Source organism: Diaporthe citri, assembly GCF_014595645.1.
Source record: "Diaporthe citri strain NFHF-8-4 chromosome Unknown scaffold_1, whole genome shotgun sequence".
Taxonomy (NCBI): Eukaryota; Fungi; Ascomycota; class Sordariomycetes; order Diaporthales; family Diaporthaceae; genus Diaporthe; species Diaporthe citri.
Window position 1 is genome coordinate 8,560,875 of NW_025064846.1, and position 445,990 is coordinate 9,006,864.

General features: G+C 53.4%; 131 protein-coding genes and 1 non-coding gene across 132 annotated transcripts; 59 read left to right on the plus strand and 73 right to left on the minus strand.

Annotated features, from left to right (window-relative positions):
• Window positions 1-2,923: 2,923 nt before the first annotated feature.
• INS49_002204 (uncharacterized protein) lies at window positions 2,924-3,172 on the plus strand (the record flags this gene model as incomplete). Its single annotated transcript, XM_043163018.1, has 2 exons — window positions 2,924-3,010; window positions 3,077-3,172. 2 exons carry the CDS (start codon window positions 2,924-2,926, stop codon window positions 3,170-3,172), a joined length of 183 nt encoding a protein of 60 aa, XP_043031524.1.
• Window positions 3,173-4,512: 1,340 nt separating this feature from the next.
• On the minus strand, window positions 4,513-5,619 carry INS49_002205 (uncharacterized protein; the record flags this gene model as incomplete). The annotated part of the gene is made up of 2 exons (XM_043163019.1): window positions 4,513-4,563; window positions 4,765-5,619. The coding sequence occupies 2 exons, from the start codon at window positions 5,617-5,619 to the stop codon at window positions 4,513-4,515; spliced, it is 906 nt and encodes a 301-aa protein (XP_043031525.1).
• Window positions 5,620-6,159: 540 nt separating this feature from the next.
• On the minus strand, window positions 6,160-8,542 carry INS49_002206 (uncharacterized protein; the record flags this gene model as incomplete). Its single annotated transcript, XM_043163020.1, has 3 exons — window positions 6,160-7,702; window positions 7,758-8,076; window positions 8,134-8,542. 3 exons carry the CDS (start codon window positions 8,540-8,542, stop codon window positions 6,160-6,162), a joined length of 2,271 nt encoding a protein of 756 aa, XP_043031526.1.
• A 1,456-nt stretch (window positions 8,543-9,998) lies between these two features.
• On the plus strand, window positions 9,999-11,932 carry INS49_002207 (uncharacterized protein; the record flags this gene model as incomplete). The annotated part of the gene is made up of 2 exons (XM_043163021.1): window positions 9,999-11,754; window positions 11,814-11,932. The coding sequence occupies 2 exons, from the start codon at window positions 9,999-10,001 to the stop codon at window positions 11,930-11,932; spliced, it is 1,875 nt and encodes a 624-aa protein (XP_043031527.1).
• A 1,114-nt stretch (window positions 11,933-13,046) lies between these two features.
• INS49_002208 (uncharacterized protein) lies at window positions 13,047-13,677 on the plus strand (the record flags this gene model as incomplete). The annotated part of the gene is made up of 3 exons (XM_043163022.1): window positions 13,047-13,226; window positions 13,293-13,482; window positions 13,574-13,677. The coding sequence occupies 3 exons, from the start codon at window positions 13,047-13,049 to the stop codon at window positions 13,675-13,677; spliced, it is 474 nt and encodes a 157-aa protein (XP_043031528.1).
• A 1,132-nt stretch (window positions 13,678-14,809) lies between these two features.
• On the minus strand, window positions 14,810-15,418 carry INS49_002209 (uncharacterized protein; the record flags this gene model as incomplete). Its single annotated transcript, XM_043163023.1, has 1 exon — window positions 14,810-15,418. One exon carries the CDS (start codon window positions 15,416-15,418, stop codon window positions 14,810-14,812), a length of 609 nt encoding a protein of 202 aa, XP_043031529.1.
• An 8,571-nt stretch (window positions 15,419-23,989) lies between these two features.
• INS49_002210 (uncharacterized protein) lies at window positions 23,990-26,335 on the minus strand (the record flags this gene model as incomplete). Its single annotated transcript, XM_043163024.1, has 2 exons — window positions 23,990-23,995; window positions 26,126-26,335. The coding sequence occupies 2 exons, from the start codon at window positions 26,333-26,335 to the stop codon at window positions 23,990-23,992; spliced, it is 216 nt and encodes a 71-aa protein (XP_043031530.1).
• A 626-nt stretch (window positions 26,336-26,961) lies between these two features.
• Window positions 26,962-27,488, plus strand: INS49_002211 (uncharacterized protein; the record flags this gene model as incomplete). The annotated part of the gene is made up of 2 exons (XM_043163025.1): window positions 26,962-27,298; window positions 27,358-27,488. The coding sequence occupies 2 exons, from the start codon at window positions 26,962-26,964 to the stop codon at window positions 27,486-27,488; spliced, it is 468 nt and encodes a 155-aa protein (XP_043031531.1).
• Window positions 27,489-28,569: 1,081 nt separating this feature from the next.
• INS49_002212 (uncharacterized protein) lies at window positions 28,570-30,624 on the plus strand (the record flags this gene model as incomplete). Its single annotated transcript, XM_043163026.1, has 3 exons — window positions 28,570-28,689; window positions 29,396-30,483; window positions 30,540-30,624. 3 exons carry the CDS (start codon window positions 28,570-28,572, stop codon window positions 30,622-30,624), a joined length of 1,293 nt encoding a protein of 430 aa, XP_043031532.1.
• A 5,549-nt stretch (window positions 30,625-36,173) lies between these two features.
• On the minus strand, window positions 36,174-36,545 carry INS49_002213 (uncharacterized protein; the record flags this gene model as incomplete). The annotated part of the gene is made up of 1 exon (XM_043163027.1): window positions 36,174-36,545. One exon carries the CDS (start codon window positions 36,543-36,545, stop codon window positions 36,174-36,176), a length of 372 nt encoding a protein of 123 aa, XP_043031533.1.
• Window positions 36,546-43,981: 7,436 nt separating this feature from the next.
• INS49_002214 (uncharacterized protein) lies at window positions 43,982-44,967 on the plus strand (the record flags this gene model as incomplete). The annotated part of the gene is made up of 2 exons (XM_043163028.1): window positions 43,982-44,493; window positions 44,703-44,967. 2 exons carry the CDS (start codon window positions 43,982-43,984, stop codon window positions 44,965-44,967), a joined length of 777 nt encoding a protein of 258 aa, XP_043031534.1.
• A 3,945-nt stretch (window positions 44,968-48,912) lies between these two features.
• INS49_002215 (uncharacterized protein) lies at window positions 48,913-49,812 on the minus strand (the record flags this gene model as incomplete). The annotated part of the gene is made up of 3 exons (XM_043163029.1): window positions 48,913-49,180; window positions 49,307-49,391; window positions 49,530-49,812. 3 exons carry the CDS (start codon window positions 49,810-49,812, stop codon window positions 48,913-48,915), a joined length of 636 nt encoding a protein of 211 aa, XP_043031535.1.
• A 538-nt stretch (window positions 49,813-50,350) lies between these two features.
• INS49_002216 (uncharacterized protein) lies at window positions 50,351-54,241 on the minus strand (the record flags this gene model as incomplete). Its single annotated transcript, XM_043163030.1, has 1 exon — window positions 50,351-54,241. The coding sequence occupies one exon, from the start codon at window positions 54,239-54,241 to the stop codon at window positions 50,351-50,353; it is 3,891 nt and encodes a 1,296-aa protein (XP_043031536.1).
• A 553-nt stretch (window positions 54,242-54,794) lies between these two features.
• Window positions 54,795-55,176, plus strand: INS49_002217 (uncharacterized protein; the record flags this gene model as incomplete). The annotated part of the gene is made up of 2 exons (XM_043163031.1): window positions 54,795-54,905; window positions 54,970-55,176. 2 exons carry the CDS (start codon window positions 54,795-54,797, stop codon window positions 55,174-55,176), a joined length of 318 nt encoding a protein of 105 aa, XP_043031537.1.
• Window positions 55,177-56,190: 1,014 nt separating this feature from the next.
• Window positions 56,191-57,447, minus strand: INS49_002218 (uncharacterized protein; the record flags this gene model as incomplete). Its single annotated transcript, XM_043163032.1, has 4 exons — window positions 56,191-57,009; window positions 57,065-57,198; window positions 57,272-57,332; window positions 57,391-57,447. The coding sequence occupies 4 exons, from the start codon at window positions 57,445-57,447 to the stop codon at window positions 56,191-56,193; spliced, it is 1,071 nt and encodes a 356-aa protein (XP_043031538.1).
• A 1,942-nt stretch (window positions 57,448-59,389) lies between these two features.
• Window positions 59,390-64,144, plus strand: INS49_002219 (uncharacterized protein; the record flags this gene model as incomplete). The annotated part of the gene is made up of 4 exons (XM_043163033.1): window positions 59,390-62,826; window positions 63,139-63,916; window positions 64,002-64,083; window positions 64,137-64,144. The coding sequence occupies 4 exons, from the start codon at window positions 59,390-59,392 to the stop codon at window positions 64,142-64,144; spliced, it is 4,305 nt and encodes a 1,434-aa protein (XP_043031539.1).
• A 1,047-nt stretch (window positions 64,145-65,191) lies between these two features.
• Window positions 65,192-66,901, minus strand: INS49_002220 (uncharacterized protein; the record flags this gene model as incomplete). Its single annotated transcript, XM_043163034.1, has 3 exons — window positions 65,192-65,221; window positions 65,281-65,433; window positions 65,492-66,901. 3 exons carry the CDS (start codon window positions 66,899-66,901, stop codon window positions 65,192-65,194), a joined length of 1,593 nt encoding a protein of 530 aa, XP_043031540.1.
• A 3,532-nt stretch (window positions 66,902-70,433) lies between these two features.
• On the minus strand, window positions 70,434-74,069 carry INS49_002221 (uncharacterized protein; the record flags this gene model as incomplete). Its single annotated transcript, XM_043163035.1, has 1 exon — window positions 70,434-74,069. The coding sequence occupies one exon, from the start codon at window positions 74,067-74,069 to the stop codon at window positions 70,434-70,436; it is 3,636 nt and encodes a 1,211-aa protein (XP_043031541.1).
• Window positions 74,070-74,701: 632 nt separating this feature from the next.
• INS49_002222 (uncharacterized protein) lies at window positions 74,702-75,856 on the minus strand (the record flags this gene model as incomplete). The annotated part of the gene is made up of 1 exon (XM_043163036.1): window positions 74,702-75,856. One exon carries the CDS (start codon window positions 75,854-75,856, stop codon window positions 74,702-74,704), a length of 1,155 nt encoding a protein of 384 aa, XP_043031542.1.
• Window positions 75,857-81,453: 5,597 nt separating this feature from the next.
• Window positions 81,454-82,920, plus strand: INS49_002223 (uncharacterized protein; the record flags this gene model as incomplete). The annotated part of the gene is made up of 1 exon (XM_043163037.1): window positions 81,454-82,920. The coding sequence occupies one exon, from the start codon at window positions 81,454-81,456 to the stop codon at window positions 82,918-82,920; it is 1,467 nt and encodes a 488-aa protein (XP_043031543.1).
• Window positions 82,921-83,059: 139 nt separating this feature from the next.
• On the minus strand, window positions 83,060-83,971 carry INS49_002224 (uncharacterized protein; the record flags this gene model as incomplete). The annotated part of the gene is made up of 3 exons (XM_043163038.1): window positions 83,060-83,446; window positions 83,536-83,772; window positions 83,945-83,971. 3 exons carry the CDS (start codon window positions 83,969-83,971, stop codon window positions 83,060-83,062), a joined length of 651 nt encoding a protein of 216 aa, XP_043031544.1.
• Window positions 83,972-84,240: 269 nt separating this feature from the next.
• On the plus strand, window positions 84,241-86,597 carry INS49_002225 (uncharacterized protein; the record flags this gene model as incomplete). The annotated part of the gene is made up of 2 exons (XM_043163039.1): window positions 84,241-84,559; window positions 84,643-86,597. The coding sequence occupies 2 exons, from the start codon at window positions 84,241-84,243 to the stop codon at window positions 86,595-86,597; spliced, it is 2,274 nt and encodes a 757-aa protein (XP_043031545.1).
• A 669-nt stretch (window positions 86,598-87,266) lies between these two features.
• Window positions 87,267-88,169, minus strand: INS49_002226 (uncharacterized protein; the record flags this gene model as incomplete). Its single annotated transcript, XM_043163040.1, has 2 exons — window positions 87,267-87,945; window positions 88,015-88,169. The coding sequence occupies 2 exons, from the start codon at window positions 88,167-88,169 to the stop codon at window positions 87,267-87,269; spliced, it is 834 nt and encodes a 277-aa protein (XP_043031546.1).
• An 854-nt stretch (window positions 88,170-89,023) lies between these two features.
• On the minus strand, window positions 89,024-89,821 carry INS49_002227 (uncharacterized protein; the record flags this gene model as incomplete). The annotated part of the gene is made up of 4 exons (XM_043163041.1): window positions 89,024-89,131; window positions 89,327-89,517; window positions 89,609-89,674; window positions 89,743-89,821. 4 exons carry the CDS (start codon window positions 89,819-89,821, stop codon window positions 89,024-89,026), a joined length of 444 nt encoding a protein of 147 aa, XP_043031547.1.
• Window positions 89,822-90,809: 988 nt separating this feature from the next.
• INS49_002228 (uncharacterized protein) lies at window positions 90,810-91,418 on the plus strand (the record flags this gene model as incomplete). The annotated part of the gene is made up of 1 exon (XM_043163042.1): window positions 90,810-91,418. The coding sequence occupies one exon, from the start codon at window positions 90,810-90,812 to the stop codon at window positions 91,416-91,418; it is 609 nt and encodes a 202-aa protein (XP_043031548.1).
• A 392-nt stretch (window positions 91,419-91,810) lies between these two features.
• INS49_002229 (uncharacterized protein) lies at window positions 91,811-92,908 on the minus strand (the record flags this gene model as incomplete). The annotated part of the gene is made up of 1 exon (XM_043163043.1): window positions 91,811-92,908. One exon carries the CDS (start codon window positions 92,906-92,908, stop codon window positions 91,811-91,813), a length of 1,098 nt encoding a protein of 365 aa, XP_043031549.1.
• A 1,088-nt stretch (window positions 92,909-93,996) lies between these two features.
• INS49_002230 (uncharacterized protein) lies at window positions 93,997-95,969 on the minus strand (the record flags this gene model as incomplete). The annotated part of the gene is made up of 7 exons (XM_043163044.1): window positions 93,997-94,001; window positions 94,062-94,184; window positions 94,269-94,370; window positions 94,434-94,732; window positions 94,789-94,913; window positions 94,977-95,515; window positions 95,573-95,969. The coding sequence occupies 7 exons, from the start codon at window positions 95,967-95,969 to the stop codon at window positions 93,997-93,999; spliced, it is 1,590 nt and encodes a 529-aa protein (XP_043031550.1).
• Window positions 95,970-97,023: 1,054 nt separating this feature from the next.
• INS49_002231 (uncharacterized protein) lies at window positions 97,024-105,050 on the minus strand (the record flags this gene model as incomplete). Its single annotated transcript, XM_043163045.1, has 3 exons — window positions 97,024-97,377; window positions 97,458-98,416; window positions 98,858-105,050. The coding sequence occupies 3 exons, from the start codon at window positions 105,048-105,050 to the stop codon at window positions 97,024-97,026; spliced, it is 7,506 nt and encodes a 2,501-aa protein (XP_043031551.1).
• A 1,138-nt stretch (window positions 105,051-106,188) lies between these two features.
• INS49_002232 (uncharacterized protein) lies at window positions 106,189-108,864 on the plus strand (the record flags this gene model as incomplete). Its single annotated transcript, XM_043163046.1, has 1 exon — window positions 106,189-108,864. The coding sequence occupies one exon, from the start codon at window positions 106,189-106,191 to the stop codon at window positions 108,862-108,864; it is 2,676 nt and encodes an 891-aa protein (XP_043031552.1).
• A 1,085-nt stretch (window positions 108,865-109,949) lies between these two features.
• On the plus strand, window positions 109,950-111,882 carry INS49_002233 (uncharacterized protein; the record flags this gene model as incomplete). Its single annotated transcript, XM_043163047.1, has 3 exons — window positions 109,950-110,172; window positions 110,260-110,827; window positions 110,874-111,882. The coding sequence occupies 3 exons, from the start codon at window positions 109,950-109,952 to the stop codon at window positions 111,880-111,882; spliced, it is 1,800 nt and encodes a 599-aa protein (XP_043031553.1).
• A 677-nt stretch (window positions 111,883-112,559) lies between these two features.
• Window positions 112,560-113,449, minus strand: INS49_002234 (uncharacterized protein; the record flags this gene model as incomplete). The annotated part of the gene is made up of 3 exons (XM_043163048.1): window positions 112,560-113,048; window positions 113,119-113,190; window positions 113,255-113,449. 3 exons carry the CDS (start codon window positions 113,447-113,449, stop codon window positions 112,560-112,562), a joined length of 756 nt encoding a protein of 251 aa, XP_043031554.1.
• Window positions 113,450-115,642: 2,193 nt separating this feature from the next.
• INS49_002235 (uncharacterized protein) lies at window positions 115,643-119,154 on the plus strand (the record flags this gene model as incomplete). Its single annotated transcript, XM_043163049.1, has 3 exons — window positions 115,643-116,525; window positions 116,583-118,646; window positions 119,123-119,154. 3 exons carry the CDS (start codon window positions 115,643-115,645, stop codon window positions 119,152-119,154), a joined length of 2,979 nt encoding a protein of 992 aa, XP_043031555.1.
• Window positions 119,155-119,373: 219 nt separating this feature from the next.
• On the minus strand, window positions 119,374-122,031 carry INS49_002236 (uncharacterized protein; the record flags this gene model as incomplete). The annotated part of the gene is made up of 2 exons (XM_043163050.1): window positions 119,374-119,564; window positions 119,628-122,031. The coding sequence occupies 2 exons, from the start codon at window positions 122,029-122,031 to the stop codon at window positions 119,374-119,376; spliced, it is 2,595 nt and encodes an 864-aa protein (XP_043031556.1).
• Window positions 122,032-122,979: 948 nt separating this feature from the next.
• On the plus strand, window positions 122,980-123,913 carry INS49_002237 (uncharacterized protein; the record flags this gene model as incomplete). Its single annotated transcript, XM_043163051.1, has 2 exons — window positions 122,980-123,641; window positions 123,730-123,913. The coding sequence occupies 2 exons, from the start codon at window positions 122,980-122,982 to the stop codon at window positions 123,911-123,913; spliced, it is 846 nt and encodes a 281-aa protein (XP_043031557.1).
• Window positions 123,914-125,423: 1,510 nt separating this feature from the next.
• On the minus strand, window positions 125,424-127,920 carry INS49_002238 (uncharacterized protein; the record flags this gene model as incomplete). Its single annotated transcript, XM_043163052.1, has 2 exons — window positions 125,424-127,351; window positions 127,407-127,920. 2 exons carry the CDS (start codon window positions 127,918-127,920, stop codon window positions 125,424-125,426), a joined length of 2,442 nt encoding a protein of 813 aa, XP_043031558.1.
• A 4,174-nt stretch (window positions 127,921-132,094) lies between these two features.
• INS49_002239 (uncharacterized protein) lies at window positions 132,095-135,734 on the plus strand (the record flags this gene model as incomplete). Its single annotated transcript, XM_043163053.1, has 3 exons — window positions 132,095-132,363; window positions 132,456-132,649; window positions 132,736-135,734. The coding sequence occupies 3 exons, from the start codon at window positions 132,095-132,097 to the stop codon at window positions 135,732-135,734; spliced, it is 3,462 nt and encodes a 1,153-aa protein (XP_043031559.1).
• A 568-nt stretch (window positions 135,735-136,302) lies between these two features.
• INS49_002240 (uncharacterized protein) lies at window positions 136,303-136,925 on the plus strand (the record flags this gene model as incomplete). Its single annotated transcript, XM_043163054.1, has 2 exons — window positions 136,303-136,468; window positions 136,573-136,925. The coding sequence occupies 2 exons, from the start codon at window positions 136,303-136,305 to the stop codon at window positions 136,923-136,925; spliced, it is 519 nt and encodes a 172-aa protein (XP_043031560.1).
• Window positions 136,926-137,362: 437 nt separating this feature from the next.
• On the minus strand, window positions 137,363-138,608 carry INS49_002241 (uncharacterized protein; the record flags this gene model as incomplete). Its single annotated transcript, XM_043163055.1, has 3 exons — window positions 137,363-137,787; window positions 137,857-138,512; window positions 138,583-138,608. 3 exons carry the CDS (start codon window positions 138,606-138,608, stop codon window positions 137,363-137,365), a joined length of 1,107 nt encoding a protein of 368 aa, XP_043031561.1.
• Window positions 138,609-140,246: 1,638 nt separating this feature from the next.
• INS49_002242 (uncharacterized protein) lies at window positions 140,247-142,203 on the plus strand (the record flags this gene model as incomplete). Its single annotated transcript, XM_043163056.1, has 4 exons — window positions 140,247-140,322; window positions 140,412-140,999; window positions 141,158-141,841; window positions 141,914-142,203. 4 exons carry the CDS (start codon window positions 140,247-140,249, stop codon window positions 142,201-142,203), a joined length of 1,638 nt encoding a protein of 545 aa, XP_043031562.1.
• A 980-nt stretch (window positions 142,204-143,183) lies between these two features.
• INS49_002243 (uncharacterized protein) lies at window positions 143,184-145,396 on the minus strand (the record flags this gene model as incomplete). The annotated part of the gene is made up of 5 exons (XM_043163057.1): window positions 143,184-143,620; window positions 143,693-144,191; window positions 144,254-144,345; window positions 144,427-145,090; window positions 145,145-145,396. 5 exons carry the CDS (start codon window positions 145,394-145,396, stop codon window positions 143,184-143,186), a joined length of 1,944 nt encoding a protein of 647 aa, XP_043031563.1.
• A 1,371-nt stretch (window positions 145,397-146,767) lies between these two features.
• On the minus strand, window positions 146,768-147,250 carry INS49_002244 (uncharacterized protein; the record flags this gene model as incomplete). The annotated part of the gene is made up of 1 exon (XM_043163058.1): window positions 146,768-147,250. One exon carries the CDS (start codon window positions 147,248-147,250, stop codon window positions 146,768-146,770), a length of 483 nt encoding a protein of 160 aa, XP_043031564.1.
• Window positions 147,251-148,261: 1,011 nt separating this feature from the next.
• Window positions 148,262-149,332, minus strand: INS49_002245 (uncharacterized protein; the record flags this gene model as incomplete). The annotated part of the gene is made up of 1 exon (XM_043163059.1): window positions 148,262-149,332. The coding sequence occupies one exon, from the start codon at window positions 149,330-149,332 to the stop codon at window positions 148,262-148,264; it is 1,071 nt and encodes a 356-aa protein (XP_043031565.1).
• Window positions 149,333-150,967: 1,635 nt separating this feature from the next.
• On the plus strand, window positions 150,968-152,865 carry INS49_002246 (uncharacterized protein; the record flags this gene model as incomplete). The annotated part of the gene is made up of 3 exons (XM_043163060.1): window positions 150,968-151,199; window positions 151,252-151,691; window positions 151,750-152,865. The coding sequence occupies 3 exons, from the start codon at window positions 150,968-150,970 to the stop codon at window positions 152,863-152,865; spliced, it is 1,788 nt and encodes a 595-aa protein (XP_043031566.1).
• Window positions 152,866-153,144: 279 nt separating this feature from the next.
• Window positions 153,145-154,028, minus strand: INS49_002247 (uncharacterized protein; the record flags this gene model as incomplete). Its single annotated transcript, XM_043163061.1, has 2 exons — window positions 153,145-153,873; window positions 153,933-154,028. 2 exons carry the CDS (start codon window positions 154,026-154,028, stop codon window positions 153,145-153,147), a joined length of 825 nt encoding a protein of 274 aa, XP_043031567.1.
• A 2,066-nt stretch (window positions 154,029-156,094) lies between these two features.
• Window positions 156,095-157,825, plus strand: INS49_002248 (uncharacterized protein; the record flags this gene model as incomplete). Its single annotated transcript, XM_043163062.1, has 1 exon — window positions 156,095-157,825. The coding sequence occupies one exon, from the start codon at window positions 156,095-156,097 to the stop codon at window positions 157,823-157,825; it is 1,731 nt and encodes a 576-aa protein (XP_043031568.1).
• Window positions 157,826-158,722: 897 nt separating this feature from the next.
• Window positions 158,723-159,858, minus strand: INS49_002249 (uncharacterized protein; the record flags this gene model as incomplete). Its single annotated transcript, XM_043163063.1, has 5 exons — window positions 158,723-158,761; window positions 158,833-158,893; window positions 159,161-159,238; window positions 159,332-159,530; window positions 159,753-159,858. 5 exons carry the CDS (start codon window positions 159,856-159,858, stop codon window positions 158,723-158,725), a joined length of 483 nt encoding a protein of 160 aa, XP_043031569.1.
• Window positions 159,859-160,457: 599 nt separating this feature from the next.
• Window positions 160,458-161,380, plus strand: INS49_002250 (uncharacterized protein; the record flags this gene model as incomplete). The annotated part of the gene is made up of 3 exons (XM_043163064.1): window positions 160,458-160,655; window positions 160,726-161,046; window positions 161,090-161,380. The coding sequence occupies 3 exons, from the start codon at window positions 160,458-160,460 to the stop codon at window positions 161,378-161,380; spliced, it is 810 nt and encodes a 269-aa protein (XP_043031570.1).
• Window positions 161,381-162,150: 770 nt separating this feature from the next.
• Window positions 162,151-163,706, minus strand: INS49_002251 (uncharacterized protein; the record flags this gene model as incomplete). Its single annotated transcript, XM_043163065.1, has 3 exons — window positions 162,151-163,032; window positions 163,083-163,595; window positions 163,668-163,706. The coding sequence occupies 3 exons, from the start codon at window positions 163,704-163,706 to the stop codon at window positions 162,151-162,153; spliced, it is 1,434 nt and encodes a 477-aa protein (XP_043031571.1).
• A 718-nt stretch (window positions 163,707-164,424) lies between these two features.
• INS49_002252 (uncharacterized protein) lies at window positions 164,425-166,173 on the plus strand (the record flags this gene model as incomplete). Its single annotated transcript, XM_043163066.1, has 1 exon — window positions 164,425-166,173. One exon carries the CDS (start codon window positions 164,425-164,427, stop codon window positions 166,171-166,173), a length of 1,749 nt encoding a protein of 582 aa, XP_043031572.1.
• Window positions 166,174-168,395: 2,222 nt separating this feature from the next.
• INS49_002253 (uncharacterized protein) lies at window positions 168,396-169,253 on the plus strand (the record flags this gene model as incomplete). Its single annotated transcript, XM_043163067.1, has 1 exon — window positions 168,396-169,253. One exon carries the CDS (start codon window positions 168,396-168,398, stop codon window positions 169,251-169,253), a length of 858 nt encoding a protein of 285 aa, XP_043031573.1.
• A 773-nt stretch (window positions 169,254-170,026) lies between these two features.
• On the minus strand, window positions 170,027-173,037 carry INS49_002254 (uncharacterized protein; the record flags this gene model as incomplete). The annotated part of the gene is made up of 5 exons (XM_043163068.1): window positions 170,027-170,347; window positions 170,453-171,344; window positions 171,418-172,607; window positions 172,708-172,794; window positions 173,017-173,037. 5 exons carry the CDS (start codon window positions 173,035-173,037, stop codon window positions 170,027-170,029), a joined length of 2,511 nt encoding a protein of 836 aa, XP_043031574.1.
• A 2,692-nt stretch (window positions 173,038-175,729) lies between these two features.
• Window positions 175,730-177,447, minus strand: INS49_002255 (uncharacterized protein; the record flags this gene model as incomplete). The annotated part of the gene is made up of 3 exons (XM_043163069.1): window positions 175,730-176,182; window positions 176,234-176,623; window positions 177,274-177,447. The coding sequence occupies 3 exons, from the start codon at window positions 177,445-177,447 to the stop codon at window positions 175,730-175,732; spliced, it is 1,017 nt and encodes a 338-aa protein (XP_043031575.1).
• Window positions 177,448-181,469: 4,022 nt separating this feature from the next.
• Window positions 181,470-184,435, minus strand: INS49_002256 (uncharacterized protein; the record flags this gene model as incomplete). Its single annotated transcript, XM_043163070.1, has 5 exons — window positions 181,470-183,511; window positions 183,564-183,851; window positions 183,914-184,074; window positions 184,128-184,236; window positions 184,309-184,435. The coding sequence occupies 5 exons, from the start codon at window positions 184,433-184,435 to the stop codon at window positions 181,470-181,472; spliced, it is 2,727 nt and encodes a 908-aa protein (XP_043031576.1).
• Window positions 184,436-186,711: 2,276 nt separating this feature from the next.
• INS49_002257 (uncharacterized protein) lies at window positions 186,712-188,712 on the minus strand (the record flags this gene model as incomplete). The annotated part of the gene is made up of 4 exons (XM_043163071.1): window positions 186,712-187,803; window positions 187,930-188,120; window positions 188,201-188,334; window positions 188,414-188,712. The coding sequence occupies 4 exons, from the start codon at window positions 188,710-188,712 to the stop codon at window positions 186,712-186,714; spliced, it is 1,716 nt and encodes a 571-aa protein (XP_043031577.1).
• A 1,435-nt stretch (window positions 188,713-190,147) lies between these two features.
• On the plus strand, window positions 190,148-191,842 carry INS49_002258 (uncharacterized protein; the record flags this gene model as incomplete). Its single annotated transcript, XM_043163072.1, has 3 exons — window positions 190,148-191,271; window positions 191,371-191,560; window positions 191,645-191,842. The coding sequence occupies 3 exons, from the start codon at window positions 190,148-190,150 to the stop codon at window positions 191,840-191,842; spliced, it is 1,512 nt and encodes a 503-aa protein (XP_043031578.1).
• Window positions 191,843-192,555: 713 nt separating this feature from the next.
• INS49_002259 (uncharacterized protein) lies at window positions 192,556-195,002 on the minus strand (the record flags this gene model as incomplete). The annotated part of the gene is made up of 3 exons (XM_043163073.1): window positions 192,556-194,197; window positions 194,622-194,649; window positions 194,990-195,002. 3 exons carry the CDS (start codon window positions 195,000-195,002, stop codon window positions 192,556-192,558), a joined length of 1,683 nt encoding a protein of 560 aa, XP_043031579.1.
• A 5,218-nt stretch (window positions 195,003-200,220) lies between these two features.
• On the plus strand, window positions 200,221-201,907 carry INS49_002260 (uncharacterized protein; the record flags this gene model as incomplete). The annotated part of the gene is made up of 3 exons (XM_043163074.1): window positions 200,221-200,416; window positions 200,482-201,539; window positions 201,644-201,907. 3 exons carry the CDS (start codon window positions 200,221-200,223, stop codon window positions 201,905-201,907), a joined length of 1,518 nt encoding a protein of 505 aa, XP_043031580.1.
• Window positions 201,908-202,989: 1,082 nt separating this feature from the next.
• INS49_002261 (uncharacterized protein) lies at window positions 202,990-204,200 on the minus strand (the record flags this gene model as incomplete). Its single annotated transcript, XM_043163075.1, has 4 exons — window positions 202,990-203,298; window positions 203,359-203,578; window positions 203,644-203,982; window positions 204,061-204,200. 4 exons carry the CDS (start codon window positions 204,198-204,200, stop codon window positions 202,990-202,992), a joined length of 1,008 nt encoding a protein of 335 aa, XP_043031581.1.
• A 1,924-nt stretch (window positions 204,201-206,124) lies between these two features.
• INS49_002262 (uncharacterized protein) lies at window positions 206,125-207,993 on the minus strand (the record flags this gene model as incomplete). The annotated part of the gene is made up of 1 exon (XM_043163076.1): window positions 206,125-207,993. The coding sequence occupies one exon, from the start codon at window positions 207,991-207,993 to the stop codon at window positions 206,125-206,127; it is 1,869 nt and encodes a 622-aa protein (XP_043031582.1).
• Window positions 207,994-208,823: 830 nt separating this feature from the next.
• INS49_002263 (uncharacterized protein) lies at window positions 208,824-209,328 on the plus strand (the record flags this gene model as incomplete). The annotated part of the gene is made up of 2 exons (XM_043163077.1): window positions 208,824-208,993; window positions 209,058-209,328. 2 exons carry the CDS (start codon window positions 208,824-208,826, stop codon window positions 209,326-209,328), a joined length of 441 nt encoding a protein of 146 aa, XP_043031583.1.
• Window positions 209,329-210,916: 1,588 nt separating this feature from the next.
• Window positions 210,917-211,872, plus strand: INS49_002264 (uncharacterized protein; the record flags this gene model as incomplete). Its single annotated transcript, XM_043163078.1, has 2 exons — window positions 210,917-210,926; window positions 210,989-211,872. The coding sequence occupies 2 exons, from the start codon at window positions 210,917-210,919 to the stop codon at window positions 211,870-211,872; spliced, it is 894 nt and encodes a 297-aa protein (XP_043031584.1).
• A 2,666-nt stretch (window positions 211,873-214,538) lies between these two features.
• On the plus strand, window positions 214,539-215,634 carry INS49_002265 (uncharacterized protein; the record flags this gene model as incomplete). The annotated part of the gene is made up of 3 exons (XM_043163079.1): window positions 214,539-214,892; window positions 214,975-215,458; window positions 215,546-215,634. 3 exons carry the CDS (start codon window positions 214,539-214,541, stop codon window positions 215,632-215,634), a joined length of 927 nt encoding a protein of 308 aa, XP_043031585.1.
• Window positions 215,635-217,338: 1,704 nt separating this feature from the next.
• Window positions 217,339-217,710, minus strand: INS49_002266 (uncharacterized protein; the record flags this gene model as incomplete). Its single annotated transcript, XM_043163080.1, has 1 exon — window positions 217,339-217,710. The coding sequence occupies one exon, from the start codon at window positions 217,708-217,710 to the stop codon at window positions 217,339-217,341; it is 372 nt and encodes a 123-aa protein (XP_043031586.1).
• A 1,685-nt stretch (window positions 217,711-219,395) lies between these two features.
• Window positions 219,396-220,844, plus strand: INS49_002267 (uncharacterized protein; the record flags this gene model as incomplete). The annotated part of the gene is made up of 1 exon (XM_043163081.1): window positions 219,396-220,844. The coding sequence occupies one exon, from the start codon at window positions 219,396-219,398 to the stop codon at window positions 220,842-220,844; it is 1,449 nt and encodes a 482-aa protein (XP_043031587.1).
• Window positions 220,845-221,871: 1,027 nt separating this feature from the next.
• INS49_002268 (uncharacterized protein) lies at window positions 221,872-223,129 on the plus strand (the record flags this gene model as incomplete). Its single annotated transcript, XM_043163082.1, has 5 exons — window positions 221,872-222,047; window positions 222,230-222,262; window positions 222,343-222,388; window positions 222,544-222,627; window positions 222,893-223,129. 5 exons carry the CDS (start codon window positions 221,872-221,874, stop codon window positions 223,127-223,129), a joined length of 576 nt encoding a protein of 191 aa, XP_043031588.1.
• Window positions 223,130-223,585: 456 nt separating this feature from the next.
• INS49_002269 (uncharacterized protein) lies at window positions 223,586-225,033 on the minus strand (the record flags this gene model as incomplete). The annotated part of the gene is made up of 4 exons (XM_043163083.1): window positions 223,586-223,830; window positions 223,896-224,383; window positions 224,448-224,914; window positions 224,977-225,033. 4 exons carry the CDS (start codon window positions 225,031-225,033, stop codon window positions 223,586-223,588), a joined length of 1,257 nt encoding a protein of 418 aa, XP_043031589.1.
• A 2,572-nt stretch (window positions 225,034-227,605) lies between these two features.
• On the plus strand, window positions 227,606-228,815 carry INS49_002270 (uncharacterized protein; the record flags this gene model as incomplete). The annotated part of the gene is made up of 3 exons (XM_043163084.1): window positions 227,606-227,726; window positions 227,805-228,290; window positions 228,370-228,815. 3 exons carry the CDS (start codon window positions 227,606-227,608, stop codon window positions 228,813-228,815), a joined length of 1,053 nt encoding a protein of 350 aa, XP_043031590.1.
• A 295-nt stretch (window positions 228,816-229,110) lies between these two features.
• Window positions 229,111-230,176, minus strand: INS49_002271 (uncharacterized protein; the record flags this gene model as incomplete). Its single annotated transcript, XM_043163085.1, has 2 exons — window positions 229,111-229,546; window positions 229,620-230,176. 2 exons carry the CDS (start codon window positions 230,174-230,176, stop codon window positions 229,111-229,113), a joined length of 993 nt encoding a protein of 330 aa, XP_043031591.1.
• A 1,135-nt stretch (window positions 230,177-231,311) lies between these two features.
• On the plus strand, window positions 231,312-231,731 carry INS49_002272 (uncharacterized protein; the record flags this gene model as incomplete). The annotated part of the gene is made up of 2 exons (XM_043163086.1): window positions 231,312-231,455; window positions 231,513-231,731. 2 exons carry the CDS (start codon window positions 231,312-231,314, stop codon window positions 231,729-231,731), a joined length of 363 nt encoding a protein of 120 aa, XP_043031592.1.
• Window positions 231,732-232,911: 1,180 nt separating this feature from the next.
• INS49_002273 (uncharacterized protein) lies at window positions 232,912-235,032 on the plus strand (the record flags this gene model as incomplete). Its single annotated transcript, XM_043163087.1, has 2 exons — window positions 232,912-234,343; window positions 234,527-235,032. 2 exons carry the CDS (start codon window positions 232,912-232,914, stop codon window positions 235,030-235,032), a joined length of 1,938 nt encoding a protein of 645 aa, XP_043031593.1.
• Window positions 235,033-235,596: 564 nt separating this feature from the next.
• Window positions 235,597-236,712, minus strand: INS49_002274 (uncharacterized protein; the record flags this gene model as incomplete). The annotated part of the gene is made up of 2 exons (XM_043163088.1): window positions 235,597-236,431; window positions 236,504-236,712. 2 exons carry the CDS (start codon window positions 236,710-236,712, stop codon window positions 235,597-235,599), a joined length of 1,044 nt encoding a protein of 347 aa, XP_043031594.1.
• A 1,153-nt stretch (window positions 236,713-237,865) lies between these two features.
• On the minus strand, window positions 237,866-239,817 carry INS49_002275 (uncharacterized protein; the record flags this gene model as incomplete). Its single annotated transcript, XM_043163089.1, has 4 exons — window positions 237,866-237,989; window positions 238,049-238,627; window positions 238,689-239,023; window positions 239,149-239,817. The coding sequence occupies 4 exons, from the start codon at window positions 239,815-239,817 to the stop codon at window positions 237,866-237,868; spliced, it is 1,707 nt and encodes a 568-aa protein (XP_043031595.1).
• A 2,928-nt stretch (window positions 239,818-242,745) lies between these two features.
• Window positions 242,746-243,746, minus strand: INS49_002276 (uncharacterized protein; the record flags this gene model as incomplete). Its single annotated transcript, XM_043163090.1, has 2 exons — window positions 242,746-243,024; window positions 243,138-243,746. 2 exons carry the CDS (start codon window positions 243,744-243,746, stop codon window positions 242,746-242,748), a joined length of 888 nt encoding a protein of 295 aa, XP_043031596.1.
• An 880-nt stretch (window positions 243,747-244,626) lies between these two features.
• INS49_002277 (uncharacterized protein) lies at window positions 244,627-245,817 on the minus strand (the record flags this gene model as incomplete). Its single annotated transcript, XM_043163091.1, has 3 exons — window positions 244,627-245,043; window positions 245,127-245,682; window positions 245,795-245,817. The coding sequence occupies 3 exons, from the start codon at window positions 245,815-245,817 to the stop codon at window positions 244,627-244,629; spliced, it is 996 nt and encodes a 331-aa protein (XP_043031597.1).
• Window positions 245,818-247,895: 2,078 nt separating this feature from the next.
• Window positions 247,896-250,381, minus strand: INS49_002278 (uncharacterized protein; the record flags this gene model as incomplete). Its single annotated transcript, XM_043163092.1, has 5 exons — window positions 247,896-248,004; window positions 248,068-249,256; window positions 249,317-249,391; window positions 249,464-249,672; window positions 250,350-250,381. The coding sequence occupies 5 exons, from the start codon at window positions 250,379-250,381 to the stop codon at window positions 247,896-247,898; spliced, it is 1,614 nt and encodes a 537-aa protein (XP_043031598.1).
• Window positions 250,382-250,745: 364 nt separating this feature from the next.
• Window positions 250,746-252,151, minus strand: INS49_002279 (uncharacterized protein; the record flags this gene model as incomplete). Its single annotated transcript, XM_043163093.1, has 2 exons — window positions 250,746-251,896; window positions 251,956-252,151. 2 exons carry the CDS (start codon window positions 252,149-252,151, stop codon window positions 250,746-250,748), a joined length of 1,347 nt encoding a protein of 448 aa, XP_043031599.1.
• Window positions 252,152-253,468: 1,317 nt separating this feature from the next.
• INS49_002280 (uncharacterized protein) lies at window positions 253,469-255,090 on the plus strand (the record flags this gene model as incomplete). The annotated part of the gene is made up of 3 exons (XM_043163094.1): window positions 253,469-253,852; window positions 253,911-253,963; window positions 254,040-255,090. The coding sequence occupies 3 exons, from the start codon at window positions 253,469-253,471 to the stop codon at window positions 255,088-255,090; spliced, it is 1,488 nt and encodes a 495-aa protein (XP_043031600.1).
• Window positions 255,091-258,848: 3,758 nt separating this feature from the next.
• On the plus strand, window positions 258,849-262,307 carry INS49_002281 (uncharacterized protein; the record flags this gene model as incomplete). The annotated part of the gene is made up of 6 exons (XM_043163095.1): window positions 258,849-259,029; window positions 259,182-259,324; window positions 259,375-259,468; window positions 259,530-259,758; window positions 259,811-262,134; window positions 262,204-262,307. The coding sequence occupies 6 exons, from the start codon at window positions 258,849-258,851 to the stop codon at window positions 262,305-262,307; spliced, it is 3,075 nt and encodes a 1,024-aa protein (XP_043031601.1).
• Window positions 262,308-264,229: 1,922 nt separating this feature from the next.
• On the minus strand, window positions 264,230-267,735 carry INS49_002282 (uncharacterized protein; the record flags this gene model as incomplete). The annotated part of the gene is made up of 2 exons (XM_043163096.1): window positions 264,230-267,671; window positions 267,731-267,735. 2 exons carry the CDS (start codon window positions 267,733-267,735, stop codon window positions 264,230-264,232), a joined length of 3,447 nt encoding a protein of 1,148 aa, XP_043031602.1.
• A 2,552-nt stretch (window positions 267,736-270,287) lies between these two features.
• INS49_002283 (uncharacterized protein) lies at window positions 270,288-271,318 on the plus strand (the record flags this gene model as incomplete). The annotated part of the gene is made up of 2 exons (XM_043163097.1): window positions 270,288-270,320; window positions 270,374-271,318. 2 exons carry the CDS (start codon window positions 270,288-270,290, stop codon window positions 271,316-271,318), a joined length of 978 nt encoding a protein of 325 aa, XP_043031603.1.
• Window positions 271,319-272,035: 717 nt separating this feature from the next.
• Window positions 272,036-273,288, minus strand: INS49_002284 (uncharacterized protein; the record flags this gene model as incomplete). Its single annotated transcript, XM_043163098.1, has 3 exons — window positions 272,036-272,272; window positions 272,330-273,032; window positions 273,125-273,288. 3 exons carry the CDS (start codon window positions 273,286-273,288, stop codon window positions 272,036-272,038), a joined length of 1,104 nt encoding a protein of 367 aa, XP_043031604.1.
• Window positions 273,289-274,598: 1,310 nt separating this feature from the next.
• INS49_002285 (uncharacterized protein) lies at window positions 274,599-275,217 on the plus strand (the record flags this gene model as incomplete). Its single annotated transcript, XM_043163099.1, has 3 exons — window positions 274,599-274,679; window positions 274,780-274,854; window positions 275,005-275,217. 3 exons carry the CDS (start codon window positions 274,599-274,601, stop codon window positions 275,215-275,217), a joined length of 369 nt encoding a protein of 122 aa, XP_043031605.1.
• Window positions 275,218-275,780: 563 nt separating this feature from the next.
• On the minus strand, window positions 275,781-276,513 carry INS49_002286 (uncharacterized protein; the record flags this gene model as incomplete). The annotated part of the gene is made up of 3 exons (XM_043163100.1): window positions 275,781-275,883; window positions 276,004-276,336; window positions 276,440-276,513. 3 exons carry the CDS (start codon window positions 276,511-276,513, stop codon window positions 275,781-275,783), a joined length of 510 nt encoding a protein of 169 aa, XP_043031606.1.
• A 920-nt stretch (window positions 276,514-277,433) lies between these two features.
• On the plus strand, window positions 277,434-279,145 carry INS49_002287 (uncharacterized protein; the record flags this gene model as incomplete). The annotated part of the gene is made up of 2 exons (XM_043163101.1): window positions 277,434-277,519; window positions 277,606-279,145. 2 exons carry the CDS (start codon window positions 277,434-277,436, stop codon window positions 279,143-279,145), a joined length of 1,626 nt encoding a protein of 541 aa, XP_043031607.1.
• Window positions 279,146-279,485: 340 nt separating this feature from the next.
• On the minus strand, window positions 279,486-280,142 carry INS49_002288 (uncharacterized protein; the record flags this gene model as incomplete). Its single annotated transcript, XM_043163102.1, has 1 exon — window positions 279,486-280,142. One exon carries the CDS (start codon window positions 280,140-280,142, stop codon window positions 279,486-279,488), a length of 657 nt encoding a protein of 218 aa, XP_043031608.1.
• Window positions 280,143-282,042: 1,900 nt separating this feature from the next.
• On the plus strand, window positions 282,043-283,127 carry INS49_002289 (uncharacterized protein; the record flags this gene model as incomplete). Its single annotated transcript, XM_043163103.1, has 4 exons — window positions 282,043-282,052; window positions 282,106-282,447; window positions 282,518-283,036; window positions 283,093-283,127. The coding sequence occupies 4 exons, from the start codon at window positions 282,043-282,045 to the stop codon at window positions 283,125-283,127; spliced, it is 906 nt and encodes a 301-aa protein (XP_043031609.1).
• Window positions 283,128-283,829: 702 nt separating this feature from the next.
• INS49_002290 (uncharacterized protein) lies at window positions 283,830-284,579 on the plus strand (the record flags this gene model as incomplete). The annotated part of the gene is made up of 4 exons (XM_043163104.1): window positions 283,830-283,901; window positions 283,978-284,156; window positions 284,230-284,359; window positions 284,433-284,579. 4 exons carry the CDS (start codon window positions 283,830-283,832, stop codon window positions 284,577-284,579), a joined length of 528 nt encoding a protein of 175 aa, XP_043031610.1.
• Window positions 284,580-284,771: 192 nt separating this feature from the next.
• INS49_002291 (uncharacterized protein) lies at window positions 284,772-288,745 on the minus strand (the record flags this gene model as incomplete). The annotated part of the gene is made up of 4 exons (XM_043163105.1): window positions 284,772-285,883; window positions 285,942-286,735; window positions 286,788-288,465; window positions 288,535-288,745. 4 exons carry the CDS (start codon window positions 288,743-288,745, stop codon window positions 284,772-284,774), a joined length of 3,795 nt encoding a protein of 1,264 aa, XP_043031611.1.
• A 1,552-nt stretch (window positions 288,746-290,297) lies between these two features.
• Window positions 290,298-291,141, minus strand: INS49_002292 (uncharacterized protein; the record flags this gene model as incomplete). The annotated part of the gene is made up of 4 exons (XM_043163106.1): window positions 290,298-290,332; window positions 290,386-290,481; window positions 290,767-291,001; window positions 291,139-291,141. The coding sequence occupies 4 exons, from the start codon at window positions 291,139-291,141 to the stop codon at window positions 290,298-290,300; spliced, it is 369 nt and encodes a 122-aa protein (XP_043031612.1).
• A 1,800-nt stretch (window positions 291,142-292,941) lies between these two features.
• On the minus strand, window positions 292,942-294,522 carry INS49_002293 (uncharacterized protein; the record flags this gene model as incomplete). Its single annotated transcript, XM_043163107.1, has 3 exons — window positions 292,942-293,253; window positions 293,316-293,465; window positions 293,515-294,522. 3 exons carry the CDS (start codon window positions 294,520-294,522, stop codon window positions 292,942-292,944), a joined length of 1,470 nt encoding a protein of 489 aa, XP_043031613.1.
• Window positions 294,523-294,806: 284 nt separating this feature from the next.
• Window positions 294,807-295,160, plus strand: INS49_002294 (uncharacterized protein; the record flags this gene model as incomplete). The annotated part of the gene is made up of 2 exons (XM_043163108.1): window positions 294,807-295,011; window positions 295,075-295,160. The coding sequence occupies 2 exons, from the start codon at window positions 294,807-294,809 to the stop codon at window positions 295,158-295,160; spliced, it is 291 nt and encodes a 96-aa protein (XP_043031614.1).
• Window positions 295,161-298,199: 3,039 nt separating this feature from the next.
• Window positions 298,200-300,745, plus strand: INS49_002295 (uncharacterized protein; the record flags this gene model as incomplete). Its single annotated transcript, XM_043163109.1, has 2 exons — window positions 298,200-300,339; window positions 300,417-300,745. 2 exons carry the CDS (start codon window positions 298,200-298,202, stop codon window positions 300,743-300,745), a joined length of 2,469 nt encoding a protein of 822 aa, XP_043031615.1.
• A 217-nt stretch (window positions 300,746-300,962) lies between these two features.
• On the minus strand, window positions 300,963-301,595 carry INS49_002296 (uncharacterized protein; the record flags this gene model as incomplete). The annotated part of the gene is made up of 1 exon (XM_043163110.1): window positions 300,963-301,595. One exon carries the CDS (start codon window positions 301,593-301,595, stop codon window positions 300,963-300,965), a length of 633 nt encoding a protein of 210 aa, XP_043031616.1.
• Window positions 301,596-302,299: 704 nt separating this feature from the next.
• INS49_002297 (uncharacterized protein) lies at window positions 302,300-303,899 on the minus strand (the record flags this gene model as incomplete). The annotated part of the gene is made up of 4 exons (XM_043163111.1): window positions 302,300-302,690; window positions 302,748-303,433; window positions 303,489-303,566; window positions 303,630-303,899. The coding sequence occupies 4 exons, from the start codon at window positions 303,897-303,899 to the stop codon at window positions 302,300-302,302; spliced, it is 1,425 nt and encodes a 474-aa protein (XP_043031617.1).
• Window positions 303,900-304,747: 848 nt separating this feature from the next.
• On the plus strand, window positions 304,748-307,549 carry INS49_002298 (uncharacterized protein; the record flags this gene model as incomplete). The annotated part of the gene is made up of 3 exons (XM_043163112.1): window positions 304,748-305,972; window positions 306,035-306,627; window positions 306,695-307,549. 3 exons carry the CDS (start codon window positions 304,748-304,750, stop codon window positions 307,547-307,549), a joined length of 2,673 nt encoding a protein of 890 aa, XP_043031618.1.
• A 448-nt stretch (window positions 307,550-307,997) lies between these two features.
• INS49_002299 (uncharacterized protein) lies at window positions 307,998-309,053 on the minus strand (the record flags this gene model as incomplete). The annotated part of the gene is made up of 3 exons (XM_043163113.1): window positions 307,998-308,279; window positions 308,341-308,740; window positions 308,803-309,053. The coding sequence occupies 3 exons, from the start codon at window positions 309,051-309,053 to the stop codon at window positions 307,998-308,000; spliced, it is 933 nt and encodes a 310-aa protein (XP_043031619.1).
• Window positions 309,054-310,794: 1,741 nt separating this feature from the next.
• INS49_002300 (uncharacterized protein) lies at window positions 310,795-312,606 on the minus strand (the record flags this gene model as incomplete). The annotated part of the gene is made up of 1 exon (XM_043163114.1): window positions 310,795-312,606. One exon carries the CDS (start codon window positions 312,604-312,606, stop codon window positions 310,795-310,797), a length of 1,812 nt encoding a protein of 603 aa, XP_043031620.1.
• Window positions 312,607-313,123: 517 nt separating this feature from the next.
• INS49_002301 (uncharacterized protein) lies at window positions 313,124-314,541 on the minus strand (the record flags this gene model as incomplete). The annotated part of the gene is made up of 6 exons (XM_043163115.1): window positions 313,124-313,371; window positions 313,500-313,953; window positions 314,012-314,136; window positions 314,196-314,387; window positions 314,454-314,467; window positions 314,522-314,541. The coding sequence occupies 6 exons, from the start codon at window positions 314,539-314,541 to the stop codon at window positions 313,124-313,126; spliced, it is 1,053 nt and encodes a 350-aa protein (XP_043031621.1).
• Window positions 314,542-316,077: 1,536 nt separating this feature from the next.
• Window positions 316,078-317,823, plus strand: INS49_002302 (uncharacterized protein; the record flags this gene model as incomplete). Its single annotated transcript, XM_043163116.1, has 3 exons — window positions 316,078-316,468; window positions 316,706-316,794; window positions 316,942-317,823. The coding sequence occupies 3 exons, from the start codon at window positions 316,078-316,080 to the stop codon at window positions 317,821-317,823; spliced, it is 1,362 nt and encodes a 453-aa protein (XP_043031622.1).
• Window positions 317,824-319,697: 1,874 nt separating this feature from the next.
• Window positions 319,698-321,923, plus strand: INS49_002303 (uncharacterized protein; the record flags this gene model as incomplete). The annotated part of the gene is made up of 6 exons (XM_043163117.1): window positions 319,698-319,929; window positions 319,996-320,078; window positions 320,228-320,647; window positions 320,837-321,199; window positions 321,257-321,605; window positions 321,700-321,923. The coding sequence occupies 6 exons, from the start codon at window positions 319,698-319,700 to the stop codon at window positions 321,921-321,923; spliced, it is 1,671 nt and encodes a 556-aa protein (XP_043031623.1).
• A 479-nt stretch (window positions 321,924-322,402) lies between these two features.
• Window positions 322,403-323,989, minus strand: INS49_002304 (uncharacterized protein; the record flags this gene model as incomplete). The annotated part of the gene is made up of 3 exons (XM_043163118.1): window positions 322,403-322,538; window positions 322,592-323,720; window positions 323,794-323,989. The coding sequence occupies 3 exons, from the start codon at window positions 323,987-323,989 to the stop codon at window positions 322,403-322,405; spliced, it is 1,461 nt and encodes a 486-aa protein (XP_043031624.1).
• A 1,089-nt stretch (window positions 323,990-325,078) lies between these two features.
• Window positions 325,079-327,791, plus strand: INS49_002305 (uncharacterized protein; the record flags this gene model as incomplete). Its single annotated transcript, XM_043163119.1, has 3 exons — window positions 325,079-326,072; window positions 326,132-327,464; window positions 327,542-327,791. 3 exons carry the CDS (start codon window positions 325,079-325,081, stop codon window positions 327,789-327,791), a joined length of 2,577 nt encoding a protein of 858 aa, XP_043031625.1.
• A 545-nt stretch (window positions 327,792-328,336) lies between these two features.
• Window positions 328,337-328,780, minus strand: INS49_002306 (uncharacterized protein; the record flags this gene model as incomplete). Its single annotated transcript, XM_043163120.1, has 2 exons — window positions 328,337-328,526; window positions 328,635-328,780. 2 exons carry the CDS (start codon window positions 328,778-328,780, stop codon window positions 328,337-328,339), a joined length of 336 nt encoding a protein of 111 aa, XP_043031626.1.
• Window positions 328,781-328,814: 34 nt separating this feature from the next.
• INS49_002307 (uncharacterized protein) lies at window positions 328,815-330,092 on the minus strand (the record flags this gene model as incomplete). The annotated part of the gene is made up of 2 exons (XM_043163121.1): window positions 328,815-329,780; window positions 329,838-330,092. The coding sequence occupies 2 exons, from the start codon at window positions 330,090-330,092 to the stop codon at window positions 328,815-328,817; spliced, it is 1,221 nt and encodes a 406-aa protein (XP_043031627.1).
• An 888-nt stretch (window positions 330,093-330,980) lies between these two features.
• Window positions 330,981-332,082, plus strand: INS49_002308 (uncharacterized protein; the record flags this gene model as incomplete). The annotated part of the gene is made up of 2 exons (XM_043163122.1): window positions 330,981-331,422; window positions 331,478-332,082. 2 exons carry the CDS (start codon window positions 330,981-330,983, stop codon window positions 332,080-332,082), a joined length of 1,047 nt encoding a protein of 348 aa, XP_043031628.1.
• A 288-nt stretch (window positions 332,083-332,370) lies between these two features.
• INS49_002309 lies at window positions 332,371-332,441 on the plus strand. Its single transcript has one exon. It is a non-coding gene; the product is annotated as a tRNA-Gly (tRNA).
• An 8,196-nt stretch (window positions 332,442-340,637) lies between these two features.
• Window positions 340,638-342,103, plus strand: INS49_002310 (uncharacterized protein; the record flags this gene model as incomplete). Its single annotated transcript, XM_043163123.1, has 2 exons — window positions 340,638-341,161; window positions 341,224-342,103. The coding sequence occupies 2 exons, from the start codon at window positions 340,638-340,640 to the stop codon at window positions 342,101-342,103; spliced, it is 1,404 nt and encodes a 467-aa protein (XP_043031629.1).
• A 3,161-nt stretch (window positions 342,104-345,264) lies between these two features.
• Window positions 345,265-346,547, plus strand: INS49_002311 (uncharacterized protein; the record flags this gene model as incomplete). The annotated part of the gene is made up of 3 exons (XM_043163124.1): window positions 345,265-345,366; window positions 345,425-345,896; window positions 345,973-346,547. The coding sequence occupies 3 exons, from the start codon at window positions 345,265-345,267 to the stop codon at window positions 346,545-346,547; spliced, it is 1,149 nt and encodes a 382-aa protein (XP_043031630.1).
• Window positions 346,548-354,971: 8,424 nt separating this feature from the next.
• INS49_002312 (uncharacterized protein) lies at window positions 354,972-356,284 on the minus strand (the record flags this gene model as incomplete). Its single annotated transcript, XM_043163125.1, has 2 exons — window positions 354,972-356,000; window positions 356,075-356,284. The coding sequence occupies 2 exons, from the start codon at window positions 356,282-356,284 to the stop codon at window positions 354,972-354,974; spliced, it is 1,239 nt and encodes a 412-aa protein (XP_043031631.1).
• A 6,939-nt stretch (window positions 356,285-363,223) lies between these two features.
• INS49_002313 (uncharacterized protein) lies at window positions 363,224-363,671 on the plus strand (the record flags this gene model as incomplete). The annotated part of the gene is made up of 3 exons (XM_043163126.1): window positions 363,224-363,291; window positions 363,344-363,586; window positions 363,662-363,671. 3 exons carry the CDS (start codon window positions 363,224-363,226, stop codon window positions 363,669-363,671), a joined length of 321 nt encoding a protein of 106 aa, XP_043031632.1.
• Window positions 363,672-372,762: 9,091 nt separating this feature from the next.
• INS49_002314 (uncharacterized protein) lies at window positions 372,763-374,697 on the minus strand (the record flags this gene model as incomplete). Its single annotated transcript, XM_043163127.1, has 1 exon — window positions 372,763-374,697. One exon carries the CDS (start codon window positions 374,695-374,697, stop codon window positions 372,763-372,765), a length of 1,935 nt encoding a protein of 644 aa, XP_043031633.1.
• Window positions 374,698-375,452: 755 nt separating this feature from the next.
• Window positions 375,453-380,514, plus strand: INS49_002315 (uncharacterized protein; the record flags this gene model as incomplete). Its single annotated transcript, XM_043163128.1, has 5 exons — window positions 375,453-375,779; window positions 375,905-376,453; window positions 377,228-379,170; window positions 379,256-379,776; window positions 379,967-380,514. 5 exons carry the CDS (start codon window positions 375,453-375,455, stop codon window positions 380,512-380,514), a joined length of 3,888 nt encoding a protein of 1,295 aa, XP_043031634.1.
• Window positions 380,515-381,827: 1,313 nt separating this feature from the next.
• Window positions 381,828-383,574, plus strand: INS49_002316 (uncharacterized protein; the record flags this gene model as incomplete). The annotated part of the gene is made up of 3 exons (XM_043163129.1): window positions 381,828-382,344; window positions 382,444-382,955; window positions 383,059-383,574. The coding sequence occupies 3 exons, from the start codon at window positions 381,828-381,830 to the stop codon at window positions 383,572-383,574; spliced, it is 1,545 nt and encodes a 514-aa protein (XP_043031635.1).
• A 559-nt stretch (window positions 383,575-384,133) lies between these two features.
• INS49_002317 (uncharacterized protein) lies at window positions 384,134-385,042 on the minus strand (the record flags this gene model as incomplete). The annotated part of the gene is made up of 3 exons (XM_043163130.1): window positions 384,134-384,625; window positions 384,690-384,748; window positions 384,814-385,042. The coding sequence occupies 3 exons, from the start codon at window positions 385,040-385,042 to the stop codon at window positions 384,134-384,136; spliced, it is 780 nt and encodes a 259-aa protein (XP_043031636.1).
• An 822-nt stretch (window positions 385,043-385,864) lies between these two features.
• INS49_002318 (uncharacterized protein) lies at window positions 385,865-387,229 on the plus strand (the record flags this gene model as incomplete). Its single annotated transcript, XM_043163131.1, has 3 exons — window positions 385,865-386,072; window positions 386,178-387,097; window positions 387,167-387,229. The coding sequence occupies 3 exons, from the start codon at window positions 385,865-385,867 to the stop codon at window positions 387,227-387,229; spliced, it is 1,191 nt and encodes a 396-aa protein (XP_043031637.1).
• Window positions 387,230-388,605: 1,376 nt separating this feature from the next.
• INS49_002319 (uncharacterized protein) lies at window positions 388,606-390,549 on the plus strand (the record flags this gene model as incomplete). Its single annotated transcript, XM_043163132.1, has 3 exons — window positions 388,606-389,135; window positions 389,291-390,065; window positions 390,133-390,549. 3 exons carry the CDS (start codon window positions 388,606-388,608, stop codon window positions 390,547-390,549), a joined length of 1,722 nt encoding a protein of 573 aa, XP_043031638.1.
• Window positions 390,550-390,967: 418 nt separating this feature from the next.
• INS49_002320 (uncharacterized protein) lies at window positions 390,968-392,539 on the minus strand (the record flags this gene model as incomplete). Its single annotated transcript, XM_043163133.1, has 6 exons — window positions 390,968-391,553; window positions 391,618-391,837; window positions 391,911-392,016; window positions 392,080-392,138; window positions 392,191-392,356; window positions 392,381-392,539. 6 exons carry the CDS (start codon window positions 392,537-392,539, stop codon window positions 390,968-390,970), a joined length of 1,296 nt encoding a protein of 431 aa, XP_043031639.1.
• A 2,096-nt stretch (window positions 392,540-394,635) lies between these two features.
• On the minus strand, window positions 394,636-395,208 carry INS49_002321 (uncharacterized protein; the record flags this gene model as incomplete). Its single annotated transcript, XM_043163134.1, has 2 exons — window positions 394,636-394,895; window positions 394,983-395,208. The coding sequence occupies 2 exons, from the start codon at window positions 395,206-395,208 to the stop codon at window positions 394,636-394,638; spliced, it is 486 nt and encodes a 161-aa protein (XP_043031640.1).
• A 3,142-nt stretch (window positions 395,209-398,350) lies between these two features.
• INS49_002322 (uncharacterized protein) lies at window positions 398,351-400,119 on the minus strand (the record flags this gene model as incomplete). Its single annotated transcript, XM_043163135.1, has 5 exons — window positions 398,351-399,203; window positions 399,276-399,649; window positions 399,718-399,785; window positions 399,839-399,875; window positions 399,937-400,119. The coding sequence occupies 5 exons, from the start codon at window positions 400,117-400,119 to the stop codon at window positions 398,351-398,353; spliced, it is 1,515 nt and encodes a 504-aa protein (XP_043031641.1).
• Window positions 400,120-406,188: 6,069 nt separating this feature from the next.
• INS49_002323 (uncharacterized protein) lies at window positions 406,189-406,811 on the plus strand (the record flags this gene model as incomplete). Its single annotated transcript, XM_043163136.1, has 2 exons — window positions 406,189-406,206; window positions 406,266-406,811. 2 exons carry the CDS (start codon window positions 406,189-406,191, stop codon window positions 406,809-406,811), a joined length of 564 nt encoding a protein of 187 aa, XP_043031642.1.
• A 26-nt stretch (window positions 406,812-406,837) lies between these two features.
• On the plus strand, window positions 406,838-407,338 carry INS49_002324 (uncharacterized protein; the record flags this gene model as incomplete). The annotated part of the gene is made up of 1 exon (XM_043163137.1): window positions 406,838-407,338. The coding sequence occupies one exon, from the start codon at window positions 406,838-406,840 to the stop codon at window positions 407,336-407,338; it is 501 nt and encodes a 166-aa protein (XP_043031643.1).
• A 7,933-nt stretch (window positions 407,339-415,271) lies between these two features.
• On the minus strand, window positions 415,272-416,986 carry INS49_002325 (uncharacterized protein; the record flags this gene model as incomplete). Its single annotated transcript, XM_043163138.1, has 5 exons — window positions 415,272-415,677; window positions 415,890-416,072; window positions 416,134-416,499; window positions 416,573-416,696; window positions 416,749-416,986. The coding sequence occupies 5 exons, from the start codon at window positions 416,984-416,986 to the stop codon at window positions 415,272-415,274; spliced, it is 1,317 nt and encodes a 438-aa protein (XP_043031644.1).
• A 953-nt stretch (window positions 416,987-417,939) lies between these two features.
• On the plus strand, window positions 417,940-418,684 carry INS49_002326 (uncharacterized protein; the record flags this gene model as incomplete). The annotated part of the gene is made up of 3 exons (XM_043163139.1): window positions 417,940-418,123; window positions 418,217-418,317; window positions 418,376-418,684. 3 exons carry the CDS (start codon window positions 417,940-417,942, stop codon window positions 418,682-418,684), a joined length of 594 nt encoding a protein of 197 aa, XP_043031645.1.
• A 1,011-nt stretch (window positions 418,685-419,695) lies between these two features.
• On the minus strand, window positions 419,696-420,626 carry INS49_002327 (uncharacterized protein; the record flags this gene model as incomplete). Its single annotated transcript, XM_043163140.1, has 2 exons — window positions 419,696-419,993; window positions 420,046-420,626. The coding sequence occupies 2 exons, from the start codon at window positions 420,624-420,626 to the stop codon at window positions 419,696-419,698; spliced, it is 879 nt and encodes a 292-aa protein (XP_043031646.1).
• Window positions 420,627-422,765: 2,139 nt separating this feature from the next.
• On the minus strand, window positions 422,766-424,618 carry INS49_002328 (uncharacterized protein; the record flags this gene model as incomplete). Its single annotated transcript, XM_043163141.1, has 6 exons — window positions 422,766-422,809; window positions 422,947-423,183; window positions 423,256-423,444; window positions 423,529-423,988; window positions 424,075-424,179; window positions 424,238-424,618. 6 exons carry the CDS (start codon window positions 424,616-424,618, stop codon window positions 422,766-422,768), a joined length of 1,416 nt encoding a protein of 471 aa, XP_043031647.1.
• A 569-nt stretch (window positions 424,619-425,187) lies between these two features.
• Window positions 425,188-426,835, minus strand: INS49_002329 (uncharacterized protein; the record flags this gene model as incomplete). The annotated part of the gene is made up of 2 exons (XM_043163142.1): window positions 425,188-425,873; window positions 426,103-426,835. 2 exons carry the CDS (start codon window positions 426,833-426,835, stop codon window positions 425,188-425,190), a joined length of 1,419 nt encoding a protein of 472 aa, XP_043031648.1.
• Window positions 426,836-427,511: 676 nt separating this feature from the next.
• Window positions 427,512-429,313, minus strand: INS49_002330 (uncharacterized protein; the record flags this gene model as incomplete). Its single annotated transcript, XM_043163143.1, has 9 exons — window positions 427,512-428,198; window positions 428,278-428,306; window positions 428,365-428,516; window positions 428,578-428,665; window positions 428,726-428,764; window positions 428,831-428,912; window positions 428,975-429,016; window positions 429,079-429,247; window positions 429,309-429,313. 9 exons carry the CDS (start codon window positions 429,311-429,313, stop codon window positions 427,512-427,514), a joined length of 1,293 nt encoding a protein of 430 aa, XP_043031649.1.
• An 899-nt stretch (window positions 429,314-430,212) lies between these two features.
• INS49_002331 (uncharacterized protein) lies at window positions 430,213-430,462 on the minus strand (the record flags this gene model as incomplete). The annotated part of the gene is made up of 3 exons (XM_043163144.1): window positions 430,213-430,217; window positions 430,262-430,379; window positions 430,433-430,462. The coding sequence occupies 3 exons, from the start codon at window positions 430,460-430,462 to the stop codon at window positions 430,213-430,215; spliced, it is 153 nt and encodes a 50-aa protein (XP_043031650.1).
• A 5,009-nt stretch (window positions 430,463-435,471) lies between these two features.
• INS49_002332 (uncharacterized protein) lies at window positions 435,472-437,030 on the minus strand (the record flags this gene model as incomplete). Its single annotated transcript, XM_043163145.1, has 7 exons — window positions 435,472-435,640; window positions 435,706-435,828; window positions 435,887-436,017; window positions 436,075-436,377; window positions 436,441-436,471; window positions 436,524-436,962; window positions 437,021-437,030. 7 exons carry the CDS (start codon window positions 437,028-437,030, stop codon window positions 435,472-435,474), a joined length of 1,206 nt encoding a protein of 401 aa, XP_043031651.1.
• A 1,722-nt stretch (window positions 437,031-438,752) lies between these two features.
• On the minus strand, window positions 438,753-440,144 carry INS49_002333 (uncharacterized protein; the record flags this gene model as incomplete). The annotated part of the gene is made up of 1 exon (XM_043163146.1): window positions 438,753-440,144. The coding sequence occupies one exon, from the start codon at window positions 440,142-440,144 to the stop codon at window positions 438,753-438,755; it is 1,392 nt and encodes a 463-aa protein (XP_043031652.1).
• Window positions 440,145-440,520: 376 nt separating this feature from the next.
• INS49_002334 (uncharacterized protein) lies at window positions 440,521-441,817 on the minus strand (the record flags this gene model as incomplete). The annotated part of the gene is made up of 4 exons (XM_043163147.1): window positions 440,521-440,882; window positions 440,946-441,016; window positions 441,092-441,576; window positions 441,647-441,817. The coding sequence occupies 4 exons, from the start codon at window positions 441,815-441,817 to the stop codon at window positions 440,521-440,523; spliced, it is 1,089 nt and encodes a 362-aa protein (XP_043031653.1).
• A 1,806-nt stretch (window positions 441,818-443,623) lies between these two features.
• On the plus strand, window positions 443,624-444,695 carry INS49_002335 (uncharacterized protein; the record flags this gene model as incomplete). The annotated part of the gene is made up of 3 exons (XM_043163148.1): window positions 443,624-443,681; window positions 443,753-444,142; window positions 444,286-444,695. The coding sequence occupies 3 exons, from the start codon at window positions 443,624-443,626 to the stop codon at window positions 444,693-444,695; spliced, it is 858 nt and encodes a 285-aa protein (XP_043031654.1).
• Window positions 444,696-445,990: the final 1,295 nt, after the last annotated feature.

Consider the following 445,990-nt stretch of genomic DNA (forward strand, 5'->3'; position numbering starts at 1 on the left):
GCGCAATAAGTTTTTATTAATTTATATAAATATTAGCTTAGTTTAGCTATAAAAGTTTTTAATAAATGCCTTATATGCCTTATTATTTAATATATATGCCATAGCTTAAATTTAGCTTTAAATATAGGTATTTAAATATTGTTTATTATTAAGAGATCTTAAGGGATTTATTTATATTAAGAGATTAAGTATTTTAATAATGCTTTTAGGTATAAAAGTATAGTTTATTATAGTTAATATTAATGGATTATTTTAGCTAGTAGTATTGCTTATTGTATTTATTATTTTATTATTTTAATAAAGTGATAATAGGGGTATGTTTAATTTAGGAAAGAAAGTAATAAGAAGGGGAAATAGATAATGTTAAGGGAAAATAAAGAAATTAAGGGTTATTTTTATAACTTGGCCGTTAAGAGGTAAATTAATTCCTTTCTTTATATTTATTTATATAATAGGATATAAGTAAATATATTATTAATAAAAATAGATATTAATTTAGTTCTTTTAATTATGGCTATTAAATTTAAAAGTTATTATTAAGATTATTTAAGGTGTGATGGATGTGCATATATTAAGGGTAGGGGAGTTTGCTATAATTTCTTATTATAATAATTACTTCTTTATATATTGGGTATTATTATTATTATAAATTGCGCTATGTAGATTTGCAATGTTAATAATGCTAATTAATATAATTAGAAGGTTATTTCTTTAGGCCTTGTTAATTTATAATTACCCTTGCAATTATTAATTAATATTGGTTGAATTATGTATTGCAATATAATGTTTGGTTGGTATAGTAATTAATTGTTATTAACTATGGAAGGAAGGAAGGTAAAAGGCTTAATTATGCTAGCTATTTTATATGCAGCGCTAGGGCTGCTACCTGCCGGGCATTTTAATGGGCTAAAGCTGCCTAGTCCTAAACAGTCCTCTATACAAACAACACCCATTATTCCCACATATATATAATTATAATAAATATATAATAATTAAATATAAGCTTTATATTTAATAATATTATTTTCTTTAAGTAAAAAATAATAAAATTATAATTTCTTTATATAAAACTTATATAAAGAGATTTTAAAAGCTTAATTTTATTAATATAAGCATATATAATTAATAAACATACTTTAAAATTAAGTAAATTATAATATATTTAATATTTTATAAATAAAAGAAAAACTTTACTTAATTTAATTAATAAGATATTTTATAAAGTATGTAAAAAGAAAATCGTTAATATTACTATATAAAATACTAGTATTCCTTAACATCTTAAATTCTTTAAGTTTAAAAATCTTTTTAAAATATTATGCTTAAAACAGAATTTTAAGTTTATTTTCCTTTAAATATATAAGTAAAATGGTATAAAAAATATTAAGATTAAGATTTCTAGACTTTTTTAGATTTAATAAGAGGGGGTTGTAAAGTGGGTGTTTGTGTGGGAAAGGCGGCCGGGAAGGGGGGGGGGGCGGCCGGAATCGGGGCCGGGGACGTTAAAATCCCCCGAGCAATTGTCCTCGTAGTTTGAATTTGAACAACTAAATTGTGCAAGTCAGACTGGACACCTAGGTATTTGCCACTGCACCAGGCAGGAAACAAGTGCTCGAAGCTCGTAACATGGCCATGACAGAGGACGGGATGGCAGACAAAAACTGCAATTGACTATTCTCCATTTCTGGCTCAATGAGAGCCTTTTGACAAAGAGCGAATATACGAGGACAAGGGTGAAGACCTTGGTCGAATGACTGGCCTGTGCCGTATTGACCAGCGGGCGTGAGTCACTATAGCCTCACTTTTGCCAGTTGTGCACTTATGTGGCACCAAAGCAGAGAAGTGTTGTGTGATACCAGATCATCTGACCGGCGTATTGAAAGAAAGTTGGGTGCTTGTAAGCTTCGGCTTAGTTGTGAGCAGGCATCGCCGCGAGGCCCCGGCAGCACCGGGTTACGAGCTGACGATGGATGGTAGCCAGAAATAGGTCAGACCAAGGGGCGACGGATCACAAGTGCACTCTGGCTCGGGCTGCGCAAGTGCAAGTGTGGCGCAAACAAGCCACGCCAGATGGTGCCGCCGTCGACTGAGTGGACAGGCCACTGTGTGCGAAACACAGGATAAACATTTGAAAGGGTGCGGCGATTGCACCATGTAACCCGTGCAGACGGGTGGGACCCCACTTCCGGCAAGGTCAACCGAGGAGGGTGGACCCGCTGGACGGCCAAGCTTTCTGCTGGCCCCGGGTGGGCGTGCTGGCATTCCAGTCTGTTGCCCGGCAGATCCTGGCTGGTGCGGTGTCGAGTAGATTGGGCGGGTCTTTACTCCCATAGCATCCTGCGCGGGCTCGCTTATTATCGCTGCTGATCCTACCAACGGAGGCGAGCCCACCGTTGTGTTTTGCCTACAGTAACCATACAAGCTGCTAGACATGCATGTTGGACTACCCAGACTACCCAGACAACGTACTGGGTATTTTTCCGTCAGCCTGTTGATCTCTTTTTCCATATGGGCTCCGGTGGGTTCCATTATGTGATGGCCCCCCCCCCCTCGCCTCTCCGTCCCCATCTCGGTCTCAGTCATCATCGCCCTGCAGGTGAGGTGAGCCCTCGCCTCTGGTGGCCCCCCCGTTTCCCTGACTGCCAGCGTTATCCAGCGATGACTGCATGTATATCTGTTTGTGCTCCCCCATCCCATCCGTCGTTTATCTACTTTGGGCCGTCTGTCTCTCTTTTCCGTCGGCGCCTGCGCTACCTCGCCCACTGTGTAGAAGCAACGCTACTGCCCCCACGCCGTCCTCCCACCAGCCCACCTACCTACCTTTTATTCGTTTGAGGCTTTCGTGCCGACTGGAAACTGCAGGTCACCTCTTCGACCTGCTTTTCTCCCTCCCAGACCATACAGCACATCCTCTCCAGCCAGAATGCAGCTCAGAATCACAATATCAGCGGTTCTTGCCGCCGTCCTCCTCGGCAGCATGGCCTCGGCCAGTCCCGTCCCCTGCCCGGACGTCAGTACTACCCCTCGGTCTACTCTTCCATCGCATGCCAACATATTGCTAACATACGGACCACAGTCAAAGCGAGACCAGATCCTGATGGGCACCCTCGAGCCCGAGGCATGCTGCTCCTACGGCATCTGCAAAGGCGACGTCGTCGTCCAGGGCGGATGAGCGGCCGTCTATCGACATTGCACACAAATCCACTTCTCCTCGGGAGGCCGCAGTTCCTCTCGCGCGGCTTTTCCCCCTCTATTTTTTCTTTTCCTCTTCTTTTGGTTGGAACGGATTCACCGACAGGCAGCACGATCCCCACGAGCAAGATTGCGACGTTGCCGGGGGAATTGACGGGGGCAGAGCGATCCTAATCTCCAGCACGACATGCATTTTCACGGCGTTACCCGCGCAATTGGTGGCCGATCGTCCCTTTTGTGGGCCGGCCCAACGACTTGCCTTTCTTTCTACTCTATCACGATGACATCCATCAAACCCATTCACGGCGCAACGGCGGTAAACGTTTCTTCACACCCCTCGGCCCACCCTTTTTTGCGGCACTTACAATAGACATGATTGTATTCGACAATGCTTTCCAGAGACTCGGCATGAATTTCTTCTACATTTCTCAGGTCAACACGGCGTCCACTGGCATGCGACCACCCGGTGGGAAGAGCGGGGCCGAGGAGGGCAATTCATTCATGAAGGAGCTGCACACGATCCGGCAGGATGGGACGCACTGTGGGGCGGGCGAGGGTGTCTGGTGCGAGCCCAAACAAGACTTTGGCTGGAATGAACAAGCATGCTTCTGGTGCGGCTAAAATGTCGCCGAGGGGCCTGGCAGCCTGGGAAGGATCCGAACGACATTTCACATGGCAGAGCCAGCGGCCGGCTGCATTATCGCGCATTAGATACCAAAATATCGCCGAATGAGAAGGCCCGGTCAAATTCACCAGTCCCCATCGCTGCCATCACCTTCCAGACCCAGAGTCCATTCCAATGACACGATCTCTTGTGGCCTTTGGGCAGACCTGACTTGTGGCAAGCACTTGGTTTTTCGGGGCTGACTTTAAGCACCGCCAGCGCTCCCAAGCTCATGTCACCAGTCCGTTATCTATTTGCTCATCGGAGTTCTTACACGGGTCAAATGCAGGGTTCACACTCATCAGCACGCAACCAACTGTACGCAGAAATTTGATTCCATTTTTGGGCCTATTAACCCTTGGCGGATGGCCTCAGTGTCCTATCGTGAGACGAGCCGCATGCAGCCACGTCTAGGCAAGTTGCCCGGGGGGGGGGGGGTTTACGATCCTCTCTAGAGCCGTGTCTCGTATTCCTCATGCCCCGTCTCGTGTCACCATGAGCATCCTCGCGATTCTGTCAGCCCTCAGAATCCCCATTCACTTTAGTGCTCCTGCAACAGCGCCCATACGTGTTTCTAAAGTCGTTTAAAATTCCGTCGCATGTGAAGTCTTTAACAAGCCCAACGCCATCCCGCTCTGTACCGCTTGCTGTTCTCATCATTCCGATTCCGTGAATGTCTTCGAGTCTATGACAAAACCGTAATTGTTCTTGTAAACATCATCAGCTAAGGTGATCGATCATAAGACAGACGGTGTGTCAGACGTGGCGTCCCCGCCCGGCCTGAACGAGTGGCTCAACGTTGCATAGGTGGATGCCTCAGGTTCAAGGGCAAGGCGGAAAAGAGGGAAAGAGCAGTACAATCAATCTGAATGCGCCAAGACAGAACGTTGAAGTAAAGGATTACTCACCGCGACATTCGCCAAACAAACCTCGGCCGCGCCCTCCGTCCTGGTCGCGCAGGCGTCCTCGACCAGGACACAGTCCCAGCCAGCATTATAAGCATCCGTCAGCGTCCCCAGCACGCACTGGTCCGTGTTGACACCCGCGAACAGGAGCGTCTTCTTCCCGCTCTCCCTCAGGTACCCCCACAGCGGCTGCCCCTCAGACCACAGCCCGCTCATGCGGTTCTTGGCGCACCGGACGTCGTCCACCTCGTCGACGGCCCTCTTGAGCGGCTCGTAGAGCTCGGCGTTCCACTCCCCGGCGACGAGGCACCGGCCCTTGCCGCCGCCCAGGTCCACGCCCAGCCCCGCCGAGTCCTTCTCCCCGGCGACGACGGCCCGCGCGAACCCGCGCGCCACCCCGGCCGGCATCGCCGCGAGGTCCGCATCCGTGAGACCCCAGTTCAGCCACGCCACCTGGACCCCGGCCCCGCGGCAGCGCTCGATGACGCGCAGCAGGGGCCCCACGGCCGCGAGACCCTCCGGGTGCGAGCGGCAGGAAGGGTGCAGGAAGTAATTCTGCATGTCAATAACAACAAGGACCGCCGACGCCGGCGCGACCAGGATGGACGTGTCGGGCGGCCCGCGCGTGGTGCGTATCTTGACCGCGGCCGGCGGCGCGGGGCCGCCAGCAGCCCCGCGCGTGAGGTCGTATGTCCGGCTCTGCCTGTCATAGGTCCACTGGTCACCTGGGGGCCCGAATGCGATGGGCGGCGCGTCCGTCTTCGGCTCCATCACTCTGGCGCACGCGGCCCGCAGGTCTTCCTCCTCCGTGAGGTCTGGCGTGAGGGGCGGCGAGAAGACGCTCAGTGGGAGGCTCATTTGGTTTCAGCACTTTTCCCCCGCCTCGGGGCCTGCTTGCGCTCGAGGCTTTGTCGGCAGGTCGTGCAAATATTGCGCTCTTGTGGTCGAAGACTCGAGGCCCACCGAAAAACCGTCACACCAAAGGCATCGAGGCAGGAGATAAGCTGACGCAGGATGCGGGGACCCGAATGGTGGCGCCGTTGGTTCGATGCTCGGCACCGTCGCACCCGGTGGCCGGTTCCCGTATAGGCAAGGATGGATTCTGATTATGCGTTGCCGTGCAATGCATGCCAGAACCGGGGGTTGTGACTCGTCAATCATCTCTATTGATTCATGGCGTCTCGCTCATTTTTGCTCCAACACTCGGAGTCTGTGGTCAAAAACCAAAACAGTAAGGTAGAAGTCTCCGCCCAGACGCCTTGCCATGATCGCCGTAGAAAACTCACACTGATAACAACCCTCTTTGCGCCAACTCCAAGTATGTATGTGTGTCTTTCAATCGCCTCTGGCCCTCAAAACATGGATGAGCCCAGAACGTCTCCTCCGCGTGACAAATGACTAGTTCATGTCCATACCATCGTCGTCGTCTGGTTCCTCGGCCTCCAGCGACTGTGTCACGTTGCTAGAGATGCTTTCTTTCCTCCTCTCCATGTATGAGCCACCGCCTTCGAACATGTCGAGCTCCTCTCCGCCGATCACACGGCCCTCCGTGTCGATTTCTTGCGAGAGCTCTACAATCGCGGTTCGAGGAAGTCGCAGGAAACCCGTGGTGCGTACTATGCGACCCCAATGTGTCAAGCAGAACCCTGCTGCCCGCTTGCGCAGCCACTCCTCGTCTGCAAGGCCCGCGCAGTACCATATTATACAAGCATGGTCGACGTCTAGTTCACGACTGAGCCGGTTGACGCAGAGAAGACGTAAGTGCGGGATGTTGTAGATGTTGGACATCACCAGCAGCCCGGCAATGTCCGCGAGATCTCTACTGGGCCCGTCAACGCCCTCGTCCTCGGGTGCAGCATCGATGCGATCTGTATATAGGTAGTAAAGAAAGGCCTTCACCACTGTGTACGGCTCGGGAATGTGCATCTTTTTGTTGTGAAATTCGGCCATGTGTGAGTCCCACAGGCGTGCAAAGTGCGGCCAGCGAAGATATAGAATGAGACGATGCACGTGGATAGGTGGTGATGTCGGTGAATCCGGCGATAGCCACGTCTGGTCACCGTCGGCCACGTCAGTCGCCCGGATCAAGGCAGAGCCTAGCAAGTCTTCTTCGTTTGGGTCACCAGAAAGGGCTGTGACGATGAAATCCGCGCCACTCCCTGCCTCTGGGGGTTTGTTGAACGCTTTTGCGAGGTCTGCGCCCAGACCCTTGGAGGGTGTGTCCACGCGACGGGTCCTTCCCATGGGTTCTGCAAGTTCGGTCCGCGGCTGTGGCGTCAGGTTGTTGCCGAGAAAGCCGTATCTGCGCAGGTCAATCTCCATGATATCACTCAGCTGCTCCTCAAAACCGTTCGCAGCAACGTCGAGGGCAGAAGCGTCGGTGGGGCAACCCAACAGCCACGCTTTGGTGCCATCTTCGTTCATTGTGCAATAATGCCACCTGAATCCAGACTTGAAGACTTCTCGGCCTTCCGCAACTTTTTGCCACCGAAGCTCTCCCAGTTCAAGGGCGTACAACGCGCATTCCTTGGAAGTGATTGTCGCAGCTGGTGTCACGAAATCAAGCAAATTCCCAGACGAGTAGACGTGGAAGTGGATGCCGGGTCCTTGTGAAGGTACGTTCGGGCCGGATATGAACTTGTGGGAATGTATCAGGCCAGGTGCCATGGGTGCGTAAGTCTTGATCTGGAAAGACGGAGTGTTGACCTGCTGCGTCCGAGAGTTGGCTGCGTAACCAGATGCACCGACGATCGGGGACTGGCCCATCGTATATGGTGGCCTGGGAGAGCTTTCGCCACGGCTGCCCAGCCCCGGCCGCTCGTAAGTTCCAAACTGAGGCGCACTCTCGAATGCGGGACTGCCTTTCAGGTCAAGCCACCACAAATCACTGACTTTGTCCATATCTTCGCTCAGACCACCGAATACCCAAATTCTGTCGCCCCTACGATATGTCAGTACCAATGTTCTCAGAATGATCGACTAGGTATCGAACTAACCAGATATAAGCCGAGTGATCGAAACGACCGACGAAACGCCAGGCGCGGGACCAAGTAAAGGTTTTGAGGTCAATGTAGCAGATGTCGTCCAACACATAGTTGTCATGACCCGTGATTCCTCCGATTATAAAAAGTTTGTCTTCGTGTAGCAAGGCGGAGTGACGTGCGCGGCCTTTCGGGATGGGGCCAGTCACCTGGGGTTGTGTCCAGTGAGCGGTCTTGAGGTCGAAAATGATGAGATCGGAAAGGTAGGTTCTGTGCTCGTTCTCGCCGCCGAACACAAGAAGTTTGTCGCCTTGATACAAGCTTGCGGTATGGCCTAGACTGCAAGTCAGAAAGGAGGTGGTGGTGAGCGGCCTCCAGCAATTGTACGTACCCATGCGCACCCCCGGGATGTCTCCGTAGTTATCCACCAGACTCCATTGATGGCTGACGATGTCAAGCCGAAGAACGTGGTTGTAGACTTCGTCAGTGTACTGGTCGAACCCGCCAAAGGCGTAGATCTGGTTGTTCCCACAGTACGTCACAGAGGCATTGACGAGACATGCAGGACGCTGGCCCAGAGTGCGCGTCACCTTGGGCCTGTATCCGTCCGACGCGGCTTTCTTCATTGGAGAGCTGGGCATGATGTAGGTGTTGTTGCCCGACGAGCCAGTGGGTGGGGTGCGACTCGTAGTGAAGGGCACGAGGGATGTGGACGGGCCTGCTGCTGTTAATGCAGACGACGATGCCGCTGGTGGTTGACCGCCCCCAAAGAGAGGCTGCGGAGTGGAGGGATCCGACATCGTGTAGGAGTGCGATGGGATGGGGTGTGCTGGAAAAGTTTGACTGTTCACAGTGACAGCATCTCGAACGATGCAAACTGCTACCAGGGCGGATGCCAAGTCAGTCACAGGCGGTGGTCTGGCTGTATTCTTCTCTCGCCACCGCTCGTCGAGTTGTTCGCGTCCGTGCTCAAGGGTCGGCGAGGCTGAGAATTGGTCGTCCGTCACATGGAACAGCAAGCGCGAGCGAGCCTAGGCGTGTGGGCGTATACGTGGAAATGACAAGATAGAGAGCAATGCAGACTGCTAGTACTCTATTAATGCGCGATCGCAGATGGGATGGGGCAGCGACGGTTGCGATGGAGTGTTCCCCCTGATGTGACGGAAAGAGCCGACTTGGGCTGAGACCTTGGAAATCCGTGCCTGGGTAACGCCAGAGCAGGGCAGGGGTTCCGCATCGGGCGAAGTCAGCGCGGCTGGACCCTCCAGCCGCGAGGACCCCTGCCCGTCCGTTTGCACCGGGTGATCCTCACGCCCTGTAAGCCATGCCCTGTCCCTGATGTACCTCAAAGTCGTCGCCGTATCAACGGCCTGGCAAGTGATTTTAGCGCGCCCCTCAGACACTGCGGTCTGTTTATGTTCATCTTTCCCCTGGAAGTCTGACGACAGACTATTTGTATTCTTCATGTTCCTCCACTAAATCGGAACGACGATGATTTTTCCTTATGGGACAAGAGACGGAGTATTCTGTAGACAATTATAGATGTTTTCACTACCTAGGTATACAAGGCTTCCGACAGTGACGAGTCAATCTTCTGCAAACCAGCGTTGTGTCAGAACTTTCCATTTCGTGCCAAAGGTCTTAGCGTCGGGGCGTGGCCACGTCAAGCCATCAAGGTTGGAAATCATCAAGGTCGAAAGCCAACAATAGCCACCCGTCTTTCCAATCCAGTTTGACACCGTCAAGAACTACGTCAAAGTGCCTCGCAAAGTGACTCAGGCCTTCGAGTTGCACCAGAATGGGCAGATGCTATTTTGAGCTTAGCCAGAGAGTCGCTTTCAATAGCCCCGCATCTACTCCAAGTGACCCTCAAGCGCGTTGATTGAACTTGCACGGTGCGCAATGTAATCTGTGCGGGGAAGGTAGCCTGGGAAACCAATCTCCAAAGGTTCAGAGCCCCAAAGGTCCAGGCCCCCTAAAGTACAAGGCCCTCAAGGTTCGTTGCCGTGCCAGCACTCAGACCTACCCCACATCTTGTTTACTTTTTAAGACCTGGGCTCCCATCTATGAGACTGAGATCCCAGTTTCCTCCTCTAGACCATCTTCACGTACACGCACACATACACACATCTCTCTATTTCTCACCACCTCTCTCGACCTCTCTCTCAAATTCATCGCTGCTGCATACCGAGAATAAAAGCAGTTGCTACTGCAACGCACACCATCACAGCAGTTGCCACTGCATCTTCAGTCAAAATGGCTACTCCTTCAGTATCAACTCCTCTCAAGTCCCACACGGGGCTCTTCTCCTCCCGCACCGCCGGCGGTCGCATGCCCCTCACTCCGTCGCCTCGGTCACGCTCTACAACTACAACGGTGGCCGTCAACCTGAAGTCATCACCTTTCACACCAGAGCGCACAAGCCAGACCGACGCTCAGCGAGCGTCCCACAAGTCAGTCTACGGAGGAAACCTGTCGGCACATCTCGCTCGGTCGAGTGCCAAGTCAAGACCTTCTCAGCAGAACTCGCCCAAGTCCAACATTGCTCGCTCTACTGCCACCCCCAAGAAGGCACTCGAGCTTGGAGTGTCTGACTTTACCTTGACTGGAACGGGCAAGCACAACCAGTGCAAGTCCCCTGCCGGCGCCAAATCCAAGTCGACCTCCGCCAAGTCGACCTCCTCCAAGTCGACCTCGTCCAAATCGACGACATCCAAATCAAGGACCAAGGCGGTTCCTACCCACGCCGCCGATCGCTTCATCCCCAACCGTGGTGCCAGCTCAGCTGTCGCTAACGCCGGCTCTGGGAAGCTCGACGGGCCCTCCAAGAAGAAGAAGGTCACCATCGGCTCTGGCTCATCTGACATCCTGTCCGCGGCTGCTGACGACGCCATCGCTGCCCTTGAGAGCTTGAGCATGGACCAAGAGGCGGACACGTCTTCCGAAGACGTCTCGCGTCCATCTCCCAACACCGTGGCGTACCAGGACTCCCTCGCGAACGCTTGTGGTGTTAGCATGAACACACGCATCCTCGAGTTCAAGCCTGCTCCACCCGAGTCATCAAAGCCCATCGACCTCCGCAAACAGTACAACCGGCCCATCAAGCCAGCCAGCGCCAGCTCTGCCCAGTTCCGGCGTCGAATCGCCACAGGTCCCGACCGGGTCTTGGATGCACCTGGCCTCATTGACGATTACTACCTCAACCTCCTCGACTGGAGTTCCGGAAACCAGGTCGCCATTGGCCTCGAGCGAAACGTCTACATCTGGTCCGCCGACGAGGGTGCTGTGAGCTGTCTGCTCGAGACGAGCCCTGACACTTACATCAGCAGCGTCAAGTGGTCCGGCGATGGTGCCTACGTCGGCGTTGGCCTTGGTACTGGCGAGATCCAGATCTGGGATGTCGCTGAGGGTGCCAAAGTCCGCAGCATGTTTGGCCACGACACTCGCGTTGGCGTCATGGGTTGGGACAAGCATTTGCTTTCCTCTGGTGCACGAAGTGGTCTGGTCTTCAACCACGACGTCCGTATCGCCGAGCACAAGGTCGCCGAACTCGTCTCTCACACCTCAGAGGTTTGTGGGTTGGAGTGGCGCTCTGATGGACAACAACTTGCTACCGGCGGCAATGACAATCTCGTTTCCATCTGGGATGCTCGTTCCCTGTCCGTGCCCAAATTCACCAAGACCAACCACAAGGCTGCTGTCAAGGCTCTTTCTTGGTGCCCCTGGAACACGAACCTGCTCGCCACCGGAGGTGGTTCCTACGACCGTCACATCCACTTCTGGAACACGACCTCTGGAGCTCGGGTGAACAGCATAGATACGGGGTCCCAAGTCACCAGCCTGCGCTGGAGCCCTCACCACCGCGAGATTGTCAGCTCGAGCGGCTTCCCCGATAACTCCCTGACCATCTGGAGCTACCCGACCCTTGTGCGAAATATCGACATCCCTGCTCACGAGAGCCGAGTGCTGCACAGCTGCCTCAGCCCTGACGGACAATCGCTGGCAACCGCAGGTAAGCTTCACCTGATACCTTTTTCAACCGTCTAACAATACTAACATACTATTTTGCAGCCGCGGATGAGAGCTTGAAGTTCTGGAAGCTTTTCGAGAAGAAGCCTGGTGCGACTGGACTCGCAGGTGCTGGCTCCTCCAGCAAGGCCGCCATGGTCAAGCATATGACGATTCGTTGAAATATCGCAGCAAGGTAAGCTTCACCTTACACCTTTCTCAAGTGTCTGACCATACTAACAAGTTTTCAAGCCGCAGATTAGCGCTTAAAAGTCTGTAAATTTTTTTTTTTTTTTTTTCTTGAGAAGAAGCCTGGTGCGACTGGACTTGCCGGTGCTGGCTCCTTCAGCAAGGCGCCATGGTTAAGTAATGACGATATGTTGAAATACAGGGCAGCGGTGTTCACGGCGTTTGTTTAGTCCTTTGAAGTGTAGTGTAGGTTCATAGATATGAATACATCTCTGTTCCCACAGCGTATCTCATGCGAAGTCATCCCACAAGAGGTTATCCTGTAGCAAGTCGCCCCTCCCGGTAACTGGCCCCTTCTTGCCCTCGACTTCAAGGCTGTCAACAGTACGGAGTGACTCTTCCGACGAGTCCTTGCTGCACACCTTTGATTATAGAGCACGACAATAGGCGCCACCGCTCAGGTTTCACAAACGCTCACTGCTGTGCATCTCTAACATGCTGGTCAGCTCTTGGAATCATGGATACACATCGAGTGCTACCAGCAGGCGATTGCTAAGCGCACCAAGCCCAAGAGTCTTGGCAGCGTTCGGAGCGCGCTCCACCTCGGGCTTTCGCCCTTGAGGCCATGCTGCCGGGATGCGTCAGCCCGCTCGCCCGCACAGCGACTTTAGTAACAATGCACCTAGGTGTCAGGGGCATCCACAGCCTCAGCTGGGCTCCCGCGCGCTTGAGCCTTGTCTGGACTTTGTACGACTGCCTCCGAGCACACCCTCTTGTGGGGAAGCCTGGCCGTGCGGCTTAGTGATGCTCGCGCGAGTAGCTTCGACGACAACGACGACTGCTCCTGCTAGTGCCCTACGAGAGTGTTCGCGTCAGGATGCTGGCGCCAGCCATGCGGGGAGTAGGTGTTGATGTGTATAAGTAGGCCGGTCTGTCTCTGGAATGAAGGTTATTGGAGTTCTTGTTCATCAGACATCATCATCATCATCTACTAAACCTGAATATAAACATTCAACCTCATATCTCACCAGCTCGCAATTGTGCAATCACCAATATACTGCGTTCTTCCCAAGACACCTACCTAGTTCACCATCAAGATCATTCGCAATGGCCTCCAAGAAGATCATAACCGTCTTTGGCGCCACTGGCAAGCAGGGTGGCTCTATCGTCCGCACATTTCTGAAGGATCCCAAGCTGAAGAATGCCTGGGCCGTCCGTGGAGTCTCCCGGAGTGTGGAAGGCGAAGGGGCTAAGAAGCTGGCCGCTCAGGGGGTCGAGGTTGTCGCTGTAAGTCCACACTTTGACGAACGCCTCCTGTCAGCCAACATTGATGGCTAACATGTATGTGTACAGGCCGACATCAATGGTAAGCCGTCCCTGGTCAAGGCGATGACGGGGGCCGCGGCCGTGTTCACAATGACCAACTACTGGGAGAAGATGGACATGGAGCTCGAAATCCAGCAGGGCAAGAACCTTGCCGACGCTGCCAAGGAGGCCGGAGTCAACCACTACATCTGGAGCTCCTTGCTCAACGTCACTAAGCGTAAGTCCCGTCCCATGCCACGCCTTGCCCACGGCCACCGGCTTCGCTGAGGGAAGGAAACCTGCTCACACACCCCCCCCCCCCCCCACAGTGACCAACGGCAAGCTGCCACACGTGTACCACTCCGACAGCAAGGCGCAGGTCGAGGACTTCGTCCGCGAGAATGAGATATCTAATTGGTGGTTGAATAGCTAAGCACATGTAGCAGGTGTAAGTAACATCTTTGTCTCTGGCAATATCCGGTCCCTCACCCTTCTCTGATTAGCAACACTGGTCGTCCATCTTCCAAAAAACATTCGACGCCCCCCGCCCCTTCTCTGGCAAGCAACGCTACTCGTTGATCTTCACAGTTTTCGACGGATGACCTCTCCCCCCGACAATGCTCGCTGCCAGTGCCCATCCTGTTGTGGCGCACCCAGACTAGCTCTTCTTGGCCCTGGGCTTCTTCAACTTCGGCTCAGCACCTTCGATCCCATGCTCGCCGGGTTGTCCTTGAACGCCGTCCAAAGTAAAAGACGGTAGGTCATTCTCCTCACCGAGAGCCACAAAGGAGGGTCCCTGAGTCTTCCGCCTCTTGGCATTGCCGCCCGGCCCGAGCACCTCGGTCTCGAGAACATACGTCTCCATGCGACCCTCCCGATCGGCTAGTTCCTAAGCATCCTTGGCGTCCATCTTGTATGCGGATATTAAATGGATTATTATGTGAGCTTTGGATTTGAATAGTGTCTTGCTGATGCATATAGGCATGACGCACTCCTGCGTGAGCCACCGGGTCTTCTTGGTAGGAAGGGGTAGGTATGGCAGGCATGCTTCCGCTGTTAAGAGGCTGTGTTTTACCTTTTAGGTGGTAAACCAGAGTTGGCCGGGAGATGAAGTCCTTTGTTTTGGGGCAGCCGGGGAAGAGACATTTTGAGGGCCAGCGACCGCTGTGCACATTCGTCCTGTGCGTTTTAAACGCACTATCGCTTTAATAGATGACTCCGTCGTCGCAGTCCTTGCATGCCTTGGGGGTCTAACCATGCGCGTGTAAGATGTGTTTCCTAAGACTCTTATTGCCTCCAGAAGTCTCAAAGGTACATCCGGGGTGGGTGCATTTCAGGATATCCGCACCAGGCTGCGCGACCTCCTTGCTCCTCGCCTCAACAAGTAATACGTTGCAGGACCACTCGTGCTGCTGGATCAGGGCGAGTTTAATGGCATTATAGTTGCAGCCCTTGGTGCGCCGATAGTTAAAGACATAAGGCGTAGGGTTGTCATGGGAGTTCCCCCTCGTTAAGTGGTGGCCGATCGACTCCTCAAAGGATACGTGCTCTTCGGAGAATAACCTCTATTTACTGGCAAATAAGGTGTTGTTCACGACATTGTGCCTTGCGTAGCTGTTGATCCACTCCGCGGGGTTGTTGGACGCCGTCCAAACGGGCGGCAGGCTCTCACTGTTACCCTGCTGCTGAGGCTGCTCCTCTTCCTGGCCGAGTAGCACGCGGGCGGCCTCCTCCACGTTGCCTTGGATGGCAGCATCCGAAGCCACGCCTCGGAGGGCCCCCTGGAGGTCCTCAACCCCATCACCCTCTTCCGTCCCCCCGTGCTCCTGGTCGACGGCGGCCGTACCTGCTGCTTCCGGGGCACTGGGAAGAATGACAGCCTGCAGGGCGTCGACGTCTGCCTTAGCCACCTCAAGGGATGCCAGGGTCTCTTCGTCCAGAAGGATTGGGTTGATGTTCGACAGAAAGACGAGATCCTTACTGGTAGTTACCCCCTCGCCATAAGTCGAAGTGGTGGTAGCAGTAGTAGCAGTAACACGACCACTCGCGTGTAAGCCTGACGATGGCGCAGCAGTGAAGGAGGCCGCTTCTTGGTCAACCTCAACAAGGTCGTCACGTCCGACGTGTGACTTGTTCGTCGGACGGGTGGTGGTGGTCTTCTTTAGCAGCGGCATGTCTTTCGCCTGTGCGTAGGGTGGCGGCCGTGGTGGAGGAGCTGGTGCAGGGTAGGAGATTGCTGCTCCTGCTGCTGCATTAGACGCCGTCTAACGCAGAGCTGGCTCCGCTGCCGCTAAGGTGGCTAGGACTTCACGACGCTTGCAGCGGACGCTGTCCCGAATGCTCCTCCCCGTGGCGCCTTTCAAAGAGGTAACGTCCTAGCTGGGTTTATGCTTATCAGCGTATGCTTGCATTTCTTTGGCTAATATACGCTTTTAAACCACCTCTTAATAAGCATTCTTATTAAGGGCAAATTTTAATTTTTAATAATAGGAAACCCCTTTGCTTTTAGCCTTATTATTATAAAGGTCTTAAGTTATATTATTAATATAACTCTTTATAACCTTTAATTATATATAATATCCTTAATATTTAACAATATACTTAAAACCTTTTTTCTTAAATAAATATAATTTTATAAAGCATTAAAATATAATAAATGCTTATAAACCTTAAATAATATCCTTAAAATAAGCTTTATTTATTTTATAATATTATATATTTAATAACGTCAAGCACTAACGAGCAAGCCACCCTAGCGAGCAAGCCACTTTTCCACAAACCGCTTTAGTTTAACTTCTCGATGCATTTTCTCGCGTCATATCTTATAATAAATAAAACAAAAGAAAGCGATATTTAATTCATTATTTAAGCTATTAAATTTAACTTAAAATTAAGCATTTAATGCGTGGCAAAGAAATATAATATCCCTTGCTTAACCCTTACTTATAAAATAGCTAGCTAAATTGCATAATGCAATACCCATCTTAATAATAAGAAATTAATAAAAATAAAAAAGGAGGTGCTTATTTAATATATACTTAATTAGGATTCGCAAGGATATTTATTTATTTTTAAGGATGTTAAAGATATAGCGAATTCCTTGCTTTGCAATTATAGCGGCGGCGCTATTGGCATTAATTAAATAAAAAGACTTATCTTATTAAAATTATGTTTTAAAATATGCATTAATTATATATATAATTATTAAAGGGCCTTATGTAAAGATCTTAATGTAATAAATGCATGGTTTAACCTTGTATTTAATATATATAAGAAATATGGGATCCTTAATTATAATACTTATAACTTTAATAAGTTAGGCTTTATAATAAGTATTAAATTACTTAAAATAATAATTATATATTTTAATTAGCAAGGATAAGCAAAATAAATATAGCTTGGGAATTGATAATAAGCAATAGCTATTAAATTAATTAATGGGGATAAGTAATGTAAATTGCTATTTTTAATTATTAAGGCTAAGATATACCTTGCAAGTTAATATATTAAGGGCGGCCTTTTAAATAATTAAATAATTAAAATAAGCTTAAATGGATAGATAAGTAATAAAATTGCCATGAAATGGATTTAATATTTTAAAAAATATATTACATTATATATAAAGGGCATTTATTAGCTATTAATCCTTAATAAATATAAGAGCTATTATTTTATGGATTTTAAGCAATATTATAAGGTAAAGAATATTATCACTTTTTATATACCTTTTCATTCATTTTATTTACTTTAGCCATTAAATATTAGGTATTTTAATTTATTAAAGAAGGCATATAATATAAAAATTACTTAGTTTAGCAAGGCTTAAATTACTTATATTAATAAGATAGAATTCTTTCTTGCTTTTTATGCTATATATAATAGGGTTTTTAAGCCGGAAAGTATTAAAGGAGGTTTTTAAGGGGTAGGTTTAATACCTTATAATTAAAAAGCTATATTTTCCAAGCTGGATATTAAGATTTAAATATTAATAGCAATATTAAGCTTCTTATTTTTACTTGCATTTTGAGTTTCTTAAACGTTATATAACTTAATGTAAGTAGTTTCTTAATTAACTTTAATTAAGAATTAAATCTTTTGTTATTAGGGAAGCTCCTTAATATTAATTTTATTTACTATTAACTAATTATTAAAGGATATATAGTTATTAGCCTATATAGTATTCCTATTAATGCAAGAGAATAAAACTCTTTAAAAGGTAAATGCAGTACTTTTTAAGCATTAAAGGGCTAAAAAAATATATATATAGGATAAAGGAGCACTTAGTATATAAGAGGTAAGGGAGATAATTAATGAAAAGGAAAAGGGGAAGCGGCTAGTTAATGAAATAAGCGATAGCGCTAAGGAGTTGGTTCGCGGTAAATTAATAAAAAGATAATATAGCAATTATAATAAGATTGGATATAATATATAAACTTATGAGAAAGATATAGAATTGTTTGTAGATTTTGATTTTAATTAAATTTAATTAATTTTTTTTTATTGTGGTATTGTAATTTAGGTTATTATGCTATTGGTGCAGAAAAGTGGCTTGCTTGCTAAGGTGGCTTGTTCATTGGTGCTTGACGTTAAAGCTTAAAAATAATATTTAATATATAATAATTAAGCTTTATTAATATAAAAATAATTAAAATAAAATATTTAAAATATTTTTATTTAATATAAAGGTTAAATTAAGCTATAATATAAATTAAAACTTTTTTAATATAATATTATAAATTAAATTATTATAAAATATATAAATTAAAAATTTAAGGGTTAAAAGTATTTAATAATTAAATAATTATTTATATCTTTATAACTTTTTATATAATTAAATATAATAATAACTTATAAGTTTTAAAATTAAAATTAACTTTTATTAATTCTTACTTTTAAATAAAGCTTTAAATACTTATATTATATATATTTAATGCCGGTATATCTTTTAACTCAATGTTATAAGCTAGCCTTGAGTTATTTACTATAAGGTGTTTAAATAGGGTTTATATTTAAAGTGCAAAGGAAAAGGTTTGCTCCCTATTTATACTTACGCTAAAGCCTATTCTTATAAAGCTAAAGCCCATTAATTAATTATAATAAGCAAAGCTTAAACCATAATATATCTTTCTTCTTTAAGTCCTTATAGCAAGCCTTAAAGGGTAGCTATATAATAAAAAATAAAGAATATTATAATTTAATCGCAAATTAAATATTATTTTTTACTTAATTATTTAATTATACCTTAACGCCTTTTAATTATATTAAAGGCTTAGCTTATTATTTATAATTAATATGCCTTAGCCCTTATAATTTAATATATTAATTAAAGTAAATTAATAAAAAATAATTATTTAAGCATAAATTAACGGCTAAATTAATAGCATTTTTATAATCCTTTAATATAAGCTTTTTATATAAGCTTTCTTACTTAAAACCTTAGGATTGCAAATTTATTATATAATTTATAATTAATTAACGCTTAATTATAAGTAATTTACTTTATTAATAAATTTTTTTTAAATTTTAAGCATTTTTATAGCGTTAAATTAGCTAGCATGCAGCTAATTTACTTTAAGCTTAAGTTAGCACTAAGCCGGCTATCACGGTAATAGGCAGGCAGGTTTAAGTAAGTGGATGTTAAGCAGGCGGTAGATAGTTTATTTAATTATATATAAGCTTTATCCTTAATAAGCATAAGCTTTATTAATAAGATGTAGCTTAAAGAGCTATGAAATAGGATTTAGGATAGGTTATAAAGTTTTATTTAAGCTAGCGCTTATATAATTAAGCCCTAACCCCTTTAAGTTAAGCGGCGGTCCGCGGCAAACCGCTTTTAAGAAGCTAAGGCTATAATAATACCCCCTTCTTTAAAACCAAACTCTTAAGAGGTTAATTTAAGGGCTAGGCTTATATAAGTATTTTTTATGGAAATTACGCATAACTTCCTAAGCATTTTTTAAGTATAAAGCAAGCATCTCTTTAGGTTCGTTATATTTAGTTTACTTAATTATATACTTTAAGCAAGGGCGGCCTTGGCCACGGCAATCCTAATAGGAATCTAAAACCTTCTTAACTTCCTATTTTTATAATCCATTTACTTTAATAAATGGTAAAGGTTTATTTCTTTAAGCGGGTAGCGGATTATTAACAATAGGTTGTAATAAATTAATATAAAAAATAAGGTAAATTTTTATTAACTTAAGCAGGGTTAGGCAATAAATTTAAGAGCTTATAACCTTTTTAATTTGGAATAAATTATAGTTCTTTTAATTTAACTTCTTAATAGGGCATAAAGTCTTAATATTGCAGGCATTAAGCTAAACTTTTTAGCTAACCCTATATTAACAGGCAGGACGGCGTTTTTAATTAGCTTGTTCTTTATAGCAAGCTTAAGTAGCGAGCATTTCGCTCCTTATATGCTTAATAATCTTTTATATTTAGGTTGCAAACTTTTTAATATTGCAAGCGGTAGGTTTTTTAGCAAATAAGATAGGCTTAAATCTTAATTAAGAATGAAATCCATAGTTTTTAAAGAATGGGGTAATAATAGTGGTTTTAAAGATAATATTGTTTAATATGAATTTAGTTAGCGGCAGTTAGTTAAATTAATTATCTTAAAGATAAGCTATATATAAGCATAAGTATTATTTTAAGATAACATTTATTTATTTAGTTTATTTATTAGTTTTAAGATAATAGGCGGTAAATAATATAGCAAAGATCTTTAGGCAATAAATAAGGTATTTTTAAAATTTAAATATAAATTAAGGTTCTTAATTAAATATAATTATTATGGGCAAGCTATATAACTTTTAGGCATATTTAATAAATAAATAGGCGGCTTTTTTAAAGTTATAAGTTCCCTTATAAGGGATGAAATGCCTTATCTTTATAAGGCAATTAATAATAATTATAATAGCATTATAGCCTTAGCTAATAAGTAGGTATATAATAAAGTTTATTAAGACGTTTCTTTAAGCATGTTTAAGCATGGATAGCGGTTTAAGCAGGTTTTAATGGCCCTCTTTATTTAGCTTTGCTTAGCGATATTAATGGTAGTTTGTAATTTATCGCTATATAAAGCATAGCATTTAAGGCTAATAATATTCTTAGTTTAGGATTTCATAGGTTTTTATAAACTTAGGGTAGCTAATAATTAAAAAAGCATGGCAGGCATTTAAGAGTTTAGCTTTTAATTTAGGCAAATTAAGTATATATAAGCGGTTTTTATAGTATAAATAGCTATTTTAATTTTTATATTTAGCTAAGGTTAGCGTTAAGTAGTGCAAGGAGCTTTCCTTTAAAGCCTTTAGGGCAAAGCAAAGAATTAAGTCTTTAAAATAGCCTTTTTTAAATAGCGCGGATATCTTTTTATTTTAAAGCAAGCGGGTAAGTTTAATATGGCAATAAGTAGTAGCTAGAAAATAAATAGTTTTTCTTGTTAATAAGGCGGTTATAGCTTAGTTTGTAGTGGATTAATTAAGCGATAATATAGGGTTTAGGTTCTTTTTTTTTAGCATTATTTAGCTTTAATGCTATAATTTCTTATTCCCCTTTTAAGGGAAATCTTTTAATCTTTTAATTAATGCATTTAGCTTAATACTTTATTTACTTAATTAATAAATAATTTAAAAGTTAAACCAAGATAAGAATTTAGCTTAGCGGGCTTAATGGCAGTTAAGTAGCTTTATTATTATAAAGTACTTTAAGTTTTTATAATTTATAATAACCTTAATAAGGGATGGGGCCCCCTTTAGCTTAAATCGCCATTTTTTAAAGTAATAAATAATAATTAATAGTTTTTATTATAAATCTTATAATTATATTTAATTACTAAGTGCTTTTTAAAGAAAAAGGTAATAAGTTGCAAGATTTTATTATCTTTATATTAAGATAGTACTTTAATAAAGATAAAGTTAAATGCATTAGTTTTTAAGATAATATTCTTTTTTTAATTAAAATAAGTTAATATAAAGGCTTTAATAAAGGCTATCTTTAAAGCATTAAAAGCTTCTTTATAAGAGGAATTAAAGTTAAATTATACTTCTTTCTTTATTAAGCGGATTAATAATGATATTATCTTTAAGAAGTTGTAAATAAAGCGCCGGTAAAAGTTATTAAACCTTATAAAGGCTTGCATATTAATTAAATAAGTTGGGGGTTTTTAATTAATAATAATCTTAACCTTCTTTAGGTTTATTTAAATGCTATAAGCGCTTATAATTAAGCTTAAGAAGGTTATTTTTTCCATAAAGAATTTGCATTTCTTTAGTTTAATATATAGCTTGGCCTTTTATAAGGTAATTAAAACTAATTGCAAGTATTCTTTATGTTTTAATTAAGTGCGGCTATAAATTAAGATATTATTAAGATAAGCAATATAAAATATATTTAAATATAGCCTTAGGATATTATTAATAAACCTTTAAAAGGTTAATAATGCTTTAGTAAATTTAAATGGCATTATTAAAGTTTTAAATAGTTTAAAATGGGTATAAAAAGCAATTAAGTATTTTCCTTTTTATGCATTTATAGGTTATTAAAGGCGGTAATGATATTAATCTTTAAGAAATACTTTATTCCCTTTAAATTATTTAGGAATTCTTTAATTAAGGGCAGTAAATATTAATCTTTAATAATAACATTATTTAAAGCGCGGTAATTTATATAAAACCAAAAGCCTCCTTTAGGCTTAAATATAAACAAGATAAATAATATAATATGGAAAGAATTAAAGCGAATGAAATCTTTTTATAGGTTTTTATTTAGCCATTTCCTTAAGGTAGTAAGTTTATTATAAGATATAGCATATAATAAGCTAAATAGGGGCGTTTTCCTATTTATAAGTTAAATATAATAATTATAAGGGCGGTATGGGGGTAGCTTTTTAACCTTTTTAAATAAAAAGATATTTAAAAATTCTTAGAGTTTATTAAGCAGTATTTTAAATAGGTTTAGATCCTTTTGGCAGGCGGCATTAAACTTAGTCTTAAATATTTTATTAATTTACTTTAAAATTATTAAAAATAGGCAGTAATTATCTTTTTAGGCATAGGTAATAATTACCTTTAAGGTAATTTAATAAGGCTTGTATTTTTAAAGGATATTAAGGTAAGATAAGGGATGATAGGAACGGCTAGTTTTTAAGACATTTTATAGGGCCTTTATCTTAAAGAGCTTCCTAGGTAAGTTGCAGTTCTTTTAGTAATATTCGCTATTAAATATAATTATATAGGCAGCAAAGCAAATAGTTAAGTTATATTATTTTAGCTATAATAATTTCAATATAATAAGATAATAAGCTAATTATATAGCGAATATTATTATATTCTTTTAATGGTAATTATTAATTTAGCAAGGTAGGCAGGTATAATAAGATATAATTTCCTTTAAGCTATGCTTATTAATTACTTTTAAGTTAAATGATTTCTTTAAGGGCAGTAAAGGAATTCCTTAAGCTTAGGCTTATTCTTTATTAATAAAAGCCTTTCCTTTAGCTTTAATATTAATTAAGGCATAAATTAATATTTCCTTTCCTTTTAATATTAAGTATATAGGTAGTATAAGCATATTTAAGCGCTAATTTTACTTATTTTTAATACTTAATTTAGTAATAATAGCAGCAGCAAAGATTTAAAGGCAGCGCTTAATAAGAGCTTAAGGGCGATTTATTTTAAACTTACGCTATTTATTAAGCTTTAAGCAAGGGAATTGCTTTATTTATAAATAAGGAAGCAAGGCATAATATAGGTAGGCGAATAAGGAGGTAAGGATAATATTAAGGAAGCAGGATAAAAGCTATATAGGCAGGGCTGGTAAGTATTTAGCTAGGAATAATAGGCTATAAAGTAATTAAAAAAGCCATAGCAATAATATTTATAATGCTCCTTATGATTATTATTATAGCGCTAAGCACTTAAGTTTATAGGATTTTTAATTAAGGTTAATTATATAAATATCTTTAGGGTAAAGGTAATAATAAGTTTGGTAATAATAGCATAAGTTTTTTAAAAGGTTAGCGTTAAGCTAAAGAATAGTTTATAACGGGAAACTTATTGCAAATATTAATAATATTAATTATTTAAGGATTGTAAATAATAAGCATATTCTTTAAACTTATTTAAATTAACGGAGCTATATAGCAATATATTTTGCAATTTATAAAAGATTTCTTAAAATAATAATAAAGTTAAGGTAATATTAAGCATTTTTCCTTTTAAGGCAAGGCGCTAAAACTTAGTAAAATAAATATTAAAGTTTTATTTTTATTGCTTTAGCTAGTATAAGCGGTTTTAAGAGTTTTAAATATAATTTAGGTCCTTAAAAGCTTCTTTTAAATATTTTAATATAGTTAGGTAATTAATAAATTATAAAACCCTATATAAGGTTTTTAATAATATTAGTTTATATGCTTTTCCTTTAAATCTTTTAGTAATATAAGTTAAGTAAGTAAAGGCAGTAAGGAATTAATTAGCATTAATGTTTATTTTTTTATATATTTATTATATAAAATAGCAAAGGTTATTATAATTATTATTAAATTTATTAGGATTAAGGAGTTGCTTAAAAAGGATAGTAAAGGCGGAAGATTAGGTCTTAATAATAAAAGTTAAAGCTATAATATTACCTATTAAAGGTTTAGCTAGGTTAAAAGAATTAAAAATTAGGGCGGCGGTAATAAGTATAGTTAGCTAAGTAAGTTTAATAGCTTATTGCTCCTTAACTCTTGCTTTTATAAAATCTTATTAAGCCTTATTTAGTTAGCTTTATTAATAGCAAATCATTGCATTATGGTTTGCTATTTATGCTTAAAGGTGTTATATCTTGGCATATAAGGAGGTAATTTTATTCTCTTAATTAAGAGCATAATTGCTTAAATTGCATAAGTATAATAGCTATATATTAAGTTAATTAGCAATATGCCTTGCTAATTCTTTTAGTAAGTTGGTACTTAATGAGGGTATAGGCTAGGACGGCATTATTAATGCTTAAGGGGGGAAGAGCTATGTAGTGTTATGATAGTAGGCAGGCAAGTTTAGGCAAATGAATATTAAGCAGGCGGCAAATAGTTTATTTAGCTATATATAAGCTTTATCCTTAATAGGCATAAGCTTTATTAATAAGATATAGCTTAAAGAGCTATAAAATAGGATTTAGGATAGGTTATAAAGTTTTATTTAAGCTAGTGCTTACGTAATTAGGCCCCAACCCCTTTGGGTTGGGCGGCGGTCCGCGGCGAATCGCTTTTAAGAAGCTAGGGCTGTGACACCGGCATTGCTTTTAAGCCTTACCTTATAGAAAAAAATTTTATGCCCCCTTAAATAAACTCCTTCCCTTTATTAGCCTTAATTAATAAAAGCTATATCCTTATTTTTTCGCAGTAATTAAAGTAATTATGCTTATAATAATTAAGTTAGCTATATATAAAATACTTAACTTTACTTATTAAGATTGCTATAATATTAATATTTATTGCTTTGCTATTTTAAGGTTAAGTATTATCCTTCCTTGTTATAATATTAAAAACGCCTTTATATTACTATAAAGCAAAGCAAAAGGCCTTAAATATATTTAACCACTTTTTATAATTAAGTTAAGCTCTTATTATAAAAATTAAGTTATTAATTATTAATAATATTTTACATTTATTTAGCTAACTTTAAGTTTTTATTATATAAGCTAATTAATTAAATTAAGCAAGAAATTTTATTATCCCCTTTTTATAGCGTTATTATAATGTAATTAAGCTAAGCTTAGTATGCCTTTATTTAAAAGGGTTTTTAAGCGTAAGGCAAACCTTTTTTAAGAAGCTTTCTAGCTACCCCTTAAATATTTTTATAAAATTAATATAAGGTAAAAATTAATTATAAAAAGTTTTTAATTAATTAAATATATAAAAAAATTAAGCCCCTTTAGCGTTAATTACCTCTTTATTTATTGCAAACTTAGCCCTTATCTTTATTAATTAATTTGCTAAGTATTTTTAAGATAAAAGTTCCTTTAAATAAGGAAGGGTTTAGTAAGCTGCCGTTATTCTTTTTAAGTTTTGCTATATTAGATTTTATATAATTATATTATAAATTTATAATATAAGAGGACTTTAAATATATATTATGGGTTAACCTTAGGTTATTTGCCGTAAGGTATTTAAATAGGGTTTATATTTAAAGTATAAAGGAGAAGATTTGCTTTTCATTTGCATCCGCGCTAAAGCCTATTCTTATAAGGCTAAAGCCCACTAACTAATCACAATGAGCAAAGCCTAAACCGTAACACCCAAGCAATATTATTACTTTTAAAACTTAAAAATGCAATAAAGATAATAAATAAATATTTTAAGATAATTATATAAAAGTTTTAAGCATTATTTTAAATATAATGCTTTAAAAAGACTTAAATTATCCGGGAAAGGGAAATAAAACTAATTTATATTTGCTTAAATTACCGCTCTTTTATTAACTGCTTATTATAAACAGCTTATATTGTAAAGGCTTTAAACCGTTCTTTATTATGGCGAGTAATGTTAAAGCCGTCCTTTTTAAATTACTGGAATTTGCCGTATTGGAATAGTAGCCTGTAGGCGTTTTGGATAAGGTCTAAATTTGGTGTGGGCTTGTTTGGGACTCCTGGTTGTATCTTGCTTATCGTAGCTGTTAGGTACGGCGGCAATTACTACTGAACGGGCTTTCAGGGGGGGGGGGGCGAGGGCAAAGAGGGGGCTAGCAGAGTTGCGGACTTTTGGGGAGGGAAGGTTGGGTTGGGGGGGGGGCAGGGTACTTACTTATGATAGAGTCCAGGAAACGGATCATGTCTGCCCTAATAAAGGGCGCATCCATGGATTAATGGAGGATGTGTTCCTGGAAGGTGTTGAAGCGGTTAACCCAGAGAGCCTGGAATTTTTGGGTGCTGGGGGCGGCTGCTTGAAACTGGAGCTGCTTGATGGTCTTCTTGGACGAGATGCGGTCCTGCCTGGTATTTGCAATCATCTTGTTAATGGAAGCCTGGCCAGGTCTGCGATAGCCAGCAGCAGCAGGTATTGGGTTGTCATCGAACTCCAGGTCGGACGAGTTGAAGTCTTGGACGGCGTCCATCCTGCCGGTTCTGAAGCAATGATGTGCTTCTGGCTCATCAAGGGGGATCTTCTTGCACAACGTGACCACAGGAGGATGGTGGAGAGAGGAGGATGAAACGAGGATGGAGGAAAGGTGAAGAAGTAGAGGAGGATAGATCTGGAAAAAGCAGATCGAGGGAGGGAGGAAGGCGTAGGGGTTGTAATGGCAGAACTGAGGCAGTAGCCAGCGAGCAATGTCATGCTGCTATCACCACCTCCTCCCGTTGTTCCTTCCTCGTTCATAAAGCATAGCATAACCAGCCCCCTTAGTGACTTAGTGACTCGCTAAATAGGAAGTTACCCATACCAGGAAGCCTAGCCACCCAGAAGCTCTCCCAAACCTCCTTCCTTCCTCCCTTCCTCTCCTCCTTTAGCATCATCACCACCACAAATGATGGGTGAGGCTCCGTGGTGATTACTCGCTGCAGGTTGGCCTCCTTATCCTATGTGGAGTAAGGGGATGGTGATTGATGATGGGTCGCGGGTGACGCTTCGCTGTGATCACTCGCTGCGCTCGCTTAGAGAATGGCTGTGGGTGGTGACGCTTCGCTTCGCTTCGCTGTGGTTGATCGCGCTCCGCGCTTAGAGATTGGTGGGTGACCCGGCATGAAGAATGTTGTCGCGGTAATAATCCCGGCGACCTACTTCATGCCAGGCTTCTTTGTGGCCAACCTGCCCGGCGGCATGATGCGACAGCTGCCGCCCAACAACGACTGGACGCTGGCGCTCCCCGTGCCCGAGGACGCCCCCTTCCCCGTGTTCGACGCGGCCGAGGACACGGGCAAGTGGGACAAGGCGATCGTGCTGAAGCGCGACGAGCTGCTGGGCGAGCGGGTGTACGCTGCGACGGCGTACCTGACGCCCGCGGAGATCGTTGCCGGGTTCAAGAAGGCGTTCCCCGAGGCCGGCGCGACGGCGACCTTCTTAGCACGTCGCACGAGCAGTTCGTCGGGGCGCTCACCGGGACCGGGATGCCCGAGTTCGCGGCGGTGGAGTTGCTAGAGAACATGAGGTTGATGGCTGAGGGCGGATACTTTGGTGGGAAGGAGCTTTCGCTGGATATCCTTGAGGACAAGCCGACCACCTGGGAGGAGCATCTGAAGAGCAACCCAGCTACCAAGGACCTGAAGTAGGCAGATGAGGGGCAGTTCCTATCTTTCGTCAGAATCGCTGTTGGACATTCTTTCTGGCCCACCAGGCCTGCTTGACTTTTCCCATAATTAGTAATAATGAAGAGAGAGGTTGCCAGTGCCTGTCATGTTTGCAATGTACCGAGGTGGACATTAATGGTGTGAATACAGTCTAGCTTATTTAGGGAGCCCCAAACCCCACAGGAGACTTGTATGTCTCTAGATGCATTGACTTCATTGCGTGCCTGAGGAGGTAAGTCAAAGCAGATGAATGACCTGGTCAAAGCAGTCTGAGGTGAGTTCTGCAACAGAGGTTTGGAAGGGCAGAAAGGCTGTGGCGACAAAACAGCCAGGTTTTTAGCGCCTACCAGTTGCGGCTGGTGCTGAGACGGCAAAACGGCCAGGGGTTGGCAGAGGGAGAGGTGAGGGACTGGCGGCGCCCAGCTTAGCTAAGCGGGCAAAGTACTTAGTCGCCCTTCCCAAATAAAAGCGAAACTTGGGCCATTACAACTCCTGCTGTCAAGACCGACTCAAGCGTCAGCCAGCGACCAGCTTGCGACCAAAAGCCCCATCTGGAACAGGATACCATCGAGCAGGGGAAGCATTCCACTGTAGACGCTGGATTTGGTGGATTGCATACCGGCACCGAGGCTCTGAGGCTCTGAGGCCGCAAGGGGCGTCTTGGTGATCGATCGCTTAGGGAACCGAGGGCCTACTCTCTAACTGCCTTTCGCTTTCTCACCTGAGCCCGCTGCTACTTCTGCTGCAACTGCTGCCGCCGCGGCCACAGCAAAGCGTCACGCACCCTACGCCCATCGCTCTCGCTTTTGCCTGCTTTGCGCATCTGTTACGCCTGTCGCATCCCCTACATTTTACTCGCCTCATTCGCGCGACCCAAACCACCAGCTGAGTCACGCAGACAGTAAACAACTGCAGTGCACGGCGACATCTACGGACAGGGCATCTGCAGCGAAGTAGGAGGCTCAAAGGGGCTGCCAAACTGCCAAACTGAGCAGGAACTACGCATCGTCGCAGCCAGCACATCCCTTCCTGACGGCAACCTTCACCCAGGCAGACAGACAAAATGTCGAACGCTTCGGTTGGCAACATCTACCACCAGATCATCAATGAGGTGATCGAGGCGTCGCGGGTCGACTTTGAGGACCAGGGCGTTGGTGAGGAGGTCCTGGAGGAGCTGCGAAAGGTGTGTTCTTCCTTCCCTGTTTCTTCCCTACGTACGTCAAACACATACACAAACACAAACACACATACACAAACCATCAGGTTGCCGCTGCCGTCTCCATCTCATCGGCTCGTATGAGACCACTGCTTTCTTCCATCTCCCCAGAGCATCATGCATTCCGTGCATCGAAGTCGGTGTCGGGCTTGGATTGCGCCGGTCTTGCCTCCTCCCTTGCAGGCCCTTGCAGGGCGCTGTTGGCTGGCCGTCCTGGCTGCCTGGGCTGGTTGTTCGCACCGGCGCTGCAGGCAGTGGCCGGTGGCGCGGATTGCGGGTCAGAGAGCGAAGAAGGGCGGGCGGCTGGGAGTCAGGTCTGACAGGAGGGTGACCGGGTGCTATTTGGGTCTTTTAAGCTCAACCCCTGCCCGCAAGATTGCATTTGCCACCCCAGTCAACCTTCCCCTCCATTTTGATTGGAGCCAACTTTGTCCACCTTCACGTGCACCCAAGCATGACACGCGACGAGGATAAGGCAGCCTGGCACTGCCTCCCCCCTACCCTACTTGGTCAGCCCAGTGGCTGTCATCAACCGCCTGTCTTGATCGAGAGCTTCGTCCCATGTTACACTAGCCTATTCTGCCTGCTGGGCCACTGCGTCGCTGCTATGATGCTCCAGCGGCTGCAGGTTTTCCTGCGTGCCCAGAAGATGCTGACGCCTTCGGTCTCTTAGGGATGGCAGGTGAAGCTATCCAAACTCCAGGTCGCCGCCTTTCCTTGGGACCCTCCCCCACCACCTCCAGTTCAAGCTCCGGCCCAGGCTCAAGCTCAACAGCCTGTTTCTGCGCCTCAGCCTGCCGCTGGTGTCCCGGCTGCGTCCGCTCAACAGATGGGCACACCGAGCTACACTTCGGCAACGCTCAGCCCTCAGCCTGCGCCCAACGCCCAGCCCCAGGCCATGCCCAATGGTCTTCCCGGGCCATCACAGGTTGCCGGTGGGTATCCCGGCCGGACTGAGTCCGTGAAGCCCGAGCCTGTCGTCAAGCAGGAGCCAGGACTCGCCAACACAGGCATACAGCAGGCCCCGAACCAGGTAAACACGTATGGTAATGCCTCTAACAATGTTGCGGCTCAGCGCGCCGCTGCACAGTTGCAGAACACCTATGGGGCTCGGGCTGCCGCTAGCATCAACGCAATCCAGGGCTTTGGTCAGGGTGGTCAGCCACAGAATTCCCAGGGTCAATCCCGTCCTGGCGCGGCTGCACAGCCCAACCAGGGCCAGCGTCTCCCACAACAGCAGGCACAGTATAGCCACCAGATGGCCAACCAGCTTGCTATGCAGCAGCAGCAGCAACAGCGCGGAGCCCAACCGCCGCCGCCTCGGCCCGGACAGCAGAACAACGGCTTCCCGCAGTCTCAGGTCGATGGCACGGCGGATGATTACGAGGGTGTCTTGATGCGGAAGGATCAGAACGGGGAAACTTCCGAGGTGGGTCGTGTTGAGATCGACCGCATGCTTCATGACCAGATCGCTACTCGAGCCAAGCAGATGGAGGGCGGTGGTCTCATGCTGCCTCTGAAAGAGGCTACCAAGCACAAGTCGATCGGCAAGAAGACTGCTTCCAGTGGTCCATCAGGGTTCGACGGAGGATTCGATGGTGTCGATGACGAAATTAAGAGGGAAGAGGTCGATGAAGACGCCATCAATTCCGACCTCGACGACCCTGACGAGGTGGACATCGCGGATGACGACGACGAGGAGAACATGGGACATATCATGCTATGCATGTATGACAAGGTCCAGCGAGTCAAGAACAAGTGGTGCGTCACTCCCCGGGTACGCTTTGTGTGACAATAAATTACTGATCCCGGAGCAGGAAGTGTACGATGAAGGATGGCGTCCTCAACGTCAACGGCAAGGACTACGTCTTCCACAAGGCAACTGGCGAGTATGAATGGTAAACTGTGCGACGGTTTGATGAGCTTCCAAACAAGATTCGAAGCGTTCACAAGACGGGCGTTATGGCTTGGTATCCGTGCTCAAGGCGAGACCTGCGCCACGATCAACGGCCGACTTTCCTTAGTGACTAGGCCTACCAGATGGACGGGTGTCTCGTCTGTATTCATTGTGCCATGAGCAACTTGCCCAAAACTGGCATAGAGACGATGGCAAGGGACGAGATGAAACCACGAGAGAAGTTGGAGAGAAATGGAGGGTACTCCTCTGCATCCTTGTGGTGCCACATTCGAGATATCATTCGGCGTTCGGAGGGGACTAGCCCAGCTGCATTTTCTTTTACTTATCCTGCTGATGGGCGGCGCGGGGCGCATTACAGGAAACACAATGGGTTGGTTGTCTGACACATCAAGATAGGCAGGTTACTATGCAGCAGCCACTATGAAAGCCCCAATACTGCCTTCCAAAGAATACACTGGATTCATGCATGCTCAGAGACAGTCAGCAAGATTGAAAGCTAATTTCAGGTTCTGGTCAGGCCCCCAAGTCTGGGCTGCATTGATATTCCAAACACCAAGTTCACTGCCCTGCTTAAGCACTGCTGCCCGTGCTCAAATTAAAAACCGTGGCACAAATTTGTACTCGAAGACTTTGACCACCTGGTGCCTGGAGAATTTGTAGTCATCGTGTGGAGGAGACGTGCTGAACTGCTCTAACGCACCTACAGGGAAGCCCCACCGTTAGAACGATATGGATGACACTCTGCGTCTAGACCTGTGCAAAGCTGAATACATAATTAAAAAGGACCTTGAGGCACAAAGTTGATGAGCCGAATACGTCTATGTGGTCGAAGAGGGACACATTTCGAGTACTGGATCCAGGTCTGGGCCTGGCCACACACCTTGAGGGGGGCTGGGTGGAAGCGGCCTGCGAAGATGAGGTCCGTAGACAATACTACTCGATATTTATATTTTGGAACCTTTTGCTTCGAGAGTTACACATGTATCCTCGCCCTCCTCTGAGTGGCGGAGGTCACTCGAAATCAACCCGTGTGGACTGGACAGAGACTGGTTTCCGAAAACCCAGATTGAGTCCGGCACAAGTCATGTACTCAATCACCTATATTGTGGATGCAAACATATCAATCTGACTCCTACCTTCCCTTGTGGCACCTGAGAATTCCTACACGCATCGAAAAAAAACGTTGTTGCGGTGGGGGAAGGGGGTATCCTGGGATCCTGGAAGACCATCGAAGAGGACGCACCTACAAGACCGGGAGGACGGGTGCACAGCTTCGAAACTTTCCACCATGGCCTCGAGGAGGGCATCTATGGAGATGGCAAGCCCCCCGGAATCTTGTGTAACCAACACAAATAGTGCTTGAATCCCGGGACGGGAGCTCGTGTAACGTGCCCATGCGCTGTGCTGTGCCGCACACTAGCTAGACATCAATGGCACGCATTTACTGTGGACCACCCAAATCAATGGAAGTAGATACAATTCATCCGTTCTCGGCTAAAGAAGATGTGAGTTCCATTGCATGTATTTCTCATTCCTACCTGTCTCTTTGTGGGTTAGAGACTGGAGCATTGATACGACCATGTCTGGACTGGGCAGGCCTGCAGGCTGCACCAATCTGATGACTTTTCTGCCACTTGGTAGATCAAACTTTATCCATGGAGTAGTTTTACCAGAGTATTGTATTTGGGATTGGGTCCGGTTTGAATCGTGCATATCCGAATACGAGGTGTTCGCCATGTGATCCATACTTCAAGAAGGTAGAAAGTGGTCGACCCAGGAGGGATCTGAGGGCCTCACAGATCTTTGACTGAAGTCAGAGAAGACTCCATGCGTATTTAATCAGTGGTGAATGTCTGCCAAAGTCTCAAATCCGGGGATTGGATGAGACTCCTGGGTATTGGCTCTCGCCGGCTCAGGACGTATCAGGATACGTCGAGTCAAAGTACCTGCAGAGACATGTCTCACTTACATGAGTCTTTGTATTTGGTTGAAACTTGGTGAGGCAAAAGATGAGATTTCTGCGCCGTCGTCATAATGCCGACATGTCGTTGGAGCAATGAAGAGGCCAGGCAGAGCGCTGTCCAGAGGCCAAGGAGACAACGACGCCAAATTGTAGGCCAAGCTCATGACAGGCCACCACGCCAGCAGACATGGCAAGAGTACGATCCCTGAGTATTCCTTGCAATATAATCCCATTTCCCTAGCCTGAGAGCTTCCGTGAGTGCTGTAGCGAAGGATTGGGCGATGCTGGTGTGCCTTGCAAGGCCAGGGCCGAGCTTCTGGGCCAACAAAGTATATCCAATGGTTCCCTTTTGAAAGCATTTTAAAGTGAACTGGGCCATGCGATCTCGACCTTGATACTTGAGGGTTGACAGTGGGCAACGAAGATGTCAAATATCTGCTGATTACATGCCAGACAAGGCACATCGTTGTCCCGACACAGCTGACACGAGATGGACGGTCCGGCCATGCGGCTGTGATGATTCCAGCAAAGCAAGGAGGCTCCCTCCGGTGGGAGAAGATGCCACCGCACCCTTTTGTGATTACCGCTGTGCCTGCGAATACAGGAGATGTCCACCGGGCCGGAGACAGGAAGAAGGCGGATTCGAAAACCGAGAGAATATTGTCAGCTTGGTTGGTCAACGTCACAGTCAGGTAGCCCCGGCTTCAAGTTCTCAAAGAGCAGCGGCAGTCGTCAGAGGGAAGACCCGTGCGTTTCCGATCTGACGAGTGCCCTGTCTGAGACTCTCCTCCATCATGAAAAGGCTAGGTAGTGACTCTCAAGCTGAGGATCGCTGGGGACTTGGATTATTTCAAGCCGTCTTCATTCAATGACAATGGTTCCAGGGGCGTAGATCGGTCGGTTGTTTCATTGACAGTCAACAACAGATCCCAAGAGAACGGTGGATGATCCGACCAAGCACGAAGCCTCAACTTGTCGACGTGTCATACCCTTTGGACCTCGTTTGAGGCAGGGCCTATACCCATGTGAATGGGTCCTCTCTCTGGTCGGCGCCCGGATAGACAGGTCTTGCTCTTGCCGACGGCCATTCCAACACCGACGGGGCATTGATGGTGGTCCAAACGCAAAAGATCATCAACATGCTCTGTGTCCACTCACCCGGTCCGCAACAAAGCTGGGCAAGCCAGGGTCGGCTGCCCGGTTTAAGCCCGTCTGCGCAGGCCTGGCAGGGGTACAGTAACACGCATGGGCCAGATCGGGGCCAGCAAGCGCCATGGCTCGATCGACCAGGCCGATGGAGGCCGCAAGGGCAGATTAGGTAGAGGGGAATGTTGCATTGCATCCACTTTGCATTGAGCTCACCGATTGCTCCTCGAGCGGCGCGCCCAGGAGGGCATGTACTCTGGGTTCTCTAGTGCATCATCACGGGTGGATGAGCCTGCCTCACATGAGCAGCAGCTAAAACTCACACCGACCAGGTAGGGCCGTAGACTACCTAGTGTGCGGGCCCGCCTGCCGGGGAGCTGCTCCCGCTAGAGCAAGTACGAGCTGATAGGAAGTTGTACCGGTACATCTGGGGCCACTGCGCCCAGTGAAATCGTATTGAGCCGTGGCCGGCTCCAGGTTATCTAACACTGCAGTGTGGACCTTCTATTTGCGCGCACGACTCCTGAGCACAGGACGGCCGCGAACCACCCTCGAGGCTCACTTGTCTGTCACCCTGCCAACCCAAGCCGACGATGACAACAAAGCCAGCCGATGGGGCAAAACCAGAGAAGTATTGACGGTGGTTCCCACGCCGAGGTGCACCTATGACCAGCGGTGACCGGGCCAAAGCAAGCCTCCACGAAATCGACACTCCCACGATGCCCTCGCCTCAGTCATCGAGGCGAGTCGCGCGGTCCGGCCCCGAGATCTCGCCAGAAATCCATTAGATCTGAGACCCGCCTCTCGAAGCATGCATGTGTCTCGAGCAAGAGGGCACACCAGGTTATTTCTGAAGACCTCCCAGAAGAACAAGAGCCTGCGAGATGATCTTCTCTGCAAACCGAAACTGCACACTCTCCATTCATCGGTGCCTCTTTCATACGTCATCGGAAACAGTCAAGAGTGTTACGGACAATCACACGACTGTGAAGTATACTTTCTCCGCTAAACTACCTAGGTATTGGATGTCCACGCACACTGTATTCAGACTTGCTTACCGTCTCTATTAGCCATGTTTGGACTTCGACAATCTTGATCTCACTCTATGTTCCAACAATGTAACCCATCATCGAAATACAACACTACCTCCAAAAGGTGGCACCCCCGTGACTGCAAGGCTACCTCGGCTGTTGGCACAAGAGAAAGACGTATAACATTACCAGAATGTGGGTCCACATGAATGAGTCCAGGAACAATGGGCTGATGGATGTCCATGGGTCTACCGAGAGTCTGGGTCGTGCTTTGCCTCAAAGGATATCCAAGACATCAGGGGGGCCAATCCTCTAAGACACCCAGGAACGACTCGTGAGTCAAGCCGGATGCGGATCGGTCATTCGAAAAGCTACCAAATATGGTACACACTCTCAAGGTGGCAAGGGATAGGAAAGCCACACGCAAGGAGGAGAAACGGTGGTCATCTCCAAGGGACAGCGGCCCAGCAGAGAGGGACCGCATGAAGTCGTGTGAGCTGTGCCGTCCGCCAACTTGCGCACTAGGGAATGACTTGAGGTATTCTTGTGGAGTGGGAAAGGGCCGATACGGCGATCGCTCCTAGACACTTCTTTGACAACCAACAGATTTAGATTCAGGGACGAGGATGAAGTGCGCCATCCGAAGCCATCCGAAGCCAGGTGTTTCGATTCCCACGCCCTGTCGTTGGAGTGCAAAAGGACATGGCATTAGCCCGCTCCATGGAGTCGGAAAGCAGCCCTTGTGTAACGTGAGAAGGTGCGCCTCCCCCCTCCACCTTCCTTTCTACACCTCCTTTCCACACCCTCCCGGCGGTCACCGGCGCCACGGACACGGTAGGCGGAACCCGGGACTTTTACCCGTGGGCACGGGGCGTCAGGGTTCTTTCGCGCCCCTTGTTCGCTCTTCGGCCCCCCTTGTCACCCGCTCACGCCGGGTCCCAGGAGATAGGCGAGGCGGTGCTTCTTGAGATCAGGGTGTTGTGCGCAGTGCCGCCCCCTGGCGGTTCGTCTGCGGCGCGGCGCCGCGATCACACCCACTTTTCTCGCCCCGGCACGCGCTGGCGGGATTTTCCTCTCATGTGTCGCTGTTGCAGTGGGCCGATGGGGCCTATTAATAAGAGGCACGGGAGTTGGGCCCCGGCGTTCGCGGCCAACGCTGGAGCTATGATCACCGAGACTGGTGCTGTTGGTGATCCCACCTCGCGTGATCGCACCGGATCTGGGCCTTTCCCCGGCGGGAAGCAGCTAGTAACCAACAGCAGTGCGGGTATATACCGTGTTCTTGGTAAGTAGAAAAACGAGGCTGGTTGGGTCTGTTGGTTGGGGCTTGGGGAAAATTAACCTCGCCGGTGCGTCCTTAAGCTCGTCTCTTCGTATCGTCTCTCAACAGTGCTCATTTGAAAATGGCCGTGCCCCAGTGACGAGTGTAGATGAGATCTGATAGCGAGGTCTGCACCATATGGATTGTGCCGGACATGTATCCGACCGTAGCTTTGAGGACTTGCAGGGGCCACTTTTCTTTTTTTGCAGCAGGGGTCTCATGACTATGATCTGCGACAAGATTTAGATATATCCCACCTGCCGCTATCTCCGCAACGAGCAAGCACGTTGGTGATGAAACGACAGGCTCCTGCAGCCAGGTCGTTGGAGATGAAACGAGCTGTATGTCTGCATTCATGCTGGCAATTCGGTAGCGCAGGATGGTTCGCAAGAATGGCTCCAATATTCCTTTTCCATATCGACCGGCGACGTCGGCAAAGACCATCGTGCTCAAGTACTCGGAAGCTGAATCATGGTTGCATCTTCCCATGTCTTCTTGACAGAGGTCAACAGATTCTTTCGATCGCAGGTGATCTACTTCCAGCCTGGGCTTGCCTCGGGATGGCCGAACCCGAATTGTCGAGGCTTGTGAGATGACGAGGCCGTCTAAATACAGCTGAGTTCACATAACTAAGCAATGCGCCACATGGACAGTGGGGATTTCATGTTGGCCTCCAGGGGTCAGATTGTGTCCCAATAACCATCGGCGTAGGCCTCAGCCCTGTCCGGTCAACCCGGTCGCCCCCGGTCGCTTGCCCGCGTGCGTAAGGGACGGGCCCGACAGCTTGGATGGGATTCACAGTGCTGTGGAAGATTGGATTTGCGCCCGTCACAGCGGAGTCGAACGCCGCGCCGGCTTGGCGCCCCGGTGCTGGTAGCGGCTGATGTTGCCAAATGAGGCAATTGGGGGTGGAGGTATGATGACCAACCGCGTGTTGTTGCAAGCTATCGGCTCGCGCTAGACTTAGCACCACCCAAAATACTGGCTGTTCTGCCTGTCATTTCGCATGAGCGCCTTGTCCGATGGAACTTTCAGGTCTTGGATTATGCTGGCCGTACTGGCCTTGCACACTGACCAGGATCACAAGGGTCACAGGCTGGATTGTGCTAGGTCTTTGAGATAGATCCTGACCTGCTGGACCAGGAGCAGACCTCGAGCCCCATGCCACCGCTAACGCCGTAAATCAGGCTGATTACCTGTTTTGCGACGCTGAGGATAGCTGTCGCGGTTGGGATGGGAGGTTGATGAGCTGAATGGGTACAGCCAAGAAATGACTGACCAAAGTCACAGCCACCATCTCATGGAAACATGATCATTGGTGCGTAGTTTTGGTCAATGGGCTTTCGAATGGCAGCAAACTTGCCCAACAGACCGAATCCTTCGGCACAGTCTAAAGCAAAAGGCTAACCCAAGTCAGAGGTCAGTATTTGTTGACTATGTTTGGCCCATTCAAAATTAGCCAGGAAAACGGCTGCAAGGGTCTCAGGATGTGGCGGGCCTTTCAAGGCGGACGGGCAGTTCCAACATGCCCAGTCATCGCATATGTCAGACGGAATGCAACGTACTGATGGAGAATGATGCCGTCTCCCTGTAGTCATCATATGACCAGTCCGAAAGGCGGTGTGAGCGGCGTGGTCCCGCTGCAGGGAAATAAGGCAAAATGTCTCGAACGCATTGTGATGATTGTATTCCGATCCCAACAGATTTTGCCGAGTTACATAGAGGGATGCCAATAGGATAACGTTACGATGTCGACTAGGTTAAGAAATGGTGCCCATCTAGGCACAAGCCCACCACCTGAGCCGCGAATGAAGCCGAGTCCAACGCTGAAAGTCGCGGTTGAAAAGACCATGACAAGGACGTCGGATTTGGGCGGGGTCCAACAAAGGGGCCGATTGTATAGAATTCGATAGCAGCTTTGCTACAGAGCTGGCCCAGATCCACGAGTGGGGTCCATGGAAAGGTGGAACAGATGGTGCGGGTGTTCCATGTTGCTGGGCCACCACGTCGCATTTCACCGACCCACACTGTGAAAGTGGACCGACCCAGGCACGGGCAGCGTCAAGATGAAGTCTTGACCAGATGCCGAAGGTGACACTCTCGGTCGCCGAATCTCAAATCTTCCGTTGTGTATGCGCAAGGCTAGGCTGTTCGGAGAGAGACCAGGATTGGTGACAGGAATGCTACTGTCTGACGCTGATACGCTTTACACCATGTTCAGGACACATTACCACCCTGTACGACATCTGTCCGTTCACAGAGTTCATCTGCGAATTTAGCTCCATGCAGTCGAGGTCAATGCAACGATGCTGTTGTTCACAAGCCGGCGCATTGCAGCCACTGGCAAGACTCTTGCTTGGCAGGACTGGCCTCGAATCGGATCTGGCTCTTCCAGAGTCGTACCGCACCAAGCGCGGCGCCTGTCGGCATAACGGAGAACTCCTTTGGCGGAACCCATTGCAGTGGCTGGGAGACGACCCCTCTTCACCGACTGATATTGGAGGATGGACTGCCGCGGAGGGGTGATGTTCGGGGGACACAAGGAACTGGTACGTTATTCCTGATTCAGGCAAATTAGGCGCTACTTTAGCGCACTGCATGATGATACGTTCCCGTTGTGTCGGTAACCAATCTGATTCGATCTTATTTCTGGAGAGGCCCACCCACTTTCCGCGAGCCCTGGCCCTCAGGTTTACCGCCAGGTTCTGTGGGCCGTCCACTCTGTTCACTGTGTGCACGGCACAGCCAAAGCCTTCCAACAGTCGCAGAATGTTGCAGCCTGGAGGGATTCGCTCCACGTGTTGAAACTGCTGACGCGGGGCTGGGTGGGACCAAAGCATACGCGAAACATCATCATCAACCAATGTGCACTGCCCAACCAACCCTGCTGAATTGGTCTGTTGGTTTGATCTGGATCTAGGCTTTCCCGGTGATGATCAGGCCGGAATGAAGTGCAACACGGAGCCCGTCAGCATAGCCTTGCTGCACTCGCTGATAACATTGCCACCAAAATGTGGCATCGCAACGGGGAATGATGATATCTTCGCTGTACAACGTTTGCTCCATCATGCCGAGATCATCCAGCCCTGACTGAGGGATATTTTTCATCAGACGAGTGTTGTTTCTTGAGCCAAACGAAGGCGGTGGCCCAGAAGCCTTGGAAGTGGACGAATGACCGAGCGGGCGTTGCCGTGTGTGGCTACACCAAGAACGCAACAAACAGTTGCATGTCGATGTGACGACGTTACTGCGGCCATTAGAGCACAAAGGATCTGCCATGATGGTTGTTCAAAATGCAGATGTGGCAAGACCTTGGTTGCTTGCCTGTGCTTGCTCGTGCTTGCCTCATGATGTCCAGCCTGCATCTGCAATTAAGCCTGCAGGAGTGGACAGGAAAGGAAATTAACGGGACACCTGACTGGAAGCAGAGGCGGCTCCAAGAGTCAGATTCATTACGGACGGCCCGAGTTCTCAGCAGGCCTAGGAGTCTGCCCTGCCGACCGGCCTCGTGTCTGCCCACGACAGATCCTGGACGATCCTGCCCGTCCCGAATAGCATCAGGGCTAGACTAGTACGTTCGTTCCGCTGCACCGATGCGATCTGAATGCTATTGCAAGATGTCGGCCAGAACCATGGTGAGTCTTGAAGGTCCTATTGTGCCGTGTAGCCCAATCCAGCCGGCCCGAAAGGCATCTCGAGGTGAGACGGGACACTCGCTCGGAAGATCAGGTCATATGCAGGCACTATTCGCCTGACGGCTGGTCTTTGTAGCAGCCAATGCTTTGTATGCGAGTAATATAGCCAGGAATACGACTCCGAACTGGGGGCGGAACTCATCGTGGTGCATTTCCGTTAAGACAACGCGTGTGATCCAAGGTGGAGTTAGTTCCACTGAGCGCGACATCTTCAGGAAGAACCTCGATGGCGACTGGTTGGGGACTCCTAGTGTGTGCCCCGGCAGACTCAGCAGCCTTTGGACCACTCGGGAGGGTTTATGATGCATAATTCGACCCGGGAGCGTGGTTCCAACCTTCTCTCAGGCCAATCCGGTCCATTGATCCCACACCAACCCCCCAGGCGCCACTCAAATAAAGCAGCGGGTCCCTGTGCGCCAGGAGATAACGCACAAGTATCTTGAGGTAGGTGAACATCGGCCAGGTCCGTTTTTAGAACACAAAGGATGGGGATGATCGAGGAGAAGACAAGAACAATTTGTACCGCAGGGTCAGCGTGAGCACAGAAACCTGAGCTCCTGGAAAATTGTTTCTCGTGGTATCAAGTCGACTCCACGCACGGGACCATCTCGAAGGCGCCCCAAAGGAACGGTGGATGTTATCGAAGCCCACTGAATAAATATCACCTGTACTAGATGAGTCGAGACATGTGCGCGGACGAGCACAGAGCAAATGGAGGCGAGGATGTCGAATTTTGCTGGTGGCAGCTGATGTCGATCATTTCGGAGGACCCAAGACAATGGATTTTGATCCCAGTCGAGATGGGATGTCCGTCATAATTTCTCCGGCCATGTAGATAGTGCTGTCAGCAGGTGTGTGGTGAGAGATGCGACTCGCCAGGAAGCAGACTATCGGCAAAGAGGAGAAGGTGTAATGCGGTGCAGGCCATGTGATGGCGGCGCCAACTCCAGAGCTAGACTGCATGCGGTCCGGCTTTGTGCTGCATTGACAACACAACAGGTCGGACATCGAGGATGGGTGCGTGCTGCGTGGTGTGATGCGATGCGATGCGATGCGAGGGAAGGAAGGAGGGAGATTGAGATTCATAGAGACGGCACTGGTAAGGCCCCAACATCGGCTGGGTGGGTGCACGGGCCAGAAAGAGCGCCGTAGCGGTACCGCGCTTGCGCTGCGGTGCGGTGGTGGTACAAGCAAGTTCAAAGCAAGTACAGGTACAGTAGATCACCTGGCAGATACCAGGTGCCGCGGTACTCCACAGTTGACTGAAATGTTGCGGCCCTGCCGTGGCGGACAGTGGATTTGATGTCGCCCTGGCCCATCCCTGAGCGCAGATCGGAGCCGTCGGACAGGCCTGAACGACAGGGACGATCCATGTCGTCGCTTCCCATTTCGTGCAACCTGGAATGCCCCTCTCCAACCACCTGGTCTGCGAGTGTTATTATCCCATCTACACCGCAGGCAGTACTTTCAGGTAGGCACGCGGGAGGTAGGTACCTCCAAGCCTGCAGGTATCTGTGTAGGTAGGTATGCAGGACGGTGCCCGCCGTCCTGTACGCTAATATGCACCTTTCATTGTGCTGTCTGCCAACTTGTTCGCACCTGCCAGCATTGCAGTTCCCCAGGGCCATGCTCGCTCCCCACCGCCCGGCATTCATCGCTCTGAAGGCAGGTTCATATCGCCCACCCACCCATTTCGCGTCCTCAGTGTACCTGGGTACTGAGGTACTTTGGATATCTGGGCACCTTGCCAAGGTTGGTGTGGCGGAGGTCCATCAACAACGACCAACGACCAACGACCAACACCAACAACCAACACCAACACCAACACCAATACTACCAGCCCTGAAGTCAACAGCGAAGCCAGCCCTCTTGCTGCCATTGAATATCTGATGATGGCGGCAGCTTGCTGATGGTCTCTTGTGTCTCGAGGTCCCACATCCACGACACGTTCCGTGCGCTACATTCCTGAGTTCTCGGGCACGCTGATTAACCAGCCATTGGAGTAGACTTGCGTAGAATCTGTGCTTCGTGTAGACAGACGGTGGTATCGGCACCAGCACCCGCCGCATTCTATTGTCCTGTCCTCGGCCGACACACTTCAGAACCCGGACCCGTCAGCACCTTGCGGCTTTGTGCCTCGTGCCTTGTGCCCCATGCGTTGGCTCTTTGTACCGTTACGTTACCCGTACCTGTGTCTCTCCTCTCTCTCTCTACTTCTGTGTGTTGTGTGTGTGTGTGTGTGTGTGTGTGTGTGTGTGTGTGTGTGTGTGCTCTCTCGGATCCCTCCCAGCTCCACTCCCTTAGTTTCTGGCTAGTGCAGTACGTAGTCTGGTATTGCTCGTGGGCGATGGGGTCTAATGTGACGCGAACGAGATTGACATCACACCCCGGGTGCGCACACGCATGTAGGTAACAGGACAGGGGCTTGGCCACTCATTCGTTGCCCGGCAGGGGTAGCCAGTGTTCTATAAAAATTTCCCGATTCTGCTACAACCTCATCCTTGCCCTGCCCTCGCCTCTCCACCGCTCACAAACACTGGACCCGCGCTCCCAGTGATGACTTAAGTCATCCGGGTCCACCTCACCTCACCTGGCCTTCTTCTGCTTCACCTTGACCTCTTATTCCGATCTGGCCCCTTCTGCGACCTGTCCTGTCCTCGCTGCTGTCCCGTCCCTTTTAGTTCTGTCCTGTCCTGTCCCGTCCTGCCCTCACCTGACTAGGTAGTTTCTGTCCCGATCTGTTGCCACAGCCTAGCCCACATCGCCGGCCGACGCTAGGACGACGGTTGAGTACCTACTTTGGCTTGTCTCTGCGGCGCCTCGCCCCAAACTCTAAACCTTTGGCCGCTTGTAAAGCTCCATCTACGATTCACAGACGTCTTGTCCACCGGCTCTGTTGTCTCAACGACACAATTACGGGTATCCAGCACCTCCAGGCTATTAGTCGACCCCACGTCACGCGCCACTATATAACAACTGCATCGGCCAGCCGCATGTCGGTTCCTGCGCAGCCTCGCTTTGCGCACCTGACTGCGTCTTGTCGATTTTCAAACCTCATAGCATTCCCTGAACCTGCAAGGTGAGTTTCAGTCTTTTGCATTCGTTCCTTTTCGTCGTCTTCCAGTGTGCCCCGTGGTCTTGTTTCTGTTACTTGGGTCTGTTGCGGGAATCGTGGGTCGCGTCTTCCTTCGGCCTCGATGTCTATCAGAGCACCGGCTCCCGTTGCCTCTCGGCGTACATAAACCCCGGTTGCTGGCTTTACCAAGCCCCTGCGCCTCCGAGGCTGCCTCTATGCCAGCTTTAGAGGTCCTGCACGACTCTGGATATTCTGTGGGGCAAGGGTTATCGTCCCCGAGCTCTTGCGCCTCGCCCTCACCCCTCCAAGGCTTGCCGCGAGCCTCTGACGTGCCACCCATCAACAGCGGTCTCGGGACAAAGCCTTGTTTCGTGTCACCTACTTCAAGGCTGGAGTGGATCAGGCTGGGCTGCTAGGGGGCGCTGCGAAGAGGTCGTCGAGGCTCCGGAGCTCCATAGCTCTCTCCAGGGCCACAAGCTACCCTGGCTGAGTTGGGCATAGCCAAGTCTGTGCTACCGGACGCTACTGTATCTCACCAGCATGCTGTCGTTTTTATTCCCATCCGCACTGCATGTGCCTGCCCGATCTGCGCACCTTGCATACCAGCACAAGGCGCATCGAATCGAAATCGACCAGGCTCCCCCCAATCCTCACAGGGGTCCAAGTCTAAATCTGTCTCGCCCTACGCGCCCTACTGCGAGGCTTCGCCCTTCCATCTCTCATACTCGTCCACCAAAATCCCCTTGCCCTCCCGTGCGCCTCAGCGTGCTCAGCCTCGACCGTTGACCTAGAGGATCTGCATTTCCCCTTCATCCTGCAACTCAGGACACGTATGCCTAGCATGTGCCAGGCTCCCTCGAACCGTGTCCACCTCAATTTCCTACTGCCCCAATCATAGATCGTCGTGTCTCTTCACCCGTCCTTCCCACCGACAAGCACTGATGCCATTGTGGCCACCGCTACCATTTGTCTCCCGGCTTTTCAGCTGTGGGAACACGATTCGGGCCAAGGCGCTTCGCTAACGGCGTCTCAGGAACATTTACGCTCGCCAAACTCCGCATCGCCAAATTGCAGGTCCGGGGGGCGCATAGCGTCTGTCCGTGGTCGACATGGCAACTAATGGGTATACGAATGGCCTGCCACAGGAAGCAGCAACTCTTGTCGTGCCTGGGAAGGGTCACTACGTAGAGAATGGGCGTCATTATCAGTTATGGCATCGCGGCCAGTACCCCTTCCCAATCGACGAAAGCGAGCTGGACCGACTGGACGCCATGCACAAGTTCGTTCTGGTTGCCCGGGGCTACCTACTGTACAGCCCTCACATCATTTTGGACAATATACCCAATCTGAAAATATTGGATCTCGGGTGTGGCACCGGAATGTGGGCTCTCGACATCGCAAAGAAATTCTTCAACGGCAGCTCACTCGTCCACGGCGTCGACTTGTCAACGCAAATGCAGGCATCGGAGATCTTCCCAAACAACGATTTCAGAGCCATGGATATCGAGGAGCCATGGGCCTCCTTCCTTGAGGAGAGTTCCTACCATCTGATCCACGCCCGGATGCTTGCTGGAAGCATACACTTCGACTCATGGCCACGAGTCTACGGCGAGGTTTTCAGGTAGGCACCTCTCACTATAAAGGTCCAAATGACACACTGACATTTGAAAGTCACCTGGTCCCTGGCAGCGGCTGGCTAGAACAAGTCGAGGTGGACTGGTACCCTTGCAATGATGATGGGCCAGTGTCAGACCATCTCAAGTTCTGGGCCGACGAGTTGCACAGTGCAATGGACCTAATGAAACGCCCTCTGAGGGTTGACCCCCACAGAACCCAGCAAATGCTCGCGGACGCAGGATTTGTCGACATCAAGCAGGAGGTCATTCGCTTGCCTGTCAACGGAGGTTCCCTTGACCCGTTCGAGATCGACGTTGGCAGGTGGTTCAACCTGAGCCTCCACAAGAGCTTCATGGGCCTCAGCATGGCTCCTTTGTACCGGGCCAAGAACTGGAGGCCGGAAGATATTGAGCGGCTCGAGAGAGACGTCCTCGATGAGATCGCTGAGCGCAGCAACCGGGCATACTGCAAGCTGTAAGTCATGCCAGAAGTTGGAAATTCCAGCCATCAGGACCCTCAGCACCTAACCTTCGAGTAGGTATATCTGGACAGCAAGGAGACCCCCACATCACATCCCGCGATGAAGTGCTCGCAACATTCGCTGTTCAGAGAGCAAGCAATGTTCTCGTGCTTTACAGAGAGCTTCAAACAGGAACGAGTTTTGTTATTCCCCTCAATCAGCCTCCCGGATGAGAAACAGCACATGGTAGCATGTGGCTGCAGCATAGTTCCTCTCCCTGCAGGGTTCGAGGACCATGCAGGCTATGCAGGCCACCGTGGCCACCGCGGCCGCGGCCGCCAGCCACCACACCTGTAGCCTCACAGGGGTAGTGGACCGCAAGAATCAAACACACGTTCACCAATGATTTGACGCGCGGTTCTATTTGTTTACAAGACCAATGCGCGGCAATCGATTCATGCGCGGTCTTGTGGGCTTTAGACGTCAGTAAACCCCCACCGGCAATCTCCAGAACCGGAAATCTCTGTTTGTCGCGCCGCAGAATCTTACTTCGGTGTGCAGCATCAGCAGAAACAACCATCGACTGCAGCCAAACCTCGCCTGCTATGGGAAATGAATGACTCGATTTCCGGCATGGGCCTCAGCTCTCTCCCTGTCCCCGCCTTCACTTTTGTCAGAAACGAAGTCATTGGCGTTACCCTTTCCTTTTGCTAAGGCGTCTTGGCTGCCTCTTTTTGGTTGGTGGTACTCAATGCAAACAGATATGGGGGCTCACTGCGAGAAGCCTCAGATATCTGTTTTACTACTACTATAGATTGGGCACAGGCGTTTCTGCTGTTGGTACTTCAGGCATGCATTAGATGGGCTACAATGGTGCGTCACAAAGGGCAGGAGGTTTAGGACAAGGCTTTTTGATCATCAGGTCATTGTTGTTTTGATGGTCTCTATTGTTATTTCCATGATGGTCATTGCAATCGAAGCTCTGGTCTCGGCTTGGGTCACTCTCCAGGCTCCAAGATTCGAGTTTGTTGGTTCTACTTCTAAACAATCCACCATAGGAATTCTCCCGCGAGATCCCTGTTCATGGGCCTCACATCCGGCCTTGCACCGTGACAAACACGATGTTGCCCACAGGCGTGCCGTCGTGCCGCCGTCGCCCTCCCTTCTCTGACCATCCCATCACCCATCCATGCGCTGATACTGGGACAGGCTCTAGATGCTATGGAAAAGGTGTTGCCTTTTTCAGGGATGTTCCGCTTCTCGAATGGACGGTACGGATCCTGTGGTTCTCGTCAGAGCAATACAGAGGAACACGGCCCGAGTTGACCAGCTGCTCCAACTGTGACAGACTTGGGGGCACAACTGGACTCGCCTAATATAGACGCCTCACGCCATTCGGGCTGGCGATCTGGCCGGATGTTTAGGTCTATCCGGATGCCCGTCGTTGATGGAGTACTATGTGGCCGAACGAGCACCACTCATTCAAAGGCCGAACCACCAACAGCCAACAGCATAATGCGAGACATACACTCGGACGCCAAATCAGGAAGGAGTCGCCAGTTATGAGCAGGCGAGGACCTGGAATTCCGACCCAACGCTTGTTCAGATGTCCAGTTCGTTACCATTATGGGTCCTCATGATGCAGATTGATGGTGAAGGCCGAACCAGCAATCCACTCCCCATACATCAAGCACATTGTCGCGTATAGTCCACTAAGCTTCCTCCCAGAATCAATAAACCGCATGCAGCAAGGAGACCCACAGCCACGCATACGCGATGGGATTATCAGGCGCTGCCCGATCACTGTGCGACCGCCCAGCCTACCATCCTTGTTGACCTGTGTCCTCGCTCCGTTCGAGAAGCTTGCCTGGTTAGGTGGATACCACCGAGGCTGTTTTCCTCGACCAGGAAACAAGGTTCTGTGCAAGGGTAGACAGGCCTTCCTCGTCACGCATCGGCCAAGCAACATGTGTTCACGCAGATGCAGACGCAGCATGTATGCACACATGCACGCACTTGGTCAAGGAGGCATCTCAAGAGTATCGCATGAACGCATACATACAGACACTCACGTACACGCACACACATTGCGGACGACATCACGACACCGACCAACTGCATCCAGAGCGCCCATCCAGAGGAGCCCACGTATTGGCCTTCCTGCAGGTGTTCACCTCCGAGCTGGTCATATGATATCCAGCCGAGAATAGCAACGTTGATAAGTAAGAGGCAAACGCCGTCTGTGTGACATCCTGCGCCTACACCTTGCCCCTGGGGTCCGCTCCCCTCCCTCCTTCTCGGGCTGGCCCTTGCTCTCACTCTCTTTTCTTCGGCTCCTCCCCACCCGCCCTTCGACGACGACGTTCTGCCAGCACATCGCCAGGACGCACCGTGCCTAAGCGACCGTTGAATGTCACCCCAGATGCGAACCTGGTGACACTGGCTCATGAGGAACCCCTCTCGCGTTCACGAACCAGCACCTTCCAGACTGCGGGCGGCCGGGTCACTCCATCTCCACCAAGGAATCCTGACCCGGCCAGATGGGCGTGTGCGGTCCACGGATACCGGCGTCCTCCCACCTCCTTCCTGTTCCGCTAGAGACGGGGCTCTCCTCACGTCCTTCCTTCCTTCCCCCTCCTGCCTACCTGTCGTGTCTGCCTTGTGGCCTTCTCCTTCCCGGTTCATGCGATGCCATGCAGCCCAGTGGAACTCTCTTCACGCCCACCTGATTCAAGGGCCTACATGTGCTGCGTCTCCCCGCCCACTCCCAACTAGGCGGCTCAATGCCCGAGGGAGTAATCTGCCTTGCCATCAGGGCTGGATCCGGTAAGGTGCGGCGTGGTGAGTGGCTGGCTGTGCGGGTGATGTTGATGTCACCACTTTCTTCCTGCCGCTTCCTACTCTCTCTCGGGCATGTGGTGATGCCTACGGAGTATCTGGTACACGGCTGTGAGCAACCAAGTCAGTACTGATTCATTTCTTGCGTGATTATAAATCGGTACCGGTATCTGCCAACACATTACAGACGTGGCATCTGTCTATCTATCCGCTCGCCGATGTGTGTGTGCCCTTGGTGCCTAGCAACAGTGAGTGGTAGACCCATAGATCGGCCGCCCGATTCCATGGCATGGGCATCGCACCATGCGAGAGCAAAACCAACAGCCCGCTGCGATGGCACATGGAGCAGCGCACCTCGTAAAACAACCAACCGAGAGCAGCGGCGAGGCGGCGAGGATAGGCATAGACTGCTGTTGATGGACTTGGAAAACTGTGACGCCCACCCGCCGTTAAGGCCGGTTCCTCATGCGTGTTGGCAGGCTGAAGAGGGCAGAGCCGCGGCCAGGATCTGACCGATTGCAAGCCCCCGACCACACTGCAGCTTGATGTGACATTGGTGGTACATGAATACAAAAGAGAAATGTATGTTGCCTCCCCCCTGTCCACAAGAAAGATATACAAGAAGGGTAAGGTAGATACACTTGCACATCCCCCCACCCCTTCGTGAGCTTTTGCCAGAAAGAGAACAAGACGCAGCACTGCGTTCCACCGCGTCTGCAGCAAGACCCGCGTTGGGACGGGCAGAGCATGCGTGTGTCGTCAGCAAAGGGAAAGATCTGGAAGCTGTGTCAAGGCTACTTTCCTTCATCCCCGTAATGCGAACCGCCGTCTATTCCTGATTCTCTATAGCTGGTCAGGTCAACCAGGCACCCCCAATCCTTTTGCAATCGCCCAAGGAACCACCCATCTTCACACACGCACACACACAGAAATACACACACACGCACAAGCACATGACAAGGTTTGTCCAGCTGTGTCGTGCCCTGTCTTGCCACACGTCGATTACTGCAGGCCATCACCGCGAAGTACCAAGACTTCCGTACCTACTCAACACACCCCAGAGAAACATCCCCTGTCAACGTCTCCGTCATACCACTCCCCCTTTACCTATCCCGGAAAAGGCGTCTAGTGGTGGCCGTGGCCGGTCTCTCCGTGGTACCCAATCAGCTTCCAGCGGCCGATGATCTCGCCCACGGTGAAGAAACCTAGCACCTCGGCAAGCAGCACGCCACCGCCGACGATCTGCGCCCTCGAGAGGTTCCGGACCTGCTGAACGGCCGAGGCCGGGGATGGGGCGCTGGCAGCGGTGCTAGAGGCGGACCGCAGTAGGGTCTGGGGGTTCTTGACGGCGTTGACCGCGCGGTTAAAGTAGCTCTGGACGGTGGTCAGGGAACTACATGATAGGCCGTGGTTAGCAGTTGAGTACCTCGGGTTTTCCACCTGAAAATCTATATGGCTAGCCCCTCCAAGAGGAGCTTGCTCACGGGTAAATGGAGAAAACAAGTAGCAGGGAACTCACGGTGGCTGCATCTTCTGGCCCTGGAAGACCAGCTTGCTCAGCTCGAGGCCGACTCTGCTGTAGTAGACGACGAAGGGGACCTGGCCTAAAAATCACGCAAACACAACCAACAGTTAGCGCAAATTCCATGCCGCGGGCGTCCCGCCCCTATGCAATCCCACATATCTCCCGGGAGTCTCCTGGACCCCTTTACTGCCCGACCTGGGGAGGGAAGCTGACGTACGCTCAACGAAGCCGACGAATCTCCCCGTGCGGCCGCCGACCTTTCCGAGCGCGCTGGCGGCACCCTTGGCGGCGCTGGCGGCGCCGGCGAGCGCGGGCCCGGCGGCGGAGGTGACGCGCGACAGGCCCTGGGCGGCCTTGGACTGGACGTTCTGGGCCGTCTCCTTGGCGGCGTCGGCGGCCTTCTTGGCCTGTGCGGAGGCGGCGTCGGTGGTCTGGAAGCGGCGGGCGGCGAAGCGGAGGTTCTGCCTCAGGAGAGGGCGGGCGACGACGGCGGACGACATTGTGTGCGTGGTGGACGGAGGCACGCTCTTGGGGGGTCCTGGTGGTGTTGGTCCGGTCCTGGCTGTGGGTTCCGAGAGCAGGTCAATTGGCGGGAGAGAGGCGGGCCAACCTGGTGTTCGTGGTCGAAAAGAGTGTTTCGTCGTGGGGGGTGGACTGGCTGGGGAGGCGAGTCGGATTGAAGGCCGTGGCGATGGAGGTTGAGAGCGCAGCTTTTGGATTACCGGCCACCCTGCTGCAGACTTGGAATCAGGGCCGGGCGAGGTGCGTGCTGCGAAAATTCCAATGGAGCTCGGAACAGAACGGACTGCCGATCCTGGCGAATCAGAGGCGTCCAATTCGGAGCTGCAGTGGGTCCTCTGGCTACGTAAGCAGCCGATGGGTACGTACCTTCCGGCCCAGGGGGAGCCTCTTTGATACTACAGTACAGAGATGGGCTTCTTGATATTGTTGCATGCCATCCATCTATCTGCAACAGGACAGACTCCAGACCTATGGCACTTACTTCCTTACACAGATTCTATCTCGAAATGTGCTTACCTAGGTCTTTGCCTTTTTCCCTTTTCCTTTCCCCCGACCTCTACTTCGAGTGCCAGCCGTCCCACTTGTCCCTTGCCTGTCCTCGTCAACAAAGTCATCATCACGATCGTTGTCATCCTCATCGTCATCACCGTCGCTCTCCAAGACAGCCGCCGCTCGAGCCTTGCGCTTTCGAGTCTTCCCTCCATTGCTCCCCCGGGAAGCATTCTCAGTTCCAATGACTGGTGTGCCCTCACCAGAGTTGTCTGGCTCTGCTGCTCCAGCCCCACTGACATTGGCTCGCAGTCGGTTCACCGCAGCCGCCATCCTCTTACTCCCTGCTTGCCTTTGCCTAGGCGCAAAGGCCTCCTTCGCACCAACGCCTACGCTGCCCTCAAAATACCTTGTAATGTTACTCTGCGTGCCTTCCATGTCCCTGCGGTTCAGATCCTTGATGACTGGCACGAGCACCTCGTCGGTCCGCTCTGGGCTCCATCCGATCGTCGCCATCAGGAACCGCCGCAGCCCCTCCAGGTCTGGCGCCCCCCATTGGAACTGCTCCGGGTTCTTATCAACGTCCGGGTGCAAGTAGGCGTCGTAGACAGCTGGACTGGGGAAGCTCGGGGGCAAGAAGAGCTTGGTGGCCTGGCTCTTGCGGAACTTCTTCCGGAACGCCGAGTGTGCATCGGCCTCCTTAGGCCGGTTGACATTCTGCTGCACCTCTGTCCACCATTCCTTGAACCCAGTCAGACCTTCCCGTCCCGGAAACTCCGAGAGGATCTCCACGGCCGTGACAGGCCCGATTCCTGGAAGACCTTCAGTGTAGTCGGACCCGAGGAGGTGCGCTATCGAGATGAGCTGGTTGCGGGAGAGCGATAGTTCCTTTTCAAGGTCGTCACACAGGTAGCACTCGACATACTTGTTGCTGTTGAACATGTTTTTGTAGACCCTCGTGCCGCCGAACAGGAAAATGTCAGAGTCGTCGGTGACAATACCATCGACGAGTCCGAGGTGTACCAGCTCGGCGCACTGAGCCTCTGCTTCCATCGGTGCTGTTATATATGGGATGCCGAACAAGCGCAGCAGGGCCTGGCACTCGGTCACCATGATTTGAGTCACCTCGTCGGCGTCACGCCTATCTTTCTTCTGTTGGGTCCGCAATGCCCGCAGCTCCCGCTCGTAGTCCTCCTGGTTCTGGTAGGCTGGCTTGTTGTTCAGCTGACTTGCAAATCGGGCGTGCTCTTCGGCCTCCTCAGCCATCTGTGCAAGAAGCTGTTCTTCCTCAGGGTCACTGAATTCCTCGTAGTCGCCGTCTGAGAATATACCGTCATCATCTGCTATGGCTGGGTCGGCCACTGGCCCGAGTCCTTCGATTCGCTCCTGCTGAGCTATTGGTGGTGTTGGAGGCGTAACATCTTTCAAGCCGAGTTCTTCGATTTGCGGCGGGTTTTTGGCTGGTGCAGGCGCCTCATCAACTTTGAGTTGCTTCTGCGGCAATTCAACGTCCTCAAATATTGTATCTTCGAGGTCATCTTCCTGCTGCCCTTGCTTCGGAGAGGACCCTACTGCATGGCTGTGTTGCGGCAACTCAACATTCTCAAACTCCATCTCAGATGACGGAGAACGACGTGGGTCCGTCTGGTCCTCACTAACCCTGTTCTCGCCCTCGCCATTCTGACTGATGACATCTCCTGGTTTTGCCTCCGAGCTTGCTGTCGATACACCTTCAGAAGTTTCATTATTAAGCGGTGGTAATGTGATCGTGAAACCAGTATTCGTGGTTGATGTCTCATTCGCGCCCGATCTCTCGAGGGTAGCAGACTTGATTGGCGGCGCATCCACAATTTCGAAGCCGTCGTCATCGTCATCAGACGATTCAATTTGGACTACTTCATTCCGTCGCTTCATTCGGAGGCGCTGTTCTTCCTCCGCTAGTCGCTGATCCTCCTCATTCACCTCGGTCTCGATACGTCGCTGCTTCTGCATGTTCTCCCGAATATCTGATTCGTCATTCACCATCCATGGAGGCAACGGTTGCGGTGCTTTGTCTGCACTAGTGTCTTTCTCGAAACCTCCCTCGAAATTCTCGTCTTCAAGGTGACCTGTATCTTCCGAGCCTGCCGGTCGAACTTTGTTACTCGAGGTATCGTCAGGCACTTCAATTTGAAAGCCACCCTCGGATTCGAAGATGTCTTTGAGAGTTTCATCTGGTTTGGCTTTAGGCTCGGGCTTCTTTTCGAATACCGAGTTCTTCCAATTCAGTTTCTCAAACGGTAGAGGCCCGTCGAAAGGATTCTTCACATTGAGTCGCATCGGCTCCGTTGGTTTAGGTTTCACTGCGGATTTCTTCTTCCTTGCGGCCCTCAACGCTGCTTGCAGGTCTTCTTCACTGTCGCTGTCGGCACTTTGCTTTCTCTTTGGGACAGCCGCATTGGCTCGATTGTTGATGATGTGAGCGACCATGCTACCGCTCGTGGACGCGATTGGCTTCGGCACTTCCACGGCTTTTTGCTTCCAGTCAGGTATTTCCACATTTTCAAATTGCTCATCTTCCTGGATCCCTTCCGCCTCCTTGCTGGCACCATGTTGGTTTCGCAGGGACATCTCGATTGCTCGTGCGACATCTTCATCTTCATCAGCCATGAGATCGTCCTCATCGTCCTGGGCCACAAATAAGTCATTGCTGGCTTCGTTTCCGTCTCCGAATAGTGACTCCGCGTCCTGATCGTCGTCTTGCAATCGTACTCTGTGACCTCGAATCTTCGGTAGACGATTGAGTCCTTCTATTGGCACATCCTCAAAGTCTTCGTCTTCATCCTCGTCCGCGTCTGCGCCTTCGTCCTTTGCTTCAAACTTGAAGTGCAATTTGTCGACATCAATCGGCTTGTGAGCTTCCCCCAAATCTTTCTCGGTGCTGACGACACCCAGTGCCCAGCCACCGTCGGCATTCTCGTTCCTCACCAGAATATACTCTCGATTCTTGTCACCAGCAACTCGTCCGCCACCTGTGACTGTCAAGTCGCCCACCATATTCATCTCAAACATGAGCCTCTGAGTGAGACGATTACGCTCTTGGACGCGCTCAACTTGAAACCTCGAGAAATCCATGCGGTTGGGAAACATGACTCCTAGCTGTTCTTTACTCAGTCCCATTCTGAGCCGACTGCGCAATCTTGCCGCGTTAAGGATGTTGTACCGATCTGCGGGTGGCAAGCTCTTGAAAAACTCGCCATCAAAATCGATTTTACTGAAGTCGTACAAGTTGACATCCTCACCGTTGTGGAACTGTCTCGCGTAGTCCTCCAGCTCCTCGACGCTCATGATCCGAGGGTCCTCCGGCTTGCCCATCTTTTCGATGCTGGTCTCAAGTTCCGGTAGGTGGTACTGATCCTGCCGAAAGAATTTCCTCTCCTTTTTGCGTTCCTCTTCCGGCTTGAAGGCCTCGTCGGCGTAGACCATATTGCTCATGTCGGGAAGCTCCTCGCCAGGGGCAGCCCCATCCTCCGGGCTGGCATTCCTGCGCCGCTGTCTCTCCTTGCGCTTCTCCTCCTCCTCCTGTGCGATCCTCTGCATCTGCACAGCAAGCAACTTACCGGCCGTACGCACTGCATCATCGCGTCTGCCTTCCCTGCGCCTGCGCCGCCCTTGCAGAGTGGCGCGCTTCAGGGCGGGGGCTCCACCGTCGAATACGAAGATGGGCTTGATGCCGAACCACAGAAGCTTGCATATCCTCCGGAAGAATCCTACGACATGGCTGTTGCGCAGGGCGTTTCCCTCCTTGTCGCGCACGGCTTTGAGGAACTGGTAGATCCAGATAGAAGCGTCTACGGCGAGTCGCTTGCGATTGAGTGTCGCGAGGTTGGTGGGCCGGGCACAAGGCTGTACGACTGTCCAAAGACCGTTGACTCCCATGGTGTCGGGTTCTCGGGCTTCAATGGATCGGATGTGGCGAAAGGAGTTGAGGGTGATCTGCGAAAGATCGGGATGAGGTGCCTACCTGGGATGGGCTGTGCATCCTCATCACTCCCATGATAGCTGCGCGTCTCAGAACACGACTGCAGTAATATCTACCAGCCGACAGAGAGGTGAAACGAGGTACGGAAAGTTCGGTCTGACTCCTTTCAAAACGGTCAGTCTTAGCCCAAGGGAACGAGAGGCGCACCCGGGCGCGTTCAGCTTGATAAGCGGCTTATCGCCCCACTGAAATGCCGTCATCACTCGCGAAGCATCCGCCCCGTCACGGGACGGGAGCGAAACGGACAAGGAGCTCCAGTGTTGTCTGTCCACCCCGAGCTGCAGCCCTTCGACCTCGACCGCGAAGGGTCCACCTGGCTGCCGAGGACCGGCCTCGACGACTCGACAGGCTCCACCCCGGGTCACAGCAGAGATCGACAACCACCAGTTCAAGCCACAAATTATAAGGAACTGATTCGGAGCTCACACTTTGGCGGCCTCAGAAGACAAGATGGACAAGGATGAGGCGCGAGGCTTCCTCGAGTCCCTGCTCAACAAGAAGCTGCGCATTCACACGACAGACGAGCGCATGTTCTGGGGCGAATTCAAGTGCACCGACCCAGTAGGCTACGTTCCCTCGCTCTTGTCTGCCAGCGCGGCGAGGTCACCGAGCTGAGTCGTTGTAGGACCGCAACATAGTTCTAGCACACACCTACGAGTACCGCCAGCCGTCCCCAGAACAGCGAGCCAAAGCAGCAGCCGCCTCCAACGCCGACGCCACCACCATCAAGATGGAGCTTACCCACCGCTACCTCGGACTTGTCGTCGTGCCCGGAGAGCACATCGCACGTATCGAGAAGGAAGACTTCGCCAGCCAGGTGAAGAAGGAGTGAGGACCAATTCACCTGGTCAACAGAAAATAGCAATAGAGAACTTCAGTCTCTCAAATGAGTTCCGGGAGCGTGGGCCGACGATTCTCACGCGATCATGATTGCAGAGTCAGGGTGGACATCACTAAACACTCAAGCAAGAAGATAATTATTACTCGCTCTGTGTATCCATCCGAATCAGCACGATGCGCCGGTTATGGAGAAACGGGTGACGTGAACGAGACTATGTTCCGTCCCATGCGCATGCATTCAACCCATTGCCCTCTGATGAGGGGGCAGCCGTGGGATGCGCGTGGGGAAGCTACGAGGGGATGCTTTGAGCGAGCAATTGTACGGAGCAGGACCTTGGTCTTGACGCAGTTGAGGCTGTGCTTACATTCAGAACTACGCTCAGGACCCTGATTGATGGTTCTTTGGGTCTTCTAAACAGCTCCTACCGGCAGGCGAGCAGAGGCCGGTGGGGATCTCAACTCGAAACATGACAAAAGAAGTATCTGCGTCCTTGATGTGAGGGGTGAGCATCTGGCCGAAGGATGTCAGTCGAAATTGGGAAGACAGGAAGAGACTCCTTTTGGGCGGAGGAGTCGTGAGGGTTAGCTAGGACGTTCTAGGTGCTACCGGTGTCCCCAACCACCTTGCTATATCCAAGCATACGGGTGATGCGGACCGCTACTAGTTTGCCGTAATTTGCGGGCAACAAAGTAGTCATGTGCATATGTTCGCGCCTCAATTGATGCTCAGATGTCTGAAAATTTTCATTTTAGAAATTGGGTTGGACTTGCATTTGCGCTGAAAAGGTGATACGGAAGCAATTATGAAGTGAACCAAAACCACGCCCCGCCGTGATATTTCCGCCTGCAATCCCCGTGTTTTCCTAGCGCCTTCCTTCATGTATATCCCAAGTTGAAGACCACAAGTCGTCTGAGCCCCAGTCCACAACGCGTTGGCAATTAATAAGTCGCGTCATTATAAACATTACACTGTAGATCGTGGCCTGGCCGAACTCTGTCAGTCAGATTAAGCAGCAACAGCCTCCTGGGTGCGGCCACGGTGCTCCCCGTTCAAGCCGTTCTCGCTTTCCAACAGATCATCCTCTTCCTCTTCCTCCTCCTCCTCCTCCTCATCGTCATACTCGCCCTTATGCTGTCCGGCCGGCACCCACGAGTCGCGGTCATTAAGCGGGACATCCTGGGTGGACAGGTCATGGCCTTCCGATCTGGCCTTGATGTTGTTGCGGCGGCGGGTTGACAGCGTTCGGGCTCGGGTCGACAGCTTGGAGGAGACAGCAGCCTTCTGTGTGACCCAGTTGGTCAGGGCATCCTCGCAGTCCTGGATGATGGCTTTGCTGGCCTCGTATCCATCGTAGGCGGCACGGGTCTCCCCAGGCGTCACGGGCGTGTCATCGATGAGCTCGAGAAGATGCTTTCCGTACCCGGCGATGATGGCCACTTTTTCGCAGTGCTCCCGCAGGGCGTCGAACTGGTACGTGTATGCAGCCTTGATCTTCTCCCGCGTGATGTTGGACAGCTGCGCTTCGGCGACCAGGGACTCTGCTTCGGCGCGGACGAGTTCTTGCTCGAGGACGACAATTTTGGGGGAGTTGGGCTCCTTGTATTTCAGCTGCGCGATCTGATCGGTGATTTTCTGCTTGCGGTCTCTGCTCGGCTGCACCGAGGCCTCTATGTTTCGGATGCTCTTGATGGTGACGCGGTACTGGTCGTAACGGTCGACATACTGGTCCTCGAGCTCGCCAATTTCGTAGAGTAGAACGCCAAGCTTGTCTGTGACGTCCGAGACATCCTCGTCGCAAGCCTCACCCCAGATGGAGAGTTGTTGCTACGACCCACGTTAGAAGAAACCGGGATATCCAGCATGGTGGCTTGACACGTACGGCAACTTCCATGCGCTCCTTTGCGACTGTTTCCAGGCTGCGCATGACATTCTTCTCCATCTTGACCAGTTGCGACAGCTTCTTAGCTAGGTCCGGGCCGAAGGCGCCCGCCGTCTTTCCTCGGAGAGCATGGCCTATGTTGCCGGTTAACTGACACTTTCTTTTGTTGTGCGCAGCGCGATACAATCGCTGGGGGTTGGTACGTACCGAAGCCGCCACGGCCGAAGAGACGGCCTGACTTGGTGCTCGAGGTTGGTGGCGGAGGATTCTGGTGATGGGGCTGATCAGGCTACAATCCCTGGTAGTGCGACCGTCCTGGGACTCACCTGGATCTGAGACGCAGTGGGCGCCCTCGTCTGGCGCATAGAATAGGTGCGATGCATGTTGAGCGTCTCCCGTGGTATCAATAAGGGAGGAAGGTGTTGCTGGCAGAGGTCGGTGGGTGGGTCGAGGACAAGCGGTGGGTATGGATGTTGATGATTGGCGTCACGAGAAAGCTCACAGGTAGGCTTGTAAGTCCACGTGGGCCGTCCCGGAGAAGATACGATTGCGGTAGTAGCAAAGCAGGGGGTTGGACAAAATGGGGGAGACTCGGGAGTAAATAGTGGAGGTGAAAGGGACGGAGGCGAAGATCAGCCAGGAGGTCGAGGCCGAGATGGCAATGGTAATTCGTTCGCGGACAATGGCAAAGCTGAAGACCCCTGAGAGTCCGGGAGAGACGGGCGACGTCATAACCGGAGTGAGAAGCAGTGCTAAGGGATGCTAGAGGATGCTAAGGGATGGTCTTAGCTCCCTTTTGGAAATACCCCGTTCGCAGTGTGGCACTGGCAGTTCGAAACCGTGCACCACCGCCCGTTTGGGATCTGCGTCTGGTCTGTCTCTACACCTTTGGGCGAATTGGAGAGCCTGGAATGTTCCATCCAGCCAGTAAATTGTGCCAGCCAGTGCCCGGGATGATTGATGATCGTACACCGTTAGCCTATAAGCCATGTGTACCCAAACTGTTTAAACAATTTGCTTTCAAGCGGTATTCAACCTGGTTCGATTTGTGCACTACTGTCGATGCAAGACCTCGGTGGATGGGCCTCACAAATGGGCATATAGAGATAGGCCAAGATTAGAGAATATCAACATCCCAAAACATGGTAAATTCCAATTCGCTTACAAACATGATTGCACATCTCTCACAGTGCTTGTAACTCTGAATTCCAAACTTGTAGAGGAAGTTTGCCAGCAGTTGACACTATCCACATCATCCACAACTTAACTCATACCTCTGCCCCGGTACCACATTTGAGCGTAAACCAAAAATGAGAAGGGTAAAGCAAACAAGTTTATTCTCATCCGCAGAGGCACACATTGTGGCCAGTCAGCAAATAGACTCTATACAATTCCTCGCACCAAGTAAACACAGGGAAAGGAGCCGGCAGAGGTCCAGGGTTCTCGAGGCTTATTTTGCCCCAACCCTGGTGGAATTGCACCTACCCATGTACCTGCAGGTGGGCACGCTACCGGCCCCGGCCCCCCCCCCCCCTTGCCACAGTACCATCTATGAGTAGCTCCTTCCACACAGAGCCTTTGGGCTGGGCAGTTGCAGGGGCACGCGTACAGGCAACCTTGATGGTCTCCCTCATCTGCACCTGCACCTGTGTCTTACGCGACTTGACTGCTTGTGCAAGCTCAACATAGAGCAATACTCTCTTATTCTTTGATCCCATCTCTCAGACCCAACCAAGTCAAGTTCCCATTGTGGCAGCTTTGGCTTCTCTTGAATCAATCCCACACCAGGCCAGCGACGCGTTTGCAATACGAGCCGTATAATTTTCTACCCTCTCCACCACTTCCCCAGTCCTCAATCACCAGTGACAAACATCAAGCCATCATATCCTCGGTTGCGACGGAGCATTCACTAGGCCGCCGGACTGACGCCCGAACTGTTCCTGATTTGACATCCACCGGTCTAGTGAGCCCAGAGATCATCACTCATTCCTTCCAACCTGCGATATAACCCCCAACGGATCCTGGGCCACAGCCTTGGTCGTCCCTCCTGTGCCCAAAAAAGTTTGGTATCACAACTTTCAATACCATCACAGCCACCGTTGGACTCGGGAATTTTTGAACTGATATCACCCTTCTTTGAGCCTGAGACTCGGCAAAATCTGTTCACAGTCCACAACTAGGCCGAGGCTCATCATTGCAGAACCACAATCTTGGGGCTAACCAACGTTCGGCGAGCCATCCGAAACGCTTGCTGCGACTCCTACGACCATGATCAATTTCGATTGTTTCTCTAGGTATTGATTGATTCTGGCCGGAGCTGCTCCAATGGATCTCATCGACCTCACTGGTGACAGTGATGCCGACATGGCAACCAGCCATGAACCGACACAGCGGGTCGGGGCCAACACTTCACCGCCGACCAGATTCTCAGAGAGCCGTTTTCAACTACATGATTCATCGGCGGCTTTGCGTGGCCATGCCTTTCCACCGCCAACCTCGCGCTCGAGCGAGCCGTCGGCGTCTCGCTCAAGGGGCCATTTGGACACAACCCCATCCAAGCCCACGAAGCCTGAATCCTCGTCTGCGAGGGGAAGTAGGGTCAGCAAGGCTTCACCGATCCACCTTTCTCCAAACCCAGCTATCCGGCTGGCTCCTCGCAGTACCACACCGCAGCCGAGCAGAGATGCTGTGACACATGAGGTGGCCGAAATCAGCCCATCCTTCCAAACTCCTCTCAAGGACGATTGGAACGTGGACAAGATCGAGCACGCTCTTTTCGACTTGTCAAAGGAGCTTGACTGGAATCATTCTAAGCTGGTCAACTATAACTTGCGGACTGCCGCCGCACAGAAAGCCCCAGGACGACAACATGTGAGCTCTACTGCGCATCTGGCAGACCTCAAACTGTCTGCGCTGCCATATGAGACGTCACAAGAGGGCACTATGAAAGTCCATCTCAAGACACATGGTTCGAAAGATACGGCCCGCGCCAACTCTGGGAGGAAGAAGATGGCTTATGAGGTCGTCTGCATCAAGTCTGACAAGCCACGAGTCCCAGAGTACAAGTTCCATCACGTGGAGATCTCAAGGAACATATTGACCCCGAACACAATGCTGAAGTTCATTCCGCATCTGCGTGACATGAAAGACAACGAGGAGGAGCGTTATTCTAGGTGGATAAAGGAACTCGAGGCGATGGATGCCCAGTCCGGATTCAATGTGACGTCTCTTAATAGGGGCGACAAAATGAGGAAGCGACTCAGGGAAGAAATCGCCGCCGAGATCTCCCTCTACGTCGATCGGTGGACCGCAAAACTCGGCTTGGACAACTGCAACAAATCCACCCTCGTCCGCTACATGGCCACACAGCCTGAGCACAACGACAAGATGACGCCGCAACAAAAGAACAGCATCATCCACAGACTTGATGAAGTCAGCTCACCACGAGCCACCAAGACGGCGAAGATGTTCACGGAAGCCTTTAACCACTTATGGAAGCACACCGAGCTCACCCTGAAGGACGTGCTCGCCCATGACGAGACCGTGGAGGCCGTCGTCGAAAACAAAAAGCTGGTCAAGGACGAAAAGCCTGAGGCTAAATCAAAGGTGGCAGAACGGCTCTTGGAACTGGTCGAGAGCAATTTGCTCACCTACACTATCCTCGGCTGCTTGTACTGCTACTCGCACTCCTGTGAGCACGGCGAATATGATCGTGACAACCAGCGGCGCTCGCTTGGCGTTGACCTGATAGGAAGATTTGGCGGCTTGATGAGACAGAATATGGCCAAGCACCTCCGGGACCCTGAGGGCTCTGCAGACAGGTCACCCGCTCGTTGTCGAAATCACTGCTGGCAGGATTATAGGTCTGGCAATATCAACGCGGATGTGGAGCCCTGGACCGACGACGAAGTCGCACTTCTCCGAGGTCTTTATGCTGCTTCGGCGGCCAGCCCAAGCCTTTGTTCGAATTTGCCTTGCCTTGTCTCAACCTTGCTGGGACGGCCGTGTTGGGACGTATATCGGAAGCAGCTCCAGCTTGACTTGGACAAATACGAATCCCTCTACGAGCTTGCGAGTCCTGATCCTGACCCACCAAAGGTCAAACCATTGGCGTGGTACGATCGTCACCGAAAGGAACTGAAACAAGATTGGCAAGACCATCTGAATGCGCACGAGTTCACTCGCCGTGAAGTCAAGGATCCTTGCACCCACAACGGCCCCTGTGGCAAGGGTTGCCCGTGCGTTGATGCGAAACTTCTATGCGAACGCTTCTGCCGTTGCACAGCCGAAAACTGCGCCTACAAGTTTACAGGCTGCGCGTGTAAAGCCGAGGGCAAGACTTGTCTGCAGTCGAAGAAGGAGGGCAAGCCTTGTATCTGTGTTCAGCTCAACAGGGAATGCGACCCAGTCCTCTGTCAAGGGTGCGGTGCTTTCGAACGGGCAGACCCCAAGAATGCTCACGATATGGACCTGCACTCATATGGTTGCCAAAATGTGTCTCTGCAGCGTGGCCTTTCCAAGACTGTCTTGCTGGGCGAGTCTCAAATCGAGGGCTGCGGATATGGACTATTCACAGCGGAAGACATCGCTCAAGATGAGTTCGTCATTGAGTATCTTGGCGAATTGATCTCACACGACGAGGGTGTCCGTCGGGAAGCACGACGCGGCGACGTTTTCGACGACTCCAAACACAGCAGTTACTTGTTCACCCTCCTGGACTACGAGGGCATCTGGGTCGACGCGGCCATATACGGCAATCTCAGTCGCTACATCAATCATGCATCTGAGTACGACAAGGTAGGAAAGAAGCTGGTCAACATCGTGCCCCAAATCTTATTTGTGAACGGCGACTACCGCATCAAGTTCAAGGCTCAGCGCGATATCAAGGCGGGCGAGGAACTCTTTTTCAACTACGGAGAAAATTTCCCCAATCTCACCAAGAAACTTCTCGACTCCAAAGATGAAGAAAACCGACCAAAGCGCGGCGGCACTGTTAGGGGCCGAGGTGGCCGCGGCCGCGGCGGACGGGGCAGAGGGCGAGGGAGTCTCAAGATCACCACCACCGGAACCAAGAAGGCGCCTAGAGCCTCTCTAGATGAGGACGATGAGGTGTCGTCAATCGAGCCCGTCGTCCTAGACGAGCATGACAACGAAGATGATGGGGACTTCCGGCCGGGACGGTCGTACAAACCAAGGAGAGCTGGGACTGCCTTGGGAGTGCGGGGCGGCCGCAAGCGAAAGAGGCATGCCTCGAATGACTTGGATCCCGATGATCCGCCACCTGCTCGCGCCACTAGAGGCGGACGCGTTAGAGGCAGGGGTTCGCGTGGGCGTCAGCGAGGTGGCGGTCGCGGTGGAAGGCGCACCGCAACAAACGTCGAATCCACAACTACGACTGCAGCATTTGCCTTGGACGGCACAGACGAATCATCCAGTAACGGCACCGCCGCCTCTCTCATTGAAGCTGCACCTACTATGACGACGCACGCAATTCTCGGCACACCTAGTAGCCGTGCCGGGCGTGGCAAGCGTCGAAAGCACCTCGATGGTGACGATTCCGAGTCTGAGTTCAAGATTCATGTCCCTAGATCAGGAGGCAGCCAGCATAGTCCTAGTCTGAGAAGGCGCACAAGAAGAGACATTCCCGACTCGGATGACGAAATGGCGGACTTTGACCATGGAGACAGCTTCACACGTGGAGGCACCGCGGAGGGCAGTAGTCCGATAGACCGGTCGCAGCGCAAGAGGCAGAGGCCGGCTAGGTACCGCGATCTGGAGGAGTAGGACTTCACCACGAAGCAGACCCGGCGCAAACGGCAGGCGACCACCAACTCAGCGCAAGGCAGAAGAGGCGAGAAGAAAGTTGTGGAAGATGCGCAGTTGTCTGAGGATGCTGAATACACTGCTGGAAGATTTGTCGTCGCTAGAGCCAGTAAGAGCCCTGACGTCAAAATGCTCGGCCGAAATGCAACGGGATCGAACACCAGTGCTGAAGGGGGTCGTCGAAAACAGTTGGCGAAGCGCAAAGGCATCAGAAATAATCCGCGCCCCTCGGCAGAGACCCTGCTTAACAGATGTAACTTCGACGAGGGTCTGCGACGGGGCCTTCTACAGGCTGCGAACAACGATTCTCCTCTTCCAGAATGGATGCTTCGTCGCAAATCGTATGAGCGCGCAGGCGAATTCTACGTGCGTCTGAGGGCAGAGCTTGTTACCCCGGAACGACGTGATCAGGCCAAAATTAAGCGTATGCTGGAAGAACCTCATTCTTCGCAGCAGCGAGGCGCAAACCAGTATGACGGTGCCGATGACACAATGCCCGGACAGGACGTTGACCATGTCGACTGGGCTGACGCAGAGAATATCGACAAAATACCGGTCAAACAGCCTACGAAAGTAGTACAGCAGCAATTGACGGGCGATGGAGAGCATGTTCAATCCTCGACAATGCTGAACCAAAACACCAGGAGATACCGCGACGCTCTGCGCAGAGGTCTACTCAAAGCTGCGGAAAACGGCACTATCCTGAGCGGCTGGATTCAGGACCGCAGCGTCGCCAGTCTTGGCGGCTTTTGGGTCCGCTTGAAGGAGGAGCTGCTTTCCAAAGAGCGTGACCAGGCCAAGATTCAGCGCATGCTGGATGAATTGAGGGCTTCCGAGCTGCAGGGCGCAGAGGCAGCCGATGACGAGCTTCTTTCTGCCGGAGAAGGGGAGCTGGAGGAAGGGGAGGAGGAAAAGGAAGAGGGAGATGAAAGCTCAGAACAGCGGAGACAAGCTGTCAATGATGAGGCAGAAGTGGAAATGAGAGGTCAACCAGACATGGATGACGACGACAGCGATGACGACGTCTTTGTGCGTTGGCCGAGAAGGCGCCGACGGCCGTTGACTAGGCACCAAGTCGAATAGGAGCTTGAGGGAGAGAATCCCATTCAAGTAGGGCTTCGGCAAAGAACCAAGCCTCGAGGACAGTGCCTGCTCTGAAGGACGGTGGAAGCTTGAGAAGGAAGTGCCGAACATTTGTAAATCAAGATACTCATATGTCGAGCAAGGCATACATACAGTCGCCCATCAGGTTCCTAGGCTTAGTAGGACCATCCGTAATATCATCCATAGCTCAATCCAACTCGACGTATATTGTAACGTTTCTGGACATCTCAAGTCACCCAGATGATAGTGCATGGTAGACCGCCCCAGCTGTGCCAGGGACACACACTTGACCCCGAGCCGCACCAAAGGGAAAGGAAAAGGGTCTCACATCTATCATCCTCCTCATTTCGTGGTCGGTTTTGACACAAGGGTGCTCACCCAAGCATCTCGCAAATCAAGAAACTGTATTCCGAAAGAGATCCCTTTATTTCATACTTGCACATACCGTCTGAACACCGTCACATCGAATGATGCTATGGCTAAGGCACCCTCCACGATTCATGTTGGAAAGCCTCCAATTGGGTGGAGAAAAATACATGTATGCCCATACTCAGGAGAATCGTCACCCATCTTACACACATCCCGTCACATAGAGAGGTCGTACCCTGACCAAGAACGCCTGGCTCTGCAACAAGTCACGCACACAGCTTTCTTCTACCATCGCCTTCGATGCTTGTAGCCACCAAAGGCGACGCGCCCCACTTGATACACACACGTCCACGCGCCTTATTATGATGCATCCCGTCCCTGTACCACCTCGGAAGGGGTACAGTGGACGGAGAGGAGTGCGCACAGCTTGACCTGTGGACGACCAAGGCCTCGGAGCATGATCTCTTTTACAAGATATGATCCCAAATATAACCACGGCCACCTGTGGTTGTCCTCCCACCCAGGCCTGCTGCGGGGCTGCAGTCATCCCTGGGTTTACATGACGCGTTCATAGCGTCGAGTTGACCTAGAACCGCTGGCTCCCGCTATTGATCCTTCCGGTCGCTGTTGAGCCCGGCTGCCCTTTGTGTTCTCCTTATCGTTCTAGCCATGTTGCACTCGAAACGTCTGGCTCGACCCATGCGATGCGATAGTCGACTGTGTCTCCTTCTAGCCTTCTACCGGCGCAAATGGAAATTGTCTGTATGACATTTGTTGTATATAAGACCGTCGCGTCTTGTAACTTGTATGCCTTCTCGTTGACGACCGTCGCTAGACACTTTGGGGATATACATTCGCAGGCTGTGAGGTGGAGTTAGTACGAGATTGTGGCAAGCAATGGGAGAGGAGCCACGGCATACTGGACTGTTCAGCATTTGCTGTCTTTTGTTCCGGCCCTTCTTGATGTGGCTCTTCAACGCGTTGGAGTCGAGGGGCTTCAAGAGCTCGAAACTACATAACAGTTCCGAAGACACTGACATGACCGCGCCCCAATTATCGAATTCACCGCAATACTGTACAGCGTCAGTACACACACGCAGGGTAAGATCGAGTCAAGGGGATGTGACTTACATTTGGCGCACTGAACACGGTGACTAGTACCCTGTCCGTGAAAAATTCGTAGCCATCCTCGACAACCATGTGCGCACGGCAAACGAGATCGAAGTCATGCGTCGTGAGGAAATCCGTGATGACTTTCTTTCCAAAACAGTAGCTGACACCTCGTTCGTTTGCTTCCCAGTCCGCGTCCATGTCAGCCGGATCAGACCACAGCAGGTCGTTCAGTAGCCCGTAGTCGGGTACGTCGGTTGGTCGCGCGATGTTTCGGATGTCATCCATGTCCCTGAGCGCAGGCGACAATCCGCCGTGCACACAGAAGATCTTCCCTGCGACAATAGCGGCAATGGGAAGGGTGTTGAAGGTATCAATGAACGTCTTCCAAATCTTGACGTTACATCTGCGCTTGCACTCATCGTAGAACCCGTAGACGCGCGTGACGTTGGCGCACTCGTGGTTGCCGCGAAGGAGAAAGAAGTTCTCGGGGAACTTCAACTTGTAGCACAGCAGCAGGAGAATAGTCTCAAGCGACTGCTTACCTCGGTCGACGTAGTCACCTAGGAAGAGGAAATTGGAAGTCGGCGGGAATCCGCACATCTCGAACATACGGATGAGGTCCGTATACTGTCCATGAACGTCGCCGACGATTTTCACAGGGGCATCTAATTCCAGCAGGGCAGGCTGGGTCAGAAGCACTTCCCTAGCACGCTGGCAAATAGCCACGATCTCGGCATTTTTCAGGCAGACGCTCTTGGTCACTTTGCCAGCATAGCCGGCGTCCAGCAATCGCTTGATGAAATCGTCCAGGTCGATATCCTTGATCTCACTCATGGCGACAGCCTGGTCCTGGCCAGGCGACGTTCCTCCATGGATTGGGTTGACAGAGTTGTCACGCCTGACCAGTATCGACTGGCCTGGTTGTTGTGCCTCCCCATTTGGGTCCGGCACCCCAGACGGTGGCGCGTCAGACACGTGGTCAACCTCGCCCGATGCTTGTGCAGCGCTGACATCGTGCTTCCCTGACATGCCCGATCCGGACTGTATGGGGGACGGTGGAGGCTGGGTCTCGTCGATAGGAGAGGTCACACCGGTATCGATGGACGAGGGCGAGGTCGGGGACACGGCAGGATCGGAGGACCTGCTGCGAGAGAAGCGCCCACTACGGCCCGACTTGACCGACCCAGCATCGGACTTGTCGCCGCCGTCGCCATTAGATAACAGCGCGGAGTTACGCGGGCTATCGGTTTTGGCGGAGGAGCCTGGGATCTTTGACCTGAGGGTCTTGAAGGACCTCGTGGAATCCTTAGTGTCTGACTTGCTGAATGATGGGTATGACTGCAGGCCGTCCGGGCTGCGGTCGCCCGCGCCGGCAGAGCTGGTGGGCCTGGGCGTACTGGTACCGTCCTTTGATGGCTGGTTTCCCATCGCGAGTGTGGCCTTGGTCGAGTCTGGGCAGGGAGGTCAGAAAATCCGGCAGGCTAAACGGTGTGCGCGTTGGGGTATGTGGGCGAGTTGACAATGCCACGATAGCCTATCGCTGCACCCGTTTTCGCCGTTGGAAGGAGGTGTATGTGTGTGAGCCCGCGATGCGCGACGTGGTTCTAGGGAGGATGGTAGAGTCTGACGAGTACAGCCACAAGACGCGTGGCGGTGATGGGACGTCGTCGGCCCTGTATGGACTCCGTGTTTGGTGACTGGTACGAGGATCGTGGGGAGTTCGTGTCGAGGAGTGTGGATGGGGCGAGGGTGGAGAGCAAGGATCACGAGCGGGTGTCGATGCTTCGTGGGCGATGAGGTCAGGTCAGTGGACCAACAAAGGTGGAGAGCGAGGGCGGAGGTGGTCTAGACGCCGGACGGGAAAACGAGAATTGTCAGCCTTGCCTGGCAAGCGGAGTTAAGATGGAGGGCGAGTGGCAACGGCGGGGTGGATGACGACGGAGGTGAAGAGGCTGTGAATACGACCGTGTAGGCAGAGGCGTGGGCCGGAGATTCGAGCGGGAGATACGGCAGCGTGGACGGAGGTGGGCTTAGGACCGACCAGCCAGGGAGACACAGGAGGACAGCGTGCTTGACTCACCGTCCGGAACACCGAGAGCGAGCAGCAGGCGGTGGGATGTTGAGGTAATCAGGAAGGAAAGTCGGGGGCGGCTTGTTTTAGGGACGGGCCAAAGTGTTTCGTTCGTGGTACCTCTGTTTCGGTGAAGGAGCGCCTCTGGGCCCGGAGTGGATTTGGCCAGTTGACAGCCAAGAGAAGTGGCTGTAAGGGAAGGAGGGCAGGGTGGGGGAGTGGCAGGAACGATGACTGCTGCCAGGGGTGGTGGCCAGTCAGTCGTGTGTGTGTTGAGTCTGTCGTCTAGAAGCGAGTTCCAAGAGCAGCCTGGCCTTGTTGTTGTGATAGATCGGACAGCAGAGGCAGGGGGCAGAGTCAAAGAGGCGCGTTGGAGGGGCAGGGCTTTGTGGAGTCGGCGCGGAAGCTTGAGTGACGCTGGGCTGGCCGGGTCCGGGAGGTTTGTACTGGTTTTATTAAGTAACCTTGGGGAGGCGCCCTTTCGGCTTGAACCTTGTGCCTCTTCCCGCAGCGTCTGGGCCTGGTTGGTCTTGAGCAGAAGAAGGTCGAGGGTCGGTGGGCAGTGAGCGCTGTTTCAGAAGGATCGGACCGATAATCAGTCAAGGCCGCCAGTCAGTCGGTTGTGGGAGGAGTTCTGGCGATGTGAAGATGGACTGGGGCAGGCTGTTTGGACGAGAAAAGGCGGGAGGCGGGAGGCGGAATTGCACGCATGCGCGGCTTGTATGCGGGTGCAGTTGAGTGCTGCAGATTGCAGACGCAGGCGCAAGGACGGGCGAAAGAGGGACAGACAGGTGAGACCCTGGCTGCCAGGCCCGCCTGGGTCCTGGTGCAAGATGCCGTATCCAGGCGTGGTTGACTGGATAGCTGGCGACCTGGACGACCCGGCCGACCAGGAGCGGTCATGATCTGGGTTCGAATTTGAGGCTTGGCGAGCATGACTGGCGCCTTGGGATTTCTGGGCGCTCCACGACAGCGGTCCGCAAGCAATCTATCGGTCGCCCGCCAGGCCCGCCCCTCTGGCTCCGTGATGAAAATCACTCTACTCAGCTTGTCCAGCTCCCTGGGCCTGCGTCTCCGTCGCATGCCGTACTCCTCCGCCTGCGTACTCGTTCTGTATACGGCAGGGTGGTATGGCTGTACATGCGTTTGGTGGACGGGTAGGCTTCGACGTTGTCTGTGCGCGATGGTCTGCCGCTGTCTGACAGACCTGAGGATCGTCACCGCGTTGCCCATAACGAGAAGGCGGCCAAAGTCAATCTGGCCGGGCTTTTGGTTCTGGCTGGTCGTCGACGTCGAACGCAGACGCAGATTGCAGACGCGGGGTGCGGTTTGGCAGTTGCATCCCGACGCACCGATCGCACCAGCCCGTTGGTCTCTGCGCCGGCCGCCCCAACACCCTGTGCAACGCTCCTGCCCTGCGCTGTCGTCCAGGTGTTGATTCGCCAGATCTGGTGCTGGTACAGCTGCTCGTGCTCACCTTGCACAAAGTACAGAGCACAAAGCATCCATCTTGCCACACCCCACCAACAAGTCCCCATTCACTGCCCTCGTGCCCCGGGCCCAGACCCAGGCCCAGCCACATCGTCGTAACACGCCTATTCTGATCTCTAGCATGTTGGTTCGGCCAACGTCCCGCTCCAGCAGACATTGCCATTGGACTAGGTTGGGTCGCTACACGATCGACTAGGTACCTTGACTCCCTAGCTCAAGTAGTAAACGCTTAGTCTCTATCAGTTCGCGGGTGTCATTGACGAACACGCCTGCCGTGGCTCTCAGTCCGTCCCGCGCCGGGTCAGACGAGAACCTGCCAGCTCGCGAGCCACCGCAAGATGGTGCCTGGCCGAGCATGCCAGATGCGCGTCAGCACAACAGACACCCATCGTCCAAGTGATCAACCTCCCCCATCCTTCCGACGGCTATTACATGGCTTTTTGCGGGGACACCATCCACGAGAGAATGTGTGGAGAGAGGGTGAGAGACAAAGAGACAGAGACAGACACGCCTCTCGCCCGGAGGGCTCTCCGTCGGCAGGCATTCCATCCCATACCCCAGGTTTGGAAGGCCATCGTCAGGAACGGCGCCAAGCGGGCCTATCGGCCTTGGCCACATGAGAGAAGGCCTGGGGAACACCGCATAAAATAGTCCCCTGGGGAGCCGAACCTTCGCTTGTTTGACGTTTCCTGCTTGGCCCGCTAGCCCCCGCCCTGCGGTGCGGCGCACCTTTATCTTGCTTGTCCCTCGAGACAAGCAAGACAAGACGGCCAGCCACGAGACAAGCCCCGCGCGCTGACAACTTGGGCGGACGGTTTCACCCGGCTAGTATGCCCAGTCCCGCCATAGTCTAATGTTGTATATGTCATCGTGGTATATGCTATCGCTATCGCCATCTATCTGTCATGGGAGCACACGGAGAGTCATGCTCACCTCGCGGCCACGGGGTCATCCTTGCCGTAGATCGCTCAGCCGGGGAGCACACAGTACTACGTAGAGACCTCGATCGTGCGCCGGCGGGTTGGCGGGTGTTCATCTGGGGAGGGTTGCAAGGCAATTTTCTATAATGTACTTCTAGCTTTCGCCTCACCTGCAGCCAAGTCCAACGTTGAAGTCTATGTACCAAAACTTGCAGCTTTGTAGGCCCCAACTCTATGGGGACTCCGGCTCCCAGAGCCACATGCTCGAATGCATCAGCTCGCATGGGTTACAGAAGCTGGCGCATGATTCCACGTATTCCATATCTCGGCATGACGTGCAGGAACAAAAGCAGGAAAGACGTTGCCTTCGTGCAGAAACCTGGTTCGTAGTACTACGGAGTACCTTGGAAGTCACATTTCGGGACCAGGGATATCATACAGCGAGAGAGCTTGGCCTATACCGCCTTTTCAATGGCTGTTATCTCCCAATATTACTCTGCACAGTCCGTAGCTCCATGCCAACCCCGGCGACAACAACCCTCCCTTCACCAAGCTGCTCAAGGTCCCCACAGTCGGCCACGGCGCTGTAGCCGTCGCCCACCAGCAACATCCGTCCCATGGCGCCCCCGTCCCCGACCGCCGCCACCCAGGACCTGACCCTCTGGTCGTTGCTGGCGGTGCACAGCCTCACCCGGCACGAGCCCACGGGCCCGGCGGCCTCCACCCCGGCGATGCAGAGGCCTGTGATGGCGGCGGCGTGCGCGCCGCTTACCAGGGACCGCGACGTGATCCTGAAGTCCCCACCTGCCGCCCGGTCCAGGCGGACGTGCCCGATGGCGTTGTCGTCGCCGCCGGTAAACACGGCGTAGGAGGGCGGGGAGGACGTCGCATTGTGGGGGAGTGCCCTCAGGTCGATGGCCTTGATGCCGCTCTGGTGCAACCGCTGCGCCTCGACCAGCTCGTGCTCGGCCGGTGCGGATAGCCCAGGTGTCGTCGGCATAGTACCCTTCGCCTTCCAGAGGGCAAGATGCCCATCCGTAGACGCCGTCAGGACATGCAAGTTCCATCGCTCGTCGGACTCTGGTTGGACGCTGAGATGCCGGATCTGCATCAGGCAGGCGCCCGTGTACCGGCCCTGGGCCAGGAGTGTGAAGCCCTCGTCCCTGGAGTACCAATATGTCTTGAGTGTCGAGTTGGACAAGACCAGTGACAGGCAGAGGACCTCTTCACCCTTGTCCTCCGCCTCACGAACGGGGTTCATGAGCTGCACGTCGAAGCTCATTATCCGCAGGTCTCCGTCGCGCGTCTTGTCAGGGTAGACCCCCTCACATACCACCGCGATGCCATCGTATGCCGAGCGCCCAAGCCACGCGACCCGCCAGACAAAAAGCTCCTCGCCCCCGCTGCTGCTGACCAGATAGTTCCCGCCGGCCCACCGCAGGCACTGGATGCCGGCCGTGTGCCTCTCCACGACGGCGAGGCAGCTCAGGCCTGCCCCTTTCTCTGCGCCTCCGCCGCCCTGGCCGTCGCCGTGGACCCGCCATATCCGGATGTTGGTGTCCTCCCCGCCCGTCGCGAGGAACCCACCCTGCGCCGACGTCGCCGCGGCCTTGATCTCCCTCCCGTGGCCGCCCGGCTTGAGCGAGCGCTTCGTCACACCGTCTTGCGAGTAGACGCAGGTGCGCGACGCCTTTGTCCAGATGAAGGAGAGCCTCCCCGGTGAGGCCGGGTCGACGTGGTAGGTGAAGGCGCGGTGCCCGCCGCCGCACTCGACGCTGGCGAGCTCCTGCTGCGTCGTCTCGTTCCAGACGACGAACTCCCTGCTGCGGAAGCCGCAGAGGATGAGGTGTGGCTTCGAGCCCGGGTCGGCGGTCGTGGTGGTGAAGAAGCCGCTTTCGATGATGGGTCCCAGCGGCGGGATGGCCTCGTGGCGGAGGTGGAGGGGGACGGCGTCGTCAGACCCGCAGGCCTGCGTGCCCGTCTCGTAGATCCTGTAGCGGCCATCACGGGAAGTCGTCAAGAAGTAGGGACAGGGCAGGCCAGGCTTCGCAGGTAAAGGGACGATGCCGGAGACTGCGTCTTTCGAGCCAGGGCGGCTGGCGTGTGCGACTTGTCTGAAGCCTCCTCCGCTTTGATCCAGCCTATGCAGTGAGAGTGCACCGATGCGAGATCCAAATATTAGAATATCTTGGCAGGTACCGGCTGCCGTCGGTATGAAGCCCTTCTCTAGCTCTATGGAAGCTTCGTGCAGAACAACGTCTTCAGTGGCAGGATCCAACAACACTAGTCTTACTTCTGGGCTCCCCATAGTCGTCGCAATGATGGGAACCTGACCGGGCACTGCCTCGCAGAACCCAAGCCCACGAAAATCTTCCAGGGGGAGAATAAAGATTTGCGCTATTTTCCTCGGCAGTTTCACCACCGGCCGAATGATGTCGTTGCCATAGATGTAAAGCTGTCCACTGGGAGATCCGATGAGAGTCACGTCCGGGCCTGCGCTGCGGACGATCTGGTATTTCCGTAGGTCATCCCGTATTGTTTTTGGCACCGAGACTTCCTTCCAAGACACTCCAGATGCATCCATGGAGCCAGTCAGGATGCGCCCCGATGCTGTTGTCGCAACGACAGACTTTTCCGACAGCAGTCCGTACATTTGAAGTGGTTCGCTCTCTGCAAGACCGCTGTCCGCCGGTTGATGAGCGGGCGAGTCCATCTTGTCGGCCGAGTGCGTGCTCGAGAGTGTCAGGGGGTCAGTATTCAACACAGAAGAGCCTGCATCCCCTCCAGACCGTGCTAGACTCTCCTCAATGAGCTGGATTTTGCCATCGCTGCCGCCTGTGGCAAGAAGTTCTTTTCCTGGTGACGACGGCGCTGGGAAATGCAGAGCGCTCGACCAGATATGTTTTCCATCGTGATGGTGGAATGTCGCCTCGTGGGTGAGACTGGCCGTCAGAGCTGTGTTGTGTTCACTTGATGTTGTGATCCCGCTCATCCCATTAAATTCTAGCCTCCACTTCTGCGCAGTGGCGTCTTCGCCGAACGAATATAATGCCAAACTCTGCACTGTCTCTTCCGAAGAATATTTCACGCTCTGAGGTGAAACCCGCACGCTCCATATCCTCGAGACATGTCCCATGGCCACCGCCAGGGCCTTCGCGGAGTGATGATTCGCCATGGCCTCAAGCTCCGTCGAATTCTCCCCAAAGCCCGTCTCCCTCGCCTCGGTGAATGCGGGATCTGCCAGCCTCTTCTCCCGGCCCGAGCCCGCATCAAGAACATTCCACACCCGTATCGTCCGGTCGTCGCTGCAGCTCACCAGCAGCCGCGACACCTGCCTGGTCCTCGGGTCGATCACGACCTCGGGTGAAAAATCCACGCCGAAGATGGAGCCCTCGTGGCCGGTGAAGACGTGCAGGACCTCGACCGACGCCTCGCCGGGTTGGTCATCTTCGCCGCCGCCATCATCGGCAACACGGCACTTCCACACGATGATCTCCCCGAACACGGTCCCCGCTGCGACGAGGAGCTCGCCCCGGCGAGTCCACCTGACCTGCGCCGAGTACAGGATCGGCCGGGACGGGGGCGACCTCAGCCTCCCGAAGCGCCAGCCGCCGCCCGAAGGGCCTCCGGTGCGCAGCAGTGGTATGACCTCGTTGTGCGCCGTCACGACCGCGGCCAGCCCGGGGTCGCAAGGAGAAACGGCGCCGTGGTAGATCCAGTCCGGCGCCCGCAGCACATTCCGGTCTGGCACGGCGTGATGTTCTGCAGCACAGCGGCCCCCGTCGTCTTCCTCATCACGGACCAGGTCCGCGAGCATAGACGCCGGCAGGACCGTCACGAGCGGGCCTCCCCAGACGAGCACATCCCTCGACGATGCCTCGCCGGCGGGGGATGACGAGATGCCCTGGATAGGCTGCGCGGCAAAGACGCGCACCGAGGCGCGCAGCTGCTGGGTCTCGGCATCGTATGTTTTCAGGTGGGTGTCTTCGCCTGAGAGGACGTAGGCTGGTCCGCTGCTGCTGCTGCTGGCGCCCGACCACCTGGAGAATGCTAGCGCGGTGATGGGGCAGTGGACGTGTTCCCGTTGGAGACGGGGGGTAACATGGCGGTTCATGTCGAAGTGGTGGGTGGGTTAGTTTTTGAGAAAAATTGCGGGCGGGCGAGTCAAAATTCGGCGGCCCCCAAAGATTTTGGGCCGTGGCCGCGTCGAATTCAGCAAAGTGACGAGACGGACATCAGAACGCGATCATCCTGCATTTTCATTTTGCAGAACATGTTTTCATACGCTCCAACACCTATTGTCGTTCTCTGATGCTGGCTTATCCAACAACTCACTCTAGGTTTGCGAGCCGCTTGTTGGTGTGAACTCAGCGACGTCGTCTCAATTGCACGGCTACACTACATGTCACAATTTTTGGGGAAGTTCGTCTTCTTTCTAATATGTATGATTTCATTTCCTCCCGGTAGTTTAGCGGGTATCATGTCCAGTAGCACTAGCAGTCTACCTGACCCATATCGTAATATTCCTCCCTCGGCCAACCCGAGGAAATAGTCGTGTTACAGCCCAACATTGCCCCATTCACCAGGGCCCGGAACGCCTTACATGCAAGGAGAAAACCACGGATTAAGCAAAGCAAAGAGTATTTCCATCCGTCATGCTCGACGGCCAAAACGTGTTTTTGTATGTCCACGAAAGTCCAACGACCCTCACAGGTGCGAAGTTGTCAAGTCTTCAGTGGTAGTTGCTTAGGAGCGGTGCTGGTAGGGCTCGTAGGCCATATCGTTGCGACCCGTCCGTGGGTTGCCGTAGGCGGCGCCCTGGCCGAAGCCACCACCGTAGGCAGTGTTGCCATAGGTAGAGTCGTGGCCATGTCCGTAGGCGTTCTGGTGGGGCTCGCTCAGAGGCGCGTAGGCACCAGACATGGGGAGCTTCTCGGCGTCGTCGAGGTGCTTCTTGCGGCCGAAACCGCCAGACTTGCCACGGGACGAATTGTGGTCGGGGGCACAGCAGCAGATGGTGAACATCCAGAAGAAGGCGGCCGCGATGGCGAAGGCGGCTCCGATCCACACGGCGGCCAGGAACCTGGTGTTGATGGACCCGGTGACGCCGTACACCTTGGCGGTGCCCTCAACGGCACCAACCACGACGGAAGCCATGGCGGTGGCCAGGGCAGCAGCGGCACAGACTGCGACGGCAGCGAGGGCGGCGATTATGAAGGTGCAGCACGAGAAGGCACGCGAGCAGTTGGCGAAAATACCCAGGAACAGGGAGACGCCGAGGGCGATGTAGGCGATGATGAAGACGACCTCGGTCCACTTGGTGACGGTGCTGAAGGTGTTCATGGCTGTCTTGACGCTGTCAGGGATGGTGACATTCTCGCCAGAAGATCCGGCCACGGAGTCCAGCTTGGCCTGGAAGTTGGAGGTGGCGTTGGAGGCCCAGTCAAACTGTGCCTTCTCGCATGTCTTGTCGCCGGACGCAGAGATCTCGCAGTAACCCCAGAGACTGACGAGGTAGGCGTCAGCCAGGCCGAGGTCAGAAGCTGTAATGTTGGTGCCGCTGACAATGCCAGAGATTGCGGACTCAGCATCGGCAGCGGAAGTGACGCCAGCGGCGTCGGCGGCGGAGGTGGCACTCGAGATGAGGTCGGAGGAATCGCCAGAAGCACCGCCGGTGGCAGCAATGATCGAGTCGGAGAGATCACGCTGGTGGAGGCCCCTGTCGCTTAACAAGCTGGTGATAGAGGACGAGCTGATGGACAGGTCGGTGGTGTTGACCTTGAACAAGTACATGCTCTTGTCGGTAACTCCTGAGAGACCGGCGACCAGCATGGCGATCAAGCTGGCCACTGTCAGGATGAATGGCAGAGCCACGCAGAATATCCTTCCTATGTTACCCATTTTGAGAGATCCTTTTCGCTTCGGTTGTCGTTAAAAAAATCGGGTTTGGTTTATTTGGTAGTGGTAGACGTGTGGTATGACGTCGACGCTATTTGGTGGTCCGGGGGTCGAACGAGAGTCTTAAGAATGGATCACTCGAATGTGGGACCTTGGCTTGGTGATGTTTGGAAAGAAAACACCAACGACGGAATACCAAACCTATTGAGAGGTTGTCAATAAGGTTGAGAGCGAGAGTATGGGAGAGAAAAGAGCAGATGTCAGGCATAAACAGCTGGCAAAGGGGGATGATGCAGATAAATAAAGACTGGCTGCAAGGGCCTGGCGGTGTTGGCTGGGGCTGGGCACACCAAGGCTAGGCACAACAGGCCAGGCCCGGTGGGATGTGGGATGTGGGCAGCGGGCAGCAGGGGCTGGGGGTGCGCAGCCAACGGTGCCTTCAACGTCACCCCTGCCAGGTACGGGGTCTCCAAGCCTGGCTGGCCCACTTTTCTCAGCTGTGGTTGTCTGGCTTGTTGCCGCAGCAAGAAAAAGATTTGCTGCCCAGCCGAAGATCGCTTTGTGATTGTGAATTGCCAGTGGCGCAGTAGCGGAGGGGCCTGAGGGCGACGGCCGCCTCTGCTTCGCCGGTGTTGCTGCTGGCTGCTGCTACTGGCGACCGGCGTGAGGGACGAGGGACGCGCAGCTGGGGGCTCCCTGACGACAACAGACAGGCCGGCAACCGTGGTTGCTCTGTTTCCTTTGCATCTCTCGGTGACGAAAAGCTTGGCTGTCGATGCGTTGTCTGCAGGTTCTGCTCCGCATGTCTTGCTGGTGCCCGCGAGATCCCATCAGCTGGGTCATGTTTTGTGGGGTGGATGACATCGCGAATCCGGTTGAGCAACTCATCCTTCTTCACCTTCTGTTACTGCCTCGACTGCCTAGCATCGTTGGGCCTTCTACAGAGCGGCCGCTTCATCGCGTTCACATCAGACACACCTCACCATCCGCTGCGACAGGCCCGGGCCAGCGTGGCCTGCAGCTGGACAGACAGCCAAATTCATGCACGGAATGCCTGCACAGGTCCTGGACTCGTCACCATGGTTGTCTATGGCTGCACGTTGGTTGCGGGGCGTTGTCCATGTGGACGGACATAAGTTCCAGAGCGTTGGGACAAAACGTCTGCATAGTACTAAAAGCCTCACCGACCGAGCATCACAGAAGACACGACAATATGTGCAGGGCCACACAAGCCACCGACACGGTCCACTTGCTCAGCCAACCACACCACGAATCGCGAGGCTGACGCAGCACGAGCGCCGTAGGCGGAAGGCGGAGGCGGTCGTGTGAGCGAGCAAACTAAGTGCTTACCCGCCGACCAATGTCACTCTGTGCCGGCACTTTGGTCCCTTGATCGCCTTGCTGTGCTAGGCCTGCCAGCCTGGGCGGAAATCTAGTTTTTTGCCTGAAACCACTAGACACTTGGTTCTACCACACGTTGTACACCAGGCAAAGGATGAGGTCACCGCAATGCCGCTCTGCTATTGCAAGGGATAAGGGCGGGTGCGGCAGCACAGAGGGATCAGCCTTGATCGGCAGGTTAACTGGCCCCAGGCAAAAACAGGCCGTCATGAGCCACGGGCGATTGAAATACGAGCTCGTCCCTCGTCCTCCTGATGTGCAGCGATGCCAGATGACGATTTGCTTGCACGGCCGTCTCGTCCTGTCTCGTCTGTTCCTCAGCATTATTGGAATCGTCAATGTCTTATTAGTGTAGGGAGAAAACCGTGTGCAGGCCCCGCGGCGTCTGAAGGGCAGCCTCGCCTGACTCGTTTCATCAACATAAGAGGGGCACCACGCAATTCCAACCCGCCACATTACGACAGCGTCCCCATTTGATACAGGCACGAGCCGAAGGCTGTGCAGGCCTAGCAAGGCCTAGGAGGAAAAAAGCCAAGGGGAAGCTCGGACCACCCCACCCAACCCCGGGGGTGCGCCAGACCCTGGGAACATTTTAGCTCGTGGGGCCTCCCTCTCGGCACGCCTAATAATAGTACACGACCTACAGTAGCAAGTTGTCTGGTAGTCCGAATGCTTATGAAATCATAACGCCGTTGAGGCTGTGTGTGTACTCCGAGATTGATCTTGCCTCCCGAGCCATTCAGGTTGATAGCAGGCCCGATACCTCGGCCGGCCGGAGCGACGGCAAACACGGCCTGAGACTGGCCACCTGCTTCTTCGGCCCTCCAGCCGCGGTGCCGAATGTTCACATCACACCCTTTCCACCCCCTCTTCCCGGGTGCCGAGGGAACGAAACGATGCCTTGCCTCGCGTCGGCCGCATGATTTTTTGGCGAGCGACCTCGCAGCCCCGAGACAGGCTTGGCCGCGTCCCTTGGCCCCAGACACGGACTGCTCGCTTCAGGTTCAGTCTCGTCTCGACGAATCCACCCGCCCGGCACGAATCGTTTTGCTGGGTCCGCTGACTCGGGAAGCAGAGTTCGTATGACATTGTGTAATGACCTACATTTGCAGTCTAGTTCCAGATGCTCTTCCTTTTGACGGTTTGTTGCACCTGGATGTACAATCACCCCTTCCGTAGGACTAGCAGTAAATCTGGAATGAGTATGAGGTCAGAATATGACCGTGCTAAATTCACGGAGGTGTGAGTGTAATGTCTTCAGCAACAGCTGCTATGCCCTTCACAGAAAGCACATCTTTGGGAGACGTCTTGCTTTTGGCATCTTCAGCATACAATTGCGCCTTGCTGCACTCACAAGTTGCATGGAACGAAGCTGAGAGCCGTTGCAGTCGCTTTTTAACGGTACGTTCCTGTGAACCGGAGAAGGACTGGTATACAATAGTGGCTGCACCTTCTGTGCTCTGTGTGTCGAAGTGAGTCTGCCCAGTCAACTCATGCAGTTTGTTACTGCATTCGTAATTCGAGGGTAACATCGCCATCCTGCAGGTAAATAGGGCAACTCCCTAGTCTTTCCCAGGTTGCAGTAGTGACTGCTGCAGTGAGAGATGAAGAACCTCGTTCTGGACTTTTGTTGTGCGCGAACCACATGTGATCTTTCGCCGCACATCCTCCTCACCAGCACCACCGATGATGGTTGATGGGATGGTCACCTTGCCAGTCACGTCCTGCCATGCCCTCAACAATGCGAGCTGCTTTATTCAATTCAATCCCGGACCAGCGATTCTGACGGTCACAGTGCTTTTCAGGTAAGTCACATGCCGAGGTGAGCTGCTGCAACAGCCAAGCAGCTATCATTGTCGTTGTAATTAATCCATGGAAGGAATGGAAGTCCCTGGAGTTCCCGTCTGCTTTCCACGACCATCCTCACTCAGTATTTATGCTGAAACACTCAAGGAACTTCGCCGGACATGAGCACCGCTATCAGGGTACATTCGCTGCCGTTCCACGACCATGACGGAAACACGTCGATAATGGTTTTCTGGGCGCCCACCAACCAGCCTCTCCCACCACTGTACAGTTTTGTAATTTACATCACATCACCACAAAACACGTCGCCGGAGACCTTTGGCGCGGTTGAGCTCCTTCAGGCTATAAGCATGTCCTGCTATGCACCCGAAACAACTGGCTACCGGCTCGATATTTATTTTCAGTCAGGGGCATCAGTGGAGGAGTGCGAGAGGCACTACCAAGCCCAGAAGGCCGCGCGAGGGACCTTCATCCACCAGCTCAAGGAGATCCGGAATAGGGAATGCAGGCGTGAGGCAGACGACACTCGCCAAGGGAAAAAGCGGCTCCCGGGGCTCGTCCCCTCATACATACGGCCGCCGTCGTTCTGCTACCACGACATGCTCTTCATCATCAACAGCCCAACGGGCTGGCACATTCGAGCCACATCGATCCATTGCTCCTCGCCATGGCCCAGTCTGAATCCCAGAGTTGTTGGGGTTTGTACCAACAGACAGCTTACAGTGACAGTGGCTTCGGCCACATTGTGTTTTTCTTAAATCAAAAGCTTATAATACATATTAATATAAATAAAAAGAAATTAAGGTTTTAATTAAGATTATATTTATAAGATTATTACATTTTATAAAATTTATATTTATTTTTATTATATAATTAATTACTTAATTATTAATTTTACATTAACTACTTATATTAATAATTTTAATTTATAGCAATATTAAAAGCAATTTTTATTAACTTTATTTATATAATTTTTATTAACTTTATTTATATAATTATTTATTTTAAGGTTATTATTATATTCTTAATTATAAGTTATAATTATATTTAAAACTTATTATTATTAACACTAGATTGTTTTTTAATGCTAGTTGTTTAAGCGTTTATTGCTATAGAAAGGGACTGGATGCATATTGCTTAAGAAGCATATGTATATAGATTAAAATCGAGACAACTTACAGTGACAGTTGGTTGGGTCCAAATTCTAATTTTGGATTGGACCAACATGGCTCATTCACAACACTTCCCTCACAAACTGGGGGTTAATCAGATTCCGACCTTCTGAACGTGTCCAATTGGCTGCCTTCCAGTCTTGTTCTCCGCATTCTCTCCTTCTCTGCAAGCCTCTTGCACTGCTCTATTTCCTGGCCACGGTTCTGCTGTCAACATCTCCTTTGACGAGGTACGACAACCATGATTGGCGAAGACGATCAAGGAGGGGGTATGGGTATTTGCAGATGGCAGGGTTGTCGACATGTCCAACCAGTCTTTTGAGTCATCATAACAGTCAGTGCCAGTCATACCATCATATGACGATAGTTATAGACTTTTGTACTGAAGTGTTTCCTCGACTTCTCTTTTCCGGCATTTCAAGTCGTTGTGTCCCCACGGCGAAACCATTTTATGGTGTACCGGCCTGGAAACACTTGTATAATTCAATACCCTCGCAGCGTGGAATAATACCATCTCACACAACAACAGAGTCTTATTCTCGGAGAAAATATATGATGATCACAATGCGGCGCATAGCTGAATCACAGCTTTGGTCCAGGTGGAATCACATGTGCATATGGTTCCAGATCATGCCGTATTTAGCCAGCGGCCATGAGTTTGATCGACCACCTCCGTATTTGACGGAGCTTACCTGGACTCGCTTCAATGAAACAATTCACTTTCAGCTTGTACTCGACCGATCAGCTCAGAAATGGCATGCTGGCGGAATACTTCATAAGATATTCACCCTAGGGCGGCTGCTGTAGTAGCGCACGGGCCACAATGCGAAGAATGAAATAGTGGCCCGTGCGTTAGAGACGTGCTTCCTACGGCCAAGCCATCGAGGGTATGACCCTGGGCTTCAGTGAAGCCTGGACGGACCTAGCAGCCTCGTCAGGCGCGCTCTGGATCTTCGTTGATCGTTCGTCCTGGCAAATCTTCATGTTCAGAATTTAACTCGTACACTAGAGACTGACATGTGTCATGGATGACATCTCTGTCAATAGTCTAGGATTGGAATAGCCCAAACGCCCACGTTGATCCCTGGCGCTATTTTGCCATCTGGTCGGGCAAGAAAGTCAGCGAGTGCCTCGCGGACATCCAGTCTACAGCCCACGGTCACACCCACCAGATTCTGAAAGCGCACGACACATCTTGACCTTGCAGAGTCAAACTTCCCCATGTCGATCGATCTCAACTGGGAGACCCTCACTACCGGCCCCGATGGCGAAGCGCTCGCCCACAGCATTCGTGACTTCATCCACACCAAGTTCCAGTCGGTCCCGCTACCTCGCTTCATCAAGTCCGTTACAGTTCACGACTTCGAGTTCGGCACCACGCCGCCCGAGCTTGAGCTCAAGGACATCACGGACCCACTTCCCGACTTCTACGAGGAGAACCTTGCGGCGGATGACGAGGACTCCGACTCCGACGACGAGGATGACGGGCGGCATTTCGACCATGACCTCGGGTGTGAGGGCACCGGCGTCCCTGAGGAGCTCATAGCGGCCTCTGAGAAGAGACGCAGGAACGGCCAGGGGCCGAGGCTGACGGCGATACCGCCGCACATTAGCACGGCGGGCTTAGCAGGTTCGCCGTTCAGGGGCGGTCCCCTGGCGCCGTTGCAGGATCTGGGAAGCCCGTTCCTGGGCACGTCGACGCCGGGTATACCGGGCGGGACGTCAAATCTCAGCTACTTTCACTCCCATCTCATGGGCGGGCCGTCCGGGACTCAGACGCCGCTGGCTGCGGTGGCGGGGGCACATCTCGGCAACAACAGCCACCACCACCACAATCATCCTTGGACACCCGAAGCCGGTGGTACTAGCCCCCTATCAACGATATATACAGCACCGTTTGCAGAATCGATGGCCAGACAGCGATCAGTCGACGGCCGTGCATCAAGTCACAGCAGGAACCCCAGCCAGAGCTCAGGCTCAGGGGCGGACTCTCACAACACTATCAGCGGCCTGACGCCAATGCACCCAAGCAACACAGCCCTGCGAGAGAAGTCGAGCGTGTCTACCTTTGCGCCGACTTCCTCCGCGGGAACGTCGAGGCCGCCTACACGAGACAACACGAATGCATCCGCATCTATGCTCGCCGGGTCCGCAATCACAGAGGACGAGGAGCAACAGGACGACCAGGACCACAAGGACCATCGCCGGTTCCGCGAGCCGAGGACTGAGGACATCCAGGCCGTTTTCCGGATCAAGTACTCGGGCGACGTGAAGCTCTTGCTCACCGCGGACATACTGCTCGACTACCCCATGCCGAGTTTCGTAGGCATACCGCTACGGCTGAGCATCACGGGCGTGTCGTTCGACGGGGTCGGGGTCGTCGCACACATCAGGAAGAGGGTGCACTTCTGCTTCCTGAGCCCGGAGGACGCGCTAGCTGCTGTTGGGAGTGATGGGGGTGGGCAGGCTGAGGATGTGCCTGAAGGGGCTGGGCCGTCTAATACACGGCCAGGGAAGATGGGCGGTCTGCTCCAGGAGATCAGGGTGGAGAGCGAGATTGGGCAGAGGGAAGGGGGCAAGCAAAGCCTCAAGAACGTGGGCAAGGTGGAGCGCTTCGTGCTGGAACAGGTACGGCGCATATTTGAGGAGGAATTTGTCTATCCCAGTTTCTGGACGTTTCTCGTATAGCGTGGCTCACGGCCTCGAAATGAGAAATGTCACAAACAAAGCATCCCAGGGTCGCCTTCTTCCAATAACACGCACGGCTCTTGCTCATGCCCGCTCCCAGAAATGCGTCACTCCTCGTACCTGACTAACCACCTCTCTCTCATGTTAATGTAGACTTGAACCCCTGATAAGCCGAGTTGATGTCCAGCTCCAGCTCCCTCGCCTGCGCCTCGCTCAGTTCCTCGGTCGCCTTCATCTGGTTCAGCGTGATGAGCCAGTTCACAATCTTGCCCCGGTTCTCAAAGTCCCTGTCGGTCACCTTGTTCACCGACTGGATGACGTCCGTCAGAAGCGGGTGCAGCTGGTCCTTCGCCAGCAGGCCCAGCCGCAGCGCGTCCAGGAAGGTGATGAAGTCCTGCGTGGCCTCGAGGATGAGAGCGCCGCTGGTGTTGCCGCCGGCTGGAGCGGGCGCGGAGCCCGAGGACGCTGTCACGGCCGTGGACGGCATGCCGACGCGGATGCGCTCCGTTGCGCGCGGGACTTCGAGCTGTTGTCGGCTGTCAGATCTGTCTTTGGGTTTGCCCCTCCTCCTGACACTTCCATGTTCCTCAAGGCCCTAAGTAAATGTGAACTTACATCCCATTCGGCCTTGAATTCCTCCAGCCCCACGAACGCCCTTGCGACAGCTTCATCGGCCAGGATCGACTTGTACTGCTTCAGCGACCTCTCGCAGATCTCAGTATACTCTGCCTCTGGTATGGCATCTTTGAGGAATGCCTTCTCTAGCTCATCGAGAGTGATTATGATACTGAAGATCTCGGCGAGTGAGTCCTGTAGGTCTCGCTCCGCGCGAGTGTCTGCGAGTTTCACTTCCTGCGGATATGATGTTAGCGACGCTCATACTGTGGAGCTTCGGGACGACGTGCCTCATCCAGGTTTATTGTTGCCGACAATGCTGTATTTGGGACGTAGCTGTGGGGCGTAGGCGCATATGCTTGCCTTGGCATCATCTTATCGTCGACAATAGGAGGTGAGATGTAAAGACCATGTTGACGGTGAGAAAGAGCCACATGATGTGTGAGAAGGCTCATCCACCTGCTCAAGGGCTCTTAGGCTTCCACGATTGTGCCCAGGATCGGCCTCAGGGTCTCAAGCTGCGGGTTAGACCCTGGCAGGGGTGGGGGTTAGTTCCAGCCGGGGTCACTACAAGATAACGATAAGCCTGGAAATTTTCGAGAATTGAGGTCGCATTCTGCCGCTTCAGGAACTTTTCGATAGCCCCCAAACACCAGCCTGCGAACTTGCGCTTCTCCTTGCCATTGAGCACATTCGCCCGCAAAAATGGCACCCACAAAGAAGAACGCAAAGGCGACCAGGAAGTTTGAAAAGAAGCACCTCAAAGGTGTCATCGATAAGCGCAAGGAGGACTCAAAAGTCAAGAAGCGAATCCAGGCAAAGAGCAAGAAGCAGACAAAGCACTCCAAGGACGATGAATTCTTCAAGGGCCCCAAGGATGCCTCCAAGGATTCCAGCGACAAGAAGAAGCCAGGCGCCACCGTCAGCAGCATGAGCGTCGACGACTTCTTCAGCGGCGGCTTCGAGATTCTCGACAAGGGCAAGGATACCAAGAAGGCTGGCAAGCTGGGAAAGAGGAAGCGAGGTGGCAGCAAGCAGACGACTCCTCCGAAGACGGCAGCGATGCAGAAGCACCGGCATCTGCTGATGATAGCGACGCTGAGTCAGGCGAGGACAATGTTGGCATCGGCAAAGAGGACATGGACGCGTTGGCCAAGGACGACCCGGAATTCTACAAATACCTGCAGGAGAACGACCCCGAGGCACTGGAGTTTGACGAAAACGTGGACATGGCCGAGATCGACGAGCTGAGTTCCGGAGAAGAGGAAGACCGACCGAAGAAGAAGCAGAAGAAGGGCAAGAAGGCGGCCGACGAGGAGTCAGACGACGAGTTCTCGCAGCACAACGAGCTTACAAAGACGATGATTGCAAAATGGAAAGCATTAATAGAAGAGAAGAACTCCCTCCGGGCGGCGAGGCAAGTAGTCTTGGCTTTCCGAAGTGCTGCGCATCTCAACGAGGACGACGACGAAAACAAGCAAAAGTACTCCATCACAAGTCCAGAGGTCTTCCATGACATCCTCATGGTTGCTCTGAAGCAGATCCCAGACGTGTTGCAACATCACGTTCCTGTCAAGGAGACGGCAGGTGGCAAGGTGTATGTCCCAACCGACTCGAAGAAGTTCAAGACGCTCTCGATACTCGTCAAGAGCTACACGGCATCCGTCCTTCACCTGCTCGGAACCCTCTCGGATGAAGCCACCCTCAAACTCACACTCTCCGCCTTGACACCATTACTACCCTACCTCCTGTCTTTCCGCAAAGTCTTGAAAAATCTCATCAAGACTGTGGTGCACTTCTGGTCGCAGACTTCCAGCAGGGAAGCCACTAGAATCACGGCATTCTTGGTTATGAGAAGGCTGGTGGTCATCGGCGACAAGGGTATCCGCGAGGCAGTCCTCAAGGTCGCATACCAGGGCCTGATCCAGGGCAGCCGGGCGACGAACCCCAATACCATACAAGGCATCAACCTGATGAAGAACTCTGCGGCTGAGCTCTGGGGCATTGACCAGAGTATTGGGTACACAACTGCGTTCACATTCATCCGTCAACTCGCCATCCATCTGCGCAACAGCATCACTCACAACCAGAACGAGTCATACAAGGCTGTCTACAACTGGCAATATGTGCACTCGCTAGACTTTTGGTCCTGTGTGCTGGCTGAGCACTGCAGTATGCTGAAGGAGGCCGAGCATGGCAAAGAGAGCCAGTTGAAACTGCTCATCTACCCGCTCGTCCAAGTTACGCTCGGCGCCATGCGCTTGATCCCCACGGCAACCTACTTCCCCCTGCGATTCCAGCTCATCCGCTCCCTCCTGCGACTCTGTCGTGCCACGGGCACATACATCCCGCTGGCTTCAGCCCTGATCGAGGTCTTGAACTCTGCGGAGATGAAGAAGCCTCCAAAAGCCACGACCCTCAAGGCGCTGGACTTCAGCGTCCAGTACAAAGCGCCCAAGTCATACCTGCGCACTCGCGTCTACCAGGACGGTGTCGGCGAGCAGGTTGTCGAGCTTTTCTGCGAGTACTTCGCGATCTGGTCCACCAACATTGCCTTCCCTGAGTTTGCTCTGCCCGTCGTGGTCATGCTCAAGAGATGGAGCAAGGAGGCCAGGGGCAACAAGAAGGGCAACAGTGGCAACAAGAACTCCAAATTGGTGTCGCAGATCTCCCTCTTGGTGCAGAAGCTGGAGGCGAATGCCAAATTCATCGAGGAGAAACGGTCCAAGATCGACTTTGCACCCAAGAATAGGACGCAGGTGGACAAGTTCCTAAGCGGGTTTGACTGGGAGAAGACGCCGGTGGGCGCGTTTGCGGTGGGCCAGAGGAAGCAGAGAGAAGAGAAGCGGAAAATGCTCGAGGAGGCACGCAAGGAGGACGACAGGAAGAGGAAAGAGGAGGAGCAGAAGAAGATTGAGGGCAGTGATGACGATGAGGAGGCCGAGAGTGATGGAAGCGAAGGTAGTGAGGGCAGCGAGGGATCCGAAGAAGAGGAGCTTGAGGATGAGATATCAGAGGGTGAAGAGGAGACCGAGGAGGAGACCGAAGATGGGGCTGAGTGATCTCGCCGTGGGCTGGCTTTCTATCAAAACAGATTGCAGGGCGAGAGTATGTTCTAGTCAGACCGAGGCTCAGGTCTGTACAACTTTGTCGAGTTCAATACCCATACTATTTGTGTTATGGTCCAATATGCAAGGCACGAATCGTTGTACCCAAGAGGCCCAGCAGTAATGATGGGCATGGTCGCATATTCAGCCAGGATTACCGTACTGTCGCTTACCCAGAACCAATTCACATTGTCGACAGGATATTTTCGTTGCACACAAGCTCTCATCACTGTGCCACCCAACGATCATGCCGCAGACAACGGTCTGCTTCACACAAGGCTGGAAACACTGACATCACCCCGGTACTACAACCTCATCTTGTTCCACAGAATATGGCCGTCAATGCTGCTGACTCGTCCTATCTACCTAGGTGCTATACGCAGCATCAGCCTCGCCAATGTCAGACGAAAGGCGCGCTCGGCCTCGTACCGGGGGCAGTCTATAGTAAATTATTCTACAAGTTCATTATAGTTTATACTCCACAGTGTAGTAGAGTGTACCCGTGGAGAGGGCACTCTCAAAAGGAGCACCAACCACGCAAAGCCCTCACCCAGACAAGCTCCGTTCGCGAAGAGGCAGGCAAGTTGTCGGGTCGTACCTGTGCCTCCTTGCCTCACGAGCACATTAGGGAATATAGTCGGCGTCGGAGTCCGGAGAAGGGGCACCACCACGGTCCAGGGAGCCATCATCGTCGTCCTCGTCATCCTCATCGTACTCCTCCTCGTCCTCGAGGTCCTCCTCAACCCCCTGGCCCTCGCCAGACTTCGACTGGGTGCGCCTCGTACCCGTGCCCGGCTCCTGAGAGGCAGTGGCAGGAGCAGCAGCAGCAGCTTGAGCAGCCTCTCGCTGCTGCTGCGCCCTCATCTTCTCTCCCCTCTCCAGCTTCTTAAAGAGGTACGGGGAAAGGCCCTCCCTCTCCAGGTACTTCTCCTTCGTGAGGCCCTCCCTCCCCCATTTCGTGTGGGTGGCACTCCACCGAGACTTCGACATCCCAAGCTCGTTCCACGGCTTGTCCGCCACTCTCTTCGGGCGAGCTTTGTTGACAGGCCCTCCAGGTTGGGATGTGCCGGGCGCCTGGGCCGCCTGCCTCTCTGTGCCGGGACGCGTCGGTGTCGGACCCGTCTGAGGCGGGCCTGGCTGGGGCGGACGTGGAAGGATAGGCCTGTGTGAAGGCTGGCCAGCTGGGGCGCTCGAGGGCGGCACGTATTGTGAAGGAGGGACCAGGCGAAGAACCGGCTGAGAAGCTCCCGCGCGGCTGCCATGCGCGAAGGCGGGATTACTGTGGTGCGCCGCGGAGCTGCCCCTGTTTGCCGCGGAAGCCGTCCGGTATGCCGTCGGACCAAGACCTCGCTGCTCCAGCTGCGAGTCCTACTCAGCGAGCGTGGGCGGAGGCCGAAAGGTCGGTGCTCGCAATCCCCCGGCGGGGTTGCTTCCGAGCGCATGAGGCATGCCGGGGTTGTTCTGGAAGCCAGGAGGCGGAGGAGGCTGGAAGCCAGGAGGAGGGGCCAGCGGTCCACGCTGTGCCATCGCCGCAGCTGGATTCAGACCAGGCGGAAATGACGAGGGCCCGCCAGGTGCGTTAGAAACGTCCTGAAGACCAGGGGGCGGAGCGAGTATTCCACCACGCTGTCCCATCGGCCTCATTCCACGAGGCTGTCCCATCGTGCTAGATGGATTTACATTAGGCTGAGACGACGAGGAACCAACCGGTGCGTTGGAAACGTTCTGAAGACCAGGGGCCGGAGCCAGCATTCCACCACGCTGTCCCGTGGTCCTGTGTGGATTCACATCAGGCCGAGAGGAGAATGTGCCGGGTACATAGGGCACATGCCGGGGGCCAGGGGCCGGGGGGAGACCAGGCTGCGGAGCCAGTGCTCCTCCACGCCCTCCTGTCACCGCAGTTGGGCGCGTGCCGGACCGAGGTGTCGCGAATCCACTGGGCGCGTTGGAGATGCCCTGGGGGCCAGGACGCATAAATCCCTGCGGCTGAGGCTGGCGAGTAGATGGAGCATTGGTAGGATTCGGGCGCAAGAGACTGTGTCCCGTCGCCTGAGGACCACGGGTGGCAGGCGCGGCTGTGTTCTGAGGCTCGACTTTGACCTGAGGCGTATTCTGGGCTCCGCGTTGTGGCCTCGTGGTGTTTGGCTGTGCAAACCCCCTCCAGGCGGGAGTATCCGGTGGAGGGGTTTCAAACAGCCCAGGCTCAGACCTTGCATCGTTGCGAAGTCTGTCTAGCAGCTGTCCATAGCTTTGTCCCTGGCTCGGTACAGGTTGATTGTCTGGACGAGGAGCAATGGGCCGGGGAGCAATGGGTCGGGGAGTGTCTGGTGGAGGGGTTTCAAACAGCCCTGGCTCAGTCCTTGCATCGTTGCGGAGTCTGTCTAGCAACTGCCCATAGCCTTGTACCTGGCTTGGTACAGGTTGAGTGTCTGGGCGAGAGCCAGGTCCAGGTTGATTGTCTCGACGAGGAGCAACAGGACGCTGAGCATCTGGGGGAGGAGTTACGAACAGCCCTGGTTCAGTCCTTGCATCATTGCGCAGCCTGCTTAGAAGCTGCCCATAGTCTTGTGCCTGACTTGATGCAGGCTGAGGGATGGGACGTGGAGCAATTGGACGGAGAGCGCTTGAAGGAGCGCTCGCCGGTCCAGACGTCGCCGCAGTGGTAGATGTCAGCCTAGGCATACGGCTACGAGGAGGTGCAGAAGAAGGGGCCGAAGGATAAGCGGCGCGAGCTGAGGTGGCTGGGGTCCGAGGAGGACCACTAGGAGAAGCAGCAGGAGTAGCATGACGAGAATGACGAGGCCGATCAATCTCTCGTAGAGAGGTGCCTTCTCGGGGGGTGGCGAGGGATCCCTCCCCATCGTGGGATGCTCCCCTAGAGAGACTTAAGAAGGAATTATTAGCAGTGTGTTCTTACAGACCACCTATACATAGCAATTGTGGCAGGTACCGCGGGAGAAACTGACACATTAGGGTTGGTGGCCTGGTGCTGGCTGTTCTGATCCTGAGGTACGCCGCTGCCGTGTCCATCACTGGGTATTATGTCAGTATGCGTCCGGAAATTCACGTTGAAGTCTTACTATTTAGCAAATCAACTCACTTGGTAGGACCGTCGTTGGTTTGTGATGGACCACCTTGTCTCTGACCCAAGTCGGCAGAAGATGGATGAAAGCGAGCATTGTATCTGCAAAGGCCTTTTAGCAGTTGGATCGACAAGCGTTTGGTGATTCAAGGGTCTGGGATACTAAGATGTGCAATGGGGAGAGAAGAAAGAACATACCTGTTGGCATACGGACGTCGCCAGTCAGGACCACCTTGGCCCTTCTCCGGCCATATATTCCAGGGAGGGTCGTTTCCAGGAGGGCCGCTCATGCTGAATGCTGATGGTAGTTGTTTTGACAATGGGTGTTTGTGTTGTTTCGAAGGGTGTTGTGGAAGAAGGAAGCTGGCCCAGCAGGAAGGCTGGTCAGAGGGAGGGACTCGAGAAGGGAGTCGAGTGGATCCGGTCAATACAATCACGAATCTTCACTTGCATTGACGCGGGGTATGAATGGTTGGAATCCACTAATGAATTTCTGAATGGCGTCATTTGATATCGAGTTGTAAACAAATATGAATGGGCCTCTATCTACCAAAGCAGCTGTCCAAGCGTTGGTGGGTCCGTCTGCCTCCTCCAGGCAGGCTATTCCCCTTGTGAAGTGTAGACAGAAGGTCTACTTGTTAAGCTGTGTATAGACTTTTTTGCTTCATGGTAAGGGATGTATTTTCTTTCTACTTCAGTTCACATGATCAGGGTATTTCTTCTTTGTGCCAGAATCTGTTATCTGTAGTCCTTCTCAATCTGTTGTGCTTTCGTGATATACACTTATCGGTACCTTTCTGAAGTACCTGGGTAATTTGTGGTGCAGGCAGATGTGTACAGATTTGTTTCACCAAGTCTTACATGCCTGAGGTAAGGAATCCAAGCTCGGTCCTAAATTCAACCGACGGCAAGGCACAACTATTGATTCCCGACGTCCTGCCCGATGGATGTCCTGTCACAGAACCACATCACAGTCCAATACCAGGCGTCTTCTACAAGTACAAACTGCTGATCACCACAAAGTTCCAAATCTAATGCACCACAGAAAGTCAAGGAATATGGAAACCCGCAGCCTGCTAGTCCAGATGTCAGGTGCGCCTGGCTCCGGGAAAAGCACCTTGGCAAACTTGCTGGCGCAACACAGCTTCATCAACGGTGTGGTCATCAACCACGACCTGATCAAATCCTGCTTCCTCGACAACGGTATTACATTTCAGAAATCAGCCGAGCTCACGTATAACCTCCAATGGGTACTTGCCGGCGACTTGCTCAGGCAGGGACGGAACGTCATTGTGGACAGTACCTGCAACTATCAGGAGACACTCGACCAGGGCACTGCGCTTGCACGACAGCATGGTTACGATTACGCTTACATCGAATGCGTAATGTCCATAAACGACATTGGTCTGCTCGAAAAGAGACTAAGGGACAGGTTAGCCTTGAGGAGTCAGCGAACCAGCGTGAATGCTGAACCCGGGGATGTGGACGCCGCCCGCAGCAGCAGCGGTGGCAATGCACTCGCTCGCTACAAGACATGGATCGAAAGTCCTGTGCGACCAGACTCGGTCATTGCCGTTGACGCAACTGGAAGCCCTGTGGACTGCCTGAGTTCCGTGCTGAGTCAACTGGGGCTTTCGACAGAAGCACCGTCATCCAGTACCTCTATGGAAAGTCCCTCTGCAGGCTTCGCGTAGCCCTATTTCAACTACATAGGTCAGTTGGTTTCACTGAATTCCAACATAGATATGCAGCTCGCTGACGATTTGGTCCTACTGTGTGGTGGACATCTTGACTCCAGATCTAGATTCAAGTCATCTGAAAATCTGCTTCGGGAGGATAAAAATGCTTGCCCCCCCCCCCCGGCAATTCTCAGAGGTCTGTCCATCGGCGGTAACAACAAAACGCTGTCAACCGACGGAGCATATGTATTCACTACCAATATATCTGTTCCTAAGCTCCTTGTACAACAACGACACTATAATTCAACTGTGAGACAACTCAAGTGTATTGTTCCGAACTCTTCAAGGTGGATCAAGTTGGCCCATAAGCCTAATTTGAAAGCCGGAAAATCCAAGGATTCTAGAGTTCACTTGACGTCAGTGAGCGACTCCACAAGCTCCAATGTCTTGTGATCATCCAAAGCCACAGCATACCGCACAGCCATGGCTTGGACCTGTTCCTTCGGCTGCATGACATAAGGACACATGATCCATCCAACCCCTGCGAGAAAGCCTTTCCGGTACTCCTCAAGTAAGTCTTTCTGCGAGCTAGAGAAAGTTGGGCCACCGAAGGTGGCAAGCGCTTCCAGATAGTGATCCAGAATCTCCATCTCATGAGCCCTCCTATCCTCAATGGACAGCGCTCCGCCCATAAAGTACGCCACGTCGTGAAAGGCCGAGCCGATATGGATTATCTGCCAGTCGAGGAAGCGAGGCTGGTCTTGGACGAGGTACGTGTTCCCCGTGTGCGGGTCGCCGTGGACCATGCACTGGAACTTGGGGTTTCGCGATCGCCAGTGCTTCTTCAAGACAGCCGTCATGCGCTTCTGGTCCTTGAGATAGTCGTGGATACCCGATGGGCGGTCATCGGAGAGGACAACTGCCTCGTAGGTCTCCATCAGGGACAGGATGGCCTGGTCGTAATGGGCCGTCAGCCAGGGGTAGTCCTCTGCCCTGGCGTTCCACGTCCCGGCGTGCAGGGCCGCGAGCTGCTCGACGCCCGCCAACACCCGCGAGACGGGCCATGACTTGGCTGGGTCGCCGAACCGGCACCCCTGGGCGTTGAGGTCGTCCATGATGACGATCCCCTGGTCAACCCCGTTATGGCCGGCCCAGTGGGATCTGGGCAGGCTGATATGGGCGAGTTTGGGCGCGACTCGGTTGAAGAACTCGACCTCACGAAAGTAAACGTTGACGATCCAGGGATACAGGGCTTTGATCTTCGGGTCAAAGCCGCCCTTGATGCAGAGGAACTCCTTTCTGCTGGTATTGGAGGTATTGTTATCATCGTAGACAACTGTGACAAAGACTTTGCTGGCAGTCCCGTGAACGACCTTCGTCACTTCCACGGTACGCATTCGGTGCCCAAGCACATGAGTAAGCCAATTGGCGACGATATCCTCCGGCACAGCAGGAAGCATGGATTCGACAGTTTCTGCAGCTTCGTGTACAGGGTCAGAGGCCATTGTGCTGGAGGTCCTATGCTTGGACTCAACCTGATTGGGAGTTGCTGTTGATGGTTGCAAAGACTGTACATGCAATCATTAGCAGCAGATTCTTCACCAAGGCAGGCCCAGACGAACTTACCAGCTGACCGCGGACTCTATGGAAAGGCAATCCCAAATGTGGTGGGGTGTCTTGTCAAAGATCGAACGACGAAACATGTCAGCTGCTGATGTGAGACACTAGCTTCTATTGGTGGTTATCATCTCCGTAAAAGCCAAGGGCCAACACATCAAATGAGGCTAGGAGCAGTTCCTCAATCCACAGCAAAGCTTTATTGCATTCTCACGAAGCAGGTTGCAGGAGGCCGGTATCCTATGGGCCAAATTTCGGCGTAGAATAGAGCGGTGTGACCTTATGTTGTACAGCAGAATAAGTCTTGACACTCGTAACAATCTGTTTAAGCTCACCTATTATCATACCAATTCATCTCTGAAACTGAAGCCATGCCTGGGTTAACCAGTATCCTAAACCTCACTCTCTATGTTATGCCGTCTGTTGTGTGTTCGGAGATTGCCAAGCCTTTTCATTGGATGATTCCCTTCCTGGTGGATTGGTGGCAGCTATCTAACATGTCGACATGATGAATAAAGTATGCTCCACTTGCCTCTTATTTCTCACCCTATGATTCCTTTCTTTCACCCATCTAATACCTCATGAAGTCTCAATAATGGAACTTATCTTTGTATGTATTCGACATTGTGAAGAGCCTTGTCAAGTTTTTGGACAATCTCCGGAATGGCTAGTGCAAGCCAGAACAGACTATATCCCGGCGGAAAGCACCGCAAAGATAGCATTTGTAGTACCTGAGTGTATTACATAGCAGATAAGTTCAATCACGTGGACGCATGAGGACAAAGAGTCAAAATGCAACGCAAACATTGAATTCTCTCTTGCTGACTACCCAGCCCTTTCAGCTCTGGATATTCTTTGAGACCCCTTCCTCACCCACGTGAGACTGCCACGTTGAGCCGGCGGCAGCTACCAACTTGCACAGCCCAACAGCAAAGGCCCAGCCGCACGGTAAACTCTTCCCCAACATCGACCCGACTCACTCTCTCGGTGTGAATATCAGTTCAAGCTTCGGGCAAGCAACCGTGAAACCATCCACCATACCATCCACAAATGCCCCTCTCGTCTGGCCCGGAGCCAGCCCTACATTATACCGGCGCAGAATATTGCTCGTCACGCTGCGGATCTCCATATAGGCCAATTGTTTGCCAACACAGTTGTATGGACCTGTTAAAGGCATGTTAGCTACATGTAGGCACGAAAGGAAACGGTGTGGCGTAGTATTTGATTCGTAGGGTATGGAACACTTACCAATCGAGAAGGGCGAGTACACAGAAGAATTCCTAATCAGCTCAAGCTTCGAAGTCCATCGCTCGGGGATGAACTCATTAGGATGTTCGAAATTCCGCTCATCTGTTGGAACCATATTAGCTCGGGACCCCCTCGTTAACCCTCACCCACGGTTGGAACCCGTACCTCTGTGTAAAGTGTAAGTTGGAACCTGTACAATCGTGTCACCGGGAATGAACAAGTCCTCGCTGATCTCCAGGCCTTCGGGTGGCGTTATCCGCTGGCCGCCTGACGGAACGACCGGCATGATCCGTAATGCTTCGTCGATGCAGGCCTGCAGGTACTTGAGCCTCGACAAGGCGTTGGCGTCGGGCTCCGTGTTTTTCTGGAAGAAGGCGTCGAGCTCTTCCTGGAGTGCTTTCGCCACCTCGGGGCGCGTGGCCAGCTCCATGAAGAGGCATGAGAGCGCGGCAGCTACTGTGTCACTAGGGAGATGTGTTAGTTCGCACGAGCACCTGAGAATTGCCTGTGATGCACCTACCTTCCTGCGATGGTGATGGTCAGGCCATCAGCGTTGAGATTCAGCCTCTCACCCTCCGTCCGATGGGGCTTGGAGTCGTACTCGTCGATGATCCAGCTGAAAACATCAGGGGTATCCGGCGGGTTCTAATCAAGGGCGTTAGTATCGCGACGACCTCTCTCCTCCTACTTGGAAATGTGCTCACTAACCTCGATTCTCTTCTTCACCTGCTCCGCAACCCACGCCTTAAACCTCACATTCTCAGCGCCCACAAGCGGAAGGTTCCCAATGACCCGGAACGCCCACATCACGTGCCCAAACACCCCGAGCATGAACATGTAGCTGTGCAGGGTCCTCATGGCGTAGTGCACCTCGCCGCGGTCCAGCATCCCGAAGCTCTCACCCAGCGACAGGTCGCCCATGACGTCGAACGAGTAGAAGTTGAACCACAGCGAGGCGTCGAGCGGCTTTTGCTGGCCCTGGCCCTGTCCCTGTCCCACGTGGGAGTTGATGTGCGCGACGAGCTTGTCTGTGTAGTGCACAACGCGCGGCTCGTAGTTGCGTAGCGCCTTGGTGCTGAAGCCACGGTCCCAGACCTTCCGCCTCGCCGCGTGCCCGGCGGCGTCCCTGTCTGTCTGGATGGAGCTCTCCGGTGCGAGGACCTGGTACCACGGGCCCTTCAGGCACCTGGGGTTGAGGTGGACTGCGTGGAGGGCTTGTGGGTCGGCGATGGACAGCGTCGAAGGGCCTTGTTAGGTCATTGTTAGCATTACTTCTGCTCTCTGTCTTGTGATATACTGCTCACCTATCCTAACGACGTCGCCGTATTGTGCATGAAGATTGTCAAGCTCGGAATACTCCTGATGTCTCCTAAACGCCACTCCAGTGATGTAGAAGTTCGACACTCGTGCCAGGAGTGGACCAGGGAATCGGTTCAGGCGGTGGAAGCCGACCCGGTAGACGACCATGCTAAGATGCATGCCGACTAGCAAGCTCGCGACGAGGTAGCATGACCTCCAGAGTGCGGATGAGAAAGTCACCCCATGAAGGGATATCTGGCACAACGTAAGTGCCAATGGAGCTGCTGCTGCTGTGGTCAAGATCTTAAACACGTCAAGATCCCATTCCCCTTTTCTCAACGCGAGAATGTGAAGGGAGGCGCCGAGAAGGAGGAAAGTCGTGCCATCCGGTAGGTTGAACATGTTTGGCCACTGATGATTCTGTCCAGATTGAATATCTGATTCCTGTCTGGCAGTTTGTTTTCGACGGAGATTAAGAGGTTGCGGCCTTCCGATGATCTGACTTTCCTGGCTCGCAGACCCTCAGAGGGGCATCAAATAGCCCTCCCTACGCCCCCTGACCGTCGAAACTAGGTGAGGCGAGGTGAAGCGTGACAAAATCAAACAGCGTGGCCAACTTTAATACGAAAGGCACCTTTACGGGCCCGTATTAGCAATGATAAACTGGACGCTGTGCTCAGTGAGACCCCTGACGCAGTGCGACTATATCACTGCATGACATGCGCCTCGCGAGTGTGTATGCGGCCCAGAACCTGACCGAGACAAAGTAAAACGGGCGAGTGAGTGCGTTACTTACAGCTCAGACATGGCTCACTGGTTTTGGCTCCTCAGTCTCCTCTCCCCAGCAAAAAAGGGGCCCACTCCTAGTGGAATGGCTGCCAGCACGCCCGCCCAGGGTTTTAGTATACGATTGTGAATGCGGCGTGAGGATAGTTTCCGCTTTGGGCAAACCGTCCCGACGTTCACGTAGTACTGCAGAATGCAGGGGTAATTCATGGGGGCGTTCCAAACTGCCGTCTTACCAGATGAGATGTGGCCGCATGATGCAGCATGATGCTGACCGTACAAGAAGGGCGTTGGCAGGAGCAGAGATCCGGCCTAGTGCCGGTAGTCTATCGATCAGCGCGGGGTTGAGTCGACAATACGTCTGTGTTCAAGTCCGATTTGCGAGAATATCTGGTATGAATCTCGTATGCACCCGCTCAGTCACCACGACGCCTGTGCTGCCTCGCCCGTGTCCACGTGGTAGGGAAGCCAGAGGCCTCTCTCCTGTACATTGGTCACACCCTCTGCGGGAACACCCGAGTGGTATTGCTCGCTAATTATGCTCTCCTAGGTATTGTATTGCAAGGCCCTTACGCCCCAGTGCCTCGACACGCCCCCTGCCTGCCTTTCATCATCGTTCTCGTGACCCGCCCATATGCATACACTCATTACTAGCACAAGACTCCCTACCTCAAGCATCCCCTTCGAAAGCCGACCTTGGCCCTTCCAGCAACCCCCTCTCCATTGGGCCGTGGCCCGGAACACCAAAGTGGTGCCAACAGTTCGGCGCCTGCAGTATGTACCTCGCCATGGCCTCCCTAAACCTGCTCTTATACTCCTTTGGTGACGTAACCGTTGGCTTGTTCCTCCCACCACCTGCGAATCCGCGGTCCTTGATCCACGACTCGAGACGCTTGTCCCAGGTATATGTACGTATGCAGTCGATGATGCCAACGACCAGTTCCTTGCGAGACTCGTCGACTGCGATCATGAGCGAGTAGTCCATGACATTCTGTCTTGCCAGGAAGAGCGTATCGTTCCAGACCTATTGATATGTCAGTTTGATCACCATCCTCTCCCGGCCATGGGACGAGCGCAGCTCCGGGGTGCGAGGAAAAAACTTACAGAAGCCCTTAGAAGCTTCTTACTATGCTCCCTTGCGAAAAGCGGGCTCTCGTAGATGTACTCGACCATGTTCTCGTCCAACAGCACCTCGTTCTGCTCGCCAGTGGACTGTATCTTGCGGTTCCTCATAGATCCCTTGAGATCAAAGATTCGCGTTGGCGAGCGGTCATAGAACAGGTTCTCCATCACCAGCAGGTCCAGCTTGATCTCGGTGCCAGTAGCTGGGTTCTTGACAATAACTTGGAAGAAACCCAACATTTTGGCGATTACCGAAGGCAGGTCGTGAAAAAGAGCCTCTGCCATTATGTTGAAATAGGCTGGTGCGAAGCGCAGGAACGCAGAGGTCTCGATCGGCGACAGGGACTTCATCACCAGCCTGTCATCGAGGGTCTTCAGGAATACCGATTTCGTCTTTCCGCCTTTGGAGTCCCATTTAAGGCAACGCGACAGTGACTCGATGATGCGATCCGCGGCACCGCATTTTCGGCGCAGGGCGTCGAACTGCTCTGCGTAGAAGATCTTGCAGAGCATCTTTGCTGAGCCTTCCGTAAACTGATACTTCAGGTGTGTGCCCGTGGCGCGCAGCAGGCTCTTTTCTAGCTCCTCTTCACCCATGAACTCGTCACCAGGTTCTGATGGGTCGAGGGACTTCGTGTCGCTGAAAGCCTCCCCTTCGCTGTCCTTTTGCTCGCTCATCTTCCACTGCCTTTGAATGACTGCTAGCTTGGCCTTGTAATCCTCGGACCCCAAGGCAAAGGCGATGAGGGAGCTTGGCTCGTCTTCCCTCACGATCACGTCAGAATCGGTGAAAATGTGATCCGTGAAGTTCATGGGGTAATCAAGCTGGGGCCAGCCACTCGCAGAGCGTTCAGCCCAGAACGTGGTGAGCATCTTCATGAGACTGGTCTTTTGATGCTTTGGCAACTCAAGAGGTATCTCCTCGCTCGAGTCCAGCGAGTCTGCGATTTCTTGTACATCGGGCAAGATCTCCTCGAGAAGCGAGCATTTTTTTTTTTTTTTTTTTTTTTTTTTTTTTTTTTTTTTTTTTTTTTTTTTTTTTTTTTTTTTTTTTTTTTTTTTTTTTTTTTTTTTTTTTTTTTTTTTTTTTTTTTTTTTTTTTTTTTTTTTTTTTTTTTTTTTTTTTTTTTTTTTTTTTTTTTTTTTTTTTTTTTTTTTTTTTTTTTTTTTTTTTTTTCTTTTTTTTTTTTTTTTTTTTTTTTTTTTTTTTTTTTTTTTTTTTTTTTTTTTTTTTTTTTTTTTTTTTTTTTTTTTTTTTTTTTTTTTTTTTTTTTTTTTTTTTTTTTTTTTTTTTTTTTTTTTTTTTTTTTTTTTTTTTTTTTTTTTTTTTTTTTTTTTTTTTTTTTTTTTTTTTTTTTTTTTTTTTTCCTCGGCATCGCTACCGACGACGCCCTCGGCCTCGTCGTCAGACCCAGCCTGACTGGCTAATTTCTTCTCGTTGTCATGCTCAGTGCCAGTGCTGTCAGGCTGAGAAACGGGCTCGGTCGCCCCAGCCGTATCATTACCACCAACAGTCTCATCTGACGTCCTCTCCGACTCGGGCGCGGTTGTCGCGTCGTCTGGGTTGAATTCCGTCATCTTGGTATGGCTCTGTTGGCTGCCCTGCAAGTGATCATCATCCGAGGGCCCTGGCTCCAAGACAGCCTGGTCTACATCGTCGTAAACTTCTACTATCGCTTTCGCCGAAGTTCGCGGCAAGAACGCGCGAGAAGATTGGAGTTTGGCGGCTCTCTGCTTGCGATCCCGGATGCGCTCTCTCTCGAATTCACGGCTCAGCTGCTCGAAGTGTCGAGCAAGATTCGACACCTTGGTCTCCTTCCTCTTGTGAACGTACCGCGGGATCGAGGAACCTCCGGCTTTCTTAGTCTTGAGAGCCGCGAGCCCAAATCTATCCGAAAGCTTGGACTTGTCGCTCTTGGAGGACTCGGCGTTTGATATGCGCCGATTGTCCCCTCCTGTAGGCAGCTCAGCGCTCTTCGGCACGGTGACCTGAAGTGGCCTGCCAATTCCTGTCTGCGTCCTTGGGAGAACGCCTATTGGCTGAGAGATGGCACGAGTGATCGGAGGTGAGACCGTCAATCCCGCCCTACGGGATGGACCTCTCTCTGGAGCCTTCGGGACATCTTTGCCTTCTCTTCCACCATTGGCATCCGCCGCCACAGCTTCCCGTTGCTGGCGCCGTAGCTGTTCCACCTTCTCTGTGAGTGACAGCGAAGAATCGGGCCGCAAAGAAGTAGACCGCGAATGATTTCGGGAAGGTGCCTTGGAGTGCACTGGAGTCGGAATCTGAGTGACTGGTAGTACATCGGGAATGTCTAATGCTTCCGTCGACGGCAGAGAGTCCACCTTGATCTCGTCAACTTCCACCTGAGGCAACTGGGACTCTTGGACTGCTTGTTCCTGCTTGCTATCGCGGTCTCCGATCTCAGAGTTACCGTTCTGCTCGGCTGAATGGTCCTGCGTCGGTTCCTGATCCTTTGGAGGCAAAGGTTCGCTGGACGATACTGGAGCTGGATCATGAACATCTGGTTTTGGTGGCTCGATATCATCAGAATCCGCAGCCTTTTCCTCTCGCCCGCCTTCAACCTTATCCAAGAGCTCATCCGCTTTCGGCGAAGTCGCAGGCAAGTGCGGCTCGCTCTGGGTTTTTTCGTTGATTTCAATCACTGAATTCTGAGTCGTTGGCGGCGACGTCTTCTCGTCTGTGTCCGCCGAGGCAATACTGGTACCATCTGCAGAAACCGGCAGAGACTCTTTGGAGTCATTGTCAGAGAACATTTTCTTCAACTGGTTAATGGTTATCTGCCTGACGTCCTTGTCAGATAGGAAATCGGCCTCAAACTTGGCAAATGCAGAGTCCCACTCTGCAACCCTCTCGATCATTGTGCGGACAACGCGATTGAGTGGGATGACTTCGTAGTACGCCGAATTGATATATGTGGCTTGCAGTTCGCGAATCATCCTTGGCTGGTCCTCTGATGCTTTCTTAGTCAGTCTTTCGATTTCGGCCTTGCAAGTATCGGCCTTTTCGGGGAGGACGCTGTCAATCCGGATGCTCTTGAGCCTTGTTTTGACCGAGTTCATGAAGCGGTTCCACCGTTGCTCTTCCTTGGTAAAGATGTCGTTTTTCAGCCTCAGGTCGTTGTCAACTTTCCACGTCAGGCGAGTGCGTGGTACTATGATCTCAAGGAGGTCAATCGGGTCAAAGTGTACCCTCATAGACGTGTCGTGGTAGTTGAAGTAACGGATGTGTTCCTTCTGGTAGTCATGCGGGCATTCCAGATCTGGCCAACATTTGAGTCCTCGGCCCCAGAACGATAGCTCCAGGTACTTTCCGAATGAATACTTCCTCGCAGTGGGCGATAAAGAACCGAAACCCATGTCTCTCTTGCAAATCTTGCAATAGCTCCAGAGGTAGATGGGGTCATCTGGGTCTTCCCCATCTTGCAGGATCACCTCATCCTTTTTCAGCAAAGTAGGGTCGAACGGTAGAGGAGCGTTTTTCTCGATGAAGACAGTGATGTGTGCCTCATCGTGGACATAAGTACGGTGATGCTGAGCCATCTGACGGTCGCAGCCATTAGCATGGCAGATGGAGTCAGCACTTCCGCAGAGATCCTCGATGTATTGACCCAAAGTGCAATCTGGGTCCATATTGTCGGCAGGGTCATCATGGTAGAAGCCAAAGGCGATCAGTCCAGGCTCAGAGCAGGGAATTTTCGTCTCAGTGCAGATGACGGAATAAAGAACGACAATGTTCTGGTGTGAACAAGGGTCGAACAAGTCCAGAGCGCCTGCGATGAAGTTTTCCCACTGACGAGTCTGTGTCCTGTAGTTGTACAGGGCCTTGTCGTACTCAGCGTCGTGGACCGCGTGTAGGACTTCCATTATCTGTCGAGGAGCCTTCTGCCCGATTTTATGCACCATTTCTGGTTTGATGAGTTGGAACTTTTGTGGCTTGGCCTTCTCGTTCTCCCCCAGTTCCTCAACCATGTCTTGATCGCGCAGCCGCTTTAGATATACCAGCCGGCGCTCTTGCTCTCGTGCTTTGACAAGCAGATATGGCTGCGTAAATTTGACGAATGGCGAAGCAGATAGAATTTTGGTCTCATACTTCGCAACCATCTCACTGTAGAATTGTGGCGCTGGCACATCCTCAGGAATATGACTGTCGTGTGTTGAATGAGCAGAGTGCAGTGATAGCATACTTGGGGTCTTCTCAGGAGGTTGCGGTGGCATGGGATCAGGAGGCTGACTTTCCTCTGTCTTGGGGTCCGAGTCAGCTTGAGACTGCGTATTCTGTTCGCTGTCCACAGGTTGGTCGCCGTTTGTCGACAGAGTCCCCAGCACGCTTTTATTCTCAAAACTAGGCAGCGATCTGAGGCTTTGGCCAAGGCCATCTTTCGACGGTGTCGGTGCATTGTCTGGATCCGTACCCATGTACACGAAGTGGTCTCGCAGCAGCGCGGCCTCCAACTTCAAGTTGTAGACGACGTAGATCATAAACTCCGTGACGCTCTTCATTTTGTCGAGCACTTCTGTTGAGGCACCTCGAAGAGCGATGGTGCAGCCCAGTTCTTTCTTGCAGCCGGAAATAAAAATGTATGTCTTCTTCCGGCCCGGAAAGCTATTGTTCACGTAAGTCTTGACCTCAAATCCGCCGGCTTGACCGACTTGGGTAGGCAGAACCAGCATGTCCAAGGTCTCGATGATATCTGCCTTGGCACATCGCGAGACGGCTTCGATGACCGCAAGCTTGACATTGTATGCGACAGCTATACCAGCCTCCGAGAGATATTGTAGAGCAACTCCTGAGACAGACTTGTGTGCTAGCAGTACGTGAGGCCGGAGGTTAACAATGCGATTCACCACCATCCGCAGGAACTCCTTTTCCTGCTCGATGACAGGCTGCAAGCTCATGAAGTGCTGTTGCTGGTGTCTTTGGTACTCAATGGGGAAGGACACGAGTACGATGCGAGGATTGAGAATCCGCCTTGGCATGCTCTTCAAGGCAAGATTCTTGGTGAAAATGACCCCTGAGACATAGCTCGTGTCGCCGGGTTTCCCTCCTGGTATCCTTTTCAGCTTGACGTAGTGTCTGATGTCCATCAAGTCGCCGACTCGAGTGTCGGGGTCCACATCGTTTGAGCATCGAACAAGGATTGGTATCAGAGCCTTTTCCCAAGCAAGGGGGTTCTGAATACCATTGTCTTGAAGCAGCTGCCCGAAAAGCGTCTGAACATGCTGCAAGCTGGCTGCAGGTAGCTCATCGTCTTGCGTCGACTTCTTCCGAATGGTGTTGCTCCTCATGAGCGATGTTGGCTCGATGGGTGTGGTCGGGTCAAATATTGCAAGCGATTCGGTCGATGCCCCTGGGCCTTTAAATATGCCAGATCTCGGTCGAGGCGATCGAAGGTGGTGAGCTGTGTTACTTGTGGTGCTCATGTTCCTCCGCCGACCTTGCCTCCCATGATTTATTACGGTGACGCCAGCATTCCCATCATCTGGCGGTCCACGACTGGTGAAGCTCAGACCACTGATGCTCTTCTCACCTCGTGCCTTGTGCCTGCGGCCTGCGTTTAAGAATGGACCGAAATTTGACTTGTCAGGATCGAGGCTGGACGGAGTTATGTCACTGCTATTCATGGTGGCGAATATGCTCATCTGCTGCTCGTCGCCGCTTGATTCGTCAGACATGTACGGGGCAAGTTCGGGATCAATGATGTTGTCATCATGGAAAGCCGGAAGCTTAGGTTTTCTTTGCAGTTCCTCGTTGGCTGACTTGCGGAACGGCGCCGAGTCATCTTGTACTGGGGAGCCCTTCAGGCGATTCAATAGATTATGTTTTGAATGATGCCTCTTGTGGCCCGAAGATTGTGGCCTGCTCGCGGCTAAGGACCTCAGAGAGCGCGATGAGCTTGGCCGACTCAGTTGTGGAGCAGCGTCGATTTCGAGAATCGCAGAGCGCCTGTTTGCGGAATCACCTCCGGTTCTCCTCATAGCGGGGATGGCCATCATCGGAGCTGTCGCCATCCTGTTGTCATCATGATCCTCTGTCCTCTCCGATATACTCATGTTGTCGTCCATGTTCGCTTTCGCGAATGGTGCGGGCTTCAAAGGATTTGACCGAAAGATAGCAGGCAGATAGGAGTCGTTGTCCGAATCTGAACCGCTGTCATATCTGCTGTTTATAACATCCAGGCAAGTCTTGCAGACTCGCAAGTTGCCTGCAACGCCGAATCTTTGACCAGGTATAGTCGAAGTACACTTGGAGTCGAAAATGCAACCGCAGGTCCGACAGTGATGTTTTCGCCGAAAAGCCGAGAACGGCGCGCCGCACTGGAAACACTCTTTGGTCGTCTCGTCTGCCATCCAAAACTCCTTGCTGAGGACCTGCTTCCTCATCATCTCCAATCGGTTGCTGACACCACCAGGAGGCCCCTCGACAGCGGTCGTGCCTGGGATTTTGATGCCGCCGCCGTGAGACTGCTCTGGCCTTTCATTGTGACCAAAAGACTCGTGGTAAACAGACCCATGCGCTGACATGTTGATTGGGCTTGGTTCAGCGGTCCCTTCTATCGATGATGATCTGGAATGAATCTCGGCCGATGTCCTGGACCGACTTATCCGGTCTATCACGGCCGGCTTCTTAAGACTGTCTCTTGGTTGACGCGGACGGGGAATCTCAAGTCCACCAGCTGTCGAATTCGATTTGACATGGCTTAAGGAAGTATCGTCTGAGGCAGCATCGTGACTGAAAGAGCCGTCCCTCCGCTGACCCCTAGGGCTGGTGATCAAGTCTCCATGAGAGAGGTTCCTGGCATCTGATGGGTCATAGATACTCGAGCCCCTAGAGGCACTTGTGGTCTTCAGCTCAGGCATCTGGTTGATGGTCCGCCGGCCGGCCTCCTCGACACGGCTCGTGACTCCTCTCGTCACATCATTATCCTTGAAGGCGCTGACTGTTATTGGTGCCACGGCGGTCGCAGCAACCGAGGGGGCAGCACCCTTCACTATCTTGGGGAGGCTAGGTGCACTCTTTGCTGTGCTAACCGTAGCAATGGAAGATGCCTTGGACGACTGCGGTGGCTGGGAGGCGCCTTCAGCTGGCACCGGCGCATGTGAGGGTGTCGCACTTGGTGGGTGGTCTGAAAACTGGCTCGCATTGCCCTCGGCGCTGTTCAAGGACGCAAGAGATGCCTTGCCCTTCCTGGATAGACTTTCGTTGCGCTCTGTGACTTCCGGCTCTTGCAGGGCTGCCTTTCCACCCACACCAACGGCTTCTTTGAAGCGACTATAGAGCCCGCTGATACCCTGATGCACAAGGTCTCCAGGGGAGCCTTTGCCTTCTATGGGAGCGGAGGCGGGCGGCGGGGCGAAGTCGTTGAAGGTGGTTAAGACACCGGACTGGCTCGCAGAGGTATGTATCTTGTCAAGCGCCTGGGCCATCTGCTCCTTGTCTACCTGAGAAGTAGTCGAGACGGAGTTGAAAGAGTCGCGGCGAGGTTTCAGGTCGCTGAACGAAGAAGCGGTCGCGGGGGACAGAGGTGTCCTTGGAGGGTTTGTGGGATCCATATCGTCTTTTGCTCTCGCGACCAATGCAACAGTCGTCGACCTCTTGGAAAGGAGGAGCGGGTTCGGCCCACAGTGTCGAGGATGAGTGCCTCGCCAGGTGTCTTACGAAGGTCAAGGCAACCGAACGACGTGGAGGGTCGGCGAACAGATACTCATGGCTCAAGAGTCGAAGGTAAGTCGCCTTACGAGAGGCTAGATAGGTGGAGTAACTTGCTACCAGCCGCACATGCTACGTCAGTTCTAGAAGCTACATGCTTGAGCAGGTGGGAAGGCAGCGAGGGAGGAAGGCAGCTGGAAGTTATAATGGGCTCACATCAGGCCAATCACTGGGCAGGCGAGGGAGCACTGCGTGTAAGACTGCCGTTCCCGCACCTGTGCGTGATGTTTGTTTTGCGGACGAACTAGACTGGCCTGTTCACAGGTTCATGACATTTTCGTAAGCGAGCAGGCGCAGGTGCAGGGCCTCGAAGGTGACAAATGAATCCGGTCGGTATGTGAGGAGAGCGTGGGGGTGGTGGCGATGCCTGTGACACGGCCGTGTTGAGTTGGGTGAGAAGGACACAAGCGGAGGTTGCTTCTGTGTCTGACTTCCAAGGTTGCCTCATGAGGAGGGATGGAGGGCAGGTCGAGTCCAGTCAAGGTCGAGGAAGCTGTACTTGGGTGCTATCTGGGTAGGTACTCTAGTGGCCCATTGGGCTGACAGGTCGGGACGGCACCGTAAGCCTACCGCTAACATTCGCTCGCCGTTTATTCATGGTGCAACTGTAACGCGGGGCAAGGATCGGCATGAGGCTGCTGCGTCATTGGGGATTTTACTGGCAGGTATTGCTGGGCTCTCGACCTACCTGCTGGGTACGTGCGGTCCTCGAGTACTCCATGCAGTGTAAAATGCAGTACAACGCACAACCTTGCAAGCCAAGAAGCACATGACAGCGAGTGGAGGACCCGCTGGGGAAAGGCTGCAGGGGGGGCACGCATCACGGCCCTCCAGACGCGCCTCACTTTATCGAGTCGCGTTGCGTTGTCGTCCACCCCGTGTGATCGGCCAACCGTGGGTTCGGTCCTGACACGACATGCCGACGCTGCTGACGGCGGCACCCCAACGATTCGAGTGGATCGTCCACGACGCATCACAACAATGTCCACCGCCTTCCCTCAGGGTTTTGTCCAGGCAGACCGCCTGATTAGACGCCGTTATGTCCAGATCCCAAGGAAGCAGAAGGACCTGCTGGAGAGGCCTGACGCCTGGTCAGAGAACCTCAGCCATGGGCCCCGTGGCATGATCAATGTCCCTCCAGAGGTCCTCCAAGATGTCAAGGACTTCCATGCACGCAAGCATTCAAAGTTGGCACAACAACCAAACTTCTCCCGGCCCGCCTCTTCAGCTGGCTCAGTCGCACCGCCCAAGTCGAGCAGGTCGAAGCAACCGTTGTTCAGCCCCAGACTCGGCCAGGACGACCAAGCTGGCGATGATGAAGCCACGCAATTATCCTGGTCTCCCTCTCCATCTCGTTCTCCGCCAGGTGGTCGCCCGGTTCAACCTACCGAACAGCCGGGGCTGGCGTCACCGCCTAGAAATCAGCCGGCCTCCCAGTCAACTTTACTGAAGATGAAGACACCGCCTATAACCTTGGGCGTCGGTCCTCCAAGCAGCACCGCGCAGAGCGATGCATTGCCGTATGAGCCTCTCTCGATTCTGGGCGAGGAAACACACCCACCAGTCAATCGAGGTGCAAATCCAGTCGCAGCAACGCAGTCAATTCTGCCAGCGGCCACACCTCCATCTGCTCAGGGGGAAGTCATCCCAAGCACTTTCATGAATACAGGGCAAGTCGGTAGTGTGGCAGCACGCCCTTTCAACAAGCGGAGGCGTATAGAAGACGTAGAACTGTCAGACAAAGAGCATGACACAACGGTGGAAACAAGGCCGCCGCCCCAGTCCGGTTCGAAGCCACGATCCGTGGCGCCTCACAAAGACCGTGATACTTCAAGCGCCAGTGTCTCCACGCCTTCATTTCCTTCTCAGGCTGCTGTAGAGCAGCACCAGCATAGTGCTCTTCTGCAGACAGCGTCCGCGGTAGATTCCAACGAGCATAGCTCGTCTCATTATACACCAACATACGAAGGTCGGCCTCGCGGTACTTCGACACAGCAGAAAAACGTCCTTCGACAGACCGCATCCGGATCTTCCATGGCCCCGGCCCCGGCCCAGCCCCCGGCGGAACCAACTGGTTTGGACCTTGTCAAAGAATCCCAGCTCCACGTTGGAAATACCATCGGTCAACGCACGCCGTACGAGGAGTTCAAGGCGGCATACCCGGACTATGAAGAAAGCACCAGAGCCTTCATAAGGGCATGCCTAGCTGTTGAAAGGCTAGAGAGTGAACGGGCACTCCCGGAGTTTCTGTACGATGACTTTGTTCGAGTGCACTCAACAGTGTACATGGACTACTACGGAGAGGCACAGATCAGAAAATACAATGAGGTGCTCAAGGCCACGCAGTGGTATAATGAGAATGTCAAGGACATGGTCTACACCAAAAAGATCATCCGAAGAGACAATCTGTCTGAAGTCTTGAAGGCACATTCAACTGCAGTGCGTCAAATCAGGGAATCCATTCGAGCAGCAATCGAGGCTCCTCCGTCGACTGATGATGCCAATTCGAATCATGAGAGTGATGAAGACATGGCAGATGATGGCGAGCAGGTTCAAGGAGAGGAGTTGGGATCAGACGAGTCTGAGCCAGAGGATATTCCTGGAGCAAGGCTGTCGCCAGAATTCCACGTTCCCTCTCCGGGGCCAGCGGTAACCGCGAGACCCGCTATGGTTGAGAATGATGAATTGGGGGAGATAGGCGAGCCAGCTGGGCCATTACCCGCTCCTTCTCGAAAGACGCAGCATGCCGGAACAGCGGAGGAAGGTCATTTGGTTAAGTCGCCCCTAGACAACATAGCTGCACCCGAGGATTCCCACAGGTCCAGGGCTTCCCCTGAGCTCAGCTTTCACGAGCCGGAAGCAGTTCTGGACGGAGCCGCCCCTTTGAAAGAGGTCACCCAAGGGTTCGAGAGGACGCCTCCCGGCAGGAGATCCCCGAAGCCAGGCCAGAGTCGGCGCGACGCACCCACACCTGCTAATTCCACACCGAAGTCAGGAACTGGCCAGAGGAAGCTTCTGGCACCACTTCCATCTTCGACGCCATCAAGTGTCACGGGCAGTTTTAATAGGCCAGCCAAGGACAAAGCAATATCTCCCCCGACCCGAAACACGGCAAGGCAGAGCTCGCCAGCATTCAGGTCACAGGCCGAGTCTTCTGATGAAGAATCAGACTCATTTGATCCGCCCGTTGCGAAAGCAGTGATACCACCGTCGAGGGCAGCAGAAAGCGACGTGCCAGCATTCCTGACACAGGCTCAATCAGTATATGAGATACCGGGCACGCCCGACCGGCTGTCCGAAGAGCCCATGCCACCACCACCTCCGCAGTCCGTGGAAAGGACTCGTGCAGCACCCCAGCCTCGCAAGGCCCCAGGGCAGACGGGATCAACTGCGACGACAGCCACCGCTCTGAAGCCGGATGAAGCGGTTCAGAAGAAAGTGCCTGCCCGCGAGGGAGCTGCGTCCCGACTATCGATCAGCTCGAGCATGGGAGCTAGAAATAGCCCGGCACCATCGGACAGGTCCCGTGCCAGCGTGCCTTGGTTCAAGAAGCGGGTGGGCGAGACAGACGAGGAACGGAGCAAGAGGCTCAAGGAGCACATCAGGAAGAGGCTGTCGGGAAAGACGCCTCAGTCGACCCCAGCAAGCACAAAGTAGCTGATTATTGCAATGTGGTCTTGGGGCGTGTCAATGAGCTAGGATGCATGTTTACAGGCGGAATGCGATTACACTAGCGTGGAATTATGTTTTAGGAAGTGAGATACCCAAACCCCAGAAATGATGAAGCTTTTCTCCCGTAGATCTACGAAGTGCGTAATGGCTTAGCAGGCTCAGGATCTCAATATAGCAGCTGATCGATGTGAATGAATGGACATGACAGGGCGAACAAAAGCCCAACTGTTGAGGCCGTCTTATAGTTTTAGATGCCGAGGATTCGGGAAGGTTGACGCTGGGGACCACTTCTTTCGGGGTGCCCCAGTCGGCACTGCATCCCGAATCTCGCCCGGTGGCCGACACGCTCGGTGCAAAGGGCCTGTCTTTAAGTAGCGATCACGCGAGTGAGTGTCGATGATCAAATTGGCAAGTTGTCTGCATGTTCGAAGTGACTCGCATCTCGTCTCGTCTCGAGGTCTCCAGCGTGCCTGGATGCCAGTTAATGTGCTACAGCACCCCCAAATCTGGCAGTCAGGAACCGAGAGATCTACTGCAACCCCCTCGAGGCTGCAGTGTTGCAGCGGGCTCTTGCAGGCGGTGGGGGTCCGGTTGTGATCCTGCCTCGAGCCTGCCACGGGCCTGCCTGTGGGCTACGGAAGGCGGGCGGCAGCTGAGTGAGTGAGCGAGTGGTCGGTATCGGCGTCTCAAATGATAGGCCGACTGGGTGGCCGATCGGGCTGCGTAACATGGCAAACGGGCAACTCCAGCACACCAAACCCTGAACCTACCCTTGTCAGATCATCGGAGTTCCCAGACAGGAGAGGAAGCGGAGCCTGCAGTCAGTCGTGCAGTTAATTGTCTGATATATCCCCGGTCTTATCTCATCTTGACTGTCCGCCCTTTTCCACCCCTTCATGATGAGCATTGGCCCTTCACTGAGGCTGTCCGCGATCACACAGAGGCTACACAGCAGCAGTTGCTGCAGCATCTCAACATCACTCACAAGGCCACTTCGCCTGGGCCACGGGTTCCCCCAACACCGCCCGCAACGCGCCTCTGTGTATAGACTTGGCTTTGCTTTCACGAGGATGGCATCGACACTGCCTCGACTGCCCGTCTTCGAGGCCATCTCGAGCCATGACCCGAACTCGACTGTGGCCGTCCACTCGGCCTCCCAGAGGACGTTCAGGTACGGCGAGCTGCTTGGCGATGTGTGCCGGATGCGCAACCGGCTCCTCGAAGCGGCAGGCAAGGACGACATCCACGGCGAGCGCATTGCCTTCCTCGTGGAGAACAGCTACGACTATGTAGGTAAGCTTGAAGAAGAGAGGCCGAGAGAGCTGGCTGTTTATCATTGTTCATTGTCCTGCTCCAACGTTCGCTGAACATGCTCCGTAGTCACATGGCTGGCAGTCCTGGGAGCAAGGGCAATAGCCGTGCCCCTGTCGCCAGCTTTCCCAGCACCAGAGCTGCAATACGTCCTGGGCCACAGTGAGGCATTGCTACTTCTCTCTTCGGCGAAGTTCTCAACCAAAGCGGAGGAGACCCTCGGCCTGCCTCTGGTGTCGCCACCGAAGCACGTCGAGCTCCCTAAGCACCCGGGCGCGTCTCCCCATGAGTCGGTATCCCTGGAGGGCGACGACCCGGGCGAGGCTGGTATGATGCTCTATACGTCGGGCACGACGAACCGGCCCAAGGGCGTTCTCATCCCACAGTCCGTCATGACGGCCCAGGCCCGGTCGCTGCTCAAGGCTTGGGAGTACTCGCCCGCCGACCGGCTGCTGCACGTGCTCCCGCTGCACCACATTCACGGCACCATCAACGCGATCCTCACGCCTCTGTTCGCGGGCAGCAGCATCGAGTTTCTCTACCCATTCAACGCGGACGCCGTGTGGAAGCGTTTCGCGGCACCGTTCCTGCACAAGCACGAGCAGGCCGAGGCGAACGGGCCACGCCGTTACGAACGGTGTCAATGGCACCACGAACGGTGTCAATGGCCATGCTAACGGCAGTGCTATTACCAATGGCGACGGCCCTTACGCGGGGCGACCACAAGAGAAGATCACATTCTTCACCGTGGTACCGACAGTCTACTCCCGCCTGCTCGCCACCCACAAGGCGCTCCCACCCCAGATGCAGGCGGCGACCCGCGACGCCATCTCCCCGGCCAACCTGCGCCTGTGCATCTCCGGGTCCGCGGCGCTCCCCACGCCCGTCAAGCGCGCCTGGAAGGACCTGTCGCACGGAAACGTGCTCCTGGAGCGCTTTGGCATGACCGAGGTCGGCATGGCGCTGTCGTGCGGGCTGGACTTTGCCGACCGCGTCGACGGGTCCGTGGGCTGGCCGCTGCCATCGGTCGAGGCGCGCCTGGTCGACGTCGACACGGGCGAGGTGATCGCACACGGCGAGGAGGCGGACGCCGAGGGCCGCGAGCGCGCCGGCGAGATCCAGCTGCGCGGGCCCACCGTGTTCAGGGAGTACTGGCGCAATCCCGAGGCCACGGCCGCCGAGTTCGTGCCGGACAGCGCGGGCGGCACCGGCGGGAAGTGGTTCAAGACGGGCGACGTGGCGGTGCGTCGGCCGGTGCCGACGGCGGGCAAGGCGGCGGGCCGGCTGGCGAGCCAGGACTGGACGGGCTCGTCGGACATGTACTTCATCCTGGGGCGCAAGTCGGCCGACATCATCAAGTCGGGCGGCGAGAAGGTGTCGGCGCTCGAGGTGGAGCGCGAGCTGCTGTCGCTGCCCGAGGTGGCCGAGGCCGCCGTGCTGGCCGTGCCCTCGGGCAAGTGGGGCCAGAAGGTCGGCGCCGTCGTCATCCTCGACAGGGAGGCCGGGCCCGAGGGCGGCCGCTGGACGCCCATGGACATGCGCCGCGCCCTCAAGGGCCGTCTGGTCAACTACAAGATCCCCCAGGTCCTGCGTGTTGTGGACCACATCCCCCGCAACGCCATGGGCAAGATCAACAAGAAGCAGCTCGTCAAGGCCGTCTTCCAGGACGACTTCAGCGGGGATGAGTTGTAGGGCCGAGAGGGCTTGGCCTGGGATCATGTGGCTGAGGCCTGGGCGGACCAAAGGGGAATGAGGACGAGTAGAAGGAAGCTGTCGCCAGAATCTGTGACACTGAAGAATTGCTGTACTGTATATCAACCACTACGTTATAGAGGGGTCGCATCGAGGCTGGCATAGAGAAAAACACACGCATAGAAGCCTACACGAGGATCCCGACATGTCCTTCGATGATGTATCATGTGACTATCATTTCTTGCTGCTTGGCCATTTCTGAAGATTGCCTGCCTCCGGCCGCCCAAGACCCAGCACAAAGGAATAACGCAGGGTGGGCCAATGTTGAGCACCGAATCTGAAGGAGTCATGGCAGAACTCTGTTCCATTCGGGGTCTCTAAAACTAGCGAAATAATCAACGCCTCATTTCGTGATGGGCGAATGGGACCCATATCTCGTCCGGTATTCACCTGAAATGCAATGCTTTTTCTCCCAGCCCGACCTTGGCCTTCCAAAACACTTTATGCAGGGTATTTTCGGGGCTATGGCACTTTGCCCCGTGGAAGCATCTTCAGCTTCATCAGGGGCTATACCGTGTAGCAGGCAGAGCCTCCACAGTCGCACCCGCCTAGGGCCCATGGTCGAGTATGTATGCCGTAGAAATTTTGTGACGGTTTGTTGAGCATGACTGCGGGAATTAGACCGTGATCTTAGCTTTGGCCCGCGTGCTACCAGCATGTGCAGCCTCGGTGTGGCTCGAGAACTCGAGCATCTCGTTGGGGGGGAGCTTCAGGACCTCCTTGACGCGGCGGCCGATGGTCATGAGAACCTCCTTGCCCTTCTCGGGGGTCCGGCCCTTGCCGCCGGCCACGTCACCGTCGCCACGGTTGGGTATGCTCTTGCCGACGGTACGAGTCCAGACACCGATACGGTAGAAGGCCTTGCGGACATTGACGACAACGCCCATGACCTCACCATCCTCCTCGTCCTCGAGCGTGTTGCCGATGGCGGCCAGCATGACGTGCAGCCACAGCTCGTCGATGTTGACGTTGCGCTTCTCCTTGAACTGGTAGGACCACTTGCCGCCGTGCTTGTTCTGGGGGTCTTCCCACTCTGGCCGCACGCCGGCCTGGAAGAGGTGGTAGTCGGACTTGAGGGCGAGATCAGAGACCGGCGCGATGTTGTTCTGTGAGATTGGGTCAGCTCTGCCTCGGAAAGGCTGGGACAGGGATAAGAATGGTCGGATTGACGCTTACATAGATGCCCCAGAACTCCTCGACCGAGTTGAAGGTGATGACCTGCTTCAGAAGATCATTCCAGTTGTCGCCCTGTCGTTGGACCAGAGTGTCAGCGAGCTGCGATTGGCGCGGTGGGGTCGACAGCACGACAAACCTTGCCAGAAGGGGGCTTGGTGAACCAGAGGGTCCAGTCGTGTGCCAGAGGATGCTTGACGTTGAAGTTATCCTTGTCGTCAAAAACGGTGACGGGCTTGCTGGAGGACGAGGCGGCGGCGTCGGTGGAGGCGGAGGGGTCGTTGCCGCCCTCAGGCGAGACGGGTATGGTGGACAGATCGACTTGCTCAGCCATCTTGGTTTGATGCTTTAGGACGATTGTCGCGAGGGAGGTGGGAGGCTGATGCGGGATGACTGCCTGTCGCAAAGAAGATGTTGCGCGGGTGTGGGTGTGAGCGAGGCGGGATGCGGGAAAGTTCCGGTCTCTTGCAGTTGGACTTGGAAGGGGAGGTGGGAGTGGCTTTGAAGGTGCCCTCGGGGGAAGGCACGACGGTTGCGCAAAAAGTCGAGGTTAATTGTCGGTCGGTCGTGGCTGCTGCTAGAGGCGGCGGTGGTGGTGTGGTAGTGTTGTCGGTGGTGGGTAGGGTATTGATGCAGGTGGGCTGCAAAAAGTTCGCGACTACCCCAAGGCTCGGTTCAGTGTAAGAGACCACCGATTTTGCCCAACGAGCTCCAAGCTTCGGCTCTTATCAGGCTCTGCGCTACCGGATGTCTTGCCAAATCGCACGAGAGAACCGGGCAGCAGCAAGTGGTCCTTTCTACCTATAGCTTTGCGCCAGGCAAAGTGCTTTCGTCTCGTCTCGTCTCGTCTCGCTCGTCTCACCAAACGGATTTTCGGAGTTTCCACCTTTCGAAAGTCAAAAAGCTGTTTGAGGCGGGCAGAGCGATGGTCTAGTCCCAGTCCTCCTTTGCTGAGCCGTCCCGAGTCACTTATGTAATACTTCTAGGCAGGTACCCCTGTACACACAAAGGTGGATTGCCCGTGTGCGCCTGTACCTCTAGGTAGTGGCAGCTGTTTTGCACTGCAGCAATACATAATAGTTTGCTAACACAGTATCTACCTGGTAAAACATCATTATGGATTTACTACTATCAACTTACATGCTGAACTTATTCATCTAGAAATTTGAATTTCTGGAGATACAACCACATAGTAATCGATGGCTTCTGTGGACAACAACCACGTACAACAACAGTTACCATGAACATGGACCGGGCAGACCTCTCATCACTCTTCTCTGCATCTAAAAATCACCCGCAGTCCTTTACTTGCCTTTGCGGCGCAGGTTTAATAAAGCCAGAACTAGGATCGATATTCCTCTTTCTGTGTCATACAGTTCCAAGATCATGGTTTTGGTGGGGGAAGGGGTTGATTCCTGAGCTGAGTGCCTGCAGAAAGGAAGCAATGCTGCCTAACCGAGTCGGGACGCTGTCCTAGACGCGCACGCACGAGGGTGAACTGCAGCCCACAACCGCATCCGTAATTGCAGGCAGTCATCACCATCAGCACCACTTCATAGCAAGTCGATTCCTACAGCACACAGCACAGCACAGATCAGACCATACCATTTCGTCTTTCTCACATGGCCACTCAGCAGTTCTGAAGATCCCATAGTGTATTACGTTTGACTCGATTGACCCAAACGACCGTCATGTTGACCGCGTCTGCATCGTTGGAGATGCCGCGGGAGCAACACTGCAATGTTTGGTGTTCAGAAGTCGATCTAGTTGCGTACTTGCAGGAAAACTTGTCCATTTCTCATGCAAATCTCAAAGGAAGAGCTCTGGTCCTGAAGACGATCGTCTAGGAAGATTGGGTCGTTTTCATCCCCGAAGGCTCAAAAACTCCAAGTGGAGAGCACCAACGTCAGATCATCACGGACTTCTGGCTTCGCTTGCAAGGGCTATCTGCTTACCACACTGGCAGTTTCAAAGGAATCTGCTCGAGATGTCATCCTGTTTGGGGAACACAACCCCTCAGTTTTGTTCGTCCCCTCTTCGAGAAGCCCAATGCCCTAGAGTGTCCAATGATAACAGCCTGGTTGCGCCCCTGTGTTCCGCAACCAGATTATATGTTTCGTGAGCCAAGTTCCCCATTGTTCCCACTTGTCTTCTAGCACTATCTTCGTCACCTCAGGTCGTTATCCTATACACAATTGCTGTCACATCCACCGGAATTGTCATGTTGCGTCCCTTTGTTCTGTGCGAAACCGGCCACCGAACGCGCCGAAGCCTTCACCAGGCCACGAGCTTCAAGGGGACAAAGCCGAGGAAATGCCCCCCCCCCCACATGCCGTCCATTCAGAATGATAAAAGGCATTGGTCCACTTTGTCGCCGCCCTCTGAGGACGGGACACGCTACAGCCCAACGATACTCGACACTCCTTACGTCGACACGACCACTGTCGACAACTTGGAAGACAAGTAGAGAGGGCACGGAACGGCAGAGGCGACAAGAAACGTCGCAGCCTCTCAAGAATCGGTTACCATGTCCGCGACACGGACGACCACGCGTGCTGATGTGAGGCGTGATGACCCAGGTGCGCCCGGTGCGCCCGGTGCTCCTGGGGATGCTCCCACTGGGACAGCCGAGCCTGCCCCCCGGGACAAGGAGCCGTACTACAGCAAAAGGCCCAACGCTCCTCCCACGACAGAAGAAGCCGTCCCTAGTGCAGAATGGGCCAGATGGCGGCTGACCAAACAGCGGCCCGACATTGGTGACAAATTTCCCGAGTATTTCCCGGACGTGCGCAGGCAACTGTACGACAGACTCCAGGCGGAAGTTAGAGCGGCTGAGGGACGGATTCCTGACCTGCCAAGGTTCAAGAAGCGTTCTCTCGAGGAACTGAAAGAAGGAAATTACAAGCCGGCACAACTGGGGTTCGCTCCTTTGACCAACTTCTACGAAGAAGCCGACCGACAAAATGCTAGGCTTTCCCGCCGACAACGTCTCGACAGTGACCAGGAAGGAGACCGGATCCCCTCTCTGTGGTTTGAAAGAATGTCGCAGGACTTGTTTGCGCGGGTTTGGGAGTTTTGTCACGATACCTTTGGCCTTTACGCATCAATAGCCGACAGCTATTATCAGTATGACTGGACGCTCCGATGGCTGGACAAGCTGCCTAAAGAGTTTGTGGTCGTTGCATCACAGGTTGCAAGAGGCGACATGACCGTCGTGGCTCCCAAGAGTTACGATCCCAACAATTGGGAGTTCCTTTTTCTGGACCACATTTTCCGGGTGAAGCTCATGGTCGGCGTGATAGCCAAGTTGCTCGAGAAGAATGTGTTCAACTCTCTTCTGTTCGGAGCCGCCGATGTAGAAAAAACAGCCCTGGTGTCCGATGACCACGGAAGAGCCTTCCTCGATAATTGTACGTGATCTCAAACCTTGACTACTTTCTACTGATTGCTAACGGTCTGGCTTGAAGCATACCAGCGAAATCGGACCCGCTCAGAGACCGTCAGGAATTATATCCAAGCTAATCGGTCCCCCTCAGGCACAGGCCTTGAAGACCTTTGGTCCGATAATTTCTGGATCGAGGTCGATAGTGTCACAATGGGAATCCTAGACCTCCTGCTTCCCTTGATCAACCTTCTCGGCCAGGACATGCCAAATTACGCTTGGCCACCCCTGAAAAAGGTACACCAAGGGCTCCACGACATCGTCGCCGAGGCTGCCTGGTTTACCAACGGCATGCGGGCTACCAGATCGGTCTTTTGGATCCAATTCGCCCTACCGGGCGAGCTGAACGATATCACACATGAGCATGCCATTGACGACATCTGGAACCGGTCCAAGGCTAAAGCAGAGGCACACGACAACGATGTCAAGGAAGCTTGGAAGACCGAGAGGGACGCCGAAATCAGAAAGAACCACCCGAGAGAGGTCATAACTGAGGCACACCGAGCAGCCTATGCAAGAGATCATCCGGAGCCCTTTATTCGCCGCACCGCCAAGGTTCAGGTGGCCATGTGGCCCTTCATCAAGCGCTTCACCACCATAGGCGAGAGGGACGCGGGCGATGGTGCTTACAACGCGGGCGAGACCATCACGCAGATCATGAAGGCGCAGTGCGTCTATTACGACGGCGACGATTCGGACCACGCCGACATGATGGAGCGGCGGACGCTGAGCGAGCAAATCAGTAGCCGTCGCTGGGTGAAGTGGGTCACCTGGCGTGCCATCCTGCTTTATGCCGTCGTCTTCTTCCTGTTTCATTTCGTTACGTCCCCAGAAGTCCAACAAGAGCTGGAAAACAAGCCAATGGCCGTCAAGTCGTCATCGAGCGGCCAAGAGGTCTTGAAAGAGAGGACGACCACTACTATCGTAGCTGTCCCCGTCGGGACTGATATTGTCACAGAGACTGTTGTGGTGACCAAGTCCACGGTCGATGAGAACAAGCCCTCCAAGCCTTGGTTCGGATTTAGAGCCCCGTCTGTATCCAAGGTGACAGAAACAGTCACAGAGACGATTGCAAAAAAGTTCGACGGAGGAGCAGATGACAACAACAATGATGAAAATGACGAAGAGGAGTACGACAGCGACAGCGACGAGGATAGCGACAGCAGCGACGATGACAGTGAAAATGGCGGCAGTGGCTTTATATCTACGGGGGCGGGCATCGCTGCTAAAGTCATTTTGGCAAAGGATAAGGTCACTGATGGCATTGCGTCCGCAAAGGATAAGGTCACCGATGGTATTGCGTCCGTAAAGGAAAGTGTCGCCTCGGAATTTGCTTCCACGACGGATAGCGTCGCGGAGAGCCTTTCTTCCGAGAAGGACAGGATTGCCTCGATTGAGAGCTCCGTCAGGGAGAGCGTCAAGAATAGTATCGCCGACGAGAGCAGCAGAATCAGTGCTGCCAGCCAGAGCTCTGTCAATGAGAGCCGTGCCTCCGTCAGGAGCTCCATAGATGCGAGTAAGTCCTCCAGCAGGAGCTCCGTCAAGGAGAGCCGTGCCTCCAGTAGGAGCTCCGCCAGTGAGAGCAAGGCCGCCAGTAAAAGTTCTGCCAGCAAGAGCAGAGAGAGCAGAAAAAGCAGCGCCGCCGCCGAGAAAAGCGCTGAAGCTGAGAAAAGTGCTGAAGCCGAGAGAAGCGCTGCCGCCGAGAGAAGCGCCGCCAGTGAGAGCAGAATCGTCAGTGAGAGAGTCGCTGCCAGCCTTGCTGCTGAGGATGAAGCGAGACGAATCGCGGCTAGCATTGCCTCGGAAGAAGAGGAGAAGGCAAGCAGCTCGAGTAGAGCATCCAAGAGCCGAGCTTCCAGCCGGAAGACTGCATCGAAAGATTATGGAATTGACACGACCACTGTGAACACAAACGTAGAACCCCCAGTCAGCGTTGTGGACGTCACGACCAGCAAGGTCGCAGTGCCGGAAGAGAAGGACAAGGAGACCATCACCATCACGGTGCCGGCGGACAAGGTAGTCGTCACCGTAACGGGGCCGGTGACCCAGGCTGAGACAGAGGGTGTGGGCAAGAAGGTTGAATACAAAGGTATGCTGGGCCCTTGACCTCCTGACACCCAAGGTGAAAGTGCAGACTGAGACGGGCGCCCCTGTGGCCCCCGTGTCGGCGTCCTCGGGACGTTGTCGTCAGAGAATCCGATGCTAACGTAAACATTCTAGCGAACATGCTTGCAGAAAGTTGGCGTTGGGTGACCGGGCTTTTCTGGAGTCTTTGGAGATTCCTGCGCTATGTGGTGACTTGGGGCATTGGACCACACCTGTTTTGGACTTTCTTCTTTCTTATACTTGGCTACATTGCGGTGAGCCGCCTGTTGGAAGACAGAGGGAGAATTCAAATCCAGGTTGGAGGCACGGCTGCTTGAAAATCAGCGGTGACCCGTGGTTAAAGGTGAGTCTCGGTGCAGGCTTAATAGCCTTTAAATTCCGGCCCCCCCCCCCAAACACCCAAGGCCTCGGCCCTTGCGTACAGATGAATATTCCGATCTGACAAGACGACACAAACAGTATGGCAGTGGACAGTGGATGCCAGGATTTGATGATCCTACCGTCACCGAATATCCAGCGGTCTTTTGTCAGAATCGGCTCTCCGTTAGGATGCTATAAACAGGCAGGGCAGTCATGTTCTCCTGAACCAACTTAATTTTCACGTATCTACACAATCTCATTTCCATTTGCTATGTTCACAACTTGGTATTTCCATACGCAGTGCTCAAGCTATCCAAACCTTAACATTGTCTCTGATGGGAGAGCATCATCTACTTGTCCATGTGGTCAATGCGAATGCCAACTGCCCTTCTGTGAGCCTCGAGCTCCTCCACCTTGGCCAGCTGCATCACGGCCCCGCCCACGTTTCGTAGACCTTCGGCCGTCAGGTTGGCGCTGGTGATGTGCTTGATGAAGGATCCGAGGTTGACACCCGAGTACTGCTTGGCGTATCCATAGGTTGCTGCATTTCGTAACGTCAGCTGTCATCTGAATAAAGGACTAGGAACAGAGATCGTAAACTTACGTAGGGAGTGATTCACACCAGCAGAGTAGTCACCGACACTCTCGGGCGTCCACTGCCCGATGAAGACACTTCCCGCATTCATGACCAGCTCCGAGACCTTCTCGGCATCCTTGAGCTGCAGGATCAGGTGCTCTGGTGCATACTCGTTGCTGACCTCCATCGCCTGCTCGACCGTCTTGACCTGGATCGTGACCGAGTGGGCGATGGCCCCGCGCACAATCTCAACTCGCGGCAGCGCCATGGCCTGCTTGTGCAGCTCGTCCTCGATGGCCTGCAGCCCCTCTTCGCCAAGGTCCACCGCGATGAGGATGACCTGGCTGTCCACGCCGTGCTCAGCCTGGCTTAGCAGGTCGCTCGCCACGAACGCGGGGTTGGCATCCTTGTCGGCGATGACGAGGACCTCCGAAGGGCCCGCGGGCATGTCGATGCTCACGCCGGCGTTGGTGTCGTTGCTGACGTACATCTTGGCGGCAGTCACGAACTGGTTGCCCGGGCCGAGGATCTTGTCCACCTTGCTCACGCTCTCGGTGCCGTACGCCATGGCCGCAACGGCCTGGGCACCGCCGGCCAGCACGATGCTCTCGGCGCCCACCTTGTGCGCGGCGTAGACAATTTCAGGAGTGACGCTGCCGTCGGAACGCGGTGGCGAGGCGAGCACAATCTTCTTGCAGCCGGCGACCATGGCAGGGACACCGAGCATGAGAGCTGTAGATGGTAAGACAGCCGTGCCACCGGGGACGTACAGACCCACGCGCTCAATAGGCCTGGAGAATCTACTGCAGACCACCCCAGGCATGGTCTCAACGCGGAGGGGCTTCTCTTCTTGTTGCGCAGCGTGGAACTTCTTGATGTTGTCGAAGGACACGTCGATGGCCTTAATGGTCTCGGCGGGCAGCTGCATGAGGGAGTCGGGGAAAGGAGCCTTGATGACGGTGGAGGTCAAAGAGGCGGCCTTCTCGAATTTTTGAGTGTAGGATAGCAGAGCCTTGTCGCCATTCTTCTTGACGTCGTCGATGATAGGCACGACGATTTTCATGATTGAATCGGCAGACTTCTGTGATGGTCTGTTCAGCACTTGCTGGAGCTGGCCAGGTGCAAGCGAAGCAAGGTCGTGGCGCTTCATAGTGATCCTGTCTGATGATGGCACAGGGCTCGAGGTGGCAGGCGCGGTGACGGCTGCTGTAGTGGTGCCGTCGACGGGCTTGATGCCCTCCTTCTCAGCCCATTTGCCTTTCGCGTCACCTGTGCGCCTCTTGACCTTCCAGCTCTTGGCGTCAAGGCTCCTCTCGATATCCGCCAGGTTTACACCGGCAGCGACAGCCTTTGTGAGGGCAAAGTAGATGAGATCAGCAGCCTCGAAAGCAACGTCCTTTGGTGCCTTGGCATCGCACAGCTCCTCAGCCTCTTCCATGATCTTGGCCCGCAGGAGTTTCTCATCGTTGAAAAGACGCGCCGTGTATGACCCCTCCGGAGCGGACTCCTTCCTGGACCTGAGCGTCTGCTCCAGCCTTGGTATCCCCTTGAGCTCCCCGAAGCAACCAAACTGCTCAAGGTGGCAGAAACGGCCCTTCTGCCTGACGACAAACTTCAATGCGTCACTGTCGCAGTCCAGAGAGATCCCCACGAGCTCCTGCGTGTCTCCTGAGCTCGCTCCCTTGTACCAAAGACCTCGCTTCCTACTTTGGTACACGCCAGTCTGGGTTCGCAAGGCCTCTCCGACACTCTCCTCGCTGCTGTACACCAAGCCAAGAGCAATGCCAGTCTCATCCGTAACGACGGTCGGGATGAGGTTGTCTGGGCGGTCCGAGCTCCAGGTGGAGCACAGCACCTTTGACACCGACAACTTGCCGCTGGCGTCTTTGGCCGTGGTCAGACCGGTTGAAGGAAGAATGGGAGTGGCTCCCAGCTGAGCAGCGACATCGATGAAGTGTTCAAGAATCGCACCCTCGACGGGCTTGATGAAGAGGTTCTTGACCTTGGTCGACTTCGCCTTCTCCAGGAATGGGCCGATCTCACACTTGGAGTGGTCAAAGTCTGAGATGAGGAGTCCATGCTCCGTGGCCGACTCGAGTGCATTGATCTTTGTGATGGCGGGTGCCACTCTTGAGCCATGCTCGGTGTACTCTGGCAGGTTCTCTGGCTTCACGAAGACCTTTCGTGCGCCGGCATCGAGCAGGGACAGGACGTCGTCCCTGGAGTGCAGTTGAGTCACGTCCAGGAACGGCAGGAAGTCGACATTGTGCTGGCTGAGGAACGCTAGGGTCTGATCCAGGTTGTCTGGAGTGACTTCAGCAAAGACTGAGCCAAGGCAGCTGATTTCGTCCCGACTCAGACCCTCTGGCCCTGCCAGGCCTGGTAGCGCAGCGAGGCTGATAAGAAAGGGGAGGGGCAGAGTCGTCTCCATGGCGTTCTCCGAATGACGATGACTGGGACGACTGTAGTCCGGGCGGAGTCCAGAGAAAGCTAGCTGGGAGATGAACTCGAAGAGACCAGGAAAGACCAATCCAAGTCGAATTATACTGTCTTCTTTCCTACAAGTCACACCACTATCTTTGGTATGAGTCGAAGGTAGAGTCATCTAATTGGAAAAGTTCAATTCGCTAGTATCATGTACTACGTAACGACTGGAGCTCCTGCATCGGCAGACCGCGGCAAGGTACATGCACTTGGCAGGTCCCCGTCCACTGAGGAACATCAGTGCATGGGCATACCTAGACAGTCCACAGACCAGAGCGGTCGGAGAGATATCTTTCAGACACCCGGGCCTCCTACTGAGTAGATTACCTGAAATCCCGACACTTGCCGCCGTCGGAGGTCGAAGTGAGCTGTATCCATCACTTCTACCTAGGTAGGCACCTACGTAGATACCTAAGTACCTGATTGACTGCTTGCTGCCCCTCGGTGGATCTCAGCGTTTTTAAGGTTCGCACCCCTGCTGTTGCTGGGTACAAAGGTACGAGTACTTGCCTGCAACTCTCGGCGGCCAATTGTTTCGCCAGTTGCCGACTCCATCGGCGAACTAGGGAGGTGCCGGCTGGAGCTCAGGCCGGCCTTCCTCACCACGAGCTCCTTCAGCGTGCAAGCTAGTCCATCGCAATCCAACCTCTTTCAACTTGAGCCCAAAGTCATGGGTGAACGTCGCTAGTTGATATCTCTACGCTCACAACCATTTAAGAATAACACAAGGCACTGATCCACTCTTACCCCAAGAGCCTCTAGGCAACAACACTGCCTCAGGCTCTCGCCAGCCCTACATCCTTTTTCCACGTCGCCGCGGGTGCAAAGTCGCGACCCTTGCTCGTCCGCACAACCTCACGCCATCAGGTCACCGTCGCACTCGACATACTTCACGATGTCTTCGACCGCCGCGCCTCAGACAAACGGCGTGCCTTCCTCCTCGCCTGGCGGCTCCGCCTCTCAGACCGTCAACAACACCCAGTCGCAATCACAACCGTCCAACTCCCAGACACAACCAGCTACCAATGGCGTGGCCTCAAATTCGCAACCATCGCAGTCGCAATCACAGCCCCAACCATCAGCAGCAGCACAAGGCTCCCCATCAGCAGCGGCTACGGCCTCCCAACCTGCGCCACCAACCTCACCCACCGCCACCGCCCCGCGACCGCGCGACCAACGCACAATCGAGCTGCTCCTCAATGCCCAAGGTGTCACGGCCTTCGAGTCTCGCATACCCCTTCTTCTACTCGACTTCGCCTATCGACACACGGCCTCTGTGCTTAGTGACTCCATCTACCTCGCTGCCGATCCTTATACCACTCACGCCGGATCGAAGCCATCTGCTACCGCGGGCGGCACGGCTACAGTTCCAGGCAGCGGCGGGGATGCGATGGTCACCGCCAATGCGGTGAAATTGGCCATCGGTGCACGGCTGGCTTACCAGTTTCGGGGCGGCGGCGGCGCGACGGGTGGCGGCGCTATAAGCAAGGATGCTCTTGCAAGCATAGCTGCGGAGAGGAACAAGGTCGCGCTGCCGCGCGTGCCGCCCGGCGAATGGTGTGCGACTGCCAAGCGAGAAGTTCGTGCTCAGTGGCGTAGGTTGGGGGCTACGAGACGTGCTCGCGCGGAACGGCGAAGATGACAGTGGAGACGACGAGGACGACGATGATGAGGAGATGGTTGACGCCATGGAACATCAGCCAAATGATGAGGATGTCGGCGGCGACGGAGTTGAGGGTGGTACAATGGAAGACATCTTTGGTTCAGGGCAAGATGCACAGCCCGGCGAGCAGGTCGGCGAGGAGGACGTCGATATGACTGCAGAGTAGGACTCTGCACAGGACACACTCACGCCGGGCTCTACCTGGACGGCACCCGGAGCAGTGGGTTTATGGAATCGACATCACTGCTAATAGGTTCTTCCAAGCCGCGGCCGGTGCTAATCTGGGGCAATCCGCAAATATTGCTCCCCCGCTCGAGAATGGATATACGCTATGGACTGAACCTGTACAGTCGCGGACCAAGGACCATGCGTTCTTGGCGGACAATTCGACAACGATAAGCCATCATTTCTCGAGTTTTTCGGACGGGCAAATCGCACAGCTTGACGGCAGGAACTTGGGCGGCTCCAGTCACACCTCAGAAAGCAATAATGCTGGCGCCGGTCAGAGTTCTCGCACGAAATCCACTTCATCCACATCGGCCCCTAGACAAGCGAATGCCGGGAATAACCAGTGGTCGCTGTACCAAAATCCATTGGACCTCCTAGGCATTCCGCGATCAGCTATGACAACACCTGTCTCCAGTCGATCCACATCGGCAGCCGGTCGGTCGGCTCAAGCTACTCCAAACTTAGCGTCAGCGCGTGGCGCATGGCCACAACCAGCAAATGATTCATCCAACGCGCAAGGCGGTATACCTGGTAGTCACGATTTTCCTCGATCCGAATAGGGTATGTCGACCCACGGCAAGTCTTGGAATCTCGCGTGCGGCCAATATGCAGGAAACGTGTGATCCTCAAAAGTCCAGTGCGATAGAGGTGATGAAGTCAAGATCTGGCGAGATCAGCTGGTAGTATCCATGGAATTGATAACTAGAGTTCTCGAGAGCTCGGTGTCATCGTGGGCAGAACACGCGACGTGGTCACAGATGGGGTCGGCCTGACGGGTATTGTGTCGAGAATACTCCAAGGGCGCGCTTTTGGGACCCCCGATCTGCCAAAAGTGAAGATCGAGCAGTCCCGCGAGCAAAACACACGTAAAATCGGGGCAGAACTCCTAGTATCAGACCCGGAAACACCGAAAGGGAAGTGGGGGAATGGCAAGGTCTGTCGGCAAGGCCATGTGCTTGACGGGAAGAACTGGGGCCAGACCCCTAGGCTGAAGATGGGGAGTAATGGGTTGAATATTTACCGGCCGCTAAGTATCAGTGTTTACGGAACTTGGCGAGGGCCGACAACTTTTCTCCCTCTTTTCTCAGAAAGCCCGGTCTATATCAAGATTGGCGGTGCAAGTCACACAGCACCACGAGGCGAGTTTATGCAAGAGTCTGTTTACGTGGAAGCAAGCCGGTCTTTAATAGGGAGCGAAGACACAAAATGATAATTCCATGCTTCTAATGCGTATTTCTAATGCCCCTATGTATCCACTGTGAATTTCAAACCAAGACGCCTTGCTGTGCAATGATGATGGTGGATGACTCTCGGGGCCATGTCCATAGTCCCTTACAATCTCTTGAACCCGCAGCGGAAGCCCGCCAAATTAAGTATGCAATCGCCCTCACTTTTCTGCTCCCAATCGTACAGACAAGCCCCCATGCGCATCAAACAAGTTGGAGCCTTCACCTCTCAAGCTCCTTCTCCACGGAGAGATTCATCATCCCCGTGATCATCTCGGCGCTGAGATCCTCGACCGCGACCTTGGGTGACGGGGCCCTAGGCGGCGCCACCGCTTTCGGCGGCGAGAGCATTTGCGCCTCTTCCTCCGTTTGCTCTGCCTCGCCCATATCGTCTTCGTCTTCGTCGTCCTCGTCGTCGGCGTCCTCCTCTTCAAGCACTAGGCTCCCCATCATACCGCCGTCGAGCTGCTCCTCATCGTAATCGCCGCTGAACACGCTGCCCTCGCCGTCACCCTCGCCATCGCCCTCAGCATAGCCATACCCGTCATCGTATGACCCCCGCGAGATGTACGAGTCCGCGAGTCCGTCCCCTTCGACCTCCTCGTCGTCGTCCTCGGCGTACTGGCTCTCGAGGTCGGCCGGCCTCCGGCGGGCGTCCTCGTCGTCTGAGTCAGACTCGGACGCCGAGAACTCGTCCATGTCGAGCGGCTTGTCGCGCCAGTAGGCGAAGTCGGTGTACTCCTCCCCGCCGCCCTTGACGATCGTGGACACAGGCGGGAAGTAGTGGTCCACCACGTCCGTCATGGACACGTAGGACAGCTTGAGCTTGTTGAGCGACAGAAGGTCGAGTGACACCTCGGCGTTCGAGTTAATCGTGAAGATCCTCGTCCTCGGAACGTCCACCGTGCGATACGAAATTTGATCCGTAAGACGGTTGCCGAAGCCGGCGTAGAAAGGGTGGGTATCCGCGCCATACAGATTACGTATGTCGCGTAAGGTGGCCATCTTGAATACCTGCGGCTTGCGCAGGTATATTTCCCGCCTCAGCGCTGCCATTGTCCTGTCTGGGGACAAGATCGTTGGGCCCCGGGGCAGTCTGTAGCCATCCTGCACAATGCCGCCCAAATACGCGCGGGTGGTATCCGCTTGTCCAACTGAGCGTGAGGTGAGGTACATGATATTATAGCCGTTGGCTTCAATGTCCGAATAGAGCTTTGCAACCCCAGCGTGTGTCCAATCACGCCCTATCATGTTTAGCACGTGGCCCAAAGCGTCGGATTTTGTGATTGTTCCGTCGATGTCCGAGATCACCACCGGAGTGTCGTGTTTCCACAAGTAAAGAGACCCCGAGCAAGTCGCGCGATTCACCGTAAAGCTCATGGAGTTCTCGCCGGGCTTCAGATTCAAGGCATGCAGCTGATCGCTAGTCAGGCGCAGGGTCTTGGCATAGTTGATGTTTGGATCGCCCATCCCGCTACGGCCGGCCTTGCTCGAGCCGGGTGACGAAGGCGGAGTTTGCAAATCCATACCGTGGCCCACATCCGACTCAGTTCGGCGGTGGCCTGGGAACACAGCCGTCGCAGAGTCGCGGCTGCTGTCATCGCTATGGTAGCCCGGGTCAGACACCGCATCGGCGTCGAAGGTCTGGGATCGAAGTCCAGAAGCAGACTCCATTGTCTTGCGCATGGCTGCATCTTTGGCCTCCTCGCTGCTGTATATCCAGAGATTTCCGTGCTCATCGATTCCGAAAAGCGCGCCAATATCGTAGTTTCCCTCAAGCTCCTGAGACAGCACCTTCCTGGCTAGGATTTCGGCGTGGATGGCATCCTCCTCATTGTTTTTGAACCCAGTCATATCCAACATGAGATCGCCCGTCTCGGTGACATGAGTGGGCAGGTTCACAGCCTGCAGCTCTCTCGACAAGTTTATTGCGCGCTCGAGGGCCTCGCTCGGTGGCAACGGTGGGGGGCTGTGGGATCTGTCGGAGAGATCGGGAAGGTCGGTTGTTTCATTCAGATTGGACTCTTTGCGCTTATGGCGCGCGGACTCGCGCAGTATATCATCGCTGTGTGGTCGGAGCGAAGACCAGTCCCCTGAGACGGGCCTGCCACCCGAGAGTTCGGGCGATGTCATCATTGGGGAGAGTATCCCTTGAAAAATGTTAGCTTGGAGAGCATCGGGCACGATGGAGCAGTGACAACCAACCCTTTTCCCGCGGTGCTGAGCTCGAGTAGATCGGCCCAGGAAGCGGTCTGGTGAAACTCGTGGATGACAGCTTGTCAATGTCCCTTTCGGCGTCCCTTTCAGCGTCCAAGTCCTCCAAGTCCAACAGTGGCGGTTCTTGCAAAGCAGGCGGCATAGTAGCGGCCCTCCCGGGTGTTGAAGGTTCTAGCGGTGGGCTCGACGCAGGGGACACAAGAGGCGACGTCTGCAGACTCTGGGGGATGGTGTCGCTAGTCTCGAACACAAAGAAGGCCTCGCCGCCCTCGCCCAGCTTCATGGCGTAGTCCTGCTTCTTGCCATTGACCCTGAACTCGACCTTCTTCTCGTAGGGGCGCAAGAGCGAGAACTTGCCGAAGCGGACGTGGAAGGGCGAGCATGACAGAGTGCCGTCTTCCTGCTCTACCACTATCACGTCGATGGCACCGCTGAGGGTGGCTGGATTTATGGAGTTCCATGCTGTCGAGACAGAGTCCGACAGGTTGCGCACGTACTGCATGGCTGTGGGAGTGGATCGGAAGGTAGAAAGGCGTGGCTATGAGGCTGGGGATGTCGTCGTGGGTGTCCCACTGGTGATGCAGCGCGGGAAGCGTCACATGCGGTTTTTGGAGCTGGCGGACGGCGTGGAGGGTCGATGAGGAGCGTGTATGTAGGAAAAGGGGGTGTCCCCGAGCTGCACGGCGTTTGCGCAATTCTTTAGATAGGCTGATCGAGCGTTGAGGGGGGGAAATACGGGTCTGGTCGGCCACGGTGAGCCTCGGAAAGTCGAAGCGAGTGGGAACGGCTGGGAGTCTAGCGATGGGGCAAGGCTGCTTTGGGAAATGCGGCGGGTTTGGGATGTCTGCTTGTGATTCTGGCAAGCTTGTGACAGCGGTGGCGGGCGAATCAACGGATGCGAATTTGTTCTGGTTAAAACTGGGGCTGACTGCCTGTCTATTTGCGATAGGAGGACAGTCCGAGGTAGAGAGAAAGAGATAGAGTATTGCAGAGGACCGAGATACCGATAGGACGGGACAGGGCAGGCTCAGGAAGAAGAGTCAAATGCTTTGCCAAGAAAAACCGCGCAAGGGAGAGAAGAGAGAAGAATATCTGGATCTTAGTTAAAATAGCTCGGTGGCGTAGGAGGTCTTCTTCTTAATATTGCTGTATGCCATGACACAGCAACGAGGGGCCAGGCTTGAAGAGGTGCGATCAACGGGCAAAGCAAGGGTTTGCCAGGAAACTGAGAGACAAAGGCCGGGGGACACGGCAGTATGGCAGTCCTGGCCCAGAGTGGTCAAGTCATTGTTGTGTCACGAGGCTTCAGACCTCTTCGCATGGGGTCGGGGATAATAAAGCCCTCCAGCGCCCAACAAATACATGTACCTGGTGGACAGAACGGATGGACGCCCCAGCCTCAGGTCCGAAGCGAGGAGGTTGCCGTTACGTTAACTAGCCGAGCTGGGATTTCCGTCCGCTGGCCGTCTGCCCAGGCGGCGTCCCGATGTCTCACCACCTAAATGGATGCCACCAAAAGACCAGCTGACTTGACCCCTGATTCGCACTCGGGTTGGCCTTCTGCCCTGCCTGATCGTGCTGACGGGCTGGCCGTTGAGGACTGCCTACCCAGGTACCGTCTGCACAGGTCGGCCCTTATCATGAGGGTGGCCGAGGGAGTGACCGTCCGGTTGAGACGGCCGGAAACGGACCCGAACGCGATCCTGCTGCGATGTCCCATGACATCATGGCGTGGTGAAAATTCTATGGATGTATAGTACTGTATGTAATGCGTTTGACAGAAGACCCATGTACTACTGCTTTGCACGACTTCTAAAGAGACGAGCCGGCCTCCCCTCAACTGAGAGCACTGCAAAAACACCCATGGCAGCACGGTCGACGATCCTCCACAATCCGCAGTCAGCAAGTCGCCCCTTCCTTTTGTCTAGATGGTCCACAGCTTTGGGCACGAGTCGACCCGTGTGACAGTGTGACCCTGCCACCACCCTGTCCAGGCCTGCACGGCAGGGCGAATCCGGCCAACCCCGCCGCCGCCAGCCCGCTGCCCATCCCCCATCAACCCTGGAGCTTGTTGGGCACTCCGTCTTAAGTGCTGACGGTGAGGACGAAACACGTCCCAACATTCTTTCAAGTTCAACCTGTCTTCCTGTGCTCCATTCTCGGGGTCATTTAACTCACCATCAACTGCCCACGTGGACTGTCCATGTCCTGATGTGGTGCGTGTGTCGGTTGCTGGGAGCACACACGGTGAACATACTCAATTAGCTCCTCCGACCTCCTGGTCTGCACGACACTACTCTGCTAACATATGGGCCTTCTCTCGAAGACCGGAATCCACGTGCGACAGTCCAAAGACATGCTCTTCCATACTTCCTGTACACTTTGGGCATTACCAGTGATAATGCTCCATGTTTTGGGTACCATGTTTCAACTCCCGCGAGTCAGACAGCAATTGATCCCTCACACCTCCTCTCAGGACGAATGTCATGTGCTTGTTGAAATATGCTTGTGTCGATCTTCTTGTAGCAGAACACTGGGCAGCTAGCAGCGATGCCGAATACGACTTGCCAACACCTATCTATTGTAGGTCACCTTCTAATAGGATGACTACTGAGGATGGTCCTATGGAAGATGATCGATCTCTTGGAATTATAACGTAACTTCCTATTGACTCGTGTGAGGTAGACACGAGTATAATAGGATGCCGCGTCGCAGGTTCTATGTCGTGACTTTCTCTATATCGCGAGCTACTATCGACGGCCCCAGTCAATAGCCATGCCAGAGGGTTCTCGGGCTCGTTGGCTGCTGCCGTAGAGTTTCTCAAGGCACGCGTGGACAGATTTTCCTGTTAAACCAGCCCTGGCGAAGCTAGGTCTCGTCTATGCCTAATAGGGCCTCAACCTCCTTAAAGTATCGCTAAAGGCCTCGTCGACACTCGGACGTTCATCCGATGTAAGACCCTCGCCTGCCCCGGACAAAGCCGTCCCTGAAACAGTCCTCTCTATGCGTCGAAGGATTGCCAGTAGCCTTTCTGCTGAGGTCATCACTCACCGTGTCGCCGTCTGACGGCAGGATGGATAGACGAGGCTGACGCCCATCTAGGACAAACTTGCCTCAGCCCTGCCGCCGAGACCTCATAAAATTCCCAAGGCAGCCGCACCCAATCGCCCATGGCCCCTGCATGGAAATGCAATGAGCCGCGACCCCATGCGAGCGATCCTGGTAATGGTCATGTGCAATCCATTGCGCTTAATGCCATATAAAACAGCACACTGACGAGGATGAGGCTGTGTCCCTCAACCGTTCCCGGTTGAGGAAACCGGGGACATCTCAAAGTCAATGGCGGACAAAATCGCCGGTGTGCATGTTCTTTTGACCCCGCAAGGCCGTGGACGAACACTGGCATGCGGACTGGACTACTCGCAGACAGTACCGTCTAATATGAGGCGATGGAACCTCCGGACCTGGTGTGCGAACCACCGTTGCGACTAGAATGGCACTAGCACGTGTGCAAGATAAGCTTCCTGCTGGTCCGCGGCTGTTCTTGGTTGCATCTCGTCGTGACGCGGCAACTAGCGACCGAGGCATCTCAAGCCCATCGCCACGCCCGTGCCACGGTCTCGACGGGCTGGGTCGCGCGTCGCCATCGAGGGTCCTCCGGCGCCGGGCTACACGTTGTGCAACTGCACATGACCAACAGGGAGGGGGAAGGGAGCAGATCAAGCACAATGGGGGCGTGCCAGCTCAAGCACACTACTGCAACTGTCATCGCATTGTGCCGGTACGAAGGGCATGATTGGGGGCAGGTCTCCCGTTTGCAGTGTCGATCAATGTGCGGGAGAATCCACTTGTCGGCCTGAAGACCTATCCCATTGTGCCGGCGCAAATGCAAGCACGCACTCACACGCTCACGCTCACATCGCACAATAGACTAGCTTACCGTAGGCCTGCCCCTTCTGCCTGTTTTCCCGCGCTGCATGCGAGTCCATCAGTGGACTGCTGCCATGGTTACGTGGATTTATGCAAGTCTGTCATAGTCGGCCCTGGAGGTGGCATGTCTCCGGTTCGAAGTGCCGAGATGAGGCTCTCGCTTTGTTCAAGGTTATATTGAGCCGGCTGCAATTTCGCGGTTGGAAGATTCGCTCAGGGCTTAGCGTCATAGCTGATGCGCGTTAGGGTGGGAAAACGGAGGTCAGGGCAGCTGCTGGTACCTTGGACCGGCGAATGAGGAACCCCTGAACCCTCAGATCGTGGAGACGAGCTTGGCTGGCCTTCTCTTACCGACTTCTCCATACTGCTTGCTACTCTGCCTCGCCCCAAGGAGTCACCAGGCCGTCGCCATCGCATGAGAGAAAATCCCTTCTGTGTTCTGTCGCGCGGAGAGGAGACGTTGTCGCTCGCACACAGAGACTGCACCTGATCCTCGTGCATGTACCAGCTTGCTTGTTGGCCTTCCGTGGCTTGACTCGGCCGACTTGGACCTTGTGTGCACTATCCGTCCCGGCATTAACAGCATCTACCACATCGCATTTTTACTTTTTCCTGTTCTGGCCCCATGATCGGTTCTATGTTTCCCTCCTCCTCCTCCTCCGCCTCCGCCTCACCACCATCCCACCCCGATCCCGATCCGCTCCACCCTCCCTCCTCTCCTCGGCCGGCACTACTCCCACTCCGATATGTTATGGATCTCTTGGACGTCGATTCTGCCGCTACTCACCCTCATTTGTCTGCTCATCGCCTGGCTCATCGAGCGTAAGAGCGCCTTTGTGCATGTCACCGTGGCGACCTGCTGCGTCCTCATCTACGTCGCCGCCTACATTGACCAGAACGACATCTCGGTCGACAACATCTACATGAAAGCCGCCTCTCACATCGACTTCGAACATCTGGACCGCCTCTGCGAGGAGAATGCCACCATGGTGCTCTTCAGCGTCGCAGCATTATGGTACGGGCGGACCCGGCACATGCTCGTCCGCACGAGCACGCGACCGTGCTTGGACTCTTGGGGACGCTGTAGCTGACGATAGTTTCCCACAGGCTGCTTCGAAGGGCCTCCCAGACGCTGTGGAAGCCCGTTCCCGAACTGATCAACATCCTTGGCGTCGATGTCCCCGACGCCCCTGATGTCGTGCTTTCTGGCATTGGTCTCGACAAGGCGACTGTGAGCTGGGCGAGACCGCACCCCAGCAAGCCGGTGCACAAGTTCCTCATCCAGGTCAACGGCGTAGTCGGTAAGCAAATTTACGAAGGGCAACCGGCGTCGTGTTGGAGATCGAAGATCTGTGCCTAGACTCTAACACATGTGTCGCGAAAAAAGTGGGCGAGTCTCCAGCAAACCAAGAAACGGCCATCACCGTGACCGGGCTGAAGCCAAACCATTTCTACAACGTACGGGTCATCGCCGTCGGGTCCAACAGCTTTCAAGCCGGCAGCCAAGTCGTCCGCCTCCAGACCTTTGACCCTAGTGGCCGACCACGCCTAGGAAACTCCCGCCTGCCCCCGAATTTTGAACCTGAGGAGCCGCCCTCCACAACACAAGGCGAGAATGCCGACGAGAATGGCGCGCCGAGAAGTCCCTTGCCGGCGATCGAATCCGCAACAATTCCAGACGGTGGCCCGACTTTGACGAGAGAGCCAAGCACGGCTGGGGCGGTGCCGAGACGGAATACTGTTGGCAGGAGAGCATCTCCGTCAGTGAGCAGCATAGAGCAGAAACCCATACGCAAGGATAGTACCTCCGAAGCCGAAGTCAGAGAGCTTGGACAGAGATTCAGCAGCATCAAGGCTGAGATCGAGGACACCATAGCGGTCATCACGAGGGAGGAAGAAGACAGCAAGAAATTGTTGGACGAATTGGAGCAGGAGAAACAACAGAAGAAGGCCGAGCAGAAGAAGAAAGAGGAGCAGACGGAGAAGCTCAAGAAGGAGATGGGCACAACCGAACGTGCAATGCGGTCGACCGTGCAGCGGAGAACGCAGTTGGAGAAGGAGCTCAAGTCGAAACAAGCCGAGCGCTCTCGATATTACGATAACATCGCGAAGATGGAGAGACAGATCCAAGAGTGGCGCAAGGAGAAAGAAAGCTTCGAAGAGCAAAAGAAGTCCGTCGAGGAGGACGCGAAGTCAAAAATGGCAGAAGTCCGCCAATGCAACGAAAAATTGCAGGCGGAGTGTTCGCAGTTGGAAGCGGACTTGAAGTTCAAGAGAGACCAAGTGAAGCTGCTGGAGGACGACCGGAAGAAGCTACCGGGAGGCGAGGACGACGAGGAGTGGAGGCAAAACAATCTTGAGAAAAGACGTGAGTGGCAGCGGAGGGAGCGGGACTGGAACATGAAGCTCTATCAAGAGACCAAGCGGGCCAAGGAGCTCGATGATAGTCTCAATTCGATCCACGCTCAGCTTCAGCAGATCCCGCAGGCCGCTTTCGCCCTCTACAACCAGGCAAACACCCCAGGCGCCGAGTTCGATGCTTCGTCGCAGGCCCAGGCAAAACGCCGAAGCCACCACAGCAGCTCGCTCTCGAATGTGGTCATGTCGCCCGCGCCTCCCTTTGCTGCGCTGGATTCGCTCCCACAGCCACCTGGCTACAGCGGCACTCGACCTCCACCGGGCTTTGCTGCTGCGCCGTTTATCGATTTGTCTTCTATAGACATGGACGACATGGATGGGGATGAGCTCAGAGCGTTGACAGCTGGGGCGCCCCTGAGCCCCTCGGCAGCCGCTCTCCTACCCAGCAACATCTTCACAGATGATGAGCATTCCGAGGATGAGGCACCTAGCAGCCCTGTCTCTCATCGCGAACCTGCTAGTCCGTTCGGACCTGTGCAGACGGCATCACCTGAGCATGATCCTCAGTCGCCTCAATCGGCTCGCTCTGGCAGTATCTTCTCAAGCGCTCACGGGTCCCAGCAGAATTTGCCGTTTCCTTCGTTCCCGAACGACGATAACGAAAGACGTTCGATCAACTCGGGACATTTCGCGTCTCCTGCCCCAGCACCTGGACAACCTGCTACTCAACGACTGGCTTCCCTGTTCTCCTTCCAGCGAGGCAAACCCGCGCGGGCGATAGACGAGCCTCCTCAGCTGGGCAGTCTCAAGCACGGACAAAGTCAATCATTTCCCCGTCAGACAGATGAACTGGATGGGGTGCCAAACAGGCGCCGGATTAGCCTCTCAAACTGGAACGTTTTCAATCGCAACTCAGTCGGCCCGGATACCATGGACACTTACGCTCCCCCACCGGGGACGAGAGGGTTTTCAGCTAGAAATCTGTTGCCCTTCGGTTCTCGGGCGATGACCGGCGTCTTTGATCGCGACCAGAGCAGCCCGCGACCGGCCTCTATTTCTTCGTCTGAGATGCCTCGGCCCTCGACCGAAAGTGGATCCCATCTCTGGCCGCCGCCGTCAGAGCAACAAGGCTTCCCTCGTTCAAGACTCGTCTGGTCACCCGAGAACAACACGTGGTCCAGGAACCCTTCCCGGCGTCCGTCGATCGGCGGTTCTCCTTCGGCTCTCAAGACGACACTCGCGTCCGCGGACGATGAGATCCTTGACGAGCATGACCTACTGAACCCGCAGGTCTCCCCTTCACAGGTAGGGGTGATCGGAAGTCGGCCTACGAAGAAGTCTCTGAAAGCACTCAATCCCACTGTCCCGTCCTTCTCTCCCAACTTCATGGGAAGTATCTTCAGCAGCAAGGACAAGGCGAAGAGTAAGGACAGGACCAGAGAGGCCAGAGACCAAGCCAAGGGAGCCTTTGAGGATCCACCGGCCTCGTCGGGGAACGACTCCGTTGCTGAACGGTCCGACTCACGCCTATCAATGTCTGTCCGCAGTCGTGCATCTATCAGCGAGTCTCACGATTCCCTGTCGCTCGACCAATCTTTTTCGAACACACCATCGGAGCCACCGATGAGCCTCAAGGAGCTTTCGGCCAGCGCCGGGCCGGACAACGTGGTGCGCAAGCTGTTCCGTAAAGGATCGGCTATCTCATCGCGGCTCGGCGGTTCCAGGAAGGCTACCGGGCCAGGTTCAGCTGCCGGCTCGGAAAGGGAGCACCGCCCGAGCTTTGGTGGCAGCGACGTCGCCGAGAACAGCTGGCCCGGCAAAGACGGCGCTGGGGAGGATCTGCTTGGCAAGAGCTTTGATTCACTCAACTCTAGCCCGTCGATTGGCACCAACAAGTCCAAAGGCGGCAGGTGGTTCTCCATGGGCAAGAAAAAGGAGAAGGCGAGCCTGGACATCGAGAGGGAGAGGACTGCGGATGCTGAGACGCCTACTGCTGAGGAGCAGCCGGCCATGCAGCTTTCAGCTTGAGTAGTGGGCGGACTACTGAGTACCGCGGGACTGACTTTGTGGAAACAAATCCGAGTCAAGATGTTTCTGCGTATCCAGCCCACAAGACAGACCTTCGTTGTTGTCAGCGTCACAAGAATAGCAAATTAAAATTGAAATACTGCCAGCCTTGCAAAGCTTTGAATGGTGCACCCGATCATGAAACTTGTAAAACCGCTCACTTTGAAATTGTGCTCGACATGCTATGTAATGTCAAGTTAGCTGTATTACTTTCACCTTTGATCATATAAGTAGGTGTAGCTCCTGTACCATGCAGCTTCCAGACACGGCCCGATGCGGCAGAAGCGGTGAGAGCCCAGGAGGTGCCGAGCTTAAGCTCCGGGCGGCAGATTCGATTTCGGACGTCCAAATCAGTCGATCTAAGCTCAACATCAGACATCAAGCCCACCCATTGTTACCCACTTACACGACCTGTTCCCACCTCATAAAGTCGCGAAGCAGCCCTTTCTGGCCCGATACCATAAACCACCGTGTCCGAGCACCGCATTACGACCCAGCCGAACCACAACCTTGTCTGTCAATGGCCACAATGGCCGCCGAATCATCACCATCGGGCGCCGGCCCGGACTCGACGTCGACAGGGCGACTGCCGATGCCCTCGCGCAACCCACTGCCCCTATCCGCGTCGCAAGAGGCACAAGTACGAGAGATATTCTACGAGAGGATACGAGGCTACTGCGGGCCGGAGATAAAAGGTATATACAGAGAAACAATCTTGGCAACCCCTCCCCGCCAACCCCCCACGCCTCCTCCACTTGAGCAATCAGCACGGCTAGCTAACTGCTTGCCCCGCAAACAGCATTCGCGGCCTGCGCCCTGGGCCGCACGTTCTCTGTCCCCTTCGCCTGCCGCGAGCCGCACCGGGTGATGAACGCGTGCATGAAGGCGCACGCGACGCCGCAGGAGGAGGACGCGGCGCGCGAGGACTGGTTCGCGAGGAGGCAGCGCGCGCGGGAGAGGCAGGAGAAGGAGCGGCGCAAGGCGGAGCAGCAGCGCTTCATGCGCGAGTGGTGGGGGCTCGAGGAGAGCGAGCGCGAGGAGCAGCTGCGGCGGGCCGCCGAGGAGAAGCTCACGCGGGCGGAGCGCGTCGGGGGCTTCGCGTCCGGGAGCAGGAGGAGGTTCGAGGGGGAGGAAGAGCCGGGCAGGAAGTAGTGAGGCGGAGGACCTTCTGGATGGGCCGGCGGGTGACACTGAAGGGACGGACGCCCACGGCTTGGCCGTCGGAGAGGTCGGGTGTGTTGATGGACTTGCATATTTCGGCGTTTTGGGGGAAGATGGTTCCGGGCATGTCCAGCGACTTGATGACCTGGGTTGAATTGCGCTACGCTACTCTAGAGGCATCTGGATTAGACGAGCCACACAAGGTGTACATATGTACGAACGGTGGTGGAAATAGATCTGATATCCAAAAAGGGCGGAGACTGTGGCGCTGCTCAAGAACCTCAAGTGACAGTTTGCAGCTCTATTTGACGACCTGTTGGGTGCTGTAACTCAGCGTGGTATCATGAGGATCATGTGAGTTATTTCCTGTCGTATTCATAGTACATGTATTGACTTCAGAATCGCAGGGGCTGCGAGGCCGTAGATGATCATATTCGGGCCTTGGCAGGGCTGGCTTCATCGAGCAGCTTCTGAACTGTCTCCGCGACACCCCAGGACAATTCATATCCTCTGCCGCCAAGGCCATACGCATGCACAACTATCTTTCCAGGGGCAACCTCCTCACTCTCCAGCCTTGCCCCGCCCTGACGGGCTGGCCGTCGCCCTACGACATCTTTCAGGACTCGCACGGAGCCAGACTCGTCCGCAATCTTGGGGTGCGTGGCCACGAAAGCCCGCACCAGCCTTTCCCTGACCTCCAATGACGGCTCTGTGTCCCAACTGTTCGGCTCCTTGGTGCCACCTATTATGGTCCCGCCTTCGAAGTTCCGTGGTACACAGAATGTCCAGCTGCCGTCTGCATTTTGCCTGGTTACTGTCTCGTGGCAAAGGTTGGCAACGAGACATGTTTGTCCTTGTTTCCTCCGATGTCAGCTCACACCGAGGCCGCTACGGGTGGACGTAAATGGAATGGACGGCGTACCCCTGATGATATACGACTTCGGGTCATTGAATCCCATGCCTGAGGCGTTTACTACCGCCTTAACGGGTCCGCCTAGATCACGCATCTCATAGACCTCTTCGGGCCGGCTGATTTCCCTCCGGAGGATCCGGCCACCGCGGAAGACGAACCTGTTCAGCAAGAAGCTGCAGTACACCATAGGGTTGACACACCACGTGTCGTACTCGATCCCCAGGCTGATCTTGTCATCCGGCAGCTCGCTCCTCTCCAGGACGCGGAAGCCCTCGAGTTCCAGAGCCTTTGCACTTCCCTCGCCATGCTCGCGGGTCAGCGCTCGATACTCAGGCGCAGGGTTCTCCAGATACTCGACTCCCTTCATGAAGGTGATACCTGCCTCGGGGTTCGACCCCTGCAGTGACCTCATGCGGCGGAAAGTGGCTAGGGCGAGGCGGTGATCCCGCAGGTCGTTGGGCTGGGCCTGCCCGTCGACAGGGGGCGGCACCCATCGGTTGTGTGCGCCGCCCCAGGGGCTGGTGAAGTTGATCTGGGCCTTGGGATCGACGAGGGCGGATGGCGTGGGGAAGTCCCTGGCGATAATGGTGACTTCACTCGCTCCTGCCGCTGCGTGGCCGGCTTCTTGCAGCTGAATGGCGCAGCTCAGGCCGGTGACGCCGGCGCTGAGACATGGTGTGTTAGTTCTGCTGGGCTGCAAGAGGATCAGGTGGCGAGGAGTGGGGGTGTATGAACCCTATGACTACGATCTGGGAGGACATGGTATGGGACGGTCTGGTTCGGCCTGCTGGTTGTGGTGGTGGTCGCAGACACGGCCGAGACTGGGTATAAGTTTCGGTCGTACCACGCGTGGGCCGAGGCTGGTGGTGTGCAAGCAAGCGACGCTGTCTCTGAGAAGTTCACGTCTGGACGGCCGAATTTGGTGGATTCGGGATGAACGAGCTAGATTCCGATGAAGAACACCGTGCCATTGTGAGTCTACACATCAATTTTGCTCGTAACTCCTGTCACTTGTCGAGCTGGAATAGCATGATATCGAGGTCCGAAGTCGCTGATCGGAGAGCCGAGCCGGCAGCTTGGGTCAGCCTGGGTCAGCCTGGGTCAGCCTGGGGTGGAGGTGATCGGAGCCGAGGCCTGTCGGGCACAGAAACGGCTCATTCACTGCGGTTCCAACGCTTGTTGCGACCTCATGCACCTCCCTTATCGATATTCCAGCCTGCTCACAAATATCGCATCCAGTCTATCGAATTTTGCCGCATGATTTCCAATAATAGTGTCAAAAATGGCGATTCAAGGACGATAATTAAGGTCCGACTTGGACGCCTTGGCGGGGTCTGCAGCCGTGCAGAGCAAGCACGTGCTCCTGTTAATTATAGAGGATCGCAGATCGCACAGCGATGCGCACCACCGCCCGACGGTGCTTGGTTCGTGAACAGCCCGGCCGCGTGCTAGACCATGGCCCATCTAACGCCTGCCATCGTTTGTCGCGCCTAGATGCTCAGCTTGTGGATCAGCGAGGCGAGACATGCGCCTAGTCGGCCAAGTACTTTTGTGCATGCGCGAATTGGCTTCAGCCGACCGAACCATGGGAATGGGCGGCCGACATCGACTCGGGCTGCTTGGCTGAAGGGGGTTGATGTGGGAAGCAGGCTTGGGAGGCTGGGCCGTTGGGCGTCGAGCCGGACAGAAATGGCCACGATCTGCCTTCGCCGTCGCTTGGGTGCTGGGTCGGGTCAATGTCAAACAGGAGAAGAGGCCATGGCAAAGCTTACCCACGTGGGCGACCAGAGGCATCTTATAGGCGAACGCAGCCCACGTCGCCAAGGCTCGCCCAGAGCCTCGAGCAGGACACCATCCCAGAATCATATAAACCTCCTCCGTACATCTCTTGGCTTCCACGCCCAGTCCAGCCTGCTGGATCTGCCAAGTCAAAGAGATTTGCCCATCCTTCGACAATGATTCTGGTCAGACACCCAATTGAGGACACCGATGGCTGCCACGGCCGGCCTTGGCCAACGACCAAGCCTCGAGGCGGACCCTTCCGCTAGGGTGTGCCTATCCTGCCGCCGGTTTGTCGAAGCCCCTAGTGGGCAGGAGGACCCAACGGATATGGACACCAAAGTGGGCAACGACGCCCATCAGACTCGCCATCCTCGGGGGGTAATGGACGCCCATGGGATAGCATGATGGCCGGTGGGGTCCAGGCGAAACTCGGTCTTGGAGCACGTGTGCGCCCTCCCTCTCTCCCAGCGGCGGACGAGGAGCAGCATGGCAGAGGCGGTATATAATGTCTTGCCTCTCGCCCACCCTTCGACATGCGCCCATGCTCCGAGACCTGGCACACAGCGTCAACCCCAAGACAATATTTCTAGGCTTGCATCTTGTCATCAGCCGCCAAAATGCTTGACCAATATACTTACGTCTTTGTGATCGGCACGCTCTTTGCGATGCTCGATGCCTTCAACAATGGCGCAAGTAAGCTTCTTCCCACAGCTTGGCCTCCTTCTTGGCCGTTCCTCCCTCTCCCGTCTCCCGGCCTTGGGTGTGCTAACCGAGCCTGGTAGACGATGTCGCGAACGCCTGGGCAACCAGTGTGTCCTCGAGGTCTATCTCATACAGGCAGGCCATGATCTTCGGTACCGTCTTCGAGATGCTGGGAGCCATCACCGTCGGTGCCCGGACAGCCGACACCATCAAGAATGGAATTATCCCCAACGCTGCCTTCCAGGGAAATGCCGGAGTCCAGATGCTCGCCTTCACGTGCGCCCTTGCCGCTGCCTCGTCGTGGGTCATGTGGTGCACAAAACACTCTGCCCACGTCTCCTCAACATACTCCCTCATCTCGGCCGTTGCTGGTGTCGGTGTCGCAACTGTCGGTGCTTCAGAGGTCCAGTGGGGTTGGAACGACGGCAAGGGCTTGGGTGCCATCTTCGCAGGTCTCGGTATGGCCCCGGCCATCTCTGCCGGCTTTGGTGCCACCATCTTCATGCTCATCAAGTTGGTCGTGCACATGCGCAAGAACCCGGTCCCATGGGCCGTCTGGACCTCGCCCTTCTTCTTCCTCATCGCCGGTACCATCTGCACGCTCTCCATTGTCTACAAGGGCTCTCCCAACCTGGGCCTGAACAAGAAGCCCGACTGGTGTCGCCTCAGTCACCATGGGCACCGGTGGTGGGGTCGCCCTGCTGGCGGCCCTCTTCTTCGTCCCCATATGTCCACGCCAAGATCGTCAAGAGAGACGCCTCTGTCAGGTGGTGGCACTGCCTCCAGGGTCCTCTGCTCTTCCGCCGCCCTGTCGTCGCGGGGGCAGAGCGCGCCATCGTGCCCAACTACGCAGTCGTCCAAGAGGATGGGGATGATGTCGACAACACCCACACCTCCCCGGGATCCATCAGCGGTGACTCGACCCAGGCCGAGAAGCAAGCAGACCAGGAAAAGGCTGTCGTCAACTCCGAGACCAAGCAGCTCACCTACAAGGAGCTCCAGGAGCAGGGCGAGGAAAGGCTGCGCGCCAAGCTGCTCAAGAAGCGCGGGCCCCTGGGCTGGGCTATGCGCACGCTGCGCGACAACCCCATGGGAGCAGGCCAGATCTACGAGCTCCACAACATGAAGATGCTGTGCAAGCGCATCCCGGCCATGGTCACCGTCGGACTGCTCTACGGCCTGCACTACGACATCCACGCCGCGCAGTCCGGACACGCTGGCACCCCCGAGGGTGCGCGCATGGAACGCGTCTACGCCAACGCCGTGAAGTACCCCAACGAGGTCGAGCACACGTACTCGTTCGTGCAGGTTCTGACGGCCTGTACCGCCTCCTTCGCCCACGGCGCCAACGATATCGGCAACTCGGTCGGTCCCTGGGCTGTCATCTACTCGGCCTGGTCAACGGGTGAGGCCGCCGCTGCCAAGGCGCCCGTCCCGATCTGGCAGCTCGCCGTCCTGTCCGCCACCATTTCTCTCGGTCTCATCACCTACGGTTACAACATCATGAAGGGTAAGTCACTTTTCATCCGGTCAATCAACGCAACACCGTCTGGAGATCTGACAACTAACTCATCATAAACAGTCATGGGCAACAAGATCACATATCACTCCCCCAGCCGTGGCTGCTCCATGGAGATGGGCGCCGCCGTCACCGTCCTGGTCTTCTCGCAGTTCTCCCTCCCCGTGTCCACATCCATGTGCATCACCGGCGCCACCGTCGGCGTCGGCTTGTGCAACGGCACGCTGAAGGCCGTCAACTTCCAGCGTGTCGGCCTGCTCGTCATCGCCTGGATCGCCACCATCCCCATTGCCGGCACGCTGGGCGGCATCCTCATGGGTCTGTTCCTCAACGCGCCTCATTTCGGTTCCTAGGAGGACTACAAGAGATGAAAGACGGCGATTTGGATTTCATGCATATGCTTTGCTTGTTGTTTTAAACTTGGGAAATTAGGAATGGGCCGGAAAATATTTTCATATCTATATGTGCAAAGCATGCAAGCGGTTGGGCATTTTTCTTAGACTCACTAGAGGCCTTGTTGGCGACGCATACCCTTACAGTATCACACATATAAAGATATTACGCATCATTCCTCGATCAAGTCTTGATTATTGCTTCTTGACTATGTGGCTATGCTTGTTGGACCCTCCACACTTAGCGAACCGCCCATGCCCTACTTCTTCGTGGGCGTCTTGTAGTGTCGGATGTAGTCCTCGCCCTGGCCGGCGCTGCTGCCACTCGATCCGCAACCGCCGCAAGTCTTATCCAGGCGCTTCTGGCATATGTCGGCCATCACAGACACCACGCCTCCCTTGTCGGTGGTAGAGCCTCCTTGGGCGGTGCTAGAACCGCCAGTGGTGGTGTTGGAGCCACCCTGCTTGGGGACGGACGTGGGAATTTTCGTTTCTTGTGGCTTGTAGGTTTGAGTGGTAGCTGTATTTGCCTTGCAAGGCCTTTTTGTGTGTGCGGACCTTGAGGGTGGACTTCGTTGTTTGGATTTCTTGTTGATTCTCTGATTCGAACCTCTGGATGTGGGAATGAATTGTTGTTTGGGAATAGACTGGGAAACAAATACGAAGAAATCCTCAAGTTCTGGCCCTTTTATATGTCTTCGAGCAAGGAGTTTAAGTCAGGCTTAACGGGGTTTCACTTCTGGGGTACTATTCAGTCTCAGAGGCAAGTCATCTAGAACTGTGATTAAATTACATCTTAATTTCTAAACTCTGTCAGACACTTCGATGGTGGAGCGGCATCACTGAGAAACGAACACCTGAGTCTGACTCCGGTGACCTGTCCAACCTCTTCTTCACATCTTCCGCCTCTTACTCGACCGAGTTACTCCTCCCTTGGATGCCTAGTCCAGTGAAGAAGCCTCGCTGCTGCTGCTCGAGTACAAGACGTTGGGGCCATGCAGATCCCTGTTGGTATACACGGGCAAGTCGTCCTCGTCAGTGCGGTGGTTGATACACGGGGCCTCGAAGCCACCACCGTCGTCCGAATCCTCGCTCATCTCGTCAGTGTCGAAATCCAGCGCCTCGTCTGACGCACGGCGTCTGTCTTTGCCCTGCGGCGAGTCACTCTTGGGCTTGGCCGGAAGAGACCGGGCCCGGGGGTCGCCCATCTTGCAGAGCGCATACTGGCGGCTGCTCTCGTGGTTGGTGGCGATGATGAAGTACCGGGTGCCTTTGAAGTCTCGGACGAAGTGGTCTAGGTCGCCTCCACGCAGGATGGCGCATGTTCCGGGCTTGTAGGGCACCTTGATACCGAGCTCTGGCACACAAAGGTTGGCGCCTTTGAAGACAGAAACACCATCAGTCTAAGTTTCTTTGACATGAAAGGTATGCAGGACATCTCTGTTCTTACCTTGATAATCACCCGTGGAGAACAATCCGGTCAGTCCTCCACTGATGTCCTTCACGTCTCTGTGGCGCTGTGTATAGCCATTGACTCCAAAGGCGAAGAGGCTGATGAAGTCCTCCTCGTCTGTGGACACCCGTGCAAGCTCAGGCAGGTTCTGGAACATCTTGACACAGTCCTCATAGTATTCAGGATCCAGCGGCTTGGTCAGGAATCTGGTGATCTTGCTTGCCATGCCGAGGGCCGCCTTGGCGAAGTCAGGAAACACAACAGGGGGGTATTCGGCACAGGGGGTCCTCCCGAATCTGGCGTCCATAGTCCGCACGATATCCTTCCCGTGAGGATCAAGTTTGTGAGCCCAGCAGCCGTAGTGTGCAACAGCTATGACGGCGTTGGCGAGGCGATCAATAGTCACTGCGGATGGGTCTAGGTCTGGGTGCTGGCGGCGGATGAAGTTGTCGACGACGTGGCGGCAGGACTCGGGGGCGGGAAGAGGGCTGAAGAACTTCCACATGTCCAGGCACCTGATCAAGACTTCCATGGCCTCCTTTCCAAATAGAATCTCACCCCCCTTCTCAGGTTCGCGAAGACCACCTGGCGCTTCTTGTCGGTGACGACGAAGACGTCCTCCTCAACCAGGGCCCAAGCATGCTCAGCCGCTGTCTGGTCGATCAGGTAGTGGTGAACAAGTCTTTGGCCAGCCGCGAACTATTCCAGTGCGGCCGCCAGTTCTCCTTGACGGTCTCCAGGTTGTCTGCAAAAGTCCCGGTCCTCGGCGAGACCAGCTGCCTGCGACGCGTTTCGAATTTGTTCGCGCTGGACTGGCGTCTTGAGCAACCAATAGTCCTCTCTGATAGCGTCTCGGAGTCCGAGGAAGAACTTTGCACAATGATTGTTGTATTTGTTGGTGTCCTTTCGCAGCTGAATCCGCTTCTTCTTCCTCGACTCTTCGTCCAAATCCGCAGTCTGAAGCTCTTCCCGCTTCAGTCTGGTTGATTCCTTGCGCTTGTTCAGATCCTTCCAATCATCCTTTTCAACAATTGCAAGGGCCATGAGGTACTGTTGCAACTCAACGGTCATGGGTGGATCGGGAGTGTATTGCTTTGCCTCGGCGGCGGATGAATCAGCTCGCTTGGTGGCTCCGTAGGATTTCGGATCGTCAACATCAACATCTTTGGCTTGCATCAGACGGACGGCCCTTGAACCGATGCGGAAGATAACCACAGTCTCGTTGTCGTTGTCTGCAAGGACTTTGTATTCACTGTCTTCAGCGAGTGCTTTGGCGACTGCTAGAACGTCGGTGGTCGGCACCATCGCGAGAAGCTGTCGGATTGCCTTCACATCGTCCGTCTCTTGGATACTGTACTGCTGTAGTCTCTCGCAAAGGGAGGTCACGATGTCTTTCTGTTTTCTCAATGGTTAACATATGTTGTTAGCACGGATTGAGAGATAACTTACCACACGCACGTCATCCGGGTGAGAAACATTGCCAGCCCATGAGAAGTAGTAACCCCACGGGTCTCCCTGGATTCTCTTCTGCAGCTTGCCAAGGGTGATGAGACCCGTTCTCTGATGGACGTCGGGCTCGAGATCCTGCAAAGGCGAGATCTTGGCTGCTCTCTTTGTCGACTTGTTCTCCTCGCCGAGGAGATACTCCATGGTCTCCTCATCAGGCACGTGAGGGGGTGCCTCTGCCTGCAAGAACGGCATGATGGTCAAGTTACAATGAATTCTGATTGAAAGACAAGTGATGCTTGGGGTTTGTAAGGTGCAAAGGGAGAAAGAAGAAATGGTGTGTGGGGTAGTAGGGAAGCAAACAGAGGAGGCAAACTCCTGTTGACTTATTCTGCCAGGTGACCTGTCAACAACTGCAGTGGGACACTATGGGCTAGTATTTGAAGACCACGTGAATTTGTAAACTTGGGAAGACTATCAGACAGGACTGGTTCTGGGAGGGGAGGGGGTCAACGATAGTGAATGTGAGGACCCCCGGAAGCCAAATTATTCACTGACAGTATCAAGCCGGCACCCGTGTTCCCTGCCTTAGACAGTTCCAGAACCCAGCCAAAATACACGAGCACACATCTCCCTATCATTCTCTGTGCAACATATGCTCCACACTATGTCAGCTTCCTGCTCATCGCCAGTCGAATCACAGAGGAGAGTGCTTACATCCACAAGTGTAGTCTGGAGTCACATAGCCAGAGAAAGAGATATCCCCACCCAAATGGTTAAACAGTGAGCAGACCCAAGCTTCTACTAGCCAGGTTCTATTGGGCTCTTGAGCCCCCTCAGGCACTGCTATGATCTAGGCTCAAACTGAAGAATGTCTCATCTTCCTTTGTTGAACGGCTACATGCATAACTCAGAGTAACATCACTGGCTCAAAAGAAGTTAGCCTCCGAGGAAGGTGGATGCTACTACAGCCTCAAGAGTGAGACTCGGAAGTGTGTAGCCACGGGCAGCAATAACCTACCTTGACAGTGCAATAGACCATGCCATCAGCCTTCACATCCGTCTCAAGGTGTGCTGAGGAGAGTCCGCTTGAAGCAGTCTAAACAAGCACATAGTTGACATGAATGGGTGTATGGACGCTTCTTTCGAGCTCCTTGCTCCACCATCTCCATCCGACGTGGATCGTCTCGGACACGGAATGGTTCAGTGCGTGTCTATCTGTCAGTGATGCCAAGCTGCTGCCAGTTTACTTGCTATTCTGGCTTTCAGTCGAGCCTTCCGGCGCCGCTTCGGGCGCGTCTTTCAGGGCCGCCATTTGTCTGACAGTAGATGGGAAGAACTGTAGCAAGGTGCTCGTATCAACACCTGGCCAAAACAGAACATCTGGAGTCCCATATTGATTGGCTTCTGCGACTGCCATACATTCTTCGACATCAGTGCCTTTGTGTTGGCTTAGGAGCATTCGCACCACGTTCGTGTGGCCGTCCCGTGCGGCAAGCCAGGCTGGGTTGTCCTTCTCTCGCATCTTATGGGACTCACACATGGTGTTGATGTCAATATGAGACAGTGATATCTTCACCATAGCCTCATCGCCTTTCCACGAGGCTATAGCCAGTGCCGAAAGCCTCAGGCCGAAAGCCTCAGGCCTGCAGCGCAATTGCTCCTCTTGTTCACATCGATACCTCCCCGGTTCAGGAGCGACTCGACTATGCGTAGCCTGCCGAGCTTTGCGGCCATAGTCAGTGGGGTCTCCAAGGTATCTCCTGTGTCGAAATAGCCATTGATATCGATGTCGTCTCTGGCGAGTATGGCTCTGACGTGAGCTCCTCGTTTCATCGCGATCATCAGTGGATGCGGAGATTCTTTGGAGTCAATTTTAAGACTCCTACGGGCCAACAGTAATTCGACAATATCATGCTTGTTATGTTCGAGCGCGACAGCAAGTATGGAACCCTCGAAAGCGGGTGGATTGAATTTGCGGTGAATACTCCGGACCATGGCCTTGTCCTCCGCGGACGGAGTGGCTATCAGCGGCGGTGATGACAAGCCCCGTGGGGTCAAACTCGTCGTACTGGTCGATGTTGGGGAGGATATCATTGCTTGAAACATCTTGTATTGCTAGTGGGATTCATTCAGGTAGTACCATCCAAGTACCCGAGGAGGCAGGTCTTCCAAGGCGTCAAAGAAGTCGTCTAGACCCCAGAAAGGAGATGGGAGGTGCGGCAGGGTCCCGGTCCTTAAATAATAGATGGGAAATGGTGCGTTGAACAACCGTATACATGTCAGCCCCACAATCCGGTGGGATTACTGCCTCGATGTAAGCGTCGGACGAGATTCCTAATAATGCGTAGATACGGTCTCTTGGATCGCCCGCTTGACTGGAGCGAAATTTTCTAAGAAGGGTTCCTAGGTCTCGCAGCGTAAGGGCTCGGCAGAATAGCCCTTCTCGAGCCTGAGCAGCCGGATGGCGTCTCTTTCGAGGTCAAGACGAGTGTATCCGGACGAGTCCATTTCCAGTATTACACGAATCAGGCGAAGATTGTGAAATCGAGAGACAGGATACCTGATGCAGTGGCAGCATCTTCAAGGCCTTGTTGCCAGGACAGAGGGGGGTGGGTTGAGAAAGGTGGAGGTCAAGGGTTTGTGCAAGTCAGACGTACACGACCCACCTCCGGTGTGGCACTATTGGGCTGACGGGGTGCTTACTTGTAGAGACCTAAACTTTTGGAGATAGAAGAGGGTGGTAGAGGTTTAAAAAGGCAATGGAGACACTTACATTGGAAGATAGAAAACTAAAAGAGAGAATATATATAAGAGTTGAAGAAAAAGAAATCTCGGTTGGTAGAACCGGGCACTTTGAGCCAGTCGGCACACAGTAGTCTGACGAATGGCTTGGGTCGAGGTAGGAGTAACCGTCAAGGTACAAGTGAGACCAACTCCAAGAGTTCTTGTCATAGCTGTCAGCTAGACACAAGGCTATATCTACAACGGAGAGGTGTGACGAGTGTTGTCATTTTTGGCAGGATATGATGTGTTAGTACGTTTGTGACACGCAATGTGGAGGGAGGCTTGCAACAACCAGGCCGTAGTCTAGCAAATCGATGGTCTTCGAGCGCCGTTTCACACGATGCCGATGGTCTTCTCACTATCAAAATTGAAAATGTCCTCCCGCCCATACCCTCTCTGGTTCGCGACAACCAGCTTCCCCGTCGTGCCGTCGAAAAAGTCGCAGTTGTAGTGCGTATGTCCAAATGCCCAGACCTTGACCGAGGTCGACATCCAGCATGGCTCCTTCTGGAGGTCCGTGACGAAGGCGGACTGCACGCCTCGCGAGTCTTCCACATGCTCCGGGTCGTTGGCTTCCGGGGCGGCCGTCGGGCTGTAGTGGGTGAGCACAACGATGCTGCGTTGCGGCTCGTCCCTGGCGATGGTCTCGACCTCGGCGTTGAGCCAGTCAAGGTCGGCCTGGTGCGCGGCATTGTGTCTGTCGACGGACCAGTCCGCGAAGTTGGAAAAGTCAGAGACGAACAGGCTCACTGTGCTGCGCTGTTCGTCGGATATATGAGAGAAGAGCGTGCAGCCCAGGATTGTCACTTTGGACAAAAGGTCAAATCGTCTGCGGTTCAAGAAGACGAATCGGCCGAGGCTAAAGTGACCGTTTTCGTTCTGTTGTTGTTCAAGTACTTTCCTGGATGCAATTAATCTCTCGAAGGCCTCCATTCTTGCCACGGCATCCTCACATCTGCTGGGGTACGGCTCGTGGTTCCCAAGCACGTAGAAGACGACCTCGAATTGGCTCAGCTGCCGGGTCACGAAGTCGAACAGGCTGTCGTCACCAGCGATGCCGATATCACCTAGCAAGGCTGGATATTTTGCCCTCGGTTCGATTTGAAATTCGTTGTACATGGGCAGGAACTTGGGTGTCTCGAAGTGCAGATCGGACATGATCTGAAGAGCGGCAGAAGCTGGTGAGCCTAACGCATGGCTTGGCAGGCTGATGCCGACATCGTTGGAGTCACTTGGGACTTGAGCCATCATGCTGGCAGCAACATTTTGGTGCTGGATATCGAGGAGTCTGGCGATCACAGCCGCGGGCAGACCGAAAGATGCAGCACTCGGGTGTGCGCGGTCGCGGATGTGACAAGAGTACGGCAGCCGGAGAAGAGAGGTGGAGGTCGGAGGTTTGTGCATGTCACTCAGAGACACGGCCCCCGGCCCCCACCGACCAGCACCAACGGGCTGACAAGATCTTGGCCTACGGAGATCCGACCGACCTCCTGAAGACGAATGGTAAGGGGCTCGAGAAGGAAGCAATGACGGTGACCAAAATGGAGGCATACAAACCATAGCTCCTACGCGAGTACTCCTGAACTGGACACACAGCACAGCCTGCTTGCTCTCTTGCTCTGCAGATGCCACATCGTGGACCAATGACCTTCGACAAGAATGTGAGACATACAAGGCCAAGGGCACCACAGACCTTGCCTACTTTGGCATCTGAGTGCCCTGTGAGCTCGGAAAGATGGCGATCGGGTGGCATTGAGACTGATTCAGCATCCGAAAGGGGAATCTGGGGTTGCACGTGTCAATTGCAGGAAACCTGGCCGCTTTATGTCGGGCATCACCACTGTCTTTCCTCTGTCTCTTCACCTGCCAGCAGCAAGCACAGCACTTGGTCCCATGAGGGCTCCATCTGCGCTTCACTAGCCGCCCACCGCATGCGCCTGTCAGCGCCAATGCCGGCGGCGAAGAAACGGCCAAAAACGCTGGGTAAAAAGCTTCCTCACGACCGGCCTCAAATGCGGCCGCCGCCTCACACATTTAAATAAACGGGCGGCCGGCGACACCCCCCCGACGAGAGTAGTCGAGGCCGACCGTCTCCCTCGCAAGCGCTGAAGCCGCCGGCTTGGCGAGGGGCCAGAGTGTGAGCGGCCCAGATCAGAGGGATTGCTGGCGGGAAATTTCAACAAACCCAATCACGGGCGAGGCTCGACGGCAGGGAACAAAACGGACGCTGATCTCCCTTCCCCGCGCGAAACCTGCCCTCTTTGGTCGCCGGGCGTCTAACTGCAGCGTGACGGGGCCAATGATTGGACACGAACCCCTGACACCACTTACACCACCCCGGTCTTGTCCCTCTTGTTGCTATTTCGAACGACAGCGGTGTCTGCCCTTGTACCACCGGCACGCAAATCTCGTGCGAGAGGGACCTGCCTCCCGACTCCTCACCCAGTCCGCTACCTTCCTCTACGGCAACATGGACTGTGTGCTCTGCCGTTCCAGAGAGCCGCCCAGCAGGCAGGACTCGAGTCCCGTCCACAATCGCCCCCCGGACAAGGCCTGGCAATGTACCCACAGCGCTTAAAATAACCATAGATATGCTGCGGGTGAGCGGGTGCGGACGCCATGTGCTTCTCGAATGACCTTCGCCCACCGCGCAAGGATCTAGCGTGCCTCCCGGCTTCTGTCTAATCAAGAGGCTTGTTCGCTTTCGCGAGCTTGAGTTGGGCGGTTGGCTCTATGTACACTCTGTAGATCCTGATATAGTCTGCTTTTCCGCATCTGCCGGGCCACCAGTAAATCACTGTGCTCTTCCCTACCACTCCTGAGTGTTGGTTCCGTCGAATTCTAGCCTCGAAGTCTCTTTTTCAGTCTTAGGCTTTGTCTCTTCACCAGCCAACATGCGTCGGTAGTAGGTTGGGCGTCCATCATCCCACCTCCAGCTTCCCCGCCGAGCCTGGGTGCTCGCTTCGAGAAAAGGAATAGAAAGGGCAAGGCAGACTCAGAGACGGAAGATCTGCTCGAAGCAGACGCAGGACACCCAAAATGTCATCAGGACCTTCCCAGCAAGGGACATTCTCACTGTTCCCAAAGGACCGCCCACCATCCAGGACCCAGAACTCCACGCCAGGCCGGCCGTCAATAGACTCGACACCTCGAGACTCCCAATCCAGAGCAGGAAGACGCACACCGCTAGAGCGCAACATGTCCGTCCGCGACGGCAAGAAGACCTCTGCAACAGCACACACAGGCCCCTCAGTCGGCGCCTCCGAGCCCTGTAGACGCAGGCGAGAGCACAGTCGTGTGGCCCTCCGAGAGCAGACAGGCAGATCCCATAATACAACGGCCGGCCGCCGTCGTCACGGCCGAACCTCCCGCCCGGTGTGGCACTGCCTTCTCGGAGGCTCAGACCCTCGTCCGGGCCAACAGCGACCGGTCCAGGAACTCGATAGCCAAGCCGCCGCTGGACAACCGAGCGACACAGTATGGAGAGGGTTCATCTGAGGCCCCATTGCGGTCCATCTTCCCAGAATACAACCCCAACCTCCCGCTCTCCCAGCAAAACTACTATCCTCCTCAGTCAAGTCCGACCCACCCAGCAAACATCCCCGCCGGAGCCATCAGCCGCCGCCTATACTCGCCCACATCCGAGGAAAGGCCCGAGAATCCAGAGGACACCACCAGCCCCCTGCGGAGCCCCATGAGCGCCAACAGCTCCCGGACCCACCAGCAGACGGCCACCCGCAAGTGGCCGCCGCCGCGGGTGAACGTGAAGCCCTCGACGCCGGAGCCGAGCACCACCGAGCAGCTGCGGAAACTTCTGGAAGGTCGCCAACGGGTGGAAGGCGCCGGCGTCCGAGGGCCGCGTGTACACCTTCACGGTGTCGAGCGAGCGGGACACGCCCATCTACACGCTGGCGTCCAAGTCGTCGCAGCCCTTCTACCGGCTCAAGCTGGACCCGACGTCGGCGTCGGCGTACGTCTCGCTGTCGCGCTTCGACCCGAGCAAGCCGTACAAGCCGCCCGTGCCGCCCAAGGACGGCGGCTCCTCAGGCAGCCCCAGGGGCGGCAGCAGCGAGAGCGTCGGCGGCGAGCCGTCCACCAAGGGCTGGCAGGAGGTGCTGAGCACGACGCTGGAGGAGGCGGCGCGGCACCACGCGCCGCACGACGGGCTGGTGGCGCTGCTGTACCCGCTGCCCGCGGCGAAGCTGGCGGTGGACAGCCGGTACACGAACCCGGCGGCGTTCGCGACGGCGGAGCGCGAGTGCGCGCGGCTGGTGTGGGACGACGACAGCGGGAACCACTTCCTGGTGCACCCGGCGCTGGCGATGCCCTTCTGCGTGACGGTGGAGCGGAACCCGGCGTGGAGCCGCACCGAGTACACGCTCGAGCACGTCGAGAGCCCGCAGCACCTGGCGCGGCTGACGCGCGACGGCACGGGGACGGGATGGCTCGAGGTCGACACGGGCATCGCCGCCAAGATCGACGCCGTGTACCTGGTCGACGTCGCCGTCGCGGCGCTCATGCTCGTCGCGCACGCCGACGGCGAGTTCAGCCGCGTCGAGGTCTTCGACCCGCCGCCGCCGTCGCTGCGCAGCGAGAGCAGGCAGGGCCAGGGGGAGCAGGGCCAGCAGGGCGGGAGGGCCAGCCGCCTCAGCCGCATGACCCCGCGCGTCAACAGCGGGGACAAGAAGGAGAAGAAGTCCGGCAGGGCGCGCATGGAGGAGTTCGAGCTGGACCTCGAGAGCCAGACGAGCGACCTGAAGAAGCACTCCAAGAGGAGGAGCAAGGACGAGGACAAGATGCCCGGCTGCGCGAGGGCCATCATCTCGCTGCTGGGGGTCATCTTCAAGTGCCTCATCTGGTGCGCGACGGTCCTGTTCAAGGCGCTGACGGGTTGTATATCGTTGTTCGCGAGGTGTATAACTTCCGAGAAGTTGTAGGTATGTGATGGCGAACAGCGGGCAAATGTTATTATTGTATGAATTGAATGAATAAAACGAACGGGCAAGACACCGGGTAATGGTTCCGAGCGAGTCGAAGGATGCATTCAAAGGCTGGTCTTTGGGGGAGTGTTCTTCTCTGTATTTTCTTTTCATTCCCAAACATGATACCTCCCATGCAGGGCACGATGTCCGGGTATAAAGGACGGATTCTGATGGTCCTACGGGGTTGAACATCGACGGCCCTGCCTGCGGCAGCAAGAGCAGAACACTAAGATTCTACTTCTTGCGTTCCCGAACCTTGATCTTCTGGCCCTTCTTCGTGATGCTTCCCACCGTCGCCGTTTTCGCCATCCGTGCCCGCTGCAGCTCGAGCTCGTTCTCCGCGTCCGTGAGGGCCTTCAGTTTCTTCCTTGCGTTCCGCAACTTCGTACGTAGCCGCTCTGCGTTCTGTGCCCTCTTTCTTGCCTCGCGGTCTTTCTCATTGTCAGACTGCTCGGAATCGTCATCGTCCATGTCCACGTCGTCGTCGCTGTCCTCTGGATCCGGCATTTTCTCCTCTAGTTCCTCTTCTGACGCGGCAAACACGATCTTCTTCGGTTTTAATTGTGGCTTCGCTTTCCTTGGTGCAGCATCCTCGTCACTGTCAAAATCGTCTTCCTCGTCCTCGTCGCCATCGCCGTCCACGCCCGCAAACGCCCCTGCGATCACAGCCTTTTGCTCGAGGTCTCTGACCTCCTTGGCGACGACGTTCCGCACCGTCCGTAGGTAGCCGATGTCTTGGGTCTTGAGAAGTCGGACGGTGTCCACGTCCAGGGCCTTATTTCCTCTGTCGCCGGCCACGGTGCCGTCCCACTTCTTGCCCACTGCCAGCTTCCCTGAGGAGAATTTGCCCCGGGAAACCATGCCAAAGTAGAACTCATCTTCGTTTCGCTCGGCAGCCTTTTGCTTGAGGCTCTTGAGGACGGTCTGTTTCTTTTTGTGGTCTTTTGCTCGAAGGGAGTAATCCTAATCCAGTGTCAGCTTGGTCGCGGTCGACCGAGACGGGCTGTGGAAAGAAGTCGCACCTTGTGCTTTTCGAGGAGGCCGAGTTTCTCACGGCCTTTGAGCTGACCCCTCTCGCGATGCGAGCGGCGCTGTATTGAATTTCGCATGGACGACATTTTTGCGGTTTGTCGCGGTGTTGAATGGTCACTGAGGAGCAGTTATGGTCGTAAGTCCAAATCGGCTGGGGAATTGTCTGGGAAAATCTTAAGGCTGCGGCCGATAAGATAAGACCGTCGGCGCCTACAAGGTACCTAGCTAGGTACCTAGCCTAGATCCACCCACCGGCATCGATCTGGCCATGAACATCCAGGTAATAGTAGCAAGACCAATTTTCAAAGCCCAAGGCCCCATCACTGAGCTGACAGTCAGACTTTTTATGGGTGACAAGGTGCTGGACAAGTCTTTGCATTAATTAAGGTTCAATTTACTAAACGCAACAACAGGGCATGTTTGGAGAGCATCAGCCGAGAGCTATGGGACCAAACACGAGCGAAAGGTTCAGTCACCATCAAAACAGTTCCAAGGTTGTTAGGCGCCTCTGCAGGGCGACCTCGTATGTGGTAATTACGTTGATACCAGTGATTCACAGCTGGGCGGTCGGTATGTTCTTGACCTGGGGAATAGCGGATTCGTTAGCCGGGTTCGAGCAGGCCGGCCAGCCCGAGTCCACCACGGAGCCAAGCCTGAATCCGGGCCGTGACGCCCGGCAATTCATTTGACGGCGCGGCCCCTCAGAACCCCAACCTTTTACCGCCCGGTATCCCTCCTCAGCATCATCTGTCCACGTACAGGAACCCTCCCTGACTGAGTGCCCATTTCGCCATGGCCGGTTCAACAGGTGGCCACACGGTCACCAGGAGCCATCGCAGGAAGGTGGCGTACCAGGAGCACGTGTGGTTTGATCCTAATAAGTACTGCTGCCCCAGGCTGTTTGAAGCTTGCACTACACCTTGTGAAGGCTGCCGCGGGTTCGAATCCGATCCACAGATGGCGCAGGCTTGAACCAAGTTGATTATAGGGCAAGGAGGCCTTCAGTCATCATGGCTTACTGAAAATAATTTTCTTCGCGCGATGTGGTAATACATCGCCGCAGGCCGGCACCGCGGGTTCGGAGCGACTACGATATCAAAGACTGGTTCCGCTGGATCGTGAGTGCTCTGCCGTTGTGGCCCCTGTCAGCATGGCCCAGGTTATTCGAAGGCGAGAGGTCATTTCGATTCAACTCTGGCTGAGACTGCCTGTTGAGTGCGCCCGTGTCCACAGGTTTTGTATTTGGAGGGCTCTCATCCTACACCATTTGTCTATGAATCACATGTCGACCAAGTCAATCAAGTATGAACTCAAAGAGCGTGGTTGTTGATCTGTTTCGAATCACCAGTGGTAGGCGTCTGGCCTGCAGCAGGGACGGGCCAGTGAGATTGAGATTGGCTTTGGCTGCCCGGGCATGGCAATGCACCACACCCTCCCCCGGGTTGCCGATCCAGGGCGTGACCCGCTTGTCCGTTGCGACACACAATCTGACAACACACATATCGATTGTGTGTGTGTGGGCAGCCCCTTTTCCAGGCCTTCTATTTCGGGGCCCACAGGCGTCTCTCGATCTCGGTAACGAACCCCAGGCGGTTTTCTTAAATACGAAGCCGCCATGACCATGATGTCATGGCTGCTCGCTTCTCAGACTCTGCAGGGCGCGTCCTCCCGTTCTATACGAAGCCCGCCCTCTGGTTGAATCATGGCATATCGCTGCTCCCCGGCCGTGAAACCACGGTGGGCCTAGATGGCCTTTCTCCCGAAGACAAGACTGCAAGAGCCTGCAGGCTGCAACAGGGCTGCCGATCACCTTTCGTTTCCGATGTCCCGCCAGTGGGTCGAGCGCTTCTTCAGAAGCAATGAAGATCCAGCGTCCGCATGAGGTCGACAGCTATCCCTGTCTGTTTGCCAACTTTGGTAGCAGGAGCAGTTGGTGGGCAGCTGGGAGCTGGGAGTTGGGAGCTGGGACCACGGACGAGACCCATCCTGCCAGCGTATTGTCTGACAGAGGACTGGAGATGTAGGTCTTTCCTTTCTTCCCTTCCTGTTCGCTTTCTCCAGAGCACCGTGTCCATCCTTTCTTGGGACACATAGTATACGAGACTCTTTCTTGGTTCGCTTCGTTGCGGGGTCCTCGTCCCATTGCTAGACAATGGCTATCCTGAGCACCCACCGTAAGCCTCTCAGGCTGATATTGTTTGTTGTCTTCGTTTTGGCCCTCTCCTTTTTCACTCTCTCCTCTGATTACTTCGAGTCGTCAAACCTCGCTCTCTACATAAATCACCCGTACGCATATGTCCGTAGCAGTTATGACTGGGCGAGCCGCAAGCAAAGATACCCTGTCTCATCGTACGAGACCATTTCCCAGGACCCTCCCCATCAGTTGCCCAAAATACAGTTCGAATTCGAGGAGGGACAGGGCGTCCAGGAGTCCCGAAGGAAGGAGGTCAAGGACACCTTCAAGAAGTGCTGGCACAACTACAGGAAGTACGCGTGGGGATATGATGAGCTCAAGCCCATCTCCCTGATGGGAGCAAATAGCTTCTCGGGCTGGGGTGCCACGTTGGTCGATTCTCTGGACGCGTTATGGATCCTGGATATGAAGCTGGAGTTTAAGGAGGCCGTTCACCAGGTTGTCTCGATCGACTGGGATTTCCACCCGGACCACCAGATATGCAGTACCTTCGAAACTACGATCAGATATTTGGGCGGCCTCCTCGCCGCGTATGACCTCAGCAACGAAACGGTCATCCTGCAGAAGGCGACTGAGCTCGGCGAAATGCTCTACAGCGCATTCGATACCCCGAACCGCATGCCAGCCAACTCGTTCAACTTCCAGAGGGCCAAGGAGGGCCTGCTTCTCCCCTCCAACCGCGAAATTTCCGCCAACGTCGGGAGCCTGTCGATGGAATTCACTCGGCTTTCGCAGCTGACCGGAGATCCGAAATTCTTCGACGCGACCGAGCGAGTCAAGAAAGAGCTCAAGCGGACGCAGGACGGCACAAAACTGCCGGGGCTGTGGCCCACCTTCGTGGATGTTCAGAACGGCTTTCTTACCCCTGATAGCTCATTCACACTCGGGTCCATGGCCGACTCGCTTTATGAGTACCTCCCAAAGATGTATGCGCTGCTAGGCGGCCTGGACGAATCCTACATGGAGATGTATGTCAAGGCTGTGAACACGGCAAAGGCCTTCCTCCTCTTCCGGCCGATGCTGCCGGACACGGAGAGCGACGTCGACATCCTCTTCTCGGGCACCGTGCTCGCCAACGGCAGGGGGGTCATCGACCTCATGCCACAGGGCCAGCACCTGACCTGCTTCGTGGGGGGCATGTTCGCCCTCGGCGCGAAGCTGTTCGACATCCAGGAGGACCTCGAGGTCGGCGCTCAGCTGGCGCGCGGCTGCGCCTGGGCGTACCAGGCGATGCCCACGGGGGTCATGCCCGAGGAGTTTGGAATGGTCCCCTGCAAGGAGGCGAACATGGGCAAGTGCGCGTGGGACGACGAGCGGTGGCAGAAGGAGGGCAACAAGAACTTCCCCAAGGGCTTCTCCAGCGCCCACTCCCCGGGGTACTTTTTGCGGCCCGAGGCTATCGAGAGCCTCTTCTACCTGTACCGCATCACGGGCGACTCCAAGTGGCAGGATATGGCGTGGGACATGTTCCAGAGCATCAAGAAGGTCACCGAGACCAAGTATGGCTTCTCCGCCATCGAGGACGTCACGAGGGGCGGCTCGCCCAAGAAGCTCGACCAGATGGAGAGCTTCTGGCTGGCCGAGACGCTGAAGTACTTCTACCTCATCTTTTCGGAGCCCGACTTGATCAGCTTGGATGACTATGTCCTCAACACGGAGGCGCATCCGCTGCGGATACCGAAGCCATGATTGGAGAGACGGAGAGGATCTCGGGGATGATCCCCGCGTTAGCAAACATGACATCTTGCCACAGTCTATGAGAGAGCGCGACTACACATCAAGCCATGGTGTGACCGAGAGTCGTTGAGATGCGAAAGGAAAGCCTTCGCGCGGCGCATCAGCAGACAGGGTGTATTTGGTGAATTGCGATTCTCCCAACTACAGCGGCCACTTGCGACCATTTGCGTCTTGGGTTGACGGCGTATGGTATTTAATGGATCGGAGCGGTCATGACTTTTGCACACTGTATGGCGTTATTGGGCGTCAGACGGAATAGACGCACTGAATAAGGCCATAAAGGAAGCGAGTTACTACACTAGATACCGCAATTCTTTCATTATTTCAATTCCTCGAACACTCGCAGTGAACGAGCAAAGCTCTGTTCGTCTATTGTCCAGGTGCCTGCGCCAACGACAGAGAAGCAAAAGCGCTTCGTGATCGAAGTCACCGTGAGGCCGGCGAGAAGCGGTTCAGAAGAGAGATCAACGGGCTCATTTGATAGAACACTGTGGCATCGCATTCTCAAATTATAATTCTCGGCGCTGTTGCAGAACAATCGCGATCCCTGACTGGCGCAGCGATGTAGCACCTTGGGCATTTCGACGTCCCCTCAAGAAGTGCCGTCATCTCAAGACCATATGTATGTGAGATACTCAATCATGTACGGTCCACCATCTGAGGTTCATTTAAAGGGGGTTGCAATGATTTTTAGCTGTTGTTACATAGACAACAGAGACTATAGTCAATGCTATCATCCGGTGATAATCTTGGGTATCCTCACGCTCCACCAAGTCAGTATGAGAACCTGCCCATTAAATCTTGACAATCCCTCTGCATCCTCTGCAAGTAGACATGCTCGCAATGCTACTACTCCTTCCACGTGACCATACCTTTACCAATGCGTCGCTGTTCGTTTGATCCCATCCTATTGCACTTGGCCTACTCCCGTCTGCCAACTGCCATGAACCTGTCCTTACGTTTTTCTCCGTGGAGACCTTGGCCCTGCCAGGGCCTTCCAAGAGATCAACGCAGAGGGCGCTGGATGTAATTTAGTTAGTGAACCTGCGGGCTTTCTGGTTTCCGTATGCATCTCCTGTGCTCGATCCGCCGGCTTGACTGCTCGATTCACCGGCTTGACTATTCCATCCACCGGCTTGACCGCTTGATCCGCTGGGTTGACTATTCCATCCGCCGGCTTGGCTGTTTGATCCGCCAGCTTGATTATTCCATCCACCGGCTTGACTGCTCGATTCGCCGGCCTGACTGTAGTTACTCGGCCCAGCAGCCCGTGGCTCTGCCGCTCACATCCCCGGGCCGCCGGTGCCGCCGTTACGCTGCTGCAGATGTTCAAGGTTCACCTTGCTCAAATCCACATTGAGCGGGCTGCATTGCACGGGTCAGGAATCCGACGCCTCAAATAGCGGGATACGTGGGAAAGGATGGGGACAGCAATGGGCGAGTTCATTTGTCACGTACGCCTTCAGCTCGTCGGAGACAACGCCCCCTCTCGCCTCGACCTGCTCGACGAGCCGGCGGCGCTCCTGGATCTGCTCTAGTATGAACTGGACCGAGACATTCAGTACGTGACCCTCGGAGCGCCCCTGGCCCTCTAGACCGGGCACGATGGATGCCATCTTGTCGAAGCCGTCGCGGATGGCCTGACGGCGTTTTTGTTCTTTGGGGGAATGTTAGCCAGCCGCCGGTGGGGTGACGAGACCGAGACCTGAACAACTGGGTGGCGAACCGGGCTTGGAGTACATATATACATGTGTATGTACATCGGTCCTCCGAGGATCGACATGCGCCTGCGCCTGTGCGTAGGCGTATGTGTATGCCACATAAATCAAGGTATATCTGGGGGAGGGGGCAGCCTTTGGTCGGTGGGATCAACACGTACCTGAGGAAATATGGTTCTGGCGCTTCTGCTCCTCTGTCAGCCGGGGCTTCTCGTCTTGGCCGTTGGCGCCGTCGCGTGGAGGCGATGACTTGTCGGGAGAAGACATGATCGGTAAATGTGCTATATACGCGGGGCGAAGATGTGATCGCAAGATGCCGACGCCGTTCTGAGAAGTGGATGTGCTTATTATGATGAGCCTGCTTTTCTCTTGCTCAGCTCCTGCTCCCGCTCCTGCTTGTGTTACGGTTTCCTGTTGGGAAAGTACCAAGGGACCTGAGACCAATGAGACAGAGGTGCGTGACCTCTGCGCAGTGTTGGGCGAGAAGCGAGGCAAACATGTGATAGACGATGTACTGTCGCAGATCCGCAGCATCCCTGCAGCTGCATCTACGTTTCCCGACACAATCTGCATTCCCGCCAGCCCTTCCGGAACTTGTCAAGCGTTTTGCGGGGAACCTTGGACTCCAGTGATAGATCAAACCGCTGGGCGCCAGGCACCTGGGGACCACGTAGGGCCAGCAGTACCCCTGAGCTAGGTCCTAGTGGGGTCTGGCTCTTTCCCGGTAGACGTCACCTGCTGGCCCACCCGCTCAACTGCTTGATAGACCGCATAGTCCAGACGGGAGAACACATTCTGGAGACATTTGCTCGTCGCATACCGTCCTCCAGCCTAATTTCTGGAGATCGCGAAATCGCGAAATCGCCATGGCATACACATCAGTACCCTCCGACAACCCACCAGACTACATCCAGTCCGCCCGGGAACATGGCCTCCGCCTGAGGCAGAGCGCCCCGGTCAAAAAGGGGCCGCTCCCCTTCGAACTGCCCATCATCAGCCATCTCAAGGGCAAGAGAGTCATTCTCGCCTCGGCCTCGCCAAGGAGGAAAGCACTCCTGGCACAGGTAAGCCAGACCCATTGCTCCCCGGCTTGAAGCTGGAACATCCTCCGTGCTGACCAGCTCTTGCCCACAGGTCGGCCTTAAGGACCTCGAGATCCTCCCCTCCACAAAACCTGAAGACCTCTCCAAGAAAGAATACACCCCCCACGAGTACGTCTCGGCAACGGCCCGCCAAAAGTGCCTGGACGTCTACGAGTCCGCCGTCAGGACGCAGGCGGAGCTGGCCGAGTCCAAGGCCGAGACCCCCGCCGACCCGGAGCTCGTCATCGCCGCCGACACCGTCATCGTCACCAAGGACGGGCGCATCCTGGAGAAGCCGCGCAGCGAGGCCGACCACGTCCGCATGCTGCGCCACCTGCGCGACACGCGCATGCACAGGGTCCTGACCGCCGTCGTGCGTCGCCCCCAAGGCCGACGCGTCGCACCCGGGCTACGAGATCGCCGCTCACACCGAGGAGACGAGGGTCTTCTTCGCCAGCGAGAACGACGGCCTGCCCGACGACGTCATCGACTCGTACGTGCGCACCCGCGAGGGTGCCGACAAGGCCGGCGGGTACGCCGTGCAGGGGATCGGCGGCCTGGTGCTGATTGAGAAGCTCGAGGGGAGTGTGGACAATGTGGTCGGGCTGCCGGTGCGCAAGACGCTGGCACTGATGGAGAAGGCGATATTCCAGCAAGGTGAGGAAGAGGTCCAGTGGAGCGATGAGGAGGAGGAACGCGGGGAGTGAGGGAGAAGGATTAGGAAAGCGTGATAATGAAGGAGAAGCTCGTTCCAGGCAGATCGCTCAGGTCGACGCGGCGAGTCTCGATGGAGGGCTATCTGTACCATAAGGAACGCCCTCCCAGACTTTGATCCCATCTTGGATCCCACCTCGACCTGCCCTTATCTACCATTCGATTTCACCAAGACTTCTAATGATGGGGGTTGTTGGCGCAGCGGTTTCCGCGTTAGGCTTCGATTGATCTTGTGCCCTTGGAAGCACATCCCCGGCCTGGCAGTTCTGCTGCACAACCACGGGATCTCTAGGACGACAACTGGGAATTGGGACCGCCGGCTTGGAACGAGTAGGTGAAAGAGATCATAGGCCATGTGGGGTCGAGCCGCCGTACTGGTGACGGAATATCCAAAAAGACGCCATAAGAACGTGTAATGTTTTTTTTGCCGGGGGGAGGGGGGAGGCGGGCACGGGGCATTTCTGGATTGTGATCGCATAACCCATGGTCGCTTTTCAACCCAGAGCTCTTGTTCGATTCCTGTGTATGAGAGTGTTTATATCGACTTTTTCTGACATACTCGTAGGATTGCATATGAGAGTATTCAAACTCAATTGATTTCAGGCAAATAAATAGTGAAGGGATTGCCCTTCCTGGGATGAAATCTTAACATCGTGAGCAAACAAGAGGTGGGCTCATTTTCGCATTCGCCCTATCCAAGAGAGTTCCTCCAAGTACGAGAGTTTTGAGATAAGAGCAGGGTATCAAGACTTTTACATTTCTTCTACTGGTACGTATCTACCTGCAGCTTCAGGAAGCGCAGCAGTTCTATCACAGTCATAGGCACATCATCTTTCTGGTCTTTCAATGATGGTATACCCGACACGTTGGCACTTACACTCCCACTATCCACATTCTTGGGCCCAATCACGACAATCGCGCCGTAGCCCTTGGCCTTCGCCTCGCGAACCTTGAGGCCCACACTCCGCGGGCTGTCGTCCAGATCCACCGCCAGCTGTGACGGGTGGCTGACTGAGGTCGGCGCCGCCTCGCCATCGACCAACGGCTCACTGCGGCTGTTTTCCGTGCCCAGGAGAACATCCATGGTGTCCCGCGCCATAGTCACGACGGGCTCCGTGTCGTTGACGGTGATGATAGCCACCTGCCTGGGGTTAAGCCAGAACGGCCACTTGCCATTGTAGTGCTCAATCAGCAGCGCCATCAGCCTCTCCACGGAGCCAAGCACGGCTCTGTGGATCATCACGGGGCGGACTCGGCCCACGACAGCCTGCTTTGCAGGGTCGGAAGAAGTCAGGCCCCTCTGCTCCAGCTCTGGCGCGGGGGCCTCGTACTCGAGCTCGAACCGCTTGGGCAGCTGGAAGTCCAGCTGCACCGTCGCCGTCTGGTGCTCCTTTCCGTCCGAGTCCTTGAGGATGATGTCGATCTTGGGCCCGTAGAACGCCCCGTCGCCCTCGTTGAGCGTCCACGCCTGGCCCGCGTGGTCCAGCGCGCTCTTGAGCGCACCCTCGGCCTGGTCCCACTCCTCCAGGGTGCCGATGTAATGCTCCTGCGGCCGCGTCGACAGCACCAGCCTGTAGGGTCCCAGCTTGAACGTCTCGTACGTCTCGCGTACAAAGTCGAGCGTGCGCCGGATCTCGTCCTCGATCTGCGAGGGGCGGCAGAGATGTGGCCGTCGTCCTGGTGGAAGCGGCGCACGCGCGTGAGGCCGCTCAGGGCGCCCGAGACCTCGTTCCTGTGCAGCGGGGAGAAATCGGCGTAGCGGATGGGCAGGTCGCGGTAGGAGTGGCGGCGGGCGGCGAAGATGAGGCAGTGGCCGGGGCAGTTCATGGGCTTGAGGCCGTACTCGTCCTCCTCCTCGGCAGCTGCCCCATCTTCCAGGACGGAATCGGAAGGAGGATCGCGTCGAGAGGGGGATGTGCTCGTCACGGTGAACATGTCGTCGGCATAGTTCTCGAGATGGCCCGACTTCGCCCACAGGGCCTTCTTGTAGATTGTGGGGGTGATGACCTCCTGGAAGCCATACTTGACGTACTTTCGGCGGAGGAACCCGACAAGGCGATTGAAGATGCGAGCACCGGCGGGCAGGAAGATGGGACTGCCAGGGGAGTAGACCGAGGTGGTGAAGAGCTCTTGTTGCACGGCGAGGTCGCGGTGGTCAGCGGGCGGCTTGGGTAGGGGCGACTGCTTCGGGGGAGGGCAGCTCGCGCACTGCCGTCGCTGTTGACATTGTGGACGTGGTAATGGCACTCTGCGCAAGGCTGGAAGCCGCGCATGTCGAACCGATCGTAAGGACACCCTAGCGACCCGTGTGCCCAGCATGGCGTTGTCAATCCCAGGTCTGGACAGACCCTCGAAGCTCCAAATCCTCCAGGTCCTGCCGGTGCCGACTCAAGCTCGAATCCGGCTGGGTGGGTCCATAGCCCATGCAGATGGACCCCTGTCGGGCCGGCCGCAGGGACCAGCTGACCGGGGAGTGTGACATGGGCGTCCCGCCTCGCCCGACGTCATCCGGAGATAGCCTACCTGGGGAAGTACATTGCCGCCTCTCACCTCGTGCGACGTCGTGAACGGTACGAGTACACGACAACAAAGCACAAATACACCATTTCAACGCGTTCGAATGCAACCAGACATCATCGTGGATCCCTAAATACACCAGAGCAATCGGCAAGGCTGCCTGCTGGACCGTGACTCATCCACACCGACATTTGGCCGCGAACGAGCGACGCGCTGCCTCACATTATCGAGCCCCCGGTCGCGCTTGGAAGATCCGACCAGGCAGCACACCAAAACCGCGTTTCGCCACTCCCGCTACCTTGCGCATCTTTGTACTTCAACGCGACCACTATTGCTAGAATACCGTCGACCTTCAGCGAGTCGCTCGTTGTTCGCAGTTTGATAAATATCAGGTGCAGGCGCAGGCGCTGATACGAAAAGCAGTCAAGCTCAGCGCCTGCGGATATTATTTCTCAGAAAGGGAACTCGAGTTTGCTGTTCCCACGATCTAAGACCTCCCTTCACGACTGGGTCATCAAGGATGAGCAGCTCGAGGTCGAGGAGGCAGGAGATTCCTGTGGAGAGCTCATGGCGTATGGTCGAGGGTGAAAACGACAGCTTCGATGCTTCCATTGTCGCCGATGAGTACCTTGACGATGATACTCCCTTGTCGACCGGGCCATCTCAGTTATCAAATCTGTCACAGCTCTCATCGCAGTCCCGGGGAAACTGGCACATAGGGAGTTCTCAGGACGACAGCACCATTCAGGACTTTATCAGCAAAGCCGACGACGAACGTGTTATTATGAGGTCTCCGTTTCAGCCGTCAGTGCCCGTCGCAGCTAGGAGATCCCCAAGGAACCAGAACCAAAGCCACTCGCCAGATCCAGAGTTCTACATGCCAAGAGTCGACGTGGACAGCCCGCGCCGCGGATCATCAAATGGCTCGTCTCGGACTCTGGTGCCGGCCAACGCACAATCTGTACGGCAGCGTGCGGTGGCAAGGCCGGCTCGTGGGAGTCCCACGAAACGGCGGCAACAACAATATGCGCCTCAAGAGCAACCCCCAACTGTCAGCCAGCGCATGTCTGCGGATCTTCCTCACGCCCTTTACAACATCCTCGCCTGGGCTTTCGGTGTGATCGGTATGGCCTTCCGGTATGCGCAGAAACCGCTTGCTGTCGCACTCGCCATCTACTTCACTTTCGGAGGACTCATAATCGCCCAGAACATGCTCACTCAGTCAATATACACCTCGCTATCGCCAATATGTCGCATACCTGGGGCTTCTTACCTGGACCTACCTTTTTGCCCGCATGGGCCCAACATACCGCACACAGGGGATAAGGCACCCGTGGAGTTTGACGGTCTGATGGACGTCCAAGAACGCTTTGAGGAGGTTCTGGAGAAGAGCGCAAACGGTGTCTCTTTGCCAATGGAAATGAAGCGCTCCGAAGCTTCGATCCGAGATTTGCGCACCTTGGTCCGCTACAGCTCACTCCAGGGCAAAGATGAGCTAGTCCTCGAGTTCGACGGCTTCATTGACACGGCCCGGTCGGCGTCAAACGAGCTACAGAAATTCAACTCTCACGTGGGCTCCGCAGTAGACTCCGTGATTAGTATTAACCGGTGGACGAGTCGCTACCTCGATGGCCTGGTCGCAGACCAAGAAGGCCAAGGTCTGCTGAGCGACTTTACTGCCTGGGTGTTCTCGCCCTTCCAGCCGGCAACCTTCTCCGAGCGGAACCTACTCGACAAGTATGTCGAGCACACGGCTTTGGTGGGCGACAAGATCGCCGATCTGATCATCGAGGCACAGGCGGTTTTGAAGACCCTGAACCAGGCGGAGAATCACCTGGGGATCATTTACGACTTCGTCACGCGCACGCAGGAGACGGTCCAGTCCCGCAAGGATGACGTCCTCTGGACCATCTGGACGCTGGTCGGGGCCAATTACCGCCGGATCTCCAAGCTCAACTCGCAGCTCTCCCTCCTGCGCCGCGTGGACTCGCAGAGGAGCGACGCCGTCAAGCAGGTGTCGGAGCTGATCGTGGAGCTGGAGAAGATCCAGGCCGGGCTGGACGACCTGCGCGATAGGGTCGCGGAGCCCGAGGTGGCGGCAGCTTCGCCCAAGGGGCCGATGCCCCTCAGTGTGCACATCGAGACGATCGACCGCGGCGTCGAGAGGCTCGAGCACGCGAGGAGCCGGATCAGGGCGATTGAGAATGACCGAATCCACGAGGTGCTGGCCAGGGGGAAGATCGAGGAACGCCTGATAGAATCGACATGAAGATTGGGCGAAAAGAGATGTCTTCTAACGAATCTTTTTGGAAAATCCATCACTGAGACCATGAAACATAGAGCCACGGCGGTTGGAAACAGGGCGTTTGAACGGAAGGAGTCATTGTACTTTACTGGATGATATGGATTCACAGAACCAGCCTGCGTCATTGTAGCTTGCTTTCTTGACTTCTGCAGATATTGGTAGCGAATACATGATACCCCAGGCCTTACTGTGTGCCTCGTCACTGGAACCCTAGTATCACTTTTCAGACTTTGAGTTATTTGGGCATCGCATTACCCCAGACCTTCAGTGGGTACACAGTTCGGCGCACCGACTGCGCCGCTGATGCCTGTGGAAAGATGAGCTTCTCACATGCTAGGGAAAGACGTGCAAACTTTCACATGAATTCATCCCACATGTGACTTCGTTCTTCTTCAATAGTGCTTCTTGATTTCGATAGTAAATAACAAACAGAACCGGCTCTTGTGTGAATGGTTTTGATGACTTGTAATATAATGTGCAGAGCTGTTCCAGGTCATATTGGCCAGATCACAATCAAGCGCTCGAGATTTTGGGCTTCCAAAAGGGCCAACACAGTGTGATCTTGACTTTCGCTTTTGTCATTATGATAGCCTGATCGATAGACTGGTTTGGGAGCTATCGTACACCGATATATTGGCGAACTCATTGCACCTCAGGATATATGGTCTTTTCGATGAATACGGAGATTTGCACCTGCAAAACAGAGGGTACACCAGTATATCAACTCATACCATAGCCATTGCCAATCAAAGTCCATCACCTAGGCCTAAGTTGTTTACTTGCACCCAATACCCATACACCTAAGTTGAATTAGGCATATAAATTGGGTATATAAGTTGGGGGTATGAGTGTTGGGTGTATTGGTGTTAGGTATATGGGTGAGGTGGTGATGTACCGGTGTACCCTCCGTTTTTGCAGGTGCGAATCTCCGTATTCTTTTCGATTATGTGCTGCTTGTTCTCCCTAGTTTCAGATCACCGAGCGCATGTCATAATGCAATGCGAGGTGTGTGCCGCGAGATCGGATGCGCAATAATAGTGTGAAGCAGATCTGCCAAAGTTTTCACATCGGTTAAGGAGCCAATAAATGGTTGCGATTTTACCCAACTGCCTTGTCATGATTATATGGGCTTTCTCTCTCAGGAACTTGTCTGTACGGAATCAAGAAGCAAGGTAAGCATCAAGTGAGCACTAAGCGACATTCTAAATGTAAATGGTGAGAACAGTTCAGTACCTATGCAACGTCTTGACCGTGACGCTGAGCGAGCCTTTTGACGCATCTGTCCCTCACCTCGAAAGTATCAAAGACGCCGATCACTGCGGCAAAGCATTGGCCAGATATACGTACCCCCTGTCTATCCTGTGGTAGGTCCGTCGTCTCCAAAGAGCCCAATCCAAGACTTGACATGTGCCCAGTCCCACTCCGCTCAATCGCCCAGACCTCTCGGCACGTAAGCGAAGGAATGTAACGCAAGACTACTAACTCTGAGTGGACAACGTAGGATAGGAAACTTAAAACTGGCAAGTCCCCACATGTTGAATGTCTAGATGTGCGAACATGCAACATGTGGGGGACCAGAGGCTGAAATGGTCTTGACGTCGTTAGTAACGATATACTTGAAAGCGTAAGCAACGATATGCTTGAAAGCAATTGGAGCCGAGATCCCTATCCTTATCCACCTCATATGAGACCCCGAATAATATTTGTCTTACTATTCATCGTTTCATAAGGATCCGGCTGTGTAAAATATCTTGAGCTTTATTTGAGGGAGCAGACTAGTACTTGACAACATTAAAACCATCTCTTTTGGATCTAGTTTGTCTTTATTTATCGGGATGTACCGTTGATCCCTCAAAGGGGGTGTATATCAGCATTAGTTGGCACCTCCTTTTAGACAGCCTCGAGCTATTTGGACGGTACGTATCCACGACTCCGGAAAACCGGCATCGTACAGGACACAGCCCTCTTACAACACGGACCTCAGCTCGGATGTTTAAACGGCACGGATTACTTAATGCAGTGGGTCGTCAGGAATCTTTTATCATCCTGCATGTTGTCTCACCGATATCCGACGTGTGCATTCTCACCTGCTGAACATTTATCCTCTTGTTGCCTTCTTTTTCCTTCTTCGTTTCTTCACAGCGGCGACGAGGACCTCACCCAACAACACCGGCCAGTTCTCGGACATGTTCGAGGAGCTGATCCTGCCGTACATCAAGATCTGGCTCCGGGACTGGTGGCACCATCGCCAGTCTGCCGCGAAGCCGACGTCCCACCGCCGCTCGCTGTCGGCCGTCGTCGCCGACGACCCGGCCGAGGCCCCCTGCCTCCGGCGCGTGAGGGACCAGGCCGACCTGGAGCCGTACAACGTGCAGGACGACATTTCGGGGATGGCAATCCAGTTTGGACACTTGGCACTGTTCGCTCCGGCCTGGCCGCTGGTATCAGTTGGGTTTCTCATCAACGACTGGATCGAGCTGCGCTCCGACTTCCTCAAGCTGTGCACGCAGCACCAGCGTCCGCACCCGGTGCGCACCGACGGCATCGGGTCGTGGATCGACGCCCTCGACGCCCTCGACACCCTCGCGTGGCTGGGCAGCATCTCGACGGCGGCCATCGTGCACATGTTCTCGGGCGGCGGCGGCGGCAGCTTCGAGGGCAAGCCCGCCTCGTGGCTGGGCCTGCTGGCGACCATCTTCGTCAGCGAGCACATCTACATCCTGCTGCGCGTGCTGGTCCACTCGGTCCTGCAGCGCGTTGTCGGCAGCAAGCAACTGCGGCGCGAGAAGGACGAGCGCTACGCCTTCCGCAAGGGGCACCTCGACGAGCTCGAGGCCCAGAGCAGGATGCGCGACGCCCTCCTGCTCAGCGCCGGCGGCCACGTCGAGCTGCGCCGCAAGAGGAGCGATGCGCGCATGGCTGATCTGGACAAGTTCTGGGCCAAGCAGGCACTCGATGGTAAGAGCGAGGAGGTCGGCGCGGCCTTGATACGTGCTGCTCGGACCGCCGGGGACAAGGCCGACGGCGAGGTGAAGAAGGACTGAGCTGTCTGTGGCCAAGACTCGATGATACTGCGAGGGCAGGCCGCTGAGCGGGCGTAGTCCACTGGCTGCAGAAAACATCGCATGGGTATACTTGCGAGAACAGAAGCTTCTCTGGGTAATCTTCTCGTTAAACACGAAAGACCGCTATTGATCAGTCCATATCAGCTAAACGCTCAATTTGAAAATCAGCCTATGTGCTTTCCCAGATATTCCTGGAACCTTTCGCGTGTCTGTCACCTGTGAAGCAAGCGCAGGGTGGCTCGACTGGTATGAAGCCATCGCAAACGGACATGAAATATACCTTACTTCGGTGGCCTTCGTTCCAAGCAACGCGCCGAGTAGCAAGCAGCTCAGACGCCATTTGAGACTGCACGCGACGCTGGCAGCGAAGGGAACCAGCCATGTGTTTGTGGCGTGTTATTAGTGAGAATCCGAGAATGATGTATCAACCAAACCTGGGGCTTCTTTGATGGTGGCCAAAGACGGCCGAATTATTATGTATACGACCTAGTATGGCCCTACTAGATCTAATAGATCTAGCTGAGCATATAACCAATCTCTCATTCTAGTTTGCAGCGCCCTTGGCTTAGATCCAGCGCGATATTAGAAACTCTACTCCACCGGCTCCCAGATAGAAAGTCCGACCGTGCCTCATTTCTCGTCTTCAGAAAAAGAGGGCCTGCTCTTCCTTCTCTCTTTTCCTCGCAGAATCAAACACAGGAAACCGCCCGCGCGAAAAAAAAAAAAAAAAAAAAAAGGAGGGGGGACGGCAATCAGTAGACGAAATAGCCCTGAGTGAGCGGCAGTGTCTCGCTGGGTTCGGCCTCGCAGGCCTGCCCGTCCGCCTCGACTGTGTAGCTCTCCGGGTCGACGCGCATGCGCGGCATGGCGTCATTGTACCGCATGTCCTTCTTGCCGACGGACCTGCAGCCCCTGACGGGCTCGACGCGCTTGCGCAAGTTGTACGTCTGCACGACGCCGTGCTCGATGGACGCCTGCGACACGAACAGCACTGATGTCGCGGGCACCAGTGGCGCGTACATCGGCCGCGCGACGATGGGCTGGACTGTCGGGATGGAGGCGTTGGGATCGCCCTGGTTGGAATTATGTGTTAGCTTGGCTATGGCCACACACAGGGTGGAGGGCAGACAGAAGTAACATGAGAGACGGTAAATATGTGATAAAGCAAAGAGACTCACCATCATTGCCCACGACACTAACCCACTCTTAATCACCAGGTTAGGCTTCGTGCCGAACCATGCCGGATCCCAGACCAACAGATCCGCCAACTTGCCGACCTCGACACTGCCCACGAGGTGTCCCATCCCCTGCGCGAGCGCCGGGTTGATGGTGTACTTGCTGACATACCTCTTGACGCGGAAGTTGTCCGCGCCCGTCCCCTCGTCCTCGGGTAGGTGGCCACGCTGCACCTTGTTCTTGTGCGCCGTGTTCCACGTGCGCAGGATGACCTCGCCGCAGCGGCCCATAGCCTGCGAGTCGGAGGACATCATGCTGATGGCGCCGAGGTCATGCAGCACGTCCTCGGCGGCGATGGTCTCGGCGCGGATACGCGACTCGGCAAACGCCACGTCCTCGGGGATGTTCTTTGACAGGTGGTGGCACACCATCAGCATGTCCAAATGCTCGTCCAGCGTGTTCCGCGTGTACGGCCGCGTGGGGTTCGTGCTGCTGGGCAGCACATTTGGGTGCTCCACCACGCTGATGATGTCAGGCGCGTGCCCACCGCCCGCGCCCTCAGTGTGGTACGTGTGGATGGTCCGCCCTTTGAACGCGGCGATTGTGCTCTCAACGAATCCGGACTCGTTGAGGGTGTCTGTGTGTATTAGGCACTGCACGTCCAGCTCGTCACACACGCTGAGGCAGGCGTCGATGGCCGCGGGCGTGCTGCCCCAGTCCTCGTGAAGCTTGAGCCCGCATGCGCCGGCAATGATTTGTTCGCGCAGGGCTTTTGGGTCGCTGTCATTGCCCTTACCGGTGATGCCGATATTGACCGGGACGGTGTCGCATGCCTGAAGCATCTGGCGCATGTAATTAGCGCCGGGGGTGCATGTTGTCGCAGATGTGCCAGCACTGCCATCCCAGGTTAGAACGTGAGACCCCAAAATAAAGGTTCCTGCGCCGGAACGGATATTGAAAGACTGACCTTGGCCCCGTGCCACCGCCCAACATGGTCGTGATACCACTTGCAATGGCCTCGTCCGCCTGCTGCGGGCAGATGAAGTGAATATGTGTATCAATGCCACCAGCGGTGATGATCTTGCCCTCTCCAGCAACGACATCTGTGCAGCTGCCTACCACCATGCCTGGCGTCACACCTTCCATGACATCTGGGTTGCCTGCCTTGCCAATGCCCACGATCAGCCCATCCTTTACGCCAATGTCTGCCTTATATATTCCTGTCCAGTCCACGATCAGCGCGTTGGTGACAACTAGATCCAGCGTCCTCGAGTCTGGCCGTCCGGTAGCCTGTCCCATGCCTTCGCGGAGCGTCTTGCCGCCGCCAAATTTGCACTCATCACCGTAGACCGTGAAATCCTTTTCGACCTTGACCCACAAATCCGTCATGCCCAGCCTCACAAAATCCCCAGTCGTCGGTCCAAACATGGCGGCATACGCGGCTCGGCTCATCTTGAAGCCTTCAGCGCTGAGCGACGAGTCAGCGTCCGGCTGAGGGGTGTGCGCGAACCCGGCCTGCTGCAGCTTCGTCACGATCTCGTCCTTGCGGGAGGCGCTCACCACCCCCTTGGCGATGCCGTTGCCGCCCTGGATGATGCGGTTCCCCGCGATCTCGACGAGGGTCACGGTCTTGGTGTCGCCGGGTTCGAACCTGACGCTCGTACCAGCGGCAATGTCCAGGCGATACCCATAGGCCTTGCTGCGGTCAAAGTCGAGCTGCGGGTTTGTCTCGGTGAAGTGGTAGTGGCTGCCGACCTGGATAGGCCTGTCCCCCCTGCTGGTGACCCTGAGGCGCACCCTCCTGCGGCCGCTGTTGCACTCGACATGGGTCTTGAGCGGCACAACGGCGCCGGGCTGGCGCGCAGGCTCGAAGTCCTCGGTACGAGGCAGAGAGAACAGATCCGCGTTAGGGATGGGCAGGAATGAGCCGTAGAGCGCGCGAGCAAGATCGCCATCGTCACTGGAGATGGGATTGTGGACCGTCACCAGATATGTGCCTGATGGAAAGGTGCCCTCGACCTGGATCTCGTGCAGGGTGGCCAGCACGGACGGCAGGACATGGCGACGGCCCAGCATAGTCGCGCCGAGGGACATGAGGTCGGCGACACTGTGGTTGCCATCGCGGATCAGCTCCTGCAAGTTGTTGGCGATGAGGGCCTGTGGGTGGGCGTTAGCCAGTTAAGCATGTACATGTTGGTGGGCAATGAGAGGCCCGGCCCTGTGAGCAGGGAGGCCGTAGCGGATCAAGGAAGCTTACAGTGGCCTCGGAATGGTTCAGCTTGACACCTCTGGCGAGACGCCGCTGGGCGAGAGAGCCCAGCTGCGAGATTGCGAGCTTATCAAGCTGGCGATGGGGAGTGTATGGTTAGCATATCCGGGCCTGTTGGGGGAGAAAGAGCTGCGAGCCAAAATATGTGAGGGAGCATCGGAGAGGCTGCGGGTCAAAGCAAAAGCTTGACTAGGCAAGCCGAGCAGGACGCGCACCGCACATCAACGGCACGGCACTGCACTGCACAGCACTGCACGGCATCACATGGCTCCAGAGGAGATGGACAGCAGCACTCACCTCTTTTGGGGCAAGATGCATCTTGCCTGCTTTGGTGACAGTCTCGTCTTCACACACCCGTCGTCACGGAGCCAGGAGCAAGCAAGTGTCATGGAATATTCATATGGGGTCCGGTGGTATAATAAACAGCCAGGGCGGCCGGGGTCAAAAGGGAAGGGGGTGGGATCTCGGTGCAGCGTCGCGGAACGAGGTGTACGGATACGAGTGAGTAATAAAAAGAAGTCAAGCCAACGTCTCGGGAGCTGCCACTGGGCTTGTCTGGTCTGGGATGGGCTGGGCTGGGCTGAGCCGTGCCGGACTTGGGCTGGGCTGCGTGGCCCTGGGGATAAAGGCAGTAAGCAAGCAGGCGACCTTGATAGATGGAGGGGAGACCGAGATAGACAGCTCGGTGCTCGCTGGGTGCTGGTGCTGGTGCTGGTGCTCATGCTGATGGGTGGATGATGCAGTCTAGCCTCTGACCTGTCAGGCCTGTACCGCATCCTGCAGTCATTACCCCGCAATAAAGGGAGGGAGGGACACACAGACACACAGACAGATAGATTGGACACTGGACGATCGAAGCCACGAACTGTAAACAAAACTTCTTCCTCCCAAGGTTGTTTCGCTCCCCAGGGGCCCTGGACTGATAAGAAGCCCCGCCATCCTTGCCCCTCCCCCCCTCCACCACCAAAAAATCCCAACCCCATCCCGGGTCCCGCGACTCGACCCGCTGGCTGCCATGCATGGTGCCACGATGCAACGGCTATCGCCCTGATGAACAACCACGCCCTCCCTCCTCTGCTCACCCACTCCACGCGTCCGAGCCCTGACACCTGCAGCAGGTCGGATCCGGATGTGCGACTGCCTGCTCCGATGGACCTGGGTCTGCCTTAGTCCTGGAGACGAGCTGTGATACATCATCTTCTCCCCAGTCAACCCAGCGTGCGCCATCTGGCTCGTCACCGCACAATGGCGCTTTCCGATGCTCGGTGCTACTGTGCGTCGAGTAGACAAGCCGTACCGTGTTTCCGCGAGTCTTGAGATATCGACCCGGCAGCATCGGACATGAGCCAGGCATCAAACATTGATGCCGAAGGCTCCTGTCGAGCCGACACATGCTGGATCAGGGGCCTTTCTGTCCTGTGAGGTGCCGCATACCGCCGTCGTAAATAGATTAATGTCCAGGGGGACCTCCCCGACCCCGCCTAGGTAACCCGTAGATACAGGACGTGACTTTCGAGGACAGCTCCCCCAAGCTACACCAGCTGCCTCCTAGGACAGGGGCGATGACGCCCACTCGTTGGCACCGGGACAACAAGGAACCCAGCCTGCACGTAGCTCGATCGCTCGGATACGCCCCGTGCAAGTACGCAAGCAGGGACGTTAGGCGACGACGCCCTAGGTGCTGTACGATTAACATGTGGCCAATGCCAAGGGTGACACCGGGCCCCGAATCCAGGCCACTCCCGTACCACTCCGCCGGAGAGTTTGGCCCAGTACCGGGATGCCGTTGCACCCCGTACGACGGTCAGAGCCCACAACGTCCAGTGGCCTCGAGAGGAGGTGCCGCCGTCTCATCTCGTCCCATCTCTTGAGCTGCCGCTTGCGGTCGAGGCAAGGCTCGTACATGCACAGCTACCTGGGCCCGAGAGGAGGAGGTGGCTGACCTATGTGCACTGCACTATATATATATATACATATATCATATTCAATTGCTTACAAAATACTCTGTCATTTGTCCCACTATGACAATTATTGTTGCTCTGGCTTAGTAGAGCAACTCAAAGGATAGAAATAGTCTATATATGTCATATTCTGTTCTACACAAGACCATCATCTCAGATGCAGAAGCTCCTGCACTGGTGGCTGTCTTATCAGATCAGCTGCCTTGGTCCAGTCTTTACCAGTTGGCAAAAGTCTACAGCTTGCTTGGGGCAATTTGTCTCGATGCCAGTGATCACTGCACATTTAGGTATTTGGGCGCCTGGGCGTTATGCATTCTTCAAGTGTTCATGAATTGTTATCATCCTTTCATGTACCAGCCTGCCCCTAGAAAATCAGAGCCGGCAATAAATAGTTACACAATCAAAAACCATACAGCAGAGCCAGTAACGTAAACCACGCCGTTGCCCTGTCCTGACCTGTTCTGTACGCCCCTCCTGCCAAACACCACGCGCAGACCGACTCCATCCAGATGTTGTGCCCGGAACCATAAAGAAATAGGGCAACAGAGAATTCATGTCAAGGCTCTCTGTTGCAACCACACGGTTTGGATCCGCATCTTCTTCGTGGTCATGCAAAACATGCAACGCAGGCAAACTGGGACAAAACAAGAGACCTCTCCACAAGAGCCGCCAGGTATACTTCCCTTGTCTCAGTCCCACAACTGTAGGATCCCACCAGGCCCCAGATCTCCTGGAGACGAGACGAGACAGAAAAGTTGTTGTTTGTGCGCTTGCACCAGGTGGAGCCAAGCCGGTTCGGCAGGGCTTTGCACATGACCGTCACCCACAGCTGGCAAAGTGAGACAGCCCGTTGAGCTCGACAGGTGTGGCAAGATGTTTCGTACTTTTGTGTCGGGGAGAGGGGGGTTCCGGGCCGGATGTCGAAATTTCTCTCGGGACTTGGGACTGAAAAAAAAACAAGACGAGAGCCGCACCGAAAAGAAGAGGTATCATCGTTGGATTTGGAAGAGGGCCGGATCGATGGCGTGTGAATCAAGGAATGGGGCCGCCTAACCGCTCTTAGCCTTCTTGCGTCCCGATTTCTTGGGTTCATCCTTCTCAGGCTGCTCTACCGGCTTAGCAGACGCCCTCTTGCGCTTCTTGTCGGGGCTGGCCGCCGGGGTCGCCGCCGCCTGCTGAGCGGGGGTAGCCACGGTAGGCTCAGCCTCACTCTTGCGCTTGCGGGACGCCTTTGGTTTGGTTGCTTTGGTGGTACTGGCGGGCTCCTCAACGATGGGCTCCGGGGCGGGCGCGCTCTGCTGCAACTGTTCGGCAATAGCGGCCTGGTCGTTGGCATGATTGGCGTCACCACCACCGAGAGGAGGCATGGGGATGCTGAACTCCTCGGCATACTCCATCGCCTCATCGTCGGTCATGTTCTTGGCGTTCAGGTTGCCAGCCTTGTATGATGCCACCCGGGCATTGTACAGGCGCAGGTTGTACTGATAGGCCGAGTTCCAACCCTAATGCGATCTGTTAGTGACTGAGAATGACAATGAGGGGTGGATACTGACCAGTTTCTCTTGGGCAGACATGGAGCCCCACCGACGCTGTCCCTCATCCTGCACAGCACCCTTGGGGACGCTGTCACCAAGGTCGGCAGCGATGATGGGGCGGGCGGTCTGCATGTACAGGAAGTAGGGGGTCAAGGGACGCTTGGGCGCGTTGGGGTCATGCTGGCGCTTCTTGCGCTCCTTCTTCTCCTCCACGACGGGGACGGGAGCAGGTACGGGATTTGGGATACCGGTAACCTGAGGCAGCGACTGCGACGTAAACAAATCGGCAATGTCCGCAAGACCGGCATCATCCTCAAGGGGCTCCCCAATCAGCAGGTTGGTCTGGCGGAGGAAGTCCGTATTCGTAGAACGGATGAACTCCTGGATGGTAGCCAGACGATGATAAACCTGTGGTCATATTAGCATGAAGTACTGAGTGAATGTTGTGGTAGTGCCGCCATGGCGATGAGATCCGAGGAGCAAGAGGCAAACTGTTGGATGTTGCAGTTGCAGCCTCGGGGTGCGAGCTCAGTTGTAGGACAATTGGTGTGGCATCATTTCGACCAACGCGACGCGCGCCAATGACATGACGCGACGCACTCATGTAAACAATGCAGCCAGGGTGTGAGAAGGTGGAGGTGGTGGTGGATGCGGATAGATTGGCTTGTGATCACGTGAAACAGGACCGATTTCTCGAGGTGCATTGTGAATTACATGTGCATTTGGGCGATGGATTAAGGGTGGTACAAGACGGGCATTTTTGGTGTGATAGCTTGTCCGTTGGGTTTTGGGAGTTCTGTGAGAAATCCCTTTGGAACGGAACGGGCCTGGGTGGAGGGTCAAAAGCAGGCCAGGCAGGCGGTGATGGACCATGCCGGCTCGCTTGTGAAAAGGGCTGTGGTGGTCGGGTTGGGAGCCAGGCAGGTTGGTGCCGAAGCGGGTGAGAAACGGGCAGAGCCAAGTGGTGGTGAATATTGGCGATAGTAGTGGTGGCAGGCAGGCGCGCGGGCCATGGGCATGGTGCAGCGGCAGAGGAGGGTTGGGGTGCTGGCACTTACAGAGTTCCTCACTTTGATGAAGTTATCAACATCGATGACTCTGCCCTGCAGGTTGCTGCCGACCAGGTTGGGCTGCTGGGGTTGCTGCTGCGGCTGCTGGGGAGCGGCAATGGGCACGGGCTGAGGGACGGCCGGGGCCAGCTGCTTCTCCTCGACCTTCTTGGGGCGCGCCATTTTTGATGTGGTGGTTTTGGTGGTTTGGCGGTTTGGGCAGTTGATCTGGCTGCGGGCTGCAGCGGGTGGGCTGCAGAGTTGGTGGTTTGGTGGTGAATGGAAAGCGCTGGTGCTGGCGCGGTGGAGTGGTGGGCCAGGCGCAGGGTGCAGCTGGTGTGGTGGTGTCTTCGGTCTGATGCTCTAGTGATAATTGCTTCAGTACGCGGTGGGTGGAAATGCCCTGGGAAGCCTGGAGGTTTAGAGGATGAAAGAGAGAGGAGGGGGAAATGGAAGCGACAGGCCAAGGTGGGCGGGGGACGGTTTATTGGAAATTTGGGGGACCCCAGAGCTGCTGGCTGATTTGGAGCGTGTGCAGCTTTGGGACGGCGCAGGAGTCCGCCGGTGCAGGTGCAGGTGCAGGCGCAGGCGCACCGCACCATCTGCACCCACACTCGCGCCTGCACTTCTACACTGGGCATTTTCCTGTGAGCAACGGGCGACGGGCAGCCGGCCGACCAAAGTCTCTAACCTGCCCAGGTACCCGCGCCCACAGCGAAGGACAGCAGGCAAGGCCAGGCAGGGAAGGCAACGAGGTGTGGGAACTGACTGGACTCCCCAAGCAGCAGCAAGCTTCGAGCCAGCCATCAGCTCTGCTTCCTCCCCAGTCCCCTCAGGCTGCCCACGCCTGGGCACTGACTGAGGTCATCCATTCTTTTGCCCTCGCCCTCGCCCTGCCTGGCTGCCTGACCTGATTGTCCTCCCCAACCCAACCCGGTCTGTTCCCTTCCTACAGCCCACCCACCGTGGAACGATGCGCCTCTGCTGCCACCGTATTCTACTGCGCTACACTGCACTCACTGCTGTGCCCTGGGCCGGCCTGCAATGCCTACGAGAATCCGGATCAGAAAGGCCTCCTTTTCTCCCTTCTGGGTCCGGTTCCAATTCCAATGCTGCACAGGTAGAAGACCCTCCGAGTTCGGGCTTCAGCGCCGCCTGTAATCGCCCTGCACCTACACCTCCCTGCCTCTCGACCTCTGTCTCCGTTGGACCTACCAGCTCTGCCAGCAACCCGCGTACGCACCATCCCTCGAGCCAGCACTTTGCTCGATGCTGTTTCATCCAGCAATCCAGCAATCCAGCTGCTTCTGTTGCTGCATCTGCATTGCTTTCTACATGTACAATACTTACTTTGAGGATATCTCATGTTCTGACTGCCTGAGAGTAATGTTCATGAAAGTCTTCACGAAGTCACCATAGCCCCAGCGTCTTCGCAGGTGGTGCGGTGCAGTCAGTCAACGTGGACGCGGTCCTCAATGCAAACTCCGAAACGTTGCGCTCTTTCGACGCAGCGATGTGTGCAACCTGCCAGACATCATCAAATGAGGGGCTGGGGATTCACAAAGAAGCTCGAGCCAATTGTGTGGCTCAGCGCTCTGCTTGGCAGGGGTCGCTGTGGGCGCCAATCTCATAGGTGCTCTGCCCAGGCGCCGAGAGGGGAAGGGAAGAGCTGTCCAGACCAGAGACGGGGAAAGAGGGAGAGCTCCAGGCCCCCTCCCCCAGAGAGGGTGAGACGTGCAAGCACGCTCTGCTCTACTCCCCTCACAGCTCTGCTCTGCTCTGCTCTTCCCTCAGCTTACCCGCCTGCTGCCCGCACAGGCCCTCAAACCTCAGCAACCTCTTGGCGGCCACGGCGGGCACTCCAACTCCCGCATGCCTGCACCGGCCTGGGCTGCTGTGATTTTGGCTTCTGTCAGTTTCGCTGGTCTACTACACCTGCACCGCCCAGTAGATCACTCCGAGTCGTGTCCAAGCTAGCAAGCCGGCCGCCATAACGCGCTCAGCAGAGCTCTCCTGTTCGAGCCAGGCAGAGCTGCCCTAGGGAGGGTATCCGTTTATCCTTTGTAATGAAACTGCTGCACCTTCCGCCTTGCCATCGGCCTGTGCCCTGGATGACCTCAGGAGCCTTGGTAGGCGTACTCTTCCAACTCTTTATGCGAGCGAGCATCACGTTGTTAGATACAACGCGCCTGGCTGCGCAAGCTCCCAGCTTCAGTGCAAGACCTCAAAGCTGTCTTTCTTCGCGACCAATCTACATCCGTCTCCTACGTAACTAAGCTTCCGTCGAGCCCGGATATTCCAGCATGGCGATCACACATCGAGATTTGATTCCATGACATGTCGAGGACAACGCCAGCTCCCGGCCAGGCGAGACGAGACGAGACGCGCCGGGAGCCGTGGTAAGTGGGGACAGGCGATTGTATTCCCCGAGTTCAGTGTGGCCACATCCCCCAGTGTCCATCATTGATCCCAAAACATCAGCATTGTGCCACCAACAACTTACCTTGCCTCGGCCACAGCACCTAGCTGAGACCAGCATGAGCAGTCGCAAGCATTGAACTATCACCTAGCGCCGAACTCCCCTCTCCCCGGGGCTGTACCCGGCCACGAACACTCCTTGGAATCTACGGTGTACCCAAGTTATGCGCTCTAGCAACGTTTGCCTGCTCGCGTGCTTGGATGCCTGCCTGCCTGCCTGCCAGCCTGCCAGAAGATCGAATAACGGGATGATAGAGGTCATCAGGCTGTAGAACCCTTCCACATGCAAGCACGGCACGACGCGCTGGCTAAGCTTCAGCCTGCCTGTATAGACTTCAACGTAGCATGTCGCCGCAATTGGTCTTACCACAGCTTGTTCATATATGGCAAAGCCCAACCAAGTGGAAAGACGTGGGGAATGGCGGAAATCGCGTCAATAACAATATGACACCAGACCGTAGTATCCTCGAAGCCCACGCCCCGAGCTTCATGGAGCGGGAACTCCCGCTGCACAGGCGACACAGGGCTCCTCTGCGGGAAGAACCATCGTACTGGCCAGAAGAAGCAGCAGCAGGCCATTACCCACGAGCGCGCCCACGGGCAAATGGTTCCGCGACCCAGGGTCCAAGCCCAGGGGCTGCCCGCCACCACCACCATGTGGTCCAGGTGGGGTCTCGCGCAACGGCCCGAGGGGTCTTGGGCACGGGAAGATCGTGCTGAAAGACATTCCGCAAACGTCAACTTCTAGGGGTCCTGGACCCGGCACCGGTTAGTCTGCCAAGGTACACTAGGTAATTAATAACAACCGGCAGGGTGTCTGGAGCTCGAGCTTATACGCCCCATGCTTCGCGCGACAAGGCCAGCACCATTGTCGAGCACGCGTGGGGAAGCCTGTTCCCAGCTGCTGCTGCACCCGCAGCTTCTTCAGCGGTCGCGGCATTTCTCCTCCCGGTGATGAAACATGTGCCTGAGCATGCGGCCACACCTCTTGGAGAGCCACAGCACGCTTCGGCCCGTGCCGTCTCGCTTGCCTTTTGTGATGCCGAGTCTTTCCAGGCACCAGGCATGAGTCGCTCCAATGTTATATAGCATAGACAGCCTTGGAGGTAAACGAGGGGACGACCAAAACATTTCGTGGGCAGCCTCGCGGGCCGTTGTCAATATTCAAGCAGCAAGTGCTCTCCTCCAATATAGCACAGGCGATATTTCACGCGGCTATCTAGCCTGAAATGATTCTAAAGCAGCACTTCCGAGTAAACGAGCGTTCCATTCAAAGTGAAACAAGATCTGCCAGTGTGAAGAGCAAGCCGTTCGTTGATAGGTGCGGCTCCTGTGGGTGAACTAAATATGTTGCTGTTCTGCCGCGAGGAGCTATTCTCCCGCGTGAACTATACGAAGGGATTTGAAGACCATCACAGAAGCTATTCGAATACGAGACCCTCCCATGTGTGGAGCTTGGTGTGCACGTAGACAAGCCTCTTGTCAGAAGTTAACATTCGTAATCACTACCGTCTTCGCCCAAGCCAGCTAGAGAGGAATATTTTGCTAGACAGGGCATGGCGAGATACCATTACTAAAAGCAATAAACACTTTTGATGCATTCCTGAGGCCTTACTAGTCAGTCCTATCTAGAGAGCTGAAGCTTGGAGTAACTCGGTGTAGCCTGGGCTCTAGTCTGCCCCTCGATCCGTAGACCTGGAACGAAACCTGCGTGGGAGGTCTTCCACCTAAGAGAACCAGCCCCCGCCACCGCCCTCGCGACGATCATCTCGCTTGTCTCCGCCAAAGAAGTGCTTCGCAGCGCCTTCGATAACGTCTCCGACCAGATTATTGTTGTCATCATCATCACGGCGTCTCCCAGACGAGTTGTCGCCTCCGTAGCCCCCCTCCTGACGGCCACCACCGTAGCCGCCTTCCTGACGACCACCACCGTAGCCTCCTTCCTGTCGGCCGCCCCCGTACTCGTCGCGACGTCCAGAGTCATAGCCGCCTCCTCCTCCATAGCTCTCCTCGCGTCCGGAGGAGCCGTATCCTCCTCCTCCTCCACCATAGCCGCTGGACTCTTGTCGCCCATAACCGCCACCGTAGCCACCGGACTCCTCACGTCGCGAAGAGCTATAGCTTTCAGATTCCTCACGTCGCGAGCCACCGTATCCTCCTCCTCCGCCATAGCTCTGAGTCTCCTCCCGGCGGTAGCTGGAGGTCTCACCCTCCCAGCGCCTCTCCTCATGGTGCTGACGTCCACCGTAGCTCTCCTGAGTTTCCTGATAGCCGTAGCCGTGCTCCCGGCCCCGGCCGTCATCCCTCTGCTCGGTGCGGCGGTACTCCTGCCTCTCGCGTCCGTCGTCATAGCGGGTCTCTGTGTACTCAGCCTGCTCGTAGCGACGACCATCGTCGCTCCGGCCATACTGCCCGACGGACTGGCTGACACCACCGTCATTGTCACGGTGGGGGCGCGACTCATACGAGCTCGAGTTCTTATCGAACGCACCCTCCAGCAGCGACGACACGTTGCCGAGAAGACCGCCGCCCTTGTTGGGCTCATTGGAGTCGGGCAGGTTGACCCTGCCGCCCGTCTGTCCGGAGACGAAGTCGGAGACGCCCGAGGTGACCCCACCAATGATGGCACCTGCGGCCGCGGACGCAATCTTGTCCTCGACGGACTGGTCGCCGCCGCCGCCGAACTGCTTGTGCATGCTCAGCTTGCCAGAGCATCCGTGGCCGTGGCCAGTGTCGTGCACACCCTCTTTGTGGTTCTCCCCGTTCTTAACACCATTGCGGGACAGCTTGCGGCGGTATTCGTCCTTTGCGTCATCGGACATGTCGTTCCACCACTCTTCAACACTGCGGAACATCATCTCACGACCTTCGCGCGCCCCGTCTTGACCCTGGTCGCGCTGGGCAGGGTGGTGCAGGACTCCGTAAATGATGCGGCTGCACACGCGATCAATGTCGGCGCCTTCGTCGTCAATGGCCTCCATAATCTGCGGGACGCTCCATGCGACAACCTTGCTGGCCGTCTTTCCGGCGACTTCATTCAGGATATTGGAGAAGTGATCCTTTGACAGCATGGAGTGGGTGGGATCAGTGCTCTCGTCATCGTTAAAGACGATCAGCTGCTCGTTCTCACTGGACTGAATGATCTCATCAGAGCCGGTACGGAGCTCGTTCTTGACCTGGTTGATGACGGGAACAACGAATGGAGCGATGACCGAGAAGACGAAAACAGAGAGCTGCTCCTCAAGCTGTTCAACAATCTGGGGCAGGACAGGGATCTTCTCGATAGCCTCCGTGACATTCTGGAGGATCTCGTCGTGGAACTCAATCGCCGGCATGACCTGACGGAAGATCTGCTGGACGTAGAGTGTGTACTCCTCAGGATCACGAGGCGAGACGGACATCTGCTCAACCTGGGCAGCACTTGCGTTCTGCTGGATGTTATCCATCTTCGACTTCTTGTCGTCGCCCCCGAAAAGGCCGTCGGGGATCTTGTCCAGTAGGTTGCGCAGAATGCTGGTGTCTGTGTTCTGGCTCTGCTGGAGGGTGCCCTCAAGCTCATCAATCTCGTTCTGGGTGAGCTTGTCGGAAACCTCACCCGTGACGGAGTGCAAGAAGTCGACACCACCGAAGGTACCGGTGACAATTGGGTAGACTTCGTGACGGGCGCCAGGCAGGCGCATCTGGGTATTACGGCCAACATGGGGGAACACATCACGCTCTCCCAACTCAATCAGGGCAAGCTCGCAGTAGTTGCTGTGAGCCAGGTAGTCTGTTGCGATGCGTCAGAGCCAGATCTTGTGACTTCGTGAGGAATGACTGACCTTCCAAGCAGTGGAGTCCGGTACCCAGAAGTCGAAGCGCCTCGTACAGGTCTTCCTTCCTGTTGTCACGCTGGTACCGTCGGCCGAGCTCGATACACTTAGTAAAGAGGCGTCGGACATGCAGAGCACTGGTCATGATGTTCACGTTCTCGTTTGCGATGTAATTCTTCATGCCCGTCTCTTCATCAACGGCCAACTCGACACGCTCGTCGATGGGGCCACGCAGACGACGGTCATATTGACGCGCATCCTCGTTGTCGGCGTAGTTCTTGGGGTTGTCAATGTGGTCTGCGAAAGCTGTCAGCATCTGAATGGGTAAGGCAACACATGAAGTGACTTGGCTGAGTTACCTTCTGGGCGGTAGCAGCCGAGACGATCAGCAGTGACCTCGAACTCGCGAGAACCGTAGCCAAATGTCAAGAAGCCCAAGACGCAGAGTAGAAGGCGTATAGCCTCGGCTGAAACGCTCTTGACCGTGCCGACATCGATGGCTTGGGAATAATCTCTCAACCTAGAGCCATATTAGTGTGAAGAGTGGTAGAGATTTTGCTGTATATCGCTTACCAGTTGCCAAAGTAAGTACGCGAGACCGTCAGCTTGTCGAACTTCTTGCCTCCGACGGCTCGAGCCATAAGAATCTTCAGAAGGGTGTCCTCAATGTCGCCATGACGCCCTGTTAGAAACCGCGATTAGTACCGAGATCGCCCTCTGTGCAATTGGTCTCATGGTGTGCATGCTGGCTTACAGTTCTGGCCCTCGACCTTGGAAATGCCGGCGATGTTTCCAGCACCGAAGGCATGAGCGCGACCGGCAAAGAGGAAGAGAAGGACCATCCCCATCAAGAGGGGGGTCATCTTGAGGGAGGATGACATGGCGGTCTGTAGTCTGTTGTTTCAGGGCACTTGTCAGCTTGGATCTGGTGAACATGCGAGGCTCGGGAGAGCGGCTTTGCGATTGATTGATTGTTTTTGTTCGCGACAAGCTGAGCTGGAGTGGCCGCGAGTGACGATTGACTCGGGTAGGCAATGTCGAAGAAGAGGAGGGCAACGAACCTTGCTGACCGCCTTGTTGCTCAGGCTTGAGTGAGACCACAACGGTGGTGACGAGTTGGGAGCTCTGTGAAGCTCGAGTAGGCAGTGGCGGGGTAATTGCGTCGTTTGCTCGCGATGGGTGTCTTCAACCAGCCTTGGCAAGCAATTCGTTATGATAAAGTTGGTAGATGTGGAAGAACAGAAGAGGAAAAGGGGAAAGGAAGGGAAAAGACACCTTCTCAGGTGTGATCAACTTTGAAGGCGGCGCAGAGGGACTGGGTAGGGAGGAGTGGTCAAACGTGCCAAGACTCCACACAGAGCTCACCTCTTCTGAGCTCGAGTGGGGAGAGGGGCAGTTCCGTGGCAGATGGCGGGGTGCTCTGGGTCGCGTACGTCGTCAGCCAAGAAAAACAGCAGGCCTCTTGCTCAGGGGTCCGTTTCTTTTTCGTCGCATTATTCTCCATGCTACGGTTCAGTCACTGCATGTCCTTGCTCATCAGAGTTACCATTGATCACTAGGTCACCTTTATCTCGTGTCTCTGCTGCGGGCAGTCAGTTGTCGGGATGGACACAGCCCTGCTCGCCGTGGCAGCGACAAGACGGGCCCTTTGCTTGTGACAGCCTTGGCGAGGGGTTCCAAGATCGAGAGCTATGGGGGGAGGCCCTCAGTAGGGCTACATTCATGCTCCAACAAAAACCCAGCTGCGCATCACTCTTGGTAGCTGCCGGTATTGATCTGCAGTCTTCTAGGCCAGTCCTGGCCAGTCGATGGATGGCTCATTTCGTGCTTGTGTTGCAGGGACCTAGTGCAATGGATTCGCGATCAATTCCACAGGATCGAGGAAGACACGCCAGAGCGCAGTACGCCATGCTTTGAGGCCTCACCTCGTCGCAACAAACCTTGCAACCTAACGCATCGTGTGACCTAGCCCATTTCTTTTCTAAGAAGACCACCAACGTGGTGGAATCCCATGAGACAACCTATCGAATGTTATCATAGATCTTGCCGAGTATCCTGTCAAATGCCATGAGATCAACACACTGCGCTGGGCACGTCCCTTACTAGGCATTTGGTCATCCCTTGAGCTGCATCAGGGGCGGGCGCCCTGTGTTTCAGGAGGCCGCCCGGCCCGTTGCACGGCCTCCCACCTTAATTCCTCCTCGATGACTGCAGCTCCTAGAGTTCCTGCCGTGGACGGAGCATGCAGTCTGCTGTGTGTATGCCCTCTCTAAATATATTCAACCGTCGATGGGACCAATCCAGACTCGACTCCTGTAAAGTAGATGTCTCAACTGTACCAGAGCCTCACCAGATGGTCCCATTTCCCGTCACATCAACCTTTCACAACATTGGCGAGGACATCCTCCAGCCCTCTTGAAATCTACGGCCATGGACAGAGTCTACAGTAGCAACTCGCAATGGCGTCGATCTTCGATGCAGTCTCAGCAGACACCAAGGTCCAAGGACGCGGCCTGGCTGTTCTAGCTCTAGATTTCGTTGGTACAAGCGCTGTGGAGTTGAAGTCCGGCCGCAAAAGTTACCAAAAGGAAACATTCCTAGGTACTTTGGTATAGTAGCGCTCAGAGACATAGAGTAGATGCCAGGATTTCTGGGCCATTATCTTTTTGGGAATTCCAAGAGACAACACACACGTGGCTATCCCAGATTTGAACAACCCTACCAGCAGACGTATTCCGGTGGACCCGTACATGACTGTGATTCGAGATTTGGTGTTCTTACGACCATTGCTGCTCTTCAAGCGCTCCGGCTGGCTACTTGGTAAGGATGAAGTTCTAAGGTTCTTGGCATGTTATCTAGGTTTATCACGCTGTGAACACCCTGAATTCAGCAGAAGAAAGGCCTGAAGCTGTTGCATAGGGTACGCGCAAATCTCAATCGACGCAATGTAAGGATGTACTGAATGACTTTTCTGAGACCGTGAGATTAAGCAAGATACTAAGCAGACCAATTATAGAAATTTGGTTGGGGCCTTCAACCATGTTCTCCTTATCCCCCCCCCCCCAAGCCTCCCCTCTCTCTTTTTAATGAACCCCAACGCACGTTCAGCCAGTGTGTCTCCATGCGTAGACCATCAAAGAGAGCTCAGTTCCAATGTTCATTGATTCTGGCTGCCCCCAGACTCCAGATCCTTCACAGCTTTTTCAGACGTACCTTTTTGCGGCACATCAAGTGTAGTGCGCATCACAACCTCCTTCTCCAGAAGGGTGATCAGAAGCGCAAACGCGCTGAAAGCGAGGCAGACATACCATACCAACCTCAAGGCATCATTGTACACATGAACAACCTGCCCCTTGACCGCCTCGGGTAGCGATGACACGTACGTGCGCGAGACGTGCGAGTAGGCATTGCCTCCACCAAGCACATTGCGCGCACCCTCGTCGGTGATGGTGTCCGCCAGTTGGGCAAAGCGGCTGTTGAAAATCGCGGCTGGGATAGCGATGCCCCAGATGCTGCCGAAGGAGCGGAGGTACGCCCACAACGCGCTCGCCGGCACGGCGTCCGATGTTGGCAGTGCGGCCTGGGCGGCGGGGAGGATCGTAGTGATGAGCATTCCGGATCCCCAGCCTGCAATGATCTGGTATATAACTATTTTCGCAAGGGAATACGTCTCATCCAGGTTGATGTATAGTCCCGTGGCGAGGACAATGAGCCCATACGCAATGAGGTGGATCGGCTTGTACCGGCCCCATTTCGAGAGTGCGAACCCCCCAGACACGGCGGCAGGAACGTAGACCAGCACCGACGGAAGCAGGAGGACGCCCGACCGTCCTGTTGACACAAGCAACACGCCCTCGAAATAGAGCGCCAGGAAGTAGAGCCGCCAGAACGTCAATGCGCCCGCGAGGAACGTACTCAGGAACGCGACGGCGGCCGTTCTGTTACCGAACAGACGTGGAGGGATCGTGGGATTCGAGCACCAGGGGCTTGCCTCGTAAGCATGGAAAGCCACCAGGCCTGCAAAACCGACCAGGAGCGGGACGAGAATCCGCCACGATGCCCAAGGATATCTGGTATCTGCCCAGCTCAAGGCGATCAGGATGCTCAGCACACTGCCAATCAACAGCCAGTTTCCGATCCAGTCCACTCTCTTCAGCCCTTGACGTACGGTCATAAGCTTGGGGGCGTCAACATGTAGAAAGAGAAACAGCATTATCAATGCCAGGGCGCCAACGGGCAAGTTTAGCCACTGAAGGTAATAAGATATGTCAATCATCTGTATCACAATAGAAAGCGAAAAGTTGCTTCACGAACAAGCGATGGAAGTGACCTGACAGGACGGGGGGAAAGCATAAATTGGTGGAGTTGCACGTACAAAAACCCAGCGCCAGTTGGTCTGGGATATAGCACCGCCGATGGGAGGACCAACTGCGATTCCCAAACCGAATACACCGAAGATCGCAGCAAGATATTTACCGCGTTCTCTGACAGAGGTCAGGTCTGAGACGATGATATTTCCAAGGACGCCGACACCAGCGCCGCCTAGGCCCTGCACTACACGTCCGGCTGGCCGGCGGAGAGATATATTAACCTTCCTTTTCCAAGCGTCGTTGGTTAGAACAGCCATGGACCTAGGGCTGACGTACCTATAAGCATGGCCATTGAGTCCGCTCCACCAGCTACGCCACTACCAAGCATGAACATCAGGACTGCGAAGAGGGTGGGCCAGCGCCGGCCGAAGACAAACGCGAACTGGCCGAAGAAGGGGATGAAGACCGTGCTAGGTGAAGCATGTAAGCATATTAAAGCCAGAATCAAGCTTGATCCTTGATCAACTCCGAAATTAAATATTTACTGACGCTGTGAGCAAGTATCCGTTCATGATCCAGACATAGTTGTCTCCGGCATCGAGGCCAGCCGCAATCTTAGGCAAGGACGCCGTGGTGACCGTGGACTCGAGTGCAATGAGCAGCGTGGCGAGACATATGGGTGGGAAAATTGCCCAAAACCGCCATCCACGAGACGTGGCAGCCTCGGGTTTTGTCAAGCCGTTCTCTGGTCCAACAGTTTGACGCATATCGTGGCTGTCTTTTTCATGTGCGCTGGTTTCGGCAGGGACTTGCGCATGGCCACCGTTTGGCATTTCAGAATTGGCCATTTTGAGATGTTGATACGATGTTCACTAAACTAAAAGCGAACACAACGCGAACACGGCGAGAATGTTATGAAGTGGGATGCGTGAGACGGGATGTTCCTGACGGACCCGTCCGGAGTCCTCAGAGCTGGATGAGATGGGCATCGCGGGTCAGTAATCTTGGAGCAGACACGTCGAACTGTACATCGGATTCTAGAAATAACACAATTCGCCTTCTATATCAGAGTCCTGCTATCGGTAAGATGGATCGACAGACACACTTTAAGTGGCGCAAACTGAATTTGGGGGCGGCAAATCGGACATCAGACTGCTTAGGCCGGAAATCTTGCGAGCACGCCAGTCGCTTCAGTTCCACGTAGCACACAGATCTGTCAGGATTCCATTCATCCAATGTCCGAATTGATTCTGGCGGCTACTAGCACCCGTCAGCCTCATTAATCTCTGCGCAAGGTCTGCAACGTTCTGCGGCTTTCTGCAACGGTTCTGACGTGAGAATCCAAGATCCACTCCGGCCACTACCCAGGAATCATTCTCTGTCTATCGTGGCCAAATCATTAAGTCGGCAAATCCACAGTAAAACATGAATGGATGGTGCCAACACGGGTTGTTACTGCCTAAATCAATGCTTTTCCCCCCTTTTAATTGACTGAGTAGTATTCCAGAAGGGCAGACCATCCTTGCAATGTATTTTGCTCGTTGTGTGACTGTACATAGATCCCGTGCAGATCTCTGGTATGTACTTTTGGTTTCAGAGGGCCGGAAAACGGACTACGTACGCATATGCGCCCTCATCCGACAGAATCTCTTTACTTTATGCCCATGTACTCAGAGGCCATGTAGAGGACCGTTGTAAATCACATGTGAAGGTAGGTCCGGCTGAGGTCGGGTTCGAAAAGCACTACCTCGCAGCAGGATGCTTCAAGTCCACTTTGATGCAGAGAGGATGATTGCCTAGTAATAGTACTAAACGGTTTTCAGACGACTAAAAGGCAGATGGGCTATTTCTTCGGACCACCCAGAGCACATTTGCGGGCAGAGTGCGGTTGAAGCTACAAGATGAAAGGAAGTAGGTATCGCAACAAGTGGCCCCCAAGCGAGTCCTTCTGTCAGGTACTTCGTATACACGCAACAAGCACTTGAAAGGAAGTCACTTCTGACGTGATGGGATCAACATGGATGCTGACATGAGGCTAAGTCTTTGCCGGCATGAATATTACCAATTATAGCGGCCGCCACAGAAAACAAACAGGGCGGGAGATGTGGCCCATGGCGTAGACTCAATGCGGTGACGATAAGGGATCGAGATCCTTTGAGAAGCCGGAAATTTACCTGATAATTGCCCTGAGTCTGCAGCTGTGCTTTGGAATCATCTGAGATACTGTTGTTTTGAAAGTCATCTGCACCACATCACCAGCGGTAAGCAAGCGGCTCAGGCACGATGGCACTGTCTCTCGAGGTATTAGCCGCGGCGACGACGCCCGGCTGGCGTTCGCTACCCAAGATCTTTGCCCTCGCCGTTTTCCTACTTCTCATCCTCATTGTTGTCTCGAAGCTTCGGAGAGACTTATCTAGTCGGAACTTCAGGACCCAGCACGGATGCAAACCATGCCGCAAGTTCCCTCTGAGGGACCCCATACTGGGGCTAGATTTTATTATCACCAATATCCGGGCCTTTCGAAACCACCGCTTCCTCGAGCTCCTCTCGACCCGGTTTCGCGAGGCCGGGCCGACCTGGGAGGTCCGCGGCTTCCACCGCCGGTCCATCTTCACGGCCGATCCGGAGAACGTCAAGACCCTCCTCTCTCTACAATTCAAGGACTTCACCCTCGGCGGCCGGCAGCGCATAATGGGCCCTCTTCTCGGTCAGGGCGTCTTCGCCAGCGACGGCGAGGAGTGGGCGCACTCCCGGGCGTTGCTCCGGCCCAACTTCGCGAGGGAGCAGGTCGCCGACCTGGGCCTCATCGAGACCCACGTTGCCCGCCTGTTCCGCCTGCTTCCCGGGGACGGCGCCACCGTCGACCTGCAGCCGCTCTTCCACCGCTTTACCCTTGACTCCGCCACTGACTTCCTTTTCGGAAAACCAACCAGTACCCTTATCGACGCAAGGGAGAAGGACCTTGAGTTCGCCAAGGCCTTGCGGTACTCACTCGACCACATGGCGTTCCTCCTCATTGCGGGCCCGCTGCGTCGGTTCTGGAAGGGCGACCCGGAGTTCCGCAAGGCGAACCAGATCTGCCGCTCGTACGTTGACACCTTCGTGGACGAGGTGCTGGCGTACAAGAAGGCCGGGGCGCCGGTTGACACGGTGGTCGAGGAGGGCGGGATCCGGCGGAACTCGTTCCTCAGGGACCTCGCCAGCGCGACGAACGACAAGGGGAAGATCAGGGGTGAGCTGCTCAGCTTGCTGCTTGCCGGGAGGGATACGACCGCCAGCCTGTTGAGCAGCTTGTTCTATCACATTTCGCGGAGGCCGGATGTGTGGGCGAGGCTGAGCGAGGAAGTCGACGCATTAGAGGGCCGGAGGCCGACGTACGCGGAACTGAGGAACCTGACCTATGCGAAGTACTGCATCAACGAGGGCAAGTCATCTAAATTCTGAGGCCCAGACTGCACAGCTAACCATTGTTCAGCATTGCGACTATACCCACCGGTCCCAACCAGCGCAAAAGTCGCCGTCCGTGACACGGTACTCCCTCGCGGCGGCGGCCCGGACGGAGAATCACCAATGTACATCCCGCAAGGCCTCAAGGTCCTCTACTCCACATACTCAATGCACCGCCGCATAGACATATGGGGCGCCGACGCCGACGAGTTCCGGCCTGAGCGGTGGGTTGGCGCGAGGCATGCCTGGGTAAGCTTTCTCGAGACCCAGCCCCCTCCCCCCGTCATGGCAATTTCATGGAGGGCGCCTGGTTTGCTGACACCTCTGATAAAGGAGTATCTCCCCTTCAATGGAGGACCTAGAGCCTGTCTAGGCCAGCAATACGCCATCACGGAGACGCTCTACATTATCACACGATTCGTGCAGGAGTTTCGGAGTATCGAGGCGTGCGACAACTTGCCCTGGACCGAGACGCTGGGCTTGACGGTGACTCCGGCTCATGTTCGGGTCAGTCTTTGCCGGAAGCATTAGGAGGTTGCGAAGATATGTACACGTGTATCAATTGATTCTGCAAGGAGAGATGGCTGTCGGGCAGGACCTACACAGTCTGTATTTAGTTCAGAACAAGTCTAACGTTGGCGCATATAGAGGACTTTATAGATGATGAGACTAGAGCAGTGTTGGGTTGCAGTAGACGAACTCCTCTTTTTCTTCAATTTGCGGGTTTTGCTGTGGTAGGATTCTGTTCCAATGATTGCAAATCATCAGTTGGCGTGAAGTCATCCGTCTGCGTTAGTTGGAGACTGTTTAGGTTTTCTTCACACACAAGACGGAGTCATCATAGAATGACTCATTTCTTCATGTGAATCTTGATGTTCAATTTCTTGCCAGGATCAAGACGATGTAGCTACATAGAACATTTATTTTTCCTGACACACATGTATGTGGCACTGGTCTGGAGTTGAACCCAGCCAGCTGCTCAAGGGGTGTTACATTTCCCCTTGCCAGATCACATGCCCCAGCTCCCTGGTAACTGTGTCTCTCCACTTTCCTTGTGGCGCCCTCTATGTGCACTCCCTCTGTGGTGCTTATCCCTCAAAGCCCAGTATGCACTGCTAGAACCCGATCCATGCCTAGTAACGCCGTCCGATGCTCACTAAATCAGTTGTGGAGATTGCTCCGGGGTATCATGTGGGAACCGGTCCAAAAAAAAAAATTGTCGGAAAGCATAAAACAAAATGAGATTAGAAAAATCCAGGGAACAACGTTCGCGTGGCCCTCTTCCATTTGGGCTGTCCGTCTAGACTGCGAGCGTCATGAAACTCTTCACCAGCCAAGTCACGCATTCGCAGGCGAATTTCGGGTCTTGGGCCTTCGGCTTGACGAGTTGGCACTCGCTGCACGAGGTTGGCTGCGTTGTTGCTGGGACGAAATAGCTTCCTCTTAACGCTCGATTTCCAGGTGCCTGGTAGAGCACGGCCGCTTTCCACGTCCGAGTCGTCCACGATGACGCGGCCGCGCAATTTCCGAATGGCCCTCTCGCGTCGTACCATCGAGTTGGTGACCTTGGGACAAAACCCTTTCGGTAGCATAGAGGCCTTGCACTGCGGGCACAAGGAGCTGTGGCTGCTGAGGAATTCGTCGATGCATTCCGGGTGGAAGATGTGGCCACAGGGAAGTTCGCGGATGATGGTTACCCTATTCTCGTAGTCCTCAGAACATATCGAGCAGGCAGGCTGGTAGTCAGTTGCAGTGCTGGCGGCAGTCATGCCGGTGACGGTAGATTTCGCTGTGGGGCTGGGAAGAGCTTTCTCTGAATATGCCGGTGCAGGGGTGTTCGTGATGGTTTCATCGATTCCCAAGCTGTTATTTCGCACATGGGCTCGTGCCGGTGCCCGCGGCGTTGTTGGCGAGGGTGGCAGGCTATTCGGATTCGGCTCATAATTGTATGTGAAAAGTGGAAACTTTTCGACATGCTCCAGAGGCACCGTCACATGTTTGATGTTCATCGCCTCCAGATTCACCTCGCCGCTCATCACACGCCGTTGGAGCGAAGCCCGGCGCCTGTGTTGTACGTAATGCATGAGACAAGAGATGCCGGCCACAATGAAGAAAAGTGCCGCCACACAGATGAGTATAAAGATCCAGATTGTCGGCAGCGAGTCCGTAGTTGCCACATGAATCTGGGACCATATACGGACATAGTCGTCGGCATCGGGGTTGTACAAGGCAGAGATGTTCTCTCCGTAGGGTACGGAAGTCACATTGCCAGAATAGAGACTCAGCTGGGTCATCATGGAGGAGCCGACGGCTCCCGAGACAGCGTAGATGGGGAATTTGCTGGTGGTCTTCCAGGCGTCGCGGTCCTGGAGGTTCCAAATCTCGTCCTCGACAGGCGGGGGCCGCTCAATGCTATTGTCGGGCATGTAGGTAATCAGGGCGCGGATGGGGTCCAGGCCCGCAGAGGCAAGATATGACCTCGTACAGGTCGCATTGTACCAGGGCACCAGGGCAATCAGGTTGTAATCGGAAGGTGGCAGGTGCGCTTGTCGCACAGCCGTGCTGGGCACATATGCAGACTCGAGTGCCGTGCATGGGTCGCGGGCCTCGAGGTCAGGCACATAGAGCAAGCCTTGAATGACGCCATTGTTCGTCTGGGCGTATCTGGAAGACAGAATGGTAACGTTGTCGTTGATCTCGGCAGAATAGGCTATGTCGCTCTGTAAGACATTAATGAGAGGTCGGGAGCGACGGGCAAGGACGTCTTCGGGGCCGGCAGACGCTGCGTCGGGCTGGGAACGACTCACGGAGAGCGCAGTGATGTTCCTGATGATCGTCGATGGTATGCTATCGGCGCCAGACCAGACGGGGTTGCTGAATAGAAGTCTCGAGGGATGTCAGTATACGAAGCGACCAAGATGAAAAGCCGACAGCGAAAGAGGCCTCTTGTGCCGCTCATGAAGGGTGTGGGATGCGGGCTGGCGGCGTGTCACAAGACTGCCATTGCCCGGTATGCTGGGATGGTGTTGTTGACGTTGACAAGAATGGCTGGGAGGGAACAAAGTAGCACATGCGGGCGAGCGAGGCTTGGTGACATGCTCAGGTGACGAGAAACGTCACCGAAAGCACGATGTCGCCAGCGTCGCTCAGCCTGCATGGCGTGGGACAGGAGGGGGACAAGGACGGAAGGACAGGCAGGGCGAAGGAGGACACGGCAGGGCGAAGGAGGACACGGCAGGGCGAAGGAGGACACGGCAGGGCAGGAGAGGGCCAAGGAATGAAGACACGAGGAAACTCAGTGGAGACGTACACTGCATTTTGGATATCGTCGACGTAGGCTGTGACACGAGAGTCGAGTTAGCACCCAAATATATCCCCGAGCCGAAGAATTGGCAGTCGCATGGCAAATGCATGGCCTGGCATGGCACGGCACGGCGTTGTGGGTGTGCTTGTGCTTTCTGGGGCAATCTGAATCTGGCTTGCTGGGTCGTGCCAAGACGGCTGCCAAGGGACCAAGGCCTGGGGAAAGAACGATCAAAACAACCCCAAGACCACCCAAGAGATTTCCAAGAGTTTTGACGTCTCGGCCCTGGAGTAACCAGAAATGGGACCAGATCGTCTCAGACACGGCCGGGGCAATCAACGACAAGCAATAAGCATCAACCAATTTAAACTTACTGTTGCCCATCATTGTCGACCATCATTGTGCGGGCTGTAGAACCCAAGGCTCGAGGCACGGAGGCATCTAGGACGCGCGAGGGAACAAATGCACAAGAGAGGCGACACCAGGAGCAGGCGAGGTGGTCCGTAATCCACTTGTTGATTGATAAGTATGTGAAAGTGAAGAAGAGAAAAAACGTGGAGCAAGGCCACAACCTTGGAAGAGGCAAGGTATGCAGAGAATGAGGGATGAGTGAGATTAGACCACCCAGAGGTAGACTTCAGCCCGTGTGTGTGTGGTGGGTTGGAGGGGGGGGGTCGTGGCTCAGTTTACGGTTGGTAAAACTGCGGCAGGGCGTGCACGGACAGACTGGCAGGCACAGGCACGAGGAGGCACGGCTCGGGCTGAGGCGAGAACAGGTGTGTGCGACAGAATCCAAGAGGAAGAAGATTTGAGGGGGGGGATGGGAAAGAGCGCGACACTCGTAGGAAATGCCAAGACCTGTCGCCTGTCTGGTCTTTATATGGGCACAAGGGGCACGAGCACCCGGAGAGCAGCAAGGAGTCGGGTGGGCACTGGGCACCCCCACCAGGGAACGGCAGGCCAGGAAAGCCCAGCGTTGCAGGGGGGGTTTCCTACATGGCATCTGGGCTAGCTGCTTCGAGGCGGTCGCTTGTCTTCTTTCCGAGAGAAGTCGTTTCCGTCACCCTGCCCTGCTCCCACTACCCTCCCGCCCTCCTCCTATCATCATGCTCCTTCTCCTCATCCTCAAGCACTCAGCCGGGTTCCCTGCTGCACGAAGCTGCACCTAAGATGCCAGGGAGGCCCCAGCAAGGGCCCACCTGCTGCGCTGTACTGCGCTGCGCTGCGCTGTTCTGTTCTGCGTGTTTGCAATAGTGCAGCGCAGGCGTCAAGGCTGTGCTCGAGGGAGGCACAGCTGACGTCCATCAAATCGGATGCACACCCCGACAGACTTGTCGCTGCTGCTGCCGTTGGTCGGCTGAGCGGCACAATCCCGAGACGTGTGGAATGAATCGGCGGCGGTTTCCGTCAGAGTCAGCATCAAGACACCAGAAAGAGAAGCAGAATCTCAAACAGGCGGCCAGCGCTATCGCAATGCAGCTGTGCATGCTGGTGCGGGTTGGCAGTCCCGGCGGGCCCGATCTCGATTCGGTCATCTCATGCTCGACGCTGGCTTTGGGCCCACAGGTCAACACAACCGTCCACACCACGTCACACCAGCCATGGGCGAATCACTCTAGTTGCCGCCGCTCCAAGATTGCCGAACGTTCATTAGCAGGAAACGAAGCTTTTCTCAAGCTTTCCATCGCCCACATCGCCAAGGACGGGCGCCGTCGTAGGGCGAGCTTCCTTCCCGATACCCTGGTCGTGCCCAACTGGCAAACTGGGGTCCCCCAGGGTGGGTCTGATCTTCTGGCCCCTCTCCCCACGCGCGCGCCTTATTATTCTTGTCCCTATGTGCAAAAGCAGACAAGACCAGACTGTAAAGGCATTCGTTCCTCATTTACTAGTCTACCAGACTATGTGGCGCTCCCACAATTCCGAGGCCAGCTCCAAAGGGGCAACAGACCGCGAAGAGGGACACGGCCAGGTGCTGTTCGAATACCGAGTCGCGTGGCCCCCCCCCCCCAAAAATTTGTCTCAAGATGAGTCTGCCTAATGCTATCGATCATCCCACTGAACTATTCCCAGAGGGATGGCAAAACCCACAGATCCACCAAGTTTCCTCACGAATTCGGTCGGTGGTCCCACTTTCCTAGATACTGAAAGCCTCTCGGTCTGGATGACGTCCGCTGTTGGCAGTTGCGTCCGGCTACCCGGATCCAATGCCAAGTCCGCAGCTGGTGCTAGATGCAGATCTGCTGAAGCTTGGCCCTTTTTTGCCCTCGGCTGTCTCGGACCTTAGAGCCTGAACTTCAGCAGTGTGATTCAGGGATTTTGTCTCACCGAAGGCAGAAGCCAGATTTGACGCGTGCACTCCCTCAGGTCCCATGAACCACCCGAAAAAATTCTGAAACACAGCAAGCCTCGTCACCGTTGATCATCACATCACCTCCGGTCGGTCCTCTTGCCGCATTTTTGCATAGGCAATCGATATTTGCGGAATGCGTGGCCAAGACTTCTGACAGGTGACGTCTGGACCTTCCCGCACGTAGTCGCGGACTTTGGACCCGATTTAACACATGCTCGGCCGCCGGTATTCAAAGCGGGCGACAGCCTGCTTGGGCCCAGATATGATTCCTTTTCTGGCGACCGCATTGGGTAGAATAGTAATGGTACTGAACACATACCCACACTGTATACCTCTTCTACCAAGCAGTTGCTTGCAAGCCGAGGCACACCGAGGGGACACACTCCCAAAAGCTGGACGAGATTCATTACACAAGACGCTTTCTCAAGGGCAAGGAGACCCTGTTAGACGTGTAGAGCCTGGACCACACTGCAACATGCGACATCCCGTCCTCGGATCAACCAGTCGCCGGGTTAGAGCTTGGCGTTTGGAAACATGCATTTCGTAACCCTCTGAGTCGACAGGCCTTACGCGTCCGGATGTCACGGAGCCAGGTAATCTGCTTCGATGCCCACAGCAGTGGTGACGATCACCTCACACATCACATACAGTAATGCACATGAGTAAGATCGAAGGAACTCTAATGCCCATGGACAGTCATGAGTCGACGTGGAGGACGCCTCCCCTCAACCGGTAACGGGACTCGGCACGTAAACTCACGGGTACAGTCACCGAACGCCGTGATATCCGCGGGCCGGCAACACCCTGATCAAGCAGGAGTCAGATCCGGGTCAACGGCACCGGCATCATGCCTCCCAAGTCGCCAACGAGCCCTCTCCAAGCTTGAGAGGAAAAGCTAGACGGGTGCCGGCAGGTCGAGCGCAGCCCCTGCCGGCCACGAAATACGCGGACGCATGGTCGGCAGTAAAATCAATCTGATCATTTGACTGGTAAGGTTCGTTAGTCGAGGCCTAACACTAGCGCAGGGATAGACGTGAGGGCATCCACGGCTTCCACGGTTGAAACTCTCGCGGGTGATGATGAAAACGGTGCTGTCAAATGCCGTCCGAGGCCGTTCGGTCGGAAGTGATGCTCTCTGTCGATCGGCACGTCAGAGACACGTGTACTTTATCGTTTCACAGCACTTTGGCATATATCGCGGTTGTCTACTGAAGAACTCAGTCTATCGTGACCATCCCAGGAGTACTTACGTCGCATATGCTAAAGCTTGGTATAACGTCGCGCCTGCTCATGACGAGCACAGGGTAATGTAACCTTGGTGTTTTTACTGGACCGTCTTGCTCCCCAATCGTGACATGTTGCTCCAACAGTTGTATGACTCTATTCTTAACCGTTCATCGAAGTGTTGGATTTATACTGTGATCTTCCCAGTAGAGTGTTATATGCTCAGAGCTCACAGCAATCATATATATTAAAAACAACGTGAGTTTGTCAACGACTCCAGTCCGACGTAAAAACCTTACTATTTTCATGACATTTAGTCCAGTCTCGTTTGGATAGGACATGTGAAAGTGCCGCTACAGAAAGGGAGAATCTACCTGCCTCATGCTCCGGTCATCATATAATAGACGCCCAGCGCTGTATGTGAACTCTGTCGGTCTTGTTCAACTTAGAACCGGGCACTCTGACGAATCCGCGGAAAGATGACATTAGCAATCGTATTCTTTGCTTCTTTAAGTTAAGCTCAGGTGGAAAAAAATATTGTTAGCAGCACTTAAGTCATCAAGGCACAATTATGGCTCTACGAAGTTCCAGCTGCCAATTTTAGGGCCCTAATAGGTTTCAAGGAACTGAAACCAATGACAGAATTAATGCAATGACAAACAAAATACACAAGCTAGCAGTGTCCAATAAAGAGAACCGCTGGTCACCGTCTCCGCATGACCACATTCCGGGTTATAGCTTTGAGAGAGCTATGTGTTGGCGCAATGTGTGCATAGGTTTGAAGAGTCTGGCTTGAACACCTTATTTTTGGCCATTGAAACGCCTCATAAATCATCAGCCCCCTAGATCCGTCTACATCTAGGCTAGCTGGTGTAACTCTGGATAGCAGGCAGCACCCGTTGAGGCCGTAGACTCTGAGTGATGCTGGCATTTCCGAATACAACACTGAACATTTTCTTATCGCTGGCTTCAAGCCGAATACAAAGCCATGACAGTCAAAGTCTGGAACAATTGAAATAGCAGGATGGGTAGTCCTCAGGTCTTGATGATGATGAGTGTCGCGTTGAGGTCCATGATTTCATCAGTCCGCCATCGAAAGGCGTGGTCTTAGGAAGGAAGCCTGAAGGGACAGGCCTTTTTGGAGTTTGCGATAGCGCGTTCTGGCTATATATGGAGAGCTAGAATTTAATGTCAGTGAGCTGCAGAGGAAAACTAATTACTTCACCGAACTCAATGCTCTCAAAGTACGTTCAATACATCCACAGAGTCATCTACTGCTTATTGACTGGCTTCCTCATCTCCAGGACTTCATCCGCGTATATCATGACAGTTGTCCCCATGACCAACAGCTCAGACTAATGCCCACCAGGAGCCTCTGCCATTATTTCCACCAGCACTAAGGGCCTGTATGATTTGCGGCGCTTGGCTCAAGCATGCATCGCGCAGACCAATCAACACCGCAGTCTTTCATAATAGTAAATTATTTTCCAACCGCTAAGATAAGCATACATATGTTGTGTAAAACTATGAAAAGTAATAGGTCAAGATAGCTTGTTAGTCAATCTCCTTGTGTCTTCGGAGTTGGGCGGACAGTTACTATTTCCATAGCACGGATTATTTCGCATTAGTTTCCAGAAGGCGGTCTGGATATTCTAATTCTAGGTTTGTGTAACCGTAGTACAGTAGCCACAGGTGCTTTCTTAAACATCAAACTGACCACACTGCGCATAGCACACCTAAGACATGTAAAGACAAGCTTTTGTGGATACCCACCATCAGCACATATGTATGTGCCTCAGTTTGGTAATCAGGCCAAGAGAAAATACCTAATCGGAATTACGTGCTTCGCTCTATCAGCACGCCATTTTTGAGCAAAACATCTTCCCTTACCGGAGGATACTGTCAGACCACAATTGTGGAAGCCTTCGCTCGGGGAGAAACAGGAACATATGATTACTGTCTCTTCGTTCGTGGTCGGCACCTCGAGCTCACAAATAAGAAACGCTTCTCTGCACGGGTATACCATCCAAAATGACATCAAGCACAGAAAAGGATCCGCAGCAGACCCTGCAGTCGGTCGAAGGGCATGCTCGAAGCGATGCCGATGCGGCACTTGAGATGCTGCAAGAGCATGGCTCACAGACAGAGATCCTTGACCCTGAGAAACACAGGCAACTTGTCCGGCGTATTGATCTACACATCATGCCCTTGATCTGCATAGTATACTGTGAGTTGGCTCCGACGAGGAAAAATAACAAAAGGCGTCCTTTATTTTGCTAATGCGAGGTCAAGTTCTTCAATACCTTGACAAGATTGCTATATCTTATGCGAGTGTCACTGGCATCAAAGAGTCTGCCCACCTCCAGGGCAATGAATTCAACTGGATAGCGAGCATGTTCTTCTTTGGACAGCTTGCCTTCGAATTCCCCACCATTCGCCTGATCCAACTATTCCCCTTGGCCAAGTACGTCGCTGTAAACGTCGTCATTTGGGGCGGCGTCCTCGCTTGTCTGGCAGCCTGCAAGTCTTTCGCGACTCTCATGGTCTGCCGCGCCATCCTCGGCATGGCAGAAGCTGCCGTCGTGCCGGCATGGGTTGTCTTCACGTCCCAGTGGTATCGCAAGGAGGAGCAGGCTTTCCGCGTCGGCATTTGGTTCTCAATGTGCGGTTTTGCGCAGCTTCTAGGTGGTTGCTTCTCTTACGGAGTCGCCAACCACGTCGGAGGCGACGTGCACGCCGCTCTAAGAGGCTGGCAGGTGATCTTTCTCTTCTTGGGCCTGCTGACTTCCGTGATCGGCATCGTCTTCTGGTTCGTGCTCCCGGATTCGCCTCTCTCGGCCAAATTCCTTTCCGCCGAGGAGAAAGCGCTGCACGCGGAACGCATGCGCGAGAACGAGCAAGGCATCGGCAACCGCATCTTCAAATGGAACCAGTTCTGGGAGGCCATCAAGGACCCCAACACCTGGCTGTACGCCTTCTGGATATTTGCTGCCAACATCCCCAACTCGATAGCAACAAGCTTTGGCAACATTCTTGTCACCGGCATGGGCTACACCAGCAAGGAGAGCTTGCTGCTCGTGACACCCCTTGGTGCGTATGAGATCGTTGTGCTGATCGGCCTCACATACCTCGCGAGCAAGACTGGCCAGCGTTTATGGATCTGCATTGCGGGTCACATACCCTCGATCGTCGGCGCTATCCTAATGGCAACGACCAACAAAGTTCCTGCACTTGTAGGATTCTACCTCAGTGGCGGCATCCCTATCGGCTGGACGACCATCCTCGCGTTGCAAAGTACAAATGTGGCGGGATCGACCAAGAAAATCACCGTCACTTGCATAGGAACCATAGTAAGCACCACGCTTCCCCCTTTACTGCTCCCAGTCTGTCTTGTTTTCAAATGTTCCAGAATGCATCGCTTTGGGACCCGTAGCAGGTGATTAACACATACTAGGCCTACACTGTCGGGAATATCATCTCGCCTCAGACGTTTCAGGCCAAAGACGCCCCCAGGTATATGCCTGCGAAGATATCTATCTGCATTCTTTACGTCTTAATTACAATCGATCTATACCTGATACGTCTATTGGCAGTGAGAGAGAACAAGAAGAGAGATAAGGAGAGAGAAGAGCTGGGAGACAACTATGTGGTAGAGAAGAATCACGAATTCTTAGATCTCACCGATCGAGAGAATAGGGAGTTCAGATATGCGGTATAAAGATCCACAGTGACGTGATATTTCCATAGAAATTGGAAAGGTGAACACCATATGATATGTTACAGGTCACACAGGGAAGGGAAGAGACCCGGGTCAGGTCTTTTTAGGTCGCATTCCTCTTGAGTGTCCCAAGGCATCACGTTTCAATAGAAGTATCGATTAGCAGGAAATTCTCAGTTACTCTACCTAGGTACAAATTTGGAAGTCGCACGCCGTGTCCCTCAACACCCTTACTCTTCAGCACCATTAGTGCGTGGATAATCATACAGTCTCGCGCTGGATTCGCTGTCGGATGCAGAACGCAGAGACGCGTCCATTTCCTCGTCAGAAGACCATCCCGCACGACTGCCACAGGGCTTCGAAATTACCGGATTCTCAAAAGTCAAACCCTCGCACCCTTCCATGGGCGACCAAACAAATTTGTCATGGACCTTGAATATAGCCCAAGAACCCGGCAGGCCTTGAAAAGTTTCCCTAACAGGCTCGCAACACCTCTTCCGGACCCAGTGGATCTTGCCGCCCTCTTCGCAAATGGTAAGCATAATTTGGCACATCTTGGGTGTGTTTCTGTGAGATGGAAGAATCTTGGAATTGGGCTAGTCGGAAATGTAAGTGGAATTTGCGCAGTTTAAATGCTTTGCACACACAACACGGATGAGACATGCACAAGTGAATTCAAATAGTGACACATAAGAGTTATAGAGTCAGAGGGAATTCCTGACTAGCGCTTGAATGGGCGTGAAGAGCGGAAGGGGGTGATTAGAAAAGTTGTGATATAAGCATGGCGGTGTACTAGAGCACTTCTATCCTACAGCAGCTACAGGTTAGTTACCCTATATGAGGTTATTCCATACGAGGATATTCTATATGATGCTGTTTATAGCAGGTTATTTGATAGGGGCTTATTCTATAAGAGTTTATCCTATAAGGATTGATCCTATGGGAGGCGACTCTATTGGATGTTATCCTACGGAGGTTGGGCAGTGAGCACTGCCTAAGTGGTTTCCTACATAGATGCTATGGTCGCGTAGCGGACACTCGAGCGAGGCTCGTATCAGTTGTACAGAACCGGGCCATATAACTCAAGGAATCTCGTCAACGCTGTTCACCATCTTTGTCGGCACCGCATTGGTCTGCTCTCTCTTCTTCCTGCTCATCTCATACACGATCTCCCTCAGCCTGTTGATACTGCCCAGAAGCTGATGCTCTGCTAGTGCATTCCAGGGATTTAGCTTCATCTTGTCTTCCCAGAACGTCCGGCGCTCATCACTCAATGCATCTTGAGGCGGAAACTCTACTGTGGCGATGGTCTGGTAAGGCGCAGTTGCTTCGTCCCATACTACTGAGCCGTCTTCGGTGGGGTGGTGCGAGGGATCTGTGCCGAGTTGGGTCTGCTGCTATCAGTGTCTTTCATGCGCTGGGAGGTCGGACACCCAGGGATGAGAGCGTACCTTGAGCTCATACTTCGCTCCGTGTTCTCTGAAGTATTCAGCCAGCCACTCTCTCAACCGCTCCCTCGAGTCTCCACTCTTCACCTTCTCTTTTTTGGAAGTCATCTCATCATTGACCGGAAACAGTCCAATGTGCCCATACCACTGTCCAAACCTGAAAGCACTCTGTGTGTAGAAGCTGTGGCTGATCATGTTCGTGTTGGGTAGCATGAACGGCGCGCTTGCTTCAAGGCATCAGTCCTGAGCTTCGTTGCAGCGCCCAATTTCAACGGCGAATCAAAATACTTTTCACGCAACTGCATGATCTCCAGACATGTTTCGATATCCGTCAGTTCGATCATGGGCGCATTGTTGAAAAAAAGGTCCTGGGTCAGGGCTTCCTGGTCTGCGGATGGCAACCTTTCACCTTCAATGCCAAAGATGCGTAGTCCTAGTCCGCGAGGGCCGGGTTCTTGATCTGCTTGAAGGAATACGGGTTCGCTTGAGTAGCGTGCGGCGACGTCGTATGATCTCCCAGGGGTTTTGAAAAGGCCTTGTTGCAGGTGAGCTGGGAGGTTTGGCAGGACGGTCAGGGTTCCTTTGACAATTCCTTGCGTTTTGACGTGTGTTGCACGGTAGGCGTGCCTATGTTGGTCGAAGTTGTGTTGTTGCATTCTGTTCATTGTTGCGCCGATTCTCCGTGCGGTTTCTTCTTCATCCTACTTGACATGTTCGACGCCTGTGGCATTCCAGGCGAGGTACTGGTCGCTTGGTGGTGCGGTTGAGAGTGCGGCTTCGACATCGTTGTATGCATTTGCCGCGGCATCTGTGACGGTGTTGGCGGCTTTGTTAACGGCCTCCATCTTTGCAATTCAAGAACTCGAGATAACCGAGGCGCGGCTGATGTGCTAACGTCCCCGGCCCGGGTATGGGCCCCCCTCCCATCTGGGCCCCCATTTACACACAAAATCCCACTTTTCAACACCCATTAATTAATTCTAATTAAATCTTATAAGTATCTAGTCTCTAAATTTATATATAAATTTAACGTTTTTAAATATATAAAAATCTGCTTACGTAATATTCTCAGTAATTATTTATATATAAATTTTTAAATATCAAAATGCTAAAATGTTAAGGATGGCATAGAAAATGCTAAGACTTTATAACAATAGTATTTTAAACGTTATTTTACTATATAATATATATAATATTTTATTTAAATTTTATTTAAGCTTTAAACATTTTACTTTATATAAATTAAATTAAATATTATATATAAATAATTCTTTAAAGATAATATTATTAATAATAAACATTCTTTAATTTTTTAATAGAAAATTTATATAAGAGAATCTTAAATCTTATTTTATTTCATGAATAAAAATATATATATATATAACCTTTTAAACTATAGTAGATTATATAATATAATTATGAAATATAAAGAAATAAAAATTATATTTAATTTTAATTAAAAGATATTAATAATATTATATTAGTGATATATCTGTTAGTATTATAGTGATAATTGTAAGCATTTCTTAACATTTTAAATATATATAGGTTTAGAAATTCTTTTAAAAATATTGTTGCTTATATACGATTTTTAAAATATTTTTACCTTAATCTATATATAAAATAGTGCATATGACGCCATTATGGTTATTCTTAGATTTAAATTGGATTTATTATAGGGACTTTAAAGTGGGGTGCCTTTAGGTGCGTTTCCTAGGAAATCTGGGGGCCCAGATGGGGGGGAGGCCCATACCGGGGCCGGGGACGTTACATGCCCTGGTGGTTCTTTCTATTCTGTTGTTTTTAAGTTGTCTATCAATCTGGGCGACGTCATATACACGCACTGGATTGGGGATGCTACAATGGAATCTGTCACGGCTAGAGAAAACACCATCCACTTACCAACATGCGCGATTCCCAATTCGCATATTCTACTTATGTTTCAGAAACGATCTAGTCTGCCCCAGCTTGAGAAACCATTAGCACTACTCGAATGAGCAGTTAGATATTTTATGGAGCTTTTAGCCGAAGTCAAAGTTGATGAAACAAGAAATTGAAAGAAGACGCGAAGATAGAAACGTCGCCTGTATACTTCTAGCCCTTGCGCTCTGTGAACTCTGAAAGCTCGATGTCCCAGTTATCCACTGCGCCTTTACGCCAGAACCTGCTTATCATATTGACAAAGTCGAAAAGCTTACTTGGAGCCTCTTCGAAGTATTTCGAAGCTCTGTCTGACGTGCAGCACCGAGCCAGAAGTCCACAGAAAAATTAAGTGAGAACTGGGACGATGACAAAGGTATTGCTGAGGATGACTGAGGACGGGTGGATGTTGTCGCCATCGGGAGTTGTGCTCAGGATGGACAGTGCCCAGAACGTCTGTGCAAACTTTTTCAGTTCCTGTCCACACTATTCAAAGGGTGAGGTGCATACTGCCATAAACCCCAGAGGAGTGTAGATGATGCCAAGTGAGTGACTAGGCAGTGGGCCTTGTCCAGTGCCAAAGGCATTCACTCAAATGAGTAGCTCACTTCGGCCATTTCCTCATACGCTAACATGGCATTTGCTATCTGAGTAGACTTATGGCCACCTTGGCTAAATATATTGATCCGGCAAAGTGCAGTCCAAATTCTCGGTCACAGCTTCTGGATCCTTGTTAGAAGCCTCAGAGTTGATGGTTTTCACTGTCGCGCAGCTCGTGACAGCCCGGGACTTTGTATGAAGATGCAAACCAGTGTTTCATTTGTACCTTGGATTTCTCTCAGAGATCGTCTAATGTAAGAGCCTCTTCCACCTGCTCCGTTTTTTCCCTGGTACGGTCTTCTCCGTATTATCTTGCAATTTTGACGTCTCTTCAATACTCGAGCCATCATCTTCACAGTAAGGGTACGAGTCCTGTGACTCTCGAGGGTGCAACGCAGCATCTGGCATTGAACCAGGCTGGTTGGAAGGGTGGTTGCCAGTCCCGGTGGCACGGCTATAAGCTCCGAGAGTAGCCTGCGCCAGCATCTCCGGCAGCGACCGGCCGACATCTTCCACGCCAATGTCAATCAGGTAATACTTCCAAGAGTTTTCCACAACCGGCGTGGCAGAGGCGCGCACGCTGTGGAAGTCGCTGTCAAACCTCCCAGCCGACAGCGGTTGGAAGTCACTTGCCAGCGTCTCGAAAGACGGGGTCTTCGCACCGGACTTGCCTTGGCTCTCGATCTTCATGGCGCCAAAGGCCACCCTGAAGCCGCCGACGGAGCCTATCAGCACAGCGAGCCTCTCACCATCATTACGCTCGAATATGATGGCAGCTGCCACTTGGCCTTCGCCTTTCGGGAGGCGGAATGCCACCGGCCACCGGTCGGGTACCCAGTCCCGTGCCGATTGGCGCAAAGGGAGTGATCTTGGGGTGTCCTTGGCGCACCCAGCGGGCAGGAGGACTTCCGTTACTTTGTATACATCGGCATGAGGGCCGCTGCGGAGCTGGACGATGTGCTGTGGGAACACACCGTCTTCAATGGGTGGCTGCTGGTCCTGACGCACATAGATGGTCTTCAGCTTTCCCCGGACTTGCACACTGCCAAACTGGCTAGCCTTGACGCGGGCATAGTGCTGGCCTTCCTTGTCTTCTCTCCCAGTGGATATTTTCTTCAGATATATCGCCAGGAAGCTCGAGTCTGCGTAGTTTGGCGGGACAGGGCAGTCGATCGTTGCCACAAATATGCCGTCTTCTCGTGCGGAAAGATGCAGCTGGATACGAAGGCCCCGGTTGGTCATAGTGTAGGGCTCTCGAGGAGCACCCCAATCGTGATACGGCAGTATTCCGTTGGAGTGGGTGAATGCTGCTGGAGATGGCGCCAGGAGTCCGTGGAGCGCCTCAGGATCTGCGTCTCGGTTCACCCACGCGAAAAGAGATTGGTCGTCGGATGTCTTCATTATCTCTTCCTGGAGCCTCAGAAACGCCCTCCGGCCGCCCTCACCATATAGCATCGGCATGTTCACGCCAAATATTCCCATGGCACAATATGCCGAGTCCTCAGGCCGTGTTGTCTGTCGGCGTGCCATCCACGACATCCTCTTGGCGACGCTGGCGGATTCGATCGGACGCTCGCCCGCCACAATGTCCGCGTCGATTCTCGTGATTTCTGAGAGGAAAGGGCAGATGGCTCTCTTCTCGCCGAGACTGACCCAGTCTTTGGTGAAGAAGATCAAGTTGGCTGGCGCGAGAAGCTCTTGCAACGTCCATCCGCGAGTGAACCACCTGCTCGCTGCGAAAGACTCCTTGTTCTCGGGCGAGCCGAGGTTCTCGGACTTAAAGTCCTCGATGAAGGCGTAGCACACTTCTGACATCTCGTACCAAGTATACATGGAGTTAATCGCTTCAGACAGTTCGGCACTGCTGCTCTTGTCTATACAGCAGGTGTCGATCCAGATATAGTCATACCCATCGCTGCGAGCCTGGTGGCAGGCGCCTTGGACCTTGAGCAGTGAGTTTGGGTTCTTGGTCCGCTCGGTGCCGCGGACAATGTCGTCGTAGATCACTTCGTTTGGACCCCATGTGTGCGAAAGAATGGCATACCGCACGTTGTCTTTCCGCAGCTCCTCAGGGGTCTTCTCTACCAACTTTTGGGTGGTTGTGTGAAGAAGGCGCATTTCTCGGGATCTTGCGATGTGGAATCCTGGGTTTCCAGTATAGAGATCTCGATTGCTAGCGAAGGTCTTAAGCAAAGCAGTGTGCAGCCTTATTTGAGGATCTAGACTCCGAACCAACGAACCCTTCTTCACCCCCACAAGCACTGTGGGCGGATCCAGACACTACTTCGTTGCCTTAGCTGACCCGGCAATATCAGTATCCTTGTATGGTCACACTGCAGGATCTCAGCATCCTTTATGATCCTTCCACTGCGTACTGTGTAATACACAGTACTGCACATGTGCGTAAGACGCAAATTGCAGTACGACTAGCGTGGCGGATTCGGGCACAGCCGCACAGGCACAACACCACTTAATCAGGTGTTGCAACCTCCGTCAGCGTAGAACGTGCCCAGGTTAGCAGGTCAGTCGATCTATTTGCAAGGCTGTTCCACTAAAAGAGTAGTGTGCTCATATATACACTCGAGGACACTGTGTGCCCTGGCTTAATGTTCGTTGTACTGTTGCATTTCGGATGCTCTAGCTATGGTTCCACTTATCCCAGGCGTCAGGAATCTCGTTGCCTGAATTGTTTGTGTTACACCCTGTTCAGCTCATGCTTGCCAAGCCGCGAATCTAGACTGCGTCACAATACAGCCTCCTTGAAGGACACATATAAGCGACATTAATAAATCAGTGGCTTGACTGAAAGCTGGCTGTTCCTACTCCATTACACATTGGTCGGCGGTTTCAGTTCCTTCAATATCACGACAACGTTCATTCAAGTTCCCCTATAAAGCTGATACTCAACATCAACTCCAAGTTGGCAGCAAAAGATTGACGTCGGCAATATGACGGCAGAAAAATTCCAGCAAGAGGCTGAGGCCAATGGGAATGGACCTCAGTCCCAAGATCCACAGCGTCCCGGTGTGGCACAAGATCTGGCGGTTGAACGTGGGATGAAGCCTACGCAAGACACGAGTCTGCCTGCGGACTTGATACAGGTAGAAGAGCAGAAAGCGTGCGTTCAGTCCCCCTGAAACACTTCACCTTGTCCTAGTTTATTAATGACCCATGATCACCAGACCATCCGTACCAGAAAAGGTCATCACACCTCCTGCCAAGAACCCTCACATGGAGATGCCTCCAATCGTGTCGGAGCCCGAGCCGCAGATGGTGACGCCGCTGTCCAGGTTGACGGCAACGCCGACGTTCATCGACTGCCCCTTCTGCCTCCAGCGGGCTCAGACAAATGTGTCAACAGAGGGGACCTCAATGCAGACCATGGCGGCGGCTCTGTGCTGCTTGTTCTGCATATGTGCTGTCTGTCTCCCATATGTGTGCCCACTGGTTTGAGGACACGCACATCTACTGTTCGCGATGTAAGGCGAGAGTGGCGACTATACCGCATGATGGGCACATACACATATACCAGCCAACTGATCCAGCGATGGTCGCAACGATTTACCAATAGTCGCCTGATCGAGGTTATGGACTGGGGTGAGAAAGAGAATTGACTGGATTGTAATGTTGCGGTCCGTCGGGCACCAGCCTTGATATACAGATATGAGTTGTCTGCCTGTTTTGGGGGAAAGGGTGGGGGGGGGGGCCATCATGGTCTTCCGAAGCAGTACTTCTGGAATTGTTGTGGTGATATTAGCAACAGAATTTAATATCTCAGCCTTTTCCCTTGCTCATTTAGATTTAGTCTAGCAATCTTAATTATGTTCACTATTTCCCTAATCTATTTGTTAAACTAGTCAAGCACTAAATAATTAAGCATATACACCCAGGTTGTAAGGGTTTAGGTATTTATTTCTCTGAATGTACTATCTACTGGGACACCTAGACTACTTGAACTTAGGCAGTCCCATGGATTCCAGCTCATTAATATCTGCGCTCACTAGCCACCTCTCGAAGTCTAACTCCTTGATGTATTCCAACCTTATATTGAATCATAATTCATGCCTCCTAGTCACTGGTAAATACTCGAATATAGCAGTGCTAGTGATTGGACTCTGGAGCCTCTTCAGTGCCGAAGACCCTTGAGCAGCAGAAGAAATAGCTCGCTTGTGCTAGTTTCTCCGATTCCAGCAGGTTTTATTTAGTAGGATGCAATTCATCCCGTCTTCATTATACAAATGCACGTTTCGGGCAAAATGGAGGTTGGATTCCAATTCGCAGCTTCTGGTTCTCTAGCAAATGCCTCAATCTTGTGATGGTTTTCATCACTAGACCACTTCTGATTACTCATGCCTTAAGCCAAGGGACGGGCGGCCGGGGCGGTGCTTGCTTGACGTGTGTCACGCTGATGTGAGATTGGCCACAAAGAGAGACACCACCGTTCAGAAAACCTATCAGATGTTCTCATTGCAGTTTATGCCAAGAACCCGTACATGCTGCTCTCCTCGCCGTAGGATGGTCGGCGAACATTGACCGCTGCTAGAGATGAACGGTGAACACAAAAATTCACGATCAATAATAAAGCACTAGTGCATACCTTTTGGGCCTACACTTCAGTCGGCGACCATGTCGTCTCAATTGGAACCGTCAGTCAGCATTGAGACGGGACGACCGAAGGCAACGTTCCCATGCTCTGGAGCTGTGAAGATGTGTTTTATATCAGCTTGGTATATATACCGTCTCATCACTTCCGGAAGAGATGAACTTGAAAGAAGACAACAGACCTCATCATCTGCTTGTATCCTATATTCGTTACACTCTCCCGTCTACAGACCACTCACCATCTTAGCCTGAAGCCGCCTCAATACTCGACTGTCATTTAACCGCGACCATGTCTATCATCAAATATGCCTTAACTTTCTGGATTGCCTGTCAGGCTATCCCAGTCAGTGCAGAGTACAATGCCAAAGAGACTCTCGTGCTTGCGGACTGTGGTATCGGGTCCAATGCTGCGCATCCAGACTGGGCCACTTCCAACCAAATGCTGTACTGTGAGTAGTTTTGATCGTCTTTTCCGTCGAGACATGATGCTAATTACGAATACTGGGAACAGACAAAGGCTCAGTCTGGGTAGATGACTCCCAGTCCAACACCAACAAGCCTGACATGATCGCACCCGTGCCCTGGGACGGCTCATATCCCTGGCGATCCACGGGGACAGGAGCGAAATTTCCCAATGGCGACCTGTTCATGACTTGGATCGACCCCAAGCCCAAGGACCTCGAGACAGCGGGATCCGCATTCCACAAGTACGACTACCACGTCCTCAATTGCTTCGCCTACCACCGCGACTTTGTTGCGCAGCTACCGAGTGGCGAGTGGTGCCGCTCGGCCTACGTCTGCAACCATGGCGAGAATCCCACTGCGACTTCCATCACCATTGACGTGTCGAACAACAATGACAAGGCCACTCTAGACAATCATGTCTCTGTGGACACCATCTTTGATACCATCTCATATAATGAGAATGGAACCTGTGACAACACATGGACGGATGTTCCCAATACCCAGTGCAAGATGAAAACAATCTGCGACGAAAACGTCAAAGGTGTAACAAAGGGCATGGTGAAGGCCCTCAAAGATCTGGCCAAGAATGGAGACTCGGGAGTATTCCAGCAGTCGACTGTCGCCGACTCGAGGTGGAACCCTTGCAAGAGTGGCCGTGATACTTGTATTGGAGGATGGGACCACTTCGAGCGGGACATTACCAAGGTGTCACAGACTCTCCAAGTCAAAGTGAAGGACCAGAACGGAAACTCGAAAGGTCACCTGGACTATACGTTGGACTGCACGCACGCCAAGAGCTGCGAGGCTTGTAACAAGGCCAAGTTCTCTGGAGCCGTTGCGAGTGCCTTTGTTGGGGCCATCTTTGGTCCCATCTTTGGCCCTCTTCCTTCTCTTACTGCACAGGGAACTTGCTTGGCGAATGGGTGTTGAACAATTTCATGGAGTGAATGATTCACATGCCTTAGCCCGGAATATAATGTTGGAGGGGTTTGCTGGAAAGGAAAGGCCTTGTCCAGTTAAGAGGGAACGGCGTTATTTGAGTGCAAGGATAGCTTCTTCATAATGATGTGGACTGCGTTGAAGAGGTAAGAGAAAGAATTGCAGCTGGTTTTCCGGGTTTGTTATGCACCAGCCCTAATGTATAAATATAATCCTGTTTGCAGGACATTGATCGCCGTGCCACCGGGCCGTTCAAGGCAGCACGAACGACATCATGTTCATCTGACAGGCCTGTGTTCGAATGAACAACCGCTAGCCTCATCTCTCCTTCGCCTTCATGGGTTGCCAGTCTCGGCACTATTACCGGCACCGTGCATTTCCCTCAGCCTTATTTCCCACCCTTTCAGATTCAATCACATATCCTCGAGCATCTGCATCATTTTCCCGTGCAGCTCACATGCCCTAAGCCCGCCGCCAATGACAGACTAATCTATGCCCGGATTTCAAACTGTGGGAGACACTACAGATCTCATATAAGAAACCTCAGCCCCTGCCAGACAACCAAACGCTGTGATCGAAAGACCCAAGGCCAGAACCTCGGGCCAGACAGCTCAGACACTTATCCCCTGGACATATTGTCTGCTCCGAGTGACCTAGACCACCTACGTGGATTCCAGGGAGCCCAGTGGATCTAATTTACTGATATCTACACCCACTGCCCGCTTTTCGAACACTAACTCGCTGATAATCTTACCTGTGATAGGAGAGTTGTGTATTCCCCACTGATTGTGACCAGCTGCTAAGACGAGGCCCGGTGAATCCCAGAAGAGGACCCAGCTCGAGATCACGACCTTCCATATTCACGATCGGTCTGAAGCAAGCCTGCATGAGAAGCACCTGACTCTGGGCAAGATCTGGGGAGACAATGGCCAGGTTTTCCATCAGCTCCTGGCAGAGCTTTGGATTGAAGTCCACCTTACGCCACTGTGGCTCCGTTCACCACCTATGGGTGCATCCGGGAGGAGACTCTTGAGTCCACGGGCCAGCTGTCAGAATCACGCGCGTTGCATCAAGCTCGCACTTTCTTCCAGACTGCTTGTCGCGGTATCTGACTGACTGGACCCTGTCCCGGTTGCTCGAATACTCAATCGCCTCCACACTTCATTCGATGAAATCCAACCCCTTATCCTTTGTCAGTAAAGTCAAAGAGGTTGTGAAAAGGTACGGGTGGCACTGAGCAGTCTTTCTCAATGGTTTGTACCACTGGAACACGGTATGGTCAACCCAATCCAGATTTCGTGGTACTCGCGTGTCTGCATTTGAGTCGCCCACATGTCTCCCCACCGCATCGCAGTCGGCAGAATCGTATTTTCGGTAGCTTCATATCTTCTCGTCGTCGTGATCATTTGCGAGTTGTGCGTGTAGTTCGAAGCTTGCGGGTGCCAGACAGGCAGGATCCGCCCACTCTCCGAGACAGCCAGCCCCTTTGCCAGATGAACCACCAGCGAGTTTAGTTGCCTCAAGAAGTATGGCACGGTGCTGAACTGGGTTGTATGACGAGTGGCGAGACAAATATTATGCTGCGCAGCGTCCCGATTGCACCTCCGCCTTCAACTTATCAGTTTCTTGTGTGCAGCAAAAGACGTCCTCAATCAGCCCGTCTTGTACCTATGATAATGATTTGTTTGCGATCCGTCTCTATTTCATTATCCGACCTCATAGTTTCTAGCGGCGTAGGCCACAGGGGAATATTGAGAGCGATGGGGTGTGGGTCTCTGAATGGAGCTGCAGAAGAAGCGTCGAGCTCCTGCTGCTGGACAGGGCAGGCAATCTAGTCTCCAAAGGATGCTTTTGGGAGGCCCGCGGATCTCTACTGCAATCTGCCTGAGCTAACTTTCGAAATGGAATTATGCCTTGACTGCTTGCAACTCGTCTAAAGATTGTTGAGCGGAAGATGTTGGCGCTGTGGCCTCTGGTCGAGTAGGGGAAGGCTGCCTAGCTGGCAGTGTCTCCAGGTTGTCAAGAAGCATCATGCATTAGTTCTACCACCCAGATACTGTTGAGTGCTAGCATCTCCTACAAATACAGGGAATATTGTCAAAGTGTCGACTCTTAAATCTTCGAGTGGTTTTTTCAGATGTTGCCTGCAATGTTGAAGCCCTATCAATACGAAAAGCGATTCACAGCGACTCAATCGCAACAACAGAAGAGATGCTACTGTCCTTCCCCGAAACAATGCGGACTACCTAGGTACCTAGGTAATCTCATATACCTTAAGAGGCCGGGTGTGTTTTCAAAACTTTTGTACTGTTTTTGAGACGTTACCAGGGAAGCTGCTGCTTTCAGTTTTGCAGCTGCCCACCCAATGAAAGGCGTAGAAACCTGGACTCTTGACTTCCATCACTTCCCAGGACACACAGATCCTACCCCTTCCATCTTTGCATGGGTTCCTCCACTTTCGCCCTTTCTCTCATCAGCTTCAGAAGAGCAAGCAAGACGTCATCCACACTTCAATGCTTCCATCTGGCCTGCGGCTGACAACCTTTTACTTCCAAATCCTCCTACCGTTGTGTCTACCGGTTCCCTCATCTCCTTACGTTGTCAGACTCAATCACGCCAAATTTTCCAGCTGGACGCGCTCCTGTGCTGCCCCCAGCATGCCTCCATCAGCATGCGACCAGAAAAAGGCAGACATTATTCGTCTAGCTGAGAATGAGTGCTTCGCAGAGACCGAGACAGCTAAGGCCGTCTATGAACTGAAGTGTCTCAAGGTGCAAGCAAAGTATAAGGCCAAGAAGAAGCAGGCATGTCGCGACCTCAACGAGCAGGAGCTGGAAGAGTTGGGTGGGATCAAGAGGCTTTACGAGGCCGAAATGGAGCCTATCAAGGTCAGGCATGCAGAGAAGCTTTCTGAAATCAGGGAGCAATATCGCATAGCGACCCCAGAAGCTGGCCTACATGTGTCTGCCACTTCTGAGACTCCCATCTCACTGACTCTGGTGACCGCGCCGGTAAGACCCCCCTCCGAAGATCATGTCGAGAATGGCAAGCCTAGTATGCAAGATATAGCAGCAACTTGCTGACCAGCAAAAGGCTGAGGCTGGAAACGACAACTCTCCTGCTAGCAGCAGATCCATTGACGATACCGAGGAGTCTGGTGATGAGACGGACACCTCCATCCCCGCAATTGCCCCCCAGGCAACAAACAAGGCGAAATTTACCCCCCGCTTCAAGAAGCGCAAGAGGATATCGGGAATTTTTGACAGTGGCGATGAGGAACCAGAATTCTCTCAGAATGAGAACAAAGATGAACAGGATGATACGAGTGATGTCTCCTTCCCGGGATCACAGGAGGGACCTTCCGGAAGGGCTCTCAAGGCGTTCAGGAGACCCTCCACTCAAAGATCTGGACAAAACAATGTGTCGTCTGCCTTGGCAACAAAGACGAAGAATCGCTCCCGTCCAAAAGAAGTGGACAACGTCTTCAAAACTCGGACCAGAGCAACTTCAACAAGTGGCAAGACAGATAGCCAAGCTGAGGGAGGAGACGAGGACGAGGATATCGGCAGTGCTCCAGGTAGGTTGGGCTCACCGCTATTCGTCCTGTCTGCTCTTATGCAAACGCTTTTCAGAAGAGTTGCTGCTAACGATCTGGTTCCAACAGCTTCGCAGGCTCCACGCCGCAACCGAGTCCGACCCGGTCGACCCGAGCCTGGCAAATATAGGATGACCGCGAAGGCTTGGCCTGTGTGAAGCCACTATTAGCACGAGGATTTCTGGAATTGGCATCAACACCTGACGAGAAACGACTCCGGGAGACTTACACATCTGACAAGATATGGGCTGATGAACAGGGGTAATATTGGCGAGGGAAAACGCAGCACATGCCTCGGGTTATCATACGAGCGACTCATGCGTCGGATGGTTTAGTGTGGTCATCTGTGGGAATCATTGTACTCCCTCTCTGCAGATGGGTTCCCTAAGGTCTTTTGAAACACTCTGGAATCCGCCAAAATTTGTTCCAGGTTTTCTGAATATTGTTTGTGAAGGACATATTGGTCGGCAGAGACATTGGTGGCAGAGTTGCGGACTAGACTTAGTTCATCAGATAGCCACAGTGCCTTTCTGGGCGCTTCGCCCATTAGAACTGCCAATTTCTTCATGATCACATCCTCTGCGGTGCCATACTAAAGCTCATTATCCCCCAGACCTCAATCAATCTTCACAAGCGATGATGTACCAGGAGCCTAAGCAGGCTTTTCTGGACAAGGGACAGGAATTAATCACAAAGGACTTTAAACAACAAGGTCTTATGAAGCGTTTTCAACCTCAACGATTCTTCAATACAGCTGTCTCACACATAGATCAATCTCATCAATACTACCATGACCCAAGAGCGAGGCTTCATGGTGCATATCTAGCAACCAGAGCTCTACACGAACTATTTTGCTGATCTGCTTACGGTGCCTCGGTCCAAAGCGCAGGCATCATGGAGGAGGCATTGAATGTGAGACTCCAGGAAGCCATATATTCCTCACAACTTGATAAACCACAGCAAAAGTTGTGCAAAAAACAACAAAACATCCTACCCTAAGTTGGAGTGCGTCTGACCTTTGGTATCAAGTTTGGAAAGTAGGTGACGATGTTTCACAGCAAGACGGTCATCCGCGTCACGGCAAGCTCGAACAGACGTCATAGTTGGATCTCTAATCAAAAGTAGAACCCTGGCGTAGCCCGCTCGAAATCCTTTGGCGTCCCGACAGCCCGACTGAATCATCCGGGAAGTCCGCATCAGGGTACCCGCAATTCCCGGGGCGTTCGGCAGTTGGAGGCGGGCCGTGCCGGGGCTGTTTTGGCGAGGTAGCAGATCGGCGCCGTGGCGGCTGGGCGCACATACGCGAGAAGGCTGGAGCGTATCGGAGAAAAGAATGACAACATCACCATTACGCATAAAGATCTCCCGGGGTTGTACGAGTGCCCTGTGCAGCTGAAGCAATAGAAGCGCTTGGAGGAATGTGCCGATCTCGAGATCGCCAGACCTCGCTGTCCTCCCTACTCAGGCTACTGCGTGCCCTCGCCCTTGGTTTCACTAGCTCAGCCACAGCCGCATATGCCTTCTATGCCGGGAAATCTGGCCTTGCACCGAGTATCGAGGACGATGATCTTTCCGGATGTTGCTCTCCTGGAATGCGAGTACGTGTGCGGCCGCAGGATGCCAGCATGTCCTCTCCGGTGTGCAGAGCTCTGCTCGCCTGGTACCAACCGTCGTAATCTGGTGCTTACCGGTCTCTTCTGGTGCACCACAATTGTCAATAGATCGTCAATGACCAGGTGTGGCTAACACAACGCTATTAGATACACGGTGCTTGTGTAGCAGGAGCAGTGTTCCCAGGGTGATTGCCGGCGAGACGGTCCTTCGTCGCGTCTTTGGGTTGCTCGCACGGAAGTGACGGACTTTTATGGGCTGGCGAAGGCAAAGAGGGAGGCGGCAGGCATATTCGTGGAGGCGCATGTTCGGATGGAGGACTGGCTCAGCTTATAGAGCGCCAAGAACTGATCGTTGTCCGCGTGCTGTAGGGTCGAGGGCCAGGGAGTGTCCTTGAAGCCGAGAGTGAAGCTGCCGAAGCTGCACGTATACTTTAGATGACGGAATCCAAAGCAGGCGCATAGCTGGCCGGCGAACAAATGCCGTCCCGTCTTGGTGTTTCTGTCCAGAACTGACCGGCACAGCTGCCTTTGTGCGGTGTGGCACTGTGACACAATGCCAGCGACGGTTGTGCCGGACCTCTTTGTCTCGCAATCGTTCAGCCTCGTTGGCACAACGGCCATGTTACTCGGCCCAGGGTGATGGTTGCAGTGCGCCACGGCTTGACAAATATCTTGCCATGATGCCGGTGGTGAGCTGTTCCAGCTTGATTTCACCTGCACATGTGCGACCAGACGGCTAATAAAGATGTAAACAGCAATTGGATACTCTACCTGAGGTTCACAATTAATACGGATAAGGTCACATCTGGATCTGGCGCGTTAGGGAAGGAGCTGCCGGCTGAGGTCGAGGACCGGGGGTTGACTAGATTTGAAACAATTCATGCACCCATTCCCACAAGCTTAAGGTGCACCCGACACCCCAGCCGCGGCATGGTGGCACATACCGTCTGGGAGGAGAAAAGGTTTGAAACAATGAGGCAGACTTTTGACTAGATGGGACGATGGTTTGTAGCTCCTCGCCAGGCGTGGATTGGAATCTCCGGGCGCTTGGCCGTGTACGATGGGGCAAGGGATGGGCCACGTTGGGGCATGTGAAGGGAGGTCCGCCAGCAGATTGAACCTTCTCTCAACGGGCTGCCACAAAGTGCCGGTTTGGGGGGGGGGGGGAGATCTGTGCACCATTTAAAGCCAGGACGGAGTTCCTGTTGTAAATTTTCCTGCGAATTGCAATAGTGCCCTTTTTCCTCTCTGCTGTGCCGTTGACCCTTCATTTTATTCACGTCTATCGAGGCGAGCAGGTGTCGTCGTAAGTGCCCCATAAATCTTTCCCGTTCGCGACAGACTCATTCCACTGCACCCTATTTCCTCCTGCCCTAGCACTATGTACAGCTCATGCACCTCGGGTACTTTGGACGAACGAGCTCGATCGGCTGACCGAGTGACTGTCCCACAATAGAGAATCTATCAGCATCAGATTTGCTCTGAGCCATCTTCTTATTCGATCGCAGTCTCACCGTCTGGGTCGCGTCGAATTGTAAAATAGAAGAGACGATAGTCGAAGCTGTTCTGCTAGGCAGACAGACAGACAGACCTGTAGCAAGAGGCACAGGAGGACTGGAGGGCCAAAGCTGCCCACCTGTTTCACCAAAACCGGTAAGCAGGATCCGCTGCTGGAGGCGCCCTGATCATCAACCCCTGCCGAGGCCCGCTGGCCCCCGACTTGGCCCCCGACTTGGCCCCTGGAGACCCGCCCGCCCACGGGTCGAGACCACTGGGCACCTGCATGAGCCTTGTCTGTGCCCACACCGGGCGCGCAAGTCTGTGTGCGGCAGCATGCGCAGCTTCCCGGCCTTGGAACCGACGCCCTCGTCACTCGTCATTGTCCAGCAAATGTCTGCGCCGCTCCTCTACAGACTGCCCCAGCTGTCCCCAGAATTATCACAATTACCACATTACGGCTGCACCTCCGTCTCTTCAAAAATAGATCCCTCCCCGGCCTGCGGCCAGCTTGTCCAGCCCGTCCATCCTAGCTAACCACCAGGATGCGCTTCCTGCAGCCACATGGCACACTAGTCTAATTCTCGACCGTCGCCAACTCTGACACCGAAGCCGACGATACTGTCTTTTCGAGTTTGAACTCCCAAATACTCCAAGACTTTCCTCCGACCACGGTCCAGTGGCGACGAGCTGGCTCCCCGTCGTGTCCTCTCGAAGGCGAGACACCACCGACCCTACGACGGGATCCCCACCGCATGGCACTCGGCTCTCCGCTCCGTCCAACATGGTCAGCCGCCTCCCTCACCACCATGTCTCCCGAAGCTCTACTCCCCAGTTTTGTCGCCGACGCGATATGGCCCGACCACAAGTCTCCCCTCCAGACTCATAGGCTACACTCAACCTCATACCTCGACGGCCTGCGAGGCGTCGCCAGCTTGCTGGTCTTCTTCTGCCACTACACCGAGGAAAATCACCCATACCTAGTACCCACATACGGCCTGAACAAGGACGGCGAGTCATCATTGCTGCAATTGCCGCTTGTGAGGATCCTGTACAGCGGGCGGCCCATGGTTCACATCTTTTTTGTTATATCCGGCTTCGTGCTCTCGTACAAGCCCCTCAAGGCGATACGCACAAGAGACCTGGAAAAGTGTTACACTGCGCTGTCCTCGTCCACTTTCAGGCGGCCATTCCGACTCTTTGGGCCATGTCTGGTTTCGACGGCGATAATAGCTGTGATGATCCAGTGCGGCTTCATGTACAGGCCTCTGCCGAGCCTCTGGAGGCAATTCCTGGCCTGGATCGACGCCATGTTCCACAGCGTCACCTGGCCATGGGCCTGGGACTTTGACCTGCGACCTGCCTTCGACATCCACCTATGGTCGATTCCAATCGAGTTCGCCCACTCGATGCTGCTGTTCCTAACCATCCTCATGGTCGCCAGGTTGCGGACGCGGGCGCGCCTGGCCATCGAGGTGCTCCTGATCGCCTACGCCGTCACATGCGGGAAGTGGGCGGCATTTGAGTTCTGGGCGGGCATGCTACTGGCCGACATACACATCAAGCGGACGGCGCAGATGAAGCGCTACGAATCCATTGACTCGATTTCGGCCTCGTCACCAGGCACGTTACCCCCGATAATAGACAACCCGATCCTGCATTACTGCGTGCACGGCACCATTTTCCTGGCCTGCATCTTCACCGGCGGCTGGCCCAACTTCGACGCCGACAGGACTCCCGGCATCCGATGGCTGCTGGCGCACACGCCCTCGTCCTTCCCACCGGTGGACAACGTCACGCCGCAGAAGTTCTGGTTCGCAGTGCAGGCGATCGCGATGGTCTGGACATGTGGCGAACTCCATCCCGTCAAGGAGTTCCTCGAGGGCGAGTTCGCGCAGTACTTGGGGCACATCAGCTACGCGATATACATTGTGCACGGGCCCGTTCTCGAATGCCTCCAGAGGCAGGTGGCGGGCCAGGTTTACGTGGCGCCCAAGGGGACGCCCAAGCTGCCAGGCTATAGGCCCGAGGTCCTCCCCAGTGGGGTAAAGGGGATGGTTGGGATCGACACGGCAATGCAGAGGACGGTGTGCTGGGCCATGGGAATGCTGCTCCTGGGGCCGATTGTAATTTGGGTGGCAGATTTGTTTTGGAGATTGGTAGATATACCCATGGTCAGGCTGGCCAGGACGATCGAGACGAAAGTGCTCGACAATGACGTTGACCTCGGCGCGAGATCAAACGGCAACGCCCACTAGAAGCGCAGGAAGTATGGTATTTACTAGCATTGTGATATTTATTAGCAACAAAAAGAAAAGACTTGCTACTGTTTAAAGCTTAGCGATTTAAACTACAGCTCTATATCTATATTGCTCCACCCAAACACAGGCCCCGAGAGAATATGCGTGTGAAGCCGGAAGTCGGCCCCTGCCCAGCCTGAGTTGTAAGACGGACCAACGAAGAGCCATGCCCAGACATGCACTGACGCCGGTGTCGAGCACGACCGGACCGGTTCTCGCAGGCCAGACACGGCACGTGCAAGATTTAGAGCCGTCACCCGCAGCAAAGGCAATTTACTGCCACGTTGTTTCGAGCGCCGCGAAACTCCGCCGGACGCCGCACCGGACAAAGGGGGCGCCCAGGCCTGATGGATCATGTCTCGGCTGCGGGTTACGGGGGCTTTCTTAGCGCTGACAGACTAAGCAGGCCAGGCAGGGCAAAACGCAGTGGACTGGCTACTTTTCAAGTAGGCTTAATGCACTTCTTGCTCACATAGCATACACATGCCGCTCTCTCCCTCTCCATTGTGACTCCGCTAGGGACAGACATGTGACTTCGCGAATGCAGCCCCTTTATCGCCCGGGCCTGACACCCTGGATATTCTGGATGAGTCACGCCTTGATGCTCTGCGAATCCGCGTCTCCCGCGTCCCCGTGTGTGCTCTGTCTTGTATGTCCTCTGCGAACGTCGGACCCTCCCTGACGTCCTTATCCTCGCCGTCGAGTCACCGTCCTCAGGCAGCTCACGCGGCTTATTAATTGTCGACGGCCAAGGCTGCTGTTGGTTAAGTCGGTCCTCACCTCTCAGGGAGCTATATGCTTACCCTTTTTTTCCTTCACCTTCCTCAGGCATCGACTTATTAGTCCTCAACATTTACAACTCACGATTCTCATCACCAGACCAGCCACTGCTGCTCATCTGCCCAGCCCTGAACCAGGACAGGCCAATTGGAAGGGACGTAGGATACCAGAGACACTCATCACACATATCCACCTCATACACACCATGGACGCCAGCTGCCAGTGCGGTTCCGTCACCTTCAAGACGCCTCTCGAGAAGCCGCTCGCGCTGTACATATGCCACTGCACAGAGTGCCGGAGGCAGACGTCCTCGGCCTTTGGGACGTCGGCCATCTTCCCACGCTTCGCGCTGCCGGACGCCGAGCTGCTCAGCGTCTATAAGTGAGTTCCCACCATGCGTTACCTGCCCCGGGGCCCCTGATGTGATTTAAGAGGAAAATATGGTAGTTGTGAGTGAGCGGCGGCGTAGAGGGAACAAGAAAAACAAAATGGAGGGATGGGAATCGTGAAACAAATTAAGAGTAGGAGTGACAGGTCGGCTGATACTTATGTTCCCTCCCCAGACGGCCCACCCACTCTGGGCAGACCCTCTACTGGTGAGTCCGGAGGACCTTGATGGTCAACCCCCTCCCCTCCGCCAGCCTCCCTCCCGGATTACTGATACCGACAACTACAGCTACTTCTGTAAAAATTGTGGCACGAGGCTCATCCACACCACACCTGTGAGCTCCCCATTGTTCATTCTCGAGGACCCTGCAGATACTGCCCTGCTACATGCACACACCTGCCTGTCTAAGGCTGTCTTGATCATGCACCCCGTCTCGTACAGGCTACGTGTATTTTGATATGCCTCGTTCTAACGCGCCACCCACTGCAGAACAAAAGAGTCGTCTCCGTAAAAGGAGGGTGCCTCGAGGGCTTGGACTGGGGCAAGGCGATCCACATCTGGACCAAGAGCGCTGTAAGCAAATAATTCCCTAAAACCGACCCCCAACTCCATCGAGCCTATGTCCTATCGCCGACTGGCATCCGGTCCCTCCGGCATAGAAAAAAAAAGAGAAAGAAAAGAAAGGGCAGAAAGGGAAACGCGGCAAGACAGGAGATAACAGAGGCTCCCCCCCCCCATCCTCCTAAAGTCCAGAAACCCACACAGCCCATACGCCTACGCAAATCATATCAAAACTCACTACACAAAATTGACGCCACCTGATAACTCCAATAAATAGATGATACCTATCCCAGAGGACGCAGAGTCCTACGAGGAGTCCCAGACGACCGGGTATAGCGACTCACAGGAGACGCTGGACCAGCCGGGGATGCTGGCCGGGTCGGGCGGCGTGCCCGGCGAGGACATCCGCGAGACCCTGATGCGCGAGAGGCAGGCCAAGAAGAGCAGCGAGCTCGAGGGGATGTGTGGGATAGAGAAGCTGGACGGGGACATGGTGCGTGATATCGTGCACTGAGGTTGGGTGGGTAGGTTGTAAGAGAGGTTGTTACTATTTACTTGATACCAATTGTTGTCACCATTTCAAAATTGCAAGATCTATCCATGTAAGTAAAAGTTCGAGGATTGGATACATCAGGGAACAAAACAGATTTGTGGGAACAGTTATAAGAACAAATAGAACGTTGGTCAAACAACACAGAGAAAACGCATACACAAGAGCAGCAAGTCGCCCGGAGCTCGCACGCACATGAGACGTATGAACGGCCTCATATATTTCCACGGACGTGCGTATATCTACCACCAAGCAAGAAGCGAAAACTTGGTATTATCTCAGAAAAGACACAACCTTTACAACCCCCAGGGTCAATCAAGCTGAGCTGGGTATTACTAAAAACACATATGCTTCACTTCTCTTTCCAGTGTCTCCTTCATCACCACCACCTCAAGACTAACCCCAGCCCTCTTGCTTTGCCTACGAGTCGGGCAGCATCGTCTGCTGCGCAAGGTTGCCCAGGCTCAGTGCCGATTTCAACGTCAACCCACTCGTGTCGATATCCGGCTGCGCGGCGTTGTTGGCGGCGGCCTGTGTCGGCTGAGGAGCACCAGCCGCGGGCGGTGCGTTGACGGCCACTGGAGGCGTAGGGGATGCTGCGGGTGGGGCGCTCTGTCCAATACCACCGAGGTTGACTGATGACTCGAGGGAAGAGGCGGGCGGCGCTAAAAGTCCAAAGTCAGTAACGAAAGTTCACCAATGGAGGTTTGACGATTACGAGGAGACTCACGAGAGGCAGCTGGCGGCGCAGCGGCGGGCGGAGGCGGCGTGGGACTGCTTGCTGGCGGCTCTGCAGCGGGAGGAGCACTAGCCGGCGGCGGGGAAGCCGCAGGAGGAGGGCTCGCTGGCGACTGTGCCGCGGGAGGCGGCGCAGGAGTGTTCGCGGGGGGTGCGGGCGGAGGACTATTCGCTGGTGGCGTCGCAACCGCCGGTGGTGCGGCGTTGAGCGAGGGTGTCGTCGTATGCAAGCTCGAGGGGACTGCCACGCTGATGACGCCCACGCCGGCACCGCTGCCCGCATTGGCCTGTCCGGTGCCGTTACTGGACCCTGCGCCGGCCGCCGGAGCCTGCGCAGCCGGATTCTGTGCAGCCGGGTTGTTGACACAAGGCGCGGTCACATACACTGTCTGAGTGACGGTCGAGGGAAGCAAGCTGATCGTTTGCGTCGGGGCCGGGCCCTGGGCGAAGACGGTACTCGTGAGGAATTGGAACGCCGGTCTGGGGCAAAAGGTCAGTGCATATGCTTCGAGGCTGCGGACAATATCCAACTCCTGGGACTCACGCATTCGGATCGGGAGCAGCCGCAGCGTTGCCAGCGGTACTGTTCGAGGCTCCAGCTTGCGGGGCTGCTGCCGCCGGGGCGGCCTCCGGAGCGGTGTTGTTCGATGCCCCTGCGCCCTCTGGTGCTGCTGCCGCCGGGGCGGCCTCCGGAGCGGTGTTGTTCGATGCCCCTGCGCCCTCTGGTGCTGCTGCCGCCGGAGCCGCTTCTCCGGCGGTGCTGTTCGATGCTCCCGCGGCGGCGGCAGGAGGGTTCGTTGCCTTGGCTGCTGCCGTCACGGTCTCCTTTACCGTCTTGGTGACCGTCGCTGCAGCGTTACCATTCCCCTTTCCCTTTCCCTTTCCTTTCCCTTGTCCTCCTTCCAGTGCTCCCAGGAGTGCCAACAGTCCTCCTGCGCCCTTTCCTTTCCCACCCCTTGCTTCTATGCCGTCACTGTTAACCCGTCGAATCTCATGGGAGAAACCGCTCGCCTGTAAAAAGTCGTCAGCACTGCCAAGTCCCGAGAAACCACCTATTTGCCAGGTTGACGCACGTTGACCAGTGACAGATATCCTATTAGTAGCACTAGGTACTGCAGGTAAACTTTCATCTTGTCGTCGAGACCAGTGATGAGGCTCCGCCTCAAGCGAGAAGCCCTCTCAACCCGTGGTGAATTAAAGAGTGGCGCAACAGTCCAGCCGTTTTGTCGTCGGTTCGTTAAGATCGTAGGGTTCAATGATAAATCGAGTATGGGATCAACCCTTGGAGAAAGGAAGGTGGTGGTGTTCACCGGGTGATGGAACGAGAGGAGAGCCAAGACCAGCAACTTCGTAGGCCCGGGCCAGCGATGCGAACGAGATCGACCGGAGGAAAAGCAAAAGAGTTTGCCGAGATGGGATGGCCAAGGGGTTTTGGGGGGAATGGTATCTGGGCCGAAAGGAGAGACGGGACGTGCAGGAACAGGCCAGAAAGGAGGGTGCGCTACAGAGTGTGGATCGATCTTGCGACTGGCAAGCCCTCACACGCACAGCGGCATGGAACAGCAACCGGGCGGTTAGATGCCGTGTCTCTCGCACCTCAGGTACGTATACGTAATTAGCGGGCTCGGGGGAGACGAGGCGTCCGCGGTGTTCGAAACGACTGTGCCTGACAGAACTCTGAGGAGTCCCACGAGAGGATGACGAAGTGAAGTGTGCTGGTAAAGACTGATGCTCTCCCGAGCGAAAAGATGGGATGGGATGAAGGAGGTGGAGACGCAAAGGGGGCGACTTGCGAGAGGAGGAGAGAGAATAGGGCATCGCGGCCAGGCAATAGCGGTCTTGATCTGGACCGTCAGACCATGCGGGCGCCCAAAAGAGAGATTGCAAACCGGTGCGAGGCCCCCCAAGGGCTCGATGCCTGGACGCTCGTGAGGCTGTTTCGGCCAGGGTTGAAGACGAAGAAAGAGACAAGTTCAAGACGGTGGCAGCGTCAAATGCTTTGGTTGGGGACCCGCCCTCGGAGAGAACCCTGCACCGACCAGTAGGAGAATTTCCCTCGTAAGTGTCAGTCGCGGCGCTGGGTAAGCTTGTTGTTGCCAGATTGAGCCTCATCGGCAAGATGTGGAGGGGTGTGGCCTGGCCTAGGGGTGGTGAGACAAGCCCCTGACGGGACGTGTCTGAGGTTGGCCGTGGCGAAACACCAGCTCCCAGCCTGGCCCGCCTGCGCTACCAGCGAGCCAGCGATCGCGTGTGTGGCTTTGCGCCAGAGCGAGCGCGAGCGCGCAGCAGATTCTCGGACATGGCATGATCAATATCGCCGTTTTAGACGAAAAGAAAGAGAAACTTCATGCAGAACAGGAACAAAGGCTGTGATATGTTGCAATGCATAGCCAACAGTGAGGAGCCGTGAAGGAACAGCATCGACAAACAAACAAACACAACCGTGTAGCGTTTTCTCATCGCGCGGGCGAACACTCGATGTTTGGTGAGATCTTGAAGTCTCGCACTGACCAGCACTCCCGATCTCAACTTAGAGCATGTGTGGATGCAGTGCAGGATGCATCATGCCCTGAACTGAGGCTTTGCAGACGAGTTGAAGGTTATCTGAGAGGACGGGTCGCTGGTGTTTGGTACCGACCTGTCGTTCAACTGATGCAAACCCGCCAAGGCATTTAACGGGTAAGGTAGATGAGAGGGACGGTCTTGGGAGTCTTGGGGGGTCGTCTCTTGTAAGAGACCCTGTGGGCTGCTGCTTGGGTTGGCTTGGCCGGGGTCGTCTCCTGGTGTGCAGAACTACTGGCGCGCAGGAGGCGACGAGATCTGAGGAGCTGGGCTGGCTGGGCCGGGCTGGGCCGGGCTGGGCCGTACGATATTGCATAGGGCAGGAGGCATCTGATGCAAAGCCAGAGGCGAGGCCACCAATTTTGAGGCCATCTCGGCGGGCCAGGAGATCTGCCAAGAGCCGAAGAAATGGGGGTCAAGTCACGATAGCCCCTACTGTGCCGTATTTTCCGTTGATGCAGTGAACATGTCCAAGAGAATACACGTTCCGGGATTAGGTAAGAAGGGGCGCCACGGCGGGGCCACGGCGGGGCACAGCAGGCCATGGCATTGCGTCTTCAGGAACGGGGCCTGGCCCGTTGCCAACGTCGTCGGAGCGGAGCAACAGAGAGGCCCAGGAACTCCGAAGCCGTCCGAGTCCGAGTCCGAAAGTGATGATGAAGCTGGCCAAGGTGGTTGACCACCGCACAGCCAGCCTGACAGCAGTGACAGCTCCTATTGCAACCTTGCTGTTGCAGGTGCCCAGCCACTAGGGAAAGACAGTTGCTGGTGGCGGGCGGGATTGGAGCCGACCCGCGCTTACCAGCACGAAGGGAAGCCTGCTGAGCTAAAGCTTCTATGACGACAGTACTCAACGGCGTCCCACCGTGGCGCTGACAGTGGAGGCTTTGCTGAAGTCCGCAATCATGAGCAAACTTCCGGACATCCATAAAAACATCTCGTGAAGTTCTACAGAAACATTCACCGGTTGCCCGTGCTGCCGAAACGTCTGTGAAACATCTGCACATGAGAGGCATTCGCGGTGAAGGACACAATCTACAACCGTCGACACGGCTCCATTCCTCACAAAGTAAACATAATCAATCTTAACCATCATCCATTCTTAGACGGCAAATAGTAGCCAAGAGTATAACGGCCAAGATGGCGGGCACCGTCCATGTTCTGGACGACTACTACCTCGCCATAACTCTGCTCATCACAGTGGCATATCAGCTTTTCTTCTTCGCGATAGCCTTTACATTTAAATTCGACAAGCTCACAGGTACTGGGACTCAACCCACCCTCAGACTGTGTCTGACATTTACTCATGAAGAGAGGATCAACTAACACGGAATCTCAGACTTCGCCGGCGGGACCAACTTTGTCGTCCTCGCCATAATAACCCTCGCCTTCTCCGGGCCCAGCCCACATGCCCGGCAGATCGTGCCCTCCATCTTCATCATGCTGTGGGGGGTGCGTCTGTCGGGCTTCCTACTGTTCCGCATCCTCAAGACGGGCAAGGACGACCGCTTCGACGACAAGCGCGACAAGTTCTTCCCCTTCCTCGGCTTCTGGGTCTTCCAGATGATATGGGTCTGGGTCGTCTCCCTGCCCGTGACGCTCATCAACTCGCCCGCCGTCAGGCAGTACCCCTTCATTGGCTTCGGCACCGGCAGGGACATCGTGGGGATTATCATGTTCGCCATCGGCTTTGTCATGGAGAGCGTCGGCGACGTCCAAAAGTACAGGTTCAGGAGCACGCAGGACAAGAGCGCCGTGTGCGACAAGGGCTTCTGGGCCTGGAGCCGCCATCCGAATTACTTTGGCGAGATCATCATCCAGTTCGGTAGGTTCAAAGGTTCTTTTCGTCTCATCTCTCGGCTCTTCTCATTAGAGTTTTCGTTTCCTGACTCTTGTATCCCCAGCTATTTACATGATCGCTGTATCCTCTGCAGCCGACGGGTTCGTCCGAGGGCAGGCTTATAACGCCTTGTATGCGTCCATCCTGGGCCCGATCCTGCTCACCGTGCTGCTCATGTTCGTCTCCGGCCTGCCGCTCTCGGAGAGGCCCGGGGCGAAGAAGCGCTACGAGAAGGGCACCAACTGGGACGGGTACAAGCGCTACCTCGACCGGACGAGCATCCTGATCCCGTTCCCACCACAGCTGTACGCCAAGGTGCCCGTGTTCCTGAAGCGGACCGTCTTTTTGGAGTTCCCAATGTACGTGTTCGACCCGGCGAAGCACGCGGACGGTGCTCCTGGCCAGAGCGGAGCGGAGGAGGGCAGGGGTGAGCAGGCGGGAAAGCCCAGCCAGGCCACCGAGCGGGGCCAGAGCACGGATGGGCTGACGGGGGAGTCACGACAAACCTAAAGCGAAAGAGAGTCATGGCGGTCATTATATGTACCACTGTTCGTGATGTGCGGTTGGATCAGTGATTGACGGTCCAGATCCACAGTCGTAATGATAATCAGTAGACCGAGTATGCCAAAAGGCCAGTACCACGGCCCACAGCCCACGGAAAGTTACAAACTTATTCTGAACGTGTTGGAAGAAAGTGGTGTTGACTCTGGAGTGCACATAGTCATATACAGCAGAAACTGTATTCGAGGGTATCATAAGACCTTTCCGGGACGCCTTCCATGCAGACTCGTTCTGATCCAAGAACTTATTTTGAGCTCTCCTTTGGCTCTGGCACTGCTTTCTTGTCAGCCATCTTCATCTTCTTGGCCTGCCTCTTACTCATGACCGGCAACGACGTCTGGTCAACGCCGCCTCCGTCATCTACCCCACCCTCATGTTTCCGCTTTCCATTCTCATTCTTGCCCTTGGGTTGTTGCTGATTCTGGCCCTGCTGCTTCTTCGCACCCTTCTGCTTCTTCTGACCTCCACCAGCATCTTTTTCATCGTTCTCACGCCCTGGTATACTGCCCTCCACGTCCACAATATCCACAACGCCCTTGAACGCCCGCCTCTTGAGCCCCTCGTTGACCACCACGGCCCTAGGCCTCACCCCGAGGCCCTCGAGACCCTTTTCCGGCCCGAGCCCCCAGACGGCGAGCAGGTTGACGACGTCCGCCGGCGCCCTCAGGCTGCCGGGCCCCCTTCGCCTCGGAGCTCAGCACGATCCCGCGGCCCCTCGTGGCCCTCAGCAGCTCCGTGGCGTTGGCGATCCACACGGCCCGGGCCCTCTGGTCGCCGCCGGCGACGAGCTGGCCATAGCACACCTCGAAGTAGACGCCCCTGTTGACGGCGGCCATGCAGGGCTTCGGCTTGAAGTGGAAGGGGAAGAACTGTGTCAGGTCCAGGCTGATCATCGAGATCTCGGACATGGTCGTGCACGCCGCCGCGAACGCCTTGTCCGTCGTCGGCCGGCAGACTACCATGTCGTAGGCGGCTGCCACCGAGGGGAGGCGGTAGTTGGTCGCCGGGTCCGAGACCACGACGGTGGCGCGGCGGAGTGTCGTGGGCAGCTTGTTGTTCGCGGGGGCATCGCCGCGTGTAGGGGCCGGGGTGGAGGATGAGGATTGGTTGGTGTGATTGTGTTGCGGGAATGACGAGTGGACCGGCCCGAGCTGTGGTATTGGGTTGTTGATCTGCGAGGGTATGGGTGCAGAGAAGGTGTGGTTTATCGCGACTACGTTGTAGCCGAGCGACGCGCTGAATTTGAGGGTGCGCTCGAGCTCCGAGGCCGGGGTCTGCGGCGTCCAATGGATGTTGAGATCGTAGAGCATCGTGACTGTGTGCTGTGAGGTGCGACTCGTACAGTCATGTCAGGGCTGTCGCACGAGAAGCCTTTGTTCGGGCTTGGATAGAAGTTGCAGTGATGAGATCTCACAAGGCTGAACGGAGGCGGGAGCTATCAAAAAGTTCAATGTGGGGCGGATCTGCAACTGCATGCTTGTGGAGCTTCCCTAGGTAGCGCTACCTGACAAGGCTACCCTGTCGCGTTCCTTGGGTGGCCAGGTCGTCACCGGGCTCCATCTTGAAGCACTCCATACCTAAGTAAAACCCCAACCCAATCCACGCAAATCCCCTTCGTTGTGACTGCCTGGAGCGAGTTGCTGAGAAAAAAAGGATTGTGTTACCGCTGGGGTTTGATTACCGGCCGAATAATGGACGCTGCCTGCTCCAATTCAGCCCACGAGCCTACGGTGGCACAATCCAGCCGAGTCGAATGTGAGCGTAGCGCCCTATTGGTGTAGACATACGCTCATGCATCGTCACCGTGGAACATCTTTGTGAGGCGGCCTTGCAGCAGTCGATCAGGTATAAGTCTCGAACGACATGCTAGATGGTGAGAAACACGGCGATGATAATCTACGGTGACCCTTTGGTCGATAGATGTAGATCTACCTTTGTGCTCCTTGGGTATCTGTACCTAGGCAGCTTGGCATGCTAGGGTCAGGTTGATGCTGAGGGGCCAGAAAACCCCCTGTGAGCTCGCCTGGTCAACCGCAATTTTGGCGGGCTTGGGGTCTCTTGGCGCCAGCACCCAGTGGCCTACAAGATGGGCACAGCCTCAAACTCGGACGCGGCTAATGATATCACCTGAGTGATTGACACCCGAGACGAACCCAAAAACCACCAGCCGACACAAGAGGCAGCCACCTAGCCTCGCATGAACGTCGTCCCACGATACCTTGTCTGCACTCGCCCTTCATTCGCCTTCATACTCACGAACACCCGCCATCTGACGGATCCTCTAGCGATACCCCTTAGACCGTCACGCCGTCACGAGATCACGATATTAATCAAACTACCCAGCAACTCTAATCAACGAGACCCACACAGCTGCCTTATAAGCTGCGCACGGCAACCAGTTGCTTCTCAAAACAGCACACAACGTCACTTCACGCGTAGCCCACCATGTGTCTGATATTCACCTGCGGAGAGCACACTTTTCGGAAACAAGTAGAAGGGTACGATGGCGTCGTCTGCCGCTGCCAACGCTGCGGCAACTACTCAGCCCAAGTGATCAAGTCGAACCCCTGGTTCACATTCTGCTTCGTCGTAAGCTCTCAGCAGCCCTTCCCCAACTTGACCGAGTGTCACTGACCTGGCCACCAGCCTGTGATTCCACTGTCTATCAAGGGCTACGAGGAGGTCGCCTGCCCCATCTGCAACACCCACCAGCCGCTCCAGCAGCGTCCTGATGTGCAGTCCATGAAGAGGGATGCCGCAGGAGGGGGCGTCCCATTACAGCAGCAACCACCGCCGCAGCAGGGTGGGCCGGAGGGCTGGGGAGGACAACAACCTCCGAGAAACGATGGGATGAGGTACGGATAGTCCCGTCCCGGCGGGTTTCGCGCCTGAAGTCGTTTGTTTTGATTTGTCTGGATGGCAAGGCGAAGGCAAGATAGCGCCTGAGTATGGAGTCTGAATGGTGGTTGGTGACTTGATACCGAGCAAAATTGGTCCCGTTGCGGCTGTGTTGGCCCGATTCGATGCTTTCTAGTGGGCACGAGGACTGGACATGAGGTTCTTACACAGGAGAATACCCTATACAAGTATTGTAATTCAATTTCATTCACCATCTCATCTTGCGGTGGTTCTTCCAGGAGACTTGCGGCCCATAGATGTTGGGTCCTTCGAGCGCTCGAAGCTCCCCGATTTGATGGAGTCGGTGCCGCGACATTTGTCGAAACTGCAGCTTGATGGGCCTCACCGTCATCAAAGAAAATCAGGGCTTCAAGATATCTTGAACTACGAGTATGACCATGTAATGTCAATGTTAGTGGCGTGACAGGAGCATAGCATCGTCCGTGTTGGGGGTCACCACAAATAAGTACACGACGGTCCAGCTGATCGTGAGAGACGTAGAAGAATATTTCGCAGCACAAATATTCTCAGAAAAGGAGTTCTTTTCACATATTTTGAGATTTTCGTATGATAACACCCGAACTTGCTTTTCCTGGCTCCGTGGCGGGAACCCGGTGTTCGAGACGGACGTGTCTCACTCCGCCACCATGCGAGCCTCGCACAAGCCTCAAACAATTCCGCCAAACACAATTCACCAGTACATAAGTGATTTGAGTCTTACAAGATGTTGTTTAATATCGTGTAAAACACGAGATGTTTTGAGCCATGCTGTGGGTGATTTCGAGTACCCAATGGATCGCTCTGGTCCACCAGCTAGTTTGACTACAGGGTTAGGAGACGGTCAGCAGGGGACAGGCCGCGATGACGTTAGGCTCGAGCTCTTTCTCTCTTTGTAAAAGCTCCTTCCGCAACCTCTCGGCTCAGCTCGTCCACGACTCGCAACCTCGTTTACGAGGCTACAAGAGGTCACGGAGCAACAATTGACCACGACATCAACCACGGTATCGGAGAGGCTCAGCGATTGGGAAGGAACGACCATTCCACGGCTGGTCAACCTTCGGAAGCGAAGCGATAACACACTGTCCCAAAAGGCACGGGTACCTCTAAATCGGGCCAAACCTGACAGTTGACGATTGGGACACTCACAATGGCTCCACCCCAGCGTCCCATGGTGCCGCGGCAGGACACCGGGGTGATGACCCCTCGGCCAGCCCTGGGCATGCAGAACGTCTCCGTCGACCGCGTCCTCCGCCATTCCAGCGAGATCCCTTCCGGCCAGCCTCGGATACATCCCGCGCAGGGCTCCTCCCCCCAACCCCAGCCCGGTGCCATGGCGTCCGTTCGAGCTGCAGCCCGCGCGGCAGCCCGTAGGGCGGGCGTGCCCACGAACGCAATCATCACACCGCCAATCGCTGGCGCCGTGCCAGGCTCGCGGATAGCCGTCCCGCAGAACGTCCCGCAGCGGACCACCAAGGTCAGCGAGAAGCTGGTCCTCATCCCGGACGCCCCTGATGACGATTCACCTGAGGACGACGATATCGAAGAGGCCATGGCGAGGGAGGAAGAGACGGCCAGGAGACAGGCATTTATCCAGCAGGAGGAGGACCGGCCGCTCCGGGACGAGGAGCTGGACGTTCTCAGGAAGCGGGGTGGGATCCGCGGCAAGAGTTATGCGGAACGGCTGCCAAAACGACAACGCGCTGAAAAGCTGTCCCGGCTGACGGCGTATTGCACGGCGCAGGGCTTCAAGATGAAGTCAACGGCTGAGTTCCTGCGGACGAAGCACGAGGCGAAGACAAAGCTTTATGACGACTGCCTGTACGTGGTCTATCATCTGCCACTAATGAACGGTACGGAGGGATACCGCGTGCGCAGCAGGCCGATATTGAAGACACCGGGAACTGGAAAGACGGTGCTGGATCTTGAAATCGAGAGGAGTGAGAGGAGAGACGAGCACTACGGCTGGGCCAATGATGAGTTCACCGGAAGTCCTGGGGGAATCTCGTCGAGTCCGACGGATCTGCACCCGATTACGAGCAACGGGTCGGACGAACGAGGGCGGGACATGGGACGGGATGGCGACGACGACCGCGCGTCCCTCAGCCCTATCAATCGACTAGCCCCTGACGCCAAGAACTTTGCTGAGATGTTTGTATTCTCGTACGGCGTTGTGGTTTTCTGGAACTTTTCAGAGCACCAGGAGAAGGACATCCTGGGCGACCTCACATTCGCCGAGAGCGAGAAGGGCATCTCGCTCGCCACAAGGCCGTTCGAGCCCGGCGACTTCGAAACTGAAGAGTTCCACTTTGAATACTCGGCCGACATCAAACATCCTCGCATCTTCAACGACATGATCACGTTGCTTCCACGATCGGACCACATGGTGAAGTTGACTATCAGTCACGCCGTGGCGCAGAGCACGAAGCTGTGCAGCTTTGAGGAGAGGATGTCCGAGACAATGAAGCACGCCGAACACGTGCCTAAACGCCTTGCGATGACGGGCGAGCTGAGTATGGGCAGAACCGAGATCGTCAAATTGCTAGGGAGGTTGTTCAAGAGCCGGGTCGACATTAACTTGTGTAAGTACAGTCTCTATCTTATAACCATGCTTCAGCGAGAGAAGCACGTGGCCAGGTCGGTGAGGGGAAGAAAAGAAGCAGTTTATTGGCAACCTAGTTGTCCCGCGTTCCCTCCTGGCTGTATATCGCTGGGCAACCATCATCAGAATGCTTTCCTTGGATATTTTGCTAATATTCTCACAGCATCAAACATCCTCCCAGTGCCCAACTTCTTCTGGGAGTCTGAGCCAACACTGCATCCCCTCTACATGGCCATCCGGGACTACCTCGAGATCGACCCGCGCATCACCGTTCTCAACGAGCGGTGCCGCGTGTTCCTCGACCTGGCCGAGATCCTGTCTGACACCGTGGCCGACGCCAAGATGAGCGCCATCACGTGGATCATCATCGTGCTGATTGTCATCTCCATCTGCGTCACGGTGAGCGAGGTCGGGCTGCGTTTCGGGATCCTGCAGAAGAACAACGGCAAGAGCGATGGCGGCAACGATACTGAGCGCAGCAGCATCAGCAGCAACAGGGATGTTGAGCGCACGGTGGCTGATGTCTACCGGCCGGGTAGCATCGAGTGGAAGCTCGCCAAGGCCAATATCACTATCGACGAGTTTAAGGGCTGGATCACCAATAACGAGCAGGAGAGGGGTGCGATGTGCGGGAGCGAGATCGTCGGGCAGACGTTTGCGGGTGTGTAGATTGTCAAGGCGGGGAGCAACGGGCGCATCTACTCTTTTCCCTTGTCACTGATTGTGGGGGTTTGGATGTCTAGAAACAGTAATTGGGTGTGTGGGTCCGTGGGAATGGGAAGAAAGCGACAGTTTGACTGCATGTGACAGGCGTACATGATACCCATTCTAAAATAGCATAAGAGCATTAGCAAAAGGCCTTGATTCCTGCATTCGTGTCACTGTGAATTCTCATATGGGGCTACCCGGTCCCGTGCTTATTCAGGTTCTTCATGCTTATTGAATGACACTGGTTCGTTGGGCCACCCACTGTCATTAGATGCCTACAGTCTAAGAGAGACGCGTTGCACCGAACAGCTCAGATTACGCGAGCTGCAAGACGCCCTACGTGCGCTCTCCGGCCGCAAAGTCTTCTCCATTTGCAGCTAAAGGTGCATGACTGAGGAGTGTTCTTCGTCGAGGCGAAGCCGCCTCATCGACTTAGGCATCTGTCTCGATCCTGACGCCGGGACACCATCCGTGGGCAGTGACCGTTCTCGTCCGCGACCGTATCGTCTTCACAGCGATCCTTGCTCAGCGGTCGCCGAAACGTCTCTTCTGCCCAGGCTTTTCAACCCGGTTGGACTCCAGCTCGATACCAGGTGGCAGGTCCCGGTCTCCCCTCGCTGCGAGCCATAACATGCGCTCTAGATCCAAACCGGGCGATGGCCCCGCGGTGTTCACCTGCTGCCCGGTACCCGTACCACCAAGCTGAGCAGAAGATGGGTCACTGCCCGGGGGTGTGGACAAGGCATCTGTCATGGCCTGATCGCCCTCGGTGTCCTCCTCATCCTCATCCTCGTCGTCGTCCTCATACTCGTCCTCCAGGTTCTGCCTCAGGCCCGTCCGCACGTTCTCGATGCCCATGGCGCGCTCCTCGGCAGTGTAGGCATCCTGATAATCATCCCTGACGAACTCCGCGAGCCGCGTCTTGCACCAGGCGCGCGAGTCGAACCAGACGTCGCCTATGCCGTGGGGCTCCGGGTCGCCCTCCTCGCTGTCGTCCGAGTTGTCGTCGTCTTCGTCGTCGTCATCGTCGTTGGCCCCGTACCCCTGCATCTCCGCCTCGAGCCTGGCGCGCTTGTTGCGCTCCTTGCGCTCCTGCGAGTCCTCGGTGGAGTTGAAGCTCGTCTTCGGGTCGACGCCGGCCGCGAGCGCCGCCTCGCGCGCGGACTCGACGAGCGTCTCGACGTCGGGCTCGAGCTTCTTGCGGAGGAGCTGCATGACGACGCCCTCTTGTGTGCGGCCGGGGTAGTTGGTGGATGGATATACGACTACGCGCTGGAAGGTGGATGAATGCTGTTGCATTATCTCGAGGAGGTGGGTCATGTTTTGTTTGAGGATGCGCGCGCTGTTCTGGAGGCTCTGACTGATTGTTGAAAGAGCTGTCAATAAACCATTGCGCATCAGGGGAGGAGTGACGCGGACAATCAGCACTCACGGGTTAGGTAGCGGGTTGCTCCTGTAGATGTCAGCCTTGAACCGCTCAAGCCCATTGCACAGTTGGACCAGGCGGAGGCGGGTCATTTCTAAGGCGCGCACTTCGTCCGGGCTCAAGTTGAGGGAGCCCTTTTGTGATTGACCATCGGGTTGATCTGATGGAGCCATAGCTCCAGCCATGGCTCCGGCCAGAGGGCTCATGGAGGCCATCGTCGCAAGTCTCCCGACCACACAACGCGAGACGCAGCGCAAGAAAGCCTGCTACTTGATGTTTCCAGGTTCCAGCTTAGTCGCGTTCGATCAAAACGGCGGTAAGAGTGAGTCTGGAGGCCGTGCCACGGCTCCTGTCGCCGGGAAGTTGAGCTATTGATTTGCAATCAGCAATCGGATGTTGCTTAGATGTTAGTGAAGCTGTTTGTACGTCTGTAATGCAGGCTTGGCAGGGAATAGAGCTTCTTCCCTGCCAGTGCCTGCCGGGTGTGCTCCACTGACGAGGATGGTACCGAGGTACCTGGACAGCTACCCCAAACTTTTCGGAGATGCTGGCCGGCCCAGTTACCCCGCAATTCGCTAGCGGCCACGCTGCTGACAAACATTGTGCCTGCGCCCTGGTGTGGCAGAAAATGGTCCAGGCCCAGTTCTGGCGCCCTGAGCACGCCATTCGAACTAGAAATGGCATCACCGTCCACCTCGAAACGGAACGGCTGCCATTGTCGAGGCTACTGCAACGGGTTCCTCTGCCGAACGCCCACCCAGAAACGGAAGTCGGAATTGAGTTCAGTCAGTTCAGACCAATGCAGCCCTACCGAGAGTCAGAGACGGGATCGGCAGGCACGAACGCTGAGCACGTCTGAATCTGGAGAAGTGATGACATTCTGCTTCTGACTCCTCTTGGCAATGGTGAGCAAAACGCTGACGAGCACGTAATTGCCTAGCTTCTTGTCACGGTGGCGACGAGAGCATGGCCCATGCGGGCCACGAGCTCCGGGAGCTTAGAACCTGGCCTCGGGCTTCAATCGCAGACGTGAATTTGACTACCTAATTCCTAGGTGCCTTAAAATGTCCTCGCGTTTCCCGCCTCGTGATTTGATTTGACATGACCAAAATTTCGTTCGCTGACTCCTTGATTCCTGCCACCCATTGACGCCAGCTTGATAGCAAGTGCGTGTAACGATGAGATGATAATGATAATTGGAAACCGTAAATGTAGCAAACTCCGTCACAATAAAATTCAAAGACCAATTCCAAAATTGAAATTCGTACAGTCGTATGTCTCACCGTCCGCTTTGGATCTTCGGGACACACCGAAGTGGAGCGGCAGACACTTCGAGCAATGTCGACGCTGAGGAGAGGCGTGAGGAGCCTACTCGCCGGCAGCCCCAGCTTGGTGGGACAGCAGCTTCTTGGTCGGAATTCCATTCGGATCAACAGGAGGGAAGCGTGCCATCCTCTCCAAGTCATCGAGGTCCATGTGAGAGCGGATATACCTGTTGCGAATGTGAGCTGTGCCGTCTTAGATATCGTGAGAACCTCAGCCTAAACTCACTTGTTCCGCCCGTCGTCGTTGGGGTTGTGGTCCCAGCTCGTGAAGTGACCGAGCTTGAGTGCCTTCCAGACAAACTTCCTCTGCCTCTGGCTCAGGAGGACCTCGTTGGTGATCTTCTCAAAGTCCCACTTCGCCCTCGCCTCCGCTCCAAATGCCTCGAACACCTCCTTGACCTTGAGGTCCTCGGCGCTCAGGCTGGATCCTTTCTTTGCGAGGCTCTTGACCAAGTCGTGCACCTCGTACGGGTCGTCCTTCAGGTTGAACAGCTGCTCGCCGTCTGCTGGGCAGATGATGTACTTCCATGGGCCGCGCCGGATCATCATGAGCGGGGACACAGTTCCCTCGCCGGTGTACTCTGCAAAGACGGTATCGTGGCCCTCCTGGCCCAGCAGGTGTGGCATCATGGAAATTCCATCCATTGGGAAACCCGGCTCCGGCTTGGTACCTACCAGGTCGCACATGGTAGGCAGGATGTCCAGAGTGGAGACGTTCTGAGAGACGCGGTGGGGGGTGAACCACTTGGGGTATGAGACCAGCATGGGGACCCGTACAGAGCCCTCGAAATAGCTCATCTTGTACCTGTAATTATTTAGTCAATCTTATGTCTGACAAATTTGAAAAGCCGCACGACGAAACTTACCACAGACCACGCTCACCGAGCATGTCGCCGTGATCACCCGAGAAGACGATGATCGTGTCGTCGGCCAGATCGCAGTCCTCCAGCGTCTGCAAGAGCTTACCAATGCAATCGTCGACATAGCTGCAAGAGCCGTAGTATGCCCTCTTGGCCTTCTTGATCTGCTCATCCGAGAAGCTCTCATCCCACAGGTCGCACACTCTCAGCAACCTCTGGCTGTGGGGGTCGAGTTCCTCCTTGGGGATCCTGACCTTCGGCAGGTCGATATCGACTCCCTCGTAGCGTTCCCAATACTTCTTCTCAATGGTGTAAGGGTCATGAGGGTGGGTGAGAGAAACCTACACGATCGAGCAGACACCGTTAGCAAGAAGTTAGGGACAGTGATTCGAAATCTACGGCATGTCACGGTTGCTGGATGCCCGGTCATCCACATATTATGTTTTTTCCCTTTTTTAAAACGTACCGTCAAACTGAAAGGTCGATCATCGGATTTCCGGACCTGGTCGTAGAGGAACTGGGTGGACTTGTACATGACCTCCTCGTCATAGTCAAGCTGGTTGCTGCGGACGCACACTCCTGCCTGCTTGATGGAGCTGGCGTTGTGGTACCACTCGAGCCTGGTCTCTGGATTGTCCCAGTCCACGGACCAGCCAAAGTCGCCTGGGTAGATGTCGCTTGTGAGGCGGGTCTCGTAGCCGTGCAGTTGGTCGCCGACGAAGTGCATCTTACCGGCCAGCACCGTGTGGTAGCCCCGCAGTCGCAGGTAGTGGGCATATGTGAGGACGTCGCTGCCGATCTGGGATGCGTTGTCGTAAGCCCCAATCTTCATGGGAAGCTGGCCCGAGATCATGCTCATGCGCGAGGGCGCGCAGAGTGGCGATGGGCAGTAGGCCGAGTCGAACTGGACGGATCTTGCCGCAAGGCCATCAAGGTGGGGCGTCTTGATCTGGGAGTCCGGGTTGTACATCTTCAGCTGGGGCGCTGACATCTGGTCGGCCATGATGTACAGGATGTTGGGCTGCTTCTTGCCATTGCCCAAGGCGGCGTTAGTACCATTGCCCTGCCCATTGAAAGGAGTCTGTTCCTTCGTCAGGTTTGGTGACGAAGGGAGAGAATTTAAGTCGGGTGACATTTTATCTGTGTGTAGGTATAGACAACTCTGTAACCCAAACAGTATGATAGACCCAGATATCTCGGGAAAGAAAAGGACAGGCAAAGCGCAATGCAGCAGGAAGAAAAAAGATGTTGGTGATGGTGTGAAGTTGGCGCCGGCGGGTATGAAACCTGATATCAGAAAAGGTGAACCAGGCTTAGATCAGACAAGAAGCGGCAGAAGAGGAGCCCAAGACAGTCCGTCCGTCACGCCCGATTATGAATCCTTCCAGTTCGCCTCCGTGCCCCCCGAGCAATGACCAGAGGATGACCGAGGTCGGTGAGAAAGGAGCCCAAGGCGCGTATGCGTCTCGGCCCAGTAATTGCGACGGTTGACCGTATGCGTAATCAGACGCTCCGACTGTAAAGTACAGCCTCCTTCCTGATGGGTACGGAGAGATACAGAGATACAGGTGGGGACGAGAGGCAAGGTGAAGTGACGAGAGGTTCCACGCAGGGCTGGGGGTGTTCTCCTTCTCAAACAAGAAACGCGTATAAGGAGCTAATTCTGATCAACGTCTTTGATCACGCAATTCAAGTTGTCGACTGCTTTGATCACGCAATTCAAGTCAACGCTTGTGAATTAGGGGACGGTGAGTCTTATATCCCTTATGCTGGCAGGTGCAATCGCAGCCTGACAAATACTGCCGACTCGGAAAGGGTTCTCATTGGTTCATTCCAGCTGACGCAGTCAGGCGGTCAGCCGATCCAGATTCCGCCCCAGATTCATGCCAGTCTCTAGACTCAGACCCTTCATTTCTGTCAAGCCACAAGTGGAACATCCACCATCGCCTGTCATTGGACGGCCCCGAGTCTCGATTCCGCCAAGCATTCTGGCATTCAGTCGTCGAATCAGCGTTTCAATTGCCTGTTTGTCAGTGTTGGACGGCGTCCAACCTGGCAGAACCGTCCACAATCCGTCATGCCTCCCGGAGGAAGCGAGCAGCTGATCTGGCAGCCGCTTCGGAGAGCTCCACCAAGAAGCCACGCTTGACTGCCAGTTCGAAGTCGTCGAAGAAGCAGCTAAACGGCAAACCAGTATCTCTAGCGACAATCCGAAAAGTCTACGGCAAAGCTGACAGAACCTGGGGGAAAACGCCAGAACAAATCATCGATATCCTACAGAATGCTAGGGTTTTCTCTCCGGATGCGATGATCTAGGAATGGTCGACATCAGGTTGCGATGTTTCAGCTTTACGGACTTTGCGGAATATGGTTGGTGGTGGTTTGGAATTTCCATTGCCAGATCGTGGGAATAGTGCATTATTATTGGCGAAAAAGGTGTTGCCGGGGACTTTTTGCTACCAGTTGAGTGTCATTTTTGGGCTTGCTTTTCCAGATGTTTACGTGAAGCCGCATATGAGCATGGCGGATACTGCCATGTTGAAGGACATTTGCCGGATTCTTGTTGCTTTTGACTCGCGTGTTGCGAAATGAGGTTTCTCTCGGCCTGGGTTGCTTGTCGTTGATTGTATGTGGGGCATGAGCCAATGGTAGAATGAATTGAAGACCCTTGAAGAGCCGCCTGGGCCCAGATTATGCAGCGTGTCTCTGACTGACGAAGACCGCCCACGAGGACTGGTATCACGTTGACAACTTGACTAGGGCTGTGGCCAGGTTCCTCCACCACTGATCCCACCGATCGTTATCTCTCGAACTGGTGTTGCCTGTTGTTGATCATCTGTAGGGGATGAATAGGGGATTAGGGGGCGGACTGGCAAGACAGGAGGATCATCAGTCTTGCAGCAACACAGTCGGTCACCGCGGACCAGAGCCGGCGTCACAAGCTTTGCTTCCAGAGAGTAACTGTAGATCCAGATCAATGGATTCAACATCCTCGACATACCTCCTACTAGCGGTTAAGCTACCAGAGGTAATTATACTAGAAGTCATCCAGCCCCATGGAAGGCCGCCCTCCCATCCCAAAGGAGAGTACTCTGCTAGAGACCAAGAGGGTATCCCACAGGAGCTTGTCCCACAGGAGATTGTCCCACAGGAGGGTATCCCACAGGAGACTGTCCCACAGGAGACTGTCCCACAGGAGACGCTCCCAAAGGAGCCTCTCCTGCAGGAAGTTATCCACAAGGAAATGTTCTACGGAAGGATTTCCCACAAGACTTATTCTAGAGAAGATTTTCCTATTGAATCTTGTCCTATAATCCATCACCACGTTTTCAGCTTCATGGTTTTACACATGCACCACATCGCCGGCAGCAAACGCTTCGTCTGCGGTCGAATGCGCTACTGCGCCCTCCAACCGCCCTCCTCCCTCCACTCCCCCGGCGGCGTGCATCTCTGACGAGGGAGCATTCTCATATCAGGCTCGACGGCTCGGCCGGATAGAATTGAGTCTGGTGATTTGTTTGCATGAGTGAACAGCTCATCCCTCCCCTCTATATCGGGCATCTTGAAGCGGCTATCCCGCCGACAGCCGCCCTCTAGCCACCAGCTGGGCGAGACGTACGCATTTGTTATCGTGCCCAGGCGAATCGAAAACACCCGTCCAATCTCGATCCATGGACGGTGCGATGCCCACTCGCGCAGCCTGGCACAGTCTGCAGCAATCCGCGGACACCCCCTGGCTCGGTGGTCCTCCTTCCTGTCATGTGCAACCGGGCTGGCCGAGTCAGTTTGAGGCGTGGGCCTGACCACCCAGCGGGGGAACATCACCGACGGAGAGCATTCTGGATGACGGGCTGACGGCTATCGCGGGCTTCCCCAAAGCGGAAAGCGGACATGGGCTAGAAATCAAGGTCTGACATTTGCGTAGATCTAACTACCATAGGTCTTGGCTGGAAGCCATTAGATGTGCCCTCCTGCACCTCCCCATCCAACTCAAGATGACCCACCACAAATGTCTGATCTCGTGAAGACGCCGAAACACCGCCAATGACCTCTCATGGGCTTCTCATCCTCGCCTGCGCGTCGTCGGCGCTTTCTTCGGAGTGATAGTGGCAGTTGAGGAGCCCGTAGTGTTGTTGGCGGACGCCGCGATGGGCTGCGGGACCTTCTCTTTCCGCTTTCCCAACGCCTTGGCGGATGGCTGGTTCCAGTAGTACAGCATCTGGAGAGCGAGCACGAGGTTGAGTGCAAAGCCCGCGACGAAGCTGTATAGGATCAGCTTGTCGTCCACCTCCTGCAGTGTTGTATAGACGCGCGCCAGCGAGCCGAGCAAGTAGTTGAAGACCTGTCCGAGAGTAATATTAGCCTTCTGTACCCGCACAACATGTGATTTCCAGGAATGTGACTGTAAGTGGTCTCAAAGCACAGCTCCCCGGGATCGCCGGACTAGAGACTTACCGTGAAAGCGCTAAGCTGGCCGGTACCACCCTCCTGCCAGATAGCCAGAATCTGGGGCAGCTTGCTCGCGACGCCGAGGGTGCCCGCGCCGGCCTGGAGGAGGCCCATGGTCTTCGCGTCAAGCAGGCCCTCGGTGAAGAGGGCGCCGACGGCGCCGGCGAGGGCGGCGACGAAGAGGGCGGCGAAGCCGGCCCTGCCGCTATAGTTGAGGACCAGGACGGTGATGACGACGTTCTGGCCGAGGATGAGGGCGGTCTCGCCGTAGGTGGAGAAGGGGAAGCCGTTGCGGACATTGTAGGCGAGCGAGATGAGGTAGCTGGACGTCTCGAGCAGGTACGAGAGGAAGCTGACGCCCGACGCGGAGCGCGACCGCGCCAGGTTGACAATCTGCGGCACCTTGACCACCGACGACGCCGCCACGATGCCCACGCCCAGCGCCTTGGACACGGCGAGCTTCAGGCACCCCTCGTCGGCGACGTCGATGTCCAGCACTAGCGAGGAGTAGCACTTGTCGCCGATCAGCGAAACCCCCAGGTCCCGGATCGGGGCCGGCAGGTTGTGCGTGATGGGCTGCAGGACGGGCTGCAGGGCGTCGCGGATGGATTCCATCTTGGCTGGGAGTATGCCCTGGTCAGGTTGCTCGATCGGCAGTGACGGACGGGTCGAGGGCGACAAGCTGGGGCGGGCCTCTTGCTCGTGACGAAGGAGATTGGGGCGGCCGGGTCGGCAGGTGGTATGATGGTGCGATGGTTGGCGAGAGACACTTCTCACCACTTGTCACAAAACTTCCCGCAAGGCTGACCCGCGGGTGGGAAGCAGCTCCCGAAGGCTGTGGGGCCGCTGACCCAAGGCTTATATCTGATTGGTTGTGGAAAGCTCCGGTCGTACCAAGGTCCCTGGGATCCAGTTTCTTCACTTTTGGGAGCTGTCAGAAGATGTCATCCAGCATCCAGACCCGATGAAATGTCACTGGATTCTGTTGCCGAAAAGTTACCCCCTTGAATCAGTAGCCATTTGCATTGCTAAGTTTCGGTTACACATGATTACAAGGCCTCCCTTTTTCCTGATTTTTATTTCCAGAGTTGACCACAGCACCACCTGTTCGTAGTAGCTCCTGTACGCAAAACTTCGGCTAAACCTGAGAACCTCATCTGACGTGGACACACTTGTAGCGCCGCATTCAACCCCAAAGCTAGGTCCAGCTTTCTTGCGCGTTGATTTTAAAGAGACCAAGCCCTACAACTGCCTATTTCAATGTAGAAATTGCCATGAAGTGACAAGTGCCACTCTGCCTGGTCACTGAAAGATTGTTGAGCCAACTGCGTCCACCAGTGAATAGACGATGCAAATGAAAAGATCGTACCACACCAATTCCGGGATCTCAACGGTGTCATCGTGTCCCGACCCGTCAAGCTGCGAATGTTGCGCGCCTTCTCAAAGCCCCTGGCTTGGCTTTGTCAATGTGCCTGAACACCTGACCTAGCAACCCCTACTTCGCCTTGGGACGACCGGGCCTGCCACGGCGGCCAGGACGTCCAGGACGTCCTGCCGCGGCCTTTCCGGCAGCTTTCTTGACGGGGGCTTTCGCGGCAGCTTTCGCCGGAGCTTTCTTGGCCGGCGCGGGTTTCTTGGTGGCGGCTGTTCCCTTCTTCGCCGTCTTGTTCTCTTTGTTCTTGGTCACCTCGTAATCCTTCAGCAGCTCTTTCGCGTGCGCCAGATTCGTCTTTGGCTCCCAAGTGTTGTCCCCCTCGGCGTAGCCTTTCCACTTGACCAGGAACAGAACCTGTTTTGTCTTGGCGTCCATACCGGAGTCCAGAATCTCCTCGACCTCGTACTCTTCGGCGTCGGGCTCCTCCTTCTCGACCTTTGGCTTTCGGCCAGGTTTGCCGCGACCGGATTTTGGTACCTAAGTCCCCGCCAAAGACTGTCAGCAACGAGGATCTCGTGCAATACCTGCAAACGGCAGAAGAAACATAAATGTAGACGTACCTCCTTGACGGTACCGGAGGCAGCGCGGGGCCGCTTCTTGCTGGCCTCCTTGATGCCCTCCCTCGCTGCCGCGGCAGTAGCGCGGCCGCGACCAGAGCGCTTGTCAGCAGGCTCGTCCACATCTTCCTCGGCCTTGCGCTTGCGACCGCCAGCCGCCTTCGCAGACTTGGGTGACGCCGGGGTGGACACGCGCGAGGGACCCTTGGAGGCGCGGCCTGCCTTCTTGGCGCTGACTGGAGCTGGAACGTCCATCGGTGCCTCGGGGGCGGCGCTTTCGGTGGCGTGACCGTTTTCCAGGTCTGCGTCGGCGTCTCCGTCGTTACTGTCGGCGTCTCCGTCGTTACTGTCGGCGTCTCCGTCGTTACTGTCGGCGTCGCCGTCCTGTTCGTCTTCGTTCTCAATGCGGACGACGGTCTGCGCAACCTCTTCCTTCAGGATATCGGGAATAACAGGGCCGGAATCGAGCGGTTCTTCGTCGTCATCGAAGTTCCCGAAGTTGTCGTCGAAAAGATCTGTGCCGATATTGGGAAATGGGACGTCGTCCATCGCATCATCCCTGTGAAGCCACACATCAGCTGACACTGGCCATGCGACCCCCCGCGAGGTGAAATTGACAGTAGCATTGGGGGTTGGGAGGCTGGGCAGCATGAAGCCGCAAGTCGCCTTACATGTCTTCGACGAATGGAGGCATCGTGTCCTGTTGCGGCGGCCTCGATGGTCCGCTATTGAAGATGGTTCGGTTGACGAATGACGCGAACTTGCGCGGGCTCAGATATTCGGCCGTCTTGGATCGCGCGTCTGGGTTGAGGACCCCAAGACGCTACTCCTCCAGGTCGCAAAAAGCTGTGTGATTTTCAGAGATGATGTGCCGAATGGCGCGATTTGGGGGGATGGGATGAAGTGTCGCACAGAGGCAGTGAGGCAATGGTGAAAGAGGGCGCGTCATGGTAGTTGAACAGCGGCGCGGTAGGGCGCTCACATGTCAGACGCTGCGTTGTTGAACTTACACGAAATTTGATGAAAGGCTCCTTGGACTGGAGATGAAAAACCGCGCAAAGCCACTTGACCCTCGGCTTGTATCAAGACTCAATTGGCATGGAAGGTTGATCAAGAGGGTGGTGTCGGAGTCGCGTGTGAGAAGGAGCAGGTAAACACTGTCACAGGGCCAGTGCGCTGTGTGGGGTGTTACACTCATTTGCATTCCACACCGCCAAAACCACGCTAGTGACACCGCCGTGTTAATACATACCTAACTTGTATGCATACTATCATTTTAACACTATATTAAATATTTCTTAATGAACATTATTTAATTTAATTAAACTTAATATATAAAAATAAAAGGCGTTTTTAATTATTAATATTTTTTATATTAATTTTAAAGTTTTAATTATATTATAATTTATATTATAAATATAATTTTAAGTAAAATTTTAATTAAATTTAATATATTTTTAATTAAAGCATTATAAGTTTAACTTTAATTTAATTATTAAATTCTTTTTATTTAATTTTAATATATAATTATATAATTATTTATATTAAAAATATAATTTAAAATATTATTTATTATTTATTTAAAAATATAAAAACAATATTTTTTAATTTTAAATTTAAATTTAATATAAAAAGAAAAATTAAATAATTAAGTATTAGCTAAGTTAATATATATTTAATGGGTGATAGCAAACTAGTTATATTTAAATTAGCTATATAGAAGGAAGGAGGGTTGCGGCCGTAGGCTGCAGAACCTCCCTCTGGCTATAGATTATCTGGGGGTGGTCACGTGCTGCAGCACGTGACCCTTGCCTGCCGGGGCTCTGGTGCTAATTGCCCATAGTGCCTATCGTGCCCAATGCTGCTGTCCCCCTATGGCACGCCCATAACCATACTAGGAATGCTTTTTATTATTTAAAATATTGTTTTAATATATTAGAGTTAAAATGGTAAAGTTAGTTATATGTGCATGCAAAAAAGGCATGCGTTAATTTCGCGGCGTCGTTTTTTTTTGGCGGTGTGGAATGCAAATGAGTGTAGTGCAGTTAAACTCACGCCTAAATTTAGACCCAATTGTCCAGAAGTTGTGGAGTCAGTTAACAGTTGATGGGAGCTCACCTTGATCGCAACAGCCACTTCGTGCTCGGCCGGATTTCTCCGGACAAGGATCCAATCTTTGATTCTAAGCGACTCAGGTCTGTTATTTTCTAAGACGAGGAGCCTCAAGGCGGGTAATCCATTGATCAGGAAAAACTAGGCGAGTCATAGGGAAGGGTGTGCCGCAGCGTTGTGATTTCAGTAGGTATGTCGTCCCCAGAAGTGGGGGAGGAGCTTTGGCGCAAATATTATACTGTACTGCGGATACTGTACCCTGTCTTCTTACAACAAAGGTAACGAGACAATTTGCAAAGGATGAGCATGCACATGGTGGTACTAAACATGTAGGGTCTATTGATGCCATCACAGAGCTGCTGCTCGTTCTTGTTCATTGAGACGATTCGTAGCAATGATTGGTTCTGACTGCTTGGGAAATCATATTGCGAAAAGGCGTCTATGTCGGTCTATCGGGCTGCTTCTTTACTGACACTGACATGGTATCACGCTCTTACCCGGGAAGCCATGCATCAAAATCGAACCAGCATCGCTATACCAGAATTACATCTCCTGCAGACTCGAACGTCTGCCCAGCCGCGATGTATAAATGTTTCCGTTCAGTCCGGTCCTCTGGAGCCCCTTGTTAGGGCAGTATCCTTACTGCGGTGACCGAAAGGCTTAGTCCAATTCTTCCACCCTCTCATCATCCTTGATATCCTGAAACCGACCCTCTCGAAAAGCCTGTTCCACCGGATTCTGCACATCCACGATGCCAGTCTTCTTGAGCCTGTTCAAGAATTAGCGTCACCGTACAAACAAACAAATTGGTCCAAGGATCTAGTCAGCTTACCTCTCAAACAACACGAACAGCCTCTCGGCCTCCCTCTCCTTCTCCTCCTCGGTCATCTCTGGGAGATCCGGGCCACTTTCCTGATCCAGGAACTGTCCCGTGATGGGGTTCACTGGTCTCCCGCTAGGCCCCGCGCCATCTGCTCCGACAGCGTTCTGCGGCACGGGAATGTTGTTCTGGAACAAAAAGCCAGACGCAAAGCCGTAACCTACGTTTTCGACGAACTTGGAGGCGTCTTTGTCGGACATCTCGAACAGGAAATGCGAGATGGCGTCTCGGAGCTGTGGTGTCAGCGGGTTGGTCGAGTTGCGCAGGAGCCTCGCAGGAAGCGATTCTCCGCGCCCGAGGACCATTTCTCGGTCGACCTTAGCCGGGAGCACTTTGTTTCGGATGATCTTCTGCACATCTTCTGGCGCGCTCTCGTGTATGCTTCGCAGAACGCTGACCAGGGGCGTTACAGTCTGCTCGAGGTCGGTGTCTTTGTATGCTTGCATTGAGAGATCAAGCAGATGTATCAGTCTTTCCACTGCCGATGCTCGATGGTCGCCTTCTCGGTACAAAGACGTCTGGGCTTCACTGCTTTCCAGCTTCAGGTTGACCAGAGCGTTCACGAGAGCGCTGAACGGGCCGTCGAGTGGCCGTGAAGGCGTGATATCCCGTTTCGTCAGTAATGTGAGGATGTGAGGAACAGCCGGCGTAAAAGATTCAACCCTGGCCTTGCAGAAATGCGAAACGTTGAACATCAACTTCAGCGTGTCTGCGAGTGCCATATCCTGCATCGGATCTGCCTGTGCTTTTCCAGGATTCGAGGCGAGTTTTGCATGGTTGGCCAGTTTCGCGATGATAGTGTCTGCGAGCCCGTGGTCATCAATCAACTTCGCCAGATCGACATTCGTGCCATAGGTGGTGAGAAAGATCACCCTCGAGCAGAGGAACTCATCGTCCCAGGTGTCTCGCTTCAGTTGTGCGCATGCCTTCGTCTCACAGCCCAGGTCGACAAATACTTGCCGGGCCTCAGGCTTGATCAGCATGGCGTTGGCCAAACATCTCAGGGCGTTGTGTGAGGTCGTGGCAGAAGCGTCAAAGGCATGCCGTGTCAGCGTTGTTATGCCCTCCCTGGTGAATATGGGATCTGCGTTCCTCGGGTCTCTGCCGTGAACCTTGACTTCCTCCAGGGCGGCATCACGTTCTAGATCACGTTAGGAGCTGCAGGTATTGGGTAGAAAAAAGCACACGTGAGACAACTCACGCTCGGTTGTAAGATCCTGCTTTTCCAGGTCAGTGGCCAGCTTTTCCATCAATTTGCTAACCGCCTGAAGCTTGGCTATGTGGTATGTTAGCGGACGGGAGCTTGTGCCCAGGTGGTGTCACTGAAGATCCGGGAACTTGCCTGCACCTGTGAGACCTCCGGTCCATGGCTGCCCTGCGGAGGACGCCATAGCATCCAGGCTGTCCGAAGCCTTGATTATTCCACGCAACAAGCCAGCACTGAAGTCTTTGTCCTTTGCAGTTGGGAGCAGATCGGCTACCTCGGTAGTCGCAGGTTGGCTGCCGTGCAGGGTGATGCTCAAGCTTGCATGCGCGGGGCCTTGTAAGGTCGTGCTCCTGTAGTCGTGGTCTCGTAATGTCGTGAAAGTCGAAAAGGACAGAATTCCTCAGGCAGAATGCTTCAGGTGAAGATTAAAGGATGAATCCTTGGAAGGGGGAGGGGTGTTGAGATATCAAGGTTGTCGGCCCCGAGACCCTCTTTTTCGCATAGAGTCAACTGACAGAGCGATTCATCAGCAAGCACATGGGCCAGAATGCACGACGGGATGGCGACAAGGTAGGAAGCCCAATCAAGGAACAGGCGGCGGGAGCATGAGCCAACCGGGATGGAGGTGGAATTGGTGAGTGAGCTGAGATCGCAGCCCAGGCCTTCCCGCCGCAGACGCAGAGAAATGAAGATGTGATACCGGAGCTTGGTGGATGAGATCACCTGGCAAGTCCAGCCCGGGCCAAGCACAGAGGCTGAGCCCGTCAGTGGGCCGGCCCAGTAGTTACAGGCCTTGCTGCACGTCTGATGTTCGATGCCCAGCTGTGGGGAGCCTGCAATGCAACCCAGGGAGCGGCAGCTGCGAGGGTCCCCTGAAAAAAGGGTGGGGGCGCTGCAGGTTGATTTCCCCAAGGAGCAGCGCATCGGGCTCAGCTGCAACGGCAGCCGTTACGACGCTCTGTCCACACTGCACCCATGTGGCATCCTTCCGGGGTGAGATGGCAGCATGGCAGGCTAACAAGCTCACGGCTCTGTTGCTCCTAGAGAGTCCTCGGACATCTTGGAAATTGGTTTATTGAAGCTTCTTCCTCCTGCCGCATGGATTGCAGACGTCGTCATCACGTCCTCTCACCACACTTGCGTCAGCTGTATAATACAGACAGGTTGGTGATGGGTGGTATTTATTATACAGCTCTTTGGTAGTGAATACTATGTTATACAGGCAGGTCGTGTGGTGACCGCCCCCCAATGGAGACCAACATGGGCATCTGAGCCGCAGATATGCCTTCGGTATCTGATGTACCTGGGTACGGGTATGACTCCTTACCCCAGCTGCTAAACGCCTTTAAAAGATCAAACCCCCCTTTTCAACGCCTAACAATGCCATAATCATCAAGTGGAGATGTTCGAGTCGGATCGCTGCTTACTCAACATCGAGCTCCTTCTGCCTTTCTGACGACCGCTCATTGACGTCCCGGAAGACCTTCTTGCCCATCTCGAAGCTGCTGATCATGATCGCACACGCCGGTGCCACTTTCGCCACACGCGGCAGCCATCCTCTGAACAGGCCGGAGGGTCCCTCCGTCCGTACAATGTGCTGCAGGAGGCGAACCATCGTCTGCTCCTCGGGTGCCGCGCCTCTCTTCACAGCTTCGCCCGCCACGCTCCTTCCGCTCTCGTTGTACACTTGGGTGCGCGTCTTGCCGACATCGAAAGGCATGGTTGCGATGCAGGCAAACGCCCCTGACAGGGACCCTGCAAGGAAGCTGTCCACAAAGGTCTCGCGGTGGTTCTCGTGGCTCTGTGACATCCGCCGGGCCCTGGGACCGCCAGCCACAGTCCGTCCCTTGCTGCGCTCCCTGGCGTCTATAAGCTTCCCCCGTATCGTCTCGTAGCCCCACCAGTACATCCCAGAGAAGGGCACGTCCCTCCACAACGTCAGGCTGAGGCCCCTCCATAATGAACGATAGCCATGCGTCTTCAGCTGTGACCGCATGCTGTTGAGAGTGTCCTTGACGTGGCTCGTGGCCGTGTCCCCGTGAGAGGCTTGCAGTCTTGTTCGGAAGAGCTCCATCGGCCCGATGGCCGTGGCGGCGACGACGCGCGCGAGGATACCAGCCACGAGAGGCGCGTAATTGGCGTTCATACTAGCAACAGGGCTTCTCTTGTCGTATCTTAACCATTCGTATCCTGGGAAGTAGATCATGTTGGCCGGGATGGCCATGAGCAGCGTGGGCGATAAGCCTCTCCACAGTGTGAAGAATCCCTCGTTCCTGGCGATCTTGCGCATGCCATCGAGTGTGGACGTGAATGTCTTCTTTTGCGTCTCCTGCACTGCGCAGTCTGCCCTCGCCGGTCCATCGATGTGAGGGCCGACGACACAGACTTCGGCATTATTGTTCATGAAGAAGACCTCCCTACAGCACGAGGTCACGCCGAGGTTCGCGGGAGGCCTGAACATCTCGCGGGACTTGAGGGCGAAGTGCTGAGGTTCGGCTGTTAATGTCGGGGCGTGCTGCTGTTGGCTCAGGCTCTGGGATTGCCAGCGCACTCGGACGACGTCGAGCGGTGTCACTATCTGCAGTTAGCCTTGTGCCCGCTGCGACCGAGTGGTGCAAAGATCCATCACGTACTTGTCAGGCCAGTCAACAGACTTCCCGTCGTTGCGGACAGCATCTTCTGGAAGGGGGTGATGTCGGGGATTGTGCCGCTGCTGCCGTCCACACCATCCTGCTTGGGCGGCAGCACTTTGCGCAGGTCTAAATTGTTGGTGTGATCGAACCGGTCGTGGCCTTGCCCGGGCGGGCTGCTCTGCAGGACGGTGGCCATTCGGGCGCACCTCGACGCACGCGGTGGTGCGGAGCGACGAGGACGGCCGGCCGGTTCGGTTATTTGGTCCAGTCACGCAGGATGCGTGAGTCTGGAATAGGCAGGAGCCTTTAAAGGCCCGAAATCAAGTGTGTGTGACGCTGTGTTGGTGTGATGTGTGAAGAAGCAATCAATGGGTAAGCTTCAAGGTCTGGGAGGGGTGTTGCCTCGGGTTTTGCGTTATGCTTTTTTCTCAAGTACCTGGGTCACGGTCAGAATAGCTTCCGGCGATTCCCTTTGGATTTACAAGGGTCCCAATTGCGTCGATGACATCAGTGGCCAATGGTAGGTGTTTGGGTGGAGACGGCCACACTACAAACCGCTCTCGGCTCTGGGCGATATCGGAATTTGCTAGACAATCTACTTGGACCTGCGATAAGACCTGGGTTCGATCGCACTCATTAATACCATGGCCAACTTGTCATCTGCTCCGGTGTTAGCACACTTGGTCCACCAAAGAGGCCCCGTCTGGCTGGGTTTGACTCAAATGTAAGAGATCCCCACGGCGGACCGCCACTATGCCGTTCCTTACCGCGGGTGGTGCACGCAGATGCCGAAATGCATGTACATATACCTGACATGCACCACAGCTCGCAGGGATCACCAGCTTTCACATGTAACCAGCATCATCTTTCCTCTGGGAGATTTCACGCAAGGTGACCTATATGGTAAACCTCCTATGTATGGAGACAACCTCTTGTGGGATAACCTCCATGGGCACATTTTCCTGTAAGGGAACTTACTGCCAGACAACCTCCTATAGGGCAATATCTTGTGAGATGAGCTCCTGTAGAATGAACTCCCGTGGGACAACCTCCCGTGGGATGATATCCTTCAATTTCACCTCCTGTGGATTGAACTGCAAGGTGATAACTTTGGCATGTGTGTCCAGACGATATTTAGTATCCCTGCAGGTTGTAGGTCCCGCTCACCTCGGTCTGGGACGGCGGGGTGGGGTCACTGTGCAAGCCGCTGCAGGCTCCCGTCCGTTTGGGGTCCATTAGATAAGATAGAGCGTCATCACGGCCAGCCGAACGACCTCAGCCACTAATGCTCCCCGGTGACTCTATGCTGTGGATACACGCGCCCGTCCATCCCTTAAACAAAGCCACTTCCTTCACGTGTATATGTAGAGGTCGGAGAGGCACGTCGCTCAGCAACCCTATGGCCCTGAACATCACCTCAAAACCGATCGCAACCACAGTTCACAAGTAAAAGCCCGCTCGATGTATTTCTAAGCAGGTCGCCGCCAGGACCTGCGTAGACTCGGCCAGCGAGATGGATCCCCAAGAGGCCAACCCAGAGCTTGAATCATTCCGTGAGAAGTGGCGCGCCGAGGTCAGGGCTAGGAACACCGCATCCTCCGGGTCGCAACAGCAAGCACCTCCAAGTACCAGCCATGCCACCAGCTCGCAGCCCGCCGCCTCGCTCCCGCCCCGGCCCGCCCACTTCAGGGCCGGCAAGCCAAAGGTCCTCGAAACCGACGATGACTACGTACAGGAAAGAGTGTTTGGAGACATAGAGCCACAGCCGGCGGCGCGGCAAGCTGAGCGAGATGCTGCGGACCCGGTGACCGCGCTTGACCACTACGAGCATGCCGTTGAAAAGGAAGGCCAGGGGTCTCTAGGTGACAGCCTGCGGCTGTATCGAAAGGCTTTTAGGGTACGCATCGCCGCATGCTAAAACCGAGCTGTCTTTCTGCTGACAGCTGTGCCCCCAGATGGACCACAAGGTCGACCAGAAATACAAGAACAAGCACCATGCAGCTGCTTGGTAAACCAGCCCAGGCCACTAAACCAGATCCTCCTCCTGCGGTCCGAGATGCGCCACAGTCGCCCTCGGAGAACAGGTCCTCTAAGGATGGCCAGTCATCTGCGGAGGGTAAGGCCTTGACAGCGGAAGAGCTTGTCGCAAGTTTCGCCGGGCTTTCGATCGAGCCCGCCCAGCCATATATCAAAGGCATGCCGCAGCCGCCCTGTCCCATCGCCGAATTGCCGGAAGAGATCCTCGTACACATACTACAAGAACTCGTGGAGGCAGATGTTGGTGATTTCGTCCGACTGTCACGGGTCTGCAAGCGCTTCGCCTGGCTGATCGCTACCGAGGACAGTATATGGAGGCGGACATGTCTCGGCCCAAAGTTCGGCTTCGCGGGGATGCACTATGAATTCCGGACAAGTGTGGATTGGAAAGCCCTTCCCGAGGAGCGCACGCTTCTGGACGACCCAGAGGAGGCAGCACGTCGTCGCGAGGAAGAAGCTCACGCGACCACCGCTGCACTTCTCGACACAACTTATCGCACGTGGCAGCGCATGTTCCGACGACGGCCGCGGATACGCTTCAACGGCTGCTACATATCAACCATAAACTACATTCGGGCCGGACAGCAGACCAACTCCCTGACATGGAACTCACCCATACACGTCGTCACGTATTACCGGTACCTGCGGCTCTTTCGGGACGGCACGGCAATCACCCTGTGCACGGTCGAGGAGCCGTCGAATGTGGTGCACCACATGACCAAGGAGGCCCTCTCGCTGCACAAGGGGGGCGCGATGGCCCACCTGCCGAGCAGCATGATGCAGCACGCGCTGAGGGCGCGGTGGAGGTTGAGCTCGGCGGCAGACTTTGTCGACGAGGACAAGGAGGTGAGCCTGGCAGACACGGAGGGCAATCTGTTCATCGAGTCCGACGGCGGGGGCAACTATCTGTACAGGATGGAACTGGCGCTCCGCACGGCGGGCAAATCTGCGAGCAATAACAAGCTTGCGTGGCGTGGGTTCTACAGCTACAACAAGAGCGCGGAGGTGTGGGATGAGTTCACACTCAAGGATATAAAGCCCTTCTTCTTCAGCAGGGTGAAGAGCTACGGGTTTGCAGAGCTTGAAAGCAGCCAATGATCAAGCCGCATAGAGCAGTGCATGGCAGAGCAGACTAGATACCGAGGGCAGTTACTACATACAGCACCTAGAAGTAAAGACAACAGAACATACTAGCCCAAAGAGGCACGACGCGCTCCACTGGGATATATTTGGTAACGTGTGAGGAATGGCCATAAATGAGGCGCAACGATGGAGAAAATCTGGTTCGGCCAGTCCCGGGAATGGGGCACGGGCAGGCATGGGTGCCTCGTTCATCCGACGTCTGGCAGCTTTGCTAGGCTGCCCAAGCATGAAGTCGTCGTTTCAGATTAATGCCACCTACTCAGCGCCGGTCAGAGCGGGAGGGGAGGCAAACAGGATTCCCAAGCAGAGCGAGAATGGCTGATGGCTGTGCATGTCAGCCTGAGGTCCGGACCGATCATTATATTTTCTCAGCCAAGGGTCGTACACAACGCCTCGCTAATCTTGGGGGAGCCCCGGGCGCCGGGACTAGACGAAGAAGGAGCTGCTCAACCATGAGAAACGACGGCACTAAGGCCGCGGTCCGCCGAGCTCTCCAGCCATAGTGCATCTGGCTGCGGTACCGGGCCATTGGTGCGGGTCAGCTGGTACCGTGCACGTTTATGCTTTAAGTTTTTTGCTTCTCGTGCCCGGAACGGTGTGGCGCGTGTTCGCAGTGCCAAATTGCTCGCGAATGGAAGTGCGCGGGGCCCGAATACCAACCTAAATAGCCTAACTAGTAGCATTTTAGTACTTGGGTTGGTGTCGAAGATATTTCTTTTCCGTGGGGGCGAAGAATGATGACATAGACAGAGTCGATCGGAAACATTGTTGAGAGACAGTCTCATCATGCGACCTCTGCGCGCTGTTGTTCCTGACCGTTGAGAGATAGGCCAGATGCAGGCAGATTAGATTGATTAGCTAGCAGGCCGAGCACAGGGCGGCAGCAACCGCGTGCTGCCCCTGGCCCCAAGCACCGGAATGGAGAGGAGCAAATGGGCCTGAGAGGACAGAGGACAGAGGACAGAGGCAACATGCAGGCGTGTGGCGGGACTGCCTGCATCTTGACGACGCTGACATGCAAGGCGTCAGCCACAGCAGACGCGAGGTGAGCTTAAATCATGACAGTGGTGGCGCTCCTCATAAGCAGACGACACGCGTAGTAAATAGGTTCCAGCTGTGGAGTGGGGGGACGAGTTTGTATTGCAGTCCAGCCATGGGGTTGATGAGCGCGGGGTCTTGCATTTTTGGCCTCTCAGTTGGGCCTGCAGTTGGGCTTGCAGTCGGGTTAGGCAAATGAGTGGTGGTTGTTATCCAGTGGTTCTTATTGCACGGGTTTTTAGGCGCTGCCAGCGCATTCAACCCCCATGATGGCCAGGTGAGAGGCCAATGGGCAGCTAGGCAGCGCACACGGTAGAGGTATGTCTGGAGGTGGTTGGCCTCTGGTTGGCAATCTGTCGATGATGGTTGTGGATGCGCTGGCGGTACCGTCAAGAGGCTCATGCAGGTGCAGCAGGGGTGATGTGATGATTGAATGAGCCGAGGCCCAAACGGGGAAAGGCTAAGTAGCATTCCGGTACGCCATGTGGGACCAAAGAGCAAAGAGGAGGAGCTCTTCTCTTCCTTTTGGATTGACGAAGGAGCTTGGGCTGATTGAGCTGGATGACAGATGCATCGACGTGTTGAAGAAACGGGCGTCTGTCAGTGCCCTCTGGAAATAGAGCACGAAGGGTGGCCCATGCCGTCCTCTGCACGCGTACCTAGGTGCGTTACTGACGGTACTGTACCACGTCATGGACTGTACCTGGGTAGGTTTGGCTGCACACCACCGGGCAAATGTCCCGTGTCGCGGGTGGTACATGCACACATGCACCTAGTACAGACGACATGAAGGTTTGGAAAGTTTGAAACGAGCAGAGGAACGAACCAGCCCTGTCGTTGTTCATGCCGATCCTGCATGTGTCCGTAGTTACTAGACGATTATTGTCTGGCTGCCCGTGTGCCGCAGTAGGAGTCGAGGGTAGTCGAGACGCCCTCGTCGCTCGCAGGCCTCGATCATGGGCGATGACCCTAGCGCTGGAATCGGCATGGGCGGGCTCTGTGTCCTGCGTGCGGCCTATGCGGATGTGGGCCAGCCCACCCACCTGGGCACCTTGCACCTGCATGCTTAATACCCAAGTACACTATTGATCCTTGTAGCACCATCCATGGCTGCACGGCACCGGCCATGGGTACGTGAACCTGTGTCGGAAGCCATAGCTCCCCCCTCTTATTGCTTTGGTACTGTTATTAGTCCTGACTCTCGGGCCAGCGCGCATAAACCACCATGGCAGTTCATCAGGCAGGGCCACGGGATGGCGGGGCTGGCCAGCTATTTGCAGGGCAATGACGGTCTCAGTCCTCCACGTTTGAGATTGAGATGTCACATCCATCTGGTGGCCTGTCCTGCCCTGCCCTGTCCGCGCAAAGTCGAGATCCGTCCTCCCTCATCGCCAACCCACCGCCACCCCAACCAAGAGTCCTGTCCTGTCCAGTCTGACCCAAGTACCTCACAGTAGCCTTGGACAACTGTCAACGAGCATCTCATCAGCCCTCCCGCGAGCTAGCAGACCCGGTATTCTGGTGAATGGGACATTGCCCAACGCGACCAAGCGAGAACGGGTGGCCGAGCCAGTCCAAATCTGTCTGCCGCAGCTGTAGGGTGCACTCCTCACGGGCCTTTAATTTCGTCTCCAGGCACAAGGCCATATTTGCACCACCACCAGCTGGCACCAGCACCGCCCGCCCTGTGTTCTGCGCGGGCTGGTACTTGTCACTTGCCAGCGATTGATTGTACCTGCCTCGATGGTCTGTGGACCCTGTGAGTTGCCCCCCTCCTTCCCCAATCAGGCCGTGCTGCCGTCGGACAGGAGACGAGGGTAGCTGCGCGACGCGGCCTATTGTCTGTATCAGGTTGTCAAGATCGTGGGAGAAGAGGGTGGCAGTGGGCAGTGACTGTGACAGCAAGCAAGCAAGCTGGCAGCACCGGCGCTGATCTGATCTGATCTGGCCTGACCGGATTGACATGACTGACTGACAAGACAGATGAGAGTGACAGGGCCCGTCCAATTAATTTCAACTGCAACCTGTCCATCCGTCCAAGAGCGCGAACAGATCCGATCCCGTGTCGACTGGTCCATCTATTCCCACTTCCAGCTGGTACCCCTGAAGCCTGCCTGTCCCAATTCGACCCAGTCTTTTTCTCCCTCTCACACTTTCGCATCTCATCGGTCCAGTTCCTTCTGTCTATTCCATTCGTTATCGTTTCCCCTGCCGGCTGTTCTTGCGCCCGCACTGGGTTTATTTTCTTTCCTCGTGGCATTCCCTGACGTTCGCCACGTCTATCCCAATCTTTTACTTCTTCGATACCCCCACACACCTCACCGCGATAGCCTCGCCACCCCTTCACTATCAGTCAGTCGGGCCCAGCCGCACCCATCTCTCGACTCCACGACCTGTGTCGCCCTGCGATCCGTAATCCAGGACCAAAACCCAAACGAGATTGCTCCTACGGCCGCACGCTTCAGTCGAATTGTCCAGGTCGAAGATCCGTCCACTTTAATTTTCCGTAGCGCTGCTACCGATAATTCCTAGCCTCGATCGACCGAGACGCGTCCCGCCAGTCTATCGAGGGATCGTCCCCTTTCACGTTCCCCCTCCCCACCCCCTCGCAGCCAAGTCGTCGAATGTCTCATTGCCACGAGCCTAACAGAGAGACTTCCTTTTCCTGAGGCACGATGGGCATGTTTTCTCGTCGCAAGGGTAAGGACGGCAAGTCCAAGAAGAAGGGCGCAAACCAGGAACTCGACCAGCAACCCGCAAAGCCACGATGGACGGATGCATGGGCTCGCACCTCTGTCGAGCCGGAGGAGGTTCACGAGTTGGTCAAGCGGTGCACAGAGGAGATCAAGTCAAGAGGTATGCCGCCAATCTCGCATCTGGAGAAGCAAAGCATCCCGCATGCTCTACACAGTCCAAACCCCCCTCATCTTGGGCTGCGCCAGTGCTCGCTCCAAACTCTGGTCCAACTACCTCGAGTGCCACAAAAAGCTGATCTCATTTCTCCGCAGCTCTCGATCAACCTTTCCTGTTATTGCCCTTCCGACCGACGTCCGATCCCAGCGCGGTGCGGACATTTGTACGCCATTTCTTCGACAACTATGCACTTCGCGGCGAGACCTTGGCGCAGGAGCTGCGGATGGCTGAGCCAATGGTACGTTATTTTGGCTGGACTTGACTGTACAATGTTAACAATTGCCATAGGTTATCGCGGGAGCCATCAAATGGTGCTGGAGCCGTCTACAAGGCGGCGTGGTCGGCTGGGATGCCTACGAGCTGTTCAAGGTGGGCGAACAAGGTATGCGACGCAGTGCAGCTCCAAGGATCGACGGAAAAGAGGCTGACTGGGAATTCCGCAGACTCGAATATGGCTCGCGACTCGTTCAAGACATTCATTCCATTGAGCGTTGAGAACGGCGCCCGCTCGAGCATCATCTTCAACTTCTTCGACCTCCTCGCCGCAGTTGCTGCACACGGCAAGATGAACGGTTTCGGTGGTCGTAAACTGTCCCGGATGGCAGCCTGGTGGGCCTTTGATCACAAAGACACTGGCAATGGTTTTGATGGTGGATACAAGGCGTGGCTGAAGTGAGCTTGTATATTCTCCTGATATCATGTACCACGGACTGACTGTCAACAGGGCCGCCGACGCAACGAGTCACCTCTTCTTCGCTTACCTCAGAACACTCGCTCCGCAACAGCAGAGTCCGGGCGCTATTTCTATGCTACCGATGTCACTCTCGAAGCTTCTTCAGGAGACCGAGTATCCGCCTAAGAGACCAGTGTTGATGCAGTCATCCACATATAAAGTTGTGATGATCGTGGAAACCGTCTCACCAACCCCCTTCGCACTCTTGCGACGTGGAAATCATTTCCAGTACCGAGAGTCATCCTTGCAGCAGTTCTCCGAGTACGAAGATCCTGTGGCGGCCCTGACAGAAGAATGCCGACGAGTCTTACGAGCCGTTGCAGCCGCCAACCAGACTCAGTCCGTCTCCAGTTCAAAACATTCAACGAGCCTGCGCGACGCCTCTTGGTCGCGGTTTGAGGACATTGGCTTCACCAGCACGCTTGATGACGAGGAGGATTTTGAAAGTGCACCGGCGAGCCCGGGTCCGCAACGACAAGGCCTGAGAAACACTCCCGCGTCTGGTGCTGGTTTTGGTGGTAGACCCACCACACCATCTTGGGCTGATTTCCTGTCATCTGGCTTTGTTGATGACGGCTCCAACGGTCCCAACAACGTTCTTCTACCACCAGATAAAGTGCTGCCACCGATCGATACGAACGTGCGACAACGATCTGCCCAATCCCACAGGCCAAGACTAGAATCCGGGCGCGAGGTCGAGGCTGGCGAGCTTGCCAGCATCAACAGGGTCGATCTCGACGATGCGTTCTGGTGGGTATGGATGATCAGCTTGGCGCCTGAAGAGACACCTGAGAGAAAATCGGCTTTCGGACGTTGTGCGGTCATCGAGACGGTCATACGGAGTGGGCGGTGGTTGGTATTCGAGGAAGTGATCAAGGGCGCCGCTCCCGAACCCCAGGAAGGCGCCTACGTTGCTGAGAAGAAGAGCTTCTTTAGCTGGACAAGGCGCAACAGGGACAAGGATAAGGACAAGAGTGGCGTTTCCCGGCGGAAGTCCACCGCTGGCAAGAACGTCCTCGAAAAGGGCGATGGCCACTTGAAGCCTAGTTCAACAACCGGTGCAATCAGCAAATCGAGCCTTGGTCCAGACCAGCAGGCAAAGATCCAAGCCGCAGCCCAACAACTCTCCGCAAAGCAGGAGCGAGAGAGAAGGGACGCTGGGCTGGGCGTGGGCATTCGTCGCGGCCGAACTGATGCTGAGCTCATGGCGGAGAAGACTCAGAGTGTCATGACGCTGCAGCCGATGATTATGAAAGAGGCCTCGCCGGCGATGAAGTGGGCAAACAAATACGACAAGGACGCTATTCGGGACGCATACTTGGCGAACTCGAGTGCAGGGCGTGGGATCGGGCAGAGCACGATGCAGACAAATGGACATCTGGGGTCGAACGGGTATGGCATGATAGCGGAAGAGCCTTCGTACCCGCCTTCGCTTCTCCCGCCACCTTCGCCTTCGGCGCAGTCTCAGGATCATCGGCAGGGGGCTCTGAGCCCTGCTCCACCTATGAAGGACAACGGTCGCGACTCTCCGTTGCCGCCCATCCCCAAGGAAGAACCCGACAGTGTGGACCTGGCCCGTGAGGACATGGTCTCACCCGAGCCTGCAGAGGCGTCTAGCCCAAAGACGCACAAGAAGTTGCACAAGGGCGAGAAGAAGGGCGGATTCCGGAAACTATTTGGACGCAACAAGAGAGTCTCGCAGCTGCCAGAGAATGCGGCCGTGGATCTGAACCAGTTCCTCGCCCAGGACCAGGGCAGATACACGCCGGAGCCTATGGCGCAGGAGCAGCCCGAGACACCCAAGCAGGACACCCCTAAGACGCAACCGGCTGAGACACCAGCCACACAGGCAACTCAGGCAACTCAGCCCACTCCGCCTCCTCAAGCTCGTGACGAGCCAGCCGAGCCAGCGAACCACGAGCCAGCCTACGAACCATCGATCCATGATGATGTCTCTCGCGTCGACACGGCCGACGCGGAGGAAGCCCGGGATGCATTCGCTCGCTTCGACCAAGGACCTCTGCAAGACCAGCCGGCATTTGCCCCAGCCGAGGGCGCAGATGAAGAAGACGATGCGGCCCCTCCACCAATTCAGCGTCACAGGTCACCGGCTCCTCCCGAGCCATCACCTCAGCTCAAGCCCAAGCCCAAGTTCGAGCCTCAACAAGAGGGCCCCGCGCCCGCCATCGAGCGATGGGCACAGATTCGCAAGAACGCCGCTGAGCGTGCTGCGCAGAGTCAGCGCCAGAGCGACGACCAGAACCGTCCTTCTGTCCCCAAGGCAGAGCCAGAATCGGACACAAGTGGCGAAGAGAGTAAGTGAATGCCTGTCCAGGTCTGCAAACTCGCAAATCCACGAACGGAAAGCTAACGATTTCGAACAGCCATCGAGTCACGCGTGGCCCGAATCAAGGCCCGTGTCGCCGAGCTGACTGGCAACATGGAAGGTGTCCAGGGCCCTGGTTCGCGACCTCCAGTCCCGCGTTAGGAACCTGCGACTGATCACGACAAGGCCGGAGACACACACGACTGGACGGGAAGCCTGAGATGACGAGCACATGAAGAAAACAGAATCTGACTGGACAGCTCATCCACCAACACTCGTCTACAGATATACCTCCATACCTTTCTCACGCCAACGCCGCCGCTGTCCGGGCTTGGCTTCATTCAAAACCACATATCCACATACCCCGTCCTCGAATCTTTCGAGCCCTTTCCTTGCCTTTTATTCCTCAAGTTTCGACGTTTTCTTCGAATATCAAAATGATACCACTAGAAAAGCTTTTCCCGTGTTTTTGTTTCTTCGTTTCCCAACTCACTGCGACGCACAAAGCAAGCCTGTCCTTTTCTCTCCACATCTGAGCTTTTCTCACGAGTTAGCCAAAATTAATACCCTGATACATCTCTGTCGCGGTCTTTGGAAATACCATTCTTATCAGTGGAGAAAGAGCCGGTCGACGTGTGGCCAACGGAAGCGGCTGGTGCTGGATCAGTCGAAAGGGATTTGCGCGAAGTGTTCCTGGCTTGGCTCTCCTCTGACTGGCAGAGTGGACCGGGCTTGGAAAACCAGACAGGTCTTGCGCTTTCAATTGGCGTGGTCATTTTCAGAGCGGTGCTTTGAAAGATAGCATGCCATTGCGGTTCTTGTTAGACAACTTATTTCCCTCGGTCCGGGTAGCTTTTTGGAAACCCGTGTGTTTTGGTCGGTGCTGAGTATTCGCTACGCACCTACCTACTTTCCCACCGACCCGACGCTTTAGGAAAGATAATGCCAAGGCAGTTAGTTTCTCTTCACTTTGCTTGCCGATGATGTGAGTGTCTCCTGCCAGTGCTACAGCCCCGGGCACGCCAGGCTCCAGCCATGTATTCGAAGCGAGGAGGCAGGATGGAATTGTGAGACCCTCTACGCGTAGAACGTCCCTAGCAAGACCTGGTAGGTGTCTCCAGTGACGAAGGTGTGAACGAGGGATATCTTCGACATCAGACCGTCCCCAGGGGGTGACATTGCAAAGATAGCCAATTGTTCTCTCAGAGAAACCTACTCCAACGGTCTGTCTCACCAACAGCCCACGTCCAGTCCTTCAGATGCGCTGTCAGTACTTGCCTCACGCTGCGACTACTTGAACACCCGCCTCTCGTGGAAACTCGGCGGTCTGAGCTAGAGTGTTTTCTCGGAAGGCTGCAAGAGGGAAATCAAGCCTGAAGCGTGCTTGGTCACAGGCCGGCGCCGCCCTGCTTCCGTTCGCTTACCTTGTGATAGTAATCATTTGCTGAACACCCTCGACGCGCCCCGGTCCCCCTCACCCTCACCCCACCTAAAACAGCGGACTCCAACGCCGTCGGAGCGTGCCCCCAGCCCTCTGACACCCATGGGGGACTCCTCTGGCCCGCCGCTGACTTGCATGTACTTGACCTCGGGGCGTTAAGCCTCCTTCTCATGGCCTCTCCACATGGGATAGCCGTGTTGAGGTTACAGAGTCCCGGAATGCAGTACGCGAGGAGAGTTAAGTGAATCTCGGGGACTATTTCCATGACACTTAATTGCTAAAGCCGGCGTGCAAGCGAGACCTGCTTTGTTTTTTGTCCAGAGGTTGAGCGGGTGTTTTAAAAAGGCCGCTCGTGAAAAAGTAGAGTGTGGAGCGGGACGCTTCATGTCACATCAGGATAGCTGCGGAGGGGATAGAAGCCCAGGTTTGAGATACTAGAATCAGCTTGAACGGGTCTTGATGTGAATATGAAATATCATCACGCTAAGTAAAACCACACAAGCTTGATATAAAGTAGTCCATTCAAGTATACGCTATGCCCACAACGCCATGTCAATTGTTAGGTCTCCAAGATTCGAGATCGATAGGCATTCGTAAAGAAGGACCTTTTTTCCATCTCCAGGTCATAAACACAGAAACACACTCATACCCTGTCCTCGGCATCCGCCAGGTTCGCCAGGGGCACATAACCCTCCTCGTCCTTCCTCCTCCGGCCCACGACGCCCTTTGCGCGGTCGATGACGTCCGTGGCGAGGTTCCTGACAAAGTCCATCTTGCCGGGCCGCCTCGCCCTCCTGCTCAGGGCGGCCTTGCCGGCGGCCTCGTCCATCCAGCGCGGCCGGCTCCAGAACTTGAGCAACAGCGACGACGCCACGACGGATACGGAGCTCAGGGCCATGGCCGCGCCGGCGGCCATGGGGTGCAGGTGGAAGCCGAAGGGCAGGAAGATGCCCATGGCGAATGGGAGCCCGATGACGTTGTACATGCAGGCCCACGCCAGGTTGCCCTTGATGCGGTTGAAGATCGACTTAGCGAGGTGCAGTGCCGCGGGGATGTCCATCAGCTCGTCCGGCCTCATGAGAACCACGTCTGCCGCCTCCATGGCGACGTCCGTGCCGGAGCTCATGGCGATGCCCACGTCGGCGGTAGCGAGCGCGGGAGAGTCGTTGATTCCGTCGCCCACCATGGCCACGCACTCGCCCTGCTCGCGGAGCTGGCGGATGATGGCTTGCTTCTGGTCCGGGCTCACGCCGGCATGGACGTTCTCCTCGGCAATGCCAACCGCTGCGGCAACGGCATGGGCGGTGCTGGGCTGGTCGCCAGTCACCATGGCCACCTTGATGCCCATACGATGCTGCAGAACTGAGATGGCAGCAGCCGCACCTTCCTTGATCGTATCGGAGAGGCACAGATGACCAGAGTACTTGCCGTCGATGGCAATGAAAATGTTGGTCGTTCCAGCAGAATCGCCGGACTTGCCAGAGGACGCATCCTTGTTGATACGTTCGGAGGCTTCGATGGCCTCCGAGGGCACGTCGACGCTGTTCTCCTGCAAGAACCTAACGTTGCCAACAAGCACCGTGTACCGCGTGCGCTCGGCGCTCGTAGCCGGCTCCACGCTGGCTGAAATACCACGACCGACGGCAGCAGCGAAGTCGCCGACACTGCCCTCAATGGTGTCCTCGGCCCCGATGCCGATTTCTGTCTTGGCAGCGCCGAGAACGGCTTTACCGACAGGATGCTCACTGCCCATCTCCGCGAGACCAACGATAGTCCACCATAACCTACGGCGCCACTCGTTGTCTTGCCAGAGAGGAACGACCTTCATGCTCGCTACAGTCATCTTGCCGTATGTGATGGTGCCAGTCTTATCGAGAACAACCTGGGTGACTTTGGTGGTGGTCTCCAACGCTGCTCCGCCCTTGACCAAGATGCCGTTCTCAGCGCCAACTCCCGTGCCGACCATAACGGCAGTGGGAGTGGCGAGACCGAGGGCACATGGGCAAGCAAAGACGATGACGGAGATGCAAAGCTTGACACACACGAAGATCTTGCCACCGCTAGCTTCCTCCTCGAAGATCTTGGGTGGGTGGGTGAGCACATGACTGAGAATCATCCAGACAACGAAGGTCCCAAAGCCAAGGACGAGGATGGTCGGGACAAAATATCCGGCGAGGGTGTCTGCCAATCTCTGAATCGGCGCTCTCGTTGTCTGAGCATCCTGGACGAGCTTCACGATCTGGCTTAGCTGTGTGTCCCTACCGGCGCGGATGACCCTGAGATCGCATCGCCCGTGGCCGTTGACAGTGCCGCCGATCAGGTTGGAACCCTTGCGCTTCTGGACAGGCATAGCCTCGCCAGTGACCATGCTCTCGTCCACGTATGTCTCACCTCGCACCAAGACACCGTCAGCGGGGATTTTGTCTCCCGGTCGGAGAATAACTATGTCTCCGACCTGGATGAGCTCTGTCGGGATGATCTTCTCCTCAGCGGCGTTGCCGTCTGCCATTGGGGTTTTTGGCTCGCCGTTCCCAGCAACGTTGTCCCAGTTCTCCGCAGCCTTCTCCGCGGCAATGGGGTCAGCGTAGATGGTGGCCATGGATGGAGCTAGTGACATTAGTCGAGAAAGCGCTTTGGACGTCTGGCCCTTGGCACGGTTTTCCAGGAATCGACCAAGCGTGATAAAGGTGATCAACATAGTGCTAGTATCGAAGATTGTGCTCGGTCTTGAGTGAGGCGGGAAGAAGAAGGACACCAGCATGGCGACGCAGCTGAAGAAGAAAGCACAGGAAGTGCCGAGGACGACCAGGACGTCCATGGTCGGTGAGCCATGCTTGATCGACTTGTATGCAGAAATGTAGAAGCGCTTTCCAATGCCGAACTGAATGGGAATGGTCAGGACCAGACACAAAATGTCGCCCAGGAAGAGACCGGGCAGGAGCTGCCATGATCCAAAATCCAGGAAGGGCAAAGCCATTGGCAGAATCATGCCGATGATGAATACCGGAATTGCAAAGGAGAGAGACGTCTTGAAGGCCCGTCTCCATTCGTTTATCTCTCTTGTCTTGGCCAGAGACTCTAGTTGGGCGTTGTTGTCGTCGTTGTCGGCAACTAATGCGTTGTATCCCGCTTGCTCGACTGCTTCAACGATGGCCCGGAGACCTGTCGCGCCCGGTTTGTGGTTCACGGTCATGCGCGATGTTGAGAGACTCAACTTGGCTGAGCTGACACCAGGCATCGTTTGTAGCATTTCTTCCAGTGATGTGGCTGCGGCAGCATCTAGCACACCAAAGACTTTGAACTGCGCTGTGGATGTGGTCTGCGTCGCATCTGCGGCCTCGGCTTGGGTCGAGATGATCTTGGCGTCAAAACCTCTGTCCTCAATGATCTCCACGATCTTGTCCGATGATAGTATCGACGGGTTGTGTGTGATCACGGCTCTCTCGGCCAAAAGACTAATGTTGAACTTGATCATGCCTTCGACTCCTTTGAATCCGGATTCAATTGCCGAAGTGCAGGCGCCGCAGGTCATGCCTTCGATGCCAACGGTGGTTATTACTTGCGACGACCTCGTTGCTGTAGTCTTGGAGCTCCTCTTCTCCTCACGCTCCAGCGGCTTGGTCTCGACGATAGTTGCGCCAAAGCCTCGATCCTCGATCATCTCTGCGATCTTGTCGGCGGGCAAAACTACAGGGTCGTGGTCTATAACGGCTCTCTCGGATAATAGGGAAATGCTGAATGTCTTGAGGCCAGCGACGTCTTTGAATGCGCCCTCGATAGCCGAGGTGCAGGCGCCGCAGGTCATGCCTTCGATTGCCACGACGGTTCCAACGTATTGTGCGCCGCCGTCGTCCATGGCGTCTTGGAATGCGTCGTCCACATTTGCTTTCGGTGTTTGTATGTCTGTGGCGAGGACTTCAGCGTCGAATCCTCGGTCTTCGATTATCTCGGCTATCTTCTCGGCGGTGATTCTCGTGGGATCGTGCATAACAACGGCCCTCTCCATTATAAGGCTGACGGACACATTGCCCACACCGTCGACGTCTCTAAGTCCGCTCTCGACGGCCGAAGTACATGCGCCGCAACTATCGCGAGTCAGTATTGCCGACTGGCTTCCCGTTGGCAGGCAGCAGGAAAGACTCACGTCATGCCGCCAACTTTCAAAGTGGTGGTAGCCCATTGTGCGGTGGGCGGGGCACTTAATAATAAGTCCCCAGAGGGTATACTGATGTGTGAAGGAGCCATGTCGCCGGCAGCCCGTTGTGGGCGGCGTGTATCGACAGGTCGGGTGTGCCAGAATGTTAGGATGCGGCGATGCTAGACGGAATCTCAACGCATTTGGGAAAAGATAGGCAATGCAGGCTAATGGGTATCTCGGTAGGAGGATGATATGTATTATGGACTCGTGAGGAAACCAGAAGACCAGCTTCCGGGGCTGATATCAGCTTATGTACAGGTTGGCGGGGCGAGGCGCAGGCGCCGGACTGGACGGGTCCGGGAGGAGCTGCGTGCACGGAAGAGGTGGCAGTCTGGAGGATCGAGTCGGTCGGGGTGAAGCTTTGCAGGAGGGTGGTACTGGCGAGGGTAATCGTAAGACCACTGCGCTGTGGGCGCGATCAAGGTGTGAGACTAGCAGGGCAGGAAAAGGCTTAAAAACGCAGGAGAGAATGAAAGAGAGGCGGAGGTTGACTCGGTTGGGAGTGGGAGCCTATGTTAACAAGCGGGCGGTCCCTGTTTCCTGCGGGTTGAGATGTCGCAGCGTGGGAAAGAGCCAAGGGTTTAAGAAGTATCCAGGTACCCCTGACGCAAATCAGAAAATAAGACAAGCGAGAAAGAGGGTCGGAGAACACACTGGCTAATGAATACCTACTGTCCTGGCCACCGCACACAGGGCTGGGATTCATCAGCACCGGTGGGTGGCCCCTGATTTGTGATGTGAACAAGGAGGCGGATTCCGACCGGGGGCCCAGGTCACTAGTCAGTCCGGGCCACCCAGATCGACCTTGGACGCTTGCGCTTGAGCCTGTCGGGTCCTGTTTGAGGTGTGTCCAGGTACGTATCTTTGTTCCTTTCTTCCCTGTCCGCCTCCCCCGGATCCCAGAATTTTTGGTATGACCTGACCAGGACACACTTTACGTTAGGATGACCTCCAAAAAGGTGGCCTGCCTGCAGTGAAATAATCTCTTTCGAGGCACCCTGTCAGTTGATAGTTCAATAGGTTTAGCACCTGGCCTTTGGGATCCCGGCAAGCTGTACGTACGCGCTGAGCCGTATGCACCGTGAACGGGGCCAGTGCGGTGATAGGGCTCCGCCGTTTCTGGGCCGGCGAAGGGGCTGGTGCGTAACCCATTCAAGTCCTCTCCTGGAAGACAAGAGAACAAAGAACAAGGGTCAAAGAGAACAAGAGGCAGACAGAAGGCGATTCTTGTTTCGAAATCTCACGGCCGTTTGGTTTACAGCCAAGGCCTGTGTTCGCGATCGGGCCCTGGCCCGGTCACTGTTCTGGTGCCCCCCCAGAGTGGCCACGCTGCCACACAGATCTCTTATCTTTCTGACCGGGAATTGCGACATGTGGTCTGTTGCGCTGCCGAGCCTCCAAGGCCACCGCAATAGGAACAGTTGCCAATATCTGCTGGATCAGGCTATGGCCCAGCTCATATCGATGCGATATTACATGTGGCTGCTGACACGGTCAAATAGTTGCGAATCATGTAACCACACTGGTCATTTTGGAAATGATTATTTGGCCATTGTAGCCGTTGCACAGAATTCGCGCCGGTTCTCTGCGTAGTCTTGGTCGGCAACTCAAGGATTATAAAGCATACTATCATGCAGGTGGTCCATCCATTTCGAAACGCTGCAGAGCTAGCTTAGAGAACCCCAGTACCTACAGCTGCGAGGGATCCGAAAGGACTGCCAGGTACCTAGGTATCTCCTAAGCGGTATGTACAGAAAGGTGCTCCGAAAACCATAGTGGAAAGATTATCCTACTGGAGTTTATCCCGCTGTAGGTTTTCCCACTGTAGGTTATCCTATAGCAGGTTATCCTACTGGAGGCTATCCCAGGGGAGGTTATCCCATAGAAGGTAGGAGACTATCCTATAGGCGATTATCCCACAGGAGACAGGAGGTCATCCCACAGGAGTTTGTCCCACTGGACGTTATCCCACTGGACGTTATCCCACTGGACGTTATCCCACTGGACGTTATCCCACTGGACGTTATCCCACTGGACGTTGTCCCACAGAGGGTCAAGTATCTACCTACCTAGGTGCCCAGGTAGGTACCGTGTAAGTAAGGCGGCGAGGGACCGGCCACCCGGTCAAAGACCCCTGCCCCAGAGCCTCCAAGTCTCAAGAGCGTTTTGAGCTGATCTTGATACAGCCAGCTCACCCAAACACTCCTTAGAGCGTCACACAATTGACACAGAGCCCTGGTCCCCTCCGTATCCCACTTGTCAGGGTCAGGCCCAGCAAAACAGATAACTAATTCTTGCTGGTAATTATTCCCACGTGAACCGGCTAGACTTGCCTGCCGCAGCTGTGTGCCTGCCTGCCTGCCCCGCACAGGCTACCCCCCGTCCCTGATTGACGTCGATCAATGAAGCTTGATTTGACCGAGCCCTGACAAACAACAGCTTGGACGTGCAGTGTAGCTTCATCTCATACCTCTAGCCTCACGCTGCACCGTAGTCCACCATCATGGAGCAGACAAAGGCCCTCAATGCTCTCGAGGTATGTTCCTGTGCCCAACGCTAACGTCCCTCCGCCCGCTGACCAGCTCCCAGCCCTTCCTGGCCCTCACCAAGTCCGCCAACTCGCCGAAGGCAGCCGCAGACCTCATCACGCACGCGACGTCCGCCCAAGGCACCTACATCTTCACAGAGCTCCTCGCCAGCCCGTCCATCCAGGGCCTCGACAGCTCCCCCGACTACCAGCCCTACCTCACCCAGCTGCAGCTCTTCAGCAACGGCCTCTACTCCACATACGCGTCAACGCCGAACCTCCCCGACCTCAACGACCGCCAGACGCTCAAGCTCCGCCAGCTGTCCCTCCTCACCCTCAGCCGTAACAAGGAGAACCTGACCTACCCGGCGCTGCAGCAGCACCTCGGCCTCGCCTCGCCCCGCGAGGTCGAGGACCTCGTCATCTCAGCCGTCTACGCGGGCCTGCTCGACGCCAAGCTGAACCCCCTCCGCTCCGTCGTCCAGGTGTCCTCGGTCGCGCCCCTGCGGGACGTCCAGCCGGGCACCGTCCCCAGCATCGTCGCCACCCTGCAGAACTGGAGCCAGCGCTGCGACGCCACGCTGGCCGAGATCGAGGCAAACATCGCCAACATCAAGAGGGAGGCCGCGCGCAAGGCCAACGACAAGAGGGAGTGGGACAGGACCTTCCAGGCCGTCGTCAAGGCCGAGAGCAGCGAACCCACTGACCCGGCGGGCGGCAGCATCAACGCGAACAGCACGCGTGGCGCCGGCCGGAGGCTGGGTGGTGGTGCGGCAGGGCGCACTGGCCTGCGATCTGCTGGTGGCGGAATACCAGCAGCCGGAGGAGGAGGCGGAGGGGGAGGCGGTTTTCATGCTGCAGCAAGCAATGCTGGCAGCGGTAGTAAGCGTGGCATGGAGAAGTTGACGGAGGGCGTGGAGGATGACGACGACGAGGCGATGGATCTGGATGACAGTGCTGATCCCACCGGTCAGAACCAGAAGAGGACGAGTCGGCGGAAGCTATGAGAACCCGTCGACCAGGATGTCAGGGACTGCCCGCGGGATTGAACCCCCTAATGCTTCCAGAAATAGACGGACGGTCTTGTCCATGACTACAGTCTTCTGAGCATTGTACATATGTGCACGGAATCATTTGATTGAATCTTAAATGGAACCTTGAACTCCGCGCTGCGGTCTACGCGGAACAGGGAACACGCAGCTCAAGAAAGACGCGCCACCGGCATGAAAGTCAGGCATCCGTCTTCGTATTCTTGTGTGTCAGCAAAACTGGACGAGTTTACATTGCATAATCCTCAATGGAAACAGATCCCAACCTTTCTCAGTGGAATCGTACAGTGTTGTTACAAAGCAACTTTTATCCCTCCTTCCCCGCCGTCCGGTGAAGAGGAAGATGCGAAAAAGCGAAGCAAAATATTACATGATTTCCGAGCCATTTCAACGCCATCCCCCATCTTAATGTTGTAATTGTTCGATCTGGGCTGTCCCGTCTCGTCCAAGAGTAGAAAAGGAAAACATCGCCTGCAAGGTGGTATCGTATCCTGAAAACAAGACCATAAGAATGATGGGGAGAAACGCAGACAAAAAGAAGCGAAGAACGCAAGTAGGGTCAAAAAACGTGAAGCAAAGAAGTCATGGCATCGTCAGATTAAAGGCACTAGAGAAAACGGCCGGTGTCTCCCTATCTCGCAGAAACTCCAAAAGGTAACTTGATGGGTTGGCTGCTCAGAGCCGTTTGCCGGGCACGAGGATGAACAGAACCAGTAGTGCCGCATCCACCGTTGCCGTCACGGCCAAGACCATCAGGGCGCGCTTTGCGAGCAGTTTGCGGACGTATGGCTCCCGCACCCGGGAGAAGTTGAAAGGCGTGTACTCGCTCAGGCCGATCAGAGCCAGTACGGGGTCGAGAGAGTACTGATATGAGGCGAGGAAATAGACGCCAAGCGTGAAGGGCAGAATGAGCTGGAGCTTGAGTGTTAGCAGCGGTTGAGGTCCGGAGTAGAATGAGGGCCAACGTACCCATAACCTCGTCAGCCTTGAGGAGTCGAGGAAGATCAAGACGAACGCAGCCCAGAATCCACCAAACATCGAGACCAAGCCGATGATGAGCCTCATGATCAGGGTAGGCGGGATCAGGTTGCCCAAAGCCTTCATGCGCAGGAAGCCGGGAAACGCGTCTCTCTCCATGGCCTGGAACACATAATCCTTGGCCAGGTCGAACACCTCCGGGTCATCTCTGCCTTCCTCCTCGATGGACCTCGTGACCTCCTCGGTGATCTGAGCGGGCAGGACGATCTCCCGCTCCGCACCGGGCAGGAGGAACGTGTAGAGGATCTTCTCGGCCGATGCGCGGATGTCCTGCCTCGCAACCTCGTGGAAGGGGCTGTTGGAGTCGGTCATCAGATCGCGTGGCGTGCTACCCGTGCCGGGGCTGGGTCTGGCGCGCTCGCCGCTGCTATGCGGGGAGTCGTGGAAGCCGGCCGCGGTTGGCGACGCCCTGTCCTCGCGCAAATAGGCCGACATCTGCGCGTCCTGGTCCCGGTCCTTATCGGTGGCGTACATCGATGGGCCCGGCGCGGCGTAGTTCAGGTCGCCCATGCTCTCCAGGATCTGAGAGGAGCGCTTCGAGGCGTGTTCGGGTTCGGGCGTGCCTATCAGGACGGACCTTCGCATCTCGCGGACGTAGTGCCGACATAATGTCATGTGCTGAGCGACATCGAGCCTGTTGACCGGCACGGTATTTGTTAGCGATTGAGACAAGTTGGCGGGGCAGCCGCCCCCTTGCGTCCTGTGCTGGGTTTGGGTCTTCCGTACCAAAAGTCTAGATAGTCCACTGATCTTTGCTGATCTCTCATAAAGATGTAGAATGAGAACAGGTCGACTGGCGGCAGCGTCCGTCTGCTCAGAACTTCGAAGAGGGTCGGCAGCCGGTTCCGATTCAGGTCGGGCACCGGTGACGGTGTGTGTGTGTTCGACATGGTGAGTTGCTTGTCGTCGTCGTCGTCGTCGTCGTATTACTATTTCGAGCCGCCAATGGCTTCAGTTCTACGCGATTGGAGAAGAAATGCGCACACGAGGCCCGTGGGACCAGCGATTGTGCTTTCGAATCGGAAATATTGGAAGCTCGATTGAGAGTGGTGGGTCGAGAGGGTAAAGTGAGCGGTTTCTCGAAGGGGGTCCGTTGGGTCGAAACCGGCGAGGGATCGTTACGACAGTCAGGAGGGAGGGTGGCTTGGTGTTTGAGTGCGAAGCGAGCGGCAGGGTGTGCTCTGCGCGCACCGGAGAGATTGTGATTAGACCAATGAGGTCACTGATGAAGTTGTGCAGCCTTTTGATGCTCGGTCGTGCTCTTTTTAGACGGGGTGATGGGGAGGGTTGATGGAGACTTGGGATACCGGAGGCAAAGAGGTCGCAGATGGGCGCACGGGCCAGGCCCTCCGTGATGCCAATTGAGATTTGCTCCACGGGAGTGGGTTCACCTAATTTACCGTGCCAAGTCGTCTTCCGTGCAGGCCGTCTTCCTTCGAGTCGACGGCTGCCGATGCAACTTCAGAACAACCACTTGTGACGCGTGCTTTGAGTATCAAGACAAAGGGTTGACGGGCCTGCTTTACGGGACGATGAGGGGATGGTTTAATCTGTTCAGAAATAGAACGCAGCGCACAGGTCATGCCGTTGTGGATGGGATGAAGCCGAAGAAGTGTAGCAGAATAACCGGTGTAGACCACCTACACCACAAGCCAGGGTGCTGTGTTGGTTGGTGTACCGTGCTTGCATTCCGGTTGAAGTGCGAAAGTGAGACTACTAGAAACGCCGTAGTTGGGAGATATGTAGGCTGGTATCCTACGAGTAATGCTGCGTAGAGGACTAGACCGGATCGGTTCCTGGTGCGAACCTTGGAGAGGAACAAGGGCAGGAAGACGTTTGTTTTGGAGGGCAGACAGAGGTGCAATCACTCCCCGGGAGGGCTACCCCTGGCAATTCCCCAGCCACCACAGCCACAATTCTGTTATGTCAGCCGCGGGATGATTACGTCAGGATTTTGGGCCAATCACAGCCAACCACCGTTCTGAGCAGGGCCAGATTTTTCCGCCCACAACTTTTGGGATCTCTGACCCTCTCCGTTTTCCAGACGAGTGCAGCCGACAACCTCGAAGACGACAACGCCCCAACTTCCACCGACGACTCACGACACCGTACATCCCTCAGTGAGCCCGATCCTCCCCGTGTCGCCGAATTTCACAACCCTGCAGCATCAATTCTAACGAAGGTTCCGTTCACTGTAGAAATGTCGTCCAAGCAGAAGTCTGGCCGCTCCGCCATCCAGGACGTGGTCGCCCGCGAGTACACCATCCACATGCACAAGAGAGTATGTTTCACCAAGACCGACGAACGAAAACACGGTGGCGCAATTGGGTATCCTTCGATTGCTTTGGGAGCTGGATGCTGACAGGGTGGTTCTGGAACAGCTGCACGGTGTCTCCTTCAAGAAGAGGGCCCCCCGCGCCATCAAGGAGATCAAGGCGTTTGCGCACCAGGCCATGGTATGCTGACCCCTCCCTCACTGTTTCGAAACGAGGACTGTGTCCGCCGCGACCGACGAAAATCGATCAAGGCATCGAAGTCTTTGGAACGGCCGGACGGTTCACGCATGGCAGCGAGGACATATTACTGACTGGACCTCCCCCTCACAGGGCACCTCCGATGTCCGCCTCGACCCCCAGCTCAACAAGAAGGTGTGGGAGCAGGGTGTCAAGGGCGTGCCATACAGAATCCGCGTCCGCATCTCCCGACGAAGAAACGATGAGGACGGCGCCAAGGAGAAGCTGTACAGCTACGTCCAGGCCGTCAACGTCAAGAACCCCAAGGGCCTGGTCACGACCACCGTCGAGGAGGAGGAGCAGTAAGCGAGCGTCATGTTGATGTTGACAGGAGAGGGCTCTGGATGGGACAACCCGCGCTTGCGAACAAGACGACGAATGGGGCAGTCAGTCCTGGGTGTTTTTGAGGGTCGGTCCGTGAAAACTTTGGGTTCCTTGTCTGGTCATGGTGGCATCTGGCTTTCCGGAGTTTTCTACGGCTTTTAGCTTCATACTACCGAGGAAGCAAAAAAATGAGACATACGAAAGACAACAAACAACAACGCCTCAGCGTTGGCCCAGTTCGCCGGAACATCGAGCTTGACCGTCCGTTGTGAAGACTACTGGGGCAAGGGAGAAGGGACACGGCGTGTATCTAAGATACCCAACGCTTCAAGGGAACATGCGAAGGAGTACACCCAGGCCAATGCATGTATTCTGTGGAAGGAATGACCTCTATGCCTGATGGCAGAAGCCAACAAGATATACGGCCTCAAGTCCAAACTGTCCGACCCTGTAAATGCGGTATCGCCAAATCCTCCAAACCAGTGACCAATGCCAGTATTCTACACGTTGACTCCATGCTCCCAAATGAAAATGCATACACTAACTCAGTCGTCGTCAATGTCGCGGTGACGTGCCGTCACCTTGCGCTTGAACTCTTCGGGGTCCTTGTCCCAGAGTTCCGCAGCCTCGGCGTTCAGAGGCGAGTCGCTGAGAGAGATCAAGTCAGCCAATATGTCTCCAATCTATGGCGCGGTCGATCCTCCCCTGGCCAGGCAAATCAAGCCGCGCACAGTCTTCCGTCACAAGACGGTCAGAAATCTAACTCACTTGTTCGGCTCCCCAAGCAGACTCTGCAGACTCAGCAGGACGGTCCGGATGTTGTACGCCGCAGACCACTTAGATTTGAGAATGTCCAGACAGATGCGGCCCGAGAAGTCGACGTTGGGGTGGTAGATCGGGGTGCGGAAGAGCACCTCGGGGGCCTTGTAGGGGTAGTCGGCGGGGAAGTTGAAGGACAGCTTGAAGACCAGGCCGGCGTAGGGGGTGTCGTCGACGCCGTTGATGGTGGCGTGCCACTTGGTCAGGTCGCCGTCGGCGCCGGGGAACGCGGAGATTCCGGGCGCGGGGGACGTCATGAGCTGCATCAGCTCTGTCTGCAGCCTGTGGTGGGCGTGATGTTAGTCGCCTGCTTTTGTGCGCATATATCCAGGACGGAAGAGAACAGTGCACTGGGGTGAGGGCTTCATTCCCCTGGGGCGCGTACCTCTTGGTGACATTCTGAGAATCAGCCTTCCGAGCACCACCGAGCACGCCGCCTGCAGTCTGAGGGTCCTCCATATTCGCAAGATGTAATGATTAAGTCAAAATGGGGCCAGGAGAGGTATAGCAGCCCCAGATATTGGCCACGGAATCAAGGGCGGATTAAGAGACCAATGCTTTGAGAGGAAGCTGTGCTACGTGGAGGCTGCGTGACAAAAATAAACTGAGAAGGGAGACGGCCGCTGAAGGATAGTCAAGCCTCTGATCAAGAAACAAATTCCCTAAGGCACGGGCGCAATGCTGCGACAATTCCAGTCGTATGAAGGATGTGTAATGGTGAGGACGAAGGTGAGGAGGCGATAGGTGCTGGCTCGGAGAGGAGGTTGGTCGGGAGCGGCTGACGAATTGTCAAATCATTGATCGGGATTGTCCTTTGGTCTGCTTGCGGGCCGGCAGGCTCATTGTTTACACCAGGGAGTCGCGGACCCCACCTAAGCTCTCCAGCAACCGCCAGAGTTTTAGCAGGGCCAGTGGGTGGCCTTCCCCACTGCCCCCTTTGGTGCAGCTGAGGCCCCACCTGCCTGGAAACCGCGTTGCTCAGCCAATCCACTGGGTCTCCAGTCCATGCAGGGTCTCGGACAACAACATCCATGACCCATTTTCCCGCCGACTGGAGCCTGTCGCCTGTGAGAGCCTCATCCGCGCTCCGAACGCGACTCACTCTACGCGAACGGCACGCGACCTTTGTTGTTGCATCACATGGTGAGCTGGCACACCACATCCTCTCGTTGCATGAACGGCATTGAGCATAATTCCATGTCAGAGATCGCTGGTTCGCAGCCTCATCGCATTTTTATTTTCATTGCTCCGTTGACGCCCACTGGACTCGCCACCCCTGTCGTCGTTGAGCCGGGCTGGTCACTTGCACGCAGGGCAAGGCAAGGCTTGAACTGTGATTCTGAGTTACCTGTCCGTAGCTCCATATCTCAGCCTCCGAGATGCAGCACTCGCAGCTGGGCCCTCTGCCATCCGACCTCCCCTTCAGGGTTGTGTCCAAGACCATTGGCAGAGGGGCATATGCATCGTGAGCTGCCCTCCCTCGTCCCCAAGTCATGCCCACATAATAAGACCCATCTCAGCCCTACCTACATACTGACAGACCCACTACAGAATCAGGAAGGCCGTTCCTCTTGAGGCACCGACACCAGTCTTTGCCGTCAAGTTCATTCACAAGGACTACGCAATCAAAAATGGCCGCATCTCAGCTAAGCAGATCGCCATGGAGGTATCGCTCCACTCCCATATCGGCCAACACCCAAACATCATCGAGTGGTTCGCCACAGGGGAAGACGCCGTCTGGAGGTGGATTGCCATGGAGTTTGCCGACGGCGGAGACCTCTTCGACAAGATCGAGGCCGACAAGGGCGTGTCTGGGGACATCGCCCATGTCTATTTCTTACAGCTCATCAGTGGCGTTAGCTTCATGCACTCCAAGGGCATCGCACACCGCGACTTGAAACCGGAGAACATCCTGCTCTCTGACACTGGCAACCTAAAGCTCGCGGATTTTGGTATGGCAACTCTGTTCCAGTACAAAGGCAAGACGAAGGAGAGCTCGACCATGTGTGGCAGCCCGCCGTATATTGCTCCGGAGGTGCTCCGCTGTGCGTCTGGCGACAAGTCTATGAAATATCGCGCCGACTTGGTCGATATATGGTCATGCGGCGTCATATTATTTGTGCTTCTGGTCGGGAATACACCTTGGGAGGAGCCGACCGAGAAGAAGTGGGAGTGGCGCGAATATATCCGGACCAACGGTCGAAGTACCGACGAGTTGTGGGAGAGAGTGCCACCCGAGGCCTTGTCTCTCTTGCGCGGCATGATGAACGTCGAAGTCGAAAAGCGCTTCACTTTCGCGCAAATACGACAGCATCCTTGGTACACCCGACGCAACGAACTTCTCACCTCGGACGGCAGGGTCTTGGACCCAATACAGCTGGCTACTCAGATGCTTGCGAACCTGCGTATCGACCTCACACAGCAGCCTACCCCGTCCCAGAGGGCAAACGCGGACTTCATGGAACTAGATAGCCAGCCCACGGCCGCCGACTTCACGGCCAAGTTCTCGGCAACACAGCCAGAGACACCCATCAATGATGTTGCATTTGACTGGGAAAGGCCGGCCCTGCGGTCCATCAATGGAGGCATCTCAGCGACTCAGCCCACCGTGGATGCTAACATCTCCGTCGGCAGACCAAGCCACTCGCTCGACGTACTCGCAGACGAACCGACCATGAGTCAGTTCAGCCAGGCACCTGGCGTCCCTATCAGCTTAACGCAGCATGCGCGTCGCTTCAGGGACATTGTGCCTTCCTACTCACTCACGCGCTTCTACTCCCATATGCCGGCACAACTGCTAGTCCAGATGCTTAGTGACGCATTACACCAGCTCAACGTCCCGCTGCAACCTCCGGCAGTGAATCTGCACTCTAGGGACCATATTACTACTTTGAAGGTGAAGACGGTGGACGGGCGAAACCAGAGCCTGCACGGCGAGATAATGGTGGACATGTTCATGATACCCGACGGCTCCGGCGCGGAGCTGCTCGAGGTGCGGTTCGTCAAGATCAAGGGCGACCCGCTGGAGTGGAGGCGGCTGTTCAAGAAGATCGCGCTGCTTTGTAAAGATGGCATTTACAAGAATGAGTAGACTTTGTATATATCCCGACCTTATTAGGTTTTGCATTAGACGGACGGCACAGGAAAGCCAAGATTGGACGAAGGCATGGAGCGTCAGACAGACAGGAAACACTACATGATATGATGAGAAAAGACAGATAGCCCTAATGTACGAGGTAACAGATAGAGTGAGCATTTATTATCGGTATTCAAGTTGACAAGACCTTGATTCTATCCCGAACTATTATTGTATACCTTGATACCAATACCACAGCAACGCCCATGAACACTTCGGTCCACCTTCCCTCGGCTCACGCGACTGTTTGGCCGCCCGCGGCCTGCCAATAAGCCAAGGAGGTTTTCCAAGCTTCTTACACCTTATCCAAGGCATCTTGGTCGTTGGTATAAAAGCCCCATAGGTCACGATCCCACCGTCTTATCGTCATGTACATGGCCTGCTTCAGCTCCTGCCACGCAGGTCCGTGTCCTCTCGCGCCCATCTCTCTTTGGCACAACCCGCACAGGCAAGTAAACGAAATATAGTAGGCGTGTGCCATTTCGTGTACCAAGGTCTCGAGCAAACAGGTCAAGTCGCGCCTGACAGTGTGCTCTTCCCTTGACCAGGGGTCGCATGCCTCCACCCTGATCCTTAACTTGAAGGTCGAGGCACCCCTAGTTTCCATTTCCCCTTCCGTCCTACCCAGAGTTAGACTTCCACGTTCCTCGAGCGTCCCAATCTCGCCGAAAATATTTTCCCCAAATTCAAGCCTGACTATGGGATCTTGGTCCCGGGTGAGGAGGCTTGAGAAGAAGAAGGTGTCCAACGACTGCATGAGCATCCGAAGTTGGGATTCGGTCTGGTCAAGGACGAATTCTGGTCCCCCGGTCTTGAAAATATCGACAAAATTGGATCGCGCCGTAGTCTGGTATTTGTCAAGAAGCTCCTCTCGCTCGAAGAATTCCTTGGTCCTTTTCAAAAGTGCCTGAGGCTGGTAGGAGTGCTGTTGTAACAGGAGAAGCCGCCTCATTCTCCCCAACGCAAGAACAGGCGGCACTGGTTTATGAGTTTGGATCGAGGGATGATACATGTCTTGAGTTCAGATTCGTTCGAAAAGTGCGTATCCGTGAGGATGACCTGATGTTAAGTTGCTTTATCTTCAGGTCCAGACGGTTGAGACAAGCCCTTCGATCAATTCACATTTCTTCATGTTGGGGCTATATACGTCTCTGACGAAAAACCGCATAGTGGTGTATTCGTGTTGGTAGATCAAAAGTACAATGGAGATAGTCCGTGTGTTTCAGTCTCGAAGCAAGGCATTGTGCTAACCTGTGCCATGATCCCCCGGCCCAGAGCGCCTTCGCCAGCGAGAATGTCAGCCATAGAACTGACAGCCTCTGGCGCCTCTCAGTGTCTTTGAGATTGATCGTAGCACAGGACGAGCTTCATATGATTGTTTATGGTCCTCACAACAGATTCGTTCCAATACTTGTCATTACAAAGGTACATGACAAAGGTACATGAGACATTGCGCAGGTACTGTGTATCCAACTGTAGATACAAGCGTTGTCAACGGAAAAGTGTGCTAGAGCCTCGAAGTGGGAGAATTTGGACCTACAATCAATTCTGCGTCTTCCGTACTCTTTTGCCCTACTGCGTAATTACAGGTAGTTCCGGACATCACGAGTTTTCGATTGACACTGAGAGCAGCTGAACATAGGATGCTGACGACTGATCACAAGGAGGCAGATCTGAACTTTGTCGCAGGGCAGTACCAACGGGCGCCACTCTGAGATATCACCTTGGGTCGCATTTGCTCGGCCTGGCTTTAAAGAGAATTGATTTTGGTTGTTTCATAAGTGGGTCACTTGGCCTTGACCCCGTCCAGCTGGGGAACAAAGACATGATGCGTCACTTCCGAGAATATGGACGAGTTCTCAATGTTATTGTTCTCCTTTTGATACAAGTGACATGTTCAGTAGTCTCTAATTTTTCTGTTGTATGGACAATCACAGTGTCAGAGGAAAACATCGGTACACACAAGTGCTTCGTCACTTCTACCTGACGCAGTACTCCCTCTTGGCAATACGCAGGTTGAATACGTATTCCGAGTAAAAAGACGGCCCATCCGAGAGACGTTGGAGTAGTTGCTGCAAGTATATCAACCTCAATATCACTTGGGCACGGAAGCTGGGCAGCACAGCAGGATTGCATTCGAGATTGGTGGTGTAGATTGCCCTGATGCAAAATGTGCTTCGATGTTCCTGTATGTTTTGCAATGCAAATTTGAAACATTCAACATTTGTGAAGAATACGAACCTTGACTTACATCCTGACTCGAATCTACCTCAGATGTGACAAGACCGCCAATGGGCATTTGCTATAGACTTGAACTGACAGATACAGAACCGTCGGTATGAAAAACGTCACAATGTCTGGAGTGGTGTGGTTCTGGCCGCGTGCTGGAAGGTTTTGTAATGGCCACGGTCCAAGTGCATGCTCAAGTGGGGGATGTACCTCGGGCAGTGTGGAGGACTCCACCCTCATTCTCTTAGAAGCGAGATCATCCGTGTCAAATTGGAAACTCCCGAGGGCGAAGGTGGCTAGCTACGATTTCTTGTACCTGTCAGTCTAGCATCGGTTTGCTGCTGGAATTAGGTGTGATGCGTCGATTACGTCGATCTCCCGTAGGTGTGGATTTGGGACGAGCAACGTCGTGTCGTCATAAACTCCGGGCCTATGGCAAGAGTCCAGAGAATGATGCACATTCAATCCCCATCGTTCTCTTGACTTTTCCTTGTATAAAAACCATCTTAATCTCTGGATTTACTGATCAAGTCATGCCACGTCTACTATCAGAACTTACCTCACCTCTCATTCGCGGCGCATTCAGACCCCCAACTACTCCATTACTAGTACCCAGAGCAACCATGGCGACAGGTACCGTTCTTTTCCCCCCGAAAGAATACACTCGGTGCTGACTGTCTCTACAGGAAAAGCCGACAACAAGGACCTCCAGGCCAACTCACTTTTCGATGTGTCTCACATCACAGCCGTCGTGACTGGTGGTGGCACTGGCATAGGCCTCATGATAACACAGGCACTGCAGTCCAATGGAGCGAAAGTTTACATTACAGGACGTCGGGAAGACGTGTTGAAGCAGACAGCACAGGTGTACAGTACTGGCCCCGGAAGTATTCACCCGTTGGTTGGTGATATCAGCAAGAAGGATGAGACCATCCGCCTGGCCAAGGAGCTTGAGAGTAAGGAGGCCAACGGTATTCAGTTGCTGGTAAACAATGCCGGCATTGCGAGGGACGATGACACAAAATTCTGTAAGTTCACGTGGGGAGCCGCTGCAACGGACATCGAGACTGAGCTGTGCTAACTAAGAACATCACTCAGCTGCAAATGGAGAGCCTGACTACAAGGACGCAAAGGCAATCTCCGAGCACTTCCTGCAGACCAAGGAGGAGCAATGGGCCGATACATTGCGGACAAACGTCGCAGCACAGTACTTTATGTCCATGGCTTTCCTGCCGCTCCTCGGTAAGGGCGGTTCCCAGAAGCCCGGATACTCGTCGCAGATCGTCAACGTCTCCAGCATCTCAGGTGCAATGAAGGGCTCGAGCCGCGGCCAGTTCGCCTACGCCACATCTAAGGCCGCCTTCACTCACCTCAGCCGTATGCTGGCAACCACATTCAAGGAAGTGCCGGTGAGAGTCAATGTGATCGCACCGGGGCTGTTCCCAAGCGAGATGACAGCAGGACCGTCGGGCGAGGACAACAAGAGCCAGCTGGACGCCAAGCCGACGAACCCTGCCGGCAGGACTGGTCATGACACTGACATGGGAGCAACAATATTGCTCTTGGCTGGAAAGGGAGGCTTGTTCTACAACGGGCAGATTCTGTACCCTGATGGCGGTAAGTAGATCACACCTCATGAATTCTGTGTGGAAATGATGCTGACTTATCCCCAGGTTCGACCTTGATCAACCCAGCTGTTAACAACTGAGATCTTTCCCATCAATTCAATTTCATGCCACTATCCTAAGCATGCACTGAAATATCAGGTAGCTGGTTGACCTGGGGAGAAGGGTTAAGTGCCCATAACTCATCCATGCAGTTGACCTTGAGGTTGCTCGTGGATCGGCTCGACAAGTGTGAAGATGAAAAGAAAGAATTCTGATCCTTTTGATTAGAAAATTAAAACGGATTCAAACGCCTTGTCAACTCAACTCTCGCCGGTTGTCTCATGTGCTTCGATGGTGACAAGTTTCCAGTGGTTGACTATTTAGGTGGTCGCCCGCCGGCTCCATCCACCCACCAAACCCCAGACTAAACTCCAGCAACCAAAAAGTGGAAAGTAACACGTCGGATCAATGAATTGCTCCTTGCTGCCCTGATTTCCAAGCAACTCCGGTAACACGAATGAGCAGTCGCCAGGCGTCGTCATAGTACCCCTCGACAGGAGCCCGGCGTTTACGGCCTTTAGCGGCATTCAACTAGAAGGTGAGGGACACCAGCTTACGTCCGAGTTGGCCCAAGACATGATGGCACGACGAAACAGCAGACCGAGGAACATGATTACGTTTCGTTGGAATAACGGGTGGGCATAAATGGAGATGGGCATCTCGCTCCAGACAAGTACAGCTAGAAGAATAATTAAGACCACAGAATAAGCCACACACATCTCCAGCTCTACAAGCGTGACAAGATGTCGTCAACCTACACCGTCACAGACTACCTCCTCGACCGGGCCAACATTCACGACACGGTGACAAAGCTAGTATGAACAGCCTTATATCCTCACACCTCCAGTCGGGCGAAAAAGTGACCAGCTGACGGCCGGAAACCCCGAATAGGCATGGTACTACGACACCCACTCAGAGGCCGGCCTGCGTGACGAGGTCTTCGCCCCAGAACTTCGCGTCGACTACTCCAAGATCCTCGGCGGCGAGCCCTTCACCATCGCCGGCCCCGACTGGGCGGCCCAGGCCAAGGAGCTCGTCGAGAAGTTCGACTCGTCGCAGCATCTCTACGGGTGCGCATAAGCCCGATCCCTCCCCTTTCCGGCGATAAATAGTGTGAAGTACACGGGCGCTGATATAACACAGGCACTTCCTCATCGACCTGCCTCAGCCCGGCTCATCATCGCGCCCGGACAAGAGCACCGTCCTCGGGCAGTGCGGCGCGTCGATGGTGCGCCAGGGGGCCAGTGGGGAAGGTAGCCTGCTGCAGAACGGAGTGAGTCTCCGTCCGGACCAGAATCCATCGCCCACCTCACGCATTGATGTCCATACTGATGCCCAGATTTCAGGGCCAAGCGACCATCGAGGTCATCCGTCTGCCAGAGCCCGAGGCTAAGGGGGTGAATCCGTGGAGGATCAGCAGCCAGGCCGTTGCCCCGGCGTGGGTGCTGGGGAACAAGGGCGTCCTCGAGGGACTCCACGCACAGGGCTCGTAAAGGGGTAATCAATCAAATACGGAAACGTCTTGTATGTGTATTTCTGTCCCAAGGAAAAAAGTCACCGCGCTATGACCGATCGTGCTGCGCGGTGGGATATCTCTGTGTATGAAATCCAAAACCAGTAGGCAGACCAAATAAACAGACAAGCCCAAATCGTGTTGCTCTATCCTCACTCCCGTTTCCTGCCCTTTATGCAGATGGGCCGCCCGCCTTGCCACTCAGAGTCAGGCTCTCCTCAATGGCCTTCTTCAGGTCCTCGTCGTCCTCATCTCCTCCCGCGCCGGCCGCAGCCCCCTCAGGCTGCTTGCCCTGCGCCTTGAGCCTCCGGAACTCCTCCTCGGCCAGGCTCTGCTTCTTGACGTACTCCATGATCACCTCCTCCTCGGACCTCTCGGTCGTCCTGCGCGCCAGGTCCTCCCGGTGCGCCCGCTCCGATTCCTCCATCGCCTTTCGCAGCTCCTCGTCCGCCCCGCTCTCCCCACCGTGGCCCGCCGCGGCTGCATGGGACTGGGACTCCTGCAGCGCCCGCTCGAGGTCCTCGTCCTCGCTGCCGTGGTGTTGGCCCTGCGCTATGACGCTCTGCCTCGCTGCCTCCGCGATCAGCGCCTCGAACTCCTCGTCCGTGATCTCGTCCGCCCCGGGCCCGGCCTTCTTCTCGTCCGCCCACGCAGGCGGCGCAGATGGCTCGGACGGCCTCTGCTTCCAGTCGCCCAGCTGCCTCTGCTGCTCCTGCCGCCTCTGCTCGTCCGCGATCCGCCGCATCTCCTTGACGCTCGACCGGATCTGCGCCTCGATCATGGCGTCCTCGTTGGGGTCGCCGCGGGATGTCTGGTTGACCGACTCGCGGATGGCGCGCTCCATGCCGGGATCCTCTGGGGGCTCCGCGCTGGGGGTCACGCCAGCCTCTTCCTCGCGCTTCTTCTTCTTCCAGGCGTCTCTCTGCTCGTGGAGCTTTCTCCTCTCCTCCAGGGACATGTGTCTGGTATTCCAGAAACCCGTCTTTGGTGGGGAGTCAGGGAGCCTGTTGAGATCATCCTGGGACGCGGTCGCCGGTTGGTCAGAAGGCGCTTCGCTGGCGGTCTTCTCCTTGTATTTGAGGACGTAGAGGCCTCTCAACTCAGAGCTCATGGAGTTGAATCGCACGATGATGTCTTGCATCTCTTCGAGGTTAGCCGAGCCAAGGTCGGCTTGGCCCTGCAGTATCCGTGAGGTGACCACGTATTTGTCCACGCTGTGGTGGAACTTGGATCTGATTTCTGCGTGCACGCCTTTCATCATGTAGGCAGGTATTGACCAGATTCCTGCAAGACAAAGTCAGTATTGCAGTATTGCGGCTTGGACACACCATAATTCTCTTACCAGCAGCAGGCTTGAGGATCAGCCCTCCTATACCCTTGCCCACACCCTTAATGAATCCCTGACCGCCCTGCTTCTGCGCTCCTTTGTACGGCTGCGTTACCAGCCCAGAGACACCGTCATAGAAGCCAAGGCCGAGCTCCTTCCACGCAACCACGACTCCACTGCCAATACCTGTGACTTTCTCCGGTTTGCGGATGGTCTCGTCGTTGTACAGTCGAGGCGCGTTGCGGAATCCCTTGGCCAGACCCATACAGAAGTTCATCGGAGACTTGAATCCTGTCTCGACGATACGCGAGACATTCTTGCCAGTGTCGAGGCCCATTCCAAGTGCAGCCTCGACATCGAGGTTCTTCTTCGGCTTGCCCCCTTGGGAGCTGCTTGCGCCGTGAGATGACGGAGAAGTGCCGGACCTGGTAGGGGATTTGCCAGGTGATCTAGGCGTGCTGGAAGCTTGTTGCGTCGATCCTCCCAGGATAGTCGGGTCTGTGGAGCTGGCTGCGTCCGACTGTGGTGGGGGGCTCAGAAGTGCTGACGGCTGGGCGGACCAGGTGCTTGCGCTGTCGGAAGGGAGCGTGAGCTGAGACGACGATGCAGCGTCATTCGATGTCGCCGAGCTGTCATCTTTCTTCGGAGTGACCGATCCACTCGAGGACTTCTTGACAGTCTTGTACCAGTCTCTCGGTATGTCACCAATGGCCATGGCGATGCTGCCCATGTCTCCTACCAGGGCCGCCGTCACAGCGGAGACCGGGTCCCATGGCTGCTCTTCTGTGTCATGCTCTTGAGACCGGTACCTGAACACGTGTTAGCAACCTGATAAGAACGAACAAGAAGAGGGTCACCCACAGCTTCAGATCTGCATAGCGCAGCAGTCCTTCTTTCACAAGCACGGCCGCTGCCAGAGCACTCAGCCGGACCTTGGTCCGCCTGATGCGCCAGACAGCCGTGCGACTAGGAGCAATAGAGCAACGCAAATTGTCATAATCAAGTTGGTCATGGAAGCTCTTTGCTCCCTGGTCTGTGCCCTTCTCCTGCCTGATCTTCTCACCGAGCTCCTTGGCTCTTGCTTGGGTCTCAGGCCTCAGAGCTGAGGTGATGGCATCGGCAAGCTTCTCCGCAGTCAGCTGCTTGTAAGGGATGGGAGCCGGGCCAGCGCCGGCCTTCGCGATCATGGCGCCCCAGAACGGCTGGTCACCAAAGAACGGGACCACAACGGTTGGCGTCCCGGTCTTGATCCCGGCGGCAGAAGTTCCGGCACCGCCGTGGTGGACGACACAAGACACCTTCTTGAAGAGCCAGTCGTGCGGACAGTTGCCCAGCATGAAGACCCCTTCAGGGATGCCCACAGAGTCTGCCCCGATGCCGCCCCAGCCCTTGGACACGAGAGCGCGGATCCCTGCCTGAGTGACGGCGTCGAAGATCATTCTTGTGAGCTTGTTAGGGTCGTCGACAACGATGGAGCCGAAGCCGATGTAAACGGGAGGCGGGCCGCTCTCGAGGAAGGCAGCCAGGTCGGGCTCGGGTGTGTAGGAAGTGGCCAGGTCGAGGAAATAGAAGCCTGGGATCGATATTTCACGTCCCCAGTCGTTGGGTTTCGGGATCAGGGCTGGAGACCAGCAATATGTAGTCGGGATTCGCAGCCGTGTCAGTAGGCCTGGGGCCCAGATTAGAGACAGCGGCTCGAGGTCCAGCACCTTTGTCCTGAAACGATTAATGACATCCCCTAGCCCCTGCCATGTCATCATTTCCACCAAGGCATAGGAGACAAAGTTGGTCATGACATCGTCAGTATCGGTGCTTTGGATGTTGGCCAGTGGGTGAGGGAATGCTCGCGTGGGTGACCAGGGCATAGTGAACATCATGTGCAGCGGTATGCCCATCTTCTCGGCGATGTGGATATGCCCGAAGCTCGGCGGGTTTGCAATGATGGCATCAGCGACGAAGGGCTTGTCGTCAGGGTTTCCAGGCAGGCTGTAGTCGTCCCCAATGGGCTCGTTGGATAGGTCCGTCTCGACAGGCGGGCCGAGTCCATCACCTGCCTCGATGCAGGACCGCCAGCACCCAAGGACAATCTGTTCGATGCCCTTGCGCCGTTTCGTGATCTCGCCGCTCTTGAGGGCGTCTATGCCAGGCATGAGGCCGGGGTTCTTCACCATGAAGGCCATGAGCTCGGCCGGGTCTCCACCGATGCAGAAGAACTCGAGCCCGTTCTCTTCGACGAACTTCTGGAAGGTGGCATGGGTCGCGATCCGAACCCTGTGCCCGTAAGTATCCTTCAGCACCTTGCCCAGCGCGACAAATGGCTGGACATCACCACGCGAGCCGACGATCTGGATGACCAGATTCAGCTTGGGAGGGGGTGTTTGACCAGGCAGACCACCTAGACTGGGAGGGATGTATGCCGGTGGCAGAGGCCCTGAGGGAGTTTTCTGAGAGGGGAGTAGTTGGCCCTTCAAGGCCGGGGCCAAAAGCTGAGACAGCCTCCTGTTGGTCTGGCTGATATTGATATTGACACGGCCATCGTCTGAGTGAGAGCTTTAGCAGAGTGCTCAAAGGGGCTTTTGAAGAGGACAATTCCATGGCTGCAGCTCACCTGTGACTGCAGCACCAGCATTAAACCCATCTTGCGACAGATTCAGCTGGTCGTGGACCTCGCCATAGGCCGGGGGCGCTTCGTCACTGGCGCCCAGGTCCAAGGGGCTGCTCACGTTGTCGTGGATGTAGTTGAAGCCATCCGAGACCCCAGCAGCCTGGCGCAAGGTGGACTGCCGGGACATGTTCCCAGGGTTGTGCTTCTCGACCATGGTGCTCGTGCTCGTGCTCGTGCTCGAGTTCGAGTTCCAATGTAGGGGGTGAAGGTCTTGAGATGAAGAAGTAGTACCGAGTCAGCGTTGGCCAGGTGTAGGAGAAGACCTGCCAAGCCCTCGTACTAGGACCCTGGTATCGAGTGGATGCAGTAAATCGGGGAACAGGAAAGCCAACTTGGAATCAGTCCATAGAGAAAGCCGGTAGGAAGAGCAAGAATCGATCGTCATGCGAAGCCAAGTGTAGCTCAGCCAGGGACGTCACCGGCTGCGGGTGACCTGCTATGGAGGGGTAGTTGGTTGGTTTAGAGAGGTTGCCCAGGACCGGTAATGTAGACTGTTAGTGGAAACCTTGGAAAGCTTGGTAGGCCCAACTTAGGAGAGAGAGAGGGAGGGCCGCATTATCTATTCCACAGGTTAAGCCGTGGATGCCTATGCCAGGTAGAACGCCTCGTGCAGGCGGACATGGAACAGTCCAGCTCAGCTCCGTCTTGGCCCCGTTGTCCCATCTGCTCATTTCAGCGTCCAACGGTCGTGTTTCTATTCCCAAAGCCAGCGCCAGGCTATGACGACTTGTGATGTGGCGCTGCATCGCTCTATCGAGCTCTGGCTCCAGCATGCTGGCCAATCATTCTGCTCCATGTATGACGGGTTCGATACGACTGATACTCGTACTGTTTGCGCGTATACGCAAAAACGACTACTATACGAGCTAACATTTTGCATACCACCACCACTTCACTCAAGATAAAGCTTCCATATATGGAGCGCTCCATATTGTCCAGATCTTCTGGACTCGCTTCCTATGAGCACACTGGACAAAGCCACTGTACACTGCTCTACGAATGTCTAGATTTGCTCACCCTACTAGGCGTGGTTGTAGAAGTACAGACCGAAACTTATGCTGTAGCCGCTTACGCTTTTGCGAGGAGTTAAATACGATAGACTGTTACGAATCGCTTGCCAGTTGTATACCGAATCCGTCGGACCGCTCCGTGCTACGGCGAAGGAGGAGGCTGTAAGCTGGAACGGTCCGGCCCCTTTCCAGATCCGTATCCGTCGGGGTCAGCATTTACCCAGTGTACCCACGCCTAGGCAACCTTAAGTTTTGGGGGAGCATCTTCTATTGCACGCGTACTTAAACCAGCACCACAGACAGAGGCTGAGAGCACGGTTGTGGTAAGACTCCACGGGAATCTTCCAGACTTCTACGCCTTGCAACTCAGAGACGCTCCACTCCCGCTCCATGCCGCTACATATCACCATTGCAGGCCGGCCGATATTTGCGATGTGGTTCGGTATCATTCCCAAGTGCAGTTCCAATTCAAGTGCCCACATCCCATCTGACGCCTAAAATAAACATCTCGTGCTAGGGAGGATCTTCGGCCGCATCATTGCTGCAGAATAAAAGTGGCGTCGTTCCTCAAATCTAGTCCCGTTGCCTGATCGCGGCCACTTTCGTTCAGCCAGCGATATTCCATATGTTGTCGCCTCACACCCTTCCAGTGAAGGACTGATTGTCCATTACCCGCGATAACCCATCGGCGACCATCTAGCTCGAGAACTTCCGCGTAATCTTTGCAATGACTGCGAAGGGGTCAGCACTGCGAAGAGATTCCTGTATTGTATGGACAACTTACTGTGCAGGGCAACGACAGAGAAGATGAAGACCAGAGACAGCACCAGCACGACCACGGGGTCAACCTTAAGACCGGGAGACTCGTCGGTGTACAGCCCTATAAGAACAGAACATGTTAGCCATGTGTTTGCCAATTCTAAGCGCCGGTCCCTTGATGGCACTCCTCGTTCAATATCCTCGCGTGCGATTCACAGCGAGATTCGCTCGGCTGTGTCCTGCCACTCGCTCCTCTCGCTGTGACGAACACGGTAGACACAGCAAAGTGCCACCGACCAGCACGGCAGGAAGAGCACTCATAGGGGATCATTGAACAAGTCGTGGCTCATGAAGGGAACTCGAAGCGTAGTGGTGGTAAGGACCACGTGAGAGGGGGCAATCGTACTCAGCATCGTCGAGCTGCTCCCACCGGCACCGGCCGAGCGGGTGCTGTTCGGCCTCGCATTGGCGATCTTCTCCTTCTGGTCGGCAGCAGCGCGCCTGCGAATCACGGCGCGGGCTCCGCCCGGTGGTGGAGGGGAGTCCGGGCGGGCGGTAGACTGGCCGGAGGCGGGTGGGGAGTTGACGGGGGATGCGGGACGAGGGGAAGACTGTTTTGCACGGGAGGCATCGATCGTTAGCTACAGGATGTCCGGTCTGGATTGCCCAGAGCAGAAAGGGAACAGGGCGGTGATGGCGGCGAGCATCAGTGGCGATGCGAGTGATTGCGCTGGCGCATCTGCTCAATGGGCCGCGTGTGGTTTGGGGAGGGGCGTACCATTTTGATCCAGAGTGATTAAACGTGTAAAGAACGAGGTGCGTCAAGGGAATCGAGAAGGGCAGAGTCAAGCGTCTGTGGCTGTTGGTGAGCTCGAAGGAATGGAAAGGAAGCGTTGACGGTGCTGTCGGTTGATGGGTGGTGTCGCGTGGATGGAGCTCGACTCAATGGCTGCAAGTGCTGGTGCTGGGCCCCTAGAAATTCATTCAAACAGGTGTCTTCAATTGAAAGCGCAGGCATTGCCTACCACAGGGCCAAGAGGGACCGGCGCTAGCCAGATCTGCACCGGTAGGTACGTACCTTGCAGCACAGAACAGCAGCGGCAGCAGGAAGCAGCAGCGGCAGCCGGCAGGCCGGACGGCCGGCTCAGGTTCATCCGACCTCCCCCAACAAACTTCAGACCAGAACCAGGTGTCCAGGACCACCCCTGCTCCGGTCCAGAGAGAAGAACCCTGGAATAGCATATGAAAACGGATCCATCTGAATATGGAGCTCTTTTTGACTTCACATGGGGATCTGCAAGCTGGCCGACTTCTAGATCAATTCTAGCGACCGTTTCTTCTCGGTTGGTCTTGGGCAGTTCCGAACACCGGACTATGGGTCTTTATGAGCTTCACTGTTCCGAAACCTCTCACCCCGGGGACGCCTGACCTCGCCAGTCATGTCCGTTCCCAGCCTCGCGGAACATGTAGGCCAGTCGGCGTTCTGGCCGCCCTCTTCACACAACAGCCATCTTCACACAAGAGATGTATGATAAGCTTTGGATCGTCACGCGTATTCTTGCCTCCCGGGACTACTTGAATGACACTGGCTCTCCGCATGCTCCCCTGCGTTTCGGCACGTGGCCCCTCCTGGGCCGTCCTCCTTTCCTGCTGTGTTCCCTGGTCCAACGTTGGCTCGCCAGCCTCACAAGAGCCTCACAAGAGCCTCACTCCGGTCATGCATGTCAGAACGTCCAGCGACACAAGCACGCACACAACGGTTCGATAGAGCCGAGGTAGAAAATTGTAAGGTTCACAGCAATATAAGATTCCCCGTCTGTCTGCTCGCAGACACCTGTGTCTTCTGCTCTTGTATATGTAAAGTAAGCGAACAGCGGTGATGCTTGGGGAATGGTGAATCGACAAATGAAATAGAAAGGTTGAGTTTTCCTGCAGTCGGAAAAGACATGTGGGTAATAGAAGCCTCAGAAAATGCCAAATGCCTGCCAGCCTGGTCGCTTATTCCTCCTTTTACACGCACGTCATCAGGTTCCTCGCTCCCCCTCTCTGGCGCGACGGCAAAGGTAATAGTAAAGGTCGGTGTGTCCTCTTTTTTTCTTCTTCCCCTCCCGTTCGGAGGCTCGAGGCTCTCCTTATCGAACAGAAACTGCTCGCCGCCAATATTGGCGTTGCTCCCACCACCACCGCCAACCACCTCCCCGTGTCCAATCGCTGACCTGCTCCGAGCATCATCATCCCCAGCAAGGGCGTACGGGGAAAGTTTGGTTCGCCTGGACTCCTTGTCCAGAACCCGTCCCCTTATCCTCGTCCCCAATTTCTTGCTCCAGGCTGGCAGGACATCGCTGCGAGAGCCTTACTATTTATATGCATTAAACAGTAGAGGTCTATACCAGTCGCGACTGGCGATGCACTTCCCAACGCCTTCCGCTATGAGCAAACTCGAAAACACTGACGCAACATAATGCGTTGTCCCCTGCGTGACGACGATGTACCTCGTATGAAGTTGGGATATCGGATTGTCGCAGGTGGCAGGCGCAGAGGTGGGTGGAAAATAGAAGAACATAGAAAAGTATTAACTCTCTCAAAGAGTCACGTCGAGGACAAGGCTGACGTCTTGCACGTTCGAGCCGGCAAGGTCTTCAAGGACGGGTATCAAGTCTAGGAGCTCGTTATCGTGCGCGTCGGAAAACCAGCTGCTTATGGGGACGGCATGTTGTGGGTGGAAAATGTAGGATGTAGGGGAGTTGTCGATGATGATTGTGTCCTTCAGGTCTCGACCGATCTTGGCGAGGTCCTTTACGTAATTGCCGCCGTGGTTGTGGCAACTCTCCCGGAATAATCTGTGGTGGACGACACCGTGGATGTCCAGTTGATCCAGCAGAGGGTCGCCGTACTGTGTGTATCCCGTCAGCAGAGCCCACGATCGTAGGCGACGGCGGGACAAAAAGAACATACCTTGGACACCGACGCTGTGAACACGACAACCTCATAGAGCTCGCCCACTCTCTTCATAAACTGGTCTACGCCTGGTCGCTTGATCACGTAGACGTTGTGATAGTTACCCTCGATTTCCACGGGTATCGTGAAGTCGGCTTGGTGGAGAATCTAATATCTGTCAGCGCCTGAGACTAACACGCGCAGAGAATGGATTTACCTTGAAAGAACTGTGGACCAAGGTCTCGTCCAGATCGAGGACCAGACACTTCCTGCCCTTGAAATGTGGTTGTATTGGCGGCAACAAGGCGTCCTGAGGTGGCTGCTCTGACGCAGCGACCAATCCACCCTCGTTCTGAGGCGCGGCGGGTGCGTCTGGCATAGGAACAGGTGGAGGCGGCAGGTCTTCTGTGTCAACAGGTTGTGGTGGCTCCGGCGCCTGGAGGGCAGCAGCATCCACCATTTCGGTATCGCCATCCCCGTCCTTGGCAGCAGGAGCTTCCGAAGCTGATCCCCCGGCCTCGGCGTCTTGTGAGCGAGGTGGATCGACAGTCACCGTCGGAGCTGTTCCAATCAGGGTTGATTGTTTCGATTCCTCTGCGAGGGTCGATTGGTCCTGGGTCGTTGTCCCTGAGACCCTCTGCGCCCTAGAGGGCTCAGGAGGATTTTGTGTCTGCGCCACATCTTTCTCCTGCGCCTGGGACTTGCTGGCAGCGGTGTGCTCAGAAGGCGTCTGCGCCCTTCGGCTGGCGGTTGTCGGCCGCGGGGGCAGCTTCTCGACCTTGTGAGTCGGGGCGTCGGCCGGTTCGTTGTCCACCGGGTGAGCATCGTCAGGAACGCCGCAGCAGAACAGGGACAGCAGGCCGCCCTTCTTTTTCCGCTGGACTGGCGCGCTGGAAGAATTCGGCACCGAGTTGCCAGGGTTTGCCGCCTGGCTAGCATCGACAGCCGATCGGTTGCTGGACACACTTCCGTTCCTGTGGCGACCCATAATGCTTGCCTTTGACTCTTTCGAGCGCCCACCGATGCTATCTCTGGATTCGCTCGCAGTCGCTCCGCTCAGCCCCGTCGAGGTAGGTGACGATTGGCGCTTCTTGGACGATGATCTCGAAGGAACCTTCAGCAGGCGAGCCTTCTTGGAGGATGGCCCGTCTCCTGCAGATGCAATTTCTTTTTCTCTTGAGCTGTCGTGGACGTCTTGGGGTTTATCGATTAGGTCTCGGGACATTTCGCCGTTTGAGGTCGATGATGGGATCTACACTGGCAGCTGGGATCTAGCCTGCGATGACATTGGTCAGCATTGAGGAAGAGCACGTGGTGTCGACAGCCAGGCTGAAAAGGAGCGCGCGAAATGATTGACGACATCTCCTTGGGCGACATCCCCGGCCACCAGGTCATTGCGAAAGCCAAGGTTCTGGCCCAGTGCTGATTGGGGGTTGGACCCGGGGAGCGCAATGCATTGATTCTCGCGGGAGGCGATGAGCAGGTGAGCAGGGCGTGGGGAGGGGGGCGATGGCAGAGCGAGTGCCCACGGCCGTGTTCTGGGAGGAGAGACTGTGGAAAATCCTCACGTACCTCTGTAGTCGCAGTCAACTGGGGCTCCCAACCGCGTACAAGGTCCCAAAGCTCTTTAGACGGTCGCAGGGCTTGGGGGTGGCGCCAATCCAGTTTGTCGACGACGATGTTGTCGAGGATGAGCAGTTTGGGTTGTGGTCAAGTATGTCGGAGGTGTTTCTCGAGTAAGCAAGTTGGGTAATTTCGAGCTCGCAGATTCGACCAGGGGCTGATCTCGGTCGGGAGATGAGGGTGCCGCTCGCGCGCCAAAAGGAGGTCGAACGGGGGGCTGATGATGCTCTGGTCACCTAGGCGGGAGTGGGCAGGTAGAGCGGACCGAAGGCAACCCCAGTTGCATGCAAGCAGGAGAGGCGGTTCCCAGGCAGGCCACAGGACCGAAGTAGGCGCAGGACAGTTGCAAAGCCGCGTCGCCCGTCAGCCAGAAGGGATTCTGGGCTTGGAGGTACGCAGTGGATGGGGAAAGGAGCTCTGGGAGGTTGAAGAAGGTATCGGATCGGAGGCTGAAGAAGTCTAGCAGCAGAAGCGAGATTGGGCCAGCGTCCAAAGAAAGGCAGTCCTGGGAGGACAGGCCTGGCAGGGTGGATGGGTGGATGGGCAGGTAAATTGCGGTACAGGTGCTAGCTGCTAGATAACGCACCCCGGCCGGGAGGAAGGACATCTTGCCCAATTCCGCCTAAGGGGTGCCGTTCTGGCCGGTGAGTGGCTTGGAGAGGCACGTTAGTCTCCAGAAGCGGACCTGGCCCCGGACTGCACTAACAGCGTTGTATCTGCCCATCCATGGATCCTGGCCATGTCTACTCTGTGCCATGGCCCATCATGGCCCGTCATGGCCTAAGGCCCACGGCCGTGGGAGGGCAGGGCTTCCCTTTCGGGTGCTGGAGCTTGGGTCTGGTCTTATTAGCAACTGCAAGAAGGAGATGACACTGGACACTAAAAAGCTGGGTGGGCCAGGCCGGCTCGCCCCAAGGCGATGGGACCCGGAGCAGACGCGGGTACAGGAGCGACACGCAGGTACCTAGCATTTAGCGGGCAGTGGGGTGCCTGGTTATTATTATATACAGTAGTAATGACAATAATGACAATGTCCTCCTGCAGGATTTCCGAGGTTTGGTAGTGTCATGGTCTCGTCTCATCTGGACAACCTGGTAGGTTCTACCGGGCAAATACAGCAATATGTTATTATAGATTGGTACCCAGTCCACTGTCGCGAAACTTTGATGCCGGCAAAGCACTTCCCAGGTTGTCATGATCGAGGGTAGGCTAGACACGGACTGCCCAGGGCATGCTTTCGTCGCCACTCGGCGACATGGCAGCGGCGTCCGACATACAGTACGATGGCGTCCCGGGGTCCAGTATCGGACATCAGCCTCGCTGCCGGTGGCGCACTCACTCGGCCCAGCCTCAATGCGAATCATCACTGATGGCCCGTCCCGTCCACGACCACACCCGTGACCACCAGCAAATGGAGCAGGTCATGCAGAGCGCCAGGGGATGCGAGACGAGAGCGAGAGCCAGACAGCCAGTCAGCCCAGAAACCGAGTATGGGAACGAGGCATGACACAATCACCCGAGGGGCCACAAGCAATTACTGGTACCTATGAGGAGCTGCTCTGCCCAGTCTGCATAATGCACAACTTGGGGGGAAAGGGGGCCTGAGGGCCGGTGATGGGGTGGGCATCTGGGCACACAGGCACGTAGCTTCTGTTGCGAGGGGAAAACGCGACATTTGCGTACTGTGCTGCGAGACTGGCTGCGGTGCGTGGGTGTGATTTGGTTCCCGCTGAACCCACCAATCCACAATTGGAGCCCACGTTTCACACACGCACGGTGGAGACGGCGGGTAGCTGAAGCCAGAGAAGCTTGTCAGGGCTTCCAGAGGTTCCCGGCACGTTGAAGAATATCTCGCAGGACATATGAATAGTATCACATGTAGTCCAGCGAAGCATCATGGAAAGGCAGCAGCCTCGCCCACCGTCGCAGTTGTGCCCTAAAGCTGGTGCTGATGCTGGTGCTGATGCTGGTGCTGATGCTGGTGCTGATGCTGGTGCTGATGCCCGGATGTCCATGCCTGGATGCCCAGAATCTGCCAGCTGAGCACATGTTCCCTTGGGGCTCATGGTCGGACGGCTCAGCCAGTCACAACCCTCAGGCACACCTTGCTTGAACTGGGCAGCCGCTGCGGTCCGAAATCAAGCACCACTTGCTTGCCACCCTTGAGATGCGGACGGATACCCGTCTGCAGAGCCGTGGGCTGGCCCGGTCTTGATTGGTCCTGCTGCCGCCGAACCATGAGCGGAGTGGCATTTAGAGGAACCAAGCCGTCCACCCAACGCAATGGCACACCCTGGTTAGACTTTGGATCGAAATGAACTCATGGTCGGGCACAGGCCATGGGCAGATTGTCTCTGATTGCCCCCGTCTCTGTCTCTGGACGGGGATCGCTAAAAAGTGCGGTCTGACGACTTTGTTTTGTGGGTGAAGATGGAACGGTACATAGCCTACATGTAGGCACCACTTGCAGACTGGAGCTGGGCTGGACTGACTTAGCATGAGACACACCATGGATTAGCATGTGGTCTTCTGTCTGACCTTCAGACACAACCCATCTCACATTGTGTCTTGCTGACGTCTGCAGTGAGCGTGACTACATTCCTGAGCAGCGGCAGATGTGGGCTTCAACGCGGACGAGCCCGGGTCTTCAGCCTTCATTTGTTACGGAGAGGATGCATGCGAGTTGACAAACACACAAGGCCAGAAAGCAAGCTGTCTAAGCTCCGGCCATGACGAGAGCTTTCAAAGCTCGAGGACTACCGCGTCGGGAGCTCTGGGACTCCAGGGCTGGAGAAACACTATTTGCGTTCAATGGTGGTGGGCAGTCCCGAGAGAGTAACCAAACCCCCTGGAGCGAAGCTCGGGCCAGCTCGACCTTCTCCGCTTGGGGCCCTCCTGTGCCTAGAGCCTCGGGCCTAAATCCTGGGGTAGCTAGCAAGGGCCTAGGTTATCACATGCCACAACCTCCTTCCGAGTGTCAAGCCGCAACCCCGTTCAATGACATCGGGACAACAAGCATGACTTGCGCATCGGCAGAACCTCAATTTGGCACAACACGAGCAAAGCCTTGACTTCATTCTGGTCACCTGCTGCATGACATACTTTCTGGACATCCAACCGAATCTCAATCTGTCTTGCATGGCTTTTTAAACCACCCAGTCGCAACACAGTAGCCGCTGACGGACAAGGGCGGCCGGCTCGATCGCACAGCGCCGCCGCCACACCCGATGGCATACCCTCCTACATAGTCTCGATAGAATCTCGCCAGGCCAACCCAGCATGGCAGGCCAATCGACGCTGCGGCACTCAGCCGCTGAGGGCGCCATTCTGGAGTTCGTCGAAAAGTACACCACCCTGATCCGAACCCGCTTGCGCCAGACTTCGCGGACGACCCGCCTCCTCGCGACCCTTGCCCTCGTCTCCTCCATCATATTGGGCGCAGAGGGCTCCCGCCGCTGGTGGAAGCGCAGGAAGTCGGAGAAGGAGCAGGGTTTCAAGCTCGTGAGGACCAACTCGTGGCTGCACAACAAGGACGGCTCGCGCACCATCTACGTCCCTTACAAGGACGGCACCTCCAAGGTCGTGATCCACACGACCAAGCCGCTGACCTTTGAGGCGCATCGGAGGTTGTTCTTGAATCCGCCACGGGTCTCGGGCCTGGGCGATGGCACCGTTCCCTCCGCGCAGACTAAGCCGGGGCTCAACCTGGCCTTTCTCCACCAGTTCCTGAGCCTGATGAGCATCATGATACCAAGATGGACGAGCAAGGAGGCAGGGCTGCTCGTCAGTCATGGCGTTTTCCTCATGCTGCGGACTTACCTGTCGCTTGTGGTCGCTCGTCTCGACGGTGAGATCGTCCGCGACTTGGTGGCCGGCAACGGCAAGTCATTCATCTGGGGCATTGTCAAATGGTGCGGCTTGGGAAGCTTTGCCTCCTACACCAACGCCATGATCAAGTTCCTCGAGTCCAAGGTATCAATCGCGTTCCGGACAAGGTTGACGAGGTACATACATGACCTCTACCTCAACGACAATCTGAACTACTACAAGCTATCGAACTTGGACGGCGGCGTGGGTCAAGGGGCAGACCAGTTCATTACCCAAGACCTGACGCTGTTCTGCGCTGCAGCTGCGAACCTGTACTCCTCGTTAGGCAAACCTTTCGTCGACATCTGCGTCTTCAACTACCAGCTGTACCGGTCTCTCGGCCCCTTGGCGCTGACTGGTCTGTTGAGCAATTACTTCTTCACCGCATCCATCCTCAGGCGCCTCTCGCCTCCATTCGGCAAGCTCAAGGCTGTTGAAGGCGCAAAGGAGGGCGATTTCCGCAGCTTACATGCCCGCTTGATAGCCAACGCCGAGGAAGTGGCCTTTTATGGCGGCGCAGAAATGGAGAAGCACTTCCTCAACCGCGAGTTCAAGTCTCTCAAGACGTGGATGGAGGGAATTTACATGCTCAAGATCCGCTACAATATCCTGGAGGACTTCATCCTAAAATACAGCTGGAGTGCCTACGGCTATCTGCTGTCCTCGTTACCAGTTTTCCTCCCAGCCTGGGGAGGACTGGGCGGCGCATCAGAGCTCTTGGATTCAGCCGAAAAGGGTGGCCGCGAGCGCGGCCGCATGCAGAACTTTATCACGAACAAGCGCCTTATGCTGTCGCTTGCTGACGCCGGTGGCCGCATGATGTATAGCATCAAGGATCTATCTGAACTGGCCGGATATACTAGCCGTGTGTACACGCTCATCTCAACTCTGCATCGCGCACACGCCAACTCGTACTTTGCCCGGGGCAGACCCAACGAGTTTTACTCTCTCAGTGATGTTCAGGGCACAATGCAGAAGGGTTTCGACGGTGTACGGCTGGAGAACGTGCCTATAGTGGCCCCAGCTCTATGGCCGCAGGGAGGCGACGAGCTGATCGAATCCATCAGCATGATTGTCCGCCGCGGCGAACACCTGCTCATCTCGGGCCCCAATGGCGTCGGTAAGAGTGCCATCAGCCGAGTCCTGGCCGGATTGTGGCCAGTGTACCGCGGCCTAGTGTCCCGGCCAAAGGCCAACGGTGAGGACGGGATCATGTTCCTCCCGCAACGGCCCTACCTCAGCGTGGGCACGCTGCGGGACCAGGTCATCTACCCGGACGGCGAGGCGGACATGCGCGAGAAGCGGAAGAACGAACACGACCTCAAGAGTGTGCTCGAGGCTGCGAAGCTGGGGTACCTGCCTGACCGCGAGGGCGGGTGGGACACTAAGAAGGAGTGGAAGGATGTCCTCAGCGGCGGCGAGAAGCAGAGGATGGGCATCGCGAGGCTGCTGTACCATGAGCCACAGTACGCGTTCATCGACGAGGGTACGAGCGCGGTGTCGAGTGATGTGGAGGGGCTCTTGTATGAAACGTGCAAGGATAGGGGGATAAGTAAGTTGCTCCATTCGCAAGGCCATACGCACCGCAAATCATTTTTCAACACGAATCTAATTGGCATTTTCATCTAGCACTCATCACAATTTCGACCCGCGCCTCCCTGAAGAAATACCACACCTTCAACCTCGTGCTCGGCATGGGCGAGAACGGCGACGAGTGGGAGTTCGAGCGCATCGGCACCGAGCGGGAGAAAATGCACGTCGAGAGGGAGCTCCAAGAGCTGAGGGAGAGGCTGGCCAAGGTCGAGGAGTGGAAGACGAGGAGGGACGAGATCGAGAAGGAGCTGGCGCAGGTGTGGGTCGAAGGGGGCGACAGCCTGCAGCCTCCTGCATATACGGAGAAGGAGGACGGGCAGGACACTAGCGCCCAGGAGCAGGGCAATGTGGACGTGCCGGCATGATAAATGGATGTGTGTGTATGTATGTGTTTTATATCTGATCCACTTGACTGAATCTATTCACCATTTCGAAAGACCCGTTAGCAATTCTCTTCGTTCCGCCGTACCATCGCGCTCTTTGTTCTCTCCCACAACCTCGTCTAAATGAAATCAGAATGTTCATCAAAAGCTCCTCCAGATGCCTACGAGATCCTCTGCTGAACACGAGACCTCATAGTTCCTACAGCCAGCCCTGTGTACGAGTGCGTCCTCCCTGACCGGTGATCGAGCGTTGAGCCGCACTCCCCTGGGCCACCGATCCATTCCATCCTAAAGTGGTGGGTTGCCATGCCACGGCACCACCATCCATGCTACCCATGATGAATCCCATATTGTTTCCGCCGCGATCGGGTCTGTTGGGAAGGAGCACGTGAACTCGCCACCAGTGGCCCCCGAACTCTGCCATGCCGATGTCCTGAACGGACGTCACGTTTGCTTCCTGTCGTCTCACTGGCGAAAGTTTCCCACCGCTGCCACCAGACTCCACTCGTAAATGCCGACCACCATAGAGACCGAGTAGGATGGAAAGTGCCATGACGCCACGGGCCACGGAGCGGACGGCCCAGACGAGCACCACGATGACGAGTATGAGGAGCTTCAAGGGAGTGCAGAGGATGCTGATGAGTATCCAGGCCGGCCAGAGGACGAGGATCTTCAGGATGGTGATGTGGAAGTGGGTGATGCCCCTCAAGATGGTGACGACCATGACCAAGAGCCGCACAAGGAGGGCGATGGCGATGATTGCCACGAGGAGGCGGCCTACAGGGCTGAGGTTTGACGCCAGCCGCTCGCTGATGCTGAGAAGGCCGTTCATGATTGGCACACTGGCTGTACACCAGGTTCGTTGGGCCTGTGCTGGTCGAGATGGGAGTGTGATGTTTTCCTTGGGTACTGGCCACTTTCTCTGGAGTCGATGGTCTGCAGATCGAATGGAGGTAAAGAAGGCCAACCTTCGAGGGAGTTGGCGGGAAGGTGACCGACCGACGAGGAATGAGCGAAGCGACAGTCGAACGAACAGACGTCAGGCAGCTGACATCTCGGCGGAAGGCAGCGGTCGGGGCTTGCAGAAAAAGAAAACCAGGCAGACGTAGCGAGAAAAAACCAGGGACCACCAGGTTTGCCGTGATACTGGGGTGCTTGCCCGTGATATCGAGTGTGCGCCTGGACGAGGTTCCAATGCCCTGACGGGTTTCTAGAGACTGACGAATAGCCACTGTCAAACGATGGTCGCGCCTTCCCCAAGACGCCCCTGCTTCCACGAGCCCAGTATATCCGGCAATGTTTTCCAAATCACCGATAGCCAAACACAGGGGCCGGGGCAGGAGGCTGATAACAAAAGGAATTTTGTTAAAGTGGTGCAATGACCATCCGTCGTCGATTCTATGTCTACCCCGACTACAGTACAGTTTGGCCGGTGTCTCCACAGGTATTATACAACCAATGCTGCCGCGTTCCCGACCAATTCACTCTCTCCCCTTTTTCGCTCTCTTTCTCTCCTCTCTCGCTCACCCGCTTGGCTTAAGAGAACATCCTGCTCATGTCGCCACGGAGCCTCTGGTAATCGAACAGACCCTCGATGCTGCCGACAGCAGAAACAGCGACATCCTGATCCCAGATCCTCCTCTGTGCGAAGCTGATGACGTCGTTGGCAGAGACAGCGTCGATGGTTCGCTCGATCTCGCCAGGGCTCATCCGTCGGCCAGTGGTGACGATCTGTCGGCCAATGTCCTCAGCCAGGGCGGTGGTGCCGTCCAGGGACAGCAGGATGGAAGCCTTCAGCTGGGCCTTGGCGCGCTCGACCTCGGCTTCGGTAACGGACTGGGAGAGGCGAGACCACTCGCGCATGGCGAAATGCACGAGGTCGTCGACGCGGGTGAGCTTGTCGGTCACGAGGTAAATGCCCCAGAGACTATTGCGTTATTAGTATACACCCATGAGAATAAGTGGCCATGAGCACAAGGCTTACCCAGTGTCGCTGTAGCTTGTAGAGAAGCTCATGAAGCTGTTGGCCAGGTCGTTCTTGTGAACGAAGCCGCTGAGCTTGCTGCCCTGGTGAGGAGCGTTGCCCAGAGCCTTGTCGTAGTTGCCAACGATAGCCTGGGCGACCAGAGCAGTGAAGTAGTCGTCGTCGTTCCAGCTAACACCCTCCACCGCAATGGCAATGTTGGCGGTAGGGATGGTGTCGTCGCGTATCCGGACATCAGATCCAATGAACTCGGGCTTCTTCTTGGAGAGGAGGTAGGCGTGGGTCTCGGGGGACTTTGCAGACAGCTTGGCAAAGTTCTTGTCGGCGAGCTCGACGAGGGTGTCGTGGGGGATGCCACCAGCACCTACGAGGACCATGCGGTCGGCAGTGTAGTTGTTCTTGATGTAGTTCACGAGCTCGGTCCGGGTGATGTCACGGATGTTCTCCTTAGGTCCCAGGATCGTACGGCCCAGAGGCTGGTGCTGGAAGGCGGTGGCGTGAAGGTGGTCAAAGACAACCTCCTCGATCTGCTTCTCGACCTCCTCGGACTCGCGCAGGATGACGTCGCGTTCCCGCTCGATGGCGGATGCCTCGAGCTTGGAGTTCTGGAGGATATCGGCGAGGATGTCGACACATTGCGGCACGTCCTCGTTGAGGGCCTTGGCGAAGTATACGGTGTTCTCGCGCTGGGCTATTGTCAGATCTGATATTCTCCGAGCTCAATGGTGCGACGCGACGTACAGAGGTGTAGGCGTTCAGGTGCGCGCCGAGGTTCTCGATCTCGAGCTCAAGTTGTTGTTGTGTCCGGTTGGCCGTGCCCTTTCAAAATATTAGCATCCTGTGCAGCAGCCCGTTTGAGTGACTCCGTCCGGGTCGGTATACCTTGAAGGCCAAGTGCTCGAGGAAGTGCGCCGTGCCATTTGTCTCTGCTGTCTCTGCTCGCGAGCCGGCGTCGATCCACATGCCGACAGTGGAGGTCTGCGCGTAGGGGGAGTGTTGGGTGGCGACCGTCAGGCCATTCTTGAGGGTGGTGGTCTGGGTCTTGATGGGCGCGGAAACGGGAGTAGCGAAGTTTCGTCGCAGAGGGGCCGAAGGGAATGCCCTCTTGGTGAGGCCCTTGGAAAGGTTCAGAGCGAGTCTCCGGGACGCCATCGTGAGCGTTTGCCAATCGCCTGGGCTGATCTGGGGGACGGTCAATGGCAGGCCTGGGAGCGAATTGAGGCAGCAAGTACCTGGAGACTGGCGAGATACGGGGTTGGATGGGTGGGCTGGGTGGGTTGAGGCGTTTAATCGTCGAACAAAGCTGATGTCTTCCGGTAAGGCGAGGCAGCTAAGAAAATTGGCCTCAGGCCGATTACTTCCGAGCAAACTGATTAGACCGCTCTTGATTGGCCCAAAACTTACTTACATAATCTCAGAAACACCCCTGCAAACTGACAACATTGACTAGGTACCTTGCCTCCACTTCCATTCCTAACTGGAGGGGCAAGAGGAATAAGTGGGAGCTTGGGGCGATCACTTCACAGAAACATCACAGGAAGTTGGGCATTGAGACATTAACATTTGGGATATGATCAAAGTTCTGCGTTGGTCGTGAGAAGCCTTTACTAGGTGAACAAAAATAGTTGTCATGCGCTGTATACTTGGGCTCCCAGGATCAGCACACGAAGTAGGCGACCGGGACAGCTGCCCGAGAACTCCGTCCTCGAAGCTCTTACATCAAGGCATGGAGAGGTGCAGCTGCCCGCATCTGCATCGTGCTGCAGGGTTCCAAATGACCCAGGTATGATCCTCAACGTGGAGACAGGAGCCAGACAACCGTGTCTTCTCTTCGCATCTTTCCTCGTAGTCTCAGCATATTGAAAAGCCTCTCAACTTTGACTGAGCCATTGCCAGTCGATTACATCCCTTTTAAGACGGGACCCCGCCGTCAAGTCACCCGCTCATAGAGCCACACAAGCACCACTGGTAGACACCGAATAGAGCATTGTCCCGCTACCATGAGTGCCCAGGACGAGGATCACGACGAGTTGGTCTATCACGTTCCCAAGCAGAAGAAGCCCCCAGCTGGCCTGGACAAGATGGGATCCGCGATTTCAGTGTGGCCACCACTGGGCCAGGTCACCCAGGTTCAAAGGGGCAACGTCGGATTCATCGCACTTCTCGAGGTCCCGACCGACCAGGCCAACCAGCCGTGGGAGGTTGCCCTCTGGCATTCGGCTGGAGGGGACTGGAATGAGACCATACTGTCCCCAGCTGAGAGACCGCCTTCCACGTTGCAGGCGGCTAACGACTCAGTCTCTCGTGCCTGGTTCCAAGGCGTCATTCCCGTCAAGACCCTCCTCAATTTCACCGTCAAGTATCGTTCGGGGTCGGAGCAAGAATGGCGTTGGATTCGGGACGAGCATGGTGTGGGTGACGGCACTGTCATACTCAACAGCAACCAGATCACCGAAGCTCTTTCGGACGACTTTAACAACATCCTGAAGGGCTACGATCCCAGCATCACCGTCAAGCCCTGCCAATCCCAGTGCCCTGGGACTCGTCTCTGGGCTCTGGAGGCCAGTGTGGGAGCCGCGAAGGGGGAGGACTCCACCTTCACTGATTTCAACCTGGGCTTGCCATGGGGAGGATTCCTCCGTTGGTTTTCCCTGATCCGCATTTGGGCACCGTGGCTCGCACCGAGGCATGGGAAGACCAAGTTCGAACTTGACAAGGATGCCGTCCTCTCAGCATTTGTCAGCCCCGAGGGCCAGCACCTCGTCCTGCTGGCTGTCAGTGGCATCAATGATGTGATGGCTTTGTTCCGCAGCGACGACTCAGGGAATGTCCAGCTCCACTTGCGGAATGATGGCGAGAAGGCTGAGAGTACGCTTGTTCTGGCTGCGGTCGGTCATAACTTCGAAAGTGCGAATGCGGCCGTCATGTATCACGCCCGACAGGCCGTTGCTACAAGCAAGAGGCTAACCGGAGAGCTCGAACAAGAGATGAAGGCTCTTCAAGACGGTGTGAAACCAGAGTGGATGGAGAACTGGTACGATGGCCTCGGATTCTGCACCTGGAACGCACTTGGCCAAAGACTCACGGATGAGAAAGTTCTCAATGCGGTCGATGAGTTGACCAAACATAACATCAAGGTTACGAGTTTGATCATAGATGACAACTGGCAGAACATAGACTATCGCGGCGAAGGCCAATTCCAATACGGTTGGAACGACTTTGAAGGTATGTACTACCCTGTAGTTTTACCACCTGGTACTGACACGCGGATCTTTGACATTTCGTAGCCGAGCCGAAGGCATTTCCCAATGGCCTCAAGGATGTGGTCACGAAAATCAGGTCTAAACACCCACACATTCAACATGTCGCCGTTTGGCACGCTCTACTCGGATACTGGGCAGGACTAAGTCCTGACGGGGACATTGCTAAGAGATACAAGACCGAGGAAGTCGTACGCGAGGATCAAAACCGCAGGTGGCTCCCTCTAGGAGGCAAGATGACGGTTGTCAGCAAGGACGACGTCCACAAGTTCTACAATGACTTCTACAAGTTCCTCTCTGATTCTGGTATCGACGGGGTGAAGACCGACGCCCAGTTCATGACAGACACGTGGGTCTCTGCTAAAGCCCGTCGAGAGCTCATCACGGAGTACCTGGACGCGTGGACAATCTCATCCCTTCGGCATTTCAGCATCAAGTCGATCAGCTGCATGTCCCAGACACCAGAGATCCTGTTCTATTCCCAGTTGCCTCGGAACAGGCCCACGATCCTGTGCAGAAACTCAGACGATTTCTTCCCGGAGATCCCATCCTCACACCCCTGGCACATTTGGACCAATGCACACAATAGTCTGTTCACACAGCATCTGAACATCCTGCCTGTAAGTCATCTATCAATATACTGATATCTAGCAAATCTTCATGTACCTGTGTTAATCAGTAGAGCAGGACTGGGACATGTTCCAGACCGTGCATGATTACTCAGGCCTCCACGCTGCAGCTCGTTGCGTCAGTGGAGGCCCGATCTACATCACGGATGTGCCCGGCCAGCACAACATCGATCTAATCAACCAAATGACCGGCATCACCCCACGTGGGAAGACAGTCATCTTCAGACCTAATGTTCTAGGTCGGAGCATCGACCAATATGTTGGCTACCACGATGACTCCCTGCTGAAGGTTGGCTGCTACCACGGGAGAGCAGTCACAGGCACGCCTATCCTCGGCGTTTTCAACATCTCTGCTCGTAAACTCACGGATATCATCCCCCTTGACAGGTTCTCAGGGGTTCTGCCGTCGTTGCGCTATATCGTCCGGGCTCACACCACCGGGCTCATCACCACACCTGTCCAGACCAGCCACCCGAGCTCGAAGCTCACGGTCTCGCTCGATGTCAGGGGCTACGAGATCTTCACTGCCTACGCACTATCTCCGTTCGAAAGTGACAGTTTAGGCCGTGTCCAGGTGGCCAATCTGGGTCTGATCGAGAAGATGACTGGTGCCGCAGCTATTGTGTCGAGCGAGTCGGATTACTTGGAGAACGGGAGGGTACTGGTCGACACTCGCCTGAAAGCCCTGGGTGTTCTAGGTATCTACATCTCCAAGCTGCCGGAGATGAGTCTGGAGACCGATTTCATGGCCACGATCCAAGGGCAGGTGATTCCTCCTCACACCGTATCCGTCAACAAGACTTCCAGCTCTATCCTCGAGATCGACGTTGAGAAGGCTTGGACAGAGTTGGACTTGAAGCCGGGCTGGAGCAACGAAGTTGAGGTGAAGGTCTATTTTGACATTGAAGAGTGAGACATGTCCATAGTTTCTCATGTCTGCATTGAATACAGACCTCTATTTTCCCGCTGATCAAGTATCTGCCCCCCGCACCCCAGCCTCCTCGCCCTGACCTGTTCCAAGCCGTGCTGGCTGTTTAGACTTGTCTCATATGACCCGGCTCTTCCAATGGGTCGCGGCGGGTGTTTTGTTGAGCGTTCGTAGCATCGTAGTATCTGGTCGACAAAAGCTAATGGCTGTCTGTACACCGCTGGGAATCCTTCCAGAGTCAATGTTATGAGACGCGATAGAGGTCTTTGCCATTGATAATGGACGACGATGAATATTCGATCCAAATATATATATATATACATGAATGCAATATATCGAGCTAGTTGTCGCCTTCGACGCTGCCACAGCAAGGGTTGTGTCGACTTGGTGCAAAGTCTACTCGTTCTGCTTGGCCAGGGACGCACTAATTCCTTTAAGCAACACATTGGCTGTAGTACTCGTTGGTGGCCTTGCAGGTTCCCTGTGCGCAGGTTGTTGGTCCCGTGTAGCCTATCCCACCGCACTGAGCCCAGAGGGCCGCGCCGGCGCCGGAGCCGGAGCCCGACCCTGAACCGGAGCCCGAGCCCGAGCCAGGCCCGCCATCAGAGGAGCCCCCGCCGTTGGAGCTTCCAGAGCACGTAATCGGGGCCGGGCCGGGGATCGAGTAGCTCTTGCCGCCCATGTACGGCTGGCCAGAGTTGTCGTAGATGTTGACCTAGTAAAGGGCCATTAGCATCAACAGGATTGATTGTCTCAAGGCTGGGAAGGGAATATACCAGAACACCGGGGTCAGTCGGTGAGTATGGACCCGGCATGCTGACAAAGTGGCCTCCAGTGTTGGTGCCCGAGCCAGTGACCCGGATCTGGGCACACTCCATGTAGAACTGTGCGCCCCCCTGGGTGCCGGCGCTGTGCAGCGCGATGAGCTCGACGCGGAGGAGGTAGTCGCCGGGAGCAATGCACGAGGGCAAAGTGAAGTAGTGCCAGCCGCCGCCGGCGATCATGTTATCCACCGCCCATTTCCCGCCGGAAAGACCCTCGTGGGCGACCTTGAACCACTTGAGGCCGCTGGTGCCTGTGCTTGCCGCGTTGTCAACCTTGGCCAGGTAATAAGAGATGGGCCCCTTGTGACTCTTTGCGATCGGGTTGTCCGGGTCGTTTGCGCCCTGGGCACCCCTGGGAGAAGCATGTTATTAACTAGTGACAAGTCGTTGTCTGGGTTGGTGATGGACTCATACCCGATAACATGACCCCACCAAGCTCCAACCTTTGCACCAGCCGGGATGCTAATCACATTTGTGTCCTTATACATGATGCCTGTGTTGCAGGCGAAGTTTGCATCATTTGGGCTGTAAAGAGGGTAGTCGCTGCTCGGGGCCCGGACGCCCTTGAGCTGGCCTTGGTCCTGGCCGTTGACGGAGAGCTTCTGCATGATGGCATGGCCTGATGCACTGGCCGCGAGGGCGGCGACGGCGAGAAGAGACTTCATGGTGCACTAGATAAAACTTCTCAGCAACGAATTGGATTTGGACTCCAGGAGCCCTTCAAGTTGCGGCAATGGCAGACCATGGCTTTATAAGTGCCACTTCCTTCCTACGGGCTACAAAACTGAACCTCTAGGTCTCGAAAGCGATTTCATTATACATGACTATGGATACGGGCCGACATCACATCGATCACACAAATTCGGTCTGCGAGATGAAATCAGATTAAGTATAATCTCAGAATAGCTGGGCAAAAGACTCGGATCTCGGTCAGATCTAAGCTTCTCTGGACTCTACCCAGTAAAATCGGCAGCATGGGTTGCAGCGCGTCAAATGTTCGCCTGGTACGGGCTTGCTTCCGCCACGGTGGGCGACATGGGGTTTGATTTCACGAGGTCTGTGGCCGGGCGTGAATGCTCCGCACGGCGGCCCGTTATATTGGCAAGGAGTGGGAGAGGCGTTCAGGCCCAAACGGTTGAGGCTCTTGGCTTTTGAACTAATTGGTGGCGGAAGATAAAAATGCGAGTTTGACGGTCCGTAGCCTCCGGATCCAAACAAGTATCGGCAGCCTAATACGGAAATTATATGTTACTTCTGCTACCAAAAATAGGCATAATATATAATAGCTGTCGTCGCTGCGAATCATTGCTCCCTCTGTATGCCGATTCTTCAAACCGTGTTGAATAGCTGAATGAAGACGATGACTTTGTCAGTCAATCACAAAGAACAATGCAGTGGAATGTGCCTTCTCAGCCGGTGGCTGGTTTCATAACTTGCGGGTCCTCGATCGTCCAGTCTGCAAGAATGTGTGCCAAATGAATGCCGTGTTACATTGGAAAGTCAAATCAACTCTTCGTGGGATGAAGGCGGCCGAACCTTGGAAGTATATCACATGGTCAGCACATTTGCTCGTGATGATTGCCAACACTTGACGAGGCACAAGTAAGGATACAAAATTTGCCTGCGCGATCAGAAGCTCGGTGACCAGCTTCGTTCATAACAACAAAATGTACTGGCCTCTCAAATGTTGCCTTCAGCACCCGATATACCTTGTGCCGTCGAGGCTCCCTCGAAAATCCAGAGCTGGAACGAGATGCCGGGAGCGTGCAGAACGCGGCATACCTGACATTTCAAGGAGGTCCACGGCTGCGGTCCGAATTGCCGTATCATCTGACATTGCTCAAGGACCATAGGTCATGGGACTACATTCTTTGCCCATTGCCTGGGGGAAAGAGCCTTACTCCGTATTACTGGGGCTCTCCCACTGTAGATGTTGATGAGGTAGTCATAGTGATCTCGAGGTCTCGTGCGAGTCACTATGACCCGTCGACCAGCCCCTAGTCCTTGCCGAATGCGCATACCACTCAACGTCTATGAGAATTGCGACTTAAATCCTTCGAGAATCTTGAATGATAGCATTATCTCCGTCGACCCATGCCAGTCACGAAGAGGCCAAGCACCATGGTCGGAAGAACGTGGATCCTGGGACCCCTGGGGCTGAATAAGACTGATACAAGTATGGCGTTCGCGATCAAAAGTAGGGTCCGTTCCCATGGAAGATTATTCCTGTCCGCTGTCGGAACTTCGAAGTCAGCGTATCACGTACGGCCGAGATCTTCATCACAGTAAGAGTGTGTGGCAGCTGATCACAGGCATCATACAGGAGTCATTACAGCAAATTAGACGGATTGGCATTGAAGAGGCGAGCTAGATATGTACAGACCCCATGTAGATGCTCATAGTAGATCAACCAAGGACTTCCACCAGCGCGCCGAAGTCAGGAACCCCGAGCCCCGAGCTCGGATCCCAGCCCGCCGCCGCATCCCACCCCGTGACGAAGTCCTGACCGCCGTTCAACGAGCACCCCCCGATCGACCCAGCCGTCACATCGGTCAGTGCGGCCCTCACCTTGTCCGAGTACAGGGCCGGGTTGAGGAACCCGAGCACGGGCTTGCCGGCCCTCAGCCTCTTGTCGTTGATCAGGGTGATGATGCTGGCCCACACGGGCGTGCTGGCGCTGGTCCCCTTGGTCGTGAAGGCGAATTCGCCCTCGCCGCCGAGGAGAAACCTGGAGCCGACGAGGGTAAGGTCGGGGATGCCGCGTCCGGAGGCGTTGTACCACCCGTCGTGTGTCCCGTTCAGGCCCTTGATATAAGCCGCGGTGTCCTTGGCCTGCCAGCTCGGCGCCGGGAAGTAGTTCGAGAAGCCGCCCGAGGAGAAGGAGGCCGGCTGCCAGGGGATGAACCGGCCCGTGGCCCCGATGGAGGTGACGTATGGGCAGGAGGCAGGGAAGGTAGGCAGGAACTGCGGGGGCTCGTCCGGGTTGCCTGAGTTCACCGCGCAGTTCGTGGAGCTTGCTATGCCGGCCGCGCCGCCGTCTCCCGATGCCACGATAACGGAGACGCCACGTGCTGCGAGCTGCATGAACAGGTCGCACACGTGGAGGGCGTAGGGCCTGGGGGTGGTCTGCTCGTCGTCTGTGTAGGACACGGACAGGACCTTGGGCAGGTTCTCGTCTTCAACCTCCAGGAGGTACTGGAGGAATTCGAGCCAGGGCTCGTTTCCGTTTGCCGAGGTGTTGGACAGGTCCGTGCCGTTGGGGCCAATGTACATACCTCGACCTCCGGTAGAGAGGTATGATACCGGCAGCGGCTGCGTGAAAGGCATTGTGTAAAAGGTGTCCAGGAGCGCCTCTCCGCCGGAGCCCGAATTGTTGGTGTCTCCGCCGTTGATGGAGACAACAGTGAAGTTGTAGTCCGGGCTGTAAGAAACATCGCTTCTCCGTGGGCTGTGAGCGATCAAGAAGTCCCGGGCCGCAGACTGGTTAGGGTACTCTTCAAGGAAGCCAGCCACGCCGAGGGTGCTGCCGGAGGATGAGTCTGGCGGCGTGTAGGTGATGTTGTAGAGGTCGACCAGGCAGTCCGGGGTGACATTTTCCGAGCAAGATGCAGGCCATGTTGTCTGACGGCGGCTGGCCTTCGCCGTGTCCACACCACATCTCTCATTGAAGTTCTTCTTGGCCGAGCTCTCCAGAAACTGGGTGAGCGGGTAAACGAACTGGATATGCTGCTCCAAATCACTGGGCAGGCTGTACTCGGTAGCCCGAAGGACTCGGTGTGACCGGGGCGTTTCATATTGGGAAAGGTTGCACCTCAGCAAAGAGTTCACCAATCCGACAGAGGCATTGAAGGAAACCCATGACTTCTGGGCCAGACGGTCCTCGATGCCGTGTCCGCTCAACCACTCCATGACATCGTGCACAGCTCCAGCCGCCGGCTCCTGGTAGGCATCCAGCTGGCTGCGAGACAGATGTGCGCCATAGTCGGCATTGTCGACATCGCTAATCTGGTCGAGACGACGTCGCAGCTCGTCTAGGCCTGGTTGGCGCAGGCTGATGGAAATCCTCGTCACAGTCGTGTCGACCTCGGGTTGTCCAAGGTACTTCCACCCGGACGGTACCATTGCAGTCTCGTGGACTGTCCATTTGTCGGCTGGCCTCGCTTGTGTAGCTGTCGCCAGGAGAAGGGCCCAGAGGGCTGATGGGAGTAGCGGCGCCATGCCTTTTCTCTTCCCGCGTCCGACTTGTTGGAGGAAATGACCGTTGCTCAATGTCGAGGTGGGTACCCAGGCGCGTCGACAACGATGCTCCGAGCAGGAGCAACGATCCGGCGTCATGTTATACAAGCAACCATCTGCGAAATGTAGATCGAGCATCGAACAACGTTGTATCCGGCCGGCGACGCCGGCAGGTCGATGCGTGAGGGGATAAGGCGCATTGGAAATTACTTATGGGGACAGACCAGCATGACCTCGTATCTTCAACTCGTATTGGAAGCAACCTTGCCGTCAACAGCAAAAATAAAGGGGCGCCAGGGGTCCACCCCGGTCCATGACAAGCTCCATTTTAAGCTTAAAAAGACATCGCGGATCAATTGCGGACCTCAAAATAGCATCAAAGCTTGAACACTTTTTACCGAGCCCGCTACATACGTAGCAAGCCAGAGCTTGCAATTGACAGGCCTCTCTCCTGATGAAAGATGCCGTAGCAGCCCATATCGCCTCATTTCCCCACAGCTCAGGGCGCCTGAGGCTTGATGCCGAGGCGCTTCGCCTCTGAGGAGACGATCTCCGGCACAGCGTCCTTCAAGCTCCCACGGGTCGGCTCCCAGCCGAGGTTCTTCCTCGCCCTGCTCGCGAAACTCTTGGAGTTTATTCCCCACGTAACGCTTGACGAGAGGCCCTGGCCCCTGGTGTTTTCAAGAGTGGTCACCTCGACCTTTGGTTCAGCCATGAACCCCTCCTTGACCATCTCGTCGGCGACCCCTGGTTGGACCTCATTGTCAGCTTTTTTCTCGAATCCCTGAGGACTGCATCCCCCATACTTCGGCTCGACCCGAACCACTGAACTTATGAGACGGCACCACTACTGAAATGTATGATGATGGACTCACACTTCGCAACATCTCCCCACTTGAAGGGTCCAGCCTCGCAGAAGTAATACCCATGCGCTCCAAAGAACTCTGGGTCATTGAGTGTCTTAGGATCCTGCGCCGACTCGACAAGATTGACGATGAGATCTGCCAGGTCGTGCACATGGATGTAATCCCACTCGGTCAGGCCCTTGCCAATGACCGGAGCAAAACCGTTCTTCAGCGTGAACTTGGCCATGTCATAGACCTGCATCGAGCGGGTGTTCACAGGTCCCCTGCCTGGGCCACAGATGCACGGCGGGCAGACGATTGCAGTCTTCACAGCAGCATTGTCGTTGGCTGCCAAGACGATCTTGTCCACGTTCCGGTGCATGGCCCTGTCCGGAATGGACGTGACCTTTTCAATGTCAGCGATGTCGTCGTACTTTTCGTCCGGGTACGGCGCCTCGCCGTAGCGGTTGTCTTGGAGGTCTCTCTGTCACATGTGTTAGCTAAGACGTGTCAGGTACGAAGCAGATGCAGCGCAGATGTACCCATGTCAACATTCCAGTACCGCAGACGTGGATATATGCTCCCGGCTTCTCTGCGGTGTGACCAGCTGCAATGCCCTTCTCAATGGCCTTAGCAGAGGGCACGTCGTCTGCAGACTGAGCGGTATCTGAGGACGACGTCAGCGCGAGGCTGGGCGATGGCAGCGCGGGCTGTGGAAATACTGACGAACGACAATGTCTGCCTCAGCAGCGGCCTTTTCGACGACGGTCGAGTTATCCAGAGCACCGTAGACGAGCTTCACATTGGGGTACTTGGCTTGAACCTCCTTGCCCCGATCTTCATTTCGGACGAGGAGTGTGTACTCATAGTCAGGGTGCTTCTTCTCGAGGGCGTAGAACGCATCACCGCCGATGTAGCCTTGTTAAAGGTCCCAGTCAGACTATCGAAACCTCTTAGTGGAAAATGTGTAACTGCAAGGCTTACCGGTGACTCCGGTCCTGGCAGTAGTCAGCAATCTAGAACAGGTACATGGTGGGAAAACTGTGGCTTACAAGAAGATCTTGGGTGCCATGTTTTCTTGTGGACTGGTGCCGGGCTCCTGTGTGTTGTTCACTTCCTTCCAATGGCTCCTTTGGAAGACGCTCACAGTCGTTAATTACAGGGGATTCAAGAACAAGCCTCTCGTTACTACGAAGACGAGACGAATTTGTATGCGGGAAAAGAGTTGCAATGACGAGACTCCGTCCACCGTATGACACTCTGATTAGGAATGCAGTGCCCACATACAGAACTAAGTTGCACCGGTCGCCGCGTGGTTACCCATCAGGTGGGTGGTTCCTGACGTAGAGGATATGTAAGCAACGCCCTGCGGGGAAGGGCGAACGGCTTCTTTCACTTAACTCTAAAGCCCGTCTCTGCTGCAGCCAATTGCACTTACGTTGCACAGAGGTGTTCGTCGATACGTGTTCCCGTTGCTGAGAGAGACCACAATTTTGTGCATCATCATCAGCTTATTGTACGCCTCTTCCTGTACTCCTAAGGTGGATCCTGCCGCATCTATTTGTCATCATCAAGACGATAGAACGGCTGAAACGTTCTCGTCCTTATACACATGCGTATCGCATCGCCTACCTATTAATGTCCACGCGCATCTTGGCGTGAAACGGTTTAGCTAGTGTATAACGGCACTTTACCTCGACTTCAAGACGCGTTGTTGTACTCGCCATGCGACAGCTGGCTGATCCGGTGGTTGCTCAGCTTAAACGGCCAGACCACAGCCAGCAAGCGACCAGAAATAATCTTCATCTTGTATCCTCTGCACGTAGCAATTATAAATTGAACTTGAGGATGAGAACAACGAGACGGTAAGGGGCAGTAGTGAAAAGGCGTAGGAGAATTAGACAGTAAGTGATCCTAGCATGTACTCTATGAATGTTACTTAGAGTTTCTCGACAAGCATATATCTCAGTCACCCCATGTACCTGCTAAAGAGGATGAGCTGTGGCAAGGCCGCTTGCTAAGCCTGGGCTCCACAAGGGAAGGTCTTTTAGGAGAACCTCTGGCGGTGGCGTGCCCAGGTGGTCGTCTACAGTACTAAGGCACAGGATGTTGGTTGTTGCAAAAAGAAAAAAAAATGAGGTTGTGTAAATGAAGATGCATCGATGTCGGGATTGATCAATGCGATATTTCAAGTAAGTTTGCTGACTTCTTCAACCCAACGTTGATAGGATTTGGAGGGAAATTGAAAGGGTACTCCAGTTTTATGTGGTTGTTGTGTCCCTTTTTCTCTCCTTGCTTAGAAAACCTCGAGGGAAGCTAAGCAACACTATAGACTACTTATGTGCACAACCATAGCAGCGTAGGTACAGATTAGCGTACGAGACCGGGCTCACAAGTGCGATCATAGTTCCACTCACGCCCAATTTTGAACGCTTCAAGCAAATCTAAACTGTGTCACCGAAGAACAGCGACACATGTCAAGAATTGTCTCACTTTACCCTCAAAAATTCAAGAGAAACCTTGGCTTCATTCGAACTTGTCACAAACACCTCCAACACTGTTTTTTTTAAAAAAAAACGACTGTGATCAACTATATTATCGAGCAGAAATGGAGATTGATATCTGCGAAAAGAACGCTCCCGCTGGGCCGGACGAGTTCACAGACGCGATGGATCCACTGCTCGCGGCTGCTGCTCACAACAAGGAATCCAGCCCCCTGCTCAAGCTTCCCGACGAGGTCCTCTTGGGCATTCTACATTTGCTTCAGTCTGACCTTCGGGATATTTACTACATCCGTCGCGTTTGCAGAAAGCTCCGCGATCTGACCTCTGATCACACCCTTGAACCCGGATTGTTCAAGACAAACGAATCGCTCAGGGGTTCTCATATGCTTCACGGCGACAAGTTCCTCAGCAGAGAGAACAACCGCATGCCTTTTGGAATATTGCCACGGAATTCGGTGCCGGGATTCGTGGCTACCATCCGGAAGGAGACGCTTTGTCAGCCATGCCAGACTGCTCATCGGGAAGGGATGCTACCAAACGGATGCGTGTTTATGGAAACACCAGCAATACACATTCACTGCGCCGGCTGCAACAGTCATCACACGAGAAACGCCTTTTCGCACGCACAGAGGCAGAAGGAGCCCCGAGACCGGTTTTGTATCGCCAGGGAAGGAAAGCTACGGCTGTGTGAGCACGTGTCTATAGGCTGGGCTGACATCGAAGCCCACTTAGTCGCATCGTCAGCAAAAGGAAGCGAAAACGATTTCTTCAAAGCTGTGTCGGATTTTCATATTATGTGCAAACATCCTAGCCACAAGTTTGTATGCAGATCAACGTCGCGCCTAGCTCCGTCAGAAGCATCCTGCAACGATCACACGTGGCCTTGCGCACGGCTTGACCTAGAACAGAAGTCGCATCTCCATCATTTACAACGTTGGAAATCTCTCTCGCTGGTGTTATGTTGGAAGCCGCATTCGGGCTTAAAGACCCTGACGGCGCCCGAGAATGGACAAATCGAGGCAACGAGGCTCCGAGAGCTGTATGGTGAATTTGGGAAGAACGCCGCTCGGTTTATTGTCCCGGGTCCTAGCCAGAACACTACGCCTGAGATTCTCTGCTTCGATCCTGACAAATGTGGGCACATCCTCTACAGAAACGGCGAAAGACCTCAGGCTACCCCTGCTGAGCGACTTTGCACTCCACACCTTTCAGGCACGAACAGAAATTCACCCGTGACGGCCACCGAAATACCCTTTGATGGGGACCACCAGGATGCCTCTCGCTTTACTACGGGGCTTGGATGGACCGACCACTACGTCGAGTTCAACGAAGCACGAGGACAGAGCGGTATCTACGTCTACGAGTGCGACGAAAAGCACAACAGCCAGGACTCAACCCGATGCCTCATGACCTCATACAGGCGGACAATCCCGCTCGGCCACATCAATCGCCGCCTCGCGGGAGACCTGAACCCATGCCACCAGTGGTTCCACGCGGTAGACCAGGACTCGTACCCCAGCATCCATGCCGAGGGCGGCATCTGGGCCAGGGCGATGGCCTACTTTGACAGGACCAAGTCTCGGCCGAGGTGCCGGGACACCGCCTGCAGGAACTACTTCCAGTCGCCAGGCCCTTGGCACGAGCACGACATGCACAGCCCTTGCCGGATAGAGTATGACTTTGAGGAACAGTCTGAGTTTTGCCCAGTTGCAAGGGCGGCTGCACGCGCTGAATTCCTTCTACTATACAATAGTTTGAGACATTCATTATGGTCGTGGCTCTTGGACATAATTACTGTTGTTATCTCCAGGTTGGGGGCGGGTTTCATCCTCAGATATTTGCAATCCTAGATTGTATGTTTGAAAGATCGTCTCACAGATGGGCAACGTGCAAAGAGACATTGCGTTCAAGACGATGGAATTAGGTCTCATAATCAAGTTTATAGGTTTCAATTCGAATCCTGTGCCCGCTGTGGTCAACCTCACCAAGCTTACAACCTGTTTGCATAGTGGCAAGATGCTTTATACATGTTCTTCTCCCTTGGGAATTGATTGTATTAATAGAGTCAGTCCCCTTCTTTAGATATAATGTCTAAGGCTCACTGGCCAATGATATGTGCTCATGACTATCCTTAGACTACCAATACCGAGATAGATAAGATTTGGTTAGCAATTTCGGACTCTGCTCCACGGTTTCCCAGCTTCATAAGACCATGGCCAGCAGGGGCGAGATAGGGACAACACGGGCACTTTAATAGACTAGAAAGAGGACATGACAGAGTTCGTAACTAGCAACAAGCGCTCGTAGGAGTAGGGGAGACATAAAGTTTGATGCAGTAGTCGCATGCATGACGATCCGACGTTGTACCCGTGAAATCCAATGCGTAGGGTTGCCCAATCACGGCCGACAGTGTTTCCCAAAGGGGATTTCGCACAGATGTTGAGATGCTACGGTACCATGACATCGGTTTTGACAGCTGTCAGTGAACGTCTAATGAATGATGGCATGTTGGGTTGAAAATGCTCCCAGTTCGCAGACCAACCACCTCGAAGCCGGTCCTTGTGAGGCTGAAGACAAGTGCAAGCCCTATCTATCATTCACTGTCCTGCAGTGAAACAGGGGAGTTCCGGCTGATAAGCCCCAGTAAATAGCCGGCCCGAACCACTAACCCACACACCTCCGCGGATCTCGGGACCTCCACCCATCCCGCGTCGCTTGCCAAGTGTGTTCCACCTTGTCGATTCACCTCCTCCTCTCGCCCCATCCACTGCTCCGTCTGAGCCCAGCTTTACCCGGCAGTCCTACATCACACTCCGTATCTTGACCCGGACCTGCTCTGAGGTAAACAATCTCGATAATAATCAGGCAAAAGTATGGCCTGATATGCTTGCCCCGTGGCGCCTCACCGGCGCTCGGGGCTGCGCTGTGAACCAGGCCCTGGTTTGAGATCTCAGTGCTGACAACCGTCGACAAACATGGACCGCCCAGCTGGACCAAGACCATTCCACCTGGACGGCAATTGCAACGGCGCCGTGCTACTGTGGTATACCTGCAGGCAGCCCCCACCTCATAGGCACCCAGGTTGCATTGCCCAGGGGCCCGTATCTTCCTTAGCCGTCAGGACTAAAAGATAACGATGCGACCCAGGTTTTCCCTATCGTCGCTGGTGGCGCGCCTTGCTGTCTCGCCGTCCACTCGGCGCTGCCCGTTGATACAGCCCTGGTCCTGGCCCTCTCTGTAACAATATTAGCATGCATACTGTATCTCTGCAGGTGCCTTCTGCATTGTTCGAGACTTTTGTCAAAAACCAATGTCAGTCTACCCAGGCCTAGGGCTTATCAACTGCGGACTCTCCATCCTGAAATGGCAAGGCCCAGGCATTTTCCCCAGGTGTTGACCCAGGAAATTACCAAACAAATTTGGTATCCTGTCCACGAGTGTTCAGGGCATCACAGTGTGATGGGTCCAATATCAAGCTGATATTTAGGGCTCCGAGCTTGATGCTGGGGGCCGACGTCCCCTTCCTGCCGATGTCTCATCTTCTGGTTTCTCGTTTCTATTATTCTCTTCCCACGTGTTTTCTTTTCTTCCTGTATTCTATATCGAAGACTAGTCGAGTCTTTCGGAATCCAGTTCTCGAACAACTTCACCCGAGAACCGGCAGACCAGCAAGTATTCGCCGCCTCGCCGCCTGGTGACGAAGCCGGGGAGAAAACTCGCGATCATGAATTTCAGCGATGAGCGCCAGCCCTCGAAACTGGGCCAGCAAAGTCCCGAGCTCGGTGAGCACTCTGGAGACGAGACTGTGGCTGCAGTGCAGGACGGAACGGTGATCAACGCGTCTGGATACAAAGACCAGCTGAAGAGGCAGTATGGCCTCCTCGGGCTCGCGGGAATCGCCCTGACCGTCGACAATGCCTGGATTGCTTTGGGCTCGTCAATATCTGTCTCCATCGGTTCGCGACCCCTGTTCCAATGACATCTACGACTTATACTGATATCTCACCTGTCGTCTGATACAGCTAATGGCGGTCCTCCTGGCCTTATCTTTGGGCTTATCGTCGCGGTCTTCTACTATTCGTTCATTGGTCTCGGCCTTGCTGAGGTGTGTGTGGAGGCTTGGCTTCTCTTACTTACCCCTGACCCCTTCCTGATATCAACTTACAATTGCCGGTGATCGCCTCGGCAGACGAAGAGGTCCACATTGAGTAGCGATCACGACGAAATGTGGAAGCTAACAGTAAAGCATGACAGTTCTCTAGTAGTGTGCCAACCGCTGGCGGCGTCTACCACTGGGGGACAATTGCAGGCGGGCCCAGATGGGGACGCATGGTCGGCTTCTTCACCGGCTGGATCAACTTCTACGGCTGGATGTTCGACCTAGCAGCACTGATTCAGATCACTGCCAACGTCTCGGTCAACCTCTACGTCGTCTACCACCAGTCGACCTATGTCTACGAAGCATGGCACGTATACGTCGCCTATGTCCTGATAACATGGTTCTGCGTGGCGACTGTGGTATTTGTCAACCGTGTCATCCCACACACCCAGACGGTGGGCATGTTCTTCGTTATCGTGGGCGGCGTCGTGACCATCATCGTCATAGCCGCCATGCCGAAGCAGCACGCAAGTAACTACTTCGTCTGGGGTTCGTTCAAGGAGAACAACATCACGGTAAGCAGCTTCCGGATACAATTTTAACCCTCTTAGGAAAAACAATTTCCTATCTGTAGCCTGTACCTTCAAGGGATTGTCAGGCTGCAGGCTTTGAAACAAGCCATGGCCATACTGTGGCCTGGTCCTCCCTATATCCGAATGAAACTTTTTCCTCGATGCTTTGATAGCTGACTCCTTTTGCTGCAGGGGTGGCAGGACGGCGTCGCGTTCTTGCTCGGCGTGCTCAACGGTGCCTTCACCATCGGCACACCTGATGCGATAACGCACATGGCGGAGGAGCTGCCGCACCCGAAGAAGGATCTCCCCAAGGCCATCGGCCTCCAGATAGGGCTCGGCTTCCTGTACGCGTTTGTGTTCGCCATTGCCATCTCCTACGCCATCACGGACCTGAGCGTGCTCACCACTGGTATAAACACCTACCCTTTGGCGAGCATCTACGCGCAGGCAACGGCCAACGGGGACGGCAGCCAGAACCTGGGCGCCCAGTTCGGGCTGTTGTTCATCATCTGGTGCTCCTCGATGATGTGCTGTATCGGCACGATGGTCACGGTAAGAGAATCAGATCTTTTATTTGGGACCGTAGGATGCTGACTTGCGCGTGCACAGAACTCCCGCATCTACTGGGCCCTCGCCCGCGACAACGCCGTGCCCTTCTCGAGTTTCTTCTCCAGGGTCTCGGAGCGGCTGTCGTGCCCCGTGCCGGCCACGCTCTTCGTGGCCATCGTCGCGACCGGCCTCGGGGCTATTCCCATCGGCAGCTCGACGGCGTTCCTCGACCTCACAGGCTCCTTCATCATCCTCACGACGATCTCGTACGCGATACCCTTCATGGGCAACGTCCTGACCGGGCGGAGGCACTTCCCCAGGGGCCCGTTCCACCTAGGGAAGTGGGGCACTGCCGTCAACCTGGCGGCTGTTGTGCTGATCACTTTCTTCGACATCTTTTTCTGCTTCCGTAAGTTGTCTCGCCACTTCCTTCTTGTCCTCTGGCTGTGCGAACGAGTCCGTCCGGTGTGAAACGGACAAGCTGACTGATCTGTTTTCACCAGCTTTTGCCCTGCCCACGACCGCCGAGGCGATGAACTACAACAGCGTGATCACGGTAGGAGTCTTGGTGCTCACCGCGGCGTGGTGGGTCATTCATGCTAGAAAGAACTACCCCGGGCCGAAGGTGATGACGATGTATATCCACGACGGGCAGTCGGTAGAGGAGCCCCTCGCGGCCGGCGGGCTGAACACTGAGAAGCAGGAGAAGAAGGATGAAAAGTACTGAGGAATATCACTTCCTATGCGTATGAGGTATGTAGATCAACATACAGCCTGAACATAGGAACGACGCCTGTTGCGATCACTAGACGAGTTTAGATGCCTTCATATTAGAGAAGACATACAAAGATGATGCCGCCGTTTATGCTGTGTAGCATGTGCGATAATCCCACCGCGTCATTAGTACAAAATCGGCTGCTCCTTATGCCTGGAGAGTGATGACTCCTTGGAGATCTTTGGCTAACCTTGCCGTCTAACTCGATCTATCCCGTGGTATCCTTGGAAGTGACAAGCCCGCCGACTCGCTGCGAATCCGTGACAATAAAGCAGTCCGCCCAACCAATCTCCTAGGTTCTGTCCTGAAAATCTCCTAACTAAACTCCAAGCCGCCGTGGATAAACGTCCCTGGGCTCATCCGCACAGCCTCCTGCCCGGTGCACTCAGGGGGACAGCCTCCTGGCCTTCATGCTGGTGGCCCTCCGTGTTCTACGCATTCTTGGCTCCGTCGACGCCCCATCTGCGACTCTCGTCGCCATCCTCCCACTCCTTCTCAACGTAGCCTAGCTCTTTCTTGACCTTTTCCACCAGTGCCTTGTCTCCCATGTTCTTACCCATGTTGTCACTATCGAAGTAGGTCAGCACGAGACCGCATGGAGGAGACAGAATGCAAGTTACCTGATCTTGATGGCGGCATTGTTGTCCGCAGAGCTCAGCTTGATGACAATGTTCATTGGCGTGGACTTGGAGCCATCAGCCGTGCGGACGAAGTCGTTCGTCAGGAAGGTTCCCACGCCGAATGTCGGCTGGAACCCGGCGTCCTCGGCGACCTTCTTGTACTCCAAGCACCGCTCGATGTTCAGCGAGTCCGAGAAGACAATCACCTTCTTGTCCTTAATACCCACGCTGTCGTAGAACTTCCGCATGGTGCTGACAAACTCAACCGGGTCTCCCGAGTCCTGCCTGACGCCAGTGAAGACGTCGGCATACGTCTTGGGCTTGGGAGTGCCGTCCGCCAGGCCCGTCTTCGCGATGACATCCTTGGTCGCCGATATGAAGTCGTCCGCGAGGGAGGGCTTGTGCTCGGTAGAAGCCGGCGCGTCGGGGAGACGCTCGATGGTCTTGTTGAACGCCTTGAGGAACTCCGGGGTGCCGAAGGTGTCGGTCAGCGCGATGCCGAGGACGCCCTCGCCGAAACAGGAAACCCAGTGCCGCAGGGCCTCCTCTGTCGCGCGGGGGTAGTCGTTCTTGATGGCGGCGATGCCCATGAACCACTCGTGCGCGACAGTGCCGACCGGCGGGATCCCGAAGCGCATGGCCAGGTGGACGTTGCTCGTTCCCGAGAGCTTGCCGGGGAGGCCGCGCTTCTCGGCTTCCCTGCTCGCCTTGACGAGGCCCCTGAACACGAGCGCCTGGGTGTGGTAGTCGCGGCGTCTGCGGGTGCCGAACTCGGAGAAGACGCATCCGGCCTCGAGGAGCTTTGTTCCTTTGTCGTATGCCTTCTCTTCCTGACCGTCATAATTCCAGTCCGTGTCCATGAACTTGAAGTAGGCTTCTGAGGTGAGAGCCAGGATTGGGATCTCGTAGAGAATGGTGTCGACCCATGATCCCTTGATGTCGAGTTGGATGTCGCCGAGATCGGTGTCTGCTCCAGTGTCTTGCCCTGTTGGGGTGAAGCTAATTGTGACCTGCTCTCGGGGGTGCAGGCGGAAGTCCTGGAGGAACTCGAGGTAGGCGGGCGTGAGGTACTTGCAGTGCTGCTGGAGGAAGTGCAGCTCGTCGGGGAGGAGGGAGATGTTCCCAAGTTCTACAGCATGAGGTTTCGGTTAGTTCTGATTTCGTGCAGCAATGTATGTACTTTTGTGTATGGCATGACAGACTGGTTATTTGGGCCTCTAGCCAGCGGTATGCCTCTCGCGACAGTTTCTTCTCGGGAGTTCGGTTGGTGAATCCATATGTCACAGGCACGTCCTTGAAGTACTTAAAGACGGCGCATTGCATGGTAAGCTTGTAGAGGTCAGTATCCAGAAAGGATATGACACCTTCTGGGTAGGGGGACGAGCTGTTGAAGTCCATAGCGCAATCAGGACTGGCAGAGGGCGTTTGGTTTGCTTGCTTGCTGAGGGGTTGCAATCGCAGCTAACTTGGTGTTCACCAGGGCAGGTGCGGCAGGATTAATATGGGCAGTCGTCATCAGGTGTGCAGTCATACCTACCTAGGTACCTAAGGTAGCTAGCTGCCCCTCCGGTCCCTGGCTCCTGTAACAAAATGGTGGGAATTCATCCCACTTTGTTACACCCATGCACCCATGTACAAAGCACAGCGATTGCCATCAGTGAGACATGGACGTGGGGCAAACACCCCCTGCAGATATCCCAAACGCCTTTCTGGGCCTTCAGCTCTGGGCCATGGACCCTTGTCTCTCAGACACTGAGAGACAGTATTCAACTTGGACAATGTATGTACTGCACCTAAAGAGACAATTGAAAGAAATTATCTCAGAGCAGACCATCCTAGACTGGAGATTGAAAATAAACAAAGATGATATCAGAAAGTCTTGCACTGGAAACATTGCAAGAATATGATGCTCCAGAGGGGTCTAGCCCAAGCATAAGAGGTTATCCCGTAGGAGGGTAGGAGGATGTCCCATAGGAGGTAATCCCAGAGGAGGTGATCCCATAGGTAGGCATCCTAGAGGAGGTTATCCTAGAGGAGGTTATCCCAAAGGAGGTTATCCCATAGGTAGGCATCCCAGAGGAGGTTATCCTATAGAAGGATATCCCACAGCTGATTATCCCATAGCAGGATACCCCAGAGGCAGAAATCCTTTAGTAGGACATTACATGTCAGATTATGTCCTCGGGATGTACAATTTTGTACTCAGGTATCTGCCCTGGATAACAGCTTGGGCACGGGCCATTCCCCACCCAGCCTTGCCTGCCGCTGGTGCCAAAAAAGTTACTGCTAGTCGCGCAGGGTCTAGCTGAGCAGAGAAAAAAAGTTTGGATTTTCTGAGAGACCAAGAGACAGCCGATCCACCACTGCAAAAAAAACACCACTTGCCATTCACGGGTCGCCTTTCACCAACCCACGGTCGCATTTGACCGGTCACCTCAGGGAGGGGAGCAGAGACATTGTCCCAGCTGCACGGAGCCCCAAGACAACATGGACATCCACCGCTGCCGTTTTGTTCCTTTCCCGGCGTCTCCCATCAACGCCCTCGCCTTCTCGCACCCACTGCTGTCTGCCAAACGACAGGCTCGGCTAGCTATCGGCAGAGCAAATGGCGACATAGAGATCTGGAACCCCCTGAACGGGAATTGGTTCCACGAGACCACGATACATGGCGGGCGCGACAGGAGTGTCGACGCCCTGGTCTGGGTCACAGGCGAAGATGAGACGCTGCAAGACGGGAACGTCATCGCAGGGAAGTCAAGACTGTTCAGTATCGGCTACACATCCACGGTCACCGAGTGGGACCTAGAGAAAGGAAGGGCAAAGAAACATGCCAGCGGACAGCATGGCGACATATGGTGTCTCGCCGCCCAACCTGCGCCTCTAAAGGAGTCTCACAGCCAACCCCAAAGGCTTGTGGCCGGTACCATCGACGGTAGCATTGTGCTGTACTCGATCGACGACGACGACCTTCAGTTCCAACGGACACTGGTCAAGACCGCCAAGAAGAACATCAAGATGGTCAGCATCGCTTTTCAGTCCCGACAGGTAGCCGTCATCGGCTGTTCAGACAGCTCCATCCGCGTATACGACCTGAGGAGAGGAGAGCTCCTGCGCAAGATGACGTTGGGTAAGGATCTTATTGGCGGTTCTAAGGACATCATCGTCTGGTCCGTCAAGTGTCTGAAAAACGGCGACATTGTTTCCGGAGACTCGACTGGCCAGATCTGCATCTGGGACGGCAAGACTTATACACAAGCGCAGAGGATCCAGGGCCACAAGTCCGACGTTCTGAGTCTTGCCACTGCTGTGGATGGGCAGACCATCGTCAGTGGCGGCATGGACCGGCGAACAGCGCTGTACCGTCCCATGAAGAGCGATCCTTCTCGCTGGCAAAGGGTTTTCTACAGGAAATACCACGATCACGATGTCAAGGCCATGGCCTCTTTTGAGGGTCTGGGTATGAGTGTCGTCGTGACTGCAGGTCAGACTATTCCCAACCAGTATGACATGATTGCTCATCTTGCTAATGCTCTTCACCAGGTCCGGATGCCACTCCTGTCGTCAGTCCTCTGCGCCAGTCCGGAGTAGAGAATCACCGAACACTCTCGCACCTACCCCAATCTGTCCCGTTGCAAAGTGCGCCTCAAGCCCGCGTGATCGTTAGCTGGTGGGGCCGAGAAATCCATATCTGGAAAATGCGACTGTCGATGCAAGAGCTTCTTGACAGCGACGATGTCGAACAGAGCAAAAAGAAAAATCGTCCGCGGCTTGGCCGAATCTTCATTAAGGGAGAGTCGAACATTACTTCATGTTCCATCAGCAGAGATGGCTCGATCCTTGTCGTATCAACAGCCACAGCCGTCAAGGCATTTCACCTCACAATTCCCAGCGACGACCAGAAGCAAGAATTGAAGATCCGCAAGCTTGAGGTTCCATCCACCATCGAAAGCGCAGGGGCCACAATAGTTCAAATCTCTCCGAATGGGCGATGGTTAGGCTGGATCCAGGAGGGAAGTCAGGTCCGCATCGCGAAGATAACACGGGAGGACTCGGGGATTTCGATACAGCCACGCCCTGCAAAGCTGACCCGATTGCGAAGGAACATTCCCAAGCACGTACGGTTAGGCGGCCTGGGCAATTACGAAAGACGCGTAACGCATATTACATTCTCGCCAGACAGCAGTATTCTCGCCACCGCTGACTTGGCAGGGTACGTCGACACTTGGATACTGCATGACGGTGGCGTGCAGAATGGCGCAGCATCAGCAGAAGACGATGCCGCGTCCTCTTCAGACTCGAGCGATTCGTCAGGCGATGAGGATGCATCAGAATCTGGTCCTACCTGGATTCGTAATCCTAAAGCACCACTCTTTCCAAAACTGTCACAGGCGCCAGTAGCACTGTCTTTCTCTGACGACGCCCTCGGGCCGAAACTCCGGAACGAAGGCGAGGAAGGATCAGACAGCTACGTCCTCTTGGCTGTCACGGCAGCCTCGCGCATCTACACATTCAATCCCTTGGAGGGGTCTTTGACCAAGTGGTCACGGAGGAATCCCGTATGGAAGCTGCCTGAGGAGATTCGTGCCACCCGAGACCTGATCAAGGGTGTCGTGTGGTCAGGCTCCAGAATTTGGATGTACGGTTCTTCATTCGTCTTCATGCTTGATATCTCGCACGACGTCACAGAGCAGGAGTCGGGATCCTCGAAGAAAAATCGGAAGCGCAAGCGTGGAGCCGACAGTGGCGCGGGAAGTAAGACGGAGACTGGCGCACTCGCACCACAACGAGTACGCATGTCACTTGCAGAAGCTGGCAAGACAGGCGAGTGGGTAGATGTGGAGATGGCAGACGCCGAGCCAGGCAGATGGAACCGGTGACGAGGATGAAAACGACGACGTGGAAGAGGAGGTGGGTGGTGGGGAACTAGAGAAGTTGCGCAAGCGAGAGCAGTGTGGACGATCAGAGGGCGAGGAAGATGCGCCCCGGCGCGGGGGAGCAGCGCAAGAAGTGGTGGCATACTTTCAAGTACCGGCCGATACTTGGTGTTGTGCCGCTGGAGGGCGGAGACGGAAATGGCAAGACAAATGGCGTCAATGGCAGCAGCAAGAAGGCGGCCATAGAGATACCACCGATCGAGGTTGCGCTGGTTGAGCGGCCAAAGTGGGATGTTGATGCGCCCACTCGCTACGTGGAGGATTAAGCTGCAGACAGGCAGCCTCGATGAACAGTTAATTGAAGCAAATCCCGGCGTCTCCGCGTTGACAGTGCATGAAGGAAGTGGAGGAGCTCACCGCCTTTCGAGCCACCTATGCCCTGGATGGCCTCCACGCCGCAGGCACATTCCCAGGCGTATCAGAACCAGCATGCTCTGCGGCCTTGTCCACGACCACGTCACTTGTTCACGGGCGTCCTCCGGTTAGATTGTTCGCAGTGATGTCTAGGATGTTCCACTTGATGCCATATATCGAGGGACATTGAAAACGGAGAATAGTAGGCTTTCTGAGTTACATTTTTGAAGGCTGCCGGAAACAAGTTATGGGTTGTTTAAGGAATGGTCCAGGAAACAGTTGTGTTTCTTCAAGTAGGCAATCAGGACCAGGTTCTATAAACATAGAACCGTAAACATTTCGCAATGATGAAGTGAGTTTGGTTTGCCTGGATATACTACACAATGTACTTTGCCTGGAAATCATGGCATTTGGATCCCAGTGCCCAGATACACTCTGTCCATGATGATAAACTCTCTTATGTGTCCAGATCGAGATGCGCGCTCTTCTCCCTACGACAGGTCTCAAAGAAGACCTCTTCTGGCATGAAGCAAAAGTCGCTCAGGTAAATTGCCCTGGGCCTCTCATCGAGCAACTTGAAGTCATAGTTCAGCACGATGTGAGCAAAGAGGAGTTTCAGCTCATGAGTAGAGAAGAAGCGGCCGGGACTAAGGGAAGACAGCAATGTCAGCCAAGTCTCATGTCGAAAGATGGATGATACGACGGAAACAGTCCCAAATCCAAAAGCTGGCGGGAAAGAAGCAGGACCAACTTACCATGCGTGTCTGCCGTGACCAAACGCCAGAAACGTATCCGTGGTATTGACCATGCCGAGCTCAGCCCTGCCGACGAAGCGATCGTGGCGGAACACCTCCGGGTCATCGTAGAACCCCGGGTCCATGTGGATCTCAGAGGTAGGCATGCCTACCTTGGTGCCCTCAGGCAGGAGGGTACCATCAGGCAGACACCCCTCCCCTCTTGACGACCTGCCTCTCGACCCCGCGGGCCTTCAAGGCGCTGAAGCGCAGCGACTCCCTCAGGGTGCTGTCCATGAGCGCGAGCCTGCCGACGGCCGCCTTGTCCCAGACGCCCCCGCTGCCGCGCAGCACGGACGAGGCCTCGCGTCGCAGCGCGGCGAGGACCTCCGGCCCGGCGCACAGGATGTTGACGAGGGCGCTCATGGCTGCCGCGCTGCTGGTGTGGATTCCAACGAAGTTGAGTGCCAGGAGGCGCGCGCTCAGGGACCGCGGGTCGTGGTCTAGCGGATTGTTGCTCTTGGCTGCGAAGCGCGCCATCAGCTGCAGCATATCTTGGTTGAGCTCCTCGTGGGTCGCGTCCTTTGCTGCTGTTGCCTCGTCCAGGTGCTTCTGTATCAGCGGCACGAGGTACCGCGAGCAGCGGTGGTCGTAGTAGCGGGCTGGCAGGGCGACGAGGGGCCCGAGGGCGGGCTTGAGCATGGCGGGGATGAGGTATGCGATTATTGTAGCGCATTGCCCGATTTTGTTGACGAAGTTGGTCGAGTAGTAAGAGTAGTCCTGGTCATGGGCGACCTCCTTGCCCATGAAGACTCGGTTCGTGATGCGGGTCAGGATGGCCGACATGGACGCCTGCACGCCCACACGAGTCCATTTTCCAGGAACACTACCGAAATACTCCTCGACGGACTCTGATATCTCTTCGATCATAGCGCCAGTCATGGAATCCAAATTCATTTTGTTCAGCGCCTCGTTGTGAAACGGCCGCACAAACTTCCAGCTTCGCGGGGACGTATATTCGAACTCGACATCGGCGAGGAGCACCTTGTGAATGGAGAGGACCGAATCTGGTTGTGCAAGCAGCCATGGCATGTACGAGGGTGGCAGCATGACCTCTGCTTTGAAAGTCAGGTTTGGCGTGATGTACGGTTTTCCGTGCTTGCCATACTAAATGATTTTGGTCAGTGGGTGGGACACCACAAACCATAAAAAGAAATGTCTCACCTTTTGGTAGCCCTCTTCGACATTCAATTTCGAGTTCAAGAACTCTCGAATGTTTGCTCTCGTCCTTGAGAACCATTCATGGCGTAGACCAACCCACGGTATCCCCTCTGGAATGACTCGGAGTCTGGTTGCTCGAAGGTGAAGTATGAAGAAGATGATGGGAAAAGCTGTAAACAAGTAGACCTTCAGGCCCACTGAATAACCTGAGAATCTCTGAAACGGTCCTGTGTCAGGCAGACCAGGGACCTCGGGCATGTTGACCATCCTGACGTTACGGCACAAACTTGACAAACAGGGCTGGTCAATTACGCAGGTTGTCGCACTCCAGGTTTAAGGCAAGAGATTCCAATTCAAAGAAAGATGCTCTCTTATCTTCAGTTATGAGCTAATCGGAATAACAATAGCAAGGGATCAATGTGAAGGAAACTCTAGCCAGGCGACAAACGGACGAAGGCCGCAATGAGAAATGAATACGCTGAAGTTGCCCGATCGCCCCAATTTTTAAGAGCTGTACCCCATTAAGCAGCTAGAAGCTTCAAACTTTCACTAACGTCGGAGTGCGATATTGTAATAAAAAAATCGCACCGTTAAATCACACCAGCTCCTAGTGAATTGATGGGTCCAGCCTGCCGCCACACCTCACGTGTCAAAGTGCATCGCTTAGACAGCAAGTTTTCTGCCGAGTTAGTATGAATATAGGTATTTAGATACTCTCTTGTCCCACCGTCACCGAGTGTTGACTTTAGTAACCTCTGGGTCGGATTTCAAGACATGTGTGCCGTGACCGACCCGTTAGTCTGACAAGAGAGGATCAAGTATAAGACATACCATCTTAGGTGAACACATACATCGGTAAAACGGTGGAGAATGTCCGTCATGGAAGATGCGATAGGTCTTCACATGGCATATAGCTAGCTTTAGTAGATGGGGAAGGTAGTCTTTATATGGGGCAGGACATGGCCATGTGCACAGAACTTGGGAAAGTCGACCTGGCTGCCTGGAGGTGGGCCTCACCAATGGGCGAGTATAGTTGACACCGTTTTCCAGTTGTGAGCTTGGAAGATTTGAGGGACTCTCCCAGGTTTGAATCCAGTGCTTCCCCTGGACATCATCCATCAATTGCCTGTCTTGTGTCATGAAACAATGAATCCCTCTGAGCCTCCGAGTCACCGATGGGAGGTTGACGGGCCAAGCGCGCCGTTTCCCTACATCCCCGGCTTCTCCATCGAAATCCGCCCCTGCACGTCACCCACCGCGTCTGAGATACAGACGCAACTGCATGCCGAAGAGTCTCTCAAAGCCAGATACCCTCCGGGCACCCACAAAATCTCAGCAATCGAATACTGCATCGCACAACCGTACTGCGAGCTGGAGACCAGCCACCAGCCCCGGGGACACACCCTGCACGTGGACTCGATCACCACGCGCCCGGCCAGCGACATCTGGTGGAATAAGGTACAGTGCCACCTAGACGACGATAGGGAGTCAAAGTACACAGCCAAGATCTACGACCCGGTTTATGCCAGCGATGTGACGTGGGCTCACGCAGTCGCCAATGACAGCTTCAACAACGAAGTAGATGCCTGTACTAGGTTCAAGGAATATATATGTCGCGGGTATCTCGGGGGTTGTGACACCAGTCTTCTCAGGAGCATGGATGATGGACGTTGCCGTGCCGTCCAAAGACTTTGGAGGCGTGGATCATGTGACCACCAGGCCGGTCCCGCTGCTTCTGTTCGAAGCCGTCGAGGCAGCTAACCTGGCGACTACATATTTTCGGTACTATTACACCAGTGGCTACATGGAGCCTCAACCCCATCTCCCTCAGGCCTGGAGACACGAGGTCCTAGCCAAGATCTATGAAGCCAGGGCTCTCCTTGCTCACGCAGGAGTGCATGCTGAAGTTGCACCGGACGGTATCTTCGTTGGGACCAATGGGCTGGAAGATGGGAGACTCGATGTCAGGGTGTCCATCGCAAATTTCGAAAGAGCCTGTATCTCTGAACTCGGAAAGCGCACAGGAGAAAGGCCGGAACAGCCGGTGTCGCCTATCGAGACGTGCTGGGACGAAGTGAAATATGGCCTACAGCGGCTTGCGTGGGATGAGTGGAAGCGGCGGGAAGATTTGAAATACTACCGCCAGTGGCTTGTGCAAAGATGGGGCGAGTCGACTGAATATCGGCCGCTGCCTGAGGATCTGCGGAAACGAATCGCTTGTGGTAAATGGGAAGAAGCGTCGACATAGATTGTGGAACGAGATCGGGTTCGCTGAATGCATGTACTGGGTGCCCGTCCTCATGGTGATTATCTGCATCTACATGGTACATCTGGGCCCCTTTCCAGACTAGGTCCTGACAAGGTAAGACAACTCCTCCCACCAGCTCCCTATCATGATAAAAAGGGAAAGAGATCATGCGACTGAGAACTGAAGCCGGCTTGAGAGTAAGATTAGAGGAGAATGAATGGAAGTTTTTAAAAGATTGGGAGATGTATTACAGGGTATATGAGTAGGCAGATCAGGCTTTCTGGTAAGGTCATGATAGTTTAGTGGTAGAATCCAGGCTTCCCATGCCTGGGGCAGGGGTTCGATTCCCCTTCATGACAATTTTTTGACACCTTTTCTAACTTTCTCAGTGTGATCGTCCCTTTTATTCCGACGCCATGTGTCATAATTCCTTCCCCAGCTTGTGATCATGTCTGGTTCATGCTGCTGGGTCTGTGGTTCGGATGGGTATTGACAGACCCAACCGGTACGAAACAACTCTCAGTTTGCAATTTAGCATTGAAACGAGTATTTGAAAGTGATTTTAACACCTAATGTGATTGCATCGATTGGCCGCTTTTCTTCCTTGAGAACACAAAAAGACTTCTTGATGATCTAGGAAGTAGGTATTAACCGACCTGTCTCATGTCCAAGACGTCCCTACATTGTTCCTACTGGTAAGCATCGGCTGAGGCAAGTTCAGCAGCGATTGCATTGTCATGTGCTTATGGCTGATGAACGAACTCCAAAGGACTCAGGCGGTCCGTATTGGCACCCGTCGCTTGCTTATATGCTTGTGAATTGTTTGCCGTTATCACTTCCGGGTATAAGCAGATATTCTCCAAATTTTATGCCTCATTACCAACATCCAGACACGCGTATTCTAGTTCTGTCCGATGTTGATAACAGTAGGGTATTCAATTTTGAGCAGACAGCTGTGCGTGGCAACAACAGAACATTGAAAGTGCTTCTATTATCATCCTTCTTCAACAGAGATGATCACTATGCTGTACTACTGTCGGACTGAATGCCAAGTCAGGATGAACTTTCACACTTCAGAAGTGTGTCTGCACTGTGCAAAATTTTCGGACGAAAGTTAGGAGTTGAGACGATGACCTTGGTATGTCCCATGATTTGCCATCACACAACTGAGATGGTAAGCTTGACCAGGTCTGGAAAGTGTTGTAGAAACTGTGTAAAAAGGGCCCATCACGCTCAAAATTAGACAGACCGCAGACACCGTGCCCAGAATTTTCCTTTAATAGAGTGCCCGATATCGAGCAGCATAAGATGTGTCTCCACCTAACTACGGCAGGCGGATAGCAATAGAGGACGGAATTTAAGACAACGAAAATAAGACGAGACGAAATTCAAACTCATGACATTATGTTCATTCTCTCCTTATTGAATAACCCTCAAAGGGCCCTTCCCATCCCCAGCACAAGTGATGAGATCATATTGAGCTGGATAACCTATCTCGTTCCTGGTCTGGGCAGGTATAGAAGCCAGCTCGACAAGTATTTGGAAGTCTGACCTCGTTTCAGTGACCCGTGGTACTGATCCAGTGCGTTTACACTTCCGTAAACAAAAACAGACCGAGGCCACCCTGACAAAAATCATCCAAAGAACCCAGCAAACCGAATACTGTTGGTCATTGCCTTGTCTAAGCGAGAGCACATTAGCCTCCCGGAGTCTGCTTCGACTCCAAACCATCGCATGGAGGGATCGCTAGCATCCACACTTCGCGGTGCTTTCTCGGCGAGCCATTCATCCGCAGTTGACGCACGCCTGAGCTCAGCAGGAGGCGCAAACGTATATTCTTCCCGGTATCATGCCGGATCAGGAAATCTTCAACCAGCCCACCTGCAGTTCACTTGCTCGTCAGCTAAGCGACGGCCGGCCTTCTGAACAACCTGCATGTGAGACCTAGGCCAAGGGCCCCCAGGTGCATAACGCCTCCGCCCAGAACGAAGAGACCCATAATGTCTTGGTGGTCAGCACGCGCGTCTCGATCGCCTTGGTCGGCAAAGCGTCGTCGTCAGCCTGAACGGAATTGTCCCGTGGCCGACTGACGCTGTCGTGGGACTAACACAGTCCTGATCCACGCCGTGGCTTGAAACTGTCTTACTGTATGTCTATCCACAACTGGCTGTGACCTCCAGCTCCTTACATTGTGGTGCTTCAGCTGTTAGGTTGGTGTTGGGTAAGTTACACAGGTAGCTGTATAATTGTTAATTGCGTAGATAAAGCATCACCTGATGGTTGGAGATGAATGGCAGGTGCCCTCTTGTGCCACTCTGCGCGAAGACGTCCGAAACGGCCTGAGCCCCGTCTCCGAACGCTTTGGCCTGGCTTTCTTTTGTTGTCATCTCATTACGAATCTGCCAGAGGATTCTTGTCCAAGACTAAGGCTGGGCAGAGGGACGTTCGCAAAGCCATTGTGTCAGTAGCCAGGTCAGAAGACGCGAAAGCAGGACTATTTCGCTCATGAGGTGTACGAAATATATCGCCACAGACTAATGGTGGCGACCGAAACTCTTGTGAATATGGAGGCTATCAGTAGTCGGAGCGGTCAAAAGCCTCTTTTGCTAATCGTTACGCGTCACGATGTTTAGAGGTTTTAGGTATGACGGGTAGGAAAGTATAAGATGAGGATACGTTAGCCCGCTACGGGCATATCCGTAAACCTTAGAGAGCAGGGGAATACTATCAGACTTCTGGGCTCGGCATTTGCTGACTTAGGCACGCGAAACCAAGCACTCTTTTTCTCGGGCCGTTTAGGTTCAACCGGCTTTGCATGTCCGCACACAGGGCTCGCATAACTGCCAACGCGCCAATGGATTATGCTGGGCAGCAACCGTTTGCCATGACTTACACACTTCTGATAGTGCATGGTTATGACATGCCAACATCTTGCCGTGCGATAACTGGGGCCAAAACATACATCACACTAGCTCGTTTCCATCCGACAGTCACGGTCCGTGTGTCTCAGAGGGACCCGTTTCATCCCACTTAACGGACTGGACATCAGACAGGTGTACGTACATGATGAGAGGAGTGTGCAACAAGGGAAACTCCTCCCGAGTCAGCAAAGATCGGTCAAGTCGCGCCCACATGCCGCGCGTGGCTGCACGACAGCGTCAGCAAGGCAGCAGCAGCAGAAGTAAACTCCATGTGCGCGCACATGTGGCACCACACGCGCACACGCTATTGACGGCGAGCATTTCCCGCGGGGCTGTTTCCTTCTTGGCGGGCTACGACGCCAGCGACGTCGGCGGTGACGTCCCACTCCCGCGGGCGCCAAGCAACCGGGCTGCCCGCCCCACGCCGGAGGGCTCGTGGATAATACGCTGTCTCCATGACGATTGGTGAGGCCGGCTCATCTCTTTTCCATCCACCTCTCTGGCCTCGTGGCATGACAGCTTTGATGGATCTGGCCTCACCCCGGCCCGTACACACGGGCGCACAGGGACACTATCGACACATAGATCCGTCCGCACTCTTCTCTTGAGGAAAACCAGGAGAAATTAGAAGCCCGCGCGGTGTCTCGCTTCAAGGATCAGCCCTGGTGGCCCCAGGACTTTGAGTTATCCCGTTGTGGGGCCTCTCGCTTACATGGGAGGGTTGAGGGAGCAGGGCTCCAGGGACGCGCGTCAACCACGCTGCCCTGAGATGAGGGACCCGGCAACGTGGGCAGCCTTGCCGTCACTGGGCAGACGATCAAGTTTTGATGCCCGGCAGTGTACGAAAATCTTTGCGGTATTTGATGATTGGGTGGACCTCGATGTCTATTACACACGTGGCTGGCTGGTCCTTTGTGGCTCTGTCGAGGAGCAGTTGGCTCCCGGTTTGAAGTCATGTGTAATACTGTGACAGTGAGTCCAAGATTGTGTGACCTTCCGCTGATCATAGTCAAATCCTTCAGCAGGGCTGGATGTTGTCTGTTTGCGCAAGAAGCACACCAACAGATCCAGTTCAGTAGTGATACTATTTCCGACGTCAAAAGAACGATGGGACATGTGTGATAGAAACGTGACAGGACAGAGAGGATATCGGCCGCTGACTCGGATCCGAAACTGGACCGGGCTTTCGCACCCACTTTGGGTTGTTTATCTAAGCCGAGATCCATGCATCCCGGTCTCGATCGGTAGCCGGCAACTACTCCATGAATATGGAATAATTATAAAAAGGGGGTAATTGCTCGAGGCCTGGGCGTTTGCGCGGCTGCCACCATGGCAAGTTACGCTGGACGAATGTTGCACAAACGTCGAGGACGTCGTCACTCGGCGACAATGCTATAGACCCTGCACCCTGGAGGATGACAGCCTCCAATCCCTCCCGACACGGCCGCTAGCATGTGGACCCGTGAACGGCAAAGTCGATTGCGCAAGATGGCACACAGTACCACGATGGAGGCTCTAGTGCCAGCGAAGCGTTGGGAGAGTTACGCGCGCGTGTCTAGATCTCCCGATGTCTTGTGGGAGCTGTACCGCCCGTCAACGCGATAGTCGCGCTACCACCACGGGAACCTTCAGATATAGTGCCGGATCCTTTTTGCAATTTCCATCCGTAGACATTCGACGATCAGATAGCCGACTATGCTTGATGAACAGTCTCACTGACCAATGTCTGTGGATTGTGACCAGCGGTGGCATGTGGGCTTACGCTTGGAGGATCATAACAGGTTAGACCAGATCCGAGGCTTGCGCAAGTCCTAGGTCACTTGTTCGTCTCAGACAAGAGGATTGTGACACCCGTCAGCGGGCGAGATTCTCATCGCGGTCGATTTGGTTGAAATCCGACCAGATCTACCGGAGCGGGAAGCCGCATCCCGCATCCTGAGGCTTAGATGTCAATCCAACGTTCGAGAAAAAAAAGAGCGAAGTTCCAATACAGTTGTGAGAATACCGAAAATCTTGGTAACCAAAGAACCCCTGCACGACTTGGCACGACTTTTGCCCGGCTTACCCAGAGGGCTGGTTGAGGAATGCACAGGCCAGCCAGTTGATGGCCGTGTGGGGTGGCGACCCGCGACTTGGGCTGGGAGTTTTGGAACCACAGGCCAAGCAGGCCGCGCAAGCTCTCCCTTGATGCTACAGTGCCAGGACGATCGCTTCGCACTGAGTGGCTTCCCTCTTCTGGCAGTGACTGGGGGCGCTGAGGCTGAAGCTTGGAGCAGCAAGGGACCTGTGGTGAGGCTTCGTCAAAACCTTGATCACAATCTGTGTAGGGCGCAGCACATCAGAGTTTCGACAATGCCGCGATTTGGAATCGAGGAACCCTGACGCCAAGGCCCGACACACTTTTTGCCCCTTATTGTGCATTTCACCTGGCAGACTGTGGCCAGTCGGCATCCAGGCTCGTCATGAGGCCTTGCCGGTTGTTTCGTCTCCCTGATGGGTGAACAAGTGTTTCTTGGTGGATATTGACTAGATGCAGGTTCACGACATGCCGCGTGGGCGTCGTTGTAAGTGGTCTGGCGCGTCATGTTGGACCAACCGGCCGGCTGTATTACGCCGGGCAAATGAAGCGCGGATTGGATGCTCCAGTGTGCATCGCAGTGTTAGCGATCGGTAGTAGTGCCAGACGCAAGTGGACGTCGTCACCCACCCTGCCTGGAGGGGCACCGTCTCGCCTCACACGTGGAGGGTCCTGAGGGTGCGAGGAGGGACAAGCCGACTGACGACGACCCAGCTGCCCGGGCAAGCCTAACAACGACACCTCAACTCACCGCTGGGTGTCTGCATGTCTGTCTGTATGTCTGTCCGGCGGCGTCGGCGGTGCTGTCCGAGTCGGTCAACGTCCACTTTACTGGGCCGAGCAGGTCGGGCCACGTCAAGGTGGGAAGGGATACGTGGGCGCGGGCAAATGTCTGGGCGGAACCGAAACGACGACTACGTGGATTGTGACAGTTTCGCGAACTTGTCAAATTACTTGTGTTGATCGGCCTGGCAGAGACGCGAGACTGGAGACTGGAAATGGGGAACGAGGAGGTGGTGGACGATCATCCCATCTTTCTCGCGACCGTGAGGAGCGACAGGGCGTGTCCTGACCATGGGAATTAAGCATCTTTTTTGCAAATCTGAATCTGAAGCAGTGAGCCGTCCGGGTCAGGGTGTGCCGAATGCAGTGGTCGTCATCGCACAGTCCGCAGCAGTCTGAGGCTCGACACTGTGGAGAAGGGGCCGAGTGAGATGAGGGGAAGAGGGGGGGGGGGGCAAGCGGCACAAGCAAGGCTGATGAGGCGAGCAGACGGGAACACCTAGTCGGGCTCTGATTACCTAACACTTGTTTCCCAGTGCCAGAAACGTTTCAAGAGTCAGAGGTCGTCGATCCGCATCTGTCCGGGAAGAGCGACCTGTGGTACGCGTATGTCCAATGTAGTCCACATACAATTAATACTGTAGAATTCAATCCAGACTGTCGAGCTTGGCCACTTTACTATCTTGCTGGCAGGTGTCCAGGTGCGCTCATGGGGACGAGGCCTCATCATCCAGGACCAGGTTCTGACTCGGGCGGCGGACGACGCGGGCACATCACGTCGATTGGGCACATTTTCGTTTTCTGGCTGACTGGCCGGCTCAGGAGTCAGCCTGTGCTGTGCGAGCAGGTGGTTCCAGCGACGGGAGTGATGGGTGAATAGAATAATTCCGTCATGTCGTACAGCAAGCCACGCGAAAGGGAGGGAGGGGCTCGGGGCTGAGAGTCTGCACTGCGCTGCACTGCGCTGCACTGCCAAGAACTGAGCCTCGTCATCCTCCCCTCAAAGGGCACAAACACATTACGGACGTACAGTAGTAGCCAACTGTTACATACCGCATCGGAGATTAACGTGATCGTCCACGTACGAGAGGGAGACGGCCCCGTGGAAGACGGCCATTTCCATCAATGTCCCATCTTTCTATTTCCATTCTTCGTCATCAAACCAAAGCATCATGTCATCTGTTCAAGACAACCTTATCATCTTGCCTGGCAGCAGAAAAGAGGAGACATCAGCAGAGTTTCCCATGTGCAGGTGGTACACAGTACGGCGCCGTCGTTAATTATAGACGGCGCGTGTGCCAGAGTTATTCTGAACCCCGAGAGGAGCGTGCAGGCAGCAGCAGCTTGCAGCAGGGCAAGGCAGGGAGGGCAAGGCATCGAGGTGCGCCTGGCTTGTATCCAGCCCGCTGCGGACGGGCCACGGCCTTTGAAATGACGGGGCATGATTGGGTGGCTGCGACGCGCGTCCATCTGTTCGTCCAGCCCGGGGTTCCTCCTCCTCTTCTTTTCGTCAGTGAGGGCAGGTGGGGCCCAGAGTACTTGCCTCAAGGGTGGGAGAACTGGGAGGGAGGGAAGGAAAAAAAGCGCCCAGGCCCCACGCCCGTCCCCATCAGTCATCGGTTCAGTGTACTCGCCCGCCCGCCCGCCCGGCCTAGGTAATGTATGTGCTGGAACTTCTGCGGGCGGCTTCCACGTGCACCTGAGGCGTGCTGGCGTGGAGGGACTGCGCCGACCTGGGCCTGAGCCCGAACCTGGCCTGTGCCTGCTCATTGTCCGTGTTCTCTCTCTGGCCCTCGAGTCTATCTGTCTGTTCCTCTCTGATGCATTACTGAGTACCTGCGTCGCTGCATACCTAGTTACCCTCCGTGGACGGGCAGAGAGGGGAGAAAGCGTGCGTACATACAGGTCACCATCTATTGGGCCAGAAGACCAGGAAGACCAGGCAAACCGAGGACTAGCAGGCAGCCCTCTGCTGCGTACTGCGAAATCAGTCGTCGCGGGCACAAGTCGACAGGGCAGGGCAGGGTTCCACGGTTGGAGCAGTCCACGCAATTGCACACTAATCCCTCGCACCCCCCGGTCCACTCTCGGCTCTTACCCAGACCTCCCCACTGCCGCACCGGACCACTCCCTCTTGCGACTCGCCTGGTCTGCACTGTACGCAAGCTCCCACGTATCCATCCGCCGTCCCCATCTCCCTGTCTCCTCCCTCCTCAAGGCTCAAGGGTCCGGCTGTTTGGCCTGTCCACGATTCTTTTGCTGCTTGTCTCTCCAACCGATCGTGTCTTGTCATCTTGCACCATATTCCCTTTTTTCTCTTCATACCCACTCCGCCTTCCCGCCCACCAACACTCGTCCTACTCTTTATTATTGCCGTCCCGCCCTCCGCCTGAAACCCTGCCTCCGCTTGTCTTCCTCTCTCCCTCTCGCCGCCGCATCATTCAACCTATACACTCTTTTGTCCAGGCAGCGCGGATGGTGTCGGTGTTCATCATCTGGAGACCGAGGAACGTGGTATAGACCGAGCCGAGGCCAAACATCATCACACTACACGTACGACTGCGACTGCGACGGCCTTGATCGCGAAGAGCCTACACTCCCGCTAGACACCGACTGCTAGATTGGAAGACCATCGCTCCCCAAGGTGGCGATCTAGGTCGCAAGTCCCACTCCGCAAGCGCTTACGACGACAAGTCGCCCCACGAATATATCCTCCCGTCGACCCTCACAGCCATTCTGGATTGAGGAAACCCTACTCCAAAAACAACACGATCATGGACTCGAACCGAGGCAATGTGCCCGATAACGGCCAATACGATGAGGCGTGGGCACACGATCTTCGCATCCAATTCGAGCAGCTGCTTAGGGACAGGCGATTAACCGAGCTCAGCAGCCGGTCTCGTCAAGGCACACCGCAGCCTCGAGAGTCGGCCTCATCTGCTAACCTGCGAACTGCTGCCGCCGCCGCCGCCTCACCTGGACGCCCATCATCATCACATACTGCTACTCCGCCTGCGTATGCCTCGCTGCGTCATATGCCAAAGGTGCCCACAGCGCCGGCTGCGAATGACAGGGAATCACAAAAGTTTAGAAACCTTCTGGTTACCCTCTCACAAACACCAACAAAATACGAGAACCCGGGACTGCTCGACGAGGCGCTTCAGGTCATCCCGTTGGATCGGATCTACGGAGAGGCCGAGGAGGAGACACAGGTCTTGCAGGCACAGGCCGAGAGCATGGGCGACGGCCGGAAGCCCGAATGGGGCTACCAAGATTGCGTAGTCCGAGCATTGCTCAGGTACGTCCACTAGGCCGATATTCTTGCTGTGGAGATGATGATGTTCTGACTCGAGTCACCAGATGGTTTAAACGAGCCTTCTTCACCTGGGTGAACAACCCGGCCTGCCCAGCGTGTCTGTCACCAACAGTAGCCCAAGGCAAGACCGCGCCAACACCCGAAGAGAATGCCTGCGGCGCCCTCATCGTCGAATTGTACCGATGCTCGAACAGTGCCTGCGGGGCTTACGAACGCTTCCCCCGGTACAGCGACGTCTGGCGGTTACTGCAAACACGGAGAGGCCGATGCGGCGAGTGGGTAAACTGCTTTAGTATGCTCTGCCGGGCCGTGGGCAGCCGTGTCCGCTGGGTATGGAACGCTGAAGATCATGTGTGGACAGAGGTCTACTCAGAACACCAGAAGAGATGGGTCCATGTTGACGCCTGCGAGGAGGCATGGGATAACCCACGACTCTACTCGGAAGGATGGGGCAAGAAGATGTCGTACTGCATTGCGTTCTCCATCGATGGCGCCACCGATGTCACTCGACGATATGTACGGAAGAGCGAATATTCTCTCGAGCGAACCCGATGCCCAGAGGAGGTCCTATTGTATATCTTGCAAGAGGTTAAGAACATCCGAAGATCCAACATGGGCAAGGATGAGCGATTCCGTCTCGAGAAGGAAGACGCACGGGAAGACCGCGAGCTACGCACCTATGTCATCTCTTCCATCACCCAGGCCGTCACCCAGCTCGTACCTGGCGCCGCACCAGTTGCACCCAGCGCTCCACCTCAGCCCGCGCGACGAGCACCATCATCTTCCGACGACACCAAGACTCCGGCCGAAATGCCTGGCCGACAAAGCGGAAATGCTGAGTGGGTTGCCGCCCGGGGCGAAAACGGAAGAAGACAGCAGTTCCAGCCTCCGCAAGACCCCTCGCGCCGACCTCCTTTCCCCTAGACGATTTTCAGTCTTGAGCTTCGGAAAGAGCTTGGGCCAATGCTTGGCCATGGGATGATGACTGACCCGCCGACCCATCGACCGATGAGACACCGCCCACCGACAGACCATAATTCCCTATATCTCTAATATCTACTCATTTTATTCCTCCGGCTTGGAAACTGAGTTGGGCAACCACAACCCTGCTTGACGACGAGCCAGGTCAGGATTGGGGCATCCTGCCTCGACATCTCTTCGACTCTCATCTGTATCTACTTTTTCATCCCGACGACTTATCTGCATTTTCATTTGTAACAATCCATCCGCGTTGGCACCGTTTGTCAGCGCCGGCGCAACGGGGCTGTAGCCATGCTTTTGGTGTTTGCGTGGGTTTGAGGCGCTGGAAGCAACCGACTTCGCGTCAAGGCGTTTGGGGGAGGCAAGATTTCATTGCGCTTGCATACAAGTCAAACAAACACTGGGGACTGATTTTTTGATATACAAGGGGTGGCAATTTTAGGGGGTGGGCAACTCAATTACAAAGTGCACCATGAGGGATATGACGGTTTCTGTTGTCTTCCAAGACGGCGCGGGACTGGCCTCGTTGGAACCGAGCATGACGAGGTCAGCATGGTTGGGAGTTCCTCTGGCTGGCACGCAAGGGGCCTCGGGCGGTAGAGAGGAAGAAGGCTCGAAAAAGTCGATACCAAATATCCATATTTGTTTAGCCATCCTCATTAGAGGGGCTCAAAACCACACTGAGGGACCGAAAGCATTGTGTCAAGTACCTACTGTGAGAGCATGCAGGCGTGTTACACTGCCAGTCCCGCAACATCAGCGAGTGCTAAGGAGCTACAGATCCAGCGATGGTGCATGAATGCCGCTGCTGTTGTCTGCTAGTAGAACTTGACGATCGTCTTGTCTCTCAAGTCTGGTTCATGTGGAATGAGACGTGCCGACTGCCACTTTGGCCCAGTGCCTGCAGACCGTATCCCGCGCGTTCTTACTCTTTTTTCCTTATTCTGTTGTGTGCAAGAGACATCGTCATCAACGACGCGCCAGCCAACGAGCAGACGCTCGGGAATAAGCCCGGAGAGCCGTCGGATTATCAAATGGAAATATTTGAACATGCCCGCTCCACCCTCCACTCGCCGGGAGGACCGCCCCCAGGCCGACGGGCCGAGAAAACGACACTCACCCTGCGCTAACAATTTGCGGGCAGTCTGAGTGTTGAGGCGTGTTAGTGACTAGACGACGTCCCATCTGGGGGACCTCCCTCGCTCATCTCGCTACCTGCCAGGTTTAGCCCCCCAAGGGTGCTTGCTGCTCAGTGCTCACAGCCCGTTTTCGTGGCCCAGCCCGCCGGTGATAGGCAGCAGGCAGCCGGAGGAGCCTCATCACATCATTCTCGTCATCAGCCCTCGCCCCCAGCAGCGGCTGTGGCTCAAACCCTCCCCCTCCCCCACAACCCGGACCTCGACGTCCGTCCCTCCCATCAACCCCCTGGAGGATAGGATGCGCGCCAGCCAGCTAGCAGGACCGCGTGGGCGGCCAGTTGTCGTCAGCTATGTGGTTGGTTGGTTCCCTAACTAATAACAGTAGGGCAGGGGCCCCGGGGAAGGGAGATCGACCGCTTGGTGTTGCCCTGCCCTTGGCTGTCTGTCACTTCTCTGTGCCGGGCTGGGACGAATGAACGTAGCCACCCATCGAAATCTATCTATCTATCTGCTGACAGCTTACGACTGATCGTCCAACTTGTCCTGGGCGTGCACGATGAAAAGCATGTTGGTCCCCGGGGCCATGGCGCCCTCGAGAGCTGAGGGGGACAGGCCCGGTGTCGTGGGGCGAACCTTCATCTCCGAGATGAGACATTGGGGGGGGGGGTCACAGATTTTCGACGGGCGGACAGGTCCTGCTGCAGGGTGCGAGCTGGCCGGCTGGCTGCTTTGGTTGGTTGGGCCAGCAGATAAGAATCGGGTCCCCCGTGCCATATGCCATACATAGCCCTCTGTGCCCTGGTCTGGCGGCTCACGAGCGTGCTTGCAAGTGGTCTAAATTGAAGTGCTATTTTATATTGGTGGGAGGGACGATATGCAAGATCGCTCGTTGGAAAGGCATGCTCAACGGGGCTGTCCATGACGTGTCGATTATATGCCCGATCACGGCGCAGAGAGGCATGAGAGAGGAAAAGAACGCCCGGAAAGACGAGACAGTCGCGGACCACGCCGGGCCGAGACAGCACAGAGTCTCAACGCCTGGGCTGACAGCGGATACTGGCCGTCAACATCTCAGAACAGACCCAGGCGATGTTGAGGAGGCCCCTCTGCTCTGCCCCCCCCGGCATATGCGATGGCTGGATCAAGGCTGGCAGGGAGCCTCCTCATATCACCTGCGTCCACTCAGCGGCCTCTCTGGTGAGCAGGTCGGACAGTTCAGGGTTGGCTTACGGCAGTCATCAGACTTGCCTTGGGCCCGACCGGCGGCTGCTGGGCGGGTGATGACTTCTTGTTGTGCGACATCAGGACCCAAGGCTTTGTCAAGTGTAAAGCGATGATGGTGACATACGAGGCCTGCCTCGGAGGATACATGGCTTGCCATGCCTCGCTGTTTTCTTGATCGCTTCGGTAAGAGGCCTTGCGTGCCGGGTTATCCTACCAGCATATGGTACAAGACAGCTCTCCTGATGTTGACTGTCGTCGCTTTCCTATTGAAGTTACCAGTGCAGCTGCAGCTTGGATACTTTTTGTTCAAGCCATTGTCACATACTGGGTCCCTGCCTGACTGGACTTTGCTGACACTGGTCAAGCACCGATGAGCTGGATCGTGTCAACCCACGGCGACGGGCAAGATCAACAGGAGACACATGCACAGCCCATGGAGATCTCTATTTTTGGAGGCGAAGTCATGAAGGCTGTTTGACTACAATTTCGCTGAGAAATGCTTTGGATTTTGAGCTAATTCCCTGTGGTCGGTCTCGGGCGCGTATGTCTGAGACTTCCCCATATCACACGCGTGGACGGAACGGACAACATTCCTCCACGGCGCCAAAACAACACCCTTTACTCGACACATGTTTATAAGGGAGAAGGGATGCTCTACAACTGGGGGACGGTGCTCGCGTCAACTCTCACTCGTGTTTTCGCAGTCACTGGCAAGCCACCCAAGTGGGTCTATCCGCAGCCATGGCGTCCATTCATTCAATTGTCGTCTTTGTGTCTTTCTTTATCACCCTCGCGTGGGCACAGTTCAACCTCGCCGCAAAAGTTAACAATGTCGTGTACTGGGTAAGATCGTCCTTGCAGAGGCCAGTGGGAGCGACGGGGCTGACGTTCATCCATCCAGGGCCAAGGACCCGAGCAGAAACCGCTTCTGTATCATTGCCAGAAGCCCGAGATCGATGCCATCGCCCTCTCCTTCGTCTATCTGTTCCCGGCCCAGGCCAACGGCTACCCGGGAACAAACTTCGCAAACCAATGCAGCGGCGCCGTGTATGCCGGCCCGGGATACAACGGTGTGGTGGATCCGACAATGGACAAGCTGCAATCCAGCTGCCCCCAACTCGCGGCCGACATAGCCACATGCCAGAGAACCTACGGGAAGAAGATCTTCCTAGCTCTCGGAGGGGACTCGGGTGAATACGACCTGGACGGCGTCACGGATGGCGTGAGGTTTGCAAACATGCTTTTCGGCATGTTTGGACCGAGGAACAAGATCTGGGTCAAGGCCGGTCTGCCCAGGCCCTTCGACGTGGCTGGTGACACTGCGGGATCCGCAGTCGACGGGTTCACCCTGGACATTGAGCACCCTGCCGACGGTGAGCAGCACGCGCCTTGTATATGCTACATGCATGCTTGAGAATGCAGAAAGGCTGATGAAGAGTGAACGAGCAGACGGGGGAGCCGGGTACATAGCCTTCGCCACGCAGCTCCGCAAGCTGTTCCCCGCGTCCCCCCAGACAGGCCTCACCCTCACCGCCGCGCCCCAGTGCGCCGTGCCCGACGCCAGCATGGGCCAGCTGATAGCGAGCGTCGCCTTCGACGCGCTCTTCATCCAGTTCTACAACACGCCCGCCTGCTCCGCCAGGGCGTGGGCCAACGCCAACCCGAACTACGTCCCGGGCACGCGGCCGTTCCCCTCGGGCGGCTTCACCTACGACACGTGGACGACCGCGGTGGCCGGCGGCGCCAGCTCCGCCGCGAAGCTCTACATCGGCCTGCCGGGGAGCGCCGACGCCGTCGACGACGCCAGCTTCTACGTCAACCAGAACGAGACCAAGAACCTCATCAACGCCTACTTCTGCAACCGCAACTTCGGCGGCGTCGCCCTGTACGACGCCACGTACGCCGACGAGAACGTCGTCAACGGCCAGACGTTCACGCAGTGGACCAAGGCCGTGCTGACCGACTCGCTTGCGGATCCCGTGGTGAGGACCTGCCGCGGGCCTGCTGGTGGTGAGAAGGCCTAGACGAGGCTCTCGTGGTGGGGTGATTTCTTTTGTATGCCTTTTAGGCCCAGCATCTTCCGCGTGTTCATTGAAGGGCTGGGCCATATAGCTCAAATAAGTGCTGGCCCAAGTCCTATTGGACCGGGCCATCTCTGGGCATCTGCTGCCAACCGGGAAGGTTTAGAAATTGTTCTGGCTCTTGATGAAAATACATGATGTATGCCCATATTGCAACCCATAATATTGACAATTCACGAGGCTGTCTCATAGGCCAACACTCCTTCATTATCCGGTTCGGCTTTGCGAACTCTCTCATGTCTCAAGTGCTCGTTCCATTGAGACGAAATTTATCAGGCTGGTGATCTCTCTACCACTGTTCAGACAGAAGACACACACTGGGAACAGTTGAGTTGTAAATTTCTATGTGAATCTTCTGTCTGGGAGTTATCAAGCCGCAGATGGTCAAACCCTGGCGCATCCAACTTCAAATCAGGAGGCGTATGTCGATCCTCTTGCTCCCTTAAAAGTCGCAACACCACAGTGTACCAGCACATGCGATCATATCTACAAGAAAATATGGGATCCCGTCCGCTCTCCCTTAATCAAGCTTGTGAGAGCTGGAGTAGTAGTTGGGTCGGTGACGACCAGCGAATGCCCGGTGTTGCATGTTTTTTTCTTTTCTTTTTTGCCTCTCTTCCGTTGGTTCTTTATGTGTCGTGGTTGACCCACAGGTGGGTATCTGGCGAATCGCGGAGACGGCGTCATATAAGCCTCCCAAACTCTGGTGATAGCGATGCCTTTTATGTTCTATTATTTTCTTCGATATTTGAAAGCGGTCTGCGTCTGTATGGATTCAAGACAAAGTCAGATCGATTGGAAGTTTGGGTTGAGTTGTGACTGATGAAAACGGTCAACAGTGGCGGTCAATGCTGCAGGATTGTCTGTGCCTCCTCATTTGCCTCTTATTTTTTTTGTTTTAAAAACAAATAAGAGTTTTTCCTGTAATTGGTACGAGCCTCTTCAGACTCTAGGGTGCCTGAGATTCAGTCAAGTTGTGGTGGTAAAGACCTTCAGCCCTTGAACTACCAAAGAGCTCAACTTGGTGGGATAACGAGGTGCAATATGGTCATCACATTAGCATCTGTCAGCCTGATAGACACTGCTCTCAGTCTTCATTCATCTGCATTGTATACATCAGCAAATGTGGTGTTGATTTTGACAGGTCTGTGAGGAAATCTGGGTGAGGCAAAGCAAGAAGACCTGTTTGACAAGTAGATGGCTCAGATGTGCTATCACAAATTAGATCATGGAATATTCAGAAGGTAAAGAGTTCTCCGATTATTTATTTTGGAGCTATTGAATTGGAAACCTTCGAAGGAGCGAAGTGGCTCATTTGAATGGAGAGCCGGGGGCGTGCTGGTGAGACATTGAAGTTACAATGAGTTGCCTATCCACTCAGTCTTTCAACGTGTCCTTGTAAGGCTGATCACATGTCACATTGCCTGGAGCTACGAGACGTATAGATGGATTTACAGTTGGTCCTGATTATTCAAAGGGGGCATGGTGTTCTTTCGTTCTTCCACCGGAGTACTAGTAGTTTCCTCAAATGCTTTGTTTGAACTGACACATTCAAGTTGTTATGCAAGTATAGGCAAATAACAGTAAGCAGGCTATGGAAAGGTGGACAAACTGTCCCGGATATATTTATAAGCAGTCACAGATTCCTTGCTGCCAGTAACTTTTTGGAGACTGGCTGGGTGGAAGAATGGTTGTGTTTTGGTAACACCCAGGAGGAGATGGGTACGATTGGCAGTGGCGACTCCATAGTCTGCATACTGGCGAGCACGAAAAGAATATTGGAATAACCAAACCTGCCTGCTTACCGGTAATGAATTCAATTTAAAGGGATAACATGATTGTGTGGTCAATGGCCACTGCAAGATGATCAGGAACAAGGCTGGGGCTGTTCACTTCTCAACAGTAACTTTCCAGGTAAACAGTCTGCTGAAGTATTTCACTGTCAACCATTCACATTCGTGGGCCAAGAATGAGGTGAGAAGCCTCCATCAAATCTCTAGATGTCTTCCTAATCTACTAGCAAAATAAGGATTTCTTATGCCAGTATTAATATACTTACTAATCAGTATATGATAATAACTTTATTCATGCTAAGCTACCTGGGTATCGGTACATATATAAGATGTATGCGTATATAGTGTTCGCCATATGGCATGTAGTCCTTTTGCAAGTCTATTAGCACTGGGAGACATGTTCTGGAGCCTGATGAAAACCAGGACGCTTCCTTGTCTTTGAAGCCAAGGCTTCCTCTGATTAGTATGTGGGACCAGCATCGCTGCTATGATACAGAAGACATCCAGATCTCAATGTATTATTATTTTATATGCTACGCCGCTCTTTTCTCCCCAATATATGCTATATTAAATTAATATTCCTATCTCTTCATTTTAAAAGGACTATATGCTTATTCAATTCTTGCTATTCTATACATATATTAAGTACTATGTATACTGGAGACTCTATCACGACCATGCCGGGCCTAAAAAGTTACTTAACCAGACTCATTTTAATGCCGAAAGGCAGCAGGCTAGAATAATTTCACCCTTTAAAATGCGATTTTGGTCCGTGAGAAAACTAAATTGGGCAGGAATAAAAGCTTCCGCTAAAGATGAACTTTAGAACCAGAGGTAGGGAAGATTGCCATAAGCTGGCGCATTGCTCCATAACGTAAAGAAACTAAGAATATGATTTAAAAGCCGATCCTAAAATGCAAGAAAACGCAGTATACGGGCTAAATTGCTTTAGCAAATTTCTAGGCAAAGCAAATTCCTTGTTTAAATAGAGAAATAGAAAGGTGTTAATTCACCTCTCTTAATCTTTGGGTTCTGGTATGTTTAATTCGGAAGACTATAATGACCGCTAAAGCCTTAGAGAATATCCAAAGCAAGGAAGAGCTGTTTAAAAAGATAAGAAAAATGGGCTATATTTTACCGCGCAGGAAATAGGATGGACCTTAGGAGCTAAACTATCTACGCTTTACTGCTAAGCAGCCCTATTACATAGATAATAAAGTATATAATCGCTTAGTTAAATAACCCATTAGCTAAATAAGTAATCATATCATTATAATAAAAATACTTTTAATAATTACATATTTAATTTTAATTATAAAGACTTAATTTATATATAAAAAGAATATTAAAGTTTATCTTTATAATGCTTAAGGGTAGTATAGTTAATTTCTTAAGGATTTACTTTATTAGCCTACTTAAAAAATTATTAATATTAAAAAGGCATTTTATTACCCCTTATTACCTTGATAATATTTGCAAATACATTATTTAAGTTCTTTTAAATATATTATTTCTTATAAGGGCGTAGCTTATTTATAAGGGTATTTAAATAATTATTCTTATCCTTAAAGAAGGCATTCTTATTAAGAAAAGTATTTAATTACTTCTTAGCCTTTTTAAAAAGTAGTTAAATATTATAATTAATAGTATTTTGCCTAGTTATAATTTAGCTTATTATTATTGCTAAGTTAAAAGCTTTTCTTAGCATATAAATAATTATTACTATAACATTTTTAAATATTACTGCCCTTATTAAAGCATTATTTACTATTAAAAGGTTTTCTTTAATTAATAATATTATAAGGACTTTTTAAGAATTAAAGGGGATAATGTTAATATATAAAAAGCTATTTATTATATTCCTCTTTATAAAGGCCTTTTTAATAACCTTTTTATAATACTTTATTATTAATTATTTATTAATAAGCATTATCTTAAGAATAAATAAAGTAAATAATGCCTTTTAATAATAATAATGCTTAAAAAACTTAAATAACTCCTTATTATATAGCTAAGAAATATATAATATATATATAAGCAAATAATATATAATAACCTTTTTATATTATACTTTAATTATTAAAAAAGTTAATATATATATTAAAGAGCTATTAAGTAATAATAATTATTATTTTTATATATTTTAAATAGCAATTTTAAAAAGAAATACTTTTATTAACTATTTATAATAAATCTTTATTATAAACTACTTATTTTAATTATAAATAAACTTATAATTAAGCAAATTAACTAAAAACCACTGCTTTTAAAGCAATTTTCCCTTTAAAATCATTACAAGAGTTAATTAATAACCGTTAATAATAATAACCTTAAGAATAATGGTTTAATTAATTAAATGATGCGGTACGGATGGGCAATGGTGGATTCTAGGTGAATTCACCGTGAATTCACCGTGAATTACGAATTCACGGTACTTTCACGGTAAATTCACCGTGAATGCTAACATTCACGGTGAATTCACGGTGAATTCGTCATGAATTCACCGTGTGTATGTATATATAGGTAGATTCCCCGTGTATTCCCCTGGAATTCACGGGGGCATTGAATTTCATACCTTTGCAACCATCATTAAATTAACCTTTAATATACTTAATATTAAAGTTACGAATAACCTAAGGACTTATTACTTAAAAATCTTATGCTTAATAACTCCGTTTTTATTTATATTAATAATATTATAAGTCTTAATATATTTTCTTATAATTTAATGATTTATAGCTTTTAAAAACTCTTTTAAATATTCTTTTATGTTAGCTTTTACTTAAATAATGCTTAAAGGAATGTTAATCTTTATATAAAGTTAAAGATAATAAAAAATAAAGTAATTAACTTAATGTTTTTTAATATAAATATTATTATTAAAAAAATGCATAAGTGCTTTATAAACTTATAAACTTATGCCTTTATAAAAGGGTAATAAGCATTTTTTTTTAAATAAAATTTATTATTAAATTAATTGCTTTAAATAAGAAAATAGCTTTATTTTATATGCATAGGCTTTTTAATAAGGTTTTGCATTATAAAGTTAATTATAAAGAGTATTTAATTTAACTTTATATGCATTAATAGCTTTATTAATTGCTATTATGCCCTAGTTAATTTCCTTTAAGGTAAATTATAACTTAACTTTATAAGTATTTAAAGTATTTATATTAATTAATTTAATGTAAATAGAAAATTCTTTTATAAAGATAAAGTAATGAGAAGGTAGGTGATATTAAGGATAAGGAGGGGGTAATGATGTATTTAGGTAAGGGGTTATTTGGCTAAGCGATGACATACTTTAATACTTAGATACCTACTGTGTCAAACTGTCTGCCGTTACCAGAGATATGTATAATAATACCTCTCTACTGCAGGATGGTTGTTCCTGGCTCTCGAGCTGGATCTGCGCCGCGCGGGCGGGGAGACGGGCCCACGCACACGGAGGCGACCTTCGATCCACTTATCCGTCGAAGTGCTCGGCCAATGTGGACGTCACGGCGCCGGGGGCCTTGGCTTACGGGCCGCGGAAGACACGAGATGACGCAACGAGAGCCGGGGGCCTTGTGATGGAGCGGCCGAAAGAGTGCCAACGGATGTGGATTACATTACACATGGCGCAGTAGCTAGACGCTACAGTAGAGCACAGTCTCTATGCCCATCGAGCTCAACGACATCAGAACGGACCAATCCACACGCCAAGGGGGCTGGATCAACGGACCCGTCAAATTACGGACGAAAAAAAGAGAGACCAAGGGACTCGTTGATCAACTCCCCATAGCGGCTTGGAGCGTATGCACAGCAGATTGACAGCATGTGCCCTTCGTGCTGACATGCATGCATTGCAATCTGCGCGCCAAACCCCCAGGCGGTGGCGGCCTCTTGGTTATTAGCAGGTCAGCGATCAACTCCACTCCCAAGCCCACCCGGGTTTCGTGAAAAAAATTGTGCCAGCTCGGAAATTCGATTCCCTCCAGACAAAGTGCTTGCAGCCGGCTAAGCCCAGCCCAGCCCAGCCTCAATGGCCGTTGGGCCGGCCGTGCAGCTCCAGCTGGATCGCAGGGGGTGTGTCGGGCGCCGGCTCCTGGGCTGGGGCTCGACCAGGCCAACCAAACCATCCAATCAAACAACCAGCTTGGCCTGGACTCTCTTCATCCCCCTGTGGGATGGGCTAGCTATTGAATCTTATCCTGCGCGTTGGATGGGTGATTACTTCGCACAGGCAGCCCTCTTCTGGGCTCTCCCTCCGCGCTGGGACGTCAACTCCCATCCCAATTGAACCTCCATCCGGGCTACAGTCCGCTAATTGCGTTTGGGGTTGGTCCTGGGGCCGCTCAGCTGTCTCAACAGCGGCCAAGAAACGCAACAGGACGGCCGGCCCCTTCGCTAAGGGGGAGAATACGTCACGGAGCTTCCAGGCCGAGGTGACAGACATTAGCTTCCCCCGTGAAATGTATTGGATTGGACTGGGCCGGATTGGATAGAATGAAAAATGGCATAATAAAAATCGCTGCTGCCGTCTCCTGACAGACAAAACGGCTGGCCTGACCGACTGACGACAGTGGACCGGAGCCCACCAAACTGACGGGAATTAAAGGGCTGAGTCGCACTCGCATCCCTCTTGGGGCGGTCCCGACCTACCCGTCCAAACTTCCCATTCACAAAGCTTGCTGCCCTTGCTCTATCTCTGTGCTGCTTGCAACCCCCCATCGAATCGAGGGGAATACAGCATTGATTGAAAAGAACAACTAGAGAGCATGAAGTCCTCTAGTCCTGACCGAGAGAATAAAATGTTTCCCATCCCGCCCAGATCAAAAATGCCATCCTTCTAGTGCATTTTGCATCTTCTCCCGCATTGACTTTCAACGCCACCCGCCCACTCTGTTACCACCTAAGCTAGGTAGTACTGGAGTGCAGTGAGGACCCAAGGGCTTCCCCGGTCTTGGTCTAAATCCGTCACTGCCCTACTAGTTCTATCGGGCTGGGATCCGGGAAGAACCGATGGACCAAGTGGGGTGCGCTAGCCAATGAGACAGCTGGGATGGGGAGGGTTACTTCCCGAACGGGCAGGAGGACGGATTGGGGGGAGGACGGGAAAGGGGCAAGGAGTACGGGGCTGCTGCACGTACCAAGTCTCCCAATTTCCAGCCTGCCCCATGCCCTGACATGCGAACGCTCCGAACTTCAACTTCACGAGGCCCAAATCTCCGCCCCTGCCCCTTCCCCAGTCCTGAGATCTGGCGAGCTCAACCGGGGAGATCACACAGGGGTTGGAATACCGCCCAGGCCAGACTGGAGCGGCTGGTGGCTGGGGCAAGGGGGCGATGGAAACGTGGGTTTTCACCAGACACAGCAAGAGATGAACACAATTGCAAGGCAGACCAGATCGGAGCAGGCATCTTCAGAGACAATGGTCTTTTTTTCTTTTTTTCCGATTCTGTTCATCTAATGAATAGAATAGAATACAGCTAAGCTATAGCAGCCATCCCTCGCTGCTCCCTAATAAAGATTACCGCTATAGCACACTGGCCATTGCGGGTATGATGGATGCTGGACGATGACTTGTATCGGTGTTCTCGTACTGGTGCTGATTGGGGTGCGTCGTCGAATGAGCGCCGAAATAGTCCAAGATCCTCCTCCATCGAGTGGGCTCCTGTGATTGCCCGCCCGTATCCGTCCCTTTCACGAACCCTCTTCACGCCGTTTGTACACAAGAAAATAAATGAAACCCTCTCTTTTTTTTTCTCGTCCAAGGAGCAGCCGCAGCATTCTGTCCCTGTCCGTTCGTCCTTCGCCTGTCGCCCAGGCAACCCGAGGTGCTCAATACTGCTGAGCACCCACGTCAATCCGATCCTTCCGAGGTTAGGCTGAAACTGAGGTTGCCGACCCGACCAGGTACACTTGATCGTCCCACTATTCCAGACTTCGCTTGCCCGTCAACTTCCTTGGTGTTTCCACTAAGCGTCAATCGGTGCGTTCTCAAACAGCTGCATCGGCGATGCTCGGTCCTGGGCCCGGAGATGGTAACTGGAACTATTTCCAGTCCCGAAATGAGTCGGTTGTCGCCTCGTCCCCCAGGAAACAACATTTCCAAACTCGTCCTCGCCCTCGTGTCGAGAGCAGAGCCAGGTTGGCCTGCCTCCGGTAGGTTGGTAGTATTAGGTGCACAACTCCTCGAGTGGTGCCTGGGTGCAGGGCGAGGCAATTGATCTTTTCTGAAACCGAATTGGGGGATTTTGGGTATAACAGCCCTCCTGACAAGAACCCCAATGTGAGGCGGGCTGGGAGTGATGAGAAGAAAAGTGTGCGGACATGCCGAATCGAAGTAAAAAAGTCTTGAGACGAGAAAGTAAACATGTGCGTGTGAATATCAAACTCGCTAATGCCATGACGCTGGTATCCAAATCCAGATGCAGTCTTATTTTAAATCCGTCTCCATGAATAATCAATACACTTTGTATGCCCAACAACGAAGATATGAATTACCCTTGTCCACGGGTCGCGGTGAACAAGGACAAGGTACGATGGAAAGAGTTCGCAAGCCCGTGAGGGCCGCATCGCAGCTCGTGTTCTAGTGAGCCACGGCATTTGGCTGTCCATCGAAGTATGTCACGTTGTATTGTGATGATGCTTGTGGAGGTCGTGGGAACCCGTTCACTTGGCTTGGTGGGGTGGGGGTGACTGGACATCGTGGTGGGAGCTGCGTGTAGCCCTCGACCTGACCGTTAACACCAAACGAGGCACCGTCGGGGGTGATGGGTGGCGTCATGTAGCCATCGGCGACACCAGGTGCTGAGCCGTGACCCTTGAGGGGAGTGCTGTAGATGTCGGCACTCTGGGGCGAGCTGCCGCACTCGGCTGGAGGAGTCGCGGGCCCGTTGACCTGTGGTCGTTGAATGGCAGCCTGTTGCGCCAGGAAGTCGGCGAGCTTGGTTGAGACGCGAGAGAAGTGGTTGGACGAGTACTTGCGGGAGAGCGTGACGGAGGGCTGGTGCAGATGTTGAGACAGCGTCAGCAGCGTGTCGCGGCAGTCACGGTCCCACTCGCCATCGTTGACCTCGGGTCGGTTGAGGATCGCCCGTGCCAGGGCGTGAGAGGCACGCGCCATGATGGATGGCTTCGTGGAGACGAAGTCACGGTGGTAGAGGGCGATCTCGCAGAGGTAAGCGGTCATGTCCCTGACCTCACGGTCGTCTTGCTCGTCAGCCCAGATGATGGACTGGAAGAAGTCGACAGTGGGGTGGCCGATGTTCCACTCCAGCGTGTTGAGGACGTGCATCTCCATCTGGGTGAACATGCCAGCGTCGTACAGACCACAGCACATGTTGTTGAGCTCGTTGATCTGGGGGACCCGGTCCTTCTTGTCACCGTACTTGGCAGCGATCAGGAGGGCTGCACAGCCGACAAGCTGGTAGTGCTGCTTGTAGACCACCCGCTTGGAGCAGTACCTGTCAAGCAGGTTGATGGTTAGGAACAGGGTTTCCCGGAGGAGTGAGAAAGCAGCATGTGCCTCGATCAAGAAGTCGATCAGGTAGGGCCGCATGAACCACTGGATCTCACGCTGCATGTCGATGAGGTTGGCGTCGGGCAGTGTCTCGTCCTATTGCGTGGTCAGTGAGTGTTCTCCGGGAGACGACTCGGAGCAGTCGGTGATTGAGCAGCAAGGGGACCCACCTCCATGTGCCTCGCATGTTGCATGATGTCCTCGAGATATTCATCGCTGGCCAGCCTCGAGAGCTCATGGGCAATTGTGATCTGCCTGTCGACCTTGGCGTCCCACCTCCTGGCGCGAACCAGGCTCGCAGCTCGCTCGGCAGAGAACTGGTGTACCCTTTGGTATTCGGGCTCGAAGACCTCCTCAACTGGTTGAGAGTGGGGAGCCATCTTGCTGGACTGTTTTGAAAGTGAACCGGAATGGACGATCGTCGATGACGGCTTCGGCAGTTCGAAATGTACACACACAAGTTCCCCAGGAAGCTTGTTTTGGTGGTTGTTGTCGACGGGGCGTTCAAGATTCGAAGTAAGAAACAAATCGGTTCGGCCGGTTGTCGAGACGGTGAAGGAATGAAATGCGGTCAGAAGAGACTATTAAATGGTCTAGTCGAGTCGACTATTATTAGTATTATTAATGAGTGTGGTGTTGTTGATTGTAATGAATGAATGGCAGCTTGGGTTGATAATGAGTGACAATGGCTGGTGCCAAAAAGGAGGAAGTTGAAGAGTCGAGAGCCACGTTGAACAGTGGTTGAAATGGAGATGGGATGGAAGAGTGGCCGGGAGCACAGGCCGGTTTTAAAAGTGGAGTTTTTTTGGCGACTGTGCTGCAAATGCAATGCACGGCTCTATAGCACCGACAAGGGTTCTGATCAGCCTCGAGTTCGATTCTCATCTTTCAGGGGTGAATCAAGACAAGATCTCAACGAAGAAATTCAAGACAGCCCACAATGGGTTTCCGCCATTCTCCGTAGGGAAAGGAAGGGAAGGGAGTCTCTTTTCTTCCTCTCTCATTCTTTCGGCTTTCTCTTCTGATTCGCCCGATCTTACACACACCAGACCGGGCCAGCGTGCTGGGATCTGGCGTGCGGAGAATAGCACACAAACGTATTGTGTGCCCATTGAGTTGCCTCAAATGGGGTCAATTCTGGCAGACAAGGGGGGAAAACGCCTTCAGCGCTTTCCTCGACCATTGTGCAAGCCTGAATGCGGGACTTGAGAAATGGGCCTGGAAGGACAATTGCACAGGCAGATTCTTTCGCAGATGCCCATTTCTTGGGTCCTCCCCATCCACATCTCACGATCACACGACCTCAGCGCGCTGACGCTGTTCACGACAGCAAAAGGCACGAAAAGGGAAAGAGATCATTGCTCAAGGAAGGTGGGTAGACAGGAGAATCCCTTACCGCTAACGGTCGATTGTCTGGCAAGACAGACAAAATGACACAATTCCTGAGGTCGGGTAGGAGCGACGAATTAACGTTTCCCACGAGACGCGATTACCTCAGTTGAGGATAGAAAGCTTGTCAAGGTTGGCTGTGATGGGTTGGCCTGTAGGCATGTACCTGTGAAGGGAGCGAGCCACGGTTAGGATCATTGGTCATGCCGAAGATTCGACCAGGCCGACACCCCGTGACGCAGCAACAACTCTGGCATCACGTCAGGTGAGACCGTGCCAGAGCTTGATGCAGGTACGAGGGCCGGTCCAGCCTTTTTGCCCAAGGACAGGACAGGCTTGGAAAGTCACGCCGGCAGGCCCCGGGGGAGGGGAGTCGTTCACACATACCTCTCGCTCTCAACACCTTGAAAAGCTATGAAGCTTTGCCGTGAACAGGATCATGTAGTGCAACGGTGATCCGAATCCTCAAATGATGTTGCTGTCCTTCTCTTTTGATGACCGAGTAAGTTGCGTACACTTGCTCGGCTCCGGTGCTCTGCTGGTGGGACGGCGGGGGCTGTCTGCTACCAGGTCGGTGAACAACTCGATTCCGTTGACCGTTGACCTCTCAAGAATCCCGAGGGGCCGATTGATTGATAGGGAGTCGGGCGGAATGGTTGGACGAAGGGATCGGGGGTGGGGGAGATTTGAGATTCCCTCGAAGCCGAGCCGAAGAATTCCAGTCGGGTCGAGTACACAATGCAGAATGGGATTGAGTCTAGATGGCACTTGGGGGAAGGTATGACAAGAGGGGGATATTAGTTCCTCTCTTGTGCTCCTGGAACCCAAGATATATATCTTGACTCGTTCTGCAAGGCTCTCACTGTCTCTGGGGTTGAGCTTGTCCTGGCTGGTCCGGTCCTCAGGTGGAACTCGGGGCTGGGAACTAGAGCGGCAGCTGGGTGCGGATGTCGATGCAGCCCAGTGGGTAGTATTCTCCTTCCCTCCGTTTCCGAACGTTGTCAAGAAAGGGAGATGGCGGTTTGGAAGGACTGGTTCGGGAGAGAGGAAGGATGAGTGAATGGCGGATGGCGAGTGGAGGGAGAGGAGGAGAGGAGGAGAGAGAGGCAGATATTTGCATGCCAGGAGAGAGCAAGGTGTAGGTGTAGGAGGTGGGACGTCGACAAGGAGAGGGATTGGACAGGAGGTCCCCATCAGCATTTTCCTCGCAGCAAGGACCCAGCACAGGGGGGTGATCGTTGCTGCAAGACGGACACAGTGCTGCACCCAAGCTAGCAGGCGTGCAGGCGTGCCAGACAGGGGTGGCATCCAGGGACCAGGATCGCTCTCACCTCCAAAGTGCTCTTGCTCTGCAGGTGGTGGTGGTGGTACCTACGACCCAGCTCGGCAGGTAGCGCTGTACAGTACCTGGGGACGGGTACCGATGGCTGCAGCTCCAAGCAGCAAGGCACCACACAAACTCACAGACACAGACACACACTCTCACACCCACACACCGCGAGACAGGGTGGTCTGTTCGGCGTACCTGTCCACGACGCGCAGGTCTCTTAATAGAGACCGCAGTACACAAACTACCTCTTTCGCTCCCCCAGGAACGCCAACCAGAGTACGTGACTCTGTATACATGGCGTGTGTGCGTGCGTGCGGCGTGCGTTGCAAGTGTGCCCTTCCCTCGCCTTTCCTTCTTCGAACCTGCTGCTGCTGTAACTGTCTTGCAAGAGCAGCAGAGAACAGGGCACCGGGGCCAAGAAAGAAACAGCCAAGCAGGGCACGGAGCGACGAACCCATGCCAATTGCCAATTCAACTGTGAACCACACCCCGGCCCACTCTCAAATCACCCACCCAAGCACACACGGCTAGCAAGCAAGACGGAGACGGGGCTGGACGGATGAAGCGGGTGCAGCACTGCGAGACGGTATCATAATCCTCAATGCCTAGCCTACACACGTACAGTACACTCAACGCATGGTCTCCGTACCTACTGTACCTGCTGTAGGAGCACGGGGCACAGAGCACAGCGGCTTTTTTGTGCCTCGAAAAGCAAGCAAGCCAGCCGTGTGCGTGTGTGCGCGTGTGCGTGTGCACCGGCACCCAAAGTCTGGCATCTTTTGACTTTGACCCTGCCTATCCGTAGACGTACACCCCACATCCCATCAGGTGCTTTGCTTCAAGGTTGGCCTTGTTCCCGGTCAGAGGGCGGCAGCCCCAAAACACGCCGTGGCGGCTGCTCTCATTGTTGGCTGTCATTGTCAGGAGACTCTGGGCAACGAACGGGCAAGAAGGGCGAGAGGGACAGTCGACTCAGAACTGACCGCATTGTGTACCTTGCGGTCAGTGGGTGGATGCGTGATCGGTAGACAAATGGGTGATGGGATGGGGATGGGCGGTATGCGTGCAGATGCAGCTTGTCTGAGCTCCATTTTGTCAATCCATCCGGAAGGCCGAATTTGCCTGCTGCGGGTCGCCACTGTGTGGCATCTTGGATTCCTTGTTGGTGCTCCTCCGCAATGGATCTACTGACTGTACACTGCTGTACTTGGCTATGTACGTAGACTACAGTCTTGTAGACCGACCACCTACTAGTCTACAGTATAATGAGGTATCCCAAGGTTTGTTGTGCCATATGTCGTGCGTCCCGCGCAACTGACTGAGACATGTCCACCCACGGAAAGCGCATCGCCGCTCATCAAGAAGCTGAAGCAACCATTCATCCGCCCGCCTGTTATAATCAGGGCCCATCCGTGGCCGAACACAAGCAGGGGTGGCATAGCTAAGCTTAAACACGCGCCATGCCACAGGGCCTTCATCGTCCGGCCCGCCAAGAGGCGTGTGAGGACGGTCAAGTGTGCGCCCAGCGACAGGCCACGACTGGACGGACGAGAGCGCTGGGATTGGCCGCCACAGATAGCCTCTGGCCCCCTACCACTGCTACACCTCCCTAGCGGCCCAGGCACCGTGCTAGACTACCTAGGTAGACACCTACCTCAGGTACGTCTTCACAACGACAAAGTTGGGCCTACCTCGAAACACCGTCTGGGAATCCCCAGCCTCGGCCCAATGTCGCCACTGGAGCTGTCTACTATCTATCACTGCAGGGACACCGTCCAACGTTGCTGCAGTGTGCGTTGCAAGTGACCAGACGGAAGAGAGGGAAGACCAGGAAAGATAGCATCAGTCCCCTGATCACCGTCCAATTGCACGTGTGCGTGTCCGAGCCTTGCCTTGCCTCACCTCCCACACATCGAATTTCTAACCTTCGGCTGACACGAGCGCACATGAGGCACGACGCACTCGCGTCAAGCGGTGTCGTGTCTGCGTTTGTTCCGTGTCGCGGTCGGTGTCAAAGAGCTTCCCCGCAGCTTCCTACTTGGGACTTCTCACAGAGGGATTGTGTAGGATTGCGGGCCCCTCGGCTGGGTCGCAACAAAAGTCACTGTAGCTACATAGGTAGCCACTGGGGGCTGGGTGGCTGATGGGAGCCTCGTGTATCTCCGGAGGATGGAGGGCGGTGGGCTCGGTTTCGCCCTCCGGCCAGCTGTTACTGTACCAGTTATACCTGCTTGTATCAAGGAGCTCCCACAACCTCCTTACCGGTCTATCTCCGAGCTGGCTCTGGTGTGTTCTAAACCTGCTATCTTTGCCATGGCCAAAGGATCGTTATGGGCTGTCCATATAATGTGGCACCCTGACATGCTTGGATTTGATCTGCTGTCAAGAATGTGCTTGTCCACTCAGTGCATTGCATCGCCTCAATGGATTCATCTTGACCGCTCGCTGTCGAGCCGGCCTTTGTCCCCAGATCCACGGAACGACGTCGATGCCGTCCAAGCACAGCTTGATGCGCTCCACGAGGATGCCTGCAGACAGCAAAAGCCAATGCCATGGCTTGTGATACGGAAATGTGCGCGAGCTGTGCGCGTCCTGGTGGAGACCGCATATGCTCGATGATGAGGGATTGACGAGCTGTGCAGCCGGGGGAGGGGGCGATTGCTCCTCAGGGGAGACGGCGCGTTGGGCCTTGGACAACGAATTTCCAAGTTAGGCCTTAAATCACATCACATAATTACCAGTTGCCCCGGTATACGTACTGTGTAATAAGAGAGATATCGCAGGTCTGGGGATTAATTTGACGGCCGTTTTTTTTTGTTCTCTCCCACAACGGTCCAGCTTCTGGGTCCAGCATCTTCCCGGCTATGGCGTGCATCAATCTCCTGGAATTCGGCACCGGCCTGAGGGACCGAAGTTCTGTAGATTGCCCATTAATCGAGAATGCGATTCGTATTTTGATATTCGACACTGTAATGCCATGGCGTTGGCATCTGGGGTTGAGCTAGCTGTTTGCCTCGATGGAACCTCAACTAGCTGATACCACCTCGCGGAGAGAGCCTCGCAATGGCTGCCTCTCCCAACCTCGGTACAGCCACACCAGCGCAGGCGTGACATCCTTCCATCCCAACAGCTCAGGAGGAGGTTGGCCATCAACACGACATTCACCCATCCACGCAAGAAATTCAGCAGACACGCAAGCTGAGGAGCCAGCTCGGAAACCATGCCGGAATCGTGGATCCACAGGCGGTTGTCGACAGGCCACCACCAGAAGCCCATGGGGTACCATCCGCCCAGGCGCCCCACGCGTAAAGCATTTAGGCAGGGTGGGCTTCTCGTGAGAATCAAGGTTCTCCATCCTCAGATCCTCGACAGTCCACTTGACCCGTTCTGGCTCGATTGGTTACCAAACAGGCTGGATAGATCGTACGTACCCTGCCTCAGCTTATCCAACAATCACGAAAGCTGGCAGTACTACGCACTACGCCGCAGAGGGCCGGTCAAGACGCACCAGCTCGGTGACAGCGCCAACGCGAATGGCGGGAGGCTTGGGTGGAGGAAGGGCCCATCCCGAACAGAGCACAGCCCAATCACGGGCCCAGGACGCGAACCTGCACGACACCAGGTTCGCCGGACCGTAAGATCTAATGCGTGTCATGGCAAATAGCAGAAAACAGCAGACATGCGACTGACGTTCAAAACATGGCGGCTTGTGGGCAACCACCACACACGGTCGTTGGCCGGGCCCTGACCAAGCCCCGCGCCCCCGCGAAGAGGTCGCTGTCGCGGGCCCCCCTTTCGTCGTCATCATCATGGCATTGAGATGCCCCTCTCCCTTCACGCATCGCATTGAGAGAGGCCATCTCGACAGACCCGCTAAGCAACCAAGGAAAACACGCCGCCGAGTGCCCACATGAGACGCGACTCAACATCGCCAAATCCCATGGGGCCTATGCGCCGGAGATGATCATTAGACGCTGGTGGCGCGGGCTTGCCCACCCAAGCCACACCGGCCAGCCGCCGCCTGTCTACGCGGGCAGTCTAGTTGCTTGTCCATCCCCATAGCTGGCCCCTGCCAATAACCGTTACCGAAATACACCGCGAAATTGCGTGCAATGCTAGGTACTATCTCGGTCCTTGGGTCAGAGACGGGCCCCTTCATGCGGTGCGACCCAGCAAGTTGGGACCGTCGACGTCTGAATGGCCGGCGGCCCCATCTGCCAGGTATCGCTGTTGCTCGCTGCCGTGTGTCGTGAGACTGTTTTTGACGTATGTTGCCAGCTGCTGGCCTGCCAAATCTGTCCCTGCTCGATGCAAGCAATCAATCAATCAAGCCGAGGCGGGCGCAACGCCTGTCACTCCATACAGGTGGTTACGGCTATTTACAAGGACGCTGGCGTGAGACGCTCACCCCCACACTCTGCCTCCCTTTTCAGCTTGCAATACGGCCTCGCAGGTTTCAAACCGATTGACAGAGGAGAAGCAAGCTCGACATCATACAGTCTGACAGTCAGGGAGTCTGGGCTGGTGAGATGCAGTGCACTGACAATACAATTCGTGCAGTGCAGGCGCAGTGCCGTGCAGGTCTTGTTACGCAGCAGAGATGCTGATCTGCGGCATTCAATATCCGAGCTTCAGGGGCTTCACTGTCGCGGCGCCGGGGTCCTTCTTGTAATCTGTGCCTGTGCCTGTGCCTCAGGCGGATGCTGACTTGCCATCTGAGATCATCTGAGGTCGGTGTGCTGGGACGGCCTGCTATGGACGTCGCTTATCACTACACATGCCCCGGATTCCGCGACCACTGCTCGCCATTGACTGGGGTTTTAGAGTTCTGGACTGCCCCATACCCATCGCAGTGCCCAGCATCAGCAACCGACTCCGATGAAATACGCCTGATACTTCTGTCGTCGAACCGTTTCGAGCTCTACTGGGTGCTGACAGCCGGCTACCACAGCAAACCCCGGCAGTCCGTTGCACAGCCGGGAGCAGATCTGCCATCCAATTGGTCAGGTTTCTCAAGGCTCAGGTCCTGACATCGCAGGTCCGATTAGACGCTACCTAGTTTGGCCCCGTCTCAAACCTGCGCGCGGCTCGAAGGAACCTACATTGACCAAGATTTGGCCACACATTCGATATGGTCGCAGTAGGCTTCAAGCGAGGCCATCGTCAGACTGTTCCTTGATTGCCATGCGCTTCAGACACACGATCAGACCTACTGAACCAAACAATGCAGAACATAACCGGTTGGCCCGAACCACTACCTGCGGATCATTCTGCACCAACCATCTGGGGACTTGACCATTGGCTCCGAGGTCTGCCCTACTGCACCCTCACAGTCACAGTCTGGGGGATGATCTCGAATCCGCTGCTCCAATGAGAAGACCAAGAGGGACAGTCTGAAACTTTCGCTAGCCATCCTAGTTTGTGGTGTTCCTTTGCCAACTCATCGCTCAGCCCTGACTCCGGACGTGGACCAGATTTTGCTGGCGCCAGACAGAACGATCGTCCAGCCACATGGGCGACCTCGGGAGCATTTCGCGACTCGTGGCGGAAGCGAGCACCATCTGTCTCCCTTGGAGGCGCGATGATACCATAGTACGACAGGTGGCACTATCAGCCGGTCCATTGGGCGATATCTGCTTTTCTCTTGCAGGCCCGCCCGCTCTGCCGCTGCAGGAAATACTTCATATCGTTGAGACAGCAGACCGTGGGCCGGCCCAAGCCACACTGCGCACTGGCAGCAGACCGGTCTCGTCATGGCCTCGATAGATCTCGCGCCCTTCTAGAAAGATCGCTAGTGTGATCTCGCGGAATAGCTGCCGTCGGGAGGTAAACTAGCGGTCACGAAAAGCAACAGTATTCTTGGTCTCAGACCCCATCCACAGCCACCGACGACCGAGCCCGCAGGAAGCTGTCTGGCCCTTGCCTTGGCTTGGCCTGCCTCCTTACTATGGGGCCCCTGGGCGTTCGTGGCTGTCGTGATGCCGTGCGAAGCTTTGGCCGCCGCGGCACCGCGCAGCAACAGGATTTCCACTGGCAGTCAGACGATGGCGGGAGATTCGCTACTGCATGTGAAGAGGCTGCCAGCGCACCTCGACGTCCCTCTGCACCCCAGTTTCCTGCAGGAAAGGAGTTCCCAATGACCCATGGCTAGCCAAGGATCATGCGCATACGTCGACAACATCCAATCCGTCCGACAGTGTGGGGTATGCCATCTGTCGGTAAGGGAGACGCGCCATTCCCTGTTGGGCCCTAACCCAGCGCTAGCCTCGCACCCCCTTCCCCCGAACCACAGCAGCAGACGAGTTGCATGTTCGACGAACCACTTTCGAAGCTTCGTCGCCTTTCTATTCCGGGAAGTCTGTTTACATGGGGCCTTTTGGAATATCGTGAGGTTGGGGAGTCAGGTTTTCCCCTCAATTCACGCGTGGCCGGTTGACGCGTGCATAACGAACTCACCACTTTGTTTCGACCAAGTTCACGATAGCCGCTGTGCAAAACCCCAGAAAAAGTCTGTCAGCGGTGAGCCCCTCATCCCCGCCTACCCACCCTAGGCGTCCAACGGAACGTCGCCGGTTCACGACTAATAGCAGTGAAATATCTGATTTGATTTTTTTTTCTCTCCCTATCTCACCTGCATTGAATGCCAGCATACGCTGCCCTGCGAGAAATTGAGAACCCCCCATGGACGGCCAGCCGAGGTTTTTATTAATGCAGACCTCGGACGAGTCTATTCGGCACTGTACCAAGATCATCTGCCCTGGTACGTAGGTTGCCTTCATCCAGCCCACGTCATCGGTTGAGCGTGCTCAGCTTGATGAAGAACTTGACAAGACTAAAGACTACTACGTATTTGGCAAGCTCTTCCCGCTATCAGCATTTGCTTCACTGGAATACATATCAATTGAACCCAGCTTGCAGCACTTTTTTGGTTCTGCAGTGATGATCTCGACGGATTGTCCGATGGCTGACCTGGCAGGCAATGGCAGAGATGCCCGCCCCAGAAGAGGCAAGCGCAGCTGCTCATCCGAAAATTTCTAGCACCTGGAGCCAACGTGGGTCTCGCCTGTTGACGGAGCAATAATGGAGACCAAGAAAAGCCGGGGGAAGCACGGTCATCCAGCAGCGTCAATCGCAACTGCATCTACGCCAACGATCACGGCGTCCGTCAACGAAATCAATTGAACAGCACAAGGCACACGATTGAACTAGGCTGGGGATTGGAGAAGGCTCGCCGGTAGCAAAATTTCCCCATGTTGCCCAACATGGGAAAGTGACCTTGGTACCTCGCCTCGTGTTCGCTTGTGGACCCGCTTTATCTTCTTCCTGCAGCATCCTCCTCCGAGGCAGGTTCGTTCGAGAACCCTGGCACTAGCAGCTGCCCGTCCAGGGTTCAGGCTACGATTAATCTACCTAGGTACTGTGTCTGAATCTGTCCTCCGAGATTAGGAAAGCACGGACACTCGCCGCGCACACACACACACAGTACTGCATAGATTATCCAGCCCACAGTCGACGGGGCTTCTCTTACGTCGAGGTTTATTTTTGTCTAGGTGACGTGTCTTGGCCTGCGGAACCTCAAGGCTCATTACACGTATATGCTTCTCTTTCCCGTGACTCTTGCCTACCGCACCGTAGCATGCATAGCCTCTCTGGCCCTCGGAGCTTTTTCGCGAGGCACATGTGTGACGATCCACGCGATCTTGACCCTCCTGACCTGGTTACGACTCGAGCAGAGCTGCAGGAGACCAGCGCGCCCCGGCAGCCCGGAGCTCCAGGCCTGGCACGAGAGCTCCCCGTTCCGCCCCTTGGGCCTGCAGAGGAGCGGCTCAAGATTTGCCCTCAAGCTTAATTGGCGCCTCTAACGGGCACAGACTGTCTCGCCATGCCCCAATTGACCAATCGAACCGCCCCGGGGCAGCTTCCAACTGGCGAGGCCGTCTCTGCAACTTGGGTTTGATTCAGGCCCAGGGAAAGTGACTTTTTGTGGAGCCTCGTCACCGCTCACAGACGGGCGTGTGGCACTGGCTGAGAACAGATCCTAAACTCTGTTGCTGAGAGCCAGAAGAGCCTGATATTGGACAGCCTTGCCCCGATCAGTGGAGCCGGACGCGTACAGTGCCTGAGGAGCCTGCATGTCGGATCGTGGAATCCCCCTGCCCAGTGCAGCTGCTCCAAGCTGGGGCACACTGTGGCCTGTGAACCTTGGAACGACGGGCCTGCCTTTTCGAAGATTTCTCGAAACAAGCGAGCCAAGCCTAGAGCTATTACGCCGCTTCCAACTGGCCGGTGGCCAAGTAGGCGGACCCATCTCGATGGAGTCAGGAATGCGGCACGGAAAAGTCAATCAGTCCACTCGCAGCCATCACTGTCGGTGTATCAACGAGCGGTCTCATACCGCCTCTCCTTGCTATTATTACGCTGCACTGCCGCATTGAGTCCGCTGACTGTCTTCGGCCGTCGAAGGAATCCAGACCTGTCACGGAAGAAACAATTGAGCTTCTGCTGTGGCAAGGAGATCACCAGAGACATGTCCATCCATCCATCGAGTTGCCGCAATTCGGCTTCGGCTATGAGCTGCAGCCCTTCCTTCAACCATCAGCCTCGCGCGCAGCTTGGCGAATCCGAGCACCACACCATCTTCTTTCCCGTGACAGTGCCATGTCGGTGCCATATTTTTTCAAGAGCTCGTTGCGAAACAGGGCCTTGTCCATGCCTTGGCACTGTCCGCCCTCCGTATCCACGTTGCCGAAATCACTGCTCCGGCCCGCAGGAAATAATTTCTTTGGGCTCCGGTTTGCGAGCCCGGCGCCCTCTTGTTCAGGCCGTACATATCATCATGACTAAACTGCAGGCCCGGTGATCCCGCCCTCCTCTGAGCCTCTCCGCCCGCGCACAGCGCTGTTTCAGTATGGACCGACTGACATCGGACAGCCTTGCTACCTGCTGCGTGCCGCGGAGACGCACACGCACGGCGTTGCACTGCAGATACAAAGCCCAACGTCGGGCACCTGTACCGATACTCTGGCACGGACTCAGGAGATTTCACTCTTGCCGCCGGGGTTGCCTGGCCGGATTAGTTCGGTTGATTTTTACCCAGGACGGACCCAACTTTAAATACTTGCTTTCATCCTCAGACTTGCCGCCCCCTTCCGGAAGAAAGCCGTCGCAGAGGCCTCGGCCTCTCGGTCGGCCTCTCGGCACCAACCGGAGCTCCCCGATACCATCTGTCGTGATAAAATCCACCAGGCCACCAGACAGCATATCTACTGGATTGCAATAGCACCTGCAATCGAAAGATTACAGCTCTATGTTGCCTACAATAGAGCCTGTCAGGCTTACAACAATGAGCTCGCACCACGACGATCAATCCCTCAGCCTGGCGGCACAGTTTCACCCTGTCTTGACAGGCATTTTGCTACAGCATCAGCACCGTTTCTGCATCGGGAAGGCGTCTCGTCAGATGCACGTTTGGAGGTGCCACTGCCTCCAAATTGCCAAGGCCCGAAAACGAGCTCGGCGATCAGATGGGATGGGTTCTTGAGTCGGGGTTTTGGAATGGAATCGACCGGGGTGACGCGCCAGGCGCGTCTCGAGACGCGCTCTACCGCAGACGGCCCTATTACCTTGGACCTGGCTTAAAGCGCATGCGCGCGCGGGGGCTGACCGGCGGCAGGGATACTGGCGAAGCTGCAACTCTGGCCGGTCACTGCAGAGGGCTGCAATGAGCTGACTCCTGGCTTAGCGACGCCCACTGCTACACAAAGTCCGGGCCGAAGTGGACGGTGAACAGGCTCTCACTCGAGGGACCAACGAGACGGCAGCAATTTTCGACGCCGTCGATGGAGTTCCCACACACCACGCGCTCAAGACGCGAGCTCACGCCCAGCCCGTGTCTACCTCGAACCGGATCTGCGGTAGACTGACCCCCCTTGCCCGGACGATATTGCCACTCGGGCGCTGCCCATCATTTGATGAGCATCAGACGCCGTCTCAGGACCCTGTGTGACCGTGAACCGAGCCACTCCCCGTCTGGCCCGTCATACCCGAGGATTCGAGACCATGTCCGAGGGAGCGTTTGCTTTGCTTCGCCTATCGGCCGTGCTCTGACGTCAAGTTTTTTTTTCCCACTATGCGCGCGAGAGGCGTATGTGAATTGCCGGCTGCTATTTGTCAACGGCCTCTCTTTGGGACACGGTTTTTCAGGCCAATGAAAGCTGGCTATTCATTGTCCAATTTTTTGCTCCTCGTGTTTCTCAACCAGGGCGTGGAAGGACATTTCAAGTGCCGTCTGTCTATCTATGCGCTGACTGGCTGTCCAATGTGGCACTGCGACGAAGCCCTAGCTCGCTCCATCCACGTCAATTGGCCGTGGATTGCAAGATGCCCAGGTTGCACCACGAGTGTCTGCAATTGTTCCACCAGACGACTTCTCAAGTGGGGGGATCAGATACCCGCTCAAGTGTTGGCGTTCAAAAGGACAAGATGAGTCAAGTGCTGTCTTGCCTGCACAGATCGCCGCACAGTTCCCCGCCACGGCCACCAGGATAAGCTGGGCCTGGTGATGTGTCGATGCGTCACGCATTTCCCCGCGGCGCAACGGTAAGTAGGCGCCGGCCGTGGGCATAGGACCCCTTGGCCTGGGCCACACAGTGAAGTATATAAGGTTGAAGTAATTGGGATATATGCATATCCATATCTTATTTCTGGGCTCAAGGGTCCAAGGGTCTGCTCTACACGTACCAGATCACCAATCGCCCAGCCGTGTTACACAACTTGGTCCTATTTGTGGCATATGATTACGTTGCAGAAGCTCCAGCCGGAAGATCCCTTGCGCAACAGATGGTATGCAGTCATCCTGCGTGATGATGTCGTTCTGTCGAGGCCCAGCTACTGTTTGTATTACCGGGCTCGTTTGCAGCCTTGCGACCCCTGTTTTTGCATTGTTCGTCCACAGCCAGTGCAGTCAGAGACCGAGTCTGGAATAGACGGCTTCCCAAACGGGCAATCCGTCAGACGAGCGGCCGAGCCCTGGGGAGGCAAAATACGCCGGCGACCCTGTTCCTGCCGTCGCGAACAAATGGAAATCGCGACTAGAGCTGCATGTGAGAAATTGGAATCACATCGTCCGCGCAGTCGGTAGCTCGAAAGACAAACATCAGATGCGCGACGCATCCCGCCAGCCCAAGACAAAGCACCAACCAATCGTCCCATCGCGCTGGCCCTGAACCCCTCATCGAAGGTCGCAGCTTGCTTGGTAGCCCCGACAGGGATAGCAAGGCCTGAGGTCAGAATTTACACGCGACGAGTTGCTCTCCAATGGTCGGGTGCTACCGTCTGCGCTCCAGTTGGTCGCCTTTCGAAACAAAGTCAGGAGCCGTCACTGGAAAACTTGCTTCGCCAGGCAGCCCATCAGCCAGAACGGGCGCAAGATCACACTATTTCTTCCGCGCCGAGCGTCGCAGTGAGAGGGGGGGCGGGCAGCAACGTCTGTTCGCCCGGCTGTTGAATCCGGCCAGGCCATTGGAGAACGGCCGTAGCGTCTGCTGGGTAGCTTTTCACGCTGGCCATTGTCACAAGCTGTCTCGTCTGGCTCATTCGCGTAATTTTGTTCGATTTGGTGCGACGCGTGTCTAGCCTCTCAGCTGGAAGAGTTGCAGCAGTTGGCAGGTAGCATGCGAGGACGCCATCGAAACATAACACGGGCCTTTGGACAGGTCGAACACAACATAATCTTGACAACGCACCAGGCCTGCCTGCTCAGGTCCAGCCAGGCGTGCCAGGGTGCCTGCCTGCTAATTCCAATCGAGCCGTCCACGTCACCAACAAAAACCACTTAAAAAAAACACTTTACGCGTTGGAGCCACGGCTTTCGCGCACTGGACTCAACCCCCCACGGGCTGCGGCAATCTCCCGACAGCTGGGATGCTCGATCTTATGGCAGCAGCACCTGCATTCCGCCTCGACCAACCAGGCCGTCCCACCCGCTCCCGCCCACGCTCCCGCCGCCCGCGACTGCAGAGATGCTCATTTCCGAACCGCGCAGAACCAAGCGACCGAGAAAGCCTCGAAAGCGGAATGCTACTTGGGAGCAGGAAGGGGCCGGTTCGGCTAGCAGCAACCGACCATTCTCTCTCGGGCACGCCCGGGTCCCCCCTATCGCAAGCGTGCCTGGCTTGCTGCCAGCCTGCCTGCCTCTGGTCCTCGCCTGGCATGAATGCTCATCTCGTAGGCGCGATGTCGTGATAGGTCCCTCGCCTGCGATAGGAGCTGCCTGGGATGACGGGAGAGCTTGGATCCCAGGTTGGTCCCTCCCCCACGGGACCATCACTTCTACGCGCAGGACGGGTCCAAATTCGCATCATGCGGCGCCAAAGACCATCCAACCGCCCTGCTGCCATCAGGCCCCTTTGGCTGCTCACCCGCGATGCAACGTCCCGCGCTTGGGACAACCCTGTGGTCTCCCTCCCGCCGGAGACAGCTGGCGGCCCCGTGATGGTAGCTTCTGCCCGCCGGGGTCAGTTGCCAGGGCTCGTTGGCGAAAGGACCGCCTCGCCACCGCTGGGTTGATCGTCGTCGAGCTGGTTCTGGTTGATCGACTCGGCGGACCGCCAGTGGAAGGCTATCCCTGGGACGTGAAGACTGGGCTGCGGCTTGTTCGGATCCCAGGGTTTAGAGGAATGCCCACTATCTCAGTGGCGTTTGGGCTGAGCTCATTGGCATGATCTTATACGTGGGATCTCTATATGCTCTTAGATGAGCCACGCTACTTTACTTCGGACTTCTTCCTCGGCGGGGCATACACTTTGGATCCCGCCACAGCCAAGTGGCTTGCTACGGCCAGCGGCGCGAGCTGGGAGATGGTATCAGCCAGGGAGACAGCTGAAGTCGGTGTCCTTCACGTGAGATTCTGGTATCGAAATAGAGTACCTCCCGCACCTTTCACCTTATTCGACGGAAATTCCCCAGTATCCGCTGACGAGAAGGGCACGTTGTCTTGGGGAAGGGCGAGCTCTTCCACTGCCGTGAGACATACGCTTTCAAGCCTTATCACCGCCGGTTTGGTACATGCCACTCAGTGTCTGTTCGTTCACACGAACCTCTTGTGGTCTGGGCTTGTCTTTGATCAAGGCTGCAGTTCTCGTTTGGAGAGGCGATGACGTGCAGACTTAATATCGGCCGCATTTTCTATGATTGGTGCCGTCCACTTGATGTAGGACGTGGCACGGCTGACTACCAACATGACATGGGCATCAGCTATCGATCCCAATATGCCATGCAGCCTGTCAAGTGCAAGGGGCCGAGACGCACCGCCTTTTTCTCCTGTCCTGTCTATTTCTCAAGGCAAAGGCGTTTATCCAACGGAATGATGGGTTTGCCAGGAACACTCCGCCCTGACTGTCTCACTCACGTCGAACCGAGCCACGCGGCCTGTGAATCGCCGGGTTGCTTATTAGATTACACGAGATTGATACGCACAGATGGGGCAAATGACGCCCCGTCCACATACGCCCGAGACATGTCATTTTAAGATGTGTCGGATGCGAAAACCCAAGAGGCCCCCCTCTGACTGAGACAGCCTTCTTGACGCAGGCCAGATACCTGAGAGTCTTAAAGAGGGGTGCGTGCCGGCTGGCTGGGTCCTGCAAGTGCCCCGAAGGGCCGCCAACATCTCTATTTTTGCGCGCGCCTGCACCAGAGCCCGTCCTCTCAGACGTCGCCAAGGCACGCCAGGAATGGACGATGACGCTCAGACTACTATCTCAAGAGCGTCTCTTGCTCCAGCACGCTCCGGCATTGGCCAGCTCACATGTGGCTTGACCAGGACCAAGAAGTCGGCCGGCGAGGATGAGGCACACATTATACCTAACACCTCGGGCTCGTTCCTGAAGCAAATGCCATGAGCCCTGGTGAGCTCCAGATGTTCGCAGTGCAGGAAAAGCATACACGGGGAGGATGCTATCAGCATAGAAATCGTGGCTCAGACCGATCACAATGAGGCAGAGCGGCTCGCAGTCTGAGTGATTGACCAACAAGTGTTGGGCGGGCAATATTCACACAAGCGATCGAGCTGATTTTTGGACCGGGTGAGAAAGAAGTACGAGTTGTTTCGAGGGTTGCATGCGAATACTGCTCTTGTGTTCATTCGACAAACTCTATTAACTTTTGCCTCCTCCTATCCCGAGGTGTCTCTATCTTGCAGGTCTGCACAACCGTTCCATCAGTGTGGATCAATGTGATCCGCGAAGTACCGCCCTCAGAGTCGACTTCTTCCTCCATCAGTGTCCGCCCTCCGCTCGCCCTTTGATGCTCAAAGACGATCTTGCTTGGGTTTCGGGCCTGGAGCTTCTTGAGCAACGTCTCCCTAGGCTCGCCCAACTGAGGTTTCATGAATGGGTCATATCTCAGCCCGCCCGGGATCCGTTGCATGCCTAGGACATCGCCTCTCTCGGTGCCCAAGTGGGCCTTGTCCATCCCTGGCGCGAAGGACATATAATACGCCAGGAAAGGGAGAACACCAGATAATCTCTCGCCGCTGTACCCGGCCGGTGGCTTGAGCCTCGCCTCGAGCTTGATGACGCACGTGGGGAAAAGGTCGTGGTCACAGAAATCGTCTTCGGAGAGCTGGACTCCCCCCAGGAGTTCGAAGATCTTCAGGTTCGACTTCCGCCCGTTGGCAAGGTGAATGGTTGCCACGGTTGCAGCGTTCATATCCACGTTGGTGAAGCCCAGGGACACGAAGTCGGCATGGTACAGGATAGGGGTCTCGCAACCACTGTCGAGCAGCATCTCGAAGAAGTGCGCCTGTCCAGTTGTAGTGGACAGACCTGCGTCTGTGGCAACAGGCCCGATCTTGCTGAGGGCGGCACCTCTCGCTGTCTTCTCGGGGAAAACATGCGACCAGTACGTATCGCCCCTGGCCCTCTTTAATACTTCGGCATCGCTCTCACCATCATCGGCCCACACCCACTTTCTCTTCCTGGTGCTCGGCTTGCTGGGGTTGCCATGCCCAATTTTCGAATCTCGGCTCTGTGTACGTCCCACCCGACAAGTCAGGGCGGTCTCCTTCCGGAAGCACATAGGTATACGAAAATGACACTGGTCATCTCGAAATTGGACATCGGGCTCGATGTGCTTTGTGACATCGAGAATAAGTGCTTTTTTTGCATTCACTCTGTCCTTCCAGCCGGCCAGCGGCGGCTCCCACCAGAGATGTCCGGGGCCATGCTGCTCGAAATACCCATCCAGGCGCTCCTTCCTGTCGACCGTGAACTCGGCCCACGTCCGACAGGTTGTGTCGACGATATGGCCCGCGAAGATCAAGGTATAGGTTGAGGAACACCCAATGGTTCCCTCCTCATACCCATGGATCGCGGCCGAGATGTTGGCCCTCATGGGCTCGCACTCAGGCTCTGTGCTCTGGGCGAGCGTTTCCTGCAGGACGGCAAGACGGGACGTCACGCGCTCCTCTTTGAAGGCGCGGGTCTCGTTCCGGGGCACGTCGTCCTCGGGGTCGGCCCTGGCGCAGATGTCCTCGTATTCCCTCGCTGCGTCCTTGCGTCGCTCATCCAACACGCCCAGCTGCAAGGTTCCTGGTGTCTGCTTCTGGTGGTGCTGGTAGATGTGTTCCCACTGCAACATGTTCCTGCGCGCAACTTCTTTCGCGCTGGGGTTTCCGGCGTCGATGGACGATGACCCAATCACCAATGAAGGCTGCCACTCGACGTCATCTCTCTGTACCGAGGCAGGCTCAGTCTGGTCGCGCGACAGTATTGTGTCCAAGTCCTCAAAATCCGACAATTCGTCTTCTTGCTCAGACCTTTTACTTGGCCCTGCCTCCGTCACTTGCAATTTTGAAGAGGAATAGCTAGCAGCATGGGTTGACTTTTCCCGGGCCTCTGCTATGGTGGGATACTTGCCGGGCTGGTACGCCTTGACAGACCCCGCGGCTGGGCCGTCATCATCTTGGTTTATCCTGCTACGTGATGGGCGGACGAGTTGAAGCCGGGACCGCAGTTGCCGTACGCTCTCTTCCAGTCTTGCTCGAGGTTTTGCTGAACGGTCTTTGCGATCCATATTTGCCGGATCTGCTCAAGTCGGGCTCGCCATAAGGCCTGCTTCACACGGGAATGACCAGACACCTGGGGAGACATGCTGATACCCCATGCCTCAAGGTCGGCCTTTCCACGGGGTTCTGCACTGCATTCAATCACAGCTGCGAAGTCGCGCTGGAGTTCGGAACAAAGACGCGACGCTTCCAGTACCAAGGCAGACGGCATCTTTGAGCGGCAACAGTGCTTCAACCCGGGACAGCTGGGTGCGTTTTGTTCGGGAGCATTCCGAAAGCGGCGGCTTTCGACTGCTGGCTTTCTGCCGCGCATATCCTTTATTGTTATCCCCATTCTGGCCGAAGGTGGAATACCAACCAGGTCTCTGCGGCGCGGCTGGAATGCAGCCCAAGTCGGCGTCCCGCCGCCACTTTGGTGGGCACGCTCTTAGAGGCCGGATTCAATGTTCACCTGTGTAGGCGGAGAAGAAGACACGGTCATTGTCCTCGTGATGTATGCAAGCGTGCAAAAGTGTGCAACCAGATAATATGTCTATTGCAAGCGATCTCCCACCCCGTGAGAGAGATTGTTTCCTACCTTCCTCTTGCTTTTCTTTCTTTTTTTGCGCGCACAAGAGGTCAGCCCGTACAGTTTCCCGTCTGTCTGCCTCATTCTTTGAGACGACGACGGCGCACTTTGGCTGTTGCATGACCTTGGAAGGCCTACCCTTCTGTCATAACCAGTTGAGTATTTACAGAGCAAGATTCCTGGTTATCGCTCGAAATGGCGACGGTCGATCTCCGTCCGCTCGATGATGCGCTCGTCAACAGACTCCGAAGCGATATCCGCAATCGACCACACCTCTTCGGTTCGGTGGCACGGGCCCACTGGGAGGCCCTCTTCAACCACTTCGAGGGCAGATCGGACTTTGAAATCAGGGCATACATTGCGCAAAATTTCAAGAGTAACCACTGGATAGGCAATGAGGAGTGGTTTGTTGATAGTTACACTCAGCAAATCTTCCGAGAGTATGAACCGACCGAATTCGTTCAGTCAGGCATGCCTGCGCTTAATGACGAGGCTCGGAGCCATTACAATCCCAGCAACACGGTTCGTGACTATCTCTCTGGTCCCTTAAGAGCAATGTCCTGCAGGGGATGGTTGCCACCTTGTTTGGCCATGGTGTACTCCTTCAAAGCCTCTATATGTACTGACAACTTTACCTTATCTCCCAGATCGGGCGCGACAACTTGTTCCCTGCACTGCCTGTGGTCGAGGCGGGCCCGTCCGTTCTCAACCAAGAGCAATTCGACGCGTTGTCGCCCGCCCAGCGCCAGCGATATCAACTTACCAGCACGTTCGGCGGGTATCGCTTTGAACGTGTGCCACAAAGAAGCACAACATCTGGGGGAGACAACCAGGGAGTACCGGCCGATAACACGTCCGAGATCAATGCACCCCCATTTAACAACTCCATCACTGACGACCCCGTCGACAACAACGCCGGCACCCCGGGCACGCCAAAAACCACACCAACAGGGACAAGCATATTTGGGATCCCCACGCCGCCATTTTCAAACCAGACCGGTACCGGCAATGTCCAGAGGCCGGGCCAGCCCGGAGGAACGTCCGGTGTGCCGCCTGGGCCCGCGCCCCCGGATCTCCCAAGGGATACGCCGCCGCCGCCGCCGGGAATATCGTCTGGGAACCAGCCAGGATCGAACACTGTGCCCCCGGGTGCCGGGATAGCGGGCCCAGGGGTCAACGACACCATCAGGTACCCCGTTTTGCCCGTGTATCCGGACTTGCCACCAGTGCCAACGGCTCCCAGTAACCCGCCCGTGACTACCGGGACAACACCATTCGGTGTGATTCCGCCGGTGGTGCCAATTGCACCCACTCACCCACCCACAACTACCGGGACCACGCCGTTCGGTGTGGCTCCGCCGGTGGTGCCAACTGCTCCTGGTAATCCGCCGGTGACTACCGGGACCACGCCGTTCGGTATAGCTCCGCCGGTGGTGCCAACTGTCCCTAATAATCCGCCGGTGACCACAGGGACTACGCCATTTGGTGTGGCTCCGCCATTGGTGCCAACTGCACCCACTCACCCACCGACAACTACCGGAACGACACCACTCGGTGTCCCGCTTCAGGGGACTCCCGGACCTACATCTATCAATGTCGGAACCACATTAGTGGCTGACGGAACCACATCAGGGACCGCCGGACCCAAACCACCGGGCCCAGTCCCGCCACCAGTTCGCCCCGGAAACGCGCCGGTGACTCCCGAGAACACGCCAGGAGGTAGAGATGCGCCGCCGCCCGGTCCCGGAATCCCGCCAACGACCACAGGAGGTCCGCCAGGAGGCACACCTCCACAACCAGGTAACCTTGGAGTCCCGCCGATGACTCCGTGGACCACGCCCCGGAACGCCCCGCCGCCAGCCCCTGGCGGGATCCCGCCGGGGGCGGCTCCCAGGAAGGACGGCAGTGTGCCGCCCCCCTTGCAGCCATCACCATCTGACATGCGACATTCTTTTACCTGGCGCGGCCAGGTGCAGCCGCCCATCGGCACGCGCATCAGGGAAATCCTGGTACTCCTCGACGAAGGGGACGTTGACCGCGAAATGCATTGGGAGACGTATGTCGCAGAATTACAGACATTCTTGGAGGACATCGAGCGTGGCGAGGGCCCTGAGGTAGGCCCGGCAACGGCACTTATGGTCCGGCAGGCGCTTGAGAAAATCCAGGCGCACAAGCTCTTTGAAACGACCCATTATGGGCCGAACACCCCAAACAAGATCGTCACCGCGGACATGATCCCTGCACGGGAGCCCAGGCTCAAGTACAACGGCAAGCTGCCTCTTATCCTGGGCAGGGACCACAAAGACAACGAACACTTGCAGCCAGAGGATTTCCCCACCCACCCGCGGGCGGAGATGATTGTCAACGATCAGTGGCTCACCGATGTCGAGAGGCGAGCCGGGCTGACCGAGGAAAAGCGGTTGGACGGGCAAGCAGGGCTTTCACAGGACGAAGAAGAGTGGTGGCGGCTCGGCCAAAACCAGACCCCTGAGCGGAGGAATGCTGCTCTCAGGCATGAACAGACATTCGAGCAGTGTATCGCCAGCGACGGCGTCGGCTTCCAGGGGTGGATCGAGACGCGGCTCGAAGGCGACGGGTCTCTCAGCAGGACCCTCTTCAGCGGAGCCAAGCTCGGGAACGGCAAGGACTGCTTCGCGCGGGAGAGGGCAGTGCGCCGCGCCGGCCTGCAGGCGGCGCTGCGGCAGTTCAGCAGCAACGAGAACCGGGCCGCCAACACGCCCTGGCGCCGCGTGCGCCTGCCGCTCTCGGCCGCCGAGGTCGAGATCATGCGCAGGAACACGGGCGCCGGGCCGGGGCGCAAGTACGAGCTGGCAAAGCTGCAGCCGCACCAGGTCCAGGCGACGGACGGCAAGGACGACCCCCAGGGCTTCACGGCCAACATGGCCAAGTTCTGGGCGGACCAGAACAGGGACATGGCGAGGGCGCGCGAGGCGGTCGTCAGCCGCATGGGCTTCGGCCCGCCCGCGGCGCCTGTGCCTGGCCAGGCTGCGGTAGGGGCGCCGTCGGTGCTGCCGCCCACGTCGCTCTGGGGCGCCTACGTCGACAGTGGGCTGAGCGCTGAGGATGAGTACCACCGGCAGATGTTGAAGGAGATGAGGACCGTGAGGAAGTTGTTTGAGCGAGAGCTGAAGATCGCGCCCCGGAACCTCCTGAAGGATATGAACACACTGTACGATCAAGGATTGAAAGGCCTCAATGATACCTACACCCCTGCTGGCGGACAGCAGCAAAGGAGCCCCGCTGCTCTCGACGCACGAGACTTGGTCAGGAGCGGCGGTGCCTTGGTTCTGAGGGACCTTGACAAGATGGAGATCTACTGGATCCGGTTCCTGCTCACCCAATCCATCACGCCGGAGATGACGCAGGAGCTGGAGCCCCGCGCGTCCCTGTTTATATTGTTTGCCGACAAGCTGGCCCGCATCTTCAGCGACGTCTCGGATCCGCTGTTCCCAGATAACACCACAAAGGTCAGCGTCGAGGATCTCATTGACTACATCCACGACAGGACAGACGGCCCCGTCCGGAGGATCAGGTTCTACCCCCACGACGTGCAGATGTGGCTGGAGCGCCTCCACACCCAAGGCCGCTGCCGTTACCAAGAAGACTGGCGGTGCTATGGCTGGGTGATGCGCCCCGTCCCCACCTGCCACCCAGAGCAGCTCGTCAGGTGGACGTCGCCTGAGGAGACCTGGCGTCTCCGCCCCGACGAGAGGAATGAGGACGTGGTCCTCGCTCCTCGGTTCGATCGCTTGCGGAACTGGCACTCGCTCGTGAGAAGGGGCCTCCAGAACAGTCCGCTGGACCAGAGGGTCGAGGATTACTTCCTTGTCCTCGCATACCGCTGGGGTGTTTACATGTCGAAGCTGACTGGCGAAGGCGGCCTAGAACAGCAGTGGAAGACACAACCGTCCAGGCCGAGTGGTGAGATGTCGAGGGCCATCGGTGACTACAAGAATGAGTTCGACAGGATCACCCAGTGGAACAATGCCCCCGCCCAACCCCCTCGTGAGGCTCGTCAAGGCGACGCTAAACGACAAGGCGAACGACAACAACCTGACCGCGGAGGCATCGCTGCAGCTCATCCGCGACAACATCATCAAGGAGGCCGTCAAGAAGGACAGCATGCTGTGGCCGGCACGCAGCGCGAACGACTACCTCGACCCGCTCGACGAGAAGGTCCGCCCCAAGGTCTGGGGCTGGGCCAGGCCCGAGGTCCGGGGCAAGGTCAAGAAGTTCTTCAGCGTGAACAGGTGGCCGGTGCAGCTCCAGACGGAGAGGAGGCAGGACATCATCACGCGCGACAAGGACGTCGACACGGACCTGCTGTGGAGGCCTGAGCTCGAGGACCCGACGCCGTCCAAGTACTACCGGCCCAAGGCCAGGCCGTACGTCGACGAGAAGGTCCAGTTCAGGGCGGGCCACAGGAACTTCCTGATCGGTGACACGCCGCACCAGAGGCAGGTGATAATAGATAGGATGTTTGCGCAGATGGGCAGAGGTAAGATCGCGCGTCTACCAGTTCCACCATTCCCCCCTCCCCTCCCAACCGCGTCGCTCTACCCCCGTTCTCCCAATCCTCACTGGAGGAAGCACGACGTTGAGTGTACTTTGCTGACCTTGAAACCCCGTTGCAGCCATGACTGCAGGAAGAAGACGACTACAAGGTAACAACCAAGGTGACAACCAAGGTGACAACCAAGACCAAGATGCGACCCAAGATGCGACCCAAGACATAGAGCCGCCGGGCTTCATCGAGAGGTGGCAGAACTACCTGCTGAGCCGCTTCGACGAGGAGGACCCGGACCGCTACCAGGAGCCCGGGGCGAAGCTCCGCAAGTTCCACCCGGACGACATCCCCGAGAGCGAGGACAAGAGGAAGCTAAAGAGGAGGGCGGACGGCGGTGCTCCGGGCCAGGGGGCTCCAAAGAGGCGTCGACGTCGTGTACCGGGGGCGTTGGACGACGGGCTGGAGGGTGGGGAGACGACGAGGACGACTACGACGGTGACCGGATCCGCCAACCACAAGCAGGAGGAGTGCCCGCAAGGGAACCACCCCCACAAGTACCACCCGCAGATGTGCCCCCCGCGGGAGCACCGGGCGCGGGAGCAGAAAACGCGGGAGCAGCCGGCGGAGAGGAAGAGGCAGAGGGCACCTGGTGGGATTACGCATCGATGGCGCTGGCCATCTAAGACAACTCTGAGAGACAGCTGGCTCGAGAGGCGACAGCCAGTCTAGAGGGCGTACATTCCTGTTCCGCGAGGGCCAAGGGGCCTGCTCATGCTCCCCAGACGGGCACTGATCTGGAGTGCTGGCTGTTTCGGTCGGTGTGGTGCTGTTTGTTGGTTCTCTGTAGCAATGGTCTGTAATCTTGATGTTGCATCCAATAATACTGTTTATCGTGAGACGGGTCCAATTGCCAACATTGTGTGCTTGAGGAAATCGAAGATCTCGAATGTCTCGAAGACGTGTGAGACGCTGTTCGTATTAACATCAACGTCGACGGTGCTGACTGCTGGCTATCGGACATTGGACACTCTGGACAGTGATGAAGGGAGCGGCTAAGTCCATTTCTGAGATGGAGTATGGCATGCTGTCCCTCGTGGGGAGATCAGTACCGAGTCCGGCTGCAAAGGTTGAGGCTCACGTTGAATGTTGATGCTGCTAGTGGTCTGCAAGAAAGCAGTTGGAGTTAACGGGCAGTGTAGGGTCATAAGTACTCTACTGACGTCGCCGTGAGCAATCCATACGATTTCGTGTTAGTTGGATACTTGTCATGAACGGTTAAGTGTTCCCCCTGTCAATACAGTCAAACCGTTACCTGAGTGCATTTCTAACCGGCAGTCGCCCGGCAATTGCAGCGGTCCCTGTCTCTCCACCTCCACCTCCAATCTCCAACCTCGCTGCCTCGTCATGGACCATTTCGTGTCACGTAGCCAATGCTTATTTTTTTCTTTCTTTCTTCAAGGCTTCACCTCCCCTGCATAGACGCCTCTTACACCCATACTGTAGGCTACTTACCCCGCAGACATCCCCGCGAACTACTCCCGTGCCGGTTCCCAAACCAGACCTTGCCATGCTCGGGGCATCAGACACAGTCTTCTTGCGCTGCGATTCAAGCCATCCGAGATCGCTATATTGTGTCAATAATTATGGTCCACAGAGGCATGGGTAGACCAGATAGGTTGGTATCAATGTATCAACAAATAAGTAGACTACTCTCTTGATAAGCCAACATGCCACCCATGGCCCGACTTCCGTGGCCACTCCAAGATAAACGCGACGCCCCGATACGCGTGCCCACCCTGCTACCCCGGAGCTTGCCCCATCCCTACTTCGTTCAAATCAGTCAGACGGGATGTGACGTCTGGACAATCTGCCGGCGCGATAAGAAGCCTAACATGTCCCGGACCGTTGCCACTAATTCCAATGGTGGTATTGAGTAACACACCACCGATAAATATATCGCCCCGATCTGCGTCTCTCCCTCTCTGAAATGTCCCTCCCCCCCCCTCTCCATCCACCTTCCTGGCTTCTGGCAGCACTCCACCATGTCCGACATCGAGAAGTCCCCTGAGAAGGGCCCCGCCGCGTCCGGCAACGACGAGAAGGTCGGCACGATCCTCAAGCACGCCGACCGCAGCGATGCCGACGAGGCCCTCAAGGTCCTCCAGGGCGAGAACGGCGAGGTCATCGAGCTGACCGCCGAGGACGAGCGCAGGCTGCTGAGGAAGATCGACTGGAACCTCATGCCGCTGCTGTGCCTGGTCTACGGCCTCAACTACCTCGACAAGACCACCGTCTCGTACGCCTCCGTCATGGGCCTGAAGCAGGACATCGGCCTGTCCGGCCACCAGTACAGCTGGATCGGATCCATGTTCTACTTCGGGTACCTGTTCTGGGAGTACCCGACCAACCGCCTGCTGCAGCGGCTGCCCCTCGGGAAATGGAGCGCCTTCAATGTCATCATGTGGGGGTTGGTCCTCTGCTGCATGGCCGCCACCAAGAACTTTGCCGGTGCCATGACTGTGCGGTTCTTCCTAGGTGTTTTTGAAGCTGCCGTCACCCGTACGTATAGACATGATGACCTGTATTTCCCTTCGGATTGCTTCTGAAACTGCTTTAATTGGGCTCTGAGCTGTGTGATGGGTAACTAACACCGCCTAGCCGGCTTTGCTCTCTTCACGTCGCAGTGGTACACCACCAAGGAGCAAGGCGCCAGGACCGGCATATGGTTCTCTTTCAACGGTTGGGGCCAGATCCTCGGTGGCTTTGTCGCATACGGGATTGCAGTCGGCACGGCCAAGAACCCTGTTGCCATTGAATCGTGGCAGCTGCTGTTCCTGGTAATAGGACTGTTCACCGCGTTTGTTGGCGCAATCTTCCTCTTCGTTATGCCCGACAACCAGATGAACGCTCGATTCCTCACAGAGAAAGAGAAGGTCCTGGCTATTGAGCGCATCAGGGTGAACCAACAGGGCGTGGGTAACAAGCATTTCAAGCTCTACCAGTTCAAGGAGGCCATGACGGACCCAATGGTCTGGGCTTTTGTGTTCTACAGCCTGGTCGCAGACATACCAAACGGCGGAATAAGCAACTTCTTCAGCCAGCTCATCGTGTCATTCGGCTTTACGAACGAGCAGTCCTTGCTGCTGGGAACTCCCGGTGGAGCGGTCGAGGTGTGTTCTTGCTCTCAGTTCCTCCCGTCCAAGAAGCCAAGCTTTTCCAAGCCTATACAAGCTTTTGCATTCCCCTCTGTGGCTTGCTGACATCTCTTGGCAGGTCATCGCCCTCGTCGTCTGCGGTATCCTGGGTGACCGCCTGGGAAATCGACTCCTGGTGTGCACATCCGGCATGATCCTCGCCATTCTGGGGATGCTGCTCATCACCTGCCTCGACAACAACCACAGCATCGGCCGGCTTATCGGCTACTACCTCACGCAGGCAAGCCCCACGCCCTTCGTCGCCATACTGTCCCTCATCTCGACCAACGTCGCCGGCTGGACCAAGAAGACCACCGTGGCTGCTATGTACCTGATCGGATACTGCGTTGGGAATATCATCGGGCCGCAGGTCTTCCGCGAGAAGGATGCGCCGCAGTACAGGCCTGCTGAGATCACCATCGTGGTGTGCTACGTGGTCAGCCTGTTGGATGTTGGGTTCATCTACTGCTGGTGCCGGTATCAAAACAAGAAGAAGGCAGAGCTCAGGGCTCAGCCTGGGTATGTCAAGATAGAGGGGCAGGAGTTCTTTGATCTGACGGACAGGGAGAACCCTGAATTTATCTACTCTCTGTAAGACTAGCTAATGTAATTATAAGGATTTACATCCGTCATGATTGCTCATTCTGCCTCGAAGTGTCTGTCCCTGGAAAAGTGAGCGTAACGCATCTCATAACAGGTATGCCCCTGTTACCAGTTTGATACCCACCCTAAAGAGACAGAAGAGAGAAGAAAAGTTGTCACTGAATAGTGTGGAGCAATGGGAAAAACAACACGGCTCGTGAAATCCTATGTACTTGAATGTGTGCAAACATGAAGCCAACGTCGCCGTTTCCTGACCTGGGTAGGTGTAGTGGATGATGATATAAAATCGATATTGGTTTCCTTGTAAAACGAAGTTTTCTTTTATCTCTCGAAGTGGACTTCCGGCTTGGTAGAGGAGGGTAATCTGTGCTTGAACATTTGAATCTATATTGTCTCCGAGTCTTTTAGAATATCATGTCCCCGCCTCGTAGCATCCACTAGTATGCCTCAGCCCAAATGGCGAACTCTGTTGATCACAAAAGTGCAATACAAGACATCTAGGTAATAGGCAACAAAGAGTAAAGGCTTAACAGTGCTTTAAACAGATTCGCTCACCAGCGGTCCGGATCGTTGCCAACTGGAGGCTGAATCCACTCAACCGGGATCTGAGTAACAAAGTCATACCAATAGTCCCCAAACACATGATAACCTTCATTGGTAGGATGCACACCATCTCGCAGGAGCTTACTTGAAAAAGACGTGAAATCCACCGCCAACATCCGCCTGCCCGCGTCACGTCGCTGTCTCACCAAGCCAGGGATTAGCGCGTCGAACTGGCGGGTCCTGTGCGCCTGGGCCTGATCCCAGGTGCCGATGATCATGGCGACTAGGACGACTGCGTCGGGACAGGCGTCCGTAATCTTGTCGACGAGCAGACCGAGGCGCTCTGCGGCGGCGGCCGGGTCATTCCCTTCGGTGGAGATCGCATTACTTGAATTCATATCGTTGGTACCCGCGTGGACCAAGACGATGTTCGGTCTCTGGGTGAGCGATGGTCCCACGTTATCCGTGATGAATTGGATTGTCTTGCCTGACCAGGCCGCCTGCAACGGTAGGGGAGTATTAGATGTGTCCTGGATTGTCAAGGTAGCTAGCAAGTCGACTTACAAAGTAGCCGTCTTTCATCGTACCAGCTGTCTCTGTCCCAGCGAATACGACCTGGTCCTCTAGAGTAATAATAGTCCCAGTCAGCTGTCCGTTGGCTGTTGTATTGAAAAGTGAGATGTCTTACGGGACAGATCATCAAGCAACCTCAGTCTGTACCCGTTTCCGTCGCCGCCATCTTGGTCGCTGAGGAAGCCGACTGTTATTGAGTCCCCCACGCAGAGGATGCGCAACTCTGTACCAGGCTTCAATGCTTTCCCCGGCTTGGTGCTTTTGTACCTGAGGACTTCCGTGTCCTTGTTACCCTTATTGCAACCGAAACGGAAGATACTCGCCAACTGGCGAAGGCACCTCATTGCTATCTCGGCCACCTGTGTTCTGGGCGGCCCGGCGCTGGTCGCCCGACAGTTACTGATTCGCGGGGAGGCTGACACTCTTCGTCTCGAGAACTCGCAAGGTCTCCTCGTTTACTATGCAACTGCAGTCGTGGCTTTCGATCATTAATCTGTCTACCGGCCGGCGGTGAGAAGGGAGAAGTGGGTTTGAGGAGCCAAGTTTGAGGATGACGCAAACTTGAAACAGCACAGACCAGCCCGTCTTGAGCATTCCACAATAGGCTTGATCAATGTCATCGTCAACATCTGAAGCCGACTATTCGAAACAGAAAAGATACTGGCAAGTCTCGCATCACATTTCTTCCTCTAGCCACTCGAAAGGAGGTCGCATGTCAGCATCTAACGCACCCCATTTTTGCTGGTTAGAAAAACGATGCGGTTAAGGTTTTTGGGTTGAGTCCAAGGGGTGTCGGATTACTTCATTAGAAGTATCACGCCAATCAACCACGGCTTCTGCATGTTTCCAAAGTTATCACGCAAGTGGACGTTTGCAAACTTATCGACATGCGCTCGCCGCATCTCCTCTGGACCCTCACAGCATTCACAACATTCGGCTGCCGCAATTGATCAACCCTACTCTTATCTGCGGGGAACTCTTGGTATCACACCCTGGCGGCAGCATATTGTTCAACATTCACACCGAAACCGGAGTAACATCGACTTCACGAGTTGCTCGACCTTCTTGCCTAGGACAGGATCTACTCCAACGCCAAGAACAAGACTTGAATGTATAAATACTCTACCAGTCGATATCTCGATCCAATAGTTGCCGGTGCCGAAGAAATGAGTGCACAAAATCCCCTCATCTCCGGAGGGCCAGAGATGAGCGTCCAAAGCAGCCCAAACATCGCCGTCGTCGGCGGCGGCATCGTTGGCGCCTCCATCGCGTGGCACTTGTCCCATGAAGCGAATGTCACCATCGTGGCCGAAGACATTGGCGGCACGGCGACGCCGAACTCGTTCGCCTGGCTCAACGCGGCCGCCGGCAACCGTAAGCACCATTCTTCCCTCCTCAACGGTTGCCCGTCCGTCATGGTTTGAAATGTTCCAAAATGCATCACTTTAGGACCCGTAGCAGGTGGTTAACACGTACCAGCCAAGTTCTACTATGATTTCCGGCACCGCTCGATGGAACGATGGAGGGAGATAGCCGCCGAGCTGCCGGACCTCCCCATCCACTGGGGCGGGTCGCTCAACTGGAACATGTCGCCCGACGAGCTGGAGGCCTACCTCGACGAGCACTCGGCCTGGGGCTACGACATCGTGCGCGTGAACCGCACCGAGATCCAGCAGCGCGAGCCCGCCCTGCAGGACAGCGTCATGCCGGAGTGGGGGCTCTACGTCGCCGAGGAGGGCGCCGTCGAGGCCCACGTGGCCGCGCGCCAGCTCATCGCCGACGCCAAGGCCAGGGGCGCCACGCTGCTGAGCGACAAGGTCACCGGCTTCCTCAAGCAGGAGGACGGCCGCATCTCGGGCGTCGTCACGGCCGGCGGCGTCGAGGCACGCGCCGACCACGTCGTCCTCGCGGCGGGCGTCGGCAGCGTGCCGCTGCTCGCTGCCGAGAACGTCACCCTGCCCGTGACGGGCGTGGCGGGCCTGCTGGTCAACTCGAAGCCGACGCAGGCGGGGTTGCTGAACGGCATCGTCAACGCGGAGCAGCTGCACCTGCGGCAGACGCTGGACGGCCGCATCCGCTCCGGGTCGGAGTTCTCGGGCGGGGACCCCGGCGACGACCCACAGAAGACGGCCGAGAAGCTGTTCGGTAGGGTCCAGGGGGCGGTGGAAGGGGGCGATGAGCTGGAGTTCGATTATTACACCGTGGGATACAGGCCCACACCGGAGGATGGCTTGCCAATTCTTGGGTCGACGGGACTGGATGGCCTTACTGTTGCCGTTATGCACTCCGGGGTTACGAATGCGGCCATCGTGGGTCAATTGCTGAGCCAGCAGATTCTGACGGGCGTCAGTGATCCGGCACTGTCGAATTTCGAGCTGGGCCGATTCGCTCAAAATCCTGTAAACAAATAGTACATTAGCATAAGAGTCTGAGAACAAAGTCTCTTCCAATTGACCTGTAGTTCTCAGTACAACTCGTTTTCAACTCTGATTGGGTACCACAATGCGATCTACCGTGTGTTCAAGCTATGAGCGAGCCCCAATCTTAATTGTCTAAACAAACAGGGCTTATAGGGACAGTCATAAGTTCGAACCCAGGTGATGCTGAGTTCAGGCCGATCTATATGGCGTGTGTAGACGGGTTGTAGGTAACTGCCAAGCAGGTTCGAGTTCGCAGAGGATCGGCGCCCAAGCAGAAGTCCATGGGCGGGTGAGCCCTGTGCCTCCAGAACTATTCTCTTCCCCGATGAGAGCCCCACGTTCTGTTTCGCTGAAATGAACCTCCAGCGACGAAGTAGGGGGGAATGTGGCAGCATAGCTATATAGGCCACACTGTATTGTCTAGAACATTCTGGATGATTTAACCTTTTGGTGCCTGAGGCTTTAGTAGCGGTCGGAGCGCCCCGTCTCAGGGATCATCGGAATGGGGGTCACCCACGTCAGTGCGGCATTTCCAGTCTTCAGATCCGAGGTATTTAAGATCCGAGTCCGTTGTGTTCAAACATAGTCGGCTTGGACAGCGCACGCATCCCACGGAGGAACGGGTCTTCCCAAGGATGGGCCATTCAAGAAATGGCTCGCATGTATGACATGGACAGGTGGATTGGCTTCGCAGAGCTAGACCCCGTCCAGGACAAAAAAAACGCGGCCTCACAAACTTTACCTCTATTTACACAGCCTCTAACCGAAACCACTACAATAAATCAACAATTTTAACTATATTAATCAATCAGGCTCCTTTTAAATATCATTTATAAGTATTTTTGTATTTAAAGAAAATTTAATAATTAAGAGATAGTAGTGTAAAGTGAAGGTGTTATGGTAGAATGTGTAGAATGTGGGGAAGTTTTGGTGGTGACTTTAGTTCGTGAGTGCGCGTTTTTTTGTCCCGGCCGTGCTAGATAGGGAAAGTTACGTGACTGAGCTGGCTGGACCCTGTAAGAGTAGCATTGACATGACAAGTTGTGGTCATTATCGGCGAACTATGCTGTCGGCATAAGGCTTCCAAGAAATGGCGGAGAATAAAGCCCACTTTCGGGAAGGACAGCCTATTGCGGCCAGGGGATTTACAAAGTGCGTCTCAGACATTGGGCTTCAACCAGCAGCTGATCGAGATCAAATTACCGTATTTGATCAAACATACTCCACAATCTCCAACGCCTCCCCCACACTTCCCCGGATACTTGGGGGAGCATCCCCCATGATATTGACGCCTTTCCCCCTCTGCCGAGACACAGGCACGGAAGAGTTTTTACCCACGGTTTAAACCCGAACTCGACCTTGATCTGTACCTAGTATTATGCAGTCTATAAATCCAGGGCATATGCCAGGTTTCACGCAACGATCCTTCCTCGCTTGACGATATCCTCACTCTTCTGCGCAGGCTCAACACCCAGGCTACGAGCACAATGGCGAACCAGGGAAAAGAAGATGTGGCTCCTGCTGAGCACACGTCAGCAAACGGCAAGTCCATGATCGACGACGCAGCCGACGTAGCACACCAGGAGTCCGCCTACAAGACGGAGACGGCCGCCGTCGTCGTAGAACCCTATGGGCCCTCCGGCTTCCGGGGCATCTTCGCGACGCGCTATGTCACCCTCTGCGCCGCCTTCTCCGCCATTGGCGGCTTCCTCTTTGGCTACGACCAGGGCGTCATCTCGGTGACGCTCACCATGGACTCGTTCCTCGACAGGTTCCCCGACGTCTCGGACCATGCGGCCGGCGCCGGGTTCAAGAAGGGCCTCATGACGGCCATGATTACCCTTGGCGCCCTCATTGGCGCCCTGAACATGGGCTGGGTCGCGGACTGGCTGTCGAGGAAGCGGTCCATCATGGTGGCTGTGGTCATATTCTGTATTGGCTCCGCACTCCAGACTTCTGCTGTTGATTATGGCATGCTGGTTGGTGGCAGGTTTATAGGAGGATTGGGCATTGGAATGTGAGTTTGCTGCTGCCCCTTGTGGCGGAAATTGTTTGCGTCTTTGTTTCCCTCTTAAAAGCGATACGAGGAGGCCAAGCAGCTCAGCAAATGCCTCAACTGTCGTCTTGTCTTTTTGAATTTCCTTGTTTGGCTGACTGTCCCAATTTTCCCAGGCTCTCGATGGTGGTGCCAGTTTACATCTCCGAAATCTCCCCGCCAGAAATCCGTGGCTCCCTGCTTGTGTTTGAAGAGCTCTCGATCGTCTTCGGCATCGTGGTGGCGTTTTGGATCACATACGGCACGCGCACCATCCCGAACCACTGGTCGTGGCAGCTGCCATTCCTGCTACAAATACTTCCCGGAATCCTGCTTGGCTTCGGCGCCATCCTGCTCCCGTACTCGCCCAGGTGGCTTGCCTCCAATGGACACGAGGACGCGGCGTTGCGGTCACTCGCAAAGCTCCGCGCTCTCCCTGACACGGACCACCGCGTCCGGCGGGAGTGGATGGACATCCTGGCCGAGGCGAGGTTCCAAAAGGCCGTCATGGCCGAACGACACCCAACGCTCGCCGGGAGCAGCGACAAGACCAGCCTCATCAAGCTTGAGATCGTCTCTTGGACCGACTGCCTCCGCGCCGGGTGCATTCGCCGGACTCACGTTGGCGCTGGCCTCATGTTCTTCCAGCAGATGGTCGGAATCAACGCCTTGATTTACTACAGCCCGTCGTTGTTTGCAACCATGGGTCTCAACATCGACATGCAGCTCATCATGTCCGGGGTGCTAAACATCTCGCAGCTGGTTGGCGTCGTCAGTAGTCTGTGGACCATGGACCGTTTCGGGCGGCGGAAGATCCTGCTGGTTGGAAGCGCTTGCATGTTCTTCGCACACTTCATAATTGCTATCCTCGTGGGCAAGTTCTCGTACGACTGGACAAAGCATGTCACCGAGGTGAGTGGCTCCTCTAGGATCTGACCGTTGTGGTTGTGGGCGGTTCTTACTGACTCTCTACTCCCAGGGCTGGGTTAGCGTCGCATTCCTGCTGGCCTATATGATAGCATTCGGTGCTAGTTGGGGACCGGTTCCATGGGCTATGCCATCTGAGGTTTTCCCATCTTCACTTCGCGCGAAGGGTGTCGCCATCTCCACCTGCAACAACTGGCTCTGGAACTTCATCATCGGCCTCATCACGCCGCCGCTTGTGCAGGAGACGGGATTCGGCGCGTACGTCTTCTTCGCAGTCTTCTGCCTGCTGAGCTGTCTGTGGACTTGGTTCTGCGTCCCCGAGACGAACGGCAAGACGCTCGAGGAGATGGACGAAGTGTTCAATGACCGCGCGGGCACGGCTGATGCGGCAGTGAAAGCACGTATCTTCCAGGAAGTCTCGCAGCAGCATCAGACAACAGACGTCACCACGTCTGCGTCACTTACTTAGACGCCAGCCTCGGGCGGCCTTACACCTCCGCTTGAAAGCCCTCGAACAATTCTCCTCTGGAGATCTTCGTGAGAGAAATCTCGTCCTCATCGTGAGGGAGGCCTGTACGCAACCCCCAGGCTTTATCAGTCCACATAGTAAAATACAAACGATTGTTCCATATCAAATTGATACTGTGCAGCCCTAAGTAGATGCTATTTCTATCGAACACAAATAAACAGGACGTAACTATTAGTGGACCAGGTCCTTTGATGAACTGTATGAAAGCAGGCATACGTGAGCAATGCCAATTAACACCCAACAATCCGTCGTCGAAATTCATGCCCTGATATTCATCCACGCAAACTCTCCCCAAAATGATTATAATGCAAATAGTGTTGCGTCTTTTGCGTGCGATCATAGCGCAACCGCGGATGGTTCATATCAAGCGCAGTTGGCCGGCTTTGACGCCATACGGCGTTGAGAATACATCATTCGGGTCAACAGAAGCCTTGATCTGCTGCAACCGCGCGAGATTCGGGCCCCAGTACTTCTCCTGTGGCACAAAGCCGTTTGGTAAGCTGGTGTAGCCGGCGTACGACAGGTACTTTCCAGGCTCGTTGCCCTGCATCTCGAGCACCGCTTTTTCGATGAACGCGCGCGTTGTCTGGTTGGTGGTTGACTCGGTGATTGCGTATGGAGTGAAGAAGTATGACATTTCGCGATGGGGCAGAGAGGTTGCATCAAAGGCAACGTCGCCGACCGCGCCCCCGTACAGGTCGATCAGGACAAACCACCGATTAGACCCGGCATCAGCGGTCAGGATGTGCTGGAACATATTGTCGATGCTCGTATTGCTGGGGAGGGTCGAGCGGGTAATGCATGTACCCAGCGCGGCAAAGTAGGACTGGGCAGGAAGTATGGAGGAAATGCTGTCGAAAGTGCGATTCATGTGCTCCATCCAATTCAGTCCCGCCACGACCGTACGCTTGGTGATACCGGGGATGCGCGCCTCTAGATTAATGCTGTTGAAGTCGGATTCCGGGCCAAAAAAAAGCCCCGTTGATCTGGAGTTGATCCTTCAAGAACACCACAGCGGCAGAGAATCGACGGTCGAGATTGATGTCATTGGTGATTTGATGATAGGCTTTAAATGATGCGGACAGAGACGCCGGATCTGTGGACTCCACGGTGAAGCCGAAGTTGAGAACTTCTTTGGGTTCCGGGTTGGTTTGGAATGTGAACCGGGTGACGGATCCCGAAGCTGGCGCCGGCTCCGCGGATGGCCCAGAAAAGGTCTGGATGTTCGCTTGAAGACGTGCGCACAATGGTTCCGTTTGCGAGAACCACTTCTGCCTCTTGCAAGGTATCCAGGGTCGTACCTTCGAGGCGAGAGTGCAGCCCAAGGCCACCGACTGTAGCGTGTCCCCCGATGCCGACTGTAGGAGAAGATCCGTGGGGCATGTATCTCCCATTGGCGGCATGCAGCTACTCGGCAATGTCCTTCAGCTTGTTGCCTGGGCCGACTTGAGCAAGTCCCGCTGAATTGACCTGGACATTCGAGAGATACATCACGTCGACCACGATGGCTCCATTGGCGCCGCCGAGGGCTACAAAACTTAGTCTCAACACCACGCCGTTGAGGGATCTGAGGTGAGATACCTTTGTTTGTGTAATCGTGGCCACCACTCCTGGCTTGAACTTTGCGGCCGGATGAAGCAGCGCACTGGACTATAGCTGCGGTCTGGTTCGTAGATTTTGGGTACGTAACCGCGAAGGGCTCGTACGGAAGGTTGAGGTTGTATGGGCGGACGACGGTTTCCTGGAACTAGGTTTCGTCGGCGAACTTCACCTGCGAAGTTTGACCGTCGACCGCTTCAACAAGACAGTCTCGCGCGTCTCTGGGCGTCAAAGTGGCTCCCTCGACCGGAACAATTATTCCGGCTATGGCCAGAGCTGCAACGACTGCTCGGATGGCATGCCTAGACCTGGAGGTTGACGTGTTTAACATCTCGCCAACGAAGTTGATGAATCTTGATATCACAGTCTAGGAGAGAGTCTAGGAATCGAATTGATGTCTTGCTGATGCGATCACATTATTTCCCAATGAATTTGGGAGGCTCGTTTTATAAGCGTCCTGATGGCATATCCAAACTCCTTCCGTGGTTTGGTGGCGGAGGCCGAGCAGCTTTCTCTTGTCGGACATCACGGGCCCCGACTTCTCTATTCATCATTCGTCTCTTGAAGTTTCGCCGCGTATGTTTACAGAATACTAGATTTGGAAATCGTATTGCCAAGGCATTCAGCAGGGCCATTTGCCATGCGCAAAGCCCACTATTGAACTATATTTGAGTTATCTTCACTATTTATGTACCATCGTACATTTGGCTTGGCGGTGTCGGCGGAGTAATCCGGCCGAGCGACGGGGCTCGGTGACCTCGGGGCCCGGCCAGTTTCAATGCAATAGAAACCCCAGCAAGGACAAAGTCTCGGGACTGAAGCTTTTGTAAGTTGGCGAAGTCCAATAATTCTGAGTAAGCGGTCAATTTCGTGTGATGAGCATGACAGGTTTTGTAGTTATGCTTGGTTTGGGGCTGGGGTTGTCCGACTGTAAAAGGAGTGTGATTTCCCTGTCGATATTCAGTGATTCAGGAAACACCGTGTGGAGATTGCTTTTACTGCATAGCGAAAAGTCACAAAGGACAATGCCTGGATGATGAGTTTATTCTGACCTTATCTTTGTATCACTCTGATTTGTTTATGTTTCCTTACTGATCTTACGGTCTAGTCAGGAGACTGGGATGAGACGGCGCTGTTCCTCACCGGCCTCTTGATCCTCAACGCGATCCAACTTCTCCAGATTGTCCAGACCACGGCGAACGGCACTTATGATCTTTCACTGCAGTGTGTTTCTGAAGGACTCACATCAATTGCTAGACTCGTGCCAGCCTAGTCATACTGTGTTCTTGATAAATCATCTTCGATTTGACGGCTCTGACCTTAGCACTCAATGTCTTCCCACGACACCGGTGTTTCTTCATGCAGTCTGCCCTGAAAAGGTCTTTTCTACGCTTTTCGTAGATGAACCTCGCTTCTTGTGCTTCTCATGCATATGTCGATGGAGATTTGACGAGGTCAGGAATGGGGCATCGCAGGTAGTAAAGAAATATCCTGACTTTGCCGCGGAAGCCGCGCCTCGGAACTCGACCTCGCCGAGAACTCCGACAAAGGTGTAGAGCCATGCTCGTCATCTGGGGGAGAACTCTGAAATATGATTTACGACCTTCAGTGTTGCGAGTGCTCCCCTGGGCGCGTGATTGTCGAGCTGGTCGACATGAAACCAATTCCCAGAGGCGTCCTGTCCCTTGCTCGAAGCTGACGCGTAAATTGAGAGGATTTGATCGGTGTGTGCGCCTGGACCGGCAAGATTGCTGCCAACTGCGTCACCAACACTCTCAAACCCTGTCGCTTGCGAGCGAGTCGAACCTCGCAACCTGTGACGAGACGATACCGAAGTACGATCTTGTGGCGCAGTTTTGTGCCGAGGCTCCTCGCGAGTCCGCACAAGTCGCGACATGGGCTGACAGTCGGAACGGAAGAAGGGATGAGGGGATAAGAGTGGACAGCACTTCGAGGTAGTATAGCTTGGACGTCCGGGTTCAAGAAGCTTTTGTCGATCGAGTCATCGTGCAAAGGGGCCTGAAACACTGAGATGCCATAAGAGCCATCAATATTGCTGATTAATCCCTGTTTGTGACCTGCTCTACTTAGGTTAATTGGGCGCCTATCACCCGTCTGGGAAGATTGTGCAAATGATCCGAGACGACATTGCCCGTCAAGATTGTCCCTTCGGCGGGGCTACGGCCAGACACTTGCATCTCATGAGGCACCAGTGTGCAGTGGAAATCTACCTGGGTAGGATAAAGACCATGGACGATTCAAATAGGTATCATTAATGACTGGCCACTCTATATTGAATGAATGGACGGGTTAACTCCAGGTCAATCTTTCCCCGAGCTCCGCGTACCAGCTATGTAGGGAAGAAATAAGGAAAAGCTGTCAGCCGCGGGCGCCGACGGTCCTACTCGTCGTCATCCGGGGGCCGACTTAGTTGTCGTTGCCGTTCTGACCCTGCTGACCGTTCTGGCCATCTTGTCCGTTCTGGCCTTGCTGGGCATCATCCGCATTGGCATCGTCCGCATTCGCGTCGTCCGCGTTTCCACCGTTTCCACCGCCACCATTTCCGTCGAGGGCTGCATCAACATCGATGCCAGCGGCCTCCAGAGTGTCGAGGTCATCTTGGTTGCCGGAGTCCGAGATGGCCTGGACTGCCTTCTCGAAGTCGGGACCAGAGTCAGCGGCACCGGCTGCAGAGAACACACTAGTCAGCTTTGATCGTCTACCGCCCGAAGTCGGTTGGAATGAAGAGGGATCTCTTCGGAATGGCCACATACCATCGCCGTTCTCAGTCAAGAGGATTGCTGCCTCTGCCTTGGCGGCGGCGGCCTCACCACCTGCACCATTGTTGGCAGCATCATTCACATCGTCTGCTGCTGCGGCATCCTGGTTGTTGCCACCGTTGTTGTTTTGGTTGTTTTGACCATTGTTGTTGTTTTTGTTCTGAGGCAGGGCGACGGCAAAGCCAGCCAAGAGAGTGATGACGGCGAGTGACAGCTTCATTTTGAATAAATATGTACTGGGTTAAAGAGAGTCTCCGGGACCGTTGTTGTGTGAAGTGAATGAAGGGAGCACAGCTGGATCACAATTAGTCTGATGTTTGCGATGTCAGAAGATAGAGAAGGACGATCCGACTAGACTCACCTCTTAAAGAATGGGATGAATGCGATGAAATGGGACGAGGCTGAAGACCAAGGAACAAGGTAAACATGACTCCATTAGGACGATTTAAATATCAAGAAGATGACTTGATCTGGCTTGGCCGAGTTTCGCGGCACTTGTGTGATCGACGAATACTCAGGCTGCCAAGGAACGGTGAACCACATTCTGAAAGCGACAAGAAGAAGATCACGCAGTGCTTGACCATGCTTGACAATGTTTCTGGAAGTGGCGCCCATCACTGCAATCTTGGCAAAATTGCGGCAGAAACACGGAGGGAAACAGAATTAGCGCTGTGTAGACTTTTGTGGTTCACAGATTTACTTCACCGGCGGCCGATAAACGCGCAGCTTGCCGTCCATCTGGGTTCCACAGACACAGGCAGCAAAAAAGCGGATTGTTACGGGTGCGACTCCTGGCGCCTCCTTTGTGTACACAAATTCGAATGTTGACATTCTCAGCTTGGATGAATTCCGGACGATCAGCCCTGCCGGTGCCTGTCAGCCGATGGGCGGCCGGTCAGAGATCGGGCAACGCTCCACGTTTCATGTTTGATCTGCGGCGTCAGGAGGGCGGGTTGGTACCTCCCGAGTTGCGCCCGCCGGCGGCTGGCCCACTGCTGTGGCCCAGGAAGCTTAAAACTCCTCCCGTGCCGCGGCAACCCTTTCGTTGACCTCGTCGTCACCGTGTTACAAATACTCGTGGGGGCCAAGAGAAAATGGCGACACCGACCTCTGGATATTCGTGTCGAGGGGGGCCTCGAGCGAGGAGAAGGCGGTGCTGAGAGTCTCGACGTTTCAGACGTCATTTACTCAGAAACCAGCATCAAACATTCCACAGTAGATGCACCGGCAATAGAGATCGTCAAAAAATATGGCATGACAAAAAATATGGCATGATACAAGAGTCAGGACTCGGTCAGCATCGGTGCAGCATCGCCCAAGCCAAAGCTGATTCAACCAGACGTCGTTGAGTAGTCCACCGGGGTGCTGACCCGCAAAGGCGAGTGGGTGATGCCTCGGAGATCTTACCCGAGTACGAACTGTATTGAGTCAGATATCATCAGGACCCGCAGGCTGATCGTCTTCCGTGTGTATGGTAGCTAATACGTCATTTATCGATGGAGTCTACTGATTTGTCTTCAAATTTCATCTGTTGTCTATAAGCATTCGGCCTCTGAGCACGCAAGCCACAACGGGTTGTCAAGCTTTCAGTGGACCCTTCTAGCCACCTAGGAACCGTGGAACAACAATTATAGCTCCAAGCGACGTTATGCAACTTACTAACTAGTGTTATTCTCGAGAATATAGTCAAGTTTTGACGTTTAGGACCCTGGAAGACCCTTCAATCTCAGTTGACTTTGCATGTTCACGGTATTTCGGAGTATATTGTACGTTAATTCCATCCTGGCGCGTGGTCATCCCAGTAAAGTTTGATTTCGCACATTCAGTAGCAGGAAAATGACTGCAGTATCCGGGAAGACACCGCAGTAACCGGCCGAGATCTGAATCTAGACGCCAAGCTGAGTCTCAATATATCGCTCTTGCATTTGCGAGCGACCACACCATGCTTGGGACCCGGGTCAGACCAGAGTAGTCATGTGCCTGCCCATTCGTAACCATCAAGGCCTGAACGAGTCTCCGACGTGACGAGTGAGGTGGCAGACAGACGTATTACCCCAGAATGAGGGGATGGCAACAGTGTTTTCGCCAACTTTAACGTCAACCCACGTATACCGCCCACCGTTGGGCGTGTCAGTCACATGCATCATCGCAACCTTGGGTTCCTTCGAGATGGGCTTGCGTTCCTGCCTCCACCTACATCGATCGCAGCCGTCAGTGCGTCCAGAAGCCTTGGTTGATTGGGCCGCATGCGTGTCGCGCGCGTTATTGCGACTGGAATCCGCCATGCCGGGCGTCCGTGCTGTTGACTTCCGATTGGGCCTGAGTGTTATATCGGGGATGCAAACTATGATATACCGGCTGGCCTCTCTACACGTCGAGAAGAGCTGGTCTGTGTCCGAATCCCGAGCCTCGCGGGACGGGCGATGGGACGAAAGAGCCAAGTCCCACCGGTTCAAAGACTAATTGGTTCTCGGCAGTTCGTGATTAATTAAAGTCTATTCCGCACTAAGCAGAGCGGCTCGTCGAGCGTCGTGCGTACTTGGACCTTCAACGGTTCACCGATAATTGTCGAGCATAAGGGTCTTGAGAAGGGTCTCGCATGTTCACAAAATGACAACCTGCCAGTCACATGTGCCCACCCAGATTCCCGTCAGCTCCCACGCTGCCACGATGCGCAGGCAGGGTAACCTTCGCTCGGCAGGACTTGCAAACAGTGAGCTATAAGGTTTGGCTTTCGGAAACTTCGCATGGGACTATGCTGCTTTGCATGCACGCGCATATGGCATGCAGCTGTCCCTGGCCCTACACACGAGCTGTGGTTCGTCTGCTCAATCAACGCTCGCCATTTGAACCTTATAAACCCTTGCCTTTTTTCGCGCTCGGATCCGGCTGTGCGCTTCCAACGGAGATCAGCACAGCAAAACTAGTCGGACTCGGGATCTACGGAGAGGCTAGCAATGTGACAGATGCCACAGTGCCATTATTCCATATTACGTCAGTAATGTCGTCCCAGGGTCGTGCGCGACCCCCACTGGCAGCGCTGAAATTACAGTTTAGACTGCTTTACTAGGGCGGCGGTCAGTGTGGTGGCATGCACCATTGACAAGACAAGGTGACTGCATCCCCGGATTTGGGCAGCGCTGCGACCGCAGCGCACAAGCTTTCAATATTGGTGCCGGATCATGTCCCCGGGGGAGGCGATGCAAGGGGCCATCGTGATGGCCTCGCCTATCACGGCGTTGTGTGACTCGTGTGGGAGGGTATGTGACCTGCACGAGGAGAAAGAGCCTCATGTACTCATCAAAGTCATCAGGGGTTATGTAGCTAGGTATTATCGTTATGTACAGTAAGAACCAACAACATTACAACTCGATTCTCCTCACTGACACGTCTTTCGGCCTGGTCACAGGCGACGGCGTGGTCGAGACCGTAACATCCATCTTCACCTCGATACCCGATCGGTTCGCGCCCGACTTTGACTTGCTGACGGCTCGCGAGTGCTGCGGGAAGATCGAGGACTGCTCCTTGTCCGCCATTATGTGTGTCGTGACACCATGATTGTCGTATTGATCCATGCCCAATATGTCCATGGCCTTGTCGTTCTCTTTGCCGCGATTGCTGAATTCCCTTTTCGCTTCTGTGCCGTCTGTGCTCTGCACAGGCTGGGGCTTTGGTCGGGAGTTTAGACTTTGCATCGGTATGTCCTGCTTGTCCTCCCGAGGGCCGCCCGCGAGTGCTGCACCAAACGTTCTCCCACCATCTGTTGAAGACCGTGTGTCGTCAAATCTGCTTCTGTCCACCTGGAACGAAGGGCTCGGTGGTGCTGGCATGGCCATCTCGATGTCGTTGTCTCCGAGCCTTCTGTAATTCGTCGAGCTAAGCTCCTTGGTGCTCACAAACAAGCTGGGGTCCTTGCTCTCGCGGGTACTCCGGGAGTTTCCGGTGCTGCTCGTCGCCTTGATCTTTACGGAATTGGCGCCGTAGTTGTTCTTGTCTCCGTACCCTGTCTGCTTCGTCCTCCGTGACCGTGACGCATAGCTTGCCATCCACTGCGGCTTGATCTTAGACATTAATGGCCGAAGAGTCGGAAGACAGGCGCAAATAATGCCCGAGCACAGCTCGCTGATGGACCAGCCGGATGTCGGAACATTGTCCCACGTGAAATCGGGACCTTGCTTGAGGTAGCCGAGGCGAATGAGCGAGATGGCGCAGGTGCTGTTGGCAGAGTGTCAGCATACTGGACCAACATCATCTCGGTTCATGAGGTATGACAACGGTTAGACGTACAAGAATCCTAGGCAAAAGATGCCGAGGAGGATATACTTCTGCTGCCGGCGAAGCTTTAGTTTCGCCAGTACGGGCAACGGCATACCAAGGATGGCAAGGTCTGTTGCGATGTTTCCGGCGGCATTGATGTACCAAAATGGTAGATTGGGCACGCATTGTCCTTCCAACTCGGTCTCCCAAAACTTTTGCACCGGAGTGCAGGTGAAGATGACGACGAGGAGCTGCGAGAAGGCCCACATCATGATGACTACTCCGGTCATCCATATCACCCTCTTCATCTTGTAAACCCCGAGTACACGGTAGTACTGGATCAAGAAGGTGAGCTTGATCATCATCAGTGTTGCATTGTATAACACTATTGAGACCCAGAAGGACTGTGATCTCGTCAGCCACCATCAACCCACAACTTCATTACCACTGGCAGCCTGGCTTCCAAACTCACCCGAAGATACAAAGGAATGACGGAAGGGTCGAGTGTCGCGGTACGCCTTCCAAGGCCGTAAGGAATGGCTAAACGAGTCAGCTTCCTGTCTCACAGAGTTTCGTGAATCTGGTCGACCTACTTGACAGCGCGGCGCCGCCGGCGGCTACAGCAAAGCCCTGAAAGCATGTCAGTGATTGAGCTCGGAGGAAGGGGCTGACATCGACGTCGACGACATACCAATGTCAAAAGGACGAAGTAATCATCGAGCCCCAGCTGCTTGAGCAGCACTATCCTCGTGTAGAAGCGGAGCCCGACGGTGATGGTCGCCAAGGAGAGGACCAGGATGATAATGAGCAGAGAGAGCCATGCGATGTTCTGGGCTGCCAGCCCTGGGTCCACAGGCGTCGACGTTGAATCCATGACGGTGTATTGGTGAGGCCTCCCTGAAGCAGGAGATCGAGTCCAACCGGAGGACGAGGAGGTGTTCGCGGGCCAAGTGGAAGATATATGGTTGTCCGTCCAGCCGGGTCTGTGAAAGAAGTTGCAACCCCTGGCACCGTGAGGCCCAAGACCGAAGTGGAGTCGAAGGGGCGGTTTCACTTATACGTGAACATGTGAGTGGGCAATATTCTCAAACTACCTTGAGGCTGGCTGTCCAGGTCTGGTGGGTGGATCTGTAGGATGCTGCCTCTAGGCCGAGATCCAGGGGAAACATGCGCCAGGGTCGACTAAAACCGAGTGAGACATCAGATGGGAGAAATATGAAGACCCGCTGGGATTCGGCAACAGGAGGTGGACTGGCGCCGGGCTGCTTATGTGTAATTAGAGCTGAGGGACTGACTAACTTAGTTACATGTGTATCCTTTGTTCTACCCCTGTGATGGACGACGAGCTTGTGCTTAGCCCCAGTGTACCGTCAATATCTACCGCGCCGGCCGCCATCAATCATGTCCTCGGTAGACGATCCCAACCCAGCGCGAAGGAAACTGGGACCAGGGGAATGGATGGATGGGTGGCAGCGCTGGTGGGTGGTGCCGCACGGAGTATCCCTTTCACGAGTCGTACCGCGAACTATTGTGGGCTTGAGCACCCAGCTTGTCTTTGGTATGACGAAGGTAACCCAAAAGATGAGATGGCAGGGCTACATTCTCCAAGCCAAGCCCATCCCAGCAGCCTACGATGTCGTCTGGGAAGATGCGGCCCCTTCGACATGCTTTTCGAGGAGGGGTGACAAGGCTCAAGGGCTTGCACGTGCCGGTGATTCTTGGACGGGGAAGGAAGTTGTTGGCGTGAGGACATCAGGGGCTGAAAAAGGTCTCGTTTTGTGCATGAGACGCCAGTGGGTGGTAGCTGGGCTCGGCAGGCGCAACCCGTTGTCTGCTCTTGTACCCAGGTACTCCGGTTTTGTATAAGGCCAAGTGCCGGTCAGTGTTGGAATGTTGGCAAAAGAGGTCGCTGGCGCTGGCATACTCGCGGATAGAGGCTTGGCAACGACCGCCGGACCGCCGGCGTGCAAGGATGGCAGCGACGATCATAATGAGCCCACCACAGCCCACCGTACAAGAAGCGGCTGCAGCCCGATAAGCGTGCGGATCCAGATATTTATGGAGTACAACACTCCCAGGGTCGGGAGCAGGGAAGGGCAAGAGTACCGCATCTGAAACGCCCATGCTCGGCGCGCGCCCACCACCTGCCGCCTTTAAGTCGACAGCACGAATCAGTGACCGACAATTACCGTGGTAGGAGCTGATTACAGTATCCGCTTCCAGGTCATGAGCGTACCTGAAGAAGCGGAGGTGTGGATCGCCTGGATGCGAAGACGATCAACCTTGGAAGACCAAGGCGTGAGCAGAGTTAGACTCCCAAGTGCAGGCGCGCTTGATGCTCTTGCAGCTAAAAAGTGAACCCCTCCATTGGCTTGAGGCCGGGTGCTTGGGCCTCTTTGTGAACATCCGACGCTCCATTCCACGGCCCCATCGGCAAGTTTCTTAACAACTTAATCTTGACGATCTTTTTTTTGGGCTCCTCTTCTTCGGCTACTGTGCGCCCCTTGCTCTTCGCTCTGGTGGGTTCCTGTGCTAACATTGACTCGAACGACACAGCAAGCGATCCAAGATGCTACTTATGCGTCTAGGCGGCTTCAACGGATCGGGCATCTCTGTCACCCGGCCCAAACCACCGAAACTGTTCAACCCTCCCAATCGAGGATCCAAGGAGGGAATAATCGTAGAAATGTTTACTGTGGGATGTGACGTCCCCCTCCACTGTGTCTCAGTATCTTACAATGTGACGAGAATTACGGATTCATTTCTTGCCCCTATCCCTTCCCACCTATAGAAAGACGCACGAGGGAGGTTGAGGCCACGCAATTAACTTGCATGTGCCATATTCTTGCTGCCACAGGATTTTGTGGCATGGTTTCCCTTGCACTAGCCCAGCGCGGGTCGTCTCCAGCGGTCTCCGGGTGGACCTGGGGGCTATATGCGCGGACGCTCGGGCTTAATATTAGCCGCCTTTTCAACCACCAGGACTCCCGCAACGACTCGCCTGTTACTTAGCACCGTCTGATGAACCGTTTGACATTGCTTTGCAGACATGGTGGACCGTCGTAGCAGAGAGACAAGAAACGAGAAACGAGCGACCTCCCAAGATCTCTTATTGGGCGTGACCGAGACGGAAATTCCGGACAAGTGGGGGAGTGGCTTGTTCGGACAGCTCTCAGAAGGGGCTGGATAATGATTCATCAGGAGTTCTTCATAATTGCCGCGACTGTTGTTAGTGAACGCTGAAACCTGCGCCTCTAATGAAGGCTGGCCGCTTACAGGACGTACACAGTACATTCAAGTAAGTCATCCATGCCACAGCTGTCTCATGGAGGGCGAAGCTACCTCAATCCTGGTTCGACCGCCCGTTTGTAAAGGTCTCACCAGCCTCGACCCAGCACGTTGGAGCTCACTAGAAGTAGGTAATCGCTGATAACGAGGGCAAGCCCTGTCGGGTAACTCAGATGCGTTTATCTCCGAGCCAACATTAATAGTTTCCTTCTTTAGACGGATGCAATACTCGCGTTCTACACTGGCAAAAGACGAGGTTCCGACCTGAGCAACGTGATACACATTCGCAAGTGTTGAAAGTGACCAGGTGGGCCCGAATTTACTAGATATCTCGGCACAACGGCTGGAAATTCGTCTCGCAAGCAGGGTCGAGATTGGATGACGGATCGAAATGCAATCTGTGTAGAAGATGCGATCGCCATAGGCATCAAACTTCATTCTCACGTTGTTCCTTGGCTTTCAAAATCTTCCATCTGGTTTTGAACAGCACAGACGGCGTAACGAAAAGCGAAATACTGAACAAGTAATAATTACTGGTCGATGTCTTGGGCGATGTTGGTTTGTGCCTCATGGCAATATAAAAGGCTGCTTGTGTATACCCGTGTGTCGAAAGCAATCAATCTCAGTTTAATGTTCAGTGTTCCGCCATATCGGATGTCTCTCTTCATAGGGATATCTGTGAATCAACGATACTATACTGATACTGCACAGAAGCTTCGCCATGGAACATTGAATGTGCAAAATTGATTCCTTACCAGCCTTGTGCCGTGGAATGTTTCACGAACACTGCTACAACATTTTTGACCCGGAGAAATATTGTCATGCTCCTCGACGATGATACCATGGTATCTCAGGCAGAAGCCACGATCGTCGGCGACCTACAAAGCCGGTTACATTGCCACGTGGTGATTTGGAAGAGCAAGATGCCATGGCTTGACAAGTTGGCCTCGTGCAAGATGAAGCCTCGGGGCAGTCTTGACACTAAAGTGTGACGGACCGTGCGGTGGTGTGCTGTCTTGAGGTATGCAACCATTATCACAACTTCGATGTTGTTCGACACGACTCACACGCTGTAGCCAAATAGAAAGCCAGGAAGTCGTGAGAAGCACGATGTGATGTGATACTCTATGCAGTATAGGCTTTCAAGGTTGTCAGTAGATCATTCTGATCGTCTGAGCCCGTGCCAGATTTCCGTCAAGATCTTTCCGCAATATCGGAAACAATCCGGCCACCCTAGAATAGGATGGCGCCATGGCTGAGACTCCTGAACCATTCGTGTTGCAGACGGAGGTGGGACGTCGGACTACCCGGTGAAGGGGGGCCAGACGGGCTGGGGTGGACCTAGACGGGGCTATGTGGCTAAGAGGCCCCTCCCCTTGCCTGTAGGGCAGAGAATGCTTTGCTGTTCGGCATTTTGGACTCGTCGATCAGCCAACTTTGAGCCAATTACCCCAGATTGCTGTCCATAATCTTGGAGGCGCAAAGGATAAATGCTGCAGATCATAGAAATGGGCTGCATAAGTCTGTGTTTAGCCACGAAGCCATGCCACTCGCCTGACTGAAGACGGCAAGGTGATGGCTTATTCTGGCATCCAGAGCGACAGGGACCTTTGCTCACGAAAGGCCTCATCCACTGTCGTGCATCACATGCACCTTTGCAGTTATTCTGACAACTCCCCAAAGATTTCGATTTCCCGTTCGCCATTTGGAAAAGAAGACAGAGAGGCCCGGGGGGTTAAGCCCAGGAGAATCCCGGGTACTGCCGTCTACGTCGCTTGCTGGTGGCAAAGGCTTAACCAAAGTGCAATCACTCATCAGACGGCCGGCCCAGTCAAATGTCGCAAACCGCGGCCTTCAAGTTGTGTCAGGCCGGACCAGTGACATCAATTACCGTATACAAGCATCCTTTCTTGGGGCGCACAAAATCCCGGGCACCTGAGAGGGGTCCTGCCACAGCTCTTCACAAGGCTATCCGCGAGTGTCGGCCAAGCAGCACAAGTCCCGGGACGAGGCCCGCCGCGACACGGCCGAGAACGCAAGAAGTCCGATGCCGTGGACCCGCTTTCCTTTCCGTCGTCCCGCGAATCCGCCGAGATCCTTGGCCCCGATAAGGTTTCCGTCTTCGCAGAGCTGCTGCTCGGGTGGGGATCTAGTTGCGGAGGGCAGAGGTCAACATGTCTACTCGATACCCTGAATGTGGGAAAGGACATCATAGAGACGTCTCGTGATTTGTGCCGAATTGAGGACCTCGTTGTGGAGGGTGGCAAGCTTTTTGCGGTTCCACTAGAGATCTTTGGTGCTACAGCACGATGCGATCGCGAGAAGTTGCGCTGGGTGTAGGACTGACCCGTGTACATGGTCTTTAAAGACCACCGTTACCTGCATGTGGTATCTTGCATTCGATTGAATCAAATCCAGCATGATGCATCCTGGCGTGCGAAAACGGTGCGTTGTCCTCGACGCAAAGATGAAACCTATTGATCGCGGCATACTCATCATGTGAACTTCAACACACTCTAGCAGGTTTTAAGGTTCTAGCTACGTTGTGTTGACGCCAACCTATCGCGATGATCATTCGGTACACTAAACAACGTGGCACTGGATTTGTTTAGCATGCATGTGATGGCCTGACTATAAGGGTGGTTAAATATAAGCAGAGTGACTAGGGATCCAGTATGTGCTCAACGCATCGGAGGACTGGGAGTCCACTGGCGCGGGTGTGGATTGCAGAAGCGCGGCTTGCTGGGTGAAGTTAGGACGGGGCATTGGGGGTTGAATGGGACTGGTTTTTTTTTTTTTTTTTTGCAAATGCTGGGATCTGTCGAATTTGACGTTGAGCAAGAATTGGAGGACTGATTGTTGTAAGGGACCTCGGGATGCACCCAGCCCTAACTGAAGCTCAGCTCTGAGTCTGCCTCACATGCCGTGACAGCCGGACAGAGCTTCGAGTCTGCCTCACATGCGGTAATAGGCGGACGCTACCCCTGAGATCAGGAAGATCCGCCCGAGGCACAATATCAGAATCTGCTTATTCTGTGTCACATCTATAGTATCAAGTTAAATTGTAGAGATACTCATGGAAACACAGTTTGAAGGCTGTTGAATTTTGTATAAGTCTACTCTTTTAGCTATACAGCTAGAGAGAATTAATATATCAGTATGTGTAGAGCGGCTATGTCAGAACGTAAAACTTTTGTCGAGTCCTTGTAGATAGAAAATGTGCCTTATCATATATTACTGAAATGAATTGGGCTTGGCCTGCATCCTCCATCGGTCAACACTGCTTGGCAGGCAGATGGCACTTCAGTCAGCCCAATCTGCCATTATTGAGCAAGAGAATCTCTTCAGAAGTTGAATGACTTGATAAGTCTGCCTAGATATTGATCATGTGGGTGATGCAGACAGAAGTATATAAGGAGTTTGATTGAGCCGGTTCTGAACATAGCATCTCATTGCATTCTCCAAGTTCTGTAGCGACTTGTCCGTTATAAGCTTCCACTTGGATATTCCATCAATACTTGTTATGCACTGGTTGTCAATTAAAACACAAGAAGCATGGTCCATTATCCGTTGCTCTTCAGTCTAGTAATACTAGCAGTGATACAAGCGGTAGCTCCTTATCCAATAGCCAGTGCCATGGTGTACGGCTTCGAAGATGTTTGTCTCCGTCATCGTGCGTTCTGTTCCTAGTCTGACGGAAGGCATCAGATCCCGCCGTCCGCATCGCTCCAGTGGACACCATGTTTCGATGACTTCACCTGCGCGAACCTCATAGTGCCGCTAGATTACGACGACGTATCCGCCGGCGAAACCACAATCGCCTTTATTCAGCAAGCATCAAACCTCACCGACGCTCAAGATATTCTCATCAACCCCGGCGGACCAGGCGCCTCAGGGGTGGGCACCCTGCTCGCAGCCGCGCAGCTCTTCCGACCGTACCTGGGCCAGAAGCACAACATCATCAGTTTTGATCCGCGCGGCGTCAACAACTCGGGCCTACGTCTCGACTGCCTCCCAGACGCGCCGGCAGTCGCGCAATACTATGACAGCCAGATCCTGCAACCCGTAGATCCGGAAAGCGATGCATCCATCTCGGAGGCCTATACGCTCGCCGACGGCTTCGGGCAGTTATGTTCCAACGCCCATCGAGATGACGAAGCAGGCTACGCCAACTCCGTGGCCGTGGCCGGGGACATTGTTGCATTTCGCAAAGCTGCGGGCGCCGAATACGTCGGAGGCCGATGTACTATCTACTCGTCGCCGTGTACGATTCTGTGACGAATTTCCCTGTCGTCGCAACCATCATGGAGCAGCTCGAGCATCGCAACGCCAGCACCTTCGTGTCCACGGCCAGGCTCGGGCTGGCGCCGGAGTCTTCTTGCGACTTCAGCGGCCTGACCACCTCGGCCCTGCAGACCAAGTCGCTGATCCAGTGCCACGATGCGGACGGCCGCTACATACTCGACAGCGTCGGCGAGTGGGCCGAGCACGTCGGCTACCTGGTCAACCAGTCCGCCTACGTGGGCGCGGCCTGGGCTTTCGCGGGCGGAATTTGCCAGAGCTACGACGTCCGCGCGCCTCCGAACCAGGTGTTCAGGGGCTACGCGCCGGGCACGAAGACGGCTACGCCGATGCTGTTCGTGCGTAACACGCCGGACCCCGTCACGCCGGCCGCGGAAAAGATGCGGCGGTTCTTCGACGACAGCGCTATGCTAACGCTGGACGCTGTCGGTCACCCGTCCATCCTATTCAAAAGCCAGTGCATGAGCAACAGGGTCCGGATGTTGTTGCACGCACATCCCTAACCCTGGTTTGCAACCACTTTCTAGAATGCTTAAATAGTTAGATTTCTTTTATTTCCTTCTTTTAAACTACTCTTAGGAGATAAATGCTTTTATAATTATGCTTTTAAATCCCTTACAATACTTATAGCCTTTTATAATTATAAGCTTAGTTTACATAAAACAATCTTTTCTTTTTATAAATTATAAATAAGTTATATAAAGCATATCTTAATTACATTTATTTTATATTATTCATTTCCTTTTATTTTTAAGCATATATTTATATAATGGCTATAAATACTTCTTTAAACCTTATTAATTAAGTAATTTATTTAAATACCTATTTCTTTCCTACTTAATTTATTATATTATAATTTTATTACTAAATTAAGGGGTATTAAGAATTTATAAACCTTAATGCATTAAACGCAGCCCTTTTTAAGCAATTAAATATAATTTTAAAACTAAATTCCTAATTTACATAATATAAAAAGAAAAAAAAAATATTTAAAAAGCTTTATATAATAAGTATTAAGAGCGTTTAAGCAATAATAAGCTTTTAAAAGATAAAATAGCACTTATTTTATTTTCTCCCTTATCCTTTAATAAATTAAAAAAAGAATATAATTAATATCTTTAATAATAAGTTGCCCTAGCTTTTAATAAGGTAATTAAATTTAATAAAAGATAAAAAATTTAAGAATAAATATAAAAAATAGTATTTAGCTTAATTCTCTCCTTATATTTAATTAAAATAATAAATATAAAATAGTTTTTTATTTAATAAGTAGTTTAAAATATTAAAAATAACTTCTTACTTTTTAAGTTAAGTATAATAAATATCCTTTAAACTTAATATTAGCAATACTTAAAAAAAGCAAAGAAACTAAGTATTAAACTATAATAATAATATTAAGACTTTATAAATTTATATTTATAAGCTTATATTTATAAATTATTTAAAATTAAGGAATTTACTAATTTAAATAACTTTTTATAAATAATTATAATATATATTACCCTTAATTAAGTAATTTTTAAGCGCTAAGAATTTATTAAATAAAATACATTAAGAAATTTAATTTATTTCTTAAAAACTTTATTTAAAAAATTAGCAGCATTCTTATATTATAATAAGCTTATATTAACCTTTAGGAATATTATAATATTTATTATATTAAAACTAAAAGTATCTTTTAAAATAAGGAATAATTAATTAAAAAAGTAATTAAGAAATAAAAATGCATTATCTTAATTACATTAATAAAATAAAATATATAAATGCCCTTATTAAAAAATTAATTAATAAAAGAAATATACTTAACCTTTTGCTAATTATTATTATCTTTATTTTATGCTTTTAAGGGAATAAATCCTAAAGCTAAAAATACCTTTAAGGGAATTTAAATATAATAAAATTAAAATATAATTACAAAAAAATTATTATAAGAATTTAATTTAAAAGCTTACTTAAAAAAACCTTTTGCCTAAAGATTAAATATAAAGCTTATTAAGAATATTAAAAACCCCCTTAAGCGCGTTTTTAAAAGCTATTAAGAAATAAAATCTTAATTTCCTTCTTTAATTTTATTTTTCTTTATAAAATAAACTTATACTTTCTTAAACCTTAATTTTAAAAAACTAATTAATTAATAATACCTTTATTATATTTTTATTAACTCTTTATTAATTTATTTATACTTTAATTAATTTATTATAATTATTAATTATAATTAATTCCTTAAAAATATATATAACTTTAAATTTTATGCTATATTTTTTATTTTTAAGCATAATTTTAAATAATTGCAGCACTATTTACCTTATTAACTTAATTAATTATCTAGTTTTAAGTACCTTTAGAAAAGCTATTAAGATAAATATTATTAAAGCAAGAACCTTATTCCTAAAGGTTTTAAGCTATGGAATAAGACGCTTTAAAAACATATTATATAAAGCGAATAGAAAAAGGATTAAGAATTTAATTCTGGAAAACGTAGCAGTTATAAATAAATTTTATATTAATATAATATTAAAAGCGCTCTTATAAAAATCAAGTATTTAATATTATAAAATTAATTTAATGCTATGCTTTAAATTACTTAAATAAAGCATTATTCTTCTTAAACTTATTTAATAATATAATTTAGTTTTTCTTAAATATATATTATTATATTTCCTTTATTTCTACCTTTTATTGCAAATACTTATAAGCGTTATAAGTATATATAGGCCTATAATTTTTTAATAAACTTAATAAAACCTTTTAAGCCCTCTTAATACTTAAATAAGGATTAAAAGGACTTAATAATTCTTTAGCATTTTTAATTTAAATACTTAGGGGCCAATGCTTTTAAATTGCTAATTTAATATACTTAAGATATAAAATTTAAGGGAATTAAATAAATTAACTATAAGAATTGCTTTAAAGCCTTTGTTAAAAAGGTAGTTTAACGCGAGCTATTAAAAGGCAAGAGCTTAAAACCCTTTTTTTAAATTTTATAAAACTTATTTTATTATTTATAAGCATTAAATAAGTTAAATTATAAGCTTATAATAATAAATAAGTTCTTAAGATTTATTTATATCTTTCCCCTTATATTAAAGACTTAAGAATAAGTATTTAATACTTTTTATGCTTATAAGAATTAGGTAAAATGGTAATATAGTTTAAATATTTATAAAATTAAATAAAATGCTAAGGCTGCAATAATTAGCTAGTTTATAAATATTAAATATATTAAATAAGTAAAATAAGAAGGTATTAATTTAAAACTTACTCCCCCTTAAACCTTGGAAGTAAATAGCGTTGCGAAAAGGGTTAGTAAAGTAATAATTAAATATATTTTGGCTATGCTATTAAGGGCTAATTTACCTTTTAACCTTTAGCTAAAAGTAATACAAGCTGCAACTTAATTGCATAATATATTGCTTGCTTTAAGGAAAAGGGGGCGCGCCTTAAATACTTTTTTATATATATAATTTTCCTATTATTTTTAGTAGTTTAAACTAGCTTAGATTTACCATTTTACAACTTATTTATTACCCCATTAAGGTAATATTTATATTTATAAGTATAAAGCATATATACTTAAAAAGAAATATAAAAATAATATAAAGAAATACTTTATAAAAGAGGAACTAAAGGCTTATATTAAGTATTTAATTAATTATATAGCGTTTAATATTTTTTAAATTTAAATTCCTTTACTTAAGTAAATAATCTTTATAAAGAATATATAATTTAATAAGAATATATTTTATAAATTAGCAATAAATAAAGTAAAAAATAAGCTTTTAACTTTTAAAGTAAAATTATTAAATATTAAGATTATTAATGTTAAGGAAATTTAAGATTATATTTATATTGCATTCTTAATACTTTATGCAAAAGATAACTTAATTAATTTAAATAATAAATTTAATACTTATTTTATATTAAGAAAGGATAAAATTAGCACTTTTGGTTAAAACTTAGGGGTAAGGACTCTTAAATTTAAAAGATAAAATCCGCTATGCATTACTTTTTTAAAAAGCTTAAGAAATTAAAAATAAAAACTTTTAATCCTTAAAAGGACCCTAAATATATTAAAATAGGGCTTTTATAAAGGGAAATATACTTTTATTAATAAAGCAAGGGCTAATAAACTTAAACCTTTTTTTTAAGAATTATATATGCTTAAAGCTATAGGAAATTAAGAATTTTCTTAATTAACGTAAATAAGGAGGATATAAGAATAAATTTAAGGGTTTAAACTTATAAAAAAATCTTTTTAAATATATAATTAAGATAAATACCCTTAGGAATCCTTTAATTAACTATTATATTTAATAAATGTGATTATGTTTTACCTTAATATAACCTTTTAAAGTAACTTTATAATTACTTTTTTACTTAATTAGCTTAAAAAATAAAAATAAAGGATACTTAAGGATTTATATTTTTTAACCTTAAATAATGTAATAGCAGCTGCTATTTAAGCTCTTAAGATTAAATTTAGGCCTTACTTAATATAGCAATACTATAAAAATCTCCCTTTAAAACTAATTATATAAAGAAAGGCTTAAAAAAGCCCTTTTTAAAATAAATAGCTTAAGATAATGCATTAAGAAATGCAAAGCCTTATTAAGCTTAATATTTAAAGGACTATTAAGTGCTAAAAAGCAGAATTAATATCGCTATTCTTAAAATAAGTATATAAATATAAGCTTAATAAGGATAGAATAATTAAATCTTTTAAGGCGCGAATTTGCATTTAAGGAAACTTGCAACCTTATTTTATTATAAAAAGCATATATACCGCAACCCTAGCTGCAAAATCATTCCATATAATAATGGTAATTACTATGCATTTTAATTTAAAGATTTAATAATTTAACGTTATAATTATATTCCTAAATGCTAGCTAAAAAGGGTTAAATTAAATTTATTATAAATTGCTTAATAAATTTAAGGAATTGGGAAAATATAAAGTGCTCTTAAGGGCACTTTATAAACTTAAAAACTCCTTATTTCTTTAATATAAAGATTTTAACCGCATATTACAAAATCTAAGCTTAAAACCCTTTTTAAAAAAGCCGTGCCTTTTTATCAACCCAGCCTATAAGGTAGCAATCCTTTTTTATATAAATAATATTTTAGTTATATATCCTAAAGATAAATATAAATCCTTTATAAGAATTAAAAATGAAATTTAATTTACATATAAAATAAAGGATTAAGAGAAGGCTTAATGGTTTCTAGGCATATAAATTCTTAAAGATTGGAAAAAGCACATTATAATACTTCTTTATAACTTATATATTGAAAAGATAGCAAATAAATATAACTTATTAAGGAGTGAAAATCTTTTACTATTTACTTTAATGCTTAAAGAGAAACTTAAGCTTTTTTTTAAATAAGCCTTAAAATAAAAGATTTAAAAGTTTTAAGAAAAAGTTAATTTTATCCTTTATATAATAATTATAATATGCTTAAATATAGCATTTCCTTGCTTTATATTATTAAGATTTCTTATAAACTTAGGTTTAAGTTACCTTAAGGCAGCAAATTATATAATTTAATATTTATATGCTATTTAATTCCTTAAATTATAATTTAAAGGGAATTAAAAAGCTTAAGCGCTTTTAATAGCTAAAAATGCTTTATTTATTAATAATAAGGAAAATTAAAAATCTTTCTAAGGGTATATAATAACCCTTTTTAAGGGCCTTATATATTAAAAAACGTATAAATAAGCAATTATTTCTACTTTAACCACTAAGGCTAAATTATTAGCTTTAAAGCTTATAGCTAAAGAAATAATAGCTTTAAAACGCCTATTTAAAAATATAACCTTAAATTTAAGCAAGCCTTAAATTATTTATTGCAATAATTAAATAATTATATACTTAATTATTAATAAGTATAAATAGCTAAAAATAAGGCTTAAGTATATGGATATTTAATAAATATAATTAAAATAGGAATTTAAAAGAGGTACTTTTAATATTATATACTTAAAAATTAAAAAGATGCTAATAAATAAATTTATTAAAGTTTTATTATGCGTTTAATTTAAATATTTTAAAGCTTTTTTAAATCTTTAAAATATAAAAAAAGTAATAAAAAGGAATTAATTTATTTACTAATTATTCTTATTATTAAGTTTTTATTAAAAATTTTAAAAATTATATTTTTTAAAAATTATAATATAATCTTTATATAAAAATTATTTTATAATTAAAAATTACTTTTTAACCTTTATAATAATATATTAATTAATTTAAAACCTTTTTTTAATTATTATAATAACCTTTTAATTTTTTTAAAAATTTTTTTTAACTTTTAATTAAATTCTTAATTATAGTTTTAAATTAAGATTTAATAATATTTACTCCTTAATATTATTTTTAAAATTAAAAGGCTTAATTATAATAATAATGCAATCCTTATACTTTTTTATAATTTTTAAGTTATTAATAACTTAATCTTAAAGCTTTTAAGCCTTTATATTAGCTTTATTATATTGCTTTAAAGTAATTATAATTTAAGCTTTAAGGCGCTTTATTATATTCTTATATTTATTCTTTTTAACCTTTAAAAGCTATTATTATAAGGTAGAAATCTTTTAAGTATTAAAAGGAATTATAAGAATGTAATTAATATAAGCTAAATTAAACTTTCTATGCTTATATATATTTAAAGCCTCCTTTTAAATATATTAAGACTTTTTAAATGCTAAGGAATTGCTAAATTAAATGCAATAAAGATAGAGTATAAATAATAAAAGGGATATTAAAAGCAACTTATAGGAATTGCCTTAAGTATAATAATAATAATAATTACCTTTATTATTATAATTTATGTAAAAATTATTATTATAGTTATATATAAGGCTTTTAATATAAGAGAGATAAGGAATATAATGCTTATTAATCTTTTTAAGCTTTTTTATATTTTCCTTCTTTTTTTTATACTTTATCTTAACTTTTTTCTTAAAAAGGCATTTTACTTTAAGCTTTAAGCTATTTAAATATGCTTAAAGGTTTTTTAAAGCTATATTAAAAATTAATATATGCTTTAAAATTAATTTTTAAATTAATTAAAAAACTTACTTTTAGGCATATTATTTAATAGCATTTTAATAAAAGTATTAAAGCTTTTATTATCCTTATTAATAAGCTTTTCATTAATTTAGCTATATTTATATTTCTTTTTTTAAACCTTAAAAATAAGAGAAGGTAAAATAGCTTGCGGCTTAAAAGCTTATTTTTTATTGCTTTTAGCTATCTTTAATATAATTAAAAAAATGCTTAAAATTAATAAAAATAAGTATTTTTAAATATAAATTTAATTAAAAAAGTTTAAAAAAGAGCTTTAATTATTAATTATAGGCTGCGCTATAAGGCTATAAATAGCTAAAGTTTAAGTAATAAAGTATATATATTATAGGAAAGGTTAAATGATTAACTGCTTAACGGGCTATAGTTAATGTTTTTAAGTATAAATTAGCTGCTTAAAAAAGTAGGGCAGTTAATAAGGCAGAAACCACCTTTTAATTAGGGGGTGTATTATATGCACATCCCTAACCCTGGTTTGTAATTACTTTTTGGAATGCTTAAATAATTAAATTTCTTTTATTTCCTCCTTTTAAACTACTCTTAGGAGATAAACGCTTTTATAATCATGCTTTTAAACCCCTCACGACACTTGTAGCCTTCCACAGATGTACTTTGAAAATGGAGTCTTGCCCGAGGAGGGACTGGTGTGCAAGGCTGACGTCCTGCCATTTTTGAACGGGTAGTGAAGATTTAGGCGCCTATAACATGTCTTCCTCGGTCCGTATCTAAATTTTGCCAAAACATCGGTGCTCTTACCAGAATAATCAAAGACGAAAATCCAGTTTCTTGATGTTTATCATGTCTTGATCAATTCGGAACATAGGCAATGAACACCATTTCATATATTCAAGGACTTCAGAAGCTCCAATTGATCAAACACTGACGGCAAACCCTCGCTATACAATTATTGCTCGCACACCAAGACTTTCGTGCTTAGGCATTGGCACCAGTGCCTCCCAATCGTAACGGACGTCCTTTGAGAAGTTGTCGTTAGCACGAGGTGAAAGAAGAGCCTCTGAAGTATTACACAGAGTAATTTGAGCAGAAACCGCTTGGGGTGGCGTTTTTGATCGAGAAGAGAAGACTCATATGGACATGGGGACCTGATTTACCTCCTCCGTTGTCTCATACAGACGCATGTGTGGAAACACACGCAAGGTTAAAGCAGCCGTGGCCAGATAGAGTTCACAAAGACCCAGACTTTGGACTATATGTCAGCTTCTCGGCTTGCAAAACGATAAGAGCAGTGAAGCTGTGAGAAGTGCTTACTTCATCCCTAAACAAATTCTGCTTCCCTTCGAAAAAGCTGCTTTTCTTAGTTTGGAACAATACAGGTGTCCTGGCCAGTCGGTCACTCACCGAGAAACCCCCGATCGAGCTCCTTTCTATGCTGGAGATCCAGCCAGCGCTCGGGTTGGAACTTGTGCGACTCTGGAAACAACGTCTCGTCGTGGTGAGAGATAAAGGCGGACATCCCAATCGCGTACCCCCGCGGTATCACGTATCGAAGGGGTTGTCTCTGCCACCGGCCTCGGTATACCAGGTCCTCCTCGGTCGCGATCCGGGATGACCTACCTGATGCCCCATAGGAGAGACGTAGACCCTCTTGGACTACACTGTTAAGGTATGGAAGCTTCTCCAGCGTGGCCCAGTGTGGCAGGTTCTGAGGGTTGGGGATTGCTTCTTTGAGTTCTTGCGTCAAGGTGTCAAAGATCTCAGGGTTCGCTAGGATATGATATGTCAAGACACTGAGACACCTGGATAGTTGTCAGTAAATCTCCACCATTTCCCCATCGAACACAGGCATCAGAAGCGATAAGGGCTGTCTCGCTCCCGCGTGTCTGGCGACTTTTGAAAGAACAGAGAGGAAAGAATCAAAAGTCGGTCGGAGAGCATAAGCATTTGGAGAAGTACCCACCAGGCTGTCGTCTCAGTACCGGCTCCTAGAAGGCCCAAAACCTCTGCATACATACGATCGGGGGCTTTTTCCTCTTTGCTCAAATTAGATTCCATTAGGGCCTTGACGAAAATCGGGCGCGGGCAGTCGACCCCGGCTTTCAGATCCTCGGTGGTCTTTGTGACCAGCTTGGGTATGTCGATTTGCATGGTGCGTATGAATAGCGCCGTATCCTCGGGCAGATATTCCAGAAACCTGGGCAGGTCTATCAGCAAACATCACATCGGTTTCAATCTCCACCTTCAGACCAACCTACCATACGCCGAGATTCGCCAGGCTCTTCAAGAAAGGAAAGAAGCGGAACAAGAACCAGTTTTTCAGCATGGCCAGGTTGCACTCTCTAAAGTTGGGTCCCCACCCGGGTTGGTCCAAGAGGTTGAAACTCTCGCCGAAGCAGTAGGCCGAAATGACATCGGTGGACAGGTTGCTGTATGCTATGGTCAAGTCGAAGGGCGTCCTGTTGCCTCTCTGGGCCATGATCTTGTCACAGAGCCGCTGGGTGAGCGCTGCAATGTCTTCTTCAAGGCTCATGATAACCGACCGCGAGAAGAACTTGGCAACCGGCGCTCGTCGAATGCGGTGGAGATCGTGGTCTACCGTGCCAAATTCAGCCTTGGTGCCGCTGTTTCACACAAAGGGGAGTCAGTGGGTGCGAAATGTCACGGACCATTTTGAAGGAGCACATATATACTGACACGGCGACGCTGTTGATTTGATGGAGTGTCCTGTCACGCTTACGTCCACCAACAGCGTATATTTCGTCCGAAAAGCTAGGGTCACTGCAATGGACCTCGTCGGGACTTATGCGAACCAAGGGACCTGTCTCGGCTGTTAGCTCTGGGAAACAAGGAGTTGTGCTTCTTAGTCTCACCATATTTCTCGTGCATGTCACGGATCTTGGTAGTATATCTTCCGAGACAAATGACATCGTAATAGAACTCGGGAAAGTAGGTTGCTGCCGCCAGCTTGGGGCCGGGGATCGGGCTCAAGGGGTGTAACGGGGAGACGTTGTAGAGGATCAGAAGTAGGCGGTACCCTAGGAAAATGACCACAATTGTAGCTAGTATTCCAGCTGGGTCACGACCAAAGAGAGAAATGATAGAATCCATGGTTGCCAGGATGTGATAATGCGGTACTTGAAACTGGTCTCAGTCTCGACGAGGGAGAGGGGATTCGGACACCTTTGTATAAGAGTCCATCGTGGCTTTGCTTAAACCTGAGCTTTTGCGGTGAGGGGCTCGTGTCTCAAAGCAATATATTTTCTATATCTAAGCGCCCACTTCCCGTTGGGCCGTAGCCTGCACGTGTTTGGGCACCTGGCGTGCTGTGATTGTGATACAGCTCCCCAGGATCCCAAATGTTTCCCTGCAAATGCATGCAGCCCTTACCTTTTTTGGAGGAGGTAACTTAGCCATATACTTTGGCTGTAAAAGTACAGATCTTCGATAATTCTGGAGAAACCCACTGTTCCTCAACATGTTCTTCCAGTAAGAAATCTTGGTCAGAAAGACTTCGCCACAAACGGGCCAATCATGAACTGCGTGACAGGGAAACATTTGGGATCCTGGGGAGCTGTAGTTGTGCAACCAGACCGACGAACAGTTTAGGTTACTGTTGAAATGTAACTCTGGGTACTAAGACTGAGCATGCTGACATGCAGCAAGCGATAGCAGAAACTGGGAAAAGAGCCGATGCTGAACCTGTGGAGCCAAGAAAGATCGTCTGCTGATCAAGTCTGGCATACATACTGACCTGCAGACATGTTCGACTGAGGAGCAAGATGCCGAGGAAGCGTTCTACTATTCAGATCCAGTGCTGCGAGCCGATGAGGGTCGAACCCTAGCGTGGGACCCCCCTGTCCTTGCAGTTGGCCACAGCTCCAAAAGAACGCATTGTGCTCGTCATGATGATATCAACTCACAGAAGAGAAGCCTCACTTTTGCGCAGACTACAAATTAGAACCTCAATCGCCTTCCCCCGGCCAGCGACAGGATCAAGGAAACCTCCACCCCCAGAAACAATCGCCCACTTCTCCCAAGACACGGTATCTGCTGCAGTCAGTATGGGCTCCGGCGCATCCAAGTCCGCCGCGCAGAGCACTATTCGCAAATTCCCAAACAGAGCTCCTGGGTCAGCAGTGCCACCACCCTCGACGGGATCCTCCGCCTCCAGAGCGGCTGCGGCGTCAAGACCACCGCCGAGCCGAAAGGCCCAGGCCCCAAAGGCGTCGCTGGCAAAGGATGAAGGTCCGTCACCGTGCTGCTCGGCACCGCCTCCCCACGGGGAGCCCCGGCCCAATAGAGAGACCCTTTGCTAACGACGACGCGGGCGTGAAACAGCGATCCTCCGAGACGGCTCCGACCCGCACATGTCGATGTCGCCACCCCCAGACAGCAGCCTGCAGCCGGGCCTCGCCGAGCGGCTGCGCCAGATAGGCGTCGTCCAGCCCAACCCCGACCTACTCGCCGTCGTCGACCGCATCCCCGACGTCGTCACAGCCCGCCCATGAGCAGCCCTCCGGCGGGGGCCCGGTCTTCCCGTCGCCGTCCAACAACGCCGTCCTGTCCGCGCTCGAGGCCCGCGAGAGGCTGGCCCGCGAGGCCGAAGAGGAGTTCGATGGCCTCGGGGTGTCAGGCGGCCAGGGCCGGAGGTTCCTCACGTCGGGCATGATCCAGGACGTGCTCGTCATGCGGGAGCGGGGCGCGGCCGACGGGGAAATCGAACACCGCTTCAACCTGAGGAGGGGTGTGGTGAGGAAGCTGGGCCCTAGGAGTCTGTTCCAGCCTGTTGGGGGGCCCGCGCCCTGAGGCGGTCGGCCCGGCGCCATGCTGGTATGGCCCCTTGTGGGACGCAGAAATATTTACAGAAATATTTAGCAGCCGAGGCACGCCTAGTCTGTGGTGGATTGATCGTCTCACAGCAGGAAACCATCTACAGATTCCAGCATCTTCGCTGTGACGAGCCACTTCACAACTTGAATTGGTCCAGAGAAGCACAGTGGAGACCGCTACTGCATTTCAACTACTTCGGACAGGAAAGGACATCCAGATCCTTCAGCAAGGACTGAGATGACAGTGCCATGCAATGCACTCTGGGAAACCTTTGGAGGCGAGGCAAGAAAAGTGATGGGTGCCCAAAGAGAGGGTCAAAGAGAAAGGTGTTGATATACGCCGTCTTGAGGGGTCTACTGCAGTCATTTGTGTCTCTTTGGAGCAGGGAATTAGCGTCAGCTGTGTGTATTGCCACCCAGCATTGACTGGATGTGCTAAATCCCAACTACAAAAACAACATATCATCAACTGCTCGCGTGCGGATGTGTTACATTACAGAGGAAAATGGATGCACCCACGCCTCTGCGTGTGGTTTGGCCCTTTAAAAGCGACTTCCTGGATTTTCAACAGGATGTAAGTAGATGTTCATTTGGTGCCACCGGTCTTTTGAAGCCTACATGAGGCATGTAGCGGATAGGGCCGAATTCAAGACAGACACAGTAGTAGTCGATGATGCTCAATTGTTGCCCAATTCATTATGACTTGCGAGTTCCACTGCCCATGAGAGACAACTGAGAATTTTGGATGTAATAGAAAACCATCGCACCATGCTGAGCAAGTTTGATAAATGCAACGCCCAAAAATCATTTGCCGTTCCCAACTTGCCCTGAACGGTCATGGCCAGAAAACCTCCCCAACACCCAAATCCACATGCTGCATCCAACGTACGAGGACGCATGAATCATCCCATGTCCCGATACCAAACTCTCTAGCACGAAATCCCCACTCCCTGGCACGACTGTCCCAAGACCACGTGCTAGGGATGCCTTACCAGGCAGTATGACCTCCATCCATGCGAAGGTCTGCGCCAGTCATGAAGCTCGAAGCGTCACTCAGGAGAAAGACAGCCGCACCACGGTACTCCTCTGGGTAGCTCAGCCTGCCCAACATGTTCTGCTTGGGCCAATTCTCCTTCCTGTTGGGGAACTGCTCGAAAAGGGGTGCTGTCATTGCAGTCACGATGTAGCCCGGGGAAATAGTGTTCACACGGATGCCATGAGGTCCCCACTCCATGGCCAAGTTCCGCGCGAGCTGGATCACGCCGGCCTTGGAGGCGTTGTATGCTCTGTATCCTGGTCAGCATGTGATTGTGATAAAGTCTAAGTGGCATGACTCACGGGCAGATCAATCCCTTGTTCGCCACCGTCCCGCTCATGCTGCCGATGAACACCATCGATCCCGGCCGGTCCAGCCTCCGCATCTGCCTGGCCACGGCCTGCGCCGTCATGAAGACACCGGTGATGTTGATGCCAAACATCTTGTCGGCGTCCTCCATGGTGTACTCCAGAGCGGGTGTCTCCTGCTGGATGCCGGCGCACGCGAGAAGCCCGTCGATGCGGCCATTCTCATCAGCGATCCTCTCGATGGTCGCGTTCAGGCTGATGTTATCACGAACATCGATGCGGTTGAAAGTGACGCTAGTTCCGAGCTCCTTGGCGCGCTCCTGCACGCGGTGGAAGTCTGGGTCGGGCCTCTCCAGGCGGTCGAGGGTGTAGACCTTTGCGCCGGCTTCGAGGAGGGCCTCGCTTTGAACGAGGCCCAGCCCGCGGCCGGCTCCGGTGACGATGATGACTTTGTCTCTCAGACTGAACTCGGGCAGTCGGCCGGTGTTCTCGAAAGTGAGCCCATTGCTCCGGCTGGCCGTCGCGTGGAACTGTCTGGGCCGTGAAGGGGCTGGTGACGTTGTCGTGGGGGCCATGAAGATGCTGGGGCTGTTCACCACTGCTCGGCCAGCCAAGGGCAACCTGGGAAGGAGCCTTGGGGCCACAGCCCTGGGAGCCAGTCTACTGATCACTCCTGACATTTTGCTGTGTCTTTCCTGCGTGAGTGTGAGTAAGCGTTGGAATTGCTGATTGGTGTCCTGATGGGTTGGTCTCCTGTGGTCTTTTGTGATCTTTTATGGTCTTTTATGGTTGGCTTGACCAGGGCTTGGTCTTGGGCAAAGGAGTGATGTGCGCGCGGTGTAGGGATATGAAGCGACTCACACCTGAGCAGGCAGGACCACAGCAAGACTGATAAGGAAGGAGAGTGAGTGTGAGTTTCTCGTGATGTGGGTCAGCCACCAACAGTGTCCAAAAGACGTCACAACTTCAAAGTCTTCAGATCTCGGGGTATTGCCAGGCTTTGTACCCGAACGGGATTCCCTTTGCGAGAAAGGCGCCGTGTGTAGTCCAGGTGGGCGGGAGTTGATGGATCTTCGACACCGGAGGAGGTTGCCCGCCCTCGAAGCCGAGCCAGGCAAGGAGTAGCTCCTCTTGTCGTTCTTTCCTCGCCTTCGGTTCCTGCCGTATGTCTGCTGGGCGTGCTAGTTCCCCTAGTCCCTAACCCCTCTCGCCGCTGCCGTTTTGGCCTGCTTCGGCCTGCCGTTGTGGGCATTGGCGGGGCCCGAGGGGATGGTCGACCGCGAAGGCGAAGTCCAGGCTCTAGAGAGCCCGTTTGTCTTGGCAGTTCTTCTCCCGCTGCACTGGCCATTGGGCTCAACCAGCATTGAGTTTCACTGCAATGCAACATCGGCCAGTTGTCCCGTGAGAACGAGGACAGCTGACCTGTCAATTCCTCCTGGGGGGCTATAATAGCAGGCTACTCCGGCATGAGGATGCTTCTCTCGTCCAAGTGTCCAAGTTTACCCGGCACTCATCCGCCTCTGCCTGGCATGTCTGTCCGTGGTGGGGTGGACAATGGACTGTCGTCGACCTCGAATGTGGGGCACCAGAGGGGATCTGGGAGCGGGTCTGGGGTACGTCGAGATCGCCCAGCGGGTTCCTGTTTACGGTAATCCGAGACATGATCCGTCGGCCTCCTCCCTCCCTCTACGTAGGTCTCCTCGTTCTCGACGTCAACTCACCCCGTTCGGAGCATCCAGACAACCTTGGCCCTGTCATTCTGGCGCTGACGCTGCTACTAAGTAGCACCCGGCGCTGGCTTGCACTTCATCTGTCCCACGTGGAGCAGCTCAAACTACCTGGCTCCCTCATTCGAAGTCAGCCCTACGCTTTAGATCACACATACTCGTCTGTCTGCGTCACTAGTAACCGTTTGCAAATCCCAGGCCGGGTGGTCTGCCGGGTCTAGCATCTGTCCATCTCTGGCTGCATGCAAGTATCTATAGTACATATGTGGACTGTATATGCATGTGGGTTGCATCTGCAATCCACTGCACATGCGCCTACTTATGTATGGCTTGCATGCTGCGACTTGCCTGCTTGCTAGACGAGTGTCACGCCAACTGATGCAGTACTGAGCAAACGTGGCCAGTCATCTGTCCTCATACCCAGTTTCTTACCCTCAGTCTCACAAAAAGCGATACGGAGGCCCATCTTTTCAAAGGACGATCATGTATACACCTGTGAACTGTCAATTTCATCTAAGCCTCCATCACGGACTGGGTCAGCCGGTCCGTCCTGCAGCCCCCTTCCCAGATACCTGTGGGCCCTCTTACACGCGGCTCACATCACTTGCACTTGAGTCGCATACGAGACAATGCCCATCAACTCGGTCGACCTGTAGACAACACTTCATTGTGTGTCGATCAGACACCATCGTGTAACCTCAGTCCTTCGACCTTCATCAGAGTGGACGCCATGATGACCTCCGTCAAGTCGCCCTGGTCAACACGCGAATATCGGTAAAATCTGCTGGGTCAAGCACCGGTTCCCCTCGCCCAAAAGCGTAGACACCAAACATGACACCAGTGAAGGCGCCACCGACTGGCGGCATGATTGTCAAGTCCTCTGCAGAGCAGGAGACATGCGCCTGGCTGCCCCCTTGCCCTTGGCCTAAACTCAGCGTGTACGTGCTGCCTTCACAGACGAGGGTGAGCTTGACGGGCACGGTCGTGTTAGGGGCCGTCGCCACACTGGCTGAGATATCCCTCGATGTCGTCTGTGACAGAGACAGTTCAGCATCACTGCACGTATTCCACAGTCTCGGGAAAGGGAGCCTCACCTCAAATTCACCCGGTCGTCCTTTGGGGGTTCGGCATACGAGGCGTGGTCCCGTGGGGTCGCTGATGATCCCACCACGTATGACACCGATGGTGGCGTACGAGAATTGACTCCACCATAGCACAAGACCAGCTTCACAGCCTAACCTCTGGATGTTGAATTCCATAGTGACTTCAAATGTCTGGAAGTAAGACGTCTGCTTCCTAAGGAGCATGGCGGGAGCCTCTGGACTCGAAAGGTCATAGCAGTTCCCCCAAAGCCGGAGGTAACCAGGCCTCTCGGTGAGCGAGTATGGCTGCTTCAGCGGTGTGTCTGTAGACAGAGAGAGTGTCAAATTGGACCACTGGAACATAAGTGTGTCGTAATGTGTGGAAAGCCACTCACTCTTCTGGTACCAACCGAGTTCGAGGTTGGGTCCCTTGAGATCCGCCTGCCACTCCAATGGCACGTCGGCTGGCCGAACTCGCTCTGCTTGTGAGTCTCGTCCTCGTGTCAGAAGGGTGATATTCCTGCCTTCGTTGAAGACCGGCCAGTCGTCAACCCAATCTACCTTCACCAGGAACGTCTCTCGGCCTAGGATGCACCCAGACTAGTCAGAGCTTTCACACGCCACAATCTTTGTTAGATCAAAGCAAGAGGTGAAAAGCTAATACTGACCCAGCTGCGGCTCCAGCCATTTCTTCATCTTCTCATCCATCAACGGCCTCACCCCGAGCAGAACCGCCCACCAGCCGCCCCGCCCGTCTTCAAAGACGTCCGCATGGCCGGTCCTCTGGACCTCCTCGTCGGGGCCGTTGTACCACAGCGGCCCGTCCTGGCCCTCCCACGGACCGAGCACGCCCTCGCGGCTGCGGAAGACCCACTCCTGGTGGCCCGCCTCGGTGCCGCCCTCTGCGGTGAAGAGGTAGTAAAACCCGTTGCGCTTGATGATGTGCGAGCCCTCCGCGATCCCGTGCGGGGACTTGCGGATCACGGCCGGCGGCGTGAGGGTCCGGCCTGTGGGGAGGTCGATCTCGCTGATGTGGATGGCGAAGTCTTTCTGCTTGGAGTCTGGGGCGCGGTCCGAGAGTCTTGTGGTTGTTGAGAGGTACACCTTGCCGTCGTCATCCCAGAATAGCTATGCGTGAGGGTAAGTTTCATATGAGCAGCAGAAAGAGGAACAGGACATGGGTTTGGTGGTCTCAGTCCAAGGGCGGTACCTACGTCTTGATCAAAGCCAGGGTTGTCAAAGTAAACCGGATCAGACCAGGCGTTGTCGTCCCAAATATTATCTGTAAACACATAAAACCCTCGAGGGAAGATGCGTTCCTATAGAGTACACAAGAGTAAGCTGCCATTCTCCCACGGCAGACAGTGCGTCACTCACATCAGTCGCAGGCCTGTACCTCTGAAAGAGGCAATTGGCAAGATACCACCTTTTCTCCCCAGCACGGTAACGCAACGTGCTGGCCCAGCTGCCTGCGCCGGGCTCGACGGTCCGGAGCTCGATCTGGCTCCTCCTGTTCAGCGCGTGGCCGATGAGCTTCCAGTTGAGCAGGTCTGTCGATGTGTAGATTGCGCACCCCGGGAAGTATTCGAATGTCGAGGTGCTCAAAAAATACGTCGCGGGGGTATCACCGCTCGGCGGAACAACACAGATGGTCGGGTCCGGGTTGAAGCCGCGGAGGACGGGGTTGCGGAAGGTGAGCGGGTCCGAGGGGTCTGTAGGATCGGGTGAGGACGCTGCACCGCGAACTGGGTCCGACATGACGGCGGATCTTGCTACAATTTTGCACGGACAAATTTCTCAGGTCGATGTTTGTGAGGATCACGTCCGGTTTTCCACCTTCCGATGCGCCAATTTTCTTTAGTAGTTGGTCGTCTGTCTACCTCTTCGGGTGGTAGTGGCTGGCACCTCGGGCCGTATTTGGCCGTCGGAATCAGGAGAGCTGCAGGAGTCTCTCCACCAGGGCGATTAGGGAAAAGGAGGGGGCCAGTAGACTATGCATGAAAACAAAGCTTCAGATTCCTACCTGTTTTATGATAGGTCCTCAGCCGGTAAATGATGTGACGGGGAGTCATTTGGTAACCTCAGGCCGGCTCCTCGAATGTGAGTCGGCGCTCAGCTAGCATCGCTTCCTTTGGATTTGCTCCTCGAAAGGCTTCTCAAAACATACAGTATATTTCCCCATCACAAGCTTTCGACGGAGGACCTTTCCCAGGTATCAGCACAAGTTCAGTCTCCCATGGCATCACGTTCACCGTGTATTGTTTTCTCAGGTGGCCCTTTCATGGCGCGCTATGCTCCGCGATCTGATAGTACCTAGATACTTAGCCTCATATAGAAGCCAAGAGACCAGTCGAACTCTGACCAACTTCCCAGAGGGCGACGCCGGCTCCGCCGAAGGCGTACGCGCGGTCATCGTCGACAACGTCCTGTATCGTGTCAAAGACTTTAGAGATGCCCTCGCTCGTGGGCAGGAACACTCTCCAAAACCCGGTCCCAGGCCTTTCCTCATAGTCGAAATAAAATTCACCGTCCGTTTCCGACTTGAGGACCTGCGCCTTTTTCTTCTTGATCATGTCCAATATCTCGGTCATGAGGACGGGTTCCCCAGCGCCTCTCAAGACGGGCGCGACTGCTTCAGCATCCGCCGGCCGCTTGACGAAGTCGCCCGATGTCTTGTCAACAAATAGCACAGGATACTTGTACCCATATAGAGGCATGCCCATGAGGAACTTCCTAGACGCCCACCTGGACTCTGCAGGTGACTGGGACGGATCCATGGCGCCCGCTTGGGACGCCTCGACAAATGCCACGAGATTGTCCCTGACCCAGTCGGCGCTTGTGTTCGGGCCAGGCTCACGAGCCTGCCCTTGAGTGATCGCCCGTCTGATCGAGCTGCCGTCCGGGAAGCCAGTGCCGTCATGTAGCTCTCGACCACCCGGGCCCGTCATGTCGTATGTCATGACGCTGAAATAATCGATATAATGCGAAAGGCCCGCGAGGGGTTGAACAATCACTGAAACATCTCAAATCAGTCGCTCTTTCACGAAGCACTCGTTAAAACAATTTGTTTGGCAAGCACATATGCATAACGAGGACTTCCAGGCTCGCTTGTCCCCGCTCGTGCCTGCTCAAATCCAATCTTGAAGCTGGCATGGAGATGTGAAGAATGAGAGAATGCAGCCCAGGACAAAATAGCTATAAAATCAAATTTGTGGAGAAAGGAAATGAGGAACCTTGCTTACTCGAGTTGTGGGCATCAGTCATGCCATCGCCAGGTGCCCGAACAGGCGGCATGACCAGTATCAAAAGCTTGTCTTTGGCATGTAACACCTCCGACAGTTTCGTGAGAGGGGGTCCCAGGGCGTAGGACGCGCCAGACTCGAAGACGACACCGTCGAATGACCTCTCGGTTACGACGTTCACGATGGCCTCTGAGAGCAGCCGCCATCTTGTCTCGTTGAAGACCAGGTTCTGGAAGTTGTCCTGGTCCCACCCGTCCAGAATAAACCGCGGCACAATCTGGAGCGGCTTCGCCGCGCCCGACGACGTGGTTGACTTCTGCAGCCTCTGGTACCACTCCTCATCTTCCTTGGCCGGCGGACCACCCCTGACGGCATACACCTCGTCGACGTTGGCCTCGTCCGCGTGGACGGTGTACCAGACGGGGCTGACGATATCAAATTTCTCCCGGTAGTCCTCCACCAGCTGCTTGCCGCGCGAGTTCCACGGCGTCACGTAGCCCAGCACGGGGAGGTCTGGGTGGCGCTTGGGGCCGCTCGACTCGACCGGCTCCGGCGCGGTCGGCTTCTGCGTGATCGGGATGCCGGTGCTCTGGGCTCCCGTGTTCGGCACCTGCACGATCGGCTTCTGCGTGGGCCCGCCTTGCTGGCACTGAGCTGCAAGTGCGAAGAAAGCGAGGACGATGGGAAAGTACCCAAGAGGCCCAAGCGCCCTCTTGCCGCATGCGATGGACATTTCGTTGTACCGGAGTGACTGTTCGTTTCGGGCGATGATCCCGGGGAAGCTTAATCACGAAGGGTATGCGACCTCGAGAGAGACTCTGCCTGGGTGGCCCTCTCCCAAAGTATCCAGGACAATTGAGCTCGCCGTCCTGGAGTGACGCAAATGTCCGAAGCTTCAAATGAATTGCGGGCCTCCTTTCAATCCAAGCATTGTCGGCCCATCATTTGCGCAGATGCATCTGCCTTGTGAAGTGGAAACGATTTGTTGTAGAAAACAGATTCGGACAGCAGGTATCTACAGGCGCATGTTCCGCTTGCAGCGAAGACACAAGGTGTTCCGAGAGCAGGTGGGGGTGGCCCCGGTGAGAGTAAAAGCTTAGGGGGCAGTGGATCTACAAGGGGCACGCCCCACTACCGCTGCACTCTATCCGATCCTCACACCTTTTGACGCCAACGACGTGATGAAGGAAACTAGGGTTTTTTTTTGGGGGGGGGGGGGGGGGGTTTTTTTTTTTTTTTTTTTTTTTTTTTTTTTTTTTTTTTTTTTTTTTTTTTTTTTTTGGATGATTTAACTCTCTCTCTCCCAGCTCTCGTTCCTCGTGTAGAATTTTCTGTTTTGTACATTGGAGGAGCCCCGGAGGGGTGGGGGGGGTGCTCCGATTGAATCATATCCCACGGGCAGTTAATATTCACCACTCCTGACAGCTTGCAGGCTTGCTTCCATCAGTCAGTTCGACGACCTGATAGTTGCTGTTGTATATACCAGATGGACATCCATCTGAGACACACATGCCGCCTGTGGCCGTCATCACGACCTGACCACTTGGGTCATGAAGCTCGACAATCTGAGCACCAGCCTGCAGCCCGCCTTCAGACGAGCCGTAGTTGAGACCAGGGTTCAGTGGCACGCTCCGTGTCTTGTCCCCGGCCACAGTCAAAGTATAACCAGCACCGGCTTTGGGATCCAGCACGATCGCCCAGTGAAGAGCATTCTTGCCCTGGTCAAACCCGTCTGGCTTGGTGTCGTTAGTGCAGTCCACAGAGTCGACAAGTATCGTCTTAAACCAGGCTGCGCCGATCGCAACTGCATCGCCGGGTGTGTTCATCTCGCTCGCGGGTGCACCGCTGGCGAAGGCTTCGTTGAAGGACTTCAACAGAGGCCTCCATCCATCATGTGACCATTGGTCCATGTTGGCGTATCTAGAAGATGCGTCATCTGTGGCGGCTTCCGGCCAGAGGTTTCCGATGTAGTGTGCTTCAGGGCCATCGTTAAAGGTAATGAACTGGACGAATTCAGGGCGAGGATTCATTCCAAGAATATGGTCCATACGAGCTGGAAGATTGAGGTCTCCCAGACGATAGAGATTGGTTCCATACTTGAACACGTTAGCCTCTGGTTGTCTACCAGTTGACCAGACGGTAACGGCGGATATGTGAATGACCAAGACAACTTACTGCATTCTTGTACTGAAGAGGGCTGAGACCTATCGATGTATTTAGTTAGGCGTCTGGAAGGCAGAGAATCATCTTGAGTGGACGTACCGATCATATATCCCTTGTTTCGACCGGTGGCGGAGGACAGGACCTTTTCGTCCTTGGAAACATCGCCAGGCTTGGAAGGGTCGGAGCCAACAATCTGGGGCCAGGCAGATTCCCAGCTGGATACCCCATCAAGTACTGGACCCCAATTCCCCCTGTTTTCATCAATGTTACAATGCAGTCTAATACAAGCTTTGAGAGGTTCAATCCACTCACCACCATTCGTCGGAAGCTTCATAATATCCTTCAGTATCGTCAAAGTCTGGAATGAAATACACGGAGTCTTTCATCCCTTGTTTCCAGGCTAATGGTAAAAAGTGAATGTGAGTGAATGAACAGCATGGAATAGGACTCCGTGACTTACATCCCCAAGTATCGCTCTTGAACCCGCCCGATGAGAACGCTGGGTGCAAGGTCAATATGTGTTCTGATAGGAATGGTCAAGAAAGTTTATTCTCGACTGTCTTACTACTTATCATCTTTTCGCCTTTGACAGAATGGTAGGCAGACCTGCCCATATACTTGTCCCAAATCCACTGGTAGTCGAGAGGCTGAGAAGTGACGAGGAACAGTCAGTTAAAGTAGGACTTTCGCAATCGATCAGAATACTCACCCCATTGCAACCGTCTTGGTCGGTTGCAAAGCATGCATAGGGCTAGAAATGGCTGTCAGTTTAGAAGTCACCGTGACATAAATAACAGTACTGTAGGGGCGCACCGAGTCGCAGGAGGCGTTGCGTGAGTAACAACCGTTACCAGTAGCATACATGTCCATGGTCACATATAGACCGAACCCAGTGTTTTCGGCCGCGTCGAATAGAGAGGATAGGGTCTGGTCTACATACTCCTGGGTGGTATCTCCTACATCAAGTGCGAACGCGGTGAAACTATCGTAATATCGTAAACATTTTGCCGCCTTGACAATCTCGTAAGTCAGTCACTACTCACCCCATATTCTGTGCATCTCGAACGTCTTTCAGAGCGTGTTCAGGAGAGATAGTCCCAAGCTAATGGGTGTCAGTGACTGAACTTTGACTGTAGTCGCTTTGGTTGCGGATGACTTGCCATGTAGTGAGCGAACACCTCGCGTGCAAGACTTTTTGTCGCCCAGGAGGCTACAAGGGCGAGGTTGAAGACATTCCGTTCCATGTGGTTTAAAGACATTTCAAAAGGTTGCGTAAAGTATTGTATCAATGGAGAATGTCCGGAATAGCACAGAAAAAGGTCCTGGAGGTACGGCAAATATAGTTGTGCTTTACCCAGGTAGGATTCAAGTGTTTGTTTCACATTTGCAATGTTGTTCTTGTCAACAGGACAGACGTATCACCATCAGCAGAGCGGCCGGCCGGACTGGGCAGTGGCCATGGTCATAAATTTGATCAATTGGCTAGGCGCTGGTGTGTAGACAGTCATCACTCCCACGACCACTTAGGTGGCCTGCAGACCGGTAAGATTGATGTTAGCAAAGATGTAAGCAGCATTTGATACATGACTCCACACTGATCCATGGAAATAATGCTCATAAGCATAAATTAGCGATACACGCAAAAGTCAGTGCACAATTAAATGTTCAAAGGATTCATTGCCATCGGCATCTGGTCAGGGATCCGGAGATGGCTGAAGCTGCTTTGAATTCGCTGTCAGCATGAAGCATATTACTATTCTACCCAAGCTCGCAAATCGAATGACCTGGGCCACACTAATAGAGAACAGTCACTAGGAAATTTACGAAATCGATGGGTCTGCTCTCAATCGGCAGGATTAATTCGGCGTAAATGTTGCAACGAGCAAGAAATACATTTCTCTGGGATCTAGTCTATACTGGGTGTCCGACAAGTTTTATCATCACAGCTTATACTCCCGTAGCAGAGGCGTCAGCAAAAATGCCAGTAGCGAAGCACCCAGAGACACGATGTGGCTATACCAAAGGCCATCAACATAGGACTCTGTGATCGCATTCGCGACATCTCCCCTTGCCTTGTAAATGTACTCAACACTGGCCAGCGCCTTTTCAAGGATCTGAAATACGGTTAGACTCTTTGTGTACCACAGCCGCTCAGAAGACAGCATACCTCGCTTCGTAACTCCTCACTGAGATGCATGCCCACCAACCGGGCCTGGAGAGTGCTCCTCAGGCCGGCCTGGAAGGTCGCACTGACAGCAGCAAGTGATGAAGCAATTAAGCAAACGATAGTTGATTGTTGGGTGTTGAGGAGAGAAATCTCCCCGCTATTAAACGCTTAGAAGGAGCCTATTTGTAGGCTAGCGCTAGCGTATGGGCATATAACCTTCGCACCTTTCAACACACCCCCCATTGCGAGTATTATCGTTTTAATGATAATAAGAAATATTCCATTTTAATAGCTAAAAATATAATTTAAATATTTCGCTGTAATTTATATTAAAACTATTATATAAACATTATTTAATATTTATATATTCCGCTTATATTATTTCTAATTAATTATTTAAATGCCCTCCTTAGCAGTATAAACCCTATACTTATTTTAATCTTAATTTCCTATAAGCCTCTTTAAGGGTAAGGCAAGGCAATGCTTTTATATAAATGTTGGTAAGATTATCTTTAAATGCAATATAATAAATATTATATATTTCTTTAATTTCTTTATAAATAAAGTAATAATAAATAATAATATATTTTAATTAAGCATTAATTTTATAATTTTAAATAAGGTTTAATACTGGCTAATTATTAATATATAGAATAGGCAAACATTTAATATGCTTAATGCTTAAATCTTTTAATGCTTAAATCATTTAATAAAGATATAATAATGCTAATAAATATATTATATATTCCGCCTTGCAAGTAGATTTTGCAATGGTAAATTGGCGCTTTAATAACTAAGTAACTAGGCCGCTATTAAGGAGTTATATATATTTATTAAATGCTTTTAAATTGTTTAAATTGGTATTATAGGAAGCGTTAATATGTATATTAAGTATAGTGAATTAAAATAATAATATTTATTTTGGAAATTATAAAGCATAATTTAATGTATACTAAATATATTAAAGCACCTTCTTTGCAATATTTAAATAATGAATTATGGGCTTTGCATTAAATATTAAGAGCATTATATATAGAAACGCAAGATTAAGTCTTATTTTAATAATAAGAAAATTAATAAATTTAGTAAGTAATTAATATATCATTGCATTTATCACAATATCATTAGGTTTCTCTTATCACAGAAATAAATTCAAATCCATAAGAGTTTATTTCTAATTACAGTTAAATATATTAAAGCATTTTAAAATTCATTAAGCATATCTCTTTTAAGAAATGCAAATCTTATTATTAATTTATATAATTTTTAATCCAAGCAAATATTTATAAAAACCAAAATCCTTATACTTAAAACATTACATAAGCTTAATGCAAAATTCATTAACTTAAAAGGGACTCCTGATAATAAAAATATTATTAATATAAATAATAATAATAATTTAATCTTTAATAAAAACGCAAGGATTAAATATTATTTCCATTAAATATTTAATTAATTCCTCTTTAAAAGTACTAAATTATTCACGGCTTAATTATTTAAGTCCATATAAGGCATTAAGAAATTTCAAAATGACTTACTAATTATTAAATAATATCCAATATCCTTGCAGCAATTACATATAAACATCATATTTTAAACAGCTATATAAGTATGCTATTTTAATATTGAATTACTAAAGCCACCAGCCTATTATAGCAGCAATAATAATGATTAATCTTAAACTATTATAGCGCATCATAGGGCTATAGGTATTATTATAATTCACGCCATAAATTTATATATATTCGCAAGCAATAAGTTATGCCTTATAGCGAATAAGCTTACTAAAAGCATTAAACTTCTTTATATATACTTAGCAAGGATTAACAATATATTAATTTGCAGTAATAAGTATTTTAATCTATATACTTATATTTAAAAGTAATTTAAGTTCTTTTTTAATAGCTTATCGCTAAGCATCCCTTTTATTACTTTTCATAACCTATGCATATATATTAAGGATATTATTAGCATTTACTATATTAATAAGCAATGCTTAAGCAAAGATTTAATTAAGGTAATTAGCATTAATTAATACTAATTAAGCAAAATCCGGTATAAAGTTTGCATTAATTAATGCTAAGTTATTAAAATCTTTGGAATATTTTATAATAATATTTATATTTTCTTTTGCTTTTTATGAAAGCTAAATCTATTATCCTTAAAAATTATATAACTATATAGGTTTCGTAAGTTTAAGTAATTTATTAATAGATTTTATAAGTTTAAGCGGTTTATTTACGGGTTTATTTACGGATCCTGCATTATTAATAAGTTCCATTAGCTAAAATGCTAATAATACCTTTATCTTAAATAATATATTTTCATTTAGCTAGCCAATTATTTATGTAATTTTTATTGCTAAATTAAATTAAGTAATATGGCTTAATATTACAATTATAATAACTTTCTAAAGTAGCATAAATAAATAAAAGATAATTTTGCTTTTAGCCTTAAATCCTATAAAGTATGCCTTTTTAACTTTATTTAATAATTTCATTTCTAGCTTGCAAGCCTTAATAAGAATGTAAAGGTATATAGGGCGAAAGTATAATTAAAAATATTTAATATTAGGCTTCCATTTATAAAGCGCCTTAAATAGCGTTATTTAACATAATAAAGCTAAATGTAATTTTTAATTCCGCAAATATATTACATAGGAAATTACTTTGGGTTATAGGAATAAATAGTCTTTATTGCAAATTATCATGTAAGCATTAATAACGATAGTATATATAAACCTTTTAAGCATGCCATTTAATTTATAATAGTAAAGAGGTAATTTCTTATAAATAATTCTATATTTTTGAAATATTGCAATAATCATTTTATTTACATATTTATCCCCATTATTTAAACTAAATGTTTTAACTTTCGCGCTAAATTAAGTTTTAATTATATTTAAGAATCCTTTAATAACGTTTAAAACATTATCCTTTTAAGCAATAAAGTAAATTTAATAAAATTAAGTATAATTATTAATAAATAGAATAAAGTATTAAGAACCTTTTAATAATCTTATTAAAAATTTACTTAATAAATTAAATTGAATATACTTAAATAGCTGCGTAAATTATTATTTTAGTAATAAATATAGGCATTTCTTAACGGACTTTGCAAGTTAATATAATTCGCAGTAAAAATCTATTAATTTATTCAATATAACGTCTTTATCTCCATATAAGCGTTAAGCAGTTAATTTTAATAAATTACTATGGCTAAAAGCTTTATAAAATTCATTATATATTATAAATATTATAAAGTTATTTTTTACTATTTAAATTTTAAAATTTCTATATTAAAACTTTACTTATAATATCCTGTAAAATTTATTATCTTTTAATAATAAAAAGATATTATTTCCTTATATATTTAATTAAAACTTCTTTTAAACTATGGTTTAGCTAAATAAATAAGTATTCTTTAACGCGTAATTATATAAAACGTTAATAAAAATGCTTTTAATAATTAATTTATTTAATAATTGTAAGAAGATTTCTATAAAGTTAATGCCTTTTATAGTAAGTTAATTACTACTTGTAATAATAATTATACCTAAATATAGTTATAAGGAGCTAAAGTTTTTTATGCATCTTATTATATGCTTTAAAGCATTGGAATTAAAAATTTATAATATTAAAGTATTTATAATTATTAGCAGCTTTATTGTATATATTAAAATATTAGCATATAATGCTATTATATTTTCCTTATTATTATTAGAAATTTTAATAACTTCTTTATTTATAGCTTAATTTGCAGCAGCTTATTTCTTACCCTTTTTTTATTTTTAATTAGCTTTATATTTAGTAAGCTTTATATAATTAATATATAAATAGTTAATAAATATAAAGTTTTGCGTGCAATATTAAGTATATTCTTTATTGCTTAATATAAAGTTAGCACTCATTAATGCGAACTTTATAGTCTTTTTTATACCCTTTAATGCCAACCTTTTTTAAGTAAAGATAAAGTAAGCTTTAAATTATTTAATCTTTATATAGGAAATAATATTTATTATTTTAGGTTTAATTTTAAAAAATATTATAAGGTTTTGGTTGCTTAAGTTATTAATAATATTATTTATAGTATTTAGCAGCATTATTAGGAAGAAGGAGCTTTTAACCTTATTACTTTTAAAAAGTAACTTTATTAACCTCTTAATTAATTATCTTAATATTAAGGTTTTAATATAAAGTTTTATTTAAAGGTTTTAAAAGGTATTTAAATAGCCTTATAAGTTAAAGCCATCCTTATATTGCAAGTTTATTAATTAATAAAAGAAATAAATAGTTAAGTTATTAATATTATAGTTAAATTAATTAGCTAATATTTTTTAAGCATTAGAAAATTTTCTGCATAATATAATGAATATTATAAGGCTTGGATATATTAAGCTTAGGAGTATAATAAAGGCTTAGTTATTAAGCTTTTCTTATTTTATAAAGGCTGCATTCTTATTTAGTTATTTCTTAATACCTATAATGTATTTATTAAGGCTAGTAAATTAAAAGCTATAACTTTATATTACCCTTTAATTTAAAAAGTTCTCTCCTTTTAGGTTTAATTTTAAGAAAGATAATGGGTTAAGCTTAAAGTTAAATATATTTAATATCTTTTAAATAGTATTTATATATTTTTAGGTATATTTTAAATAATATTTATATATTTTTATTTATTTATAGTAATTAGCATTAATTAATATAAGTAAATAAATAAAAAGGAGTAAGTAATTAAAATATTAAATAAGGTAAGAGTGCTAAATTATTATAAGTTATTATTAGCCGTGGTAGCTATTATAAGGTATAATAATAGTATATAGGCAAAGGCTAGCAATATTAAAATCTTAATGATTTGGGTATAAAAATGATTATAAAAATGGGGGTATTAATATTTCCCAACGTTTTAAGATATCTTAAGCAATGCTAGGCTTATAACTTAATAAAGCAATTAAGCAAATAATAGTTAATTATTGGGTATTAAGGAGAGAAATCTCCCCGCTATTAAACGTTCAGAAGGAGCCTATTTATAGGCTAGCGCTAGCATATGGGCATATGACCCTCGCACCTTCCAACAGCAAGGCCGACAACAGTACCGAACCCTGAGGCGAGATACAGGGCCGAGATAGCCGGAGCAACCTGTGACTTGTCGACAGAGGCTTGGACGGCGATGAAGACGGCAGAGAGCGCAACGCCAGTTCCAAAGCCGCTGAGATAGCGCACGGATCAGAAATTTGCTACAGTCATTGGGTCGTTTGCAGTGATGACACTCACCCTGGGAAAATGTATAGGCTCTCCAACCAGTTGGTCCTACCATGCCAGCGCAATAGTAGTAGCGTGTAAGCGCTGGCAGACATTAAGGTAGCAAGATAGATGAGCCATTTGTATCTGCCGGTGCTAGAAAGTACGTGTCAGCATGCATGTTAACAAGGCTGGAGGTTGACTGTACACTTACTTTCGAATGAAACATCCAGATATTATACCTCCAACAGCGTTGCCAATGACCGCTGGCATAAGATGAGCTCCAGCTGCAGTATTAGACATCTTCTGCGTGACCTGAAAGTAAAGAGGAACGGAGAACATCATCTAATAAGACATGATTAGCCGAATAGCAGAGTGACCTTCGAGAATCATGCAACTTACTCCTAGCTGAGCAGCACATTGCAGAGCCAGCACGAGGAAAGATACAACAGTATGCCGACTGCAGAATAGATTGAGTGGTAAAAGTGGGTTGGTCGCCCACCACTTCTCGACGACGACGAACAAAATCAGACACAGTCCCCCGGCGCCAAAGAGGGTCGGTATCAGAGCATCTGTCCAAGGGATCTTATTCCCTCCAATCTCCAGAGGCAGCAAAATAAGTATCAGGAAAGACGCCAAAAGTGCGGAACCCACCAAGTCTACTTGACGGAGCTTGCCGAACTTGGATTGCATGGCTACCGAGTCCTTTGACGTTTTAGATTGCGTTCTCGTGGTTGGCAGAGAAAACCAACAAAGTAATATAGAGACCGCGAAGATGGGAGCTTGGCCGATAAAGGACCTGACAAAATTTAGTTGCAATGGTCAGGGATAGTGAATGAGATCTGACTTACAGCCTCCAGCCAATTAGATCAGCCAGCCAGCCTCCAAGGGGGCCACCAATGCAGCGTCCGCTCACAGCAACTACGTTGACATAAGACCTCCAGGTCGCGACTTCTCGCACGGGGAGAAGATCCGTGATGACCAAGGACACGAGCACATTTGACCCTGCGCTGACGGCTCCGGAGATGACTCTCCCGGCGATGGCGGTTCGCATGGACTGCGCAGCTCCGACGATGAGGCAGCCCAGGCCAAAAACCGCGTAGCAGAGGATGATGATCGACTTCCTCCCGAAGATCTCGCTGAGCTGGCCGAAAGTCGTCTGTGACGCCGTCGAGGCCAGCATGAACCCGGTGTATAGCCAGCTCGAGGACTCGAGGGCCATGAATTCGGAGGCGATGACCGCATGTGTGGCCATTACGATCGACCCGTCTGCGTTGGCGATGAAGACAGCTGTGATCGGAAATGTTAGCCCAAAGTTTGAGTGCATGGATACCGGAGCGAAATTTACCTAGTAGCATGGGAAGTACAATCCACAGGATCGCCCTAGAGCTTAAGGGTTCGTGCGTTTCGAGGCCTTCCGTTTCCGCGGGCGTCACATTTGAGTCAATGGAAGCCTCATCATCCTGACTCCGAGATAGTAATGAACTGCTTTCGGAACTTCCATAATCACCGTCTGAACGAGATGTATCGGTTCCGTAGACAGCCTTCAGATCCGGTTGCTTTAACAATGCAGACCGCTCTGTGGAGGGACTTGAGGCTGAGGAGCTTGTCCGACCACGGGAGTTCGGATCTGGCATACTAGAAACCTTCCTGGGGCGACAAGGAATAACTAATTTGTGTCGAGGTGAGATTCTAAGAAAAACATCACAATCGGAAAGAGATCAAAATCGCGGCAAGGAATTTTGTTCAACGTGGGCGCTGCAATGCCTAAACCTTATTCCATTGCGGGCTTCGACCCGACTCCAGGGATCCGGTTGTCTCGGCAGGTCCCAGATGTATAGTTACACCAAACCGGCGCCTTATTGAGTAAAATCCTCCTACGCCCACGATGCCAGTTCAATGCGTGGGCAGGTAGACATGTCCATCACAGGAACAAGTGGGGATCTCGCCGAGGGCCGTTCGAAGATCGATTGCGCCATCCGGGAACAAAATCACACGTGCACTTGCCGAGCTCATCAACGCTGAGAAACCGCGCAGCAGAAGTCCGCCGCCGTCTTGGCCCAGTACCTGAGGTTTACATGGCATTTTGCAACACATGGATAACGTCTTGACAAGGTTGGGATGACGACTTACAAGCCCAAGGCAAACTTTAAGCCTAATTCAACCTAGCAGCCAGGTTGTGGGACTCCCCACCCAGAATATATGCAAGCCCGGCGAGCCCGCTGCAGGCTTGCTCCAGACTCATGTCTATCTCCCCGTCCTGGCCTATTAGAGAGATCACCGACTCCCGAGCCAGGCGGAGAGGCTCCTCCTTATATCGGAGATAACCCCCATAGATATAATTTGGGCGGTTCAGGATAGGCCTAACTCCGAAAGACGACGTATTGTGAGTCGCGTTCCCATCTCGTCGTCAACCACCTCAGGCATCATTCGTAGGTGAGATGTAAAATCTACAGGGCCCCACATGAATTTACTACATCCTTTGTCGTAACAAATGAGACCGCTGCAAATTCCCGACATGGACTTGACGTTTGGCCAGACATCAACTCATGCCCACTCGTGTCGCGGAATACCTTGGAGATGTACCTGGGTATATACTGGTACCGTCCCTCTCAAGCTGATTCCTGCGGCTGAAACCAAGCCCACAGAACTGTGTCAATCTGTGCGATAGACTTAGTGAGACCTATACGGCCATCACAGTGTATCAAAGATCACAATGTCAAGTATCCGAGAATGATGAGCCAACGGTGTGCATTGCTCCTACGAATACTCTTGTATAGCCATCGGCTTGACTTCAAACGGGGAATACGAGGCTCAATGTAGGGAATGGAAAGGGCCGGGACCTCATTATGTAATTATATGCCAAGCGATTTTTCCACCGCATCTGATGTGGCAAAGGTTTTCTGCCCTTGTCTCGTTATGTACGACTCAATATCTGACCGTCTCACTTTCAGAATTTGGCCCACATGTAGAGGCTTGAACTTAGGTACAGTTCTATATCTATAATCGCAAACTCCTGGTGTCCTCACACACTTCAATATAACAATATCACGACCTGGGTATGTTGGTAGGACTCGTGGCTAAGGCCACAAAGCCTCGGGGAAATTCTCCGACCCCACAACCCCATAAACCACACTTAAATCGTCGTGTAACTTCTCCGGGGCATCCAGATATTTGCCCTCCTGCTTTGCCCAAGTGTGGCGTTTGAGGGCAATGCTCCAGGAGAAACTCGAGTGCGCAACACCAGCGAAGTCTGACGCCCTCAAGAGGATCAGATAGTCGACAAGCGCCTGTTGGTCCCACCTGAAGGCCTCCAGGGTTTTCAAGTCCTCAGTGCCTCGCAGTACGTCAAACTTGCCCAGAGCTGTGAGGTTGTTGCGGGCAGCATCTTCGACAAACCGCCGTGTTCCTTCGACGTCCCCCGAGGCCACGTAGATTCCTTTTGGGCTGGACCTGCTGGGCTGTAAAGCCTGCTTCAGGTAGTCCTCGGCCTGCTTCTCGTAGGTAGCATGGGTCCATCCGTACTGGGCGTTCCAGGTGACCTGCGCGTCATGCTCAACGCGGAGATGTGCCCCGAAATACGCATCAGGCAAGACCTCGTTCTTGAGGTCGGTGTCGGCGAACGATAGCCTCTTCGCTAGGCCCCTCAGGACTTTACTAGCCAACAACCTGATGTCCTCCCGCAGCTGCAAGGTCAAGCCGAATGACAATGCGAATGCTTCCCCGTCAGAGTAGATGGGGTAAGACATGTAACAGCGCTCGAGATCGAGGACTGTTGGGCCCGGTTTTCCGCTCACGGGCCCGGCCTGCTTTTCGTCTAGCCAGGCGTAAAACCTGTCGCGCCACATCTCTGTCTTGATCAGCCCATCGCCTGTGAGAGACTCTGCTTGGAAGCGCAGTCGATTTATGTCGCCTGTGTGATTGCCACCCTTGATGACCTCATCAAAGGTTGAATAAATCGCCATCTCCGGGCAGGACTGCTGCATGGATTTGTAAAAGTGTTGCGTGTCGAACATGTAGCTGAATTCGGTCGCATTCTGTGTCTGATAGTTCGTGATATCGTCATCCCGTAGGAGGATCTGAGGGAGTACCAAGGCAGCCCCGGCCTGCATGGCGAACCGAACACATAACAAGACCGAGTTGCGGATATTCCCAATGCCCCCGAACGACTGGTTGCAGGTGAAAACTAAGCTCTCGTTCCACTGCGTTGCTCTGCAGACGGCCTTGATGGACTCATCGTCCACAGGCGGGATATTGAAAAGGTCTTCATGCTTAACCTCTTTAGGAGGTGGTCCTCCGCCCGGTCCACTGCCTTTACGGAGAGAAGGCAGTATCTGAAGGACGGAGTGTCCGGCCTCGTTCAACGTTACTCCCGTGAGGGTCTCGAACTCATAGAGGAAGCTTATGCAGAGGGTGACCACGACGAAGAGAATCACATACTTCTCGGTCTGGGCGCTTCGTAGCAGAACCATGTTGTCCGTGATGGCCCTGCTGGCTGCAAATTGTACGACGAAGACATGTCCAGATTGTCGGGACCCACGGGAGTCGGACACAGCAAAGGATTGACGAGTCAGAGGGCACGCAGTCCACTTAGATAATCGGGGCGTTTCATGTTGGTTTGCTACCCGAGTCTGTGCGCTTGGCCTGCTGCTGGTGGCGTGGCCCAGAGAGCAGCTCACGTGAGCTCTCAGGCAGCCAACATGTTCAATCATGAGATTCAGATTTGGCACATCTAGTATCTGTATAACTTGGCTTCGAAGACCAATCGAACAGACTGCCCGAGACACATGACGAAGCCTTCAAATTGCGGCTAAGTAAATAGGCAAGAGCTTGACTCGAGTCATTCCTTCACCTCGTATCGATTTTCGACAGTTCGACTTGGTACGTGTACTCAGCCCGGATTCCGGCGACCTCCTCTCCTGAGGTATCTGAGTCCCTGTCATGTAGCCGCGCCCAGTCTCCCGCATGAACGCTCGCAAAACTCGTGCCTTGGTCCGTCGGGTTCAGGAATCTCTTGCTGGACCCCTTGGGTCGGACCGGTGCGCTCCCGAAGGTGACCAGTGATTTTCGGTTAGGTTTGGGCGCAGGTGGAGGGTTGTGAGCAAGCGTTGTTTTCCTGTAAACGAACTTGTTGATCGAAGGGATGGAAGATGCTATCAAGCCGATAGCGCTTTCGACGTTGGAAAGGAGGACGATGTAACCCGTCCAGTCTGGATGCAGGGTCAGAAACAACTCATGTCATCTGTAAAGTTTGTCGTCGGGCTATGGCTTACAGTTCAGGTTGTCAAGCGGTGTCCAGTAATGTTGAATAAATGGTGCCCTCGCCATTGTGGTCAATGAGGCTCTGTGGTTTTACGGTGTGTTAGTGAGTTGCGGACATGTTGAACATAAAACCAAGCCCAGAAGTCCAAGAACTTACACAGATCCGAATGATAACAGCCCAACCACCGACAGTTTTTTGAGCAACTTCATGGGTGTTCCCATAACCATTATTCCGGGCAAGATAGCCAGTGATAGGTCGGTGACGATGGTTGAGGCCGTCGAGGTATAGGATAGCGCGACCATAGAGCTCATTTCTGCGCACTGTCCTTGCCCGGTCCAATTTGCCGAGACTGGCTTGCAAAGGAGAAGTATACCAACGATAGTGACGATAAAGGTGGAGATGGTCAAGCCCAGAAGAGCGTAGATGGCGATCTTGTACGCTCTGTTCGTGGCTGCCACACGAAACAACGTGACGCAGATGGAACTTTTGATCGTCGCCAGGCCAATGACGTATACCATCATCCACAGCATGAGATACTTTTTTCCTTCCACAGACAGCCACATATTGATCTCCGCGTCCTTTGTCCCGAGTCCGACGGTGGTGCCATGGCATGCGAGCGCAACATCGACGGTGTATATGACCTAGGCAAGCGAAGGAATCCCGTCAGTCACGTTAAACCCAAAAATCGCACGAGTAGGATGCAAGTCTTACTACACCCGCAAGTATCAGCCCATCATCCCAGCCGAAGACATTGTCGAAAGTTCTAATGTACGTTCTGAGGCCCACGGAAAGTAGAGACAGGCCAAGGCAAACAAGAGAGACGACGAATATGGCAAGGCTTAGACCGCTAAGCGATACTGTTCTTGCATCGTCGTCGAGCATTATATTTGCTGCAATGTGGCGAGCACGCAAAGGCGAGGCTGAAGGGGGAGAACAGTAAGAACATGCAAAGAGACGATCTTAGCCTCCGGATGCGGCCGGGAGAAGAATTCTAGACGAGCCGGAAAAAATGAAACGTATCCGCGGGACTACGAGGGTATATCGATATACTTTTCCGTCGACCTTGAGTCGTCACTATGTAATGGAGACCACCTACCCCTGAGCTGAGCCGGCCAATCCCGTGGCAGGGAAGTACCTAGGTAGGTAATCTGTCAGACGAGGATCAATGAAAAGCCTCCGAGTTTATCGTCGAGGTGGGCTTTTCCGTTCGCGGCGAGACATCCGTTGGGCCCAAAGGATCTGGTTGAGGGCAGTCCTCCGAACCAAGAGGGCGATCGTTTGCCTATGCAGGAAAATCCAGGGACCACGGAGGAAGTGAAACGCGAGAATGTTGGGTGTCTGGCACCTAGCGAGCCCTCATTGTGGGCAATGGTTGGCGGTAAGAGGCATTGATGATCGAGATGGTACCGCTGAGATGGGTCGACAGGACTGTCTTCCCTGCTGCCATGCTCCATGGTGGTCCAAGTTTCCAGACTTCAATCTCAGAAACCGGGAAAATTACTATGCTTTTGACATGTCATCTGGGAACTGGGTTTGGTATCAAGGAAAAGTGGAAGAAAATGGCTTGTCGCGTGTCCGAGTTCCTAGTGGCTCGTTTCACGCGAGACTAGTTCGCAATCGCCCACAAATGGTGCAGATATTAGGTAACAGATGAACCAGTTTTGGCTCAAGGTTTTGTGGAGCAACATCATGCGAATCCTGACCTCGCGTCGTAAGCGAAATGTTCCTTAAACGTTCCTTGATCCACGCAAGAAGAGAAGATGACCAAATCGAGAAGTGCCCTTGGAGCACCAAGCCAAATGCATAAGATCGGCCTGCAGGACCCTTATACACCTGCCCACACCGCACATTTCGAAGGTATACAAAGACTAAATCTGCCCGTATACCCAGAGTCGATAAGAGCACCTGGTCTGCTAAATTTTATCGTTCTAGAGTGCTAAAAAGGGGCTTGTCTCACAACCTGCCGTAGTCCCGTTCAATCCGGTATGTGGGCCAGCCGGGCTTGGTATTCCCCGGCGTGACGTTGATAGCGTGTTGTGAAAATGAGGATGACAAGCCAAATCACCAAATCTCTTCCAGTACCACTAGGAGATTCCCAGGATAATTCCTCAGCAATGAAAAGCCATCTATTTCAAAGTCGACGGCTTCTGCCAGGAGCCGGTCGATCCCGTCCACACTGTACTCATAGGTGGCTTGGGGGAACTCTGAACAAAGCTTCAATGCACCAGCATCAGTCTCGATATACCTAGGTACATCCCCACACGCAGCTGTTATCTCATGTTCAAGCAGACCAACTGTGATATATTCGGATATCTCTCTCCCTGTAGTCGTACTTCTCAACCCCCGCCCTATGGTGCACAACCCAAGCGTAAATCTTGTTCCCCACCGCCTGCCCAATTCCCTCCCGCCCGCCGCGTATCGAATCCGCCTCCACTGGCGAATCCACGAACCCATGCTCTTCCCCAGTGCCACCACGCAACGCTGCTCCATGCGGCCCGCAAATGTCGACACCGCGGAATCACCGCGTTGCGGAGCTCGCGTGTTGCAAGCCTCAAGCTGGGGGCGCCCTGAGAATTTTCCGGCATCATGCAATCCTTCCAGCCTCTCTCGCTCCTCAAGCAGTCAGCCTCCTCTATTCCTAAATTTGACACTTGACAGACCGGGGTAAGATTGACAGCACTGACGAATATGGCAACTCCGAGAGTCCACGAAGGCAAGCTTGCCATTGTCACTGGCGCCGCGCGAAGTATGTGACATCTCAATTGTCCGAAAACAAGCGCGCTCTGTGCAGGGGGACTGACGGAAAGGGGGTTGCAGGTATCGGCGCCGCCATCGCCACCAACCTGGCAGAGAAGGGGGCCAATGTCCTCATCGGCCACCTGACGGAGGCGTCCGACAAGCCGGCGGCCGAGCTCGCGCAGGAGCTGGCCTCGAAGCACAACGTCACCGCCGTGCCCTGCCGCGCCGACATCAGCACCCCGGAGGGCGCAAAGGCCGTCATCGACACGTGCAAGGAGAAATTCCCGGCCAACCCCAGGACGGGGAAGCTGCAGGTTGATATCATCATCAACTCGGCGGCCGTCATGCCCACGGGCCCCGTCGAGGGTGTGACTCCGGAAGAGTTCCATAAGACATACGCGACTAATGTCCTGGGTCCCATCCTGCTCGTCGGCCAGGCCAAGGCCTACCTCCCAACTGACCGCTCCGGTACGTATACAACAAAAAAAGCATCCCACAATCCGTCAACCTTGCCGGCTGCTCCATCCCTACCACAGGAGATCCTTCTGGGGGGCTGGGCTTGGGGCACCGTCGATGTGGGCCTCTTGACACGTGGCTGACGTTTGCGACAGGTCGCATCGTCAACGTCTCCAGCATCGGGCAGAAGTGCGGCCTGCCCTACCTGACCCTGTACAGCGGCACCAAGGGCGCCCTCGAGGCCATGACCAGGACCTGGGCCCGCGAGCTCGCCGAGCAGTGCACCGTCAACACCATCAACCCCGGGTCGGTGCTGACCGACATGTTCCGCAACTGCAGCGAGGACGTCCTCGCCGCCCAGGCCCTCTGGAGCCCCGTCATCCCTCTGTCCGGCGCCCGCGAGTGGGACACGGACGAGGTCAAGGCCATCGCCAAGAGGTGGGGAGGCAGGCCGGCGTATGTTGAGGAGATTGCCGGTATTGTCGCCATCGTCTGCAACCCTGAGTCTGGCTGGATGACGGGCAGTGTTGTGTCTGCGAACGGCGGCCAGTGCTTCAGCACTTAGATAACGTTACCGGCCTGATCTGCGCGGTTGAAAGTATAATTCTCCTATTGCGGGTCCTATACAACACCTAGGTATATATCATAAGCGTGATCCAGTTTCTGTCATTCCTTACAAACCGTATATTACACGATGTAGATGGTAACATGAGATGATACCACCGAGAGCCTTAAGCGAAGACATAAATTCGGGTCTCATCATCACTACTATATGGAGTCAAATCAAAGTTTGTGAGACGTATGGTTCGACTGTTCGAAGCTGGGACGGCCGATCAATATTTATCTGTAGTCTTGGACCACCAGCGATGTCAGTGCAGACTGAAACTGGTAGACATTGGCAGTCTCTCGCGTAATATGTACAACTTAGTCCATATCGAACGAATGTTGGGTCCTGCCACCGTACTCCTTAGAGCTCACCCGCTCGCGCATTGGGTCACACGATGATGCCTGCAGAAACGCGTCAACCAGAGCAGATATGAGCTGCGCGAGTGCGTGACCAGCCGTAGTTCCTCAAGTACTATTCTTGTCATTATTGGCACCGTGGACATGCTTTACATCACCTAGGTGCGCGTACGGATAACTGTCGGGAGTTTTGAAAATAACTCATGGCTCGAGATGCGATCGGGGTTTGACCGGATTATGTATTCAACACTTTGTGTTAGTTAGTATTATTCATGTGCCTCGGAACATTCGTCTCCTCTAGGACATAGGTTGCACAGGAACATGGCTACAGGCTGATTCCATAATCACAACTGATCTGTCACTTTGAAACAGCCAGGTTGGCTGATTGTATCACATAACAAAGACGATACTGGGACTCGCAGCCTACTGACTTCTGGGAAGGATGTGATTTGGCTGTGTACTTGCTTGATGCTAAAATTGACAACTCGTTTGTGCAATGCTTGATCTGAAATATCATGGTCCACATCGCCGCGCCACCAACGCAGCATCGAATGCGTTTGAGTTGCTGAATATTGTCAATCACCCATTGCCCCGGGCCGCCCTTGACACGGGAATCAATTCTGATCTTTCGCTTAAAAGCTTACTTGGTCCCAACCTTCGGGCAATACCAGTACGCTGACCTGCTGTAGGACGTTCGAACAGCCGTCGAGTCATGGCTGGCCCCCAAAACGTTGACATCCCCGAGGGACCACATCAAAAAGACGCGCAAAATATATATTACTTCGGCAGGAATCGAACACGCGGTCATCACATGATCAGTTGTGAATCATCATCTATTTGCGGTGGTGGTCGAACGACCTTTACCACTTAGCCACAATGGCAATCCCAAGAATTAGA